The following is a 541775-nucleotide window of genomic DNA, read 5'->3' on the forward strand; positions in this document are numbered from 1 at the left end:
CTGTAACAGGAAAAGGACATCACGTGAGAACTAAGGAAATCTAAACGAGCTACGGACTTCGGTTAACAATAATGTCTCGATATTGGTTCATTAACTACAACAAATATGCCAAAAAGCAAACCGATAATGGATTTATCTTCTGTTTTGTGCATCCTCAACAGACTGCATATTAAGCTATGTTTCCACCGAGCCGAAAACTTTGATGGAACCTGGAACATGTAGCCAAATTTAATATACTTCCTAAACGATGCAATGCTAAAGATTTTGCAAACATTTAGACGAATGGGTTTTTAAAAACTGCAATTAGCTTTTTGGCATTGGAGAGTCTCAGTTTGTGCATACGTTATGAGGAACTGTTCCTTTTCTGTTTTACCTTTTTCTATAGATAATTCTTTTCCTTCTCTGGTGCTCATGGATTTTTTTTTTTTTTAATAGCCAGTGTTCTAAGGCCTTCTTCTAGTTCAGTCTCCTTTTCAAATGATCTCAAAGGTCGATCCTGGCCAGTCCAAGCTAGGACAGAAGCTCTTAAGCACAGAATGAGTCAGGGGCTGGCTTGGACCCTACAATATCCTTTCTTTCTGCCAGGAGATGACCAGAGAATCTCTGCACTCCCACATGCTATACTCAGTTAGAACGAGTTCCTGTGATTCCATTAACACCTTAAAAATTATGTCACCCAGAAAGAAAACAAAGAATCAAAAACCAATGGGGGGCCGGGCGCGGTGGCTCACTCCTGTAATCCCAGCACTCTGGGAGGCCGAGGCAGGAGGATCGCTCGAGGTCAGGAGTTCTAGACCAGCCTGAGCAAGAGCGAGACCCCGTCTCTACTAAAAATAGAATAAATTAATTGGCCAGTTAAAAACGTATAGAAAAAATGAGCCCGGCATGGTGGCGCATGCCTGTAGTCCCAGCTACTCGGGAGGCTGAGGCAGGAGGATCGCTTGAGCCCAGGAGTTGGAGGTTGCTGTGAGCCAGGCTGACGCCACGGCACTCACTCTAGCCTGGGCAACAAAGTGAGACTCTGTCTCAAAAACAAACAAACAAACAAACAAACAAACAAACAAAAAAAAACTAATGGGGGAAATATTGGCTTTTTATACCTGAACCTATTCAGGCAGGGGAGAGGCTGGGTGAGTCTGCTTACATTCTCGGTTCCCTGGGCTCCTCATTTGCAGAGTGGAGCCACCCTGTAAATACGACAGGGGGCATGCGGTGTCTCAACAGTCACGCAATGGCACGGTACTTACGCACTGGCATCTATGAGAAAACGAAATAATTTAAGATGATAAACTTGAGAGCATTTGTGAAATGTCCGTTGTCCCGAAAATAAGAACACAGAGGAAGTTTCCTTGTGAGGTCTCTGATTATTTGGCTGATGGCAACACGGCCCTGCCCCATCAGACAGTGGACTTGCTGGGCTTGACCGCATTCTGCGGGGCTCCTTGCATGGGCTTTGACAGCTTTGCAACATTAAAAAAATGCTCATCTGCATCTTCCTCGAGAATATCTGGAGCGAGGAGAAAGAGTGGTTTTGGAAAGCTGTTCGGTGCACGGAGCACTGAGGCCGAGCGAACGTTCCAGCTTTCCCTTGCTGGCCATCACTCACGCCCGGTGTATTTATTCTTTCCCTCCGACGAGATAGAGGCATTTGGAATGGTTCAGGCTGCGGAGTTAATCATCCAGACACCACGGGGGGTGCTGTGAGCTGTGGGGCCTCCCCAGCTCGTGCGATCTGGAATGAACACACCCGCCAGGCTGAGTGCGGCCAGCTCTGCAGGCCTGTCCCCATGCAGGGGGGGAGGACCCATCCGCCACCTTTCAAATGTCCTACCTCCTTCTTTCCTCCTTTTATCTCCTTGTGTCACTTCCCTCTTGTTCCCAAGTGCCCTGGGACTCAGAGGCTGCCTTGCACCTTGTCATTCTCCAATGGCGATGGGATCTCGTAAGGTCGTTCTCTGTACTCACACCTGCCTCCCTCCTTCCCAACACCTACCCAGGAGCTTGAAAACCCGTTACACCTTACTGACAAAGAAATCTTGCTTCTGGCCGGGCGTGGTGGCTCACGCCTGCAATGCTAGCACTCTGGGAGGCCGAGGCAGGGAGGAGGTCAGGAGTTCTCAAGTCCTCAAGGTCAAGAGTTCGAGACCAGCAAGACCAAGATGCCATCTCTACTATAAATAGAAAGAATTTAATTGGCCAACTAAAAATATATAGGAAAAAAAAAAAAGAAAAAGGCCGGGCGGGGTGGCTCACGCCTGTCATCCTAGCACTCTGGGAGGCCGAGGCGGGTATATTGCTCGAGGTCAGGAGTTCGAGACCAGCCTGAGCAAGAGCGAGACCCTGTCTCTACTATAAATAGAAAGAAATTAATTGGCCAACTAATATATATAGAAAAAATTAGCCAGGCATGGTGGCACATGCCTGTAGTCCCAGCTACTCGGGAGGAGGCTGAGGCAGGAGGATCGCTTGAGCCCAGGAGTTGGAGGTTGCTGTGAGCTAGGCTGAGGCCACGGCACTCACTCTAGCCTGGGCAACAGAGTGAGACTGTGTCTCAAAAAAAAGAAAAAAAAAAAGAAAGAAAGAAAAAAAAATGAGCCGGGCATGGTGGCACGTGCCTGTAGTCCCAGCTACTCTGGAGGAGGCTGAGGCAGGAGGATCGCTTGAGCCTAGGAGTTGGAGGTTGCTGTGAGTGAGGCTGATGCTACGGCACTCACTCTAGCCTGGGCAACAGAGTGAGACTGTGTCTCAAAAAAAAAAAAACAAATCTTCTCATGTCTTCCTTATGGTCCGAGTGAAGCCTCTGATCCCCAAAGGAATGCTTTCTTATCTTATGTAAGTAGATAAACATATATCTTTGCTTTGCTCCATCGTGGCAGTCATTGCAGATTTATTGCATGTTTATTATATTCAGCTAGAAAGTCAAGGCATGAGCAGGCAGGTAAAATATTGTCTAGAACATGGTTTTTCCAGCAGTTCAAAGTCCTGAAAGACGGTCTCGTTGAGGGGAAAATCAAATAAGATGCCGAACTGTCTGAGGTTGACGTGTGAATTAAGAGAAGAGAGAGGTAGAAATCAAGATACGTCTAGGGGAAAAAAAAATGCTTTTGCTTGTCATGCTTAGGAGATACGCAAGTGTAAACCCTTTCTGTTTTATCTTGTGAAGCAGAATTACAGTAATAATAATACTAACGAGTGGGGCCTATGGCTTAGGAAAAAACCTCATTTATCTTGGTGAAGCCATGGGGCAATTATTTCCCGGAAATTGGTATCAACATTTTTGTGAGTTCTCTGCAGACGTAACATATGGTATAGTTGAGGCCAAACTGTTGGGGTGGGGGCTGGGAAAAGGCTGCATTCTCCAGGTAGCTACTTTAGACTTTTGCTTTATTTGATGAACACCAAAGAGTCAACCTGTGCTACCGATAGGTGACGACCAGGAAGACCAAGGTACCTGGAGTGGCAACTGGAAAAAAAAAAAAGGGTTAAGGGAACCATTTCTACTTTTCCTTGCCAAGGGACAATGAGATTGTAAAAAGTCCTTTGAAGTGCTTTAAGATAATCTCAAAAGCCTTTTTTGTTTTTTGTTTTTTTCCTTCTCCTTCTCTGATGTGTCCATGTCTCTGACTGTCTCCATTTCTCCTATTCTGGCCCTGTCGTTTAAGACGTTGCATTTCCGTACTAGAACCATAAATGGCCCTGCCAGCTTTTTGCTGTTAAAAAAAAAAAAAATGGTTCCCTTGTTTTGGTTCGTCTCAGTTAACTTGAAAAGGTCCTCACCTAATCATGTCCTCTTGTCATTGAAAGGCAGAAAAGGAACTAACGCAGCAGAGGGGACTATTTTGAAAATCAATCCCTCATATTGAGAGGAGAGATCCCTCCTCTCGGGGAGGTGCAAGCTCGGTCATTAGGACTGAGACCCCCGTCTTCTCAAGTGCCCTTCCATTTTTCCAGACCGAGAGGAGCTTTCAGGCACCTGCTGGGCGAACGAAAAATAGATGGCTTTCCCCCTTTAATGGGGTTCGGTTTGATTTTCTGTCATTGTGGTCAATGACACAAGACCTGTTCCACCGCCTGAATGCTACGGGGACGTTGTTTTCCCCTCACATCATTTGAGCTGCAATATTTCTACTCACCTGTCAGCTCAGTGTCCTTCCTTTGGGGCTGTTCTCTGATCCTGGCTCTAGCATTCCACCATTTCTCAAGTACGTAACGTGCATGAGACCCAGTGGGTAAATGGTGCTTCTTGTTTCTGAAACTCTTCTAGGTCATCAAGGAAAACTGTGGTTCCGATGTTTTGAAGCAAAAACTGAGTCTGGCCGGGCGTGGTGGCTCACGCCTGTCATCCCAGCTCTCTGGGAGGCCGAGGCGGGAGGATCGCTCGAGGTCAGGAGTTCGAAACCAGCCTGAGCAAGAGTGAGACTCTGTCTCTACTATAAATAAAAATAAATTAGCTGAACAACTAAAAATATACACAGAAGAAAACCAATTAGCCGGGCATGGTGGCACGTGCCTGTAGTCCCAGCTACTTGGGAGGCTGAGGCAGGAGGATTGCTTGAGGTCAGGAGTTCAAAACCAGCCTGAGCAAGAGCGAGACCCCGTCTCTACTATACATAGAAAGAAATTAATTGGCCAACTAGTATATATAGAAAAAAAATGAGCCAGGCATGGTGGCGCATGCCTGTAGTCCCAGCTACTCGGGAGGCTGAGGCAGGAGGATCACTTGCGGTCAGGAGTTCAAAACCAGCCTGAGCAAGAGCGAGACCCCATCTCTACTAAAAATAGAAAGAAATTAATTGGCCAACTTATATATATAGAAAAAAAAATTAGCCGGGCATGGTGGCACATGCCTGTAGTCCCAGCTGCTCGGGAGGCTGAGGCAGGAGGATCGCTTGAGCCCAGGAGTTGGAGGTTGCTGTGAGCTAGGCTGACGCCACGGCACTCACTCTAGCCTGGGCAACAGAGCGAGACTCTGTCTCAAAAAAACAAAAACCTATGAGTCTGTTTATTTTTAATTAACAAATGATAATTGTGTATGTTTATATGTATATTTATTGATTTATGTGTATATATATATTGATATATGTGTATATTTATTGATAATTGTGTATATGGGGTACAAGGTGATGTTTTGGTCTAAGTAGACACCGTAGAAAGATGAAATCAAGCAAAGTTATCACTTTTTTTTTTTCCGGTGAGAATGTTAAAATGTATTCTTTTAGCAATACTGTCTCAACTGTGATCATCACGCAGTGCAATAGAGCTCTAAAAATCATTCCTCCAGTTTAACTGAAACTTTGATCAATATCTCCCCTTTCCCCATCCCTCTTCCTCCCTGCCAGACCCGGGTAATCACCTTTTCACTCTCTGGTTCTGTGAGATCCACTTTTCTAGATTCCACGTGTACGTGAGATCACACGGGATTTGTCTTTCTGTGCCTGGCTTGTTTTTACTTAGCGCAATGTCCTTCAGTTCCATGCACGTTCTCATAAATGACAGGATTCCATCCTTTTTAAAGGCTGTATAGTATTCCTATGCATGTGTGTACCACATTTTCTTTATTCATTTATCCATTAATAGACACTTGAGTTGATTCCATGTATTGGCTATTGTGAATAATGCTGTACTGAACATGGAAGTGCATATATTTATATATATATATTGCTTCAATGTATCAGTCTCAATTCCTTTGGACATGTGCCCAGAAGTGGGGTTGCTGGATCATATGTTTTTTTTGTTTTTGTTTTTTTTGAGCTGTCTCTTCTACTTCATGTTTGATCTCTGGGACAAGAAAAAAACCGTTTTCTCATGAAATTTCCTTCCACTGCAATCTGTGCAGTGCAAGGTCTATGTGTAAAGTAGCCTAAGGGGCCGCCCAAGTCCACACCGAATATTCCAGTTGGTGGTTCATTTCTTCCATCTCAAGATGGAAGCTCCACTTGGCCCGCAGTTTTTAGGCAGCAACCTCTATTCTTAAAACACCTACGAGCGGAGAGCATCAGACTCATTTCTTGGGCCTAGCAAGTCAGATTAAACCAAAAGAGGTACCTCCTGTGCCTTCAGCAACTAAAACCACGCTTATAAATCACAGCCTCTGTACGTCACAGCTTTCTCTAACTGCCATGCATTAGCACTTAAAATATGGGAGGCTTGGAGCCGAGTGCTTTTTACCCACTTTGTTTCCATTGCGCCCTAGGAGGAGGCATGTTTGAAACCCTATTTTGCGGATGAGAAGACTGAGGCTCAGTGAGGTCATGACACTTTTCCTAAAGTCACCAGCAGTGGCAGACCAGATTTCAGACTCAGATTTTCTGACTCCCAAAGCCCTTAATCCATACAACACACCACGCCCCTTCCCTGTCTACCCACCCTGCAGAGACAAAGGAAGCTGGACTGGGAGGAGGAGGGAGTGGGCTGTTTAGATTCTGATGATTTTTTTAGACCCAAGTTCAGTTGTTATAAAGGGGTGAAGGAGCCAAGAAAATAAAGTAACTGCTCCTTTCCAGCAGCTTCTCTCAGAAAGCACGGACACTGCATGCTTCCCTCGAAGGTCACCGAACAAATGTCCAAACATTCTCTGGGAGTATTTGCCTTTCACCCTTAGAAAGAGAGAGGGAGGTTCTCTTTGCTAAGTCAGCCTCTGGTGCTTTCAACGTTTTGGACCAAGCTTGCAATCTCTGTGTCACGACAATGTCAACCGTGTAGGGATATCATTTGTCACCAGTCTCCCCCAGTGTCTCTCTTGTGGGTGCGTTGGTGCAGCCAGGGATATCTGCTCTTTAAATGGTTCTGAGTAACGTTGCCAAGAAGTACACTTACATTATTTAAAGACCTTTTAAGCGAGAGCCCTTCCCCCATCCCCCCCCCCCCCGTCTAGCACACTCTTGGCTGGTAATCCCCATCGAACATTCTGCCGCTATATTTCTTGGAGACATTATTTAAAATCCTTTTAAAGTGCAGTTCTTCCTACTTCCCCGACGATTGACACCTGTGAGGGACTTAATAGTGCCGGGGAGGAGCAGAGGAGGAGAGGACTGCTACTTAAAAGGATTTAAAAGAATGTTGTAGCCATATTTCACAACCATGATGCCTAAAAGCCTAAAAGTAAGGCGGGGGAAAAGAGCTGCTGCTTCCATTTCTGGGCATAAATCGGCATATGTGCCCTTCTGGGTTCCCCCTTCATCTGTCTGGAGAACCATCCAGTCTGTAGTGGCCTCTCGCTCAGAACACAGCGGCCACCTGGACAGACTGGAGGAGATCTCAGAATTTTCTGGAGTTAGAGGTGGAGAGGAATGCCAAGTGTCTACAGAGGCCAGGGAAAGTCGAATGGGGCTGGATTTAAGACAATAAGGCCTTGTGTAGGTTATTACATTTATATATGCACATAAACCCACACCCAGGCATAGAGCACCTCCATAGATAAATATGCACGTATATATTTAAATAGATACACATACACTTGGCTTTCAGATGGCTAAAAAAAAGCAATACATATGTCTGATATTTATCGAGCACTGTGTTCTGTGTACACTTTCTAAGCTTTATGTGCTGAATCTCATTCAATACATCAAAAATAGAAAGTGTATACTTTTGTTACCTCCCTTTACAAGTGAGGAAGCTGAGGCACAGCTAGCGAAGGGGATATTTAGGATTTCCACTCGAGTGTCTGGGCACTCACCCGGGGAACAAGCTCCTAACCATTACACTTTTGTGAGTGCCCAACCATCCCTTGAAGGGGTTAAAATAATCCCCGTAGGAGTTGGCAAGTGACCTGTGATCCACTTAGTGTTCCTTTCCATTGTGATTTTTTTTCTGTCCTTATCTTCACTACTGAGCTGCATCAGAAGTGTCTCAATACCCTGTTACAAAACATTGATAAGAACTGATTATGGGGCCTGCCGGGGTGGCTCACGCCTGTCATCCCAGCACTCTGGGAGACCGATGTGAGTAGATTGCTTGAGGTCAGGAGTTCGAGACCAGCCTGAGCAAGAGCGAGACCCCATCTCTACTAAAAATAGAAAGAAATTAATTGGCCAACTAAAAATATATAGGAAAAAAACTAGACGGGCATGGTGGTGCATGCCTGTAGTCCCAGCTACTCGGGAGGTTGAGACAGGAGGGTCGCTTGAATCCAGGAGTTTGAGGTTGCTGTGAGTGAGGCTGATGCCATGGCACTGTCTCAGGAAAAAAGAACTGATTATGGCTTATTAGTTCTTTTCCTAACAGAATCGGGGCTTATTTGCCCAGTTGCCCTAAATGCCCTCCAACCTTGCAAAATAAAAGCCCTGGAGAGATTTAGAGTTTGACTGACAGGCATCTAGGAACTGCCCATGACAATTCAGTGACCTTCTTTATCTTGCCTGTGAGAATGCTAAAGCCCCAGAGAGAGCAAGGGACACGCCTGGAGGGACACGTTTGGTGGCAAAAGCAGCGCTGGATTCCAGGTGTGTTACCGGCTGCTTTGGCAAAACTCCCCACCCATCCCTGACGCGTGCCGCGCAAGGCCGCCGTGCCTTCCGCTGGGCGCAGCCATGATGAAACATCCGGGGCTCGGCCACGTGACCGGCTCCAGCCAATGAGCTGCCAGCAGGCGTGCTGGAAAGCGGAAATTGGACAACACTTGCCCCCGGGAGCTTGTTTGCGCTCCTTCCTCTTGCCGTCTCCATGGGGGAGAAAAAAGGGACGAGAGAAACACGATGGAGTCAGACTTCTTTGGGTGAGCTCAAGTTACCAAATCCTTTGCTAACTCGCAGACTTGGGAGAGACAAATAATTGCTGACAAATAATTTTTTTTTTTTTTTGGAGGGGGGTTTATGTAGAAAAGCAATTTATTCCATTTTAAGCGCTTTACACAGTTAGTCGCGGAGAGTAACGGGCCTGCTGGTGCAACAGGTCACCCAAAATGGAGATGGCATCAAACTAGTGGTCAAAGACTAACTCCTAAAAAAAAAAACACAAAAAAACCCCCCAAAAAAAGCCAACTCTTATCAAGGATTAATTTAATTTTAAAAACAAATACAAGTTATGGATTCACTCTTCTCAACTTTGACAGTCTACCTGTGGTAACTGTCAGGTAAAAACATACACCTTTACAGCTTGGTGGTCCCAGGTTTAAAGAAACAAGGCAAAAACCATTTCACAGAAAGGAAAGAAACAATATGGAAACGGCTCAAGAAGTAACACTAATGAGCAAAAAATATATGGGGAAAGAGGAACGTGTGGTTTTTAAGACACTGAATTATGGGTTGGCTCATTATGGAGCAAGAGACAAAATTAGATGTGTGTTGTCGTTGTTGTTTAGGTTCCCAGAACGTTCTCTGAAATAAGCACAGGAACTTAAAATGATGAAGACTCACTTTTTTTTTTTTTTTTCTTTAAAATGTTCTGCACTGACACTAAGCGAAAGCCAAACAAAACAAAACAGTCACTGAGAGACACTGTCTTGTTATTGGGCCTCACCTCTTGAGAGAGATCTTCTCTTGACAACTAATATAAAATTGCCTCTCATCTTCCTAATTACTCTAGAACATTATTCTGTTTGTATATTACAAATTATTTTTTATTTTTTTATTTTTTTTGAGGCAGAGTCTCACTCTGTTGCCCAGGCTAGAGTGAGTGCCATGGCGTCAGCCTCGCTCACAGCAACCTCAGACTCCTGGGCTCAAGTGATCCTCCTGCCTCAGCCTCCCGAGTAGCTGGGACTACAGGCATGCGCCACCATGCCCGGCTGATTTTTTTTATATATATATATTAGTTGGCCAATTAATTTCTTTTTATTTATAGTAGAGATGGGGTCTCGCTCTTGCTCAGGCTGGTTTCAAACTCCTGACCTTGAGCAATCCGCCCGCCTCGGCCTCCCAGAGTGCTAGGATTACAGGCATGAGCCCACTCGCCCGGCCTATCTTTTTTTTTTTTTTTTTTTTAACCTGCGGTTTATTTTCTTTACTAAAATCAAAGTTGCATAAAAACTAACCTTACTTGTCTTGCTCAGCTCTGTATTCCTGGCCTATTACGGTACCTGGTACAAGAGTTGGCCCTCACTAAAGGTTTTTGAAGAAGAAAAATGATAAAGTATTTGCAATTTGTCTGCTAGACACTTTGGGATCTCAAGTTCTTGCAAGGGCTGCTAAATGGGTAATTGATCTAAGGAATTAGGGATCACTTCAGAAAGGAGGTGACATGGAGCAATAGTATTTCATCAAGTGGAGGTGTGTGGGATGCAATGGAATTCCAGGACAAATAAAGACATGGGAGTATGAAAATTGTTAGTATAACTGCCGATCCAGCCTGGTTAGAGCTTAGTCTTTCATATTCATAGTGAGAATGGGAGAAGATGAGCCCAGAATTCCTTTGTTTCCTGATTTCAAATGGGAAAAAGTGTCTTGATGCCATCCTAAAGATTTCATACTCTTTGAGATCATAGGTTTTTAAGCAGCGGTGCATTTTGAGAAGGGGATTCTGCTGGGAACGTGCAAGGCGGAGGTGATGTAAGAGAAAATTGGAGGCAAGAGATCCCTTAGAAGCCCGAAGCTGATAGTCTGGGAGAGAAATGATGGCTAGGGTAACTAGCCCGGTGACAGGAGGAGGGAAAGAAGGGAGGGATGACTGTTAGAGAGGTGTAAGGGACAGGACCGGTGAGTTTCATTGACCAATTTAGCAATAGATAAGGAAAAGAATGAAAGGAAAACTCAAGTTCTCTAGCTTATGTGAAGGATGGAATATGAGACCAAATTGGAGAGAACCGGAAGAGAAGTGAGGTTACAAGAAGATAACGGGCCCTGGATATGTTGGATTTAAACTGTTGGGGGCTTCACTTCAAAAATTCATTACAGTTAAGGCTTATGTCTGGGACAATCCCTCCAAATATGCAATAAGCACGAGCCTTTGAAATGCTCATTTGTTGCCTTTATTTATTTTTTTTTAAATACCCTTCTATACCTGTGCACTACCCACAAATGGACACCACGGTCAGTTAAAGTAACCATCTCTCCCTCCCCCAGCCCCCACTGCTTACCTTGTAGGCAGATCTGGCCAGTGACAGGATTCAAAATATTTTGTATTTAAGTTTTTGACAGTGGAGGGAGATAAAAAAGAATGAATCTCCTTTCTGGTTATTTTACCACTCAGCGTTCCCAAGCCGAATCATTTATATAGTCTTGAAAAATGAACTGATGGGTGATGAACCCAAGATGCGAAGATAAACTCGAGTCTGCAACGCTGAGGGACCCTCTGGGAAGAGACGGAAGGGTGTTGATGTTTGCAGAAAGGAGACAGGTTGAGTAGTGGGCTGTAAGGGACGTGTCGCCTGTGCTAGACAGTTCACAACCACGGTCAGGGCTACCTAGTTGGCATGTGTGGCCGGGCCCAACTTTCTTGAAACCTTCAGACATAACTCACACACACACACACACACACACACAAATGTGTATATATATAAAATTCAAGCTGTATGCAGTTCTAAAGATTTATTTATTATTTATTTATTTTTTGAGACACAGTCTCGCTCTGTTGCCTGGGCTAGAGTGAGTGCCGTGGCGTCAGCCTCGCTCACAGCAACCTCCAACTCCTGGGCTCAAGCGATCCTCCTGCCTCAGCCTCCCGAGTAGCTGGGACTACAGGCATGTGCCACCATGCCTGGCTAATTTTTTCCATACATTTTTAGTTGGCCAATGAATTTGTTTCTATTTTTAGCATAGAGACGGGGTCTCGCTCTTGCTCAGGCTGGTTTCGAATGCCGGACCTCAAGCGATCCGCCCGCCTCGGCCTCCCAGAGTGCTAGGATGACAGGCATGAGCCACCGCACCCGGCCAAAAGATTTATTATTATTTTTTTAAACTCCACAAACCTGCAATTCCCCTTGACAATCCACACAGCCATGTTATAACCTGGTGGTGACATCAACGATGTTCACTGTTGAATCTAACCTCGTTTTCTAGTCTCTGGCCCCCTCCCAGTCTAAGTTATATGTTCCCATGAGGCCTGTGAATGTTTCTATCTTGATTAGGCTAATCCTCTGTCTCTCCCTCACTAAGCTAAAAGCATCTTGGGGGCAAGGACGATGCCTTAGGTAGTAGGTCCTGACACTTAGTAGGTGTTTGAAACTTAGTAGGTCCTCAGTTAACGCCTGCGTAGTAGGTCCTGACACTTAGTAGGTGTTTGAAACTTAGTAGGTCCTCAGTTAACGCCTGCAGGGATTAAGGCTTGAATGCATGTTAGCCTCTGTGGATGGCTCTTGTGGCTGGTTTGTATGTGCAAAGGCTGTCATTAGATAATTTCTCAGCCCTGGCCTCTCCTGCATATTAGAATGCCACTCAGTTTAGTGGAGTGTTAAGGTGTGCTTCTGCACACAGTGCAGAATGGAGACGGGCTGGTGAGAGGAAAGTTTTGGTACTAACAAATTTATTGAGAAAGAGACCGTATTAACGAAAAATGCCATCTGTTGTCTTCAGCGCAACAAAATTCTAAAGTCACATCAGCACAAAAAAATCGAGAGGTACGTGTAACGTCTCCGCTCTGTGCTGACAGTGCCTCACTGGGGGCCTGCTGTCTGTGCAAAGGTGACATTCCCACAGGGCAAACCCAAGGGGAGCAAGAGGGGCAAAAGTTTCTTCTGGCTAATGACAGCCAAAAGAATAAGCTAATCTTTATTTCCTTAGACCTGTGTTCATCCTCCTCTTACAGCATAAGTTCTCTGCACGACATATATTTATAGTGAATCACATTCTATGTTCCTTGTGACCAGAGCACAGCACGCCACACAAAATATTTTCACAAAACCGTAATTATATGAAAAGGTAAACTCCAGGACAAAAAGAAAAAAAAAAGAAAGAAAAAAACCCGTAATTTTATATATATCTCTTAAGTCTACATCTTCCCAGATGGTTCAGTTTACTGTAACTTCCAAAAAAAAAAAAAAAAAACCGAACTAGTGATTACTACTTATGTGATCTTCAGAAGACAAGACTTTAGTATTGATTGATAACACGAATTCAGAATGTGTGGGTACACATGGTCTTTTTAAATTAAAGATTGGGGTTTGTAATCATTGATGAATCTGTCTACAATAAGTAGTCTCACAGATCAAGATATCACGGGTTCCTTGTAGACATATTTAGAGTTTCGATCGCGAAACATTTTAGCCTCTTTGCGATACGTCCTGCACTATTATAACTAACGATAGCAGCTTTCTACAGTCAGATTAATAAAACCACAACCTCCCGTATATTAGAAATTTCGCTAATAAGGGCCAGTCTTTCCTTCATGTACTTTGATTTTTAACATATCCCAGGGTCAGAAATGGAAATCTTTCAGAGTGTAAGGCTTACTACCCAGCCAGAGACAGAATCACACCTCACCCTATATATTGCCTCATTGCACCTTATACCCGAGGATCCCAAAGGGCATCAGAAATGCTTATTTTTACAGAACAGGTGCAGAAATTTGACTCAACACAGGAAAGTGCCCACAGGCCATCCTAAAGCCCGTGAAGTTTTAAACGAGAATTATTTTCATGGGCGCTCTCTCTTGTGATCATCAACACTCCAGTAAGTTCTCCACACGCAACCTGACACCAACGGTGCCACAGCTGAGAACAAAACGCACCGACCGTTTTCCTTCCGTGATAACCACGGTAGCCGGAGCGAACCCAAGTGGTGGCAACTCAAGATGGGTCCTTTTGCCTCTGCCCAGTGATCCAGCCTCACTCCCCCCGGGGAGCAGGGAGGAGGCGGGGTTGGCCGCAACGTGCTTAGCGAGAGTCACTGCGAAAGTGCACAGAGGGGAACGATTCAAGGTGACAGTGGAGTCGCCTCCTGCGTTCTGTAAGCTGCTTGGCTCACCCCGGAGTCTGCGGCGTCCGTTGGCAGGGCTCCCTGGCATGGGGCTTCGGTGGGGAGAGGAGCCTTAAACTTCTTTTCAGACGGGAAGGCCCGGACCGCTGCGTGATGGATTCTCCGCTAATGTCATTAGCTGCACATGCTGCTAATTGTAGTGGCTGCTAATCCATCTGGGCAGCCAAAATGATATTAGCTTTCAATAGGATTTACACACATCCAGGCCCGCGTAAGTGGGAACTGTTGAACACGCAGCTCGCCGGAGGCTAAGTAATATTTAATAGCATTAACAATGCATTTCCCTATTTGCTTCCGAATCTCTTTATGGGCTCATCAATTTGCCATCACCTTGGTGTGGCACGGCCCGCCTTAGCGCTCGTCCTAATGGCCTCTGGAGGGGGGCCTGGCAGCAGACACGGGACAGCAGAGATGCCAGCTGCACACGGCGGTGTTAGCAGCACCATTTGTGTTTCAAGGCCCATTCTCTCTCTCTCTCATGTGCGTGCATGTGCATGCATACACACACAGGCGCACACATGTGTACATATGTCCACACACATACATGTACATGCACACATGCGCACACCGCACACACATGCACACATATGCACACACACATACGTACACACATGCACACATGTGTATACACACACATGTGCACACATGCGCGCACACACAAACACACTTCTTGGAGTAGACGTGGTGCCTCGTCTTTGCAGGTCAGGCTTTGAGAAACTGGAAATCAACTTATTTGGACTAAAGTGTCTGTGGAAGACGAGTATGAACTAAAAGGCTGTTCAGCTCGCTCCACACCACGTGCGGAATCCAGCTCTTGCAGAGTTTCAGCGTAAGCAGAGTCAGACTCTCGGCGGGCGTATTCAGCAGGGATGTGCCTGTACGGGGCTGTGCAAGAGCAGGCTAGAACTCAGCCTCCGTGAGTGTGGTTTCTCCGGCTGTCCTGTTCTCGGCTATGCCCTTAAGCATCTAGCACAGCGACCGACTCAGGTGCCCGTCTCTTCCAGAAGACGCCCTTCGACACTCACCCGGGAGTGCTTCGCCAGCTACCTGGGCACCCCGTAGCCCGGTTAAGTTGACACATAAAATCAACTGTCACAGCGGCGCTCTATCTAAATCGTCTACCACTACTTGGTGGTCTCTTTGCCGTGTCTGGCTGACAGGCAGCAACTTTGTATTTCTTCTTTGGTCCCTACAGCCCAGGGACGACTTGAGTCTACTTTATGTAAAACTGGTCTTGTGAGACAGGCAGGCCAATTCGCTTTAAGAGTTAGCTGTTTTACTCATATTAGGAGTAATGATACCTAAAGGTCATTTCTAAGTTTTATTTTGAAGTAAGTTATTGTTTTGGAATTCTCATAGAATAAGGAATAAAGGTAGTTAGCTATAGCTCTTATTTCCGTAGATGTTGCGTATTTTGCTTCGAAACTCCTGAAAACATTCCGCACTCTTGGGCTAGGTGTATCTCCGGGCTACTGCTGGGATTTACTAGATCGAAGTGAATAAAGACAGTTAGCTTTTTATAACTCACTTCTCCCTCTTTAAAAACTCTTTAGTGTTGTTGTAGTAAGTTTGGTAATAATTTTGATGGCTTGCAAAACCCTGAAGTCTCATCTTAGTAGGACAAAACATCCCGTGCAATGACATACGTAGCACGTCCCCACGATCTACCTAGTCTGCATCCATCATTCAGTTAAACAAAGAAAATACAGAAATGTTACTGACGTCTGTTAATTAAAATTTTAAAAATTAAACTATCATTTCTGTTGCGTTTTATTAGCTCCAGAGAGAGCTCCACACAGAGGTGCTTAGCCAGTAAGAGACGAGAACAGATGAATGGCTTTCTTCACGCGTCTTGTTGGGCCGAATCAGCCATGCCCTGGGGTCACGTTGAGTTTGCCATTTTTGTGCAAAAATCACTTAATAAATTGATTGGCACCTTATCTCCGTGTCGATGTCACTCCACTTCTAGAGATGTCCAAACTGTTTAAATATCAAGCACAAACCACGGAGGACAACTCGGTGAGAAAGAGCCTGTGCTAGCCGGAGATCAAAGGAGGGCAGATGACTGCTGTGTATATTTGACGTTGCCAGACAAGAAGAATAGCGATTCAGTCGGTGCGCACGGTCAGAGGTTCTTGGCCGGCCCCCGGCGGCCCGGAGAATGCAGCTGCAGAATAATCCAGAACAAGTATCTACAGAAAAGCAGGATGACATTTTCTGAGGAAAACAGGATTTTTAGCATTAGGAGGGTGCCTCTTAGAATGTGACTTTGTGTAAACTACATTTTAGAAAATTGATGAACCTAATTCTGTGCACGTTAAAGGAAGAAAGAATCCTTCGACGTGAACAAATGTTAAAAAGTATTTAAAGGATCACATTAACAACGTGACACTCTGAGCTGGCTTAGGCAGGAATTTTAAGGGGGCCTATCAATAAGTCGTCCGTTGATCTCGTGGCCAAATTTTATTAATAATTTAGGAATACTTTATTAACTTGGGTTCAGGGTCTGAGTTCTCTACCACGGTCAGTTAATGAATGTATAATGTATCTGGTTATAAAATGCACTGTAAATGTTAGGTAAAATGTTAACAAGAGGCAATGTGAGAAGCAGTATTTTCCTGTAGCTTCATGTGGGTTATTCTCCTGAAAGATTTGATCGTAAACCGTGGTTGTGCAGAGAAAATTTCAGGGTATAAATTCTAGTCAGGCTGAAAAGCAGGATTTGATGATAACTTTAAGTAGTTTACCAGTTTGGTATATATTTGGTTTTGGTCTGACACTCTTCTTGATAAGGTTGTACGATAATTTGGTGCCATCTCACTTTTTTTCTTGAATGCAGTCACTTTAAAAACACAAAGCACCTACTGTGAGAAGCCTAGCTCCGAAAGCAGAGATTGAGTGGGCAGCTTCAGACCATTCTTGTCTACAGAGGATGCTTGGGGCTGGGGTTGGGAAAATTGCAAGTCGTCCTCTTAAAAGCAAAGTATGAACAGCTGTTCCCAAAGTTATTCTGTGTTTGGTTTGAACTTCTAGGTCCATAGATGCCTAGGACTTGTTTGCAAAGTGGTAAGTAAATTTTGTGTTTCAAATACGAGCAAAGCATCCAAGGAAAAAGGGTCTTAAAAGCTATTACTAGGGTGACCTTTTGAGTGTATAAAATCTCCAGCGACAGACTCCGCACGCCTGTAGATGATCCTGTATACCATCTAACCTTTAATATTCTTAAACGATGTTGGTATTCTTCACCAAGTGGTAGGACCATAAGGGAAAGGAGTCTGTCCTATCTACTCCAGCATCTAATGCAGTATCCAGCAGGTAGTAGGTGTTCAAAAATGTGTTAAATATTCATCATATGAGTAATTATAATTTAACATGGCTTTAGGGTCTGAGCTCATTTCTTTCTCTCCCTTCAAACCTGTACTTCTGCCCTTATCTTAGCAGACGGTAATGCTGAACACACAATTGCTGAGCCCTACACCTGGGCACTGCGCACGAGCCTTCTCTCTCCCTCGCGCCTCTTCTTCAACACGTCCTATTGCTGCTGTCTCATTTCTGTCCTCCACGTCAGCACTGCTCTCGTGCATAAGGCTGTTGTGCCATTGGGCTTGGACGTCTGCCATGGTCCTCCCTACCAGTTTCTCTGCTTCTGCTGGATCACCACTGTTTCTTAGAGCTGAATAGTGCTCCATGGTGTGCATAGACCACGTTTTATTAATCCACTCGTGCATGGATGGGCACCTGGGTTGTTTCCACAGCTTTGCGATTGTGTGTGCTGCTATACACATTTGATGCACTTGTCTTTTTAAACCTGAGAGATTTAAACTTTATTTTTTTGTTATTTTTATTTTTTTTATTTCGGCATATTATGGGGGTACAGATTTTAAGGTTTCAATAAATGCCCTTTCCCCCCCCTCCCCTACCAAGAGATTTAAATTTTTTAAATCTGTCCCACAGTGGCCAGGATGATCTGAAAGCACAAATGGATCACGATATTCTGCTGCTTAAATTCTGTAAGAGCTTCCCACAGACTTCAAAGAAAATCCACTTCCTTCCCAGGGTGGACAAGATCCATCTGATCTGGTCCCTGCCTGCCTCTGCGAAGTTGTTCCACCCTTCTGTTCATTCACTCGTTAGAACCCGGCTGTGTTTGTCTGTCTGCCTTCGGTTCCTAGAAAATGCCACCCTTTCCCCCACTGCTCGGCTAATGTTCCTGCAGTTTCTTCTGCCTGGAATCTTTTCCTCCCCATCTTTGCATGGCTGGCTTCCTGACACCCTTCCAGCCTTGTTTATCCTCTGAGAAACTTTCCTTTGCTTCACTCACTTTGCATGTTTTCATAGTTCCATCACTATTTGCAAAATGTTATGATTTTCTCATTATGTGTCTTCCCTAGTACTTTGGAACATGTCTACTGGGTTTACTAGGGCGCCCAGTACAATGCCAGACATATATTACGTGCTCAGTGAATATTTTAAGAAATTATTTATCAGCTGGCCGTGGTAGCTCACGCCTGTAATCGTAGCACTCTGGGAGGCCGAGGCAGGCACATCGCTCAAGGTCAAGAGTTCAAAACCAGCCTGAGCACAAGCGAGACCCCGTCTCTACTATAAATAGAAAGAAACTAATTGGCCAACTAAAAATATATATAGAAAAGATTAGCCGGGCATGGTGGCGCATGCCTGTAGTCCCAGCTACTCGGGAGGCTGAGGCAGGAGGATCGCTTGAGGCCAGGAGTTGGAGGTTGCTGTGAGCAAGGCTGATGCCACGGCACTCACTCTAGCCCAGGTGACAGAGTGAGACTCTGTCTCAAAAAAAAAAAAAAAAAAAGAAATTATTTATCGAGTGATGGAACGTCTAACTAAGTATGTTATACCTGTGTCTAGTGTAACATAGGGCAGATAATTGCAAGTGATTTATTTGGGCCTAATCACAACCCTTTCTCTCTTAATCCACTTACTTAGCACCAAATATATGAAAGCTATTCTCTGGGCTGTTGTGAATTCAAAGAGAGAGACCTGGCTCTTGCCCTTGTGTATTCATACCCTGGGAAAAAACATTACCATGGAGCCCAGTAACTATAATTCAAGAGATGGCTGATAAGAGAGGTGTTCTTGGAGGTTTTTCTTTTTTTCCCCCTATATGTACTATTTATACTTAATCTATTTTTAAAAGAATTTGCATTGGACTGTGAGTGGGAGTTTCAAAAGAAATATTACTCAGGGGAGGCTTCATGGAAAACCCAGTGTTTGAGTTAGACTTTGGTAACTCTAGAATTTGGAGGCGTGGGCACAGGGGGAATGTGCGGTCCCTATAAAAGGGACTGAAAAGCAGGAAAGTGTGCAGAGTATATGGGGAGCAGGTAGATGGGGCAAAGCCTTCCCGAAGGGCAGCAGAGAGAATACGCTGGAAGGTGCAGGTATTTTGCACTGCAGATTTTGCAGTGCTTGTAACCGGATGGAGAGTTTGTATACGGTTTGAGAAAGCAAAGGGAAACTCCTGAAGGTTTTGGAGGTGGGTAGTGATTTAATTAGCACACTGCTAAGAATGGCCAATCTGGAATCTTTATGTAGGCCAGATCGGAGCAGGGGAGAGACAGAAGTAGGCACACTAGGTTGGAGAAACTTCTAGTTCTAAGAAAGAGAAAAAAGAATAAGATCTATGTGCTCATAGTTGGCACGAAGAGGAAGGGTGGATTTGGGAAGAGATGTCCACCTGTTTTGAAGGCTCGACAGGAGCAAGGTGTAGGCTGGGGGGGCAAAAAGATAGTTGTGGGACCCATGAAAACAGAATGGGGAGAGTAAGAGCAAAAATTTGTTTTCCTACAACAACTGGGGGAGGAAAGTTGGGGAGCGTTCAGTCTCAGTGTGAGATAGGAAATTACACTTGGGAAAAGGTTTATGATGATGAAGTTTTTTAAACTTTATGTCCTGTTTTCTACATTGGACTTAAAAAAAAAAGAGAGAGAGAGAAAGAGAGTAGTTCCTTCAAAGGCTGTTGTGAGAAGCAGTGAGGGAGGTCGCTAATGATTTCCATGCAAATCTGAGTGGGGGACAGGGAGCGACCTTTGCCATAGAGCCAGACAACTTAGCTTGCAGCCCTGACTTTGTGCTCACCAGCCACGTGGCTCCCCACGAAATAGGAACGATTCCGTGACTTTTGAGACCTCAAGGACTAGCAGGGCAATTCGGTGAGACCATGTCCCTTAATGTGCCCTGTAAACCCTCCTGGCGGGCAGGATTGGCAAGGAAAGTCTGGGTGTATATCTCTGGTGGGGACTGGGGCATTGAATACTGGCTACATTGGGTATTATTAAATTGCTTTCAGTGAATAATTCCCACTTTTATAGTACCATAGTGTTATTGCCCCCAATGCACATTGTCATTTAAAACGGGGGTTTTTTTTTTGTGTGTGTGTGTGTGTCTGTGTGTTCGTTCGTTTCATTAGCCAGGCAATCTGAGCTTTCTCTTTAAAAATTCGTAGTTTTATAAAAGTCAAACAAAGCAAGCAACGGCTGGGATTTTCAGGGTGGGAAAGGCAGCTCTCTGCGCTGCTGGGCCGAGCTTTCCCACACTGCCCCCCCGTGTCGGCCGCGGGAAGTGCAGGTGAGTTCGCACCTGGTTAAAGCGCTTCGGGCCCTGGAGACGGTTTGGGATGCTGACAGGGGTGACACAGTGACACTCACAGCAGAGCCCCGGCCAGGCTCCTCTGTGAGCCCCAGAGTTGCCCGTAGAAGAAAATGAAATTCTGCAGGCAAAGCCTCCCTGGAGCTGGAGAAGAACTTGGGGATTATTATTGTTGTTGTTGTTATTATTTTTTTAAAAAAACCAAACACTGAGAGGATAGCCTATTTTTCTAAGCCTCCACGACAGTCGCACAAGAAATCTGATTTCTTTGGAAGTGCAAACATGCTCAAAGGCGGGGTGTGAAGCATTGCTAAAACCCTTCCCTCTGTGTTGCATCTACCGGGGGCCTCAAACTTTTTAAACAGGGGCCAGTTCACTGCCCCTCGGACCGCTGGAGGGTCGGACTGTGTAGTTCAACCCTTGCACTCGCTTGCTTTTTGTCTCGATTCCTTCATGCTACTCGGGGTTTAATTTTTTAAATACCCCGGATTTTACAAAGCGCAGCAGTAGAATAAAAAACTGGAATTTCTTTTCATACAAACTTATTTATTTGGATTTATATATTTTTTATATTTCAGATTATTGATACATATATACATATATGATACATATATGATATATATTTGGATATATATTTTTTAATATTTCAGATTATTGATATATATGATACATATATGATATATATATTTGGACTTATATATATTTTTATATTTCAGATTATTGATACATATATACATATATGATATATATTTGGATTTATATATTTTTATATTTCAGATTATTGATACATATATAATACATATGTGATATATATATTTGGATTTATATATATTTTCATATTTCAGATTATTGATACATATATACATATATGATACATATATTTGGAGTTATATTTTTTTTAATATTTCAGGCTATTGATACATATATATGATACATATATGATATATATATTTGGATTTATATATATTTTTATATTTCAGATTATTGATACATATATACATATATGATACATATATATTTGGATTTATATATTTTTTAATATTTCAGATTATTGATACATATATATGATACATATGTGATATATTTGGATTTATATATTTATATTTCAGATTATTGATACATATATATGATACACATATGATATATATATTTGGATTTATGTATATTTTGAGATTTCAGATTATTGATACAAAGAGTCATTTTAATCTCCATCACTGATGCTAACCGTGTCGAGTCACACTCGACATCCGATTGCAAAGGGTTAAAAAATGACTATGAACAAATTCCTATGCACACTGCACGTATCTTATTTTGAAGTTTATAAAAACGGGCAAAAACAGCCGCACGTGGCCCAGGGGCCGCGGTTTGAGGACGCCTGATCTAAGCGAATAGATGGCAGACGCCTGAACGTAAATAAGCACCGCGTCTGTTTCCGGATAAATGGCTTTCGTCTGGGGTTCCAGCGGGGGTGATGAGGACGGTGTTACGACATTTAATGAGGTGCAAAGGAAAAATGGCTTTCACAAGTTCACATGGCTGTCGTTACATTCTCGTCTGTGTTCCTTTTCCACAAAACCCCACCCTTGCACACCTGCCTCTGAGGCCCTCCGAGATCCCGCCAGTCGACGGCAAGCAATGCACTAATAACGACCCGCATTTGCTGCGGGTATATGTGACTGCACGTGCATTCTATGTACCGAGAAAAGCTGCAAACAAGGGGGAGGAACAAGCAAGCTGCGTGTGCACTGTCCTCACTGGCGTGGGGTAGCTGCTTGCGTCCACACTGAGTCTTTGGAACGAACTAAACATCAGACAGGTGCACGCACGCATGGACACTTGCACAGATTTCTAGAGCCATCCTCTTTCTTCCTCTGATTCTTACCGCACGTGGGTTTCATGTCTTGATCATCTTTTCTAAATCAGTAATCATCCTGTTGATTTCTTGTTCCTTTTTAAGCCATTGCCTCTTGTGGCGACGTTAGCAAAACACACGTTCCCGATTGAGTTTTGCTGGTCAGTATTAATGCGACATTAATAATTGTGCCCTTCCCTGGCTCCTTACGCTTGCTCCAGTATTTACCCATCGGCCCGGGCTGATGCAGCAGGAAGGATGAGCCTTTGGCACCCAGCAGAGCTGGGTGGGGAGACTGGCCTCCATGGGTGGAGTTCATGGAGAAATAAATTTAAGTCTTACCCTTGTTAACCAGAATGACAGAAGCAATGTCCCTTCACTTGTGGCTCTTGCCCGGCACTGTAGTGGTGTCTGGCTGTCACCCTAGCCAGACTGATTCTCCTGCTTTTCAGGAGACCATGAGAAATGGAATCGCCCGTTAGATTTCTCCAGCCTCTACCCAAATTATCATTTCATTCTTTTTAAAGGAAAGGTCCCTCTTTGGTCAGAGGGCTTTTCTACAAACTTAGGAGGTTGGCAAGGCTCTTATTTTCCCCCTTTGGGATTCCTGAATGTACAGTTTTCTACATAAAGAGTTTATTTATTTATTTATTTATTTATTTCTCCTGTATTTATTTTCTGGTAAGTTAAACAAGTCAACTTTCTTGGCTTTCATCAAAAAATTTCAGCTGGCCTTTTGAAGCACTTCCCAGAGACTGTGTTAGGAGCCAGAGTGCCTTCTAGTGTGTTCTTCCCTTTACAGGAGAAAGTTGAAATGAAAACAACATGCGCTGGACTCAGAGAGGGTTTTTTTTGAAACACGGAGAAATGCCAGAAAGCAGGCACTTGAGGGTTCCTTTCACCCAATCTCAGAGGAAGAGACACATTAGAAAAATTAAAATACCTTTTTCACTTCCAACAGTAGCCTCGTCTTCTGAACCAAAATCACGAAAATTTTCTAGAGACACAGCTTAGTTTTAGAGACAAGGAGAGCTGCGGTTGACTAATATTTGCCTCCTAAGGGGAGGATATTTGTATATTTAGACATCTGTGCTTCCTGCCACAAAACAGCTGAACACTTTTTATTCCCCTGATTGCTCCGTGTTTTGAAGATTTGTTTTTTTTAGTTTTTTTTTTTTTTTTTTTATCACTGGTAGCTCCTGCCTTTAGCAGTGGGTCTGCAGGGGCATCTCTCTGCTGAGACTTCAAAGTGTTTCCCCACGAACAGAACATTCTAGAAGATGTCTCTATTCAGGGCTGATTGTCGTTAACCCTGCATTCATTACCCCGTCCTGGCTAGAGCTCTTGCCTCTTTTTGTTTCTGTCAGCATCTCAGAGAGGAGAGACCCAGGGGCAGTATAGATACCACTTTATTTAAAATTGGGTATATAAGGGAAGGGAGCTTCAGGCTGGGGATACTGAGTCATAGGAGCAGAGGAAATGGTGAGGAAGTTTTATTCACAGAACTGGTACAGGGAAGAGAGAAAAAAATCAGATGGAAAGCAAGAGGGTGAGTCCGGGCGCGGTGGCTCACTCCTGTCATCCCAGCACTCTGGGAGGCCGAGTCGGGAGGATCGCTCAAAGGTCAGGAGTTCGAGACCAGCCTGAGCAAGAGGGAGACCCCTGTCTCTACTAAAAATAGAAATTAATTGGCCAACTAAAGATATATATAGAAAAAACTAGCCGGGCGTGGTGGCGCATGCCTGTAGTCCCAGCTACTTGGGAGGCTGAGGCAGGAGGATTGCTTGAGGCCAGGAGTTTGAGGTTGCTGTGAGCGAGGCTGACGCCATGGCACTCACTCTGTCTCAAAAAAAAAAAAAAAAAAAAAAAAAGAGGGTGAAAAGCTAAGTGAAAGAGCTCCTGGGCCCACAAAACCCACGCCTGGAGACTGGGAACCCACAGATAGCCGAGAAGAAGGGGTGCACATAGCTGGGCTCCCAGCGCTGACCAGATGGTGCCTTCCCTCCAGGTAGCGTGTGAGCCCCTCTGCTCAGCGCTCCTGAGTTTCCTGATAGTTCCGCCTCCATAAAGGATAGCCACGCCGTAGAATAATAACCTTCTGATTTTACAATCAGAAGAGAGGTTAATAATGGACGATTATTGATAATGGTTATTAATGAACGATTAATAATCAATTCAACCATCGTTTTTAGATTCTTTGTATTCTTGCCTTTAAAAAAAAGTCCATAAAATGCACAATCCTCCAAAGCTGGCAAGGGGCAGAGCCAGGTCTGTTGAGTCTCGAGCCCCAGGGCGATGCAGCTGTGAGGGCCAAATGAATGGATGGGACTCCCGGAAGGGAGGTGGGGGGGCACGGGCAAGTAACGCACGGCTGAGCAAAGGAGTTCATGGAGTGACCCACGTTCCTTGACTAAAGTCCAGACCATATGGTCATAATAATCCAGAATCATAAATATAAACTAAAAAAAAAACAAAAACAAAAAACTGTCCTGAGAATCTTCCTCAATGTTCCTTACTTTTTGGTAGCAGCCTTATTTGGGACATTGGGCAGGATCTTTTACATTTTCCTAAGGAAAAAAAAAACCCTTCTCTTCTCCCCAAGAAACATCCTTAGCCTCATTGATTGATGGATTGATTGGTCTCTGTATTTATTCAGTCATTCATTACGTATTTATGGAGTTCTCTGCTTTGGTCAAGTCCCTGAATTGTGGAAATCCTTTCTTGAAAAAGTGGCAGTTTCCCAAAGAGCTAAAATCTGGTTCCTGACTCCCAGTTACAAAGTTAGCGTACCTGCATACATTCTTTATTCTAAATAGCCCAGCCCACGAAACTATTTTAATTATTTTTTTAAAAGGGAGGGCATTCGTTAGGGGTCTCTTGGCCCCACCCCCTTCCAGAATTTCTTAGTGGAGATTCCTGTTTACAGATAATCTGACATTTCTTGAACTTACCTGCTGTGAGCTAGGTAACATGTAAAGGATGTTATTATCTTATTTATTTACTCTCATCATCCTCCAATATGCTCTGACCCATTTCACAGATGAGCAAATGGAGGCCGAAAGGTTTGAATGACTTTCTCGGGGGCCACTGATTTTAAATGGCAGAGTCAGAATTCAGGTCTGGTCATCTCTACTTCCTCTCTGTCCTGAGCTCGGGCATTGGGGTGGACTGGCTGGTATTCTGTTGGCGCCATGAGTTGGGTGGGGATTATTTCTTCTCTCACATAATGGGCTGGGAATATTTGGGGGGATTCAGGTGAAAATAACTTGCCTAAAGTTAAATCGTTTCTCCACATCGGAATCATTTATTTGTTCAACATTAAACGCCTGGATTACGCCAGTCTACACTTTGCGCTAATAATCCGAGCACGAATAAGAAATTTCTCTTTTCCCTAAGAGGCTCATAATCTACTGGGGGTGGCAGTGACAATGGCTACGTATACAAGTGAACGCAACACGGTGTTCTGTGACTCTACGGTCAATCAATATGCATGGGACAATGAGTGGACAAGGGAGGGACAGGTCATTTCTGCTCGGGAGTGAGGGCGGGGGCCAGGGTGGCTTGCACAGAAGTGCATGAAGATGAGATGCTGTATCTGAAAATGGCCTGGCCCATATGTGGCCGTACACATTTGTCATTTCTGTTGCGATAACCAGAAAGGAGTGAGATGGATATATCACGTGTATTTGATGCCGTTGCTTAATTTTCAGAAGTTCTGCTCCGTGACAATTTTTTTTTCCTTGGTCTATACTTGTCTTTACTGGGAGCCATGGGAATGTGATCTAGGTCTTTCATCAGCCACGTGAGGGACAGGGACAGGAGGGAGCAGGCAGCACCAGCCTTTCTAGGGGGACTCACTCAGTCAGGAAGCTCCTTTCCTCCTCTCTTTCCTTCACTCATCAGCAACCTTCTCCACTTCTACCACATCCTCGTCTTCAACGGCATCCACACGAGACTCTTGGGAGGAGAAAACAACAGGGTTCCAAAGCCGAGAGAAAGAACCAGCACAGTAGGACCGCTCTAGTGCTCAGCTTCACGTACCGTGTCTCCCCGAAAATAAGGCAGGGTCTTATATTTATTATTTCCCCAAGAAGACACCCAAGGGCTTATTTTCAGGGGATGCGTTATTTTTTTTTTAAAAAAATACGGGACAGCCATCTGCACTGATTCAAATACAGTGAAGTCGTCGTCTTCTGGAACATCATCCTCACTCTCCAGACCCCGAATCCCATCCTGAATGTCTTGCGACTCTGTTTCCTCTAGAGCCACCGGCCCTGATCTCTCCTGTCGAGCACTAGAGCTCTCACGGGCGGATGAGAAGGGCTGCTCGTGTTCTTTCCCGCTCCGAGACGACACGCATGGGTTGTGCAGATGCCCTGAGCAGCCACGCCTGCCACTGGGGCTGATTTTCATAGCCACGCCCATCCCCAGGGCTGATTTTCATAGCCACGCCCATCCCCAGGGCTGATTTTCATAGCCACGCCCATCCCCAGGGCTGATTTTCGGGGTAGGGCTTCTATTGAGCACATGCTTAGAAATCCTGCTGGGACTTCTTTTATGGGAAGGTCTTATTTTCCGGGAAACACAGTATGTGCGTGTGTGAAACACAGTACGTGCACGTGTGTTAATGCTCCTCGAAGCCAAACGGGCCTGGAGAACTCGGGGAAGCCCCAGCAGTCGCCAGCTGACACCTGGAGGGAACCGAAGCCATATATATATCCACCTCTGAAAGAGACGGGGAAAGGAGAGCAGCGGGGGCTGGCTGCATTGGGTGGTTTTGGTTTTGGTTGTCTCTTCCCTTCAAAAAGTGCGTGTCACAGACATCGCCTCATCAATCATTCCTGGAACACAGTGACACAGGCGTGCTGGTGGCCTGTTCCTGTGTTTTTACGTACATTCCTACACGCACACGCTCTCTCCTCTCTTTTTCCATTTCTCTCTCTTTACACAGTCCTGTCAGCTTTCCCCGGGAGACTTTCTGTCCTCCAGCAGCGACTTAATGCCACAGAATCCTAAAAGTCAAAGAGGTGTCATCCTCAGGCCTTGGGGTCAACTGAGGATGCAGCTCCAGGCTGAGAGCGCTCTGGGAAATGCAGGCCTCAGCTGTTGTCCCTGTCGATGTTGAAGCAGTTTGTCGTGAAAGATCTTCTTTAAGGAACTAAAGGTGGGAGCGACAAGCCTACTATTTAAGGACAAATGAACCTAGTCTAATGGGTGGATGGTAGATGATGACCACATATATGCATGTACATACGTGCTTTTATTATCTTTCTTTATTAGTATGTGCAAAGTTAATACAATAATCCCACTTGGTGTTAGTCCAGAAGGTGGATGACCATCCATGCCTGCACCTTCTCTCCTCATTAAAAATACTACCTTTCTGGCTCACGCCTGCAATCCTAGCACTCTGGGAGGCTGAGGCGGGAGGATCGCTCAAGGTCAGGAGTTTGAAACCAGCCTGAGCAAGAGCGAGACCCTGTCTCTATTCAAAATAGAAATAAATTCATTGGCCAACTAAAAATGCATAGAACAAAATGAGCCAGGCATGGTGGAGCATGCCTGTAGTCCCAGCTACTCGGGAGGCTGAGGCAGGAGAGTCGCTTGAGCCCAGGAGTTGGAGGCTGCTGTGAGCGAGGCTGATGCCACGCACTCCCTCTAGCCTGGGCAACACAGTGAGACTCTGTCTCCAAAAAAAAAGAAAGAAAAAAATACTACCTTGCAGCATGTAGCATCTCTGCGTCCTTATGAGAGAGGATTTTTACCCAGATTAGATATGATAACATTTCTTGGTCCAGTTTTCTACAACCAAGGGATTGGCTGATGGAGAAGAAACATAGACATCAATGGGTGTAGCACCACCCATTGTGGATGAAGGCAGCTCCCAATGAATGGCAGTTCTTTGAGACACAACCAAAGGCCATCTGCTACAGGTACATATTAATAGAGTCCTGACATTGCTTCAAATAACCTTAATATCTCTGGTGCTTCATTAACATTTTCTATGCCTTATTTCCTCAAGTTTAAAGCAAAAATTTGAAAATAGATAGTGTTTAAAGCTCATTTTCAGCTGTAAATAGCCATAAACACGTCTTATGATTTTTTTTAATTATAGATACTCTTTTTCTGTTATAACTGTGACTTTTGGTTAAACATGTCAAACTGAACCTAAGAGTTTATCTCAAGCAACCTCCTAAACTGTTAGTAAAAAGGTAGCAAAGAACAAGAAAATGTATATGTTCACAAGCATTCAAAAGCAACAGGGTAGGAAGAAAAGTAAGTGAGAGATGGTAACAAAACTCTCGAAGCTGGGAAGCTGATAGGTAAAGGGTAACTGACTTGAGAGAGCAGAGGACAAAATCTTAGCCCAAAGAGGCCAACAAGGAGAGGTAGCCAGTTTATCCACAGAAGTTTCAGGAATTAGACACTCCTCTGAAGAAGAGGGTGCATAAAGAAACTGAAAACACAAGTGTTGGTTGAACTCTTTTCTTCTGCAATCAGATGTAACTCACTATCCTAGCATAATTTGTGAAATAATCCAACCGTTCTTACCTGGGTTCACAATGCCATTATCGTCATGTACTGAAGTCTTCCATATGCAAGCATAATTTCTGTTTTATCATTATGGATGGGAGTTTTAAAAATTCAAGGTATTCTCTAATTGATTACGAGTACTAAATAGGAAAGCTACTGATATATGTATATTTATCTTGTAATAGACCATCTTGCTGAAATTATTATTTTCAGTAATACTGGCATCGATTTAGCCAGATCTATGATTACAGAACTTCCAAATGACCACGAATGCATCTTTTCCTTTCGATATTCATGTCTTTGATTCCGTTTCCACGTCTTGGTGAAAACTTTCAGAACAATGTTGAATAATGATGATAGCGGACATTGTAATTCTTTAATGTAATGGGACTGTCTCTGAAGCAGTAATGGGAACTTAAATGCCATCAAACACTTGGCAGGAAGCAAAAAAGTGACACAGGCCAAGTTAGGAAAACAACAATCCAAGTGGCATGAAGCACAGTCTGTGTGTGGCAGGAACAGCATCAGAAGGGTGTCAGTCACTGGCAATGGAGAGCTCAGAGAGCCTGTCTGCAGGGAGAAACCTCTGCTTAGTTACAGCTAGCTGTCATGTAGGCCTAATCTGGCAGAAAAACCAAAAAACCTGGAAGTTTATATACAATATTACGATTTTTAAATGCTGGCAACTACAGCAAATTAAAGCAACAAAAAAACGAGCCAGCCAAAATAAACCTAGCTTGTGACCCTTTCATCTGGGCTACAGTTACACTAATTAGTAACAATATTAGCTGCTGCATCCAGGGAGATTTATTTTTCATGGGGAGGAAGTATATTTTAATCTTTACTAAGAAATCATATCAGGGATGGATGCTTTCCTGATTTCCAGGAGTGAATGCTCTGTGAGTATTGAGATGATGTACACACTACCTCATATTCCCAGAAAATCAAGCTTTTATTGAAAGTTTAGAATTTATTATTTCTAAACTTAATTATTAGCAGAGTGTTATCTACCTATTATTTTCTCAATATTATTTTTTCATTAATATTGTTAGTCTGCCAGTGTTGTCGTAACAAAAATAGCACAGATTATGTGGCTCAAACGACAGGAATTTGTTTGCTCTCACAGTTCTAGAGGCTGGCAGGTTGAGATGAAGGTGTTGGCAGGTCTGGTTTCTCCTGAGGCCTCTCTCCTTGGCTTATATACGTCCATCCTCTTGCTGTGGCCTCACATGGCCTTTTCCCTGTGCACGGGCATCCCGAATGTTCCTTTCCCTTCTAAGGACATCCATGCTGCTGTCGTACAGCCCCACTACTTGACCTCAATTAACCTTAATTACCTCTTTAAAGACCTCATATCCAAATGACACTCACATTGAAAATTAGGGCTTCAACGTATGAATTTTGGGAGGACACAATTTAGTCTATAACAAATATGTTGGTTATCTTTTCACCCCCTCTTCTGCAGAAGAGCTTCTAGAGCTTTCTTCTTTTTTTTATATTTTCCAAAGAATGAGCTTCTGGTCCCAGAGAGTCCCAAGCATCATTTCATCGGTTGTATATTCCCACATGGACCCTTACTTCCTTCCTCCTTGGTGGCGTTGGTGACTAAGACCAAGAGCAGGCGGATAAGACTATATCTACCTAAGCCTGAGAGGAACATGTGTAGGCGTCCGGGCATGGCACTCCTTTGAGAGAGGTGGCTCTGCAGAGTGAGTTAGTCCTTCCCACAAACGGTTAAGAGTACAGACTCTGGGGCCAGGCTGCCTGAGTTCAACTCCATACACCCCACTTTACTAGCTGGGTGATATTTTTTTTGTCTTTTTTTTTATTTTGGCATATTATGGGGGTACAGATTTTAAGGTTTCAATAAATGCCCTTTCCCCCCTTTCCCCACAAGTCTGAGTTTCCAGCATGACCATCCCCCAGATGGTGCACATCTCACTCATTATGTATATATATATATACACCTGCCCCCCCCCACCTGCCCAATACCCTATTACTGTAGTTCCTATGTGTCCACTTAGGTGCTGCTCAGTTAATACCAGTTTGCTGGTGAGTATATGTGGTGCTTGTTTTTCCATTCTTGGGAAACTTCACTTAATAGTATGGGTTCCAGCTCTAACCAGGAAAATATAAGATGTGCTATATCACCGTTGTTTCTAAGAGCTGAATAGTACTCCATGCTGTACAGAGACTACATTTTATTAATCCATTCTTGGATTGATGGGCTGTTTCCACAGCCTTGCAATTATGAATTATGCTGCTATAAACATTCGAGTGGAGGTGTCCTTTTTGTAGAGTGTCACTGGATCTTTTGCGGTAGATGCCCAGTCGTGGGATTGCTGGATCAGAAATGGTAGATCCACTTGTATGGCTTTAAGATGTCTCCATATTGCTTTCCACAGAGGTTGAACTAGATTAGCTGGGTGATTTTAAACGAACTGCTTAGCCTCTCTGTGCCTCAGTTTTCTCACCTGCAAAATGGAGCTAGTCATATTCCCTACCGCACAGAGCTGCTAAGAGGATGAGATGGGTTGATGTTTGTAGAGTGCTTAGAAGATTGCCTGGCATATTATGGTTGCTTATGAAAGTGTTTGTAAATAATACATCATTGCAGGCTGTGCAGAAATCGTAGCAGTGGACAAGGGCACACTCCAGTGTCAGGGACCTGTTGTCAAGAGTGTCACCACACAGCAGTGTCCCTGATACTGAGCCCTGATGGTATTCTCCCCGAGTAACGTGCAGATAGGTCTGGCCCTTTGAACCAAAAGAACCTCTTTCATTCGTAGATAACTTTGGTAGTGAGGACAGACCTTCTAGTTTAGCTCTGTAGTCCTAAGCCATATCTAATTTGTACTCCAACCTGGTCTGTTAGTTAAATACACCGATTCTTTACCTGCTGTATTTGCAGAAAATGTTCTTCCTTTGCCCTGCAAGTTGTTTGCCTTTCGTTCGTGATTTTGACACATTTAAATGCATTTTTAATATTTATGTAGTTAAATCCTTTGCAGTTTTCTTTTGCGACTTCTTTGATTGCTTTTGGGCTTTGCAAGGCCTAACTATTTTAGATTAAAATTTTAAGATTTATTTGCTGGGCAAGACATTGTGACACAGGCCACAACACTGGTAAAAAGACAAATACAGTAGCGGCGGAATCCAAATATCAGCTGGAAATCTCATTTGTCTAAAGTAGGTAATTGAGTGAATTCTTGATTTGCCTTGCTAACAATTTTCTCTCTCAGAAAGCAAAGTTTATCTCTCAGAAAGTAAAGGGAAGCGATGAGGGAAACTCCTATTCTTAACTTAATCATCTCTAGAAAAGAGTTGCTTTAGTGAACTGTAAATGATGAGGATTTGGGGGGAAAGAGACCATAATGTCTTAGAACCTATGACAGGGCAGAGAAAGCTTGATGCAGCAGTTGCATGTGATAGTTGAGAGGTGGCACACATATGGTACACAAACTCTCTATTCCTACTCTTAGAACAGGCGTCCTCAAACTACCGCTGCAGGCCACATGCAGCCCACCGAGGACATTTATCCGGCCCGCCGGGTGTTTTTGCCGCCGCTGCCTGTCCTGCTTAGCAGCCGACTCGTCCCGGGCCCACAGTGCGCACTCCCCAACGGTCTGAGGGCAGTGAGCTGGCCCCCTGTTTCAAAAGTTTGAGGACCCCTGTTAGACCAATGGCTGGCATTAATAATTGATCAAAAAGCTTTTTCTTTTTTTCTGTTGAGCCTGGAAGTAGCTTTGAGTCCTTTTCAACCTGGTTCTTCAGAGAATCCCTAGACTACAGATTAAGTTGACAGAGTGAGAGAATGCTTATTTTCCATACCTTTTCTATATTACAAGGGGGTGGATTTTCAAAGGCTCAAAAATATGTATAGGTTAGGAGCCTATAATTATTGTGACAGCATTTATACAACATATGTGACAATTTATTCTTATACTCTATAGCACTTGTCTCATCTAATTATAATGGATTCTTTTTTTAAAAATTTTTTTTGAGACACAGTCTCACTTTGTTGCCCAGGCTAGAGTGAGTCCCATGGCGTCAGCCTCGCTCACAGCAACCTCCAACTCCTGGACTCAAGCGATCCTCCTGCCTCAGCCTCCTCCCGAGTAGTTGGGACTATAAGCATGTGCCACCATGCCCGGCTAATTTTTTGTATATATATATTTTTTAGTTGGTCTATTAATTTTTTTCTATTTTTTTTTTTTTTTTTAGTAGAGATGGGGTCTTGCTCTTGCTCAGGCTGGTTTCGAACTCCTGACCCCGAGCAATCTGCCCCCCTTGGCCTCCCAGAGTGCTAGGATTACAGGCGTGAGCCACCACACCTGGCCATATAATGGATTCTTTATACAATCAGTCTCTCTGAGAGGATGAGGGTAGAAACTATGCCTCATTCCTCTTCAAATCTGTGATGTCCTGCATGGGCTCTGGTGGTCTATCAGACTCATTCCAAAATTCCGAATTAAAGTGCCATTAATAAATATGAAAACATTCTATGCATTTGCTTAGAAGTGTATATATTTGAAAACTATTTTTTTTAGTACACCTTGTCTCATTGGGTTACACTATCTACTAACTTTGTGAAGAAGGAAAAGCTCCATTCAAATATGGAAATGACTTATCTTTGAAGGTCACTTGTTCAGTTTAAGATGAGAGTAGGGCATGCTCTTTTGGTAGCTACAACTGAGGTTTTCTTCCCCAGAAAACATATCAGCTAAATATTGAGAAAGAGCTCATCATATGAATGGTGAAAATTGGTTTTTGTAACTACATCAAGCTTCCTGGCCTCATTTTCTCTGATGTGGGGCGACTTGGTAAAATCTTTTTTTTTTTTTTTTTTTTTTTTTTTACTCAGATACATACTCTCAGAGACTTGGTAAAATCTTGAACGCAGTGTTTGCAAAGATATTCGCGATGCCCACTAACTTGGAAAAATATTCTTGATTTACTGATTTACTGGTATACATAAGGATTAAAAAAGAAAAGGGAGCAGCCACAAGCCAGGCCTAAGTGAGCAAACTGCCGCGAGCATTGTGCTCAGCCCCGCGGCAGATCCGGGCTCCCGCTGCACAGCAAGTGCAGGCGATTCATTTCTGGTGACAATGTCAAGACGGAAGGGCTGACACGAAAGCAGTGGAGAGTGATGTGGCGCCACTTGACCTTTCTCGCAGGGGAAATGTGAATATCAGAGAAAGTCATTTAAACAGAAGCAAAAATGGGGGGGGAGGGTGCCTCTAACTTTGTGAAAATCCCCCATGCCCCAGTCCTCCCCCTACACCGGGAATCTCTCTGAGTCACCGCGCCACAGGGAGACACTCTTTGCACTGGCATCGGAACGCAAAACAAAGACAAAAGACAAACAGAGAAGGCTGAAGGGGACCGAAGCCTCGACTCTGTAGAATGACAAGTCAGGGATCCCACCGGACGTTACTGCATTAGGTTGCAGGTGCAATTTCAGGCGGGCCAGTTTAGTGTGTGTGTGTGTGTGTGTGTGTGTGTGTGTGTGTGTGTGTGTGTGTGTGTGTGTGTGTGTGTGTTTTCATTACGGATAGCACATGGGAGAAGGGGACTCTAACCAGATTAACAGTTAAAAAAAATCAACTCCTGAGGTCCAGGTGTGAGCATGTGCGGTTCTGAGCTGCAAATAGGAAAGGGAAGGAAAAAGGGAAGGAGAAAGGAAAGGAAGAAGGAAAGGGAAGGAAAAAGGAAAGGAAAGGAAGAAGGAAAGGGAAGGAAAAAGGAAAGGAAACAGGAAAGGAAAAAGGAAAGGGAAGGAAAAAGGAAAGGGAAGGAAAAAGGAAAGGAAACAGGAAAGGAAACAGGAAAGGAAAGGAAAAAGGAAAGGAAACAGGAAAGGAAAGGAAAAAGGAGAGGAAAGGAAACAGGAAAGGAAACAGGAAAGGAAAGGAAAAAGGAAAGGAAAGGAAACAGGAAAAAGGAAAAGGAAAGGAGAAAGGAGGCCACGTGGGTGCTAGGACGCAGGCAGCTCTGGGGCGTGTGGACCGTAGGGACCCATCTAGAGGTGGGGGAGAGGGAGAAGTAGCAGGGCTCCTCCCCCCCGCCGCACGGTTTGGTTTCCCCCACTGACGGCCGTCTCACTGACAGACAAATCACTCTGCAGCAAGACTTGGGCTTTCAAAATGAAATGAGGAAAACATTCCATTTTTCCCCCCTAAGTTGATAGCTATTCCCTGCATCCCTCCATCATTAAGACTGTATAACTGAAAGAGCGAGCAAGACTTGGGAGTGCCCACTTCCTGTTCCAAGTATACCCCTGGGAACCTCCGTGAGTGATCCTTGCGGGGCCTCAGCGTTCACAGCTGTAAAACGAGATCGGACTGGACAATCTCTAAGGCCCTTTGTCATTTCTGAGTCTCTCTGTCGTCTGCCCTAAAGGCTGCAGTTGTGTCCTTATGAGAAAAAGAACGCTGGGAATGTGGCATTTCTAGGAAGGTGCTGCCCCCTCCAGTGCACGGTTTCCCTTGACCTTTATCATTTCATCGGCGTCTGCCTTTCTCAGAAGGCCCTTTAGGTTTAGAGACTCCCACAAATTGCAGTTTGTGGGGAAGCCGGGGAGACGGAAAGATCAGGAGAATAATTCGATGCTGTCGCAGGCAGCTGAGCAGGCCAGAAAAACAGAAAATGAAACTAAGTCAACAAGCAGAATGATGGATGCCACACGAGCTAGGGGGTGTTTTAGAAGGGGCAGAAAGTGCCACTGTGCCAAACCACATGTGCACTGAGACCAGGGAGGGGGGGACGTCAGCACACGCCCCGAATATGGATGCGATTCAGCTCATTCCTCTCTAACCCTCTGGCAAAATTCTCATTTGTCAAACTGAGCCGAGATTAAAGCAACAACAAGGTGACTAATGAGAGAAGGAAAAATAATCCTTGTCCTGACGGTTTAACTTGGAATTATGGTAAGTCGCAGAAAATACCTTTGAGTGTTTTCATGTGTGCCAACCTCGGGGCAGGCGGATAGATTTTTCTTTTTTAATTTCAGAATTGTAGAGGGGGGGGGTGTAACATACATTTGGTTGCATAATTTGCTTGTGTACGATTCGAGTCGAAGTCATAAGTGTGCCCTTCACCCAGTTAGTGTGAATTGTACCCGTTAAGTGTGAACTCACCCATCCTCTCCCCCCCCCACCTACTTGATTTCTCTCGAGTTTACTTCCATATGTACATGCAAGTGTTGATCGATTCGTTCTAATTTAGTACTGAGTACATGCGGTGTTTGTTTGTTCCATTCTTTCGATACTTCGCTAAGAAGAATGGCCTCCCAGGTTCCACCCAGGTTGTTATAAAAGATACTAGATCACCATCTTTTTTTATGGCTGAGTAGTGCTCCATGGTGTACATAGACCACATTTTATTAACCCACTCACATACTGATGGACACCTGGGTTGATTCCACATCTTTGCGATTGTGGATTGTGCTGCTATAAACATTTGAGGCCAAGTGTCTTTTCTTTATAAAATCTCTTTTTCTCCTTTGGGTAAATACCTAGCAGTGGGATTGCTGGATCAAATGGTAGTTCTACTTTTAGTTCTTTGAGGTAGGCAGACAGATTTTTTTTTTTTACTTCAGGAAGGTTCTCTTCTGTTTAGTTTCTGTCCATCTTTCTTTTAGAATCTTCAGTGTCTGAACTTCCCTTCATGTTAGAAACAAATCACTTTTCCTCAATTAGGACTCGAGTTCAAAACAGAGGGAATTCCTGGAGATGATGACATATTGACTTAAACTCATACTAAAGTGTGAGTGAATGATGGAAGATTTTGCCAAAGAGGAGGTGCAGCTCAGAGCTAGAAAGCACTGCTGTATCTCCAAAATCAAGAAGATTCCTACACACAGAGGAAGTAGACAATTACAGAAGACAGACTGGAGGTTTTAAGTAACCAACTCGCCTACTTTGTACTTTGCAAATGCCAACTTATTGGATCCTCAAATTAGTAATAGTTGTTCTCAGCCGACCTCAGAAATCATTTTTGTGTTGTTGATTTCCGTTAGTGAATAAGGAATTCTAGATAGTTTCCCGTTTCTTGAATCCTTCTGCACAAGGCATTAGTCCTATTGCCTCTCTTTTGATAGAAATAGAATCAATGAAATGACTGCTGGAATAAAACAAGGAAAAGGAAACCGAGGTGCCACCTCCAAATTAGTCAACCATGTTGTCTTCTCAACCTCCTGTTTTTTTTCTGGGCCTGCTGGGTGAAGCCTCTCTAGGAACAAATGCCCCCGTGTGAGGAGTGCCCAAGAGCCAAGATTATTGCAAAATGAACCCACAAATGTACTAATCCCGAGAGGAATAATTATGTGCCTTTTGCTGAGTATCAGAAACAACTTAATCACTGGACTTCAAGATCTGCTTTGAAAGCAGCCAGTCAAGTCCTCTGCACACCACACACTGGTCTTTATTGTTTATTGCTAATTGAAAATCCATAAATGCGAACTAAGCACCTTTTTCAGTAAAAGGGAGGAAAAAATGAGTTCAGCTAGCGTGGTTTGAAAAGCAGCCCAGACGCCCGCTGTCTAATGACGTCTTAATGTAAAATTATCAATAGAGGAGGCGAAAAGAACATATCTGTGTCACGAGTTTAAAGAGATGTTGACTCAAGAGTCCAGAGCTTCAATGAATAGGGTCTTCGTTTGTGAACTTTAGCAGACCTTCCTGGTATTTTTAGCTACTTTCAAACGGCCGTGAGAATTAGCTCAGCCTGTGAAAGAAATTAGGTCGAAGTTTTAAGGAAAACAGGATCAGGGGGAAATTGTTTACATGGAAAGCATGGGCAATGGCACGAGTCCTGCCCTGTCTTCGGCTGCCAGTGGCCGTGGAGACGCGGAGGAGGAGAACAGAGAAAACCGGTTAACAGGACACAGTAATGTCGCCTTAGCCCAACTGCAAAACCTCCAACTGCAGAATGCAGTTTTATGGCTTCGCCAGGAGACCGGGCTTGGAATTACCCACTTCTGTTTCCAAAGGTTCACTAAAACTTTTATCATGAAATAATTCTAGATTTACAGAAGAGTTGCAAAAAAAAAAAAAAACATGCTACAGAGCGTCCCTATAGACCCTGCATTCAGCTATTCTAATGTTAACATTTTACATAGGCATGGCGCATGATCAAAACTGAGAAAGTATAACATTGGTATAATACAATTAATTAAACAACAGACTGTATTTGGATTTCCCCACTGTTTCCCCTGCTGTCCTATTTCTTTTCTTTTCTTTTTAAATTCAGGATATTATGGGGGTACAAACATTTTGGTCACATGAAATGCATGTGCCTTGCTCAAGCCAGGGCTACAAGCATGCCCTTCCCCCATACAGTTACCTACCCCACCTGCTCTACCCCCCCATCCTCCACCTGCCCGGCACCCAGTGAGTACTGCTACCTTGTGAGCACTTTAGTGTTGATCAAAAAGTACCAGTTCGATGTTGAGTAATGTGGTACATGTTTTTCCATCCTTGTAATACCTCACTTCCAAGGATGGGCTCAATCTCTATCCAGGATAATAGAAGAGGTATAGATCACCATTTTTTTTTTGTAGTTGAGTAGTATTCCATGGTATACATATACCACATTTTATTAATCCACTCATGGATTCATGGGCATTTGGGTTGTTTCCACAGCTTTGCAATTGTGAGTTGTGCTGCTGTGAACATTCTAGTGCAGGTGTCTTTTTCATAGAATGTCTTTGTTTCCTTTGGGTAGATGCCCAGTAGTGGGATTGCTGGATCAAATGGTATTTCTATTTTTACGTCTTTGAGGTATCTCCAAATTACTTTCCACAGAGGTTGTTACTAATTTGCAGTCCCACCAGCAGTGTAAGAGTGTTCCAATCTCTCCACATCCATGCCAGCATTTGTTGTTTTAGAATTTTATGGTAGAGGCCATTCTCACTGGAGTTAGGTGCTATCTCATTGTAGCTTTGATTTGCGTTTCTCTAATGATTAGTGATGTTGAGCACTTTTTTATATGTTTGCTGGCCATTATTCTGTCTTCTTTTGAAAAGTTTCTGCTCATGTCCTTTGCCCATTTATTAATGGGGTAGTTTGATTTTTTCTTGTTAATTTTCTTAAGTTCTATATAGATTCTTCTTATCAGCTCTTTATCAGATGTGTAGAAAGCAAATATTTTCTCCCATTCTGTAGGTTGTCTATTAGCTCTAAGGACAGTTTCCTTGGCTGTGCAAAAGCTTTTTAATTTGATCAGGTTTCATTTGTTTATTTTTGTTGCTACTGTGATTACTTTGGGGGTCTTCTTCATAAATTCTTTACCTAGGCCAATGTATAAAAGAGTCTTCTCCACATTATCTTCCAGAATTCTTAAGGTTTCATGCCTTAGGTTTGAGTCTGTTATCCAACATGAGTTGATTTTTGTGAGAGGTGGGGATCCACTTTCCATCTTCTGCATGTGGATATCCAGTTTTCCCAGCACCATTTATCGAATAGAGATTATTTTCCCCAGTGTATACTTGTGTTTGCTTTGTCAAAGATTAGATGATAATATGAGGATAGTTTTATATCTGGGATCGCCATCCTATTCCAAGGGTCTCTGTTCTTGTGCCAGTACCATGTTGTTTTGGTTACTATAGCCTTATAGTAAAGATTGAGGTCTGGCAGACTGATTCCTCCCAATTTTTTCTTTTTGCTTAAGATTGCTTTGGCTATACAAGGTCTTCTCTGGTTCAAGACTAAGCACAGAGTTATTTTTTTCTAAATCTGTAAAGAATGATGTTGGAATTTTGATAGGAATTGCCTTAATTCTGTAGATCACTTTAGGTAGAATGGACATTTTAACAATGTTGATTCTACCAATCCATGAGTATGGTAGGGATTTCTGTTTGTGCACATTGTCTACTTTCTTTTCTCAGGTGACTGACACCAAAAAACAGATCAAAGAAGCACACAGAACAAGAAGCAAGATAAATACCTAAGGCCAAACACACCAACACATACCATATTCAAATGATAGACATGTAAAAATATTTTTTAATTGTAAGAAAACAAAAATACAAACTAATATTCCTCATAAACACAGATGCAGAAGTCCTCCATGAAATACTAGAAATTGAATAAAAGGATATATAAAATGAATAATACCTCATAACCAATCAGGGTTCATCCCAGGAATGCAAGTCTGGTTCAATATTCAAAAGTCAACCAATACAATCTGACTTATTAATAGACTAAATAAGAAAACCCACATGATAATAACAATAGATGTAGAAAAAGCATTTGACAAAATTCAAAAAATTCATTCTCAATTTTAAAAAAATTCTCAGTAAGGTGGGAATAGAAGGAAAATTTCTTAACCTAATAAAAACATTTACAAAAAAACCCTACAGCTAACATCATACTCCATGGTGAGAGACTGAAAGCTTTACCCATAAGTTGAGAACAAGCAAGGATGTAATCTCTCACTACTCATATTAAACATTGTGCTGGAAGCTTCTACCTAGTAAAATGACACCAAAAAAAAAAAAATGCACATGGATTGAAAAGGAAGACATGAAACTGTAACTATTTACAGAAAACATGATTGTCTACATAGAAAATATGAAAGAATCTACAAAAATGCTTCTAGAAATAATAAGTTTAGTAAGAACATATGTTGCAAGTCAATACGCAAAAGTCAATTGTATTTCTATATACTAGCAATGATAAACTGAAATTAGAAAATTAAAAAGCGATATTATTTAAAAGAGGACTTAGGTATAAATTAGTACTTAGGTTTAAAGTACCTGGGCATAAATTAAAGAACTTAGGCATAGGTACCGCTACTGCCTTTATGAACTGGCCGTGTCTACCTACCTGCTTTGCAGAACTAATGTTTTTAGGGTATCAGCTGAGTTCACAGTGAGAACAGTAATGTTCAATTTTTAAATGTAGGTACAAAGTAAACACTGGAGAGATCAAGCAGGGTGGAAGTAGTAAAGAACTAAGGCCGTCGAGGATTTATGCAGAGAATGTTCTTATTTATGGGCCATCAAATATGAAAGTGTGAATACGAGCAGGGCCTGTAGGGTTAAAGGTTAGAGGTGTTAGTGCCTAGGACTGTTTGAATTGGGGTACTAGAGGAAGTGAACCGAAAATAAAGGAAGTAGTTGCCAGATATTAGAAAGACTGAAATTGAGGTTACAGAGGCAATTATTGGTAATGGCAAGGTTAAAATCACGGGAGGAGTTGAAATCAGGAAGTTGAGAAGTCCGGGTATTGAAAAGATTTCTGGCCAGGCGCGGTGGCTCACGCCTGCAATCCTAGCATTCTGGGAGGCCGAGGCGGGCAGATTGCTCGAGGTCAGGAGTTCGAAACCAGCCTGAGTGAGACCCTGACTCTACTAAAAACAGAAAGAAATTAATTGACCAACTAAAAATATGGATACAAAAAATTAGCCGGGCATGGTGGCGCGTGCCTGCAGTCCCAGCTACTCGGGAGGAGGCTGAGGCAGGAGGATCGCTTGAGCCCAGGAGATTGAGGCTGCTGTGAGCGAGGCTGACGCCACGGCACTCACTCTAGCCCGGGCAACAGAGTGAGACTCTGTCATAAATAAATGAATGAATGAATGAATGAATGAATGAATGAATGAATGAATGAATGAATGGATGGATGGAAATTGCCAAAGATTATGATGTCAGTTGTGTTGGAGAGAGAGGAGTTGCTAAAACCCGAGGGAGTGAGGTCTGTGGATGATTGCATCAGAGAAGCATAGAGTGCAGTATGATCTGAAGTAGGATCCTCAGAAGAGCTGTGGACTCTCAAAGAGGGAGAAGAAACAATGTTCTGTAAACAGCCACGGGCATAAGGTGTGTGGGAGAGAAAACAGCCACTGCTTAAGATAAGGAGGCTTATTTTGAAAGGGAGCTCAGAGGAAGAAAGCAAAAAAAGTGAAAAGAACATTAGGAAGAGATTGAGGATGTAAGAAATATTTCTGATGACTACAAAGGGTTTGGGGATTTGAGGAGTGTAGAATTGGGGCCAGATTAGGGGATATAGTAAAAGCCACGTGGTGTGAGAATCCAGGTGATGAGTGATAACGGGAAAATTCTGGATTTCTTGCACTCGTCAATTTTGTTCTGAGATTTTCTTAGGAAGCATAGGGTCATGTTCAGGTCTTAGCAGGACGTAAAAGAACCTGTGCGGGTCTCTGTATCAGTCACTCTGATGGTTGTGTCCAGACTGGTACAGGTGGGGTCCTGTGACCCAGGCATTGCACCATGTCATCGAAGGAAAAAATGAAACTCAAAGACGACTTAACAAACAATACAGTGTGGCAGGGCCTGGCCTGAAGCCCAGATTTGTCTAATATCAAAGTCTGTGTTCTGGAAAATCTGCCAGCTACTTTCGCTTAACTATAGGGCTTCACTGTCCCTTTGGGCTCACCTCTTTATCGTTTTTTTTGAGTGATTAGTCCTTTATTAGTCTATCAACAGAGTGACATTTCTGGGAGGATGTTCATACAAATGACACATGACAACTGCAAATTTATATTTACTGTTCTCATTGAGTATCATCACCAACTAATGACATTACGATTCCACGTAATCCCCCAGGCTTTTATGTTATTAAAATCTACTAAAATGTTTTACCTGATTAAGCAATCAGTAGACCAACCACAATCATAATGCACTTTTAATTTCTTATTCAGATTGGAGAGAAGAAGGCATGTATGCCTTTAGTTAACTTACAAGAAGATTGGGAGGTAAATAGTAGAATATAGTATTTGTGGTATTTGGAATTCTTGAATCGTGGAATATAAATCCCATGAGGGCAGAGGTTTTGTTTTTGTTTGTTTTTCCTTCTGTTATCAAAGTGCCTACTGAGCACAGTGAATGGATTAGAATTTAGGTTTTCCCATTTTATTGCTGTTACCAAAAAAAAAAAAAAAATGGTGATGAACATTCCTGTTGATATCTTCTTGATTATAAGGATTTCCATAAAATGAAAAATCACAAGTAGCAATACTGGGACTTCAGACACAGTACATTTTATACTTTTTAGATGCTACAGAATTATCTATTCTTAACAATGATGTAAGACACTTCTCATTTGTCCTCATCTTCAACAGATTTATAAAATTTGCCCATCTGATAGGTATGAAACATACCTATGAGATTGTTTTAATTTGCATTTGAATTTGTATTTATTAACAACAGGTTATTAAGGCTAAAGATCTTTTTCTATGCTTGCAGTTTAGGCTGTTTAAGTTTTCTCTTCCATGGCCTGTTCATATTGTTGCCAACTTTTCTATTTATTGAATTTCTCTCTTTCCCTTTCTGTCTCTCTTTCTTTTTTCTTTTCATTTATTTTAGTTTTGCCTTTATGGTATCCATATAGGTGTGTGTGTATATTATATATATTATTCAACTCCCTGGTCTGTTACATGCATTGTGAATATCATCTTAAAACTTAACAGTGCTAAAGAGACCTGATGTTTTGAATATTAATGTGCTCACATTTATCAATCCTCTAAGGCTTATACCTTTTTATCTATTGGTTAAGAATTTTTTTTTCTAGTAGGTCATAGAAGATACTGTCACTTTATGTTCTAAAGCTTTATTTTTTAAGCACATTGAAATTATTTTCTATATAAATAACATAATGAAAGAGGTATAATTTTATTTTTTTCCATAGGGATGACCAATTTTCTCATTTTGGCTTATTGAATCTATTCTCCAGTCGTAATCCCAACTTTATCATATACACCAAAATCTCATATATTTATGAGACTTCTTATAGCTGCTGTATTCGGTTTCATTAGTCTACTTTTCTATCCTTACGCCTTGTCACACTGTCTCAATTATTTGCTATTAATTATAATCAGATTTTAGATATTTAGTATGATGATCCTCCTTCTTTACCCTTTGTCTATTTTTTTCATTTCTTGGCCATTTATTCTTCTATTCAAATTTTAATATCAACTTGTCAAATTCTTTTAAAAATATTCTGATAGTATTTGAAAATGCAACGGATTTATACCTTTATTTTGAAATAAATGGCCTGTTTATGATATTGACGCTTTCATTCCAAGAATATGATATATCTTCTCATTACGTAGGCTATCTTTTATCTTCTTTTAATAATTCATATTTTTATTCATGAAGTTTTCATATATGCTTTTATTTTTCTTGCTTTATTGCATTGGCTAGGATACTTAATAAAACGTTAAACAGAAATAAAGATAATGAACATACTTCCCTTTACTTTGATTTTGAAGGGCATACTCCCTATATTTCACTACTGAAAGGTATTTGGGCTATAAGCTTTTGTTAGATATCTTTCATCAATTTTAGCAAGTTTCTTTCAATTTCTTGTGGCCATAATTTTTCCTGTACTTATTGAGAAAAATTCACCATTAGTGAATTAATGTGTGAATGTATGAAGTACTTCATAAATTTCTTAATGTCAAATCATTCTTTCAGTCTCAGGATGAGTGTTCTTTGGTTGTAATTAATAAAAAAAATACATTACTGAAATAGTTAACTAATATTTTATTTATAATTTTTGCTTCCATAATTGAGAATAGCTTACAAATTTTCTTCTTTTTGCTCTCCTAATTCCATTTATTTATGAACTATATAATAGCATTTCTAAAATAAGTTGGAGAGCTTTTTTCTCCTTTTTCTAGCCCACAAAACAATTTACATAAATAGAAGTTTATTTTTTTTTCCTATCTGGTCTTAATGTTTTTCAGTTTCTCTTCTTTTTGGACTTATTTTTATTTATTTTTCTCTAAACTCACTTTGCTTCCATAATCTAGAATTCATGTCTTCCTTCAATTATTGAACATTCTTGGCCATTATCTCTCTTTGTGGAAAAACACAGAAGGAGCCAAATTATGACCACAGAACAGAGCATCTTTCCATTTAGCCTTCAGCATCATGATTCATTAACATTTAACAGCATCTAGGCCGTAACAGTTTGAAGACAAGAGAAAACAGGCAATTCAAAGTTCAGCCACTGAGATGAGTCACCACTACGATTTGCAATTCCATGCTGTATCAAACCAAGGCACTCTTAAAGACTAGATAACAAACACACAGCATCCGGCATTTCAGTTGAAGGGTAAGGAAGGAACAAGGTTAGAGGGCATATGTTACGTTCATTGATGGATTCATTCATTTATTTATCAAATGTTGATTAGATATTTTCTGAGTGCTTAGGCAATGATTTTCGACTTTTGAGAATCAGACATTAATACTTACGTCTCATTTCTCACTAGGAGCCTGAATCAACTTGCCCAGTAATTACCATTAACAAAAGAAAAAGCTACAATTTTTGTTGTTGTTGTTGAATGATTCTTGGACTTTTATTAAGGTACTATTAGAAAATCTCTTTGGGTACATTTGTGCATCATACATGTATCTCCATACACTGGGGCCTGTTGTGTCAGGAGACTAGCTTTAAGTGACCTGACTTATTCAAGATAGGCTGTTTTATTTATAAAGTGGAGCTCTATGTGGGGTAGTGAAAATACCATCTTTGGAAGAATGCCTCTTCACACCTTCCCCAGGGTCGGTCTCTTTAATGAGGGGCTCATTGACCTTGTAGAGTTCCTCCAGGGAGCAATCTTGAAAACTTCCCAGCTAAGGGAAAATCTGAAATTTTAGACGTTATCACTAATGCATGTGGAAACTAATGGGAGTTTCATTGTTTTAATTCTGTGTCCAGGGAATAAGCTGGATGGTCATAAAGAGAAAGTAGGATTGGATCTGAATTTAAAAAGTTGTGTGTTATTTTGTCGAGTAATGCAAAAATCTCAACTTGGAACATGTTTGTGGGATGAAAGGGGGAGTGTGGGAGAAAGAACTTCTGAAAGCAAATATTCATTAGTCCTGAGCACTCTTTCTGTTTTTCTAATCTAATGAAAACACATGGTAAAAGACTCCGCCTTGGGAGAAAATCAGTATGAATGCAAATCTCAATTCAAGCAGAGAAAAGTCGGTGCATCAGGATTTTGTTTTGAAATCTTTATTGCTAAAAGTTAAACCTGTCATCACTTTCTTTGATTCACTGCTCCCCACTCTGCAAAAAAAAAAAAGCCAGACTCATGCCCCCACTTCTCCAAGATTCTTTGATGACTAAGTAGATGATCATACCTCTCAGCTGAGGATTATGGGCTATCATTTGTATATCTCCACCAGACAAAAAGAAGTTTGGTGAAACTTTATTTTTTTCTTGGATTTTAATTATAAAAGGCACTAGCGTTATTCCTTTCCCATATATTTTATCACAATATTTAAAATCATTTGGATCAAGTAACATATACACTTGCCCAGGGATTCGGATTTTCCTTTAGTGGCAGTTAATCTTCTAAGACATTCTCCAATGAGCAAAGCTTGCAGGTATTGGCGACTTTGTATATAGTTCCATCCCACACAGAAACGCCTGGGCAGGCAGGTGGCTCACAGATACTTGTTTCTGGAAAGCCCAGAATTACCGTGTAAGGAGTCTAGCTACCTTGCTGGAGAAGTCATGTGAAAAGGAGAGAACCTGCAACAACATGGCATGAGGGCGGGAAGGACATCTCGGCTGCCCCGGTTGAACCTAGACAGAGGCCACTCTAGCCTTAGTCACTGTGTATCTGCAGTCTGTCACAATCTAGCCGAGTGACCCTGAGTAAGACCAGAAGAACAGCCGCACTGAGTCCAGTTAACCCTTAAATCATGAAAGATGATATAATCGTTGCTATTTCAAGCTATTAAGTTTTGGAGCGATTTTTTTGTGCAGTGATAGGAAAACCGGAAATGGCCCCCCGGAAATGGGCCCTGTTTCTCCTACTTCTCTTCTTCTTTCCCATTTCTACTGAAAAATCACTTATGCAATGAAGTTTGGGGGCAGGAATGAGGATGAATGGCATATAGACAGAAAAGTCATTCTAGAAAAATGAAAAATTTTTAACTATCATACTGAAACGCATTTTACATTAAAGAGCCAACATTATAATTCTACTTCCAACTTCATATTTCTATGAACATGTACATCTGTATCTATAACCTTATATCTCAAGCTGAGGAACGTAATCAGAGAAAATGAATACGTGGCCTTAGAGATAAAGTAGTAAGCAACTGGAATTGCTTCTCGCTCTTTGTCCTCAGATCCTAAATTTTATCATTCTTTCCATTCTTTCTTCATCAATTGCTGAAGAAGAAATGGCACGGGACCTAATGAAACTTGAGTTTAACCCTGGAGCCTTAGAACAGCATTTCTGCTAACCCTAGCTGATGTAATAAATCCAAGGATTTAACTAACTCTGATCATCTTTAGGTTGCTGCCAAATGCTATTGGACATTAATAATTGTTTGCTATAAATTACTAATTATAGGAACAAATAAATCCCATTCTTTTTTTTGAGATAGAGTCTTGCTTTGTTGCCCAGGCTAGAGTGAGTGCCGTGGGGTCAGCCTTGCTCACACCAACCTCAGACTCCTGGGCTCAAGCGATCCTCCTGCCTCAGCCTCCCAAGTAGCTGGGACTACAGGCATGTGCCACCATGCCCGGCTAACTTTTTGTATATATTTTTAGTTGGCCAATTAATTTATTTCCATTTATAGTAGAGACGGAGTCTTGCTCTTGCTGGTTTCGAACTGCTGACCTTGAGTGATCCGCCCGCCTTGGCCTCCCAGAGTGCTAGGATTACAGGCATGAGCCACGGCGCCCGGCCCCCATTCTTGACTTATCTTTTTTTAGTATTCTTTTCTTCTTTTGAAAATCTTCTGCTTACATGATGAAGTAGAAATTTAGAGGAGTCCTGTGTTCTGGTTCAGTAGCTATGTGATCTTGGCCAAGATACTTAAATCTTCAGACCCCAATATTCTCAGCTTCAAGACAGAGGGATTTTGTTGGTTTATTTCCAATGTTTCTTCTATACCTGAAATTCCATGTTAATGATTCCTGGGCATTCATCTTACAAATGTGCCCATATATACACCATACAAATACCCACACCCACACAGAGCTATTAAAAAAGAAAAGGCCTATTAATCCTATATGACTAAACACATAATTCTGATTATTGGATATTTACTGATTAGGGAGTCATCTCACAGTGACTGTGAAAAAGTTTGATATGCTTAATAATAGAGTCACAGGAGGCTGCCCAAGTTAACATCTTAATAGTAAAACCACAAGGCATTTTAAGCTACTCTATGCTATAGGCAGGTTAGCATGCTATATTGTGTAATGTAACTTAATACAGTCATATCTTTGTTAAAAAGCAAACTTGGATTATGAATATTTTGATTTTTAAATTTATCCTATGATACCCCATCCAAGAAGATAAAGTACATGAGCCACGATGTTCCTTTCTCGTTCTCTTCCTCCTCTTTCCACCCCCTTCCCCCTCTCTCCCTAGAAGAAAAAAATCTGCAGCATCCTCCTGTGTTCTTGTGTGTTGTGGTCCCCCTGACCGCCTCTTCTTACCTCTTTAGAATTATGAATTTTCAATGCAAAAAAAATTTAATTCATTCAGCCTCCTTTTGTGAAAAGTGTAAGTATAATGTGATTTATACTTTAATCAGCGCCAGATTAAAATCCTTGTTATGAATATGATATGTCATAAGGGACACAATCACATTGCAAAGCAGGACACGTTTCAAATAAGAACAAAATGCAAAGAAAAAGCCCTGGGGAAGGATAATAAGGGATTTTTACTTTCTGCAGTCCATCTCCATAAAGATTGAATTTTGAACATTAATTTCTTTTTGTTAGAAGGATATAGGTGTAGGAGTTCAGAGTTTCTGAGTCACTGAAATGTGTGGGGTATGGTGCTACAGAGGGGATATTCTTGTTGGAGAGGCTAGAAGTCTATAATAGTTCCACTCAAGTCGTTGGACAACTTGCTGAGCTGTATGTATATCAACAGGAAAAGATTCCGTGAATTCTAGCAGAGAGTGGATGCTATAAGAAAGAGAGCCAAAAAGAGATTCTGGAGGGTGTGCAGAGCTGGAAATTGTTGAGTTCCAGCCCAGGCTGAGGAAAAAGACCTTGGTGAACACCTCAAACATTTAGTTGACACCCCAGAAAAGCCACAACTTAAATAAAGATTATAGACTAAAATAATGAACATATTTTAGGACTAAGACTTAAAACGAAATAGAGCCCAACCTAATGAATCGTAAAACCAAGCCTCATATGAACAACAGAATTCACTAGCAATTTAACTGCCTGATAGAACAAATCTCAATATCCTTTCAACAAATCCAGCCTCCCTCAACATAGCATCCTCAAAATCCTATATTCAATGCAAACTTACAAACTTGTGAAGAAGCAGGAAAATGTGAGCTATAAACAAGAGAAGAACCAGTTAACATAAATAGGCCATAAGATGATCCAAATGCTGGAATTAGCAGGCGAGGACAGTAAAAGAATTACTCTAAATAAGTGCAAGGAGTTTTAAAAAAGATAAATATAATGAATTAAGAGATAGGAAATCTCAGCAGAGAAACTATAAAAAATTGAAATATAACAGCTAAAAAGTACAATTCTGAATTGAAAAGTTTACTGGGTAAGCTTAACAATAGATTGGGCATAGCAAAGGAAAGACTCTGGGAAATTGAAAATGAATCAAAAGAAATTATCTAAAAAAAAAAAAAAGATTTACAAAATAGTGAAAAAATGAACAGAGCTCTAGGAACCTGTGATGATATATGTGTACTTGGAGTCCCTGAAGAAGAGGAGAGAGAATATGGAACAGAAAAAAGTATTTGAAGAAATTATTGCCATAAATTTCTCAAATTTAGTGATGAAATGTTAATCTTCAGACACAAAAAGCTCAGTGACCTAAAAATAGGATAAATACAAAGATAATAAAACTGCTAAAAACAAAAGGTCAAGTGAAAATCTTAAAAGCAGCCATGGGTGAGGAGAACCCTTACATTATATATAGGGGAATAATGATAATAATGATGGTCAAGTTATCATCCAAAAAATGGCAACCATAAGACAGAGAAATGGCATCTTTAAAATGTTGACAGAATTTTATATCCAGTCAATCCAGAATTTCATATTCAGTAAAATATACCTTCAAATCTGAGAGTGAAATAAAAGACAATTACAAATGTTAGAGAACTATAATGATTACATTTACAAGAACATCAAAAGATATCAAATATCTAGGAATAAATTTAATGCAACATTTCTACATAAAAATTTACTAATTGCTCTAGTAGAAAACACTACAGAAGCAATTAAAGAAATCTACATGTATGAAAAGTACATAATATTCATGAATCAAAATATTCAATATACGGCCGGGCGCAGTGGCTCATGCCTGTAATCCTAGCACTCTGGGAGGTTGAGGCAGGAGGATCGCTCAAGGTCAGGAATTCGAAACCAGCCTGAGCAAGAGCGAGACCCTATCTCTATTAAAAATAGAAAGAAATTAATTGGCCAACTAATATATATAGAAAAAATTAGCCAGGCATGGTGGCGCATGCCTGTAGTCCCAGCTACTCGGGAGGCTGAGGCAGGAGGATTGCTTGAGCCCAGGAGTTGGAGGTTGCTGTGAGCGAGGCTGACGCCAAGGCACTCACTCTAGCCTGGGCAACAAAGCGAGACTCTGTCTAAAAAAAAAAAAATTCAATATAGCACACAGTTGGCCTAAACTAATCTACAGATACAATTTAATCTCAATTGAAATTTCAGAAAATGTATGTGGGGGAGGTGAATTGATAAGATTATTTATGGAAATGCAAAGGATCTTCAAAAACCAAAACAATATTTGAGGAAAAATCCACTTTGGAGGACTTACATTATGAGTTACCAGTAATTATTTTTAAAGCTACAGTAATTGAGACAGTATAGTATTGATACAAAGATAGATAAATACACCAATGAAACAGATACATAGATTACAGAAATAGACCTTAACAATTATGGAAACTTGATATGTTCAAGTCTACCACATGGTAGTGGGTGACATTTTTTTTTTTCCATTTTTCTTTTTTATTTCAGCATATTATGGGGGTACAAATGTTTAGGTTACATATATTGCCTTTGTCCCACCCGAGTTGAGCTTCTAGCGTGTCCATCCCCCAGACGGTGTGCACCGCACCCATTAGGTGTGAATATACCCACCCCTTCTCCCCTCTCCCATCTGCCTGACACTCGATGTATGCTTAATAATTTATTTTTATTTTATTTTTATTTTTTTGCTTAATAATTTAGAGAGGACACAATGATTTCTGAGATATTGTTATAGTCCTGTCCTGATGCTGGTCACACAAGGCTGTTCCCTTTGTAAATAATTCCCAAAGCTGTACACTTAGGATTTATGGAATTTTCTGCATTATGTTTTACTTCAATAAAAGCGTTAAAGTAATGGATGGGGAAGAGAGAGAGAGAGAGAAAGGAATAAAAGCACAGAGAAAGGGGAAAAAGAGAAATAGGAAGGAAGGATGAAGAGGAAAGAAGGAAAGAGAGAAGGCAGACAAGTGGACAAGCAATTTCATAGCTTATCATAGCTTTGGGGCAGGGTGAATTATTTATCTTTCAAAATATCAGAGAATTTGGGATTCTTGACTCCCACAAAGATATAGCCCTTGCTTAGAATACATAACGGTGGAACTCATGGGTGATCTAAATTATACCCTTACTTCTAACGAGCGTCAGCGTCGGCATCTCATTATGAGAAAAGAAGAAAACCTGATTCAATTAATGACAGAAAAGAAACAGAGGTTGTCTGGTCAAGTGTCAAGACCGTAATTCTGCGGAGTAAACTGTATATGCACTGAACGACCCACACGAGGCATGTTCAGTATGGGGACTCGTGTTCACTCAATGCCTTTTTCTCCAAAACATCTGACTTCATGAAAGTTTTTAGAATGGCTTCATTGCATCAAAAATGTGCAGTCAATCTCCATCATAAACAGATGTGACGGGGTGGGGGTGGGGGAGGGCAAAGGACAGAGGGCTGTGAGCTTTAGCTGCAAAAGACCAGCCCCTTCAGCAATAAAGACACACGAGCGTCAGCCGTCCTCGGTCACGGTGAGTACAGAAAGCCACAGCCAGCAGCACCCTGATGATGAGGGACTCACACTGTTCTCCAAATATATATTGCCCTCCCTGCCTTTTGAGCAAAGCCTTTGATGTTGATCTGCAGATGGACAGCCTGGACTTTTCCTTTTGCTTGTGCAAACAAAGCAAGGCAATTTGGGTTTTCTCGGCAAATACTGTCAGATGTTTTACATTCAGCCAAAAAAAAAAAAATAAGTAAAAATTTTGTCCTTGCTCAAAACTCTGCTACTGCTCATAAATTAAAACACACACAAGTGTATACGCACACAAGGTTATTGTGAGTGAAAAAGAAAAAAAAAACAAAATCTACTGAGCCTGTATCTGGTACAAAACAATTCTTTAAAAACCAAACCTCATGAAAAAGAATGTTCTCCTGAATTTGTCCCCATCGTGTATAAAAAAATCCTGGGCTCATCATCTACATTCTGAACGCTGGCCCAATTTAAAAGGAGACAAAATCTTGTCTATCACTTAAAAACAAACTTCTTCCTAAAATGTTTTTATCTGTAATTATACAATTATTATCAACGTTCAAATAAACCCCACCTCAAATTCAAAATCGTTCTAACTCTGGTGAGAATAGAAAGTCTGCACCTCTTAGCTTGGAATTTAAATATAATTCAAATCTCACTGGGGTCCCTTTGTACCTTAAGATCTTGATAAAATTGGCTCATAACCTGTTCCACATCTCTTAGAAAGTTTACCGCCCTCTTCACAGTCAGGGAATTAAGGAAGAAGAGAGGGAAACAGAAAGAGGCTTCTGTTCTCATTGTCCCTTCTGGCTTTGAGATTCTGCTTCCACTGAATTAGTTTATGAATTTTCCTGCCATTCCACAGGTGGATTCTCTGTTCCACAAGCATCACCTCAAACTCGGAACACAATACTTTTGTGTGACTTCATAAACGAGCTCTCTTTTCTCTACAGACAGGTGAATAGATAGAAATAGATTACCAACACAAATAAAATAATAGACATCTTGTCACTAAGATACCTTTCGGCTGCCCCACCTCAAGGCAGCTTCCTCTTCGTTCTCTCACCTCTTCTCTTCTTCCCGTATTCTGTCTCCTAATTGCCCAGGGAATTCTGCATTCTTATCACTCTGTTGCGAAGGCAGTCTCAGCTATTTCCAGATCTTCCATCACCATTTCATATCAAACACGCACCCAGGGGCTCGGCTAAATAGCAGCTTTCTCTACTCCCTTAGAAGCACAAAGCTCTGGCAGTCACTTTGGATTTTCTCTAAGCAGAACCCTGTCTAGAAAGGCAAGCCCGCATTTCAGTAGTAGTTGTTTCCCCCGTACTGTGTACGATTCTCTGCAGTCTGGCTTCTTTGCGCCTAACATGCCCATCTGAAAATTCTAGCACTTGCATGAATAATTTGAGCCACAAAATCAAGGGCTTGCTGATTTCTTCCTGCTTGCCTGGAGAGCTTGCTCATCTCTCCCAGAAGGTCACTTTCCCAAGGAGAGGCTCACTAATATCAAAGCCCAGACCCTCCTTTGCCAAAAGGATACAAAGGCAGAAGCTACGAGATAGGAGGAGGAGAACGAAAGGTGAGCACGTTGCCATACTCTCAAAGGCGGCTGGCCTCCACGTCCCTTTATCCTCATTTTTAACATCTGCCTAGAAAGAGCTGCAAGCAATAATGATGCTAGTATTAGAAGGTTATGTCAAATATTCTACATTTCTTTCCAGTTTTCTACTTTTGAAGTTTATCAATATTTCTCCTTGGCTATAACGAATTACAGAAAATAGTGTTCAAAAAAAAATTGCATCTATAAATCCAGTATATCTGTGGAGGTAGCATCATGATTTAAGCAGGTTTCACTGAAAAGTAATCCCCAGAGGAGTCACATCATGTTGAATTTCCATGGAACACTGGAATTATGATTTCATTTCTATTTATCCACATGTACGTAATTTTTCAAGAATGTGGAGTGTGTGGGTTACCACGGGCACATATACCCTATACTAACACGTCACACCGTATCAATTCTGAAATTTCTAAAAGGGGAAAAAGTCTATGCCGGACAAGTGGATTTATTTCATATAACTACTGGTGTTGCTTCCCCAGGAAAGAGCAGAAGATTAATTTTTGGGAGGTATACAAAACAAAAAGAGAAAAGCAGTTAAAAAAAGATACATTCAAAGTCATATATTTTGTAGTCCACTGCTGTGTTTCACTGCCAGAATAATTCCTGTTTCCTCTTGGAGCTCACCTTGGACTGTTAACTCTGGACACAAACTCATGCGTGTATTCTAAAAACCTATTATTACGAAACATATGAACATTCTCCGTGAGTGTTCACACTGCATCATGGAAAATATTTTCCGTTTTTATTGAGCCTTTCACATTTTTTGCTTTCTCGCTAGCCTTTGTGGCAGAAGGTTGTGCAAACAGTAAGTTCCGTGTCATTGATCACTCCGCTGGCGTGCTCCTGAGCGGATTGACAAAATGGCACGTGGAGTGGAAAATCCCCCATTTGGATTATATTATCCTGCCAGGGAACGGTAAGATTTCGGAATGGTGTTTTGAATCAATAGGGAGGCTCTTAAGGAAAACCTAAAATGCATGCACATTACTAATCATACTTCTCAGTTTTCTAAAAATGTGACAATGGATGACTTTATCACCTCCCCTACTGCTAAAATAAATTTGGAAGTTGCTCTCTGGGCTATTCACAACAACCATGGTCACTCATAAGGAAGATGACAAAGAGCGAATGAATAAAAACAAAGTTTCCCCAATGTGGAAAGATACAGACCAGGATCGGGCGGGGAATAATATTTGTTTTATTTCCAGTCGTTTGGAATGATCTAACGTTTCTAACTTCTGGCTCCACCACTCGGGAGATCATCCAGAACTCTCTGAAATGAAACCCACCGTCACACTTTCCACTGTGCCAGAGTCTCCACATAAGCACTTTGTTTTGCATTTAAATATATATTGCTTTTAAATTTTAAATGGTGATATGAGTGAGAACACTTGGCAGCGAAGAAATTAGATTGGGAAGTCAAGTGAGAAAACAAGAGCAGGCAAATATATTAAAATAGGGCTTTTCATTTGTTCTGTCTCAAATACCCATCTGGAATCCAGAATGAGTCTGCAGATGCCTGATAGCCAGTTTGACGATTTCTTGAATGTTAACATCTTTCAAGATGGTGAGCGAGCGATGCTTTCAAAACACGCTGTTTGGGAACAAAGAGAAAACAAATACGGATTCGCCTAAAGAAAAACTAAAAACTGAAAATCTCTTTATTCTAGATCATATATATCCTGGGATTACACCTAGAGAAGGAAACACAAAGAAAACTCATGTTACTAGTTCTCTATCATGCCAACTTCTTCCCCATAAGATTAAGATGGAGAACCTACCATCTCTATCTAAAAAAGCAAAAGATCAATCCGTCTTGTTATCATAGAAATATGTATAAAAGGTAAAAAATTATATGCATGCAGATCTATTACATGCAAAGCTAAGAGCTACACTAGATAATGTAGCTGTTTTGTACAGAGAAGTACGAAATGCTGTGTATTCTTTTAGTTTACATATCTGTGTGTGTGTGTGTGCATTGTCTTCGCAAAATGATATTCAGACTAAAACAGATCAAAAGAAAGTAAGCGAAGTAATAAACAGACTTAAGAATGTAACAGATGGGGAAAATGTGAGGGAAGTGAGCATACTTTGCCAAAGAAATGATACTGAGCAGGTCAGGAAATGAAAACATTACCTAAATTCTCATACACACTGAGCAAAAACACAGGTCAAACCAGGCCTTCAAAGACTCATAGCTCCCGAGGAAGTCAAATGTCTGCAGCAAGCGTCGTGGGCACACGTTTGAAGACACAACTCAATCTTCAACGGCTAATAGGTGAGGGAGAAGTATTTGTTTTGGAAGAAACGGCCAAACGAGTGAGGTTAAGAGGAGGAAAACTCACTTTTGAAGTCAAAGGGAACCTTTCTCACCCTGAGGAAAAACAGACTCTGAAGCAGCTTGTCTGATGAGGTAATCACAGTAAACAGTAGGCGTGCTTCATGTGACATTAATTAGGTCGCTAGAAATTCTTGTGCTGATGTAGGCAGCAGCTCAGCGCAGACAACCCGAGATCCTTTCTCATCAAACCACCTCCAGTGTGACCTTATTAATCAGTATTATTAACATATTTACAACAATCTTGAGACTACTCTCATTCTCTGGAGACACTTTTTGTTTTTCCTACTTAGGATGTATTTACATAATCATGGACTAAAATAATCGTGGAGATAAAATGTATTTTTTTGTTGTTGTTGAATGGATCTCGGGACGTTCATGGAGGAACTGGTCCCTTCAACACAAGAATTCAACCCAAACGCAAGAACGTCCTTAGCCTTGAAGAGAAGACTTCCCCTTCTGAAAACAGAAGCAGACTGAAGGTCTGTCTGTGTTATTTTATTGGCCCCAGAGCCTGGGGAGGGGCAAGAATTCCAGATGAACCTAAGCAATAAAAGCTGGTTTCCATTTAGGTCCCCAAAAAAGTAGTCAACAACCATCGTCAATTTACATTTCCTGTAGTTTATGAGATGAGAAAATTCCCTGAAGATCTTAGCAGATCTTCTGGCTAAAGATCCCAAGAAGGTTTGCCCTTCTGATCAGAGGAGAAAGATATTGTTGAATTCATTGACGTTTTCATTTTATGCATGCGATATCCTCTCCAAATAGCTATGATAGGATCTATCGCTTTTACGATGGGTAATGGTAGGTAGGCAGTGTAATTTTTTTTCCTAATGCAAGGGAATGTGAAAAATAACTATGCCAAGAATGAGTTATTTGAATTTAACACACAAGCTGCAGCTGGTCACTAAAACCCATTTGTGACTTGTCAAAGAAACGTGCAGAATCACACAATCATTTTCCCGGATTGTAGCTGCCTATTCGTGTGTGCAGAAATTGAACATTTCTGATTGGATTTATGAAAGAGAAAGCCTTCTCTTTTTTAGCACTCAAAATACCAAAATAACAAATTTGAAAACCATAACACTTACATTTATGCATCACTTCTCCTTCAAGTTTCAAGCTGCCGGGATAGCAATGTGAAGCAAATTTAACAGATGAGGAAATTGGGATTGTAAGCAAATTTCCCCAAGATGGTTTAGTCTGCCTGATACAGTCCCGGGAAAATTAAGACTCAAGTGCCCTTGTTTTTCCTGAAACACACTGTTTACGGACTTAGGGTGTTCCAAGACCCATACACTACTCACCCACTGGCCAGAGATCCACTGACCCAGTCTGGACCTATGGTCTTTCGTTTCAGCTGTGACCACCTTGCCAGTCTCCTAGCCTAAATGGGGTCCCTTAAGTACTTCCCTCCCCTGCTACACTTACTTTCACTGTTTTATCCTGGGGCAGCTCGAACTCATTATGTCATATCTATTGGCTTCACTAGGAATTGCGTCATCTGACATTGGCTGCTACTCGGCAATATTTTCCTTATCTTCACGAGGGTTAGACCCAGGTCATTCTGATTGAGTGCCGGGGTGACAACAAGTCTTAAGCAATTCCCTTTGATCGCCATTCCACACCTTTCTACTCTTCTTACATGTCCAGTCCAATTTAATGCTTCTGACCATACCCAGTACCATACTCTACCTATGGTAGAAACTCAAGAGCTTCCTACATAGGTAAATGGAACACTAGATTGACAAATTAATAATACCATAGGGCTGGGTGCGGTGGCTCACGTCTGTAATCCTAGCACCGTGGGAGGATCGCTCAAGCTCAGGAGTTCAAAGCCAGCCTGAGCAAGAGTGAAACCCCATCTCTACTAAAAATAGAGAGAAATTCATTGGCCAACTAAAAATATATAGAAAAAAAAATTAGCCGGGCATGGTGGCACATGCCTGTCGTCCCAGCTACTCAAGAGGCTGAGGCAGGAGGATCGCTTGAGCCCAGGAGTTGGAGGTTGCTATGAGCGAGGCTGACACCACGGTACTCTAGCCCGGGCAACAGAATGACACTCTGTCTCAAAAAAACAAACAAAAAAAAATTCATAGAACTTCATTAAATTTTACCAGTAAACACATTTATGCTTAGATACTGATTACTTTTACATAAATTAGCAACTTACTGGTCTGTTTTGTGTCTTGACATGCTGACCCAAATGCTATTTTTTAATATTTGAATTCACTGGCAACATTTATTTGAACATTGAGAGATTTCACACAAAAATTTGCATTTTCTGCTTTTCTTGTGGAAAAAAAGCATGAAGACTTGGCAATGCTGAGTTCACATCCCAGCATGACAGCCTTTAGCTAACGCAGGCTGGGTTGCCCATTTCCATGGTGAATGCCCTTTTCCAGTTTAATCATAGTCCTGTTTTTTTCCTCCTGCCTCTTCAATACCAAGGCCGAGTGCCACCTGCCGTTTGTCATCAAGCCCGTGATTCTGTTTTTCCTTTAACTAGTGACTTCATTTTTTAATTACCTGCATGGTTCACAGTAGAATTTGATTTTAATCTGATTTATAAAATGAAATGCACACAGAAGACTCACCTTCTACTCTCACCTTGATCCTAACTAGCTTTGTAATCTTAGCCAAGTCATTTGATTTTTCTTGGACAATCTGTTCATCTTTCAAAGGAGGACGCTAGACTTTATCAGTAGCTCCCAAACATTAGTCACAATCCCTTTGCAGTCACAGAACTAACAACAGGGATCTAGGGACTATTGGGATCATCCTCAAAACCTAATGGGAATTTTATATTCCCCAAATGGCTGTTGATAGCAACTCAGAATAATATCAATTGATTATTATCAGGCATGGCTATCATTAACAAAAATGGGAACAGAATAAATTGGTTTTTAACCAAATGCAGTTTTCTGGGTTATTTTTCAAAAACTGGATCCCATAGAAGCCTTTGACAGGGCAATGTTGAAGACTGCCTTCAGCATTCATTCTTAGAGGAATGCATTCTGGGTAAGCACTGGTTTTTTTCCCTTTTCAGTCTTTTGCCTATATGGGGCAAACTGAAATACTATTTATTGTTTCTCCTTCCTCAATGTAAGCTTTCCTAACCTTTTTTGCTCTTATTTTTTTTTTCTTCTAACAGTTGTTTCATAAACAATTAGCATGTTCTCATGTGCATAGCACGGAGGATCAAATGGGATAATTTAGCTGAAGGCCCTCGAACATTACAAAGCGTGATAAATGCAAGGTACAATCATTACTGCTATGGGCAAGCATCTCAACAGGGAGAGAGGTGGTAGGCATGGAAACTCTTTTAACTCTTGAATTGTCATCTAGTTCTTATTCCATTACAGCTTTGATATTCCAAAGAAAAACCCTTAGAAGTGTCTGCAAGAATCTTCTGGGCAGGAGCTTCCAGTGTCCAAGAGGAAATCTAGCAGACTTAGTTAAAAGTCCACCCCCATCTGGAAGGTGGGGCACGGAAGGGTTGGCTTTTAGTGTGATGGAGTAGCTCCAAACTGAAGTCACACTGCGGTCAACACACATGCTTGGAAAATAGGGCAGGGGGAAGGTCCAACGCCCCCTCCTAATCCCCTTTCCCATTCTCCTCCTGCATCGGGTCTGGGATGGGGAGATGTCTGGGAAAGGGATGCCATTGTTCATGGCAAGGACCGATGGGATTTTGTGTCCCAGAGAGCAGCATCTGCCTGTCTTTCCATTCCCTGCATCGCGCCTTGAGACTACACAACCCTCTAATACTGCTCCTTCCTGACACCAGCTGGTTTTCGTGCCAGAGAGTCCAAGCTGGACTTGCTTCAGATTGATGTCATCGACTAATTAAGGGAACATTCCCTGCATCTGAACCCTGAGGCAACGGCAGCCCCGACACTTGCTAGACCTTTCAACGGTAGCCAAGTGAAAACTGAAGAAAGCACTTGGGGGGGGACTTGCTGGGGAAGGGGGTGAGGCAGACTTTCCAAGAGGCAGCTCAGGGAGCCTATCAAATGCAAAAAAAAAAACACAAAAAAACAAAAACAAAAGAAAACAACATTATTTTACTGATGTCACCATTGGCAACACCAAAGAAAGAAATACGTCTCTGGCTCATTAGTCAACCTCGTTTCTGACACAGAACAAATCTTCCTATGGATTGTTAAGCAGCTGGCTGATTTTTTTTTTTTTTTTATGGAAGCTGAAATGGGATATGAAGTAAGTAAAATTAAAGACTTTCAAGCCAGTCCGCAGGCTCCCGTGGAGAAAAAAGCCCAAAGCAAACTTCATGTGAGTTGTGACTACAGCGTCTCTCTTCATGCAGAGCATTCTGGAAGACAGAAATGTCTTCGGAGAGTCTCATGAAATCAGTTCCTAAGCAGATTTTTTTTTTCATCCGCTATGTTGGAAATACGAATCCCTCAGATCTGGAAATACTGGCTGTGCTACTATTTAGGTATGTGGTGGGTTCTTTCGTTTGTTTGCTTGCTTGCTTTTGAGCCACTTAGTCTTGCTTTTCCATTTGTAACAGAGAAGTCTATCTGGGCTATGTTCTATTCTGTCCATCAGGTTTTATCTTGTTTCTCACTAGAAGCAGTCATCCGGTGTGCTGTGTTGAGACGGATTCTGAAACTGCAAGCAAGACTGCGTGAATGGTTGTAGCGATCGATTAGCAATGTCTGTCATGGGTGAAGCACGGGGTGAAGGAAATAATGGCAGGTATGTTCCATCTTTTGAATACATGACCTAAAACTTTTTTTGAATTCTAAGATTTTGGCACTTTTTAAAAATTTTAGAATATTGCAAGGGTATCAATGTTTTGGTTACATGAATCGCTTTTGTACAGTATTAGTCAAAGTTATGTGTGTCCATCACCCAGAATAGTGTGTATTGTACCGGGTAGGTGTGAATTTACCCATCCCCTGCTCGCCCCCCACCTGTTTGATTTCCATTGAATTACACTACCATATGTGCACATAAGTGTTGATTTATAAGTTTCAATTTTGTAGTGGGTACATGTGGTTTTGGTTCCATTTTTGTGATAGTTCACTTAAAAAGATGGTCTCCAGTTCTATCCGGGTTGTTACAAAATGTTCAACATTTTTTATGGCTGAGTAATACTCCACAGTATATATATATATATATATACACCACATTTTATTGATCCACTCAACTACAGTTGGGCACTTGGGTTGTTTCCACATGTTTGAGATTGTGAATTGTATTGCTAAAAACATTCAAGTGCAAGTGTTTTTTTTAATAGAATGTCTTTTTTCCGTTGGGTAAATACCCAGTAGTGGGATTCCTGGATCACATGTTAGGTCTACTTTTCGTTCTTTGAGGTATCTCCACACTGCTTTCCACGGAGGTTGTACTAGTTTGCAGTCCCACCAGCAGCGTATGAACATTTCTATCTCTCTACATCTGTGCCAACATTTGTTGCTTTCGGACTTTTGGATAAAAGCCATTCTCACCAGAGTTAAGAGATACCTCATTGTGGTTTTAATTTGCAGTTTCCTTATGATTACAGATGTTGAGCATTTTTAAACATGCTTATTGGTCATTTGTCTGTCTTCTTTTGAGAATCTTCTGTTCATGTCATTTGCCCACTTTTCAATGAGATTGATTTTTTTCTTGTTGATTTGCTTGAGTTCTTTGTAGATTCTTGTTACTAGTTCTTTATTGGATATATAACTTGCAAACATTTTTCTCCCATTCTGTATGTTGTCTATTTACTCTGTTAATTCTTTCCTGTGCAGAAGCCTTTTAATTTAATCAAGTTCTGTTTATTTACTTTTGTTGTTGCTGCGATTGCCATTGGGGTCTTCATTCTTTTTGCTTGAGGTTGCTTTGGCTATTTGGAGATATTTTTTTCTACAGAGAGTTCCCTTCAAACCTTGTGTCATGAGTTCCACCTGCTTGGTTCCCTTCTTGGGCCGACCCTCCCAGCCTTTCCCTTTCCGAGCTCAGTGTAAGTCAGTCGACAGCATTTGCTGCACACCTTCCGTGTGTCAAGCTCGGAGAATTCAGAGAAAAAGCCAATCTGTACGCACATTTCTGGAACATGATCTAAAATTCAGTTCCCTTTGATATTCAAGATCTTTCAAGAGATCCTTGTTCTTTCCTCAGGGAGACTCAATTCACTTTTTCATACTCTGTTTCTCAATTTGGTGTGCATAAATGTCGGTTCAGACTTCCTATATTCTGCCCATTCTGTGTGGGTTAGAACTACGCAATCCCATTCAAACAATATACCTTTTCATGTCAAATCATTATCAGAAATTATTGTCAAGGTCTCGGGATGAAATTGAACTTGATTTTTTATCTTTGCCAGCATGACTCTAAGGACATCTAAAAGCAGCATAAATCTAGAACTCTAACTTAAGGGTTTTCATTTGAAGAAAAAAAATGTAAGAGAAAATTAAGTGTAGTAAGCAACTGAATCAAGTAGGATAATTTTTTTTTTTTTGTCTACTTGAGAGACTTCAAGGCCAGAGATAATGCAATATATCCTCAGGATAGCCACAGTTGAGTTATTTTGGCAGGTTAAAAAAAAAAATCAAAGGAAGGACATTTTAGATGGCACTAACAATACGAGCAATAGCTTTACTGCCGTACAGAGGACTTGGGGGGGGGGGAGAAAAGTTTGACAGGAAAGGAAATTAGGATCCTGAAGCTAGAGGAACTTTTGTGTCTGCTATGGAGTCTGACAGATCATGGGAAACCCTTGAAGTGTTTTATTTATTATTCAACACAAGAAAGAAGTAAGCAGAGCTATGGCGGTACAGTCATGTTGAGTTAGAAACAGCGAGGTGAGGCGGCCAGGTCTGAAGGCTTGGTGGGGTGGCTGCCTGTGGCATTCAGGCTCTGGGAGTGGAGTGAAAGAAGGTTCAAGAAGTACTCAGCAATCCTACTGATTCCTTACACGGACAGGAGGCCTTGGACATGCAAGAGAAAAGCATTACCGGGGATGGAATCTGCAACTCATTTCGCTCCAAGGCCCAGTTCTATGTCCTCCCGTGAACAATAATGAAGAAAGGCGAACAGGAACTGAACGTAGACAAGTGCATACGGGCATGGAAAGGAGAATGGCGGGAAGGGTCCTGGTTCCTAAAACATCATGTAAGCAATATGTAGATACCTTAAAGTGATACAAGTGGATCTAACATTTGACCCAGCAATCCCACTACTGGACATCTATCCAAAAGAACAAAGGACACTCTCCAATAAAGACACCTGCACTCGAGTGTTTATAGCAGCACGATTCACAATCGCAAAGCTGTGGAAACAACCCAAGTGCCCATCCATACACGAGTGGATTAATAAAACGTGGTCTGTGTACACCACGGAGCACTACTCAGCTCTAAGAAACAGCGGGATCCAGCACCTCTTGTGTGTTCCTGGCTGGAGCTGGAGCCCATCCTACTAAGCGAAGCGTCCCAAGAATGGAAACACAAGCACCACGTGCGCTCACCAGCAAACTGGTGTTGACGGATCAGCACCTAAGTGGACACACAGGAGTGACACCTATCAGGTGCCGGGCAGGTGGGAGGGGACGGGTGTATACAAACACAATGAGTGAGATGTGCAACATTTAGGGGATGGTCACGCTTGGAGCTCTGACTTGAGGGGGGAGAGGGGGCAAGGGCATTATATGTAACCTTAACATTTGTACCCCCATCATGTGCTGAAATTTAAAAAAAACCATCATGCACACAATGAAGGTATACAGCAGAGAGGGAAGGGGACAGAGAGAGGTGCCGTGCCACTCCATGCGGTTCTCTGTAAGACACAGCGCAGTGGGAGGTAATGTCACTGTCACTCCCGCTGCCATTCAATCTTCCTCTAGTCAAAGTTAGTAATCATTTGCCTGCCCGACATCCCAAGTTTCAATGAAACTGAAGCGTGCATTACCTTTCTGAGGTTGAACAGAGGCTGACAGTCCGTGTCAAGATTGGATCCAACGTGCAGAGCCATGCTGATGAGAAACACAAAGGCCAGATGGCTTCTTCTGCCCGGTGTCACTGCCCAGCTCCTACGGCCCCTGTGATCCCTACCGTGTTGCCGCTGGATCTGAGTGGGGGAGTGGATGGTGGGCTTAACTTTTCTCGACTGTACCCCGAGCACCAGGTCTGTTAGAAACGATTTGCTTTCAATTCACTAGAATGTAAACTCCGTAAGAGAAGATAATCGGCCGCTGTGATCACTGCCATGTCACTGGTACACGTGGTAGGTACCAGTATGCGTTTGACAGATGATTGATTTAGTGAATAAAATTAGCCTTTATATATAATTTATATTTAATATGTTAACTGTATATCATATAGATACATATTACACATATAATATTACACACACGCACACAGATACACACACACACACACACCATGGTAGTTAACTGTACCCAGAACCTAGCTCAAAAAAGAAATTTAAACCACATACTGAAAACAGTTAACTAATTATGTGAAAATAAGAATTCAATTTTGCACACGTAGATGTACGACCTTCTAGAAAAAACAGCAAGCTGAGATATCTTTTACTGTGAGTGTTAGTTTTAGAACTTGGAGGTGGTTAGGTTTTCATTGGTAAACCTCGTTTTTCCTGACTGGTACAAAACAGTTTTCATTATAAAATCTTGGTGGGAAAGACTGAACCAAGAGCAAATTGGGGAGGGCTGGGGCAGGAAGCAGTGAGCCTGCCCCCTCACCCTGCTGCGTTCTCTTCCTGGGCAAGACCACTTCCATTTAGCAAACGGCCTGAACCAGAAAACCAAGCGCCCCACAAGCTCACTCTTGCTCCCTGGGGCCCGCGTGCAGACTGCCGCCAAGGCTTGGCGGTGGCGTAGTGGTTTCTAAGTTGTGGCCAGGGGCGTGAGGCAGCCCTGCTATGGTTCTAGGTAAGACTGCAAGGTTTTCTTTGATATAAAAAAAAGAGAGAGAGAGTTCCGCTGTGTTAGCAATCTTTTGAAAACTTAAAGCACTCATCTTTTATATCCATTGCTGCTTCTCCATACCTACCTCCTCTGCTCTAGGTCAGGATTTCTTATGTGCAGCTGGGATTATGACAAAAGTCCTCTTGCTGTTGCCCCTGCCTGCCCGTGGTCTTCCTCCTTCCTGTTCCTGCTCCATTTGTTTACCAGAAAGCCATTCCTTTTCTTCTTTCCTCCAATTTCTTCATCACTGGCTCCCTTTTGAAGCTGCAGACAACATTAAGTACCTTTGCATAGTAGGTAAAACCATCACGGTCTCTTTCTCGTCTACCGTTTGGCTTTTCCCACCAACCACTTTCCCCCATCACTTCTCCCACCGTGTCAGTTGAGCATCTCTTCTCTGAAATGCTTTGGACCAGAAATGTGTCCGATTTCAGGTTTGTTTTTTTTATTTTGAAATATTCGCATATATATTACGAGATATTTTGGGGATGGGACCGAAGTCTAAATTTAAAATTCATTTATGTTTTCTTTTTTTGAGACAGAGTCTCGCTTTGTTGCCCAGGCTCAAGCGAGTGCCGTGGCGTCAGCCTCGCTTACAGTAACCTCAGACTCCTGGGCTCAAGCAATCCTCCTTCCTCAGCCTCCTCCCGAGCAGCTGGGACTACAGGCATGTGCCACCATGTCCGGCTAATTTTTTTTCTATATATATTAGTTGGCCAATTAATTTCTTTCTGTTTATAGTAGAGATGGGGGTCTCGCTCTTGCTCAGGCTGGTCTTGAACTCCTGACCTTAAGCGATCCTCCTGCCTGGGCCTCCTAGAGTGCTAGGATTACAGGCATGAGCCACCTCGCCCAGCCTCATTTATGTTTTATATATACGTTATACACATAGGCTGAAGGTAATTTTATACACTATTTGTAATGATTTTGTGCATGAAACAAAAGTTTTGCCTGTGTTTTGACTGTGGCCCAGCACATGAGGGTCAGGTGTAGAATTTTCCACTTGTAGTGGCATTGTGAGCACCCAAAAAGTTTCGGATTTTGAAGCATTTCAGATTTTGGGTTCTCGGATTAGGGAAGCTCAGCATACAATATGTTATTCTGCAGTGAGACCGAACTCCTGTCTCTGTGCCTTTGCACATGCTGATCCCTCTACCTGGAAGGCCTTTCTTTTCTGTGTCCCCTCGTCCTTCTTTAAAATCCAAAGGAAGCACCATCATCCATAAGCAGCCTTTTGTACCAGCTTGGGATAGCTGAGAGACAACTACATTCTTGGCATAACATGGCATTAAATATTTTTGGTGTTGGCTGTTGAGTTCCAGGCTTTGGCATATGATCCAAGCCCATGAAGTCAGGGCAAATCTAAAGTCTTCCTTACCCAACTGGTACCCAGGGGAACACGAAGCTGGAGCAACTGCAGCTATTTTGTCTTCAGATGGGGCTGAAGATGAAGTCAATATAATACAGAGAGTAGAGCAAGAGAGAAAGCTAGTTCTGAGACCGCTGTTTGAAATCTGATTTAGATCTACCTAAAGGCTCATCTCTCTCTAAACTTTCCATAACATAAGCCAATAGATTTCCTTTCTTAAAAGCTTATTTAAACCAGGTTGAGTTGAGATTTCTGAGACTTGTGTCACTTGTGACATTAAGAGTCCTGTCTGGTACTTGTGCTACGCACAGCCAGTTTTCTGTGGTCAGGGATTCGAGCCTGGCTTAGACCTAGAAAAACAAAACACACTTTACAGAGATCTCTCCTAATAAACTGCTCCTTACATAAGGGAGGCATCCTGTTTACCTCTAGTTTTTCTGTTAAATGTCTCTCCCTTTTGATCACTTAAATTCAACTTTTCTTCTCTCTTCTAAGGAGTAATTTAATAGTTTCACATCATTTTCTTTACTAAAGCATCATCCAGTTAGTTACTGTGTCCATTCATTTATCAAGCCATACCTCGATTTGGTGTAACTAATAATACCTTCTCACTGAAAGAGTTCCTCTTTGCAATTTAAAACCCAAGGAGTAAGTCCCTCATCTAGCTGCCTGAGATTCTCTGTCCTTTATAATTGTGCGACAGAGTCCAGTCAGCAGAAGCGCTAATTGGTCCTTAATGATTCTTTCGTCACACCATGTTGGAGCTAGACTTATTTTAAAACAGATTAGCTCCTTGCTTCTCTTCTGTTCTCTTTAGGAAATAACCGACCAAACCACGTGTGGCACTTTTGTGCCCGCTCTAATTTCAACTTCATTGTAATGCTATCAGGCAAAAGCAAGTATATTTCTAAATAAATGTCATTTGCCATAAGAAGGTGTTCTACCTAGATAGTTCACTTACCCTTCAGCAGCAAAAAAAATGTTAAGATTTCAATAGTCCTTATAAAGAAAAAACAAAGAGTACAAGTAGAAAAAATAAATAAATACTTTGTTGCTTTGTTTCTTCTAAGAATTTTCTAGTAATTTCTTTAGCAACAATAAAAATGGTAATGGCAAGTATATTTAAGGTCTTAGTTTTTCCCTCTCTTCCTCTATGAAAAAAATAATAAAAGTAGTAAAATTACTGCTTTCTCCCCAAGGAGGAGATGTTTGGCTACATTTAGATACGCAAATATTTCAGAATGTCTTTAAAGTATAAAATAAACAAAACAATTTTCTGTCTCAGGAAAGGTTATTCGATACGGTTCTGTTTCTCCTCTTTGCATATCCTCTTTAATGAAGTAATACTATCTGTTCATTTCCTGTCAGGGGACTTTTTGCAGAGATAGATATATTCCAAGCATGTTTATTTACCAGCTACCATTACTTTCCTCAATTCCCAACAGGATTTTTTTTTCTCCCCAAAGATTAGAACGAAGAGAGAAATTGTTAAAAATCCAACTGTATCTCTTACAATCCTCAGTGAATTACTTGCTTATGTGCTTCCTTTGGCTAACTCTTCATTTTCATCAATTGATTGCTTTTTTTTTTTTAATTTTGTCTTCTCTTTTTAGATATCAGTAAAACAATTTCCATTTTCCTATCACCTCTTCCAGAAATACGACAACATTTTACTCCCAAAGTCCACAGGAAACAAAAATTATAAAAAAAACCCTCTTCTCTTTGTACGGAGGGTGGTTTTTGTATGTTACCCCTGTCTGCCATGAATCCTTTGCCTTTTTTCTTTTTTTTTTTCCTCCTTCCTCTTTCCTACTTTCTCTGTTCTAGTTTCCACACAATCCCAGAAAGCCTTTTTGTTCTGTCTCAGGTCAACAAGAAGCCAAATTAAAAACTAACAACTTTTTGAATTTCAACAGCCAGACAAAGTGACTGTAGACTAAGAAAGGGGGGAAAAAAAAAAAAAGAAGAGAGGGGGAAAAGACCCTAAGGAAAGAAAAGCCCAGCTGAGGGATTTGGAGGGAGGCTGGCTCTTTTGATGTGGGAGGTCCAGGAGCAACCTGCTGGGATGCTCTGGGGACATCTCATTAACCGTGTCATCAAAGCCCCCTCAGGTCCAGCGAATCATAACATTATCTCTGACATTACCACACATATACAAGGTTCCCCGAGGCAGTCTATAAACATGCCTGTACTAACCAATTCATCGTGGCCTGACACCCCAGCGAGGGCTGGGCTCCCTTTAGTGAGCTCCGTGAATTGCCCCAGTCATTCATCAAAGTTTCTGGGAGTGCATTTCACACCGCATTAAATTTAATTAAAGCAACATTGACTGCATTGTAATCCTCGGGAGGCTCTTTGTCCAGGGGATCTGGAACACTCTCGGCTTAAAATATCTATTGTTTTGTTGGGGTTTTTTTTCCTTGGTGCTTGGGTTGTGTGGGGTTTGAACTTTTTTTTTTCTTTTTTTTTTTTTAAAAGGTTGGATATCCGGATCAAATGGAAGTGGTGGTGACTTTTCCCTTTCATGATTCTTTTCTTTTCTTTTCTTGTTGCTGCTGCTTTTCCTGCTGCTGTTTCCTCTTTTTTAACCAAAAAAAAATTTTTTTTTTTAAATTTACGAAATCAGAAGATCTATATGTTTGTTATGGAAGTAGTTTCAAGAAAGTGGGTGACCGTAAGTTTTAAGTAGTTTGGGGAGCCTAACAATGCTGTCTATACACCTATCGAGAAAATAGGGCGTGTGCAAGCCGGCAAAGACCCGATTCAGCCCAGAGGTGCACGCACATCTGTAACAGGCGAAGAGCAGACCACGGGCTTGGGAGGCTCGGCACAAGCATTGCAGTTCAGGCTGAGATTGTCACAAAGGCATTATCTTTAAATCCGGATGTTTCGTGGTTAGTGGTTGTGCACGATTCTCCTAGTCACTTGGTGTCCTAGAGATGTTTTTAAATTAATGCCCTCGATCGGTTGTGCAGAGGGGAAAAAAATAAATGTCTTTTGTCTTCATCAGCAAAGAAAACTCGATGGCAGAGAGAAGAGAGCAAACCCAAGAAGTCAATGAGCTGTTCTAATATCCTTTAGTGCTTGCATCGGGGCTGAGTTATTTATGGGGTATGAACCAATGTGGGTGCAGTGAGAGGGGTGAGATAGGCAGGAAAGGAGAGAGAAGGAAAATGAAGAGTAAAATGAAACTTACGGGGAATTTCAAAATATGCTTTTACCTGGTGTCATTTTTAGCTACTTTTTGAAAAAAATCTATGCATACTAAGCCTAATTCTCACCCTACTGCTACTTTCAAAAAAAGTGTGCAGAATCATCCAATAATTAAGGCCAAATGATATGATCTAAGTACAGAAAATTTGAGGCAGTATACTCTGGTTGAATCAAACCCAGGTTGGTCTAACCGGAGAGTTATTATTTTCCTTTCAGGAACTATTCGCACTATTTTTGTTTGTTTATTGTCATCTTTGTATGATTGTGTTGGATGACTTGATTTCTCCATCAAACTTTCATGTGTTCAATTCTATGAATTCAGTAAAAATGAACACTAGGGAGCTTTACTATGGAAATCTATATACATCAAATATATTTTGCCATAAAATGGTAAGTTATTTAAATTTTCTTTCTCAATCTCTTGGTCTGCAAAGTGGGAATAATAAGATCTATCTTAGTGAGCTTCTAAGGATATTGTAAAGATCATACAAAAATAGGTATATAATGTCTATGAAAGTTCTTTGGATAGAATCAATGTGCTTTATAATTTTTAAGTGGTTTTTAAAATGAAATATCAACTCTAAAAAATGTGACAAAAATTGTGATTTCTTTTTCCCCCTGATGAATGATTTGAAACTCAAATCCTCACACACAATCTTTTGAATGTATCGGCTAGTGAACAAGGAATAGGGGGCAAAAGAGGAGGATGAGAAATTAGATAGAAGGCATTTGGGCCAAACAAAGAAAAGCATAGATTTAGTGCCATGCAATCGCGTGGTAGAAGAGAGCAAGAGATCAGACATGAAAACACGGTTTAACACGCTTGGCTACCATGCACACATCAGAGGGAAAGGACTCTAGGAGGAAATCTGGTTTGGGGTTAAAGAACAACTTAGAGATTCCATGTTACCTCACTGGAGATGCATCTAATTGTTAACGGAAGAAAGAGATCCCAGCATTGCGGTACAGGGCACAGATTTGGGGTCCGACAGGCCTGAACCCAAACCCCAGCTCCGCATCTAGCTGGCAGCTGAGCCTGCCCAAGCTGCTTAAGTGCTGAGCCTCGGTTTCCTTCCCAAGCTAAGGGGATAACCATATGCTCTCAGGGCGCTTGCCCATGTGTTCTAAGGATTGTAGAAATTAACTTGTGCAAAGCCTTTAGGAAAAAATATTGGCATGTTGAAACACTTTAATTCTAAAGGGAAAACTTCACAGTAGAAGGTATATGGACTGTATGCTAGAATCTGATTAGTTTCCGGAAGATTAACAATAGGCCAATCTAAGAGCCAGCGTCTCACTCTGTCGCCAGGCTAGAGTGCCGTGGTATCATCCTAGCTCACAACAGCCTCAAACTCCTGGGCTCAAGCGATCCTCCTGCCTCTGCTTCCTAAGTAGTTGGTGCTACAGGCACGTGCCACAACGCCTAGCTAATTTTTCTGTCTCGCTCAGCCAGCTTCAAGCGACCCTCCCGCCTGGGCCTCCCAGAGTGCTAGGATGGCAGGCGTGAGCCACAGGGGCTGGCCTCAAAGTCTCTCATTTGAAAAACAAAACCAAACCTCTCCACTCAACTTCCGCCTGCTGCTACACTTTCTTCTCCTGCAGCTTGAGGTCTCAAGAGAGTCAGTGGTAGGTGGCGTTTGCATTTCCTGGCCCACCCTTTCTATTTCCCTCCAGTAACTCCGCTGTAGTCACGAGTGACCTTCATGTCACTAAATCCAGTGGCTACTTCAAGATTCAGCTATCAGTAGCACGTGACACCACTGACCAGTCATTCCTTTTCACGACACCTTCTTCCACCGGTGTCCTCATTTTACACACTCTCCTGGTTTCCTTCCTCCCTTTTTGGACACTCCTCCTTCTCCTGCCCTGGCTTGATTTTCTTTACCCAGAGTTTGATTGCTGGAGCCCCCCCAGATCTGTGCTGGGCCTCATTCTGGTCCCTGGCTCCAAGTATCAACCATGTGCTGATGACTGTCAACTTTATAATTCTACCTGTGTCACTTAGCAGTGATTTTATTTCTGATTAATAGAAAAACAAAGTAGCTGAAAGTAATATAATTTTTGTGTGTTTTTTTTTTTTTTTTTTGGTAAAGTTGGAAAGTAGCTTTGGCTGGCATGTTTTGGCTGTGCGAAGGCATCGGGGCTGAAGTGCCTGCGATTCTCTTGCCTCTTCTCTGCTGGAAGCTTCTGCAAGCTCCAGCTACCATGCCATCTTCAGAGAGCGAGATAAAGGCAGAGGTGAGACGGAACATGCACCCAGAGAAAAAGCTTTCCTGACAACGCCTCAGCAAATGCAAGCTAGTGTCAACTGGCCAGAGATCCGTCTCCCAGCCATCTCTATGTGGAAACAGGGCGAGGAAGCTGAAGATGTTGCTGATGCAGCCCCTGTTAAGTAGAGGCTAGCAGAAGCTAAAGTAGCCGAGAGCAGGTGCCGGGTAGCCCGTTCACAGTCCTCGCCCCCAAGTGCCTCTCCGCATCTCCACGTGGGGGTCCCCAGGCAGCTCAGAATCGACTCAACCAAAACCTTCACTCACGGTGTTTTCCCTCACTCTGACCCCCTGCCAGGGCTGTTGCCCCTGCCAGCTCCCTCTGTGTCACCCAACACGTGATCGAACACGCAGGCACCCGCCACGCTGCTGAGTCCTAATGGATTCCGACTCCCAAATATTTCTCAAGTCCCTTTTTTTTTCACCCCTGTTTCAGCCACTACCACTCTAGTCTAAACTAAGATCATCTCTTTCCTGGACAGCATCTTCTCTTGCCCTCCTCCATCCAATCCTCAATCCTGAAAGTGATGTTTCCAGAAACAGTTTAGCTCATGACGCTCCTCTCGCCATGACTTTCGGTGATTCAGAGTAAGTGACTCTGTGGAAGATCACAAAGGCTCTGATCTGGGTGCTGTCCGCCTCTCTGGCCTCCCCTCTCACCTGCTCCCTGAGCCCCTACCCCTGCCCTCCCTGGCCTTCCCTGAGTGCACCTTGCTTCTTCCTATCTTGGGGATTTTATCCTTCCTGAATTTTTCCAAGGCCGGAAACAATCTCTTCTTTCGAGAAATTGACTCCTACTTCTCTTCCACACCTCAGCTCAAATGTCACTTCCTTAGAGAAGATATTCCTGATCCCTAAGCCAGACTGCATTCTCCCGGTATTTGGAATTATATATTTATTTGCAATCTACTTGATTAACACCATGCTCCGCCACTAGAACATAAGCCCCTTGAGAGGAGATATCCCATTATTTACCTTTTTTTTTTTCTTTACTGTGTTCTAGTGCCCGGCCCGGTACATTGCTAGTCACATGGTGGGAATTGACATATATTTGTTGGATATAGTAAATACTGGCACAGAATTGTATTTACACATTAGTGAATTGTAATCAAAACAACAGTGAGTAAGAACTTATGAACTCATGTCCTACTCTGTATCTAGGACTTGGTAAGTACAAATAAAAATAGTCCTGGTAAATTTGCAAAGATAGGATTTGCTAACCCTTTGTAAGGGAGAATCCCAAAAGAAATGCTTTTTGAAAATCTGAGATGCTTGTCCAGTGTCACCGTCTAATTCTGCTGGCCATGCCATCTGAAACAGTAGGGATATTTCAGTCAAGACCAGGACAGCCAGAGTGACTGCTTCTGTCAAAGCCAGAGAGAGAGAGAGACAGGGAGATTATGCAACTACTCTAAATCTCTTGCAGCCCTGGCATTTGGGCAATTTCTTCAAAACCCCTTTATGTCCAATTCTCGGATCTTACGAATTCTCACTCTTCCCATATATATCAATACTTCTCTCCTTTCCAGAGCTAGAACTGAGCCCCTAGCTCTCACCAAACCAATTCCATCTCACCGTGACAGGTGTAGACATGGCTTTCAGGAAACACCAGCAAATAAAACTGAAATAAACACTTTCTTTTCCTTTCGGGTTAGAGATTGATGCATGTGCGTCAAAAGAAAGGTTGAGGTTCAGATTAATAAATGGGCCTAATCTAGGCTTCCCCGCCCTTGGGCCACTCCAACCACCAGTTATTCCTTGAGATAAAGTTTCGCCTGACCTTTCCCAGGGTGTAGCAAGCGGGATCTGCTAGCCAAGATATCGCCACCTGGCTAGAGAGAACACTGGGGGGAGAGTGGGCGAGGGCTGCCTCTTAGGTGCCTGTTTTCTGCCTCAGCCTAGCTTTCCTTTTGAGCCTCATTCTTCTTTTCTTCACCCAGATCGTCTTCAACTTTATAAATGGCAATGAGGCTTTGGTAAGAAGTATTTTAGGGGGTGGGAGAGAGATTTGACTGTGCTATAGAGAATGGCCACACGGAAGGGGCGAGGAGGGGACAGGTGTATGCAAACACAACGAGTGAGGTGTGCACCGTCTGGGGGATGGGCACGCTTGAAGCTCAGACTCGGGGGGACAAGGGCAATATACGTGACCTTGACATTTGTACCCCCATCATATGCTGAAATAAAAAAAATAATAATGATAAAAGAATGGCCACACGCACTTGTCGTGTGGGGGCTGGGCTGACTAGCTCTTCTTCCTTCAGAGTCCCTGAAATGTCGGGGCCACCCTGTCCCTACCCTGTCCCCACCCTCTCCCAAGGCGGAGCGGGGCCAGCACGGGGTCCTGAGCCTTTGGATCCGGTCCGTGATGGCCTGGACGGGAGACCAGAAGGGGACAGGAAAGTCCAGGTACGTGTTTCCCTCACTTCGCCCTGCGCGTTCTGGGAGGTGACACGGCATCAGGGACGTCCGGCGTGTGTGAGGTGCCCGGCGCCATCAGAAAGCAGCGTGCAGCCAACTGGGGTGGGTGGGCTAGGCGCTGCTGGCCCTTGTCTCTCTGCCAGTTTTCGTGATCTGCATTAGGAAGGTGGCGTTCTTCCCGCCACCCTCACTGTCTGCAGCAGCGGTTCCCAAATGCCACCTCCATGGCGGATGAGAGTGGCTTGTCACGTGATAGATACCCACATGCGAGTCCTGGGTACCAGGCTGTGGTCTGGCAGGTCTCGTTTGAGGCCCTGAAATGAGTACTTTTATGAGTTCCCCTAAGTCTGGAAGCCACTGGTCTGTGTGTATGTCCCATGTCTTCAACCTCTCTTTTGTTTCTCTGTATTATATATGCTCTTAATGAGATTTTTAGGAAACTTCCACAATTTTCGTCACATCCTTATTGCCATATAGTTAGTCTCCTGTCACTTCTTTCAGACCAGCTTCTTTTGAAGAAAGTCCATCTTTCCAATAACATGATATGTCATTACTTCAAAACCTGGAGGCCAGGCGCGGTGGCTCACGCCTGTCATCCTAGCACTCTGGGAGGCCGAGGCAGGAGGATCGCTTGAGCTCAGGAGTTCGAGACCAGCCTGAGCAAGAGCGAGACCCCATCTCTACTAAAAATAGAAAGAAATTAGCCAAATAACTAAATATAGAAAAAAATGAGCCGGGCATGGTGGCGCATGCCTGTAGTCCCAGCTACTTGGGAGGCTGAGGCAAGAGGATCGCTTGAGCCCAGGAGTTGGAAGTTGCTGTGAGCGAGGCTGATGCCACGGCACTCACTCTAGCCTGGGTGACAGAGTGGGACTCTTGTCTCAAAAAAAAAAAAAAACTTGGAGAGACATGAAACTCAGGCCAGAGCTAGCTCATCTGCACATGGAAGAAGGAAAGAACATTCTTGGCTTGTGACCTGCACGTGACTGAGGACCCAGTAATCTGGGGCCTGAGGGGGATGAAAACCCTAATTCCATGTGTGTCCTAAACGGACTGGTGAGCCCTGGGTGTCTAACTGCCGATGGGACACACCCTAACCCAGTTTTCAAGTGTCTCCCAGTACTTGTTCTCTGCAAGACAAAGGGAACCAGCTCGGAGGCAAGTGTCAGTTCAAAGAGGTTGTCTGCACCTGGCCACAAGGGAGACCAGATATTTGGGTCGGGGGGAGCCGCACGGGGATCAGACTGGGGACAAGCAGACCAGAAGCCTGCTGGGTTCCAGAGGGGATAATACGGCCAAAGAAACCACAAACTCGGTCCGCAAAAGCCCGGCCGGCCCCTAAAAGCAACCCCTGGGCTCCGAAACCCGGGCCAGCAGGAAACAGGACACAAAAACTGTGACACCCCGAAAAACGACGCCGCTGCAGTGCCCACCTCGGGTGTGGTCACGGAGGAAATGGAGGGAGACCCAGATCGCGGAACCGGGGACAGCAGGGGACAAAAGTCCGAGGTGACCTTTCTCCAGCCCGGAGCGAGGGCAGCCGGGGCTTACAGTTCTGGCCCAGAGGGACTTCACTGCTGCTGTGTTCCAGTCTCTTTTTTTTTCCTAAGTGGACTTTTTTTTTTTTTTTTTTACTGTAGTGATTCTATTTCTACTTCATAATTACATATTGGGTATGAGGGCGGGGAGAGAAGAGAGAGAGAGAGAGAAAAAAAAAAACAACTAGCAGAGGTATGAATATGTTGAATTCTTGTTTTAAATGTTTGATTATCTTTTCAAGACATTGACATGGTCAGACACACCTGTCGTTCTGTCCTAGAATAGCAGCAGGGACAACCTTTGGATTTTCTCCTCCTCCTAGACGTGGTCAAGTTAACTATGTAGGCTAGGGTAACCTGACTACTGTAAATGCAAAACAAAAAGAGCAAAAGAAAGCAAAAAAGGTGCATGAAGTCAAAAGTCGTGCATTATACTTTAAATCACGTCCCGCTGCTGTTGAAGGAAAACATCTCACTTTTTATTCTAGTCTCCCTGGGTATCAGCTTCCAGTTTCTTTTCAAGTTTCCCAAACACACAATAAGCTTTTGATGATCAAGATTTCAAGTGCTCTACTAGACAGCCACAGTGTGTATTTATGAATGGAATTACTAAAAAAGCAACTTGACTCTATCTGGGGAATGGTTTTGGGGAACCCTGAGTGATTCTCTGTGACTGCACAGGGAACGGAAAAGAACTCTTTGGCCTTATTTTCACAATTGTTTTCGTACCTCCGGGGAAATGCCCAGAAGTGTTGCTGAGAAGCATATATTATACACGTCTTGTTTGTTTACTTATACCCCACCTTATTCCAGAAAGGATTTCAGATGGCTTAGGGAGAGGTATATGGTAACACAAATAAATTCCCAAGAGGTGAGAAAATGGAGGCAAAATAAAAAGAAAGTAACATCTTATGGATAAATTTAGTATATAAAAAGTACGCCATGAAATCCTATACATTTGCCAAAAGTTGGCCACCAATTAGATGCCTTAAAGAAGATAACACTATTAATTATGCTTTTTATAGTGTTTATAAGATAAAAAAAAAAACAATCATGCTTCTTTGGAGAAGATTGATTACTTTGGAGAAACTTATTTCTACTGGGTCCTTACAGAATGGATAATATGCTTTATAGGAAATACTTTTTTTATAAGGTTATCTCTTGTAACATCCTCCTTTATATGATGATGAAATGATTCAAAGGTACATTTAGGTTGACGTAATAATTACAAGGTGGGTGGGAATGGTGAGAGACAACGATTAGGGCCGAGGAACACATATCTCTTGCTAGTTGACTTTATGCACAATAAACAAACAAGACATGTATAAATATATGCTTCTCGGCAATAGATTCTGAAATACCTGGAAGAATGGAAGAACAAGGCAATTATTTTCTCCTTCCCCATTTACTGAGTATCTATTATGTGCAGAGCACAATGCTGAGCTCAGGAAATAGCTTTTAAGGTACAGTCTTAGTATCTGTCTTTATGGGGGGGAAGGGGAATGACAGAGGTTTATCTGATAATCTCAAAACAATCAAAATATAATTATCAACTATGATAGGCAGGTTAATGGAAATATCTAGGAAGTCGGTGACAACAGAGTGAGGCGAGAAAGGGAGTAGGATTTAGGCAGCCACGGATGGAGACTGTGGTGTCAAGGAGGAAAGAGGAAGATGATGGGAGTGAAGGGGGGGATGGGAGAGGAAGCATCAGTCATGCAAAGAGCACACGTGAGGCCCGAGGCAGAGCCCTTGGTCCAGGGGGAGAGACAAAGAGAGACCAGCGTGGCTGGACATCAAGGAGATGTTGAGAGACAAGTTGGGAGAGATAAGCAGAGGCTGACCCTTGCTGGACCTTGTAGGACAGGATGAGGATTTTAGACTTGAACCTAATAATAGTCAGAAGTCGCTGAAGGCTTTTAAACAGTGAGCACGGCCCAGATAGATTTATATTTTTCAACACTGCTCAGGGTGAGGTGTGCAGACGGGAAAGGTGAGGATGGAAGTAAACGTGGGGAGAAGAGTTCCAAGGCTCTCGTGATGCAAAAGATTCCGGCGGCTCAGATGAGAGTGCTGTGGGGAAGGAAGAGACGAGAGAGGCATCCTGGAGTTCCAAGCAACGGGACCAATCCTTTTTGCCTTCCGGAGAAATTAAGTAGCTGCTGATCAGCAGTGACGCGGAGGATATATTTCCTAACGAGTGCTTGGAGTGCAGTCATTTTACGTGGCGAGTTAAGTGCAGAGCTGTGTGTTTTAAAAGCAGCTGAGCTGCAGATGGAATGAATAAAAGTTAAGCAGCCTTGGAGAGAGGCCATTTCATTTCCCCTTGAAGACGAGCAGACAGGACCCCAAGGCAGGGCCAAGAGTCCCTTCAGGAAGTCATTCTTTAAATCTACCTGGACACACACAACCAGTAACAGAGACGCCAAAGCCCTCTGCCATGGAGTGTGTGGGTGGTAGGAATTTTAATTGGGCAATCTACAAAACAGATTCTTCCACCTTGACCGTTAAACGTCTCGGCAAAGCACTTATGCCACCTCCAATTTCCGCTGCACTCTGCGGAACTTCCTGTGCCCTTCAACAAAACGAACAGCACCACCGTGCCTCGATTTCCGAAATGAAGTGAGTTGCTACAGAGGACTGCCAGGCCGAAGCAGAGGTGAGTCTGCCAGCGATCACGGCTTTGGTTTTGGAGGAGCTCATCTACAGACCTTCTTTCTAGCAAAGCTAGACACCAAGGCCAGTTGTCTACGAGGACCACACATCACTGGGGGCCCTAAAATTGTGTCATCTGTGAGGGAACATTCCTCGTGCAGACCTGCCAGTCGAGGGGCAGGAGGTGGACAGCGGGGCCCAGCCCCAAGTTAGTCCACGGAGAAGGTTCCCATCCTCAGCGAACCACGGAGGGTGGGGATCGTGGGAACCAAGTGTCCGGAGCCTTTACAGAGTCCATAGAGCTTAGGACACAGCTGGGTCCTGTTGCTAGAATCAAAGGCTGTACTGAGTTTCCCTGAAAATAAGACAGGGTCTTCTATTTATTTTTCCTCCAGAAGACACCCTAGGGCTGATTTTCAGGGGATGTGTTATTTTTTTTTTAAGTGCGGTACAACAATCTACATTGATTCCAATAGAGTGAAGTCGTCTTCTTCTGGAACATCATCCTCACTCTCCAGACCCCGAATCCCATCCTGCATGTCTTGCGACTCTGTTTCCTTTAGAGCCACCGGCCCCATCTCTCCTGTGGAGCACTAGAGCTCTCACGGGGCGGATGAGAAGGGCTGCTCGTGTTCTTTCCCGCTCCGCGAGGACACGCATGGGTTGTGCAGATGCGCTGCGCAGCCACGCCCGTCACTAGGGCTGATTTTCATAGCCACGCCCGTCACTAGGGCTGATTTTCATAGCCACGCCCATCACTAGGGCTGATTTTCATAGCCACGCCCGTCACTAGGGCTGATTTTCATAGCCACGCCCGTCACCGGGGCTGATTTTCGGGGTAGGGCTTCTATTGCACAAATGCTTGGACATCCTGCTAGGGCTTATTTTGGGGGAAACATGGTAGCACAGACAAAACTTCTAGCTCCAGCTGGGCCACGCATAGAACAATAGCTAACACCCATGCAGCAGGGATATTTGAAGACACTGTTCTAAGAGCTTGATGAAGCTTCAAAACCAACTTACTTTTACAAATGAGAAAAACTGAGGCCCGGGGAAGCTGTGAGGTCACTGAGTGAGGATTGAACCAGGCACTCTTCCCTGGTATCTGTGCTCTTGGACACTCTCCTGTGTAGCCTGGGCTTACGTGGTCAAGAAACGGTCACTCAGTTTACATGGACGTGTGAAGTAGCATCTCTTACCTGTTGTTTTTTTTTCCCCCTTGGGAAATCAATGTTCCCATCTTTTCAGCAGAAGGAAATTCAGTGACACTCTGTGGCTTTGTAGCAATGAGCACACACAGAGCTTTCCTACTACAACTCACTCAGACTCAAGCCAAAAAGCCAAGGAAGGTAGGTAGAGCCTGGGACATGACATGTTCTTTGTTCTGACGACTCTTCTGCCATTAAATTTGCAGAAATCTAACACGGAAGCGCGTTGGCGGGGAGCTTTAATGATGTTTCTCATCTATTTCAAAATTTACTTCGTTTAAATACCAAAAGCAAACCACTCAGACACTATCCTGGGGAACTAAGCCTTCTCACTTGCTTTTGTAATTCAAGCAACTACATACAGACCTTCCACCAGACTGTAGAGAAAGTACAACCTCTGTGTGCTCGATGGATTTGTTGTCAAAGACAGGAATGATGGGCATACTCGGGGTGGCTCCTTGAGGTGCCCCTAGAAAGGTCAGCTCGTGCTAGAGGTCAGTAGAGGGTAGTAGCCTGGGCTTGGCACGCTATTTCTCAGGGGAAAGGGAGACCAGCAGGCAGGAACCGTCTCAACTTCCTTTCTCCAATGCATGGGTCCACCTGCACTTCCTGTCCCTCCAGTCTCAGGGCTGGCTCTGCAGGTGGCGGCCTCCAGAACATAGGTGAGGAAGGAGGACCTGCTCGTGTAGGAATAAGCAGCCAAAGAGGGCAAGAAAAATAACCACAAGCGCACCTTCAAGGATAAAAGAAAACAGTTTGCTACAAAGGTGGGGTTTCAAAAGAGTAGGACAAATATATATATATTAAAATAAATGTCATGAAGTCTACTGGTTAACAATCTGTAATACTGGATGAAATAAATAAAATATGCAAATATATATATGGCTTTGCAGCTAAATCAACTATATACCAATCTAGGCTCTTGGATGCTAGTACTGAAAACTGACTCTGGATAATTTAAGCCAGGGGTCCTCAAACTTTTTAAACGGGGGGCCAGGTCACTGTCCCTCAGACCGTTGGAGAGTGCGCACTGTGGGCCCGGTACGAGTTGGCTGCTAAGCAGGACAGGCAGCGGCGGCAAAAACACCCGGCAGGGCCGGATAAATGTGCTAGGTGGCCCACATGTGGCCCACGGGCCGTAGTTTGAGGACGCCTGATTTAAGCTGAAAAGAAATGTACTGGGAGGATTTTAGGCAGATCACATATTTGATGAGAAACCCATAGAACTGTCTTGGGAAATAGAGCCACCTATTATGGTTAAGAAGTTTGTTCAAGGCCGGGCGCGGTGGCTCACGCCTGCAATCCTAGCACTCTGGGAGGCCGAGGCAGGCGGATTGCTTGAGGTCAGAAGTTTGAAACCAGCCTGAGCAAGAGCGAGACCCCGTCTCTACTATAAATAGAAAGAAATTAATTGGCCAACTGATATATATAGAAAAAAATTAGCCGGGCGTGGTGGCGCGTGCCTATAGCCCCAGCTACTCGGGAGGCTGAGGCAGGAGGATCGCTTGAGCCCAGGAGTCTGAGGTTGCTGTGAGTGAGGCTGATGCCACGGCACTCACTCTAGCCTGGGCAACAAAGCAAGAGTCTGTCTCAAAAAAAAAAAAAAAAAAAAAAAAAAAAAGAAGTTTGTTCACTACCCAAAGGTATTTGGTTAAGAGAGTAGCTAGGAGTCAAAATGAAGGGCCAGCCCAGCTTCTGTTCTGCTCACCAAGCCATGTGTCCTGGTGTGGGTCACCGCAGCTCAGAGAAAAAGGTGCCTGGTGTCGGCACGGACAAGCTCTGTCTGCCAAGCTGTGCGTCCAGGGGCCTGTTGGCTTCTCTCATTTGCAAAAGGGTGCTCTCGTGGCTAGTCGTGGCCTTGTCACAGAGCCAACCTGGCTGGCCTGTGGCCCCTGACTGTAAATGCCAAATGCCACCCAAGAGAGATCCACAACCGCTGATGTGAATTTGAAACTGTACCTGTCCCCCCCCCCCCACTAACTTCATTGGATGAGGGGAGTTGGTTGGCCAAGCTGGATTTAGAAGAACCTCATTGTCTAGGATAAGGGAAAGCAAAGGTCTGGCTTTTTGATTTCTCCAAACACACAGGATATTCCACATAGATCAAAAATAACTCAGACACTACAAAGCAAAAATGTAACAGCAGCGGGTTAAATATCCTTTTTTTTTTTTTTTTTTTTTACAAAAGGAAAGCTGTTAGCTATTTTTAGATCTTAGGGTGATGAAGAACATTAGAACATGAACAGAAGAAGAAACTACAACAGACAGAGATCGATACGTGCAGCACAGAATTAAACGTTTTGCATCATCATCAAAAAAAACCTAAGTTTTGCATTGAAGAACTCAACCGTAAGGTAAATGAGAAAACAGGGGAGGACTACACCTAGGACGAATAAAGCTCCAAAAAGCTTACTGTATAAAATTTTTTCAAAAATCAATATGAAAAAGACCCCATTAAAGAGATGGGTGAAGGATGCCGGTGGGCAATTTGCAAGAGAAGTGAAGAGGCAATGTGAGCAACGCCTGGCCTTTCTGGTTTTCTCTAACTGTCTAAGCCCAACCTGCCCTGCATGATGAGGTCGAACTGAAAAAAAAGCAAAAAAAAAAAAAAAAAAAAAAGGGGGGGAGGAGAATTTGGAAAAGTCAAATCCAAGAGGTATGACACCGAGTTAGCATGAGATACAGAGTGAAAAGTTGGCAGAGGAGCGCAGCCAAGACCGAGCCAAAGGCTCAGAAGGCCCCTTCTTTTTCGTTGCCTCATTTAATGCTCAAACAACTCCCAGGGAGAGATTTCTAGAATCCCTGTTTTGCGGTGAAGACAATCAAAGCTTAGGAAGCCGAGGGCGCTTGCTCGCAAAGACACATCCAGCATCGCGGTGGGAAGAGCCAGAATTCGAACCTGCTGACGCTGGAGGTTTGTCGCCGTCTCAGTTTTTCAATCTGCCCAAAACGCTCATGCTGCTCACACTGCGGTGAGGACAGACCAGATCGGCGACGTGTGACTCACAGTCGTCACACAGCAGATTTCACGCACCGTCCCGTCTCAAGACAATCGCACTTAACTTCCCCCCATCCCTGGAACTTGCGAGAAGGACGTCGTCACGTGGGCCCTCGGGACCTCTGGGTGTCCGGGTGTCAGGACTCCCCACGCCTTGTCGCGGCCCCAGCTTCTGCCGTGCCAAACCCCACACTTGGCTCAACCCTTCTTTTTTTCCCCCAAGGAACAACGGTGCAGACAAAAAAAAAAAAACTCCTCCCTGGGCAGAAGCGCTCCCATAGAGACGCTCAGCTCATTCTTCCAGCCCTCCCCTTCGAGGCCCCCGCCCCTCTGCCTTGCTGCTGCTCCTGGCAGCTGCAGAGTGACCACGACATCCCGCTCATTGTCAAGGAGCAGACTAGGCAAACAGGAAGACGGATGGGTCGCCGGGCCAATTTGGGCCACCGTGATGGGAAAGGTGCAGAGGGAAAACATTATGGCCCGAGCCCCTTTTGAAACGCGCTGACAGTTGACAGATGAGCGTCCATAAAATGACAAAGGCCTCCCTGTGTAAAAGCCCTTTGCCACCAGCGCCTCTCCCTGGGAAACTAACTGCCCTCCACTGTCAGTGGAAATATTATTACTTTTTTTTTTTTTAAACTGGTGATTATTCTCGGCCCCGTTCCTCTTAGCCACAGAAGAATAGCCGCCTGCGTTTTGCATATGGGGGTGTCCTCCGTCCTGGCGACGGCCGTATCCCCAAATCCCCCCGCCCGTCCCCTCCACCTGTCCTTCAGAAGTGAGTAGTTACCCTGGCGACTCAGTAACTGTAATCGTAACAGTCAACCGGAGCACGCAGCTCTATGGAACCTATTTATAGTTACCAGGAAGACATACTTGGGGGGAATCCTAAGTTGTTGTTTTTTTTTTTTTTTTAAGTGACGTCAGTGATCCCAGTGGGGCCATGGAGCAGATCTTCACACGCTCACAAGCCCCAAGTCTGCAGCAAACGACGGGCACGAGAAACGACGGGCACGAGAAACGACGAGTATGTGTTCTCAAAGCCGCCCTGCCGATGTGACAATGCAGTTTCCTATTCTGTGAGCTCTGTCTGTGTCGTCCCTTTCTGTAATAAAGACTGTTTCCATTTGAATTTACGCAGGCACACATGACCTGCAGGGATGGACAGTCGTGGCCACCTCGGGGCAGTATGTGGCGTCTTCAGCTGCTCTGGTTGTGAGAATCGGGGGGGAGACTAAAGATCAGGCACGCGTCTCAAACGCAGACCCTTCTGAAACTCAGGCCACATCGCGTAGGGTTAAGCAGAAATAGAGCCCTTCTGGGAGTTGGCTAAAGCTCCTCTTCTTCCTGTCTTTCCTAAGTGCCTAACCTTGGTATTTTCTGCTTTGCCGCATGCAGATTCTAGGATAGATTCCACGCCATGCCTGTGCAGTGAGAGATCCTTTGTCTCTGGGACTGCAAGCCCATTTCCACTGGTAGCAGATGAGAAGTGCCTCCCTCTTGGCTTCTTGGTCCACCGTCCCGGACAGTGTCTCTGGGCTCTGAGCCCAGAAAGGCCAGCCTTTCCCCAGCCTCCCGCCTCGGCTTCTATCTTCGCCGTGACACCTGCTGGCTCCGGCCCCCTCCTCTCTCTGAGCTTTGGGTGACCCGTACGCCACTCTGCTTCATTCGCAGTGACCGGATCAGAGGTGGGGACCTGACCCATGCTGGACAAATGGCACTCTCCCTCCTACGAATGTGGTTTGGGACTGAAAGCCAGGTGGTCGGTTTGAGCTCGTTACATTGGGGGAAACGTAGTAATAAAGGTAGGAGCTTTATAGGGAAAATCTTCTACCTTCCAAGTAGACTAAAGATGTAAAAAAAAAAAAGTAACCAAAGAGCTCAAACTAAAACAAGCACAGTGCTGAGAAACTGAACATGCTTGGCAACAATCGAGTTGACTCCATGCTGTTCTCGGTCTGCTGGGCCATTGTTGGAAGCCATGCCTGTCACCACAAGGTAAAAGGTGTTGGAGGATCAATCCGAATGTATCATCATAACCTGGAAACACATCACCCCGTGTGTCAGTTGATGGTTCAAGGCTTGTTTGTAACCAGCAAAGAGCACACAAGCTGTGCGTGGCCATGGTCTTGTGAGGCACGTGGGCAGTTTGCTTGTTTTGCAATGTCAGGGCCTAGGGAACCCTGAGGGGCACCCCCCCGTGGAACCCACTGACGGGTCTCCTTTTGTTAGTCACTGTTGCTCTCACACGTGACTTGAAAAGAACTCCAATCAAGTCACGGTCAGCAAATGCTTGTTTGGGACGTGACTTCATAGCCCCTACACCGTCTGCCTCCATTTTTTCATCAAGCCAGTAGGCAGCCCCTCAGCCGACAGACACAGCGTGCCTGGGACGAGTGTGTGTTGGCGGCGTGCGCAGAGAGAGGGAGGGAGGAGCGAATCCCACAGGCTTAGAAGGCAGAGTGCTGGTGATCACAACAGCCAGAAGGACCATGGATTTGATGTTTCTGGCTTGAAGTGACATCTCACAATGTTCTCAATAATAATAATAATAATGATCTCCCTGACTACTCTTGTCATAGTTAAGCCCAGAAAACATCGTGTTCTCTAATATATATTTTCACGTGGTCTTCTGAGACCAAGGTTTCTGCTTCTTTGTCTAATCCAGGCTCTGCAAATGCACATACCAAGGTGGTTTTTCCAATGTCGCTATTCATGAAAAAGACTTATGTCCTCCGCTAGGGCCTACTGAGGAGAAAGGAAAGGACAGGAATAGACGTTTGTCCTTTTCGAATGCAAATCATGCCGCGAAGCCCAGTTCATCTCATGTGAGGGACATCCGCTGGCACTTGAGAGCGAGGGGCCGAGAGAGGGCTGCCCGTCTTTGAAAGGACAACTGTCACTCAGACACACTGGATGCGATGGGTAGAGCTGCAGAGAGGAATCATAACCTGGGTCTAGTCCTGATTCAACTACCCACCAGTCCTTCTAATCTCCATTTTTATAAAAAAAAAAAAAAAAAAAGGAGACGATAATACCTATCTTACATTTCTTACAGGGTTGGTATGAAGAGCAAATAAGATAAGGTATGAAAGTCCTCAGAAATAATAAAGCATGGCAACAATATAAGACAAGCATGCGGTGACCAGCATGGTTTTGTACCATGGTAAATCAGACCCAATTTATTTATGTGCGTGTGAGTTTTCTTTGAGTCCATTCGATGGGTTTTTTTGACCTCACATTTAAATAAATGTTGCCCCCACGTCTCCTTTTACAAAATCCATTTTCAGTCATTTTATCTTTACTAAAAGAGAATATTTCATCGCACATTGGAGATAAAAAAAGAAATTTGCAGCTAAAGGTCCACAGGGGAAAAAAATATAAATGAGTCCATTAACGATAACTAAAAAGTCAGTCCATCACAAATGAAAAAGGCAAGTAAACAGTCACATTTAATGAAATCTAGTTAACGAAATAAATTACTCTCTATTTCTCTTTTCCCCAGTGCCAATGTTTCATGACTAGCTTTCGGAAACCCAGTGTTTGGAGATAAAGTTAATTCTAAATGTAGTTTCTCAACTATTTAAATAGCAAGTCTTTCTCCCATGTTTACTTAAATGCACACACAGAGCTGCACGAAGTCCAAACACTGAACACTTTATATACTGAGACTATGTAGTTATCAGCGCAAACGAGAAGTCTACGTGATAAGAAACATCATGCTCACGTCCCAGCCTTTCTGTTCCAAGTGGAATTTCTAGAGATAGAACCCTAGATGTGAATCATTCTCACAAAGTTAATTTTTTATCAACGTAATGAAAAGCGCAGTTGCCAAGTACCCTCACCCACAACATTGCATGGTAGGTATTTCTAAAAAGTTTCACAAATATTCCATAAACATTTATAGAAGGCTTATTATATACCACCAGTTGATATTCTAGGCACCTAGACTATGTCCATAAACAAAAGAAAATATATTAAAAATTAGAAGGTAACCTTAGAAGGTAGTAAGTTTTTAAATGAAATACATATTAAATATGGTTTTGGGATTATCTATGAATAAGTCGTTCAAATAGATAATAATTTCTCTGCTCCTTAATCCATAAAAATAGTAGTTAACATTCACAAACCAGCAGTTACCATTCATAAACCATGTCCTCTTCCAACATATCAACAGGAAGAACCTTTCTAAATTCCTTTGACCTTGCAAAGCACACGCAGTGGTAATGCTACACTAACAAAGGAGTTTCCATTCAATTGTATCTACTCCTTTCATTCTTCCTTGCACATTGTAAGGTGTAGTGTTAGTAGCTGGAGGTGAAAAATTAATATGCGTAATTTCATCTTTGTACTGCATTTTGTTTTTTCTTCCGGAAAAATTGAGGGTGCAAATCCAATTGGAGACCACGGTAGTCCATGGCACAAATTAACATTCCTGTGAGCATTTCTCCGTGTTTTTGGCTGCAAAGGTGTAGAACAGAAAGAGCACAGGATTAGGAGATGGAGTCATGGATTCTACCTCTTGCCTTGGTGTAAATTTATATGAAACATACATTATCTGAGTATATTAACTTTTTAAAGGCTCTAATGGAAGATAAAGCCACATTCTGAGCTATTGGAGTTTTAGGCTTTCACATATAAATTTTGGTCTATAGCACACAGTTGTCCAATTTTTGGCAAAAGCACTGTGCCTCACACATATATAAAGTTATTTCAGTGAGCTTTTTTAGCCTCGGAGAGAGTTTTATAATTTTGTTCCCAGAAATCTCTTTCACAGAGGAATAATTGTTGGGTGTTCACTGATTTGTGGTTAGACATGATCTTATTAAAATAAGACATATCTCAAGGAGTGTAAATTTCTCCAAATTTCTTACAAATCCCATTCAGAACATTATGGTAAAGATGCAATGGTATCCAAAATGTTACAAACCATTGGTTACTATAGGAATATAAGAATATACACTCACGTACAGCTAGATTGTTTGGAAAGTTTTTGAGACCTAGCCATATAATAAGATTTTATATGAAGTGAACAGAGGTATCTCTACTAGATCCAATTTCATTTCTTCAAAAATAGAAACAAAGTAAGAGTATTTAATACCAATAAATGACAGAGTAAAACTCTCAAAGATAAGATAAAGGTTACATGGGTTTTGCAACCAAGGATGACAGGTAGAATAATGTCACATGTGTGGGCTGGAAGGAAATTAAACATTATTTAGTCATTCATTTTGTACACAGGGAAATTAATTCCTGAAAAGGCAAACTGTCTCCTTCGTGTGACATAATAGAAATAGAATCCCAAACTACCCACTCCTCCCTATTCAGTGCTCTCGTTTCCATTCTATTACTAACCTGGGAAAGGTGTATGAAATTTGAAGTGAAGGTCTTGGCCTGCCTGAGGCCTTCCTAACCTTGGTGAAAGGAAATCTACAAGGTATTGCAAGGAATAAGTTCCACCGACAAAATCTAGATAGGAAACAAGGAAGCCTAACGGGAAAAAATCAAATCCAGATTCGAAGGACACAGGGAAGCCACTTCCTATCTGTGTGATCTTAGGCAAGACACTCCACTTCATTAAACCTAATTGTGTCATCTGCACACTGGGAAGAACAATAATTCTTGCCCTGTAAGCTTCACTGGGCTACTGATGAACAACAAAGATAAAGAACTTGCAAACTCTTGGTAAATATTAAAGCAGTATTCAAACACGACGTGATCATCGTCGTTACACGCCAGGAATGAGCGTGCCAATGAGATCCCTTTTTAGGCAGAGAGTTCATTTGGAAATGCAATCTGGGCTAGATAGACTAAGAATGAAAATGTCAGTTTTATTTACTTTCCTTTAAAAAAAAAAATAGCGCCAGCTGCATAAACCCCCTCAGAGTTCAAGTTTAAAGAACACCAGCTCCATTTTAATTACAGCATATAAATGGTGGCCTATAATGACAGCTTCGGCTAAGAGGAGGTGATATTAAAACCGGTGCTTTCCTGGCACCATTCCAGTGGAACTAGCCGGTTTAATAAAGGACAGGCACGGAGGTTTAGGATTGAGGACCCTTCTTCAAAGAGAACTCCCTACTGGCAAGTCTCTGAAAATCCAATTAGTGACAACCGTCGGTAATTAGTTATAGAAGATCACATCTATATAAAGCCTGAATGCTCCTGTTCCCACCAGTCTCTGCATGCCACATAAGCTCATATGTACTTTCTCCTGGAGCCTCTACTCCCCCAATCCCCAGAAAGTTATCTCCATTCAAAATAGCCCCTTGCTATGTCTACATTTCCCAGAAGGCTGTGCTCTTCCCTTGCTCCCTTCCACACCATCCATGGCTGCTCGCTGTTGGTGGGTACCATGAGTGCACCACTGTCCTGGTGCACTGGCCTCAGTTGGGGATAGTCATCGACATCCATGGCATAATCTTCTGCCTGGTCCTTGGCCTACCCCCATACGGAGGACCCAACTCGCTTCCGGAGCTGAGCACGCTCCAAGCTTCCTCCAGCCTCAAAGTCTACTACCCCCTTCAAAGTCCCCATCCTCTCAACCCCAGAGAGAGGAAGAAGGCCTTCCCACAGTCCTTCCCACAACAAGCTCAAGCCACTTTGTATGCCTTTACCCGGGGCTAGCCCATTCCCGGTATTTTAACTGACAATTTTCAAATACATTCCTTTTAGAGAAAAATCTCTACTCACAAGCTGGGGTCTGGACTTAGAGCCACATAATTAAACTAGAAGGATGTTTCCAAAGCCCAGCTTGTTGGGTCTTAAAAATCTGACATTGGCAATGTGCAAAGTCTAGTGCAGTTTGCATTGTTTTTTGGCTCAGCTTCTTTTTTGCATTGTTTCTTCTATCTATGAAGTAAAGAACTCAGACCTGTACAATTCCCTTGCTGGTTTGGTCTTTGCTTCCAGGCTTTGTAAAGAAATAAACAAATAAGAAAACACCTCAAAGAGGGAATTGATTGACTCTTGCAACTCAGAAATCCTGGATGGAGCTTGGTTAGGATGCCACACACTCACGCATCGCCATGTCCTATTCGCTCTTCCTCTATCTCTGGGCCATGCTGCTCTCTTTAGAAAGCATTCATCCAAGTAGTGGGTAGAAGGTTGGACGTTTAATGGCTGCAGACAACTCTAGGCCAGTTGTCATCTCACCCTAGTTTAGCAACCCAACGGGGGAGAGCAGAAAGAACTCTGATCCGCCATGGGTCACTCACCCATCCCTGGCCAATGGTCACAGTGCAGGGGATAGAGGCAGCTCCCCTAGAACCAGATGGAGTGACAGAGGCCAAAGGTGCTATTCCAAGAAGAAGAAGGTAGGCATAGCGGCAAATGGAAACAAAAGAGTAGGGCTAAGTACAAATTTAGGGACATGAAAGCAAATTTTCTACTTCTGCAAAAGTGGTTTACTAAACCCTCCAATTTGCATTACTAAACAGAAGTCTTAATATCTTAGTCTGATGAACTGCATTTACGTAACTTCACTGAATTAAAGACCATCTTGGTAGGTATTTGCCTCCTACTTTAAGAAGTTCTGAAGGCCCCACTGGAGTGTTGCCTCTTAAACAAAGAAAGGATCTTCTCCGAGTTAAATGCTAGTCTCCTTATAAGACAGAAATTGCTTTCAACTCTCTAAATTGGAGGTGTTCTGGGTTTGCAATTATCAGACCTTCTGGAAACCCTGTTACATACATGGTGTTATTTAGTCATTAAAGCGTGGATTTTAAACTGAGACAGATCTGAATCCCCTCTCTAACACCTTCTACATGCATGACTTTGAGCAAATTCTCACCCTCTCAGTTTCCTTGTCAATAAACACAGATAATAATTCCTCTCCAATAGATTATCAGATTAAATTAGATAATGCTTTCGAGATGATGTTCCTAGGTTCACCATGGCATAAGTGCTCTCTATATGGTGGCTATTTATAATGGTAATAGCATAGAAGTTTTAGAATCAAGTCATTCAACTTTTGCTTTCATTCAAACTGATTCTATAGAACTTATCAGGAAGTGAAAACGCCAAGTAAATGGTCACCTGGATCATCTATACTAATCATTCAACTGGCTTAAAAAAAAAAAAAAAAGAAAACTGATAGTGACATCAGTTTTTAGACACATCCCATCATTTATGAAGATGGGGTGTGCACAATGGGATTTTGGAATACATAAATAAGGAGCCACGGAAGAAAAGAGAGTGCAAAGGCTGAGAAGGAAGGCGTAGATTCAGGGACTGGAAGGTATCTCTGGTGGAGTGCTAACTCTAAAGGCAGGGTATTCTCACACTAACCCCTCATTTACAAACTCAGACTAAAGACCTCACAGTATGTGGGAATATCAGTTCCACCGTCTAGAAGAAGATTTGGAGCTCAGATAACATTCATTATGCAATTGACCCTAAACATATGCGGGGATCTGGGTCAAACCCAGGAAAAGCAGAAACCTACTGCAGGAAGACTCGGCTGAGATGGATCCTTCCTAACGAAAACAAAGCCACTGACAATGTAAGACTTTTTAGGAACTTTGACATCCCTGAAAAGGAACAATTTAAATTGAGCATAGTAAGAAATGGCTCCCTGGGTCCCAGTCCTAGAAAACTTTTAGGTTTCAAATAATTACAGTCTGGAGAATTAAGAGTTTAGTGCATTAGGGACATTGAGATGATATATTAAAATCCAAGAGTTGGAAGAAAGTGTGAAGAAACTTCAGTAATAAAATCACTGAGGTCCAGTAGATTCTTTCCATGAAAGAGTAACGTTCCATACTGAGATGTGAGCAGGGTGGTTAAGAGAAGGGCCACATAGGGAGAGGAGGGCATTAATTAGAGAGAGAGAGGAGAGAAAGAGGAAGAAGGGAAAGAGCAGATGAGAACTGAGAACATTCTACCTTAGAAAGGAGAAAGAAGAGAGAGGTTGCAGCTAACCCACTAACCCACTAGCAAATTGAAATATCTTTTAGTATTTCAGAGGAAAGACTAAAGTATTTTTTTTTATTTTTTTTTGTATAAAACATTATGAGGGTTGCCAGATATAATGCAGTATGTCTGGTTAAATTGGAATTTCAGATAAACAGCAAAAAAGTTTTTTAATTAATTCAATTTTATTAAATATTAAATTATAATTTTATGTATTTATAGGGTAACAAAGTAATATTATGCTGTATATACACAAAGTGGATTGATTGAAGCAAGCTAATTAATATATCCATCACCTCAAATACTTATCATTTATTCCTCCCAACTGAAACATTGCGCACTTTGATCAACAAAACCCGGTCTCTGGTAACCACTATTCTGCTCTCTGCTTCTATGTGTTCAATATTCTTTGCATTCACATACAAGAGAATATATGGTATTAACAACTTTTTGGTGTAGTAGTCCCAAACACTGCATGGGACATGCTTATACTAAAAAATTATTCATTGTTGATGTGAAATTCAAATTTTACTGAACAATTTGCATTTTTATTTGTTAAGCCTGGCAATTCTATATATTCCAAAATCATCAGTGTATGAAAAGATGATCAATGATTATTGTAGCCAGAAAAATGCAGGAAAGAAAGCAGCAGAGAGGTTTGTTTTGACAATTAAAGAACCAAAAAACCCTTTTCATTTGTGTGGGTTTTGTGATATTTATATTATTGAAATAGCATTTGTCAGTTTTGTTTTATAATAAACACTCACATTTATACTTACAAATTTTTCTTTAAGGAGGCTGATAAAATGGGGTCTCTCCCTGCTCTTCCCTCTGCCTACAAAAGATACAAAAATGTACCAGGACTCCCAGGAATAGAATAGGAAGGACAGCCAAAAAGCAGTAACGAGCTAACGCTGGTCAAATACATTAAGGGGAGTAAGAAGGTGTTTTACAACTGTACCAGGGAAAAGAAATATTTGAGCATATGTAGAGCCATTAACAAATAAGGGAAGGAGTGAAATTAATAATGACTCTAAAACAGCTGAGATAATGAACTCCTTTTTCAACTCTGTCTTTGGCAAGATAAATAAGGAAATGGAATTTGCAGAATTAGGAAGTAATGAAGACCTTGTGAAAATAGCTATTAATATATGCTCGGTGAAACATGCTTAGAAAATCTGAATAAATCAGGGTGACTGGGAAAATATGCTCCTGGGGTCCAGAGGTGAGCACATAATGAAGTTACTAAGCTATAGACCATTGTTTTCAAGAATTGTAAGAGATAAAAGAGGAAACTGAGAACAAATAGAGGGAAATGGGAGAAAGTAAGTATAAATGGATTCAAGAAAAGAATGTGAAAAGCATTCCTTTTAGCAATTATAATAGACATTTGAATTATTTAGTGACTCAAAAGAACAGAATACTTCTTAAGGAAATCCTATAAAAATATTTATTAAATGTCACAAGATTTCAAGATTGGACAAGATCCAATTATTTGTGTGTACAATAAGGAGGCTGTCAGATAAAGGGCATATAATAATAAAATAGGCACGCATAATATTCTAAATCATGAACATTTTTACTCTGAATTATTTTTAATTGTCTAGATAAGGAGCATAGTTATTTAATTAAAATGCACTGAAGTCATACATAAGAATACTAAATTGCAATGCCGAACAAAAAATAATGTAGCACTGTAGAAGCCAATTGGGTAGGAGCTATTGTAATTGCTAGACACTGTCTTAACCTTTCTTACAGAGATTCTCAAAAGGAGGATAAAAATGATCTAAAATTGATCACTGCCTCTTTACTAGCAAGACAGTTAAACATAGACCTCGTGAAAGCGAGGGGTCATGGAACTGGAACGTACCTCATGTAAGACAGACACAATAATTATTCATAAGGCTACTAATAAAATTTCCAAAATGACAAACCAATGAAGGCCTGCGATCGCCCAGTTCATTCATTTTATAGAAGGGAAAGTTGAGGCCCAGAGAGACAAAACAACTTGCCTGAGGTAGTGAGAGGCAAAGTCAGGATTGGAAACTAGATCCCTTCGATTTTGTTTTTAATGATCATTTCCTTTATATTTCGTCATAATCTTCATGAGGACAGAAACTGAGTTTGCTTTAAACCACTGTTCCCCCGGTGCCAGGCATATACATACTTAATATGTGCTAAGGATTTAATGAAGCATGTGCATGACACCACCACTATTCATCTCTGCTCTCCCTTAGTAAGTCTCTCTCCGTCTCCTTCTTTGGTTCTTAATGTCCAATAAGCAAGGGGTCTTGGCAAAGCTGAGCTGGCACAAGCAAAGGGCCACTTAATTCAATCTTGAAAATGATGTTAAGACCATTAAATGCAACAACGGCATTAAACCGCAGACAAAGACATTAGATTTAGTGCAAAATTTTTGCACTTAAAACATTTGTGGTTCATTTTTGTGATAGTTCTTTCAGGAATGTGTGGGTTTATATGTATCCAGAGGGAAGTGGTCTTCAGAAAATCGAGATTTCTTGACTTCTTGAGTAATACCCCAAAAGTACAAGCAACCAAAGCGAAACTGGACAAATGGGATCACACCAAGCTAAATAACTACAGCACAGCTAAGGAGGCAACCAACAAAGGGAAGAGACAATTCTCCCTAGAGAATGGGAGAAGATATTTGCAAATTACCCATCTGACAAGAGTATCTAGAATGTATAAGGAGATCCAACATTTTGATAGGAAAAAAATCAAATAATCTAATTTAAAAATGAACAAAAGATCTGAATAGACATTTCTCAAAAAAAAAAAAAGACATGCAAATGGCCAAAGGCATATGAAAAATTGCTTAACAACATTAGTCATCAGAGAAATGCAAATCAAAACTACAATGAGATATCTCATCCCAGTTAAAATGGCTTTTATCAAAATGATAGGCAAGAATGAATGCTAGTGAGGATGGGGAGAAAGGGAATCCTCATACACTGTTGGAGTGTAAATTAGTGCAACCACTATAAAGAACAGTAAGACTGCTCCTTGAAAAGCTAAAAGTAGAGCTACCATATGACCCAGCAACTGCACTGCTAGGTATATATCAAAAGAAAGGGGGCCGGGTGCAGTGGCTCATGCCTGTAGTCCTAGCACTCTGGGAGGCCGAGGCGGGAGGATCACTCAAGGCCAGGAGTTCGAAACTAGCCTGGCCTGCAAGAGCGAGACCCCCATCTCTACTAAAAATAGAAAGAAATTAGCAGGACAACTAAAAATATAGAGAAAAAATGAGCCGGGGATGGTGGCGCATGCCTGTAGTCCCAGCTACCCGGGAAGCTGAGGCAGGAAGATCGCTTGAGCCCAGGAGTTGGAGGTTGCTGTGAGCGAGGCTGACGCCACAGCACTCTAGCCTGGGCAACAGAGTGAGATTCTGTCTCAAAAAAAAAAAAAAAAAAAGAAAGGGGGATTCAATATATCAAAAAGATATCCACAGTCCCATGTTTATTGCAGCACTATTCACAATACCCAAGATTTGGAATCAACCTAAGTGTCCATTCACAGATGAATGGACAAAGAAATCGTGGTACATATATACAACAGAATATTATGTGGCCATGAAAGAATGAAACCCTGCCATTTGCGACAACAACATGTACAGAACTGGAGAATATTATGTTAAGTGACATAAGCCAAGCACAGAAAGACAAATCTCGCATGTTCTCACTCATATGTGGGAGCTAAATATTAAAACAAATTGGTCTCATTGAGACCAAGAGTGGAATGATGGTTACAAGAGGCTGAGAAGGGTCGCAGGGAGCAGGGGACTAAAGTAGGGATATCTAATGGGTACAAAAATATAGTTAGATAGTTAGATAGAATGAACAACATTTGATAGCACAACAAAGCGACTATAATCAACAATACATTAGGGTATACTGTAAAAGAGCTAAAAGGGTGGAACTAAAATGTTCCTAACACCAAGAAATGATCAATGCCTGAGGTGATGGATACCTCAGTTACCCTGATTTGATTAATATTGTATATGTGTATCAACACATCACATGTATCCTATAAATATACACAACTATTGTGTGCCCATAATAATTAAAAAGTTAAACATTAAAACAATAATGAAGGGGTTAATCTTGAGCACCTTGATGTGATGTATGGAGACCCTAATTATGCCAGCCTGGAAAAGATTTCTCTTCACCGTGAATAAGAAATCACTTGTCTCTGGGAAGGACTACACATAAAAGAATGACAGCGGAAGAAATGGGAATGACTCACGACTGCACCCCCAGGCTGGCATGAAGGCTCAAAGATGATCTTAAATCCAGAATGGCTAAGCAGGAAGCACAATTCTAGAAGCAGGAGAGACCCAAAACTACACTTGTCTAGTGCAGTTCTAATTGCTACCAGTTCTGAGAGGCCAGCTCATCTTGGTCAAGTATGTTTGGAAGGGAGTCCTTTGTGAAGGCCTATTGTGACTTTTTTTTAACATCAAGATTCTACGCTTCTAGACTGTAGATAGACACAAAGTCTTCTTCCTCCTCCTGTCATTTGGAGGCATGGAAACAGCAAAATTCATGTTTCAATACTCATAACTAACTCAGATATGTTTCTTGACTTATTTTTCCCCAAAATTATTATGGCACGTGTGTTCCTCTTGAATATGCAATCTTTTCACTCTTGGAAAACCAGAACACCAAGTCGCTTTGCATTAATTCTCAATATTGTATTAAGAAAGAGTCTTGCTTGCTGACTTAGACACTAATTACAGAAAAACGCAGATACTGGGTTCCTGGAGACCCAAAGAGATCAAAGCCGGGTTCAGACGTGTTTCCGAAAAAGCAGATGCATAAATTTCATTTTGTCAGGGAGGAAATTCAGCCTTCTTTTCGCTCACAGTTTTTAGCTCAAATTTAAGGTTCATCTTCCTTCGATAGGACTGTCTCAATACATCCCTTTTTGACAATAACTCAAGCAGGCAAAAAGGTTTCATTACTCACTAAAACAGGCAAAACTGAGTAATTGTTTTGGCTGTGACTTTTTAAGGAAACACAGTTTAGAAAAATCACCCCAAGCAATGTCAGTCTGAAGGTTCAGCATTTATTAAGCTCCAACTGACTACATGCGAGTGTTACGCTGAGCAAAGTGACTGCAGAGATATATGGTGCATGCTTTTTAGGGAAAATTTAAGACTTATGATGAGGAGAAGGCAGAGGCACATTCGCAAGTGCCACAAGCCAAATTAACTAAATTCAATGTAAGTCAATAAGTACAGATCATGAGAATGTCTATAAAAAAATCCTAGGCCATATCTAAAGGTGTGAAAACATTCACAGGGCCATGAAGGGTCCTGTTTTGCTCTGGTGAAGTAATCACATTTGTGTTAGTGAGCTGGGCTCTGATTTCCCATTTTAAGGGGACTGCAGACAAACTGGAGAAGCTTGAAATGAAAGTGCAAGGACAACAGGGAAACCAACAGATCGTGCCCTGAAATGCAGCTCCAGGAACTGAGGACCCTCAGCCCCGGGGGAAAGGGGCATGAAGTGGGACAAGACAGCTGTCTCCCAGGAAACTGAAGGACTGTCACGTGCAGAGGGAGTGTGAAACGTGTGATCCAGGCGTCCTCAAACTACGGCTCATGGGCCACAGGCGGGCTGCTTAGCACATGTATCCGGCCCACCGGGTGTTTTTGCCCCCGCCGCTGCCTGTCCCGCTTAGCAGCCGACTCGTCCCGGGCCCGCAGTGTGCACTCTCTCCAGCGGTCTGAGGGACAGTGGACTGGCCCCCTGTTTTAAAAAGTTTGAGGACCCCTGGCGAACTGGTTGCTTGCAGAATGGTTAAAGGAAACGCTGCACGATCGCTCGTGCATGCTGTTGAAGAGGCTGGGTTCGTGCAACAACGAGGCTTGGGCCGGATGGCTCTTTTGAGGTCTCCGAGACTCTGAGTGTTGTACTAGAGGGCTAAGAACACGCAGTGGCAGCGTGGGGACAGGACGGATGGATACTGACCGGGACAGGCTGCGAGGCTGTGGTGCAGCGACAAAGAGAAAGCTCATTGCAAGTGGAAGAAATGGCACTTCCCACGACTGGAAACACACGTTATCCTTGAGAAATGGCGAGACGGGTCGTAGGAAGCGTGTGAGCTCTGGAGTTAGATCAGCCTGCGTGCAGGGCGTGGGTAACTGTCTTTCCGTAACTGCATCTTCACCCATGATTGCGGCTAAGAGATTCTACTCTCCCTCGTTCCAGATCCTTCTCCCAGCTCCAAACCAGTTCAACAAAGCACTTAAGCACGATGCTTGGCGAACCCCACGTGCGCGCACACACACACACAGAGATCTAGTCAGAATTTTCCAAAAACATCTGTTCTATACATAGTGCTTCTGTTTAACTTTATGAGGTCAATATGCAGGTACGTCTGTTTTCAGCTCATGTGAAGCTCATGAAAGCTCGTGTTAAGTAAATCCTACCGATCAGCGTAACATCTGCACACCTACAGAGAGGTATGTGCAATGGTTCAAAACCAAACAGTAAGAGAGGAGCTATTGGACAGACTGTGTTTACTCCAGGGTTTGTGTTTACTGTTTCCTGTACGTGATCTCGTTGTAATTCATACGATGGTCCAAGAAAGTATCACACATGTTAAAGTGGGAAGACAATAGGGGAAACTGAGACCCAAAAAGAAGTTGGAGGCCGGGTGAGGTGGCTCACACCAGTATACCTAGCACTCTGGGAGGCCGAGGCGGGAGGATCGCTCAAGGTCAGGAGTTCAAGACCAGCCTGCACAGGAAGATTGAAAACTTTAACCGCAGAACTCTGCCAACTTTCCCTGGAATTTAGGAAGGCGCTTTCCATGAAATTCCCACAGTTTTCCACGCTTTGTTCTTTTCAGCCATTATCACGATAGCCTAAGTAAGGGAACATGACAACCACAAGTCCCCCACACACAAAAGAGAAACACAAAGGCAGACCAAGTTTGACGACAGTCTAATTAGGTTCACCGCCTGGCAACCCTTACACAGAGCCCGTGCGGGCCAGAGCTTGTTTTCCTGCCAGTGGTGGCAGAGTCGGTCCCCGGGCCGTGCGGAATATTTCGGGCAGACAGACAGACAGACAGACAGACATGTGATTCTAACCTCTGCATGCCAGGCTGACTTTCTCCGCAGTGCACAGGCTGGCTCTGGACAGAACAGCCTTTGACCGTCTCGGCCGGGGGGGCTCTATTAGGAGTGCCCACTGAAGACTGCACGCACACGCTGTCATCCGTGCCCACCCACCGTCTCCCCAAGACGAGACGGTGGCACAGGGCCTCCTCTGACTCCCGGGGGTGGGGGGTGGCGCCTACAAAGGTTTCTTTCTTTTTAAAGCCCGGCTCCCTTCGTAATAATGCCCTGCCAGGGGGCCAGTCGCCATCTCTTCGTTGTCAAAGGGGCTCCACGCCAAGATCAAAGCAGCCGAGAAGATAGAAGGAAAATATTAGGATAACAAAAAAGAAAAAAAAAAGAAGAAGAAGAGAAAAGAAAAGAAGGAACAAACGAGGCGACAGTAGTCGAGCGGGATGGGGTTCTAGCCGACTCGTGGGCATCCACTGCTACTGGTTTATGTCTCTTAGACAACGTCACAGCCCAGCACTGCGTATGCCTAAGACCCATGGGCGGTGTGGCCTTTCTGGGCGTGCTATGCCACTTGTCCCCAAAGACAGGCCAGCGAGCTTTCCAGGGGGCTGTCTCCGGGCTCTGGGTACACATTTCCCGCTGGGCTCTGTTTGGCCACCGTGTGGCTTCACAGCTGTGCTGATGGCTCGGTGGGGGGTGCCACGCCTGTTCTCCAAAGGAATTCAACAAATTAACTAGGAACAAAGTCGCCTGGACGGGACACAGGCCCACACACGCTGGGCCATGCCAAGGAGACTCTGGTCCGCTTGCTGTTTTCGCAGATATGAAGAGCAAAATTCCCGGGACCCACCAAATGGATGGAAGTGCAGGAACGTTTAGAAAAGGAGCCAGGAGACGGAGGTGAGGGGGAAAGGACAGCCCTGCAGGCCACCGTGAAAACCCCTGGATGTACCCAGGTTAACAGGTCACAAAAGTAGTTTAAGGGTGACAGGAAGGAAAGCTCGTGTTAAGTAAATCCTACCGATCAGCGTAACATCTGTATACCTACAAAGGTGTGTGCAATGATTCAAAACCAAACGGTAACAGAGGAGCTATTGGACAGACTGCGTTTCCTCCAGGGTTTGTGTTTACTGTTTTCTGTACGTGATCTCGTTGTAATTCATACGATGGTCCAATAACATATCACACATGTTAAGGTGGGAAGATAGTGGGGGAAACTGAGACTCAAAAAGAAGTAGGAGGCCGGGCCGCAGTGGCTCACACCAGTAATCCTAGCACTCTGGGAGGCCGAGGCGGGAGGATCACTTGAGGTCAGGAGTTCAAGACCGGCCTGAGTAAGAACGAGACCCCCGTCTCTACAAAAAAAAAAAAAAAATAGAAATTAGCTGGACAACTAAAAATATATAGAAAAAATGAGCCGGGCGTGGTGGCGCATGCCTGTAGTCCCAGCTACTCGGGAGGCTGAGGCAGGAGGATCGCTTGAGCCCAAGAGTTTGAGGTTGCTGTGAGCTAGGCTGATGCCACGGCACTCACTCTAGCCCGGGTGACAGAGTGAGACTCTGTCTCCAAAAAAAAAGAAAAAAAAAAGTTGAAGAAGTTAAATAGGTGTAAAAGATCACATATTGTATGATTCCATTTATATGAAATATCTAGAACAGGTAAATCCACACAAACGGAGAGCAGGTTCATGGTTTGCAGGGGCTGGGGGGGAAGGGAAGTGGGGAGTGACTGTTTAATGGGTACAGGTTTCCTTTTGGGATGATGAAAATGTTTTGGAACCAGATTAAGATAGCGGTTGCACAACACTGCGAATGTACTAAATGTCACCGAACTGCACACATTAAAATGGTTATTACTTTTATGTCACATGAACTTTATCCCAATTTTTTTTAAAAAAGAATTTAAATACATTTGTCTAAAAGTCTCCAGCTACTGAGGGGTAGAGGCTACACCGGGACCCAGGTTTGCCTAAATCAGGCCCAGAACAAAAGATGAATAATCTGCAAACGCATTAGTGGTTCCCATACAGAATTAGCTGTGTTTCCAAACATACTCGGTCCTCTTTTTGACTCTGGCCCTTGGTACTGTCACTGCTTCCATGTGCTTTCGTCCCAGGTCACTAGCCCCAGACTTTTCCCTGATGAACTTCCTGCCCTGCAAGATTTCTGCCCCATTGCCATGACCATGCCAGCCATTTGCATATGTTAGCGTAGATGCCGAATTTTGGCCCTGATTTATTTGTGAGGCAAAAGGAGGTTTATCATGACGCTTAAATACAGCCATAGTCCTGACAAGGCGTTTTTATCAAAGAAAGGCAAAGCTGAATGTCCCGATTAGTTAAAATCAAGAAGCAAGTCGTGCAAAAATGTTGTTCATCATAAATATCTCTGGGTGGTGGGTGATCATTTTTGTGTGCCTTTTTTGGGGAGTTATCTTTGTTTTCTAGGTTTTCTATGCCAGATGTAAATAAGCATTCGATTCAGAAAATACACCAGATATATTCTCCAGCAAACTGGTATTAACTGAGTAGCACCTAAGTGGTCACATAGGTACTACAGTAATAGGGTATTGGGGAGGGGGGAGGGGGGCGGGTATATACATACATAATGAGTGAGATGTGCACCATCTGGGGGATGGTCATGATGGAGACTCAGACTTTTGGGGGGAGGGGGGGAAATGGGCATTTCTTGAAACCTTAAAATCTGTACCCCCATAATATGCCGAAATAAAAAAAAAGAAAAAAAAAAGAAAATAAATTCGTAAAACTTCCTATCAACTTTAATAAATGTATAGTATATAGAAATATCTTTAATTTTATCATTAACTTTCATCCTTATTGTCCTTTGAGCGTTATCCTCAAACACCATCACTGAAAACAGAAAAGAAAAAAAAAAGATTTCTCTTTATTGTATTTCTCTTTAAGTTAATTTTTAGAACTTTAACAACATGACTGCCTTTATTCACCTTCAGGGTAAAAATATTTATTAATCTTGAATCCATGCAAAATTCTTAGTTTTAGCTGCATGATGGGTTTGAAATCCAACCAGCACTTATAAATTGTTTGTGTGGGTTAAACATATCCCAAAATCTCAGCAATCCACAAAGGAGGAGGAATTCTCAATGCAAACCCTCCCAAGCGGGGAATTGGGTATGTGTCTCCTTTTCTGAGGAGTCACCGATGTGTGTTCACTTATCCAAGTAAGACAGAGCCAGTGGCCGCCATTGTTTCCGCCATATTGCTGCTGGGGAAACCAAGGTCAGAGGCTTGAATGATGTACTGAAGGCTTGATGGCTGATAGTTCCCATGTCTAGCAGCATTCCATCCTTCAGAAGTGCTGGTTTCCCAATCACAAATTTACAACATAGCCAACGTGGGGAAGGGGTGTTTATTTTCTAGAAGAACTGAAGCATCTTCCACACACTAATATATGAGAACCCTAGACCCCTGCAACTGTTAATGATCTGCCACTTTCTGGTCATCATATTAAGGTGGGAACGGTCAACTTCACTGATACTATGGTACACTCATCTCCTGGGGACCAGGGCTGGTTTTCCATGTAGCAACGATGGCAGAGTATAGATAAACTGGCTAATCATAGATGTCATTGGACTGTTCATGGAAAAGCCACACTCAATACTCTGCATACATTCCTGGATTCGGCACAGATAAAATTTTGATTTATGACATTAAACTCTTAAATGAAAAAGCAGTATGTTTTTGTTTGACTTAATTTGAAGCATACTGAAATTGTACTCTATTTCTATGGGGAGTGGGTATCAAGAATGTTCAGGGGACTCGGCCTATTTTTTAAGCTGTCTTTAGAAATGATTAATATTTAAGAGGAATCAATAAAAATTGAATTTGAAAAAAAATCAATATTTAAGCAAAAGCATTACAAATCACATGACTAACATTGACACCCTTCATATATTAAAAAGGTTTGTTTTTCTGTGGCATGTGGTCAAAGCTAGAGCTGTATGAAGCAAGATTTTAAAGTGGTGATGTATTAGCATGAGCCACAGGGATAAATCATTCGGAAAATCAACCTCAGTCTTTTAAGAGAAAGAAAAACATTGAAATAAATGCCAGCAAATATTAAATCTCACTGTCAAATATATATTAATGTAAGTACATATGGATTTGTGTGTGTGTGTATATTTATCTATTTCTAGCCATCTTTCTTTCACCCTTTCTTGCTCACAGAGTAGAGCTATGTCCCAAAAGCAGACATGGTTATTTAAAAGGGTAAATATAGTTGTATTTCATTTTGGTTGTGATAGATGAAAAGAAAGACAGTATTACTAAATTCAGAAATCATGCTATGCTCACGACCCCAAAGGATTCTCCAAACAAATATATGCTCTTTATAATTTTATTGTCAATTCACTTACAGGGTTTTCTATCTTGGTGGTTTAGACCACATCATGCATGCATGTCACAGCCTCGTGTGGTCCCTTCAAGCATGAGTGTCCCCCACACTGGGCCCCTCTCTGGTTCTCTCCCACCTGGCTTTTCAAAAGCAGCCTGGTCCACTCCAAGGAGGGGTGCTACCTGAGAAATGTCTTACTGTCCTAGCTACATGTGACCCAAGAAAAACAATGGAAAAGAACATTTGCACAAGTCTTCTTCTATTTATAATTCTTCTGCTAGACCTCCCATGTAAAGATCGCTTCTGTCTTGTCACCCAGATACCTTTTCACTCTCACGTCATTCCACAGTTCTCCACATTCACTCTGTTTTCACCACGCTGGCCTTGACAGACCGAGTCTCAGCAGCTTTCTTAAGGGTTGATCCATCTGCCTCCTCTGTGACACGTGGTTCTAGCCTGAGGTCTGCCAAGAGCACTCAAAACTCAGATTCCTGAAGCATGAGTAATACAGGCCTTACGTGGGTATTTCTCCTAATTAAATGCTATCTCTATTAACAAATGGGCTAGGTCTTGACCAAGAACAGTGCTGAAATACACACACAATTTAAAGAAAATACAAAGATGCTTCTAACATGATAGAGATTTTACCATTATTAAATAGTTATACAGAAAGAATAAAAAGGGATTGGAGCAAATTACAATATTATGAATAGAAATTTATATTCACTCTAATGATGCTTTACAAAAAAAATTATAAATTGTATAAAATTCCTTTAAGGTGCTTTCTAGAAGGGGGAGATTATATTTGCATACTTTTTTTTATTTTGAAGCTAGTTAACTTCCTGCCAAATTTTACACACAGTTGAGTCAATCCAATTTCCCCTTGGGCCATTCAAGTGGCTCATTCAAATGGACTAGTTTTCTAAGAATTTATAGAACTTGCATAATGTATAATGTAACAAAAACACCCACCTAGCTAGCAAAACCAAATGAATCAAATCTAATGATCTTTTGGATAGCCGACGTTATTTTCAACTCAATCTCATATCCATAATTAAATAAAATGCATTTCTATTGTGTGTTGCTGTTCCAGCCACTATGTTATTACCACGTTAGTTTACCCATTAATGCATTAATTAATTCCTGCACCCATTAAACATACATTTACTCAGGATCCATTATATGCCTTGTTAAGAAGATACACATTTAAACAGGTAACTAAAGCAAATGATGAGTAACATACGGAGAAGATCTTAGGATATTTTGAGAGTAGAGGGGAAAGATGTTTAATTCACCTTAGCAGGAGAGAGGTCAGGAAGCCATTAAAAGGGAAGACATTTGATGTCAAAAGTTGACTACGAAAAGGGTCAGAGGCAACACTAGCAGGTGCATAGACGTGACACTCAGCATGTTGTGTGTGCTAGAGCAATTTTTTTGTTATCAGATCACCAGTTTCTAAGACCAGGTAGTGCAAGAGTGAGGCTAGAATGACAAGCCAGGTCCTGAGCACCAAAGACTTCTTTGCCATTCCAGTGGACTTGGATTCTACCCTACAGATGATGCAAAGTCATTGAAAGGGCTTTAATTAAGGGAGCTTCATGGTCAGATTTAAACTATGGATTATTCCCTATAGTGCCTGGGTAGAGGAATGGGATTTGAGGCAGACAAAACTAGAGCAGGAAAGTGATTCCAAAATTGTCATAGTGACCCAGTTAGAGATATAAGAGGAGTCAGAAACTGGACAGGGGAGATAGGGTTGAAGAGTTGGGGTGGATTCAACAAATATTTAAGCCATAAAATTTACAAATGGTAGTGAGTATTGAAAAATGGGTATTGGAACTGGGTAGAGTCAAGAACAATAAGTTTATAACATGGGTCACTGTTTATGTCACTCAAATAGGAAAACAGAGAATCCACAATAGCTGTCTTAGTCCATGAAGGCTGCTTATATTATAACATAACACCATGGATTGGGTGGCTTAAACAACAAACATTTATTTCTGACAGTTCTGGAGGTTGGTTGGGTTCTTGGTAAGCATGGTTGGGTTCTTGCTGAAGGCCCTCTTCCTTTCTGGATTACAGATAGCTATTTTCTCATTGTATCTTCGTGTGTGTGTGTGTGTGTGTGTGTGTGTGTGTGAGAGAGAGAGAGAGAGAGAGAGAGAGAGAGAGAGAGAGAGAGAGAGAGAGAGAGAGAGAGAGAGAAAAGCAAGCTCTCTCCCATCTCTTCTTCATCCCATTCATAAGGGCTCTACTCTCAGGAACTAACTAGGTACCACAGGCCCCACCTCCAAACTCCATCACCTTGGAGATTAGGCTTCAACATGCAAATTTTGGGGGGACACAAACATTCAGTCCATTAGCAATGAGAGACAGGTTTAGGGAGACTATGTTCTTTTTAATCATTAACCATGTTTGAATTTTGAACATTATCAATTTGAGTTACATAAAGAGTATCTGTCCACCAGAAAGCAGCTGACTATAGGGACTTGAAGCAGCAGAGAGTCTAGAGATAAAATTGTAGAAAAGATCAATTTTTTAATTAAAATTTTACATGAATTTGTTAAGCATTTACTTATAAAGTCTTATAAGAATTGATTATCTAAAGAATTTATCAGATAGTGAGTAGGAGTAGCTATTCTTATATCAGATAAATTAATAATAGTAAAAAAAAGACAAAGATGGTCATTACATAATGAAGGGGTCACTTCTACAGGTAGATGTGACAATCCTAAATACATATGTACCTAACACCAGAGCTCCCAGATTCATAAAACAATTCCTACTGAATACGCATTCTTCTCATCAGCACATGGGAATGTTTCCAAAACTGATCATATCTTAGGCCACAAAAGAAGTCTCAGTAAATTCAAAAAGTCAAAATCATCCAATGCACCTTCTCAAAGCAGAGTGGAATAAAACTAGAAATGAATTCCAAGAAAAATACTCAAATCTTCACAAAGGCATGGATATTAACCAATCTGCTGCTGAAGTATCCTTGGGTCTATGACAAAATTAAAATGGAAATCAAGAGATTCCTCAAATTGAACGACAAAAAAGACACAAGCTTTCAAAATCTACAGGGTTTAGCAAAAAGTAGTCCTAAGGGGAAAGCTCATAGCCTTAAAAGTCTACATCAAAAAGACAGAGATCACAAATTAACAACCTAATGTCACACCTCAAGGAACTAGGAAGAGAAGAGCAAACCAAACCCACACCCAGTAGAAGAAAAGAAATAACAAAGCTCAGAAGCTCAGAGCAGAACTAACTGAAATGGAAACAAACAAACAAAATACAAAGGATCAATGAAACAAAAAGTTGGTTCTTTGAAAAGATCAACAAAATCGATACACCACTGGCCAGATTAACCTGAAATAGAAGAGATAGAACTCAAATAACCTCAATCAGAAATGGAAAAGGAGACATTACAACGATGCCATAGAAATACAAAACAGGCCGGGCGCGGTGGCTCTCGCCTGTAATCCTAGCACTCTGGGAGGCCAAGGTGGGCGGATCGCTCAAGGTCAGGAGTTCAAAACCAGCCTGAGCAAGAGCAAGACCCCATCTCTACTAAAAACAGAAAGAAATTAATTGGACAACTAAAAACATATAGAAAAAATGAACTGGGCATGGTGGTGCATGCCTGTAGTCCCAGCTACTCGGGAGACTGAGGCAGTAGGATTGTCTGAGCCCAGGAGATTGAGGTTGCTGTGAGCGAGGCTGACACCACGGCACTCACTCTAGCCTGGGCAACAAAGTGAGACTCTGTCTCAAAAAAGAAAACAAACAAACAAACAAACAAAAAAACAAATACAAAACATCATTCGTGAATACTACCAAAACCTCTATGCACACAAACTAGAAAACATGCAGGAAATGGATAAATCCTTGGAAACAGACAACCTCCCAAGCCTAAATCAGGAAGAAATAGAAAACCCGAACAGATCAATAGTGAGCAGCAAGATTGAAGCAGTAATAAAAAAATCTACCGACATATGTTGAAAAGGATTCTGTAAAAAAAAAAAAAAAAAAAAAAATCTACCGACAAAGAAAACCTCCAGACCAGGTGGATTCAGGGCTGAATTCTACCAGACCTACAAAGAAGAACTAGTACCCGTCCTACAGAAATTATTTCATAACAGAGTCAATTCCCACTCTGATATCCATCACGGTGGATTAGCTTTGCCTATTCCTGAATTCCATATAAGTGGAATCATACAGTATGTACTCTTATGTGGCCCAGCTTTTGTCATTCAACATATGTCTGTGGGATTCATCCGTGTCGTGTGTATTAATAGTTTGTTCTTTTTATTGCGGAATCCACTGCATGAATGTATCGCAGTTTGCTTATTCAACGGATTAATGTACATTTAAGTTGTTTCCAGTACTTTACTATTATGGCTAAGGCCGCTATAAACACTATGCAAGTATAAACGGACATAAAATGTTTGTTTTCAATGGTAAATATTTAGGATAGATTTGCTGGATTATAAGGTGAGTATACGTTTAACTTTATAAGAAACTGTCACACGTTTTCCAAAGTGTTCGTACTGTCTTTCGCTCTTACCAGCAATGTATGAGAAGTTCCCTCTTGTGTTTTTTTTTTCTTCAATTGCTTTTAAGATTTTCTCTTTATTTTTGGTTTTTAATAATTTGATTATTATTATATCTCTTAATATGGTTTTCTTGACAATTATCCTGTATAAGTTTTGTTGAGTTTATTTGGATTTATTTACTTTCATCATATTTGGAAAATTTCCAGCCATTCTTTCTTCCAGTAATGTTTTTTCCTATTTTTCTCTTTCTTTTCTGGGACTCACAGCTCATAACACCATGGAAAAAGAGTTAACCTACTGTTGGCAGTGCATGGAACTATATTCCTTATTCCCAAACTTCTCAGGTCTCCTGATCTAGAAAGCACATGCGGACTAAAAAAATAAGTAAATAAATTCGGTCTTTCCATTACATAGCATGCCATGTTGTTTTTCTTAAATTAAAAATAAGTAAATTTTAAGATATCCGCTAGCAACAAATGGTATATAATACAGATACGATCAAGTGCTGGTCAAGTGTCAATTTGTCTCCCACTTACAGATTGGGTCCAACCTCCAGAAGGTGACTTATGAGTGACTTTGGGCCAGCCAGGAGTGACATAGCCTGTACCGGGTCCATTGTTCGGTGGAGCCAATGGTATTACTCTGTCACTGAAATGCGGGTGTCAATAGCATTGTATTGGAGTTGATGCTGTTATGCTGACGTTGGCACCCTTCTGTTGGCATCGAGCCTGTTGGCCTGGCTCCCTTATGGACTGTCCTTACTGCATCGAAAGGATTTATTCAATGCATGTTTCACTGTCACTTCTCTGCAGGACTTGCATTGCAACATCTGACAATATGTTATAAACAGTGGCAGCCAAAGACCCAGATAGGGAAATAAACTTTCAATAGGCATGTGGGGAGGAAAATATATTTATTGCAAAGCAGTGATTGAATAAAAAATTGTGGGAAGGAATAGGGTCAAAGAAAATTTTCTGCTCCTTCGATGAGCCCAGAGTCTTTCCTGAAGTAGAAAGATCTCAGAAGCCCTAAGGAAAAAACAGTGTACAAAGAATATGATTCCTAAGCAGCTTACGAGAGTGATGATTCAAAGGTTATATTGAACAAAATGTGTGCAAGTGATATGAAAGACAGACTACATGATCCACGGAAAATGGGGAACAATAGTCCCAGTTCTTAAGTGATCACCCCAACAGGCTAACAGATCCCAATGATACTTCCATTAGACACATAAGTCCTCATTACTTTGTCATGACCTTACATGACAGGATGCTAACAGCCTGGTGAGACTGGATTTAAGTTAATTTTAGACGTAAAATGCCACGATTGGATCCACTTCCATATAGGGAACCTCCTGGCCTCCAGCTCCTCAATCTTTACCCCATGTCACGTCATGCCCTTAGCTTTCGGCACTGAGGACAGTCCCCTGCACTGCTTATGCTACAAGCTTTGCTACAAGCTTTGCTCCCGGTATTTCACAGGCAAGAATACCAAAGTAGTCAACTACTTTGTCCAGAGAGCTCTGGTTTAATTTAAAGAACACAGAAGTATAACAAAACGGGAAGGATTTAGGAATAAATCTAATGAAATAGGTAAAGGATCTACCTATGAAAAACTACAAACATGAAAGTATGTTCAAGATGGTTATTCATTAGGGAAATTCAAATTAAAAAACCACAACTAGTAGATACTAGGACACAGCTTCTAAGAATGGCCAGCATCAAACAGATGGACTATTAAACGTTAGCACATGGAGCGACTAGAATGTTCGTCCATGGCTGACAGGAATGGAAAACTGCCCCACCACTTTGGAAAACAATCAGGCAGGTTCTCAAAAAGTCGTCGTACCTTTGCCACACGACCCAGCAACTCTACTCTTTGGTGTTCACCCAAGGGAAATGAAAACATGCGTCTTAGCAATGATTTTTACACAAATGCCTATGGGAGCCATATTCAAAATAGTCCCAAACTGGAAACCGACCAAATATACGTGAACAGGTGAATATGTATAAGCAAATTATTATATACCCATAAAATGAATACTACCCGGTAATTATGAGGAATGGATTGCTAATGCAAACATCTCAAAATCATTATGACGAACAAGAAGGAAAAGAAAAGCAGACACTAGTGTGCATAATGTATTGATAATACATCATGTATGCATAATGTTCCATTTTTGTGAGACTGTAGAAAATATAAATTTAATCTGCAGTGACAAGCAGAAGACCAGTGGGTGCCTGGGGCTGGGTTTTCCAGTTAGGGGCTGCATGGACGAGGTTCAAGAACGATCGAAATATTCTGTATCAAGACTGTGGTAGTCGGCCGGGCGTGGTGGCTCACGCCTGTCATCCTAGCACTCTGGGAGGCCGAGGTGGGCGGATTGCTCGAGGTCAGGAGTTCGAAACCAGCCTGAGCAAGAGCGAGACCCCGTCTCTACTATAAAATTAGAAAGAAATTAATTGGCCAACTAATATATATATATAGAAAAAATGAGCCAGGCATGGTAGTGCATGCCTGTAGTCCCAGCTACTCGGGAGGCTGAGGCAGGAGGATCGCTTGAGCCCAGGAGTCTGAGGTTGCTGTGAGCGAGGCTGACGCCACGGCACTCACTCTAGGCTGGGCCACAAAGCAAGACTCTGTCTCAAGAAAAAAAAAGACAAAAAAAGACTGTGGTAGTGGCTACGTAGAATGGTCATTTGTCAAAACGCATCAAATGTGAATTCACAACGGCTGCATTTTATTGTATATAGACTGTATCTTTTATAACTTTATAGCTTTAAATTTTATTTTTTTTAAACCCCAGGAAAGTCCTTTCTGTGTGTTTCTTTTGCACTTAAAAGAAAAAAGAAAAACATCAGGAAAGATTGAAGGTTGAACCAAAACTTCCCACTCAACTTGCCTTTGCCACTAAGCAGGACATTTTTTTTTTTTTTTTTTAAGAATCAGAGAAACTATTTTTAAATGGTTATGTTTGTCCCGTCTGGGCTCGCAGGAAAAATGAGCGATTAGAGTGAGAAACTTCGTAAATGTAACCCAGGCCCAGGAAAGAAGCAAATCATTCGTATGACAAGGCCAAAGCTTTTCTTTTGGAATGAGTAACAATTGTAAACTTCAGTATTCTTGAGACCAAGCGGTCTTGAGAAGAAGATCCATTTTTTTTTTTTTTTTTTTTTGTGGCAGGAGAAATCTATTTGCTCTTAGACTATTAAGCATCAGAACGAGGGGAAGTCATTGCTGATGGCGAATTGGAACTGGATTTGAAGTACCCGGTTTCTCCTCTGTGTTCTCTAGTTCCAAGGAACCAGGGCTCCTTCCTTTTCCCTCCAGAACCCACTGGAAGGCGGGCGGCTGACCACCCTTTGCTACCAAATGCAACCGGCGGGTGCAAAGGGAGGTGACTGGGGTTGAGTCTTAATTTTATTTTAGAATGATTCAGATTTAGAACTTTATTTCAGAATGATTCAGAAATGACCGTGTGTCAACATGTCATTGTGGCCAAGCCCAGCCAGGAGGAGCCTTGATCAGAGGGAGGGCGGTTTAACATTTCATACCGAACAAGGTGTGGCTCCAGGAGGAGGGAGAATTGGGGCCAGTAATGAAATAATGTACGGAAATCAGCCCTCGTCGATGAAATTATCTGTGTCTCTCCCCCATGCGCCAGATCTGCTCGGTTTCATCTCAAGACCGACAAACTGTCGTTTCCAGGCATGGCCTTGAGCTCAAAGAACAGTTCGTTTCTAGCACTAAGCTGTTAAGTGCCACAGGGGAAGAAATAGACTGATTGATACTGGTATCCTTAGCACGCAGCACGGGGCCTGGAACAGAGTAAGCACCCAATGGACAACTGTTGAATGAACATTTAATTATAAAAAATGGGATCCTTTGTCTATATAGACAACTGGACTAGAGCTAGCTTCATAGCTTTTTCCTCTCTGTGTCCAGCCAGCCCCATCTGGAAGTAGAACTCTAACCTAGGTGTTGCTCAGTAAGCAATGGCATCCCATTCATAATTTATGCAACTAGATCGAGGCCCTTCTTTTGCTGGAATACCATACGCACATGCACCTTGTTTCTACTCATCGTGTGTTTATCCGAGGGGACTGAGAATTCAATGTATCAGAAGACCCACTCTTTTTTGGTTCACGCTTCGGCGTTACAAGATTGGGGGGAAGACACGAGAAGGCTTAAAACACAGTCGTGACATGACAGAGGAAGAAAGGGAACAAAAGAACGTGCAGGGGATGATTAAGTGCTTCTGAATTTACACAGTGAAATATGGACAGTTTAAATGTCTTTGCTGTTTGCTTCTTTTCAAATGGCGAGCGATTTCAAACACCCCATGCTGCTGTAAGATTAATTGAGTTCTGCATGCTTTTGGCTTGCTTTGTGGGCACCAAGGAGAAAGGATTGCCACAAGAACCTCTATTTGGCAGAGCAAAGAGAGTATCTCATCAATGTATGATTAATAGCCATTGGTGGAGTGATTAATTAGTCATTTTGACAATAAACCGAACCAGCGCGCATGTCTTTGCTGGACTTCAAGTTTCTCATGCACGAGAAAATGAGAGAAAGTCTTGCTTCTTCCCTGCGACAAGACTATGGAAACATCCAAAGGCCTTTTGCATATTCTGCTCCTGTCTGATTTCATCTGGTTTGCCTTTAAGAACAACGGCCCTGAAATGGAAGCTCTCGGGCATGATTGATGACTTCTCTTTCTATCTGCAAGTTGGAAATTCAGAAAAGGATTTTTTTTTTCCGCCCCCGTAGGTCTTACTGCTTATTGGTAGGAGAGTTATTTCCACTTTGCCGCAGAATTGATTTGCAACATTGGTGTGTGAGTTTGTGTATTTTTCTCACTGGCCCGTCACAAGGCATAAGTCAGCAAGTTTTCTGCAGTATGATGGATTATGTAGCCCAGAGCTCCTAGTAACGTTTCCGTTAAAAAGATGAGCATGTTGTCATTAACTTTTTAGAGTTGGAATCATCCAAATCCTGTACCTTGACATTTCACAAACTGTATTATTTAGTAGAACTGATTTGCCCCACACATCCACTATTACCCATAAGACCTCGGGAAGGTTCCTGCATCCCTGATTACTCATTCTATAAAACAGAGACATTTGGAAAGCACTAAAGAATCAAGGGCAATAATCCTAAGCTTACATTCTGCTTCTTTCCAAATAAAACCATTTATTTAATTCAAAGAAAGAAAAGAACACACACAGAGAGAGAGAAAGAATACTTGCTTTTATATTAACTGATACAAAGCACCACTCATAGTAGGACATACCAGAGCATCTTAAGAAGTTAATTAATCAAAATGAAAATAGGATGGGAAAAATCCAATGCAAAACTCCTGATTTCTAGTTTGTGGTTAAAACTACTCATGCATAGTAATATAGAAACCCTCATCTTCCCCTTCCCTTTTCCTTTCCTTTCTTTTCTCTCTCTATAATTTGGTGTAAGGTGAGTATGTGTGGAGGGGTATAATAACTAAAGGCTGTTTTGAACAAGTTAGAGTAAAACTAAATAAATAGAAACAGTCTAATAATATGAATATATAAACAAAATGTAATGTGTTTGGAAGAGGCATCATAATGGTTAAAAAATACACAACCGGCTTTGGAATAGACAAAGCTGGGTTTGAATCTTGGCTCCACCAGTTGCTCACTGCACTGTATGAACATGTAACAATCTCATTAAGCCTCAGTTTTATCTGTAAAATAGGCACACTAGTAACCAACTCACAGGCTCCTGTGCATATTATAAGATTAAGATCAAATGTCTATAAAATGTATAAACAGTGCGTGACATAACTAAGTCTCCCTAAATACATGTTAGATACTGAACTACTTATGTGTTATGTGCATGTAACACAGGTGTGTGTGTGCAACGCTTTTAGTGCCATTTTTTGCAGCATGTGGAGATGCAACACGCCTATACAGAACAGCTTCTTGTACAGCCATGTTGATGCTTACAGTTAAATGCAAGAGTCCAGAGGCCCAGAGCGTATAGAGGAACTCTTCTAAATGAGATCTACATCTCTGAACAACCAAGCCCTACACTGACGAAAGAGGAAGAAAATGTCTATTATTCATAACATCCTGTTACAGAGACCTAACTTGAGTTAGGAACTTTCTAGAATATAGAGTGGGAAACATACCTTTCAGCAATTGCCAGGTCATACGAGTTTGTTTCTTTTTTTTTTCCCATGTTAACAGTTAACACACACACAAGCACACTTTGTATCATCAATTGTCCTCAAGAGACATGGCTACAAGACCATTTTCCAAAACTATGTCTCGGGAGGGGAAGCGAGAGAGGATTTGGGAGTGGAGAGTTTGAAGAATATAGCAAAACACCTTTCTCATCACTTTAAGACATACTTTCTTTTCACATTTAACACCCCCAAAATCAGAGATGTCTTGTAATCAACGGTGTGTCTTAGCTTAACTGGTGGCACTTTTTATTTCTTAATGTAACAAAAATAATATTAGTGTGGCTTATAACTCATGAAGTTTTAAGTTTGATGAAATATATTAAGTAGCACAGGTGAGTCCAGAGCAGACATTGCCAAGCAGGTGGCCTCTGTGGGGACCATCTCAGGGGACCATTCCCACCACGGGACAGGGAAGCCCGTGTCTGGCCACTGCAAACCATCTGCCATTGTTTTTTAGTCAGTATCTAAAGGTAAAAGAACTGTCATGGATTTCAGTGGTAGTGTATGCACCAACGGTTTCATTGGGAAGAGTGTTTGAACCACATTTTTGAAGATACATCAATCTCCAAGGAATATGTGTTATTAGCCATCTAATAATAGCCCCATCTTCTAAGATCAGCACAGTAAACTTAATTGGAATTAATAGACTGCATCAATGTAACTTGACAACTCCCATTACCAAATTCACCATAAAACTAAATTATATATCTCCAAGAGAACTCAATCAATATCATAATCCAAGACTGAAGTTATGTAACTTCAATCCAGCAATAAATATCTTTTGCTTTTCCCTTCACTCTAAGTGTTTGAGTTCAAGTGAAACACTGCAAGTTAAGTAACTAATTCACAATCTTCAATTATATTCTTAAGATTTCTTAAGCCTTTAAATTCAGACCTCCTGGGATATTTTTCAAACTTAAGAAAATTTTAACTAAATTCTTACCTGTTTTTCAACTAATGCAAATGACATAATGATAGGATCACATGGATTATAAATGGATAAGAAAATTAGCTTTATCTTTGGCACAAATGGTTTTTCCTTTAATATAAGAAAACATTTTGTAGTAGTAAAGATTTTAAGATAATAAAACAAGTCACTTAAGGAGATATTGAATTATCCTTCCTTTTAAAAAGAATTTGCCTTTTATATGTTACTTAGCATTTGTCTACCTATAGACAGGGAGAAAAAATGGGTTCTAAATCTCTAGCTAAGGCATTACTGTGCTTTAATCCAATGATAGACATTTATTTATTAACATCTCTGATAACTAGGACTTTCACAAAGAACAGAACTTATCCTTCCTGAATCAGGTAACTTAAATCAAAATTGGAAAACCAAATGTATTCCAAATTAGTAATATATTATATTCCTCCTTAAACACATTCAGAGTGGTAATACATTCACTAGCATACTAGTAACCTGGTACACTAGTAATGTATATTGCATAATACACTAAATAGGAAGAAAATGGGGCCCTTCTGTTAAGTTATAAGCAATGATAAAGCAAAATGAGCCAATTTTAGCCACGTACTGAAAAGACTTTCCTTAGTAATAATGAAAGGATAAGGACGAACAAAATGAAATTACACTCGATTAACAGCAAGATTTTGCAACTGTCTGGAACCCCAAGACCAAATTTACAAAAATGGGAACTTCAGGCCAATTTATAATTTTGGTTAAATATCTATAATAGACTTGGGTTTGGCAATTATTCTACGGATGACAACTAAAGTATTCACTTCGAAGCTTCTGTGTTAAAAAAAAAAAAAAAAAAATCACTGGAGTGATGTTTCCATAATGTGCTATGCTATTTCTCTTCAGCGGGTTATACTTCCAGGGCATGTGTGTATACACATTTGAGTGTTTTAGCTACATTAACCACGTGGACATAATAAAACTTTATCTATCACTCCGGACTCATTGGACTTCCCACCCAATCACCGAAAGTCAGTGACAATTGGTGGAACCTAGTTCAATCATGACTTGTTGGTGTCTGATCTATGTTAGTAGTCTTCCCCAGGCTCAACTGCAGCACGCATTAGCTAGTTTTATTCAACCTGTGTTAGATTTACGTCCCTCTTGGAAATTATAATGAAAACTAAGGATGCTTTCCTTTCAAAAAATGTTCACAAGCTCACATGGACTGAATACCCACCAAATCTCATTTGCCTATGGCATCTGAGGTCACAGAACGGGCAGGTGGGACGAGAGTGATGGGACTTGTGGCAGGTGGACGGCGTGTGTTCATCTGACTGTTGCCATGTAAGAATACGAGCCCTCTTTAGTTCTTGTGCTCTAAGAGAAACTAGACATTAAGATCTTTATGTGAAATCCCCAGAGTTTTGAATATTGATAACTAATTTTTTTAAGACACAGAATAAGACCGACATACTTAGGAGCTCAGTGTAGCTGATGAGCCTTCTATTGTAGGTAACCCCTGCCCGGCGACCCTAGCTGAGGACCCCTCATCAAAGCTATAGAATTGCTGCAATCGTCCCTAGAAGAGCCACCCCCCAGTGCCTTGCGGAGAGGGAGAAATTGACAGCAATGGATTTTAATTCAGTAACTCAATGGAGACATTTAAGAATGCCGCTCACCAGGGAATGAATTCTCGCATCATCTCAAATACACGATCCAGTATTTCCGACATGGTCTATTCTCATGGGCTACCCCATGCTATCTTAAATATCTTCCAAGTTCCCAGGGTCCGCATGCAATGCACATTTATTTAGGGCCCACGATCTCCAAGCATTGTCCTGGGCATTGGAGATACAGCGAGACAATAACCACACTTCCTCCCTTGAAGGCAACCGCTGTCTACTAGGGTTAGCAACGTATAAAGAATTTACTGTATGGCTTAAGTGGCAATGAAATAGATTATATGTCAAGGTACAATAGGAACAGGCAAGAAGCGAGGGCAGGTCTACCTGGAGATTTATGAGAGATTTCACAGAAACGCAAACCCTTGGGAAGAAGTCAGCAGACAGGCATGGGGAGGAAGGACATTTGGACAGAGGAAGGAAAATGTGCAATGGCAAAGAAGAGGGAAACTGCAGACCAAAAGAGTGCTTTGGAAAGCAGCAAGGAGCTTTTTGCAGCTAGAATGAAGATGCAGGATTGGAGCTAAGGAGATGGGTGGGAGGCTTCAGTATTCTGCACGCCATGCTAAGGAAGTGAGTTCTTGTTCAAGATGGATATCAGTAGGATGATGAAATGACGACTTAAAGATACTCAAACAGTACTCTCTGTTGCCGGCAGGTAGACACGCTGAGTCTCATCGCAGGATCGCACCTTTATTTACCTGGAAATGTGCACCAGCAGCCTGACTCCACACACCATGAGGTTTGATTTCTTTAAGCCTGCTTTCTAGCTGGTGGAACCAAAAAAAAAGCAGTGACCTGCATTCTCAGATTTAATGGAACTAAGAGAGGAAAAAGAAAGAATAGTAAGCCGGGTGCGGTGGCTCACGCCTGTAATCCCAGCACTCTGGAAGGCCGGGGCGGGAGGATTGCTCAAGGTCAGGAGTTCGAAACCAGCCTGAGCAAGAGTGAGACCCCCGTCTCTACTATAAATAGAAAGACATTAATTGGCCAACTAATATCTACAGAAAAAATGAGCCGGGCGTGGTGGCGCATGCCTGTAGTCCCAGCTACTCGGGAGGAGGCTGAGGCAGGAGGATCGCTTGAGCCCAGGAGTTTGAGGTTGCTGTGAGCGAGGCTGACGCCACGGCACTCACTCTAGCCTGGGCAACAAAGCGAGATTCTGTCTCAAAAAAAAAGAAAGAAAGAAAAGTAAAAACAGGCATATTTGCAGGCTGATCTATTCCAGCGGGGTAGAGCTCATTGACACTGGATCCGTCAGCGAGAGAAGAAAGAAAGAAGTTGACCTTGTCCACCCTGCAAGACATTTGAAGCAAAATTCAAGAGCCGGGGTCTGATAGATAGAGAGACGCAGGCCCCTGAAACCCTTCACTCTGTCTGATTACTTCTGCAGTAACCTGCTGGTTTTATGTAGGAAACTCTCTAGCTGGGAAGGAAGTCCCCTATGTCTGTCAAGTGCCAGCACTCTATAAATGCAATAGCATTATAAAACAACAGACAGATATCTGCACCGATGCATATTAATGGCCTACGAACATTTCGCCGAGGTTCCCGAGGTTCCGGAATCTGTCTGGAGCTTCCCCTCTCTGCCAAGCGCACCGGGGCACCGTATAGGCGGCGCGTGCGCAGTCGCACCTTTAAAACAAATGCAGCCCATTCATCAAACATGACCCTGAGTTGCAGAGGAAAGAAATCCTGAAAATGTGATTTTTATTTTATTGCTTGCCCTTCCCTGCGAGTTTTGGCTCCCTGCCGGCCGCTGATGGAGAGCTATTCCCTGTGACAAGGAGCCTAAAGCTCATTGCAAGGGAACCTACTGTGTCCCTTCAGTTTCTTGGGAAAAAAAAAAAAAAACCAAGTAACACATGTTTTTCCTAGCTGGAAATGTGCTGGTGTTTCTAGCCCTATTTTTTAGCAAATTTTTACTGATACATAATAATTGTACATATTCATGGGGTACATGTGATATTTTAAAACTTAACCTACCATGTTTCCCCGAAAATAAGACAGGCTCTTCTATTTATTTTTCCTCCAGAAGACACCCTAGGGCTGATTTTCAGGGGATGTGTTTTTTTTTTTTAAGTGCGGTACAACCATCTGCATTGATTCAAATAGAGTGAAGTCGTCTTCTTCTGGAACATCATCCTCACTCTCCAGACCCAGAATCCCATGAATGTCTTGCGACTCTGTTTCCTTTAGAGCCACCGGCCCCGATCTCTCCTGTCGAGCACTAGAGCTCTCACGGGGCGGATGAGAAGGGCTGCTCGTGTTCTTTCCCGCTCTGCAACGACACGCATGGGTTGTGCAGATGTGCTGCGCAGCCACGCCCGTCACTAGGGCTGATTTTCATAGCCACGCCCACCACTAGGGCTGATTTTCATAGCCACGCCCATCACTAGGGCTGATTTTCATAGCCACGCCCATCACTAGGGCTGATTTTCATAGCCACGCCCACCACTAGGGCTGATTTTCATAGCCACGCCCATCACCAGGGCTGTTTTCATGGCCACGCCCATCACCAGGGCTGATTTTCATAGCCACACCCACCACTAGGGCTGATTTTCGGGGTAGGGCTTCTATTGCACACGCGCTTAGACATCCTACTGGGGCTTGTTTTATGGGCAGGTCTTATTTTCGGGAAAACACAGTATTTTAGCCTCTTTCTTCTGTGCACCTGAGCTGTCTAGCTGGTAACAGAGCGCAAGTCGTTGCCACAGAGAAGCTGTGTTGCAAGATGAAGGGGAAGAGAGATCACTGGAAGAGTCAAGACCACTCTGTCAATCCCATTCTCATCGGTCTCCCCCACCCCTCCCGCTCCCTGCTGGGTCACGCTTTCCTTGCCAACAGCTTGCATCTTTGCCCTGACTTTTACCCCTATGGAAGAGCCATAGCCATTTGATGACCCCAAAGTTTTCTGACTCTTGCCTGTAAAATTATATCTAGTTGACATCTAGACTGGAGTTGACAACAACCCTTGTGCAATTAGGCAGGAAAACTGGATATAGCCTTGCTAAAAATTTTTTATTTTAAATTTGTATTTTAAGGAAGATTACACGGTTCTAAGAGGAAAAATGCATAATGACATAAACCTAATCTTCCTATAGTTATGTAATTAGATAGAATGAATAATCTTTGATAGCACACAACACAGTAACTATAATCAACAAGAAGTTAGGGCAGAGGTCCTCAAACTTTTTAAACAGCGGGGCCGGTTCACTGTCCCTCACACCGTTGCAGGGCCGGACTATAGTTTAACAAAAACTATGAACAAATTCCTATGCACACTGCACGTATCTTATTTTGAAGTAAAAAAACAAACGGGCAAAAAACACCCACATGTGGCCCTCGGGCCGTAGTTTGAGGACCCCTGAGTTAGGGTATACTTTAAAATAAGTAACAGTGAAATTGGGATGTTCTTAACACAAATAAATGATAAATGCCTGAGGTGATGGAATCCCCAATTACCCTGAGTGGATTAATTCACATTTGATGCCTATATCAAAATATCACATGTACTCTGTAAAGATATACAACTATTATGTACCCGTAATAGCTAAAAACAACATAAAAAATTAATTAATTAATGGAAGTGAAAAAATTAGCTGGTGTAAACGGCTTGTGTAGTGACATAGTTGATTTCTTACGGCCTCAACCCTCCAGGTGCAAGGCTGCTGTAAGCACGGATCAGCTGCTAGCCCAAGGATCACACTTTTAGTAGTATTTGTACAAACAGCGTTAGATTTTTGCTCATCTCTAAAGATTTGAAGGCCTAGCCTCCTCCAGTGAAAACATTAGGGTCTAATATCGTTTTGGAGAGGCTCTTTGACAGTTTTCTCTGTTTATGTTTCTTGAACAGAATTCAGTTTCTTTAGATTTTCTCTTTATTCAGTTTTTATTTTGTTGTCTCCTGCTTTTCTTCTCTCGAGGTATGATTTGCATACAGAACACTGCACAGATCTAGTTTTGAGTAATGGATACATCTATGACCAATAACCCAGTCAAAATACAGGACATTTTTATCACCCCAGAAAGTTTCCTCATGCTCCTTGACAAATCCGAACTCTCCCCTGCCACCACTGATTTTTATCACTATAGATTATTTTTGCATATTCTTTAATTCATATAAATGTAATCATACACTTTTGTTTCTGGCTGCTTTTATTTGACATGCTTTGGAGTCAGTTCTGGTTTTCTATTTTTCTAGAAAATTTGACATGTTGTCGACAGGTGTTGAAATTTACCTCCTAAAGTTGTGCGATGTCATTTCTTAGGAATCTTTTCATTTACAATTTTTTTTCCTGTGTTTATTTCTCCCCATTATTTTTTATATTATTCCTTTCCTCTCTGCCTCCATGGTTTTCTAACTCAGATTTCATTCACAGACCAATAACAGTTTAAAATCTCTAGGAAATCAGCTGTGATCGTGTACTCTTTGAGTCAGACTCCTACACATTTTCCAATTGCCTATAAAATGAATTCTGACGTTCTTACCCTGTCATCCAGATCTCTAAGTTGTATGGCCCAACTTACATTTCCTGCTTTTATCCTCAAGACTCCACCAAGCATTTTACATAGTTTGATTTGCCCTTAGTTGAAAAAAGTGCTGGAACCAATGATGAATTCATTATATAGAATTTGATGAGACATCATCCTTTATCTCTTCCATTGTTCCCCATGTAAGTATTCACATAAATAAATACTCTTGGAGAACTGGCCTGTTTTCTTCAAATGTGCAAAGAGATCTATGTAATTAACCTGGTTTCATTTTCATTTCGGTCACAGAAATTTGAAAGTCAATTTCAAATCTAGTGACTGCATACAATTTTAGAAACTTTCTATCTTCCTTTCTATTCAGTCTTCTATATGTTGACATTTTATTACAATTTGCATATTTTAATCTCCCATGTACCTAGCTGTTTTCCTTTTTTAGAACTGCCTTTAACAATCTGTCTCCACAAATGGTCTATATCTCTTACAGAATGAAGTGATCATGCATAAAAGTAGCAAATTCCCATCTGAATGATCGTACTTTAAACGTTCACATCTCTGTGCCTTTCTTTCTGATTTTTTCTTAGCCTATATTATCCCCACTTCAATACCTCCACCCCGTCACCTAAAATATTTTACTCTCTGTCCTCCAATTACCAACATTATACTCTTCCTTCAATACTCACCTTGAATGTTAACCTTTTCATAAAATTTTTCTCACCCCCACCCCAGGGTGTAAGGCTGGTGGCCAGCCCCCTCCTCTCCCTAGATCAGAAAAGAAAAGGCTCACGAGACCAGACCCGCCAAGGACAAAACTGCCAGGCCCCGCTGAGAGGAACCACACCCAGATGTCCACCCGGATAAGAAAGTTTTGGCTCCTGGATTCTGCAAATGCCGCCAGCCCCTCCTATTTCTCAATGACCACCAAAGGTCACCCTGGCTCTTCCCACCAAAAGTCCCTAGCCTGGCCCAAAGGGTATAAAAGGCCAAACCCCCTTCAATCGGGTGCAACTTCTGGGGCACCCCCCCCTTGGGGCCCCAGAACCTCACCCGAGAGCACTAAATAAAGCCACGTTGTTTGGCTCCACTCTTTCTCTCTCTCTGTCTTTTCTTTTCGCTGCCGCTGAAAAACCTTACACTGGGGTGGGGGGGGCGGGGGGGAATGCAACTTGTGTAAAATTCACCTCCAAGTAACAGAGAAGGTGTTGGAGTTCTCTTACTCTGTGATCCTCCACCTGTCGCACTTTCTCCCAGGCCGTTGTCTGGGAGACAACTGCAGTGGTGCCAGACATCACACCCAACAGTGGTAACTCGCTAAGGAAAAAGGAATCCACTCTCTCTCTTCGGGGGTAAGAAAACCTTTCCTACGAGCCTTTCCTCCCAGTCATTATTTCCTGGTGTTGACTGCATAGCGTTCCTAGACTATGCACAGGAGGGAATATATGAGATTCCCAGGATTGGCTTAGGCCAACCAACTTAAATTCCCTGAAGCTGGGCATGAGATCAGCTTCCTCGGGATCCCGTGCTTGCGTGAAGAGGAGCATATACGAGCTAAAACCAAAGATTTGTTAGGAAGAAAACGAGAGGGGAATATATCTTGGGCAGCTCAAGGATGTATTCTGTAATTGTGATTTCTCCCTCCCAGAGTCTTTATAGCATTTTGGTTGTGCTTTTCATAATACACCTTATGCCAGGCATCCTCAAACTACGGCCCGAGGGCCACATGCGGGCCACATAGCACATGCATCCGGCCCTCCAGGTGTGTTTGCCGCCGCTGCCTGTCCTGCTTAGCAGCCGACTCGTCCCGGGCCCACAGTGCGCACTCTCCAATGGTCTGAGGGACAGTGGACTGGCCCCCCCCCCCCCCCCCGTTTAAAAAGTTTGAGGACCCCTGCCTTATGCTGCCTTGTGTTGTAGTTATCTGTGTGCTTATTTCATTTCTACTTCCTGCCAACAGTAAGTTTTCTGATAACAGACAATCACGGAGGGCACACTCGGCATCTTAGCGGGTGCCTGGCTGCATTAGGCACTCAGTAAGTAAGTTTGACTAAATTCCTTGTCTTTCTCCTGGACATCTTTCACTGGGTGTAAAAGCTGTGCCTCTCTGGACGTGTGTACAGAGCAGATGCGTTTGTGTGCTTTGCATTTGTGTGTGGGTGCCTGCCTCCCTCAATGACCACCCACTGGCCCACACCTTGGGTTCACGGAGTCCTGCACTTTGGTTCCCCGCCCGTGAATGAATCCCTCATTCATGAGTATTCTCTTGCCTGGTTCCCCTTTCGGACCCATTTTTAGAATGGCTGGCAGGGGCTAGGCACAAACTGACACCAAAGGACAAAGCTCTTCTCTGTGCGAAGGTGACCGGCTCACACCTGGACCAAGCTTGTGGCCCAGGCCTCATTAGCACCGCGTTCTAATCCTGCAGAGCACGCCCAGACAGACAAACCGCCGAGGGCAGCAAGAACAGCAGGCGCTCTGTGCCCCACAGGGGCCGGGCCCCGCCAGGAGGGGCCAGGGAACATCTGGTAGGATTCTGCACCATAGGGAGGCTGCCAAATATTCCGTGTTTGAAGAAAGAACTTCCCCCCAGCCCTCACCGGGCCCCAGAGATAGGGCATTTGGAGAAGGATGTCTCTCTCTTTGCTCAAAGCGGCTCTCCCAACCCCAGCACCAACAGTAAAACTTCAAACAATCCCAGTGGCCCTCTGGCTCCCCCAGGGTGAGCACCATCTGAGTATAAAAGCAGACTGTTGTTTCCAGGAGCCAATGAAATATTTTATTTATTTCAATTAGAAATCATCCTAACCGGCTCCTTTGAAAAGGTACACCCTGGAAGACACAGACACGACTTTCTTCTCCATCGTGGAAGAAAAGATACACTGTCGTGTGGAAGAGAAGTGAAACAGATTTTAAAATCCCTAAGAAGTAAAGCTTGACCAAATTTCCTGCAACCGCTCTAGGTAAAAATACCACTGATTCTGCATTGAAGACGTGAAGTATTTTTAAGCGTTAACATCCGACTGGTTGGTAAAGGGACAATCATCATTCTGCATTCCCCTCAAAGTGTTTGGGGACTTGCAAAAAGCAGAAAAATCCTCTAAGATGCCCACCGCAAAGGATCGTTTCTGGGAATGCTAGACTACTAGGGTCAGGATCATAAAACTTGTTTAGGAGTTTGGAGTTCAAATCTTAAAAACTCTCTACAGCACATCTCTGCGAGGTTGAAGATGCCTGTTTTGCTCAATCCAATGACACACCGGAAGCCAAGCGCTGGCGTGGCAGGCTGTTTGAAAGGAGCACTATTAAGTAAAACTAAAGGTGCATCATCATCTCGTTTTCTTACTTTGACTTATTCGTATTGTAGTAATAACCCAGCTTTACTTCTGGACAAATAAGCTTCAGATAAAGAACTCATACAAAAAAAAAAAATAAGGAGGTGATTTGGTGGAAAGGGAGTTGAATCCTTTTAAGTGATTAATATTTACACCCATTTTTAAAAACTTTGTGTTATTTCTGCTAGAAGTGAAACTAGAGAATCTAGGCACCAGTATTATAATGATAGAATGAATGAATGAACAAACGAATACAGTTTAGGCTCTTCCTGGCACTATGACATAGATGAGTTACTTAGCCTCTCTGAGTCTCAGTTTCTTTCTTCATAATTTGAGGAAAGCAATAGTTTATCCTCTGAAATATAATGAGGATGAGGTGTAATAACCTATACCATGCTTAGCACAATGCCAATACATGGTAATAACCCATGAAATGCTAGTCTCTCTGATTATTATACTGGCTGGGCTTCCTCTTTCCATGACAACAGGGGTCTCTGCCAGGAGGGGACAGGATACAGCAACTGTAAACCTACTGAGCACAGAGACATGACTTAAAGACTGAACGATTCTCGGTAAAATGTTATTCTGTACCGAGCAGAAAATACTAACTGGGTCACACGGCACAAGAGAGTGGCTCCAGCCATGAGGAAACCCAGGTGGCCACGGCAGGCAGAAAGCAGCCAGTCGGTTGCCCCTCAATCTTGGTAGCGAAACTTAACTAAAAAAGCTGGGTCTACCAGCTCAGAACTGCCTCTTGATGATGTTCCAGCAAGTGTTACAGCGACTGACCGGGGAGAGAACCGAGCGGCACAGGGAAGGTCAGAGAATCAGCCTTTATCCCGCGGCGGGCTCAGAGGGGCATGCCACCAAATTCTGAGCCCTGCTTCCTTGTTCTCCTCCGGTTTAATACACTTCTTGGGGTTACACACAACCAATCAACTATGAGCATGAGGAGTTATCCAATCAGCGGTGGGATTCAAAAAAGCATCCAATCAGCAACAAGCTTTACATGTCCAATCAGCAACAAGCTTTACATATCCAATGGGCAACACGCTTTACATATCCAATCAGCAACAAGCTTTACATATCCAATCGGCAGTGGGATCCAAAAAGCATCCAATCAACAACAACAAGCTTTACATCCAATACATATTCAATCAGCAGTGGGAACCAAAAAGTATCCAATCAGCAACAAGCTTTACATATCCAATGTGCAACACGCTTTACATATCCAATCAGCAACAAGCTTTACATATCCAATCAGCAGTGGGATCCAAAAAGCATCCAATCAACAACAACAAGCTTTACATCCAATACATATTCAATCAGCAGTGGGAACCAAAAAGTATCCAATCAGCAACAAGCTTTACATATCCAATGTGCAACACGCTTTACATATCCAATCAGCAACAAGCTTTACATATCCAATCGGCAGTGGGATCCAAAAAGTATCCAATCAGCAACAACAAGCTTTACATCCAATACATATCCAATCAGCAGTGGGATCCAAAAAGTACCCAATCAGCAACAAGCTTTATATCCAATACGTATCCAATCAGCAGTGGGATCCAAAAAGTATCCAATCAGCAACAAGCTTTACATCCAATACATATCTAATCAGCAGTGGGATCCAAAAAGTACCCAATCAGCAACAAGCTTTATATCCAATACATATCCAATCAGCAGTGTGATCCAAAAAGAATCCAATCGGCAACAAGCTTTACATCCAATACATATCCAACCAGCAGTGGGATCCAAAGCGCATCCTATCAGCAGTGAGCTCAGCCATGGAGCCCCTGGGGTGCGGGTTTTTTCCCTATCAATGACACAGCGAGTGACGACAGCCATGCTCAGGGTGGGGAGTCTCGAGGCTCAGGCCCCTGCCGCATGCGGTGGAGCTTGGCTCTGGGGAGGATGAGGAAGGCAAGGGCTCAGCTGGCGGGGAAGCCCTATTCCAGGGGACGGGACTGCCCAGCGTTCACGGGATGCTATTTCCACCGTGCCCGTTTGTTGTTGGCGCAGTGACTCCGCAGGGGCCCCAGGCAGGCCCCCAGCGTGTCTAGGCAGAGCCTGTGGTGGCCGGGGGCGCCCTAGGGTCACGGCAGAGCGGGGTGACTGGAGCCCCTCAGCGCTCGCCTTCCTGTTCTTCCCTATCCCGTCCTTTCGTGCTATCAAATGCATCACCTGGCCACCTTTTGTTCCCTAGCCACGTGTCCTGCGTTCCCTCCCTAGCCGCTGGCAAAGTCCTTTCCGGAAGAACGGCCCACACCATGGGCAGCTGCCTGCCATCTTGGCGTGTTCCCCTGAGGGCCGCGCACGCGCGGGGGCACTTCCGGTCCGCCATTTTCCCCCTCACGCACACGCCGTCATAGTGAGTGCGTGCCCCACCTGGCCCTCAGAGACACTATTTATTTCCTGAAAACTTGCAGGGAAAATAAAAAAATTCTCGATACATATGAGTGAAAATGTTGTTAATGCTCGTGTCTCCGCCAATGATACTATCCTTGGTGATAAATGTTCATGTGGACTACGCTGCGTCTGTGCTAGGCAAGGACTGTAGGCGGGGAACTGACTGTGTCACTGTGTGATCTTGGACAAGCTTCCTGTTTTCAGCCGCAATCAACTTCTACTTACTGGTCTATAAGATGAAGTGATGGGCTGAAGGATTTCTCAGACTCCCTCCAGCTTATACCTACCGTGTTTCCCCAAAAATAAGACCTCCCCATACAATAAGCCCCAGCAGGATGTCTGAGCATGTGCGCTACAGAAGCCTTACCTCGAAAATCAGCCCTCATGATGGGCGTGGCTGAGAAAATCAGCCCTGGCGATGGGCGTGGCTATGAAAATCAGCCCTGGTGATGGGCGTGGTTATGGAAATCAGCCCTGGTGATGGGCGTGGCTATGAAAATCAGCCCTAGTGATGGGCGTGGTTATGGAAATCAGCCCTAGTGATGGGCGTGGCTATGAAAATCAGCCCTGGTGGTGGGCGTGGCTATGAAAATCAGCCCTCATGATGGGCGTGGCTGTGAAAATCAGCCCTGGTGATGGGCGTGGCTATGAAAATCAGCCCTAGTGATGGGCGTGGCTATGAAAATCAGCCCTAGTGACGGGCAAGGCTATGGAAATCAGCCCTGGTGGCGGGCGTGGCTATGAAAATCAGCCCTAGTGACAGGCATGGCTGCGCAGAGCATCTGCACAACCCATGCGTGTCGTCGCGGAGCGGGAAAGAACACGAGCAGCCCTTCTCATCCGCCCTGTGAGAGCTCTAGTGCCCGACAGGAGAGATCAGGGCCGGTGGCTCTAAAGGAAACAGAGTCGCAAGACATTCAGGATGGGATTCGGGGTCTGGAGAGTGAGGATGATGTTCCAGAAGAAGACGACTTCACTCTATTTCAATCAATGTAGATGGCTGTACCGTACTGAAAAAAAAAACACACCCCCGAAAATAAGCCCTAGGGTGTCTTCTCAAGGAAAAATAAATATAAGACCCTGTCTTATTTTCGGGAAAACATGGTATTTCTTCACAGGCAAAGAAATGAAACCTAGGAAACAACTCCATATTGAAAATAATGACTACAGCAGGGTGTGTCATTGCATCTTCCTACTTTTGCTCATTTTGTGGACATATGTCTTCTACTTACTTATCTTACGCTGTAAAATGGCAGCTTCAGCTCCCTAGTCTACAGCTGAAGCTACAAGCTTTAAAAAGGTTAAAACTTTTAGCTTCGTTTCTCAAATTGGAGAAAAAATTCATCACTGCTTCCCAACTAAATATGGCCCCTGCTCCACTGGGTATCATCAATTCCTGCTGAGTTCATCTCTGGTGGGGTTTTTGTTGGGTAACAGAGGGAGTGCAAGATTTAGGATTGCCCCGTTCTGTGTAGGGCAATGGAACCATCTAGTACACTATAGCACTCTTGCCATTTATTTTTTATTTTGCAGTGTTACTAATGGATCCTGCTATCCTTGGAGAATCTCCACTGCCATTATTTGAATATAACTTCTCAAGATCTTTGTGTGTGACTGTGTAATGTGTGTATGCTTCAGGCAGCATTCTGCTGCTGTGTACTGCATCTTCTTTGAAAACGGTTAACAAATGATTAAACATTTTAGGAGTATCAGATTTTCCAAAAAAAAAAAAAATAGATTTGTTACAAAATAGTATTTCTTTCTTTCTTTTTTTTTAAGTTATTATTCTTCTATCTCATGAGACAGGAAATATTTTTTGCACCTGGCTGTATCAGTAACTCTTTGATTTGGGCAGCAAAATCCCAACAAAGCAGTACTTACATGCTCTTAAACACAGTTGATAACATTGGAGGTGCTGTCTGATAGTACAATACTTAAAACCGCCACAGCCTGAGCATTCTGAGAAATGGAAACAAGCATTTCCAGGCAACAATATGCCAAGATGGGGATTTATTCTTTTTCAACCAAAAGCCAAAGCATCATTGATAGAACAAACAACAAACCAACAAAGAAAACCCTCTTATTGCTGCAACAGAGATGTTTTATAAAATCGAACCCAACAGATATCTTTTGTAAGTCATGCATTAGATTAGAATTTCAACTCATGAAGGTCTTATAAATGCACAGATTGATATAGTAGCAAATAGAAACCGAAAAGTCTAACACTATGGGAAATGAAGTTGTCTCAGACTATAAAGTTTATTCTGCACAGAGAGACTGAGGATTTTCTGCAATTAGTTTGTGACACATAGATATGAACAAAGGTCTAAGAAAGAAGAAGATACCGACAAGACAAAGAACAGACACAGCCATCCCATAACATTCATTGACACTCTGATGAATAAAGGATTCACAGTTAAAAAATAAGAACCACACCTTAATTCTACTAGTCTGTGTGTAACATGTATGGTAACTGTGTGTGTGTACATAGGTATATATGTATGCTTAAGGTGACCATATAATAGTCCCTGTATACCCCTCAGAGTGTGTGCTTGGTATCTGTTAGCTAACCCTTTTATTTGTCTTTATACAGGTAAAGAACTCCTTTTGGTACCAGGAAAAGAAATGAGCGTGCTACCTGCTATGTGTATCTGTCACTCTGTGTTGGCTTCTCTGTATTTATCTATCGCTCTCCTTCTCTTTCTGTTTTAGGAGGAACTCAAATATTACCCCTGGGCCGGGTGCAGTGGCTCACGCCTGTTATCCTACCAATCTGGGAGGCAGAGGCGGGTGGATTGCTCAAGGTCAGGAGTTCGAGACCAGCCTGAGCAAGAGCGAGATCCCATCTCTACTAAAAATAGAAAGAAATTAATTGGCCAACTAAAAATATATAAGAAAAAATTAGCCGGGCGTGGTGGCACATGCCTGTAGTCCCAGCTACTCAGGAGGCTGAGGCAGGAGGATCGCTTGAGCCCAGGAGTTTGAGGTTGCTGTGAGCGAGGCTGACGCCACTGCACTCTAGCCCGGGCAACAAGAGTTAGACTCTGTCTCCAAAAAAAAAAAACAAATTCCCCCTGGCATTTCCATGCAAACTCATTTGCCACAGCAGCTTTTAAGCTTCCTTGGAGGTAGAATATGCCCCCATGTGAAACTCATATCCAAATCTTTTTGGGTCGTTAACCCTTCTTCAGGCTGTGATGAAATATAAAATTACTTATTAAAAACCAACAAGGAAAAAAAAAGTCCCCGAGAGACAGAAGCAAAAGCCTGGCATCCCTAGATGGCATGCATCTTCACAGCAGCAGCTGCTGCTTCCTTCCTGCGTGGCAGGACAGTAAATCTGGGAGCGTGGCTGTTCACCCACGGCGTGGGTAGGAGGGGGCCAGAAAAGAACAAAATGACATCGGGTGAAAAATGAGTTGCTGATCAGCTAAGGTTACTGTCCAACTCCAAAGGTTATGGCAATATAATCATCCTCTCTCCTGCTCTACAAGGGAAACTCAATATTGCCTTAATTACTGTGCTCTTGTTATGCATTGTATTCCCAATGCAACTTCGCATCCAGCAAATGAATGGGGCAGACAATGCACTTATTATATACGTGAATTTATATGATCTAAGATGGCACATAGACTTTGATTCTATAAAGAGGATGATCCTAGTTGAAAGAAGTTTTTCATCTAAGTCTCCAAATTCCTGGCCCAGGACACAGGGGTAAAACCATTACTCTTACAATCAACTCAACTAATGTTTGGGGACAAAAGATGTGAATTGTAAAAACTATTCCTCCAAAATCTTCAGCCACTGGAATATTGATCCATCAGAAAGAGAGCTGAGTTAATGTTGAGGTGATACTTCATTTAGGAAGGATTCTTCAGAAATTCCCAAACCTTAGCCCCTAGAATCTCCCACTTCTTATATCTTATAAATTTATACCCTTTACCATATGGTCCCAAATGTTGTTTGCTCATTTAGGTTTATAACCGTTGTCAGACTCAAATATTCTGCACTAGTCTGCTTAGGAAGTATGTTGTTTGAGCTGACAAGGATAATTATGTTTCAGTTCATTTCCATTTGGCAATAATGAGAGGAAAGGGAAAAAAAAAAGTAGTAGTCATTCTTTGACCTTGATGAAACCGGAAGGAATCCACTGGGCTCAGTTATAAGACTGATGGATTAGAAAATAAAACTCTTGTGAAGGTTCTCATTTCAAGAAAAATTAGTTCTTTCAGTCTTTCTTTTCTGAAAAATACCATTATCTTATTCACTGATGAACATTTAGATAAACAAAAATCTTCTATGATTCTAGTAAACAGAGATGACCATTATTAATACATTAAGGCATCTATGTATATGTATATAGAGATTCTTCTATCTATAAATGTGTATCTATTAGTTCTTAGTAGCTGGTTAGAGGGTATTAATATATAGCCACTGAGTACATGTAAATCGGTGAGGAAGCAGCACCTCTCTGTCTCTTGCTAATAACACCGTACCTATCAGGCCAGGCCCCAACGTGGATGTGACTTGCCTTCTTCAACACAGCTCTCTCTGCTTCCTGAGTGCCAACTCTGGACCCTCAATGCCTTACTCAGCAAAAGTCATTACTGTAAAAAAGAGTATAAGTAGGCCGGGCACGGTGGCTTACGCCTGTCATCCTAGCACTCTGGGAGGCCGAGGCAGGCGGATAGCTCGAGATCAGGAGTTCGAAACCAGCCTGAGCAAGAGCCAGACCCCTGTCTCTATTATAAATAGAAAGAAATGAATTGGCCAACTAAAAATGAGCCGGGCATAGTGGCGCATGGCTGTAGTCCCAGCTGCTCGGGAGGAGGCTGAGGCAGGAGGATCGCTTGAGCCCAGGAGTTTGAGGTTGCTGTGAGCTAGGCTGATGCCACCGCACTCACTCTAGCCTGGGCAACAAAGCGAGACTCTGTCTCAAAACAAACAAACAAAAATACTGGGCCCAGTGTCAGTGCTGGGGAAGAAAAAAAAAAAAAAGAAAAGAAAAATAATTTGTTAAAAAAATAAATATAAATTATATAAATTTAAATAAATTAAATAAATATTTAATATCTATTATAAATTTATTAATATAAATAAATTAAATATTTAATATTTATTCTTGATTTATATATTATTATAAATTAATAATATAAATTATAATTTATTATAAATATTAAATTAAATTAATATTAATATTAAAAAATAAAAATAATTTTATTTTTTAAAAAGGGTAAAAGTAGAGAACAAATCCAAAACAGAACAAGGCGGTAGCAAGCACGGGCTTAGGGGCTACTCTTCTTCATAGAAAGCCAGCCGCCGTGATGTGAAGCACTCGTGTGACACATCTCCATAAAACTCACTGCAACCTGGCACTGCCGGGCCCTGCTCCTCTCAGTCGTATGTTCGTGCTCCCGCCAGGCAGTGTTCGGCTTCGGGGGAGTAACATCTGCACCTGCAGATGTTTGTGTCGAGTCAGGCCCTTGTCAGCCATTTCGGTCAGGGTGCATGCACACACGTTACACCATAAATCTTCCTATACTACAGCACTTCCTATACTATAGCAAATAAAAAAAAAAAAAAACCAAAAAACAAAAAGCCCACCGAGTTTAGGCAGAGCTATACGAAGCCTAAGAAATGTAACTTGAGATTTAATACACTGTTTTGTAAAGGATGTGCTGTTATTCTTCATCCCTTGATTAATATGAGCTAGTGCTGCTGTGCAGATTTATTGTGCGCCATATGCTCTTTAATTATCGTCGCCTCCCAGAGTCACCGCGCTGCACATCTGCAGCCAGCGTGGGCTGCTGTGTCCCTGTCCCTGCCTCAGTAGAACCTGATCACCATTTTTTCAGCTGGACACCCTGATGAAGAATCAGCCCCGACAATCAGTCTCCCAAGAGTGGTTAAAATAAAATAAAATAAAATAAAATAAAATAAAATAAAATAAAATAAAATAAAATAAAATAAAATGGAAAGGAAACAATGCTTTGGGGAGAGGGTGTGGAGTAGGAGAGACCCACTGTCGGTGATGGGCCTCATCTATTTAGGGTTCATATTAGCCGAAATGCTTTTTAACCGTCGGCTGTTAATGTTTGCCTTCCAAAATCCAGCTGCTGCAAACGGAGTGAAAGAGAAATCTTCCTCTCTTGAAGCTAACGAGAAGGCAGAGGGTGTGCAAACACTAACATTGTTCTCAGATCGAGGCGCGCCGTGCTGATTTAAAATCTTTTGGACTGCACAGTCAAGAGAGGCATAATTCACGGGGACTCGGATTAATTTTGCAAAGATTTACACCACGATTTTAAATGAAGTTCTAGTTAATTAAGCACCCCTCTATATCAAAAAGGAACAGTTCTTATAAACTGTTTTCCCCTTTATTGAAGTTTAACATGCTTAAGGTCACCCATTCCTTTCCTCAGATAGATACAAGAGATGTGTATCAAGACAAATGCTTCGCGAAATCTTGTACGCTTGATTAAAAGATGGCAAGCTTTGGAAGAAGGAAACGATTTATGGCTCAGGAGACAAACACTGGGAAACCTCACAGTTTTTAGTTTGTGTTATGAAGGACTTGAACCAGGTGTTCCCCAAGGGAACTGTCTTCTCTAAGTAAATGACACCAATTCATTCGTACTGAATTCAATTTACGATCATGTGTGTTTTAGCCAGATGACAATCCAAGGAGGTTGATGAATATTGTTTAGTCCCATGCCTGTAGAAACTAAGACCTTAAAAACTGATTAACTCACCAAGTATCTTGGAACCAGGTGGAGAGTACAGTTTCTTACTTTGAGAAAATCCTTATTCATTCCCAAAAAGTTCTTTAAAAAGATTTCAAAAGTAAAGCTTTCAAGTATTTCTTTATGGAACTATATAGAACCTAGAATAGCCAGAAAAATCTAGAAGATCAAGAACAATAAAGCTACAGGATTTGCTACCAGATTTCAAGATTTATTGTTAAGCAAAAGTAGCCAAGACAGCAAAGCTTCAGCTCAAGGAAGGACAAGTAAACCAAAGAGGCATGATTGAGAGATAAGAAACAGATCCACACAGATACAGTCACTTGATGTATAATATAAGTGCCACTGTAATCCAATGGGGACAAGGCAGTTTTTTTAATAAGCGGGGAAAAAAGCTTGACCTCACGCCATGCACAAAAATTGAGATGGATCTGAGATTTAAAGATGAAAGGTATACAGTAAACTTTCTAGAAGAAAACACAGAGATATCTTCAAGACTTTGAGATAGGCAAATATTTCTTACCTGGAAAAAGGAAAGAAATTAACTATAAGAGGAAAGATAAATAAATTGCTTTGCATGATATTTAAAACTTCCACTCTTTGAAAGATGACATTTAAAAAAATGATAAGGCAACCAACAGACAGGGTAAAAAAAAAAAATTGAAATACAAATATCCCACAAATGACTCATATTTAGAATACATAAAAAATAAAAATCGGTAAGAAAAAGACAAACTAGATTTTTTTAATGGGAAAAAGACTTGATCAGACACTTCCCAGAAGTGAATTACATAGCCAGTCAACAGATAAAAATATCAACATGGTTATTAGTAGGCTGAGAAATGCAAAGTAAAACCACAAGCATAAAAGAAACCCAACGCACAAGAATATATATTGTACAATCACACTTGCCTGAAGTTCAAAAACAGGCAAAACTTATATGTGGTGGTACAAGACACAACAATAGGGGTTACCTCTGGGATGGGGGTGGAAATAGGGGCAAGAGTTTGGAAATCTGTGGTTTATTTGTGCACTATGGTAAATTATACCCTCAGAAAATATAATAATACACACACACACACGAACACACACATATATGTAATATACATCACTTCCCAAAAAAAACAAAGATAGTTGTTTGTATGATATATCAAGTGAGTAGGACATTTGCAGAAATGGGAACCCATCTGATTAGTGGGATTAACAATCTATTTGAGGCCGGGCGCGGTGGCTCACGCCTGTTATCCTTAGCACTCTGGGAGGCCGAGGTGGGCAGATTGCTCGAGGTCAGAAGTTCGAAACCAGCCTGAGCAAGAGCAAGTCCCCATCTCTACTATAAATAGAAAGAAATTAATCGGCCAACTAATATATATAGAAAAAATTAGCCGGGCATGGTGGCGCATGCCTGTAGTCCCAGCTACTTGGGAGGCTGAGGCAGGAGGATCGCTTGAGCCCAGGAGATTGAGGTTGCTGTGAGCTAGGCTGACACCACAGCACTCACTCTAGCCTGGGCAACAAAGTAAGACTCTGTCTCAAAAAAAAAAATACCCAAAAAACAACCTATTTGAGACCATTCCATTTTCCTGTGAACTGAGGTGAATATCATGCTAAATTATAAAGGATCTGAGCCTGAAGCTCTCCCTTTCTGCTCCCCAAAACAGAAGTGAAGTTCACCAAAGCCCAGAGAGTAGTGTGCTCCACTGCCCTGAAGCTTTAGAATAAGAAGAAACTGACACTTACAGTTACTATTTAAAAAAAAAAAAATAGTAAGCCATTTAAAAAATTTACACTTTGCTACTTTAATTTTCTCTTCTAAATGGCTTTGGTGCCCACCAAAAGCAGTAAGAAAACAGCCCCCAAGTCCCAGCCTTTCATTTTCTAGATCCTGACGTGCAACGTTTCTGTCCTGTGAGTGACATTCCTCTCTTCTTACAACCCTTCCCCAGTCTTCGTTTGTATCTAGAGTATCAGTTCTGATCCAAAGCACCCTCTCATACTCATGTGTTCTGATCACACACGGTGTGAGTCACGAGAAATGGTATTGTTTATAAAGAAAGAAGTTGCTGTTAAAGAAATTACAATAGATTTAAGGGTGACAATATCCATTTTGTAGTTGGCAGAAAAAATAGCATTTAGGCATTAGACTTTTCCTAGAGCACAAAGCAAGAAAGTTGTAAAGGGCAGGGGCCTGTGTGTGTGTGTGTTTTTTTTTTACCATGAACTGCCTCTCCACGATGGTGACTTGGGCATGTGTCGTGGGAGTGGTGACTCCCCTGTGATACATGCCATACAGAGAATCATCAAGGTGTTAAGTTCTCAAGGCTTTTTCTCAAAGAGTGGGTAAATGCACCTCTGTGTCGGCATGGCCAATCAGCCATTTCTTAACCAGCAAGTGGCGATCACATGTTAAAATACTGGAGTCAAGGCCGGGCGCTGTGGCTCACGCCTGTAATCCTAGCTCTTGGGAGGCCGAGGCGGGCGGATTGCTCAAGGTCAGGAGTTCAAAACCAGCCTGAGCGAGACCCCGTCTCTACTATAAATAGAAAGAAATTAATTGGCCAACTGATATATATATAAAAAAATTAGCCGGGCATGGTGGCGCATGCCTGTAGTCCCAGCTACTCGGGAGGCTGAGGCTGGAGGATCGCTTGAGCCCAGGAGTTTGAGGTTGCTGTGAGCTAGGCTGATGCCACGGCACTCACTCTAGCCTGGACAACAAAGCGAGACTCTGTCTCAAAAAAAAAAAAAAAAAAAAAAAAATACTGGAGTCAAATGGAAGAAAACAGAGAACCTAGAAATAAATCCACACATCGATAGTGAACTTATCTTCGCCAAAGGCTCCGAGAACATACAGTGGAGAAAGGACAGTCTCTTCAATAAATGGCGGTGAGGAAACTAGATATCCATATGCAGAAGAACGAAACTAGACCCTTATTTCTAACCACGTACAAAAATCAAGTCAAAATGGAGTCCAGACTTACATCTAAGACCTGAAACTATGAAAACTACTAAAAGAAAACATTGGGAAAACACTTTAGGACATTGGTCTGGGCAAGAACTTCTTGAGTAACACCCCCAAAGCAGGCTACCAAAGTAAAACTGGACTGGCGGGGCCACATCAAGCTCAAAAGCTTCTGTACAGCAAAGGAAACAATCAGCAGAAAGAAGAGAAAAATCAGAGAAGGGGAGAAAATATTTGTAAACTGCCCATCTGACAAAGGATTAATAACTAGAATATATAAAGAGCTCCAACAACTCAGTAGGAAAAAAAAATCCCATAATCTGATTAAAAAGTGAGCAAAGGATCAAAATAGACATTTCTCAAAAGAAGACATACAAATGGCCAACAGGCATATGAAAAAAATGTCCAACGTCATTAGTCATCAGAGAAATGCAAATCAAAACTATAATGAGATATCATCTCACCCCAGTTAAAATGGCTTCCATCAAAAAGACAGGCAATAACGAATGCCGGTGAGGATGCGGGGAACGGGGAACTCTCATGCACTGTTGATGGGAATGTGATTAGTGCAACCACTATGGAGATTCCTCAAAACACTGAGAATAGAACTACCTTATAACCCAGAAATCCTTAAGCTGGACATATAACCAAAGGAGGGAAAATCAGTACATCAAAAAGATACCTACAGTCCCAAGTTTATTGCAGCAATAGCCAAGATATGGAATCAACCGAAGTGTTTACCAGCAGATGAATGGATAAAGAAATTGTAGTACATATACACAGTGGAATATTATATAGCCACAAAAAAGAGTGAAATTCTGCCATTCACAACAACATGGATGGAACTGGAGAACATTATGCTACTCGAAATAAGCCAAGCACAGAGAGACAATTCTCACATGTTCACACTCATATGTGGGAGTCACATATCACAAACAATTGATCTCACGGACACAGAGGGTAGAATGATGATTACCAGAGGCTCGGAAGGTTAGCGGCTAGGGGTGGGGAGATAAAGTAGAGACGGTTAACGGGTTCAAAAACAGAGTTAGATAGAATGAACAATATTTGATAGCATAACAAAGTGACTATAATCAACAATAAGTTAGGGTATACTTTAAAATAACTAAAAGAGTGGAATCTGAATGTTCCTAACACCAAGAAATGATAAATGCCTGAGGTGATGGATATCTCAATTCCCCTTATTTGATTAATTCACATTATATGCCTGTATCAAAATATCACATGCACCCTATAAAGATATACAATTATTACGTACCCATAATAATTAAAAATTTTTTTAAATACTGTGGTTACACATCTTAGGTAGTATAAATTCTCAGGCATTGGAAATTACTTGATAGGACTTCTGGCTCAGAAAAGTGACACTGAAGATCTCTAGAAGCAAAAATACCTACAAATCTGTGAAAAATAAGAATATTGGCCGGGCGCTGTGGCTCACGCCTGTAATCCTAGCTCTTGGGAGGCCGAGGCGGGCGGATTGCTCGAGGTCAGGAGTTCAAAACCAGCCTGAGCAAGAGCGAGACCCCGTCTCTACTATAAATAGAAAGAAATTAATTGGCCAACTGATATATATATATAAAAAATTAGCCGGGCATGGTGGCTCATGCCTGTAGTCCCAGCTACCCGGGAGGCTGAGGCAGAAGGATCACTTGAGCCCAGGAGTTTGAGGTTGCTGTGAGCTAGGCTGACGCCACGGCACTCACTCTAGCCTGGGCAACAAAAGCGAGACTCTGTCTCAAAAAAAAAAAAAAATAAATAAAATAAAATAAAATAAAATAAAATAAAAAATAAAAAAAAAAAAAAAAAAAAAAAAGAAAAATAAGAATATTAAGTTTCTTTTACAATGTTATACAAGAGGCATGAAATGAACGCAATCACTCTGATACTGCCTATAACATTTCTTGGTGTTTTCTATTCTTAGTGTGTTCTTGTTGGAAGTTAAGCATTCCTTCCTAAGAGACTTATTTTACTTTGTGTCAGTCAACAGGTAGACAATCACAACCAAATGCTGAAATATGACAATTCCTCGACTAAACAAAAATAACACTGTTTCTGAATAGGAACAATTATTTAAAATCAGTAAGAAACACCATTTAATATATGTGTTTACGCAATGTAAGCTAGTTGACTTGGCCAAAGCTACGTGTATTAGAACAAAAGATAACTGCTCAAGTAAAGCAGCCTTTGATCTGTCTGAATTTCACTGATTTCCCTTAGAATCTTTTATTATAATTATTAGATCTAGAACTTCATGAGCCTACTAACTCAGAGAAATATAAACTCACAGAACATAAGACTTGAAATGGACCAAAGAGATCACTCCATCCAATTCCGCCATTTCGCAAATGGAAAAACCTAAGGTCTGAAAAGTGGTACAGTGAAGTGCTCAGAGCTCCCGGTCCAAAATTCTGCTACTATGAATAGAACCTAACTAACCCCAAAACAATCCCTGTTTGACTTTAAACTCCCCTGACTAACCCTCATAAACAGCAATTTTAGGAAATATGCTATGTAAACCTGAATGTTCAATATAAACAACAGAATATCTGTCCTATTTATATTATTTTCTTTTCAAAGCAAGGCCTGAGCTCCTTGAATTGTTTGTAGTATATGGAAACAGCTACTGACAGCTTTGAGGAAACTGGGAAACCAAAAAAGAAATGTCCTCACAATCCTGCCATCTTAGAATGCCTGCCGGGTATGTTCAGGGAGCCAGGCCAACTTGATTCTCAGTTGATAGCAAGGCCTGTATTTGTGTGATTTCTGATGGCTAAAAACCTGGGCTGGGGAACTAAGCCCTGATTACTCCCACTACCTGTGTGTGATCCTGGGCCACTTACATAACTTATCTGTCCCTCAGTTTCCCCATCTGCTTAATGGAGATACCATGTTTCCCTGAAAATAAGACCTACGCATACAATAAGCCCTAGTAGGATTTTTAAGCATGTGCGCAATAGAAGCCCTACCCCAAAAATCAGCCCTAGTGATGGGCATGGCTATGAAAATCAGTCCTGGTGATGGGCGTGGCTATGAAAATCAGTCCTAGTGATGGGCGGGGCTATGAAAATCAGCCCTGGTGATGGGCATGGCTATGAAAATCAGTCCTGGTGATGGGCGTGGCTATGAAAATCAGTCCTGGTGATGGGCGGGGCTATGAAAATCAGCCCTGGTGATGGGCATGGCTATGAAAATCAGTCCTGGTGATGGGCGTGGCTATGAAAATCAGCCCTAGTGATGGGCGTGACTATGAAAATCAGCCCTGGTGATGGGCATGGCTATGAAAATCAGTCCCAGTGATGGGCGTGGCTATGAAAATCAGCCCTAGTGATGGGCGTGATTATGAAAATCAGCCCTAGTGAGGGGCGTGGCTGCGCAGCGCATCTGCACAACCCATGCGTGTGGTCGCGGAGCGGGAAAGAACACGAGCAGCCCTTCTCATCCGCCCCGTGAGAGCTCTAGTGCTCGACAGGAGAGATCGGGGCCGGTGGCTCTAAAGGAAACAGAGTCGTGAGACATTCAGGATGGGATTCGGGGTCTGGAGAGTGAGGATGATGTTCCAGAAGACGACGACTTCACTCTATTTGAATCAATGTAGATGGTTGTACTGTACTTAAAAATCACACACACACATCCCCTGAAAATAAGCCCTAGGGTGTCTTCTTGAAGAAAAATAAATATAAGACCCTGTCTTATTTTCGGGGAAACACGGTAATAGCACTTGCACCATTCGGTTATTGTACAGATGTAAGTACATGTAAACGCATAGGACAGCTCACGGTGGCTACTGTCATTATGTTGATGATCAGATGATGGTAGTGGTGATGAGGATGATGATGATGATGACAGGGATGATGCTTTATTACACATAAAAAGGAAACATCTTTTTACTCATCCTTAAGTCATAAATAAATTAATTTCATTTCAAATTTTATTCAGAATTATTTTTAAAAGTGATCTCATCTTAAATTCCTCTAGGTATGTCATGTCCACTTATAATTTCTGAACTGCTCAGGTACCACGCCTTAGGTGCCTTTGTGTACAAATTATAGCACCCGGCAGCTTGCCTTACACATATCAGCTGCTCAGTAGGCATTTGCTGAATTAATCAATGAAGGTTTAAATAAGCAAAGCTCAGAGGCAAAAGAGATTACGGCCCACCTCTCTCTCCCACCCTACCCTGCACACACGCACGTGCACACACACACACACACACACACACACACACACATCAACCCTGCCCAATTTATTGGAAGGCGCCCAAATCACTGATGAAACATTTGGCTCAAGTCTTCAAAATAGTACACAAATAGATAGATGGCCCTCTTTTTTTTTTTTTTCTTATAGCTTTTAATATCCTGTTCTTTATAAATGACTTTCGGGCTCATTTTATATTATGGTTATCTTCTGAAAATGTATTATAGCCTAATAGCCAGGCTCCTTCCTTCCCTACCTCCAACCCTGGCTTTTTGGTTTGGTGCTGATTTTTTTTTTTACTTTGAGACATTAATTTAAGTATTCTGCTTGTCAGTGGATGAGTGAATGAATTATTCATTTTATTATGAAACATAAATTTTAAAGAACAGCATTATAACTTCTTTTTATATGCCAAAAATAATAGATCATTCCAGCAGCCATTGTGGCACCTTTATCTAACAAGAGGGTGCACTTTTGAAGGCTGTGCCAAGCTAATATGTTTTAGTACAACTACAACTATGAAACAGTAGAAGAATCCAGCTCAATTTGGTATCTAAATGACAAAAATACAAGCTACAGCTAAATTGGGTAATGCTAGAATTCTTTGGTTGTCATTAACATTAACCAGAATAAACGCTCAAGCAAAATCAGCATGTTGAACCCTGCTTTCTATCCATAAACATAACCCGAATTCTCACTTCTCCTATCAAAAATGTTATCCACATGAACTAAGAAACAAGAATGACATAAAATCAGGTTAACCTTAACATTAATTACAATCTATTCCAAAAAAACCCTACTATCATAATCCAAACTTCTGTATAAAATGCATAAAATGCCATCTAAAATTCCTGACTTTTCAGATCACTGTTATATATTAACATTTTAAAGCTGTAGCTGAATAGCCAAGTGTTAAACATATCTTATAGTAATTATGGTTTTTTTTCCTATAGGCTATGGCTTTTTGCTCAACATGATGACAAAAACAAATTTTTAATATGGTATTATAAATTCCAGTCCACATCCTCTTTTTCCCAAACTTATCTCTTTAGTTATAAAAGCAATGAGGCTTAGCTGACCGGCATCCTGTTAGACTTAACAGATAAAACGCATATTACTTTCTGGCCCGTCTTTATTTTAAAATATTAATAAAAAGGAGCGTGAAAGATACTCATTACAGACTAAGAGACAGTCATTACAATGGTGGAGATAGATTTACTCAATGACAGAGGAGTGAATGAACCTAGGCAGTTAAGACTACTCAGGAGCATGAAAAGCCATACTGATTATTTTAATTTCCTAAACTCTTTAGTGTTCTGAAAGGCTCTTTAAAACTTCATATTCTTTCACATTTGTCTGCTGCTATTATCTTGTCCAAGGCTCTCACTCAACCTTCATGCTACCCAGAAAGACTGTTAGCATCAAACCGGCAAGATTTAATCAGAGTTTATTGCTCCAGATAAAAAAACACTGCCACATTTTTTTTATCTTTTTATTAAATTCACAAACTTGGGCATCCACATTAGGGATCAAAAGGTGATTGCCTATTTCCTCTGCTGGAATGTAATGTCATACTTCTCGGAGAATAAAAAGCCCCTTCCTTTTGATTTGGTGAAGAGAAACAAGACTTTCTCATTGGAGTGGGGCCTAGGAACTTTCCTTGAGATTATATTGAGGGGTGATCATCTCTTTAACGACGACGACAACAAAGGCGAATTTGAACCCCTGGCTCTTGCTCATGGATATATCACAAAAGCAAAGTAATCACACTGTTCCTGGAGAGAGCTAGAGTATTTCCAATTCGGAAGTCAAACATTAAGACAACTTTAGAGTGCCCAGATTACGGATACATAAACACATGATGACAAAAATTAGAACGGTCCCTAACAAGGTTTCATGGTAGCCCCATTTCAGATTTCAAAGAAAAGTGTTAGATGTACCTTTTCCAGGAAAAATATTTTTTCCTTTATAATGGCTGTCAACGGTCACTTACGAGAGTAGATAGTCATATGTTGTCATTCAAAAACTCATGAATTCCAAAACTACTAGGTATATCCGTGTATCCATTATTGTTGGGTTTTTGTTTTTTGTTTTTTAAAGAGACAGTCTCGCTGTGTTACACAGGCTGGAGTGCAGTGAATATTCACAAGCACGAGCATAGTGTGCCACAGCCTCAAACTTCTGACCCCAAGAGGTAGCTGGGACTACAGGCGTGTGTCTGGCTTGGGGGTACCCACTGATCGCTCATTAGCACCTGGGTAGGCAGTGATGGAAAGAAAGCTATGAATGCCATTTAAAATCACAAGTATGCAAAAGGTAATTGCTACTTTTCTATATCATCTCTTAATAGCTACTATTTGTTGAACCCATTAGCTGCCAGGCATGTTACATACATTAGCCAGATAGGATGATCGTTATCTTACATATACTGTGCATTTGTATGTGTACATATGGAAAACAAGAACAGAATTTGTCTGAGGCCATTGGTTAGCTTGTGGTAAAGTAGGATTCAAAATTACATTTCTCTAACTCCAAGGACCATGCCATTTTGTTTTGTCATTCACTTCTTGCAAATCAAAATTAGCTCGGCCTAAGATAACCCTGAATAGCCCGCAATGTGTAATTCACTAGTGTCCTGCCTTACTCCCAAAGTTTGGTACAAATTTTTGATTTTTTTCATATAAGCCATTCTATATATAAAGTTTCAAAAAAGTCAACCATTAATACCTAAAGAAAGTATCATATATTTTACGACTGAACCATAGCACATTCCTAATCTGGAAGCAACATATTTAGATAAACTATTTTCACATTGTAAATACAAAAATGTACAAAGAAATATAGTTCATCCATTTTATAATCTGCTGTACATGCATAGTACCATATTGGGCTACCAAAGTAATTATTAGATTGTGCATATTTTTAGAGTTTTAATTATTTTTGTTGTCATTATAATTTCCTCTAGTAAGACATAATTCAACAAACAGGCAAAAACATATATTCATACGACTCATATCTGGTTGACCACAGACCCATTCTCTTGACTTTACAGCCATAAGTGCTTTGGGACAGCTATAACCTCATTTCCTCCAAATAGCATGTATTTCTATCTTATTCAATAGGCCTGAATTTTAAATATTTTTGGTTTATCTCAAGAAGTAAATCTATCCTCCACAAATAAAAGTGTTTCACCATTCAGAATATTCGAGAGAATTTCCTTGGAAAGGAAATCCAAAATTGTATTTGTCAGAATAATAGATCTTTCTCAAGGTGACTACTTCCAAGGAGCCATATATAGGGGTACATAGCACATTTTTTTAAAAAATAATTCATTTTACTTTCTTTGTCGCATCTCATGATACCCTAAAAGGTTTTGGCTAATGAAATGTATGCAGTTCCAATTTGTCTTCCTAAAGAGACAAGACTGAGGGGGAAAAAATCATTCCAAAGTCATTCTCAAATTAGATATGAAGTGAGTTATCATTAATTTCTGGATATTTTGTCATCATACTTATAGCTTCAATAAACAAAAAGCGAACGTGTATGGACCTCACACATTGTGTGTAATTACTTATTTAACATCCTCAAATTCCGTAAGTGCAAATACGAGGTCTGTCTGGCTTTCTATTAATCCTCAGCACTTAGAAAGGTGCCTGGCAAAGAGCAGATTTGGGAGGAATAAAGGGATGAAGGAAAAAATAGGAGTTGGTGATTTCAATTCTATGTCGAATGAACCTTGACAAGTAATGCAAGTGACTGTTAAGCTGACAACAGAGTTTCTTTATCAGTAAGTATATTTACATAAACTATAAGTATTTTTCTGATTTATTAAATATGCATTTCATAACTTTCTTTTCTCTTAATCAGTCCTATCTCACCCCCCTTAAATACTAAAATCGTCTCGATCATATTTTCATTGAAGAGGAACACATACACTTGTATGTGCACACATGTACACTAAACACGTCTTTTTTTTTTTTTTTTTTAACCTGTCAGAAAATCTTAGAAGCTCTGGGAAAAGAATACATTTCAACAAATCTTACCACTTGATGAAGGATGATTCGAAAGGGAGAGTTTGCCTTCGTAAATAGATCTTAACACTAGTGAACCTGCAAGAGGACCTAGGAAGGCATTGTACTTGGAGAAGATCAAGAGGGACACTGTCACATCAGGAAACCATGCTAGGAGCTTGTCAAGTGCCCTGACTTAAAATGCTATAGGAACCCAAACAAAAGTACTTACAGTATACCTTTCTGTTTCCGTACCTGCCTAAATATCAGATAATACCATTAAGCATTCTCCTACAAATCAGATGATATTATGAAGCATTCTCCTACAAAGGAGTAGAGAAATGCCGAATCTCCTTCGTATGAACAGGGCAGCCACTGCTTGGCACCAGATACAGTTGCCAGGAAATTTGGGCCCAGAACTTACCAGAACTTCTCATTTCCCAAGAGAAACCAGAAATAAGATGGCTGTGTAAAGGGACTTCTGCTTCTGATTAGCATATGAGAAACTCACAAGACATCTTACTTGTGTGCACAAGTTCCAAACAAATGTCTACTGACCACAAGAACGTAACTTATTTTTATGAGCATTGTGGAATCAGATAAACAAATGTATTAATAAATAAGCCACTTTTATTAAATTAACTGCTTTTATTAACTAGCTCAGTTGCTTTTGCCTCATTTATGTTTCTATTTTTTTTTTAATGATCTCTATCATACACAGAGGAAAACACATACTAGGACACATTTACATTAGTTTCAATGTCAGTGGGACATGGTTTCATTTCTTATTGATTTAGACATTATCATATACACCGAGGGGAGACATAAACTGCTGCTGTTTTACTGCTTTAGCGAATTCAGGGGAAACTTTCCTACATTTAGTCGTTTATAAGGATGGTGTCTATTTGCAAAATTGGAGCCCGAAAAATTTAAAATATCACCCATTTTTAGCTGAAAAGGATCCACAGTTTACAACAACCATAAAACCAAAGTCCTAAAGACAAGACATTGGAGAGCATCGCTTCACTGAAGGTGTCTTTCAAACAGCTGTCATCTGCCATCCCATAATATATGTCAGACAAGTAGAGGACAGCCCAGGTGCATTGTGGGATAATAAAACTCACCTTGGAGGAGGATTCTGGTTAACTGGCAGCACAAATATGGCTGTAAATGCACAAGTGAGATAAAAATCTCAGTAATTCCCGAATATCAGAGCCCATATACCAGAGTGAGTTTTAATTAATAGAATTTTATAAAGGTTTCTCAGAGACAACTATAAAATACAAATAAATTCTGGTTCGTGAAAAAACTGGCGAAGATGATTTTTTTGCCTATATTTAAAATCTAGCAGGATATTTATCCTGTTGATGGGAATCACATCTGCTCTAGTTTAGCATGAATTATAACAAAAGCTCTAGCAACATGCTATCTCAAAGATATTGTTCTAAGTAAGTCAAGCCTTAAACATTTTCACACTAACTTTCAAAAACCACAGGAATTAAATGAAGCAAAGAAAAATAAACCTACAGTGCCCTTGTTAATTCTCTCTATAAAATGAATCTTCCAAATATACCACGATAAAAATCGATGTCAGGCTGGGCAAGGTGGTTCATGCCTATAATCCTAGCACTCTGGGAGGCCCAGGCGGGAGGATGGCTCTCAAGGTCAGGAGTTCGAAACCAGCCTGAGCAAGAGCGAGACTCCATCTCTACTAAAAATCAATTGGCCAACTAAAAATATATAGAAAAAATTAGCCGGGCATGGTGGCACATGCCTGTGGTCCCAGCTACTCAGGAGGCTAAGGCAGGAGGATTGCTTGAGTCCAGGAGTTTGAGGTTGCTGTGAGCAAGGCTGACACCACGGCACTCTAGCTCAGGCAACAGAGTGAGGCTCTGTCTCAAAAAAAAAAAACAAAACAAATCGATGTCAAAACTTGTCACTATAGAATTTCTACAATTCTAAAAGTCCTTCTGGGATTTAAAAAAGGGGGGGGCATATATGTTTATTACATAGAGTATTTAATAGAAATTATTACATAGAGTATTTAATAGAAAACAGATCAAAATAAATAAAACAACACCGTTGATAGATGATGGAGGGAAAAGACAGAATCTCTGTAAAGCCAAAGTTAGAATTCCAGAACATATCACAGAGTTATGCCTCTTGGAATTACTACAATCTGTGAAATGAGGGCTCTTTTGATTGCCTGAATAAGGCTTCAGAAGGAAAATTACGTATCGCACCAACGGGTGACATTGAAAAGTGACTTCTTAGCATCTTTCTATCTGGAGCCCACCCAACGGACTTCGCTGAGAACATGTACTCTGAGCACACCCGCTCTTGGGGCGTTGCCCAGACCCTATTCTACAGTGGCTGATGGGCTGGGTTTGTGCATGGCCTTGGAGGGTAGCTGCAAGAAGCATTCCATGAGGCTGTCCCCAAGTTCTGCTTCGCCAAAGGGAGGTGTCTGCTTTGCGAACGAACTGAAGATGCCCCATTCAGAGAATCTCACTCAGTGGTTAAGCTAGGACTTTCTCCCGATGTGATCCTAAGGTTATATTAAAAATGCAGCAATCCAGGACTTTTACAAGGATTTTTGTTTTCCATGTACTTTTATCTTTCTTTCTTTCTTTTTAATTGAAACCAGGGACAAATGCCACTTCTGACATTTGCTTGCCCCGACTTTGGGCAAGTATCTTATAATTCCTCTGTGCCTCAGTTTCCTCAACTACAAAATGGTAATGATGGTGTATCTCATAGAGTTGTTTTGAGAATTAACAGCGCCCGGCCATATAATACCCACACAATATAAGCATTTGCTATTTTACTGGAAATTCCCAAAACAGAAAAAAGTAAGTAGCTGCTAGAGATTTTTATCTAATGAGAGGTATCAGAACAATTTTCAGGTAAAGATCTCTATGTAAGGAAATTGTTACGGGGGTAACGATAATTGATAGGCGAATACATTCGACCAAAACCATCTTTGTAAGTTCGCTAGGCATGAGCAAATACCTATTTCATGTGATTTGAAAAGACATCAAATAAATGGTCACCTCGTTCCCACTAGTCCTGGCTCTGTCTTTGTGGTAGAGTCTTGGACTTCACCATAACCCTTCTAACTTCCACAAACCCACATGCTTAGTCCTAGCTAGCCCGTCTCTGGTCTATTTGTTCCAACTCCAGAAAAAAATATTTCCCTGGAAAAACCCTCTCCGGTGCCAATGGGAAGAAACCATTGACCAGCCACAATCTCATTGTTTCTCTGTTGCACGCAATTGCTCTAGTTTAGACAAGAGCATTACTTCTTACTCTTGCTGGTCGCCCCAAAGATTGCTCTGCCCCTAAGTCCTCCAGCCCCACCCTTTTTCTGGAGTACAAAGGTTTTACAGTCTTATTATACTCATTATTGAACAAAACTTAAAACAGGTCTCTGTTACATTATTAAAATGCGTCATAAAAATGAGAGCATAGTAAGCAGAGAATGAATTACCACAGTTAAAGAAAAGTTGATAGAATTCTTAACACCAGATTCTTTGATCTTTTTTTTAAAAAAAAGCTACATATTTTAAACCAAATGGACATTACTTATAATTTGAGGGAAAACTGATTTTTTTAAAGTTATTTAAGTCGCAGAGAGTCTGCATTACTCCAAAGTCAAAATAATAGAGTCTGAAATAAAGAAGTTTCATTGCCTTTTATCACAAGAATAGTCTTGTATTCTTGCCTCCTTCCATAAGGTAAGGCTACAACTGGTCAAATGTAGGAATATTTTTTTATCTGTGCATTACCTATAGTTAACACACAATCAATCAGCTCTCATTAAATGTTTGGGGAAATAATGCCCTAATTCAATTTTAGATTCTAAGATGGTTGATAAAGTTTAAGCAGAGTGGTACGTACTGAGTACTACGGAATGAACACAGAACTGAGGAAACAATGACAAAAGCCCTGGGTGTGTGACTCTGAGCAAGTCATTTATCTTCTTTGGTTCCTCATCTGTGAAACGAGGAGATCAAACTGGACTGTCTTAAAGATTTTTTTTTTTCAATCTGATTCTTCCGCAACACTAACTTCGACTCTGTTTTCAATTATCGTCTTCGTTTTTGTTTGATACACAAAGTGGAGACGTCTTTTTTTTTTCAACATTAGAACTGCATGATGACTTACTTTCCACGCTGGGTTTTATGCTCTGCTGCAGTCTTCGTTTTCTGCCTTCCGAAGCATTTCTCTCGCTGTCTGATGACAGCGTTGACAAGCAACGATGCAGGTAGATGCCCACCTGTCTGCCCTCACCTGTCAGGGCTGCCCACTGCCTCTGCCCTGGACAGGTGACCAGCTCACCTCCTGGGAAAGCCACAGGCTCTCTCGTCCAGGGTCAGGACGGACACAACTCTCTCTCCAAACCCCAAGGCACCCAGGGGGAAGGATGGAAGCTCTTCAGACTGTACACTTTGCTGGTGAAAATCTCCAAGACCTGCTCTAGATCCTGACTTCAGTAAATTTAGTAGAGGCACATGGAGCAAAGGCAGCTGCAGATGGTGCATTCAGAGAAACAGTCTCCCTTAACACAGCGGGATGTACCCTTTTATTTATTTATTTATTTTGGGGTATAGGCAGTTTTCTAGCTTTCTTTTTTTGTTGTTTTTTTCTTTTTTTTGTTTGCACAACTTATCCTTCACCTTAGACTTTTTTTCTTTTTTGTTGTTTTTTTTTTCTTTTTGAGACAGAGTCTCACTTTGTTTCCCAGGCTAGAGTGAGTGCCATGGTGTCAGCCTCCCTCACAGCAACCTCCAACTCCTGGGCCCAAGTGATCCTCCTGCCTCAGCCTCCCGAGTAGCTGGGACTACAGGCATGTGCCACCATGTCTGGCTGATTTTTTTTGGTGTGTGTATATATATATATATATATATACACACACACACACACACACAGGACATATATACATACATATATACATATATACACACACACATTGGACAACTAAATATATATATATATATTAGTTGGCCAATTAATTTCTTTCTGTTTATAGTAGAGACGGGGTCTCGCTCTTGCTCAGGCTGGTTTTGAACTCCTGACCTTGAGCGATCCACCCGCCTTGGCCTCCCAGAGTGCTAAGATTATAGGCGTGAGCCACCGCACCCGGCCCTTTTTTTTGGTTTTTGTTTTTTGTTTTTTTCACTTTTCTAGCTTTCAATAAACACTAGCATGGATTTCTAAAAAGTCTCCAACCGTGGCCCTCTTTTTCAATTGAAAATGTCTAACATTAAAAGTACAATTCTGGCCGGGCGCGGTGGCTCACGCCTGTAATCCTAGCACTCTGGGAGGCCGAGGCCGGTGGATTGCTCAAGGTTGGGAGTTCGAAACCATCCTGAGCGAGACCCTGTCTCTACTAAAAATAGAAAGAAATTAATTGACCAACTAAAAATATATATAGAAAAAATTAGCCGGGCATGGTGGCGCATGCCTGTAGTCCCAGCTACTTGGGAGGCTGAGGCAGGAGGATCGCTTGAGCCCAGGAGTTTGAGGTTGCTGTGAGTGAGGCTGACGCCACGGCACTCACTCTAGCCAGGGCAACAAAAGTGAGACTCTGTCTCAAAAAAAAAAAAAAAGTACAATTCCACTGCCCAACACTTGTTACAGTGGATCTCAGAAAGAACATTAATGGCCGCCTCAGTAGTTGTGCCATATTGCTCATTTATCTATCGATTCTACAAGCACTGTTTTGAATGCCTACCAGTTATAAGGCCCTCGAGACACAGAGGTAAAGACAACCTCAGCCTTTAGAGGTTCACCAGCCAGCGGGAAGCCAAGCAGGTGAAGAGACAGTAGATGAAGGGGAACATACTCAAATAAATCTCGTCTATGAACTTGCATCTTGTCACCAGGTTTATGGGCTAACTAGTAAAAGGCCTCTGAACCGAAATGAACCAAGCAACAGGGAAAGATCATTACTCAATGCACCGCTATGCTATTGATTAGCTCCTATTTGCCACACACATTAATGACGAAAACCAACATGTAAGTGCTAAGTGTGAGTATTTCCACCACCCAGTTAATAACTTAATTGTGACATTTGGGTTATATGTCAAGCTTCCAGCAACATTCCAAAGGATCGCTAAAATGCAACGGCATGGTGTCATCAATACAGCGGTCCAAAGATGATAAAATTTTATGTATGTTTTTATGCGTCGCCTATGTTCAAGTCAGCGAATCTGACGGTAATTTGTAATAGACATAAATTGATATTAATATCACAGCTGCATATTTAAGGTAACTGTCCATTCTGTCTCACAGTCCACAAAAAAATGTGTAATAATCGTAAGAGGCATAGTCTCCCTAAGGGAGCCACGGACTTTGAATCAAGAGAGGCAACTAACCAAAGTGGGGATTCAGCTGGGAAGGTGTTAGGAAAATGAAATCCCTGACTTCATTTGCTTTTTTTTTTTTTTCCTCTTATCTCTAGCCAGCGACCCATTGGCTGAACCCAGCTAGAAGCCAGAGGGGTAGGGAGCCCATTGATGCATGCCATACAGGGCAGCCTTCCCGGGGGACACAAGGTGGAGGAAGGGGGATGGCTGGGGGACAAGTGGAAGATTCCAGCACAGTCATGGCAGCAGAAGCAGTAGCGGTACAGAGAAATGTGGGCTAAATGCCAGCGTGAGTCAGTGTGAGTTTATTCGACCCCATGCTCAAAGCTGTGGACTTCAGATGAAACTGGGATGGGTGTTAGTGACATCGTGTGCGCCATGTTGAATGAGTGACCGCAGGACACTAAATCAGGAAGATAACTGTTTTATGTGTGTGATACAATACATACCCAAAACAACGCTGATACATTGGGATGACAGGTTGAATTAACATTTGTTTTGGGAAAATGTTAACATTTTACATGTTAACCAAGAGGCAGTCACAAAGGAACAACAGAGATAGATATGATAAAAGCTTGAAGGTTTTAATTGACCTAAAATGCGACGGAAGCATGTCTGAACTCAGTCAACAGAAACACAACAGCAAAACAAAAGAAGGGGTTAGATCTTTGGCCAGATCGTACGTCTCTGCATTCGGAAAATGGGGACTGATGACCGTGAAGAGCAGAACCCATGGCGTACCCCAAGACAATCCTGCTGAGCCTACAGCCTTTGAGGCTAGCTCCATGTCCCTGCCCCCACCAGACAGGCTGTGCATTAGCTCTGTGTTAATAACCTACAGAGTGTTCACTCATTCTGCTTCTAGATACACTTTGAATCATCTCTTTATGCAACTTCAATTTTTCCCAGGTGAGAAATTTGAGGTATTTCGGAGGACTGGCAATATCCCAGTAATTTTCCATTTAAATCATATGCATAAAAATATCAGATACAATTCATCTGTCCTGAGACTTATTTTTCATTTCAATTTCAGATTTTTAAGTGGGTCATTTTAAAGTAGAGATTGACATGAAAAATGTTATCACAGATTCTGTGAACATGTGGGGGGGGAGAGGAGAGAGCTAACAAGCTTTGAGCATTTATTATGCACCAATGTTTCACATGTATTACTGTATGTACCTAAAACTATCCTACAATGTTGATGCTACTATTAATATTTCCATTTTATTGATATATTTTTAAAAAGCTTTGGCTTAAAGAGGAAAGTAAGTTAAACTATCTGCAAATAGCTGGGTTCAAACCCAGGATAAACAATCTTTTCATTGTTTTGAATGGGGACATTTCACATCTTACTGCTCTTTGTAAATGCCCAGTATAATTTTGCTCTAATTCAGTTGCATGAACTATAATTGGGAAACAAAACACACAAGATACTCAGAAATTATTTCATTGAGTGATGATCAATAGTAGAGAACAGCAATGAGGTTCCTAAGACTTTAGGCTGACCAAATCTCTTCCCAAGCTATTAACAGTATTTGTCAATGCCAAGCTATTCCACTCCTGTACATTTGTATTTTCAATCTGGTTATTAATACATAGCTAACTAGCAGATCATATTATATCATCTCTAGCCAAATGTCTTCATCCATGCACACAAAATATTCTGAATGGCCAAGTAATTACTAAGAGGAAGACAGAATAATACTTAGTGAAGGCCAGATTAATGAGTTATCATCTGTGATCATATATATATAAGGCCAGCTGAGTATTTTGGGGATCACCAGTGGGAAAAATATTGTGCTACCTTATAATAGCTTAGACATACTTGAAAAATACACTTTTTTTTTTTAAGTATGTGGGCAACATCAAAGCCACTGATAACCCCATTGCAAATCTCGCATCTAAAAGATAATAATAAATCATCCAAGAAACTCTTCCAGGCAACTCTTAGCCAACCAAACTCAAATCTACGAGGAAGTAATAGGACCGTAATTTAAAGAATGTAGTTGCACTGCCCGCGTGATTTCAGAGTCCTGTGTCTTCTGCTAGCTTGAATCTCGAGCCTCGTGCACAGGCTACCGTGCAGCCACAGCCTGAGACTGAGACTGAGGCCTATCCGGGTTCCTCCTCCTGAGGCCCTGGGCCGGGGCAGGGGAACAGTCCTGCTTTGCAGGAGACCCGACTCGCCCCTTGAGGGCACCAAGCGTGTTCCCCACCGGCAGCGGGAGTGGCTACAGGGCTTGTTTGCATCCGTCTAGCATCAGGAACCGCCTTTGGCAGAGGATGGCAGTCTGCCTTCCAACCACCTGACCCCAGAGCTTTAATGGCAGAGCTGCCCTTGTTGATCATAACGACAGATAACTGAACCTCCCTGTTCAAAGCCCTATAGGAAGGAGTCTATTCAGGAGTCAGGGCCAGAAAGGAGAGAGATGAGCAGGGAGAGCTCCCACCCTCCCCCTCCCCTGCCACTCTGCTCTCCCCACACCGGGCATGGAGGAGGCAGCCCTCAGTCACTTAAGGCCACCGTGATGGGCGAGATACTCATGGTGTTTGACTTTATTACGCACGAGCCAAATCAAATGCAGAGGCACTGCTTCCTCGGATGTCTATATTTCACTTAAACTGGGATAAAGCAAAGAAACTGGAATATTGTCTCATCGTGCATTCTAAATCAGCCAGGCTAGAAAATAATGGGGAGTTAATCAGATCACTGGAACTCTAATTCACTTGCTATCGATCGGGCAGATTCCTAATGGGATGGTAGACCAATTTCAAATTACAGTAAGCTGGCTGGACCTGGAATACCAATGACCAGGCTGCAGGGCGGGCCAAGAGGACAGCGAGCCTTGCTCTGCCGACGCAGCTGCCGGCCCGGCCGGCAGGCACGAATGCATAATCCAATGCGGCATTTAGCTAATTAATAGCGGATTGATGAAAGGTCCGCTTTTGCAAGCAGCCATCTCACTTGAATAAACGTGGGACCCGCACTCCGGGGAGGGGAGGGGATGGCTAGGCAGGTCCCCTGGAAGCTAGGCATACAATGAAAGCTAATGGCAAGTAATGCAATTAACTCGGGCTTTTAATTATATTAATCCGTGACTTCATAGGAGCCCACTGCATACAGAATTCGCTCCTTAACCTGCGCCCGCACCGCGTTATGGTCCCGATTCGCATCTGTGACCCACACCTGAACAGCAACTCGGAGAAATAAGGGCAGGTGCATTCGTATTAGTTCATTTTTGTCCCAGGGCTAGGATGATGTTTCTGGTAGGAAAGAATAAAGAGAAGGAGGAAAAGGAGAAGAAGAAAGGGGAGGGGAGAAGGAGACAATGGGCGATAATGAGCATTTTCAGAGACGTGAGCTAAGAACTATTTGTGTTAAGACCGCTTGTTACTTTATACTTTCTTCCACTTTAGATCAGGTGGCCTGGGTGTGTGAACAAATGACCAGTGTATTCACATGGAGCGAGATCAGCCTAAAGACATAACCGATTCATTTTCACATTTTAGAAATAGCCTGTTCTAAATTCCAGGTCTAGTTTTAAAAAAAAGAAATAAAAAGAAAAAATAGAAATAGCCTGTGAACAACATCAGGCGAAATACTCGAATGGATGAATTTGTTCTCGGCAACAACAACTTCTTGGCTTAGGTCCCTTCTTTGAGCATCTTTCTCTCCTATGTGTGTTTGTGTGTATGTCTGTGTGTGTGTGTGTGTGCCTGTGCCGTATGTCTGTGTTCTATGTGTGTCTTTGTATGTGCTCATATGCATGCCATGGGTGTAACGTGTGTTGGGATGTATGTGGACAGGGTGTGGGTATGTGTGCAGTGTGTCTACATGTGTGCTGCTGTTCCTGTGTTGTGTTTACATGTATCTGTGTGTATGCGTCTGTGTGCACAGCATATGTGTGTCATGTGTGTTTACAAGTATGGGGACATTTGGGGACCGTGTGCAGTTGCATGTGTGCTGTTGCTATGTGCTGTGTTTACATGTATCTGTGTATGTCTGTGTGCACAGCATGTGTGTGTGATGCGTGTTTGCAAGTGTGGGGACATTTGGGGACCGTGTGCATGTGTGCTGTTGTTATGTGCTGTGTTTACATGTATCTGTGTGTGTCTGTATGCACAGCATGTGTGTGTGATGCGTGTTTGCAAGTGTGGGGACATTTGGGGACAGTGTGCATGTGTGCATAGTGTGAGTCTGTGTGTGCCTCTGAGGCAGGAGAGTCCCCCAGGGGACAAGGAGACATTGCCAAAGGCTACAGAACGGCCAATATGATTAGAAGCCAATCCTACAAGAGCCTTTTCTACCGGGCAGAGACGTGAATTAGTGGCAGGACACTAGAACGCACATGCGGAAAAGGAGTGAGACTCTCACCAGGTTCTGGGAATGACGCGAGCCGCATCTGTCTAGGGCTGCTTTATGCCACAGTTAGCGTTCTCATTAAGTGCCCTCGGTCCCCTCTCTCCCTCTTCCACCCAAACCCTGATGCCTCCATCCCTCTGCACCTATCCCAGCCCACCTGGGTGATGCTGTAGAACAGCCGTCCTCAAACTACGGCCCACGAGCCACATGCAGGCCACCTAGCACATGTATCCGGCCCGCCCAGTATTTTTGCCGCCGCTGCCTGTCCTGCTCAGCAGCCGACTCGTCCCGGGCCCACAGTGCGCACTCTCCAACGGTCTGAGGGACAGTGGACTGGCCCCCATGTTTAAAAAGTTTGAGGACCCCTGGTGGAGGAGGTTTTTATGTGCTTTCCACAACCAAGCTCCCAATGACTTCATCACTTTTTCTTTGATGCACAAATTGTAGATTCATTAACAAAAATACAAGCTCTAAGGGCACTTTGATTGCCTCGACTTTGAGGAAGAAGCTAGAATGATCAACCTCCATGTTCTCAAAGTCACTGTCATTCCTGAGCTCCTGTACTTAAGATCCATACAGCTTGAGACTAATTTATAGGCTGGGCGAGGTGGCCCCACGCCTGTAATCCTAGCATTCTGGGAGGCCCAGGCGGGAGGATCGCTCGAGGTCAGGAGTTCGAAACCAGCCTGAGCAAGAGTGAGACCCCGTCCCTATTAAAAAAAAAAGAAAAAAAAAAAAGGCAAGAAATTAATTGGCAAACTAAAAATATATATTTATTTTTTTAAAAAGGCTAATTTATAAATATCCACAATTAGCTGAATAGATCACTGGGTAGTATGCGTTATTAGTAACATGATATTTAAGAACCAAGAGAAAGCTTGCAACTCAGTGATTGCTGTAAACATGTTTGAGTGAGACTTCGCATAAATCTGACCAGTTGAGTAGGGACCGCCACCAAAAGAATGAGTTAAAGCAAGAGCAGCAGGGGTCTGGCGGCACTCATGGGTCCCAATGTCTTATTTCAAAATCCTGCATGAGAAGAAGGAATACAAAAATAAATACGCATATACTGGGGTGTCCTGTATCTGTCTAATGGGGAAGGAGTAGAAGGGAAAATTAGTACATCCCTTCCTGCCTTTTAAGTCTTTCAATCTATGGCTTCAACTTTTCCAGGAATATGAAGTCTTGGTTACCATGGACTTTCTTAGTTATTAACTTGTTGACTTCAGCATCTCACCCCAAATAAAAAGAGATTCAGTGGAAAAAAAATACTCTCCCGGCCTTCCACTTTCCTGCTTCTCTTTGTGAGACAAAAACAGAATGATTATAGTCACGCAGTGGTTTTTTATCAACAGCATGAACCTACAAAACTGTCTTCCCACTTATTAAAAAAGTAGTTTTCTCCACTTGACTGCCTTCGGGTTTTATCCTTTCCCTTTCTTCTTTTTCAGAAAAACTCACTACATACTTCTTCATGTCCCCCTAATCAATACATGTTTTCACTGGATTTACTAGGAGCTACTTTTGCTGGTGATTTGCTGAACCAGTTCTTCAGCTACATAAAAAAAAAAAAAAAAAAAAAAAAAGAAAAAGAATACAGCGTCTCTTCCAAAACAAATTATTTGAAAACATTTAAATATTTACTATAGCAATGTGGGTTTTCAACAGCGCTAGAGAGATTTCATCAGCTGGCACTGTTAGAGCTGCTAGACTAAAAGATGAGGCAATGACATGAACATGGCCAAGAGTTCATTGATTTAGTAAGAAACTGAACCCGATATGTTAAAGATATCACTTATTTTTAAGTTAAATGGTAAAAGGTAGCAAAGTAGTGGTAGTGATAAGATTCACAGAATGCACAGACTGCAAGAAAAAGAAAAATGAGTAGGCTTCAACTCAAAACCTAAGTTAGGTTCAATAAATTCTCTGCACTATTTTATAATCCCTGTGCTATTACGGGAACATTATGTTCATAGATTTTAATCTATTGATCAAAGATCTTTGGTATCAGTACAGAATAACCAGACAGTTAAGAACATAACTGGAATGTCCATTCGAGTTATTATGACTTGGTCTCTCTCAAGTACAAATTGCCAAGAAGGTCACCACTCTGATGTCTCTTTTGTCAATAGTGAGTGCCTAAAAGGAGTGTATTTTTCAAAATTCAAATTCCCTCAGGAAGCACACTTTAAATGGAACTTTTTTATTTTTTATTTTTTTTGAGACAGAGTCTCACTCTGTTGCCTAGGCTAGAGTGCCGTGGCATCAGCCTAGCTCACAGCGACCTCCAACTCCTGTGCTCAAGCGATCCTCCTGCCTCAGCCTCCCAAGTAGCTGGGACTACAGGTATGCGCCACCATGCCCAGCTAATTTTTTCTATATATATTAGTTGGCCAATAAATTTCTTTCTATTTATAGTAAAGACGGAGTCTCGTTCTTGCTCAGGCTGGTTTCGAACTCCTCACCTTGAGCAATCCGCCCGCCTCGGCCTCCCAGAGTGCTAGGATCACAGGCGTGAGCCACCACACCCAGCCAATGAAGCACACTTTAAACGGAACCCTAACTGGCATTAAATGCTGCTGAGTGTTTTGAAATCACAGCAGCAAATTTCATTAGTCAGCACAGACCATGTTACGCTGCAGTAACAAATAAGCCTCCAGATCTTGATGGCTTATTAACACAACAGAGGTTTATTTTTCGCTTGTCTACTGCAGTTGTTAAGGAGCCCTGTCTAAAGGAGTCACACAGTACCCCTAGCTCAGAGGGGCTCCACTATCTTGTGACATTGCCATCTCGACACTGCTTGGGCAAAAAAACGAGAGGGCTGGAGGGTCATGCCAGGGCTTGGCCCTGTACACATGTGAACTCAAGAAACACTATAATATTTAATACTATAAGTGATTTGCCGTCACCTTCAGCACCTCTTCTGGGATCACTCATCTTGCTGCAACATTACTCCACCTCCAGAAATTTCCTCCACGCTCACCTTTGCAAAGAACCTCCACCGCAGCTGCTACCCGTGATGGGTTCTAGACCACACTGTGCAAAAGGAACTTTCTGCAACTTTCGGCAATGTTCTATCTCTGCACTGTCCAATAGCGTAGTCACCGGCCGCCTGCGGCTATCAAGCATTTGAAATGTAGCTAGCGAGACTGAGAAACTGAATTTTTAATTTTAATGTATTCAAATGCAAATAGCTACTAAAAGCCACCATTGGACCTCACTGTTCTGGACCTTTTCTATCTCCCCATCCTTGGACCCCGCCCCCAGCCCCTGGTGCTTAACTTGTCTCTTTTCTTCTAAGTAGCGACAAGTCAATGCGTTCACGTGATGCATTAAGGAGTGTTTTGATAAAGGGCTACAGCACCCCTTAGCCGCTCTACTGGGTTACATACTGTCCCCCCCCCAAAAAAAATGCATGCCCATCCCAGAAACTCAGATTGTGAACTTATTTGGAAACAGGGTAATTTAGGATGTAATTAGTTAAGATGAGGTCATACTAGAGTGAGCCCTTAATCTAACTTGTATCTTTGTAAGACGAGAAGACAGACAGAAACACAGACAGACCACCACGTGACCACAGAGGCAGAGACTGGAGCAACGTGTTTACCAGGCCAGGATTGTTGGCAACACCCAAAGCGAAGAGAAAGGCCTGGAACATACCCTCCCCTAGAGCCTACAGAGAGAGAGTGTCTCCCTGCTGCCATCTTGATTTCGGACTTCTCCCCTCCAGAACTATAAGAAAATTAATTTCTGATGTTTTAAGCCACTCAATCGGTGGTAATTTATTTCTCCCCTCCAGAACTATAAGAAAATAAATTTCTGTTGTTTCAAGCCACTCGATTGGTGGTAATTTATTAAGGGAGCCCTAGGAAATGAATACAGGTACTTTAGTTGACTTCACCTATGTCTTTACTGTCATGTTATTTAATAAAGACTGGATTTGTTCCTAACATTATGAATGGTGAAGGGTGCATTCTACCCATTGTAGAGTAACTAGCAATAACGATATTTATGAGTCATAGAGCACGGATGGTGCCTTGATAAAAGTGAGGGCTTCCCATTTAATTTTTCTCCCTAACTAGGCTTGACTTCAGAAGCCTGCTTAACACAGCCTGAAGACCTCTTTCTCAATCAGAGGTGTGTGACTTAAGTCTGAGGAGGAAGCCTGGCTTCCATCTGCACCCCATTGCCGCCTAAGGCTGCCATGAACGACTACATTAAGAAAACAAAGCATCAGTCACCCGGGGAAAAAGCGTGACAAGTAACGTACCACTCCTAAAATCTAACATTCCTGAAACTCATGGAAATGCATGCACACACATGTTATGTTGGGGGCTGATTCTGGTATTATGCATTATACTAATCATTCACTATAGTCTGTCATGTACGTGTGCTGTATGACGCAGCAGTAGTCAGCGTTTTCTTCAGACACAGTTGCTGCCCTGTGACTTCATAAGAGGCCTGAGTTGTCGTACATAAGCAAATGTTCTCAACTCCCACACGGAGGGCCCCCGTGGTGGGAGTCTGGAGGCCATGAGAACAAGAACAAGAAGAACTCTCCCAAGACCTGACTCCCGATGGATGGTGGGTAGTCAATGACGGGTAAGACTCCCCATGCAGGGGGGCGACCTAAGACAGGCACAGCCGTGGGGGCCAGGGAGGAGCCGCCGCCTGGGATTGAGACCAAGAAGCACTTCAAATGGCTGCATTATTTTATGTTGCCTATCTCAGCCTTGGCTTTTAAGCCCTGTCCGGCACCTTAACTTTAGTAACCGTTTTGAGGTCTGAGACCACGGGAAATTGTTCCCTTTTGAAACAACTCCGGAATTGGCTGATATCACTGCTATGTTCAGATGCTCACGTACAAGGAACTGACCTTGGGTCTGGGGGGTATAAAAATAAAGCGACCGGTGCACTGGTCACTCGAGTCATTGTCACATCCATGTGTGCCTGTGTCAGTTATTTTATGTTCTGTGTTCATCCCCCGTCCTGTAATCGGGCCACGACACACACACACACACACACACACACACACACACACACACACACACACGATACTGTGCGTGCACACGAACGAACATGTGTATAAACGTGAACATGCATGAGTGCATACTGCGTGGGTACATCATGGAAGTGAAGTCTGTTTTCCCTGAGTGACTGGGAGTTCTCTCGGAGAATCTGGAATTGCCTGGATGACGCCCCTAGAGTGAGCCCCAGACCCGCCTCTCAAAGACACAGCCAGGAGTAAATTAAATACCATACTGAAGTCAACCCTGAGGACACCACCAAGATGATCACAGTCGACCTGAGAAAGAGTAGAAGGCCCTGTGAAGAGGCCAAAGCTCGGAGCGAAACCATCACCAAACCACCGCGGCCTACTGGCCCCCACTGTGGCACCTCAGATTGTTTCTAGAAACAAGTCTTGCCGCCATAACACCCAGTTGGACACGTCTGTTTTATACTTTTTAAATATGCAAGGCATGTGAAATGTCTCATGGACAAGACTTTTTTTTTACCTCAGGGAGTCCTTGGGAGCTGACGTCTGGCCGTTGAGATCTGCCTGAGCAAATGGCGCCAGCGAGGGAGACCACGGGGCGTTCCTGCACCCCAGAGAGGCCGGAGGACTCCCTGGCGTCCCCTTTCTCAGAGGGCCACACTCGTGACAGACAAACATACGACTGTTTTGACTTCTACGAGATGTCCCGAGAGAGGCGGTGGGGGAACGAAGGCCTGACTGAGAGAGCCGTGTCCGGCGGCAGGGAAGGCCTTGTTAGGCCATAACTGATGGGGTCCCGGGAGAGCTGTGGAGAAAGCCACAGCGCCTCACACGGCTTCGCGGAGTCCCCATAAATTCCTCGATGACATTGGTCCCGGGCCTGGAGCAGGCCTCTGTGGAGGCCCGGTCGTTAGGCTTCAGCGGGTCCCTGCTCCTTTTCCCCGAGAGCCACCCCACCAGCCATAAATCGTCACCGGTGAGCGCTGGAACCCAGTTCTGGTGTTTTCGGAGGGAGTGTCACCTGGGAACACCCCACGCGTGGGACAGACTAAAAACGCGGCTGGACACGCGGCAGGCGTTCCGGCCCCTCAGAAGGAGAGTGGTTGGTCACTCGGCCCGCACACGCGTGTCCCTGTGGGAACTGTCACCATGCCCCGCCAGGGAGCAAGGGCTCGGGGAACAGGCTGCTTTGGGCGAGTTTCGGAAGTCTTCGGGGTTTCAGAGTCCGGTCAGTCACTTTATTCCAGTCAGAGTCCTGCTGCTGAGCCGGTTCTGACCTAAAGGGAGATTTTGGGGAGAACAACTGTGCCACAGACAGAGAGACACCCACAGTGACAGCTGGTTGTGCAGGAGTTCAAGGAAGGAAAATGTGAAGAAAGAGGCTACAAGGTAGACATTTCATCTCCTGGAAAACCCTGATTTCTATTCAGAGGACATTGTTTATTGATTCTGTGTGGTCAGGACAACTTTTCTTTGATTGCGTGTGACTTAAGATATATAAAGCTCTTTTTTTAAAATTTATTTCGGCATATTATGGGGGTACAGATTTTAAGGTTTCAAATAAATGCCCTTTCCCTCCCCATCCCCCCACAAGTCTGAGTCTCCAGCATGACCATCCCCCAGATGGTGCACATCTCACTCATTATGTATGTATATACCCGCTCCCCTGCCCCCTCCCCCCTGCCCAATACCCTATTACTGTAGTACCTATGTGTCCACTTAGGTGCTGTTCACTTAATACCAGTTTGCTGGTGAGTCCATGTGGTGCTTGTTTTTCCATTCTTGGACACTTCACTTAGTAGAATGGGCTCCAGCTCTAACCAGGAAAACACAAGAGGTGCTGTATTACCGTTGTTTCTTATAGCTGAATAGTGCTCCATGGTATACATATACCACATTTTATTAATCCATTCTTGGATTGATGGGCACTTGGGCTGTTTCCACAGCCTTGCAATTATGAATTGTGCTGCTATAAACCTTCGAGTGCAGGTGTCTTTTTTGTAGAGTGTCATTGGATCTTTTTGGGTAGATGCCCAGTAGTGGGATTGCTGGATCAAATGGTAGATCCACTTATATCGTTTTAAGGTATCTCCATATTGCTTTCCACAGAGGTTGCACTAGTTTGCATTCCCATCAGCAGTGTAGGAGTGCTCCCCTCTCTCCGCATCCACGCCAGCATCTATTCTTTGGAGACTTTTTGATAAAGGCCATTTTCACTGGAGTTAAGTGATATCTCATCGTGGTTTTGATTTGCATTTCCCTGATGATTAGAGATGTTGAGCATTTTTTCATATGTTTGTTGGCCATTCTTCTGTCTTCTTTAGAAAATCTTTTTAATGCATGTTTTAAAACTATGTGCCTGTTTCCGAGGAGAACTGATGTTTTCCCAACAGGTGGACCCCAACGCCAGCTAGAAGGTGCTGGAAGGTCTGCATGTGTGATGATTCCAATGAATATTTTTCTTTAATAGCTTTTCTTTACCTACTGAGGCTTCAGCTATGAATTAGTCATTCAGCCTATGAAGTCCCATTTTCCATCAAAGACATCCTTATTTCTCAAATCCACATGAAGGGTGCATTTTCTTTAAGTCAGTAAATTCAGAAATTCCCAATTTCTACTACTTGGATTTGTTCAAGTATCACTCTTTTTCAAAACTTTTTAAATTTTCTCATTGAAAATCTAAATGAGGGCTGGGCACGGTGGCTCATGCCTGTAATCTTAGCACTCTGGGAGGCTGAGGCAGGCGGATCGCTTGAGGTCAGGAGTTCAAGACCAGCCTGAGCAAGAGCGAGACACCGTCTCTACTGAAAAAATAGAAAGAAATTAATTGACCAAGTAAAAAATATATATATATAAAAAATTAGCCGGGCATGGTGGTGCATGCCTATAGTCCCAGCCACTCGGGAGGCTGAGGCAGGAGGATCGCTTGAGCCCAGGAGTTGGAGGTTGCTGTGAGCGAGGCTGATGCCACGGCACTCACTCTAGCCTGGGCAACAAAGTGAGACTCTGTCTCAAAAAAAAAAAAAAAGAAAAAGAAAAAGAAAATCTAAATTGGAGTTTATAAAATGATAGGATTATGTAATATATTCATAGTTGAGCTATTTTGGTACTTAACCCTTTGCACTTGGATGTCAAGTGTGGATAATGTCGAGTGGATAATGAGAAAAAAGCAAGCAAGTGCAAAGGGTTAAAATGGGGTATGGTATATACCCAACATATTTCAATGTGTATTTAAAGTGTATTTTTTTGAAAATAGTGGCTTTAAATTGGATAAAGTCCTATATGTGGTACTATTAATACATAACAACAGAATGAAAGAGTCGATATTTCCTAGTTGCTGGGAACAATACTAGCACATTTTGTTACTTAAAAAATGTTATTGTTTTGAATTTGGAATTTGACTTCCAGAATGTTTTAATATATCCTATAATGTTCTATTACTCTTAGCTTAGCTTGACATTTCAAAAAGGAATAGAGTATCTAAGATCTTCTTCATAAGCACCTCATTTATTAAGATTAATAGGGATGCATGCACAGATTTGCAATTACTTATTGTATCTAAACTTACTGTTGCACCAGATTTGAAGACAAAAGAGCCATCAGTCAAGCACAACTTAAAAGTGTAGGGAATAATACATTTAACAATCGATCATGCAAATAACTAGGTAGCAGTAAAAGTAGTGGTTTAAGATCAAGAATGGCCAGGTGTGGTGCCTCACGCCTGTAATCCTAGCACTCTGGGAGGCCGAGGCGGGAGAATCGCTCGAGGTCAAGACTTCGAAACCAGCCTGAGCAAGAGCGAGATCCTGTGTCTACTATAAATAGAAAGAAATTAATTGGCCAACTAATATATATATAGAAAAAGTTAGCTGGGCATGGTGGTGCATGCCTGTACTCCCAGCTACTCGGGAGGCTGAGGCAGGAGGATCGCTTGAGCCCAGGAGTTGGAGGTTGCTGTGAGCTAGGGTGATGCCATGGCACTCACTCTGGGCAACAAGGCAAAACTCTGTCTCACAAAAATAAAAATGAAAAAAATAAGATCAAGAATTTTGGCAGCAGAGATACCTGGATTCAAGCCCTTGTTCTGCCACCTAGTGGCTGTGTCAATTAGAGTCTCAGTTTTCTAATCCATAAAATGGGGATAATGACACTTCCCACATGTTTTTTGTGAGAATCAAATAAAAGATAATGTGCTTACTGCAGTGTATAGCATATAGTAAATATTTAGTGTTTGGTAGCTATTAATTTTTAATAACATTCATGATTTTAAAAAAAAACATATGTATGAAGATTATCTCTAGGCATACAAATCAAATAAACTTCAGGGACTGTGGGGGCAATAAAACAAGTAAACAGCTTGCCCTGAATTAGTGAAGCCAGAGAAGTGAGGGACAGACAGCTACAGAGGCGCGTGTGCAAACTGGACCAGCCGGAGGGTCATGGCTAACTGACAGTCTGTGGACTACCAAGTTCACGTTCCAAACTTTTGCTCCTCGATTCCCTTTGACTTCAGTGGACAAGCAAATTTTTCAAAATTCACTGCAATTGCCAAAATAAAGAGCATCAGTTGGTGCTTAACCAACTCTTTCCTTAGTCTTAATAGAGGTTGGAACGTGAGTCCGCCGCCCCTTCCCCCAAAATGCATTAACTTTTGAGGACGTTGGAAAAAAGTAAAATTAGATAAGAAATACCTTAGCTAAAAATGTCAGCTGATAAAGAAAGTTGCAGGTGCAAACAGTCGTTATTGTTTAAGCATACCCAAAGCAATCTTGCAGTGATTAGCTCGCCAGGGAAACTGTTCGTAAAAAGGTTAACAATGACCTCCTGAGGTCCGCCCAGTGGACATTTTTAATTCTGATTTTGCATGGCCTCTCTGTGGCATTAACTGCCCACGATGTCTATAACACTATACTACTCGCTCCTACTGTGCTTTCTCAGTCTTCCAGGAATCCCCCTAGCCTAAGTGGGGACATTATTTCTCAAGATTCCGTCCTCTGCCTGCATTTTATAACTAATACTCTTAACCACTCCAATCTGTTGGACTTTTATCTACATGCTGATAAGTTCTAAATATGTCATTACCTCTCCTGAAGTCCAAATACATATGCCAAATTTTTTTTTTTTTAGACCTCCATATCCAGCACTCTGACACTATGTAAAAGAAGTATTGTTATTGTTCATAATACATTTATTGTTTAGGGTATGGTTATGGAATTGTCAGACTCTTTTCCAAGAGAGTCAATAACAATAGGCCCAACAACTAGCCATGAGTGAGCCAAGTCTCTCAGACAAGAAAGCAAAACAAGAAAAAAGAAAAGAAAGAAAAGAAAGAAAAGAAAAGAAAGAAAAGAAAGAAAAGAAAGAAAAGAAAGAAAAGAAAGAAAAGAAAGAAAAGAAAGAAAAGAAAGAAAAGAAAGAAAAGAAAGAAAAGAAAGAAAAGAAAGAAAAGAAAGAAAGAAAGAAAGAAAGAAAGAAAGAAAGAAAGAAAGAAAGAAAGAAAGAAAGAAAGAAAGAAAGAAAGAAAGAAAAAAGAAAAAAGAAAAGGAAAGGGAAAGGGAAAGGGAAAGGGAAAGGGAAAGGGAAAGGAAAGGAAAGGAAAGGAAAAGAAAACACTCCAGAGGAAAAGCCAATCTGACATTTTCTCTGGTCTTTCTATCCGAGAAAAAAAAGACAGTATTACCAAGAGCCAGCTTGAGGGTGGTGGAGATTACCATGGGGCCTACCAGGTAGAGATAAGTTATCAGCTAACAACGGAGATGCTGGGAGAAATCTAAGTGAAGTTCCGCCTGCCCACTACAATGAGAGGTAATAGTCTTAGAAGACAAGGTGTATTTACATATTGAGGCAAACTCCAAGATTTGGGAACAAGTTACCTATGAAGAATCAAACTTTATTCTTTTTAACGTTGACATTTTATATCTTTGTTCTCTTTTTGTCTTTAGTATTTAATAACCCTAATTTTGAAAATCAAAACTATTTCATCTTGGTTAGCAATAACCAAGAAAAAGGGTTTGCTCATATTTTGGGTAGTAGATTAATAAGGGCCTAGAGGTGGCCTAGCGGTTCCAAGTGAAACACCCACATGAGGAGGTCAAGTCAGGCCCAGGAGAAGAAGGTCACCTCCATGAGAAGGTCCAACTCGGGGTCAAGCCAGCTCCATTCGGTAAACAGAGCTCTGAGTATTTATCACACACAGTTTGGGCCTTAATCTATGCTTTTTTTTAACAATGTCACTCCAGTGCTTTCAAAAACAACAATTTGGTTCAAGTACATACGGGGTTTTTCAAAGGTTCCTAACAGTATTCCAGCTCCACCTGTCCATTCTCTTCTGCCTTTATGAAACACTGGACAATATTGTTCTTTTTGCTCTTTTTTCCATGCACTCTTTCCTTCTGGGTTTCTATTCGACTGTCATGAATTCATGTAACATCAAAACGCATCCCTTCCTTTACCATTTTCTGTTCACACGGTCTGGATGAATTAGCATAGACCGACTGTCTACCTGTCTTGTTTTGCAATCCAAATGCTTAATTATAAAGTATTTAAAGGCAAGGGTCCACCTTACCTGCAACACCAGCTACCCTCTTATGCACTCCAACTAAATTTAAAATTTCGCGACATCGCTGTAACTGTGCCTTCCTCTATTACATGGGCCTAAGATACATCCTACTTCTCTAATAAGTTGCTAAGAGAGAATTAGCTAGGGTTAGTGAGAATCTCTCCTTGGGGGCTAGGAGGGGGAAGAGTCAATAAATGCAAACACTACAAAGCATTGTCTTATTGTTGCAATTACGATTAGATGACATGCCTCTGCATCATCTATGCTCATAATGTCATGTAAAACACACAGAAAAAAGAAAGACAGCTCTCTTCCCCGAGTGAATGATATAATTTGATATATTAAAAGAGAATTCAGCGAGCAAAGGAAGTTCCTTTGTGCTTTCCGAATCTTTAAACCTACACACACTGTGCCCAGGGTATTCAAACAAACACACACACACATACATACACACACACACACACACAGAGTATTGATTTCCAGAATTTCTCTATGGGATGCCAAAAATAATAAACAAAAAATAAATCAAAAGCAACAGGCTCCTTCCATTATGTATTAAATATCCTCCCCATAAAGTTAGGACAAATAGAGATGTATATAGAGAGCAATAGAAACATAAATCTAGTGGCGCAGTAATCGATTTCTGCCTTGTTCCTTTATTTCTAGTAAATAATGATCTCCAGATCTTTCATGGTGGCACTGTAGTAAAAGTCAGCTCTAGGAACCCTGGAAGTGTTTTATCTTTGACGGAGCCAACAGCGCTGCATCTTCTCCAAAATCATTGCCCTCATCCATTTCTTGTTGTGGAGTGGAAACAACACTTAGTAGAATCAGAAGACATTTACAAAGCATATTCGCCTCAAGAGCTTTCTGTACAGCTATGTATTCAGTCAATAAAACGTTTTGTATTGCTCTATGTCAAACAAAAAAAAAATAAAAATAAAAAATTTCTGCAGAAAATGTGGTCCCTGCCTATTACTGAGTTACTAAAAATAAAATACTGTTGATGTCGAATAGTAGAAAAACAATAACACATCGTAAATATTCAGTAGACTTGATTAGACGCAAGCCTCAGTCCAAGCTGAAAATGACTAGCTAATGAGATTAAAAAATGAAAAGGGGAAGTGATTTAATTCGCTTAGATATGTGAATTCAGTAAGCAAAGGCCACTACTGCAATTTTACACAGACCTCCATGTTCCCTCCCTTCGCTCATTTCTCAGAAAAAAATTCATAGGATGATGCATGATGGAGGCAGATCATTAGATTTTAGAGCACATAGGAAGATGTCAATATATTTCTATGATAAACAATTGAGGTTGAATTCTGAATCTGGCAGTTAATTATCTATATGCTTTGAAAACAAATTCTGTAACCTTTCTATCTAATGAGGTGGCATGGCGGTGTAGATACGAAAGGCAATAGATAACTGTCACGCATCTATTTAAAGCATGTGGTTTGTGTATCTTAGCTGAAACCAAGATGCCTTCTGGGGGCTGGGGGAAGGGAGGCCAAGAGGGAAGGAGAGAAAGAAACATGGAACAAAGGTTAAGAGGTGATCCACGGTAAAGTTCAAGAGTGCAAGAATGAGTCCTATAACTTGGGCTTTTTTCTCTTCACTGTTACTATCATCATTAGTTCTTGTTGTTCTTGTTCTTGTGGTGGTGACTTCCAAAGGCAGAACTCCAACGAGGGGAGCATGCATGCCTTCGGTGGCCTGGTCACTAAAGCCCACTTACGTCTTAACAAATGCGATTACTTCGGCGACTCGTTCTAAGCAAGACCCTGCTTAGTTGCAAGACCCTACTGCTTTTGTCTCACACAGGGACGCAGGGAGACTGAATTTCTTGCGCCACCCTGTAGGCGGATGTCAAAAATAAAATAAATGCTGAATGGATCTTAGAGAGAGATCAATTGTGTCAGCCACAGATTTTCTGGGTCAGCAGGTTGGGTGTAATAGAAGTAGTGACAGATGCCAAAGGTGACGGCTCTTGTGTAGTCACCGATCAAGCCGGTCCGAAGCACAGTGCTTAAAAGAAACTGATGCCCTGCAACCCAAAGAGGGGAGAAGAAACAACGTGCTTCATGTGACATCAATGAAGAGCTCGCCACCTCCCCCCAACTGTCCTCCTCCCGTAAAATGACACCTGTCAGCTCCAGTGACTGCCGTATGATCTACTAAATAAAGCCCGTGGCCTCAGTGATATATTAATGCCACTTTACAGTTCTTAGGGATGGGGATTTTTTTTTCTTTTAATGAAATCTTGATTATCTGTGCCACACGTCCCCACTTCAGCCCAGGAGGACAGAGGTGCCACGAGTGACGATTCAATTCGCTTTTTCAAGCCTTCCCAAATGCACGCAAGGTCAACCGAGAACGACGGCATCCTTTTAGGCAACTTTTACATTAAGAAAAAGTGAGCTCTATTGGATTAGCATCGTAGAGGCAAGGACAGTAAAAACTAAAAATGACATGTTAGCTAATCATTACTTTGACGATAATTGTCACGAACAGAATTTTTTTTATATATATATATAGATTTTGGATGTAGCCTTTGAAGCAAAAAAAAAAAAAAAAAGACCCAGATGCTGCGTTGGCCTGAGCTAAAAGGATTTCTGAAAATTTAATCTTTAAGAGAAGCTCCCGAGATACAGGCTAAAAGAGTTTATAAAGGTCATAAAAAAATTAACTTATCTTGCTGACTGAAGCATTTTTAATGCACTCTAAGTTACAAAGGAGTCGCATCTGGAGCCTTTAGGCCAATGGTCCACTATATTTTTCTCTCATTAGTAAGGACAGCAAAAATCTGCATTTGGATTTTTACCACTGCAGTCAGCTCTGATTCATTAGTCTCCATGATTGAATATGAGGAGAGCAGGGAGCCAGCGGGGTAGGGATATTTCGTACTTACCTCATTTGCTCACACTGCAATTCAGGAGGAAGCCAGTTTCACCAATGCAACTGGGACCGCCACCATGGGGGCTTACCGTGGTGAAGGAAGAGTCGGACTGACGTCTGTCCAGCCCACCTGGAAGAAAAAAACATATTTAACATCAGGTCTTTAAGGCAAGGACTATTACTCAGGTAAAGCAAAATTTACACGTCTCTTGGTATTTAGCAGCAGAAACCAAATCAAATGTCATCGGGATGGGGTTGGGCTCTCCTAGGAGTGTCAGATCCAGAAGAGGAGTCTCACCTTGCAAAATATTGGCTCCCTCAACCATAAATTGGGCCTGATAAACTGGCCCCACTTATCTCATAGGGAGCCGTAAGGCACATACGAAATAATGTATATGGAAACATTTTAGCGTGACCAAGCTCCATATAAATGTGGGGTAATATCATCATCATAATGCTCCATCCTCCCGAGCTAGAAAATAGGCAATTGGTGCAATATTTCTAAGGGTAAAGATTAACCTAGAAAATAATCCTGTACATTTTTATCAAAGGCCTTGCAAAAGGGAAGCATGGCCTCTGGCTTGGCAATTTTATTACCGAAAATTAATTTCAAAGGAGTAAGAAGAGTGGAGAGAATTATTATGTACAAGTGTGCCACCAAAAAGTTGTTTATAAAAATAAAAAGTCTAGAAATAGTTTAAATGCCCAACAAAATGGAATTGGTAAAATAACGCGTGGCTAAATAAAATACTAGACAGAATTAGGAATGGTTATATAAATTTCATTTTATTGACCAAAAAAAGAGGTGCATTTCACCTCATATTGTTACTAGGTACTGTGAGAAGGTTAAAAAACACTAAAGACAGTCTTATCTCAGTTTCCTTAATAAAGGAAAAAGAAAAATTTTTGAAGGAAATTAGAAATGCACAAAAATGTTAATAGCAGTTGTTGCTCGGTAAGGATTATAGAGAATTTCACTTTTTTCTTTACGTTATTATGTACTGCCTAATTTTTATTTTTATTTTTTTATTTATTTTTTTTTTTTGAGACAGAGTCTCGCTTTGTTGCCCAGGCTAGAGTGAGTGCCGTGGCGTCAGCCTAGCTCACAGCAACCTCAAACTCCTGGGCTCAAGCAATCCTGCTGCCTCAGCCTCCCAAGTAGCTGGGACTACAGGCATTCGCCACCATGCCCGGCTAATTTTTTGTATATATATTAGTTGGCCAATTAATTTCTTTCTATTTATAGTAGAGACGGGGTCTCACTCTTGCTCAGGCTGGTTTCGAACTCCTGACCTCGAGCAATCCGCCCGCCTCAGCCTCCCAGAGAGCTAGGATTACAGGCGTGAGCCACCGCGCCCGGCTCTAATTTTTATTTTTTACAACTAGCCACAAAAATAGAATTTACTTCCACTTTGGAAAAATAATAGCCTGGGCTCAAAAGCTAATGGCATAAAAATTCAAATGTGATATTAATTAGCGTATGAAAAATATGAAGACCACGGTTATAGCCAAAGATACATATATGAGTATAGTTGTAGCTTAGTTCAAATTAACCCAGTCGACATACAGAGGCAGGTTTTTGTAAAGCCAGGGACTGTATCTTTTCCTTCACCTCTACACCATCAATAATGCCAGGCACATAGCAGATTCTTAATAAATATTTTTTAAATGAATAGATGATAATTTTATAAACAGAATAACTTCAGAAATCTTCTAAGTAAGAAAATCTCTGGACACATGAAAATAAATTTTTTTTTTTTTTTTTTTTTGAGACAGAGTCTCACTTTGTTGCCCTGGCTAGAGTGAGTGCCGTGGCGTCAGCCTAGCTCACAGCAACCTCAAACTCCTGGGCTCAAGCAATCCTGCTGCCTCAGCCTCCCAGGTAGCTAGGACTACAGGTATGTGCCACTATGCCCGGCTAATTTTTTGTATATGTATTAGTTGGCCAATTAATTTCTTTCCATTTATAGTAGAGACGGGGTCTTGCTCTAGCTCAGGCTGGTTTCGAACTCCTGACCTCGAGCAATTCGCCCACCTCGGCCTCCCAGAGTGCTAGGATTACAGGCATGAGCCACCTTGCCCAGCCAACATGAAAATAATTTTTAAAAATCTGTCTACATATAGTACATTGAGTATGGGACTGGATGGAATAACAGGAACCAAAGTCAGACTGCCTGAGTTTGAGGCCCAAATACACCACATATTAATATTAGTCAAGGCATTTTTACTTAACCTTTTTCCTCTTTTTTTTTTTAAAAAGAAAAGTAATAATAGTATCGACCTTGACTGTTGACATTAGCAGTCAAAGGAATAATCCGTGCAAAGTGTTTAACACAGTGCCCGGGTCATGGGAGATTCTTAATAAAAGGTGTGATTCATGTTGTTTGTACTGCTGCTGTCCTTGTTGCTGTTTTTGTTGTTCAACGCATCATTGTCAAAAAGTGGGCTTCAGCAGGAGAATTTCTCAGACAATTTGGTGAGTCGGCCAAACTGGATGTCAACATTGTACTCACACACTTTGAGGCCTCTCAAGATGAGAGAGTGGCTTCAATTACTGCCATTGGGCTTGTTCTAAGGATCGACAGGCAAAGAACCAATGAACACTTGTCAGGCCTATTTTAAAAATGCCTATGAGATTTTTTTTTAACCCAGCGGTACTACTGGTTTAGGCTTTTCCCCTCATGCTGAAGTATTCTTTTTGCCGGAATTTTGATTGAACTGCCTCTCTTAACCCCAATTTTTTTTTTTTTTTCCAGATTAAGAAACTTCCAATAAGCCAATCTTTAACAGGGAGGTTACAGACGGTGCTTCTCTGAAGTCAACTGGATTCTTCCCGTTTATATTCATAACAAGACCCCCTAATAATTCAGGATATTATATAGCTGGGCAACAGAAAATAATTGTATTAACAGGAAAATCCAGCATCATTTGCTTAGCAACTTTTTTGGTTAGAGATCTCGCTGGGGTTTTTATTCACTTGGGCCAAACCCTGTGACGTCATTAGAGGTTCACAGCACCCTTATTATTTATCACAACTTGCTTCACACAAAACGGTCACTCTCTTCTACCCTTTTTAATCATGATGATGACAGTTGAGAGTTGATACTGTGCGCTATCATGTACTGTCAAATGCCTAAAAATTACCTTAATCAGACTTAAAAAGCTCAAGAACCCCAACTGTTTACTGCAAGACAGAGGCAAATTTCTGGGGATGACAGCAAGTGGAGAGGTGAAGATAATAATCTCAACGTGCCCTGCCCCAAATGACAGTACCTAATTTAATCAAACGTATGCTTCATTTTGTATGAAACTGTGTCTCTATTATGGCAGCGATAACCTGGATCAAATAATTTAGGCAGAGATCTTAACTAGAATTAAGAACCAGATTATGCTACCTATTTTGTTGGTTTAATAAATTTACAAAGTCAGAAATTTGGTGAATGTCATATAGCTTATTTCCTTAATAGGCTAAGGAATCTTAAGAGAAAGCAACGTCTCTTGTATGTTTGTTTAGTACTAGAGTCTATAAAGGTCCCATCTCCTGGCCTTCTTTCTTTGATTTCTAAGAGCAGGGAAGAGATTTTCAACATGGAGTCTTCATGCCTTCTACAGTCACTATTTCTAGGATTCATATAATTTCTCCCAAACTAGAAGTAACACTCTTTAAAGCTGGTACGTGTCAAATTTTAGAAAACGGGATCTTAATGATCGCTAAGGGGTCACTTCTTGTTTCCCATTAAAATAGATTTATTTCCTATTCAGAGGGCAATGTTAATAGACAGCACACATCACATTGCCCGACAGGTCGGATTAACTACCTCAAGGCTCTATATTTCAAAACTTAGGAGTGGGTTATTGCTCCATAACACTATGAAAGCAGATTTTTTGTTTCTGCTCTAAGCATGCCAAGGTGGAGGGCATTTATTGCCGCAGCAGGAGGCCTGGGGCAACACTCGATAGCTCTGGCTTCACATTTATTATGCTAAATGACCGATGCACAGTTAATCACTTGGCCTGGGAGAGGTTGTTGGGGATACGCACTGGTTTTCTCCATACAGGTATTGATGGAGTGGCTTAGAGATCAGCCTGCCTGCTGTTTCAGTCAATTAGAAAACACCTTATCCATGAAGTGGACTGACTGTACTTTCAAAATAAACTCGGGTCGGACTGGATGCTGTTCTATTCCAATACGAATCTTTAAATCATGATCAGCGAGGTCAATGAACTTACCCATTGCCCTACCTGGGGCCATGCTACACTCTGGCTCTCTGTAATGATTTCTAAAAACATCAGTGCAATCATCAGAATGACACCCGTCAAGAACTTTCATGCTGACTTTATAACTACAACAACCATTTAGAAATATTTTATTTCTCCTTTTTCTCCCAGCTCTGAGTCACTCAACTTCACCCAAACTACCGGGGGTGTGAAATGGAGCACTCGAGACAGGCGGTGTCTTCAAATGGCATTCCGAGCTCAGCAGAAGATACTAAGCAACTGCATTGCATTCTGTTTTAGAAAAGCATCCGTCTTTACAAGGTAATGAAAAAATTAAGTTTTTTTGAGTTTTTACTGTTAACCGTCTGTGACTTTTCTGCTCACCCAATCAAAACCTCTGAATCATCTTTGGTCTTGTAGTCTTGGTCGCAAATCTATTGCTAAGTCTGAGGATTCTACTTGCGTAATGCTCTGTTCCCCAATGTGGGATTAGTCACTTCTCAGTATTCATGGTCTGGGCACCCAAGTCTGTTCCAAGTGCTTGCCCATGCCCTTCCCCAAACTCAGTTTCCCTTTCCTGCCCCCATTTTACATGGTCAGATCCTGCCTACTCAACCTTCCCTAAGTTCTTTTATTTATTTATCCCTCTTCTATATCTATGTATCTTATGACGTTTTCATCTTTTACAAGTTATTTATATCTCATAGATCTTCATTTTTTAAATAAATTCCTTAAAAGCAAAATCTCAATCTGATTTATTTTTACACTCCTCCCCCCCCCATAGTATCTAGCACAATGACTGACACAGTGTAGCCATTTAACCCTTCTCACTCCCTTGCTTTTTCCTCGATTCTTTTATTCTACTCGGGATTTATTTTTTTTTTAATACCCCAGATTTGACAAAGCGCGGCTGTAGGATAAAACACTGGAGTTTCTTTTCATGCAAACGTATTTATTTGGATTTTTTTTATATTTCAGATTATTGATGCATTCAAAGAGTCATTGCACGCGACAGCCGAGTGCAAAAGGTTAATAAATACATATTGATGTATTCCATTCACAAATGAATGAAGGAATCCTAATTTACTGTCCTTAAATCATCGTAAATTTGTTTTCTCAGGCCCCTACTTTCACCTATTCAGATCCTGACGCATTCCAAATTCTAACAGATGTTTGCAGACAGCTGGGAGAAATTACGCCACAGATATCAAATCATCGGCAGAGCTCTCAGGACCGCATCTTCACCTGGTTATGTGCTTCGGACAGCTGTGCCTTCTTGGAAACACACTTGGCTTCAGGAGCAAGCTCTGTTTGTCATACTCTTACCGCGTCCAGAATAAACACGACAGGCCTTGATGTAGAGTAGAATGTGTGCGCGCCCACGATCTATTTATGTTCTCAGGGGATTCGGGGCGGGCTGCTTTTGCATTTGTAAAAATGTTTCTTATATCTGAAGGCCTCAGTCAATTTTCAGATCAGGGTGATTTTACTTTTAGTAAAAAAAAAAAAAAAAAAAACAGTGCAGATCTGCTTGCTTCTTTCTTTTAAAAAAAGAAAGAAAAAAAAATAGTGCAGAGACCCCCATTGATGGGGAAAATATGAGTCAGTATAACTGAGCATATGATGCAGGCCAGAAAGAAAACCGAATGATGCATATTTAGGTGCACTTTTTCCTGAATTGGATGCATGTTCTGCATCCAAATGTGCACCAACTCTGGCTAGCGTGTCGTTGTTTAAACTTGTCTGCTCTGAAACTCCTCTTAGCATTCTCTCGGGACTATGGCCAAAGGTAGGACGTTAGTGAATAGTCGTGCCACCCAATCTCCCGTCGTGTGTTTTATTCCATGCCCTTTGTTTCGTTTCTTTCCACTTGATTACTCCTAGGTAGCCCTTCCCGTGCTCCACGCTGGGTGGGGTTAGACGTGAGGGAAAGAAAATAAATGTGCCCATGGCTGTCACTAGTAGACACCAGTTTATAACAGTACTGGTTCGACTGCGCACTGGTTTTCTGAACACAAGAAGGTCAAAGAAAACGTTTTCTTTTGAAATGAAAAAAGGCGGCTAAAAACAAGAGTTTTAATAACAGGCCTGACACGGAGCAGTGTAATACCGGCATGAATTACACCCGGTACCAGACTTTTATTGGAAGTCCCAGATTGCTTTGTTCCTGTCCCCCGACATAATATTCAGAGTTGGGTTTATATTTGTCCAGGACGGAGCCGCTGGCTCCAGTCCATGCAAATCAAAGGCTTGATTTATGCACCGTTCTGCTGGAGGGTGCAGCGTTAGATTTAATTTTGTGAGGGGAGCCCGAGGCGCTTCCACGCCTGGGCCTGACATTGTGAACCAGGCAGAGAGGTGCCTGGGAATTCATCACCATTTCCAATATGCGAAATGCGGCATTTGAATGAAACATTTGTCTCTTGTCAAAGAGGCGTCATGTCTGTTCTTGGGAAAAATATTTCCGCCCCCGCCCTGCGGGACTGGACACCACACTTTTGGCCTTTGCCGCAGATCCTGACAAAGGTAAGTGACCACAGGCATTTGGGGGACTCGAGGAACACCAGAAAACACGTGTCCGTGAAATTAAAAATTATCAAGTCACCCACACAACTGCCTTTATCGTGAGGGGCTGAATGGTTGCCACAGAGAGTTGGGATAACTGTGCTAATTAGCTGGGTGACAAATTTGTGCTGTGTTTCATCCTTAGGTAGATGCTATTTGTCAATCTCCTGGCTCATTTCTGGTTGGCTGTTTCCCCAAAAATAAGACCTCCCCATCAAATAAGCCCCAGCAGAATATCTAAGCACGTGCACAATAGAAGCCCTACCCCGAAAAATCAGCCCCAGTGATGGGCGTGGCTATGAAAATCAGCCCTAGTGATGGGCATGGCTATGAAAATCAGCCCTGGTGGTGGGCGTGGCTATGAAAATCAGCCCTAGTGATGGGCGTGGCTATGAAAATCAGCCCTAGTGATGGGCATGGCTATGAAAATCAGCCCTGGCGATGGGCGTGGCTATGAAAATCAGCCCTGGTGACGGGCGTGGCTATGAAAATCAGCCCTAGTGATGGGCGTGGCTGCGCAGCGCATCTGCACAACCCATGCCTGTCGTCGAGGAGCGGGAAAGAACACGAGCAGCCCTTCTCATCTGCTCCGTGAGAGCTCTAGTGCCCGACAGGAAAGATCGGGGCCGATGGTTCCAAAGGAAATAGAGTCGCAAGACATTCAGGATAGAATTTGGGGCTTGGAGAGTTACGATGATGTTCCAGAGAAGACGACTTCACTGTATTTGAATCAATGCAGATGGTTGTACCGCACTTAAAAAAAATAACACGTCCCCTGAAAATCAGCTGTAGGGTGTCTTCTTGAGGAAAAATAAGTATAAGACCCTGTCTTATTTTTGGGGATTCACAGTAGGTTGTCCCCAGTGGGGACAACCTCAAGGCCAAATCCTCCAGCTCAGCAGAAATCCTGTCACTGACTTCCCCAGAGACTCGGGGCCACCAGGAATCAACACGTTCCTACTCTTTGTAAGCACTGTTGTTCCGCCATCGCTCACGGAAGAGAGTCTGGCCCTTTAATATGCAGGGAGGGCCTTTAGAAACCTGCCCTTCCTCCCCTTCCACCACCACCCCCGCCCTGCAGCCTCATCTCCTACCCCTACTCCACATACTCTATACCTTCCAAGATGTACCAGGCATCCTGAAACTCTGGCCCGCGGGCCACATGCCGGCCGCCTAGCACATTTATTCGTCCTGCCAGGTGTTTTTGCTGCCGCTGCCTGTCCTGCTTAGCAGCCGACTCGTCCCAGGCCCACAGTGCGCACTCTCCAACGGTCTGAGGGACAGTGGACTGGCTCCCTGTTTAAAAACTTTGAGGACCCCTGATCTAAATCATCAGAAACCTTGATATTCATTTTTTACTATTTTAAATAATATTAAGTCTTTTATGTTCAAAAATGACGAAAGAAAGGCTTTTACTATGTCAGTTGATAAAAGTTATTTTAAAATGACCTGCTCCCATGTCTGAACTATATTAAATACCATGCCTATCAAAACTCCACTGGAATACCTTTATTTACATTCTGTATTGCCTGTTACTAGGACGCTTGGGAGATACACTTTTTATTTTGGACTTCAAGTGGAGATGGGAATACGCCAGCTTCCAATCCTTGTCTCTGCTCCACAAAAACAAGTGGGAAAGAGGGAAAAGCCCTTGTCCTTAGAAATGCCAACCAGCCAGCAATAAAATCGACATTTCAAACTGCGTGGCCACCGGCCCAAAGGGACCAAAGGGTGGAGTGCAAGAAACCAAGTCAAAAGGGAAGGACTTATTGAAATGTTCTAGCCTCAACTACTCATTCAAAACACAATTACCTGTCGATTACATATTGTTCTACCCCTTAGCTTTATTCTCCACCCAGACACCTTCCATTCACACACCACACGTTTGGACCTCATTGAAACTCACTTCCAAAAGTTTTCAGGGTCTCTCGTCGACTGCAAGGAAACCGAAAGGCAGGTCCTAGTTACACAAAGGCCCAGGAAGGAAGGAAAACCAGCTGCACCCATGTCATGAAACTTAAATTGCAGCAGCTTCTCAGAGCAAAATCCCTAGACTAGAAAATCAGAATTCCCGGATCAGCTCTGGCATGGAGGAGGCGAAACACGTCAACTCGGGCAAATCATGTTACTTTCCGAGTCTCAGTGTCCTCATTTTACCCTGGGGAGCATTGCAGACAATATTCCTCTGTACTAAGGGGCAAAGGTAAAGCGATGCAAAGTAGACTTTGGAGGGAGAATGAGCAGGTGCAGGGAAGGAGACCGCCTAAATGGGTACGTGCAGGAAATTAAGGTGAAGTGGTAAATGAAGCTAGACTCTGGAAGTTGTTGAGAGCTAAGCTAAAGAGTGAAGAAAGCAAACAAACAGAATTCCCTTGAACCAAAGCTTCCATCTGTTCACCTTACCGGTTAGCTTCGCTGTTGGCAGAGAGGTGTGGTAGGTTCTCGAACGGAAGAAGCACGAAAGGGTGAAAACGACTGAACCAGTTGCCAGGGTCTAGACTGGCCAGTGGCAAGGGCTGATGGCAGACTGTTAAAGGGGGTCGGCTCCCCTTGGCCTCAAGTCATCTCCTATAATTGCACGTTTCCATAGATTTTTCTAGAGAAGTGTGTGTGTGTGTGTGTGTGTGTGTGTGTCTTAGCGAGACGCAGCAGAGTTCCACGTTGGAAACTGGAAGCTTCCATACTGAAGAATGGAAGGGAGGAGACGGAGACTAGCTCTGTGACCTCTCAGAGGTGCTGGGGACAGGAGAGCAGTGAGCGAGCATCGCCCCAGAGCCCAAGTGGGGGTCACTCCACTAACAACCGTTCCCAGGAGCACAGCAGAAGGCCACTGTGCCTGCAGCCCACCCTACTACAGGCGACAGGGGAGTCTGTCCAAACTTTAAAAACAATAATAAACCCAAATAGCAGTCAGTCTGCTTTTAATCATCACTGGCAATCCTAAACGATGTGAATACTAAATACCCTCCCCAGAAAATTCTTTCTGTTGGTCTCGGTTGAAAACAATGGATGCAGATGGGAATGAACTTGAATAATATGTGGAAGCTTCAAATGATTGCATTTGTTGAGAAGAGGGGGGAAAGAAATATTAATAGCACGCCCTGTGCCCTTTCCTGAATGATTTTCTCCATGGCACGTATAACCTTCTAGTATACTATGTCATTTGCTTATTTATTTTGCTTCTTATTTATTTCAGTCTCTTCCCCCTAAAATGTAAGCTCGGGGAGAGCAGGGACTTTTTCCCCACTGCTATATCCTGAGTACCAAGCATAGAGTAAGTAGGTGCTCAATTAGCTCCAGAAGCCACCCTTGTCACCAATATTCTATTCTACTTCTTGAAACTGTCAGTACCACGCTTCCAGCCAGCCCCGCCAGAGCTAAATGGCTTGAGTCTCTCAGGCATGAGCATGTCTAATATTAAAAAAAAAAAAAAGAAAAAGAGGGAGAAGAAATGCTGTAAGGTGAAGAGTCCTCGTGTGAGTCAGAATGTTGTGTTTCTTCCAAGCTTTTCTCATGCCCTAGGCAAGTCCCCAAATGCCACAGAAGAGGCTGCTGTGGTCTTAAGACCTAACCCATCTACCGGGCACGAGGCCAGGGACACCGGCGTCCAGGGTGACCCTGTAGCCCTGTGTACGTGTGAGCAAGCTGCAAACGCAAACGCAGACGTCAGACTTCACGCGCTATTTCCCTGTTTCTCCTCGTTCTCATTTCACCCACAAACAAACTTGCACGAAATTAGTAACATAGACGCATTAGCGTTAAAGCCACACAGTAAGCTGGGACCCCAGTCTCCTTCCCTTTGGGTATCATCAAAGAGGACTTTCGTGCAGAGATAAAATATTCAGTTCGTTTCAGAAATCCTGATCACTGAGAAAACAAGGCAGTGGGCAAAGCCCACCAGATTTTAAGTCAGAAAATCTAGGGTCTAGTAAGACTTTGGGGACTGCCTCGACTTTAGGTAGATCAGATTGTTTCTGAGGCTCAGGTTTCTGGTCTGTAATACGTGCATGATAACCTCGATCACATAAGACGGTTGCTGGGACGGTAAAATTAAACAATATGTCGTGAAGTCATAGTGACCCATCGAAATGCAAAGTACTATCACGTGCTAACTTTCCTTGAAATTAAATATATATATATATACACACACACACAGATAACTCAGAAGATTACAGGTAGATAGAAAGGGCAGGAAAAAAATGACAGGTGAATATTCAAAAGCATGTTTGTAAGACACCAAAATAATTCTCTACCTTCCTGAGTTTTCCAGATGGGGTCTTTAACAGCACTATTAGGTATACTGCATATTTATTTTCTCCATTTTAGAGAAAATAAAAGTGAGGCAAAGAGAGTATTAACTCATTCGACATACATTTATTCAGTACCTCCAAAGCAAGCACTGAAAGTTAGGCAAATTTCCCAGAGCAATATTACTGTCAGGCAACAAAATCAGGATTCGTACCCGGGTCTGTCTGAATCCAAAGCCCACGTTAACAAAAAGGATAGAACGTCTCCGGAAGCTGGAAAGAACATTACCGCTCATTCATTCCCAAGCTGGAAAGAACATTGCACTTATTCATCTATACCTGTCCTGCAAGCAGGTACATATTCTATGGAAGACTCTTTGCATTAGACTCAGGCATAGACAGGCTGCTGCTAACACTTCCAGATGAAATAGCCAATGTATTGGACGCCAAAGCAGAATCTGCTAATTCAATTTCCCAATCCTTCATGGTCACCCAGGATGAGCCAGGTAATATCGTGTTTCCTCGAAAATAAGACAGGGTCTTCTATTTATTTTTCCTCAAGAAGACACCCTAGGGCTTATTTTCAGAGGATGTGTTATTTTTTTTAAGTACGGTACAACCACCTACATTTATTCAAACATAGTTATCTTCTTCTGGCACATCATCCTCACTCTCCAAACCCTGAATCCCATCCTGAATGTCTTGCGACTCTGTTTCCTTTAGAGCCACCGGCCCCGATGTCTCCTGACGAGCACTAGAGCTCTCACGGGGCGGATGAGAAGGGCTGCTCGTGTTCTTTCCCGCTCCGCGACCACACGCATGGGTTGTGCAGATGCGCTGCGCAGCCACGCCCGGTCACTAGGGCTGATTTTCATAGCCACGCCCACCACTAGGGCTGATTTCATAGCCACGCCCATCACCAGGGCTGATTTTCATAGCCACTCCCATCACTAGGGCTGATTTTCATAGCCACGCCCATCACTAGGGCTCATTTTCATAGCCACGCCCACCGCCAGGGCTGATTTTCATAGCCACTCCCACCACTAGGGCTATTTTTCATAGCCACTCCCATCACTAGGGTTGATTTTCATAGCCACACCCATCACCAGGACTGATTTTTATAGCCACGCCCTTCACCATGGCTGATTTCCATAGCCATGCCCACCACTAGGGCTGATGTTCGGGGTAGGGCTTCTATTGCGCACATGCTTAGAAATCCTGCTAGGGCTTGTTTGATGTGGAGGGCTCATTTTGGGGGAAACACGGCATGGTAGGTGACTGTGGAGGAACAGAGATAAATCAAGTATTTCCCGACCCTAGAGATTTCCCCTCAAAGCCAGTAGGGGAACAGACATGGTAATAAAGCACAAAGGCATCGATGGGCACCTAAGGGTCATCCTTGACCAACTCGTGTCTGAGCACACGAGAGACAGCCTCTGGGTGTGACTCCATATGTTCTGTTGTTGTTTTTCATGTGTGTATGCAAAGTGAGAGAACATTGGCATTTTTAGTGAACTGAAGCAATAAATTCTGCATTGTTACTATAAAGGTCATTCCAGGCCGGGCGCGGTGGCTCACGCCTGTAATCCTGGCACTCTGGGAGGCCGAGGCAGGCGGATTGCTCGAGGTCAGTAGTTCGAAACCAGCCTGAGCAAGAGCAAGACCCTGTCTCTACTATAAATTATAAGAAATTAATTGGCCACCTAAAAATATATAAAAAAATGAGCCGGGCATGGTGGCGCATGCCTGTAGTCCCAGCTACTCGGGAGGAGGCTGAGGCAGGAGGATCGCTTGAGCCCAGGAGTTGGAGGTTGCTGTGAGCTAGGCTGACGCCACGGCACTCATCTAGCCTGGGCAACAAAGCGAGACTCTGTCTCAAAAAAAATAAAAAAATAAAGGTCATCCCATAGGTACTCATGTAAGTCCTGGGAGAAACTCGAGCCGTATTAAAAATAATCAATCTTTGTTTGTGTATACTAACATTTGAGTAGTACTTTATAACTCCCAAAACACTTTCTCAAAGAGATTATCCTTTACAAGTAGAAAACATTAAAACTTACCAGAAAACCTGGATAACTCTCCGTTTAGAAACATGCAAATACAGAAATTCTGTTCATACAAAAATCAACCCTCATTGACCTCATTCCCTTCAAATTTGTCAACATCAGTCATTTCATGTTCAACTGGTTTCCAGGGAAGGCAGGGGGTACAGGAGAAAAAACGTATATCCCCACCCTTTTTGTTAATATCCTGAAATGTGTGTGGTAGGCAGCTGAGAAAAATGAATCACATTTCCATAAGAAGATTCAACATTGTCAGTAAACTTGATGAAAGCTAAATTCTCCTTCCCAAGCATAACTGCTGTACTGGAGGTTTCTCTCCTTCCCCTCCATTCTTTATTATTATGCATGTAGCAGTTAGCATACCGCAGAGGAGGACGGCATCGTTAATCTCTGAAGTTTAAAGTTTGTTAAAATGCACCTAACTGCATGCATTAAAAATCTCAGATTCTTCTCTCTCCCAAATGCATAGGGGAACTAGGCTTGAAATTAATGACAGTAAAGGAAAGTGGAGAAGATTGTTCTGTTTCTCCCACTGTCATATATTCATCAGGACAGAGCCGCACAACAAATTCAATGAAATAAAATTAGATTTTATCACCCAGTGGGAACTCTAGAAGAACACCTGAACACAAAATTCGCCACGGACACTTGGAAAGACTTAGTTTCTCGGCCCAGAGCATCGATGCAGGTTGAATGAATATTAAATGAAGAGGAGCCACACCAAGGGGCAGATGGATCTTTAATTTTTAATCCCCTCCCCCTCTTTTTTCCCAAGATGGGTCTTTCAGTACCCCCCGAACAATTCAAACTAATGTCTCGGGCTTTGTATCCTGTACTTGGAATTATACTTCCTAACCAAATTTCATATAGAAGGTTTAAGAATTGGAGCCTCCTCAGAAGTTATTGATTATTTCTCTGCCTTAGAAGAAGGTGGCCCAACCCAGGCAAACCACAAGTGGCCGCTGAAGATTGCAGCTCAGAGCAAATGTCCGCCACTAATGGGCATCAGGGGTGGAGATGTAAACAGCAGGAGCTTATTCAGGGAGGAGGTCCACAAGGAAGAAAAAGGAATGAGCATTTATGGAGAGTCTGGTGCTCTGTGCTACACTATCTCATTCGATTCTGACAACTGTTTGAGATGAGCCTTATTTATCTTCTCTTCATAAATTAATCAATTCAGTCAACAAATATTTACATTCCATCTGTCACATACATGTACATATACATCTATTACCATGCATTATAGTTTTCTCTCTCATGTGGAGTTCTCTTAGATGATGTAATTTTGAAGGGCTTTAAATCCGCAAAGCATTTATGCCTATGTATTAATAAAAGGCTACTAAATCAGGAGCCAGATACTTCTACTACCCTGATACACAATCAATATCTTTGAAGTTCTTTGTCAACTGTAAAGCAAACATAAGAGTTTGACGTACAGGATGTTGTTATACATTAGAGTATCTCTTCATCTGAAAAATGGGGGTAAGAATATCTGATCTTAGAGTTGCGTTAAAAGTCGTAAGAGGCAACATATATATATATATATATACACACGTTTATGGGCTTAGTAAAAGTTATTTTCCCATCCACTTCCTTTCTCCTCGAGTTACTCAAACTCCATGTACTACTAAATGAAATACAACACAGTATAAGGAGTTTTTATATTGGATTCCCAAGAGGAGAGTGACTAATTTCTCAAGTAATGGAAAGAAGTCATTGTAAGGGGTTTTACCTATGATACGATGCCACGGGCTGACATCCATGAACAGCATTAAAGGGAACCTTTGTTGAATCTAAAAAAACATATTGTATGCATTTACGCCATTTTATAATTTGTAAAAACATACAAAATTATAGGCCAGTTTGATTACAGCAAACTAAGAAAAGTCTTCCCGACATTCTTCTTCTAATATATCTAAAATGTGTAGTTTTGAGAAAAACGTGAGAACAAAAGCAGCCATATTTGCTAAAACACCAAAAGAGTCAATGATGCTATCATTAAGAAATATTTAGTAATAAACCTACACTAAACTTATTAACATACACTATGCTTTTATTCTCATTCTCCGACTCCTTCTCATTTCTGCCAATTGTCTTAAAGATGTTGTTACAGGATTTGAAACGATATATTGTCATGAATCCCCAGCAGACGGTGAAGGAGAAAAGCATTACCAAATTATACTTAGGGTTCTTCCCACTAGTTAAGATGATGCTGGTCCCCCCTCCCTGCCTCCCCGCGTTCCTCTGCCCGTTTGGCTGCCTTCCCAACAGTCTTTAGCAATGGTGAGAGTTCATCAGTATTTTTCTTTTCCTTCTCCTTGGCCAACTCTGCCAAAGAAAATTCCAAAAGAGAAAGCAATCTCAAAATAATTCTCTCATTAGCAATCAACAAACCCACAGGATTCCAGTATCTAAACAACTATTTTCCGATTTCCCCCCCAAGTCCAAAGGCACGCCTGTGGAGTGTTTTAGTCTGCGTTCCCGGAGCCCACAGTGGACATCTTTTCTTCTTGCAATAAATATCCACAGGGGAAACCATCTAAACAATAATTTGGTCATGCAAAAAGTATTTACCCCGATTTCCAAAACCTTTTTATCCTTCAGTTCTAAATGGGAAAGGCCATTATTAAGCACAATGGCCCGTGTTTTGTGATGAGTTCTCCAGGAGAGTTTAGAAAGATAGTTTTGACACAGCAGTGTGACCTTATGTAAATGACTGCTCCTCTCTCTCCTGCTCTTCAACTATAAAGTGAGAGAACTGAGAGACCAGAGGTTCTCAACAGGTGTCAACCCTATTCCACCCCCACTCCTATCTCAGACTGTTGGCAGTGCCTGGAGGATACTGTTGGTCATCACAACTGGGAGGTGCTGCTGACATCTAGTGGGTAGAGGGCAGGGATGCCGCTAAACATCCTACAAAACACAGGACAGCCCCACAACAAAGAATGACCTGGCCCCGAATGCAATAGTGCTAAGTGCCAAGAAACCCTATTAGAGGATCTGTAAATGTGCTTCAACATTGAAATGTTAAGGCCGGGCGCGGTGGCTCACGCCTGTCATCCTAGCTCTCTGGGAGGCCGAGGCGGGAGGATCGCTCGAGGTCAGGAGTTTGAAACCAGCCTGAGCAAGAGCGAGACCCCGTCTCTACTAAAAATAGAAAGAAATTAATTGGTCAACTAATATATATAGGAAAAAAATGAGCCGGGTATGGTGGCGCATGCCTGTAGTCCCAGCTACTCGGGAGGTGAGGCTGAGGCAGGAGGATCGCTTGAGCCCAGGAGTTGGAGGTTGCTGTGAGCGAGGTTGATGCCATGGCACTCACTCTAGCCTGGGCAACAGAGTGAGACTCCCTCTCAACAACAACAATAAAAAAACTGAAATTTTACAAAGTTAATAGGCATATTGTAGGCAAGGCACGGTGGCTCACGCCTGTAATCCTAGCACTCTGGGAGGCTGAGGCGGGAGGATCGCTCGAGGTCAGGAGTTCGAAACCAGCCTGAGCAAGAGCGAGACCCCCGTCTCTACTAAAAATAGAAAAAAATTAATTGGCCAACTAAAAACACATATGGAGAAAATTAGCCGGGCATGGTGGCGCATGCCTGTAGTCCCTGCTACTCGGGAGGCTGAGGCAGGAGGATGGCTTGAGCCCAGGAGTTTGAGGTTGCTGTGAGCGAGGCTGATGCCACAGCACTCTAGCCTGGGCAACAGAGTGAGACTTTGTCTCAAAAAAAAAAAAAATAGGCATATTGTATGAGTTATTCCGTGTATGTGTGTATATATGTATGTGTGTGTGTGTGCATGTATGTATATATACACAGCTTGAATTTGCATCAGAACCAAACGTCTCACTTAAACAAGTTTCAGATTTACCTTAAAGTTCTAAACAATGAGGAGGACATACAAGAACTCAGCAGCTAGCCAATTAAGCAACAAGTACTAAGCATCCACAGTACACATATATGGGCAGGAAAAGATCTTACAACCAATACGGTTTCCAATGAAATTATAAGTCAGCCACTGTGAGCCCCACCCAGAAGAGATGGGCTGGAGAACAGTGCAAAGACTGGTATATAACAACACTTACTTCAAGGCAAATCATGACGATAACCTAGTACTTTGCTCAAACTAAACAAGATGGCTGAGAAGAGCTAGACCTTCTAGCAGAGAAGTTTATAAAGATTTTCAAATAATTTATTCTTCAAAGGAATTGGTCCATAATGGAAGTGGCAGTGACAGTAGCAGCAGAGATTTAGGATATTCCTAACTCTTCCATTAAAACATGCAGAGCAACTAGACAGCCAAATCAAAAACTCACGGGCGACAAGACTAGATGGCAAGGTATCCGGGTGACACAAATCCCAAAATACAAGCAAGTGAGGAAAAAAACACCAGCAGCCACAAGATGTGCATGCTGCCAATATCAATGGCGGAAGAAGCAGAGGAAGACAATAGGCATTTAGGGACTGAGACTAGGAGAACCTTAAAATAGCCGGTAAGTCCTACTGGAAATCATGGCGGGCCAATTTGAGAACAGTGGATGACCCTGGGACAGTTTTGCTGAATACAGTAGCACGTGTGTGCAAAGGACCTAAGGAAAGACCTAGAAAGAGCTAGAACAGTTTTGCTGAATACAGTAGCACGTGTGTGCAAAGGACCGAAGGAAAGACCTAGAAAGAGCTAGAACAGTTTTGCTGAATACAGTAGCACGTGTGTGCAAAGGACCGAAGGAAAGACCTAGAAAGAGCTAGAACAGTTTTGCTGAATACAGTAGCACGTGTGTGCAAAGGACCGAAGGAAAGACCTAGAAAGAGCTAGAACAGTTTTGCTGAATACAGTAGCACGTGTGTGCAAAGGACCGAAGGAAAGACCTAGAAAGAGCTAGAACAGTCCAGCCACTGTGCACACCTGAAACTGACCGGCCAGGCATCACTCCCAGGACAGGTCTCATGCGGAGGAGGAACTGTTGAAAGTGGAATCAAAATTAAGTAGCATAGGGACAAAAAAAGACCAAGAAAGGAAATGGTCCAGATAAAAGTGGATCTGGGGGGAAAAAAATGCCAAGAAATCTCAGAAATCAATGGGACATGCTTCTTAACACTACAGAAAGATAAGCAAACCAAACGAACAGAAAAGGTGACGTTCTGGAAAGCTGCAAAGCTTCCTAAACTAAGCTTCCTTCTAATATTTCCAAAAAACTTAATTGACATAAAAATGAGTAACGTGAAAGTTTTATGGTCTGTATCTTAGTTACTGTAAAAGAAAAGATAATAGGAAGTAGAGTAACATTTCTATAGTCCAGGGCTGTCCAACAGAACTTTTTCCAATGATGGAAATGTTCTTTATCTGTGTCATCCAACGTAATAGCTCCGGACACATGTGGCTATTAACCAGTGAGCCTGAGAAACCAAATTTTAACTTTATTAAATTTTAATTAATTTAAATTTAACTAGCCATGTGAGGCTAATGGACACCATATTGGACAGCACAGCTATAAACAATAAAATCATGCCAAAAGGATTTACTCAAAAAGAGATCAAAGCTGTAACAACACAGTATTTCAAAATGAGCTAAAGTCATTAATAAGGTCATACAATATGAAAGTAATGTAAATCAAAATTAGAATTGACTGAGATAACACTCCACAAATAATTAGAAATTAAGAAAAAATTATTTTGGAAGACTTACTTCAAAGAAAACAAGAATCAATAATAATACTTTAATGGAAAAAGAAGATGAAAAAGGATTAAAACTTAAACACTGAACACAAATGAAGAAATAGATGAAAATGATTTGGGAAAAAGGAGAAACATCAGAGTGACTAAGAAGACCCAACATACAGATAATGGGAATACCTGAAGAAGAAAACCAATGTTTATAAACACTAAAACAAATTCTAAAGAATGTAATTCAAGAATAAGTTCCTCAAATAAAAAAAATATTTGAAACCACATATTGAAAATGTACAACATATGCCTGAAAATATAAACCCAGAATAATCAAAACCAAGAAATAAGTATTCTAGTTTAAAAACCCCTTGAACTTAAAGAAAAGAAAAAAATTCTTTTGAAATCTACAATTTAAAAAGCACATGATTTATAGAATAGATTGGATTATTCATCTGTCATCAAGACTTTTGTATTTTGTAGATTTTTCAACAACATTTTATGTTAAAAGAAAACTAAGTAACTGATTTAAAATACTCAAGAAAAAAAATATGAGCCAAAGATTTTATATTTCGAAAACCTGACATTCAAATATACAAGAGGCAGACAACAAGCAAATTCAGTCACTATTGTCCTCATGAGTATCTCATAAAGAATCCACTAGAAAACAAGCTTCAAACAGCCAAGATGATTAGAGACTGGTGAAAAGCTGTAAATATATAGCTACTTAGAGAATTAAGATTGAGGAGTAAAAGGGAGAGGTTATAGTATATAATGGCTACGTGATCTGATAATATATTCAGTACAACCATTAAAAACTGGGGGGGAGTACAAAGCTAGCATATGTTAAACAAATAATAAACCATTTTCAGTTTTTTCATAATTGGCAGTTGTAGTATTAGTGGTGTTATTCTCACACTATTGTATGTGGAAAGAGGGAAAACTAATATTTATGGTGTTTTCTAATTTGTTACTCCCTGTGTCCTTGGGAACTATAGGAAAAGTATAGGAAAAGAGGAAACGTATAATATAGATCCAGTTAAATAAAACTACTCTAAACCTAAATAAAAATTGGAAATATTGGTATGAATTTATAAGTATTTTGTTTATATACTAAAAATATTTATTTCAGTAATATTTTATACTTTCATAGTTATATAATACAACATATAATGCATTTTTATATAATTTATATTATAAAGTATTTACATAATACAATATGATATATACATATGTATGTACACATATTAACATATTATGTGTGTGTGTTTGCATGTGTGTGTGTGTGTGTGTGTTTTCTAGCTCTGTCCAATGACAAGGGCAAGAAACAATGATCACCCAAATGGAAATAGGGATCTCTAGTAACCAGGCTGTGGTTTTAAAAAAAATCTCCATTTAAAAAAAAAAAAAAACAGGTCTTCTTGAAGATACAGCTGCTCCCAGGTCAGCATCAGGAAAAGTACAAGACGACCCTAAGCATCTTAACATATCAAACGAACAGCAAAGAATCTATCTAAGATGACTAGGGTCATGTCAAGAGGACTCAGAAATTAATTTCTGAGGCCCCCACTGGCCAAAGATGAAACAATTTAATCTCCAATAAAGATAAGCATTCCAACAGATTGAGAACCATCAAACATAGTTAAATTACATTTGAAACCCATGAGTTCATAAGAACCAACTTATCTTGAATTCAGTAAAAAGGCAGTCCTTTATCGCTAGATAAATGAAAGAAAAATGATGGGAATCAGCTATCTTAAAAAACTTTTCCAGCTAATACATTTTCAAAAAAAGATAGAATTAGATCGACACCATTCCATAACCCCCACTGGGTAAGCAGGTTCCAGTACTGTTCCTTAAATAGCTGCTGACATCGCAAAGAAACAAAAACCAGATTTGGCAGGTCTCTCAGCAAAATAACAACCAAGGTGATCGGAGTTGTTGAGCCTGATCAAACCCCTTGATCTACTGGACAATTTTTAGGAAACAGTGAGGATATAATAAATTGTTAAAATTCCCCATTGCGTTTGCCATCTGTAAAATCCAAACTGTAGGTAAATGCTGGTCAAATGACCCAAATCCTTCAACGAGCAAATTATAAGAAAACGAAAAGGGATGAAGGGGGACTGATGGGATAAAAGGGACTTAAGAAACATCAAGTTAAAAAGGGATGGGCAGGACGAAACCATAATATGTAGGGATACACACTTGAATATGAACCATAAAGAAACTTGAGGGAGTGATTACTATAAAAGGATAAATATAAACTAATTAGGATCAGGCACCTAAAGGAACTTCCGGAGTAACTGAAAAAAATTTTTATTTCTTGACCTGAGTCGTGGTTACGAGGATAATTGGCTCAAAATAATTCATTAAGTCTTACATTTGTTTTAAATGTTTTTTTTTTTTTTACATCAGTGTGTATGTGTGAGGGGGTAAAATTAAAAAAATAAATAAAGGGTCACTGCTATTGATGGTCTCAATGGAATTTTAGGTGTATATTTGCTAGAAGAATAAAAGACACTTGAGTTTGACTAGTGTAGCCCTTCCTGCTACAGTGAAGTAACAAGATTTGATGCCTTCGTAAAAAGAACTTCATGGAAGATAAAAGACCCTGAGTCTTATCATGGTTTCATGGTTATATTCTGGAAGACACTGTGGATATTCGTCACTCTAGGCTTCAGGTTCCCTGCCCTATATTCAGACACACAAGGCCCATGCTACATGGCTCAAGAAAACACTTTCACCCTCCAACTTCCATTCTGGTACAAGGCAGGCTCTTCTATTCATCATTCCCCAGACATGTTTCCAGAACTTTCCCGCTGTGACCTCTTTAACATATTCTCATAATGCCTTTAACTCTTTACCCTTCATAATCTACCTCAAATGTCACTTTCTGGAACCTTCAGTTCAAGTTCATCTTTCCCTTATGCTCCTGGACTACTTTGTATGTAAGGCTATTCACATGGGATGTATCTTGTTCCTAATGTTTTTAACATCCCTACTCCCATGAGACAATGAGGTTCTCAAGGGCCGCATCTTCACGTGTGTAATTTTGGCACAGAGGTTCTGTAACACTGAGTCAATGGATGGATTAATGGATACGTAAAATAACAAGACAATGTAACAGAAATTCTAAAGTTACACTGAACTCTAAAATTATGAGATTCTCTTTTAACATTTGGTGATAGGCGGGGCCTTTGATAAAGTGAAAATCTCCTAGGACTTATTAGTATGGAGAACAGATCTCACTGTGCATCTGCCTCCCCTGAGGAACTGGGATGTTGTCTCCTTGGAGACTGGGAAACTGATCATACTCCCATCTGGGCATTACCATCACCATCACCAATGAGAAGTTTCTTCTTTTCCTGTGTGTGTCTAACTTGTGCCATTGTGGCTTCCTTCTCAGCTTCATGGGCATCAACGTCCACTGAGGACAAAGATTGAAGGATTGGAAAAGAGACGAAGGGTAAAACCCAAGCCTGGACTCAATGCACAGATACAGTGTGGATGGTCACACTGGGAAGGAACGAAGTTTAAGAGGAAAATGTTGAGAAGGAGAGATAGGTGTGCTTTATGTTTACGTGCATTCCCTGTACCAGTCCTTCAGTCTTAGTTTCTTCCTCCCCACCCATCCACATGCAATGATACACAGAGATTCCCCCATGAAAAGCGTTACTGGCTTTATGTTATGCACCTAACTGCATTCAAAGGGCCTGCAATTAGTGTCTGTAGAAGCTCACTGTATATTGCGAAGGAATCATACTATTTAGACCCCCAAAAAATATATAACATTTAGATTTGGATAAAGACCAGATTTTCTTCAGTAAGAAAGAATATTATTCCCTCTGCTCCAAAGAAACCACATTTTAAAATTCTCCTTCTGTGAAGCTATAGTGTATCACACGAATCTTGCAATCTATATGGCATTTCAATCGTTTCCTTATTTTTCTGGCCTCTTCTTGATACTTGTTTAAAAATCTCCTTGCATTGGCCTCCTGAGCCTGTTGGAGCGATACTACGAAGCAAATGACCAGACATAATGACTTTCCAAGGTCCTTGTGCTTCCTGATTAGCATTCAGTTAGCATAAGTCCTGACTTTATTATTGACTACATTGAATACACAAGACACTGACCTCTGCTACCGGCAACTAAATCTCTTCCTGCAGATCTATCAGAATGGTTTCATATACAGAGGAAGCAAGAGAAAACAAAGCAGCAGCCACTTATCTTTTCTGTCCCTAGAAACTTTAACAGGCTCACATCTGCAATCCAAAATAGGAAAGACAACCCCCTTTGCATTAATTACTGTAAAATCTAAAGTGAGGGTTGGAGCATAACCAAGAGGAAAAATTCAAAAGGGCAAAATCCCAGATGCATCTTCCTAAATTAAGGTGAGACCCTTAATGAAATAAACAGAATCACATCTATCTGGTCACCTCAAAGCAAAATGACCAGCATATATAATTGATGACGGAGTCTTAAAATCAACCGGTGGACCCAAAGAATGCTTTCGTTGGGTAATGACGACTTTAAACCTGTGTGAATACAGGAAAATCTAGCAATTTAAGACTGTTTTACATTCCCACTTATTCCGACATAAAATCATACACATAAGAAGGATTGATGACATTTTGTAAATAAAGTAGAAGATAGCAAATTGTGTACCCTGTTCTGGAAGCTTCTGGTAAACTCTAGAAGTGGATGCCAGGAGGCAAGGATAGGATGCCCTGAGCTTTGTTCCGAAGACCTGGGCTTAAGTCTTGATTCTGCCACAAACCGTGTAGTGGGAAATAACTCCAACTCTCAGAATCTTGATTTTTTTTTTTTTTGGACAAATAAGAGGAATGTAGATGATCTTATGCCGACATGAGCCATGTAGGTAGAAATTTATCACCATTCCTTTCTTTCCTTGCCTCTACTAAATGGGATTATGCCTTTCTGGCATTGAAGGATGTTAGTCCCATATATCTTTGCTGCCAAAGGTGAGATGATTTGGTCACTTGTCAATTTTCAGAGATGGTAAAAAGTAAAACCATGCCAATACAGACGGCTTACAAAGTGAGTTTTCTGTCAGCATACTTAATTGCATATCTTAGGGAAGCAGATGGAAGGAAGGGTAAAAACAGAAGTGAACGGGAAACGATGACAGCACCCGACTGTGGCGTACACTGACATCATTCATTCACAGTTCTGGGTCTCCCGAGAGACTTGAGGCTTCTCTGCTTCTCTGGAGCTCCTCCTCCTCCTCGTGTATCTGTATCCCTTTGTCAATCTGCTCAGCAAGAGAACAAAGACAACTAGACCTGTAGAGTATGTTGCACTAAAGTCACTCTGTGAAAAAGACACCTGCACTCGAATGTTTATAGCAGCACAATTCACAACTGCAAAGCTGTGGAAACAACCCAAGTGCCCATCAACACATGAGTGGATTAATAAAATGTGGTCTATGTACACCATGGAGCACTATTCAGCTTTAAGAAACAATGGTGATCTAGCACCTCTTGTATTTTCCTGGCTAGAGCTGGAACCCATCCTACTAAGTGAAGTATCTCAAGAATGGAAAAACAAGCACCACGTGCACTCACCAGCAAATTGGTATTAATGGATCAACTCCTAAGTGGACACACAGGAATAACATCTATCGGGTGTCGGGCAGGTGGGAGGGGAGGAGGGGATGGGTGTATACAGACACAATGAGTGAGATGTGCACCGTCTGGGGGATGGTCATGCTTGAAGCTCTGACTCAAGGGCGGAGAGGGGCATGGGCAATATATGTAACCTTAACATTTGTATCCCTATAACATACTGAAATTTAAAAAAAGCCTATAGGACTTATAAGACATGATCAGGTGAACCAATATATGCATTTCTACAATTTCAGAAGAAGAAGACATAGAGAAAAGGGAAGAAATCTTAATTCAACAAATAGCTGAAAACTTCCCAAACCTGGGGAAAAAAATGGATATCTATATTCATAAAACCCAAAAGTCCCAAAATAGGTTGAACCTAAGGAGGTATCTACATTGAACAGATTATAATTAAATCATCAAAAATCAGAAGCAAAGAAAGAATTTTGAAAGCAGCAAGAGAAATTGACTCACCACATACAAGGAAACCACATAAAACTATCAGCAAATTTCTCAGCAAAATCCTTACTGGCCAGGGCTATGGGATTATATATTCAATGTATTAAGAAAAATTAAAAAAAGAACTCCTAACCACAAAACCTATACCTGGCAAAATTGTCCTTGAAAAATGAGAGACACCATGTTTCCCCAAAAATAAGACGGGGTCTTATATTTATTTTTCCTCAAGAAGACACCCTAGGGCTTATTTTCAGGGCATGTGTTATTTTTTTTTAAGTACGGTACAACCATCTACATTTATTTAAATATAGTTAAGTCGTCTTCTTCTGGAACATCATCCTCACTCTCCAAACCCCAAATTCCATCCTGAATTTCTTGCAACCCTATTTCCTTTAGAGCCACCGGCCCCGATCTCTCTTGTCGAGCACTAGAGCTCTCACGGGGCGGATGAGAAGGGCTGCTCGTGTTCTTTCCTGCTCCGCGACGACACACATGGGTTGTGCAGATGCGCTGCGCAGCCACGCCCGTCACTAGGGCTGATTTTCATAGCCACGCCCACCACTAGGGCTGATTTTCATAGCCACGCCCACCACAGGGCTGATGATCATAGCCATGCCCACCACAGGGCTGATCATAGCCACGCCCACCACCAGGGCTGATTTTCATAGCCACGCCCATCACCAGGGCTAATTTTCATAGCCACGCCCACCACCAGGGCTGATTTTCATAGCCACGCCCATCACCAGGGCTAATTTTCATAGCCACGCCCCTCACCAGGGCTGATTTTCATAGCCATGCCCCTCACTAGGGCTGATTTTCATAGCCACGCCCCTCACTAGGGCTGATTTTCATAGCCACGCCCATCACTAGGGCTGATTTTCGGGGTAGGGCTTCTATTGCACAAATGCTTAGACATCCTGCTAGGGCTTATTTTATGGGTAGAGCTTATTTTTGGGAAAACACAGTAAAAACTTTCCCAGACAAACAAAACCTGAAGGAGTTTTTCACCACTAAACTTACTTTACAAGAATTATAAAGGGAATTCTTCAAGTTGAAACAAAAAGACACTAAACAGCAACATGAAACCATACTGCATAAGGTAAATATATACACATAAAAAAGCTGTTAGAATAAACAAATTTTTAAAAGTTGCAGACACAAAATCAACATACAAAAATCAGCTGTGTTTCTACACATTGAGAACAAACTATCTGTAAAAGAAATTAAGAATTTCATTTACAATAGTACCAAAAAAATAAAATACCTAGGATAAATTTAACCAAGAAGATAAAATATCTACACACAGAAAACCATAAAAGTCTAATTAAAGGAATTGAAGAGGACACAAATAAACAGAACAATATTTCATGTTCATGAATTAGAAAAATCAGTATCATCAAAATGTTCACGCTACCCAAAGCAATCTACAGATTCAAGGAAACCCCTATTGAAATTTTAATGGCATTTATTCACAGAAATAAAGTTTTATAGAATGACAAAAGACAAACATCTAAAAGAGTCATGAGCAAAAAGAACAAAGTTAGAGGCATTATACTTTTTGATTTCAAATTATATTACAAACCTATAATAATCAAAAACAATATGGTACTAGCATAAAAACAGACACATAGACCAATTAAACAGAAGAGGAGACCCCAAAATAAAGCCATGCACATATGGTCAACTAATCTTTGACAATGTTGGCAAGAATACACAATGGGGAAAGGATAGTTTCTTCAATAGGTGATGTTTGGAAGACTGTATATTAAAATGCAAGAAAATGAAATTGGATCCCTACTTACACCATACACACACACACCAAAAAAAAAAAAAAAACCTCAAAATGGATTAAAGACTTAAATGTAAAATCTGAAATTATAAACCTCCTAGAAGAAAACATAGGATGAAAGCCCCATGACATTTGTCTTAGCAATCATTTTTTGGACACCAAAAATCACAGGCAACAGAAGCAAAAATAAGCAAGTGAGACTACATCTAACTAAACATTTCTGCACAGACAAGTAAACAAGCAACAAAATGAAAAGGCAACCTATGGAATAGGAGAAAATATTTGCAAATCATATATCCAATAAAGGGTTAATACCCAAAATATATAAAGAACTCAAACAGCTTCATAACAAAAAAATCAGGCCAGGTGCAGTGGCTCACGCCTGCAACCCTAGCACTCTGGGAGGCTGAGGCAGGAGAGGATTGCTTGAGGTCAGGAGCTCGAGACCAGCCTGAGCAAGAGTGAGACCCTCATCTCTACTAAAAACAGAAAAATCAGCCGGGCGTGGTGGTGGTGTGCACTTATAATCCCAGTTACTTGGGAGGCTGAGGCAGGAGGATCGCTTGAGGCCAAGAGTCTGAGGTTGCCATGAGATACGCTGAACCCACGGCACTCTAGCCAAGGTGACAGAGCAACACTCCATCTCATAAATAAATAAATAAATAAATAAATAAATAAATAAATAAATAAATAAATAAATAAATAAATAAATAAAATAACAAAATCAAACCACCATATAACCTGATGAAGAAATGGGCAAAAGACCTGAACAGACATTTTCCCAAAGAATACATATAAATGGCCAACAGATATATGAAAAGGCGTTTAATGTCACCAATTACGAAAAAAATGTAAATCAAAACCACAATGAGATATCACCTCACGCCTATTAGAATGGCTATTAGCAAAAAACAAAAGAAAACAAGCATTGGCAAAAATGTGGGGAAAAGGGAACTCCTATTTACTGTCAGTAGTAGTATGAATTGGTACAGACACTACGGAAACAGTATAAGACTTCCTCAAAAAATAACAAACACAACTACCATATGATCCAGCAATCCCATTTCTGAGTATATATCCGAAGGATTTGTAATCAGCATCTCAAAGAGACATCTGCGCTTCAATGCTCATGGCAACATTATTCACAATAGCCAAGACGTGGAAGCAACCTAAATGCTCATCAGCAGATAAATGGATAAAGAAAATATGCTAGGTGCTACGATGAAATGCTGTTCAGTCTGTAAGAAAGAATACAATCCTGCTATTTGTGCCATCCACGATGTGGATGAACCCTAAGGATTTTACACTAAATTAAATAAGCCAGGGACGGGTGCGGTGGCTCACGCCTATCATCCTAGCACTGTGGGAGGCCGAGGCGGGAGGATTGCTCGAGGTCAGGAGTTCAAGACCAGCCTGAGCAAGAGCGAGACCCCGTCTCTACTAAAAATAGAAAGAAATGAATTGGCCAACTAAACATATATAGAAAAAATGAGCAGGGCATGGTGGTGCATGCCTGTAGTCCCAGCTACTCGGGAGACTGAGGCAGGAGGATCGCTTGAGTCCAAGAGTTTGAGGTTGCTGTGAGCTAGGCTGACGCCACAGTACTCTAGCCCTGGTGACAGAGTGAGACTCTGTCTCAAAAGAAATAAAATAAAAATAAATAAATAAAATAAATGAAATAAGCCAGACACAGAAGGACAAACTCTACCTGATACCACGTAGGGGAGGAAGCTAAAACAGCCCAACTCATAGAGGCAGAGAGTAGAATGGCAGCTGCCAGGGGCTAAGGGGAGGGGTAAACCGGGAGATATTAGTCAAAAGGTATAGAGTTTCAGCTATGCAAGGCAAGTTCTGCAGACATACAAACATCATTTACCATACCTCATAGGCTCGTGTTCAGCATCATGCTGAAACAAAGAAGACCAGCCTTTGTTCTCATGTGGTTTATAATCTGACTAATGAATGTAAATATGTAGAATAAATGAACTAAGTTACTGATCAAAATGCTCCCCGTATTCACATATTAGAAGGTATCTTTAGAAACATGAGATGCTGGTAATGGCTCGATCATTAACTGGCATCATAAGCCTGGACCATAATCCTCTCCTGCAAATAGTACGGATGTCTTTTTTTTTTTTTTTTTTTTTTTTGCGACAGAGTCTCACTCTGTTGTCCAGGCTAGAGTGAGTGCCGTGGCGTCAGCCTCGCTCACAGCAACCTCCAACTCCTGGGCTCAAGTGATCCTCGCGCCTCAGCCTCCCATAGTGCTACAATTATAGGCGTGAGCTACCGTACCGTGCCCAGCTCTCCATTTATTTTAAATACAAAGAACCTAGTACTTTGCAAATTAGTATGATGAATTTTCCAGACCATATTTAGCTCATCATTTTCCCTAGTACATACAATTTGGATAAATATTTTTACTCGTCACCACCTATGATAAGTAGGCAAGAGTGTTTTATTAAGACGTCTGTACCACTCTGGGAGGCCGAGGCGGGCGGATTGCTCAAGGTCAGGAGTTCGAAACCAGCCTGAGCAAGAGCGAGACCCCGTCTCTACTAAAAATACAAAGAAATTATTTGGCCAACTAAAAATATATAGAAAAAAATTAACCGGGCATGGTGGCACATGCCTGTAGTCCCAGCTACTCGGGAGTTTGAGTTTGAGGTTGCAGTGAGCTATGATGTTGCCACTACACTCTACCCAGGCGAAAGAGTGAGATCTTGTCTCAAAAATAAAATTAAATTAAAATTAAATAAAACAAGAGAAAAAGAAGAACTTAGGTAGGAAGGGTGGTTTGGATAACTTTTTAAATCTTGCAACCTAAAAAATAAACACATGGACTGATCACCAGGCTGATGGGTGGGGAAATGAAATGTTGAGCCACGCTGCAAAAGAAAAGCAGTGACGGGAGAGGTATTTGCAGTGTGAAATTTATAGCTGCCAAAAGTGCAAATAATTAGATACTGAAAGCAAGTAAATCCCTGCAAGCTTGAAGAAAGACAGAGAGAGAGAGAGAGAGAGAGAGAGAGAGAGAGAGAGAGAGAGAGAGAGAGAGATATGACTTCATTGGGTAAATCAGATATGTATTTCATCCCAGAAAAAGAAATTCTAATTTCTTAATCTTAATTTTAAATTGTAATATATATGTACCTTGAACTTGGAAGTCAAAAGAAGTGGCGATTCTAAAATAAGCACTGCTATCACATGTCAGTGGTCTCAGGGAGATATTATGGGTTAGCAGGAGAGATGGGAAACCCAGATTTTATGTCCTTCGGGAAAACTAATGAACTGGTGATTTACTTCCCATGAAACTAGAGAAACTGAAAACTCGACTCAAAATGTAGCAAGAATTCATCAATGCTTTGTTCCCCAGTTTCTTTAGAAATTAATTATTCCTCTTGAAAGCAGTAAATGCAAACTGCACAAAATTCTTAAGAAACAACTAAATTGTACCTATGGATTTTATATTCCTTTGTATTTTAGCTTTTGTGATATTTTACGTCCTCTTCCCAATCTGTAATCTTGCTCAACTTGAGAAAGCTTTCTCTTTCTCAACTCAAGAATTTATGCTGGAAAAGACCAAAAAAAAAAAAAAAGTAAATTAAAAATCCTTTACAAATCTCCATTAACTATCTAAGAGGGGGAGCTTGTATTTCATTGACTGTAGTTTATGCAAATAGGATCAGAGGAATTAACATATTGGAAGGAGCTGACATTTGTCCTGATATATTGAATCGTTAGCATGACAGAATCACTTAAGCTGGATTCACTAACATCAGGTTTCCTCTCATTATTGACCCCTGCAGAGTAGGCTCTGACAAGTGGAACTGCTGCAAAGTTCATTAATAATGTGGAATAAATCAATTGTTCAGGAAATACTGAAAACAGATGACACTGAACTCGTAGGTTTTGCAAGTTCAGCACAAACCCATCCCTACCAAGGACACGGAATCTCTCTCTGTGTCCTCTACTGACCTCCCTGTGGAGCCTGGTCTTAAGATGCCTCTTTTCCTCAAGCATCCTGCAGGTCTACGGCTTTGCAAGCTCCTAGGAACACGGCAGGCCGATGCCCATTCAAAAAGAAATAGCTTCAGGCCCCAAAAAAAGAAAGAACATGGAGGCTCATTAAAGATTTACAAGCATGAAGAAAGTGGTGGCCAGGATTAGGGGGTATGCTCAAATTTTCCTGATCTTTATGGTTTTTCTTTTTTCTTTTTTTTTTTTTTTGGAAACAGAGTCTCACTTTGTTGCCCAGGCTAGAGTGAGTGCTGTAGCGTCAGCCTCGCTCACAGCAACCTCCGACTCCTGGGCTCAAGCGATCCTCCTGCCTCAGCCTCCTCCCAAGTAGCTGGGACTACAGGCATGCACCACCACGCCTGGCTAATTTTTTTTATATATTTTAGTTGGCCAATTCATTTCTTTCTATTTATAGTAGAGACGGGGTCTCGCTCTTGCTCAGACTGGTCTTGAACTCCTGACCTCTAGCAATCCTCCTGCCTCGGCCTCCCAGAGTGCTAGGATGACAGGCATCAGCCACCCCGCCCGGCCTCACCTTTATGGTTAATATTTCAAACATACCATTTCTGCAGCCCTAGACCCTAAACTAATGACAACTCAGCTTGTGTGGGGTAGAGGGAATTATCAGAATAGCAAATGGCCAAGAACATAACCTAGAATATCTTTTAAGATGCACGGTTAGCTACTCCTGGCAGGTGAAGAATCCCTTATTGCAAAATGTCAGACCCTGTGGCTACAAACAACAATATGTATTTAAACAGAATCTCTGTTTTTATTGCTAGCATCACCTCAACGCTCTTCAAATTGTAATCACTTAAATAACTTTGTCATCTAGAGGTTTCAGTTTAAACATGTTCCATGCTCCAAAAACCTTTAGCGCTGTGTGTATGTGTCCATGTTATACGATATAATCAGCTCATGCTGGCCCGTGCTATTGGGAACAGAAATAACATGGATAAAGGAAATCCACAGAGAATACAAAAATAAGCTGATTTTAGCCAATAGATTCAACTTCTCACCCACCAAGCCTTAAATTGAAGCTCCTTGCCTTGATTGATTTTTTTTTCCCCCCTCTTCAGGACTGCTTAATAGAAATGCTAATGAACAGTGTAATAACCAAAAGCAGGATGGAAAGAGAAAAAGTGACAGCATCAACAGGACAGACTCACCCACGATCTAGGGAACTTCCCCTAAGCCAATGAATCGTCCTGATGCTTAAAATGGACTGGTCATAATTTGTTACTTTATAATCCGTTCCTTTTTCCCCCCCCTTTTACCAGACAACATAATTTTTTAAAAGGGGGAAGGGAGCATGTCCAACATTATAGACAAGATTCTCGGAGGGAAAAATGATCACGGAAGCATTTTCATTAAACCGTTTTGCACAGCGGTGCAGACAATAGTAGCATCAATCCTAAATTGCCTTGGTATTTGGGGGTATATTTCCATTGGTATCATTCCTTTTTATTTAAAAAAAAAAAAATTTTAGGTTACCTGTAAATATTTCATACGCCTCAGAACTTCCCTGAAGTGATTAGCGGAAATCTCAGAGCACCTAAAAGTGAAGTTTTGTCCTTTGCATGTGGCCTTCCCTGGTTCCTAGAAGGCTGGTTTCTCTTTATCCTTCAGGTCTCAGCATAAATGTCCCTCTTCAGAGGGACCGCCCCGAACCATCCAGCCTACAGTTCCCAGTTTTGCATTATCTGCACCCTTTTCATTTTTTTTCTAACTCTTATCAGAGCTGTTATATTTATATATTATATGTTATATTATGTTATATTATATCAGAGCTGTTATATTTTCTAATTTATCCACTCCTTTTTAACCCTTTGCACTCGGATGTCGAGTGTGACTCGACACGGTTTTAGCAAAAATTACAGAGATTAAAATGACTCTTTGAATGTATCGATAATCTGAAATATAAAAAAATCCAAATAAATAAGTTTGTATGAAAAGAAACCCCAGTTTTTTTTTTATTCTACTGCCGCGCTTTGTAAAATCTGGGGTATTTAAAAAATTAAATCTCGAGTAGAATAAAGGAATCGAGAAAAAAGCGAGGGCAAAGGGTTAATTATTTTAGTTCCCACCTGATTAGAATATAGGCTCCATGAGGGCAGCAACTTTATCAATGTTTTCGTCATTGTGACTGGTACACAGTAGAATAATAATAAATATTTGTTGAATGAGTAAATAAATAAGAATGTGGATACATATATCCAGCTACCCATCTATTATTATTTTCTTTGTTTCTTGAGATTTGAAATTAAAACTCATTCCAATTTCATTTTTCCTGTGCCTTATCCAAAACCAAGGCAGTCCAATCAACAATAAAATTCCATACAAAAGAAATCTGTACCAAAAAAAAATATTTTAGCACCTCCTGACTGAAGTGTGAAAATCATCAATACAGAGATGATTCCTTTTATTATGAAAGCAAAGAAAAATATTCCTTGAGTTTCTACTTAAAAATGTAGCAGCCTGAAGGTATCTTCTATATATGGTATGCAATACCAAAACGTTTAAGATAACGTAGGATGATATCCGAAATCACACTTAGACTGTCTCCAGGTTTTAATGCATTCATTTGTTGAACAAATATTAATTTGGGACTCCAGATATAAGCCAAGGACTGAAGTTACAGTGGATACCATATAGACGCGAACTTAAAACTATCTTATATATACATACACCATGCTTTGCAATGTAGGGTATGCTTTCTACACCTACTGTTTCTTTAATCTTCCAAATGTGGTTTTATGGTTATTGAAAATGTAAAAGTATGGAGTCTAGGCTTCAATCTCCCACATGACTAAAGAAAAGAATGCCTGAGGTCCAGAAACTAGGATGAATAACTAGAGCCTCTCCAAATTAAAACAAAAGAAAATTAGGTTTTCAGTGTTGCATTTGTCTTATTCTGTGTAGCTATAGGCTACATATTTAAACTAAGAAAATTTGAAGGTGAAAAGAAAGACAGCAATCATTATTTTGAAAACTAACTTGAATGGTTTGGCAATATCTGATAAAGTCAAGTAGTTTGGGTGGAACAGCTGTAAGAGAGAGAGAAAATTTTAGAAATCTGAAAGAATTCTGCACATGATTTCTTTGCCAATATATTTAAGCTCTTATTTCACCTTAAGCGAAATAGGGAAACACATAAGACACTCAGAGTGTTGCTTATATGAGAAACATGAAAATGAATTCCAAAAGCAGGCCCTTACTAAAACAAAACCAAAAGAAAACACATACAGAAACAGAACAAAAGAAAAGCCCTTGATCCTACTTTTTTTTTTAAGTGGCTAATAAACATTTGAAGTTAAACCAAATCTTTATTTATTTATTTTATTTTTTTTGAGACAGAGTCTCGCTTTGTCGCCCAGTCTAGACTGAGTGTCGTGGCGTCAGCCTCGCTCACAGCAACCTCAAACTCCTGGGCTCAAACGATCCTCCTGCCTCAGCCTCCACAGTAGCTGGGACTACAGGCATGCGCCACCATGCCCGGCTCATTTTTTCTATATATATTAGTTGGCCAATTAATTTCTTTCTATTTATAGTAGAGACGGGGTCTCGCTCTTGCTCAGGCTGGTCTCGAACTCCTGACCTCGAGCGATCCTCCCGCCTCGGCCTCCCAGAGAGCTAGGATTACAGGTGTGAGCCACCACGCCCGGCCTAAACCAAATCTTTAAATTACATATGATGCTTACAAAGCCCCAGTGTAAATAATTTTCCAATTAACCAAGTTACCATCCCTGAATAACTTAGAAAAGAGGAATTTTCCTATCTATAAGGAAATGATAATCAAAGGATCAAAATTCTCATTAACTCCACTGGATACTAAAAGGCAATAGAATAATAACTTCGAAGTTCTAGAGGAAATTCTCAGGTAGGCAGATCTACTGGGGGCCATGAAAGAAGATGTTCATTTGTGGTAGCAGGAGGTTGAAACCAATCATGGTGTCCATCACTCATCAGAGAAAAAGGTTAAGATGGGACAGGTGTCCCTCGGGGAGTACCTGCAGCCATCCAAAGCAAGGTGTACATAAAGCACAGCATAGATCCCTCTTAAAAGCAATCAACAAGTGACAGAAAATTAAGGAACAAAAATGAAATAATGGATTGCACAATAAGCTTGATGTGAATTATAAATATACACAGAACAACGATACACGCTCAAACAAAAATATACACAATGAATACATTATAATGGCTGCCAGATGGACAAACGGGGACAGGGAAAATATTATTGGAAATGAAAGATAATAAATGCAAACTTACATAGATTCATACATATAACACATCCACATATGTAAACGTGCATTCACACATACACGCACACATTCAAGAAGGTCCTTGCAAAGACCAATGAAGATAATAAGGTATATGTCAATCTTCTACACCTCAGTTCAAAAGGAAAACTGTTAATGTCCTTGGTAATTTATTTTTACTTTTGCTTCATGTTCACAGAAATCAGATTTCTGCTTCCCACTTTCATTAACGCTTGAACTTCGATAGCATGAGAATGTCCAACAAAAAACTGGCAAAAGAATATAAACTCCTTGTCCTTTTGATGATGGATCAAGATGCCATGCAATGCTATTATAATAATGTAAACAGTTTGTGTGGTTAGGAAAAAGAAGTCCCCACCAGGTCCACACGGTAAGCCACCAGTCTCTTCAAGTTACTGCAGTAGTTACAGCCCTCTGAGTTCCCATCAGATTTTATTTTAGCAGTTATCTGTGTGATGGTAAATATATATCAGGAATTGTTCTGAGTACTTTACAAATGTCAGTTCATTTAATCCTCCCAACACCCCAATGAGGTGGGTACCACCCCTACCACCCACGTTTTATAGAAGAGAAAGCTAAAGAAGAGGCTATTTCACTCCCTTGAGCTCACACAACTGATTAAGTGGCAGAGCCAGAAATATGAACCCAGGTGGCCCTGAGTCCAGCCGATGTACTTACCTGTTACACTCTGCAAAACTTCCTCTTAGATGAGGCAAAACATACAGGTGTGAAAACAGCTATACCAACACAGATCCGGAATCAATGCCTTCCCATAATTAATTAAGAAGTAGCAATTTGGGGAAAAAAAAAACAACAACCACCAAATCTGGACAAGACACTATCCTAGATACTGTATATATTCCTGTGTTTTTCAATTTGGTGCTGATGCTAGTAGCAGAAGAAACTGAACTCACAAAGGTTAGTTAATAGTTAACTTGCTTTACGTTACATGGCTAGAAGGCAGCAAACACAGGATTTGAATCCTGGCCATGACTCTAGGTCTATTTTAAAATCCAGTACGATTTCCACTGCACAGCCTTAAAATGAGCTGAGTTCTCAGAGCACGATGAAACACAGTGACCAATGACTCTGCAGGACATTGCCATAGACTGGCATTTTGATTCTATTAGATCTTCACTACTTAATACTCAGATTGCCCTCTTAATTCAGGAATACGATTTCGGCCTGCTCCCCCTTGCTCCGATACCCGTGGTCTTCAAATTATAAATCCCACCAGATCACCACTACGTTATGAAATTCATTCAGTATTTAGGGCAAACAACTCTGACAGATATTTCAAAGTGCTGAAAAATCTCTTCGCTCTTCACAGAATAATCAAAGCGTAGCTTTTAAAGGTTTTCTCCAGTAGCATGTAATCGATGTTAGTAAGCATTTTTATAACCTAATTTAAGAGCTGTTCCGTTTTCCCTGCGTGCCAGGTTTTTCTATGGATATATCTATGATCTAACTAAATTTAAATTTAGCCAGGAAAAAAAAAATCTTATAATTATGCAACCACAGTGTATCTGAGGTGACTTCCACCATCTAATTATATTCTTTTCAGGGGTTCATCTTTCTTTGCTCTATTGATTACTTTTGTTAGCATCTTTCCAACAGATTGCTAATACCTGTTGGAGACAGTAAACACTACGACCTGGGGGATCGGCCACCTCTCTGCATAATCAAAAGGCAAGTGGTAGAAGAAGGTGCAATGAGGTCTAAGTCACGTGGTGGGTCCATCCCCAAGGTGGCGGACGTGTGGCATGGGTCTTGGAGACAGGTGGCCGCCTTGAGGAGCCATTTTCCTTGCACATCTCCACGGTCAAGGTAACAAAAAGCCCCCCCTGGCCACTCAAACACTGCCCTGGAGTATTTTTCAGGAGACAGTGACCCTCCCTCCATCCCAAACAGGCTCCCATAGGGAGATAAGCAAATAAATTATACCCCTCTGCCTGGTGGAAGATAAGACTATAAAATAAAAGGTAAAATCTTGTTGAAGTCTCAGAAACTAGGAACAGAAGCTCCAATCCTTGGATTAGTTAAAACTGATTATTAACTCGATAAAAACAGTGTACACTTACAGCGTGCTTACAATGCCCCATATATTCAGTTTCATTACATCTTCCCAACAACCCTAGTAAGGGGGTTAATTTTATCTCCACTTTATAAGGACGAGGACACACACACACACACACACACAACACCCTGTCCATTCCCAGCCATTGTGAACCTCATTTCTGGGACATCTCTCCAAGGACTTTTGGCCCACAAAAAATTTCCCCTTCATATCATATTAGAATATTAGCTCTGGCCAGACCTCTGAGTTCCTCCTCTCTGGCTCCTTCAACTTACAGATGGGAAACTGAGAAATACTCAGAGAGATAAATGTGTCTGTTCATCTCAGCCACTGAGTGGCACACCCAGGAGTAAAGCCCGAAAAGTGTCTTGATTCCCAATTAAATTCTCTCTCCTTTTAATCCCAGATGACTTCTAAAATTCCCTTGCCTCTACAACTTCTCTCTTCTTCCACTGGAACTTTAGGATGAAGCATTCGGTCCTCCGGTTTGTCTCCTCTACCTCTACTTTGCGATCAGGTCGAAGACTGTGTCATCGTCTGGCATTACACACAGTGCTGACCGTATTACCCAGGGCTGCTCAATACACTTAGGGACGGCTGATTGATTGTGCTGTTGCTCCACATTTGCATACCTAGCCTCTCATATTTTTTTTAAGTCTACACAATCTGAATCCACCCAGCGGCCGGGTACATCCAGTTCTGGTCTGCTCTCGAGAAAAAGTGAAAGCTTGCTCATTTGATCTTTATTGTCATCAGGGCTGTCAGTGGACCTGTTCAGCCTATCATAAAGAAAATCACAGTCTCTGTACTCTTTCATGTCTATTAGCATCTCGGCAAAAAAACTGGGCTAGCCTAGGGCCCCGGGATTCCGTCTACTTGTTACTAAATCCTGAGCATCTCATTAGTGATCGATGACCTAATCCTTTTAATAAGCCTTCCAAGAAGGCTTCCTTATTACCCGCTCTCCCTTAGGAAGGGGGTGGGCATGTCGGTGGGGAGAAAAGGGGAGGGGAGAAGTCTACTAAATTCACTGGAAATAAATGTGGGGCTTAGAAACAAGTGGAGTCTTGGCTATGCAGAAAACTGGTCACCAGAATTGTAGGAACCCAGCCAGGATCTGTCTTCCGCTCACTCTCACTGGTGGAAAAAACTCGTGCTTTTTATCTGTTCCCATCTGACACCGTAGTGCCTTTTGCCTTGTTCCTGGGCACACCTGAACAGCTCCAAGAATGCTGCCCTCGGGCCTCCAAGTAGGACCAGAGAGAAGAAACGCTGCTCACTAAACTTGTCTCAGTTCAACGCTGATTGCTAGTCTCATTCTAGATTATTTAATACCTACAACTCCCTTTGCAATCCAAACTATAGGTCTACCTCTAATTTGTTTTTCTGGTGCTGTTTCATATTTCCTGAATATTCCTGGACTCTAAATGTCCTGTAACAAATGACTATTCATGGCCAGGCCCAGTGGCTCACACCTGTAATTCTAGCACTCTGGGAGGCCGAGGCGGGAGGATCACTCAAGGTCAGGAGTTCAAGACCAGCCTGAGCAAGAGCGAGACCCCGTCTCTACTAAAAATAGAAAGAAATTAATTGGCCAACTAATATATAGAGAAAAAACTAGCCGGGCATGGTGGCACATGTCTGTAGTCCCAGCTACTCGGGAGGCTGAGGCAGGAGGATCGCTTGAGCCCAGGAGTTGGAGGTTGCTGTGAGCGAGGCTGACGCCATGGCACTCACTCTAGCCTGGGCAACAAAGCAAGACTCTGTCTCAGAAAAAAAAAAAAAAAAAAATGACTATTCACACACAGACTTCACCCCATGGATACTTTCATCATTAGTATTTTAACTAGCTAGTTATGGTAACTAGATTCATAAGCCTGTACAGCTTAGAGGTTAGGAGATCTGACTTAGGAGTCAGGCAGGCCTGAGCAAAGCTTTGATCTCCTATTAATATTTATCTGTATGACATTCGGCAAAAAGTTTAACCTCTCCAAGCCTCAGTTTCCTCATCCACTATTTCAGGATGAAAACTATCTCCACAGAGGTTATTGTGAGGATTTCACACTCAGGAACTTTTTTAGCATGGTGCCCAACATATAGTGATCCTTCTATAATTACTAGCTACTCTTCGTAGTGCCAGTTTTATCATTATAAGGTGATAAAATGTTAGAAGTTACAACAGTGATGGGCAGAATCAGAAGCGGAGTGTTTTCAGTGACTTTCTGATTTAGGGGAGGAAACAAAAGAAACTCTGGGAAAAGTTGGACCCTGTGGGTGGCATGGCCAATTGAAAAGGACAATTGGCCAATTGAAAAGGACAACCCCGGATAACTCCGGGAGACGATAAGTTTCACCGAGCATTATCTGGAAACTTTATCTTGCCAACAAAAATAAGCAGGGCTTCCAACAAAGAGGGCCCGAAACCCGGTCACTGAGGAGTGTTGTGAACAGCAAATACAGATGGGCAGTAATATTTACGGTCAATTTACCAGAATCAGGTATCAGATGACCTCTGACACCAGCCATCGCTTACTAAAGAGCTAATTAGCTGTAAAACTGAGGTGACAAGTCAATTGTACCAGCACAAAGGAGGAATTTGTCATGTGGGATTTCGCTGATAGTAAGGCCTGGCACTACAGCTTCTGGGTGGCTTCTCTGCCCACCAAAGGGGCCAGCTTTCCCTTAGGGGAAGAAAGAGGGGGAAGCCGAGAGGGAAGGGGACCCAGGAGCTGGGATGGGACATAAACGGTAACTTCGTGGGCCCAGAGACACAGGGTTTCATGGGCCGGTAGATGGGTGAATGCCTACCCCATCAGGAGTGTTATTTAATAACACCAAACACATTTAGTTTTCTTTGAGTATCAATCAAAATGCCATGACTTACTGGATTCCCCTTCTGCTTTGGCCAACAGAACCAAATGTCTTTTTTTTTTTTTTTTTACAATGTGTAGTGGTTTTTTTTTCTAATTCTTAAATTTATGCGGGTTCATCGAGATTGTCAGAAACCATACAAAATTAAAAAGAAGGGAGGAAGAAAAAAAACTGTGTAACTCTTCCATTCCTAAATAATCAGTGTTAACATCTTGACATTTGGTATAGCTCTTTCTTACGATACCTTAACAAAATTGGAATGAGATTGCATACAGAGTTTATGGTCTTTCTTAACTTCACATTATATCAAAAAAGCCTATCTTTATGTTATTCACTGTTTTTAGTAAAATGATCTAAACAATTGTATGATATTCCTCCATTACGGACATACTGTAATTCAAGTAATTCCAAGTTCTTTCAAGTAATTCAAGTAATTTCAAGTAAATTCAAGTAATTCAAGTAATTTCAAGTAATGTTTCCAAGTTCTCCAGCTCTCAGAGGAGAAAGGTCCTGCTTTAATGCCGAAATACCAATTTTCTAATTCTCCAACATGCCGTATAAGATATTCACATTTCCTTACCCCGTAACTAGCTGGGAATTCCCAGGAACACCTGCCTGTTCTTTAAAAATGTCCTGTGGGGGGCAGGAGGGCATGGACAGTATATGTAGCCTTAACACCTGTACTCCCATAATATGCTAAAATAAAAAAAATAAAAAAGGCTACAGGACAAACTAATTGGTTAGGTAATGAATGAATGTTTCTCCTCCCCCTACATTCTTTTGTAAAAGGACTGAGGATAGTTGAGCATGAAAACAAATCAGATGAGCTATCCAAAAAAATAAATAAATAAAAATTTTTAAAAATTTAATAAAAAAATAAAAATAAAATAATAAAAAATAAAAAAATTTTAATAAATAAAAATTAAAAAAAAAAAACAGGCCGGGCACGGGGGCTCACAGCCTGTCATCCTAGACACTCTGGGAGGCCGAGGCGGGAGGATCGCTCGAGGTCAGGAGTTCGAAACCAGCCTCAGCAAGAGCGAGACCCTGCCTCTACTATAAATAGGAAGAAAATTAATTGGCCAACTAATACATATAGAAAAAAAATCAGGCATGATTTAATACATATAGAAAAAATCGGGCATGGTGGCACATGCCTGTAGTCCCGGCTACTCAGGAGGAGGCTGAGGCAGGAGGATCGCTTGAGCCCAAGAGTTGGAGGTTGCTGTGAGCGAGGCTGACACCACGGCACTCACTCTAGCCTGGGCAACAAAGTGAGACTCTGTCTCAAAAAAAATAAAAAATAAAAACGTCCTGCATCATGGTTACTTGTCACCACAGCCTACGCGCACATTGTCACTGGCCCCTAGCAAGTCCTGTATGCTCTGACACAGATCGTCACCCACAGACAGCTGGGCCCCATGTCCCCCTTGAAGTGACACAGGCGTCACCACCCAGGCTGAGAGGAGAGGAACCGAGACTCGGTGTCCTCATGTGCACACGGGCCCCTCCTCTGTGTCCCTGAAGTCCAGCTAACCTTAGGCTGTGACATCACACAGAGTTTTAATGAGAGCCTCATGGGCAACGTGGGTACAATACAGAATGACTGGCCACCAGATGGGTCTCTCTAGGACTCACCACATGGAAGGGGCCACCAACAGAAACTTCCAGGCATGCCCGTCCCCAAAGTCCTGGCCCCAGCTCCTCGTTGGGCTTCAGAGGAAGAGCAATGTTCTCACTCCATCATTTCAAGACACTCTAATCTCTTCCTTAGAAGGATTCAGGGTGCGTTTTTTTTGTTTGTTTGTTTGTTTGTTTGTTTTGAGACAGAGTCTCACTCTGTTGCCCGGGCTAGAGTGCTGTGGCGTCAGCCTCGCTCACAGCAACCTCCAACTCCTGGGCTCAAGCGATCCTCCTGCCTCAGCCTCCCGAGTAGCTGGGACTACAGGCATGCGCCACCATGCCCGGCTCATTTTTTCCATATATATTTTCAGTTGGCCAATTAATTTCTTTCTATTTATAGGAGAGAAGGGGTCTCGCTCTTGCTCAGGCCGGTTTCAAACTACTGACCTTGAGCGATCCGCCCACCTTGGCTTCCCAGAGTGCTAGGATTACAGGCTTGGGCCACTGCGCTGGGCCTATTTTAACACTTTTTTGAAATAGGTAAGGCACAAACAATAAGTACATGAAGGAATGAAAAGTCACAAACATTTCAAAGGTAGTGGGAAAACCTCAGTGCCTTTGATCTGTTCAAAAGAAATTGATCTAGACATTGAGCAGACTTTTCTTCTAGAAGATATTTAGCATTGTTCATTTTAGAAATGCACAAAGTTTTCTTCTAGAAATTACTTAGTACTGTTCTTTTTTTTTTTTTTTTTTTTTTTGAGACAGAGTCTCACTTTGTTGCCCAGGCTAGAGTGAGTGCCATGGCGTCAGCCTGGCTCACAGCAACCTCAATCTCCAGGGCTCAGCGATCCTCCTGCCTCAGCCTCCCGAGTAGCTGGGACTACAGGCATGCGCCACCATGCCCGGCTAATTTTTGTATATATATTTTTAGTTGGTCAATTAATTTATTTCTATTTTTGGTAGAGACGGGGTCTCGCTCAGGCTGGTTTCGAACTCCTGACCTTGAGCAATCCTCCCGCCTCGGCCTCCCAAGTGCTAGGATTACAGGCGTGAGCCACCACGCCCGGCTACTGTTCATTTTTGAAATGCACAAAGTTTTCTTCTAGAAGATACTTAGCATTGTTCATGTTAGAAATGCACAAAGAGGTGTTTAAATTGATGTCCGAGCCTCAGTGCCCGTGACCTTACCTGGTCTTTTTCTATTAGCCTCTTTGCACAGGCAAACCCTGCTGCTCAGGAGTGATCACAGTCTTCTGCAAGGTACTGGGCAACCAAACATTATATCTCTGTATCAATGTCTATGTGGCCCTTTCCTCCTCCCTATCCCTGTCTTCCAGCTGGGACCTGGAAGACACGAGGTCCTAGGAGGCCTCTCTGAGGTTCTCTTCCATGCCTCAGTGGAAATGCCAGAACGCATTCATGACTTATTTGCCAGACAATGTAACCTCGGGCCTTGAACCAGAAAAATGAACAGTCCAGGGGCATAAAAGATGGAAACTAAAATGGCTAACTGAAATTTAATAAAAATTGTATGTACATCTCTAACGTCTAACAGAATACAAAATAACGCAGACAGCATAGGAGAAAAAAAATGGAAGAAAAAAAAAACACCCTATATCTAAAAACAATTCTTTTTTATCCTAATTTTCTCTTAATACTATTTAAAACAATTTCTTTATTGGTTCCAAATTGGGACAAGAATGCAGATTTTACTTATTTCATTACCCATCAGAATAACAGTCATCACCGAAATAAGATAAAACAGTGGCTCAAGAGGCATAGGCAATTTAGAAAAGAAAATGACAATCAACGCCAACTTCAGGGGGGAAAAAAAATACTAGTACAGTAATCCTCCCTTATCTGTGGCTTCACTGTGTGTGGTTTCAGTTACCCGTGGTCAACCATTGTCTGAAAATATTAGATGGAAAATTCTAGTTGAGAGAGAGAGAGAGACTACATTCAATATACTTTTACTGAAGTATATTGTTATAATTATTCTATCTTATTATTAGTTACTGTGGTTCATCTCTTACTGTGCCTCATTTATAAATGAAACTTCATAGTATGTATGTATATATAAGAAAAAACCCAGAGCATACAGGGTTTGGTACGAGCCATGGTTTCAGGCATCCACTGGGGGTCTTGGAACAAATCCCCCGTGGGTAAGGGGTAGGGGGCACCACAGTAATCAAGTCCTCAAAGCTACCCACGACAGGCAAAAACAGAGCTACGTGATGGCACCAGGCTTTCTGTGACACAGCACAACTGTTGGTTCAACCACACACGCCAGGTGCCATTTTGCTGTCGTCACTGGATTGCCCCAAGAAGTCACTATGGCTGTGGCCAAGAGCCACTCAAAGGACTCCAGAATGCTAGTGGACCCCACCCGAAGCAACCTCTGTACAAGCAAAGCAACTAACATAATGACATTCATGACATTTATGGCTATTACTTCTAGCACCAGAGGATAATTTACTTCCAATAAGTATTTCCACAGATTTGCCTTAAATGGCAGGTGCCCAGTGTGCCTCAGTGTTTGTTTGCTATCCTTGAAGTCCTCAAGTTCACAGGCAGAGAATATAAGGAGCTGACTGAAGATTAGTTGAAACTCAAGTTGAAGCACTTCTGAAATAATAATTATGAAAAAGTAATTACATTAAATTGACTCAGTGTTTTGGAAAAATTCCAAATGCTTAAAAATTAGTAATGCCTTTTCCCTTTTCCCTCAATACCTGTTAGCCAAAATGACAGAGACTTTGACTGACGATGTTACTACTGCAAAAAAAAAAAAAAAAAAAAAAAAAATCCTGATATCACAGACACAGTGCTCAACTGAAGTCCATTCAATTGGCTCATTTTATAATCTTGGTTCCAGAAAGTTTAAATGATTTGCCACCAGGTAACCTGATTTCCAGACCATTTTTCATACTGTTTCTTTATTTTTATTCAAATTACATAGTAAATAACACTCTTCTTGCAGAAAATTCAGAAATGCATGAAAGCACAAATAAAGCAAGAATTACCCATAATCTGTGTCTCCCAAATATAATCACTATTAACATTTCAATAATTTTTCTATGCATTTTTTACAAAATTAGAATCATATTAAAGACACTGTAACCTACTTTTGTTTTCATATAATAATGTACTCAGAACTTTTCCATGACATGGAATATTATTTTACAATATCGTTCCTAAAAACTACATAGTATTTCTGCATATGAATATACAATTAGTCATTTAAGATGTCCCCTATGAAAGGATATCTAGGTTATTTTCAATATATATATTTTTTTTTTCTGAGACAGAGTCTCACTCTGTTGCCCGGGCTAGAGTGCCGTGGCGTCAGCCTCGCTCACAGCAACCTCAAACTCCTGAGCTCAAGCGATCCTCCTGCCTCAGCCTCCCAAGTAGCTGGGACTACAGGCATGTGCCACCATGCCTGGCTCATTTTTTTCCTATATATTTTTAGTTGGCCGATTAATTTGTTTCTATTTCTAGTAGAGACGAGGTCTCGCTCTTGCTCAGGCTGGTTTCAAACTCCTGACCTTGAGCGATCCTCCCACCTCGGCCTCCCAGAGTGCTAGGAATACAGCCATGAGCCACCTTGCCCGGCCTGTTTTCAACAGTTTATTATTAGAAATACTGTGTTCAAGAGAAATAAATCTTCACATACATTTCTTTTTTTCAGAATATATTATTAAAATTGAAATTACTGGTTTGAATGGAAAAAACTCTTTAAACTGCCAAGTCAAGCCCCCTGCAAAATTGTACCAATACTAACTTCTGCCACTCTCATCAATAGTCATTATATTTTTGAAACTCTTTTCCTAATTGGTAAGCAAAGAAAATGGTAGGTTGCCGATTTGCATGTATTTAATTGCTAGAACTTGATCTTATTTTCTTTAAGTTTATTTGCCATTTGAATTTTGTATTTTCAAAATTGTACGAGGCCAGTTTATCTACTTTCCAATTTGTTGTGCACACAAGGAATTAGGATTGCGTTTTAGGATATGTTTTTGTTTATTTTTGTTTTGTCTTTAGTACTACATTCTATGAATTTTCTAATAAATAAAGCATGAGGAGTTGCTTCACAATTAAATAGCTGAGCAATTGGACAAACTTATTACCGGCAAAGCAAGGCCCGGGGAATCAGAACTTGTCACTCCAATAAGGGTGTCCTAAAATCCTTCACTTTGGACCCCAAAAGCTTCAACGTCAACAAGTCTCAACAAGACAATTAGTTGTCTTTATTTGTTGGAGAAACTGCAGTAATACATAATTCATCACTGCCTAGATTCTCCCTGCCCCCCCCAAAAAATATATCAAAATCAATATGCTAATGATCTATATATGCCATGGCAAGTGGAAGTTTCAGCAGTTAGTTTGCAAAATTATCTTATTGTTATCTTACGGAAAACATTGGCAATTCCCATGGGTTTTCCCTCCTATAAACACAAGTTCAGCAAAAAGTGCCTGGGCACCACTTGGGCTCACACAGTCTTGCTCTGACCAGTCCAGCCCATTCCTGGCAGGGTTTACTGAAACCAGAATCGTGCTCAGGAAAGGCAGGGGTGCTGGGCAGTAAGCCAACCTCAAAAGAAATCTTCGTCCCATTAAACAACACAAGGTGTATTTCATTCTCCTTTTCCCCTTAGTTCTTCCAGAAGGTTTCATGGTATTTTATGATGTGACTCTTCCCCACCATTCTGCATTTTTCTCAACAGTCAACAGGAAAGACAGCAAGTCATACGCTAAATAAATACGGCCAGTTCTTAGATAGAAAAAATAAAAGGCAAAAAAAAAGAAAGAAGCCATCGCCATTCAAAAACACAAACAAACTTCAACCGAAGGACATTTAACTAGCAGCTTGTGTTCAAGTGGAATTCTCTTTATCTCAATACAGGGAAAGGATGCCATGCAGACGGTGGGTAAATTTGTAATAATGGCTCATTTGGACATACTAGAAGCCCAAGATAAAAAAAATAATAATAATAAAGTAAGGATAAGATCTCCCTATTTGGAGTAGTCTACTGGAATGTTACAAAACTTGGATAGAATTGCCCCAGAGCTCAAACATGATTCTACTCTTAGTGTCTCAGAAAGTCAAATTAAGGGGTGTGGAGGAAGAGAGGGTGGAGTCACTAATTTCATTTCCTTTTCACAGGTCTTTATCCAAAATCTTCCTTTTCCCCCTGGGCCACAAATAATATTGACTATGTATGGCAGGAAAGGCAGGAATTAAGTTAGCATCTTGCAAAGCACTTTACAATATATGAGCAGTAAGACTGTGAAATGACAAATGAAAATTTTCCCTAGTAATCATTTTATACGCACATCTTATGATTTCATGATATTTGTACGATTCACAGATTCTCTTAAAATTGTTTATAGGATTCTTGGAATGATCTTTTTTATTCACTGTAATCCTGTACCTACACGCCATCTAAAATTCCTTCATCTCGTGTCAAGCCTTCTTTATGCAGAAAAGGGAAGTAAAGAATCGAGGTGATCATTGGAGGTGAAATTACTAGTTTTAGTTGGGAGCGGTCATTTATATACGAAAAGTAAAATGGAAAATTAATTAATTAATTAATTAATAATTACCCAGGGCATCCAAAGAAGGGAAAAGTCACTTCCAACTGAGCTGTTTTCTCAGGTTTTCATTGCACTTTCATGAGCAGCTATGCCCTGAACTGCTTCTCCAGCGTGACTTCTAATACAGGGAAGATGGAATAGGTTGAAGGTATTTTAATCCTCTCTCAACAGCGTCTTCAATGAGGGGGAAAGGAAAAGGCAGTTTTTCCAAATGCTAGGTGCATTTGTGTAAGCAAGGGCAGATGGAAACAGGGCCCACGTGCTGTCTAAGCCTTCTTCCCCTAAACCTGTCTTTAAGGTTTATATGGCAAGAAAACTTGTGCTTTTCTCCTGCTATTGGGCTTTCAGATGATTTTTCTACCCAGGGGGGAAAAAAAGCCTCCGGCATTTTTTACGTTGCAACCAGCAGTTGCTTGGCTGCGCTATCCAGGCCGGCCCAGCAGATAGAGCTTCTCGAATGGAGACTTCAGGACCCACCAAGATTCTGGCTGCGCCAATGAACCAAGAGCAAGATTGCGCTGGGCCCCCAGGAAGGTGGCAGGGGGATTATAAAACCCTGAGGAGATGGGACCACGCTGCAGCCATAAAGCATCAACCTGTCTTAGCAAGTGCCACCAGTCCCAACATCTGCAGGCCACATAAAACAAAAGTGGCTGATGGACGGGATAAAAATGCAAATACACCATGAAGTGTTATTTTGCTGCTCTCCTTAGCACTGGTCATCGCCAAGGTTTGCTGCCTTTTTCTGTTGTTTTTATATTAAGCAACCTTAGATGCCAATTTCTTTTTAGCCAATAGCAGAGTCAGATGAATTGCTTTCCTGCATTTATTTCAGTAGCATGAGACCCAGGAGGGAGAGAGTGGAATGTTTTAAACAGGAGCATGATCTTAAAACAGCACCATCCTGAAGAAACTGATGGAAGGTTGAGCAAAACGAGCAAACTGTGTCCACCCACCCAGGCGGCACTTGAAGGAAAACACAGTGACAATGGGCCGAGGTTGTTTGTTCACAGAGAAGTCAGTGCAGTGGTTAAGGACCCAGGCTTCAGAGGCAGGAGGAGCCGGGTTCGAATCCCCAATCAGTCGTTTACCGGGCACGTAACTTCTCTGAGATTCAATTTCCCCCTACGCAAAATGGAAAGTAAAATCCCTTCCTCCCAGTCGGCCAATCAAAGTAAAATAACACCTAAGCCTGCAGAACAGAACGGACAACACACTGAGCATTCAACAAATGGTGGCTTATTATGGTGATTTTATATCACTGCTGTTGATTATTTGTATCCTAGTTTGCCCCAAAATAGATTTAAGGTAGCCTATAAAAAAAAAAAAATACAGTAATAGGGTATTGGGCAGGGGGGAGGGGGCACGGGGGGTGTACACATACATAATGAGTGAGATGTGCACCATCTGGGGGATGGTCATGCTGGAAACTCAGACTTGTGGGGGGAGGGGGGAAAGGGCATTTATTGAAACCTTAAAATCTGTACCCCCATAATATGCCGAAATAAAAAAAAAAGAAAAAGAAAAAATAATAAAAAAAATTTTTAAAAGAAAGAAAAAAATAAATCAATAAATAAAGGGAAAAAAATAAAACATGGCAAAATAACACAAGGCAGAAGCAGATGGAAAAAGAAAAGCGATCAAAATAAAAGAGATTTTTTTGGTGTAGCAAAGAATTCCTTCGTACTCTGTAGTTCTATCAGATTAAAATCTGTATTTCTTCTTCATGAAACACTCATCGAAGACAAAGAAACCAAAACCAAGGCACAACTCAGGAACACTAAAAAGGGCTCCTGGGAGGACTAAAAACTTCATTTTTATTTCACTTCAGGTCACAAACTCTTGCCCTGGCTCCCATGAAAATACCGGTTAGCAGAAAACAGGCTACCATAAATTTTAGTGGCTGGGTCACGAGTTCCAAGACCCAGAGTAACATGGCCTCGGGTGATTTTGCTCTAAAGGAGTCACACAAACGTCCCTTCCACTTCCCATTGCAGTCTTTCCCTTTTGCCCCATCCCTTCCCTGGTCTCCACGTTTAGCAGAGTGTATTAACACCAGCCTGCCATTTAGTGAGACCTCAAAAAAAAAAAAAAAAATCTGCTCCCGAAATAAATTGTATCATTTCTAAGATACATGCCACATCTCTTTCGGAGCAAGTTCTCCAGGGGCACGAAGCATCTTGGCATGCAGACTGACACAAGCCTACTTTTGAATATTAATTATGTATCGCACTACCTCCTCACATAATTATTTTTACTATAAAATTTGGAGTCATTACCCAGCAAGCTGTAGGATTAGCATTTTAAAGACTTACTGGAGATGGGAGTTGGACCCAATAAACATAAACACTCTTGGCTTCCCGTGGAGAGATCCTTTCATTTCTGATGCCCAGAGTCTATGTTTACTAGGACAGACTGAGAATTGGGAGGAATGCACCGCAGAGATGGGAAGGAAAAGTGGATCCCCGAAGACTGCCAAGTTCAGCTGAACGACTGTGGTTTTCTGGGACCCTCTGTTGATTGAGAAACACCCAGGGCCAGTGTGTAAGCCCAATGGGAAAGAATGCTGCAACCAAATAACGACATCTGTCGTGGGCAGAAGGAGAAAGAAGTGGAACGTGATTGGCAGATATTTGCCCTGCCTGCTATCCTCGCTGGACCTACCAAACACATACTACCAATTTAATACGGTAGAGAGAAATTTAAACGCTAAGCCAAGCGGTTTCTCCAAACCTGTAGACCCCCTGACACTCTTTCGAGCTGTCATGCCCAGTAAAAAAAAAAAAAAACAGCACAGGTGAGGCCTGAACTGGGGTTCAGCCGAAAGAGTCTGTTAAAATCACTACTGAGCGGAGGAAGTCATCCTAGGAAAGTACCAGAAGGTGGATGGGGAAGGCAGGTTAAAAGAGGAGAAGGGGTTCTTATGAGATCTCTCAAATTGGCTTTCTTTTATAGACCAAGAAGAGTGCAGCATACATCTTTGGCAACGGAAGCAAAAGAGACAGATAACTGATTTCAGCCTGGTCGTGTAGAACTGGACCCTAAGGAAAGTGATTCCCCGTAAGCAAATCTGTCACTACGGCTCACGCCAGTCTGGGCTGGCCTCACCATGTCTCCGTCTCCTCTTCCCCCTCCCCCTGGCCAGCATCCTTAGGGTAACTATGGCAACCGGTTCCTAGCCTGGGTTCAGCCTGGCAGCTGTTCCTAACAATGCTAAGGGCCACAGGGAGTTGGGGGCAAAGTCCTGGTCCTCTTCTCCTGCAGTTCGGACTGTGTGTGTCCCAGCTCGCGGGGACATTGCCCTCTGCTGTCACTGGGTGGGAGACAAGGGGGTGCCAAGGCTCAAGATCAAAATGAAAGGTTTTCATTTCAAAATGAGTATCGTGGCCAGGCGCGGTGGCTCACGCCTGTCATCGTAACAGCACTCTGGGAGGCCAAGGCGGGAGGATCATTCAAGGTCAGGAGTATGAGACCAGCCTGAGCAAGAGCGAGACGCCATCTCTACTAAAAATAGAAGGAAATTAATTGGCCAACTAAAAATATATAGAGAAAAAATTAGCCGGGCGTGGTGGTGCATGCCTGTAGTCCCAGCTACTCGGGAGGCTGAGGCAGGAGGATCGCCTGAGCCCAGGAGTTTGAGGTTGCTGTGAGCGAGGCTGACGCCACGGCACTCACTCTAGCCTGGGCAACGGAGCGAGACTCTGTCTCAAAACAAAAAAGAGTATTCCAGGTACAACCAGAAGGCCTAGAGGTGAGATTCCGGTCCAGACGCCGCAAATCAAAATGCCTAGGAAGCCAGACAAATGGTGCACGTGAGAGAGAGCAGGAATCGGAAACAGGGTGTCCCTTCTCTAATGGGTGCCACCACTCAACCGCAGCCAGCAGGAAGCCAGGAGAGGGAGGGGGGTGAGGAAATCAGGGCACAGTGGCAGGCGAGTCCCGGTCTAGGATGCCACTCTCCCATCCTGCCTTTGAAGGGGCCCCTCCTTTTCCTAAAGGGGAGTGGGGTGGGGACAGCCAGAGCTGTGTTCAAGGCATTGGAAAGACACCTTGGTGTCACTGTGACCACGACCCTCGGCCAGGCACAGACCAACAGCAGCATCACGTGATCTAGAGCCTCCCTCTGCTAGGCGTACGTCTCATCTTCTTTTAAGTACAATGAAAAAGAGCAGGACAGTCGCAGGTGGCAATTTCTAGAGCTGTAAGTCTCTGGTACATTCTGAGTTAAACTGCTTGTCCTTCTAGAGCTACCTCAACGTAACCACGTAGCGGGATGACGAGAGGGCTCGGGGTTCAGCTGTTTTGTTTTGTCTTGTTTGCCCGACTGCGGTCAGATGCATACGGACTCGTATTGGAGACACGGGGGGAAAAGACTGGAACTTTCTTTCCCACCCCCCATTTTTATCACAGGGCAGGACAGAGGAGGAGAAAGACAACGGGGTAGAGGTTTAGGGGGCAGGAGAGAATATTTCACAAGCGCTTGAAGTTAGCATGATGTGTGTGGCCTTTTGCAAACAAGTAATTTAGGCGACACAGCTTGAGTTACCCTTTCTCTAGAGTTCAGGAGGGGTTAACACGAAGGGCTTGGGGAGCAGACTGGCAGACTGTGGAGGCGCCCAGCACCGCGTTTAAGATTCCAGTCTGGGAGCCTTGAGGGGCTTCTGCAAAAATGTGTGACAGCCCGGAGAGACGCCAGGACATCTGTGAGGACTTGGGGTGCCCTTGAAGAAAATGCTCTACTTGTCCTATCTCGAAACACATCTCGTGGTGTTATTCTATTCCATTCTGGGCCTGAGAAGGAGTCTGGCTGCTAATTCACAGCTCCAGCCCTTTGAAGTGCCATTGATATTCCAAACTTGGGGAGCCCCCCGCCTCATGATGGAATCTTCCACCCGCCCGGGCCACACTACAAATAAACCTGCCTGCAGAGGACCTGCTAGCAGGCCCTGTGCACCAAGCCAGCCGGCCTCTGAGAAAGGAGCTGCAGCCCGCAGGGTTTTGCAAAGGAAAATAAAATCCTCAGCATGGCGCCTCCACCAAGAAAAACAGTGAGATATTTAAACCTGCCCGTTTTCTTTTTAAAGACTTGGGTGTTCTTCAGAAAGGGAATTTCCCTCCCGCCTCGGAAAGGGTCCAGAGTGTTACTGGTGCTATTTACAGAGCTTTGAAGTGCGCCTCCAAAGTCTGAGTTCAGCTCCGAGGAATGCGGGGGTCAGACCGTTTTCCCTTTCTGATCAAGGCAGGCTGCGAATTTAATACCGAGATTTATTCGGAGCGGGGGAACACGCCGAGGCTCTCCCCACCCTTGGTGCACGAGGGTAGGTGGCTGGAACCGTGTCACACTCCAAAGAGTTTATGTGGTTTGGCCAACAGCGGTGACACACCTAATGAGCCTCTGGTCCGCCCACCCCTAGCAGACTGGGCACCTGTAAAAGGCCACTTTGCTTCTAAGAATAGGAATCGACTTCATTTATTTAAACAGTGTTGCAGTCATCATTCTCTAGAAGGAAAATAATTCAAGGTGTACCCCTACAGCATGTGTATATTTTATGAAAACTGCAGGTTAAACAGCACAACTGGGGGCTTCTGGCTTTTGCTGGTCACCCTCCAGGTGACCTCCCCTTTTGAAAAGTGGCCTCTGCGAGCTTTATTATCTTAGCGAGAACCCCCATTTCTGCGGCTGCTTTCTTTATGGAGCTTGAAGCGCTTTGTTGACCTTGGAATGCCCTTCCCGCTTAGGAGGATGCTCTCCCAGGCCGGCCGACAGAGCTGGCGAGACGTTTACAAGGCCGGGGACCAACAGGCCGGGCTGCAGGCAGTTCAGAGCCGAATGTGTGGCCAGAGCTGTTCTCTCAGCTCGAACGGTGCGGGAATGTTTTATTCACAATTTCTCCCTAAGAATGTGGCTGCAAGAAAATCTGGGGGGACCCGGCAGCGTGCTATACTCTTAAAGGGGTCCAATGCTCTGAGTCAAGTCTGTGCTCTCCCACTTCCTGGCTGGTAAGCCTTAAGCATACAGCTTAAATGCCTGTGGCCTCCTCTTGCCTGCCTGTAAAATGGGACTAACCATAGCTACCTCGGTTGTGCAACAGACGTGGGTTTGCACAGCTGTCTCTTCCTGTGAGTCTGCACACGGCTGACTTAGCATTTCTGGCTGAATAAATACTGAATGACCTGGCATGCTATGTTCATAGCTTTATTCAGGTTACTTTATTTCATTCTTACTGTAACCGCCCGGGCCTGACGCAACCATTAGCAGACACAGAAAGACGCTACTTAGAACAGTTAAGTAACTTGCCCGAGTTCGTGAACTAGCTGGAATTGGGGTTCAAGGCAAAGTGCTCTGCCTCTCAAGCTTATGCTCTTGGCCCGGATCGCATCTTACTCCTGGCCGTCTTAGATCCGACCACATAGAGCAGGTATATATAAATGATTGTGAGGTAATACACCAAGAAGACTTGGCAAATGTATCTTCTGGAGCTTTTATGTTTTCTCTGGCCATTTTCAATGCACCTGGTCCACCTTGGGAAGCTTCTACTGGAGCACATAAAATGTCTACAGGGCTCTTACGGTGAAACGCCTTGAGCTACCATTCCCTGGCTAGATGCCTCTTGCCCTTCACTCCCATCTTGCCTGGGATGTTGACTGCTCCTCATCTGCTGTTACTTCTACCTACCTGATACCTGGCTTTGAACTTGCTCTTTCTACAGGAGGTCAGACGGGCCAGTGGTCTGGAATACCTGTGCCTACAGAAACACGAAAGAACTTTTGGAAGGATGTATGCGGTCAGGGGAAGATTTTAAGTGAATCAATTTCCAGACCCCCAACTTTTATGTATACTCATTCCTAAAACTAATTTTGCCTAAGAGAAAGCTAATTGAAAAGGAACAAGCTCTTGGCCGGGGACGGTGGCTCGTGCTTGTCATCCTAGCACTCTGGGAGGCCAAGGCGGGAGGATCGCTCGAGGTCAGGAGTTCGAAACCAGCCCAAGCAAGAGCGAGACCCTGTCTCTACTATAAATAGAAAGAAATTAATTGGCCAACTAATATATAGAGAGAGAAAAATTAGCCGGGCGTGGTGGCGCATGCCTGTAGTCCCAGCTGCTGGAGAGGCTGAGACAGGACTAGATTGCTGGAACCCAAGAGTTTGAGGTTGCTGTGAGCGAGGCTGACGCCACGGCACTCGCTCTAGCCTGGGCAACAAAGCGAGACTCTGTCTCAAAAAAATAAAAATAATAAAAAAATAAAAATAAAAAAAATTAGCCGGGTATGGTGGCCCATGCCTGTAGTCCCAGCTACTGGGGAGGCTGAGGCAGGAGGATTGCTTGAGCCCAGGAGTTGGAGGTTGCTGTGGGCTAGGCTGACGCCATGGCACTCACTCTAGCCTGGGCAACAAAGCGAGGCTCTGTCTCAAAAAAAAAAAAAAGGAGCAAGCTCTTATTTCTCACTTACTCTTTCGTTTCTCCCCTCTTACAAAAAAAAAAAAAAGTATGTCTTTCTCTCCTTTCCAATCTTTCCAAAGGAGCATGGCCCAAGGACATGAAGACCTCAAGAATGCCAAACAAAAAGACAGTTGGCAACTATCTGTGTCTGTCACTCATTTCCAATACTTTCCTTTTAGACACACTGAGGGAGAACTTAATTGAACTGTCAGCTAATGGATCATTAAAAGTAAATTTCACTTATTAGATTGGATGTATATCAGAATTTAGGACAACTGAGAAATGTTGCCATAACAAAACTTTTTCCCTTCCCATCTTCTTATTTTTGGAACAAATCTTCATTTATAAAAATAAAAACTAGGAATAGAAATAACATTGACCCCCGTTTCATTCTAGCTATACTAAGACATTCACAATACAACTGAAATTTAGTTGATCTAAAAAAAAAAAAAAATATATATATATATATATATAGCCCCAGCCATCTTATAAGAGATGCATTTTCAATAAAAGTTTCTGTTTTAAAATTATTTCTCAAAATCTATATTTATGTTATTTTGGCTAATCATATACTATTAATAGTCATAAAAATAATTCAGTCGGTAAGATTCTAACCTTTAAAGCTTGATGGCTAGAGGAAAAATATTTAATTTAAAATGTCAATGTGTATACACATTTGGAAGCAGAGAATTATGATATGGTAGTACATAACACCTTCAACCATAAAATGTATTACATAAAAATAAAATTCCCTGGGGAAGATGGAATGGAAAATGACTTCAAAAGAAAAATAAATGAATGATGCAAACGTTCAGCCTACTAAAGAAGAGTTTGTTTGCATATTTTTAAATAGGTGATGGTTGATACCCAATCAGTATTTAGATTCCATTGAATGCATTCTGAAGGGTGATGTAACAATTTTATTTAAAAGTTCAACATTTATAGTATTTTGTTTAAAAGAGCAACATTTACTATATGATGGAGATCCATCCTTTCAACTAGTCTATGTAGCCTTAAAATATATAAGGACATACTAAGGTTTTCAAACTTCTCTTTAAAGGTACATGTGAATAAATTTTGGAAACTTCTTTATATAGAAAACAGAGAAAGAAGCAACACTCATATCCCTTGTCTGGCAAGCATACAGTAGGTGCCCAATAAAGGTACGTTACATGGATGAGTGCTGAAGCCCTTTGTGCACTAAATGCCACTCTACAAATGTCAGAGTTTGTGGTGCAGCCTTGTCAGCCTCCATGCCTGCATGGACCATCACAAGAAATTTCACAGCTTTGGTTCAACATAAAATACTAGCAAAGGTCCAAGCCCTGTGCACGGTGTTCATTATTTTCACAATATCCTAACATGCTTTCAAAAATCACCTGATTCTGACTTCAAGGCGTGTTGTTAGCAGATAAACTCAATATTAAAATATTTCCCCCAACAAAGCACTCTCACACTGTTAGGAGCTAGTGGAAGTACATATCCCTTTGGAGTGGAATCTGGAAACAGCTACCAAAATTAGACTACATTTGCCCCTTTAATCTGGCAATGCTACATCTGAGACTTTTCCTATAGACGCACTTGGACCCATACAAAGTAACCTATTTTACGAAGTACCGTGTTTCCCCGAAAATAAGACCTACCCATAAAATAAGCCTTAGCAGGATGTCTAAGCATGTGCGCAATAGAAGCCCTACCCCGAAAATCAGCCCTAGTGATGGGCGTGGCTATGAAAATCAGCCCTAGTGATGGGCATGGCTATAAAAATCAGCCCTGGTGGTGGGCGTGGCTATGAAAATCAGCCCTGGTGATGGGCGTGGCTATGAAAATCAGCTCTGGTGATGGGCGTGGCTATGAAAATCAGCCCTGGTGAGGGGCGTGGCTATGAAAATCAGCCCTGGTGAGGGGCGTGGCTATGAAAATCAGTCCTAGTGAGGGGCGTGGCTATGAAAATCAGTCCTAGTGAGGGGCGTGGCTATGAAAATCAGCCCTGGTGAGGGGCGTGGCTATGAAAATCAGCCCTAGTGAGGGGCGTGGCTGCGCAGCGCATCTGCACAACCCATGCGTGTCGTCGCGGAGCGGGAAAGAACACGAGCAGCCCTTCTCATCTGCCCCGTGAGAGCTCTAGTGCTCGACAGGAGAGATCAGGGCCGGTGGCTCTAAAGGAATCAGAGCCGCAAAACATTCAGAATGGGATTCAGGGTTTGGAGAGTTATGATGATGTTCCAGAAGATGACTTAACTATATTTGAATCAATGTAGATGCTTGTACTTTAAAAAGGTAACACATCCCCTGAAAATAAGCCCAAGGGTGTCTTCTTGAGGAAAAAAAATATAAGACCCTGTCTTATTTTCAGGAAAACATGGTATTGGAAAAAGATTGGAAACTACCCAGGCAGGATTGGTTAAATAAATTATGGCTCATCTATACCATGGAATACTATATAGCTGTAAAAAAAAAAGTTTTATGTCTATAAACCAGTAGGCACATATTTCTAAATCTATTGTTAAATGGGAAACAAAATTGAGGCACTCAACAATTTTATGGTATGCAAACCGCCGTGCAAGAAAGGCAAGAGAATAAGAATATACATACTTGTATCTGCTTGGATTGGCATAAGCAAACACTAAAGAAATCAAAATACAAGATCAAGAGGAAAAGGGTAGACAGGAATAAAATGGAATTAAGATTCTGGGCATATACCTTTTGTATTATTTTTTGGTTTTGAACCAAGTTTTACAGCTGATTCGAAAAACAAAAGTATCCAGAAATAATGTTTTCACCAATGACAGTCCAGTACGGAGCCGGATACACTTTTTAATTATTTAGCCTTATCTAAGAATATCTTCTGGGCCAGGCGCGGTGGCTCACGCCTGTAATCCCAGCACTCTGGGAGGGCAAGGTTGGCAGATGGCTCAGGGTCAGGAGTTCTAAACCAGCCTGAGCAAGAGCGAGACTCTGTCTCTACTAAAAATAGAAAAAAATTAATTGGCCAAAAATACATATGTAGAAAAAAAATGAGCCGGGCATGGTGGCACATGCCTGTAGTCCCAGGTACTCGGGAGGCTGAGGCAGGAGGATCGCTTGAGCCCAGGAGTTGGAGGTTACAGTGAGCTAGGCTGATGCCACGGCACTCTAGCCCAGGCAACAGAGTGAGACTCTGCCTCATTCATTCATTCATTCATAAATAAATAAACAAATAAGAATAGCTTATGAATCAAGACTCAAACTTGAAGTCCCTGGACATGTTTTCTCCGTGTGATGGCAGATGCATATTTTATTGATTTTGCTACAGGAACAGTAATTGCTAAATTGGAACTCCATGAAATGTGTGCACACGCCCCGCAGCAGCTTAATTTATTTAATGGTTTCAAACAATTTACAAAAAGTGACTTTGGTTTTTTTTTTGTTTTCTTTCGTTTTGGCTGGCTCCCTTTCCTTTTCATTTCGGCAGTCAATGGAGTCTGGTACGTTCCCTTGAGCAGACTCGAATGCACTGCAGAGCTATTTTAATGGCACATGTAGTGTCCATTTGTAATGGTGTTTTTTTGTCATTAAAATGTACGGCGGGGGAGGGATGTGACAGCGGCACTGATCACAGTCACGTGGAAAGTGGACTGAAGAGAAGGAGGTCCAGCTCTCTCACACCCTACTCCAGTATTTCACCAGCGTGCTGGCCTCCACGAGACTCTAATCCCCTGATCCTTCCCTTCTCTGCTAGCCCGTCACCTCCCACTGGCTTTGCTCCCTTCCCTACCAAGTGGGACCCCAAGTGGCACCATTTCAACCTCTTTCTTGTCATCACCTTCCATGTCCTCAGCCCTTTGCCCTCTGCCACCCCTACCCTCACCCCCTGCCCCCCACCAGCCTCCAGCTCCAGACTCCTCGAGCAATCCATCTTCCCCCGTGACACTGAGCCGGCCACGCGCAGCTGGAGAGAGACACACGCAACCCTACAGATGGGTGTCACCGCAGACTTAGGGTTTCTGTCTTCCCAGCTGGGTCCTCCACGCCATTGCTCAGCCTGTCCTGAGTCCGCTCCTGCTCACAGTCCTCCTCTCAAGGGCTGTCTGGAACCCGTCCCCCCTTCACTCAAGCACATGACCTGGCCACCTTCCGAGAGAAACACGTGCGTGGTCCTCCTGCCCAGCCAGACCCGAGGTGGCGATGGGCTCCTGGGCCAGGTAGACCACATGGCTACAGAGGGACGCAGGGCGGGAGGCAAAACCTTCCCCAGGGAACAATGATCATGACTAATACATGCAAGAAAAGTACCGATGGCAGCACAGACGTTGACAGTCCCAATAAAATCTAAATCTAAAACCTGGGAGTTAACCCCAGATGCCAGATAAAGGACCTTTAAAAAAAGCCAAGGGATAAAATCAGAACGAGAGGGAGCAGGGAAGCCTGAACACCAGGGACAGGGAAAGGTAACAGAGGAGGGGTGGGACTGACAGTGAGGGGTGGCTGGGAGAAAGTTCTCTCTCTCAACCCCACACTCATGGTCTTTAAGAATTCAGGGAGTCCAGGAACTTGGACGGTGAAACAACTGTGTTTCAATTTTCCCTCGTTGTTAGCTGAATTTGGGCATTTCCTTCATTAGAAGTATAGACAACATTCTGTCGGCGACACTCCAGTTTAACCGAGTCCGAAGACAGACTTCACTTCCACTCGAAAACCTTGCCTGGCCCTCCCAGACTGGGACTGCTTGTCCCCTGGATGCCGTCACTTTTTATACATAAACATATTACAACACTGAGCACATCGTATTGGGAATAGATCTGTGTCTCCCCCACTAGTCTGTGAGCTTCTGGAACAAAGACCTTTTCTTTCCCATCATTAAATACACACAACTAGCTCAGCAGGGTAGCTCGCTCCTGTAATCCCAGCGACTTGGGAGGCCAAGGCAGGAGGATCACTTGAGGCCAGGAGCTGGGGGCTGCAGTGAGCTAAGACTGCGCCACTGCACTCCAGCCTGGGTGACAGAGTGAAACCCCATCCCCCAAAAGAAAAAAAAAAAAACAGAACTAGCACATTGCCTATACATGATAGGTACTCAGTCAAAATTAAATAAAGGGAGGGATGGATGGATGGGTGGGTGGATGGATGGGTGGGTGGGTGGATGGATGGGTGGGTGGGTGGATGGATGGGTGGGTGGGTGGGTGGGTGGATGGATGGATGGATGGGTGGATGGATGGATGGATGGATGGATGGATGGATGGATGGATGGATGGATGGATGGATGTTGCCTAATAATTGATGATGATGATGAAGCTAAGCACAGATATGGGAGCTTTTATACTGACAGATCTCAAAGTGGGGCTACCCTTAGTTCCAGTGAGTGAAGAAAATTCAAACCTGTTCAATTGACAAGTATTTTTTGAATGTCTGCTATAATAATCTATTATTGTGGTGCAGAAGGTAGAAATCAGGGAATACAAGGGCAGCTCAGAGAAGATTCATGGCAATACCAGGTATAAAACCAGAATGTGGGCCGGGCGAGATGGCGCACGCCTGTAATTCTAGCACTCTGGGAGGCCGAGGTGGACAGATTGCTCAAGGTCAGGAGTTCAAAACCAGCCTGAGCGAGACCCCATCTCTACTAAAAATAGAAAGAAATCAACTGACCAACTAAAAATATACATACAAAATATTAGCTGGGCGTGGTGTCGCATGCCTGTCGTCCCAGCTACTCGGGAGGCTGAGGCAGGAGGATCGCTTGAGCCCAGGAGTTGGAGGTTGCTGTGAGCGAGGCTGACGCCACGGCACTCACTCTACCCTAGGCAACAAAGTGAGATTCTGTCTCTAAAAAAATTAACTAACTAACTAACTAACTAACTAACTAAATAACTAAATAAATAAATAAATAAATAAATAAAAACCAGAATGTGAATGAGCTGAAGTGATCAATAAGTGAGTAAAAACCTGCCCTAAGTCATCATCAGGGTTTTTTCTAGCATATCCAGTACTTTCAGCAATCTATTTACCTGGTTTGGACTATACAACAAAAGTCAAAGGAAGCTAACCATGCTGTGAGGATCTTAATGTTTATTACATCCCTTCTATGTAGCATTACAATTCTATTCACATATAATATTTCTCACAGAGAATGTCATTTCTAGAATTTTTGAGCTAAAATGAAACTTTAAATGATTAATCCAAGCTTGTTCAAATTGCAAAATAATGAAATCAAGTCCAAAGACTTATATGATCTGCCCAATGCCCTGTGAGGTTATCAGGAATTGTGCAGAAAGGTAAAAAAGTTAAAAGATTGTCAGATAGGATTTAAAGAAAATATAGCCATATGCTATTTAACAGAGATACACGCCCAAACCTAAGGACACAGATAACATAGTCAAGAGCAAACTTTTAGAAAAAGATATACTAAGCAAATACTAACCAAAGAAAATATTATCTTCCTATATTTCAAAAGTTATAAGTCAGTAACCAAAAGATAACCAGAAAAACCTGATATGTTTGGAAGTTCCAAAAAGCCCAATCTTTTGACCAAAATAGCTTTTGGTCAAAAAAAAAAAAAATCTAATAAAAATTAGAAAATATGTACAACTGTACAATAGAAATATTCTATATTAAAATTTTGCCAATGCAGAAATTAGAGAGTAATGTAAAGGCTTAAGAACATATACATACTAGAAAAAAATGTAAAAATTAATTGTCTAAACAGGCATGAAACTTAAGAATTTACAAAAAGAATAGAATAAACCAAAGGCAAGTATAAGTAAAAGAAATTAATAAAAGAAAATTAATTTGTAATAGAAATTAATAAAAGCAAACATACAAATATAAAAATAATTTAAGCAACAAGTACTGCTCAAGGTATCACAGAAACAGCAATGATAAAAAAAAATAAGCTAAAATTCTACCCTCATATAGTTTATATTTCGGTGGTAAGCGAATAATTTTAGACATGCAAGAAAGTTGTAAAGACAGATTTCCCCCATATATCCAATTTCCCCGATTGTTAACATTTTATATTATCGTGGTACATTTTTCAAAACTAAGGAAGTGACACTGGTATATAGGTGCTCCTCTAATTACAGTGGGGTTACATCCCAACAAACCCACTGTAAATTGAAAACGTTGTAAGTTAAAATGCATGCACCCAAGCCACCAAACATCATAGCTCAGCCCAGCCTACCACTTAATCTAGTCAGAACACTCACACTAGCCTACAGCTGGGCACAATCATCCGGAAACACAGCACACTATAGAGCACCAGGTGTTTACCCTCGTGATCCCACGGCTGACCGAGAGCCTGCTGCCACTGCTCAGCATGGCAAGAGGGTCGACTGCATATTGCTAACCCAGGAAGGGATCAAAATTCTAAGTATGGTGTCTCCTAAATGCATGTTGCTTTCACACCATCATAAAGTCAAAAAGTTGTCAAACCGTCTTAAGTCAGAGACCATCAGTGTTACTATAACAAACCCCAGATTTTATTTGGATTTTACCTAATTTACTCATTTATGTACTCTTTGTGTTGATTCATCTTCATAGATTCCAGCTCTTTTATAATATAAAATGTCCCTCTGTTTTCTTAAATATATTAGTAATAGTTTGTCTAATAACTTCAATGCATCATCTATGGGTCTACTTTTATTATTTATTTTGTCTCTTAATTTTCATTTATTTGATCTTGTTTCTTGATATTCCTGGTGATGTGTGATGACATGCTCAACATTGTGTTTGAAGATTTTTCAGGTTCCAGATGATATCTATCCCCAGAAAGGATTTAATTTCTTCTGACATGCAAAGTAAAGTCAGATGACCTTGTTCCAGTCAATCCCAGGTTTCTGTGATCATGAGAGTTGATCTATTTCTGGTTTTCCCTTACTCCCAAGAGGTAGCTTTTACTCTTAATACGTAGCTTTTGAGGGAGCTCAAATGAAAGCCTGGGATATTCATCCATGCATGTCCTAAACTTCAACATTTATCTCCCTAGCACAACATTGCCAAAAAGCAATCACATTTATAGAATTTTACCTATCTGTCCCAATCTCTATTTGTAGCACATTTTCCTAAGATATTCATCTGTATTTATTTAGATACAGGATCTCACTCTATTGCCCTCATTGGAGTGCAGTGGTGTCATCATAGCTCACAGCAACCTCAAATTCCTGGGCTCAAGCGATCCTCCTGCCTCAACCTCCTGAGTAGCTGGGACTATAGGCACCCACCACTATGCCAGGTCAATTTTTAAAATTTTTTTGTAGAGATGGGGTCTCACTCTTGTTCAGGCTGGTCTTGAACTCCTGATCTCAAGCAATCGTCCCACCTCAGCCTTCCAGAATGCTAGGTTTACAGGTGTTAGCCATCATGCCCAGCCAAGTATTGTTTTATGTAATCATCACAACAAAACCATGGGGCAGGTATGTGAGTCTTGCTCTAGAGATATTTTGTTGTTAACCACTGTATTTACAATATCTAAAATGGTGCCTCAAACACAGTACAGTAGACATACAATTAATATCTGTTGAGTTAAGAAATTGCCAGGGTGTTACCAAATGTGGAAAAACATCTCAGGCTCTCAAAGATTCTACTGGCTCAACTCTATCAGAAGTGGTCCTGAGTGACATCACAGATCAACACCATTAGTAAATGTGGACCTTCACGTGTTCCTTGAAAAGTTCAGGAAGAGACAGTTAGTGTGAACCTGAGGGTGTGGTGTGGTCCATGAGCCAAGAAATAATCTCTTTTAATGAGGACAAAAATTCCCAACTGAAGTTGGATGGGCAGAGGTCGTGTATTCGACAAATATTTATTCAGCATCTGCCCTACTGATGACATAAGAGGACGAGCTCCCAGACTAACAGGAAGAGACAGAGGAAAACTAATAAAAGCATATAGGTTAACTGATGGAAAAATGCAGAATATCATGAGGGCACAAAGGAGAAAGGGAGGGTAGAGTTGGACTGGACTGCTAGCCTGAGTTCAAATCTGGGTTCTACCAGTTCCTGGCTACCTGTTTTTAGATAAGTTATATTACTTTCCTAAGTATTAATTTTTAAATGCTTAAATGTGACAATAGTTCATTGTGTTATCTTGAATATTAACACAACTCTGCTTGACTTTTTCTTATATCCCTTGGTATTAGTTAACTTGTCCTAACAAGCAATATGTGTATGGTTGTGAATAGAAATATATGCGTTAAAAACAAAATGAGAAAACACCCTGGCAGTTACAAAGGTAATCCACCGTCCTGATCACACAGAATCTATTAATACTACAAGTGTCATCATTGTGTAGGTGCTGTAACACCAATGAATTTTATGTCTTATTCAAATGAAGTCCTTTCATTGACAACTGACCAAATTAGACTCTAATGAATATTTTTAAGGCACTATTTTCTCTCTCTCCCTTCCTCCCACCCTCAGAATGTGACCTTAAGTTGGAAATAGTCTTTGCACATGTAATTACAGTGTTTCCTGGAAAATAAGACCTACCTATAAAATCAGCCCTAGCAGGATGTCTGAGCATGTGCGCAATAGAAGCCCTACCACGAAAATCAGCCCTAGTGATGGGCATGGTTATGAAAATCAGCCCTGGTGATGGGTGTGGCTATGAAAATCAGCCCTGGTGATGGGCGTGGCTATGAAAATCAGTCCTGGTGGTGGGCGTGCTATGAAAATCAGCCCCGGTGATGGGCGTGGCTATGAAAATCAGCCCTCGTGATGGGCGTGGCTATGAAAATCAGCCCTAGTGATGGGCGTGGCTATGAAAATCAGCCCTAGTGACGGGCGTGGCTGTGCAGCGCATCTGCACAACCCATGCGTGTCGTCGCGGAGCAGGAAAGAAAGAACACGAGCAGCCCTTCTCATCCGCCCCGTGAGAGCTCTAGTGCTCGACAGGAGAGATCAGGGCCGGTGGCTCTAAAGGAAACAGAGTCACAAGACATTCAGGATGGGATTCAGGGTCTGGAGAATGATGATGATGTTCCAGAAGAAGACGACCTTCACTATTTGAATCAATGTGATTGTTGTACCGTACTTTAAAAAAATAACACATCCCCTGAAAATAAGCCCTAGGGTGTCTTCCTGAGGAAAAATAAATATAAGACCCTGTCTTATTTTCGGGGAAACATGGTAGTTAAGGTAAAATGATGTCATTCAGGAGGAGGGTGGGGCTCTAATCCAATACAATTGGTGTCCCCATAAAAAGAGAGACACAGACAGACACAAAGACACAGAAGGAATGTCATGCAAAGATAAAGGCAGAGAGACTGGAGTGAGATGTCTACAGGTCAAGGAATGACAAGGATTGCCAGCAACACCAGAGATAAAAGGAAGGTGTGGTGGTCGGTCTGTCTGTAGTTTAGGACTATTAAAAAAAGACGACGACGAAGAAAGGCAGGCATGGGACAGATTCTCCCCTGGAGACTTCAGAGAGTATGGCCCTGCCAACAACTTAATTTCAGACTTTCGGCCTCCAGAATTGTGAAAGAATAAATTTCTGTTGCTTTAAGCCACTTCGTTGACGACGGTGTGTTACGGCAGCCTTAGACAACGAATACAATACCCAGTGGCACTAAATAATGTCTAACTCACAGGGTCACTGAGGAGAGTAAGTGATATGAAATACACAAAGAGTTTGGCAGTGCTGGCATATAGCAAATAGTCAAGAAATGGTGATTATCATTGTAAGTATTTTAAATAAAATTTTTTTTACTGTAAAATAATAATAGGAATTAGTATAACTCTCCCAGAAAGAAATAGTATGTTCCCCTCTCCCAATGTTTTAATTTAAAAAGGTGGAACACTTGGCATCTCCCCACTCGGGGCCCTCCTCCGGGAGTGGCAGCTAGACAGCACGCCGAGGACACACAAGTTCTTGCCTGGCCATCAACAGCCAGCCTTTGGGGAACTCTGGTTGACACCACTTACATCTCTTTGTCTGGACGCAGAAGGACCTAGTCGATAGACGTCCCTCATCCCCCCCACACACACACCCCAAAAAAAAAGAACCATCCATCTTTTCCTAGGTGACTGTCACATTGAACATTTCCAAGCAGCTTTTTCAACCTTGGAGGTTTGGGCAACCTGCCAGTAATGAAGATGTATTAATGCTTAATGCAGCTTAATGTAATAGGTGTCATGTTCATAATTTACAGAAGCTCTTTCTAAAGCATTAAATTCATTTATACTCCTTAAAAGCTACTCAATCGTGAGGGCTAAGTTAGTTTGGTGGGATTTCGTTTTTAAGGATCAAATGATATATAAATTGTTAACATATCCAAACTCATCCATTAGTGCATGTGAAAGCAATAAATGTGCCAAAGTAGCAATAACATGATCGAGGAAAGTCACCGTGGTCATTAGGGCTGAAAGGGTTTCATTTATGGCCCTGGGAAAGACGGAGAAGGCCGTAAAACAGACCCAGGTGGTCCGGCTGACCACAAGCCCTGCCTTAAACGACGCTAAGATAAAAATAAAGCAAAATGTACATTTTAGGTGTTGGAGAGCGACAACGGGTTTTGCCCTCTGTTTTGTCGCCAGTTGTCCCTCCTGCTTCCGTCCACCATGTTGAGGAGAGAAAACGGGATGGATTGATGAGGCCTTCACACCCCACTGTCTGCTCGTGGAAATATTGATTGGCCTCTTGGTAAATAACTCTAAGCAAAACAGGGGGGCACGAGTAATGAGAGCAAGGGCCTGTTGGACAGAGCGGGAAGGTCAGTAATTGATGGAATTATAAATCCCAGCGTGGCATTTCCAAGCTAGCCCAGGATCAACACAGGGACGAGGAGAAGCCATAGCGTTGTGTGTCAGATTAAGGTGATCACCATCTATTTGGGTCTGCTGACGGCCGCCACGACTCATGTCACCGTGAGTCAAGGTCCGCAGCCCTCCAAAATAAATATCGCAAAGTGCCAAGAAGCGCTGCAAAAAAGGAAGGTAGGAAACCAGATTTTTTTTTTTTTTTTGAGACAGAGTCTCACTTTGTTGCCTAGGCTAGAGTGAGTGCCGTGGCGTCAGCCTCGCTCACAGCAACCTCAACCTCCAGGGCTCAAGTGATCCTCCTGCCTCAGCCTCCCCAGTAGCTGGGACTACAGGTGTGTGCCACCACGCCTGGCTCATTTTTTCTATATATATTAGTTGGCCAATTAATTTCTTTCTATTTATAGTAGAGACGGGGTCTCGCTCTTGCTCAGGCTGGTCTCGAACTCCTGACCTTGAGCGATCCGCCCGCCTAGGCCTCCCAGAGTGCTAGGATTATAGGCGTGAGCCACCGCGCCGGGCCGGAAACCAGATTTTTTAAATTTTTCAAGTAAAGTGAAGCACTAAGTTAGTGCTTCTCAGTCTTTGGTATGATTAGAATCAACTGGGAGCTTTTCTAAACCGGCCAAGTCTGGGCACGGCCGTCTACGGTTAAATCTCTGGGGTGGGGCGTGGCCGTCAGCATTTGTGAAGTGCACAGGGAACCCTCGTGTGTAACCAGGATGAAGAACCATTAATTTAACTAATATTTAGGCGCAGCTACAGAAGCTCTAAGTAAAGACGGTACAACGCATTACTCATGGCTTCTTATTTAGAGCTCTCCAAGGAGCACTGTGTAACGAGTCTTCAGTGCCCGCTTAGGTAGTGCCCTCGAGTGTGTGACAACCTGTTCAGGTCTCCCAGTCCACTGGAGGCCACTGACAGAGAAGGTGACCCTCCACCTCCACCTTCTGCAGTGGCTGGAAGCCGAAAGGTTCGAGCGGAGTTCGTTCATTCTCCAAGTAAATCTCCGCTGCTGATTTGGGGGACCTGGCCCTCCCTGAGGCCACACACAGAGCACCCCAGGTCCTGCTATGGCCCTGGCCCTCACTCACCTGGGCAAATGATCGCCAGAGATTCCACCGAGGGAGAATCCCGCTGGAGACGCTGCTATTTTCCTATCCCGTTTGGGCCATGAAAACTCGGATCAGATCTTCGCAGCAGGTGAGCTGAAACGCGCGGTCTTTTCTGAGCAGGGTCTGAGTGTGGGCGGGGCGAGGGGAAAATAGGAGCGCTGCCTAAAATCCCGAGGCACGCTAGGGGATCAGGGAGCCAGTGTGTCTAACAGCCTCTAATTAAGTCATGTCATGTAGCCGGATTCGACTTGGAGAAAGAAATGCCTACAGTAATTGCATTCAGTTCATCTTGCAGCATGCTCCCCGTCATAACTGCTAATTCAATTGTACGCTCGTTCTGCCAGCTCACTGCCATTAAGCACACATTTAATTACCTCAATAAAGGATTAATATGCAGCGCACAAAAGGAGGGACAGAGCACCGTGCCAAAGCACACAGCTGCCCCAGCGTTTAGCCCAGAGATAAAACAAGAATATCACTGGGCGGCATAATCCTGCTCCAAATACATCATTATTAGATGAACATTCCAGACTTTTATTTTCGGGCTTGTTGTGCACCATTCCACATGCATATATTTCTGCAGCACCAGAAAGAGCTGTCACGGGCGCCGGACAGCTTCCCATTGTTGTCGCAATCAGGCGCCCCCCCCACACCACACACCCCCACGCCCCTGCCCTCCTCCCTGCTTGTAAGGTTGCGCTTATCTGGTCTCCAGGCTAAGGCTTACAGTCCCTACATCACAACAACCAGAGATAAGGGCCCCAGCTTGACATTGTTCCCGCTCTGGGGGCTGCAAACAAGTGACAAACCTGGCATGTATAAAAAGAGAGAGAGAGAGAGAGGGAGGACAACAAAGCCAGAGCCCCCTCCTCCTCCCGGCCTCCTCCTCTCCCCCCAACTCCACCCCAAAGGACAGCCCATCAATTCTCCAGGATGTACACAATCATTATTGTAGGGGAAACAAAGGCCAGTGTCAATTGTGCGGTGTTACAAAACAGTCCCTCAAATTAAAACCATGTACCTAACTGCATCTGATGGCAGAAGCTATTTAGCAGTGATATTTTACGGAAAGGCAATGAAAAGCAATAACTGCTTTATTTAATGTATCTGTTCAATCCAGCTGCCCTGGATAGGCCTTAATAGAAGCTGTCGATCAATGTCAGGCCCTTAGAAATAACTGCAGCAGACTGCAATAAACACGAAGGGAAGATAACTAGAACTACTGATCAGCCTCTTGTTACCTTTCCTGCGCCCAGAGATTTGTCATTTGTTTACACGGCTCATAATAGCTGGCTCGATGATTATCGTCTTGCCAGCCCGGCACTGTGGTGGGCGCAGCGAGGGTGGGGTGGGGTGGGGGGAGCAGCAGAGGCAGCCTTGGAAGGGGAGGGAACAGGAAGAAATATGAGATGCAAGATCAAAACGTAAGGGATGAAGGAGGGAAAGTTTGTTCAGGACATGTGAGGTTCAATCTCGTAAAGTGTGCTTCCTGGCACCCTTGTTACAGTGCTGACATCACTCCTACTTTAGCCTCTACCTCCTCTTGACAGGCCTTCCCTGGAGATTAATGAGATAAGCCATGAATGTTTACTTCCTGTGCCTTCTCCAGAAATTCCTAGCGCTATCGAGAAGACACTAAGAAGGCTTCTAACCAAGACAGCCCTGAGCCAAACCATGACTTCATTGGCCCTCTCTGAACGTTGGTGTTTCCCCATGCTCCAATCTCAGCCCTCTAAAATTCAACCTTACTCTCACCGCACAAGCTCATCCAGACCTAGTCCTCACCATCTACAACAGGGGCTGGCAATCTGCGACCCACGGATCAATCTAGCCAGCAGCCCATCTTTATAAATAAAGTTTTATTGGAACACAGCCACACTCATTCATTTAGGTTTTGTCTGTGGCTGTTCTGGTGCCAAGATGGCAGAGTCACGTAATTGGGACAAAGACTGTGTTGCCCCCAAAGCCTACAGCAGGGGTCCTCAAACTTTTTAAATAGAGGGCCAGGTCACTGTCCCTCAGACCCTTGGAGAGAGCGGCCACACATTCCACACATGCGCACTGTGGGCTGCCAGTCGGCTGCTAAGCAGGACAGGCAGCAGTGGCAAAAACACCAGGCGGGCCAGATAAATGTCCTCGGTGGGCCGCATGTGGCCCCCAGGCCCCAGTTTGAGGACGTCTGGCCTACAGTATCTCCTCTCTGGCCCCTTACAATTTTGCCAACCCTTGATCTATGTATTAATGAGTCATTTCAAAATATATATTTCCAGCCCAGATCTCTCTGCTCATCTCTAGACCTGTGTTTCCATCTGCCCTTGTCCCCCCAGCTTCTGGATGCTTCCATCTGGCTGCCTGCATGCAGCTTATGTGTAACATGTCCAAAATCTAATTCTTTTTGCCGTTTCTCCTGTTTTGTATCTCAAGTAATGGCTTCGCCATGTTTTAATGGCCCAGATGAAAGAGCTGAGTCACCTTTAGCACAAACCTCACTTGCTGCTTTTTCTCCCCATTCCCTATCCCGACCGCCTTCCTGCCCCCGCTCTGCCCCTGTCAGGAAACGTGCCTCAAGGGCAGCCTGTCCTGCCTGTCGAGAGATTCTGCCCCTGACCCCCTTCCTGGATTTTCACAACTTCCTAACCAGATTCCTGCTGCTAGCCTTTCTTGCTACCATGCCCCCCTGCCAGAACTACCTTTCGAAAGCCCAGATGTAATTAAAATAATAGTGACAATTATTTATTTAGCATTGAGTACCTTCTAGGCACTGTTCCAAGTACTTTCCATGTATTTATTCACTTAATACTCACTAAACCCTGTGAGGCAAAGTAGGTCCTATGATCATTCCCTTGGGGAAACTGAGGCTTAGAATGGTTTCATGACTCGCCGAGGCCGGACATTTTGCAAATGACTGCACTAAGATTTGAACCCAAGGCTTGTCAGTCTCTGAAGCCCAAGATTTTCTCAATGATTATGTGCTTTTCTCATATTTCAGAAATCTTTAATAGTTCCCTACTCCTTACTGAATAAAAATGAATGTTAATTCGTACGGCAGTCAAAGACGTTTTTCCTCATGTTCTCCCATTACACACTATCCCAAGCCACTCCTGGTACGTGCTGGCCCATGAACACACGGCATGATCATGCTGTCACTAAGCCACTTCCCCTGTGAATGTCCCCCGATCCCCACACCCACTCCAACCTTCCTAGCAGAATTAATTGTCCCTTCCCTGGTGCTCTTATAATACTCTGGCCATACTACAGGATAACACTTATCCAGCTGTGCTATATTGATTTATTTTTATTTTATTTATTTATTTTTTTAAACAGAGTCTCACTCTGTCGCCCGGGCTAGAGTGAGTGCCGTGGCGTCAGCCTCGCTCACAGCAACCTCCAACTCCTGGGCTCAAGCGATCCTCCTGCCTCAGCCTCCTGAGTAGCTGGGACTACAGGCATGCGCCACCATGCCCGGCTAATTTTTTCTATATATATTTTTAATTGGCCAATTAATTTCTATTTCTTAGTAGAGACGGGGTCTCGCTCTTGCTCAGGCTGGTTTCGAACTCCTGACCTTGAGCAATCCATCGGTCTCGGCCTCCCAGAGTGCTAGGATGATAGGCGTGAGCCACCTCGCCCGGCCAAGCTGTGCTATATTTCAATGTGTGTATCTCTGCCTCCTCAGGTTCTAGGATCTTTAAAAGATAATTCTCTATACATATTTTTATTTCTAATGCCTAGAACTTAGTAAGTAATGAATAGATGTTAGTTGAAAGTTTCTTCCCGGCTCACAGCATTCCACTCCATTTCTTTGTTTTTATGGTTCCAGAGTGAGCTTTCAGAAACACAGATTGGATCATGTGATTCCCATTTGGAAGGACTCACAGCCTCCCCTACGTGTACAGGATTTTAAGGTTCAAACTCCTTTGCACTGGGTATGAGGCTTACTACACAGGCCCACGCCTTAACCTCCTTTTCCACCTCTCTTTTCCAAACTCCACATGCAGACTAAGCATCAGCCATACTGAACCACAGTGCCTTTGCACATGCTTCCCTGTCTTCCTGGAACGTCTCTCTCTCCCCCCAAGGTCCTCTTTGCTAACCTCTGTTCATTCTTCAAGACCCAGGTCACGTGCCAGCTACTCAAATAAACCTTCCCCGCCAGAGGAAAGTTGATCTCCCTTATTTTGGTCCCCCATATAATAATGACAGTCAAAACTTACATTTGCTACGTAGCCAACTGTGCTGTGTGCCTTAGACAGATTGTTTAATCTCCATCAAAAGAGGTAAGTACTCCTATACCCATTTTTCTGGCTGTCTTATATACCCATGTCTTCTGAAGAAAGGCTCGCCCTACCTTCTGTGCCCAAAGACCTGGAATTTATTTTATCCCAGTTGTAGAGAAGACTCGATTATCTCACTCTGATTGACTGACTCTCTGAATTCCTCCTCTGGGAAACCACGAGTGGAAACAGTACAGGGAGGCACAGAGCTGCGTGGCAGTCACTCCGAGCACCAGAACCGCACAAGAGCAGACAGGTGATCGTCCCTCGTATTGGTCCTTCTGTGGGAAACAGAGCAGCAGACTTTTAAAGAAATCTCTCTGCAAATGGAGGTTGAAACGGCAGGGTGCTCTGGTTATCTGGAAGCTTCACTTGTACTTTGGTCTTGGCTTGGAACAACAGCGTTTTGCAGATTCTCTTACCAGTAGTAGTTAGTCAATGATTAGGAAGGTAATGGGGTTCTCTGATGTGGTGGACTGAAGTGCCCAAGAAGATGTCACTCTCATATTTAATCTGAGCCCCAAGCACCATCTTGGGCCAAAGAAAGGCAAAGTCAGACACAAAGGAAGAGAAAAAGAGGCTATACGAGGTATAAAAAATCTTCCATTTGTAAACTTAGCAGAACAAATTGAATTTTGAGAAAATGTTTCCATAACGAAGGCCTCTGACGTAACACACAAGAAAATCTTGTTGATTTGTCATTTAGCAATTCAAGGTAAATTATTGTGATTTGTCTTATTTTGAAGGAATCGGCAGCTCATTTCATCGGCAAATGTATTATCTTTTGGATATGAGAAGGATATGAAGACACTATTAACAGCACTGTGAAAGTTTTGTGATAAAAAAAAAATTATAGGCCAGGCGCGGTGGCTCACGCCTGTCATCCCAGCACTCTGGGAGGCCAAGGCGTGCAGATTGCTCGAGGTCAGGAGTTCGAAACCAGCCTGAGCAAGAGCGACACCCCGTCTCTACTATAAATAGAAAGAAATTAATTGGCCAACTAATATATATATAGAAAAAAATGAGCCGGGCGTGGTGGTGCATGCCTGTAGTCCCAGCCACTCGGGAGGCTGAGGCAGGAGGATCGCTTGAGCCCAGGAGACTGAGGTTGCTGTGAGCGAGGCTGACGCCAAGGCACTCACTCTAGCCTGGGCAACAAAGCGAGACTCTGTCTAGGGCCATAAAGAAATCCAGGTGAGTCTAACAGGACCGGTACTCAAATATTTTTTTTTAAACTCACCTGCCTCAAATTCATCTTTCATTTTTGGTTGGTTCCCATGGGGATCTACAATGTAACTTAGAGAATGTCTGCTTATGTTCTTTTAGTTTCAAGAGAACCTGCTATTTAAAAAAAAAAAAAAAAAAGTTCTGTTATGAACTGCATCCCCCTGAAATCCATACATTGAAACTCTAACCCCTGGGGATGGTATTTTCTCTCTTTCTCTTTCTTTCTTTCTCTCTCTCTCTCTCCCTTTCTTTTGCTCTCTCTCTCTTTCTTTCTCTCTCTTTCTCTCTCTTTCTCCCTTTCTCTTTCTCTCTCTTTCTCCCTTTCTCTCTCTTTCTCTCTCTTTCTCCCTTTCTCTTTCTCTCTCTTTCGCTCTCTTTTTCTGTCTCTCTCTCTTTCTTTTGCTCTCTCTTTCTCTTTCTCTTTCTCTCTCTTTCGTTCTCTCTCTGTGTCTCTCTTTTTCTCTCTTTCTCTCTCTCTTTTTCTCTCTCTTTCTCTCTCTCTTTTTCTCTCTCCCTCTCTCTCTCTCTCTTCTCAGCCGAGTGAGGATAGGGTGAGGTGGTGGCCGTCTGCAAGCCATGAAGAGAGCCCCCACCAGACACCGGATCTGCCAGCTCCCTCCCTAATCTCGCACTTCTCAGCCTGCAGAACAGTGAGCAATAAACGTCTGCTGTTTAAGCCACCTAATCCATGTTATTCTGTTATAAGCAGCCCGAACTAAGACAACTTCCAATCAATTTTTCCCAAAAAATTATTCATTTTTATTTTTTATTTTTTTGGAAATTACTCTTTTGGCCAGGTGAGAGAACACCATTATGTGCCAACGTCATTTTAGGTCTAACCCTAAACCAACTCGGATTTGCCTTCCCCGACCTCCTTTTTGGTTTGCCCCGTAGGCTGTCTCTGAAATTTCGAACGCTGCTTGTAAATTTAAGAGCACAGCACGGTCATTCCTCCATGGCTCGGCAACTCTGCACCTGCGGCAATCCCCGGATGTCCCGGCCTGCTGCAATGACTCTGTGACAGTTCTGATTGATAAGATACAAGCTTAAGTCTGTTACGTAGGTTTCTAAGAGAGCTTTGGTATCTCCTGATTTAAAAAAAAAAGAAAAGATGAGGAGACAAATTAGGTTTATATAGCCCTTGGCTTCTTTCCTCCTCCTCAACTCTCTGACTGGAATGGCAACATTTAGCCTGGAGACACAGCAGCCATCTTGTAACTATGAGGCAACAAGCAAGAGGATAAAAGCATACATACAAGGGATGGAAGAGCAAAATATGGAAAAATCTTGCTACTGGATGGTATCACTGAAGCATCTTACCAGCCCCGAGCAACCTACCCATGAACTTATTGCATAAAATGAGCCAGCCCATGTCTTTAAGCCACTGTTGGCTTTTCTGTTGCTATCAGCCAACCGCATATATGGTAACAGTAGCCTGTTGAAAATAAAAATGTGATAGGGGAAGGCACAGAGAATAAAGTCATGATTTTTTAGAAATACGAGCAAAGCAAAACAAACTAGGAGGGCCAAGCAAAGTTTTCAAGACACAAAAATCCTGCGATACCTAGTAGAACATGGCAGACGCCTAGCAGTAGATAGAAATGTTCACCTTTCCGGCTAATGCCAGTGTGGATGAGTCCTGAAAGGGAAGGACTGAAGGGTCCCTGAGACAAGTGACTCAGAGCACTGAACCTCTGCTCCATCACCTTGAAATGGAACATTTACATTAACAGTACCTTTTAAGTTTGCACCTAAGAGGTGTAGGTCACAGGAGAGTGAGGAGGTGGAGGCTTGAAGGTAGAGGAGTTAAGGCTTCTAAGACCTGATTCTATTTGTTTCCAATGTCCTGCCTGGAGGGAGAAAGGAGAAAGGAAAGGGAGAAAGGAGGGAGGGAGGGAGGGAGGGATGGGAGGGAAGAAGGGAAGGAAGGAAGAAAAGAAGGAGAGGGAGGGAGGGAAGGGAGGGAGGGAGGGAGGGAAGGGAGGGAGGGAAGGAAGGAAGGAAGGAAGGAAGAAAGGGAGGAGGAGGGAGGGAGAGAGAGAGAGAAAGAAAGAGAGAGAGAGGGAGGGGGGACAGAGAGAAAGAGAGAGAGAGAGAAAGAGAGAGAGAAAGAGGGAAGGAAGGAAGGAAGGAAGGAAGGAAGGAAGGAAGGGAGGGAGGGAGGGAGGGAGGGAGGGAGGGAGGGAGGGAGGGAGGGAGGGAGGGAAGAAAAGAGAGAAAGAGAGAGAGAAGAGAGGAATGCAGGGTGCTAATTGTTTGCTATCCATTTGAAGTTCATCTATTCAGAGAACATATTCCTTAAGGTGAAAGACTGAATCTTTTAATCAACTCCAGCGCCGGCACACAGTGGGGCATTCAATAAATGCTCATTGAATAAATGAATAAATGCCATTTCTATTTAATTCACCTGTTGCAATTTTTCAGGCTTAAATTCTCTCATAAAATGATTCATATAGTAAAAACAAAAAATTAATTCCTGATTTTTTTTCCTTCTCTCTATTCCTTGACCTTTCCTCATAAAAACACTATTTATCTCTTAACCATAGCTCCAGTCTCATCCCCATCCTGAGGGTCTATGAAGAATCTACTGCTGTGAATGGAATAAATGAAGAGGGCAAGAGTTCTGTGTCCCTACATTCATCTCCCAGGAGCCTTTGCTACATTTCTGCAGCTTCTCCCGCCTTCTGGGTGCAAATGGAACAAAAATCTTAACACTGTGTTTCATGAGAAAATAATCAATTTCTGCCTACACCACACGCCCAGGACCAAAAACATCTGTGGGTGTCAGCTCCCAACATTTTTACCCAGAACTGCATAAATATCAGTGATAGTACCAGAAAGATTATTTTGGATTCCATGTGCTTTTGACTTGCCACGGGGAGATGTGGAGCAATAGATAATCCAGAATTCTCTGTCGCCCAGAAAACTGAAATAAACAGATTTCTGTTTATGGAGTGAGGAAATCTCCACGTGACAGTCATCAAGCAAGCAGGGCTGAGATAGGGCACCTCGAGCTGAACCGTCCCTGATGTGTTTTTTTTTTTCACGTGGACACGGCGCTGGGTGGTGACAGCAATGCCACGCTGGGAACCTGAACACCTTTTACGCAGCATGGTGACAGAGAGGTTGTCTTAAACCTTGAGAATGATGATGACTTAAGTCGCTATAGTACCTTTTTTTTTTTTTATTTCGGCATATTATGGGGGTACAGATTTTAAGGTTTCAATAAATGCCCATTTCCCCCCCTCCCCCCACAAGTCTGAGTCTCCAGCATGACCATCCCCCAGATGGTGCACATCTCACTCCTTATGTATGTATATACCTGCCCCCCTCCCCCTTGCCCAATACCCTATTACTGTAGTACCTATGTGTCCACTTAGGTGCTGCTCAGTTAATACCAATTTGCTGGTGAGTATATGTGGTGCTTGTTTTTCCATTCTTGGGATACTTCACTTAATAGTATGGGTTCCAGCTCTAACCAGGAAAATATAAGATGTGCTATGTCACCGTTGTTTCTTAGAGCTGAATAGTACTCCATGGTGTACATAGACCACATTTTATTAATCCATTCTTGGATTGATGGGCACTTGGGCTGTTTCCACAGCCTTGCAATTGTGAATTGTGCTGCTATAAACATTCGAGTGCAGGTGTCCTTTTTTGTAGAGTGTCACTGGATGTTATAGTACCTTTTGAGTCGAAAGATAGCCAAGCGATTTCCCCTACCCACCGGGTTGAACGCAGGAAGACGAAGGGTTCGGGGAGGCAGGGTGAACGGGCCACCATGCATGAACTGAAAAAGCAGGGAGCTCCCACGTGCGGTCACACATACTGGGCGCGAGGGAAGCAGACCTCCAGGACAAATCCGGCCCAAACTGGCACCATTTAAACCCCCTGCGTGCACACCACTCAGAGCTTAATCCACCTTCACCCCCAGCATGGAGCCTCGTTCCGCACCCTTCTCTCAGCCCCAAACTCCAGGGCCCGCAGCTTTGCTGGGAGAGCAGCAGGAAGGAGCTGATGGCCGCGTCAAGTAGCAGGGCCATTAGTGACAAGGCCAAGGCGGGCAACGTCCCCCCCACGCCCTGCCATCCCCACTGCGCCGCCACCCCAATGGCTCTCAGTTTCATAGGAATAAAACAAAGGAAGGAGGAAAGGACCAATTTAGCACAGCAGCAAATAGGTTTTCTCTAGGCATTCAGCCATTTGGTCAGCAGCAAACAGCTGTCTCCATCGAAGTCGAGCAGTTCATCACCCACAGAGCCCCAAGAAGAAAAAAGGCAGTTTCATGGGGGGCAGGCTGAGGTGCAAAGCTGGCTAAAGAGGGAAGCAACGGCAGCTCACTTTAAGAATAAACCACCTTGGAATCCAAGCCCTTGGGATGCTGGCAGATACAGAGGAGGTCAAGGACTGGCCCAGCGCAAAGGGAGTTCTGCTTCTTTTCTGCACACAGATGTCAGATGTCACTAAAGGGGATTCACACAGTATGGACAAGTTCCCTGAATTTGGGCTAACGGTCAGCACCTAACTTTACAGAGGTTGTGCAAACCACAGCCTGTACAGCCAGCCTACCACCTAGGGCCAGAGTTTCAGCCCTGCCCCCGGGTACCTACATAACCCCCTGCAAGTTTCCGATAGCCTCTGTGCTTCTATTTCCTCATCTGTAAAATACCAATAGTGTTGCTGTGAATTTAAATGATTTAAAAAAAAAAACTTAGAAACATAACTGATATATAGTAAGTACTCAGCAATGTTACTTATTATTTGGACAGTCAAAAGTCAATTTTTGGCCGGGCGCGGTGGCTCACGCCTGTAATCCTAGCACTCTGGGAAGCCAAGGCGGGAGGACTGCTCGAGGTCAGGAGTTCGAAACCAGCCTGAGCAAGAGTGAGACTCCGTCTCTACTATAAATAGAAAGATATTAACTGGCCAACTAAAAATATATAGAGAACAAATGAGCCGGGCACAGTGGCGCATGCCTGTAGTCCCAGCTACTCGGGAGGCTGAGGCAGGAAGATGGCTTGAGCCCAGGAGTTGGAGGTTGCTGTGAGCAAGGCTGATGCCATGGCACTTACTCTAGCCTGGGCAACAAAGTGAGACTCTGTCTCAAAAAAAAAAAAAAAGTCAATTTTTGAGAACAGAATGTTGGAGATTCAGCATGAGACCAGGTGGTGCAACAGAACTAAACATTGGTTATTTACATATAAGAAAAGTTTACAACAAGGTTTGTTTGTTTTTACTTTTAGATCCAAATTTCTTACCTAGCTCATTTAGATCTCTGAAGAAATCAATCATAAAAAGTTATTAAAATATTTTATACATGCATTGTTAAAAGTGAATACAATGTCTTTTTATTATATGCCAGAAAAACCAATATTCATCAGTGAAGTCACCAATTTCAATTTTTGTCACTATTCAGGATATTAATTCTTTAAAAATAAGTGATAAAATGGCTTTAGTTTTATTGTCAATAGTGAATTTGCTCTGATAATTTTTTAAATTACCTACCTGTATTTTAACATTTGCATAGAAAGTTTTATGATATTCAGTACATGGAAGAAATCAAACACATAGTTGTCAATGGAATAAATTACTTTATGCTACCTGGATTTGGTCTTTGGTAATTTATCTTTTCTTTTTTTGGAGACAGAGTCTTGCTTTGTTGCCCAGGCTAGAGTGAGTGCCATGGCGTCAGCCTCGCTCACAGCAACCTCCAACTCCCGGGCTCAAGCAATCCTCCTGCCTCAGCCTCCCAAGTACCTGAGACTACAGGCATGTGCCACCATGCCCGGCTAATTTTTTCTATATATATTAGTTGGCCAATTAATTTCTTTCTATTTATAGTAGAGACAGGGTCTCGCTCAGGCTGGTTTCGAACTCCTGACCTCAAGCAATCCACCCGCCTCGGCCTCCCAGAGTGCTAGGATTACAGGCGTGAGCCACCACGCCCGGCCTGGGCTTTGGTAATTTAAATTCAAGTTTAAAAATTAACATTAAATAGAGTACACCCATATTCTTAGATGATCAGTTTAATTATTCTGTGTCTAAGTGTTCTGGTTAAGCTAAGCAAAGATCAATATGCTAGAAAATTATAGGAGAAATAAAAGAATAAGGACCTCCCATAATTTGATTATTAAAATTAAAAAATTGATTTTTTTACATAAACTCGAGATGAACAATATCCTGTTCTTTTCCTCCTCTTAGAATCGGTGAAGAAATAAATATGTACCAGATGCCCCCTGTGGCCAAGGTTCTTTCTGTAACTGGAACTGTGGAATCTCTAGAGGTTTATCAGTTACTGTCCCAAAATGGATCCTCCCCTACTGAATGGTAGGGGAAATGGGATGTAGTCCTTTAATAACTGTGATTAGTGTACCCTTTATTGAGTGAGTCTCCTGTTTAAATATCCTACCACTGTAATATCATCTATATATTTTACCTACATAACCCACAGGCTGCAGGACCACCACGATACAAAGCCAGCCCCCACAGACCCAGGCTCCAGACCTACCTCACACCCAGGGCAGCACCCATGGCCCCAGCATGAGGCAAGGCCTCTGGGAACCCAGGCTCCCTGCCCACACCAGTGGCAAGCAAGCCCTCGCAGCACCAGGTATTAAACTAGCACCTGCAGACCCCAAGCTGCAGGCCAGCTTTCACAGACCCCAAGCTCCAGCCCTACACAAACACCAGGTCAGTCCCCACAGCCCCAGGTTCAAGGCCAGACACAGACCTAGGCTACAGCAGACACGGGGTCCAGGCTGACCCCAGTAGACCCCAGCAGCATTGGACCAGATCCTGTGGACTCAGGTTTTTAGCCCACCCCCATGGACCTAGACTCTAGGCCAGCCCCCTCATACCCAAGCCCCAGACCTGCCGGTGTCAACTCAGGCTCCAAGCTGCCTCAGCACCAAGTGCACCCCTGAGGACCCGTGCTCCAGGCCTGAACGTGCAGACCTGGCATCAGACCCACACCTATGAATTCAGGTTCCAGGTCTGCCCCCACGGACTCAGATACCAGACCAGACCACCCGAGTACTCCAGCAGGAACCCCACGCACAGCCCCCACCAGACTAAAGAAGGGCTTTCTCTGCTGAGGCCAGTCTGCAAAGAATGGAAGAGGTTTCTATGTCTTCAAATGTGCAAGGACCAATGCAAGGCCACACGGATCACAAATAATCATGGAAACATGACACTAGCAAAGGAGGAAAAATAGCACCAGTAACTGACCCTAAAAAAATGGAGACCTACAAACTACCTGAAAAGGATTCGAAACAATCATTTTAAAGCCCAGGGAGCAGCAAGAAAGTACAGACAGAAAACTAAATAAAATCAGGAAAATAATATATGAACAAAATGAGAACCTCAACAAAGAGATGGAAATATTTTTTTAAAAAAACCAAACAGAAATTCTGGAGCTGACTGAACTGAAATGACTGAGCTGAAAAATTTCACAGAGAACTTCAATAGCAGATTGACTTGATCAAGCAAGAGAAACAATCAATAAACTCAAAGACAAGTCATTATAAATTATCCACTCCCAGGAACAGAAAGAAAAAAGATTGCAGAAGAGTGATGAAAGCCTACAGGACTTGTAGAGAGAACCAATTTTTGTGTTGTGGGAGTCCCAGATAAAGCAAAGAACAACAAAGGGGAGGAGAAAGCTTACTTACAGAAATAATGACAGAAAAATTCCCAAATCTATGGTAAGATATGGACATCCAGACCTATCTTCTGAGACAAACTGTAATCCAATTCTCTTAAGTCGAAGACAAAGAGAATTTTGAAAGCAGCCAAAGTGGCTTGTCACATACAAGAGAACCTCTATGAGACTACTAGAAGATTTCTCAACAGAAATATTGCAGGTCAGGAGAGAATGGGGTGTAATATTCAAAGTGCTGAAAGAAAAAAAAAATTGGCATCCAAGAATACTGTACCCAGTAAATCTGTCCTTCAAAAATGATGGAAGATAAAGAGTTTCCCAGACAAATAAAAGCTGTAACAATGCATCAACACTAGACTTGTCTTACAAGAAATACTGATAGGAGTTCTTTAAGTAGAAATGAAAAAAACACTAACAACATAAAAGCATATGAAAGTGTAAAAACTCACTATAAAAATAAGAATATAGTTAAGTTCAGAATACTCTGATATTGTAATGGTGATACATAAATTACTGTTAACTCTAGAATAAAAGTTAAAAGAAAAAGTATTAAAAATAAGTAATAGCCACAATAATTTGTTAATGAATACAAAATAGCTAAAAGATGTAAATTGTGACATCAAATACACAAAAATGTGGGAGGAGGAGAAGCTAAAGTGTAGAGTTTGTGTATAGTCAAAGTTAAATTGTTACCAGCTTAAAATAGACTGTTATAACTATATTATACTTCATGGAAGCCTCATGACAACCACAAAGAAAAGAACGGTAGTAGATAACACAAAAGATAAAGAGACCATTACAATATAAAAAGTATTTAGAGAGAGCACACTAAGTATTTTAAATCAATATTCTTTCTGGCTAAACTTGTAATAGAAATAGAAATCAATTGAGCAAAAACTATTTGCTAGTTTTGAGATAAGTAAATATGTAAGACAGAGAGAACTGATTCAACCAAGAGGAGGCTTGAATATTCAACAAATATGGAAGGTTAAAGGCTATAAGTAAAAAAAATATGGAAAAGTAAATTTGGCATGCTTGATCTTTGCAATGGAAGTAAATAAACATCAGGAGGGATCACTGGAGCAGTCATTGGTCTTTCAACACAAATTCACAATAAATTTGCCCAATTCTTTTAGGAAAAAATAAGGCAATATGCAGAGTGCAGTCTTCTTATTGCAAAGAATCTGGGATTGAGTTTTTTATCCAAGTTCAATGTCACATTTCCCTTAGCTACTGGATTATACAATAAAAAATGGCACCAAAAGAAACCATTTAATAATAGTCCATTTTGTGCCACTTGTTATAGAAACCAAGAGGTTATTTGTATGATAGACATAGAGATGTGCTATCCAGATACCCCTTTCAAGGAAGAACTTGCTGCCTCCTGGCTCAGTTCCTCCCTGGAGCTTTCAAGCCTCTTTGCAGGGAGTCACACCCTTCCTAGGGCAACCTGACTGGGCAAGGTGAGAGTACAAAGGCCCACGTATGCCAGCTCATTGCAGGACACTCAGGTGGGATGCTTGAACCAGAGCTCCTCACCGACTTGGCCAAGGCATATTTGGGCTAGCACTGCATTTTCCTTCCTCTCTTTTCCTTTTACCCTAATAAGTATCTTATACCCCAAGCTCCTTCTCAGCATCTGTTTTAGAGAACCCAATCTGTATCACTTATTAGATCTAGAAGAATCTCACATGTTTAGTCAGATGTTGCACTCCACTATAACAGTTCGTGATACCTCAAAACAACATCGACACAGTCTGACATGATGGAAAGAGTGCTAACTTTGCAATCTACACATTCCTGGTCTCAAAGCCTACCTCTGACCTCTAATTAGCAATCCGAACTTGGACAAAGTACATAATCCCTCTAAACCCTGACTTCCTTATCTGCGAAATGAGCATAATAATATTTACTGCGAATAATGGTTGTGAAGGATTCATTTTAAATATTGTTTGTAAAATGCTTAGCATGGCATCTGGCTCATAGCAGAGGGGTAATAATTGTCAGCCCCATTCCCTTCCAACACTAGAAAAAAAAATAAAAGAAGAAAAGACAACTGAATAATTTACAAACATAAATCTACTTCTGAAAAAGAAAACCTGGGAAGGTTTGGAGATTTTGATAAAAGCTGGGTTTCTTTGTTGGTATGTTCATGTGATGGTGGCAATATAATGAAAAAAGGTTCTTGGATGCTAAGTTTATAAACCTAGTTAATAAAATAACCAGAGGCAGCAGAAAAATAATGGAGTAGGAGGCAGAGGAGGTGGGAGGAAGATCTGAAGTAAGTCCTGAAGCAGCTGTGTCGAGAATCTTGGCCTCTCTCTTACACGTATACTGGATCAACCCACTCCCCTTCATATTTGAATCTTACGATAAGGAATCTCTAGAGTACTGCTAGTCTACAGTGGGCTATGCCCATAACTGAGTAGTAAGCACAGCTGCAGAAAAAGATTATGGTAGGTTATTAAGAGGAAGCAAATTCAAGGAGGGGAACTTGGTAACTCTGGGAAAGTATAATAAAAACAAAATTGGTTATGAAATTCAGCATCGAGTTTTCCTACATCCAAAAGCACTTGAAAATGTCTTCTCTGTAGCTCTCTGTGTACACGACATGAGTGCACATAAGCTTTGCCAACTGGATGAAAGCTATCGGGCAGAGTCACTAGCTTTCAAAGGGTGAGGCGTGCTGCAACTTGGAAAGCAGAGTTTCTGCTGTGTCTTCAAGGCACCGTGGAAGCTGTTCATGGCACAGGGAACGGCCGTAGGTGCATTGCAGTTTTTATCCCTGGTGCAAAATGTTATTTCAGCCCCCACGGCCCCTGAGGAACGAAGCTAATGTCAAAGATTTAAAGCCTTCTCACATTAGTGATGTCAGCACAAAATGGCCATCCTCTCTGAATAATTTATCTTCCTGCTGCATAATTTTCTTATCCTTTTTTTTTTTTTTCTACATTTTGGCTTTTTGCTATAGATGAAGAGGTAAATGGCTGTTAGTCCCCAACAAAACCTGTGGAGCACCCTTCCCATCAATCAATTAAAAAACACTTACCTTACATTCAACGTGATTTATTTCTTGTTAATACAATTGTCTCACTATATCCTTCTATTATTATACCCTTAATTCCATTAGCCATTCACTTAATGCTTGCTTTACAGCTGACCCCCAAAGAGCTTGGAAGAGAGAGGGAAGTCCGCCTAATAGTGGCATTGCCAATAAAACTCTGGAAGCTCTTCTCCGAAAGCCTTGTAGGTCACGGAAAAGATAGGTCACCCAATGTATCCTGTCTGGGAAGCGTACAGCAATCTCTCATTTATTTGTTCGGATGAATATGGCTTGATGGCTTAAAAATCCTTAAGAGCTCTTATCTTAAAAGTCAACACCATAGGTTCACCAAGGGGAATCCTACACATTGCAAGGGGGATGGATGAGACTTCTCCCAAGTTTTCCTTAAATACATTTTTAAAAAGGAAACAAAGAGAAAACCATTTGTATTATTGGAAGATGAATGGCTCGCTTGTTTTGGGGTGGAGCAAAAGGTTAACCTCTGAAACAGTTAAGTGACACAAAGAAATTGTAGTATTATTTCTCAAAGTGGTGGAGATACATGTTCTCTAGCAAATTCCTCCATTTGGGTTGAAGTATAAAAGCTATAAAAAGAAACCCTTATACTGTACTTTTAAAATTATACATTGCGCAGCTGGTATGATTTTTCTGCGAGAGCATAGGCTTTCTTTATTAAATCTAATTATATGAATGTCTTCGTACGATATGCAAGCACATATATTTTTATGTCAATGCATATTGGATTAGGGCATATGTAGCAGACTACATATGCCTTGATTAATTGCCGTTTCTCTCTGCTTTTTGGCTAATAGAAACTCAATTTTATTCAGGTGTCCACCCTGCGAAGATGGGAATTCCATCCACAGCCTAAGGGAAAATCTGACCAGTAAAATAAGTTCTCGAAATTTGGTAGCCCTTGTTGGTCATCAATGTTGGGGCAGGCTTCCGGGGTAAGTTTCTTCATTTCTAAAAATAATTATGAAGCATGGACATGTTCATGTTGGCCTATGATGCCTAGGGGTTTTGACCATGGTCTTGTGACCTTGGGAAGAGATCGCTAAGGGCAAAGCCAACATCCTAGGGATGACAGGACAGAAAGACAGAGGGCATCTCTTTCTCTGATAACACAATTTATCCCTGGAATTAATCAAACTGGCGTGATCCTCCTTCAATACTTTGTCACCCATCTCTCTCTGGCACGTTGAAACAGCATTCAGCGGAATCATTGTGTATTTTGAGGTTGAATTTCCAAGTTTAAGTTCTGTATTTCTTACTAGCAGTGCTACCCTTGGTAATTTACATGAAGATTCTGAGCCTCAGCTTATTCATCTGTAAAAAATATATACATAACATTAGCTTTTCTCACAGAAAAGTTCTGAGGATGAAATAACATTCGTGAAAAGCATTTTGTATATTTCTGTAGGTGTCTCTTCCTACAAGGACACTAACCCCGTTGTGAGGGCCCCATCCTCGTGACCTTGCCCAAACCTACCTACCTCCCCAAGGCCCCATCTCCAAATACTACCGCATCAGGGGTAAGGGATTCGGGATACAAAGTTCAGGGACTGGGGGAACACAAGCAGTGTTTATTGAATTCCTGTTTCCATCCTCCTAATATATTTTTTATCACTCGTATATGCTCAAAAAAATTTTAGTGAAAAATCCAATTTACACAGCTAATTTATATATTCAACACCTGATTTTTCTACTGGCAAATATTGTCCAAAAAATAATTTTAGTTGTTTTTGTATGTACCGCCTGGCTTAGGCAATATGTATATATGTATGTATGTATAAAAGTACAATAAAATATTATCACCCATAATCATACCCATAATCTTCCCTTCACTTCTAAATTCTGAGTAACCCTTTTAAAAACTTTGGCATCAGATCTTATGAAACTTTCCTATACAGACATAGCTAGACACACACACTAGACTTAGGGAGATAGAGACATATATTATATATGCATATTTTTACAATAGAGGATTATGTTGTACGTATTAGTTTGCAACTTGCTCTTTTCCTTTAACAATAATAGTGAATCTCACTCATTGTAAAGACACATAGATCCTTCCCATTTTTTAAAAACTCTTTTTTCATTTACTATATCATAGACACCTCTCCATGTCAATATCAACGGATTTACCTTATCCTTTTAACAGGTACATTTCATTTCACTGTGTGAGTTTACCATAATTATGTATTAATGGACATTTTGGTTATTTAAATTTTTTCAATTGAAAGTAATACTGTAATAAATCCACCTACACAAACGTCTTTGCACACTTCTATTATGTCCTTAGGAACTGCTAGGTCAAGCACATAATACATTTTTTAATATCAGGTTTTGACCATAATTTTTAGCATCAGTCTCCTATGACAGGAACGAAATACTGACCTGGAGCATGTGGTCAGCCATCATCTCTTCTCTAAAAAGAAACAAATAAATCCCTTCTTGCTTTGCACACTGACCTGCATTTTCCTGGGAGGGAACAAGAAAATGCTTCCTTCCTTTGCCCTATTTTCCATTAAGACTTAAAGCTTGGACCAAGGCGGCAACAGCTTTTTCTTTGGGAAGACACAGACCGCACGATAAAGCAAACCAATGCGTGCATGCAAGAGCGGCAAGGAGAATGGTAGCCTGGGTTGAGAAAGAATGGCTATTGATGAGCTGCAGGGAGAACAGCGGTTTGGTCTGACTGCTCACCTTGCTGTGTAGACAGCCAAGTTGCGAGGTTAAATTGCAGTTGGTAAATACACAATTATTCAGCTTGTGTCTCGGTAATAAACGTGTCTCTGGGCAGTGAACCTGCCAGTCCTCAGAGTACCACTTTGCTGATTAAGGAGATAAAAAGAGAATATCGTGGACAGGGTCATTTCGAGAGTAATGAATCCTTCTTCTGTCGCTGTACTTTGCCGACAGGGAGAAGAACTTTCACGGGGACAAGGCACCCTAGAACGTGCAGGTGGCAGCACGGCGCAGGGCAAATCAGAGATGACGATTTCTAGGCCCTGAAAAACCAGCAGGACCTGTGATGGCTGAGAAATGACAATACTGGTGAATTAAGTACATCTCAGGGAGAAGCCTTATTAAATTAGCCTAATACCTTATTGCATGATCAATAACAATGTACTTATTTTGTACTATGGCCTTGAGTGACTTTTCATTAGGAATTTAAATGACCTTAGAAAGCTACTGAGTTATCAATTTAGAATCCTTTCAGGAGATATTAGCCCTGGCCTCAGAGCAAAAGATGAGTGAAAATGCAGCTCATTATTTAAGTCGGAAAGAGAATGTCAAAAAACATTTCACCCTGGCATGGAGGGAGGTAGTTCAAGGTAGGTGTCCAACCAGATGAGACCGCTTTGTGTTTTAGACTCCCAGGCACAGAAAGAAATAGATCAACAAAGTGTTTGTAGTCCCAACTGATATTAACCCACAGGACTATTGAGATACAGAAGGCTGTGAGACTGGAAATGACAGAGCCATTGCATCTAAATAAATGCACGAGTGCATTGCAGGATTCTGTCTGTGTTCGCCCACACTCCCTCAGACTCCGTTACCATCTCCATGCTCACAGATTCTAGGTGGATTTCCTCCGCAAACAGCCAGCACCTGCTGCCCTCAAACCACCAGAGGAAACATTTCGGGCAACCCCACGTGCACATAATGACAGAACCCCGGAACCAAGGACTGACGTGTAGACCAGGGTTTCCGGACCTCAGCACTGTTGACATTTTGGGCCAGATAACCATTTACTGGGGCCAGAGGGGGGAGCTGTCCAGTGCATGGCGGGATCTGCAGGATGTTTAGCCGCATCCTTCACCTCTCCCCACTGGGAATACCGCACTTCCTCCAACGTTTCTTTTAGAGCCACCGGCCCCGATCTCTCCTGTCGAGCACTAGAGCTCTCACGGGGCGGATGAGAAGGGCTGCTCATGTTCTTTCCCGCTCCCAGACGACACGCATGGGTTGTGCAGATGCGCTGCACAGCCACGCCCATCACTAGGGCTGATTTTCATAGCCACGCCCATCACTAGGGCTGATTTTCATGGCCACGCCCATCACCAGGGCTGATTTTCATAGCCACGCCCATCACTAGGGCTGATTTTTCATAGCCACGCCCATCACTGGGGCTGGTTTTCACAACCACGCCCATCACTAGGACTGATTTTCATAGCCACGCCCATCACTAGGGCTGATTTTCATAGCCACGCCCATCACTAGGGCTGATTTTCATAGCCACGCCCATCACTAGGGCTGATTTTCATAGCCACGCCCATCACTAGGGCTGATTTTCATAGCCACGCCCATCACTAGGGCTGATTTTTCATAGCCACGCCCATCACTAGGGCTGATTTTCATAGCCACGCCCATCACTAGGGTTGATTTTCAGGGTAGGGCTTCTATTGTTCACGTGCTTAGACATCCTGCTGGGGCTTATTTTATGGGGAGGTCTTATTTTCGGGGAAACATGGTAGATCTCCCTGGGAACACTTCACAGTCAACACACAAATCCTCATCTCAGGATCTGCTTCTGAGGACGCCCACCTGAGCCACACTCTGTAACAACCGAGATGCTAACTAGAGGGTCACAGAGTCAGATGACACTATCTTAAATACCTCTGCTTAAATACCCTGATACTGTCCTTCACCTTCTACCTTGGTTTGAAGTAAAGGGGAAACGTGTCACTTCCTAATTGCTTTACTTACAAAAGAAAGAAAAGGGAAGGACTCAAGACGGGAGGCTCCGGGCGGGCGTGGCTAGTGGCCAGGAGGCATTGGGAAGTCGCGGGCCATGGTGGCAACCCAGGAGAGGAGTCCAGAGGACAGAGAAGAGGAAGAAGAAGAGGAGCAACTGGCTCTGGTGGAATTGTCAGGAATTACTGACTCAAGACTTTCTCTCAAAATGCGAAAATAAATGCAAGGTGTTGGGAATTGACACTGAGAGGCCCATTCTGCAAGTGGACAGCTATGTCTTTCCTAGGGGTTTATGAAGATACTCTTGGTACTTGTGTTAATATTTGAAGAACATGTTGAACATGTGGATGCAGAAGGCAATAATAAAACAGTACTAAGATATAAATGCCATACAATGAAGCAGCTCAGCATGACAAGAACTCTTCTGACAGAAAAGGAAGGAAGGAGAAGAAAACACAGGTGGGGTGGAATGGCTGCCAATCAAGGATAATGACTTCTCCTATAGACCCAACATGATTTGTAGCTTTCTGCATGGAAACCAAGATGGAGAAGTGGTAACTCCAGCCCCAGATAAACCTTTGCAGTTGGAAGAGCAAGGCATCCACATGAAAGACAGTTCAAACCTGAGCTACAAACAGGAGAAGCCACTGCACTTGGAACGTAGAGGATTCTGGCCCTCTTATTGAAATCCCTTCTGAGACAGGTGGTTCTGTTCTTATGGAAACTCAAGATGCTGCCTTAGAAATCACTCCTAGATGAAATGTTTCTCATGATAACTAGTCATGAACTTTATCGAGTTTTTATATAAAATAATTGGCTGTGTAGCTTTCACTTCAAAAAATAAAAATTAAAAAAAAGGGAAGAAATATTGTTAGTTTCTGGGAATTGACCTCCTAATTCATTCATTCTCTCTCTCTCAAAATCTCATCTAGAAGCATGTTCTCCTTCCCGAGTGAGCACTCTTTTGTTTTCATCACTTCATCCCTTTAGAACAGCAAGGTGAGTCTTCTCCGGCCTCTGTGGTCTCCCACCTACCATCCAGAACTTTCTTTTCCCCTTCACCCCAGCTTCCTTGGAGTGCTGGGGGCACACTCACGTTCTTGCCTCTTATCCCACCTACTTTTGCTCGTAGAGCCTTCTCTAATATTCGCTAACTGTGCATGATGCTTTAAAACCTCCACTTATTATTTTTCATCTACTTTTCCCAACTGGGCTTCAGTAAGGCTAAGAGGAAGAAAACCGAGAAAGCCTGAGGAAGTTTGGATAAGCCCAAGCAGTCTGAGACACCAAATTTGTTCACATATATTTTAGGAGGAGGCGGAGAATCAGAAGCTAAACCAGTGCTGTTGTCAATTTGTGACTGTCCTTAAGGAGGACACGGCAGGGTGAGCCCATCTTTGCTCTTTCTGCAGCTTTTCTCTAAATCCCTGTTTACTACTCAAGACCTCAGAATGGTATCTTGAACACCACTCATCTCGTGCCTTTTATTTCACAAGTGGCCTTGAGACACATCTCAAAATGAAGATAAAAATAAAAATGATCCCTTTCTGATGACCCTGCTAAGCCAAACGAATAAAATCAATAAAAAGGCAATTAATTTGGATTCATTTGGACTGAAGCATCAAGAGACAAAATTAAGGAAGCGTATTCGCCAGGGTATGTGATGTAGCCTTTGGCCAGAAATCTTGCTTCCGAAAGCATCCAGCTCAGATACAGCGGCAGTAATAAACTCCCAGTGTCTAACGCAACCATAAATCCTTGTACCAACCAAGATTTCCATGGTCTCTTCTTTTCAACCCACTCATAAAGCATTCTAGACACTAATTTAGAATATTAATTAAACCTCAGAAAATTGCACTGAGACTCAGCAGATACTGTTCCATAACCTGTATAACTATTTTTTTTTCAAACTGGACTATCCACTTCAAAGAAATTCCTCTTAAGGTGACCTCTTTAAAAGAAAATGTAATAAAACACCCTCTTCCCAAAATAGTGATGCTTTGAGAGGAGCTAACTTAGATTAGAACAACCATCACAACTACATACGACCAAAAATAAATGAGAATTTTTAAAGTATTGTTTTGAAGGTAGATAAAATAATGAACATTGATTTTTAAAGGTAAATGTATATTATACTGTAAAACTACCATGTTTCCCCCAAAAATAAGACAGGGTCTTATATTTATTTTTACTCAAGAAGACACCCTAGGGCTTATTTTAAGGAGATGTGTTCTTTTTTTTAAGTACGGTACAACCATCTACAATGATTCAAATAGAGTGAAGTCGTCTTCTTCTGGAACATCATCCTCACTCTCCAGACCCCGAATCCCATCCTGAATGTCTTGCGACTCTGTTTCCTTTAGAGCCACCGGCCCCGATCTCTCCTGTCGAGCACTAGAGCTCTCATGGGGCTGCTCGTGTTCTTTCCCGCTCCGCAACAACATGCATGGTCGACATGCATGGGTCGTGCAGATGCACTGCACAGCCATGCCCATCACTAGGGCTGATTTTCATAGCCACGCCCATCACTGGGGCTGATTTTCATAGCCAGGCCATCACTGGGGCTGATTTTCATAGACACGCCCATCACTGGGGCTGATTTTCATAGACACGCCCATCACTGGGGCAGATTTTCATAGACACGCCCATCACTGGGGCAGATTTTCATAGACACGCCCATCACTAGGGCTGATTTTCATAGACACGCCCATCACTGGGGCAGATTTTCATAGCCACGCCCATCACTGGGGCTGATTTTCATAGACACGCCCATCACTGGGGCAGATTTTCATAGCCACGCCCATCACTGGGGCTGATTTTCATAGCCACACCCATCACTGGGGCTGATTTTCGGGGTAGGGCTTCTATTGCGCACGTGCTTAGAAATCCCACTAGGGCTTATTTTATGGGTAGGTCTTATTTTCGGGGAAACACGGTACCAAAGGCGTATTAAAAGGACTACAACACTGCTATGTACTTTAGTGGAAGCACCAACCAGCAGGTAGAAGCTGACTTCAAAGGGGGTAAGAAGAGAGAGTTAAAGGAGCAGGTAGACGTAGCATCAAGTGGAGAGGGACCTGAAGGAAAGACGTAGGGCCAAAAAGAAAAAGAAATTAAGAAGGGAGAGAGCAATACAGGCATGGAGATGCCGTACTAGAGGTCCAGGTGGGAGGAGTACAGCCCACTAGAATATCGTAAGTCAAAAAAAAAAAAAAGAATATCGTAAGTCAGAGGAAACGAGCAAGGAAAGAACGTAACCCCTCCACTTCCCCAGAGAAAGCAGAAGCCATGTCAAAGGTATGACGGAGAAACTAAATCAGAAAGGTGAGCACGGAGATAAACAAAGGGGATTGAGGGGCAGCCCTTGGAAGCATAACTGAGCTTTTGAGGCGTCCAGAGAACCTTATAGAATTTGCTCTCTTGGTTACCAAAGGAAATAGATTTCTCCAAGCTTATCAAACCCAGTGATCACGGAGATAGACACGGTACCCCCAAAAGAAACCTGAGGCTGAGGGAGATCCTGCGATATAGCTGTTGTTACGGACAGAAGGCCTGTGTCCCCCAAAATTCATATGTTGAAACCCCTGGCCTCTAATAAGATGATGTTAGCAGGTGGGGCCTTTGGGAGGTAACTGGGGTTAAGTGACATCGTCAGGGAAGAGCCCTTGCGAATGAGAGTGGTGTCCCTTCCAGAGGCCTGGGAGAGCTTGCCACCTCTCCCCACCTCAAGAGAGCACAGTGAAAACACCGCTGTCTATGAACCAGGAAGCAGGACCTCACCAGACACCAAATCTGCCAGCGCCTTGCTCTTGGACTTCCCAGCCCCCAGAACGATGAGACAATGAATTTCTGTTGTTCAAGCCATTCGTTCTATGGTATTCTGTTACAGCAGCCTGAGCTGACTCAAACAATCATTATTAGAAACATAACCTGCATTGTACTCCTGGGCCAAAACTCCAATGGGGTTTTGGGGTGTGACACACACCACAATGATATACCCAGCAAGAATCCACTCTGACACACGGACACTGAACAGACATCGTTCCTTCAGTCAACACGCATTTACCGTGTGCTGTTCTCTGGGGGAGCGGGGGCCACAGAGACGGGTGGGACGGGGACCCAGTCCTGGGAACCTTGAGCATATAATTCCTGACATTGTGGATGTCAGTGGGAGTTCCTGGAAGAGCAGCTTGTTTCACCATGAAGGGCCTAAATGACAGAGGTTACTTTGCACTTATCACCAGAACTTAGAATGGAGAGGGCTTAAGATACACCTCAAAAATGCTTAGGTCCTCAGATTTGCAGTCACCAAAATGGAGCATAAATTCGTATTTTATGAACGACAACTCTCAAGATTTTAGATCTGTACGTAAGTAACAATGTTAACTACGTACAAATTGTACTGTGCATTTTTATTCCACGCTGTATCTGAATTCCGTTTACTTCTGAGAGGTGGGATCGAGCCACCACTCCGTTATGAAAGGTAAACTAACTACCCCACGCATGAGTTCGTGAATAAGCCAGAAGGAAAAGTCACGTAAACCAAACAAAAAAATTTCAGAAACCCGTGGTGAGCAGATTTCACTGCGCAAGGTATGCAACAGTTCTGGATCTGAATTATCCTGCGAGGGAAAAAAAAAAATTAACAGCCTTAGCCCCTTATGCGTCATTATCCTTTTTTTTTACAGTGTTGTTATCTGCCCCAAAGAGCCTGAAAAACCATCCTGCGGAGCCCCGTGTTTATTCTACTCCATTCACTTCCCTATCACCTGCCTTCAGTTTACAAATAGCGACATTACCTTCTCAAAGTCTATGCACTGCCAGCTCCAGCTGGGAACTGAGAAATAGATAAATAAATATAAAAGATACAATATACTTCCTGCCTCTCATATCATCTGCAGCCAGAGAGAACTGAGAACATCCGTTCGCATTTCTGCTGAGGATGCTTAAAGGCAGCTTTTGCTGCCACAGAGTTCCTGGCTCCAGCCTGCTGACGCGTCCGAAGCCGTATTTTATCAGCAGGATCGAGATGCGGGGAGAGGTGCCATGTCTCCTATTTCCACTCACTCAATACGTAGTCACTGAGCACGGTGCTGAGCACCGCCCTGGGTGCGCTGGGATACGAAGATGAATGAATGACACACAAGCCCTAATATTCCCGAGGACGAGGAGGAGGAAAAGGCAAGGAGCCAGACTGGGAATGACAGGGACAGGAAAGTGTCTACTGCCATAGGAACACGAGAGAAAGACATCCTCTTTGGTAGCAGGGTGGTCTTCCCATAGGAAATGAAGTCTAAGTCGACATTTAAAGGACGAGAAAGAATCATTTAGGCACCTTGTAAAATTACCCTGTTTCCCCGAAAATAAGACAGGGTCTTATATTTATTTTTCCTCAAGAAGACACCCTAGGGCGCATTTTCAGGGGACGTGTTATTTTTTTCTTTTAAGTGCGGTACAACCATCTGCATTGATTCAAATAGAGTGAAGGCGTCTTCTTCTGGAACATCATCCTCACTCTCCAGACCCCAAATCCCATCCTGAATGTCTTGCGACTCTGTTTCCTTTAGAGCCACCAGCCCCGATCAATCCTGTTGAGCACTAGAGCTCTCACGGGGCGGATGAGAAGGGCTGCTCGTGTTCTTTCCCGCTCTGAGACCACACGCATGGGTTGTGCAGATGCGCTGCGCAGCCACACCCGTCACTAGGGCTGATTTTCATAGCCACGCCCATCAGTAGGGCAGATTTTCATAGCCATGCCCATCACTAGGGCTTATTTTCATAGCCACGCCCATCACTAGGGCTGATTTTCATAGCCACGCCCATCACTAGGGCTGATTTTCATAGCCACGCCCATCGCTAGGGCTGATTTTCATAGCCACGCCCGTCACTAGGGCTGATTTTCATAACCACGCCCATCACTAGGGCTGATTTTCATAGCCACGCCCATCACTAGGGCTGATTTTCATAGCCACACCCATCACTAGGGCTGATTTTCGGGGTAGGGCTTCTATTGCGCACATGCTTAGACCCACATCCTGCTGGGGTTTATTGTATGGGTAGGTCTTACTTTCGGGGAAACATGGTATGTGACAAGAATATAAGGAGAGACTAGGAAATGAGTAGAGCATACAGTAAGCAGAGGGTACAACTCAGGAGTTCTGATAAAATGCAGAGCCTTGAAAATGGCGGATTGGTGGTGGCCTCCAGGCTCCTTGCTCCCAGAGGAGGAGGTGAAGAACGAGGACTGCTACCCACGAGTGGAGCACTCCCCACCCCCAGAGCAGTGTTGTTCATCTGCAGAGAAACAGCGTTGGACATGCAGCACAGGAAAAATAAAAGGTGAAAGGGAGGTAAGTTTGCAAAGACTAGAGAAGGTGAGAAACACAACAGGGGAAAGATTGGAGGGCCATCCCAGGGCTCTGACTCACAGGACACCCGGCTCCCCTCCCCCAGACCCGCACACCCACTCAGACAGGGACGCGCCTGAAGTCGGTGCAGAGTGGTGGCACAGGACGACAGACTCTGCAGAGAGGAGACAACAGCAGGGAACACTCTGAACTCTCCAGTGCTCTGTGCTGGGACTCGGTGCTCTGGCGGGGGAGGGACTGGTCTGAGTGGCTCCTTCCCACAACCACAATGGCACAAGGGACTGTGGAGACAGGCACCTCACCTCTGGTGGGCACTGGGACCAGAGCACACTGGTGAACACCGGAAAGGGGGTTCTGGCCCTGGGAACCGCTGGTGATCCAGTCAGCTCAGGGCGGGACAGAACGATGAGGGCCCTCTGCCAGGCAGACCCGAGTCTGCAGGGCTGCGAGGCAGAGGTGACAGCTGGTGGCCTGTTGATTCGGCCCGCCAGACCCGCTTCCGCCAGCTCCTGAGTGGTTGCCCCCAACACTAGCTCTCCAGGGGTGGGTGCCCTCTATCTTTGGGGTCTCCAGTCCAGAGATGCAGTCTGGGGCAACATCCCTGCCCCAGCCCAGAGACTTTTGTGCTGGGCACGGTGGATTCTGCCGTTGGAGATGGGGAGAAGCGAGAAAAGCCACTCTCTCTGTGCGGCTGGCCTGAATCTGCAGGACTTTGGTGCTGAAAAATAGTCGTCAGCCTTTTGATTCTGCCCGCTGGACAAGCTCAGGTCATCCAATCAGACCGTAACTCCAGAGCTTGCTCCCCGGATTCGAGCAGCAGACAGCATTGCAGTTTGTGGACAGGGAAGGAAAAACCTGGCCAGAGATCCCAGCAATTGTACCAATTGACTCCTCCCATCAGGAGCAGCCCTCCAAGTGTGGTGAAAGAGCCCTGGATAACATATTAGTGGCTCCCCCTAGTGGCAGGTCAAGCAACCATGGAAGTACACACCCAAGCTTGCGTACACCAGCTGTGATCTATCTTGCCCCTAACACCAACTTAGAGGAATGGGGTCCAAGCAACCCTTGGGAGTGGCAAGGCCCCTCCCAAAGATTGGGGCATTCATATACACCACCTGGGGGGCCAGAGCCTACCCCAGAGACATCAGATTACCTTGATAACTGGCTCCTCCACACAAAATACAATCAATGACAGAGAGTGTAACCCCATAGCTTAACATAGTACCTTCTGTCTCAAGCTATGAGAGGGCAGTGGACTCATACCCACAAGTGAAATCAACCAGCTTGAAGCTTAAGCTGAGGGACCAAACTCACTAGTCTCCATTGGCAAGAAGTGAAGACAACAGGTCAGAAATAACCCAACTTGCTACAATGTCCCTAAGGCAATACAGAACCAGCATGCCTTTCCCGGTACTGTCATGGAATGACCCTTGGGGACTTCGACATAGGGCCATAAGCCAGTCCTAGCACCCCCAGTTCACAACCAAGAAGCCTGATGAGAAAGAATCAGTGAAAGAACACAGGAAACATGAAAGATCAGAGAGAACAGTCACCACCAAAAGAAATCATTAGATCCTCAACAACGGATATCAACTTAAAAGAAATGATTAAAATGACACAGGAAAAATTCTGAATATGGATTGTAAGAAAACTCAATGGAATTGAAAGAAAATAGAAACCCAACACAACGAAGCTACAAGAACAATACAAGAAATGAATGAAAAATTCTCTCTAAAATATTGAAATACTATGCAAAAACCAAAGAGAAATCTTAGAAATGAAGGAGGCATTCAATGAACTTCAAAACACAGCTGAAAGCCTCAAGAACAAAACGGATCATGCAGAGGAAAGAATCTCAGAGCTTGAAAATAATGCCTATGTGTTAAACAAATTGGATGAAGAAAAAGAACACAGAAGCAAGAGACAAGATAAAACATACAAGAAATATGTAAAGAAGCCAAATATAAGAATCACTGGCATCCCAGAGAGAAAAGAAAATACACAAGGGCTGGAAAACTTATTTCATGGAATACTGGAGGAAAATATGCCTGGCATGGCCAAAAATCTAGCTATCTAGATACAAGAAGCACACAGAACTCTTGGGAGACTCAATGTGAAAAAGCAATCACCACATCAGGCTGACTAAAGTAAACATGAAAGAAGCAATCCTTCGAGCAGTGAGGCAAAAACAGCAGATTACCTACAAGGGAAAACCTATCAGACTAACTGCAGACTTCTGAAACTTTACAAGCCAGAAGGGACTGAATGCCTATCCTTAAATCTTCTAAAACTGAATAATGGCCAACCTAGAATTCTCTACCTGGCAAAATTAAGCTTCACTTATGAAGGAGAAATAAAGACCTTTCCAGACAAGCCCTACAGGAAGTACTCAGACCTGTATTACACACTGAACAGCGCATTAGACACTCTCCAAAGTAAAATCACTCAAGAATTAACATCTAGATCCTGGACTCTACAACTGCTCAAGCAGTAAAACAAAACAATAGGAATTCACCCAACAATATGAATGGAAATCTACCTCAAATATCAATCCTCTTAATAAATGCAAATGGCTTAAATTGTCCTCTGAAGAGACATGGACTGGTAGAGTGGATAAAAATCCACAAGCCTAGTATCTGATGTCTATAGGAAACGCATCTAACCCACTAAGATGCTTTCAGCTCAAGGGATGGAAAACAATCATCCAGGAAAATGGAAGTCAAAAGAAAGCAGGGGTAGCTATAGTTATTTCAGATAACATAAGCTTTAAAATAGCAAAAGAAAGAAAGGACAAAGATGGCCACTATATAATGGTGAAAGAGAAGATCCAATGAGAAGAATTAACAATTCTTAATATTTATGCACCCAACGCACGAGCACCCAGTTACATAAAGCAAACCATGTCCCATCTAAATAGTATGATAAACAATAACACCATAGTAGCCAAGGATTTCAACACCTCACTAAATGAACTGGACAGATCTTCCAAACAGAAAATAAGCAAAGAAATAATGGACTTGAACAGAGCTCTAGAACAAAAGGGTTTGACAGAACTCTTCAGAACATTCCACCCAAATAAAGCCGAATATACATTCTTCTCATAGCTCACGGGAAAACTCTTACACAGTCTTACTTTGTCACCCTGGGTACAGCATCATGGTGTCAGCTCAGGGCAACCTCATAATCCTGGACTCAAGCAATCCTCCTGCCTCAGCCTCCCAAGTAGCTGGGACTACATGCCATAACATCTGGCTAATTTTTGTATTTTTTTTTTTTTTTTAGTAGAGATGGGGTCTCACTCTTGCTCAAGCTGGTCTCGAACTCCTGAGCTCTAGTAATCCTCCCGCCTGGGCCTCCCAGAGTGCTAAGATTACAGGCGTGAGCCACCACGCCCGGCCAAGAACTCAGAAGTTTTTGTAATACATGTTAACAACTTCTGACTATCACTGAAGGCAATGGGGGGAATATGTTTGATAGATTTAAAAAAAGCATATGCACTGCTTTCCTGTGGTTGCCAATAACACTGATTTTAAAGCAACTTATTTTTTTGTAAGCTGTACGTTGGTCCTGTGTCTATCTGTGACACATTCTCTCTTTTTCTAGCTTTTCTTTCTCCTGTTCTTCCTGTAGAGGACATGAAGCATGATGCCACACGATGAGCAAGCAAGGAGTTCTTAAGAAATGATTTCTGATAGTGTTAATTAGGAATATAAAATATTTTCATGATACCAATATAAAATTTCATTTCAAAAATCATTACATCTGTGTACATATATAAAATAAGGGAAGGATGGCCACGTGGCAGTATTTGAGAAGAGTAAATAATAATTCAAGAAAACCCAACCCCAGAATGTACTGAGGTTTGCAAAGTATGCAATAGAAAACAAAGAGGCTGTTTTAACTTTGGAAGGCAAACCTATGATTCTTGGGATAAATTTAATAACACTGACAGATGACAGAGAGAAAGCAGAGCTACTCAATTTTTATTTTGCTTTTATCTCCTATGTCAAAAAGAAGAATTGATTGGAAAAGGTAGAGCAAATATTGGGACGAGAGAATTGAAAGCCAAGACAAATGGGGAGAACAACAGAGCGCCTTGTTCTAATGTGTCCAAGTCTCTGCCAGCCATCGTCAGAGGTCCCCAAGGAACTGAAGTGCCATATCTCAACTTCCGACAAGGAAAAAGTAGCAGATGCCCCCGGCCAGACCCCAGGAGTCAGCAACTCCGCTTGTGCACCTCTGGCCCCACTCACCCCTGTGGAATCATAAACTCCAGGCTGAATTGCAGGCGTCTAGATTTCTTAAAAATCCTTACAAGTAATTCTGATGCAAAGTCAGAGCGGAAACTCTGCCATAAATCTATGAGCTTGATGTCAACTCCAGCCAAACTTTATAGCGCACTATTCTGGTTGTTTGAGACATCAGTTTGTGAGCACATAAAGAGGGGACAGATGATTGTCGAACATCAACGTGAGATTATGAATAGCAAACCATCCCAGACAAATTCCATTTTCATTTCAATTGGGAAAAGTTTGTATATTAGTACCTTCCAAAATCTGTTCCAAAGGACACTTGTTCTACCTGATACAAATTATAAGAAGAAACGAGGATACATGTTAAATAAGTTTGGGAGGTTTTGAGTTTAACAAAATTAAACTACTTTATTTGTTAGCTTTTGGAAGTCTTTAATAAGAGAACGTGTGTTGGATCTCTCAGGAGAATATAATATGGAGTCTTTCTCAAAACACTTCTGATCCTTTACCCCTTCCTTTTTTTGCCTCTATCTTGGAACCAGTGTCTCTTAGAACATCTACTACAAAAAGATTATTTTGTCTAAACCAATGTATTTGACAAAGCATTTCCTGAAATCTTTGCAAGAAACATAGAGGAATATTGGCTATTAATTGTACACATATTTTATATCTGATAGAATGATAGTACTTTACAAGAATTGATTAGTTGACTATAATCAACTAGAAAAACTCTGCTATTCATTTATTTATCCACTATTATTAGATATTTGATATTTACCAGGCACTGTGCTAGGAGTCAGAAATGCAATTGTTAGCAAAATAGACATTAGTCTTGATGCTATCATGTTTACTATTTTTATCAATAATTCACATGGGGTTGTAGATATTATGCATATCAAGTTTTCAAAGGCTCAGAGTTGGAAGATACAGAGAATATGCAGGATGTTGAATGACAGAGTTAAGATTCAAAATCCCTTCTGGACCATATTCCAAGAGTTTGTACAAAAACAAAAAAAGATTCAAAATCCCTACATCTGAATAGAATATGAGCGGAATACAACTAGACAAAAATCCAATAGTGAAAAACTATTATACAAATCTCAGCACAAGAGAAAAAGAGCCAGAAGTTTTATTGACTATAAGCACAATATGAGTTCACAAAAAAATGTTAAGCATTAGGGTACATTAAGAAAAATAATGTGTCCATAAAAGGAAGTTTATAGTTCTACTGATTATTTACTGCCCAATCCAGACCAGGAGTAATGTGTTTAACTTAAAAGTAGACATCATTAAGCCCAGAATTTAGCTAGAAGCAAGCAATGGCAGTGATTGGAATCTCAAAAGCTGTAAGCACAAAAAATGATTTGCAAAAATAATGAATGTTACACTTTAGGAAAAAAAACAGAGTGGGTGTTGGGAGTTTATGATAGCTATGTTTAGTAAATAAAGGAAGGAATTGATCCATTTGCCATTGGACATTTCTAATAGCAATGAGTTAATAAAAAGTCTTCGGGCTCAACACAGAAAGAAGTTTGTAACAATTAGCCTGTTCCAAAACTTTAATGCATCTCCTCTTCACTAAAAGTATTTTAGCAGAGGCTGAATTTCAACTTTTCAAGAATGTTACATAATATTGGACTACAGTTTCTGCTTTCTCATCTACAGTAGGAAGAATCTGAACTAGAAAATAATTTCCCAAGATTTCCCCCAGTAATATAATTTTGGTCCTATTGATGTGAGTGAAGGATTTCTTTATCTGTGATCTGAACACTATACTTTCCTACTTCATTCATTCATTCATTCATTCACAAACCTTACTTAAACGCTCGATATGCACCAGGTGCCATGATAAGCACTGGGTATCATAAAAGAATAAGACATGGCTCTTGTTATATGTTATAATATAATATTAAAAGAGCAGTGAGAGCTCAAAAGAAGGAGGGGTTTTCAATCAATCATTTTGTTGAAGACTTGATTAATGTAAAAAGGTTAGAAAAGCTTTTTAGGCCGGGCGCAGTGGCTCATGCCTGTCATCCTAGCAACTCTGGAAGGCTGAGGCAGGAGGACTGCTCGAGGTCAGGAGTTCGAAACCAGCCTGAGCAAGAGCGAGACCCCGTCTCTACTATAAATAGAAAGAAATTAAATGGCCAACTAAAAAAAAAATATATATATATATGTGTGTGTGTGTGTGTGTATATATATATATATATAAAATATAAAATATATATATATAAAATAAATAAAATTAGCCAGGCGTGGTGGCGCATGCCTGTAGTCCCAGCTACTCGGGAGGAGGCTGAGGCAGGAGGATCGCTTGAGCCCAGGAGTTGGAGGTTGCTGTGAGCGAGGCTGACGCCACGGCACTCACTGCAGCCTGGGAAACAAAGCGAGACTCTGTCTCAAAAAAAAAAAAAAAAGTGGGAAAAAAAAAGAAAGGCTTTTAGGAGAAGGCATTTGCACCAGACTTTGAATTAATCAATACATGTTACATGCTTTTTAAAACTTGATATAAACCTTTTTTTTTTTTTTTACCACCAGTTAAGACTCAATCCTCCATGAGCCTTGACACTTAAATTTCTACTATTTTTTCCTCTCTCTGGTATCTTTCATCTCTCTCTCTCTCCCTAAACTGCTTTCCATGTTTATCTGTTTGCCTTTGACAAACCTATTAGATTCGCTTTTTCCCCCTCTCCTTTCCTATCACTAGCTTCACGAGATCTAAAACAACTCTAGAGGTTTCAGCAGAGAAGTTAGGGTAATAGACTTTGAGGTCAAGCAGAGGTGAATTCAAATCCTTCCTCCATCTATTTACTTGCTGTGTGACTTTGGACATGTTAAACTCTTTAGGTTTCCCACCTGTAAAATGGGCACCATAATTAGCCCTTAGAAGCTATTTCTGTAAAAAGCTTACCATACGCTCTGGAGGGCCGACGTGGGCGGATCGCTCAAGGTCAGGAATTCAAAAGCAGCCTGAGCAAGAGCAAGACCCTGTCTCTAGTAAAAATAGAAATTATCTGGACAACTAAAAATATATATACAGAAAAAATTAGCCAGGCATGGTGGCGCATGCCTGTAGTCCCAGCTGCTCGGGAGGAGGCTGAGGCAGGAGGATCGCTTGAGCCCAGGAGTTGGAGGTTGCTGTGAGCTAGGCTGACGCCACGGCACTCTAGCCCAGGCAACAGAGTGAGACTCTGTCTCAAAAAAAAAAAAAAAAGCTTACCATAATGCCTGGCACATAATAAGTACTCAGTGAATGTCATGCATACCTCCTCTGGCATGCACGCCTGGGTTCTTGGGGCTTTGCTGGTTTCTCCATGCCCCGGATGTTGCTCCATTCCCCAGCTCCTAACCCAAGCCACTCCCATCCCATGTCCCATCATAAATGACCATCACAAATATCATGATATACTCCTCCTCCTCCTGTTCTCCCACTCCCTTATCAAGTCATTTAGGACGAAACTCTCTTCTCTATCAGATCAAATAAATTCCCCTTCTTGGGTTTCACATTTGATCATGACCTGGTCACTCTTTACTTCCCACCTTCCCCCTCAACACCCATCTCCCAAGCCAGCTCTTCGCTGTCCCTTCCCTGCACAACACTCATTCCAAATCCCATAATTTTGCTCAAATTCCCCTTACCTGGAAGTTGGGTCCTCCTCCCTCCCACCCCAATTCTCCCTCACGAGATTCTCGCCACGTTTTTAAAGCCTGGTTTAAATACCATCTCCCCCTCTCGACTCTCATGGCATTAAACTCAGTAATACATAGTTCACTAGTTAAATCGCACTTGATAGTTTCCTATACATTAGTTTTATCTCCCCTGAGTTATAAACTCCTGGAGAACAAGAATATTTTCTGTATCCCCAGAAAAGTCCTATGCCCATAGCATGCATAAATAAATACTTCTTGGCTGATCCGTTTGCATGCTGAGAACAAGGAAATGAAAACAATTCCCATCCAATCCAATGCTTGACTGAAGAGTAGACTAACGGAGCAATTGTCCAGGATAACATTCTACGATGGGCATCCAAAGATCAGTGGAATATCAGGGACATTTGTGGAGATGTGACCAAAAGGAAATAATGAATTTATCAGAACTCTTCTAAGGACGGGTATTTTACATGACTGGAAGGAACGCTTATTTAACCCTCCAAAACGCATCTTCGTTCCCAAGACAGGAGAGAGGCCACATACACTTCCTTCCCAGGCCACCAAGTCCAGGGAAAAGCCAGGCTACCCCGGCTGAAGAAGCCAGGGCAGTCCCCTCTGCCTTCCCACACGTGCTCAGGGCTCGGGTTCTGCTCTCCAGAAATGTTGATGAATTATTTTCCATGATGTGAAGTCACCTCTTGCCTCTCCTTGAATCTATCCCCCTGTGCAACTCACACAACGTGCCTGTCCCTACAATTCACCGAAAAGGGGTTCTCAACGTGTTTTTTAGAGAGAAACTATTGTAGAGAGAGCAGAAGAGCTGTTGGCGAAGAATCCGGGTTGACGACATGGACTCAACTCTTGTTTACTTGCTGTGCCCTTGGACATTCTTTGTTTTCTCATCTGCCAAATGGGGAGTGTGTGAGCCCCAGAATGTTTGTGAAAGTCATTTGTGAACCCTAAGGCAACACACACGCATTGATCTGTTTATGGGCAAAAATCAATGCGAATGAACACTCTCTGTAAAAAATCCTCATTGGAGTGACTGCTTTTGCTCTGAGTTATCATGGGATAATTTCTCCCCAACAAAGTATATTTTATGTGATAATCACATTAGGTTGTTACAACCACTGTCTATTTTCAACTGTAAAACCTCTAAGAAATGATGACGGTATATTGACCAGTAGATAACACTTCTTCATTATCAGCAACATCAGAGAGTATATCTTTCACACATTTTTGCTTTATTCAACAATTTTTTGGTATGGGTGACCTTATTCTTTTAACATTAGGCAGAATTAATTAAAGACACCATTATTGAATGCTGCAACACGTTTTGCCTAAAAAAAAAAAAAATAATAATGTTATCACCCACCAGTTCATTTTTCATGAATACAATTATCCCTTTTCTTTTTTGCAGTTGTCACTGTTCCATATTCTTTCTTTATGAGCCACTATTTTTTAAATATAAATTTTAACCTACTGTGTAAATGTGAACAGCTATTGAGCTTGCAGTCCAGAAAGGACCATTCACATCTTCCAGCCAAATTGCAAGTGTCGTGACTGGAAAAGCTATTACTTTTGACCTCACCGTAGTGAAAAGGCACGCTCCTCCAAGAAAGATTCTCCTCTTTGCACATGTCTGCTTCCTAGGTAAGCCAGGGTCTCGGGGCTGGCTCGAATTGTGCAGCAACAAACAATTTCAGTTGTATGTTCCTGAGAACGGTCTGTCGACACGCGCTTTTTGGGGGCCTCTCTGCCTCCCTTCTAGAGGTTTTTCAGCAGAGAAGTTAAGGCGATGGACTTTGAGGTCAAGGAGACGTGAATTCAAATCCTGTTTCCACTTATTTACTTGCTGTTCGACTTTGACTACGTTAATTAAACTCCCTAGGTCTCGGTTTTACCACCTGTAAAATGGGCATCACAATTAGCACATAGAAACTATTTCCATGAAAAGCTTACCGTGACACCTGGCACATTGCAAGTACTCAATCGATGTCATGTGTGTTTAGCTTTTCATATGTACCTTCCCTGACTTGTAGTTTTCTTTCTATAAATGGCACGTTTCCATAAAGCTCTATATGGACTCTGTGAAGCCGGTGACAAGCGTTCCTTTGGGCACTCATGTCCACGTTTGGGCAACTCTGTGAAAATCCAGCATTGGTCCGTAGTCATCTGGGGCAGAGCTCATGGCATTTGGGAGGTTTAAAAAAGGACAATACATGGCCAGGCGCGGTGGCTCACGCCTGTCATCCTAGCACTCTGGGAGGCCGAGGCGGGAGGATCATTTGAGCTCCGGAGTTAGAGACCAGCCTGAGCAAGAGCAAGACCTCCGTCTCCACTTAAAAAAAAAAAAAAAAATAGAAAGAAATTAGCTGGACAACTAAAAATATACAGAAAAAATGAGCCGGGCGTGGTGGCGCACACCTGTAGTCCCAGCTACTCGGGAGGCTGAGGCAGGAGGATCGCTCGAGGTCAGGAGTTCGAAACCAGCCTGAGCAAGAGCAAGACCCCGTCTCTACTAGAAATAGAAATAAATTAATTGGCCAACTAATATATATATAAAAAATTAGCTGGGCGTGGTGGCGCATGTAGTCCCAGCTACTTCGGGAGGCTGAGGCAGGAGGATCGCTTAAGCCCAGGAATTTGAGGTTGCTGTGAGCGAGGCTGACGCCACGGCACTCACTCTAGCCTGGGCAACAAAGCGAGACTCTGCCTCAAAAAAAAAAAAATGAGTTTTAACATAAAACCCATTCAGAATGTCTGAAGAGCTTGTAAGTAACCCAACAGTTTTACTCAGCATGGTTTGGGAAAAATTCCTTTGGCAATCACTATTTTCTGACTTCTGGCTCTTTTAAAATTCCATTAGATCTTTCTGGCTCTTTTAAAATTCCAAGATCTTTCCCAAACAACTCCAGTATACCTTTCCAATTGTGTCTCTCCATGTCTCTGTCGAAGCTCAGCTGCCCAAACAGAGGGCAAGGTCCTGCCTTCCCTCCGTCCACGCCTCAGAAACCAGCCCAATTCCCACTAACTCCAACAGGTCCTCCCTCACCACCCCAGCCCACAGGACTCTCCAGCTCAGCTACATTCCGACAGTGTTCATGGTCAGCCACAATCATGGGACACATAATTCTATGTGCCTGTCACTGGGCTACACAAATATTAGACAGACAAGAAACTCTGGGAGGGAGGGAGGGAATCTTCTCTGTCGACTGTTGAGAAGACGACAGGTAAAGGATGACATCACAGCAAATGTGTAGACACTAGGTGTGTTTTAGCATAAGAATAACTGGGACTGGGCCAGGCGTGGTGGCTCATGCCTGTCATCCTAGTACTCTAGGAGGCCAAGGCAGGTGGATTGCTCCAGATCAGGAGTTCAAAACCAGCCTGAGCGAGACTCTGTCTCTACTAAAAATAAAAAGAAATTAATTGACCAACTAAACATATATATACAAAAAAATTAGCCGGGCGTGGTGGCACATGCCTGTAGTCCCAGCTACTTGGGAGGCTGAGGCAGGAGGATCACTTGAGCCCAGGAGTTGGAGGTTGCTGTGAGCAAGGCTGACGCCATGGCACTCTGGCCTGGGCAACACAGTGAGACTCTGTCTCAAAAAAAAAAAAAAGTCACTGATCTATTAAAATAGAATGCTTGTTTCATAATAATCTATGATTTGCTTCACTCCACAAAAAGGATACTTAAATATTTATTGAAAACACTATCTTACAGGTTTTGTGTGATCATTTTACATTTACTATAAACGTAGATTTTTTTTTTTTTTTTTGAAACACAACTTGAAAAAATGTAGATGTGAAGCTTTTTAGCTGTCACATAGTGTTTTGTGTGTTGACCTAAATTCTGGGCCCGGGACGGGAAGGCTACTCCCTTTGGAAATGCCTTCTGTGTGCTTTTCATATAAAATCACAAATAAATTGGCAGAGCAATTCTATGAGACAGGAACTCACAGGCCCATTGCACAGATGTAATTTGAGGCTTAAAGACATCTAGTCACTTGCCCTGGGTCATATGAAGCATGGAGTCTTTAACAGTAAAGTCAGCATTCAAAATCGCGGGAACCCTGGAAGTCCTGCGTTCGAATCAACTGAGACTTTGTTAAAATGCAGATTACTGAGCCCCACCCTGGACTCACAGAAGAACCTCTGGGGACTAAGCCTAGGAGTGTGTGTTTCTTACACGCACTCCCAGCCCTCTGGAGACACGTCAATGTCTGATAACCCCTAATTTAACTGGTGATGAGTTATAAGGCGTGGCCACGTTTGGAGGACGGTGGAAGTGGATATAATTATCGCTGGACTTGAGGAAGTCAGGGAATTTTGAGGCAAGATGTTTAGGCACCTGCAGCCCCGAGGCTGAGCAGTGAAATGTTCTCAGTTGTTTGAGTTTTGTAATTAGAATGTCATATACAACGAACCAACTCTAAGTTTCCAATAGAATGTTGCTGTTTTCTCACCTGTAAAATAAAAGAACTAGCTTAAATAACTTCTGGGTTTTTTTTCTACACATTCCTTGACTTCATGGTTCCTAGTTTCTTATCCTGATTTCCAACCCTTCCTTACTTTGCTAAATATCCAGGAGAAGAGAGAGAGAAGGACTACGCATTGATGATAGTTTCCTGTATTATTCAACCTATTCAACAGCCTCCAATAAATGGCTCCCTGGGAACAGAACGACCTCTCTTGCCTCCTTCAGTATTTACCAAATAGAGAAGAAAAGTAAAATGAGGGAAAAAAGATTAAAGAGGAAAAAAAAATGCCTAGCAAACAGAGATTTTTACCATCTGCTATATTTCATTTTGGTGCATTTATATTTCTGCTGCTGAGCTCAGAAGTCTTTAGGGAATGTGTATATTTTGGACAAATTTTATAATAAAGACTGTAAATAAATCCTAAATGCTGCTAGACCTGGAAGTAGATCATTAAACTTTTATAGAATCGACATAAGCTTGGGATCTGACAAATCTCATTTTAAATGCTGAATATAGCAGCTTCCCAGCAAGGCACAAAGCTGATAGTATGCATTTAATCTCTATTAAGGCCTTACAAACAATACATTTTTAAATCATATTTAAATTCATTGTCACTTTTTTTTTTTTGGCAAACAATTTATTACCAGAATCTGTTGTACAGGATTTCAAATTTTGACATAATGCATAAACACAAAGAAAACACAAATAACTAAGAGGATTCTCTGAATACAGCCAATGCAATAACTAAACTGAATTCCCCGGAGACACCTAGTGTTTTATCCGTGCAAACACCAGCAATCTAACTCCATGGCCGGACAGACACCTGCCACACACCCCTTCCCTCTCTCCCTTGGGCAAGGAATGTTCATTCTCTTCCTAAGAGATCATCTCTTCCAAATAAGCGTGCTATTCTTTCTTTGTGCCCTGCCCTCAGTGACATCTCATCCCGTGAAAAATGACTTACAGGTTTTTCATCTTTTGAAACCATTATCACTGACCAGCAGCCCCTGTAGAGAGAAGATGGATTGGATTACGAATCCCAACGCTGCTAACAAAACCTTCTACCAAGGAAGCCCAGCTCACACGCCTGTTCCTCTGTCCCCCGCCACCAACTCTAAGTCCCCCTGGCTGGTAAGACAAAAGCTATGGGACTTGGGTGCCATCATCAACTCTGTGTGCAAGACCAAGCCACACTCCCAGGTTCTGTCCCAACCTTACTCTACTTGGGAACTTCGTAGAGACGGTGGCTGCTGCTCCACCCAGGCCCCTTCTCTTTACTCTGGGGCTGCATCTACCGAAAACAGGCGTCTGTTGGGTTGATTTGGGTGGTCCTGCCCAGGAGCACGAAGGTCTGGAGCCAGAAGGGAAGCCGTTAAAGCAACCGAGGCATGTTTACTAAAGCCATTTGAAGTTGATAGCCTGCACGGCCTGGCTTTTTTCTCTATCTTCGTAAACCGCAGTAAATTGATGGAATGACCCGGACTTGATCTTCAGGGCAATATGTCTGATGGCACCGCTGGATTGATAAATTGATTCAAAACTATTACCATGGTGAAAAAGCAATAAGGTCATAAAAATTGCATCAGCTGGCTAAGTAAATCCTGGCATTTCATGACAAGTAATGCAAGAGAATCGCAAGAGGATCTGGGCATGAGGCTGAATGAGTGAGGGAGAAATGACTTTGAAGAGCTCATCATCTCCGATCTATTCTTCCTGCCAGCGATTCATGCCTTCGCATAGTGCCACTTCATTATGGGGAAATAACTGTACACTTCTAGCATATTCCTGGCCTCCCGGGCGGCCCCTGGAGGACCCTTAGCTGGTTAATACCTCATCACGGGCTTCATTGAACACTTTAATCTGCACTTGTGTGATCAATAGAATCCTGGTGTAAATTAAAAGGACAATTTCATGTAATCAAGCCTGTTAATGCTCATTTTGAAAACCATTATTTGTGGAAGGCATTTAGAAGAAAATTACAAAGTGACAGGCTGATGCACTCTGAGATGATTTGAAGGCAGGCCTTTTTGTGCCACTGTATACCTGCCTGGGGAGCAGGACGGGAGCATCACGGGAGGGGGGCAGGGAGGGGAACCGGAGCCAGGGAAGGAGGGAGAGAAGCAGCCCAGCAGGGGTATGTGTGCGCCCTGCCTGCTTGCTTGCCTTCATGCAGGGAAGAAGAAAATGAAATTTTCCAGTGTTCTATTTCTGCGGCAAATTCAATTACTGCGGGGACTTGTTCAAAGCGGTGTAACTTCCAAGAGGCAGAAATTGAAAACCTGGCAGCTAATGAAACGGCAAATGACTGGGAAGTTCAGACAGGGGCCGTCAGTCAGATCCAACACCTGGAGAAAAACAGCAGCCACCTCCAGTGCTTTCCTGAAGCCACTCTCTCAGGTGTCTCCTCTTTAGGGGAGAGGAGACCTCCTTCCCCCAACCTTTTCCTCAAGCTGGAATAACATGCTACCAGTCACGAGCTTCCAGAGGCCTCTCTAGCGGCAGCACACAGCGATGGCCCATGAAGCAGGAAATGCAAGCTAAAACCAACACGGCTTCTTTTCCCATTCTGGGTGCATGTTGCATGGGACCATGTAATATTCACTTAGACAATGTGCCTCGAACAGATTTTTTTAAAGTCTTTGGGGCCTGGCACGGCGGCCCACGCCTATAATCCTAGCACTCTGGGAGGCCGAGGCAAGGCGGGTTGCTCCAGGTCAGGAGTTCGAAACCAGCCTGAGCAAGAGTGAGACCCCCATCTCTACTATAAATAGAAAGAAATTAATTGGCTAACTAATATATATAGAAAAAATTAGCCGGCCATGGTGGCGCATGCCTGTAGTCCAAGCTACTCAGGAGGCTGAGGCAGGAGGATCGCTTGAGCCCAGGAGACTGAGGTTGCTGTGAGCGAGGCTGATGCCATGGCACTCACTCTAGCCTGGGCAACGAAGCAACAGTCTGTCTCAAAAAAAAAAAAAAAAATCCCTCTTTGGGAGCTAAGATATATATGCATTCACAAGCATAGACTATGGCAGTATATGGGTTGTGGAAGAACTTAGGATGCTGAAATTGAGCCTCCATTCCTGGATGTTCTGTCCAATTGGTCTCAAGGTTTATTACATTTTTAAAAACCTCTCCAGGCTGGGTGTGGTGGCTCACACCTGTCATCCTAGCACTCTGGGAGGCCGAGGCGGGAGGATCGCTCAAGGTCAGGAGTTCGAAACCAGCCTGAGCAAGAGCTAGACCCCCGTCTCTACTAAAAATAGAAAGGAAATTAATTGGCCAACTAATATATATAGAAAAAATTAGCCGGGCATGGTGGCACATGGCTGTAGTCCCAGCTACTCAGGAGGCTGAGGCAGGAGGATCGCTTGAGCCCAGGAGTTTGAGGTTGCTGTGAGCGAGGCTGACACCACGGCATTCACTCTAGCCTGGGCAACAGGGTGAGACACTGTCTCAAAAAAAAAAAAAAAAAAAATACCCTCTTTGGGAGCTAAGATACATATGCATTCACAAGCATAGAATATGGCAGTATATCGGTTGGAAAGACTTAGGATGCTAAAATTGAGCCTCCATTCCTGGATGTTCTGTCCAGTTGGTCTCAAGGCTGATTTTTAAAAAACCTCTCCAGGCTGGGCGTGGTAGCTCACGCCTATAATCCTAAGCACTCTGGGAGGCCAAGGCAGGAGGATCACTCCAGGTCAGGAGTTCAAAACCAGCCTGAGCAAGAGTGAGACCCCATCTCTACTAAAAATAGAAAGGAAATTAATTGGCCAACTAATATATATAGAAAAAATTAGCCGGGCATGGTGGCGCATGGCTGTAGTCCCAGCTACTGGGGAGGAGGCTGAGGCAGGAGGATCGCTTGAGCCCGGGAGATTGAGGTTGCTGTGAGCGAGGCTGACGCCACGGCACTCACTCTAGCCCGGGCAACAGGGTGAGACTCTGTCTCTAAAAAAATAAAAAATAAATAAACAAATAAATAAAAATAAAAGCCTCTCCAGGTGATGCTAATGCTCGAGTCCTTCATGAGGAGTACTGAAACGTCTTGTGGGTATGAATACACTCGGTTTTGCCATGGGTCCCAGTGACAAATGGGTCCCACCGCACGCTCAGTGGTTTCTTAACATTACTGAACCAGGTCTACCAGGGCTGTCACCCACACAGCACTCTGTCCCAGCCATCCCAGCGACGTGACATTCTGAGATCCAAGAGAACAACGGCTTGCAGGCATGACGAACCGAAATCTAATTGAAAGCACTTCCCCAGAGCTGGCCGCTGCCGGGGCCTCACTCGTCCAGGCTCAAGAGTATGGAAATTCGACGTTCTGTTGTAGTCTTTCCTCCATGCTCATCAAAACACTCCAGAAAGGAAAATCATTTCCATTTGTCATACGACGAGCATCGCCCGTCAACTCGTATTAAGCTGATATTGGTTTATTCAAAACAAGATGCACTTCAGACGGCCATTCTCTGGGCCACTGAGCTTCCTACCGCTCTTCATTAAAATTGTCAGATAATCTGAGGTTGGTTTATTCAAAATCTGCTTGCTTTTATTGGATTTTAACAATGCACGCAAGTCAAATAAGCATTCTGATGTATTTAGCCATAAATAAATGTTTTTCCTTCTCTCTCTTAAAATGACTAAATGCCATCGCCCCCCCTTCTTGTTCTGACATATTGAGTTTGACTTGCATCCTTCTGATTCTAGAAAGAATCCTCCCCCAACTCCATCCTTACCCAGCACCTTTAAATAATGCTTAATTTGATCTCTTAGACTTGGGTCACGTTTAACATTTTCTTACAAGAGCTAACCACATGCGTGTGAATTTGGTTACTCCAAGACTTATATTCAACCATTATTTGGGGACTTAACATTACTTTTAAAAGTATCCAGTATTTTTAATGGCTTCTAAAAACGTGCATCACTGAATGAGAGATTGTTTTTCCTTTGGACTGTTTAGAAGTTAGATTCTGAAACTCTGATTTTATAAAAATTTTCCATAGGACTTCAATATTCAGGGGAAAAGTATCTTCAAATGCCTTGCTCATCCTAGAAACATCAAGAGACTATTCATCATAGCAGAGCTACTGGGTCTATTCCTATTCTGTACTCCTTTTAGGTTTAATAACTCAAGGAGACTGATGACGTAACCAAACAGAAAATGCATATTTATGTTTTGAGGTGTACCTCGCTTTCAAACTATCAAAATCTGCAAAAGTTTTCAAACTAGATAACAGAAAAGAAAGCTAAATCCATCAATGATATGGCAACTTACGACATAAATCTCTTTTAAAGTGCTCTTTTTTTCTTTGTTTGTTTGAGGTTTTAAATGTTTGGAGTTCAGGGGAAAAGAAAGTTTGATTTTTTTAGAAAACGTGTAGTCGTAAATAAAATTTTTTTAAAAACTGGAGGAGCTAATTAAGGGGCTTTTATTTATTTATTTCAAGGAGCTCACACGACACCCTGTGCTCACCTAGCCCTAAACTCATCCTCCTCACTCCGATCCTGGTTTATTCGCCTTTTCAGATATCATAAACACTGACAAGCATGCACTAGCTCTAATTTACAGCCCACAGAGCCCAGCCCAGTGCCTGACACAAACAAGGGGCCCAACAAATTCTTGGTGAATGAATGAAGTCTTCCAGAAGTCAGGAGACGCACACAGGCCCAAGGTCTTTACTTCCTTGGAGCTCTAGGAGGGAACATTAAAGATGTAATGACAGAAGACATTACTCCACTGAGATGCTCATATTCAATTTAAGCTTGATTAATTTAATAATTTATATATGGGCCGGGCGCGGTGGCTCACGCCTGTGATCTTAGCACTCTGGGAGGCCGAGGCGGGCGGATTGCTCAAGGTCAGGAGTTCGAAACCAGCCTGAGCAAGAACGAGACCCCATCTCTACTAAAAAAATAGAAACAAATTAATTGGCCAACTAAGATATATATATAGAAAAAATTAGCCAGGCATGGTGGCACATGCCTGTAGTCCCAGCTACTCGGGAGGAGGCTGACGCAGGAGGATCGCTTGAGCCCAGGAGTCTGAGGTTGCTGTGAGCGAGGCTGACGCCACAGCACTCACTCTAGCCTGGGCAACAAAGCGATACACTGTCTCAAATAAAAATAATAATTTATATATGCACACATATATTTCTTGTACATGAGAAGTAAAATAAAAAAGGCCATTATGCAATCAAAGCATCTATTTTTAATTTTTAAAACATTTATGAGAAATTGGAACATGCGCTAATAAACGTTTGCTCAGTTTTCACGCTGGAAAGCCTCAAAATGTAACCTCTCCTGTCAAGTACAAAGTCTCAACTTTCTTGGTAATAGTTGCCGAAATTACTCAGGAGGAAATAATACCTTTCAGAGAACAGAAGTTCTCTAGAAGTGCAAACCCCAAACCAAAGCGTGATTCAAGCCATAGTTCTTTCCTCCCTCTACTTGTAAGAATCTTACTTAGGCACCAAGTGCTCCAGTATGGAAGAAAATCAAGATCCCATTTGGGTTTTGAAAATGTTTCTCTACAATGAGATTAAAATACTATTCCCCATGTATCATCATATCTTAATTCCAGAAGAGTTATGCCATATATTCGTGCTCACTCAGGAAACTCATCAACATACATAGTTTAACTACTTTGTCAGCATAAAACTTAATCTTTGAAAAAGGCTTTAGGAAATGATTTTTTTAAGTGCAAAACGAGGTTCATGGAGGAGAGAGAGATAGGATTATAGAGCAAGAGCAAGATATAGGTTTACAGACTAAGAGCAAGATACGTTCACCACAGAATGACAAACGGACCGCTTTTCATAACAAAAAGGCCAGGAAATGATTATTTTTTTTTAAATCTTAAAATAAAAAAGTAATACACTACAGATCACGTCCAACTTATAAGCAAATTTTTTCCAAAGATACATTTTTATGTCAATAGTTTGATTTGTCTGAAGACTTATCTTTTGCTGTTAAAAAAAAATAAAAATAAATAAATAAAAAATAGTTTGAAAATGCAGGCTACATGTACCATAAGACATAGGAGTTCGGCTGAACTTACTAGTTACTCTTATGCCTAAAATACTATAGAAATTCCCCCACCATATAAATCAATGTTGCTATTAGAATATGTGTCCAGAACTTTATGACAGTCTTGGCTGATTGACTCAGTGGTTACAAGCCCCTTTCTCTGTCTTCCTTCCAGCTAGTGGCTACCATGCAGCACGTTCCAGCCAATCACAAGCAAGCACAAGCTCTGAACGTTCAGAGAACTCTTCTTCCTCATAACAGAGAGAGGGAAACAAAGGGATACCTTCCTCCCCGCCGCTTCTCCCTTCTTGTTTTGGATTCAGACATGATGACTGGAGCTATGGCAACCTCTTTGAAACCAGGAGACAGTAAGCACAAAGCCAAAAATACCCACCAAAAAAGGCAGAGCAGAAGGATGGAAAGAGCTGAGCTCCACGATAACAGTGGATAGCAGCCAAACCAACAACTCCAGCAACCAGTCTTCTTTTTAAGTGTGTTAATAAATGAGTATGTTGCAATCATAAGTGTTAGTCAGTATTGCTGCTACATGCAGCCCAAAGCATTCCTAAGTTGTCAAGACAAATGCCAACATGGAATTCTAGAAACACATGGTTCCTGCTATAGTTGAATTGCTCTTTTCCTCTGTCTGCCGGGCAGTGGAGGTCAAGACTCCTATTTTCAGAGCCTCTCTTCCCTCTACAGCTTCAAATTACTAGTGGTGTCCATGTCAGCACAGTGGAGCGACACAGGGAAAGGCAGGGCCAAAAGGAGGAGATTTTTACACAGGTCCCTGAAGAACTGGAGTGAAAATTTGAAGGACTGAAGATTTCTGCCAGTATCAAATGGCTGGGGTCCCAGCAGCACACCAGGGACTCAAACAATACCCGGGGAAGTTTTAACACTGCTTCGTTTGTTCTCCTCTCACTTTGCAAGAAGTGATCTTCTCAATCCTCTACCCTAATTGTGTTTTTCACTTTTTCGTAATCTACTCCAAAACTGAATCCAGTCTGGTTTGGTTTTTTGTTATTGTTTCGTTTTGGTTTTTCTTCTCCTTGCCTCCTTATTCTAAAGAGAGTATTCAACTCTTGTGAAGTTTACTAAGAAATACCGTGTTTCCCCGAAAATAAGACAGGGTCTTATATTTATTTTCCCTCAAGAAGACACCCTAGGGCACATTTTCAGGGGATGTGTTATTGTTTTTAAGTGCGGTGCAACCATCTACACTGATTCAAATAGAGTGAGGTCGTCTTCTTCTGGAACATCATCCTCACTCTCCAGACCCCAAATCCCATCCTGAATGTCTTGCGACTCTGTTTCCTTTAGAGCCACCGGCCCCAATCTCTCCTGTCGAGCACTAGAGCTCTCACGGGGCGGATGAGAAGGGCTGCTCCTGTTCTTTCCCGCTCCTCGACAACACGCATGGGTTGTGCAGATGCGCTGCGCAGCCACGCCCCTCACTAGGGCTGATTTTCATAGCCACGCCTACCACTAGGGTTGATTTTCATAGCCATGTCCATCACCAGGGCTGATTTTCATAGCCACACCCATCACTAGGGCTGATTTTCATAGCCACGCCCATCACCAGGGTTGATTTTCACAGCCATGCCCACCACTAGGGCTGATTTTCATAGCCACGCCCACCACTAGGGCTGATTTTCATAGCCACGCCCATCACTACGGCTGATTTTCATAGCCACACCCATCACCAGGGCTGGTATTCACAGCCACGCCCACCACTAGGGCTGATTTTCATAGCCACGCCTACCACCAGGGCTGATTTTCATAGCCACACCCATCACTAGGGCTGATTTTCATAGCCACACCCATCACTAGGGCTGATTTTCATAGCCACGCCCATCACTAGGGCTGATTTTGATAACCACGCCCAACACCAGGGCTGATTTTCATAGCCATGCCCATTACTTAGGCTGATTTTTGGGGTAGGGCTTCTATTATGCACATGCTTAGAAATCCTGCTAAGGGTTATTTTATGGGCAGGTCTTACTTTCGGGGAAACACGGTATATACTGCTGATACTGCAAGGAAGCAGATGGGGGAAAATGTTCTTCTCCATTTAACGTAAAATAATACCACCTTTCTGGAAAGCAATTGGGCAATAGAGACCAAATTCCTTAAAAACATAAATACTGTACTGTTAGAAATCTATCAAGGATGTCACTCAATGCTGTGCACTCTCATAAAATGTTCAATAAGCTTTGTAAAAAATTTTAGTGATGCAAAATGTTCAATAACATAAATATAAAATGTCCTTTTCGTCAATTGTTATATTTAAAAAATTGGAAACACACTAAATTCCAGTGATATGTGTACAATAGTAATCATGTTCAGAGATGCACGGAATGTTCACTCTCTTATTATGGAAGGTCAGCTCCAAGGTGGTCCCCAAAGATCCAGTCCCCTGGTATTCACATGCTCAGGCTATTGCCTTCCTTGGAGTGCGGGCTGGATTTCGTGAGCAGAATGGGACAGAGGGGATGATGTGGACATCCCTTCCCAAGGCGAGGTTACAAAAACACCTTGGATACTTCCCTGGCAGGGGAGATACCATGATCAGAAAAAGACTCTGGGCCAGGTGCGGTGGCTCACACCTGTCATCCTAGCACTCTGGGAGGCCCAGGCGGGAGGATTGCTCGAGGCCAGGAGTTCAAAACCAGCCTGAGCAAGAGCAAGACCCCGTCTCTACTATAAATAGAAAGGAAATTAATTGGCCAACTAATATATATAGAAAAAATTAGCCGGGCATGGTGGCGCATGCCTGTAGTCCCAGCTACTCGGGAGGCTGAGGCAGGAGGATTGCTTGAGCCCAGGAGTTGGAGGTTGCTGTGAGCGAGGCTGACACCACGGCACTCACTCTAGCCTAGGCAACAAAGTGAGACTCTGTCTCAAAAAAAAAAAAAAAAGACTGTGGCTCCTGTCTCCAGTTCTCTTTCTTACTCTCTCATTGGTCCATTTACTGGCTGTCATGCTGTGAGCTGCCCTATGGAGAGGCTCAAATGGCAAGGACGTGATTTCCCTAGCCAATAACTGGTGAGGCCCTGAGGCCTGCCGACAGCCTCCTTTAGTGGGCTTGAACGTGAATCTTCCCAGCAGGGGTCCTCAAACTTTTTCAACAGGGGGCCAGGTCACTGTCCCTCAGACCGTTGGAGGGACAGACTATATTTAAAAAAAAAAAAAACTATGAACAAATTCCTATGCACACTGCACGTATCTTATTTTGAAGTAAAAAAACAAAGGGGCAGAAACACCCGCACGTGGCCCGCGGGCCCCAGTTGGAGGACGCCTGTGACCTCAAGTATTAATAGATCCTTGATGTGACTGCAGCCCCCGGGCACAGCTCAAGACTCCAGGGCTGAGACCCTGAGCCAGGGGCACCCATCTTAGCTGCACGCAGACCCCTGACCCACAGACACTGTGAGATAGTAAATGATTGTCCTTTGAGTCAATACGTTTTATAGTGATTAGTTACACAGCAATAGGTAACAAATACACTGGTCATTGATAAAAATTAAGGGAACGTAAATGTCCAGCAGTGAAAAAATACTTAAATTAGCATGCATCGACTCAATGAATATTAGGCAGCAATCAAAAATCATGAAGGAAAATTTTCAACAACAAATGATAATCACACAGACGAGGAAAAAGTAGGAGAGCTTGATGTTATCTTAATTAAAGCTAAATAAATACCAGGAAATGCTTTTTTCTTTCCTTTTTTTATGATTTTGAAGTCTTCCAAAACTAGATATATTATTTTTATAATAAAAGAAAGCTCCTTCCTTCATTCTTTTTTTTTTTTTTTTGAGACAGAGTCTCGCTCTATTGCCGAGGCTAGAGTGAGTGCCGTGGCGTCAGCCTCGCTCACAGCAACCTCAAACTCCTGGGCTCAAGCATGCGCCACCATACCCGTCTAATTTTTTCTATATATATATATTAGTTGGCCAATTAATTTCTTTCTATGTATAGTAGAGACGGGGTCTCACTCTTGCTCAGGCTGGTTTCGAACTCCTGACCTCAAGTGATCCTCCCGCCTCGGCCTCCCAGAGTGCTAGGATTACAGGCGTGAGCCACCGCGCCCGGCCTTTTTTTTTTGTTTTTTACTTATACTCTTCATTTAAAAAGATGACGATCTTTATAGAGAGAAACGGTGAGTTTCTCTAAGCATCAGAAAAAAATAGGAGCTGGGACTGACACTGCAGATGAGAAAGACGACAGCCTTTTTTTGAGACAGAGTCTCACTCTGTCACCAGGGCTAGAGTGCCGTGGCATCAGCCTCGCTCACAGCAACCTCCAACTCCTGGGCTCAAGCAATCCTCCTGCCTCAGCCTCCCGAGTAGCTGGGACTACAGGCATGCGCCACCACGCTCGGCTAATTTTTTTCTATATACTTTTAGTTAGCCAATTAATTTCTTTCTATTTTTAGTGGAGACGGGGTGTCGCTCTTGCTCAGGCTGGTTTCGAACTCCTAACCTTGAGCGATCCTCCTGCCTCGGCCTCCCAGAGTGCTGGGATGACAGGCGTGAGCCACCGCGCCAGTCAGAAGACAGCCCTCTGGGGAGATGGGGTGGAGCTGTGGCTGAGGACAGTGCCACCGGGTCTGCCTCTCAGCCTGTGGGCACCACTGCTGAGGAAGGCAATGGCAGAACAAGAGAAGAGAAGACAGCTAACCTAATCTACTCTCTTCCTCCTCCTCTGCTTCTTAATCTCACCACTCCCAGACCAGACGCCCACCCAACATTAGAACTGAATCATGGGAAGACAGAGAACAAGTGTCTAGATGTAAAGAAGGATCAGATGTACCCAATTATCAGACGAAACAGGGAGAGAGGAAGGGCGAGGGATGTCAAACTGCTCCCCAAGTTGAGTCCAGTGTGCAGCCAAGCTTGGCAGGCACCATCTTGACCGCCCCCCTCACCTGTCCTCACCTGGCCAGAATGAAAATGCAGAGGCAAGTACGCAGGTCATACTTTGGGGTAATCCGCTCCTGTACACTGCCAATACCACAGGGAAACAGATGGCGGAAAAAAAAAAAAAAATGCTTCCCGTTGAGTGTAAAATGGAACGACCTTTCTGGAAAGCAATTAGGCCGTATGGACAAAAAAAAAAAAAAATCATTACAAATATTAATAGCATGCTGTTATTAATGGACATCTAGCTGGATTTTGGTCTGACCCGTGCCCTCACCTCCGTGAACTAACCCGAGGGGGATGGCATAGGCTTCTAAATGTTAAAGATCCCCAGCTTCACTCCAAACGGAATGCCACCTGACGCCATTTATTTTTAGCACTGTGCTTTTCTTCCCTCTCATTCAAAATCCTGACGGGTATTGAGAGAGTTAGACACTTTTTTCTTGCTCCTTTCGTTATTTCCCTTTGGCTCCTCTCGCCGTGTCCCCTTGCTAGTGTTTTAACCTTGACTGCTGAGGGGCTGCCTGGAGTGACACCCAGTGGCCATAATGAGAGGTGACGGCCACTCTCACTTCCCAAGGGCAGCTAACTCAAGGAGCCCTTCCCACGAATGCCTCCCGCAACCCTCTCTCCCAGAACCTTTTTCACATTCCCTGTAAACCATGCTTTCATTCTCCAAGGTTACCCTTTTTTCTTTTTTTTTTACCATCTAATCCATTTTTTTTTCTATTTAAGGATGTTTATTAATTAGCTATTGGTTAGTCGTCTACCCTATAGAAGCTTCTAGAGAAAACCTGCCATTAGCAAATGGTCGAGATTTTTCTTTAAACAAAGTAACAGGGTGGGGGGCGTCTTCGACGTGAAACGGAAGTCCCAAATGCCCTCTAGACTGTCCTGTTCTCAACTCCAACTGGTGGTCGCAAGAATCGAGCGCCTTTATTTATGAACTTTATGTATAGACAACAGCATAACTACAACCAAGGTGGGACAAAGTGGTAGTGTCACTCACCGCCAACAGCTGACGCTGACAGTTCTCAATACTTGGGGCTTCTGAACATCCTTCGGGAACCTAACCTGTTAAGAAACAAGAGCAATTAGCAGGACTCTAGAGAAAGAGACAAAGCAAATTGTAGCCAAAAAAAAAAAAAAAAAACAAGCAGTCACAGTTTAAATCTCAAGGTTCCCCCGTAATATTTTTACAAAGTTCTTTCACCATTCTCTCATTTTCAAACGTCTTTCTGGGGACCTTCACCAGGCTTCCTCTTTAGGTATTAAATCCACATTCAGTCCCCCAAATACTAGGTCTTCACAGTGCCTCAGCGCACCCTGTTGTTTCTGGCCAGTGAGAAAAGTAAGTAATGCCAAACTGACCCAAACAGGTTAAATGGTGGTCAGAGATGAGGCGGCGGAACGGTCATATTAATAAATGGGAAACTCCGTGATCCTCAGCCCTTGAAGTAGGGCAGCTTGCTGCAACGCAAAGGTATTTAAAAAACACAAGTGATATTATTCAAAACCCCTGTATTGAGAATATTTCGAAATGGAGTTGCAAGATCAAGTCTTGCCAGATCTCTCGCTTGCATAATTTAGCCGTTTTGGCAACGCCACACGTTTGGATCAAGGCTTAATGTTGTCCTTTCTGGTTAAAGTTCCTAACATGAATGGAGCGGAGCCCTGCTGAGCACTGTCAGTCAAGACATCAGCTTTATTCCCAGAACACAGCTTTCGGTAACATTAAACACCCACCAGAGACGGAGCACTCCTGAAAGCTCAAAGGGTGAGCTCCCCAAACACTGGGATCACAGTTGGATTGCAATCCCCACCCACCACTGACTGGGCAGCTGACCTTGAGCTGGGTATTTAATCTTCTCAAGCCTCAATGCACATTCCATAAAGTGTGGACCAAATTAGTTCCATAAAGTGTGGACCATATTAGTTCTGCCTCATCCTATCAGGTTGCTGGGAAGATCAAGTCAGGTAATGTAGGTAAAATGCCTAGTAACACACTTCCCATGTAGTGGCTACTCACTAATGTTGGCCACTGTTTTTTTTTGTTTTTCTTTGAGACAGGGTCTCACTTTGTTGCCCAGGCTACAATGAGTGCTGTAGCATCAGCCTCGCTCACAGCAGCCTCCAACTCCTGGGCTCAAGCGATCCTCCTGCCTCAGCCTCCCAAGTAGCTGGGACTCCAGGCATGCGCCACCACGCCTGGCTCATTTTTTTCTATATACATTAGATGGCCAATTAATTTCTTTCTATTTATAGTAGAGACGGGGTTTCGCTCTTGCTCAGGCTGGTCTCGAACTCCTGACTTCGAGCGATCCACCCACCTCAGTCTCCCAGAGTGCTAGGATTACAGGCGTGAGCCATCACGCCCAGCCTGGCCACTGTTTTTTTTTTAAAAGAAAATCTATCAATGATAGCCAACATGCACAAAAAAAAATAATATAAAATAAAATAAAAAAGAAAATCTAGCCTGGGCATGGTGGCTCATGCCTATAATCCCAGCACTCTGGGAGGCTGAGGAGGGAGGATCAGTTGAGCCCAGAAGTTCAAGGCTGTATTGAGCAGCTATGATCATGCCACTGCACTCTACTACCCTGGGCAACAGAGCAAGCCCTTGTCTCAAAACAAACAAACAACAACAACAAAAAAAAAAACGAGCTACTTAAATCTTTAAAGAAATGGATTTACAAACGTCAACATTTTCCATTTAGGAATGAAAATTTTTTCTAGATCTGAGGAAACTCCCTCTGATTTTGTAGCAGAATGACAGAGAGAAAAACAAATGCACATGATCACCAAACAAAACAAATGATTTTCTCTCCAACTTTAGGGAAGAAAGAGCTACAGCCGGAAATGTAGCAGCTTTGACCCCCTCCTGAAAACGCGTTCTAGGGACAAGCTGTAAGGAGAAGCGTGTGCAGGCAGAGAATGTCCTACTCATCAATGTCTGTAGCAAGGTCTCTTATCAATGAGAACCGAAAGTCACAAGATTCCATTAGCCCAGAGCTATCAAGGTATTGATGAGGCTGTGGGAAGAGTTGTCTTTTATTGTAAGCTGCCCAGACAACGCTCTCCGCATTGGGAAAGGGGCCTGCAGTGTTCTCTGCATGCTTAAGTATTCGTTAGAAAAACAAGGGGTGGGGGCCAAGGGTACCATTAAACCAATTTTATCTTAGCCAAGGACTGCCATCGCACATGTCTGAGGATCAATAAGGCTCACAAGACACATAGGTGGTTGATAGAGAGTAAGTTATCTTTAGTAAATTAAGGTAAGAGGCGATGTGATTGGGGGTTGGGGGGAGGCATACTCTCTTTTGAAGGATTGAGCTAGAAACTTCACCACATAATTCAACACATCTTAAAAAAAAGAAAAACAGTGTTTCCTGCAACCGAATCTAAAACAGGTTCCATTCCCCAGGGTTTCATTTGTTGTGTAGCTGGGCTAAATAGATGGCGGCTGCCACCTCTAAGTCTAATTCTAAAGACATTTTTTAAGATACGAACCATCTCCCAATAAATACTTATAAGCTGCAAATCGCTGTTTTCGAAGGCCAACATTTCAGCTATAGCTGTGGCATCATTTTCCAAAGTATGTACTGAAGGCACTTCATTTTACTATACATCTGATCTAAAGTAGTTAGGAAACTCATATACATTAATATACAATACTGCATAGTAATATTTAATGTAGTATATGGTTATAAGACACAATTATATAATATATAATTATGTTGTATTACATGTAATTTTAAATATAAATTAAAATTATATTTAATTTAAAGGGTCTGATGTGAATCTTTTGCAAAGTAAAAAAAAAAATGTTTTGGTAATTCAATCATCCCTTCAATTATCTTGTCTCATGTATTTGCATTTGTGTTTTCTTAAAGAAGGATGCTTTTATTTTAATAGATACAAATGCACACGCCCACATACAGAAACACAGAGTAATCACATTACTTATGTTTTCCTCAAGGCCGAGATGGGAGGATCGCTCAAGGTCAAGAGTTCGAAACCAGCCTGAGCAAGAGCAAGACCCCGTCTCTACTATAAATAGAAAGAAATTAATTGGCCAACTAATATATATAGAAGAAATTAGCCAGGCATGGTGGCGCATGCCTGTAATCCCAGCTACTCGGGAGGCTGAGGCAGGAGGATCGCTTGAGCCCAGGAGTTGTAGGTTGCTGTGAGCGAGGCTGACGCCACGACACTCACTCTAGCCTGGGCAGCAGAGTGAGACTCTGCCTCAAAAAAACAAAAAACAATCATGGGAATCTAAGGCAAAAACCTTTCTTCCCTGCTGACTCATACTCTAGATTTGCAAAGGGGATTTTATATACAAATATATATGTGTCTATAAACACTCACAACCTTTGCCACCACCATCTCTGGGAAGAATTGGGAGAGTGTCTTTTCCTAACCAAGGAGGACCTGAGGATGCAAGTCCAGGTACCCCATGGCACCCCTCCCTCCCAGATTAACCCTGGACCTGTCCTTTGGCATTCCACTAAACATGAGCTACCCAGCCTTCCTGGGGATTCCACGTAGCCAACTCACGTGCGTCCATTCTGGTGCTTTTCTTGTTTACACACGAGCAGGAAAGCAGAGAAGCAAGTCAGATGTGATGGTCTTGGGGGTGCCAAGTATTCTGTGACATTCACCACATTCAAAGAGCCAGAGATACCTAGCACTTGGGAGGCCGAGGCGGGCGGATTGCTCGAGGTCAGGAGTTCGAAACCAGCCTGAGCAAGAGCAAGACCCCGTCTCTACTATAAATAGAAAGAAATTAATTGGCCAACTAAAAATATATATATAGAAAAAATGAGCCAGGCGTGGTGGCGCATGCCTGTAGTCCCAGCTACTTGGGAGGAGGCTGAGGCAGGAGGATCGCTTGAGCCCAGGAGTTGGAGGTTGCTGTGAGCGAGGCTGACACCACGGCACTCACTCTAGCCTGGGCAACAAAGCAAGACTCTGTCTCAAAAAAAAAAAAAAAAAAAGAGCTAGAGCTAATGACAACTCCTAAAACATCTGCTGTGGGTACTATTACTGACACAGAATTAGGGCAATAGAGTCATCCTCAGGAGTTGTTCCCAAGAAATGGGTAAAAGAAGAGCTGGGAATTTGTGAGATGAAGAGAAAGGGAAGAATTCCAACAGAACTCTGCTTGAACCTCTGTGATGGCAGCTTGGCACACCAGTCTGGATTAAGAATTGATTTATATGGATATTTTATCCTTAGTACTGAACAGGAAGCACCTTGAGGACAAGGGAACATGTTTTACTTGCCTTTGAACCTTCACGGTGCCCACCCCCATGTGGACTCCAACCCACATGAGCGCGATACAACGGTTTGTTCAAATGTCCCCTCTTGGGAGAGGCCTTTCCAAGTCACACCCCAAACGAAAACTGCCCAGCTCCAAGTGAGAAGGGACGTGGTCATTTTCGCTGCCTCGTGCTCTAGGTAAACAGAGTCAACAGTCAGTGTTTGTGCTGAATGAACAAATGAACTACCTTGCAAAATGATTCTAAAATAAAATGCGAAAAGAGAGCAAGAGGGCTGCCGGGGGAGAGAGCGGACAAACCAGGCCCAGAAATTTCCACGAGAGGCTGTGAGTGTCACACCCTGGATGAAGTCCCTAATATTCCGGTGGAGATGACTTTGACTGCTTTGATTTAGAGGTATGTGGCTGGGGTCTGAGCCCTCTTTGTCACTGATGTACTTGACTGGCAGGCATGCGTCTGTCTCCCTGTCACAATGTCTCGAGAGTCTAAGTAATGACCGGCGCCACTTGAGTGGAAAACTCTGCACGCTGTCAATACGACGGGTGTCAGAAGCACATTGTTGCTCATCCTAATCAGAGTAATTGTACACGGGGATGGCGCAGGGAAGAAAAGGAAATGAACGCCTGTCTGTGGGCAACAATGCAACTTCATTTAACCTTAACAGGCCAGGCGGCCGATAGCATTTCTCCCCGGCACGCGCTGAGATTCCTGGTGTCAAAACAGCTTCTCATTTGCAATGTATGACAATTTCCTCACATCTAGAAAGACACTGCCACAAGTCAATAGACTATAAATTGCACTTGGAAATAGGATCATCTTAACTAAAGCCTGCCTGCTTTCCCCAGGGGGGCCACTGGCTGCTCCCCCTTCCTTTTAATAATTTGTATGTTTAGGTGTTCGGTCAATTTACTCGACACTTGTAATGTCTTATAGCCAAGACCATCAATCAGATTCGGTGTGTGACAAAAATATCCTGCTACAATATTACAGGTTATTAAAGGGATGATGGGAATAGGCTGCATGCATTTACTGGGGCCCTTTTTTCTCATTTCAGAAAAGCTGTCATGGAACCAAACTGGTGATTCATCTTGCCTCTGCCAACAACAGGTGGCTGCTAAAAAGTGGGCTTTGATGAGCTACTTTCACGCGTCTCTTTTATCTCTCCGGGCACCTCCAACCAAATTTCTTTCTCCCCTACTCTTTCTTGTTGCCCTGAAAATAGCATCATTTGTCGAAGAGAGATCTATATGGAAATCTAGCATGTATCATTTTTTTTTGCAGGGTGCTTGGGAGACAGATGATACTCTGTGGATTTACTTTACGCAGGTTTCTATTATTCTCCTGCCATGGAAGCCATGCTGCCACTCAGACATTTAAGGAAACCCCTATCTCAGGCCCAAAGTTTGGACCACACGCAAAAATTATTCATAAGTGAAAACCTACATTTTTAATCCATCTCTCTTTCCAGTTCAAAGTAGCTGTTTGCTGTTCTTTTAGACAACCGAGCAAATTTAAAATAATAATGTGGGTTGACAGCATTTTATTTTTCTGAGCTTTGGGGCAAAAGAACAATGATGACAAAGATGTTACCAAAAAAAATGTGGTGCTATTACATCAATACATCAGTAATTATTAATACTTCAATAATTCCTTATTTCCCAGTTTATTTACTAGTCTTCAACAAGAAGCATTTAGGCTACTATTTTTTTTTTTTTTTTGGTCCTGAGACAGAGTCTCACTCTGTTGCCCAGGCTAGAGTGAGTGCCGTGGCATCAGCCTCGCTCACAGCAACCTCCAACTCCTGGGCTCAAGCGATCCTCCTGCCTCAGCCTCCCGAGTAGCTGGGACTACAGGCATGCGCCACCATCCCCGGCTCACTTTTTCTATATATATTTTTACTTGCCCAATTAATTTCTTTCTATTTTTAGTAGAGACAGGGTCTCGCTCTTGCTCAGGCTGGTCTCAAACTCCTGACCTTGAGCAATCCTCCCGCCTCGGCCTCCCAGAGTGCTAGGATTACAGGTGTGAGCCACTTCGCCCAGCCCAAGGCTTCTAAATAAAAGGTTTGATTTCCTCTCTTGCTATGTCTACCTCAAAACGTTCAACTTCTAGTAAGGCTCTGCACAAATTTATAACACACTCTGAAGGAGGGAGTTAAAGATTCCTTTTACTGTTGTACAAACGCTCAAAATGGCATCTTTGGACAAAGCCATGGAGTATAGCTCCAAGGAGGACCCAGGCTGCTAATACCCGAGGCTAGATGTGAAACGTGGCGTTACTGACAGACAGATGGCTTGGAAAGATTGATCTTGAAATATACAGTATGGGGCTTTGAAGGCATCTAAACATCACAAGATGAATTTACAGGTGTGCGTGCATCCGCTGCCACTGTGTGTTAGAAACTAATTCCAGGAATACATAGAAGTATGAATCCTAACCAGGTAAATGTGTTAATCTTTTTTTTAACATAAAAAATGTATGTCAGTAGAAATCACAGAGGAGTATGATTACCTACCAGCTATTGCTTCTCTGATGCTTTTCACAACAAAAGGATTACGTAGCTCAGTTTCCCTAAAAGCAACAGCCCCGAGTGTACCCGAGGAAATCTCCAACACTCTCTCCCGAGGCTCAGGGTTACGGAGGCTCGCATCTCAGGAGGACTTCGAGCTAAGATGAGCAAAAACGTAGCAAGGCCCGCTGCCTCTCCCCCTCCCTTCCTAAATGTCTTATTGTCATTGTTATGAATGTCCAGACGCCAAATGAAATCAAGATATCAATACAGAGGTGACCTCACTCATTTTTAACTAATGACAAAACAAATCATATTCATGTTCTTGAGCTGTAATTACTTTAGTGACCCACTTCAATTTACTTAATTTTGCAGATTCGAAGTGACGCACCTAACGCAATGTTTGAGCAAGACATGAGAAGGGGCTTAAGCAGGAAAGGCAGGGTAGCTTAAGGCTTTTGTCCGAAATCCTAATCATCATCCAAAGACTCAGATTCTCTGGGCATGCTCATTCCATGACCTTCACAGAGCAGGCCTTCCCTTTTCCCTTGGCAGATTCGTTTAACAAGATGAACACATGAAGTCCTATTTTCCATGCACCAACTGCTACACAAACCCCTTTGTGGTTTTCTTTCTTTTTGGTGAATTCTGTTAGCGCTAATGTCTTCCGATTGGGTACAAATCTTACTGAAAGGGTCATGAGGTAAGGTGGCTTTCTACTGACTGCATTTGTTCTTTAAAAGAAAATTAACACATGTACTTAAGTAGTATTCACATTATGTATATTCCAGAAATTAATGTTAACACACAGTGACAGCATGCACGAGCACACATACACACACACATACACCAGCATGTACATGTGTGTACACACACATTAAAAACTATTAAAAAAAAAAAAACTCAAAGAGGCCAGGCGCAGTGGCTCACACCTGTAATCCTAGCACTCTGGGAGACCGAAGTGGGAAGACTGATCAAGGTCAGGAGTTCGAGACCAGCCTGAGCAAGAGCGAGAGACCCCATTCCCTACCATAAATTTAAAAAGAAATTAATTGGCCAACTAATATATATAGAAAAAATTAGCCGGGCATGATGGCACATGCCTGTAGTCCCAGCTACTTGGGAGGCTGAGGCAGGAGGATCTCTTGAGCCCAAGAGTTGGAGGTTGCTGTGAGCGAGGCTGACGCCATGGCACTCTAGCCTGGGCAACAGAGTGAGAATCTGTTTTAAAAAAAAAAAAACCTCAAAGATATCTCTTATTAACTATTAAAGAATGTCAAATAATTTTGTTCTAGAAAAAAACCAATTTCCACAACATGCCATTTTTTCACAATCTCAAATATGTCAAACACAGCAAAGCACCATTCTTTTCTTGCTTCTCTTGATTTGTTGCATTTGAATTTTAAACACCCTAATTTAGTTTCCTAATTAGTTCCCTGATTACTGACAATTTGTTGTTGACATTAATAAGAACCAACACCTTTTACCTAAGAGCTAAGCAGGATAATCTTGAGAGGATAAAACAAAAATAGCACTTCTACTTCTGGTCCTTGGCTCGAGGGGATGGGCCCCCAGCGGGTGGCAGGAGGAGCCCACCACTCCGCTCTGGTCCGCCGTGGGCAGTCAAGCACAGGTGCTCTGCGGAACTGAAGGGGGGAGCAGTCCGAGCCACTGCTCCTTCTCACCGTGGCTTCCATGGGTGGAAATGGCTCATCTGAGCCTGTGCAACATACACATGAAGTGAGAGCTTGGAATCTGAATAGCTTTTTTATTTTTCTGGGGGGGGGACAGAGTCTCGCTTTGTTGCCCAGGCTAGAGTGAGTGCTGTGGCGTCAGCCTCGCTCACAGCAACCTCAGACTCCTAGGCTCAAGCGATCCTCCTGCCTCAGCCTCCTCCCCAGTAGCTGGGACTACAGGCATGCGCCACCATGCCTGGCTAATTTTTTCTATATATATTAGTTGGCCAATTAATTTCTTTCTACTTATAGTAGAGACGGGGTCTCGCTCTTGCTCAGGCTGGTCTCGAACTCCTGAGCTCGAGTGATCCTCCCGCCTCGGCCTCCCAGAGTGCTAGGATTACAGGCATGAGCCACCGAGCCCAGCCCCACCTCCCATTTTGATAATTTTCTGGAAGGACTTACAGAATTCACTGGAAGCTCTGATGCTAACAGTGATGTTTTATTACAGGGAAGGATTCCAGTTAAAATCGGTCAAGAGAAGAGACACAACTACAGCCCAGGCCAAAAAATAAACAAGTAAATTGAATTAAAACTAATAACTAAAAATATAAAAAAAGAGAGAGAGAGAGAGAGAAGAGACACATTGGACAGAGTCTGAGAGAGTTCCAAATTCAAAGTTTTCATTATCCTGTGGATGTGCTGCCCTCTCAGGACTGATGCCTGACAATACTCACAGAATTCAGCCAATCGGAGACGTTCGCCTGGGCTTTGATGTTCAAGGTTTTTATTGGGGCTTCATTACGTAGGCGTGACTGATTTGTTCACTGTCCACATGGTTAGACTCAGCCTCCAGGTCAACTGACACAAGTAACCAAAGCCCCGACCCCAAGTCACGGGGTTGGTCTTTCTGCAGTGGCCAGCCCCTGCCCTAAGGCTATCGGGTATGGCCAGCCCTCCCCCTAAGATTCAATGGGGCAAGCCTTAAACAAAGAGACTCAATGAGGTCTAACATTGATTCTCTCCCAGAAGCCACCAGTAAATTCTAGACATCACTTTGGCTAAGGCAACAGGCCAGATAGAATCACCTCTCATTAAAGGCAAAGGATCGTCCTGTAAACCCCAGCCTCAGGTCAGTGCTGCAGGGCTGGGCTGGTGCTGGCCAGGCCAGGTGCTGCTCCAGTGGGGACAGACAGGGACTCCTCTCCCTGCAGCCTCTTGCACGAGGGCTGACGAGCATTTCTCTTGTGCTCTTAAGCTGGGGTTCCTGTCTCTCCCAATCTACGATGTGATTAAATTGAATTGCTTTCTAAATTTGTTATGTAATTTGTATGTAATGCCCTTACTATAGGGTTTGAATACAATTGCAGTAGGATACACTAATTGATTTGTTTAATTTTATTTTCCATCCTTTGAATTGAAGCCTTGGGGACTCAATATGTAAAGTAATATGCAAATTGGGACTTTGATGCAAGAAGACTTGGCAGTTTTTTTAAACAAGACTCAAGCATTACTTGGATTCATTTAAGAGAGTAAATTCAAACAAAGCAACCTCTACTTGTCCTTCTGTGTGATTAAATTTTGGTATACACAAACACGTATATACAAAATGCATTCAAAATCACTGAATATTAATTGATGATATAGGTTGAAGAACATTGTATTTTCTCCATGATTTTTCTATCCCTAGCCCTAATATAAAATAGAATAAGGTATTATAGGTTTGCATAACTTTATACAGAATGAATGAAACAGAGAATAGTTGCAAAAAGGATAAATCCATCCATCAACAACTAGTGAGCACCCACTTTGAACTAATAACAACTAATATTTATTACATACTTAGTATGGAACAGGCACTATGCTCAGAATTTTACCTAGGCTATCTTCCCTGTAGGAATTCAGTTAGGGACTTTCAAAGATGCAAAGATGATAAAATGCACCCCCTATATTCAAGGAGTTTAAAATTTGCCAGATGTTGGTATTATTAATAAGAGATGGTTCTAGGAGTTGAGAAAAGAGACATCCAAAGAAATTTCATTTTCTATTTTCCTTATTCCCAAACTCTATTACTGTGGACACGAGCATGACTCAGATACTAAGAGACAGAAAGCTTTAATATGCAGCTAAGTTGATTTTAAAATAACTCTGTTCTTGGCCCTCCACTTCCTTCTTCCAAATAAATGCCATGTCTCTGGGTTCAGAGGAGATCACAGATTTCAAGCCGCGAATGTAATCTCTCAAGGGGTTGTCACTGTTTCTAAAGTGTGGCCCACACAAAAACAGCACTCGCAATTTCATCACTCACTGCAGTTAATATATTTCAGTATGATCAAACCATAGTTTACAGGAAATTGCTAAACTATTGATGTCACGGATGAGGAAATCGGTACATGAGATGGCCAAGTCCTGCAAATCTGAGAAAATGAGAGGCTGGGGAACAGAGCTTGTTTGGCTGCTGAGATGGCATTAACAGTGTGAGTGCCGTGGTTGAGATTTCGGTCTGGAGACAGTGTGGAAAGGCAGACCGACAGCCTCCACGCTCAAGGACAGGCTTCCTTGAGTCTAGATGCCACTGGCAGAATGAGGTCTCTGCTCTCCTGGAGACATGTGAACTCTCATGGGCCAAGAGCAGTTTTAGAATTTGGGGAGTTTTTTTTATTATTATTATTTCAGAATATCATGGGGGGTATAGGCTGGGCACAGTGGCTCACGCCTGTCATCCTAGCACTCTGGGAGGCCGAGGTGGGAGGATTCCTCGAGGTCAGGAGTTCGAAACCAGCCTGAGCAGGAGCGAGACCCCGTCTCTACTAAAAATAGAAAGAAATTAATTGACCAACTAAAAATATATAGAGAAAAAATTAGCTGGGCATGGTGGTGCATGCCTGTAGACCCAGCTACTCGGGAGGCTGAGGCAGGAGGATCGCTTGAGCCCAGGAGTCTGAGGTTGCTGTGAGCGAGGCTGACGCCACGGCACTCACTCTAGCCTGGGCAAGACAGTGAGACTCTGTCTCAAAAAAAAAACAGCGAGTTAGGGAATAGAAGTTTGGGAAGCTGCAGTTAGAGGCTCGCAGTGCAGGATCTCTGAAACTCAATAAGGGTTTAGATAAACTTTAACTTGTTGCATTTACAGACACAAAATTTAATCCAACTGTCCTTTTAAATTAGTGAGCTTTACCTGTCTCATGGCTAAAATTTTTAAATAAAAGCTATAAAGTCTTTATTTGTATCTGTATGTATTTTTTTTTTATTTACTTATTTATTTTTGAGACAGAGTCTCCCTCTGTTGCCCAGGCTACAGTAAGTGCCATGGCATCAGCCTAGCTCACAGCAACCTCAATCTCCTGGGCTCAAGAGATCCTCCTGCCTCAGCCTCCCAAGTAGCTGGGACTACAGGCATGCGCCACCATGCCCAGCTAATTTTTTGTATATATATTTTTTTAGTTGGTCAATTAATTTCTTTCTATTTTTAGTATAGACGGGGTCTCGCTCACGCTGGTTTCGAACTCCTGACCTCGAGCAATCCACCCGCCTCGGCTTCCCAGAGTGCTGGGATTACAGGCGTAAGCCACTGCGCCTGGCCTGTATATATTTTTAAATGTATACATGCCTGTGTTTGCATACTGTCTACAATGGTACCAAATTGAATTACAAATAAATGAGTGACCATAAATTAAGTAAATAAGCCCCAAAGCTTTTCAAGTTCATTTTTTTTTTTTTTTTTTTTTTTTTTGAGACAGAGTCTCACTTTTGTTGCCCAGGCTAGAGTGAGTGCCGTGGCGTCAGCCTAGCTCACAGCAACCTCAAACTCCTGGGCTCAAGCGATCCTCCTGCCTCAGCCTCCCAAGTAGCTGGGACTACAGGCATGTGCCACCATGCCCGGCTAATTTTTTGTATATATATTTTTTAGTTGGTCAATTAATTTCTTTCTATTTTTAGTAGAGACGGGGTCTCGCTCAGGATGGTTTCGAACTCCCAACCTCGAGCAATCCGCCCGCCTCGGCCTCCCAGAGTGCTAGGATTACAGGCGTGAGCCACCGCGCCCGGCCTCAAGTTCATTTTTTAGAGTTTTAAAGGTAAAGGCATCTATATCAATCAGCTTGGACTACTGTAACAAAATATCACAGACTGCTTGGCCTAAACAACAGAAATGTATTTCTTATAGTTCCAGAGGCTGGGAAGTCCAAGATCAAGGGCCAGAGGGCTTGGTTTCTGGTGCGGGCTCTCCCCCTAGCTTGCAGACAGCTGCCTTCTCGCTGTCTCCTTCACATATATCCTCCCCACCCCACTTCCTCTACTTAGAAGGCCACCAATCCTATCAGATTACAACCTCATACTTCCGACCTCATCTACCCCTAATTACTTCCTGAAAGCCCTATATCCAAATATAGTCACACTGGTGGTTAGGCCTTCAACATGTGAATTTGGAGGGATGGGAACACAATTCAGTCCATAGCAATGTCCAAAGATCAGGAAGTCTAAACTCTTTATCTTTCAGATGCAGAAACTAAAGCCATTCTTTGTATGTCCTCTTTCTAGCGAGAATCGAGAGCTAAAAACAACACAGCAGGTACCACATGCTCCATGTTCTAAAATGAGGGGCTAAACTATGTAAGTTGGTTGTGTTAAAAGACTAGAAAGTATTCAAACATAGTGTGACCCCTCTACCAAGCTACTTGAGAGAAGACAAAGAATTCACATAGGTGCTAAGGATGTTGGAGAGACAAGATTTCAATGTAGATGTTGGGAAGAGAAGATATTAGGAAGAAAATATTGACCCTTGCCGGGCACGGTGGCTCACGCCTGTAATCCTAGCACTCTGGGAGGCCAAGGCAGGTGGATTGATTGAGGTCAGGAGTTCGAAACCAGCCTGAGCAAAAGCTAGACCCCATCTCTACTATAAATAGAAAGAAATTAATTGGCCAACTAATATATAAAGAGAAAATTAGCCAGGCATGGTGGCGCATGCCTGTAGTCCCAGCTACTCGGGAGGCTGAGGCAGGAGGATCGCTTGAGCCCAGGAGTCTGAGGTTGCTGTGAGTGAGGCTGACGCTACGGCACTCACTCTAGCCTGGGTAACAAAGCGAGACTTTGTGTCAAAAAAAAAAAAGAAAAAGAAAATATTGACCCTAAGCTGTATCATGCCTTTTCTCTCCCTCATGGAGAATAATAGGACACTTTCTCCCCAGTGAGATGTAACAAAAACTTGGCGAGTGGCCCCAGAAATTTGGTGGACACAGAAACTGATGCCTGACTCTCAAGAGGGCAAGTCCAAAGTTGAAAAACGACAGCTAGATTAGATTGCAACAAAGAGTAAAAAGGAAGGATCCTACAGTGAGCTAGCTGAACTTTCCACCAAAGAGGACCACCCCACAGTTTGATGTGACCTCGACAGAGAGTTCCTAGCACTCTGAGAGGCCGAGGCCGGCAAGATCGCTTGAGGTCAGGAGTTCAAAACCAGCCTGAGCAGGAGCGAGACCCCGTCTCTACTAAAAATAGAAAGAAATTAATTGACCAACTAAAAATATATAGAGAAAAAATTAGCCAGGCATGGTGGCGCATGCCTGTAGTCCCAGCTACTTGGGAGGCTGAGGCAGGAGGATCGCTTAAGCCCAGGAGGCTGAAGTTGCTGTGAGCGAGGCTGACGCCACAGCACTCACTCTAGCCTGGGCAAGAAAATGAGACTCTGTCTCAAAAAAAAAAAAAAAAACAGCGAGTTAGGCCAACAGAAGTTTGGGAAGCTGCAGTTAGAGGCCCACAGTGCAGGATCTCTGACGAACTCACCAACGGGTCCCATGAGGACAAGTGCCAGCAACTGTGCACCTGCTACATAAAGAGCTACCTGGTGCAAGATTCTAGAGCACCACCCATAGGTGCTCTTTGCCCCTGGCCCCTTACTCCCCACACCTTCCCCCTCCTGAGACTGACCCACCAGGGAACCAGCAACCAGCAGATTGAGGGAGGAGTAAATTGCAGAAAGTGCAGCGAGCACTGTTTTGACTTATCGTAAGGTGGCGTTTAGCTAGCTGTAGCTGAGCACAGAGGCACGAGTGAACCAGGCCAAGATCAGCTTCAAATGCTAAATCTCATGGCTAACTACCATGCTCACCCAAGAAGTGCTTGCAAATATTAAATATCACTCAAAGTTGTTTGGCTATGTGATACCAAGGACCCTGAATGAATAGTAAACCTCTGAGTTGTTAACTGCATTTTAAATGCAGGATGCAAATACAGAGGTTCCTGATATCTTGTTGACAAAACACCCAGGGATAGAGAAGAGGTTGGTCAACTAGCTATCAGAGGGACCTCGTTTCTAGGCCCAGCTCCACCACTAACTTTTTCTACAGCCTGGATGAAGTCTCTCTGGGACTTGCTTTTCCCACAATTAAGAATAAGGTGTTAAAGTCAATGAGCTCTAAGGTTCTATGATTTTTTTTTTTAACTGTCTTCCAAATCTTTCAGCATCACACTGGCAAAGGCACTTATGTAAAATCTTAAAATATCTCAGGCCTAGAAACAACACCTCAATTTAACAGTTAAAGGATCGGGGAGCAAAAGGAGGTCAGAGAATTTTCCCATGCCACACAGTGACTGAGTAGCAGTGCCAGAACAAGAAGCCGGCTCTCTGGAATCCAAGGGCAAGAGTATTTCAAAACACCATGCTGCCTTTCTAGACAGGGTGACGTGGTGTCTTTCTCAAAGACTCTCACAGTTGTTGGTAAACAACGTCCACAGCTACTTCTAAGGCCATCTCCATTACTGCGATAGATTGCAAAACTGTCACAAATTCATCCTTTCCCTGTATCCAGGCCAACTCTGTTACGTAACTGTGGGTGTCTCCCTCTGGACTCTGGGCTCAGCCAGGGGACTTGCCCTGGCCAAGGGGACATCAGAAAACACCCCGCCCACCAGCCACCAGCCAGCCAACCTCAGAAACAAAACAGCACAGCTGACAGCAGCCGACTACAGATGCATGAGCAAGCCCAGCTGGGGTCAGCAGAAGAACATCCAGTCAGAGCCCTGCCCAAATTGCTGAACAACAGAATCCTGACTTAAATAAATGATTTCCATCATAAGCTATTAATTTTTAGATTTATTTGTAACACTGGGGGGAAAAAAGTGATCTAACTCCCCAAGCAAACTGAGATTTCTGCATGAAGCTGAGAGCCACAACTAACCAGTGCGATGAAGAAGATACGATTATTTTAAAGTTCCACAGAGCCTAGCAGTCAACAGCAACATGCTCTGGGGCCAGGTGATCAGTTTTCCAACCTAGGCAGGTCCTTGAGATTCTGTAATAATATTTCTCTAAAAATCTGCAGGGCCAGGCTGCACAAAAGCACTTGGTTGCATCTTCATTCACATGCACTAATTCACATCTTAAAATGCCAGTAACTGCAGGCTTTACTGTAAATACTCCTACTAGATTCATATTTCAAGAGTGAACTTGAATTCTACCAAGTCATCAATGAGATATTGTGAGAACAAAAACAAATGAAGTAGGCCGGGCGCTGTGGCTCACGCCTGTAATCCTAGCTCTTGGGAGGCCGAGGCGGGCGGATTGCTCAAGGTCAGGAGTTCAAAACCAGCCTGAGCAAGAGCGAGACCCCGTCTCTACTATAAATAGAAAGAAATTAATTGGCCAACTGATATATATACAAAAAAAAATTAGCCGGGCATGGTGGCGCATGCCTGTAGTCCCAGCTACCCGGGAGGCTGAGGCAGAAGGATCACTCGAGCCCAGGAGTTTGAGGTTGCTGTGAGCTAGGCTGACGCCACGGCACTCACTCTAGCCTGGGCAACAAAGCGAGACTCTGTCTCAAAAAAAAAAAAAAAAAAAAAAAAAACAAATGAAGTATACAGGCTAATTCTTCTGAAAAGCTAGGTTCGTAATTGAGTATTTGAGTAGAAAACGCGCTTGTAAATTTATCTATGCTGGTTTGACTGAGCCACTAAGAAATTACCTCTGATATATAGGTCTGTGGGAATTATTTTGTGTGTTCAATTGAAAATATCTAAAAAGGAATAAAAATTTCAAAAGCAGATTAACCTAGCTAATTTATGATCTCCCAATTTAGCAAAAATGCTAAAGCAAAAGCAATTCTATGAAATACAGTAACATGTTTATGCTGTTTTTTGATCCTGTAGATCTTTTTTTTTTCAATTGAACTTTGAACAGGCTCTGACATCTCTGCCTGTGAAGAGATGGACTAAGAAACAAGCAGAATATTAAACATCCGTTTATATGTTTCCCCGGGGAGTCTTCCGCTAATATTATACATTGCAACAACATTGCTTGAATGGTTTATTAATGGCAGCAAAACAGAGTGAATGCTACATATAATGATAATAACAATAAAGGTTATTTATACTCTGCCTAACTGCCAGATAGCTTTAGAGGCCTTACGAAGATAAACTTAAACCACTAGCAATACAAAATAAAAATAGAACAAACTGTCTTTAGATATGAGAAAGAATCAGAATAATGTGTACCAGTTCCAAGAAAACTGAACGTTGGACAGTTGTTCAGTGGATCTGAATTTATAAACATCTACATCCTCTTTTTGTTTCAGGGTTTAAAATGCACTCAGGAGGAGATCAAGCCATCATTTCAGGTGAAAAGGAAATTGTGACTTTTAGTGTACCCAACCCATGACCCAGTGCATCTTGGCATTCCCAGTTCTCCATAAAGAACTTCCTTCTGAACGTTAGTTCCTAAAAACAGTTAGAATGGGGAAAAAAGGAAAAGAAAAAAAGGAGAAACACAGAGATAGTGGAATAATAATGATTGCCCATTTTCTCATTTGTAAACTTTATCCTGGAGGTTACAGACACTCTATGATGACTTCTTGGCCTACCACCCACCCCAGAAGTCAAATATAAATCAGTAAAGCATCCATCTGGTCAAATCTCTTGTAGTAAAAATACATATTCACACAGAGTCTATATGGAAACACAAACGACAATGTATATCCAGCGAAACGTAAACCTCCAGGTTGGGATACACCTTTCCATTTCTGGACACTGCCAGAGCCCACGCCTATCCGAGAACACTTTACATCCCTAATTTAAATCCTCTCTATACTCAGATACATTTTATTTTGGGGTCAGTTTTTACAAATGACTCAGAAATTTTATGATTTACATTCTCTCTGCTATCTGCTAAGGAAGGCAGATTCTAGCGCCTGGGGTATCTTTTGTCTGCTGAATGGAGGGATGGGTGAAGGAATGCAGGTTCGGAGCAGCTGAGGCAGAGCTAACGTGTTCTGGGTAAGACAAGACCCAAGTGTTGGGAACCAGAACTGGGAGACGTAGAGACTGGGGGAAAGTGAAGGGATCAGAGGGAGGCCATCAGGAGAGGAGCGGGCTGAGACTAGGAAAGAGAAGATGAAGGAGGCTTTCGCAGTGCAAAGCTGCTGTCATGGAATGTGTTTTCTCCCCATCTCTTCCCCCTCTATAACAGCAAGAAAAACGACATTGCTCACCGAAGCCCGATGGAGTCCATTTTCACCTTGAGGGTGCAAAGAAATACCACATCTTACTCAGAAGGTAGTGGGCGTGGATGTGGGCGATGTGAAAACAAAGACAAAAGTGAAGGCAGACATCACTGGGGTTATAGATGACTCAAAAATAAATCATCCGGCCAGGTGCGGTGGCTCACGCCTGTCATCCTAGTACTCTGGGAGGCCGAGGCGGGAGGATCGCTAGAGGTCAGGAGTTCGAAACCAGCCTGAGTGAGACCCCGTCTCTACTAAAAATAGAAAGAAATTAATTGACCAACTAAAAATATATATAGAAAAAATTAGCCAGGCATGGTGGCGCATGCCTGTAGTCCCAGCTACTCGGGAGGAGGCTGAGGCAGGAGGATCGCTTGAGCCCAGGAGTTGGAGGTTGCTGTGAGTGAGGCTGACGCCACGGCACTCACTCTAGCCTGGGCAACAAAGTGAGATTCTGTCTGAAAAAAAAAAAAAATCATCCACTTACTTATTTATTTTTAAAAATTATCATGTATCTAAAGCCTCCCAGGCAATTCACACACAGGTTGTATTAGGAATCTTGTGGTTGCAAGTGACAGGGACTAATGACTCAGAAGAAAACAAGACCGTCCCTTTCACAGTGTCTATACATCAAATCTCAAGAAAGTCTCTAACTGGCCATAGTCACACATCTCTGAACCAACTGCAGTGTCCAAGAACATGGAATGCTCTAATTCAACACAGAATCGCCCCTAGAAATTAAAGAAAATTAATAAAATGAAAAAGCAATGATTTATTTTGTTTTATAAATCATTTATTTGTTTGCATCCCTGACTATATTATAAACATCTTAAGGACAGAAATTAAATGCTCTTAAGCTCTGAACCCCTCACCACCCGGCATGACACACAAACTATAAGGGGCACTGAATAAATGTTGGACAAATGAATTAATGAATTTTCCTCTTTCTCCAGAGCTACTAGCTCAACAACCCCTTCCCCAGCCTATGCCTTCTTCCATGTCCCCGAGCATAAAAGATTAACCTATTAGCAGTCAACCTGGTCATTGGTAACATCTTCTTGGCAGACTGAGCCGTGCTACAGGATTGCTTGGTTCTCCGGCTTGCAGATGGTCTACACCATGGGCCTTTCTCAGCCTCCATAACGGAGTGAGCCAGTTTCCATAAGAAATCCCTCAGAACCAAGGAAGTGGAGGATGTAATTCTCAGTCTGAGACCGAAGGCCCAAAGCCCACAGGTCCACTGGTGAGAGTCCCAGAGCCCGAAAGCCAGAGAAGCTGGAGTTCTGTTGCCCAAGGGCAAGATGAGGAGCACATCCTGGCTCCAGAAGAGAGTTAAGAATTCGCCTTTTCTCCACCCTTTTGCCCCACCCAGGCCCCCAGCTAATTGGGTGGCGCCTACCCACACTGAAAGCAGATCTTCCCCACCCATCCACTGAGTCTCACAGTTTTCTCCAGAAACCTCCTCACAAAACACACCTGGGACAGCCCAGTTATTCAAATCAAATGCCAAACGACTTAAGTTTCCCTTTCGACAGAAGAGAGACAGTCTCAGTACCTACTGACGCACTGAGAATAATCAATGCAATGACTGAGAATAAATAATGCTTTACCAGCTATCTGGGTATGCCTTCATTCAGTCAAGTTGACACTCGAAAACAACTACCCCAAGTCCAGCCCTTGTCAACCTGGCACCCATACACATGTCTCTAAACCAGGCGTCCTCAAACTACGGCCTGCGGGCCACATGCAGGTGTTTATGCCTGTTTGTTTTTTTTTTTACTTCAAAATAAGATATGTGCAGTGTGCATAGGAATTTGTTCATAGTTGTTTTTAAACTATAGTCTGGCCCTCTAACGGTCTGAGGGACAGCGAACTGGGCCCCTGTTTAAGAAGTTTGAGGACCCCTGCTCTAAACCATACTTACTCTGCAAATAAAGGCAATAAACAAGGTCATACTTCCACCTACCGTGATAATAACTATCCTACATGCAACCCAAAACACCCTAATCCTCTCCCCAGAAGAGGAGAAAAAGTCCTTGGGTGTTTACTCATCTCCTGATATCCCATAACTTAAATACTATGATGTAAAGTTAACTATAGGCCGGGCGCGGTGGCTCACGCCTCTCATCCTAGCACTCCGGGAGGCTGAGGTGGGAGGATCACTCAAGGTCAGGAGTTCGAGACCAGCCTGAGCAAGAGTGAGACCTCATCTCTACTATAAAAATAGAAAGAAATTAATTGGCCAACTAAAAATATATAGAAAAAATGAGCCGGGCGTGGTGGTGCATGCCTGTAGTCCCAGCTACCTGGGAGGAGGCTGAGGCAGGAGGATCGCTTGAGCCCAGGAGTCTGAGGTTGCTGTGAGCGAGGCTGACGCCATGGCTCTCTAGCCTGGGCAAAAGAGTGAAACTCTGTCTCAAAAAATAAAAATAAAGTTAACCATAAAGTTGATACACTTTACATTATATGAGAGAGGAGTAAGGGAGGAAAGGAAACAAAGATATTAATATATGTATAGATACACACAAACCGTATTCTTAACAAAACAGGGAGGAAATGCAGCAATTACAGCCTTTCTGCCTGTTAATGACACGGCTGTAGCTCAGTTATTTATAACCATCTTCTTCTGCCACCCACTTTGGATTCCCTCAGCCCTCGGCAAGCCCCTCGGCTGGTTGTTTTTAAACCAGGTGGAGTGACCCAAACCTTCATTCCTGAAGGTTCTGAGCCATTACTAGTCCTCCCTGGATTGGGTTGTTGTAATTTCCCACCGACCTTAGTCACATAGCGTAGGTTCCTTACAGACTCTCTAAGACAAGGGTCCTCAAACTTGTTAAACAGGGGGCCAGCTCACTGTCCCTCAGACCGTTGGAGAGTGCGCACTGTGGGCCCGGGACGAGTCGGCTGCTAAGCAGGACAGGCAGCGGCGGCAAAAACACCCGGAGGGCCGGAAAAATGTCCTCAGCGGGCCGCAGTTTGAGGACGCCTGCTCTAAGGGATCTCCTATATTTCAGACATGCTCTTCCTCGCCCCCATCGTGGAGTACTGGTCCACGTCGGTCACCCCAGCCCACACCGTTACTCCCCTCTCAGTCTGCTGACCCAGAGACGCAGGGAGCCCAAAGGGGTCTTAACTTCCAGCTCAATGGAATCACTGTCGTGTCTCCTGGTGGAAGCCATTTCTCCCTCCGGAACTAAGACTTCCAAGCCAGCAGAGCATAAAGTCACAAGAACAGGAAGCAAAAATTTTGCCAGTGGGTCACTAAGGGGAACAGTGAGTGGTGCCACTCCCACTTCCCCTCGGTCCCTGGACCTGGCTATGGGAGAGACAGCGCCATCCTTTAATTAAGTCCCATATATCTATTTTTGCTACTGCTCTATTTGCCTTTGGGGCCTCAGTCATAAATTCTTTGGCTAGGCCTATGTCTACAAGAGTTTTTCCTGTGTTTTCTTCTAGGATTTTGATGATTTCATGCCTTACATTTAAGTTTTTACTCCATCTTGAATTTTTATATATGACGAGAGACAGGGGTCCTGTTTCACTCTTCTGCATGTGGCTGTCCCATTTTCCCAGCACCATTTATTAAATAGGGGCATCCTTTCCTCAGTGTACGTATTGTCTGCTTTGTTGAAAATCAGCTGGTTGTAGCTATATGGTTTTATTTCTGAGTTCTCTACTTTGTTCCATTGGCCTATATCTTTACTTTTATATCAGTACCATGCTGTTTTCACTACTATAGCCTTGTATTAATAGTATAATTTGAAGTAAGGTAACATGATGCCTCCAAATTTATTCTTTTTGCTTGAGGTTGTTTTGGCTATTCTTGTTTGTTTGTTTCGTTTTTCATTCCAAATGAAGCTTAGGATTAGTTTTGCTAGATCTATGAAATAAGACTTTGGTACTTTGATGGGAATTGCATTGAATCTGTAAATCACTTTGGGCAGAATAGACTTTTTGACAACGTTGATTCTACCATGAGCATGGGATGTTTTTCCATTTGTTTGTGTCATCTATGATTTCTTTGATCAGTGTTCTGAAGTTCTCCCTTGGAGAGGTCTTTCAACTCCTTGGTTAAGTATATTCCTATTTTATTTTCTTTGTAGCTGTTTTAAAATGGTATTGCATCTTTGATTTAACTCCCAGCTTGACTATTATTAATATATAAAAATGCTACTACTTTGCGCACATTGATTTTGTAACCTGAGACTTTGCTGAATTTATTTATCAATTCTAGGAGTCTTTTGGTAGGGTCTTTAGATACAAGATCATATCGTCCACTCTGGGAGGCCTAGGCAGGCAGATAGCTCAAGGTCAGGAGTTTGAAACCAGCCTGAGCAAGAACGAGACCCCATCTCTACTAAAACTAGAAAGAAATTAATTGGTCAACTAAAAATATATAGAAAAAATTAGCCGGGCATGGTGGCACATGCCTGTAGTCCCAGCTACTCGGGAGGCTGGGACAAAAGGATGACTTGAGCCCAGGAGTTTGAGGTTGCTGTGAGCTAGGCTGACACGATGGCACTCTAGCCTGGGCAACAGAGTGAGACTCTAAAAGAAAAAAGAAAAAAAAAGAATGCACACACAAACACACACACACAACACACTTCCAAATTGAAAAATTTTAGTATTTAAAAGAAAAAAGAAATGAAGGGAAAGGAGGAAGAGAGGGAGGGAGGAAGGGAGGGAGGGAGGAAGGGAGGGAGGGAGGGAGGAAGAGAAGGAGAGAGGGAGGAAGAGAGGGAGGGAGGGAGGAAGAGAGAGAGGGAGGGAGGGAGGGAGGGAGGGAGGAAGAGAGAGGGAGGAAGAGAGAGAGGGAGGGAGAGAGGGAGGGAGGGAGGAAGAGAGGGAGGAAGAGAGGGAGGGAGGGAGGGAGGAAGAGAGGGAGAGAGGGAGGGAGGAAGAGAGGGAGAGAGGGAGGAAGAGAGGGAGAGAGGGAGGGAGAGAGGAAGAGAGGGAGGGAGGAAGAAGGAAGGGAGGGCGGGCAGGCAAGACAAGAAGTCCACATGGGCCTGGTTTGCAGGGCAGAGTGGGGCGAGGCCATGAATGTCCACGCAGGGTCAAGCCTGGGCTGGCTTTGCCAAGACTCCCCACGCCCCTGTCGCCACACTCCCCCGACACCTGAACAGTAAGTACCGCTCTCTCTAGCCTGCGGCTGAAGGGAAACAGAAGGAAAAAGGTGGCCAAGCGTGTGGCTGGGAGTATATGCAAACTAAATCAAATGTATTGTTCAAAATTTACAGCGGGTCATCTCTTCTTTTTTCCTTATTTCTTTTCAATATCGAATGAAGGGCTGACCAGCAAGGTCAAACTCCCCTTATTAATGAGGCATTGCTGGGGCTCTGTCTCATTAGGGCACTCAGAACTGTGCATTTACTGCAATTTGCAGCACTTAATAGAGAAAGGTCAGAGCGGGTCACGTTCAATTTCCACTTGGCAGAGGGAGGAAAAATGGAAGCAATTCATTTGCACAAATTTGAATAATTCTTCTCAGTCTCCTTTTCTTTATCTACGTGTGGATAATTCCTGCATCTTCCCTCACTCACAATCATTTCAGATCTGCCAACTGCCGGATTTCTATGAGGGCTGTAATGGAGCTGACAGATTCTATGAATCCAGGTGTCAAAATAAAGCCCCTGGCTCCTTCCCCCGCCCCCCTTCTCACAACAGGGAATAGGAGCTGCCTCTAGTGAGCTCTTAAACTTATCATAAATGTATCAAGATTGCTGTGGGCCATGAAACAGCTGTAGACAATTAATCTTTCCACAATTCTTCGGCATAAGAATTGCTTTCCCCGCAAAGTAACATCTGCCGAGCCGGGGTGATTATTCACGGCCGATGGGCGCCACCGTAGTTTTATGCATGCAGCCTTCAGTGGCAATGAAGCAAAATTTATAGTTTTCCCTGGTTCAGTAAAAATAACATTTCAGCTGCATTAAAACATCATCCATCAGCATTGTCCCAGGGCCCAGGGCCCCATCTCATCCAAAGAAATTAAAAAGTATTCCTTTTAATGCTAACTTCTGAGGCTTGCAATGACAATGACTGCCTTTTTGCTGGGGCTGGGGGGACATCGCGGGGAGGAAGGTGGAAGGAAGAGGTTGTGCAGCAGCGAAGCTGAGTGTCAGACGTGCTACCAGGCGGTAATGATATCCCACAATTACTGGACTGCTGGCTCTTATTTATTCATGACCCCGGAACGCTTAATCAAAAATCCTTGAATCAAACTGAACAACTAAAGAAGAAAAGGTATTTCACACAAGCCATGTAATTCCTCGGCTTCAAAGGAGAGGTTTTAAATGGATAGCAAGGCAATCGCTGCCTCTTCCGATGCAGTGGGCATTTTGCATTTTGTTTCTTCAAAACCGTTGTTTAAACATTTGCTGATGGAGTTAAGATTTACTGGGGGGAGAGGGGAGGGGGCATGTGCATTTGGTTTTGAAACTCCATCAGCATGAAGTCAAGCTCAAGGTTTGCTCTCAAAAGGGAAAGAAGGTCCTGGTTCTTTGGAGCTCTACTTGTAGAAAAATGGCCAGCTTTAGAACTGGGCGTGTAGGTATTCAAATGTAATAAAATGGAGGAAGAGAATGAGGGGAGTCCTGGTCCCCTGGAATGTACAGGCCTTCAGACACGGAGCAAGTCTCCAAACACACCGCTTTGCAAACAGTAATAAAATATAAAGAACATGTTATATCCACACTCACATCTGCTTCATTCCAGTGAGCCACCTTTACGATACTTAATATTTTAAAATTTTCAAATAGTGAGTTCTTTGAGTCAACATTGAGTTGAGTGCTGTGTTCCAAGTCCTGTGCTGAATGCTAGGAAAACACAGACATGGGAAAGAGAGGTTCCTGGCCAGGCGCGGTGGCTCACGCCTGTCATCCTAGCACTCTGGGAGGCCGAGGCGGGAGGATCGCTCAAGGTCAGGAGTTCGAAACCAGCCTGAGCAAGAGCGAGACCCCGTCTCTACTAAAAATAGAAAGAAATTAATTGGCCAACTAAATATATATATAAAAAATTAGCCAGGCACATGCCTGTAGTCCCAGCTACTCGAGAGGTTGAGGCAGGAGGATCACTTGAGCCGAGAAGTTTGAGGTTGCTGTGAGCGAGGCTGACACCATGGTACTTCTAGCCTGGGCAACAGAGCAAGACTCTGTCTCAAAAAAAAAAAAAAAAAAAAAAGGAAAAGAAAAAGAAAAAGAAAAGAGAGGCTCCTGCCTGTGGGAAGCTCACAGTCCGGAGGGAAAGTATATAAACGAATAATTCAAATACAGGTGTTAAGTGGCTCAATAAAAGCATATAGGCCAGATGCAGTGGCTCACACCTGTAATCCTAGCACTCTGGGAGGCTGAGGCGGGCAGATCGCTCAAGGTCAGGAGTTCGAAACCAGCCTGAGCAAGAGCGAGACCCCGTCTCTACTATAAATAGAAAGAAATTAATTGGCCAACTAATATATAGAGAGAAAAAAATTAGCCGGCCGTGGTGGCGCATGCCTGTAGTCCCAGCTGCTGGAGAGGCTGAGACAGGACTGGATTGCTGGAGCCCAAGAGTTGGAGGTTGCTGTGAGCGAGGCTGACGCCACAGCACTCACTCTAGCCTGGGCAACAAAGCGAGACTCTGTCTCAAAAAAATAAAAATAATAGGCCGGGCGCTGTGGCTCACGCCTGTAATCCTAGCTCTTGGGAGGCCGAGGCGGGCGGATTGCTCAAGGTCAGGAGTTCAAAACCAGCCTGAGCAAGAGCGAGACCCCGTCTCTACTATAAACAGAAAGAAATTAATTGGCCAACTGATATATATATATAAAAAAAAAAATTAGCCGGGCATGGTGGCACATGCCTGTAGTCCCAGCTACTCGGGAGGCTGAGGCAGAAGGATCGCTTGAGCCCAGGAGTTTGAGGTTGCTGTGAGCGAGGCTGACGCCACGGCACTGACTCTAGCCTGGACAACAAAAGTGAGACTGTGTCTCAAAAAAAAAAAAAAAAAAAAAAAACTCTTTAAAAAAAAAAAATAAATAAAAATAATAAAAAAATAAAAATAAAAAAAATAAAAGCATATACGAAGTGCTCTGGTTGTATAGAAAACACAATCGCTTAGCTGGGGAGAATGGAAGCAAGATGCTAATTCAACACACTTCAGAAAATTAGAGGGTATTTGCACACCCACTATGTGAGGCATTAGTAAATATCATCTGTCAATTGTGTCGTCATATCTAAAAACACTACAACTCAAGGTCATAAACAAATTGGCTTAGAAAGTCATCGAAAAAAAGCTGAGAAGCACTGAACTGGGAGGCGGGATTCTGGCTCCAGTACTCGCTACGGCACTGATGTTTTTTGTGGTCCTGCCTCCGACCGAGGGTTTGTAAGGTGCGGTGCTTTACAGAGGATCTCTCGGAATTGATGTTTGTCCTTGGCATGTTTTCATGCGAAAGTGAAAGCTAATCATTTTTTGCTCATTGGAGATGCTCCTAATTTCACAGTCAATGAAACACGGATTTCTCTGCGAGCCAAAAGTTAAATCTCACAAAGGTCAAAGGGAAAGTTCAAGTTGCTGTGTCAGTGAGTCTCAAACCACAGGATGAGGCGTGCTGACCTGTCACAGCAGAACGACCTCAACCTGGGAGCGACTGCCTGCCCCCGGCAGGACTGTGCGGGCAGGCGCAGATCCGAGGGACATGTTCATACCGCACAGCAGGGTTCTCCAGTATCTGGAAGTCCATCTTTTGTCTTTTGTTTCCTAATTTAAAAAATACTAATATTTTTGCAAATTGTTTAGAGACTATGAGCCCTTCAGTGGAAGACTTTTAAATCCCTTCCATAAACTTATGCTTAGTCAAGTTTAAGGTTTAGAGAGAAAGTTGTTTGATATAATATTTCAAGTTTTATATATAAATTGATATATTATATAAAATTGTTTATACACACACACATTAATAGTGAGACAGAAACAGTAATTTAAAAAAATCTCTTGGCCGGGCACGGTGGCTCACGCCTGTAACCCTAGCACTCTGGGAGGCCAAGGCGGGAGGATCGTTTGAGCTCAGGAGTTGGAGACCAGCCTGAGCAAGAGCAAGACCCTGTTTCTACTAAAAATAGAAATAAATTAATTGGCCAACTAAAAACATATATAAATTAGGCATGGTGACACATGCCTGTAGTCCCAGCTACTTGGGAGGCTGAGGCAGGAGTATCGCTTGAGCCCAGGAGTTGGAGGTTCCTGAGAGCTAGGCAGACACCACAGCACTCTAGCCCGGGCAACAAGAGTGAGACTCTGTCTCCAAAAAAAAAAATCTCTCAACAACAACAAAAAAGCCCAGGACATAGGGATTCACAGTCAAATTCTACCAGATCCACAAAGAAGAACTAGCACCTATCCTATTGAAACTTCCATAAAAATAAGAAAGAGAGAATCCTTCCTAACCCATTCTACAAAGCCAGTGTCACTTTTATACCCAAATAAGGACACAACAACAACAAAAAAAACTACAGACCAATATCCATCATGAATATAGATGCAAATATCCTCAACAAAATGCTAGCAAAAGGAATCCAACAGCACATCAAAAAGATAACTCACCATAATCAAGTGCATTTCATGCCAGGGATGCAAGGATGATTAAACATATGAAAATCAATAAATGTGATGCATATTAAAGCAATTTAATGGTATTAAATTTAAATGATATTAAATTTAATTTTAATAACAAAATTAAAAATAAAAACCGGCCGGGCGCGGTGGCTCATGCCTGTAACCCTAGCACTCTGGGAGGCCGAGGTGGGCGGATTGCTCGAGGTCAGGAGTTCGAAACCAGCCTGAGCAAGAGCGACACCCCGTCTCTACTATAAATAGAAAGAAATTAATTGGCCAACTAATATATGTAGAAAAAATTAGCCGGGCATGGTGGCGCATGCCTGTAGTCCCAGCTACTCGGGAGGCTGAGGTAGGAGGATAGCTTGAGCCCAGGAGTTTGAAGTTGCTGTGAGCTAGGCTGACACCACGGCACTCACTCTAGCCTGGGCAACAAAGCGAGACTCTGTCTCAAAAATAAATAAATAAAAAAAAACCATATGACTGTCTTAATAGATACAGAAAAATCATTCAATAAAATCCATCACCCTTTTATCATAGAAACCCTCAACAAATCAGGAATAGAAGAAACATAGCTCAAAATAATAAAAGCCATATATGACAAACCCACAGCCAACATCACACTGAATGGGGAAAAGTTGAAAGCGTTTCTCCCAAGAACTAGAATAAGACGAGGATGCCTACTGTTACCACTTCTATACAACATAGTACTGGAAGTCCTAACCAGAACAATCAGGCAAGAGAAAGAAATAGAGGGCATCCAAATCAGAAAAGAGGAGGTCAAACTACCTGTTTGCTGATTATATGATCTTATATCTAGAAAACCCTAAAGACTCCTCCAAAAGACCCCTAGAATTGATAAATTCAGTACAGTCTCAGATTACAAAATTAATGTACACAAATCAGTAGCATTTCCATACATAATAGCAGTCATGCTGAAAGTCAAATCAAGAACTCAATATCATTTACAATAGCTGCAAAGAAAATAAAATACCTAGGAATATACTTAAAATCAAGAAAGTGGGCCGGGTGCGGTGGCTCGCACCTGTAATCCTAGCATTCTGGGAGGCCGATTAAACAGCCAAGATTGGTCAATACAAACAGGCCAACCTCGGGCCGGGCGCGGTGGCTCGCACCTGTAATCCTAGCACTCTGGGAGGCTGATTGAACAGCCAAGATTGGGCAACAGAAACAGGCCAACCCTCTTGCAAGACAAACCACTCGACCACATGTCACACAAACGCTGCTGCTCCAACTATAGAAGCTGGACTTGGAAACTCTCTGTCATCTACCGTATTCACCAGACCTTGCACCAACTACCACTTCTTTCTTCCAGGCTTTGGACCACTTCTTGCAAGGAAAAATATTCAATTCTCACCAAGCTGCAGAAAACGTCTTTTGTGATTTCATCGCCACTTGCTCACCAGGCTTCTTTGCTGCTGCATAAACAAGCCCCCATTAAGATGGCAAGGCTGTGTTGGTGGTTTAGGCTCATACTTTGATTAATTGTACTGCTTCTTGTTTGAGATATGATAAACCACACTTTTGATTTGATTCGAAATCGGGCATTCCATATTTAATGACCTAATATATATGAGTGCTAAATTAGATACCAAAATGGAATGAGGTACACAACTGCTTAATGTATTACAAAATAATAAAACCTTTGGGGTAAACTTTTTTTACCAGATGGAAATTATGTGCATGACTACCAGACAAAATTCTTATTCTACCAGCTAAGAATCATTTGCATCTCTATCCGTTTTCTACAAGTTAAACTCTACCCTTCTAGAGTTATAAAAATATTCTAACCAAGAGTAAATAGTAAGTCAAACAAAGATACCTAGTCTGAGAGAATTAGATAATTCTGTTAGATGTTGTGACATTGAAGAACATATAGTCATCTTTTTACCTATCTCCACATTTTGAAATTTTTTCTTAACATCTAAATATCAGGAATAATAAAGTCTACCTATCAGTTTGTTATGAGGCTTAAATGAGAAAAATGTACATGGAAGTCCCTTGCTCTGAAAAGCTACACCCAAATATAAAATGTTATTATTACCAGTGGCCTTCTAATCGAATCAGTCTCTGCTGAACACTTTTACCTACTCCCTGCCTTTCTTTCCCCTCAATTTCCCCAAACTCACCCATTATCCACAAGCCAGCATTACCTTACTCTTCTTCCTCAACACTCCTTCTATCTTGTAACCACAAAGCCTTGTCTACATTAGATATCCTAAATGTCTCCCATCTGTTCGGTTTTCTCCTGCTTAGCTTTCCAGCCTCCATTTCAATGCTACGTCTACAGAATCTTTCTAATCTGTAGGAGGAAGATGCCCACCCCTCTACCTATTTGATCCTGTGACACCCTGTACTTTCTCAGTCCTAGCGCACTGCACTACCTAATAAGATATTTTAATGTCTATATCTCTCTTTTTTTTTTTTTGAGACAGAGTCTCGCTTTGTTGTCCAGGCTAGAGTGAGTATTGTGGCATCAGCCTCGCTCACAGCAACCTCCAACTCCTGGGCTCAAGCGATCCTCCTGCCTCAGCCTCTCGAGTAGCTGGGACTACAGGCATGTGCCACCATGCCCGGCTAATTTTTTCTATATATATTAGTTAGCCAATTAATTTCTTTCTATTTTTAGTAGAGACAGGGTCTCGCTCTTGCTCAGGCTGGTTTCAAACTCCTGACCTCGAGCGATCCACCCGCTTCGGCCTCCCAGAGTGCTAAGATGACAGGCATGAGCCACCGAGCCTGGCCTATATCCCTTATTTTTTTTTTTTCTTTTTTTTTTTTTTTTTTTTTACAGAACATACTTCTGCAGAACATATCCCTTATTTTTTGAAAGGATATTTCCCTTATCATCTTGTTCAGCATTTACATCTCAGAGCTAGCATTCTGCAGAAGCTCAGTAAACATTTCATTAAATGTGTAAATGGAAAGAAAATACACCACTCACCAGAATAAGGTGTGCACATATATTTTAAAAATAAAAATGCTATTATAAAAGGAAAGGGAAATCATCATAGTTCAGAAAAGGAGAGAGGGAAGGAGGGAAACTTGAAAGTGGCGAGGGACTTAGAAATCACGTTCACTCCCCGACTCATGTGACACATGAGGAATCCAGAGTTAAAGCAATCTGCCCAAAACCACACAAGTCGGTGACAAAGCTTGGACCCCAACCTTGGTCCCGTGACTCCCTGCTAGGATATCAACACAGGATGAGCGTCTGCCAGGGAGGAGGTGGCACAGACTGAATGTTTCCCTGACTGTTAGCAAGGGTGCCACCCTGAGTCGTTTAATCTCCCTTCGAGTTTCCAGGTAATACGTAAGAACGAGGGGACGATACTCTGATTCATTTCCCCTGGGCCCATGCCCGTTCACCTTACGTCTGAGTGACAGCGTGTCCCCGTGGGCCTGTGCCGTCACTCTCCTAGGGGTCCTTGAATATTCTCAACAAGTCTTGTGGGAAACGCAGGGTCAGGGGTTGCTTTCCCACAGGCAACTGCGGAGTGGCTAGTTTCCTTCTCTCCTCCCCCGCACACCCATTTCAAACTCATCCATCAGGTCTCGGGAAAGTACAATACATAAAATAACAAGAATAAAAGCCTTTATATTAAATTCCTTGCGGGTGAACTTTGCAGATAAAGCAGGACAATCTGATCTTAGCAAGTTAAATGGCTTGCAAATTACAATGTGCTGCACCCTTCAGATGTATCCTTATGTAAAATAAATCACCTAGCATTATCATAACAGTATTTGGGAAATCTGCAAGTGCCGGGGAGTGAGAGAGGTTTGCTTCGGGGGGAAAAATCTGCATATATATTTACATCTGTATGAATTTGTACCAGAGGTCTACAGCCATCTGGGAAGAGGCACCTAATTTTTCATTTACCTAAACCATAGTAACTCGATAGAAATACTGGGACGGGAAAAGGACACTAGAATGTAAAGGGAAACAAGGAAAGAATAAAGGATGTCGCCATTAGTCCCTGAGTATATAGAACCAGTGACAAAAACAGTAAGCAGAGGGCTTGTCACTGCTAGGTCTATGCCACTTGCTTCTGCAAATCACAGTAAGTTTCATACAAAAAGATCACAGGACCAGGTAAGGCTATAAGCTACTCTGGTTGATAGTGACCTATTGATTACAGACTTTATATATTATATAACATATAGATTTGCACACATTATATGATTCCATGTATGTAAATATGTATGTGCATTTGTGTACATACATAAATATATATAAAGGTTGTACTTGCTAAACAAAAAAACATTATCACTTTGCTGTTAGTAGGCTATCTACATTCGTGTTATGCCTTGATACTACCATATTTTTTCCCATCACTAGTACATATTTGAAAACTTGCCAGATTAGAACTTAAACTCGTGTTTAAGAGATGGACACAAAATAAATTATACAATGATTGAATCCACAACTTAAATTAGCATAAGGGCATTTGTATGTGTGTGTGCATACCCCCCCACACACACACACACACAAACACACACACACCTCATTTCACTTACCTGTTATTCACCTGAGTTAGCTGATCTTCTCTCAAATAAATGGAGACAGCACTTAACAAAAAAAATTATCTGTTCAATAACAATCTCACTGCTCCATCTAGGTCTAGGTCCGTCATACTCCCAAACACACTCACAAAAATAGTAATATTAAGGGAAGTTTTTTTGTTTTTTTTTTTTTCAGAATATCACAGGGGTACAAATGCTTTGGTTACATATATTGCCTTGGTACCACCTGAGTCAGCGCTACCAGCATGCCCATCCCCAGACACTGCACTCCTCATCCGTTAGGTGTGAATTTACCCATCCCCTCCTTCCCCTCCCACCTGCCCGACGCCCTGTGAATGTTACTCCCATGTGCGCAGGTTAGCGTTGATCAGTTAGTACCAATGTAATGGTGAGTGCATGTGGTGCTTGTTTTTCCATTCTTCAGACACTTGGCCCCAAGAGTGGACTCCAGCTCCATCCAAGATAGTACAAGGGGTATGAGTTCATCATTTGTTATGGCCGAGTCATACTCCATGGTGTACATATACTGCATTTTATTAATCCACTCATGCATTGATTGGGTTGTTTCCACATCTCTGCAGTTGTGGACTGTGCTGCTATAAACATTCAGGTGCAGATGTCTTTTTTTATAGAATATCTTTTCTTCCGTTGGGGAGATGCCCAGTAGTGGGACTGCTAGATCAAATGGCAGTTCTACTTTTAGTACTTTGAGGTATCACCATACTGCTTTCCACAGAGGTTGTACTAATTTGCAGTCCCACCAGTAGTGTAGGAGTGTTCCTCTCTCTCCGTATCCACGCCAACATATATTGTTTTGAGACTTTTTTTTTGAGACAGAATCTCGCTTTGTCACCCAGGCTAGAGTGAGTGCCATGGTGTCAGCCTAGCTCACAGCACCCTCAATCTCCTGGGCTCAAGTGATCCTCCTGCCTCAGCCTCCCAAGTAGCTGGGCCTATAGGCATGCGCCACCATGCCCGGCTAATTTTTTCTATATATTTTAGTTGGCCAATTAATTTCTTTCTATTTTTTAGTAGAGATGGGGTCTCGCTCTTGCTCAGGCTGGTTTTGAACTCCTGACCTTGAGCAATCCACCCGCCTTGGCCTCCCAGAGTGCTAGGATGACAGGTGTGAGCCACCACGCCCAGCCTGTTTTGAGACTTTTTGATAAAGGCCATTCTCATTGGAGTCAAGTGATATCTTATTGTGGTTTTGATTTGCATTTCCTTGATGATTAGAGATGTTGAGCAATTTTTCATGTTTCTTAGTCTGTCTTCTTCCAAAAAGTTTCTGTTCATGTCCTTTGCCCACTTTTTAATTTTCTTGGTCAATTTCCTTAGTTCCATATATAGATAAAGGAGATTTTTTAATTGAAAATATTTGAGGGGTTTTTTTGTTATATTAAGGTAATAACAAGATATATGTCATTTAGTGAATGTTTCCTTCTATACTGGGAACTGTGCTTTAAACAAACAACAACAAGAAAAGATAGGCCCATCACAACTCAGGCATAAGCTTTGCTAAAGAAAAGTTAGTGATATCATCTTTATTTATAAAGACAATGTGTATATTATAGACTTTAAAATTGCAATGATCACACATGGAAAATTCCCATGGAATAAGACAGAAGCTGATAAGACAGAAGCTGGCTTATTTTATTTATGCATGTAACTGAAATGTGGAGCACATTATAATTTGCAAATCTTTTAATACACCAAGTTCAGATTACTCTACTCTTACTGCAAAGTTTAATCATGTAGTATATATTTTTAAAAATTATTCACCAGTCTTTTTATGCCACATTCTCTCTTAAAGTCTAGTGGGAAAAGTGAAGTCCTTTTTAAAAATAGGAGCTAAAAACTTAAGTCGAGGTGGCAATATTCTTTTCAGACAAAGCATAATTCAAAATTAACAACATTCATATCATAAAACAAAGAATTATTTCATAGGAATAAAAGAATATATAATAAAGATATAATGGTAAATCTTTATGTGACAAATACCTTTTTAAATCAAACAAAAACTTTTTGTTAATAGAATCCTAAAACCCAATTAAATGTATGTGTATATATATATATATATACCCATATTATCTGCATGTATGAGTAAGAACTCAACATAGCACTAGTATTTTTGACAGATCAAGTTGAAAAAAATAAGGATACAGAGTTTTTAGTAATCTAACAAAATTAATATAATAGATACACACACAGAACTTTGTAATTTACAAAAAAAAAATTTCTTTTTTTCTTTTTGAGACAGACTCTCACTCTGTTGTCCTGGCTAGAGTGCCGTGGCATCAGCCTAACTCACAGCAACCGACTTCTGGGCTCAAGCAATCCTCCTGCCTCAGCCTCCCGAGTAGCTGGGACTACAGGCATGCGCCACCATGCCCGGCTAATTTTTTTTCTATATATTTTTAGTTGGTCAATTAATTTCTTTCTATTTTTAGTAGAGACGAGGTCTCGTTCTTGCTCAGGCTGGTTTCAAATTCCTGACCTTGAGCGATCCTCCCACCTCAGCCTCCCAGAGTGCTAGGATTACAGGCGTGAGTCACCGCGCCCGACCTAAAAAACATTTATTTATAAGCTCCTGTGGAATATTTTCCAAGATCATAAATTACAAAAAAAAAAAAAATCTTTTAAGTAAAATGTTTAGAGTTCATTCTTTGACTATCATATAATAAAAACGTAGATCAATGATAAGTTTTTAAATGTAAAATTGGAAAATTTTCAATATTTTTCCAAATGATTAAGTCAAAGAAGATATCAATAACATAACTGCAGGCACTTCACAAAGAATCACAGTGAGAACATGCGGCAAACACACTTTCGGGGAACCTCCAGTGAGCCGTGCTTTGTGTGAGCCCCTCCCCTGAGTGCAGGTAGAACCTATATCTGCTTCTAGCCAAAAGAATATGGCAAAAGGGACAGGATGTCATTCCCGTGATTATGTCGTGTTACATAGAAACAGTGAAAGGATGTCGCAAATGTAATTAAGGTCCCTAATCAGCTGACTTTGAGTTAATTACAAGTAGGACTATTCTGGGAGGGCCTAATCTCATCAGATGATCCATTTAAAAGCAGCAAAAGGCCGGGCGCAGTGGCTCACGCTTGTAATCCTAGCACTCTGGGAGGCCGAGGTGGGCGGATTGCTCAAGGTCAGGAGTTCAAAACCAGCCTGAGCGAGACCCGTCTCTACTATAAAAATAGAAAGAAATTAATTGGCCAACTAATATATATAGATATAAAAAATTAGCCGGGCATGGTGGCTCTTGCCTGTAGTCCCAGCAACTCGGGAGGCTGAGGCAGGAGGATTGCTTAAGCCCAGGAGTTTGAGGTTGCTGTGAGCTAGGCTGATGCCACGGCACTCACTCTAGCCTAGGCAACAAAGCGAGACTCTGTCTCAAAAATAAATAAATAAATAAAAGCAGCAAAGACTTAATGTCAACAGTGAAAGGCATTACCTACTGGCCACAGGGCTAATAAGTAATCTTTTACTTTAAACTGTAAATACTTTGAAAGTGGCCTTTTTAAACATTTTTAGTGCAGGTAACGTATCGGTCAAGGTTTGATCAAGGGAGCAGAACTGGCATTAGTGATATGGAGTAAGAGATTCACTGTGAGGGTTGTGTATTACAGAAATGTGGGAGGTGAAGAAGTAAAGTTCCAGAAGAAGATGGTTAGAGGGCCGTAGAAAAGTCACTCACCAGGGACCACAGCGGGAAACGTGAAGAGGCTTTTGGAAAGCTGTAGGCCCTATAGCTGGTGGGGAGCCTGAAGCTGCTATAGGTCAAGATGGGCAATCAAGAAGAAAAACTGGTCACAAACCGGGAGAAAGCAAGGACAAACTGGAACATGTCCCTGACTGTCACAGCATCTAATCCCAAAAACAAAGGCGACTTGCAGAAGAAGCTGGTGCCCCCCACCTTGGAGTTGCACACGTCTAAGAGATACCAGAATAATCCTGAGGTCTGCTTGAATTTTCATCTAGGGGCAGGGGAAGATGTATTGGTTGCATATATTTGCAGGATTGCATATATTGCAGGATTCACAGAAATGTTTTTTTTTTTTTTCCCTTTCCACGATACATTTCTGGTCATTATGAACCATATCAATGAGCCAACATTGACAAAATGGTAAGATCACTCTCCATAGTGGTGCAGATAAAGGCAATGATTTGGATTTCCGACTCCCAAATCAGATGGAAAAAAAATTGTTTGTGATCCATGATTCCACCACATTTTAGCCCCAAATCTGTCTCTCTAATAAAAAGATTAGCTGTGTATCACCTCCCAACCTTGAAAGTCCACCAAGAGAAAATGTCCTTCATTTTTCAGCAGCAAAAGGGAAGAAACTAAGTAGTCAGGTTTGGAGCAATGGAGAAGCCAATTTAAATCTTTATCTTCACACCCCTGTAATTAAAAAGTCCACTTGCTCTTATATACGGTTATTTACTGTAACTTAACTTCATTAGTGCAAAAGATATATTATTTCATTTTACATGCTGAGGTCGTTTAAATATAGAAGACTCAGAACGAAATGACAGCTTCTTTTTCCAAGCGCATTAAACCCTTCTCTCTGTTTGATTTTTTTTTTTTTTTTTTTTTTCAAAATTGTGAGACACAAATTATCCAGAGCGTAGCACTCTGAGTCTCTTTTCTGGCCCATAAAGTCAACAGTTATGGTGCTAAAGTTTAATCAATCCCATAAAATGTGACTCAGAAAGTGACCTGGTGTTAGGCCTGGAGTGCATCTCCTACATTAAAAAGTACTTTCGATGCAGCCAGAACGGTGCTATTGAAAGAGAGAACTAATAGATACCCGGATGTGGAGGGGGAGAGAGGGGGCAGGTGGGAGGGAGAAAAGTCAAATGGGAGAGAAGGCCACAAAAATCCCATTTTCAAGCATTTCCCCAAGGAGATGTGCTCGCATAGATGAATGCACAGGTTGAATAATAAAGGTCTTTTATGTTATTTCGAGCAGAAGGCTCCAAGAATTTCACCGTGGAACAGACACAGTGTTCCCTTCTGGCACAAACTCTTGAGATTTCAATACCTAAAGCAGGAGAGCTCGCCTGATCAGGGTCACTAACACAACCAACTATCGTGGAAATTTCAGCACTGCTCACGCCAATTATTATTATTTTTTTTAAATAAAGCTTTCAACAGTCATTACACAGGAATATAACCTCATTACTTGTGAAATTAACACACAAGCACATACACACGTGTGTGCATAATATGCTTGTTCATTTGAATAAATGTGCATGCATAAGAACTTGAGATCTGTTACATTTTGAAAATGCAAAGTATAAAAAAGCAAAATCAATTCAAATGCTAGAGTTTTGGAGTAGGAATACCCACAGTAAAATATGGAACTAGCCCCATTTCCCGTATCTCCAATTTTGCCTCCAAGAGGTAACCCCTGTAAACAACTAGATGTTTGTCCTTCCAGACATTTTTCTCTATGCTTTTACAAATATATGCAAGCAGTACATCTTCCTCTGTCCCTAGATGAAAATTCAAGCAGACCCCAGAATTATTCTAGTATCTCTTAGGTGACAGTCAATCCTGTGGTAACTCTGAGTCCCTAGCAAAGGCTCAAATCTGTATTTAGACCAGGCCCTGTGGCTCATGCCTATAATCCTAGCACTTTGGGAGGCTCAGGCAGGAGAATGGCTGAGCCCAGGAGTTGGAGGTTGCAGGGAGCTAGGAAGACACCACTATACTCTAGCCTGAGTGACAGAGTAAGACTCTGTCTCAAAAAAAAAAAAAAAAAAAACACCGAACAAAAAACCCTAGCACAGAAATGCAATTTCGTCCTTGACTGAAGGAGAAAGCTTGAGAAGACGTTGAAGAGTGAATAATGTTCCATGTTATGTAATGTCCATGTCCCTGTGCCACCTACAATGTCCTCTCTCGACAACTGGTCCCGCAGTGCCACTGCGTAAGTATGAGACACTGCAAAACCACCGCTAACCCCTCTAGCATGAGTTTGAGAGGATTCATAGACTCTGGACAGGGCAAGACTCTGTCTCAAAGAAAAAAAACTCTGTATTTAATATGCCTAAGCAAGATAATAATCCAACTTATTCTCCATGTCAAGTTCAAGTTTCTCTCCTATGGCCATGTGGATGCAGCTCAGACCTGCGTTACATATTGGGGAAAGAGATTGATTTCTTCTCTTTTTCACAACCTGGCATCTCCACTTATCCTTTCTACTCATTCTGTACTGCCTGCTCCCTCGAGTGTTACTTGTGTTCAGCAAAAGGGAAAAAGATGCTTCTTCATTATTTATTCTCATAAGCTGCCTTCGGGTGTCTGGGTCTTCAGAAATCTAAAGCCGGTTCTCTTTGGGACTCACGCTTCCTCAGGTTCCCCCCTTCCTTCTATATTGTAGTTCTCTCCACCCGGAGTTTTGTTTTTTTTTTTTGTTTTTTTTTTTTTTTTGAGACAGAGTTTCGCTTAGTTGCCCAGGCTAGAGTGCCGTGGCGTCAGCCTCGCTCACAGCAACCTCAGACTCCTGGGCTCAAGCGATCCTCCTACCTCAGCCTCCCGAGTAGCTGGGACTATAAGCATGCGCCACCATGCCCGGCTAGTTTTTTCCATATATTTTTAGTTGGCCAATTAATTTCTTTCTATTTTTAGTAGAGATGGGCTCTCGCTCTTGCTCAGGCTGGTCTTGAACTCCTGACCTTGAGTGATCCTCCTGCCTCGGCCTCCCAGAGAGCTAGGATTACAGGCAGGCGTGAGCCACCGCGCCCAGCCCCGGAGTTTTCTTGATGTTGGTAAATTCATCTCTCCTCCTGCCGGTCGGTGACTTCCTTCTCAGCCCTAGGAATCTAGCTGCACCTGTAGCTTCTCTCTGCTGTGATCTGATTATTCCTCCATGCTCTTGGGCAGGTCTAAGCAAAATCTCAATCTCTGTCTCTCTCTCTTTCCCCTACTGTGTCTGTCCTTCTCTCTCTCTCCTCCCTCTGTCTGTCTCTCTCCGTCTCTCTCCTCTCTCTCTTCTCTCTCTCTCTCTCTCTCTCTCTCTCACGCATGGCCCACATTCAGTTCATGGGAAACACACACAGATTTTCTACCCAACTCCAGCACTGAGGGCAGCCAAAGCCTTTCCTTTGGCTCTGCCGATAGCCATTTCCTGCCCTCTCCACTTCTCAGGTGTCAGTCAGACACCAGTCCACCTGTCCCTCAACTGCAGGACACACACGTCATGCTTTCCAAGCGGCTCCACTGAAACCCCTCTCACTAGGCTCCAGGTGGGCGGGGGTCCCCTACAACCCTTCCTTCCTATGCAACAGTTCTCCCCAAATATCCTCTTCACACATCCACCTCCAATCTCCATTCTCCCAAATGTTTCATACTCTCAAGGTATGAGGAAATTCAAGAATCATCCAGCTGATTTCCATCCCATTTTCATAAGTCCTACAGCATGACCTATCTCACAAGTTTCTTTAATATCTGATATGTATCGACCTAGAGTCTTGGCTGAAACACTTATTTTAACATCATCTTATACATATACATGGACGTGTATGTGCATATATGAGTGTGTGTATATATCATACATATAGATAAGATTATGTGTTAAATTTATACCCCAATTTTGTACAATGTTTAGGAATTGAGCCTTCTGGTTAATCTGAAAATTCTTTTCGTTCTGAACACCATGGTTAAAATATAAGATGTTATAATTACTTGAATTATTTTGTTCAAATAAGATAATGACTTATATATATGCATTGGATCATCTGTTTCTTTTTAGGTTCAGGGTAAATTGGGAAAATCTACTTACTTCAGAGCAGAAATTAACCAGGTTCAAGTTAAGATGGGTGTTGCTCTACTGTGTGCTTCTCCTTTTCAAAATTCTTCCTCACTCCCTCTTGTTCTGAAGATGTCAAATTCTTCTTTGTTATGAAAAGGCAGCAACAAACTACAGATTAGGAACAGATCCACTCTGAAGAATGCCTGTCCCCAACCTATGAGTTTCCTGAAACACTAATGCAAGAAAACAAAAATCTTTTCCCAACTCTTAAGAAACTTTACCTGTTGTTTGATTTTCACCATGAAAAATACTTACAGTTCTTTCTTAAAAAAAATAAATAATTAAATTCCAAGTTTTTCACCTTCCTGCAATGTGCTCATTCGCTGTTCTTAATGCAAAGGACTAGCAACTTCCCTCCTATAACCCCAGGAACAGAAGGGATAGTAAGTAGCCTACATAATATTCTGCTCGAGAATGTTTTAAGGCATCCTAAAGGAAACATTCTCCAGCAGAGTCTGTTTTGTTATGTGTTCAATAACCATATGTTCATTTCTATGTGGATAATGCCCAGCATAACAGATACCTGCAATGATTCGAGGAGAAGGCAATTATTGACTCAAGGGGGTTTTACTGATTAGATGCTGAATGGCTCAAACATGACCAGAACTCCAATTGGGCATTATGAAAAGTTTGCTTTGATTCTTGGGTATTTGTTCTTTTGCTCATAACAGGCTTCTGAAAAACACATACCACCGCCCATGGAATGGAGAAAGAGGGATGGAAGAAGGAGGGAGGGAGGGAGGGAAAATGGGCAGATGACAAGAGGCCATGTGCTCTCCAGTAACTCCCCATCTTGTCACATCTCCTCGAATATTTAGCAAATGTTGATAAAACATTAGATTTCTGTTGAGTGACACTTCAAGTCAAGGCGATGGGAGGACCACTGAAAGCCGGCGAACTTTGTTTAGGATGTGAAAGTATTATTTTCAAAAAGTTTTTTTAAATTCTAACAAAATGCATAGTAATGACTTATTCAACTTACTAACCAGCAGGATGGAAAGAAAGCTGGTTCCAAGAGCATTGGAGGAATTGTGTTATCTACAGGCATGTGAAAAGAGAATGTCAGAATAAGATTGTTAGGTTAGATACAAATCTAGTTAATATCGTACAGGGTAATAGAGCATAATCTTAGGATACAAATCATTTGCACTTTTACCAAAAAAAAAAAAAAAAAAGTAGACACTAACATAAATTTCACAGTCTGGGCTTTTAATCACAGCACACAGTAAGTCAAAAAAGATACACTCCCTTTTGGGGTGTTGACAGTACTACAGCCTGCACACTAACCACCTGATTTGTAAATAAAATTTTACTGGAACGCAGTCATGCCCATTTGTTTAAATATTTCCTATGGCTGCAGCGGAGTGGAGTTACTGTGACACAGATTGTATGGCCTGTAAGTCTAAAGTATTTACTGTCTGAACCCTTTCAGGAAAAGTTTGCCACCCCCTGCCCTAGATAATTAAATAAATCACCGAGGCGGCCTGTAAACGATACTACAGTAGGACACTGAAAGGACATGCCACCCACTCTTTGCCTTGTTTCCAAATTTTTGAACAGTTTTTCTTTAAAAGGTTAGTAGGAATGGAGCAAAACTTTTTGATGCAAGACCCAAACCACAAGAGTATAAACCCTACAAATTAGCAAAAATCAGGAAAAGAGCTCTGAACTTTCACAAACACTGGAATTGACTGGGGCCACAGTCCAGTTATATTTGCAAGGAGCAAACTCACGACAGACGGCATCTAGGCTGTAAGTAACTATCTAGCAGAGTCAGCTAGCTTCTGTCGAATGGTCTATACTTTCTCCTCCTTACAAAGCACAGTGATAACTGTTCATAGTATTCATAATAATCCTGGGCTAAAACACAATCCTGCAGTCCAGCAGCGTTTTGTGAAAAATAATCTAATCTTATTCAGCGTACTTTCCATGATAAGGATTATCCTTTTGGTCTCCATCTTATAGTAAAGATGCTCTGTAATGTCATGAGGCGGTGGTTTTCAAATCGCACACTCTGTAAGGGAAGGTAGAAGTGGGCTGAGGGAGTCAATAGCAGCCCCTTTTACCAATTAAAGACTAGCACTCTGGGAGGACAAGGCGGGAGGATAGCTCAAGGTCAGGAGTTCGAAACCAGCCTGAGCAAGAGTAAAACCCCGTCTCTACTAAAAATAGAAAGGAAATTAATTGGCCAACTAATATATATAGAGAAAAAATTAGCTGGGCATGGTGGCGCATGCCTGTAGTCCCAGCTACTTGGGAGGCTGAGGCAGGAGGATCGCTTGAGCCCAGCAGTCTGAGGTTGCTGTGAGCGAGGCTGATGCCACGGCACTCACTCTAGCCTGGGCAACAAAGCAAGACTCTGTCTCAAAAAATAAAAATAAAAAAGGACAGTAAAAAAAAAAGTGAACAGTAAAAAATTCAAGCCAACTAGAAAACGGTTAGAGACAGGAAGATACATTTCATTGAAGAGGATATGCAGATGGCAAATAAACACACGAAAAGATGTTAAAAATCATTAGCAATCAGGAAAATGCAAATTAAAGCCACAATAAGATATCACTACATATTTATCAGAATGACTAAAATTAAAAATAGTGACAACAACAAATGCTGGCAAGGTTGCGGAGAAACTTGATCACTCACGCATTAATGGAGGGAATATAAAATGGTACAGCCACCCTGGAGGATCATTTGGCAGTTAGTTAAAAAAAAAAAAAAAAACAAAAACAACTAAGCATGCAATTACCATATACAACCCAGCAATTGCAGTCTTGGGCATTTATCCCAGAGAAAACAGAACGTACATACACACAAAATCCTGTACACGAATGTCATGGAAGCTTTAGTCATAATAGCCAAGAACTAGAAACCACCCATATGTCCTATAACAGGTGAATGGTTAGACAAACCGAGGTACTGTCCATATATACCATGGAATATAGTACGCAGCAATAAAAGGGAACAGACTGTTGATATAGGCGACAATCTGGATGAATCTTCAGGGGAAAAAAAGCCAGTCTCAAATGTGACATACCGTATGATTTCACTCTCATAAAATCTGTAAAGAAAAAAAAATCCTAGCAAAGAAAATCAGCTGTGAAAATTGGTCCGATGTCTGTTTCCAAAGGTTTTGGACAGGGCACCAGACTGCCGGACGTTTATTGAATCTAAATCTCTTGATCTTCGGATGCCTGCCGTGACTGACTTTTATAAAAGGATGGTTGCCACCTGGAATGGATGCTTCCTTTTTGAGAAAAAAAAAAAAAATTAGCAGTATCTTTGTCTCCCACCTGATGTCACCTGATCAAGGTAATCACCGTTTTATTTCCCCAGTCAAAGCAATCAGGTGAGCATCGCAAATATAATTCCTGGGGGGAAAGGAGGTAGAATAGGAGTAGCACAGGGTGAAACATTTGAGCATTAGAGGAGAACTCTGCATCTCTTCTTCTTTCCTTAATCCATGTATTAATTCATTCACAAATCTTTTAAAAGTTCCTCTGTATGTCAGGCTCTCTGCTGGGTGCTGGGAATGCAACAAAGAGCAAGTGATGAGGCGAGAGCCCCGTGCTCATGGAGCTCACGGTGGGGAGGGCAGGCGACAGGACAGTCACGCTGCCGTGTGGCACCCTCCCTAGGGAGGACATCCGAGATGAAGGACAAACACAGAGGGGCACCTTGCAGGGTGTTCACTGCAAGGAGAGTGTTTTGTAATTAGAGAGGCCGCCACTTTTTAGAAATAAGAACATGCTGAAACACTGATAGGAAGAACCCGGTGGAGAGAGACAAATTAAAAACTCAGAAGAGAAAGGGGGAAGCCAGGCGCAGGGGCTCACGCCTGTAATCCTAGCACTCTGGGAGGCCGAGGCGGGAGGATCGCTCGAGGTCAGGAGTTCGAGACCAGCCTGAGCAAGAGCGAGACCCCGTCTCTACTAAAATGAAAAAGAAATTAATTGGCCAACTAAAAATATATAGAAAAAATTAGCCGGGCATGGTGGCGCATGCCTGTAGGCCCAGCTACTCGGGAGGCTGAGGCAGGAGGATCACCTGAGCCCAGGAATTTGAGGTTGCTGTGAGCAAGGCTGACGCCACAGAACTCTAGCTCGGGCAACAGAGTGAGATTCTGTCTCAAAAAAAAAATATTTTGCTCTGGCCCATCCCATACGCTTCCATTTCCCTGCTATGTCAGCCACCCGGCTTTGGCCATCCTCCAAGCACTTCCGGATAATACCCCCATCTTCTTTTTCCTCTCCTGTTCTTCATATCTGTTATGGACTGAATGTTCATGTCCCCCCAAAATTTGTATGTTGAAATCCTAACTTCCAAGTTGAAGGTATTAGGAGGTGGGGCCTCTGGGAGGTCACCAGGTCACGAGGGTGGAGCCCCGTGAATGGGATTAGTGCCCTATTATATATAGTAAGACCTCGCTCAGTGCTCTGCCACGCCAGGATGAGGCAAGACCTTGGCTGTCTGCAACCCAGGGAGAGCGCCTTCCCCAGACGCTGGATCTGCTGGCACCTTGACCTTGGACCGCTCACAGCCTCCAGGACTAGAGGAATAAACGTCTGTCTAAGCCACTCAGTCTACGGTATTGTGTTACAGCACCATGAATTAAGATGACGCCCACATCAAAGGTCCCCCTCTTTCTGTGTATGACATCCAGCCCCAAGCACCAAGCAAAAGCAGGATGATCCAAACTCTTTCACATGCACTGTTACCTTGTTTGGGGGGCGGTTTTGCGTGGTGGCTGTGTGTACGACTGTAGAGCTAGACAGGCCTGGGTGCAAGTCCTTGCCCTACACTTGCTAGCTTTGTGACCATGGACAAGTGGCTCCATTTCCTCGCTGGGTATCTATCTCATACAGGTGTTAAGAGAATCAAGTGAGGTAATATGTGTAAATACTTAGAAGAGCACCTGGCACACGAGAAGCACTCAATAAATCGTAACGAGTGTTACTTCTGATTCTTACTGCATACCTGCGACACAGATGAGATTTGACATCACCGTTTTCTATGGCAGTCATGTGACTTGCCCAACGTCACAAAGGAGACCTTGTATTGTATTGTTTCTATCCAAACCCTGTGTTGATATCCCTTTAATCCTCCTGTAGCATTTTAAAACAATAACATCATAGGCCAATCCCTTGGAGAAAATAAACAATAAATTAATTAATCAAAATAATAACAATGATAGTAATAATAATAATAGCTGACACTATGCTATTTGACAAAATTGAGGCACAGAGAGGTAAGTGATTTGGCCAAAGTCACCCAGCTAACAAGTGGCATAGTCAAAAGCCAAACCTAGTTAATCTGGGACCAGAGTCTAGCCTCTTAACTACCACTCTGTGAAAGGGATGTTATCTCATCCATTCATTCTATACACAAATCTTAGACCTTAGCTCAGTGTGGATGGATTCTAAGGCACATAAAGGACAGCAATAAGAGAGCACGCTGGAAAGATGGGCAGAAATGACACTGTAGTGGACCTTATATGCTAAACCTAGAAGTCTGGATTTTATCCTAGGGGTGGGAGAGAGGAGAAACAGATTTTAAAGCCTATTTCACCTCCCACCAAGTCTAAAAGTGCCGTGACTTGACCATCTTTAGGACAACAACCCTGAAAGATGACAGACTGGGATAGAGACATACTGTTTTCAGGAAATACAATTAACAAACGGTTATAAGAAAAACATTTCCAAATCATTAGAATAAACCAAGAAAAGCTTTTAAAATATGGTTTCTTAAGCCCCACCCAGGACCGTATGAGTCAAAATCAACAAGGGCAGACTTGAGGAATCTGTGCACGTGTTTGTGTGTATGTAAGTGGTATGCTTGGAGTGTGTATGTACGTGTATATGTACATGTGTATGTGTGTACTGTGTATGTATAAGCACGTGGGTGTGGTGTGTGTGGAGTATGTGTTTATATGTGTGGAGTGTATGCATATAGTGTGTGTGGTATGTGTGTGGTGTGTGTGATGTGTATGTGTGGAGTGTGTGCATGTGTGGAGTGTGCACGTGGTGTGTGTTTATATGAAATGTGTATGTGTGTGCATGTGATGTGTGTCTGTATGGTGTGTGATACATGTGTGCGTGTGTTGGGGGGTGTGTATATGGGGAGTACGTGGGGGGGTCTGTGTGATGTGTGTGTGAATCATGTATGTGGGGGAGGTGGGGGAAGGTGTGACTCTCCAGCTGACTCTGAAGATGAGCCTGGTTTGGGATCCACTGATCTAAAAACTCCCAATGGGTGTCAGAACAAGATGGTAGCAGGGGGCTAGAGAGGCTAGAGCAGACACAAGTCCCTACTAGACCCATCAGGACTTGGCGGGGAGTGTAGGAGATGCAGTATCCTCTTGCGTGAGTCCCAAGAGATACAGCGGAGTTGCCTTTTGGGACCCAAAGCAGGACAAGAGGGGCTAGACCATCAACATGCCCACCCCTAAACTCACAGGGCGCACGCTGAGCTCCAGTGGCATACACCGAAGACTGACATTCACATATTAGAAAAGATGTGACTCTCCCCTGGCTGACACTACTTCACCCACCCTTCTGTCCTTTCTCCCTCTTCCCCACGGCAATTCCAAACCAACGTCCTTAATAAAGCCCAAATCTTGTCCCTGAAGTATCACCACGACCATTAAACCTTTTTTTCTCTCACACCTGTCGATTAAAAAATTCAGGTTAGAATGAAGGTATTGTGCCCGGTCAATTAGCTACTTACTATCCCCTTGACCTGTTTTTCCTACTGCGGCGTCATTTGGTTATTCCAAGCGGACAAGTCTATTTTCCTCCTTGGCAAGCAACAAGGAAGGTGGGCTGGGAGTGGTATTGAGAGAGAAGTGAGTGCGCTGCAGTGCACGCTTGAAAGCCCTTCAGCGATGAAAGGACGGAACTCGGCCCAGGAAAGTCACAGTGTCAAGCTTAAATGCCTTCCCTGCCCGTGTGCTTCGGGGGGAAGAAACACATAGCCTGGAAAGCTGGCCAGCAATTATATTACCGACTGAGAATTTTATGAGGCAGTATCAGAGGGGAAGCGCAATGAGTGTCAAAATACAGACTGCACAAGAAGAAGAAAAAAAAAAAGATGGGATCATAGAAACAGGGACAAATAAAGTTGGCAGTGAAGAGGGCATTGGTTGAATTGCTTAACCCTGCCTTTCTGCTGCAGCTGTAACTGGAGCAAAATAGCTCCCCCGCTCCTCAAAGCACCTGGAGCTCAGCAGGAGGAGGAGGAGGATTCTAGAGGCAGCGTCAGGCAGGAGGGAGAGGCGATCACCAAGGGAAAAGTCAGGACTAGTCAGTAACGGGTGACAGCCAGCGCATCACCCCTCAAATGATGTATTTCAGCCTTCTGCCAAGTCCGAAATGGCAGGTGGCAAAGCTCTGACCCCAAAAGAAAACAATCTGCACTGTGTGGGCCGGAGGGAGAATTCACGGGCTGATGGTTACTTTCTCTCCATGCTTTGTGGGCAGCAGTCGAGGTCCCTGGGAACAGGCCCCTGGGACAGGGAGGTTCCTGTGCAGCGGGCAGCCACAGCCCCGCTGAGCCTTAGGGGCCTAGAGGCTGCGAATTCTAATTCTGGCTCTGCTGCTAATTTCCTGTGGGACCAAAAGGACACAATTCATATCTCAGAGCTTCAATTTCCTTCTTGGGAGAGGCGGGCCTTAATCGTATCAATAAATGATTAGGAAGCACAGAATTCATTCACTCCCCCAGACCAGGCTATCATAGGGGTTTATTCTCCAAAACAGTAAATTAAAATGGTTTTTTTGTGTTTTTGGTTTTTTTTTTTTTTTTGAGTCAGAGTCTCACTCTGTTGCCCAGACTAGAGTGAGTGCCATGGCATCAGCCTAGCTCACAGCAACCTCCAACTCCTGGGCTCAAGCGATCCTTCTGCCTCAGCCTCCCGAGGAGCTGGGACTACAGGCACACACCACCATGTCCGGCTCATTTTTTCTATATATTTTTAGTTGGGCAATTAATTTGTTTCTATTTTTAGTAGAGATGGGGCCTCACTCTTGCTCAGGCTGGTTTCGAACTCCTGACCTCGAGCAATCCACCCTACTCTGCCTCCCAGAGTGCTAGGATTGCAAGTGTGAGCCACCGCACCCCGCCTAAAATGTTTCTAAATACAATTAAACTATAAAAACTAAAATATTAACATAATGGTAGATATACATTTTTCTTAAGTCTACCCTTAAAAGAGTGGCATTTTTTTTGTCCAAAATAATAACCAACCAGCCTGAGCAAGATCGAGACCCTGTCTCTACTAAAAATAGAAAGAAATTAGCCAAACAACTAAAAATAAAAAAAATTAGCCTTGCGCAGTGGCACATGCCTGTAGTCCCAGCTACCCAGGAGGCTGAGGCAGGAGGATCGCTTGAGCCCAGGAGTTGGAGGTTGCTGTGAGCGAGGCTGACGCCACGGCACTCACTCTAGCCCGGGCGACAGAGTGAGACTCTGTCAAAAAAAAAAAGAGAAAATAATCATCAAGCGTCGAGTGAGACGAACTGTCAAGGCTTTTTGAAAAAACATCAAGCACCTGTTCAAATGCAAGGCTTCATCATTAGTAGCAACAAGTCTTAAGAAATATTTAATGTGTTAAATTCTGAAGGCGCATGCTATTTCTGTGTTCCAACTATGACTTCGGTTTATTTCGTATTTATTTATCAAGTGCCTTTCTTGGCATTAACCAGGCACTAAGAATGCAAAAGCAAACTATAGCCAGACACAAAATGACAGACAGTGTGTGATTCCACTTACAAGAGGTATCTAGAATAGGCAAATTCCTAGAGAGAATGCAGAATAGAGGCTACCAGGGGCTGAGGGGAGAGGGGATGGGAAGCTATTGCTTAATAGTTACACAGTTTCTGTTTCAGGTGATGAGAAATTTTGGAAATAGATAGTGGTGATGGTTATGTAAACTAAAATAAAATTTTAAGGCTCAGCCCCCCCGCCCAGGTGACTAAATGGACCCTCTCGTGGCCAAAGGAATATCCTAAAACAAAACTGCCTGCCAGGAGGAAGGAGGTCACACAAGCCTGCCTCATCATGCGCCCCTCCCTTCTTGGGGACATCCTTTGTAACCCATTAACAGGCCTTAGGGGAAGACAAACCTGCAAGTCCTCAATTTACACAACAAATCTAAGTCTGGTAGCTTATCTCTGACAACAGCTCTTCATGTTAAAATGTTCCAAGCCTTTAGACAAAGCTTCATGTCTTTAACCAATTACAAGCCAAAGAATCTTAAACCCACCTGTAACCTGTAAGCCCTGCCCCCTGCTTGAGATGGCCCACCTTTTCCGGCCAAACCAATGTATTCCTCCCACATATAGATTGATGACTTTACCTGTAGCCCCTGTCTCCCTGAAATGTATAAAACCAAACTGTAACCCAGCCACAGCGAGTCCACTTGCCCAAGGCCTCTTGGCAGTGGCTCCGGGTCATGGTCCTCCAATTTGGCTCAGAATAAATCTCTTTAAAATTATTTTACAGGCCAGGCGTGGTGGCTCACGCCTGTCATCCTAGCACTCTGGGAGGCCAAGGTGGGCGGACGGCTCGAGGTCAGGAGTTCGAAACCAGCCTGAGCAAGAGTGAGACCCCCGTCTCTACTATAAATAGAAATAAATTAACTGGCCAACTAATATATATGGAAAAAAAAAAAATGAGCCGGGCATGGTGGTGCATGCCCGTAGTCCCAGCTACTGGGGAGGCTGAGGCAGGAGGATTGCTTGAGCCCAGCAATTTGAGGTTGCCGTGAGCGAGGCTGATGCCACAGCACTCACTCTAGCCTGGGCAACAAAGCGAGACTCCGTCTCAAAAAAATAAAAAATTATTCTACAGAGTTTGGCTTTTTTCTGTTGATAGTTATGATACCGAAAACTCAGCTCTTGTCCACGAGGCCGAATCAGAAGGGCAAGGACAAATGTTTCAGGGATGAGGAAAGAGATTTTACTTGGCCAGCAGAAGAGGAAACACGGTAGACATTCTCATCTCAAAACCCAAATGTCCTGCCCACACGCAGAAATACAGGGCTTTTAAAGAATGGGTCGTCAGTTGCAGGCAATTCCAGTGATTAACTATTGCAATCATCCCATCTCGGCCAAAGACAAAGCCTGTGAACTCTGACAGCTGCCCACCAGGGGGGCTGGTGCCACCAGGGATAAGGACAAAAGGCCTTCTCCCATCTCCTTGCTACCTCTGTCTTGAGGCAGACATGCACATTAAAAAGAGTTGGGGAAGTTTTAAAGAGACAGGTTGCCACTTCTGTTGTTTGTTTGTTTTTAGGCCATTTCATTACATATTCCCACTCTCGGTATTTCCCTTCCGTGTGCATGGAAGAAGGGGTGACTATTCTGTTACAGTCACACAACACTGTTAAGGTATTTAAAGCCACTAAATTGTACACTTAAAAATGGTTAAAATGGCCGGGCGCGGTGGCTCACGCCTGTAATCCTAGCTCTCTGGGAGGCCGAGGCGGGTGGATTGCTCGAGGTTGGGAGTTCGAAACCAGCCTGAGCAAGAGCAAGACCCCGTCTCTACTATAAATAGAAAGAAACTAATTGGCCAACTAATATATATATAAAAAATTAGCCGGGCATGGTGGCTCATGCCTGTAGTCCCAGCTACTTGGGAGGCTGAGACAGAAGGATCGCTTGAGCCCAGGAGTTTGAGGTTGGGCTGACGCCATGGCACTCACTCTAGCCTGGGCAACAAAGCAAGACTCTGTCTCAAAAAAAAAAAAAAAAATGGTTAAAATGGCAAACTTGATGTTATTTATATTTTACCACGATAAAAATAAAAAAATAAGTTGAAACAAAACAACAACAACAAAAAAAGTGAATTGAACACGTTCTTTCTTCCTCCTGCCGAAGACAGGACCCTACTTTCTCCTAAGGAAACTGCAAATAGGGATGCTGTTCCTTTCTGCTCCCCAGGAAGTTTCCTCAAGATTCTTTATCATCTTGCATCCTGACACTAAGAACCTACTCGATTCAGGGTTATTGCCACAATATTGAGTATTATCAAACTTTCATTATCTTGGATGTTCGCTGCAACTCTCTTCCCACAGCTGAGTAAATATTCTTCCAACAGGAAGCCTGGCAGATGAATTGTCTTGGCTCCGAAATGTATTTTCACGTCAGAACTCAGACAAGTGTGACAATTTCTTCCTCTAAGCTCCTCTTTTGAATAGTTTAGCATGGCTTAAAGCTTTTCCACCTCCTTCTCTCACCTTCAGGATATTATTTTCCAAACACAATTTGCCGTTAACAGAGAGAGGGAGCGAAGTCTTGGCCTGGGAAAGGGAAATCTAACTTGAAGAATCAAGCAGCATACTCCAGATAGCTGGATTCTGATTGCTACTTTCATCAGAAAATCAAAGCCTACCCTTCCAATTCCTCTCCATGTAAAAACGAGAGTAACACCCCCTTAAAAAACTCACTGTGATTTAACAAATCAACTCCTAAGAGAATACATTATAAAAAAGACTTAAACAGAACAAAATTATGTTGGAATTAAAACACTTCGGTTGGGATCCAAGACTAACCCAATTTACACTATATTCTACTCAAAGTTATTAGTACTATAGTCAAGTTGTTGAATTTAGGGTTCATTTGGCATATCACTGGCCGTGTGTTTATTGTGCTAATTTAAGAACACAATTTAGACTTACGAATATATGCCAGTCTTGTAACTCCCCTTAAATTGCGTCTTTATTTGCTCACCAAGTTCACTAATTTGCCATTCTTTAAATTCATACCTCATCCTAACCTAGGTTTTTCAACCTCATCTCTAGTGACATTTTGAACTGGATGATTCAGACAACTCTTGGTTGGGAGAGCCTGGCATGTGTACTGTAGGATGTTTAGAAACATCCCTGGTCTCTACCCACTAGATGCTAGGAGCACCCCTCCCCAAAAGATGTGACAATCAAAAATCTCTCCAGACATTGCCAAATATCTCTATAGGGGCAAAATTGCTCCTCACCACCCTCCCACCCACCCAGCTGAGAACCACCACCCTAGACCTTGTTTCTAGCCACATACCGTGTTTCCCCAAAAATAAGCCCTACTCATAAAATAAGCCCCAGCAGGATTTCTAAGCATGTGTGAAATATAAGCCCTACCGCCCGAAAATCAGCCCTAGTGGTGGGCGTGGCTATGAAAATCAGCCCTAGTGGTGGGCGTGGCTATGAAAATCAGCCCTAGTGAGGGGCGTGGCTATGAAAATCAGCCCTGGTGAAGGGCGTGGCTGCGCAGCGCAACTGCGCAACCCATGCGTGTTGTCTCGGAGCGGGAAAGAACACGAGCAGCCCTTCTCATCCGCCCGGTGACAGCTCTAGTGCTCGACAGGAGAGATCGGGCCGGTGGCTCTAAAGGAAACAAGTCACAAGACATTCAGGATGGGATTTGGGGTCTGGAGAGTGAGGATGATGTTCCAGAAGAAGACGACTTCACTGTATTTGAATCAATGAAGATAGTTGTGCTGTACTTAAAAAAAAATAACACATCCCCTGAAAATAAACCCTAAGGTGTCTTCTTGAAGAAAAATAAATATAAGACCCTGTCTTATTTTCGGGGAAATACCGTGACTCTGAATAGCTACTTCTGTTAACACTGTCATTTATTCCCTTCATAACTCCTGAATGACCAGTTTATCTCCCCTTCTGTCTTTTAGAATGCCTCCTTTACTCTGAGGAATAGGATAATTCTTGCTCTGGAAGATACTCAGTCCCTTGAAAGCTTTATTGCTACTGAAAATATCAAACTAGAAATGCTTAAATAGATTTTGAGGTACGGCTTGTACATGCAATTTAGATAAAATCAAAACTGACTGGAAACCTTCACCACAACTCAAAATGAATCTTACCAAAATTATTTTCGAAAACTCAGAAACAGAAAAAAAAAAGTTGTGTTATGTTTTCAGAAACCATCATTCACTTCACATTGTCTTCATTCAAATTCAGTGAGAACTAAAGAGCAGAGAAAGACTGTCTGTGTGTCAGGTCCTATATCATAACTCCCTTGAGCTTTTCTAGCAAAAAAAGAGATTCTTTTCATAAACCATTCCCGACCCTGTGTGGCAAATATGTCTAATTTGGGTCTGCCTGGAAACATTTTCCACATGCTTTCTCCCCGACCCCCAACATCAGCTTTATAAATCTCAAATGGTCCTTGGGAGACGACAATGTGCTTTAAAATATAGGAAAACTTGAGATTTCAGGAAACTGAGGTAAACTGTTTGATGTTTACCCCTCACTTTCAAATTTCCAGACTCTCTAATGAGCCTTTTAGGGTGTTTCTTCCAATTGACTGCCAAGGTAAACATGGCTACCTTTGAGAGAGGGAAAGAAGGGAAAGAAATTTCTACAGTTCAGGGTGCTCCCCACCTCCATCCCCTGGCTGGGCCTGTAAATGGAGAAAAGCATACATTTTGGGGACAGTAAGATAAGTCTTCTACTTTTAAATACCATAAGCATGACCTGAGGAAGTACGATTTTTATTATGTATTAACAATTCCATAAACTCTCTCAATTCCGTTAGGAATATCCGCTGTGTTTTCCAAGGTGAGAGGTAGGCAGATAGAAGTCCAGGTACTAAAATTTCAGTTCTTCAGTCTCAACTACCTACCACAAGACATGAAAGGACAGGAGCTCAAACTGTGTGCTTACGCCCAGATATGTATTGTTAAATGTGACATGCTCAATTTATCATCAGTTATGAAGTGAAAACGGATGAATACACATTCAATTTAGTTCAGCTGCTTTCTTCGTTTATCACACTCTTTCATCATCCATCATCTTCCCCCGCCCTTTTGATTTGAACAAATAACACACTTTCATAAGTTTAATCTAATTAATCATAATTGTAAGGTAATGTTCCCTTAATGAACCATCCATCTGATTTTATAAAGTTTGTTGCAATTTTAATAAAATCTGCTCCAGATAGAATCTACAAATGTTCTCTCTGAAGCCCAACCACCTAATCATTCCTCTTCCTAATGCATGTTTCTCAACTCAGGGTGGCTGTGTGCATGCACACACGTGCAAAAAGCACGCTCTTCTTTCTAGGCTTGATGAAGACGTAGCCATACTGACAGTCACTGGAGCATGCAGGTCTTCTATAGAACAACTGTCTCAGTAAATTGCAAAGTGCTCATCCTTTTATGAGGTAAGATGGGAAGTTTAGAAAATTCATTGAAGAATGGAGGGGGAAAAAAGTAATGAGGGAATGAAGAGGGTTCCTCTTTCATTATTATGACAGGATGAAGTCAGACCTGGCGACTACAAAGATCAGGACAGAAATACAAAGAAGAATCTGTCATTCATGGGTGGTAATAATTAAAGCTACAAATCCCCAAATCCTCTCTTTCTTTTTTTTTTTTAATACAATAAAATTTTATTTTTGTTGGAGTCATATATTACTTTAGAGGTAATTTTCACTCCAAAAATATTTAAGTACAAAACCAAAACACTGGTTTTTATTCTTTTTTTTTTTTTTTTTTTTTTTTTTTTTATAGAGACGGGGTCTCGCTCTTGCTCAGGCTGGTTTTGAACTCCTGACCTTGAGCAATCCGCCCGCCTCGGCCTCCCAAGAGCTAGGATTACAGGCGTGAGCCACAGCGCCCGGCCAAAACACTGGTTTTTAAAGGTGGTTTATAGCAGAGCAAGTTATACAAATTAATATCTTTTAAAAGTATATAATTTCTCCTTTTAAAGTGAGCTCTCTCATGCAAGCTGTTGAAGTTACAGCAGCAGGGCAATCTCTGCTTTGTTTTGGGGTTGGTCCAAAGCCAGGTAGAGCTCCAATGCATGAAAAGCTTTAAAATTCTACCTTAAGGAGAGTCCATGTCAATACCAATTTCCAAGTACTTTTAAGAAAACTTAAATTTTCATATAAATACTGGAAACCTTAAAATTAGCCATTTCAAACAACACTAATTTCAGATGATCCCTTTATTTAGAATCCCTGTATCTCTGTTTTGATCAAGTCACATAGCCTAAATCAGCTTATTAAAAAAAAATTCTACCTAAAATATAGTTGTATTTTTTAAACAACAAATAAATATTGGCAGCTTGGAGAGACCTGGGGCACCCAACGTTATCTACCAACTGGCATTATCATTTTTCTACAAACGCTGCTGCTGCCATTGGGAGTCCTTATGCTTCCTCTTGCTGAAGCCGTCAGTTCTTCAATCTCGGCATTTATGTATTACCCATTCCATTGCTTCTCGGCCTTTATGAGCATTTGAAGATACGGTACTTGCCATCAGTCCTTCAAGGTAACTGCTAAGGCTGACTCCTTTCACAGTGATTATGGCTTCTTGAGTCAAGATAGTTTTCTCTGGGTCCTGGGGATGTGGTTTGTACGTAAGTCTCTCATCTACTGAAACCATATTTGTAAATGAAATAATTAGCAGATTTAAGTGCCATTGTTTTCTCTACAGGATCAACTACAGAATGCTCTTGCACATGTGTTTTGGTTCTTGCTGCACCGATAAGAGACTTCACAATGGAAGGCAGTCCCCACTCTGCGCTCGGAAGTCTACGGCTGTGCAACTTTCCGGAGGGATCTATATGTCTGTCCAACACATCAACTCCCACCACACTCGGGTTCATAGGGTTTGGGTGTTTCTGCATTGCAGCTGTGGTGACAGTTTCCCATGGGTGGTCAAAGACGTGCTCCGAAGTCCACATCTTCATGGTTCCCCGGGCGGCGCTAAGGGACAATGAGGCAAAGAGGCTACACTTGCCCCCGCCCCACGGCCGGCCGCCCTCTCTTTCTAATAAAACTCAAAAAAGAAGTAGTTCATGGGAGAGATGCAAGGCTGAAAAGCATCACAATCACGTGTCGTTCCCCACAGCGGAAAAGAAAGAATAAGACGAACCTGCAAGAGCTTTGCTTTAGGGAACAGAGAACTCAGAGAACAACTTAAAGCCAGAAGCAGCATTTTTAAAGCCATTTCATTAACACACTGACTGCCACATTAAGAAAAAAAAAAAGATTTTTTCCCCCCGGGGCCGTGATATGTTATTAAAACAAAATTATCCTTTCTAAGTTTTTTTTTTAATTTCCTGTGCGTGAGTTACAATGCATCGCAATCCATGTTTTCAGAATCGTCAGTATTAACTGCAACAACAAGAACACCCACCACAAGCAAGATTTTCACCAACCCCACTGCAGGGTCGGCTTCCCTGCGGCCCCGGGCTCAAAACGAGCGTGAGTTAAATGCAACTCACACGGCAGGCAGTCGGGGCGTTAAAAGTCCCTCGCTTTGGGCAACCAGGAGAGGGAAGCTCCGAGAGGCTCAGGGGGCCTTGCCCAGGGTCACGGGTGAGAGAGCACACGAGGCCACCGGCGTCCCAGCTCCGTCCCCACACGGCCTCACCGTCCCTTCCGCCTCACGGGACACCCACCAGCCCGTTCCCTCTTGGATACCAGTCATTTTCCATTTTGTATTGGAAAAAAACAAACAAAAAATTAGCACGTTTTGGGAAGAAAAGCAGAATCTCTTTAGCGCCTGGACCACCGTCACGGCAACATAAAGGAGCGATCTCGAGCACTTTTTAAGCGTCACACTGACAGGACCAGAGGCGGCACATACCTTTCCATGGCGTCTCTCGTCGGCCTCCCGCGCAAGATGGCGCCGGGCTTCCCCGCGTGGCGTCACTTCCGGCCGCGCGCCCGCGACTTCCGGCCCGTGCGCCCGCGACTTCCGCCCCCCGTGGGAACGCTCTCCCTGACTGAGCGGCTGTTTCCCCGCCATTTATCTAAGGGTCACCGGGGTCAGTGATTCTTAGCCCCGGAGTTTTCTTTTTCCTTTTTTTTTTCTTTTTTTTTTTTTGAGTCAGAGTCTCACTCTGTCCCCCCGGGGTGGCCTCAGCCTCGCTCACTCACAGCAACCTCCAACTCTTGGGCTCAATCGATCCTCCTGCCTCAGCCTCCCGAGTAGCTGGGACTGCAGGCATGCGCCACCATGCCCGGCTCATTTTTTCTATATATATTTTTTTAGTTGGCCAATTAATTTCTTTCTATTTATAGTAGAGACCGGGTCTCGCTCTTGCTCGGGCTGGTCTCGAACTCCTGACCTTGAGCAGGCCTCCAGCCTCGGCCTCCCAGAGTGCTAGGGTTGCAGGTGTGAGCCTCCTTGCCCGGCCTCCGGATTTTTCTTAAATGCCCTTTCTCCACGTGTTGGGGAGTGGATGGCTACACTGAAGAATCCGTTTACCTAAAATGTTAAGAATAGGGGCTTTTACTCGTCGTCCTCTAGCTCTGTGGTCTCAGGGCCGACACCACACGCTAGTCCTGACGCCCACCTTGGCCAAATGCTTCTCCCGGCTAACACTGACTCCAGATTTCACTCGTGATCCACTTTGGAGAGGACCTCATTAGAGGCCAAGGTGTAGGAAAGGGTCACACACTCACAAATGGAAACACATGGACCAGGTTAATTCCTTGGGGCTGTTTTGTTGTTTTTCTTTTTGGTTTGGGTTTGTTTGTTTTTGAGGCAGAGTCTCACTCTGTAGCCCAGGCTAGAGTGAGTGCCGTGGCGTCAGCCTCGCTCACAGCAACCTCACACTCTTGGGCTGAAGCCATCCTCCTGCCTCAGTTTCCCAGGTAGCTGGGACTACAGGCATGCGCCACCACACCCAGGTCATTTTTTCTATATATATTTTTTTAGTTGGCCAATTCATTTCTTTCTATTTTTTTTTTAGTAGAGACGGGGTCTCGCTCTTGCTCAGGCTGGTCTCGAACTCCTGACCTCGAGCGATCCTCCCGCCTCGGCCTCCCAGAGTGCTGGGATGACAGGCGTGAGCCACCTCGCCCAGCCAATTCCTTGTTAAATTTTTTTTTTTTTAAATGCTGATACACGAGACCCCATCTCTACTATAAATAGAAATTAACTGGCCAACTAAAAATATATAGAAAAAATGAGCCAGGCATGGTGGCGCATGCCTGTAGTCCCAGCTACTCGGGAGGAGGCTGAGGCAGGAGGATCGCTTGAGCCCAGGAGTTGGAGGTTGCTGTGAGCGAGGCTGACACTACGGCACTCTAGCCCGGGCGACAGAGCGAGACTCTGTCTCAAAAAAAAAAAAAAAATGCTGATACAAGTCCTCTCCTACACAGCTATAGCTTAGCCATAGCCATTAAAAGCTTTAAATTGTTGCAAGTCCTTTCATAGAAAAATTACAATTCCAGTCATTTGTTCTAAGTAAATAATACATCACCATTCGAAGATTGGGAACATCATTAAAATATTCTTGGCTACCTAAAATGATATTGTAGAATACTATTAAAAGATCTAAGGAAATATCCACCATGTATTAGGTTAAACGGGAAGGTTAGAAAACAGTATTGTAGTATTATCTCTCTTTTTTTTTAAATTTTACGAATATATTGCTTTTAGATGGGATAAATATGTCCCAACTGTCTTCATGTGTAAGAATTATGAAAATTGTAGTTCATTAACTGTAAGTGATAATTATCTGTTTAATATCTCTCTTCTGTGAAAACAGAACTTGGCCTATCTTATTTACTGTTATATTTCCGATGTTTTGCATGTACCTAGAGAGTAGTAATGACTCAATAGATCTCTTTTGAGAAGATGATTTAATGAAAGTGGTTTTTATTTCCTGTGTGCTTGTATATATTTTCTCAACTTTCTACAACAAATATGTGTTCCTTTGCAATGAGAAAAGACACGATAAGTATATTTTTATTGATGTTCTTGTTCCCACTGCCTGTTGTTATTTCATTCAAAAGTCTTTTTTTTTTCCATTCGAAAGTCTTAACTTTGAAAGGCTTTTCCTAAGAAATAGTCACAACTCATGTTCTAAGAAAACGAGTGAAAAATTCCATTCGCCTGGGAAGTCAGCAGAAAGCAGATAAGAAACTCATGTATTCCAAATCACATGTCAACACTGCTGAGCGTGCTTTAAGGTGTCTTTCTTTCAATCAATAGTTAATTGAACAACTACTATGTACCGAGCATCCTAAAGTTCCTTGGGATGGTGGAAGGAGATGAAAACAGGTGAGAAGACAGTGAAAAAGAACCTCTCTGCCTCCAGGGAAACTGGAAATTTGATTGGAAAACAGAGCCCACGAGCACGTAATTCCATATAAAATGGAATGCAATGCAATACAGCAGAACTGTAGGTTAAATGCTATAAAAGCAGAGAGAGGAGAGATTCGGTGCAGCTGGGGCGGGAGGGAGGTCAGAGAAGGCTTCAAAGAGCGGTTGACGCCTCCAAAAGATCCATAGCTGAATTTTGATGGATGGAGAGGAGGAAGGTCTTTTCCACATTTAACCTTGAATTAGAATAAAACTAATTCCCAATAGCCTGGCATTTAATCACTGCAGAATCAAAAGGCCAAGCAGACTCACTAAACATTCAGGGACAGAGATTTTTCCCTAACCCGGAGGGCAGGCGGCAGCAACAGCAAATTACAAACTTTGCCCCGGAGTCTGATGCTTGGCCAGGCCTCACCTGTCCGGCCTGCATAGGAGGGGAGACGGGCTCCGGGCATTCAATTTATTTTTCTCCAAAGCATTCATCACCACCTGACTACCATCTCTCTTTCTCTTTTTTTTTTCTTTTCTTTTTTTTTTTTTTGAAACAGTCTCACTCTGTCGCCCGGGCTAGAGTGCCGTGACATCAGCCTCGCTCACAGCAACCTCCAACTCCTGGGCTCAAGCGATCCTCCTGCCTCAGCCTCCCCTGGGTAGCTGGGGCTACAGGCATGCGCCACCACGCCCGGCTCATTTTTTTCTATATATTTTTAGTTGTCTGATTAACTTCTTTCTATTTTTTTAGTAGAGATGGGGGGGGGGGGTCTCGCTCTTGCTCAGGCTGGTCTCGAACTCCTGAGTTCAAACGATCCTCCCTCCTCGGCCTCCCAGAGTGCTAAGATGACAGGTGTGAGCCACCACGCCCGGCCCTGACTAGCATATGTGCTTATTTGTTTATTGTCTATCTCTCCCTACTGGAATGAAAGCTCCAAAAAGGCAGGGATTTTTGTCTACTGTGTTTGCCACTGTATCCCAACGCCTAGAACAGTGCCTGGGTCTGGTGGGGCATGCATTAAATATTTGTTAAACCAGTATCTCGTGGTATGGCATGGCACACACAAGACAGTACATTCTGGAGAAGTACCACCATCACCATGCCTGCCACCCCCAGCTGAAGGGCCAACTAAGACCCTAAATCCAAGAGGCATGGACCCCTATGGGCCTATAAATTTGGACTGGCAGATTCAGGACACTTCATAGGATAAAACTTTCAGAGGCTCCCACGTTTATTACCCAGAAAGATCTTAGAGGGCCTGGTTCAAATCCCTCCAAACACCCATCAAATTAATGTCATTTTCTCATTTATCCTTCCATGCATTCATTTAACCAATATTTGCTGATTCTTGTCCTATTTCAATTATCACCGTAGGCCGGGCGCGGTGGCTCACGCCTGCAATCCTAGCACTCTGGGAGGCCGAGGCGGGAGGATTGCTCGAGGTCAGGAGTTCGAGACCAGCCTGAGCAAGAGCGAGACCCCGTCTCTACTAAAAATAGAAAGAAATTAATTGGCCACCTAAAAATATATATAGAGGCCGGGCGCTGTGGCTCACGCCTGTAATCCTAGCTCTTGGGAGGCCGAGGCGGGCGGATTGCTCAAGGTCAGGAGTTCAAAACCAGCCTGAGCAAGAGCGAGACCCCGTCTCTACTATAAATAGAAAGAAATTAATTGGCCAACTGATATATATATAAAAAATTAGCTGGGCATGGTGGCGCATGCCTGTAGTCCCAGCTACTCGGGAGGCTGAGGCAGAAGGATCACTCGAGCCCAGGAGTTTGTGGTTGCTGTGAGCTAGGCTGATGCCACGGCACTCACTCTAGTCTGGGCAACAAAGCGAGACTCTGTCTCAAAAAAAAAAAAATATATATATATATATATAGAAAAAATGAGCCGGGCATGGTGGCACATGTCTGTAGTCCCAGCTACCCGGGAGGCTGAGGCAGAAGGATCACTCGAGCCCAGGAGTTGGAGGTTGCTGTGAGCAAGGCTGACGCCACGGCACTCACTCTAGCCTGGGCAACAGAGTGAGACTTTGTCTCAAAAAAAAATTTAAAAAAAATAGAAAGATCTGAATCATCATAAGCTCAAAATTCCAAATGACTGCTACTATACAGGCTGGCCTATGGAACACCCCTACTTTCCTAAGTATTCCAAGCTTCAGGGTAATCAGACCAGGCTGAAATTCCCTTGTCCATTTCTCTATTGTTGGGGCCAATCTGAACCAACTCCCCGATCTGAGAAGTGGAAGACAAAGGTGGAAGTTATCACTCACCCAAACAACTAACTCATGGAGAACTTAGAAAATATTGGAAGATGGGTAGATGGATTCAAGGACACAAGGATGGGACAACAGGTTGGATGAATGCATGGAGAGGAAGACAAATAGATGGGCAGTAATGAGAGGAGGAAGAAGAACAAAAACATATATAATGCATGTCTCTTGTTCCCTACACATGCAGAGATTGGTCATCTCCAATCTACACAAAGATTTCTTTCAAATATAATAATAATATTATACTAAGTATTATGTGTGGTATCTATTTGTCTGGCTAAAGTACCTATTTTAAAACACCCCTGAGTCCGGGCGCGGTGGCTCACACCTGTAATCCTAGCACTCTGGGAGGCCAAGGCGGGAGGATTGCTTGAGATCAGGAGTTCAAATCCAGCCTGAGCGAGACCCCCTGTCTACTAAAAATAGAAAGAAATTAATTGACCAACTGAAAATATTATAGAGAAATATATAGAGAGAAAAATTATATTATAAAAATATATTATATTTTATATATAATTATATAAAAATATTATATAGAAAAATATATAGAGAAAAATTATATAGAGTAGTCCCAGCTACTGGGGAGGCTGAGGCAGGAGGCTCGCTTGAGCCCAGGAGGTTGAGGCTGCTGTGAGCTAGGCTGACGCCACGGCACTCACTCTAGCCTGGGCAACAAAGTGAGACTCGGTCTCAAAAATTTAAAAAAAAAAATGAAGCACCCCTGGCTTGGCAAGGTCCAATTCTACTGAGCACCCTCTTCTGCTAAGAAACAGGCTGAACCCTGGTGATTACTAAATAAGAACATAATTAATTATTTCTTCAACTGAATAGTCCTGGATTCTACCACAAATCAATCCATTCTCCTAGCCTAAGAAGCTCTGACTCTATTTTAGCTCAATGAAAACAAAATCAATGGAGGCCAATTATAGCCCATCGTGTTAGACTATGCAAATGGCTCCCCATACAAATGCACAGCAATTGCCTGCAGAGCAGCAGAGACTGGGACAGCCCAGTGCAGGTTGCTGCTGACCCCCAGCTGCTCAGGCCTTGCCTAGGAGGCCAAAGCCAGCCTTCCTTCCTTCATCCCTTAAAAAAAAAAAAATGACTTTGGAGGCTTCATGGCAGAAGGCGTATCCCGTTGGGTGGTCAAGGTGCTGGGGCGAGTCTAAGCGCAGATGTCTGATACTCAGGATCATTGGTCTATGCTGCAGGCGTCCTCAAACTACCGCCCACGAGCCACATGTGGGTGTTTTTGCCCATTTGTTTTTTTACTTCAAAATAAGATATTTTGAAGTAATATGCACACTCCTATGCAGTGTGCATAGGAATGTGTTCATAGTTTTTTTTTTAAACTATAGTCTAGCCCTCCAACGATCTGAGGGACAGTGAACTGGCCCCCCCTCGTTTAAAAAGTTTGAGGAGGGCCGGGCGCAGTGGCTCACGCCTGTCATCCTAGCACTCTGGGAGGCCGAGGAGGGCAGATCGCTCGAGGTCAGGAGTTCGAGACCAGCCTGAGCAAGAGGAAGATCCAGTCTCTACTAAAAATAGAAAGAAATTAATTGGCCACCTAAAAATATATATACAAAAAATTAGCCGGGCGTGGTGGCGCATGCCTGTAGTCCCAGCTACTCGGGAGGCTGAGGCAGGAGGATCGCTTGAGCCCAGGAGTTGGAGGTTGCTGTGAGCGAGGCTGACCCCATGGCACTCACTCTAGCCTGGGCAACAAAGCGAGACTCTGTCTCAAAAAAAAATAAAGAAATAAAAATAAAATAAATAAATAAGTGTGAGGACCCCTGTATTCTAGTGTAACAGTGATCTGCATCTGAAAGCTGGTTTCCTTACAGCCCATAAGCCCGCACCACACACAGCCCGATATGGGATACTTAAACATTTCTCGGCAAGGATAACAGATGCATCACAAAGGCCCGGGCAAGCCCCAGGGACAGACATAAGATTGGAATGCAAGGAACATGCAGGGGATGCAAAATAAAGCTCCCTTGTCCACCAGGATTTCCTGACACCCACAACCTGGCCACAAGGCTGAAATTCCTTCCACTCTACCTCTCATGGGTGTTAAGGTACCGTGTTTCCCCGAAAATAAGACAGGGTCTTCTATTTATTTTTCCTCAAGAAGACACCCTAGGGCTTATTTTCAGGGGATGTGTTATTTTGTTTTTTTAAGTACAGCACAACCATCTGCATTGATTCAAATAGAGTGAAGTCGTCTTCTTCTGGAACATCGTCCTCACTCTCCAGACCCCGAATCCCATCCTGAATGTTCTGCGACTCTGTTTCCTTTAGAGCCACCGGCCCCGATCTCTCCTGTCGAGCACTAGAGCTCTCACGGGTCGGATGAGAAGGGCTGCTCGTGTTCTTTCCCGCTCCGAGACGACACGCATGGGTTGTGCAGATGCGCTGCGCAGCCACGCCCGTCACCAGTTCTTATTTTCATAGCCATGCCCATCACCAGGGCTGATTTTCATAGCCACGCCCATCACCAAGGCTGATTTTCATAGCCACGCCCATCACCAGGGCTGATTTTCATGGCCACGCCTGTGTCACCAGGGCTGATTTTCATAGCCACGCCCACCACCAGGGCTGATTTTCATAGCCACGCCCATCACTAGGGCTGATTTTCATAGCCACGCCCATCACTGGGGCTGATTTTCGGGGTAAGGCTTCTATTGCACACATGATTAGACATCCTGCTGGGACTTATTGTATGGGTAGGTCTTATTTCCGGGGAAACACGGTATTGCATCTCTAGAGAACCCCTATTAAAATGCAAAGACATCAATATGGAAAGAGGAGTAGGTCACAAAGCTATTATTTCTCAAACTTCAGGTATTTGCATACCACGTCCCCCATTTCTTTTGTATCAGAGTAATGTAAAGTTTTTCGGTGGCAAAAGAAATCGACAGAGAGAGAGAAAGAGTGGGGCCAAACAACATGGCTTCATTATGCGCTCCTGGATGAGGTTCTTGGGTCCCAAGAAGGGTGGGGCAGCGAGAAGTCCCATCCGTTTGGAGGGGTTGGGAGCCTTTATACTGTTTGGGGCAGGCTGGGGACTTTGGCGGGAGGGTGACCTTTGGTGGTCACTGAGAAATAGGAGGGACTGGCAGCATTTGGGGAATCTAGGAACCAAAACTTTCTTATCGGGGTGGACATCTGGGTGTGGTTTGTCCTTGGTGGGTCTGGTCACATGAGCCTTTTCTTTTTGATCTAGGGAGGGGAGGGGGCCCGCCACCAGCCTTACAAGTACAACCTGTAGTATTTATTTATCATATTTCATTGACTCTAAAATCCTCTGATGTTGACTTTTCTCGCTTTAACCACAACTGTCAGCTGAAGGTTGTATACCACCCTAAGCACAAGGCACGACCTAGTCCAGGACACTATAAGAGGACATCAGTTGTGTGTTGTATCATAATTCCAGAGAGCTTAAAATACTGGGGGGAAATGTGAATCTTTAGAATCTGTGAAAAGGAGTAACATTTTTCCTCTTTAAATCGATTTTTTTTGTGTGTGCGCGATAAATTTCTTTTTAAAAGACAACATTTTGGCTAGGCACGGTGGCTCACGCCTGTCATCTTAGCACTCTGGGAGGCCGAGGCAGGAGGATCGCTTAAGATCAGGAGTTCAAAACCGACCTGAGCGAGACCCCACCTCTACTAAAAAAAATAGAAAGAAATGAAGTGGCCAACTAAAAATATATAGAAAAAGTTAGCCGGACGTGGTGGCGCATGCCTGTAGTCCCAGCTACTCGGGAGGCTGAGGCAGGAGGATCGCTTGAGCCCAGGAGATTGAGGTTGCTGTGAGCGAGGCTGATGCCACGGCATTCACTCTAGCCCAGGCAACAAAGTGAGACTGTGTCTCAAAGAAAAGAAAGAAAGAAAAGAAAGAAAGGAAAAAAGAAAGGAAAAAGGAAAGGAAATAGGAAAGGAAAGGAAAGGAAAGGAAAGGAAAGGAAAGGAAAGGAAAGGAAAGGAAAGGGAAAAGAAAACACAAGACAAGACACAAAGCCTTGGTGTTCTGAGTCAAGCGTAACCTGGAAGTCAGTATTTTTAGCCAAGGTGATGTGAAAATAGAGCATTCATCTTTTTATCTCTGCCATGGAACTTCCTCCCTTACTTTCCCGCCCCAGTCATCACGGTGTGGCTCTTTCCTTGAACCTACTCATCTCTTTCAGTGGACGGCGACCCAAATCACCAAAATCGGTAATGGCATTCTCAAGGATGGGCGATCAATGCCAGGTGTCAGAGAACGCATGCTTGCCCTTTTCATGTCTTTGCTTGTGTTAACACAACTCTCAGTCATGTTTCCTTTTTTTAAAAAAAATAAAGCATCACAAACTGCTGACTCATGTTCAATTTATATGGTCCACGAGACTCCAGCCAATTCTTATGAGTAGCCTTGAATGCAAAATCATCATCAGCCCCCGGGGCGTTTAGATACCAAGCTCACTGATTTAAATTATCTCCCTGTGAGTCTTTTTTTTACTTCCCCATTCACTTGATCATGAAGAAAGGTTTTTTTTAAAAAAAGACCTGTCATGCTCTATGGTCTTTTGATGACATCAGTAAGTCTCTTTGTTTCCTATCTAATTAAAGGACAATACTCTACTCCAGTCTTCTCTTGCTCCTAGAGCAAAAAAAAAAAAAAAAGAATGTTCTATTTCGCCTTTGCAAGTTGCATCTCATTTTCTGCTTTAGTAATTCTGACCTTACTCCTATGAACCTTTCTACAGGTATTTGTCTTTGAAGCCTCAGCTTCTTCTAGAATTTTTTGCTATTTCAGAAGCTTATGTAGTTCTTTGAGAAAGCAATTGGATTTTTTTTTTTTTTCCTATCTCTCCAATTCCCCTACACATATACGTGAACCTGCTCTTCACTTTTGTCTTTGACAAAGTTCTGGTGATGCACTTTTAAGAAATCTAATCTGATGTGTGAGTGATTAGCTGGAAATGACATGAAAGGAAGAAGCCCAGGTGAGCAGGAATTTTCATTACGTATGACCAAGATGTAAACTATGGACTCTGGGTGACAACGATGTGACATTGTAGGTCCATTCACCATGACTGAATGTCTCACTTTGTTGGGAGATATTCAAGCCAGGGGAAGCTATGCCTTTGTGGCCACACAAAGTGTCTGGGAAATCTCTGTACCTTCCTCTCAATTTTGCTGTGAAAACATTTGCTTCTAACAGTTGGGCTAATTGAAAAGAAAGAAAACAAAAGAAAAAATTTTTTTTTGCTGTGAACCTAAAACTGCTCAAAAAAAAAATAGTCAATTAGCCAGGCAAGGTGGCTCTCGCCTGTCATCCCAGCACTCTGGGAGGCCGAGGCGGGAGGATCGCTCAAGGTCAGGAGTTCGAAAGCAGCCTGAGCAAGAGCGAGACCCCGTCTCTACTAAAAATAGAAAGAAATTAATTGGCCAACTAATATATATAGAGAAAAAATGAGCCGGGCACGGTGGCGCATGCCTGTAGTCCCAGCTACTCGGGAGGAGGCTGAGGCAGGAGGATTGCTTGAGCCCAGGAGTTGGAGGTTGCTGTGAGCGAGGCTGACGCCACAGCACTCTAGGCCAGGCGACAGAGTGAGACTCTATGTCAAAAAAAGAAACAATGGTCAACAGGTATTTGCTGCACGTTCACTATGTCTATGGTACTAAAGAGACAGCATGGATGGTGGTGGGTAGGTGGGTGGGAGGAGGGGGTAGATGAGAGATTTGGTTTCTGACCTCACAAGAGATTATAGGCCATTGTATTAGTCAATTAGCCTTCCAACATGATTGCTCTCTGGTGCTCTTGTTAAAAAGACAGTTAATTATGCAAGCATAATTAACTATAAATAATTAATTATGCAAGTATAATTAATATGCAAGATGTAGAAGGACTTAAAAAAAGAAGAAAAAAATTATGCAAGCATTCAGCAGACCAAAGAGTCTAAACAGCAACACTTGGGCCACCATTTGACCATGGCCATGAGAGAAGTGATGGTTTTCCAAGTGTATTACAAAATAAACAGCTCCATTAAATTTGTCAGTATTAAATATGCTTGTCTGTGCATGAGAGTTTGAGTTATTTATTTCTTAATGAGGTTTTAATGGGTATGAGTTTTGTAAATAGTTTTAAAGGATGGGGACTTCATTTTCTGATGATATTTCACCATTTGAGTTCAATTGCCTTTTCTCGGTCGGGCGCTGTGGCTCACACGCCTGTCATCCCAGCACTCTGGGAGGCCGAGGCGGGAAGATCGCTCGAGGTCAGGAGCTCGAAACCAGCCTGACCAAGAGCCAGACCCCGTCTCTACTATAAATAGAAATTAATTAGCCAACTAATATATATAGAAAAAATCAGCCGGGCATGGTGGCGCATGCCTGTAGTCCCAGCTACTCGGGAGGCTGAGGCAGGAGGATCACTTGAGCCCAGGAGTTGGAGGTTGCTGTGAGCGAGGCTGACGCCACGGCACTCACTCTAGCCCAGGCAACAGAGTGAGACTCTGTCTAAAATAAATAAATAAATAAAAAGCTCCATTAAATTCATCATTATTGAATATGTTTGTGCATGAGAGTTTGAGTTATTTATTTCTTTTTTTTTTTTGAGACAGAGTCTCACTTTGGCGGATGAGAAGGGCTGCTCTTGTTCTTTCCCGCTCCGCGACCACACGCATGGGTTGTGCAGATGCGCTGCCCAGCCACGCCCCTCACTAGGGCTGATTTTCATAGCCACGCCCACCACCAGGGCTGATTTTCATAGCCACGCCCCTCACTAGGGCTGATTTTCATAGCCACGCCCACCACTAGGGCTGATTTTCATAGCCACGCCCATCACTAGGCCTGATTTTCGGGGTAGGGCTTCTATTGCGCACGTGCTTAGACATCCTGCTGGGGCTTATTTTATCCTTAGGGCTTATTTTCGGGGAAATACGGTACATGCACCTGACCGCTAGCCACAACTCTACCCAAGAGTTCACTGTCAAAAGCAGGTCGACTTTGCTTTTTTCCACCTGCCAGAGAGAGCCTTCCCTGAGTCCCATCTAAACAAGACGTTAAGGAATTTTTTTTATTTCATACTACTTTAATGACTCCTTTAAAAGAACATAAAATTCCTTTTATGTCTCCTCGTCCTGTCTCCTCCTCCTCCATCCTCAGTCCGTTTCCATTTCCTGGGTCATGGGAAAGCTCCCTGGAGCCCATCTGTTAATGCAAGGGTAATAAAAACAAGACGTGCTTTGGAAATACCGCAAGCGGACTGGGTGGGGCAGGATGAAAGCCAGAAATTCCATTTTTACATCAGCACAAATTATTTTGATAAAAAAATAACTTTGCCTCTGAAAGACATCAAAATCTTGCATTCCATACTTCCGTCTAAGAGAGAACATTCGAGATAACGGAGTCAGGCCTTCCAAAGTTGACAGTGAAAATGAGGTGTTCGGTTTTTGCAAATTTTTTTTTTTTTTTTTTTTTTTTGAGACAGAGTCTCGCTTTGTTGCCCAGGCTAGAGTGAGTGCCGTGGCGTCAGCCTCGCTCACAGCAACCTCCAACTCCTGGGCTCGAGCGATCCTCCTGCCTCAGGCTCCCGAGTAGCTAGGACTACAGGCATGCGCCACCATGCCCGGCTCATTTTTTCTCTATATATTTTTAATTGGCCAATTAATGTCTTTCTATTTATAGTAGAGACGGGGTCTCGCTCAGGCTGGTTTTGAACTCCTGACCTTGAGCAATCCGCCCGCCTCGGCCTCCCAAGAGCTAGGATTACAGGCATGAGCCACCGCGCCGGGCCTAATTTCCTTCTACTTTTAGTAGAGATGGGGTCTCACTCTTGCTCAGGCTGGTCTTGAACTCCTGACCTTGAGCGATCCTCCCTCCTCGGCCTCCCAGAGTGCCAGCACGACAGGCGTGAGCCATTGCACCTGGCTGATTTTCTTTTTAAAAACTTCATAATTGCCTAGCGATTATCAAAAGACACAAGGGAGGGTCAGATCATGGCAGGAAGAAACCAGCCCCTACATGGGGGTGTTGTCCCTTACAGCACAACGTGATGGTGACTAAACTGCACCTGTTTGATTTTAGCAGCAAACCGTTGCACATGTTTTATAAAAAAAAAAAAAAAAATCAATTTTTCTTAACAGCCAAAGGGTTAAAGAGAGGTTGCAGACACAATTGGACAGCCTAAAAGCCAGATATTATTTTTGAGAGACTCTAATAGCCTGGTGATCAGTTCAAGAAAATCACAGTGATTCAAGATGATGTCTTACATGGACTGCCTTCTCTGTAAAATGAATTTACCTTTTCATTATTATTTACTGACTGAGCCGGTATTTCGTTTGTATGGATTTTTATCCAGCAACTGGGGGGCGGACAAAAAAAAAAAAACAATAACCCAGAAAATCTAATAAAAAAAAAAAAATGAAGCTGCTGTATAATATTTGGAGTCTGTATCCAGACTTTGGAGATCATATTTCTGTCTTTTTTTATGATGTTCGTTTTAGAAAACAAAAAAAAAAATGTATACATGCGGAGATGTGCATTTGATGTATTCCAACCGATGGCAAATTTGACCTGACAGGTGCGGAGACTTGCTTATCGGGAATGACAGCGACAAAATAGTGGCAAAAAAATAAAATCGCGACCTCCCAAGCAGGCAGATGTCATTGGTTTGTCGTTTGAGCTAATAGCGTGGACTGTCGCCTGCCGGGTACGAGCGTTTCCACAGCTGCCAACTCAGGACGGGTGGGAGGAATACAATACAGTGACGTTGGGCACGTGGCGTCATTCCCCACGGACAAAGTTGGACTTCTAGAATGCGCATTCATCAGCAAGTCCCCTCCTCTCAAAAGGAGGCTTTTTATTATTATTATTTATTAATTTATTATTTATTAATAATAATAATATTATTATTATTATTAATTTATTTTTGGAGACAGAGTCTCACTCTGTTGCCCAGGCTAGAGTGAGTGTCGTGGCGTCAGCCTCGCGCACAGCAGCCTCCAACTCCTGGGCTCAAGCGATCCTCCTGCCTCAGCCTCCCGAGTACCTGGGACTACAGGCATGCGCCACCACGCCCGGCTCATTTTTTTTCCCTATATATTTTTAGTTGTCCAGATCATTTGTTTCTATCTTTAGTAGAGACATAGTCTTGTTCTTGCTCAGGCTGCTCTCGAACTCCTGACCTCGAGCGATCCTCCCACCTCGGCCTCCCAGAGCGCTAGGATGACAGGCGTGAGCCGCCGCGCCCGGCCAAAAGGAGGCTTTGCTAAACCTCCAAGCTTCCCATTTCTCATCGTCTGCTGTTCACTCCTGAGGGGTAGAGAGCTTCATAATTAAGCATCGTGTTTATGATATCAATGCATTGTGTTATTATCCAGGTCAGAATTCACTAAAAAGCCTTTAAAAATTAAAAGATCTTGTGGGCCGGGCGAGGTGGCTCACGCCTGTCATCCTAGCACTCTGGGAGGCTGAGGCGGGAGGATCACTCGAGGTCAGGAGTTCAAAACCAGCCTGAGCAAGAGTGAGACCCCATCTCTACTCTAAATAGAAAGAAATTAATTGGCCAACTAATATATATATAGAATAAATTAGCCGGGCATGGTGGCGCATGCCTGTAGTCCCAGCTACTCCGGAGGCTGAGGCAGGAGGATCGCTTGAGCCCAGGAGTCTGAGGTTGCTGTGAGCGAGGCTGACGCCACGGCACTCACTCTAGCCTGGGCAGCAGAGTGAGACTTTGTCTCACAAAAAAAAAAAAAGATATTGTGAAATAATTTCCCAACCTATGCACCACAGGTCATAGCATCACAGTAAAAGGGTTTGCAACTCTCTTTTGGATTATCCCAATTAATAGAGACTAACAACATAGCTACAAGAACATAAGGGTTCTTGAACTTTTTAATGCAAAACCAGAGGTCTCAGACTAAAAACGGGGACAAACAAGCATCCTAAATTTTCATGTGAACTGAAAATCAAAATGCAAGCTAGGGCCGGGCGCGGTGGCTCACGCCTGTCATCCCAGCACTCTGGGAGGCCGAGGCGGGAGGATCGCTCGAGGTCAGGAGTTCAAAACCAGCCTGAGCAAGAGCGAGACCCCGTCTCTACTATAAATAGAAAGAAATTAATTGGCCAACTGATATATATATATAAAAAATTAGCCGGGCATGGTGGCGCATGCCTGTAGTCCCAGCTACTCGGGAGGCTGAGGCAGGAGGATCGCTCGAGCCCAGGAGTTGGAGGTTGCTGTGAGCGAGGCTGACGCCACGGCACTCACTCTAGCCTGGGCAACAGAGTGAGACTCTGTCTCAAAAAAAAAAAATGCAAGCTAAAAGCAACACTGAAACGTGCAATAGTTCTGGACAATACTAGTTTCTGAAACAACACAGCACCTGTTCACTTTAGTTTAAAGAGAAGTTTCATTCTAAGAGGGGTAAGGTGATATCTCATTGTGGTTTTAATTTGTTATTTCCTTCTTTTTTATTTTTTTATTTTTTCTTTTATATTTTTTGGAGACAGAGTCTCACTTTATTGCCCAGGATAGAGTGAGTGCCGTGGCGTCAGCCTCGCTCACAGCAACCTCTGACTCCTGGGCTCAAGCGATCCTCCTGCCTCAGCCTCCTCCTGAGTAGCTGGGACTACAGGCATGCGCCACCATGGCCGGCTCATTTTTCTTTTCCTATATATTTTTAGTTGGTCAGTTAATTTCTTTCTACTTTTAGTGGAGACGGGGACTCGCTCTTGCTCAGGCTGGTTTCAAACTCCTGACCTTGAGCGATCCTCCCGCCTCGGCCTCCCAGAGTGCTAGGATTACAGGCGTGAGCCACCGCGCCCGGCCTGTTATTTCCTTAATGATTAGTGACGTAGAGCATTTTTTCATATGCTTATTGGCCATTAGTCTATCTTCTTCTGAAAAGCTTCTGCTCATGTCTTTTGCCCACTTTTTGATGGGGTTGTTTGATTTTTTTCTTGCTGATTTGCTTGAGTATTTTTTTAAAATAGATTCTAGTTATTACCCCTTAATCGGATATACAGCTTGCAAAATTTTTTTTCCCTTTTTGTGGGTTGTCTATTTGCTCTGTGGATTATTTCTTTGGCTGTGCAGAAGCTTCTTAATTTAGGCATGGGTGTCTACCCAAAAGAAAACAAGTCATTTCATCAAAAAGACACCTGCACTCGAATGTTTATGGCAGCACAATTCACAATTGCAAAGACGTGCAATCAACCCAAGTGCCCATCAATCTGTGAATAGATTTAACAAAAATGCAGTGGACCGTGGAGTACTACTCAGCCATGAAGAAGGATGACATAATGCCTTTTGCAACTATATGGATGGAATTGAAGACCCTTGTCCTAAGTGAGGTATCTAAAGAATGGAAAAACAAGCACCCCATGTACTCACTATTAAATTGGAACTAACCAATGGGCACACATGTGCAAAGAAGTAAAACTCAATGGAAATCAACCATTGGGGGAGGGAGGGGGAGGGGAGGGGTAAAAAACTACCACATGGGTACCATAAACACTATATGGGTGATGGGCACACTTATAACCATGACTCAAGCATTACAAAAGAGATCCCTGTAACCAAAAACATCTGTACCCCCCGTAATATTTTGAAATTAAAAAATAAAACAAAAGATACGTTTCAGAAATTCAAGACTAAAAATCTATTTGAAGCAACAGCTCTGTGGCTCATCTTGATGAATGGAAAATAACATTATGATTGTTCGTATGAAATAATGTTAGAGAGGAAAAATGGAATACAAACTGGTATTGCTAAGACAAAGCCATTAATTATAACTCTGCAGAACGCTTATACGTACATTAGCAAAGACAGAAGATTATTTTGAATGATAAAACAATGGCTTAATATTAATTTTTTTTTAGTAAATGTGTTTACACCTGGAAGGATATTAGAATGGGAGAGAGAGATACACGGAAAAATTTCAATATGACTTTAAGTGGAACTTGTTTTAAACCATCGCTCAAGGTCAGGAGTTCGAAACCAGCCTGAGCAAGAGCGAGACCCCGTCTCTACTAAAAATATAAAAAAAAAGAAAAAAGAAAGAAAGAAAAGAAACCTCTGACATCTACAGGGCCAATGTCCATAATTCCGTGGTCATTTCCTTTTTTTTTTGAAACAGAGTCTCGCTTTGTTGCCCAGGCTAGAGTGAGTGCCGTGGCATCAGCCTAGCTCACAGCAACCTCAGACTCCTGGGCTCAAGCGATCCTCCTGCCTCAGCCTCCCGAGTAGCTGGGACTACAGGCATTCGCCACCACGCCCGGCTAATTTTTTCTATATATATTTTTTAGTTGGCCAATTCATTTCTTTCTATTTTTAGCAGAGACGGGGTCTCGCTCTTGCTCAGGCTGGCCTCCAACTCCTGACCTCGAGAGCGATCCTCCCGCCTCGGCCTCCCAGAGTGCTGGGATGCCAGGCGTGGGCCACCGCACCTGGTCAACCAATTCCTTCTCTAAGTCTGTGAGCTCCATCTGAGTTACATTTCCCAGACCAGAGCGAGCTGTTAGAGAACCAAACACGCAGCCCCACTGCAAATGCAAAAAAAAAAAAAAAACAAAAACCCCCACACGCCTGGCAGGTGGTGCCGTGCAGCAGCTGGATTAGCTCGGGCCATGCAGAGAGGCCCTGTGTCGCATGCTCACGCCGATCTCTAGAGCAACCCTATCTCTCTGGCTTGCACACATGTCTGATCCCTGGGGACTTGTCCTGCTGCACGAATCTCCCACATTTGTCACCTAAATCAGCGCTCCGCATGCGCGATGCAGCGCTTAGCAACATTACACGAATTTATTAAATTCTCTGGAGGACCTTGGGCCCATAAAGCAGTGAATTGATCACAGAGAACCGGGGCCGGAACATTCTCAGAAGCAGCAGAAGCACTCGTGCCCCCGTATTGGGCGCTGTTCCTCCTGTCGCTGCAGCCAACAGGCCGGGTCACACGGCGATCGGGGACGAGGCTGTGCCATGCCCCAAGGTCATGCGTTGTTGGCTCGGTGGCTTTTAGGGTGCCAGCCTCGGGGTGCACCACTTGTAAGAGCACAAGGGGGGCCGGGCGAGGTGGCTCACGCCTGTCATCCTAGCACTCGGGGAGGCCGAGGCGGGAGGATCGCTCGAGGTCAGGAGTTCGAGGCCAGCCTGAGCAAGAGCGAGACCCCTGTCTCTACTAAAAATAGAAAGAAATTAATTGGCCAACTAAAAGAAAATATATAGAAAAAATGAGCCAGGTATGACAGGCATGGTGGTGCATGCCTGTAGTCCCAGCTACTCGGGAGGAGGCTGAGGCAGGAGGATCGCTTGAGCCCAGGAGTTCGAGGCCAGCCTGAGCAAGAGCGAGACCCCTGTCTCTACTAAAAATAGAAAGAAATTAATTGGCCAACTAAAAAACTATATATGAAAAATGAGCCGGGCATGGTGGCGCATGCCTGTAGTCCCAGCTACTTGGGAGGAGGCCGAGGCAGGAGGATCGCTTGAGGCCAGGAGTTGGAGGTTGCTGTGAGCGAGGCTGACCCCACGGCCCGGGCGACAGAGTGAGACTCTGTCTCAAAAAAAAAAAAAAAAAAAAAAAAAAAACAAGAAGAAGGCTAACCCAGAGGAGAGGGCTGTGTCTTGCTAATTTGTGGATCCGGGCTTGGCGGACTGCCTGGGCCGCAGCAGCCCCCTGCGAGTGTTTATTAGACTCAACTGAAATATTAAGACGGCTCAGCCGTTTGTCAAGTTATAAATACCGGGCTATTGAGAATCACTTTGCGAGCTGTTTTTAAATACAGGAGTTTTGCAGGCGTAATTGTATTTCATCTGTGGCCACGCACAAAGCTGAACCCAGGCCCTTCCCAGTTCATTTTAAAGCTATTTATTCAAGCAACTCTTGACTCTGCAGCAAAAATCTCTCCACTGTCCATTCTATCCAAGTTTGTTTTTTTTTTTTTCCCAGCCTATGCACCCATCCAGAAAAGTCTTTCCAAACTGCAATTATCCAGGCCACACCGGGGAATAAAATCAACTCGGAATTAGCCGCTGATTGTGTGTATTTCTTTTTCCCCCGTGATATCTGGTTGCAGGTGTAGGAATCGCAAGGAGCATCCCTCCCTGGGACTTTCTGCTTCTGGAGGGAATTGGCTGATTCTGGTGTTTTTCTCCCTCATTGCTTGTCGGATGCTAAAAACCCCACCCACCCTTCGGGAGCTCAGCTAATAACGAATGCATTTTGAGAATAATGCTGTGATCTCTTATTTTAGAGAGTCCGAACCCAAAAAGCCTTTAATGCTACGTGAAACGGCGCCACCTACTGGCAGTATTGTCACATGACACCGCCTTGTCCCCAGCCCCGAAATCCATCCTTGCTGAACTCACTTCGGCCCGGAACCTGGACAGGCGACTCCACCTTCAGATCCCATTAGACATCCTGGAGATGCCATGAGTCTCCTGCTCTATTCTGCCTTCATGGAAGCTACGCCTTGCTCATGATTTTTTTTTTTTGGAGACAGAGCCTCAACTCTGTCGCCCGGGCTAGAGTGAGTGCTGTGACATCAGCCTCGCTCACAGCAACCTCCAACTCCTGGGCTCAAGCGATCCTCCTGCCTCAGCCTCCTCCCGAGTAGCTGGGACTACAGGCATGCGCCACCACGCCCGGCTAGTTTTTTCTATATATATTAGTTGGCCAATTAATTTCTATTTATAGTAGAGACAGGGTCTCGCTCTTGCTCAGGCTAGTCTCGAACTCCTGACCTCAAGCGATCCTCCTGCCTCAGCCTCCTCCCGAGTAGCTGGGACACAGGCATGCGCCACCACGCCCGGCTAATTTTTTCTATATATTCTGTTAGTTGTCTGGCTTCTTTCTTTCTTTCTTTCTTTTTTCAGAAGGAGTCTCACTGTGTCACTTGGGCTAGAGTGAGTGCCGTGGTGTCAGCCTCGCTCACAGCAACCTCAGACTCCGGGGCTCAAGCGATCCTCCTGCCTCGGCCTCCTCCCGAGTAGCTGGGACTACAGGCATGCGCCACCACGCCCGGCTCATTTTTTCTATACATATTTAGTTGGCCAATTAATTTCTTTCTATTTATAGTAGAGACGGGGGTCTCGCTCTTGCTCAGGCTGGTCTCGAACTCCTGACCTCGAGCAATCCGCCCGCTTCGGATTATAGGTGTGAGCCACCGCGCCCGGCCAGTGTGATCATTTATTTATTCCTGATCAGAACATTCATTCAACAAGTATTTACTGATCGACTACACTTGGGGACACACAGTAATCACCATAGACCCTGTCCCTGCCCACACACAGCTCATAGGCCAGGAGAAAGAATAAGCCCGCACAACGCCATAAGTTTAATGACAGAGGAGATGGGGCTGTAGAACCCACACAGTCAGGAGGGATTCAAGGATAGCCTTGTAGGCCGGGCGCGGTGGCTCACGCCTGTAATCCCAGCACTCTGGGAGGCCGAGGCGGGAGGATCGCTTGAGGTCAGGAGTTCGAGACCAGCCTGAGCAAGAACAAGACTACATCTCTACTAAAGATAGAAACAAATTATCTGGACAACTAAAAATATATAGAGAAAATTAGCCGGGCGTGGCGGCGCATGCCTGTAGTCCCAGCTACTCGGGAGGAGGCTGAGGCAGGAGGATCGCTTGAGCCCAGGAGTTGCAGGTTGCTGTGAGCGAGGCTGATGCCACGGCACTCTAGCCCCAGCGACAGAGTGAGACTCTGTCTCAAAAATAAATAAATAAAAAAAATTGACTCTATTCCTAGCACCTAATGACACCTGAGAAGTATTAGCGGCTCGAATAAACGTTTATTCAAAATAATGAATTAGGCCAGGCGCAGTGGCTCACGCCTGTAATCCTAGCACTCTGGGAGGCCGAGGCAGGAGGATCGCTCAAGGTCAGGAGTTCAAGACCAGCCTGAACAAGAGCGAGACCCCGTGTCTAGTATAAATAGAAAGGAATTAATTGGCCAACTAATATATATAGAAAAAATTAGCCGGGCATGGTGGCGCATGCCTGTAGTCCCAGCTACTCGGGAGGAGGCTGAGGCAGGAGGATCGCTTGAGCCCAGGAGTTTGAGGTTGCTGTGAGCGAGGCTGACGCCATGGCACTCACTCTAGCCTGGGCAACACAGTGAGACTCTGTCTCAAAAAAAAAAAAAAAAAAAGATTCTCGGACTAGAGCAGACACTATACCTGAACCTAAAAGGAAAACCCATCATCCAGAAACCCTTCCAATCACCTGCCTGACACAAAAGCTTGGCATAGAGACCCAATCAGGCCAGACTCTTTCCTTGAGAGTTTTCTGTGTGTAGCTGAGTCGTCATACGGAAAATTATTAGAAATCTGGGCTCCCGGCAACAGTCTTCCTTACAGCAAGAGGGAATAAAAGGAAACAGAAATGAGAAACAGAGGCGCGGGGCAGGGCCTGGCGACACCGAGTTTTGGATCTAGCCTTGGTTCCTGCAGCAACCCCCTCAGTTCTGGCTGAAGCTGGTTTAAAATAGGTTTCCAGAAAGAAAATAAATAAATGAATAAATAAATAAATAAATAAAATAGGTTTCAGTCACCAAAGCTGAAAGAGATTTGATCAACATACCAGGTCTTTGCCATAGTAGGATAACGTGACCTCCCTTTAGGACTTTGGTTCTATGGGAAGACAACTTCAAGTCCCAACCACCCAAAAGTGCTAATAAACTTTTTATTTTTTAATTTTTTAAAAATTTTTTAAATATTTAAAAATATATATTTTATCTACTTTTTAATTTTTTTTCTTCTTTTTTTATTTTTATTTTTTTGGACCCATCTATGATTGTAAACTAATAAATATTTTGTTTGTTTGTTTTGAGACACAGCCTCACTCTGTTGCCCGGGTCAGAGTGCCGTGGCGTAAACCTAGCTCACAGCAACCTCCAACTCCTGGGCTCAAGCGATCCTCCTACCTCAGCCTCCCGAGTAGCTGAGACTACAGGCATGAGCCACCACACCTAGCTAATTTTTTCTATATATATATATATATAGTTGGCCAATTAATTTCTTTAATTGGGGGATCTCGCTCTTGCTCGCTTTGAACTCCTAACCTTGAGCGATCCTTTTTCTTTCTATTTTAGTAGAGACGGGGTCTTGCTCTTGCTCAGGCTGGTCTCGAACTCCTGACCTCAAGCGATCCTCCCGCCTCGGCCTCCCAGAGAGCTAGGATTACAGGCGTGAGCCACCGCGCCCGGCCCAGAACATTGGTCGTATGGGAAGACAATTTCAAGTCCCAACAACCCAAAAGCACTCATAACGTTTTATTTTTTTAATTTTCTTAAATATTTAAAAAATATATTTCATCTACTTTTTATTTCTTCTTTATTTTTTATTTTATTTTTTTCTTTTATTTATTTTATTTTTTATTTCTTCTTTATTTTTATTTTATTTTTTATCTATTTTATTTTACATCTATGATTGTAAACTAATACATTTTGGGGTTTTTTTTTTTACTTTTTTCTTCTATTTTTTTCTTATCTCTTTCTTTTAATAAGAAATTGTTACTTAAACTAATAACCTTTTTTTTTTTTGGTAGTCACACAAGATCCTCATGTCTAAAAATAAACCTTTTTGAGAATGCAAATCTGTCTGGCAAGTCGGAGGTGAGTTGGAGTCGCTGCATTCATGCCGCTGACCACGAGGTGGCGCCAAAAGCCTTCTGTCACAGTCATCCCGGCCACCTGCTCCAGGTGACTGCAAAACACGCTGCCAGGTGCGCTCACCTGGATTCTACTAGTGGAATGGCTGCACAATCTTTCCCTCCCGTCCGAGTCCACGTGCAGCCCGGTCGTTGCCACGCGCCTTGCAGAGCCTCTTGCATGTCAGTGCATCCACTGATCACCAAAAGTTTTGGACAAAACGAAAAGGAGACGGTGGTCATTTCTTTCCGAATAACTCAACACCAGCCACCTGCAGCAGGCTCGGGAAACTCAGTCCTGTCCAAATGCCCTGCGACACCTGAGACCACCGAGCCCCTATGACGCGCCCATCAAATCGATCTGATGAGCTCCTGTCTTCACGTGCAAATGCAACGTTATGTTGTGTTTTTTTTTCTGAGTTGTTTTCCCCCGCTGACAATTCAAGATCACAAGTTCACACATCTCTGTCCCTCGAGCACGTTCAGCGTCCACAAACTGGCCGGAGGAGGCTCCTCCAGGCCTGTCGCCAGTTTCCTGTCACAGCCTACTGCGCCTCCCACTCTGTTGTCAGCTGTTCAGCCTGGCTGCAACTTGTCTTTGCCTAGAAGGTGGTTTTTCCTCACAAATGAGCATGTGTGCTAAAGTCAGGCCCTCTATCGCCTCGTTCGTCATGTCTTTATGGAGAGAATATGCTGTTTTTAATTGCTATTTTCCTCCAGAAAGTTCTCCCTTTCTCCCTTTCCAATACTCTCTCTGTCTCTCTCTAATATGCTATTTTTAATTGCTATTTTCCTCTAGAAAGTTCTCCTTTCTTCCCTCCCAATACTCACTCTGTCTCTCTCTAATATGCTATTTTTAATTGCTATTTTCCTCTAGAAAGTTCTCCCTTTCTTCCCTCCCAATACTCACTCTGTCTCTCTCTAATATACTATTTGTAATTGCTATTTTCCTCTAGAAAGTTCTCCCTTTCTTCCCTCCCAATACTCTCTGTCTCTCTCTAATATACTATTTTTAATTGCTATTTTCCTCTAGAAAGTTCTCCCTTTCTTCCCTCCCAATACTCACTCTGTCTCTCTCTAATATGCTATTGTTAATTGCTATTTCCTCTAGAAAGTTCTCCCTTTCTCCCCTCCCAATTCTCTCTCTCTCCTCTCTCCTCCCTTCCCCCTCCTCTCTCCTCTCTCAAAACCGTCTTTTCCTGCTTATAACAGTGTGGAAAGAACCTTCAGCCTAGAAATCCGGTCTCTGTTTCCATCTGTAACAGCCTAGCTCACGTGGATTAATTAAGAAAATCCATCTGAAAGATCTTTCTCTTTTTTTTTTTTTTATTGTGGTAAAATATCCATACTATTGGCCGGGCGCGGTGGCTCACGCCTGTAATCCTAGCTCTCTGGGAGGCCGAGGCGGGTGGATTGCTCAAGGTCAGGAGTTCAAAACTAGCCTGAGCAAGAGCGAGACCCCGTCTCTACTATAAATAGAAAGAAATTAATTGGCCAACTAAAAATATATATAGAAAAAATTAGCCGGGCATGGTGGCACATGCCTGTAGTCCTAGCTACTCGGGAGGCTGAGGCAGGAGGATTGCTTGAGCCCAGGAGTTTGAGGTTGCTGTGAGCTAGGCTGACGCCACAGCACTCACTCTAGCCTGGGCAACAAAGTGAGACTCTGTCTCAAAAAAAAAAAAAAGAAAAAAAGAAAAAAAAAATATCCATACTATTAAATTTAGCATTTTAACCATTTCTGCAAGTAAATGAAATTTTTGTCCCAGTTTTTAATTGCTTTAAAAGACAAGGGTATACATATCTATATACACGTATACAATTATATCTCAGACATCCATAATTACAAAAAGCTAACACAGCTTCAATTTGACATGCTGAAGATGTGAGACTAATTTCATACCTGTGCTAAGGAAAAAGAGAAGATAAAAAAAATATATGGGACTATTAACATTATTACCTTTTTTAAGTGGACAGTGCAGGGGCAGTAAGTAGATTCTTGTTGTTGTAAAACCATCACCACCAGCCATCTCCAGAAAGTTTTTTTTTTAATCTTCCTGAAATGAAACTCTGTACCTATTAGACACCCAGAACACAGATCTTAAAAACTCTCTGTAAGAGGGACTTACAGACTGAAAACAGTTCAACATTAACGTTAACTTCTCCCAGGTGCTGGGGCCTGCCCCCTAGTCTCCTTGCTCGTGCGGAATCTCTGTGGGGGTCCCATGAGTAACACCCCTCACCTTTGCCCGGCTTCTGAACCAGGAGAGAAATAAGATAAATGACACGCAGAGGACCAACTCTATTCGCAAAGTCTAGCGTGGAGGATGCAGCCCATCGTTAGAATCTGACGGGCCTCCTAAGATTTCCCATATAGATCCCAGAACCCGTCCTCAGAGGGGACCTTGGTGTGGGACCAGACTCACTCACTGAGGTCAGGGAAGGCAAAAGGGCACACCAACCTGGCTCAGGCCTGGTGGTGCCTTAGGGTGCAAATCCCTGGCCCCCAGTTACCATGTTTCCTCCCAAATAAGACCCACCCATAAAACAAGCCCCAGCAGGATGTCTAAGCATGTGCACAATAGAAGGCCTACCTCCAAAATCAGCCCTAGTGGTGGGCGTGGCTATGAAAATCAGCCCTAGTGATGGGCATGGCTATGCAAATCAGTCCTGGTGATAGGCGTGGCTATGAAAATCAGCCCTAGTCGTGGGTGTGACTGTGAAAATCAGCCCTAGTGATGGGCGTGGCTATGCAAATCAGCCCTAGTGATGGGCGTGGGTATGAAAATCAGCCCTAGTGATGGGCGTGGCTATGAAATCAGCCCTAGTGATGGGCGTGCCTAAGAACATCAGCCATAGTGGTGGGCGTGGCTATGAAAATCAGCCCTAGTGGTGGGCGTGGCTATGAAAATCAGCCCTAGTGGTGGGCGTGGCTATGAAAATCAGCCCTAGTGGTGGGCGTGGCTATGAAAATCAGCCATAGTGGTAGGCGTGGCTATGAAAATCAGCCCTAGTGGTGGGCGTGGCTATGAAAATCAGCCCTAGTGACGGGCGTGGCTGCGCAGCATCTGCACAACCCATGCGTGTCGTCGCGGAGCGGGAAAGAGCACGAGCAGCCCTTCTCATCCGCCCCGTGAGAGCTCTAGTGCTCGACAGGAGAGATCGGGGCCGGTGGCTCTAAAGGAAACAGAGTCGCAAGACATTCAGGATGGGATTCGGGGTCTGGAGAGTGAGGATGATGTTCCAGAAGGAGACGACTTCACTCTATTGGAATCAATGCAGATGGTTGTACTGCACTTAAAAAAAAATTAACACATCCCCTGAAGATAAGCCCTAGGGTGTCTTCTTGAGGAAAAATAAATAGAAGACCCTGTCTTATTTTCAGGGAAACAGGGTACTGTTCTCTGTTGCTGCCAGCTGCAGTGATAGCTCTGGCAGATTAGAAATAAGGATTGAGGCCGGGCGCGGTGGCTCACACCTGTCATCCTAGCACTTTGGGAGGCCAAGGCGGGAAGATCACTCAAGGTCAGGAGTTCAAAACCAGCCTGAGCAAAGCAAGATCCTGTCTCTACTAAAAATAGAAAGGAATTAATTGGCCAACTCAAAATATTATAGAAAATATTAGCTGGGCATGGTGGCACATGCCTGTAGTCCCAGCTACTTGGGAGGAGGCTGAGGCAGGAGGATCGCTTGAGCCCAGGAGTTTGAGGTTGCTGTGAGCGAGGGTGACGCCACGGCACCCTAACCCGGGCAACAGAGTGAGACTCTGTCTCAAAAACAAAAAAAAAACAAACCATGAGCTCTAGTAGCTCACAGGGCTATTGTGAATTTTATAGACTTGAAAAAATCATAGACTTCCTTGATATAAGATCAAGGATTATTTTTAATACCCATCTGAACTCACATTCCATCTTTCCCCATTAAGATTTTCGTAAATCACTGTGCATATAATAATTATAACTCATTTTTTTTTTTTTTGAGACAGAGTCTCACTCTGTTGCCCAGGCTAGAGTGAATGCCGTGGCGTCAGCCTCGCTCACAGCAACCTCCAACTCCTGGGCTCAAGGGATCCTCCTGCCTCAGCCTCCCAAGTAGCTGGGACTACAGGCATGCACCACCATGCCCGGCTAATTTTTTCTATATATATTTTTAGTTTCCAGTTAATTTCTATTTATAGTAGAGACGGGGTCTCGCTCTTGCTCAGGCTGGTCTAGAACCCCTGACCTCAAGTGATCTGACCACCTCAGCCTCCCAGAGTGCTAGGATGACAGACGTGAGCCACCGTGCCTGGACTAAATCACTATTTTTAATGTATAATTTTTATAAATAAAAATAATGAATACAGGAGGCTGAGGCAGAAGGATCGCTTGAGGCCAGGAGTTGGAGGTTGCTGTGAGCGAGGCTGACGCCACGGCACTCACTCTAGCCTGGGCAACAAAGTGAGACTCTGTCTCAAAAAAAAAAAAAAAAAAAAGAATAAATGATAAATAAATCACTATGATCAATTCATGAAAATGTAAGAAAATAAGGCACCATTGTGGCCCCTGGCAGGAAGGAAGTGAAGGGAAACTGAGGAACCACAGGTCAGTACAAGAGCACTGGTACTGCTCTGAGTCCTGAGTTGATCAGTGGCTCCATGGTGTTCGATTTATTAATAGGCTTCTGATCTTATACATGCGTTATAGGATTCTTATATATATATATATATACATATATATACACACACACACAAATATATATATATATATATATTTTTTTTCTTTTTGAGACAGAGTCTGATTCTGTTGCCCGAGGTAGAGTGCCGTGGCGTCAGCCTCGCTCACAGCAACCTCAAACTCCTGGGCTCAAGCGATCCTCCTGCCTCAGCCTCCTCCCGAGTAGCAGGGACTACAGGCACTCACCACCATGCCCGGCCAATTTTTTCTATGTATTTTTAGTTGGCCTATTAAGTTCTTTCTATTTTTAGTAGAGACAGGGTCTCGCTCTTCCTCAGGCTGGTCTCGAACTCCTGACCTCGAAGGATCCTCCTGCCTCGGCCTCCCAGAGTGCTGGGATGACAGGCGTGAGCCAGCGTGCGTGGCCAGGATTCTTTTTCATATATTAAATATTGCATAATAAATGTTTAAATTTTTAATAAAAGCAGGCCTTATTGGGGGAAGAAAGCTGCAAAGCAAGAGGTTAGAAATATGCAGACTCTCTTCCCAGGAAGCTTTGTGATTGAGATTCTACTGAGGGAACCTAAAAACACTGATTTTGGCCGGGCGCGGTGGCTCACACCTGTAATCCTAGCACTCTGGGAGGCTGAGGCGGGAGGATCACTCACGGTCAGGAGTTCGAGACCAGCCTGAGCAAGAGTGAGATCTCATCTCTACTATAAATAGAAAGAAATTAATTGGCCAACTAATATATATAGAAAACGTTAGCCGGGCATGGTGGCGCATGCCTGTAGTCCCAGCTACTCGGGAGGAGGCTGAGGCAGGAGGATCGCTTGAGCCCAGGAGTCGGAGGTTGCTGTGAGCGAGGCTAACACCACGGCACTCTAGCTCGGGCAACAGAATGAGACTCTGTCTCAAAAAAAAAAAAGAAAAAAAAAGAAATTTTTATGGGTGAGGGAGTGGAATAGAAGCAACATATCCAACGTATTCATTTCTTTAAACTGCGATCCCACCAAATGTCAGCCTTAGAACAGAGTTCAGTGCCCACTTGCCATGGAAAAAATCTATGTCCCCTTTTGCATACATAGCAGGAGAGAGAACTGCCATCCAGTCCTGAGAAACAACGCGTTTGTCGTGACTGCAAATGTAGCCGGCAGAACAACCGGGCTGCACGCGGCCCAGGTGGGGAGGGCAGATGCTCCGCAGAAGCACGTGGAAGTTTCGCCCACAACACACGCAGCCGAACGACCCGCCCCGAGCATCGCGAAAAGGAGAAGATTCCACTGCACACAAGGAAGGCATTTCAATGATCACCTTGACATAGGTACACATCAATCTTACCATTTAACTAAAACATATGTAAGGTGCAGCTAGGTTTCTTTTCCACGTGCTGACAGCCGAACACGCAGCCTCTGCAGCAAGAGGCATTTTGGTTCAACTCCGCAGGGACAGGCTGGAAATCGCCACGTTCATCTGCACACAATTAAAGAAATAGGCCCTCCTGCAGTCCCCTCCCCCACCCCCGCCTTTGCACGCCCCTGATCTCTCGCATGATGGAAGGTGTCATGGAAGAGTATTGGGCAGGAGATTAAGAGTTCTAGTCCTCTGCAGTCGGATGTCTATAGCGGCACGATTCGCAATCGCAAAGCTGTGCAAACAACCCAGGTGCCCGTCCATGCACGAGTGGATTAATAAAACGTGGTCTGTGCACACCACGGAGCACTACTCAGCTCTGAGAAACACGGTGACCCAGCACCTCTTGTGTGTTCCTGGCTGGAGCTGGAGCCCATCCTACTAAGGGAAGCGTCCCGAGAATGGAAACACAAGCACCACGTGCGCTCACCAGCAAACTGGTGTTGGCGGATCAGCACCTAAGTGGACACACAGGAGTGACATCTGTCGGGCGTCGGGCAGGTGGGAGGGGAGGAGGGGACGGGTGTAGACAGACACGACGAGTGAGACGTGCACTGTCTGGGGGATGGGCACGCTTGAGGCTCAGACTCGAGGGAGGAGGGGAGCAAGGGCAATATATGTAACCTTAACATTTGTACCCCCATAAGATGCTGGTAAAAATAAAGAAAAACGGCCGGGCGCGGTAGCTCACGCCTGTAATCCTAGCTCTCTGGGAGGCCGAGGCGGGCGGATTGCTCGAGGTCAGGAGTTCGAAACCAGCCTGAGCAAGAGCGAGACCCCGTCTCTACTATAAATAGAAAGAAATTAATTGGCCAACTAATATATATAGAAAAAATTAGCCGGGCATGGTGGCGCATGCCTGTAGTCCCAGCTACTTGGGAGGCTGAGGCAGAAGGATTGCTTGAGCCAGGAGTCTGAGGTTGCTGTGAACTAGGCTGACGCCATGGCACTCACTCTAGCCTAGGCAACAAAGTGAGACTCTGTCTCAAAAAAAAAATAAAAAATAAAAAATAAAGAAAAAAAAGTAAAATAATAATAATAATAAGAGTTCTAGTTTGGACGTGGTGGCTCACGCCTGTAATCCTAACACTCTGGGAGGCCGAGGAGGGAGGATCGCTCAAGCTCAGGAGTTCAAAGCCAGCCTGAGCAAGAGCGAGACCCTGTCTCTACTATAAATAGAAAGAGATTAATTGGCCAACTAAAAATATATATTTTAAAAAATGAGCCGGGCATGGAGGCGCATGCCTGTAGTCCCAGCTACTCAGGAGGCTGAGGCAGGAGGATCGCTTGAGCCCAGGAGTTGGAGGTTGCTGTGAGCGAGGCTGACGCCACGGCACTCTGGACTGGGAAACACAGTGAGACTGTGTCTCCAAAAAGAAAAGAAAAGGAAAATGTCTTATGACTCTCTATCCCATGACCTTAACCATTATTGGAAAAATAAAAAATGAAATATAGCCTCAATCCTCTAGGAACAAGAGTTAAAAAAAAAAAAAAGCAAGCACACAGTTTTTGCTACGATCCATTTTTTTTTTTTTTTTGAGACAGAGTCTCGCTTTGTTGCCCAGGCTAGAGTGAGTGAGTGCCGTGGCGTCAGCCTCGATCACAGCAACCTCCAACTCCTGGGCTCAAGCGATCCTCCTGCCTCAGCCTCCCGAGTAGCTGGGACTACAGGCATGCGCCACCATGCCCGGCTCATTTTTTCTATATATATATTAGTTGGCCAATTAATTTCTTTCTATTTATAGTAGAGATGGGGTCTTGCTCTTGTTCAGGCTGGTTTTGAACTCCTGACCTCGAGCAATCTGCCCACCTTGGCCTCCCAGAGTGCTGGGATTACTGGCGTGAGCCACCGCACCCGGCCATGATCCTTATTAGGGCCCCTAACTTAGAGTCTCAATCGCAGATCCCCGCCCTGCCCGTCACAACCTCCTCTGTCCTCCCGGAAAGGAATTTAGGTCCGAATCAAAGAGTGAGGGCAGCTTCGGGCCAGAGGCAGCCTGCGTGACCACACTGTAGCATCTGTAATCACAAGAAACCAACAACCCTCGTCCTGTGTGTTCAGACATCGACAGAGTGCCCGAATGACAACACACGTGTTGAGATCACGCAAGTCACCAAGACGGAGGTGACATGTCTTGGAAAGTCTGTTGACTACAGGGAAACCTGCCCTGGGACCGTTCTTTGCACCCAGCTGCCCACCTCGACTATTCACCTTGTGCCCTGAGGGTATGTATAGCTTCACACCCGGCTGCTCATCCAATCCCAGCATGTGGCCTGATATTATTAGTATTTTTTTTTTTTTTGAGACAGAGTCTCACTCTGTCGCCTGGGCTAAAGTGCCGTGGCGTCAGCCTCGCTCACAGCAACCTCCAACTCCTGGGCTCAAGCGATCCTCCTGCCTCAGTCTCCCGAGTAGCTGGGACTACAGGCATGCGCCACCACGCCCGGCTAATTTTTTCTATATATATATTAGTTGGTCAATTAATTTCTTTCTATTTTTAGTAGAGACAGGGTCTCGCTCTTGCTCAGGCTGGCCTCGAACTCCGGAGCTCAAGTGATCCTCCTGCCTCGGCCTCCCAGTGTGCTAAAATTACAGGCACGAGCCACCATGCCCGGCCATTGCATGTTATTTGAAAAACCTTTAGCATTCCTAGATCCTGCTGTCTGTAAATATAACCAGACATATTTGAAATAAAAATAAGGCAGCCTCAAGGCTGTATTATTAAAGCCATACAAGGGTTAGATGAAAGGTCGTACTTACCTGATGAGATTTTCCACCAAATCCGCCTACCCTTGATATCTCATTACGTTAACACAAGACTCAAGAGCACTAAATTCTGGACACGCTATCTCTAAAGGGGGCTTGCAATAATATTAGGGAAGGTAACCATAAAAGGAATTGTAAAGAGCATAAGCCAAATCTGAGCTTTCCAAAAAGATGGTTTTAGTAACACGGCAATTCCTTAAGCAAGTGGAAAACCAGCCGTGTACATCAGACTTGCAGAAGTTCCGACTGAGATGCCATTAGATTATCTAGTGAGCATGTGATGCCATCATTGTTTTCGCAGAAATCTTGGAAAGATGCATTTTATCAGCGTGCAAACAAAACAGTTACCAGCTGACCTACCTATCAACTTTTCCGAGAACTGGGCTCCTAAAATGGACTTAGTGATCCAAGCCATAATGAATATCAAAAAAAAAAAAAAAAAAAAAGAAAAGAAAAAGAAGAAGAAGAAGAAAAAGAAAAGAAAAATGAACTCCTTATTTTAAGGGGGAAAAAAAAAAAACAGGACAGTCACTTCCACATACATTTTGGATTTGCTGATTTTCTGTCGGGATCGGCCCTAATGGAGACTTAAAGCAAAAAAGGGAAAGAGTTGTGGGTGAGAACAAAAAGGTAGATGCCCACGAGGGTAACCAGTTTGCAAATTTCCCCTTGGAACCAAATCCACCTCGATAAATAACAAGAGTATATAGTGATCGCGCTATGCCAGGCCTACCTACACAGTTAACGAGATACAATTGTCTGAATTCCTCTGCAAAACAAATAAAGTTTGTGACTTTGCTCAAGGCAGAATCCACGGGGCTGGAGTCCAAATAACTAGGCTTTAGAAAAAAAAAAAAAAAAGACAGAAAGAAATAAAAAGGGCAGTGGTTCACATTCTTGTTTTCCAGTTGTTCCAGTCCAATAAAATCTAACTATGCCATTGAAATGAGACACAAAAACAATCCTTGTTTATAATAAGAAAGAATTTAACTTACTCAAAACCAGAGGAGGGGGCAAGGGAGGGGAAAATAAGGCCACGTGCACATTTAGAAATATAGAATTTATTTATCTTCATGGTGAGACAGCTGGACACTCTGTACATGGTCAGGGAAGAGACATAAAGCACTCTCTGGGGTCTACACCAGGCGTCGTATTGCTACCGAGCGTTGCTTGTGCTGTGTGAGTCGGGGAGCACTTATCTCCCCCTTTTAAAAAAGGTAAGGCTCAGTTTCCAAAAGGTAGTTCCATATACCAGTTATTTGCTGCTTAGAAGACCGGGAAAGGTCGAGAATAAACCACAAAGGGGCGGAGGCTGACGGATGACTCCATACAACTTTTCACTCGTTCATACCGAAGATATTCCATGTGATTTCTTTCTTTTTCTTTCTTTTTTTTTTTTTAAGGCTCTTTCTATTTGAAAATGTGCTTAGTTACAAAAACAAACAAGTCGGCAGATGGGAGGGGAAGTAGGTATAGATCTTCAGCATACGGACAAGGACAACTAACTAGGCTCTTCACCACTGGTTGCTGGTTTTTTGTATTTTTTTTTTGAGACAGAGTCTCACTCTGTGGCCCAGTCTAGAGTGCCGTGGCGTCAGCCTCACTCACAGCAACCTCCAACTCCTGGGCTCAAGCTATCCTCCTGCCTCAGCCTCCTCCCGAGTAGCTGGGACTACAGGCATGCGCCACCACGCCCGGCTCATTTTTTTTTTCTATATATTTTTAGTTGTCCAAGTGATTTCTTTCTATTTTTAGCAGAGACAGGGTTCTCGCTCTTGCTCAGGCTGGTTTCGAACTCCTGATCTTGAGCGATCTTCCTGTCTCGGCCTCCCAGAGTGCTGGGATGACAGGCGTGAGCCACTCCACCTGGCCCAGTTGCTGGTTAAAAACATGCTTGCATGTTACCTGCATGTAAATGCACACACATGCATGAACTTCGGCTCACTCTTCTTTGGTGAAGCTTACCAGAAAGCATTTGTCTTTCAATGCAGTAGTAAAGAATAACGAAGACTTTCCGATCAAGTAGCCACAAGACTGTCCTTTCTCCTGAAGGCGATCCTCCACTTTTCTCTCCAACCTTGGTGGCAGAACATGACCACAGCGCTCACTCGCGCTGATGTGGCATCCCACCCTTGCACGGATGGAAGGACGCGGGGAAGCTAAGTAGGGAAAGAAGAGTTTGGGGTAATTTTTTTTTTCTCTTTTTTTTGAAAATTACCACATTGACAAGTTCCAAACATATACGTTAGAAGCATTTTTTTTTTTTCCTGTGCAAACATTTCATTCCATCAACACCAACAGGATCATTTCACAAGAGGCGGTTCCCTGTTTTTAACTGAGGAAACCACCTTGCAGGTCATTCGCGGGGCTGACATTAACCACAACAAACAACGACAACCACAAAACGACAAAGCGCACCTGGCGGCTCTGCCTCTGGCATTAAAGAGGTAGAGACCATCATTCTGTAGAAAAGATTAACGGTAAAAACAAAACAATAAAATAAAACAATCTCCCCCCCCCAAAAAAAAATAAAATAAAAAATAAAAACCATTCCATTCCCAAGGGCTAGCTCCGGAAAGCCAAGTTCAACTGCAGGGGGGCGTCAGTCCGACTTAAAAGAGTTGAGGGCCCCGTTGCCCGCGATCATCTTGCTGTAATTCTTCTGCTGCTCCTCCTTGAAGGTGTCCTTCACCTTGGCTCTCTTCAGCCCTCCGTCCCTGGGAAGAGAAGGACAGCGGGTGTGTGACATCCTCCCCGGCAACGACCCCGAGGGGCCACCGGCCGCCCAGCGGGTCAGCAATGGGACCGGGGATCGCTGGATGTGGGGGCTGGAAGGCCCCGATTTCAGTCTCTTAGCAAACAGATGTTGCTTAGAGGAAAGAACCATCTCTCTGATGTTTGGTTAAAATAAAAAATAAATAGCCGCCACTACTCTGTTTCTTTTTATTTATTTATTTATTTATTTTGAGACAGAGGCTCGCTCTGTTGCCCAGGCTAGAGTGAGTGCCGTGGAGTCAGCCTCGCTCACAGCAACCTCCAACTCCTGGGCTCAAGCGATCCTCCTGCCTCAGCCTCCTCCCGAGTAGCTGGGACTACAGGCATGCGCCACCATGCCCGGCTATTATTTTCTATATATATATACTAGTTGGCCAATTAATTTCTTTCTATTTATAGTAGAGACGGGGTCTCGATCTTGCTCAGGCTGTTCTCGAACTCCTGACCTCGACCAATCTGTCCGCCTCGGCCTCCCAGAGTGCTAGGGTTACAGGCATGAGCCACCACACCTGGCCACTCCATTTCTTTCTAGAAGGTAGGGCTACTGTATTAAATACTTGGATTGAAACAAGGATTATTAAAACTAGAATTATTTCCCTATATTTTGCCCCATGGAAAACAAAATACTGGTTTTTCATCTACCTATATCTTACTACAAAAAACCATATGGAAAATTTTATGGTGGCTCATGCCTGTAATCCTAATACCCTGGGAGGCCGAGGCAGGAGGATCGCTCAAGGTCAGGAGTTCGAAACCAGCCTGAGCAAGAGCGAGACCCCGTCTCTACTATAAATAGAAAGAAATTAATTGGCCAACTAAAAATATATAGAAAAAATTATCCGGGCATGGTGGCGCATGCCTGTAGTCCCAGCTACTTGGGAGGCTGAGGCAGGAGGATCGCTTGAGCCCAGGAGTTGGAGGTTGCTGTGAGCCAGGCTGACGCCACAGCACTCTAGCTGGGGCAACAAGAGTGAGACTCTGGCTGCAAAAATGAATAAATAAAATAAAATAAAATAACAAAAGCCCCCTACTGAGTTTCTTTTTAGAAGGTAGGGCTGCTGCATTAAATACTTGGATTGAAACAAGGATTATTGACACTGGCATTATTTCCCTTAGGAAAGGGATTATTTATTCCCTATTATTTCCCTATGTTTTTCCCCAGGGAAAACAAAATACTGGTTTTTCATCTACCTCCTGGAAAACCATACGGAAAATTTCAAATATATACACAAGAAATGGTGTGAGTAAATGGGTGGGTACATTTCTTAATCATCAACAGGTTAAGCTTTATTCAAATCTAACCCTATGTTTCACAAGTTACATTTTCATTCTAAGCATTATACTTCCAGTATTTATAATCTGCCATGTTAGAAAACAGAGTCAGAATCAAGCAAACAACAAAATCATAAATTGCATTCGCCCAGGAGTCGAATGCCTGGGTAGGCAGCATTCCTTCGCCCGGAGCCCATAAATCTTTGCACTCTCTCCAGGGTGGGGGAAAGGCAGACCCGCCCGGGTACCCGGGTGGCTCTGCGACCTGTCCCGCTTTGGCCCCGCACAGAGAAACAACCAATGGGGAGAGCTGGGAGGAGACAGGGCCACGGAGACAGGGCCACGGAGACAGGCCATTAGATTAGTCCTAATCTAATGTTTTAGATTTTAACTCCTGGGAGAGGGAGGACGGAGAAATTGCTTACTTTCTACTGTGCCTGTTTAACTTTAACCCAGTTGACCATGAATGTTTACCAAGTCCTTTCCAGGATGATGGATGACCGTAGGTTAGCCAGTGAACTCAAGGCCAGAACTTGACCTCCATACACACACCTGCCTCCCGAAAACACTGCGACGGTCTGTCTGGCTTCTAGAGTCCGATCTAAGACACACACACACAGCCCACTAGCAAGGCCTCAACTTAAAAATAAGACTGTGAGGCCGGGCGCGGTGGCTCACGCCTGTCATCCTAGCACTCTGGGAGGCCGAGACTGGAGGATCGCTCGAGGTCAGGAGTTCGAAACCAGCCTGAGCAAGAGTGAGACCCCATCTCTACTAAAAAAGTGGAAAGAAATTAATTGGCCAACTAAAAATATATAGAACAAATGAGCCGGGCATGGTGGCGCATGTCTGTAGTCCCAGCTACTCGGGAGGCTGAGGCAGGAGGATCGCTTGAGCCCGGGAATTTGAGGTTGCTGTGAGCGAGGCTGACGCCACGGCACTCTAGCCCGAGCAACAGAGTGAGACCCTGTCTCTAAATAAATAAATAAATAAGACTGTGATGCCCACATTACCCAGGGGCTCAGTTGTTGGAAGTTTTCATGAAATGAGATAATACATTGTCATTAGGTCCCAATTAGAACTGTCCACATAAGCCTCTTTTAACCAAATGAGCTGCCTCTGACTCTTCCCAACTTTTACCCGAGCGGTGAGAACTGAGAGAGGCAGGAGAGAGGGAGGAGAGAGGCCTTTCTCCCTTCCTGAGGTCCAGGCCAAAAACAGGCAAAAATGTGCCGTAAGCAACGTTTGTTTTGAGCAACCTGCCATTATTTTTGTACAATTCTCCTTCCCAGCCACCCAGTAAACTGCGTGCTGCTCTGAGCACCCCGACTGTGACTTGCCACTTCTAGAGACTTCAAGTTCTCCCCATTTCCCCTTTCCCATGGCAGCAGATCTTAGTTCTTAAGAAAAGCCACAAAGGCCAGGCACACTGGCTCACGCCTGCAATCCTAGCACTCTGGGAGGCTGAGGCAGGAGGATCGCTCAAGCTCAGGAGTTCAAAGCCAGCCTGAGCAAGAGCGAGACCCCGTCTCTACTATAAATAGAAAGAAATTAATTGGCCAACTAATATATATATAGAAAAAATTAGCCAGGCATCGTGGTACATGCCTATAGTCCCGGCTACGTGGGAGACTGAGGCAGGAGGATCGATCAAGGTCAGGGGTTCGAAACCAAGAAAAGCAGCAGCCCTATAGAGGAGCCAGTTCGTTGGTCCCTGGTGGTCTGGTGGTTAGGATTAGAAGAGCCAGTTTAACATCATAGAATTAAATTTTCACTTACTCTAGGAAAAAAAGCAATCTAGACCCGTTGATTCATACCCAACAGGTAGATGACAAATATACCTGGAAATGCAATGAGGCTATTTTCTTTTTTAAAAAGAGGCTGGGTAATTAAAAAGAATCTCCTATTGTAAAATTGCACATGGCCTGGTAAAATAAAAACTGAAAAATTCTGAGGATCATTTTTGACAAGTCTGGCTAAGCCAGTCTAATGGCGAGTCTGTCCTTGGCTGATCCCTGGGTTGTTTTTGTCCCTCAAGGCTTTCTTCCTTGTCTCTGTGTCTGAGGCCACGGACAGTTCCAAAGCTCCAGGCTTTTCATGATGGCTTCGGGGGAGGAGCAGAAGGAACGGGTGGCAGGTGAGAGGAAGGAGGAGAAAAGAGTTTTTTTTAAAAAAAGAAAGAGTTTTAAATAAAACAAAAAGGAAGCCAGTTGCACACATGAACATGGATTACTGGCACATTTGTGGACTAAGGGAGACCTGGAATTTTATGACACCATCGTATCTGTCATTTAGCTTAACACATTCCAATTTAGATAGCATAAAACAAATATTAGGCTTATTATACCTTACGGCTAGTCAAGTGCCCTAAATTGAGAGCTCATACTACAGGGGTAGTCAGCTGGCATTTAATCAGAAGGCCGCCTTCGAGAAAAGCCCATACATAGCTTTGGCTCTCTTTATCTTTACCGCCTATGCATGTCCCAAGTTTTGTTAATTAGTATATAAATTTTAGAAATAGGTTTTCCCAGACCGGCCGAAGTGGCTCACGCCTGTCATCCTAGCACTCTGGGAGGCCGAGGCGGGCCCATTGCTTGAGGTCAGGGGTTCGAGACCAGCCTGAGCAAGAGCGAGACCCCGTCTCTACTATAAATAGAAAGAAATTAATTGGCCAACTAATATATATAGAAAAAATTAGCTGGGCGTGGTGGCGCATGCCTGCAGTCCCAGCTACTCGGGAGGCTGAGGCAGGAGGATTGCTTGAGCCCTGGAGTTGGAGGTTGCTGTGAGCTAGGCTGACACCATGGCCCTCTAGCCCGGGCAACAAAGTGAGACTCTGTCTCAAAAAAAAAAAAAAAGAAAAGAAAAAGGAAACTGTGACTCGAAGCAAAACGATATGATGGATAACAACACCAATTTTTTTCTCTTCAATGTCGTAACCAAACAACATTGAACAAAGTAATATTACTCCAGGACTTTCTGTAAGTCGTTTTGCTTAAGGTCATTTCCAAGAACCTATCAAGGGAGGACGCTGAGAGCTTACTGGGTAAGAATGCAGCCAGGCATTCTACTAGGGCAGGCACCCCAAACGGCCCTGGGTCCTTCTGCTGGCTCAGAGGGTTCTTGGTTGCTTGGCGGACAGCCTGACTCAGTTGACCAAATCCTGCTCCTAGAACATTCCTACAATTGCCTCAAAGGAACTTTTCATGTAAAATGTTTTTGTTTTTTTAATTAGATAGAGTCTCACTCTGTTGCCCGGGCTAGAGTGCCATGGCGTCAGCCTCGCTCACAGCAACCTCCAACTCCTGGGCTCAAGCGATCCTCCTGCCTCAGCCTCCCGAGTAGCTGGGACTACAGGCATGCGCCACCATGCCCAGCTCATTTTTTCTATATATTTTTAGTTGGCCAATTAATTTTTTTCTATTTTTAGTAGAGACAGGGGTCTCGCTCTTGCTCAGGCTGGTCTCAAACTCCTGACCTTGAGCGATCCACCGGCCTCGGCCTCCCAGAGTGCTGGGATGACAGGCGTGAGCCACCTCGCCCGGCCCAAGCTTTCCTGAAGATAGTTATAGCTCCGGTTAAGTATGAATGAGCCTATAAAGTAGTTCCTTGCGTCCCACTGCCCACCCCCTCCCAGATCCATTCTCCCTTTCTTCTTCAGTAACAGAAGCTAAATTGTAGGTATGCACATGGCCACCCAGAACAAAGACTACATCTCCCAGCGTCCTTTGCACCTAGATGTTACCACCTGACTTGGGCGCTAGCCAATGGACACACTGTGAGTGGCACTTCCACCTTCCTCCCAACTCAAGCTCTTAAAGAGATAGGTGCGTACTCCTTTTTTTTTTTTTTTTTTTTTTAATTCCTTCCTGCTAGCCATTTGCTGTACTCGCTGGGGAGAGCTGGAGCAGCCATCCTGGACCGACTCCAGAAGCACAACTTGAGGATAGTGGAGCAATACAGAATGAGCTGCTTGTTATACCAGCCTTGACTGCCCAAGATTAAGCGAGGGAGATTAACATCCATCCTGCTTATTAAGCCATTGTTATTATGTATAAACCACCATCACTTTCAGCTAAACCTACAGATAACTACGACAATAAATGGCATTGTTTTATTTTTTTTATTTGTATTTTTAATTTTTTTTTATTTCAGCATATTATGGGGGTATAAATTTTTTTTTTTTTTTTTTTTTTTTTTGAGACAGAGTCTCACTTTGTTGTCCAGGCTAGAGTGAGTGCAGTGGCGTCAGCCTAGCTCACAGCAACCTCAGACTACTGGGCTGGAGTGATCCTTCTGCCTCAGCCTCCCGAGTAGCTGGGACTACAGGCATGTGCCACTATGCCCGGCTAATTTTTTTTTATATATATATCAGTTGGCCAATTAATTTCTTTCTGTTTATAGTAGAGACGGGGTCTCGCTCTTGCTCAGGCTGGTTTTGAACTCCTGACCTTGAGCAATCCGCCCGCCTCGGCCTCCCAAGAGCTAGGATTACAGGCCTGAGCCACAGCGCCCGGCCGGGGGTATAAATTTTAAGGTTTCAAATAATGCCCTTGTTATTATGTATAAACCACTCTCACTTTCAGCTAAACCTACAGATAACTAGAATTATAAACGGCATTGTTTTTTTTTTTATTCTTTTTTACTTTTTTATTTCAGCATATTATGGGGGTGCAAATTTTAAGGTTTCAAATAATGCCCTTGCCCCTCTCTCCTCCCACAAGTCTAAGCTTATAAATGGTATTGTTAACAGTGATTTTTTTTCTCTAATTAAAAAAAAAAAACAGTGATAGTATTTCTGAAAAACTTCTTACCAGGGAAGTTCAGTCAATCCTCCTTGTCTAGCAATGGCAGACTTAACCCTATTAGCAAACTGGACGGCATCTTCTTCTTCCTGGTTTAAAAAAATAAAAAATACATGTACATCCTGAGTATAGCATTTTTTAATACCTTAAAACGTCTTATAATCATTTACATTTGTTTTAAATTGTTTTAAAAGTATTTCAGCTCAAATACTCTGTACTCCTAGTCAATCAAATCAAATCTCACTTGTTCTAATAAGAAATGCACTGCTGTATTTAACTATATTAATTTTTTTATTTCCTTTTTATTTTATTTTGTATATATTTTTGTTTGTCTCATATGCTACGGCAGAATGTATTTAATTTTTTATCACAAGCACGTATTTATTACACTCTTTATTCGTCTTATCCAAGAAACAACATTATATCATATCTACGGGTTCAATAAACCAACAGAGATTGTAAAACTCTTAGGGAAAACAGTCTCTGGATGGAAAATGGCCTGACTGGAAGAGAGCTAATCAGAGTATTAAAAACTGACTCATTGGGCTGAGAAAGCAAACAGGCACGATGACGGAGAAGGGAGACACCCAGGGTTTCAGGCAAAGGTTTCGTTGCCTCTGCTTGATTAGATAAAGTGCCCAGACCGCCCGGCTGCTATCTAAGGCGCACCTCTCTGGTCATGGGGGGCATGTACCACACGTCGCACACGATGGCCCAGCTGGTCATCATTCGGAGCAGGTAGCTCACCATGTTGTATTTGCTGCTGTTCCAAAAGGCGTCTCCAAACTGGGGGTTATACTGGGAACAAAGAACACAACACACATCCTACCGTGTTTCCCCGAAAACAAGACGGGGTCTTGTATTTATTCTTTCTCAAGAAGACACCCTAGGGCCTATTTTCGGGGAGACACGGTAGTTTAGAGCTAAGCGGTGGCTTCTCATCCGTGTCAATGTTTTTAGGGCGGCAGGCCAAGTATCTTTATCAGACTCTAAGAAAAAGAGAAGCCGTTTTGCTTAATAGCATGGATGCAAAAAAACGCAAACGACACCAGCTAACTCCGACTGCTTTCCTATCTAGAGGCCCAGAGCATGGCAGCAAGAGTGATTTCCGCGACTGTTAAATATCCGTCCCCACACTTCGCTGGGAGGTCCGTGAACACAGTACCCATCTTGCTTAGTCACTGCGTCCTCAGTACTTAGCACGACACCTGCACACAGCCGCCCCCGCCCGCAGCTGTCTACAGACCAGCAGAGAGAGAGGACGAGAGCTCACATGGGGCAAAATGCAGACAAATGGTGAATCTGAGCATAAAGAGTATACAAAGGGCTCCTCATTCTTGCAAATTTTAAGTTGGAACTCATATTGAAAGAGAAGTTACCCGTCCAATGCCTTTTTTGGTTTTGTTTTCTTTTGTTGGCATCTGTTTTACCTTAATTGCAACCGGGTGTATGGTTCCTCCGATTTCAAAGCTCCCCTTTTTAAACATCATGACGGACGTGTTGTTGATACAGGTCCCTGCGGGCAGGTGGGGGTGGGGCAGTGGATATTTTTTTAAAAGCAATCGTTTTCTTAAAATAAATTTTAAAAGTAATTATTTTGATATAAAATGATACAGAATATCAAAGTTACAGACATTACAATACCATTTCACACATCAAATCCCTGCTTACGTAGTAATCTAACAGTTCTAAACAAGCTTAACAACAAAGTTTTCCTTTTCATCAAACACTCTGTGAGTACAAGTGACAATTTCAATACATTTAAAATAGGATCCTGGCCAGATACCGAGGCTCACGCCTGTAATCCTAGCACTCTGGGAGGCCGAGGTGGGAGGATCGCTCGAGGTCAGGAGTGCAAGACCAGCCTGAGCAAGAGCGAGACCGCATCTCTACTAAAAAAAAAAAAATAAATAAGAAAAAAATTAGCTGGACAACTAAAAATATATAGAAAAAATGAGCCGGGCATGGTGGCGCATGCCTTTAGTCCTGGCTACTTGGGAGGCTGAGGCAGGAGGATCGCTTGAGCCCAGGAGTTGGAGGTTGCTGTGAGCGAGGCTGACGACATGGCACTCTAGCCCGGGCAACAGAGTGAGACTGTGTCTCAAAATAAAATAAAATAAAATAAAATAAATAAATAAATCAGGATCCTTAAAAAGTCATGGACAATCATGTCCCTGAGTTCATGACCCAGAAATGACTTTTGAAGTCAGTAAGGTAGCATGACTTCCATCAAATCGCAAAAGAAAGCAGGGAATTAATAGCTCAGAGAAGGCCGTCCCATTTCTGGAGGACAGCAGAGATTTGGACTGAAAATGCCAATTCTAGAACAATTTTATTCATCATACGCTTCTGGTGGTTTGCTGTTACCAACCACAGCTTGGTAGCGGTGCCCGGCCTTACCTTCGGGAAAGATTAATATGGGCAATTTCTTCTTATCCGCGATATGTTCTTTTAGTCTGCGAAGAAAAATAAAGGATCAAAATTCTACCTTTAAAAAGAGGTAGGTGGGAGTCCTTTTCAATATTCTTTGTGTTTTCCTAGCACAAATATAATTTTAAAGCAATAAGGAGAAAATTATAAATAAGATATAAATAGAGGAAACAAACTCAAGTTGTTCCCTTTCTAAAAAAGTATGAGGAGATCTGCACAGTTTCAATCTCTAATTTCAAAGTGAGTGGCTGCTGCCTGCTCTTAAGAAAAGACTACTAGGCCGGGCGCGGTGGCTCACGCCTGTCATCCTAGCACTCTGGGAGGCCAAGGTGGGAGGATCGCTCAAGGTCCAGAGTTCGAGACCAGCCTGAGCAAAATCGAGACCCCGTGTCTACTAAAAATAGAAAGAAATTAATTGGACAACTAAAAGTATATGTAAAAAAAATTAGCCGGGCATGGTGGCGCATGCCTGCAGTCCCAGCTACTCGGGAGGCTGAGGCAGGAGGATTGCTTGAGCCCAGGAGTTGGAGGTTGCTGTGAGCGAGGCTGACTCCATGGCACTCACTCTAGCCTGGGCAACAGAGTGAGACTCTGTGTCTCAAAAATAAATAAATAAATAAATAAATAAATAAGACCTCGGGCAAAAAAGCTGGGCTCGATTTTCCAGCAATTTTCCTGGTAGCTCAGCTCAGCCTCCAAGCCTGGAGGCTCCTTCTTTCACCGCTCTTTCCCTAGCTGGATCCAACTGATGATGGTCATCCAACAACACAGCACCAACCATCTGTTTGTTTAGCAAACGGTTATCAACGATTTAACCTCCAAGGGGATAATCTTTAACCTTGAAATGTCAGAGACTGCACCATACCTAAGGCACAGCAATATACCTTGTTTCCCAGAAAATAAGCCCTCCCCATACAATAAGTCCCAGCAGGATGTCTGAGCATGTGCCCAACAGAAGCCCTACCCCATTCTAGAGCTACTAAAAATTATAACAAAAAAAAAAGTAGAAAAAAAAAAAAAAGAAGCCCTACCCTGAAAATCAGCCCTAGTGATGGGCGTGGCTACGAAAATCACCCCTGGTGGTGGGCATGGCTATGAAAATCAGTCCTAGTGATAGGTGTGGCTATGAAAATCAGCCCTAGTAATGGGCGTGGCTATGAAAATCAAATCAGTCCTGGTGATGGGCGTGGCTATGAAAATCAGTCCTGGTGGTGGGCGTGGCTATGAAAATCAGTCCTAGTAGTAGGCGTGGCTATGGAAATCAGCCCTAGTGACGGGCGTGGCTGCGCAGCGCATCTGCACAACCCATGCGTGTGGTCCCGGAGTGGGAAAGAACACGAGCAGCCCTTCTCATCCGCCCCGTGAGAGCTCTAGTGCTCGACAGGAGAGATCGGGGCCAACAGCTCTAAAGGAAATAGAGTCACAAGACATTCAGGATGGGATTTGGGGTTTGGAGAGTGAGGATGACTTCACTGTGTTTGAATCAATGTAGGTTGTTGTACCGTACTTAAAAAAAAAAAACCACATCCCCAGAAAATAAGCCCTAGAGTGTCTTCTTGAGGAAAAATAAATATAAGATCCTGTCTTATTTTGGGGGAAACATGGTAGACATACATGCCTTTTAATCCCATCACAAATTCCTCTATCACTACAGAATTAAAATTTTTTAAAATCCAGCTGAGGCCGGGCGCGGTGGCTCACACCTGTCATCGTAGCACTCTGGGGAGGCCGAGGCAGGAGGATCGCTCAAGGTCAGGAGTTTGAGATAATCCCTGAGCAAGAGCGAGACCCTGCCTCTACTAAAAATAGAAAGAAATGAGCTGGGCATGGTGGCGCATGCCTGTAGTCCCAGCTCCTTGGGAGGCTGAGGCAGGAGGATGGCTTGAGCCCAGGAGTTTGAAGGTTGCGGCGAAGCTATGATGACACCACTGCACTCCGGCCTGTCTCCAACAAAAAGATTTACCAGCTTTTGTGCTACCCCAGTGAACACTGAGTAACCTCACTGCTTACCTCTTAGTAACCAGGTGTCGATCCTTCATTTCTGAGCGTTCGAACCAGACATGTGGACAAGCCTTGACCATAGCTCTCTGAATAATTCCCATCAACCCACCGTGAACCTGGCCAACCTAGAAGTACCATGACAGAAAGAGAAAAATATAAAGGCACAGTTATCCAAAGACAGATTTTTTTTTTTTTAAGTACCAATAGATTTCTATTCCCCACTCAGAAATCAGATTTGGCCTTCTTTGTTCTTAGCCTGCTCAAAGGACTCGAATGGCCAAATGTAAACAAAAGGTACTCTTTAGCCGCACCTTTCAATTTCAAGTTGCATTGCTGCATTAGCTAGCCTCTACCTTTAATAAGTAGGGGTCCTTCACCTTAGTCAAGATTAGAGAAATACAAATTATAACTACACTTTTTTTTTTTTTGATACAGAGTCTCACTCTGTTGCCCGGGCTCCAGTGCCATGGCATCAGCCTCGCTCATAACAACCTCAAATTGCTGGGCTCAAGCGATCCTCCTGCCTCAGCCTCCCAAGCAGCTGGGACTATAGACATGTGCCAACATGCCCGGCTAATTTTTTCTGTATATTTTTAGTTGGCCAACTAATTTCTTTCTATTTTTAGTAGAGACCAGGTCTCACTCTTGCTCAGGCTGGTCTTGAACTCCTGACCTTGAGCAATCCTCCCACCTCTCGCCTCAGCCTTCCAGGCGTGAGTACAGCTACACTTTAATGCCTTTTCAAACCCATCCCATTGGCAAAGGTGGCTAAAGCTTCCTTAGGTTCAGAAAGAACTCTATTACTTAGAGAGGTTTCATAACGTGTTAAAATAAAGTTGTCCAGGAGTTATGCATCTGAATCTGTATTTTTAGATAGATGAAACACATGGCAATAAGTGGAAATTTTTACAGAGGGCTTCAATAACCCCTCAAGGACCGTACAACCCACAAATAGTCAAACACCTGCCCATGGGCCAGCTGTCCCCACCCCCCTCCTCGAAGCAGGGACTCCCCTCAAACGCCTTCCCAGAAAAACACACCAGAGCACACCGTGACTATCAATCCCTGGAGCGGGTAAGGGAGATAAAAGCCACCTGCTGTCCCTGAATCCCAACCCGCCACCACGGGACTATGAGAAGAACATTCCCCTGGGACCCTTGGCCAGTCATTCTGCTCCACACACTAACTCGGAGTATATTTAATCATCCTGCATCTTCTGTCATTTTGCAGAATTTACCTGACATACATAAAGGTGAGGTAGGAAATGTTGACAAATTTGTAAGGGCAACAGAAAACAAATATTTGCCTCTCTTGCTAGAGCCTCATTAAAGAGCTAGATTTTTTTTTTTTTTTAATTGCACATAATTGCCTGAAGGAACAGAGGACTAATTGGCTGGCGAGGGGATTTGTACAACTCCCAGGAGTAAGAATGTAACGTTGCAAAACATTATTAAACACTGCCAGGGATTTTACAAGAAGAATGGAATGAATCGACTTCACAAAGTCCTGTCAACCTCAAGTACGTCCTCATTTCAGCAAGTTAATTTTTTACTACTTTAAATATAATGGCGATTTTCTTTCCTTTCCTTGCACTATGTATTTCTCATGTAAATATATTACATAACTTATATGGCTACAACATATAATATATGCAATAAAAATATATATATTTACATGGCTTTCGTATAACCCAGTCAAATTTCTAATGTAACATCAGCTTTCCAATTTGTGCCAAAATAAATTAAAAGTTTGAGCAATGCATAAAACATGCAGCCACCTGCGGTATCAGCGAGCTGCTCTTACCATTGCGTAGCATCCGTCTGTTGTCAAGATTAACACGTCTATTGGGGAGGTGTGGTTGGCGACACAAATGCCTCCCTTCTGGGGTCTGTACTGCCTGCAATCAACGACAAACAACGGCAAACGCTAGACCTTGAAAAGTAGCCACTATTTTGCAGAACAGCATAAAGAGACTCATCTTGTTTTTTTAAGCATATTTTTAAAAATACAGTTCGGTGGTACGTGGGCCCATCTTTAAAAGGTTATCTCTAGGCCGGGCGCGGTGGCTCACGCCTGCGATCCCAGCACTCTGGGAGGCTGAGGCGGGAGGATCGCTCGAGGTCGGGAGATCGAGACCAGCCTGAGCAAGAGCGAGACACTCTGCCGCTTATTCTGTACCTGATCCCAAACCACCAACCCCAGAGCTCCGCTCCGTCCCCTGTACCATGAGAGAGCAGTGTCTGTCACTCAGGGATGACCTCTCAGAAGCACAGGGTAGATAGATGCTCAATTATTAAGCACCACTGCATGCTTCCGGTGACATTCCTTCAGCAAACAGAGCTCTTTTGATTCAGTGATTTCTTTGGTGCATTTTAAGACATGCCGAGCAGTAGGACGAACCCTGGGAAACACTCGGAGTCCACCTGCTTCCTCCCACTCGCTCCCCACGACACTCTCCCATCCCCACCGGGTGTCCCTAGGGACAGGCGGGCAGGGGGCGGCGGACGCTCACTTGTTATGGTAACGGATGGTCCCAGACAGGGCTCGCACGCAGATCCGGCAGCAGGTCAGGTGGACCAGCTCGCTCAGCCTGGTTTTGAGGCTGGAGGAAAAAGAAAGCACGTTACCGTGCGGTTCCGAGCAGTCCTAAGAGACAGCGCGACACGAGCGTCACTGTCGTCTTTCACACCTGATGCTACTCTGCTCTGTTGAGAAGGCGCAGTTCAACTCTTACAGCCTCATCGGTGCCTTTTGCTATTAGGTGGCAAAAGGGTACCAAGAGCGTTGGACATCAACTCCAGTGGAAAGTAGCTCCCGCGCCCACTAGACTACTAAGAGAAATTCCTGACACTTGAAGCTTCTCTGGTCTTGGGGTTACGAGCCTGCCAATATGTATCTAAGACTCTTTCTTCGAGGCCGGGCGCGGTGGCTCACGCCTGTGATCCTAGCACTCTGGGAGGCCGAGGCGGGAGGATCGCTCGAGGTCAGGAGTTAGAGACCAGCCTGAGCAAGAGCGAGACCCTGTCTCTATTAAAAAATAGAAAGAAATTAGCTGGACAACTGAAAATATATAGAAAAAATTAGCCGGGCGTGGTGGCACATGCCTGTAGTCCCAGCTACTCGGGAGGAGGCTGAGGCAGGAGGATTGCTTGAGCCCAGGAGTTGGAGGTTGCTGTGAGCGAGGCTGACACCACAGCACTCACTCTAGCCTGGGCAACAGGGTGAGACTCTGTCTCAAAAAAAAAAATACAAAAGTGTACCAAGAGTATTGGACATAACTCTAATGCAGAGTAGCTCCTGCCCTTCTAGACTACTAAGATAAATTCCTTTAACTGAAGCCTCTTTGGTCTTGGTCTTACGAGCCTGCCAATATCTAAGCCTCTCTCTTTGCTTTGAGTTTCTCAATTCATTTCCTGTCTTTTCATTTCTCCTTTGAAAAAACAACTTCTTTCAATTTATATGGAAGTTAAGATGGAAAATCAAATGGAGACGATGAAGACAAAGTGAGCAGAATTCTAATAAGAGACCATAAGTGTAATGCAATACGTAAGAACCAAACAAATGTTCTCTCTGTGGACACAGCTAAGAAAAAGGACAATCCTACTTATGGCTGGACGGAAGAAAACATCTCACCTGCTGTCTGGCAGCTGCCCGACCAGCGTGGTTCCTATAACCAGCAAACTGATCCCAATGAAAGCCAAAGTAACCCTGAAAAAAAAAAAAAAAGAAAGAATAAGTTGTAGAGTATCCGCATTCTGGAATATGATGCAGTCATCAAAAGAATTGGGTAAATCTATAGATTCTGACATGAGAGAATGTTCCCAATACATTTTGAGAGACAAAAGGCAAAGTAAGTTTCAGAATAATATACTGAGTGGGATACCAGCATTTTCAGAATAAGGACAAGCACGAATGTGTAGCGAGTCTATACATGCACAGAGAAGACCTGGAAATTTGCTTACAAAAGTTGTGTGAAATTCAAGCTGCATAATCATCAAAGGGTCAAGAGGGCTAGTGAAAGAAATATGTTTAAAAGCTCTTTCATAAGAAGAACATTAAAAAAAATATATCACTGCAAATAAAAATGTAAAACTAATAACAACAACAAAAATACATCACCGGGCAGGAATCCTTCTGTGCAAATCTAACTGTTGTCCTTTTGCATGGTTGAAAATAACTCAGAGGCGAACCAACAGGGTGACTGACAGTAACACTAACCTTCAACTAGACATTTTCTCATTTCTGAAGAGTGCTTTTCATAGGAATGTATTTTCTCTTCAAAAGGAAAATACTAATTTTTTTTTTAGAAATATAAATAGAACTGCTCGAAAAGAAAAGGCTAAGGTTTAAAATTCGTCAAGATAAATGGGATTTAGTTAAAAGTGAGGGGGAAAAAATCAATAGTTTAATTACATTTTACTAATAAGATTCTTGAAAGCGTCCTACTTTCTCAAATGGAGAAAGCAGAAATTTCAGATTGTCTGGCCGTCGTCTCGGATGGCACCAGATCGGTGGCTTCTAGCTGTCTGCGGGGCCTCACCCCATGTTGGTGGGTGCGTGGAGGGGGGGTGTTTATTCCGCAGCCGGACTGAAGGGACCCCCCACTGCAGATGGGAGGGACCCCTGGGTTTGGGAAGCCACAGCGGCTGCCTGAGGTCAACAGTCAGGATAGCGACCGTCCCCAGGGTCGGGCTGGTTTGCTCCTGACAAGTTTCACTCTTTCCCTCCTAACCAGACAGCTGGAACACAGACGAGATTATCTTACCCAACCTGGGGTTTTACATGGGAGGATGATTTAAAAAAAAAAACAAAACCCAGCTAACACTATGTACCAGGCAATATTCTAGGTAATCATCCCCAAAACTCTATGAAGCAATAATATTTTCATCATCCCTGTTCTACAGATGAAGGAATTGAGGCACAGAAAGGTTAAATAACTAAACCAAGGTTCCCCAGCCAATAAGCAGCGCAGCCGGGATTTGAAACCAGGAAGTCTGGCTCCAGAATCCACGCTCCTGAGCAGTATGTTATTCTTTTTTCTCAATAGATGATGATGATGATGGTTTAACAAAGCAGTTGAGTATTGTTTTTTTGGTTTTTTTTTTTGGGGGGGGGCTCAAGTTTGAGTATCGTTTAATATAAAAAATAGCTTAAGGCAGCAGTCCCAACCTAGTTGGAGCAACACCCCATCAACAACACATCTGAGGGGCCGGGCGCGGTGGCTCACGCCTGCAATCCTAGCACTTTGGGAGGCCGAGGTGGGAGGATCGCTCAAGGTCAGGAGTTCAAGACCAGCCTGAGCAAGAGCGAGACCCTGTCTCTACTATAAATAGAAAGAAATTAATTGGTTAACTAATATATATAGAAAAAATGAGCCAGGCGTGATGGCGCATGCCTATAGTCCCAGCTACTCAGGAGGCTGAGGCAGGAGGATCGCTTGAGCCCAGGAGATGGAGGTTGCTGTGAGCGAGGCTGATGCCACGGCACTCTAGCCTGGGCGACAAATTGAGACTCTGTCTCAGAAAAAAAAAATAAATAAACAACACATCTGAGAATGTACCCCCATATGTTAGAGTGATGTATGTACACTGATGGCTGATATCGTGCACACTGAAAAAAACTGTAAGCATGAAGAACGTAAAAAAGATTTTTAAAAATTTATAAATATTTTTATTTTCGAAAATATACTATTTTACAATTATGTACATTCAGCTGGGCACAGTGGCACACACCTGCAGCCGCAGCTACCTGGGAGGCTGGGGCAGGAGGATCATTGAACCCCAGGAGTTCAAGTCCAGCCTGGGCAACATAGTGAGACCCCATCACAAAAAAATAAATAAATAAAATAATAAATATAAGTGTTTCAAAATATTCTGGCCTCACTCAAAATATAATTAATAATGCATTAATATAGCAATAACTATAATTTATTAATTTTATAATTTAATCATATACTAATTATATTATAATTTAGATGAGATATATTAATAGATGTTAATAAGTACAATTAATGTTATCAATTATATTTTGAGTGAGAACAGAGCATTTTGAATATGCTCCCCTATAAATACCTTGTTTAGCTGTTAAATCTTACAAAAGTCTTGGTTTAACATCTTTTGACATAGTAATTTGAATGTCACAGTGTCTAGACTCTGTCCACGTTGGTCACTGATGTAATAACTAAATCATTTCTTAATCTCATGCATAAATTATGCAAAAATTGTTAAAGAATGTTTTGCCACCTTGCCCCAATGAGAATCATTTATCCCTAAACATCAAATCGGAAAGGGTTGCGTTTTAACGTGTTTAACGATTGGGTTCAAAACTATTGAAACTTTTTATTTGCTAGCGTAACAGGCCAGAAAGTTCTGTTCCATCCTCTTAGCATGTATTAAAGGAGGCTTAACTTTTCCACTTCCTTTTTGTTCTTAGATGCTGACATTACCGCACCTGATCTCAGCCAAAAGGTTGAGAAGCAGTGGATGCTTACATTATTCTTGGATCTTTTATACCACGTGTCTTTTTTGTGAGCGTTAGTTTAGTTAAAATTAGGCAACAGAATCACACCACCATTTCCTGGGCGCCCACAGCATGGCGAAAGCTAACGCACAGCGAATGAGAGCATCTAAAGTCCTCTGTGTTGTAGAATTCCTCACTCTTCCCCTAGTTAACCTTGGATGTGGTGTCTGACCCCATGGACCAGGTGACGGTGCAAGAACTCAACCACGTATCAAACTTTACTAAAGCTTCATTTCTTTTCAAAAATAAAAACAGAATACGTGGATGCCCTAATGGTGAATATTATAGAAGCTTTTAATAAATATTTAACCAAAGCTCTAATATTTCCTTCCTCCTCACCAGTGGATACTCTTGTGGGTTTCCAGAGTGCACGAACCCCACTCTGGGAGCACTGGACAAGGTCCAGGCAAAAGTGCATGTGATTAGCACTCTGGGAGGCCGAGGCGGGAGGATCGCTCGAGGTCAGGAGTTCGAAACCAGCCTGAGCAAGAGCGAGACCTCCGTCTCTACTATAAATAGAAAGAAATTAATTGGCCAACTAAAAATATATAGAAAAAATTAGCCGGGCGTGGTGGTGCATGCCTGTAGTCCCAGCTACTCTGGAGGCTGAGGCAGGAGGATCGCTTGAGCCCAGGAGCGTGAGGTTGCTGTGAGCGAGGCTGACGCCATGGCACTCACTCTTTTTTTTTTTCTTTTTTTCTTTTTAAACATCTTCCAAAAAAGTCTATATGGCACTCACTCTTGCCTGGGCAACAAAGCGAGAGACTCTGGCTCAAAAAAAAAAAAAAAAAAAAGTGCATGTGGAACCTTGAATTTCGTTTTCTTATCACAACGGAAATGACTCCCAAAAGACATGCCATACCCTGTCTGGACTGGCGACACGAGCCAAAGAAGACAGAAAGAACTTGGAAATCCGCATTCGCCCGGACTTGAGCAATGCCTTGCCTTGCGATAAAATCTGCACGAGGCAAGTAGAGGCCACTCCGGGCATGGTGGAGAGGTTCCAACTCCTGTGTGTCAACTGTCGCTGGCTGGGGACAGCTGCCTGGAAAGCTCTGTTGGCAGAACACCAAGGCCGTGCCCAGGGAAACGAAGCGCGGCGACTCACGATGCCGGCGGGGCTGGCACACAGGCGGGCCACCGGCACCGCCGCCTGAGCGGACCTCGGCCAGCGCCGCCCCGCAGCCCAGTGCCTTCTGCTCGCGTCCCACCAGCCTGGCCTTCAGCCTGCCCCCGTCTCGGGCAGAACCCAAGCTCAGAGGCAGAAGGGCACCCCCCCAGTGAGAAACTTTGAGTAGGAGGACTCAGTGATCGCCATGGAACTAGAAGGAACCAACTCACACTTCCGAACGGCTCTCTCCACGTGGTGACCACCCGCAGGAATGTTCTCTCTCCTGCGCAGCTGTCAACTGTCACAGACCAGCAAAGGGGGCCTGGGCTCCGCTCAGCTGCTCTAGTGTGGCTGACACTACGAACGGCTGACTGGTAACCATCTCTCCTCCTCTTTTTGCTAACTTCCCTTGTCTATCCGACATCAAATGATCAATGACTGTAACAGCAAAGTGGATCCAATTCCAAGGCGTATTTAATGTACTGGATTCTGAATGCACATCTTCATTTGGGGGAAAAAATGTAAAAGGAGAAGAGAGACTTACTACATCGCTGCAGAAGTCTCGTTTGAGGCTGTTTCTTAAGTGGGAAGGGGTAGAATTAGCACCACAGCACCCTGACGTGGCCCTCGAGTACATGGTTCGAAAAGAGAGCAAGGCCAGGTGCGGTGGCTCACACCTGTCATCCCAGCACTCTGGGAGGCTGAGGCAGGGTGGATCGCTCAAGGTCAGGAGTTCGAAACCAGCCTGAGCAAGAGTGAGACCCCGTCTCTACTATAAGTAGAAAGAAATTAATTGGCCAACTAAAAATATATAGAAAAAATTAGCTGGGGGCTGGGCACGGTGGCTCAGGCCTGTAATCCTAGCACTCTGGGAGGCCAAGGTAGGAGGATTGCTCGAGGTCAGGAGTTCAAAACCAGCCTGGGCAAGACCCTGTCTCTACTAAAAATAGAAAGAAATTAATTGGCCAACTAAAAATATATATACAAAAAATGAGCCGGGCATGGTGGCTCATGCCTGTAGTCCCTCCCAGCTACTTGGGAGGCTGAGGCAGGAGGATCGCTTGAGCCCAGGAGATTGAGGTTGCTGTGAGCAAGGCTGACGCCACAGCACTCACTCTACCCTGGGCAACAAAGTGACACTCTGTCTCAAAAAAATAATAAGAAAAAGAAAGCTGAGGCCGGGCACGGTGGCTCACGCCTGTCATCCTAGCACTCTGGGAGGCCGAGGCGGGAGGATCGCTCAAGGTCAAGAGTTCAAAACCAGCCTGAGCGAGAGTGAGACCCCGTCTCTACTAAAAAATAGAAAGGAATTAGCCAGTCAACTAAAAATGAAACAAAAAGTTAGCCGGGCGTGGTGGCGCATGCCTGTAGTCCCAGCTCCTCAGGAGGAGGCTGAGGCAGGAGGATCGCTTGAGCCCGGGAGTTGGAGGTTGCTGTGAGCGAGGCTGACGCCACGGCACTCTACTCAGGGCAACAGAGCGAGACTCTGTCATTCATTCATTCATTCATTCATTCACAAATAAATAAATAAACAGAAGCAAGCTGAGCGATGACACGAGTGCCGGGGGTGGGGGCGACTCACCTCAGGGGCAGGAGGACGCAATAGCGCACTATGACGCCCAGCACCCACACCAGGGTGAGCCTTGGGCTGACGTAGTGGAAATTTATGTTGGTCCTGGTGAGGAGATTCCATGACACCAGCTCCTCTGAGGAGAACCTCTGGGTCACTTCGTCTTCCACGATGGCTTCCAGTCCCTTCTTGGAGAAATAAAACACGTCAGACAGCTCAAAGTCCCTTCCTGGCAGGCCAGAGAGCCCCTGCTCCATGGGTGACTCATCTCTTTGGATGATACCTTGAAAGAAAGCAGCAGGACATGAGAAAATGCCGTAGGACCCAACAACTGACCAAAGGAGCAACTTTGTGTAGAAAACAAGAAACCAGTTAACAAGTTTTAATGGGTGACATGAAAGCAGATTTCAGGTAAGAGACAAGCAATGAGGCCGGGCGCGGTGGCTCACGCCCGTCATCCTAGCACTCTGGGAGGCCGAGGTGGGAGGATCGCTCGAGGTCAGGAGTTCGAAACCAGCCTGAGCAAGAGCAAGACCCTGTATCTACTAAAAATACAAAGAAATTAATTGGCCAACTAAAATATATATATATATATATAAATTAGCCAGGCATGGTGGCGCATGCCTGTAGTCCCAGCTACTCGGGAGGCTGAGGCAGGAGGATTGCTTGAGCCCAGGAGTGTGAGGTTACTGTGACGAGGCTGATGCCACGGCACTCACTCTAGTCCAGGCGAGAGAGTGAGACTCTGTCTCAGAAAAAAAAAAATGAGAGAGACAGAGACAAGCAATCTCAGTGAGAAGAGAGAGGAACCCAATGATTTCAATTAATTAATGAGGAATTTGGGTCCTCTAAAACCATTTTGCTTGGATTCCCTCCCTACGAGCCATGAGCAAGAAAACTCACAGAAACTAACTGTTCCCAAGTATAGGTCTAGACTGTGTAAAAATAAAGACTTCTGTCCTCCCCTGATAAAAATCATAAAGTCAAAAACTAAGTAGGCCGGGCGTGGTGGCTCACGCCTCTCATCCTAACACCCTGGGAGGCTGATGCCAGAGGATTACTTGAGGTCAGGAGTTGGAAACCAGCCTGAGCAAGAGTGAGACCCCGTCTCTAGTAAAAATACAAAGAAATTAGCCAGACAACTAAAAATATATAGGAAAAATTAGCCTGGCATTGTGGTGCATGCCTGTAGTCCCAGCTACTCAGGAGGCTGAAGTTGAAGAATCGCTTTAGCCCAGGGGTTCAAGGCTGCCATGAGGCATGATCTCGCCATCATACTCCAACATGAACCACACCTTGTCTCCAAATAAATAAACACACAGGCTAATGTTTTATGGTTTTACGTTTGGGATTTTTTTTGGGGGGGGCGGTGTTTGTTTTTGCCCCACACTCAAAGCGAATACCTAAACACCTTAACCCTTTGCACTCAGATGTCGAGACTCGACACGCTTAGCAAAAATTATAGAGATTAAAATTACTCTTTGAAAAAAAAATAAAAAAAATAAAAATAAAAAATAAAATTACTCTTTGAATGTATCAATAATTTGAAATATTAAAAAATCCAAATAAATAAGTTGGTATGAAAAGAAACTCCAGCTTTTTATTCTACTGTCGCGCTTTGTAAAATCTGGGATATTTAAAAAATTAAATCCCGAGTAGAATAAAGGAATCGAGAAAAAAGCAAGCGAGTGCAAAGGGTTAAGAATTAGAGCAGCAAAGTAAGTTCTTGAACGATCATTAGGTTATCTTTTTCAGAAGTCAAGTCTAAGTGGTTTAGCCTTTCTTCACCATCTCCACAAAAGGTTTAATTAGTGTCAGAGGATGAACCAAGAGAATGTCCCCACTGATTCTCTCTTGCTCTGTACGCACCATAATGCCACTCAAAGCGGCTTACTCAATACCCAAGCACTGGCCACTATTTAGCAGTGCAAGCGTTTCATTATTTAGCAATACAGGGATTTTCTTTTTTTTAAATCTAGAGCAGGAGGGAAGAATAAGTTATTCAGTAAATCTCTAAATGAAATACACTGGGGAGAGCAGACAGCACTTCTAAAAATAAACCTTCACAAGGGCCAGAGGCAAGAGTGCAAGCTCAAGTTGCCCCATATCATTTAACAGAGACTTCGAGAAAAGAGATCTGCAAAGAGGAGCCAAGCTCTCAGCCCCTACACACTTGATGTGTCATATACTCTCTGCCCCTTTATCTAGTTTATTCTGAATAACTCCCATAAAATATAACTCAACTTCATATTTCTCTTAAGCATCTTTCAAAAGTACGTGGATAACTGCTGTGCATTTAGTTGACAAAAGATTAATTTCCAGAATATATTTAGGCACATACACACACACACAAAAAAAAAAAAATGAATAGGAAAGTGACAAAGAACACTGTTTGAAAAAAAAAAGGCTAAGAATATGCAATTCATAAAGAGTAGCCTTAATGACTAAACATCTGGAAAGATGCTCGGAATCACTATAATCAGATAAATGCAAACTAACACCACAATGAGAAACTACAATGAGATACATAAGACTGATAAAAATTTGAAATCTGATAATATCAAGTATTGGTGGAGCAATGGGAATGTGATTAGCACAACCACACTGGAAAACAATTGGGCACAATCTAGTGAATTCAGAGACATCAGAGCCCATGATGCAGGAAATCCACTCCCAGGTGTAACTCAGGAAGATCTGGCTTTTATTATCCATTCCTTCTTTTTTTTTTTTTTTTGAGACAGACTCTCACTCTGTCACCAGGGCTAGAGTGCAGGGGCATCATCACAGCTCACAGCAACCTCCAACTCCTGGGCTCAAGCGATCCTCCTGCCTCAGCCTCCCGAGTGGCTGGGACCACAGGCATGCGCCACCATGCCCGGCTAATTGTTTCTGTATATTTTTAGTTGGCCAATTAATTTCTATTTTTTTAGTAGAGACGGCTCTTGCTCAGGGTGGTTTCAAACTCCTGACCTTGAGTGATCCTCCTACCTCAGTCTCCCAGAGTGCTAGAATGACAGGCATGAGCCACCGCGCCCGGCCTAAGATCTGGTTTTTAATAATTGCAGAAATACAGAAAAGTTGCAACAATAGGTCGCTTCACCCAGATTTGCCAATTGCCAACATTCTGCCGCATCTGCTTTACTGTTCTATCTTTATGTGAATAAAAGGATATTTTTTTCTGAACCACTTGGAAGGCATTTGTAGACATGGTCCCCTTTAACCCCAAATATTTCATCAGCATATGTTTCCTCAGGACAGAGAGATTTGCTTATTTAATCACAGTGCAATTCTCAAAATCAGGGAGGTTGACATTAATGGTCTAATCTACAGACCTTATTCAAATGTTGACAATTGTCAAAATTTAAGAAACCCAGTTATTTTTAATAAATTAATCATGGGCCTGTAATCCTAGCACTCTGGGAGGATGAGGCAGGAGGATCGCTCAAGGTCAGGAGTTCAAAACCAACCTGAGCAAGAGCGAGACCCCCGTCTCTACTAAAAATAGAAAGATATGAACAAATTTCTATGAAAAGGAAAAATTAAAAAATTTAAAAAAAGAAATTAATTGGCCAACTAAAAATACATAGAAAAAATTAGCCGGGCATGGTGGCGCGTGCCTGTAGTCCCAGCTACTCAGAAGGCTGAGGCAGGAGGATCACTTGAGCCCAGGAGGTGGGGAGGTTGCTTGTGAGTGAGGCTGACGCCACGGCACTCACTCTAGCCTAGGCGACAGAGTGAGACTCTGTCTCAAAAAAAAAAATAAGTAATTATAAAAAAATAATAAATTAATTAATCATGATCCTTCAAAGCAACCCACAATTCTTAAATTTGTGAGACCCTGAATCTAGGAACATTTTTTTCTTTTATTTCAGAAGTCGGTTTTGCAAAGTCAATCTCTAAACATTTAGAACTTTGTCCATCCAGCAAACAGCACTCTGGCCAAACTGACACTGTGCATGTTTGGAAGAAAATCAAAATGAGAGCTCTCTTTATCTAATGTAAGAGATTAATTGCACAAGCTGCCCTGTAGCCCCGTGCCTTCGAGAAGTCCCTCAGACATAAATAATGCCAGATATGAAAGGCCTGTGGAAATGGAGACAGAAGTTAAAAACCATCTCAGACATAATTAACTCTGAATGAGCTGAGAGAACTCTTGGAATTAACTGCCCATTTATAAATCACACTAGTTTTTTCTGCCCTCTGCTCATATGGCAAGCTTCCTAAGCCAGCAATGAAGAAAATCAGGCTCACACCTGTCATCCCAGCACTCTGGGAGGCCGAGGCAGGAGGATCCCTCGAGGTCAGGAGTTCGAAACCAGCCTGAGCAAGAGCGAGACCCCGTCTCTACTAAAAATAGAAAGAAATTAGCCAGACAACTGAAAATATATATAACAAAAAATGAGCCGGGCATGGTGGCGCATGCCTGTAGTCCCAGCTACTCGGGAGGCTGAGGCAGGAGGATCGCTTGAGCCCAGGAGTTGGAGGTTGCTGTGAGCGAGGCTGACGCCACGGTACTCACTCTAGCCTGGGCAGCAGAGTGAGACTGACCCCCCCCCCAAAAAAAAGAAAAGAAAATCAGGCTCTATTACAGCTCAAAATAGAATACAGTACATGTAGATGAGACGCATATGAGTAAGTTCACTTTGGAAAAATGCATGTGGTCGTACATTTATAAATGTACACTCTTGTCTATGAAGGTTATACTTCTATTTTCCTACCCGATTATTAAAAAATTGGGTGTGAGGCCGGGCGCTGTGGCTCACGCCTGTAATCCTAGCTCTTGGGAGGCCGAGGCGGGCGGATTGCTCAAGGTCAGGAGTTCAAAACCAGCCTGAGCAAGAGCGAGACCCCGTCTCTACTATAAATAGAAAGAAATCAATTGGCCAACTGATATATATATATAAAAAATTAGCCGGGCATGGTGGCGCATGCCTGTAGTCCCAGCTACTCGGGAGGCTGAGGCAGAAGGATCACTCGAGCCCAGGAGTTTGAGGTTGCTGTGAGCTAGGCTGATGCCACGGCACTCACTCTAGCCTGGACAACAAAGTGAGACTCTGTCTCAAAAAAAAAAAAAAAAAAAAATTGGGTGTGGAATCTTTAAAATATATATATAGATAGATAGATAGATAGATAGATAGATAGATAGATAGATAGATAGATAGATAGATATAGATGCCAGGGCCAAATCCAGATCTACTAAACTAAAATGTCAACTATATTTAAAAAAATATGTATGAACGGGCAAAAAAAAAAAAATGAAAATACATGAAAATATTAGGTATTTTCTGGGTAACAGTATTTCATATGGCTGATTTTTCATTTTATTATGCACACTTCTGCAATGTCTAATTTTTTCTAAAGTAGATGCATTCTTTCATATTGAGAAAAAAAGATACTTAAGATGCTATTTTGACAACCATAATGAGATACTGCTACCCACCCACAAGAAGGGCCTGAATTTAAAAGGCTAAAAATAGGCAAGTGCTGGGAGGCCTGGGAGCAACTGGAACTTTCGTACAGCTGAGAGGGTGTAAACATCTGAAATGCCACCCAGCGCTTTCTATTAATAATAAAGTTAAACGCACACTGGCGTCGTACCCTATGGCCAGCTATTCCTAAGACTGTGCTACACTGTTTATAGCACCTTTATTCCTAAGAGCTAAAAACTGGAAATAACCCAAATGCGAATCAACAAAATAATGGATAAGCAAATTATTGATTTGTATAAAGAAATACTCCACGGTAATTACTAATATAAAAAAAATCCACTGATTCACGCGACGGCATGCAGAAACTTCAAAAATATTATACTACGTGGGGGGAAAAAAACCAGACACAGAGTATACATACTGGATGAGCACATTTACGTAAATTTCAAAAGTAGGAAAAAACGAACTGATGATGACACAAACCAGAAGAGAGGTTACCACAGGGACCAAGAGGTAAGTGACATCTATTAGGCAGGGTCTTGAAAGAGCTTTGAAACCGTGGATATGTTCTTCAGTTTGATCTGGCTGATAATGACATGGGTCTATGAAGATGTAAAAATTCATCTAGCTGAACACTTTTTTTGTTTTTTTTTTTTTAATACAGGCATGTGCTACAATGCCTGGCTAAGTTTTTTCTTTCTATAGATTTTTAGTTGTCTGGCTAATTTCTTTCTATTTTTAGTAGAGACGGGGGTCTTGCTCTTGCTCAGGCTGGTCTTGAACTCGTGACCTTGAGTGATCCTCTTGCCTTGGCCTCCCAGAGTGCTAGGATGACAGGTGTGAGCCACCGTGCCCCACAAACTGAACACTTAATATTGTGCATTTTAATGGATATAAATACCTTGATTTTTTTCAAAACCAGAAAAAAAATGTTACTTTTAAGAGTCTCCCAAATTTCTAGCTGCCACCTCAATGAGAGGTGCTAGCCAGCCATACCCATCCTTCCCCTGAGTATTTTGAAATCTTCCTTCCCATACTAGAAAGCAACTGACACCTGCTGAGTATTTCCTGACGCCAGGCTGTAGGTGCAGTAAGCCTTTGACACGTGTCCTTACCAAGTCCTCATAACCCTACGAGGCATCATGTTTGATCCCCATGTGCTTCCTGAGGAAACCAAGGGCCAGAGGGGTTGAGTGACATGCCCAGGGCCACAGACACTAAGGGACAGAGCCGGGCTTTGAAACCAAGCCTGCGACCCCAAAATCAAACGCTTCCTCCTCTCAAAGCCTCCAGTTCCACGTCGCGCTGTTCAACATTTGCCCTTTTATTTTCTGAGACAAGAGTCTCCCTCTGTTGCCCAGGCTAGAGTGAGTGCCATGGTGTCAGCCTCGCTCACAGCAACCTCCAACTCCTGGGCTCAAGCGATCCTCCTGCCTCAGCCTCCCGAGTAGCTGGGACTACAGGCATGCGCCACCACGCCCGGCTCATTTTTTCTCTATATATATATTTAGTTGGGCAATTAATTTCGTTCTATTTTTAGTAGAGACGGTGTTTCGCTATTGCCCAGGCTGGTTTCGAACTCCTGACCTTGAGCGATCCTCCTGCCTCGGCGTCCCGGAGTGCTGGGATGACAGGCGTGAGCCACCGCGCCTGGCCATCCTTGATTTGTTTTTGTCACGTCTATTCTCAAACCTTCTATCTCTTTTGCACCTTCATTAACCTGGACTGTCACTAGGCAAGCTTTATAGAAAACAGCCTCTGTCTTTTTCAGGCCGAAGAGCCAAGCAACCCTGCTGTATCCTCAGCCATGCCTCAAGGTTTGGGTTCAAGGTCGTTGCGCCCATAAGGTTAAGCTCTCTTTCAGGGTCGTGCATAGCCCCGTCCAAGGCCCTGCACCTAAATTTTGTGGTCAGCTTGCATTCCTCATTAGAGAAGGTCTCTAGGCCGGGCGCGATGGCTCACGCCTGTACTCCTAGCACTCTGGGAGGCCGAGGCGGGAGGATCGCTCGAGGTCAGGAGTTCGACACCAGCCTGAGCAAGAGCGAGACCCCGTCTCTACTAAAAATAGAAAGAAATTAATTAGCCAACAAAAACGATATATAGAAAAAATGAGCCGGGCATGGTGGCGCATGCCTGTAGTCCCAGCTACTCGGGAGGCTGAGGCAGGAGGAGCAGGAGGATTGCTTGAGGCCAGGAGTTGGAGGTTGCTGTGAGCGAGGCTGACGCCACGGCACTCACTCTAGCCTGGGCAACAGAGTGAGACTCTGTCTCAAACAAAATAAATAAATAAAAGAAGGTCTCAAAATTGTATAAACTTCAAACCCCCCACAAAACCTGTATTTGCCCCTACCTCTGCCTCACATTATCATTCTATTGATACAAACAACACATTTACTTTAAATCATACCTTACAAATTAAGATGATTTAGAGAAATATTTAAGATGAGAGAACCACTCTATTTCCTGTATTACAACATTGGGACATCACACATACACATTGACATCTTTCTGCTTAATTTCACTTATCATTAATATTTTAGCTAGCTGGTAGTCACATCAGCAATGCATTAGCAATAGGGTTTGCTGCTTGTTAGTTTTGCTGTTGTTTTAAGGTTGCAAGTTTCCCAATTCTTGGAAGTGGGAGAATTGGAGAGGAAGACAAATGGAAAACGTGAATACGAATGCAAAACGGAAAAACTCATTACAGAAGAGCTTCACAAGTTAATCTATTACAGGCTTGGTTTAAAAAAAAAAAAAAGTTTTACGCATTTCCCTGTAGCAGCAATACTGCTTTAGAAATACTAGATTATGATATACTGTATATAATATTGGTCCATAAAAAAAAAAGAGGGGAAAAATCAGTACAACTATCATGACCTTTCATATGCATGAAATGTGCTCAAAATAAATGTATCTCTCCCTTGGTTTTCCTAAACGCTATTCATTCATGATGACTCAATCATGATTGCCTATTTTTAAAAAAAGCATTACGGTTGTGAAACGCTTCATACTCCCCCTAGTAATGTTGCTGGCTTGGCATATTTCAGAGTTACAATCAACTTTTTTATTTTTACTTTTTTGTGCAAAAATGGGTAAAATTTACTTTAAACACTTGTGCACCCCCACTACTTAATCTAATTAAGGAAAATAAAATTGGAGCAGGGAAGAAAGTCCACATAGAATACAAAATAAGAATTTACGCGGAAGAAAAAACATAAACAGAAAATTATAAAAATCACAAGAAAACTCTGCACAAAGTCTCATGCAAATAAGGTCAACAAAAATCGCAGCAAATAGGTAACTTTGAACTAAAAAAAAAAAAAAAAAAAAACTTTACTGACCCCAAGAGATAAATACTCTAAAGAGAATCCTTTATAAAGATGAAATAATGTTGTGGGGAGCAAAAAAACTTACCAACCAACTCCCCAACCAACCAACACCAGATCCAGACTTTTTTTTTTTTTTTTTACAGGAAATTCTACCAAATGTTCTCTAAGAGAGCAATCTTCTTTGTCATAATTCATGTTACAGATACATTTACTGTAGCACATTATTTTTTGGTTTTTTATTTTTTGAGACAGAGGCTCACTCTGTTGCCCGGGCTAGAGTACCGTGGCGTCAGCCTCGCTCACAGCAACCTCTAACTCCTGGGTTCAAGCGATCCTCCTGCCTCAGCCTCCTCCCGAGTAGCTGGGACTACAGGCATGCGCCACCATGCCCGGCTCATTTTTTCTATATATCTTTTTTGGTTGGCCAATTAATTTCTTTCTATTTTTAGTAGAGACGGGGTCTTGCTCTTGCTCGGGCTGGTCTCAAACTCCTGACCTTGAGCGATCCTCCCGCCTCGACCTCCCAGAGTGCTAGGATGACAGGTGTGAGCCACTGCACCTGGCCTCATTCCAAATCTTGTCCCCAAATACTTAATCTCTGAGTTAGCTTTAGAAGTCCCTGTAAACCCCCACCTCATATATGTAGACACTCAGAGCAAAGCACAGTTTGCAGATAAGGCGATTGATGTTTTTATTTCTGAATAAAAAGGGATGATAGAGAACATCGATTATTCTTGGAAGAAAAATATAGCACAGAAGAGCATCCGTGGACAGAAGAATGAAAAGAGAGAGAGAGAAAATACAAGGGCTTTCCAGAGAGTATCCAGCCATGTAATAGGAAAACTGCCTATTAACAATGGCTGGTCAGCCTCGGTGGCTCACGCCTGTCATCCCAGCACTCTGGGAGGCCGAGGCGGGAGGATCGCTCGAGGTCAGGAGTTCGAGACCAGCCTGAGCAAGAGTGAGACCCCATCTCTACTAAAAATAGAAAGAAATTAATTGGCCAACTAAAAATATATAGAAAAAATGAGCCGGGCATGGTGGCGCATGCCTGTAGTCCCAGCTACTCAGGAGGAGGCTGAGGCAGGAGGATCGCTTGAGCCCAGGAGTCTGAGGTTGCTGTGAGTGAGGCTGACGCCACGGCACTCACTCTAGCCCGGGCGACAAAGAGAGACTCTGTCTCAAAAAAAAAAAACAATGGCTGGATACTTTCTGGACAGCCCTCGTACATAGTTAACAACTCTCTCTTTCTCCCCCACTCCCTTTAGATTCCATTCCCTGTGCTCTTCTTCTCTTTCCTGGTTGATGATCCTTGTCCTGGTCACCCAACCCTTCCTGCTCCTTTTCTAAGACTTTTCCTCCGCCCTTTGTAAATAAGCGTCTTTCACCCTGTGTTGACTTCATTAAATCTACCATTGCAACTTTCCCCCTCTGCAGCAAGTCTCCAACATGCACCTGCAGTCCTCGCTGCTTCTTCCCCACGGTGCACGTTCACACGCCGCTGCTGGCCAACTCCACCTCCCCACCAACCCCGCCACGCTGGCTCAGGCCCCAGTGGCCTTCCAGGGTGACATCCTGTCTCCCGGCCCTCCTCTCTCCACCTCCTCCACCCTCTCCCACCAGACTGCCACATTCGCCTTCTCAAAACTTTGAGCTCTCCTCGGCTAAGGAACGAATGTGTCAGGGTGGCATCCACTTTTGGAATCTGAGATAAACCTGCATGTCCAATTTCAAGTCCTCTTCCACTCCCAGCTCATCTCTCCAGCTCCAGCCAAACTAAATCTGTTATTTGGAGCCTAATAAATAGCTCCTAGGCTCTCGCCTTTGCTTACAGTTTCTGCCACCCAGTGCCCTTTTCCCGAAATCATTCTAAGTCTTCCATAACTCCATCTCTCTCTTTCTTACTTTCTTTGAGCTCATGAACCATCAACTGCACGCATTATGCGACGCAGGGGTTGCTTCAGCCGATTATAAGCAAAGGCCAAAAAGAAGACCAAGCTAAAAAAAAAAATTAAAAAAAAGACCAAGTTACATCAAACTTCTGAAAGATCATTTCTCAAGTTCCAAAATTAAGCCAGGCTGTGTGGTTTTTCCTATGGCAGTGAGGGTGGAATGGCAAAGCAATGCTCCTTTTTTTTTTTTTTTGTATGTTTTTTACCCAAAAAAGGAAAAAAGAAAAAACAAAAAGACGTGAGTTCTTTAGTCTTCTGCAATTACGCAGAGCCTGTTTTTCTCTCCTGCACAAGAACCGTGCCACGCACGCGTCTCTGTCGACTGGCGCTGTCTCAGGCTCGTACTTATAAAATGCCAGCTTGACATCAGAGGATGGACGTTGTCACCCGCTGGCATTTCGAAATCCCTGCCCGCACCAGACGGGGCGTCTGTCTGTGGGAAGGTCAGGTGGCCCGGCCCACACACGGGCAAGGGAAGTGAGTGGCGCACGAGTGAGTGAAAATGAGGATGTTATTTTATCTGAGCAACGTGTGCCCACGTCATTATGGCAGGGGCGGGAAGAGGAAGCGGTCGGAATGATGCACGGACAGACGCCCACTTGATAAACACAGAGCTCAGCAAGCGTGGAAAAAGGGAACATGCACGCACACCTTGCAAAGGCCGTAAGCACTCTGCACGTTCTACCAAGCAGGTGCGGGTTAGGAATTCCACGTAGCCGAAGCCTGTACCCTCTGCCTGGTCTTCATCTCCTTTTGTTTTTTCGTTTTGTTCCTTTTTTTTTTTTTTGAGACAGAGTCTCACTCTGTCGCCCAGGCTATAGTGCCGTGGTGGTGTCAGCCTAGCTCACAGCAACCTCAATCTCCTGGGCTCAAGCGATCCTCCTGCCTCAGCCTCCCGAGTAGCTGGGACTCCAGGCATGCGCCACCATGCCCAGCTCATTTTTCCTATATATATTTTTAGTTGGCCAATTAATTTCTTTCTATTTATAGTAGAGACGGGGTCTCACTCTTGCTCAGGCTGGTCTCCAACTCCTGATCTTGAGCGATCCTCCCGCCTCGGCCTCCCAGAGTGCTAGGATTACAGGCCTGAGCCTCCGCGCCCGGCCTCCACTGAAGTTTAATGCTCAGCTTAACACAGCTCCTTGAAGGGGCAGAAAAGATTTATCTTCATCTTTGTGTTAACAATGAGGAAAAGTCCTTAAGCCTAAAAGAAGAAGGTGCAACAATAGAGCTTCTTAAAGAGATCTCACTCATAATCATAGCTGAAGCTCAGTAAATTAAACAGCTTTTAGATGAAAGCACACAGTAGAATAGTGGAATCTGGCTAAAGACAGAAGGGATTATTATTGAACCACAAAGATAATATTCCCCTAGGCTTAGCTTTCGGTTGGCTTATTCCATAAAAGCACAGAAGAAATATAATGCAAGAGGGATTTAGCTGTGCAGGGAGTCTTGAAATGCATTTCAAAAAACGTGTTCTCCTAAGGAACAGAGGGGCAGAAGGAAGCTTTTTGGTGCACAAAACAAAGGTAACTATTGCCTCTGTTCAGCTCATCTCTCCCTCTCGGCTCCCCCACGTCTATTATCAGAACTGTATCGTTGCCCAGGCGCGGTGGCTCACGCCTGCAATCCCAGCACTCTGGGAGGCCGAGATGGGAGCATAGCTTGAGGTCAGGAGTTTGAGACCAGCTAGAGCAAGAGCAAGACCCTATATTTATTTAAAAAAATAGAAACAAATTAATTGGCCAACTAAAACCATACATAGGAAAAAAAATGAGCCGGGCATGGTGGCGCATGCCTGAAGTCCCAGCTACTCGGGAGGAGGCTGAGGCAGGAGGATCGCTTGAGCCCAGGAGTTGGAGGTTGCTGTGAGCGAGGCTGAAGCCACGGCACTCGTTCTAGCCTGGGCAACAAAGCGAGACTCTGTCTCAAAAAAAAAAAAAAAAAGAACTGTATCATTCGGAACATCTCAAAATTGCAGCCACGCTCCCAGGGCCGCGGCCTGCCTGTGACCCTTGCCCACACTTTGACTGGCTCCACTCTCACTTGTGTTGTCACTGGCAGCGACACAGAGACACGATGCTCTGAAGGCTGACGACTGCACCAGCCAAGCGCACGGGCGCTGGTGTTTCGCCACCCTGTCCATCAGTCTGTCCGGCATTGTGACACTGCTTCTCCGATGACTCCAGACACCACTATGGACCAACAGGGCACACCCCCCCACCCCCAAGTCCCGGCTACCCCACGCACCGGGCAGAGATGGCGGGAGAGGTGCGCACGGTGCCCAGCTGTGGGATTAGCACAGCGCAGGAGCGTCACACAGCGGAGCCCAAATTAGACCTCACACACCGTCCTTCGCGTATGCACCTGCTCCAGCATTTGTCATCCCAGTGGACTGCCAGGTGCCCGTCTCCCCACAAGGACCATGTCCTTCTTTTTTTTTTTTTTTTTTTTTGAGACAGAGTCTCACTCTGTTGTCCAGGCTAGAGTGAGTGCCGTGGCATCAGCCTCGCTCACAGCAACCTCCAACTCCTGGGCTCAAGCGATCCTCCTGCCTCAGCCTCCCGAGTAGCTGGGACTACAGGCATGCACCACCATGCCTGGTTAATTTTTTCTATGTATTTTTAGTTGGCCAATTAATTTCTTTTATATTTTTTTTTAATAAACACAGGGTCTCACTCTTGCTCAGGCTGGTTTCAAACTCCTGACCTTGAGTGATCCTCATGCCTCAGCCTCCCAGAGTGCTAGGATTACAGGCACGAGCCACTTCACCCGGCCTGACTACATGTTTAAAACCATGGGGCAGACATCTTCAAATACATGGCCTTACAAAGGAAAACAATTCCTTGTAAGAGCACATAGACGAACACATCTTACCAGCTTTACAATAAAAAGTCAATCAAAGCTCAGGGCAGCTGCTATTTTTGCATGAATTATGAAAGATCCAAGGCCTATAGAACACACTGCTCTCTGCATAGTTCAAGTTCAAATTGCGTAGGCCCGATTTGAATATCCCAACAATCATAATGAAATGGAAGACTTACCGACAGAAGCTGAGTTTTTAAGAACCGACTCCTTCGGGGCTCCTTTTTCAATTCGTATTGTGGCCCACTGTTCAAAAAACAAGAAATGTTCATTGAAACGATCCCACAGATACAATGTAGAATACTTAAACTATGATTACATGGAAATGAATTTAAACATTAAGCCCTGGAAGTATCTGAATTGAAGAGATACCCCAGTGAATCTCTGATGTAGCAGAATTCTAAGTCGCAGGTATGCTTTTATACTAGTTACTGATAATCCACTAATGAAATCAGGAAAGAACAGTATATACCCTTTCTAAACCACCTTGTATGCTTGTGTCTTAGTAAATTACTCCTTGAAAAGACTGTGAAGCACCGTGGGCAGGAGTACAAGCTCCAGCATCAAGAATGTTACCCAAAGCCGGGCGCGGTGGCTCACACCTGTAATCCTAGCACTCTGGGTGGCCGAGGCAGGAGGACCGCTCAAGGTCAGGAGTTCGAAACCAGCCTGAGCAAGAGCGAGACCTCCATCTCTATTAAAAATACAAAGAAATTAATAGGCCAACTAAAAATATAGAGAAAAAATTAGCCGGGCATGGTGGCGCATGCCTGTAGTCCCAGCTACTCAGAAGGCTGAGGCGGGAGGATCGCTTAAGGTCAGGAGTTCGAAACCAGCCTGAACAAGAGTGAGATCCCATCTCTACTAAAAATAGAAAGAAATTAATTGGCTAACTAAAAATATAGAGAAAAAATTAGCCGGGCATGGTGGAGCATGCCTGTAGTCCCAGCTACTCGGGAGGCTGAGGCAGGAGGATCGCTTGAGCCCAGGAGTTGGAGGTTGCTGTGAGCAAGGCTGACGCCACGGCACTCTATCCTGGGCAACAGAGTGAGACTGTGTCTCACACACACAAAAAAAGAAAGAAATTAAAAAAAAATGCTATCTAGAGGATTACAATTTCAGAAGCTAACAATGCCCATAAATTGATTAATTTAGGATAAGGGGGGAAATAGGAAAACAAGAGGGAGAAAACATTATAATAATGATAACTGGACATAATTACCCTTAAAGGAGCAAAAAGACAGATTTATTAGTGTGTCAAGGCAAAAACCTCAGTTCTTGCCAGGCTCAGAACGGTTTGCTAACCAGAGAGGTTAAAGGATTCAAATAAAGAAGAAAATAACGGGCAGACAATAAATAAGGTAAAACGGAAACGTGAAGGTTGAGGAGTGAGGCCTGATTTGGCAACATGAGGACGCTGCTCAGCCACTCAAAGGGCCAAAGAGGAACATGCCATCTGCACTGAGAAAACCGCCTATGAACAGAGGCCTGGTCGTCTGGGTTTCTAGTGACCGGTCACTAATGACAACAGGACTGTCCTGTTATCTCCTTGCTGACTGGGTGCACACGTTCTCGGACTCTGGACTTGCAACACCCATCTTTTCTCATTTGGGGTAAAGGTTTAATGTCCATAGTTTTTCACTTTAAAACTTTGGCACTTATGATCATTTATAAGCAAACCAACAGAATGATTAAAATAAAGTTTTGTAAACAATCAATCAATGTTCATCTGAGAGCTCACCTTTTTTTTTTCTTTAGTTTTTTAAAATTAATTTATTTTTTTTTTCCATTTTTAGTTGGCCAATTAATTTCTTTCTATTTTTAGTAGGGACGGGGGTCTCGCTCTTGCTCATGCTTGTCTCGAACTCCTGAGCTCAAACGATCCACCCGTCTCGGCCTCCCAGAGTGCTAGGATTACAGGTTGAGCCACTGCGCCCGGCCTCACCTTATTATGGGCATGCATGTTATTTTACATTGCATACAAGTAGTAGTTACCTTAGACTAGAATAATTACTGTATTTTTTTTTTTTTTTTTTTGAGACAGAGTCTCACTTTCTTGCCCAGGCTAGAGTGAGTGCCGTGGCGTCAGCCTGGCTCACAGCAACCTCAATCTCCTGGGCTCAGCGATCCTCCTGCCTCAGCCTCCCTAGTAGCTGGGACTACAGGCATGCGCCACCATGCCCGGCTCATTTTTTTTGTATATATATTTTTAGTTAGTCAATTAATTTCTTTCTATATTTTGGTAGAGACGGGGTCTTGCTCAGGCTGGTTTTGAACTCCTGACCTCGAGCAATCCGCCCGCCTCGGCCTCCCAGAGTGCTAGGATTACAGGCGTGAGCCACCGCGCCCGGCTCAATTACTGTATGTTTATACAATGAAAAGCACTGGTATTTTGTGGCTGTCATAGGTGGAATTATGTCCCTCCAAAATTCATATACTGAAGCCCTAACTCCTGACACCTCAGAATGAGACTGTATTTGCAGACAGGGTCTTTATTTAAAGAGGTGATTGAGTTACAAAGAAGCCATTTGATGGAGCCTTGATCCAATGTGACTGGTGTCCTTATAAGAAGAGGACATTTGCCGGGCGTGGTGGCTCACGCCTGTAATCCTAGCACTTTGGGAGGCCGAGGCGGGCGGATTGCTCAAGGTCAGGAGTTCGAAACCAGCCTGAGCGAGACCCCGTCTCTACCAAATATAGAAATAAATTAATTGGCCAACTAAAAATATATATACAAAAAATTAGCCGGGCATGGTGGCACATGCCTGTAGTCCCAGCTACTCGGGAGGCTGAGGCAGGAGGATCGCTAAGCCCTGGAGATTGAGGTTGCTGTGAGCGAGGCTGACGCCACGGCACTCACTCTAGCCTGGGCAACAGAGTGAGACTCTGTCTCAAAAAAAAAGAGGACATTTGATCTTTGCTTTAAAATACTATTCATTTACCTGTAATCCTAGCACTCTGGGAGGCTGAGGGGGGTGGATTGCTCGAGGTCAGGAGTTCGAAACCAGCCTGAGCAAGAGCAAGACCCCGTCTCTACTATAAATAGAAAGAAATTAATTGGCCAACTAATATATATAGAAAATTAGCCGGGCATGGTGGCGCATGCCTGTAGTCCCAGCTACTCGGGAGGCTGAGGCAGGAGGATCGCTTGAGCCCAGGAGTTTGAGGTTGCTGTGAGCAAGGCTGACGCCACGGCACTCACTCTAGCCTGGTCAACAAGCGAGACTCTGTCTCAAAAAAAAAAAAAAATTGTATACATTATTTAAAAAGGCAAAAAAAAAAAAAGAAGAGGAGGAAATCTGGATGCCAGAGAGATACAGGGACGTGAACGCACAGAGCAAAAGGCCAGGTGAGGACACAGTGAGAAGGAGGCCACCTGCAAGCCTCGGAGAGAGGCCTCAGAAGAGATCAACCTTGCCCGCGCCTTGACCTTGACCTTGAACTTGCAGCCTCCAGAGCGGCGAGAAGAGAAACCTGCGTTGTTTAGCTGCCAGCTCCGTGGCGCTCTGTGGCGGCAGCCCTGGCACTGAGACTAACACAGCGACATTCCTCAGATAGCATGACGTCCTACAGAGATCTGCGTGTCCTGCCACCAGGCGGGACGTCCAGAGGACAAGCTCCTCCCTGAAACAGCAGCTCCCCGAGCTCCACCCTGCAGGACACGGTCAGGCAGAGTCCCGAGGCTGCAGAGGCAGCCCAGGGCACGCCGGAGGGAGAAAGCACTGGAAAAACCATCTTCTCCTGCACGTTTCTACTCCAGGGAAAGGGAAAAGAAGCCTGCGTTTTGCAGCTGGTTGTGAATTCCAGTCCTGCCACGTCCTGGCTGTGATCATCTTAGACAAGGGGCTGTAACATTTTGGGTCATTCATTTTATCATCTTTATTTATTTTGTTTATTTCTTTTGAGACAGAGTCTCACTCTGCCATCCTGGCTAGAGTGCCGTGGTGGTGTCAGCCTCGCTCACAGCAACCTCAAACTCCTGGGCTCAAGCGATCCTCCTGCCTCAGCCTCCTCCCGAGTAGCTGGGACTACAGGCATGCACCACCACGCCCGGCTCATTTTTTCTATATATTTTTAGATGTCTGGCTAACTTGTTTCTATTTTTAGTAGAGACAGGGTCTCGCTCTTGCTCAGGTTGGTCTCGAACTCCTGACCTCGGTCGATCCTCCCGCCTGGGCCTCCCAGAGTGCTAGGATGACAGGCGTGAGCCACCTCGCCTGGCCCAAGTCTGATATTTAAAGCTTGGGCCATAAGCTTGCAAAATTGTGACGCTGTCACCTAGACAATTAAAATTTCCAAATTTTCACACTAGAAAGACATTTAAAGATTGACTAAAGAGAAGGAAGAGAGAGAAGGGAAAAAAAAATCCATAAAATCATGTAAGAATTCTAATTTATTAGGGTTACTCAAATAACCACCAGCCACCGTCTACAGCAAAATAAAACCGTTTCTTGGCAGAGGTGGGCTTCTTGGGAAGCTGAGAAGTCAGGCTCCAGATCTTAAAAATTGCAATCCTGATTGTAGCATTGACAGGTGTTGAGTCACCGCCCGGACACAGTTCCTCTCTGAACCTCTGTCCCCTGTCTATCAGTGGGAGGAGCAATGACAGGCCCTACTGAAGGTCAACGACAAGCTCGTGGCTTTGGTAGTTTTTCTTTGGTAGCTACTTTCCCTGGCAGACAGCCAGGACATTCTACCACGTGCTTTGCATTTCCAGCATCTGAGATAAGATCTCTCGAACTGTTCGTTCAAATCTGAGAATTACTGACAAGCCTTTTTAAAAAGACGGAAAACGAACTGGTGGATGAATAAGAGGGTCAAGAGAAGGAAAGGAATAAAGAAACACAGGGCGAGAAGGGCCTTCCCTGAGTATGTGTGTTGACTCATCGAAGATCCAAAGGGTAGGTTAAATCTTAGTCTCATACGAGAAAAAAAAAATATCAGAAACAACAGCAGCAAAGAGTGTTCCAATTCATACTCTACTAAGATTTGTGGACCTACTATGTACCAAGCGTTCAGCCCCATGCAGAATATTCCTTTATACACCTGCAGAAACTAAGGTTGAGATGTTAAGTGACCCGCCCTGGGTGACAGGGCCATGAATTGGGAGGAAGCTGTTCATGTTCCCATCTTTTTCCTCCAAAGTGGAGGGAAAATTAGTACATTCACAGTATTGTCTGTCCATTGCCCGTATTTATTAGCGGTTGGATCAGATCATTTGCATTTTACCGAACGTTCCTTTCTCTCCATCGGTTCTATATTCTTTTCCCATTCTTTATTCCCTTTCTAATCATGAACCTTCAGGCAACAAATGGCAATCCTTTCCCACGCGCACGCCCACCGTCGTTAACCTGACGATTAACTTCCAAGGTTGAGAGACGCATCTTTCAACATTTAATGCTTGCTCCTGTTTGATAAACATAAAAAAAAACAACTCCATACACATCTCCTCCCTGAGATTCTGACCCTATTCCCCACCATCCAGACGGGATAGCCCACCCTCCACACGTCACTTGCACCAAACGTTTTATTCTTCATGGTTTGCACTCCTAAAACAAATTTCTCCATTATAAATTTATAATACGGGCAAACGTACACCTAACAAGTCATCACTTACCCCTGGAAAATCACTGGTTTAGAGAATCACTAGACTTAGTCTAAGCTAAGCATTCAAGCCTTATCCCCAAGCAAGTTGCCATGTCAGAGACTTATAAATACAACTACAGATAATGCGGCGAAGCCGAGCAAGGCATGCAGTAGGTGCTCAATAAATGATCACTGCCTGAACTGGGAAGCTAAGAAGGGGGTCAGAGAAGAATGAGCATGTAGCTGAGTGAGTTCCTTGACAAGCAACAGTTACCAAAGTCAGCTAGTCAGACGGTACCCTACCCACATTTTCCACTTCTAGAATTTGAGTTTATGGCCATGAAAATGCCCTCTGTTGACAATAAAACTTGTCAAAGTAAACACAGAATGGACAAAACGAAATGACCTTTTAAAACGGTATGCACATTATAACCAAAGGAACTTGAGAAACACCCAATTCCGATCAGAGCCCGAAGAATATTTTTTGGGAATGAAATGCAAAGAAAGAAAAGAACGCAAACAGCTAAGAACTTACTGCAGAGTAATGCATGAGAGAAGGGCTGGGCCTTGAATGGCATCCACAGAAAGGCAGGGTATCTCTGTTCAGCACTGAAGATGTTCTAAAACTAAACATCGGCCTGATTTTTAAAGGGAATTACTCCTATAGTTGGGAAAAGCAATCTACTGTTTTAACCCCAGCCTAATAGAAATGTCTTGGAAACATCAAACGCTGCTCTCGTTGAAGGACAGAAACTCCCGGGTTGCTATTTCCCTCTCCTGTCCCTAAACCCGAAAAATCTGTGAGGTTACAGCTCTCTTTCCTGCTGAGCCTAGTCGCTCCCAAACATAGGCACTCCAGGCGGCCGCCACGAATAAATCAGAGGTGGCTCATGAAATGACTTCCTATTTGAAATCCACGCATGCCGAACATCTCTCTGACCTAATAACTTAGTCTTAGCAAAGAGGGTGGCTCCTTATGCTGCCACCTACCTGGTTTGCAAGCTTAGTGGCATGCGTATCTGCCACTACATGTGCTTAGATTGGGGACCCAAGTCCTAGCTGCGCTTCTTCATATGTGGCCTTAGGGAGGTCACCTACCCACTGTGCCTCACTGGCATTCTTTTTTTTTGAGACTCTGTTGCCCAGGCTAAAGTGCCATGGCGTCAGCCTCGCTCACAGCAACCTCCAACTCCTGGGCTCAAGCAATCCTCCTGCCTCAGCCTCCTCCCAAGTAGCTGGGACTACAGGCATGCACCACCATGCCCGGCTCATTTTTCTGTATATATTTAGTTGTCCAGCTAATTTCTTTGTATTTTTTTAGTAGAGACGGGGTCTCGTTCTTGCTCAGGCTGGTCTTGATCTCTTGACCTTGAGTGATCCACCCCCCTCGGCCTCCCGGAGTGCTGGGATTACAGGCCTGAGCCACCACGCCAGCCCCACTGGCATTCTTGAGAGTTTAATTAACAGGGAGTTCATCTCTGAAAGTCTCTTCAACACTACATAGACAAAAATTAAAACTTAGGTCTCTGGCCAGGCAGCTCACACCTGTAATCCTAGCACTCTGGGAGGCCGAGGCAGGTGGATTGCTCAAGGTCAAGAGTTCGAGACCAGCCTGAGCAAGAGTGAGACCCCCGTCTCTACTCAAAAATAGAAAGAAATTAATTGGCTAACTAAAAACACATATAGAAAAAATTAACTGGCCATGGTGGCGCATGCCTGTAGTCCCAGCCACTCAGGAGGCTGAGGCAGGAGGATCGCTTGAGCCCAGGAGTTGGAGGTTGCTGTGAGCGAGGCTGACGTCACGGCACTCACTCTAGCCTGGGCAACAAAGTGAGACTCTGTCTCAAAAAAAAAAAAAAACAAAAAAAAAAAAAACGTGGGGCCTTGTCAAGCTGAAAGTCAGATCCTAGACTGGAGATAATCCCATCGAGGTTAGACATTAGCTGGGCTGAGAGCAGCTAGCTGGCCCCCCTCCTTGGCATCTCTTTGGCTGTACTTTGAAGTAGTGAAGCAAGACAGACACGAGTGAGCACCTGGATGCCAATGCGTGCGATGTACCTTACCCCATCGTCACGTGGGGTGTAAATTCCAAAAGACACTGTGCTGTCTGGGAGAACAGTTCGATCATTTCAGAGACCTGAGAAAGAGGCAACACCCTCTGAAGACGATCATCTGCTCTAGGGAGAGTCTTCCAAGAAGGTCCGACAGTAGGAGGCAGCTAAGAAATCCACGGCGTGACCCAGCTCAGAATGTAGAGTCAGCAAGAAAAGTTCCAGACCGGGCGTGGTGGCTCACGCCTGTAATCCTAGCACTCTGGGAGGCCGAGGCGGGAGGATCGCTCAAGGTCAGGAGTTCAAGACCAGCCTGAGCAAGAGTGAGACCCCGTCTCTACTATAAATAGAAAGAAATTAGCCAAACAACCAAAAAAAAAAAAAAAATAGAAAAAATTAGCCGGGCATGGTGGCGCATGCCTATAGTCCCAGCTACTCGGGAGGCTGAGGCAGGAGGATCGCTTGAGCCCAGGAGTTGGAGGTTGCTGTGAGCGAGGCTGACGCCACGGCACTCTAGCCTGGGCAACAGAGTGAGACTCTGTCTCAAAAAAGAAAAGAAAATATGTACCTTTCAATATTCTTTGAGTCATAAAAATAAATAAATAAAAATTAAAAAAGAAAAAAAAGAAAAGGAAAGTTCCAGACTGAGAAACAGCTCCTAAGTAAAAATGACAGAACTTTAGATACAGGAGGTGAGAGTCAAATGTAAGTTTGAAGACTAGGCAGAGAAACAGCCATAAAGAGAAAGTTCAGCGAGCATGCAGGGGAAAACAGGAGGGTTAGTAGGTAGCAGCCACGTATACCTAGGAGCCATCCCATTAGGTCAAGAAGAAAAACAGAGAAAGCCATGTCCCCAGGGCACATAGAAAACAAGGACAGAAAATAGGAGCCCACTTTAAAAGCCACTGTGGAATGCTGGCATCTAAGTAATCATATTGTATTGTTCTTTTAATAGCAGCAAACCGTTTTATAGCACCTAATGCACAGATACTCTTCTAAGGTGCTTGATGTACGTTAACTCATTCAAACAAAGCTATGGGAATAGATGTTATCTATCCCATTTTATAGATAACGAAAATGAGGCACAAAAAGTAGGTGACCTCCCCTAAGGTCACATCTAGAGAAACAGCGCTGGGGTTTTGGTACCAAATCTAAGCAACCCTGTTTCCAGCATTTGGACCCCCAGCCACTTAAGGCAGCTCGGTGGCGTCTTCTCAGTGAAGACCAATGTTTCCAACACTTAATCCAAATAAACCACTGAGCTTCCCTTGAGTCTCAGTTTCCCTATCTGTAAAAGAGGGATGGCACTTGCCCTCCCTGCCTTAAGAGGCCTTCTGACACCTCACAAAACCGTGCGTAAGGACCAGCTGCAGGTGGCCCCTACCAGGCCCGCTTTTATCTCACACCTGGCTTTGCAGAATTTGGAAACAGGAGTGGCAGGGAGATGTGAGGTCAAAGAACACATGGCTTTTCAACGGCATTTCCAGTGCCGTCGCTTAGATAAAATTTCCATGACTCCACTAAAATGAAATCAGATTTCTTTCTGCCACCCAGCGATTGGTCTCTTATCTTGGGCATAAAGCAGACTACGGATGCCTTAGTACGACCTGGTGCTGCAAAAACTAAGGAGAAGAGAAGTGACAGCAAAATGCATAATAAACACATCCACTGGTAGAAACGGGGTCGCATGGTTATTCTAATCAATAAAATAATAAGGATGACAGATCTTGGGCAGGAGGAGTGGTTTTGCTTTTAAGCAGAAGAACAAGAGGGGGTGGCCCAGGGGTCTCAGGCCGGATCACTCCAGCTCCGCAGAAGGGGAAACTGAGGCACTGTCTTCGTGCAACCTCGGACCAGAACCAGAAACACACACACACACCTGCCCCCAGACCTCTGACCTTGACCCCCGGACCCTCTGCGCCCACCGCCCCTGGGGTGTCCCTAAGCCCCCCCAGGAAGTGCGCGCCCCCAGACACACTCACCTCCAGAGTCTTCACCAGGACCCTCATGTACGCCTCCGAGATGCCCAGCGACACGCCGAGCGCCGACGGCAGCAGGATGAGGCCGAGCACCAGCGTCAGCCAGGTGGAGAGGACCTTCCCGGCCAGCTCCGCGCCCTCCATGGCTCGGACAGGCCCGCGGGGTCCCTGTCCCCGGGCAGGTGGGGCCCGCGCAGTCGCTGTCGCCACCCGCGCGCACCTCTGCGGCGGGGTGGGGGGTGGGGTGGGAGAGGAAGGGAAAAAAAAACTTTCAAAACTACGACAATGTCCTTCCTTGCTTCCCGGAGGACTCCCGGGGACCTGGGCTGGGCTGGCGGGGACAAGCCGGGCTGGTGGGGCGGAGGGTGCCTGCTGCGCCCCGGGCGGTGGCGGTTGCGACAACAAGCGGCGGCGGTGACTCACCGAGGCCCTCCCGGAGCAGGATCCCGCCGCAGCCCCGCACTCGGCCCTTTTGAGAGCGCAGCCTCGCCCCGCCTCCCCGCCACCACCCCACGGGGACTCCAGTCCCGCCTCCCCGCCACCCCACCCCACGGGGACTCCAGTCCCGCCTCCCCACCCCACCCCACGGGGACTCCAGTCCCCGCCTCCCCGCCACCCCACCCCACGGGGACTCCAGTCCCCGCCTCCCCACCCCACCCCACGGGGACTCCAGTCCCCGCCTCCCCACCCCACCCCACGGGGACTCCAGTCCCGCCTCCCCGCCACCCCACCCCACGGGGACTCCAGTCCCCGCCTCCCCACCACCCCACCCCACGGGGACTCCAGTCCCGCCTCCCCGCCACCCCACCCCACGGGGACTCCAGTCCCGCCTCCCCGCCACCCCACCCCACGGGGACTCCAGTCCCCGCCTCCCCACCCCACCCCACGGGGACTCCAGTCCCGCCTCCCCGCCACCCCACCCCACGGGGACTCCAGTCCCCGCCTCCCCACCCCACCCCACGGGGACTCCAGTCCCGCCTCCCCGCCACCGCACCCCACGGGGACTCCAGTCCCGCCTCCCCACCCCACCCCACGGGGACTCCAGTCCCGCCTCCCCGCCACCCCACCCCACGGGGACTCCAGTCCCCGCCTCCCCGCCACCCCACCCCACGGGGACTCCAGTCCCCGCCTCCCCGCCACCCCACCCCACGGGGACTCCAGTCCCCGCCTCCCCACCCCACCCCACGGGGACTCCAGTCCCGCCTCCCCGCCACCCCACCCCACGGGGACTCCAGTCCCCGCCTCCCCGCCACCCCACCCCACGGGGACTCCAGTCCCCGCCTCCCCACCCCACCCCACGGGGACTCCAGTCCCGCCTCCCCGCCACCCCACCCCACGGGGACTCCAGTCCCCGCCTCCCCGCCACCCCACCCCACGGGGACTCCAGTCCCCGCCTCCCCGCCACCCCACCCCACGGGGACTCCAGTCCCCGCCTCCCCCGCCACCACCCCACCCCACGGGGACTCCAGTCCCCGCCTCCCCGCCACCCCACCCCACGGGGACTCCAGTCCCCGCCTCCCCGCCACCCCACCCAACCCCACGGGGACTCCAGTCCCGCCTCCCTGCCACCCCACCCAACCCCACGGGGACTCCAGTCCCGCCTCCCTGCCACCCCACCCAACCCCACGGGGACTCCAGTCCCGCCTCCCCGCCACCCCACCCCACTGGGACTCCAGTCCCGCCTCCCCGCCACCCCACCCCACGGGGACTCCAGTCCCCGCCTCCCCGCCACCCCACCCCACGGGGACTCCAGTCCCGCCTCCCCGCCACCCCACTCAACCCCACGGGGACTCCAGTCCCGCCTCCCTGCCACCCCACCCAACCCCACGGGGACTCCAGTCCCGCCTCCCTGCCACCCCACCCAACCCCACGGGGACTCCAGTCCCGCCTCCCTGCCACCCCACCCAACCCCACGGGGACTCCAGTCCCGCCTCCCCGCCACCCCACCCCACGGGGACTCCAGTCCCCGCCTCCCCGCCACCACCCCACGGGGACTCCAGTCCCCGCCTCCCCCGCCACCCCACCCCACGGGGACTCCAGTCCCGCCTCCCCGCCACCCCACCCCACGGGGACTCCAGTCCCGCCTCCCCGCCACCCCACCCAACCCCACGGGGACTCCAGTCCCGCCTCCCCGCCACCCCACCCAACCCCACGGGGACTCCAGTCCCCACCTCTCTCAGGAAGGGCTAGCAAAGGACAGGACCATGCACTGCGCACCCCGGGAGCAGCCGTCTACACCGCCTTCTCCCCCGCTGTAAGCTGCTGCGGGGCTCAGCTTACCCTGCTTATCGGGGGTTGTCGCCAGAGCCACTGTCAGCTGTCACCTCCCTGGCACAGAAAGAAACCCTTGGGCTGAGTGTCTTGTCGCTCCCATCCCGGGGGTAGATTCCAACCGGGGCTTCCCCTGCCGCTCATCCAGCACCCTCAGCGCAGGGGGTGTCCCCGGGTCGCCAGGCCCAGCCCTCTTGCACACCGGGTGCTCACTTGCTCCCTGCACCCGGCCAGCCCTTATCAGAGCATGTCCTGTGCCAGTACCTAACCCCACTGCATCTCCTGCCTCCTAGAGACCCCAGCTGGTTTTAAGAATCAGCAGGAGAAGGGACACTGAGCACTCTAGTAGATAAGAAAATTCCAGATTTTTTTTTTTTTTTTTTTTGAATCTGCGTCTTGCTATGTTGCCCAGGCTGGTCTCGAACTCCTGGACTCAAGCGATCCTCCCTCCTCAGCCTCCTGAGTAGCTAGCATTACAGGCACCTGCCACTGCCACCTCGTCTGGCTGAAAAATGGTGTTTTTTCCGTTTGGGTTCCATGGAGAAGGAAGGGCCACGCAGGAATGTGACCAGACAAAAGGCTATAAGTGACCTAATGGTAACCGAGCACCCAGCAAGGCCTTTCTGCTGGGATTCTTCCTGGTCTCCGTGCAGCACTCCTTCCTCCAGGGCATGGGCCAGGCCCCCTCTGGAATGAGGGCCCTGGAGGAAGAAGAGAGAGAGGGAGAGAGGGAGAGCTTTCTAGGTTTTATGGCTTGCTTTGGGGACAGGGGTTGTAGTTTCTATGACCCACTTAGGGGAGACAGGTTTAGTCTTCTGGTTTCTATGAATTGCTTCAGGATGAGAAGGTCAGAGAGACTTTGCTTCTGGGACCTTCCAAGCTCTTTTAGCTCACAGGACTCAGCATGCCAAAACGTTGGCTATTCTTTGGGGTATCATGTTCTGAGTCCCAGCAACTCAAGCCCCTGAAGAAGTTTTTCTTTTTCCTTTTTTTCTTTTTTTTTTTCTTTTTTTTTTCTTTTTTTTTTTTGAGGCAGAGTCTCGCTCTGTTGCCCAGGCTAGAGTGAGTGCCGTGGCGTCAGCCTCGCTCACAGCAACCTCCAACTCCTGGGCTCAAGCGATCCTCCTGCCTCAGCCTCCCGAGTAGCTGGGACTACAGGCATGCGCCACCATGCCCGGCTCATTTTTTCTATATATTTTTAGTTGGCCAATTAATTTCTTTCTATTTTTTTTTTAGTAGAGACGGGTCTTGCTCTTGCTCAGGCTGGTCTCGAACTCCTGATTTCGAGCTATCCTCCCACCTCAGCCTCCTAAGTAGCCAGGACTACAGGCATGTGCCACCATGCCCGGCTAATTTTTTCTATATATTTTAGTTAGCCAATTAATTTTAATGTGGGCTCCCATTTTCTGACCTTGTTTTCTATGTGCCCTGGGGACATAGCTTTCTCTGCTTTTCTTCTTGAGCTAATGGGATGGCTCCCAGGTATACGTGGGACTGGCTGCTACCTAACTAAACCTCCAGTTTTCCCCACATTCTTGCTGAACTTTCTCTTTATGGCTATTTCTCTGCCTAGTCTTTGAATTTACATTTGATTCTCACCTCATGTGTCTAAAGTTCTGTTGTTTCTACTTGGGAGATGTTTCTCAGTCTGGAACTTTTCTTTTTTCTTTTTTTCTTTTTTTTTTTTTTTTTTTTTGAGACAGAGTCTCACTTTGTTGCCCAGGCTAGAGTGAGTGCCCTGGCGTCAGCCTCGCTCACAGCAACCTCAGACTCCTGGGCTCAAGCGATCCTCCTGCCTCAGCCTCCCGAGTAGCTGGTAGCTGGGACTACAGGCATGCGCCACTGTGGCTCGTTTTTTCTATATATATATTCGTTGGCCAATTACTTTCTTTCTATTTTGAGTAGAGACGGGGTCTCGCTCTTACTCAGGCTGGTCTCAAACTCCTGACCTTGAGCAATCCACGTGCCTCGGCCTCCCAGAGTGCTATAGGATGACAGGCGTGAGCCACTGCGCAGGGCCTCCTTCCTTTTTTAAAGAAAGATTAGAGAAGGAGTTTGATGGCCAAGTACCTTGTGTCACCAGGACAATACTGGGACCAAAAACCTACTATAAACTTTGACACCTTTGGGAAGAAAAAAGAGATGTTGACAAAGGAGAGAAAAACTGAAGCATAATAAACATGTTGGTAAAAGTTTCCATTAAGGAACTTCTTCCTCTGGAAGTTTGAGTTGCACTATTTCCAGTAATATCCATCCTTACGTAACCTACCAATCTACCCAAAATATTTCACCAATTTTGGAAGAATCACTACATTAGTACATTAGCCACTGAAACCTTTGACAGGTTTTTTAATTGACTTAGTATTAGAATTTTCTGGATGATAGCAACATTTTGCGTAGATGCTGATACGATATCTGGCTTTCTAACCTCAGCTGCGTGGGTAAGACCCTTCCTTACCTCTGTAGGCCAAGTACAGTAATCACATCTATACACACACACACGCATATACATACTGTCTCACGGGCCGGGCTCACGCCTGTAATCCCAGCACTCTGGGAGGCTGAGGCAGGAGGATTGCTCAAGGTCAGGAGTTCAAAACCAGCCTGAGCAAGAGCGAGACCCCGTCTCTACTAAAATTAGAAACTAATTGGCCAACTAAAAATATATAGAAAAAATTAGCCAGGCATGGTGGCGCATGCCTGTAGTCCCAGCTGCTCAGGAGGCTGAGGCAGGAGGATTGCTTGAGCCCAGGAGTTTGAGGTTGCTGTGAGCGAGGCAGATACCACGGCATTCACTCTAGCCCAGGCAGGATTTATAAATCTCACACTAAGGCCGGGCTTGGTGGCTCACGCCTGTCATCCTAGCACTCTGGGAGGCCAAGGCAGGCGGATTGCTCAAGGTCAGGAGTTCGAACCCAGCCTAAGCAAGAGCGAGACCCGTCTCTACTATAAATAGAAAGAAATTAATTGGCCAACTAATATATATAGAAAAAATTAGCCGGGCATGGTGGTGCATGCCTGTAGTCCCAGCTACTCGGGAGGCTGAGGCAGGAGGATCGCTTGAGCCCAGGAGTCTGAGGTTGCTGTGAGCTAGGCTGACGCCACAGCACTCACTCTAGCCTGGGCAACAAAGCGAGACTCTGTCTCAATAAATAAATAAATAAATAAATCTCACACTAAGATACTTTCATGATTGGAAAAGTTGTCATAGAGATTGATATTTCTGTCTTCTCTCTTTAAAGTATTAACAGTACAGGTTAAATTTTAAAAAATGTTTTAATAAAAATGTTTAAAAGACCAAATACAACTCTGAATTAAATATTTGGACAGGTGGTGATAACTGGAAATTTGTATCCTAAATGTTATTTGGAAGCATACCCTCCCTTTTCTAAAACAGAATAAAAATAAGTGGATTGGTAGTTAAAGAGAACAGTCAAATTTATCCTAGAATGAGGCTTGAACTCTTTTGTTCTGCCAAGTTCGTAAGTTAAAAACCTGTTCAAATCATAAGAGTTGGCTGGGCATGGTAGCTGTAATCCCAGCACTTTGGGAAGCCACAGAAGAAAGATTGCTTGAGGCCAGGAGTTCGAGACCAGCCTAGCCAACATAAGTGAAACCTCTACAAAAAATAAGAAAAATTAGCCAGGTATGGTGGCCCGCACCTGTAGTCCTAGCTACTTGGGAGGCTGAGGCAGGAGGATCACATTCTAGCCTGGGTGACAGAGCAAGATCCTGTCTCAAAAAAAAATGACAGTTATCTTTAATTAATGGATTGATGTCACCATCCTGTAATATATTGTGCCAAAGTTCATTTGTGCACTTTAAGCAGGCAGCAACCAGCTGACAGCAACAATTAAAAAGAAAACAACTTGCTGACTAATTAGTAGCTTAAATGTACTCTGGCCTCTGTTAAAAAATAAAATCTCTCCAACTACCATGATTACTGTTATAACGCATTCCTGTTATTTGTAATGCTTCAACCATTACTCTTTATTTTTCCCTTCCTGATAGCTTTTCCCCGAAATCTTGATGGAAAAACACTCTCCTCATCGAACCAGAGTTTAGCTGGGCAAAGCTCGAAACAGGTAGTAGCGCTGAGAACCCTAATTCCCCAATACAATTCCTATGCTTCGCTGATTTCTACTATTCTTGTAGTGTTATTTTTACAAAAATGTTTTTGGTTTAAAAAAAAGATAAAAACAATAAATAAAAACAAGAACAAAAAAATAAAAAGAAATAAAAAAATGTTTTTGTTTTGACTTACATTTTAATCTATCAGACAGAATTGTTTTCACTAGAAGACTAACATTTTGGGCAGGACTTCAACAACATAAATGCAAAAAAAAAAAAAAAACCCAAACAAACAAAAAACTGATCACCAGTCCTTGGCCCCGAGTAAACAATCCTTTGAAAATAATCATCTCCCCAGTGGTTCTCGAAATGGAGTGGCTGAAATCCATGATGCATGGGAGACAAACACATACTCTCAAAGGTCTGTATGCCCCTTGTGAGAAATTTTTGTTTTGGTTTTCATTAAGAGGGGTGACCTGTAGGTTAGAGTTGTGTATTGTCATTTGTGCTTACAATTTGGCTGACAGTAGTGGTCTCCCACTCTTTAAATCCAGTATTTTTTTTTTTGAGACAGAGTCTCACTTTTTTTTTTGAGACAGAGTCTCACTTTTTTTTTTTTGAGACAGAGTCTCACTTTTTTTTTTGAGACAGAGTCTCACTTTTTTTTTTGAGACAGAGTCTCACTTTTTTTTTTTGAGACAGAGTCTCACTTTTTTTTATGAGACGGAGTCTCACTTTTTTTTTTTTTTTGAGACAGAGTCTCAAGCAATCCTCCCCCTCAGCCCCTCAAATTGCTATGATTACAGGTGTGAGCCACCGTGCCCCTCAATGTGCCCTTCTTGATTGCCTCAAAATATTCCCACTGCAGCTCACACCCTCTCTCGGTGGCCACGGGCCGGTGTTAGACAAGTCGGAGGTTTTGAATTGTATTCTATAAAAGCCACTGAAGGGTTTTGAACCTATCAACCTTAAGAGTGGACTCCCAGGCCGGGCGCTGTGGCTCACGCCTGTAATCCTAGCTCTTGGGAGGCCGAGGCGGGCGGATTGCTCAAGGTCAGGAGTTCAAAACCAGCCTGAGCAAGAGCGAGACCCCGTCTCTACTATAAACAGAAAGAAATTAATTGGCCAACTGATATATATATATAAAATTAGCCGGGCATGGTGGCGCATGCCTGTAGTCCCAGCTACCCGGGAGGCTGAGGCAGAAGGATCACTGGAGCCCAGGAGTTTGAGGTTGCTGTGAGCTAGGCTGACGCCACGGCACTCACTCTAGCCTGGACAACAAAGCGAGACTCTGTCTCAAAAAAAAAAAAAAAAAAAGAGTGGACTCCCAACAGCCATGTTTGTTTCACCTGACCGCACCTCCCTGGCCAAACCCAAAGAGACTGATCAGATTCTCCCTCCCAGCAAGTAAGGATCTGTAAATTATTTGTAACTAACTGGAGGCCCATTGCAGTCAGCCTGACTCACTCTCCTACTTAAGCGCAGAAAGGCTAGAACAGTGAACAGGTTTGGCTGGGCTGCAGGATCACTCTCCTGTCAGTTCCACTCACTGCCTGCAGAGGGCGAAACCAGGTAAGCCAGGGCTTGGGGGCAGGAGAGTCAGGCCAGACACGGCCTTTGACACCCAACAACCCATTTGGCCGGGTGCAGTGCCTCAGGCCTGTAATCCTAGCACTCTGGGAGGCTGAGTGGGGAGGATCGCTGGAGGTCAGGAGTTTGAAACCGGCCAGAGCAAGAATGAGATTCCCCGTCTCTACTATAAATAGAAAGAAATGAATTGGCCAACTAAAACCATATATAGAAAAAAATCAGCCAGGTATGGTGGCGCATGCCTTGTAGTGCTAGTTACTCGGGAGGCTGAGGCAGGAGGATCGCTTGAGCCCAGGAGTTGGAGGTTGCTGTGAGTGAGGCTGATGCCACGGCACTCTAACCCAGGCAATATAGTGAGACTGTCTCAAAAAAGAAAACAACAATCCATTTGCCAATCAGATGAATGAGGGATAAGCAGGCAAGGAGTGGAAAGAGGGAGAAATCCTTTTGGTTCTTTGCTGAGTGGGCAAACCCATTGGGGAGACTCTTTTTCCTGTGAGCTGCTGAGACAGAAACCTACTGGGAGGCCTCAAAGAGGGTGGGCCCATTTTCTCCTGGTCCTGAAATCTGATCAAACTGAAACCAAAAATAGAAAGAGGGCTGGGCTCGGTGGCTCCCACCTGTCATCCTAGAAATCTGGGAGGCCAAGACGGAAAGATCGCTTGAGCTCAGGAGTTCAAGACCAGCCTGAGCAAGAGTGAGACCCCGGCCCGGGCGCGGTGGCTCACGCCTGTAATCCTAGCTCTCTGGGAGGCCGAGGCAGGAGGATTGCTCAAGGTCAGGAGTTTGAAACCAGCCTGAGCAAGAGCGAGACCTCGTCTCTACTATAAATAGAAAGAAATTAATTGGCCAACTAATATATATAGAAAAAATTAGCCGGGCATGGTGGTGCATGCCTGTAGTCCCAGCTACTCGGGAGGCTGAGGCAGGAGGATCGCTTGAGCCCAGGAGTTTGAGGTTGCTGTGAGCCAGGCTGACGCCACGGCACTCACTCTAGCCTGGGCAACAAGTGAGACTCTGTCTCAAAAAAAAAAAAAAAAAAGAGTGAGACCCCGTCTCTACTATAAATAGAAAGAAATTAGCCAAACAACTAAAAAAAAAAAAATAGAAAAAATTAGCCGGGCATGGTGGCGCATGCCTGTAGTCCCAGCTACTGGGGAGGAGGCTGAGGCAGGAGGATCGCTTGAGCCCACGAGTTGGAGGTTGCTGTGAGCGAAGCTGACACCACTGCATTCTAGCCTGGGAAATAGTGAGACCCTGTCTCAAGAACAAACAAACAAACAAAACAGAAAGAAAAAAAGAGCAAGTGCACAATTAGCATATTGTTAGGGTCTCTAAGCACAGGGAGAAGTTCAGCCAGCTGACAATAAACCGTACCTTTCACCTATCAAATTCTAAAGCCAAACCCCAGACCAGCTCCTTACCTGGAGACAGGAGGGGGCCCAAGCTGAGCCTGCTGTCCACCGTCGTGCAGTTGGGTGGCTTGCCTCTTCCTGATGAGAAGCCAGCAGAATTCCCCTACAGGGGTTCCATGGGGTTCCAATAAACCTCAGACCTCAACCAAAACGTTGGAGAGACGGAGGATCCCTGGAGAGAGGGAGCCTGGACGCCAGCAAGTTGCCCAGCAGGTGCCCAAAGCGCCAGTTGGAAACCTGTCACCACAGGTTAAACAAAGCCAAAGTCTTCTCGGAGGTCCCCTCTTGTTTGGTCGCCGGTTGTCAACCCAGATAAATGACTGAGGCAAACATCTCAATCCATGCAGGTTCACCGAGCCAGGCCTCTGAGGATGCAGCCTGGGGAAAAAGAAAGAAAAAAAAAACAAAAAAAAAAAAAAACAGTTGGGAGTCACATGACCTGAGTCTTGCAGGTGGTTCTAGGTCAATTTCCAGACTCTATGGCACCTGTGCCGGTGGGCTAGAGAGTCCTCTGCATGCTTTTTGCAGCTGGCGGGCCGAGTTCTGATTGGCCGATTGGTAGGCTAGTCCCTCCCCCCCACCCAGGTATGGAGAGTTAAGGTGTGGCAGGGCCAAGTTGGGGCAACAGCACCCACTTTCCTCCCTCTCTCTACCTAGCAGGACCCCTCCCACTTGCAAAGGAACCCTTTACAAGCCACTTATGTATATAGCTCTCAGGGGTCATCCGAAGAGTCATTGGTTACCCCTCAAAAATTACCTGCATCCCTCCATCTTCCTCTCCCTCCACCCCCACCCCCCAAAAATCTGTGAGTGAGGCCAAGAGCTCAGTCCATGGAGGTTGATGAAGCCAAGATTTTGGGGGTGCACCCTGGAAAAGCACAGACCACAGACGCCCCTGTGGCCTGTGCTCCCCGAAAAGAGGCATTTGGGGGGTGCTCAGTTTTGAAGAGGAAAAAAGAGAGGAAAAAGAGAGGAAAAGGGCGGGCAGCGAGGCAAGTGCTCACACTCTACCCCTTACACCAAGTGATGAGTACACCTATCATTAAACTGCCAGAATGCTAAAAACCTACTGGGTTGTTCACATTATTACACTATTACAATACGAAAATGCATTGTTAGCATTAGACCGAGTCCTTAATGTTCTTTCTTAATATATATTTTATCTTTTTTTTTTTACTTTCCCCCCAAAATATGACTTCATTAAAGTCTTTAATGTCCTAACAACAAACAAAAACTCTGAAAAGAAACGCAGCATACACACACACACACGCAGACATGCCTGGAGAGTTCTAGAAGAGACAGCCCCCCAGGTGGCTATCAGTACTCTCGGAGTTTCTACGGGTGAAAGGCACTAAAATGCAGTTTTTGGAAAAACCAAAGCACGCGGCCTCTCCACGGCGGTGTGACAGCGTTGCTAAGCAGCAGCTCCTCTATCCCGGTAACCATGGTTTGCCTAGAAACCACCAGGCCGACCACAGTGCTCATTCTGCACAGATGCCACGGGGCGCTCGGCAGCAGCCGGCCACCGAAACGCGGGCAGTGGCCCGCCCCAGCTCCGCCCGCTCGGAGGAGCGGCCTTCACGGAGACGCCGCCTGAGGAGGCGAGGGCGCGACTCCGGGCGCGCCGCTCAGGAAGCGCGCGCGCCACCGGCCGCTCGCCCACAGACGCTCCGCCTAGGCCCGTCCCGCCCAACCGCTCCGCAGGGCGCGCCGCGCGCGTGCGCCGCCGAGGCCCCGCCCCCTCTCTCTCGGCCCCGCCCCCATGCGGAGCGCGCCTCTCGCCCGAGGCACCAGCGCAAAGTCCCGCCCCCTGCCTCGACCACGCCCCCATGCGGAGCGCCCCGCCCCCTCTCTCGGTCCTGCCCCTATGCGGAGCGCGCGGCTCCCGTGCACCAGCGCAAAGTCCCGCCCCCTGTCTCGGCCCCGCCCCTATGCGGAGCGCGCTTCGTACGTGCACCAGCGGAAGCCCCGCCCTCCAGTCTCGGCCCCGCCCCTATGCGGAGCGCGCCGCGCCTGTGCACCGCCGCAAGCCCCGCCCCCGTCTGGGCCCCGCCCCTATGCGGGGCGCGCCGCGCCCGTGCACCGCCGCAAGCCCCGCCCCCCGTCTCGGCCCCGCCTCGCCGCCGCGCTACGTCAGGCTCCGGGCCCGACGCGCCCCGCCCTCGTCATCTCGCGCGCCCTGCGACGGCGGCGGCGGCGGCGGCGGCATGGAGGGCGAGAGCACGTCGGCGGTGCTGTCGGGCTTTGTGCTCGGCGCGCTCGCCTTCCAGCACCTCAACACGGACTCGGACACGGTGAGCCGAGGGGCGGGCGGGGGCCCGGCGTCGCCGCCGCCGAAGAGCCCCGCGCGCGGCCTGCTCCCCGCCGCGGCGGCCCGGGTCGGCGCCCGCCGGCCCTGCCGTCGCGGCTCTGCCGGGTCCCCGCCTCGGCGGTCCTGGGGGCGCCGCTGAGCCTCCTCCTCTTTTTACCCTCAGTCTGCTTCCTTCGCCGCCGTCCCGCGCGCCCGCGGTCTCTCTCTCTGCCCCACGGGCCATTTTCCCTGGGTTTTCAAGCTTGGGCGCGAAGGGACGGAAAGTTCCCGAAGTTCTGCCGCTGCGGGGCGGCCGGTTAGCCTTCCGTTCCCCCCGACACCCGGCAGTTGTGTGCGGAGACAGCTGTGCACTTTCCCGGGCGGGGAGAGCATGCCTGTTGTGCGTGCCTGTTGAAACGGTGGGATGGTGAGGAAGTAAAAATAGATGTTGCACCCAGCGGCTGTTTTTTTGGATTAAAAAAAAAACAAAAACAATTTTGGTATTTCGGGCATCTGACTTTTGTGTGCATTGCCATCGGATTTGTTAAAATCGTGAGGTCTCAGCTAGTTCCTTTTCTGATACTTTATAAACGTTAAATCTACCCTCGAATGTTAGATATTTAAATGTTTACTTTATATTTTTGTCTAGGTCCAGAACCTCTGGGTGAAGCTAAGAAGAAGTTTTTTTTAATGACAGTGCCTATTCTCTAAAACTTTCATGAAGCTAAAAAAAAACACTAAAACTTTGACCTCGGGAAGTAGTGCCCCGTAGTAAGTGCTTAGTAACTTTCTGGAAGAAATTATAAGCATCTAAAACACATCTACTTTGCTAATGCACTTTGGAGAATACCATCCTGAACAGTGCCTAGTAATTTGTGCTCAATTTCGTGCTCTTCATTTCAAAATGTAAAGTCTCTCTTACTCAAAATTGCTTTTTTAGCACAAGCCTAATAGGGTTGGAATTAGTATATTTTATGTATGCAATTTCAGATAACCTTAAAAATTAACACCTAGCAAAGAGCAGATATATGACAATTTAAGATGTATGTGGCTGTGGAAATTGTTTTCGAATGTCTTCAGTGAAAATATAAACAGAAGGGATCCTTAAATCCTCTGTAGCCTAAAGGATTATCCCTTGTAAAGTAGGTTAGTGTTAGAGACTGTTTCTCAGATCTTTTTCTTGAAGTCTTTAAAGGGTGGTTTTCTGGATAGTTGGTGATTTTTCTGGATAGTTGCACTTGCATTGTCCCTGCTTCCTTTCCCTGGGTTTTTCCTTGGGGTATAAAAATCATGAACACTAGAATGTACAGTTCTGGATTTTTCCCCCCTTGATTTCCGGTCAAGACTCCCATTGTGGAAACTTTTCCTTTTATGCTCTTTCTCCTTTAGTTAAATGAAAAGAAACAAGCATCATCAACTAATTATAAAAAATACCAAATCCTTGCCAAACTAATATCTGCCAAAAAAAAAAAAAATACCAAATCTTAATTGTCAAGCACACTAGGTCTTTAAATGTGCCTAGAGAAAAATAATTGAATTCTCCAAAATTCAAAGAAATCACTGGAGTGGCAAAATGCCTGTAGTTTTAAAAGAAACTGACTCACAGCATCCCTTCTAGAAAGCAAACTCTGAAATTGAATTCCAAATCTTTCATATTTGGCACAATTTTTAATCAAAAAACACTGATCATTGTGTCATTTCAAGGCTTCGAAGCCTTCACTAACTCCCAGCTGCACGAGGGGTTAAATACAGACTCCTTGGCTAATCATTTGGGATGCTCCCTTATTGGCTCCATCTTATTTATCTTTGATTTCCTTAGAAATAGCCTACTCCCAGGGTGCTGCGCCTACACAAACATTGCCTAGCCTTTCCGGACCTTCAGGTATTTCAGGCCATGTTAATCTCTTTCCCCTTCCGGAAAATCACAGTGGTATTTACAGTCCATTCTCATTTTTATCTAACTTCACATTTCCCAAGTAAACTGGAAGCACCTCCAGGGTTTTTTTTTGAGTGCCCCTCCCCTGCCCCCAACAAATAGCACACACTTGTATACATTGTTAAAAGACTCAGAAAATATTGCTTAGTAAAGTGGTCTGAACAGTAATTCTATCAATGTATTCTATATACTGCCTCTTATTTTTTACCCTCATAGGAAGGTTTTCTTCTTGGGGAAGTGAAAGGTGAAGCCAAGAATAACATTACAGATTCCCAAATGGATAATGTTAAAGTTATTTATACAGTTGGTGAGTCACTGATTTCTGTGTGTCCTATGTTTGATAGTTTATGCTGAAAGAGATCGGCATAAATTACTGGTTTTAAATTGTTAAGCTAATTTTAAAAGCAGAATTTAAAATAATATATTACACTCATTTCTCAGTTAAAAATTATGGCCATGGACAGGTCTAAAATAAGAAGCAGATGAGATTACTGCAGGGAACCTGGGACGGAACAAACATCTGCTGTTCAGGTGGCAGGAAGATGCCCAGCAAGAGGAAAACAGAGGACAATGATAAAATGTTAAATGCTGCAGAAAAGATGGGAAATGAGAACTGACAGAACTCAGTGATGAGATGATTAGGTTGCTGCAAATCTTCAGTAATTTCTGGAGTGTAATGAGGAAAAGATCAAACCGCAACAAGTTTGAGGAGGAGGTGCCAAAACATTTACAGCTGGTAGCAGGAGTTCTTTGAGGGGCAGGGAGGTTGGGCTGAAGGAGAGCAGGTTTAAAATGTATAGGGAGTTTTCTGTTTAGAAATTATATATTAGTTTTTTCTAAGCTTTTTTTTAACAAAATTGGTGTACTTTATTAAAAGTTTGGCATCATGACATATGTCATAACCATTTTTCCATATTAAACGATCCTCTGCAATATCATTTTTCATAATTGTGTTGTATTTCACTTTATGGCCTTACTCTGACTTAAGCAGCGCTTTAAATAAATTATAACCGGCTGTTTCCAGTTTTCATTATCATAAATTATACTACACTGAACATCCTTGTACATCGATATTTATTTGGCTTTACTATAATAGATCCCTAGATATAGCATTATGTCACCACCTATGAACTTTTTTTTATTATTTTTTCTTTTTAAAAAAAAATTATTTTCTTTTTTTTGTTTATTTGGAAAAATGTGAACAATTTTAAGGTTTCTGATAGGCATTAGCAAATTACTTTCCAGAAAGATTGTATCAGTTTATACTCATACTGTATGTTATCTTTGTTTGCCACTTTAAAAGGTTAAAAATAGAAGTACACATAGAAGATAAAAAATTTAAATTTTCATTAGTCTTCTCAGTGGCAAACATTGTTTCGTGGTTTTTTTACTCATTTACAATATTCATAAAACAAATATAAATACAGTTTTTTATTTAAACAAATGAGATCACTATACATGCATAATTATTTCCCAAGATATCATTAGTGCATGATAGTATCAGTGTGTGTAGTTGGTCATTCTCTCAAATGGCTACATGTGTCCCATGGTGTGGATGTACCAGAATTTAACCAGCTAAGAGTGACTTTCAATTTGTTAACACAAACAGTATTAAAATGAACATTTTATGTGGTGCTGTACATCTTTGTGCTTTTGTCTGAAAGTCAAATCCTAGAGATAGACTAGCTGCCTTTTGGAAAAGTTATGCGATTTTAGATTCCTTTACAGCAGGCGTCCTCAAACCACAGCCCGCCCGCAGGCCACATGCGGCTGCCTAGACATTTATCCTGCCCTCTGGTGTTTTTGCCACCCCTACCTGTCCTGCTTAGCAGCCGACTTGTCCCAAGCCTACAGTGCGCACTCTCCAACAGTCTGAGGAATGGTGAACTGGCCCCTGTTTAAAAAGTTTGAGGACCCCTGCTTTACAGTATATAAAAGTGCCTGGATCCCCATACTCTTAGCAGTACTATCTATTATCAAATTTTTTAATTTTTGCCAATTTGATAAGTAAAAAATATAGCATTCTAATTTCCATTTCTTAAGAAACAGGTTAAAGGCCGGGCGCGGTGGCTCACGCCTGTAATCCTAGCACTCTGGGAGGCCCAGGCGGGCGGATTACTCGAGGTCAGGAGTTCGAAACCAGCCTGAGTAAGAGCGAGACCCTGTATCTACTATAAATAGAAATTAATTGGCCAACTAATAAATATAGAAAAAATTAGCCGGGCATGGTGGTGCATGCCTGTAGTCCCAGCTACTCGAGAGGCTGAAGCAGGAGGATCACTTTAGCCCAGAAGTTTGAGGTTGCTGTGAGCGAGGCTGACGCCACGGCACTCACTCTGTCCTGGACAACAAAGCGAGACTCTGTCTCAAAAAAAAAAAAAAAACAAGTATTTTTTTTTCATCTTGGCTCTTTTCTTTGAAAAGGATAGACCTGTTCTATTCTTTGATAGAATTTCTATTATACTGTTTTCTTTTATTGAATTGTAATAACATAAGGAAATTGATCTTTTGTCATGTATTTTTTATTTTGACATTAAGCAGGGATATGTAATACAAGGTTAGGCAATTTTATCTTTGTGCAAACATCATAGTATAATTACAAAAATCTAATGGCACCCACTGCACAACTAGGGTGTATGGTAGCCTACTACTCCTGGGCTACAAACCTGTACAGCATGTTACTATAGTGAATACTGTAGGTACTTGTAACACAATGGTATTTGTGTATGTAGATATATCTAAACATAGAAAAGGTACAGTAAAAATAACAGTAAAAAAGACAAAAAATGGTACATTTTGGCAGCTCCGTTATAATCTTGTGGGACTACTGTCTGATACATGGTCTATCATTGGCCAAAACATTGTTATGAGGCACACGATTGTACCGGAACAACAAAAATTAATCCCTTTAACAGCCATTTCTATGCCTTGAGTAAATTTAGAGCATAACCTTTTTAGAACGCAAAGAAAATACAGCAACTTTGAATTTATCTTATTGTTGCAGTTATTAGACCATTGTTTAGAGAGAATGTAGCATTCTGGTTCCAAGTAAGGCTCTGTGTTTGAATTGTGGCCCTACCATTGCATTGGCATGGACAAGCCACTTGATCCTTCTTTGCCTGTTGTATCATCTTTGAAAGGGGAAGAATGATAGCATCTGTGTTATAGGTTTGTTATGAGGATTAAATGAGATGATCAATGGTAAAGTAATTGCTGGAATGAGGTAAATGCATAATATATGTTATTCAAATGATTAATATAACTAAAAATCCTTTTTTTCTAGACATTCAGAAATATATTCCATGCTATCGGCTTTTTAGGTAAGTAAGTAGTTATAAAAGCAAATAAATGATCCATTGTGAAAATTACTCTCTGCAAGTGAAATAATGTTTAAAGCTAACAAAGTATCTTAGTTACTGGTTATATATGGTGGTATTAATGCTAATTAAAATGGAAAGAGCTTTTTTTTTTAAATACCTGAAAAGTCACTTGTGCATTGCCAGCCCTAATAGTTCTTTCTCTGTGTGACTTATGTTAGCTGGTCTTCACTGCCTCTCCCAGGTACCAGATAACTTTGAGGATTGCTTTATCTTTTCACACCCGTCACCTCATTGTAATATATGATAAACTCAGCCTCCCAAACTCAGCACTTTGGGAGGCTGGGGTAGGAGGATCACCTGTATTACTTCCTAATACATGTATTTAACGGATAGTTTATTACTTTGCTTTAGGTTAAAAAAATGTGATGTCCAAACTTATCTCCTATCCTTTTTCTTTCGTTGGTTATGGACCTCATGTTTCCACAACTTTAAGCCTATTAGTTTGAGAACTTTCTCCACTGTTTATTTTAGGACTTCATATGACAGGCAAGTAAGTATATGGATTTTGGCTGGCTAGTTTGCGTTCAAAGTAATTAAAAATGCTAATAAAATTATTCATATTTTTAGCTTAATTGAAATGTCTTTATTTTGGCTTTTACAGCTTTTATAATTCTTCAGGTGAACTAAATGAGGAAGCACTAAAGAAAATATTTTCAAGTGTCAAAAAGGTATTCTCTGATTTACCTTTTCATTTTTGGTATTGAATATGCATTATTTTCGTTTCCTAGAAACATGTAGTACTTTGACAGAACTTTCAAGCAGTGTTTGTCTTCATGCTATCCTATAAAGCAGGTAGAAAAGCCTTTTTCTTCCCAGAAATTCAAAGGGGTTGCTCTGAAAACACAGCTAGTATTTAAAAGCATTGATCTTGGCCGGGCGTGGTGGCTCACGCCTGTAATCCTAGCACTCTGGGAGGCAGGTGAGAGGATCACTCTAGGTCTGGAGTTTGAAACCAGCCTGAGCAAGAGCGAGACTCTGTCTCTACTAAAAATAGAAAGAAATTAACTGGTCAACTAAAAACATATAGAAAAAATTAGCCGAGCACGGTGGCCCATGCCTGTAGTCCCAGCTACTTGGGAGGCTGAGGCAGGAGGATCACTTGAGCCCAGGAGTTTGAGGTTGATGTGAGCGAGGCTGACGCCAGGGAACTCTAGCCGGGGCAACAAAGTGAGACTCTGTCTCATAAATAAATAAATAAAAGCATTAATCTTGTTATCCTTCCCTTTACTGTATCGATCTCTTTCTTTCTCTGCTGGTTTTTTTTTTTTTTTTTTTTGAGACAGAGTCTGGCTTTGTTGCCCAGGCTAGAGTGAGTGCCGTGGCGTCAGCCTAGCTCACAGCAACCTCCAACTCCTGGGCTCAAGCGATCCTCCTGCCTCAGCCTTCCGAGTAGCTGGGACTACAGGCATGCGCCACCATGCCTGGCTCATTTTTTGTATATATTTTTAGTTGGCCAATCAATTTCTTTCCATTTATAGTGGAGACGGGGTCTTGCTCTTGCTCAGGCTGGTTTTGAACTCCTCACCTTGAGCAATCCGCCTGCCTCGGTCTCCCAGAGTGCTAGGATGACAGGCGTGAGCCACCACGACCAGCCTCTGCTGTATTAACACCACACCACCCCTTCCCAGTAGCATTTATTCTAGGACCTAATCCCCTGCTGTTAATTTAGGCAGCTGCAGTTACTGGTGCTATTTTCATGCTGCAGGGATGCTTTCCTATATAGCACTTAATTGGAACGCTCCACAGCATACCTGGTGTTTAGCTAAAAGCTGCTGAATGATCAAAATGGATTTTTCCCCCAAACAAAATTTTTTTGAGGCACCACTTTTTTCTTCTTAAAAAACTTTTTTTTTTAATCTCCGATTTGAAAATAAAAGATTAGGTAAAAGAAGTTTCTTTCAAAAAACATTCTCAGTTGAAAATGCTTAGATTTTTTTCCCCAGTTGTATTTGTGTATTTAAAAATGTTTTATTTGTGCCAGTCGTGGTGGCTCACGCCTGTAATCCTAGCACTCTGGGAGGCCGAGACGGGAGGATCACTGAAGGCCAAGAGTTTGAAACTAGCCTGAGCAAGGGCAAGACCCCGTCTATACAAAAAAATAGAAAAATTAGCGAGGCATGGTGGCATGTGCCCAAAGGCCCAATTACTCAGGACACTGAGGCAGGAGGATCGCTTGAGCCCAAGAGTTTGAGGTTGCTGTGAGCTATGATCACGCCACTGCACTCTAGCCTGGGGTACAGAGCAAGACCCTGTCTCAAAAAAAAAAAAAAGTTTCATTTTTAAAAAGAATAGAAGTAATTTTAATTTCCTCAATTTGTATAAATATAAAATGTAGTTGCTGAACCTCACAGATCTTTAAGCAAAGTGGTTTTTTTTCTCCATTACAGTTACTGAATTTTCAGTAAATGAGAATTATTTTTCTGTATTAAAAGGTTTAGTGATACAACACATTTGTTTAGCATGTTACAGTTTATAGAAACCTTTTACATGATCTTTTTCAATCTTGAAACCAACTTTGTAGGGTAGACAGTATCATTCCCATTTAAATTTTAGGTTAAAAGGTTCAGCTTAACTTATTTAACAAACCAAGTATCCATACAGGAACTTGTTTTTAGGGAGTGATTGCCTAGTAAGTGAATCAGTATGGTTGATTTTTTTTTTTTTTATTTAAATTGTGACTGTAGATTAAGACTGCAAGATATATGTGTCATACCAGGATATTAAAAAAAAAAAAAAAAAAGACTGCAAGATAGCAAATGCCATAAGAGAAACGAAAGGAAGTCAAAAATTTTTTTCTCCTTTTAATCGATATTGATCAAAATTGTAGCCTTTTAAATGAATGGAAAGCAATTTAACTGTAAGTCAGTTTGCATACTTTAGAAAAGTAAAGTGTATTCTTTGTTTATATCTGTCCAAATCTTTCTAAATATTAAGAAAGCCATTCTTAAGGCTGTAAGTTTTATAAGAATTATAAATAGACATATAATTATAATAATAGACATATAATTGTAACCATTAAGATACATATCTTATTTCTTTCTGTATTTCAGACTGTGGTAGGTTGGTACAAATTCCGTCGTCATTCAGATCAGATCATGACATTTAGAGAGAGGCTGCTTCACAAAAACTTACAGAACCATTTTTCATGTCAAGAACTTGTTTTTCTGCTGTTAACACCAAGTATAATAACAGAAAGCTGCTCTACTCATCGGCTGGAACATGCCTTATATAAACCTCAGAAAGGGTAAATGTTGGCCAGTCACTGGCTATCCTAAAATAATAGAAAAATATACCTAGTATTTAGTACTTTTTGTAGATTACCAAGTGTTTTCATATATTGTTGCATTAGATTGTCACAGTAACCCTCTGAAGTAGATCTTACCACCTGTTAATTTTAAGTGGCAAAATAAAGTCAGACAAGGAAATTAGAAACCCAGTATGGAATGATGACTTGTGCTCTAACATTGAAGACTTTGCTATTATTTACTATTTAATTTAATATTTAATAATTTACTATCTAGAAAATATTTTAGATATTGATTAAGGATATAATTTAGAACTTAAGCCTAGGTATTTGCACAGCTTTTCTATAACCTCTGCAAAGAAGCAAGGCAGTTCTTGATGGTCCATTCAAATGAGTTAACAGAGACTCCCCATAGGTTGTATAAAAACTACATTTTTTATATAAGAATTAAGAGTACCAGCTGAGATTAAGTTTATCATTCACGAAAGGTAGGATAAATCTCAACATTGAGATCTCAGTATCTTTACATGTACTAATCAGTTAAGTTAAAGTAGCCATTAAAATATTTTTTCATGCAATTATACCATACACATTTTAACAACTTTTAAAATCCAGTTGCCTCAAGTCGGTAAATTCTATCTCAGGTAAGTAGTAAGGAATGGGGTATCTTTTGTAAAATCTTATAGGGGAAAAATAGTCTATTCTGGTAAGTGGATGCTAACCTTTCTCTTTATTCTAAATTTATATTTTAAGGTTTTCTTTTGTCAGACTTTTTCATAGGGTACCATTGGTGGTTGCCAATCTGGGCATGTCCGAACAACTGGGTTATAAAACTGCGTCAGGTTCCTGTACGTCCGCTGGTTTTAACCGCGCAGTAGAAGCACACAGGTGAGATTCTCCAACTGCTTTCCCTCTAAATGTATTCCTATTCATTTTTTGAAATTAATTTTATTATGCGAACAACAGAATAAAAATGAAAGGAAAACTAATGTATACCTTACTCAAGTAAACTAGACTGTTTTGACCTTCTCCATACTTCCTGTTAGCACTTTTCTACTTGAAAGATACAAAAGAGGTAGTAGGGGAAGTTACTGCATATCCAGCAAATTTTAGCGTATTTATTCTAAGTTACAGAAAGTAGCTAGCCTCAAAATTATAATTTTCTAAGGCAATGGTTCTGATTAAGGGCATGGAATTCAATTGGATATTAAAGGGAACAACATCAGGCTTTAGCCAAGACTTACTCATACTATAGGCTGCTTAGATATAACTTTTTTGTAGCCATTAAGTAAGGGAATAATGTCACAAACAGTGATATTGGTATGGTCAGATACCTACTAGAGTATAAACTTTACCAGGATAAGGGACTGGGTTTTATTTATTTTTGTGTTCCCACAGTGCTTAACAATGTAAGAACGTAATACCATATTTCATTGATTCTGAAACACACATTTTTCACATTTATCTCTGAAACTGGGCTATTTTACAAATTATGCCTTCTTAATACTGGTTTTTTCTTTCATAGATCATAAAATAATGATGCCTTTTCCAATTAATGGTAACTTAAATCTTAAATTCATTAAAATATTGATTCTTGTTGCCATTGCCAAAAAAAGATCCCCTCTCTCTTTCAGTTTTTATCTATTTTTAATTAACCTTTTTTTTTTTGAGACCTCGCAATAGAACTTATAAAGCTAAAAAGTTTGCTATTGTGAAGATAGATGAAGTAGGTTGGTTTTGCTGTATACAGGACGGTTGACAAAATTATGGTCCCTACAGAGCCAGTAAAAAGAATTATCCATTGCTCTTTGACAACAAATAAGTTTTTCACTTTATCATTAAAATGGGTTCTGTATCTTTGCCTGAGGAAATGGTAATATTTTTCAGCTCTGAATTTTTTGAAGAAGATGGATCTTTAAAGGAGGTACATAAGATAAAGGAAATGTATGCTTCATTACAAGAGGAATTGAAGGTAAAGTTAACATACCTAACACTTAAAAACTACTTTTAGAGTTCCTCTCAAATTGAGTCACTGAAATTTCTTAGGGATAACCTGACATTTTGATTAGATTTATAGTCATGAAATGTGTCATTAGGCAAGTTAGTGCAAACATCATACAGTGTGCTTATACAACCTGCATGGGGGTGTGTGTGGGCGGGGTGAGGGTGTATGTATTATTTATATATATATTATTTTTGTTATTGATGTTTGTTTTTTTAAGACAGGGTCTCACTGTGACGCCCTGGGCAGAGTGCAGTGGTGTCATAGCTCACTGCAACCTAAACTCCTGGGCTCAACTGCTCTTTCTGCCACAGCCTCCCAAGGAACTGGGACTACAGGCACACACTACCATGCCTGGCTAGTTTTTTTCTGTTTTTGGTAGAGATGGGGTTTCACTGTTTCTCAGGCTGGTCCCAAACTCCTGACCTCAAGTGATCCATCCGCCAAGGCCTCCCAGAGTGCTAGGATTACAGGCGTGGGCCACTGACCTTGGCCTGTGTCATAATTTTTTGTTTAAGAGATAAGTTTTGCTACACACTGGCCTCAAACTCTTGGGCTCAAGCAATCTTCCTGCCTCAGCTTCTCAACTAGCTAGAACTATAGGCATACTCTACTGCTCTGATTTTTTTTTTTTAATTTATCATTTAAACATTTTTTTATTGCTACGTATTTGGTTATTTTTAATGGCAGTATATTTCACAAAGCAGTACATTAGAACTCTTATGTTAAAAGTGCCAATTGGGCTAAAGTGGGGAACATAAAGGAACTTTAGGTAGAACGCAGCTGAACTTCAGGAAGGAATTGAACCAGAAGCTGGAACATCACCAGAACTTTCTCTTCCTCCGTGTCTGCACATTACTTTCCTTCTTATTTGTAGACTTTGCTGTTTCCTCATCCACTGGCAGCCCAGAGAAGGGGCTGATTACTCAAGAGATTAGGATTTGCCAGTTGGCTGTGTAATATCTCCAGATTCCCAGGACAGAATCTGCTGTTCCACTTGCGTCAGCTAGGGTAAAAATGGCTACAGGAGTTACTGGCACACTCTCATGTCAGGGCAAAAGGTTTATGAAAAGCAGGCTGGGCAGACATCCTAAAAAAGGATCCACTAAAACCAGCTGTAACAACTATTACCCTGTAATTGGAAATTAGTTATGGTGATTTGATATTGTACTAACCCTTTGCACTCGCTTGCTTTTTTCTCGATTCCTTTATTCTACTCGGGATTTAATGCTAAACCGTGTCGAGTCACACTCGACATCCAAGTGCAAAAGGCTAAGGAATGTCATCTTGTAAATTTTTTTATTTAGTTAAGACACAGTCCCAAAGTGGAATTATTAGATCGAAGGTTATTGGTATTCGTACTTTTGAAATTGATGATACACGGGGCTGCGCTGCTTCTCAGAAGTAGTTTTTCTCACAGGAATTAAAATCTTCATTAGTTTCCTTTCATTACAGCAAAATACCATCACTTTGTTTTCCTTTATTGTCAGTGGCTTAATGTTAAATCTATGCAGTAACTGCATCTTTCAGTATGTTTCACAGTGAGTTAAATTTCAGTTTATTTCTGTGTATTTTCAACAAAATAACTGATGTAATAAAACTGTGTGAGAAGCTAATGTATCTGAAAAGCATTTATATCAAAGGCAAATAGTACTTGATAGTATATGACACCAAGGATTTTATATTATTTAATTGTGAGTCTAAACTCTGTTAGTACAGAACTTGAAATTTTGTCTGTGCCCTTAAATTATTTTGCAGAGTACATGCGAAAAAGTAGAACACAGTGAGGAAGCAGTAGAAAAACTACTAAAGGATATAAGCCGATTAAAACGAGAAATTAAAATAAGGAAACAAGCACAGACTCAAGCGGAACGTAAGTAAAAAGCTAACACGTCATTACATTACATGCCTTAAAAATGCTCACTAATTTGAGTTATGGATATCCACCTTGGGATTAAAACTAGTTGTTTTAATACTCTTAAATCCCACCAAACAAAAACATGGTACTATAGTAGCTATACTGTACTGCTGATATTAAAGAATACAACTTTAATTTTCTCTTAGAATACTGTGGCATATAAATTAGAATTTGGAGTTATGCATGTCATTATTTTTACCAGGTAATTTGATATAATTGTTAGAATCTTTTTGACTTAATTTTACCAACAAATACCTGATTATGAAAAGCTTTGTAAAACAAATACTACATGTTGAAAGAAGTGTTGTTTTATTTTGTTTAGGAAAGAAGAATGTCCCAAAAGAACCTCAGGAGAACACTTTTCTTTGTCAGGCTTTGCGGACGTTTTTTCCGGATTGTGAATTTCTTCGTTCATGTGTTATGTCTTTGAAAAACAGGTGTATTTCTAAGAGTAGCTGTGACAGCGGCCACCGTCTTGATGTGGTAGACAACCTGACCTTAATGGTAGAATACACTGACATTCCTGAAGCTAGTCCAGCTAGTGCACCACAAACGGTTAAGCGTAAATCTTTAGAAAAGACAGGTGACGGATGGCAATTCAAGAAATCACGGCTGTCAGAGACACAAAACAAACCGTCTAAAACAGATACTGATAGTAGTAACCAAGAAAAAACATCCACGATAAGCAGCCCAGAAACAGATGAAGATATTGAGAAAATGAAGGGTTCCGGTGAATATTCACAATCTCCTACATTTTGATCCTTTTAACCCAAAAGGAGGTTTTTTTATTTGTTTGAAGGATAAAGTCAAACGTTTCTATCAATTTTGCTATGTTCAGCTATTGCAGTAATAAATATATTCAGATATATTCATTTGTTTTTACTGTATTCAGCTATTCTAATACATAGATAAGGTAATTTGTTTTTACTATGTCCACCTGTTTGCAGTAATACATAGATAAGTTCTAGTGTACTTATAAAGTACTTTTAAAATAGCAGATGCTTTTATTTCTATTTTTTTTGAGACAGAGTCTTGCTCAGTTGCCCAGGCTAGAGTGCCGTGGCATCAGCCTCGCTCACAGCAACCTCAAACTCCGGGGCTCAAGCAATCCTCCTGCCTCAGCATCCCCAGTAGCTGGGACTACAGGCATGTGTCGCCACAGATGTTTTTATTTTAAAAATCAAAATGGTTTACTTTTTACTAAATTGTTGAGGGAAAGGCTTAAATAGATATATTCTTTTAAACTTACACAGCATTCTTTAGAATTGGAAGAGAGAGACTAACTTATTTTTCCAATGTAGAAAGAAATCTATAAAGTTGATATGAAAATTTATTTTTATCTAAATCATTAAAATTCCCATTCCTTAAGTGATGATAAAAAGTACCTTATGGCTAGGACTGTCAGATAAAATTTGGGACATACTTACATTAAAAATTATTTGTCTTTAGTTTAAATTTAACTGGGTGTCCTGTATTTTTATTTGCCAAATCTGGCAACCCTGATTATGACACACCATAATACAGCCCACACGGTTATCTTTCCATTAGTCGACAGTCCTTTACATGAAACTGAGTAAATCTAAAATTTTCAGTACAGCACAAACCTATTAACCCAGTACATTTGGGGATCAATTTTTTTGGTCAAGTAACTGAAAAGGCCATATAAAGTAGGACTCAGAAGTGCTACATACATCTGTACATACATAGGAATGTCTGTCACAAAGCCTTCACTTTAACATAAAGAGGAACTGTACATCCATCTGCCAAACATTCAGCGCAGGGCCAGGAACTTTTCTGAGTCTTAAGTCCAGTGATTGAAGTTCCTATGTAAATCACTCTCACTACTCAACCTCTACAATTCCCAGTTTTTTAGTTTCTTTAAAGTGAAGAATTCGTAGAAATATGCAAAGCAACAAAGAAAGTACAAAATGCAACTAGGTTTTCCATTTTGCAGCACCCTCCCACTCCTGTTCAGTTGTCCTAGCCTCACCTAACTTGACAACTTTTTTTTTTTTTTGAGACATGGTCTCACTCTGTTGCTCAGGCTAGAGTGAGTGCCATGGCGTCAGCCTCGCTCACAGCAACCTCCAACTCCTGGGCTCAAGCGATCCTCCTGCCTCAGCCTCCCGAGTAGCTGGGACTACAGGCACGCGCCACCATGCCCGGCTAATTTTTTATATATATATTAGTTGGCCAATTAATTTCTATTTATAGTAGAGACGGGGTCTCGCTCTTGCTCAGGCTGGTTTCAAACTCCTGACCTTGAGTAAATCCGCCCACCTCGGCTTCCCAGAGTGCTAGGATTACAGGCGTGAGCCACCGCGTCCGGCCAACAACTTGTTTTAAAAGCTAGTTCTCACTCTGTTGCCCGGGCTAGAGTGCTGTGGCATCAGCCTCACTCACAGCAACCTCAAACTCCTGGGCTTAAGCGATCCTCCTGCCTCAGCCTCCCGAGTAGCCGGGACTACAGGCATGCGCCACCATGCCTGGCTGATTTTTTTCTATATATTTTTAGTTGGCCAATTAATTTCTTTCTATTTTTAGTAGAGATGGGGTCTCACTCTTGCTCAGGCTGGTCTCTAACTCCTGACCTTGAGTAATCCACCTGCCTGGACCTCCCAGAGTGCTAGGATTACAGGCATGAGCCATCGCACCCGGCCAACAATAACTTATTTGCTCATATTTAATCAGTACAGTAACACATATGCCACAGGTCTGGGAACAAAACTCTTAGGGTATTCAACAGGAGAGTCACAGCCGTTTGACTTTTAGGGAGGACATAAAGCCCCAGTTTAATCCAGTGGGTTAAGTGGGAGTTGCCTAAGAGACCTTTTACTAGTATGTGCAGATGTGTTTGTCTTTTTCACACACTTTTCCATTTAGTGTACACATCACGTGAAGCCTTCACCATGTTTTACTCACTGGATGAAATGCTCAATGCATACTTTGACCTTTGATCTTCCGTGTCTTCCTAGAGAAATGACTTGATATAGAAAATCTTATCTAGGTGACAACGCTTCTGTGTGTTTCCATGCACTAATTACGATAGTGTGTTTATGAAGCAACATAATACCAGGGATTTGGGCAAATCCTAAGTTTGTACTGCTGGGGTTATGTTTGACTGGTTACATAAGTAACTGTCGTACCGTACATGGCAGGAGGAGGACAACCAGGGTTGTCCGTCTCAACTCCTACTGCTCGTATCACTAGAGTGAGAGAAAACGACTGATGACAGATTACGTATAAATTATCCCTTTATGGGAAGGTCAATACTGGTTTGAGGATGGACTCACCTAGGAATAAATATGTTGTCCTCCTGTAGCAGGACTACTATCCGTCCCAGTGTCACATCTCTGCCAAGGGAAGACCACTCTCTTGACCAGACACACTTGTGTTTGCTAGTTAGAAACTCACTCTGAGCAGTTCCGACTCCACAGCCAATCACGTGAGATGTGAACTTTATGCAAGCATTCTACTCCCACGCGTCCATTTCCCTAAAATCCCATCTGTAAGACAGTCTGGGCCTAAAGTAGATTCCAATCCAAGCTATCCCTCACTCATTTACTATGCCAGCATCAGTGTGTACATTACTATAGGAGTGTGTACATTACATTTCAGGGCCACATACAAGTGGCAGTCACACAGGACCACTTTTATTCAAAGTATCTAAAATGCAGTGCATATCAATGTTTTGAATATGTGATTTGTTCAATAGTCATTCACTGTCTATGGAAGAGAAGTTTCACTCCTGAAACACTTTTCTAACCAATGGTTTGAGAGTCAATATTGGCATCATGCAACCACTTACTGTAAAATAAGTTTATTGGCGGTCACGTCATGTAATTTATTCCCGATATCTGATGTTGCACACTTTAGGGTCTTTGAGATACGCAGGATCCTTGTATGTAACTGGCATAAACCCTGTAAAGAGATAAATTAAAAGTTTTCACGAAAGATAATGAGCAAAATTTTGACTCAGCTCAATTCAGTTGTTAGGTGCTCTTACCCAGTATTTGAGCTCTCTTAATTGCTTTTGTGATTTCTCTCTGTTTCGTCCCACAAAGACCTATAAAATAAAGATGTTTCCTCAAAAAAAAAAAAATACCAATACTCAAAATTTATAACCATTTTACAAGTCAAGGGTTGGTAACATTTTTTTTGTCAAGGGCCAGAAATACATTTGTGGGCTTTGTGGGCCATAAGAGTGTCCGTCACAACTATTCAACTCTGCCGTAACTCAAAGGCAACCATATGGCGCTATGTAAAGAAAACTAAAAAAAAACACGTGGCAGGTCAAATTGGGCCTAATGGGCCACAGTGTGCAGACACCAAGTCTTTAAGTATCTGTCTAGGAATGATTACAGTATATTCTGAAACAAGAACACAATTTTTTTAAGCTGAAGTTTTCTGTATGTTGTCAGAATCTAGTTAACTTCAAGCATAAGAAGACATGCAAACTTATAATCCTTTTAGCCTAAAAAGAGGCTTTCTCCAAGTACTTAAATCCAGTCCCTGCAGTATCTGGTCTAATAATGATTTATGGCACGATTTGACAATTTGCCAGTTTTCTTAAATAACAGAAGTAGATTGACACAATTCTTAACCACATTTAAATTGTTGCAATAAAAAACAAAATACCTGTTATGTGCCTTCCATAAATGCATCCAGTAAATGGAGAAATAAACTGGGACAGAAGCTGTTTGGGGGTTTTATTGGAAGGAAAAGAAATTAATATATTTGTTATTCACTGCAAATGTGTAAATGTAAAAAAAAAAAAAACCTTACCACTTTTATATAAAAATCTAAATTCCACATGAATTTTATAAGACAAAAAATTTTTAACTATTTAGCTTATCCTATTAAGTCATCTTTTAAAATAATGTTAATATCATCTATATAGCGTGTCAAAGTCTGTACACAGTTAACAGAGTAATCAGCATACTCTTTATTTATTTATTTATTTATTTATTTATTTATTTATTTATTTATTTATTTATTTATTTATTTATTTATTTATTTATTTTGAGGCAGAGTCTCACTCTGTTGCCCGGGCTAGAGTGCCATGGCGTCAGCCTAGCTCATAGCAACCTCCAACTCCTGGGCTCAGGCAATCCTCCTGCCTCAGCCTCCCGAGTAGCTGGGATTACAGGCATGCGCCACCATGCCCGGCTGATATTTTCCTCCCGCCTCGGCCTCCCAGAGAGCTAGGATTACAGGCGTGAGCCACCACACCTGGTCAGCATATTCTTTCAATATTAAATCTGTATCCTTGATTTCCACAGACGTCTTTCTAAAATACTGTTGCTTAAAACACGGTAGTACTAAAACATTCCATCTATCGCGACAGGCTACCACATAATTACGAAGGTAATTATCAGACTACACTGAGATCTTCAAGAGGTACAAGTACATCCGGCCATTTACTGTAATTTATGCTTTACTAATTTAAATACATCTTTAGAACTTTCTAGGCATTAGGCACTGTTGTAGGCACTTTTATGTTTATAAATCTTGCTATTATATAATTTGTAAAACTAATAAAAATAACTAATAAAACTAATTTCTTAGTTTTTCCCCCTCAAAGGCAGTGATCACTTTAGACTTGCCTGTATATGTAACTCCAGCACCATCCACTCCCCCAAATTTACAACTTCTAATTGTGCTGAGAGCTAGATAAGAGATAAATAATATGTGGAGCAGTGACATGGGTGGTGAGGTACAGAGAAAAAACTGCACAGGACCTTTTCCCAAAGTACTCACCCTCACCAATCAAAAACCACCACAATGACTTGCTGTGAAAACGTGGGTCAGAGAAAAAACACTCAATGGAAATAATAGTAAATGAGGCATTTATTTGAGTGAAGCATAGATATAACCTTATCCATAGGATTATAACCAGATTGGAAACTAGGAAGTGTTAAAACAGTTGCATCTACAAAAGCCTGCTATAAAACTGACGTCATTCTTTTAAGCAGGACTAAACAAGAGCAAAATCCTAAAATCACAAATAGTGAAGTAAATCCAGATCTCACCTGTACATTCTTATAATCTACACGTTTTCCACACAAGAGACATTTCTTAGGAGGCTCCTTATAAGGATTTTCCATTGGAACAGGCTAAGATAAAGGAAGAAAAGTGTGATGTGTTAATTTTGAATTTAAGAAAATTAAATCTCCTAGAACAGCCACCACTAGGGAAAAAAAATAAATAAATAAAAATAAAAAAATAAAAAAAAAATAAAAAGAAAATTAAATCTTAAGGTTACTATACTCCATTTAAACACATCCAAAGGAATAGTTATACCTTTCTTACTGTACGTATTTTGTACAAGCCCTTTACTTTGTTTCAGTTTGGCTAATGGAGAACTAATTCCTGGAGGATTCTGGAATAAGGTTACATATTTGTAGAATAAAAGGGTTTGTGGAAGAAAAAAATTCAAGTCTAATAAGAAAGTGATTGCTCCAATGCAAGTAACTAAAAAATATTAAGATTTAAATTAAGAAAAGCTTACAATACAATAGGTAACATGCTATTCCTAAATTAGTATAATCCCTAAGTACAGGTTATCTATCCCCATTTGTCTCTATCAGATGTTTTGTTTTTGTTTTTTTTTGAGACAGCCTCTCGCTGTTGCCTGGGCTAGAGTGTGGTGGTGTTATTACAGCTCGTGGCAACCTCAAACTCCTGGGCTCAAACGCCCCTCCTACCTCAGCGTCCCAAAGTGTTAGGATTACAGGCTTCGGCCACCTTGCCCAGTCTTTATCCGGTGTTTCATCATTATTTTTATTTTAGAAATAGAGAACACCCCAAGGCTTACTGTAATAAAAGTTTCTTTGACTTCCATTTTGTGGCCCCCCCAGACTGCTATGTAAGTTTGTGTCAGCCTTTTGGCTTTTCTCTCTTCACTACTGCCTCTAATGCTTCTGTTACAGTTTCTCTCTTCCACAGCCGGTAGGGTTGTCTCCGGTATAGAGGTTCTTAATCTAGAAACAGCTTTGAAGTCCATGACCCCTGTAATTGTATGCAAAATTTCAAATGAATGGAACTTCCTGGCTTTTCCATGGAGAGGATCTATAGCTTTCATTAGTGTTGGGGGAATTTATGACCTAAAAAAGGACTGTTACAATCTGACCAGGATGGATGCTCAGAGGAATTAGACAAGTTCTTTTGTTTGTTCCAATTCTTCAAACTTTCTTAATCTAGTTTTCATTCAGGTCACATGCTATGACTGCATTCCTTCTCAACACTGTGCTAAGTGATTTGTATGTTCTGATTAGTGGCAAACAAATGATCTTGGAATGTAATAAGAATACTTATGCTGCCCAAGTCCACGTTAGTACTTTAAACTCATAACAATACATGTGTAGGTTAGAGGAAACAGTATTTAATGTCCTGATATAAAACTTTAATTTTTATATCTCATTTACTAAGGCACCCCCCACCAAAGTGGCAAATGAGACAAAGGTAGGAAAAATGTGAATTCAAAATGGGCAATAGTGCCAACCTATAGCTAAGCTTTGTACAATCCCTTTGTCCAATTATTTACAATTCTATCCACTAAAACTACTTTTCTAACACATTAGCTGCCATGTGAGTTGTATTTAACTCATGCTAGTTACGAGCCCTGGGGCCTGGTGAAGCATATATAACTCACGTCTCTACCTTGGGAGCTGCATGAACTATTCTTCAAGTTGCATATAATTCACACGCAGAAAACAATAAAAAATAACAAATTTTTTATTAAATTAGGATTGTTTTGTTTTCGAAGTTTTAATCTATTTTTGTAATAAAATACCATGGCCCCAAGGAAAAAAAATTGTTTTTCTAGTGTGGCAATGTGTTAAATTCCCAAATCACATATTCTCTAAATTTAAGATCTTGGAAGAAAAGATGGTATTACAGAAGCCACGCTTCTTGTTAGGAATCTAGGAATTCTCTTATTTCGAAATTCACTTAGGTGACTATAAACAATGGGTTATAATTTCCAAACTCAGAGTAATAATTATCTTAATTGTCATTTTTAAATTTGGTCATATCTGGGAATGCCTTACTAATAGGAAAAAAAAATTCTTACCATGTCCTCATTGCTGGTCACCTGTTTATACTGTGAACAACCTCTGCTCCACAGTGCTACAATTAAACCAAGAGAGCAATAAATCATTTCTTTTTGTTAGTTGAGTAGCTAAAGAAAGGATTTTGTTTTTATGGAGTCAAGATGAATCAAGGGACACAACATAAAAAAGAGGTTTTATATTTGCTCCCAATGATTGGTTAAAAACCTTTAATTCAGATTTGGTACAGAGTAAGACTTAAAATGAGTGTGCTTTACAGGGCTTTGGGTAAAAAGCACCCCATGTTTCCCACCTGTACAACGTCTCACCTGCTCTCTTCCTGAAATTTATTTTCCCTTCACTTTATAGTTACGAGACAGACTGCGATGCAAATACTTACAGGAGAAGCAATAGAATTGGAACTGTCATACCAAAAAGAAAATGACTACCAGACCCTCTCCAGAGAGTAGTTATTAAAAGAGATGCACAGAGAAGATAAAATTGCAGAAATTAGGGATGTGAGGACCTGTGTCACAATGTCGCCCCGATTGGGTACTTTGACATCTGGAATTTGCCGCTGGGCGACTCTGAAATGTCCCTCCCTCACCAAGTTTAGCCAGAGTTCTTAGGCAGGTGTCTGTCTCTTTTTAAGAATCACTCCATCATTTGCCTCGTTACGTTTAAAACTTAAAAAGGAGTGGACTGGACATCTCACGTCCCGTTCAGTTCTAAAGCACTAGTCATGGGCCATTACACATGCCCACCCATCTTGGAGAATGTGCATGTTTTGCTAAATAGGGACTCGACCGGCCATTAGGAACAAGGCCGTGGCTGCAATGCTACGAGGGGAATCGTAGGATATGGAGGCTTTACCTGCGTGAGGGCCAGGATGTGTGAAACAGACAGCAGCCGTCACCAAGCGTGCCAACTTTGTCCTCCCTAGACCACTGCAAACAGCGACCACGGCCGCCATGATTTCCCCGTCCCTCCTCTTCCTGTCGTTCACACTTCTTCCGGCAGGTCCCTTCCTGCGCTCTTCCACCCGCGCGCGCGCGCGCGAGAACCGCTTTCAAAGGTTCCGCCAGCGAACGCTGGCGTCCAATTAAACCGAAGCGCGTAGGCGGGGTTTCCAACGCGCAGTCGCATTTCTTTCGCGCGCTCGCCGCAGCGCACGTCACGTGACCGGATGTTTGGCCTGCGGGAAGGCGGCGCACACCTGCGCATGCGTGCCTTCCGGCCCGAGCGCTGTGGGGATTGATGTCTGGGTCTCTTCCCCAAGGCTGACGGGGACGCGAGCGCCGTTTTTCTCTCGTCGCCGCCTCCGCCCTGGCTCCCACTCTCTTCCCCGCTTGAGTGCGGCGGCCGGGCCATGGAAGAAGGTGGTTCCCGCATCCGCCGGCGGGTGTGTGTCCGCAAAAGGGACCGTCCGGGCCTCGGGTGCGTTCCTGTCACCGCCGCCGAGGCCGAGAAAGACGACGAGGAGAAAGACGAGGAGGAAATGGTCGCTGCGAGCCGGCGGCGGAGAACCGCGGGCGTGCAAGAGGCAGAGGTACGACCCCGACGCGCCCCCGGCCTTTTAGCCACCGTCGCGGCGGGGACGCGAACCCCGGCCACCTCCTGCTCCCCACGCCCGCCCACCTGGGACACCAGGCACGGAGGACTTGGGACGTGAAACTGCGAGCTTCCCCTCAGTTCCCTCCCCGGGTGCAAGCACATAGCCGGTTACTGCGTAGCTTTCATTTGTTGCCAGTGTCTGTCGGGCACTTAGGAAGTACGGCCTTGAGAATCCCCTTTTCTGTACCGTGTTTCCCCGAAAATAAGACCTATCCCGGAAAATAAGCCACAGCAGGATGCCTAAGCATTGGGGCAATAGACGCCCTACCCCGAAATTCAGCCCTAGTGAGGGGCGTGGCTGTGAAAAATCAGCCCTAGTGAGGGGCGTGGCTATGAAAATAAGTTCCAGCGGTGGGCGTGGCTATGAAAATCAGTCCTGGTGAGGGGCGTGGCTATGAAAATCAGTACCAGTGGGGGGCGTGGCTATGAAATTCATCCTTGGTGAGGGGCGTGGCTATGAAAATCAGCGCTGGTGATGGGCATGGCTATGAAAATCAGCCCTGGTGATGGGCGTGGCTATGAAAATCAGCCTTGGTGAGGGGCGTGGCTATGAAAATCAGCGCTGGTGATGGGCGTGGCTATGAAAATCAGCCCTGGTGATGGGCGTGGCTATGAAAATCAGCGCTGGTGGTGGGCGTGGCTATGAAAATCAGCCCTAGTGACGGGCGTGGCTGCGCAGCGCATCTGCACAACCCATGCGTGTCGTTGCGGAGTGGGAAAGAACACGAGCAGCCCTTCTCATCCGCCCTGTGAGAGCTCTAGCGCTCGACAGGAGAGATGGGGGCCGGTGGCTCTAAAGGAAACAGAGTCGCAAGACATTCAGGATGGGATTCGGGGTCTGGAGAGTGAGGATGATGTTCCAGAAGAAGACGACTTCACTCTATTTGAATCAATGCAGATGGTTGTACCGTGCTTGAAAAAGAATAACACATCCCCAGAAAGTAAGCCCTAGGGTGTCTTCTGGAGGAAAAATAAATATAAGACCCTGTCTTGTTTTCAGGGAAACACGGTATATAAGAAACTGGAGACCCTAGACGTAAAAGTAATTAATACACGCAGCAAATAAGTGGCATGACCGAGCTGCATTTAATATAAACTTCGAAATGACTGCTGCTCCTGCTGTACTAAATAAAATCTATTATTTATGGAAGGCCCATTAGGTGCTGGGGACTTGATTAAACGAGTTACATTATTTAGATTTTAGTGCAGTAATCAGGCCCTGAGAAGCTGAGATACTGCAGTTCTGACTCTAAATCCTGTGTTCTTAATCGCTTCAGTGTATTGCTACCTCCAAGTTACCAGTCTCTTCCACGTGGTAGACCACCCTAAGTCAGTGTACAGATTCTCAGTCTCAAGATTCCTAGGACTTCCTTGGAGATTCCTTCCAGAATCTTCCAGGACTTCCTAGGAGTGTGGTACTACCGTGATTTTGTGACAGGCCAGTCTCTAGGGTGGAGTTTGGGTGGGGCGCACTGCGGTTAACAGAATCTTCTAGTGAGCTGACATCTCCGTAAATGTCTACGAGTCTTACTGCCATGTAAGCATTTAGCACACGGTTAAGAATTAGAATTCCAGGGGCCGGGCGAGGTGGCCCTCGCCTGTAATCCTAGCATTCTGGGAGGCCGAGGCGGGAGGATCACTCAAGGTCAGGAGTTCAAAACCAGCCTGAGCAAGAGCAAGACCCCATCTCTACTAAAAATAGAAAGAAATTAATTGACCAACTAAAAATATATAGAAAAAAATGAGCCGGGCATAGTGGCGCATACCTGTAGTCGCAGCTACTCAGGAGGCTGAGGCAGGAGGATCGCTTGAGCCCAGGAGTTTGAGGTTGCTGTGAGCTAGGCTGATGCCAAGGCACTCTAGCCAGGGCAACAGAGTGAGACTCTGTCTCACAAAAAAAAAAAAAGAATTAGTATTTCAGTATTATAACACTCCAGGAGTGCTGTTTAGGTAAGTCACTTAAACTTGCTGGGCCTCCATTTCTTCATCTGTAAATTGGTAATGATAATATCTGTTTGATAAGGTGATTTACATAGAGGTCTGTGAACCACATGTGACCATATCATTGTATGCTTCTAGGCTGGAGATTTTATTCTTAAGTTAGAATTTCCATACGTATTTTTCTTTTCTTTGCAGCCTAATGACAGCGAAGAAGACATGTTTGGTGACTACGATAGCTTCACTGAAAACTCCTTTTTAGCTCAAGTTGATGATCTGGACCAAAAACGTATGCAACTTCCTGAACATAAGAAACATGCTACAAACTTTGCCAGTACAGATCTTGGTTCAGAGAGCGTCAAAAACAAACCCAGCATTGCTCCTGTAGGCACCTTTGCTGACTTAAAAACTGATAAGCACACAGAGAACCAGAGTGGGCGTGAAGATGTCACTGTTGAAGCTGGAGCTGGTCTTTTGTATGATGTACCTTCTTCACAGGTTCTATACTTTGAAAATTTACAGAACTCTTCAGATGATTTGGGCGATCAGTCTACTAAAGAGAGAGATCGGAACTCACCCTATCACAAGACGTTGAATGAGGAATCCCCCCATAATCTCATAGAGCAACCCCGGCAAAATGATGAGTCGTCATCTAAAGTCGGAACTAGTTCAGATGTGAATAGGAGAAAAAGTGTTAAGGATCATCTAAAAAGTGCCATGACCGGAAATGCCAAGGCCCAAACACCAGTATTTTCTAGGAGCAAACATCTGAAAGAGACTCTCCTATCCGAAGAAATGAGTGTTGCTAAGAAAACAATCGAGTCGTCATCACATGACCTGGGTCCTTTTTATTCTTTACCCAGCAAAGTGAGAGACCTTTATTTTCAATTCAAGGGAATTGAAAAATTATATGGTAATGCTTTTTTGCTGGAATGGAAAAAAAAAATTTTCCCATCGTTATAATATTAGTGCAAATCAACAGAAGCAAATGCTTTCATGGTCATATTTCTCATCTTGAAAATAAATCCGAGTACCAGGTATCTCTCATGCTTCCATTCCTATGCTGCGGCAGCTGAACTTCTTCCCTTTGCAGTCACCCTTATCAAACCAGTTATCCTTCTCTTCCTCACCTCAGATAATTCCTCTGTCCTTTCTACTACTTCTGTGTTCCATGCTTTTGCTTAGGATGTGATGCGTAGGGTGTCTAAATCCAGTGGTACTTTTTTTTTAAATGCTTACCTTACCTGATTTCTCAGTAACTTACCTGAGGCCATTGACCACACCCTTCTTAAAACTCCTATTTCTTGACCTCTTGACACACCACCCTGGTTTTTTCTCTGATTGTCTACCTGTTCCTCAGTTTTCTTAGCTAATGTTTCGTTGGCTGGTTCTCCTCTGCCAAAACTTAGTGAAATTCCTTTGAACGTTCAGATGTCTCTAGTGAAAGAAGTCAGTATTAGTAAAACCACCGATGAAGATTAAATATCTTTAAAGACAGCTGCAGTTAATATTTACATGCAAAGAAATAATAATAATAATGTACTTTATAATGTGTTTTTTTTTAAATCCTGGATCATTGTATGTATTTCATATATGTGTCATTTTAGACAAGGGACACTTGACTGGAAGGGCCACGCTGGAAGATCAGCCCGTCAAGCTATCATTTCATAAGTATTTCTGGAACTCCTGTTAGAATCTTACGAACAGTATGAAAACATGAGTTCTGAGGAAGAAGACAATCAGGTTGGACAAGTAGAATTACAGGGAACAATCAAAGTCTAACGTAAGACTCTACAAGAGTTCAATTCTAAATAGTCTAGTTCATGGTGTAAGAGCTTATGGTGTGCATTGCCTTTGAAGCAGATGTTAACTTTCTTCCCTCTGCTTTTCTTCTAACACCTTGTTCTTTGTTTAATCTTTGCCTCTTGCCAGAATGAGTACCCCGAAAACAGGGCTCTGACTAACTCAGCTTTCCTTACGTAACTAGCACTGTGCCTGGTACGCTCTTGGTAGGTTCTCAGCTGCTGGGGGTTATGAGCCTCCTTATGAATTCTGGCCTTGTCACTTAAAGACAGGTTTAGCACTCTGAGCCTTAGTTCTTCATCTGTTAAGAAAAATTTTTAAAAAGATGATTGTTTTGCAAGTTAGATTCTGTGTCAAGGACATGCCAAATTAGATGTTGGTAATGACTGTCAATTATAGCGGTAGCTTCTAAGTAAGAACTTCAGTAAATAATCTCTTTTTACTTGCAAAACTGGCTTAATAACATGACCAGTTTAAAGAACAAATATGTGCTATTTTTTATTAAGCTAAAGCAGTGGTTCTCAAGATGTGGACTGCAGCATCCATATCAGTTGGAAATTTGAAGAAATACACATTATCAAGACTAGCCATAGACTTGCTGCATCAGAACCCTCTTGGAGTGAGACCTGGCAGTCTGTTTTAACAAGCCTGCAGGGGATTCCTATGTGCCCAAAAGTTTATGAACCACAAGCTAGAGAACCTCAAGCTTATACTGTTATCTTTGCCTTTTTATCATAGAATTACATGTTTAATGTATTTTATATGCTTAAAGTGTTCAGAACTAAGTTAATATTTATTTTTTTAATGTAGGAAGATAGGTGATATTCCTAAATATTATCTCTTTTTTTTTTTTTTTTTTTTTTTTTTTTGAGACAGAGTCTCACTTTGTTGCCCGGGCTAGAGTGAGTGCCGTGGCGTCAGCCTAGCTCACAGCAACCTCAAACTCCTGGGCTCGAGTGATCCTTCTGCCTCAGCCTCCCGGGTAGCTGGGACTACAGGCATGCGCCACCATGCCCGGCTAATTTTTTATATATATATCAGTTGGCCAATTAATTTCTTTCTATTTATAGTAGAGACGGGGTCTCGCTCAGGCTGGTTTTGAACTCCTGACCTTGAGCAATCCGCCCGCCTCGGCCTCCCAAGAGCTAAGATAAATATTATCTCTTGATCATTTTATATATTTTTTGTTTTTCTTTTTTTGAGACAGTCTCATTCTGTTGCCCTGGGTAGAGTGTAATAGCATCATCATAGTTCACTGCAACCTCAGACTCCTGAACTCAAGCAGTTCTTCTGCCTCAGCTTCCTGAGTAGCTGGGACTCTAGGTGCATGCCACCATGCCTGTTTAATTTTTTCTTTTTTTCCTTTTTCTTTTTGGTAGAGATGGGGTCTCCCTCTTGCACAGGCTGGTCTTGAACTCCTGACCTCGAGCAATCCTCCTGCCTTGGCGTCCCAAAGTGCCAAGATTACAGGGGCAAGCCACCGTGCCTGACTAGCTCTTATTTCTATAGATGTAGAGTCCTATAAGTAGTAATGCTAGCTCAAAGGCAATGTGCGGTTTTTACTGCTAGATTACTTTCCAAAAGGATAGTAGCAATTTATGTTCTTACAAACCATCCATGAGAATGGCTGTGTCTCCTCATTCTCACCAAATCTGGATTGTGTGTGTGTGTGTGGGGGGGGGAGGCTTTCTATTTTTTGGGAGTTATTTGGTTTTTATTTTATTTATTTTGCCATCCCAGTAGAAAACAGTTGAGGGTCTTTTCATGTATTTATTGGCCATTTGCATTTCTTCCTGTTGTGAAATGTATTATATTTTGCCCATTTTCTACTGATGCACATTTTGAGAACTTGATCTACATCATGAAAGTATCCTACAGAGTAGTCAGTACTGGTTTTTATGCCATGTCTTGGATCTGGTGTGTTTCATGAATCCCACTTTGCTAAGTTGTGGGAATCCTAGATGTACCAGTTAATCCTAGCTGATTTAAACAGTCTTATCAGTTTAAAATAGTTTTTAGGCCATTCAAAGTTCAGGTCTCTATAAGGCTGGTGGAAGTTTTTTTTTTGTTTTTGTTCTTTTTTGAGACAGAGTCTCACTCTGTTTCCCGGACTAGAGTGCCGTGGCATCAGCCTAGTTTACAGCAACCTCCAACTCCCAGGCTCAAGGGATCCTCCTGCCTCAGCCTCCCTAGTAGCTGGGACTACAGGCAAGGGTCGCCATGCCCGGCTAATTATTTCTATATATTTTAGTTGGCCAAATAATTTATATTTTTAGTAGAGACGGGGTCTCTCGCTCTTGCTCAGGCTGGTTTCGAACTCCTGAGCTCAAATGATCTGCCCCGCCTCGGCCTCTCAGCGTGCTAGGATTACAGGCGTGAGCCACCTCGCCCCACCCTGGTTGAAATTTTTATTGGTTTGTATAAAACCTCATAGATTATTTTCTCTCCTCCCCTTCATTCTCTCTAGGTTGGCTTTTGGGTGAATAAGGAAAGGAAATTTACATAATCTCTTTGCAAAACATAAGAGGATAACTGTAGAATTCACACAAGTCCTTGCACTGTCTTTTTCCTCCTCTGATGTCCCAGATGATGCTCCTTGTTGACCAGGCTGCTGTCTGCCCTGCTGGGAACTTAGACCCAAGTCTGCAGCTGATGAATAGACAGACAGGTTGCCCACCTTGCTAACCAGGCCTGAATGAGACTCTTTCTGGCTGTGTTCACTGCACGTTTGGGATTTTTGACTTTTTTTTCTTTGAGTCACAGTCTCACTCTGTTGCCCAGGCTAGAGTGCCATGGTGTCAGCCTCGCTCACAGCAGCCTCCAACTCCTGGGCTCAAGCGATCCTCCTGCCTCAGCCTCCTAAGTAGCTGGGACTACAGGCATGCGCCACCACGCCCGGTTAATTTTTTATGTATTATCTTTAGTTGGCGAATTAATTTTTTTTCTATTTTTAGTAGGGACGGGGTCTTGCTCTTACTCAGGCTGGTCTCAAACTCCTGAGCTCAAACGATCCTCCCGCCTCTGCCTCCCAGAGTGCTAGGATTACAGGCGTGAGCCTCTGCGCCCAGCCAATTTTTGACATTTAACACTGATTATAACTATATCCTATGAGAAGACTGCCATTAAGGAAAGAATTTGATTTTTTTCTTAGAAAAAAATTTTTTTTGAGATTTAAAGTATAGATGGTAAAAATAGTGCCTTTTGTTTTAATTCCACAGAATGGCAGCATACTTGTTTAACATTGAATTCTGTGCAAGAAAGAAAAAATTTAATATATTCCTTGCCAACAAGTGGTGGAAAAACCCTTGTGGCTGAGATCATAATGCTACAAGAACTTCTTTGCCAGCAGAAAGATGTTTTAATGATCCTTCCATACGTGGCAATTGTCCAAGAAAAGGTATGAGTTTATTTAAAACAAATGTTATTTGCTAACATTATTTTGACATTAAGATATAAAAATTAGCATAAATGTAACAACATTTTATTGGCTGAGAAGAAGTGCTTCTTAATGATGAAGATTTAATATTTTAGGCTGTGTAAAAGCAGTATTGGGTACTTACTTAAAATCTCTTGAAATGCTAATTACCTGTTGCAGAAAGTTTTATTTTTTTTCTAAACTGGTGAATTAAACTCCATTTTACTCTATGTTCTATTAATATTTAGCCTGTTTCTTCAAGCAGAAGCTAACCAATTATTTTTTTTAAATAAGTGAGTTATTCTGATACTTTCTGGCATCAAAGGAGACAATTGAAATTTACTTTCCTATTCTATATTTAAACAGTTGCATTTAGTTTGCAAAGATCAACACATTATGGCATTTCTTAGACATGTGTGTCTTATCTGTTACCTTGTCCCCATTGATTGGTATGAAACACCACTTTAGCTGTCTTATGAATCCCAGTGAGCACTTAATAATTAGAGTTATTACTTACGTGTGTTTTTTTTTGTTTACTTTAACTCCTATTCTAGATTTCAGGTTTGTCAAGTTTTGGTATAGAACTCGGTTTCTTTGTTGAAGAATACGCTGGGAGCAAAGGAAGATTTCCTCCAACTAAAAGAAGGGGGAAGAAATCACTGTATATTGCCACTATCGAAAAAGGACATAGCTTGGTGAACTCCTTGATTGAAACTGGGAGGGTCAGCAGTCTGGGCCTGGTTGTTGTAGATGAGGTTAGTTACTACTTCTGTCGTTTATTAACATTTTTCTTATACTAAGATTTATTATTCTGATTATTATGTGGGTCTGCTTAGTATACCTCTATAAGAGTAAGTAATTGAATTTAAAGTCAAGACAGGTGAAGACATTCCATAGTTGATAAGCTTAAATTTGCTTTTGTGTCAAGTGTGTCCTGAAGTATGAATATGTGTGTGTGCGGTATACTATTTTATAATAGGACTTGTGAATCCTAGATTTATCAGGATATTGCCCCCAAACTCATTAACAAAATATAAGAGAAATAATGTATTAATATATGTGCTAAAGTTGTTATCTCTAGAATAGTTAAAAGTTATAAAGTAAAGATTATATGTTCATTGTATACAAATATATGCATGTTTTATATAGGCATTAGGTGAAGATTGACTTCTCTACTTGTTTTTTAATCTCAAAGTTGCATATGATTGGTGAAGGAAGCCGTGGAGCGATACTGGAAATGACTCTAGCAAAAATCCTTTACACTAGCAGTAAGTATTTTTATTTTTTTGAAAGAGATCACTAATTGATTTATAATCAAGAGCCTTATAAAAGACTTAATTCTATCACTTGCTACCTGGTGTAACATAAAGCAAAATAGTTAAGCTTTTTGCTTTAGTTTTAAAATTCCTAATGAGTAGGATTATGAACTTCTCTGTTTCTTCATCTGTGAAACAAGGATGCTAATGGTACTAACCTGATGGGAATTGTTGTAAGGATCACGTGAGTTAACACAGGTAAAGCAGGCTGGGCACGGTGGCTCACACCTGTAATCCTAGTACTCTGGGATGCTGAGGCAGGTGGATTGCTTGAGGTCAGAAGTTCAAAACCAGCCTGAGCAAGAGCAAGACCCCATCTCTACTATAAATAGAAAGAAATTAATTGGCCAACTAATATATATAGAAAAAACTAGCCGGGCATGGTGGCTCATGCCTGTAATCCCAGCTACTTGGGAGGCTGAGGCAGGAGGATCGCTTGAGCCCAGGAGTTTGAGGTTGCTGTGAGCTAGGCTGACGTCACAGCACTCACCCTAGCCTGGGCAACAAAGCGAGACTCTGTCCCAAAAAAAAAAAAAAAAGAAATTACTTATGATATACTAAATAACACATTTTCCTTAATACTTTGGGGTTCTTTTTTTTTTTTTTCCTTAGAAACAACTCAGATTATTGGTATGAGTGCAACATTAAACAATGTTGAAGACCTACAAGAGTTCCTTCAAGCAGAATATTACACCAATCAATTCAGACCAGTATGTACCTAAGGTTTGCGCTGTATTGATTTGTTTTATATTCATCTTACTTAGAAACATCAGTAGTAAGCATATAAAAAATGGAATAGTGAAGGGGCGTAATTTTACTCACCATGGCTGTATGCAAAGAGTTTGCATACAGGTCAGGGATCTGGGCTTGGGTCACTAAGGTATAGTATGGGTAGCACCAGGAACACTGCCTGCCTCCGGGCCCTCAGTGAACATTTATTAACTGAATTTTTCCAGACCCATCCTGTTTTTTTCACTTCTGATTCTCTAAATTTTTTCATTTGGCCAAAACTGAGCAAGACATGGTTTGAGTTATTGGCACATTAAAAATTTTATTTTAAAAGTTAAAAAATTTTCAAATACTTATGCTTTTGGAAGTTATAATGCCTTTTTAGTAAGTTAAGACTTCACATGGATTTAAACTCCTCTATAACAGCATTCTCAGAATGCTTAAGGAACGTAAACAAGTGTGACTTGTAGTTACTTGGAAGTAGCCTATAATATATAGTCTGTCTGCAGCACTAGTGCACGTGTTCTGTGTCTGAATAGGTTTTCTGGAAATGATTTTTGAAAATCACCAAATTTTAATTTGAAATATGATATTTTTACATTTGCACTTAAAATGAAAATTTTCAAGAGATATGTTATGACCTTAATTGTTACATTACGTACTGTTCTTTTAAAAGCTCTGTAAGCTGTGTTTACAAACTATTTTTGTCTACAAGTATTGAAATTAAAAATAATATGGCGATGTTAGAATTAAAACAGATGACTAGTAAGACAAAGTTTTAGATCTTGAGAAGCAAGACAACACTAATGAAAGATAAAAAGTGTGACCAGTTTGACTCACTCACACTTTTTGTGACAAGGAAGTATCTGATTTCCTTTCAGGTATGTGGCTACTCATTTTAAAAGTATTTCTTCTAAGGATATTAATCCCTATTGTATTGCTTTAAAACACTACATTAAAAAAATATATATATAAAATCCCTATTCTGATTTAAAGAGAAAAAGAGACCAAGAAAGAGAAATGGTAAAGCAAGAACTTTTAAGTTGAAGTTCATGAAGCATGCTTTACGTATCTTAGAAAAACTAAAATCTTTGTATAGCTATCCTTTTTTTTTTTTTTTTACAACTTATTTTACAAAATTAAAAAGTCTGGAAAGAGGAAGTCATATGTGGTATTAATTGCAAATGTCTATTTATTTCAAGGTTGAATTAAAAGAATATCTGAAAATAAATGATACAATATATGAGGTTGACAGCAAAGCTGAGAATGGCATGACTTTTTCGCGCCTCCTTAATTATAAGGTAAGGTTGATATCCAGTAAGTCACTGTTTCCCAGACTTTGTGCCCAGGTGTCCTGGGGCACCACAGAAGTTTCTAGAGGGTGCCATGGGATAGTTTAAATTTTTGAGAGAAACAGCTGATGCTTGACAAGTCTCTTGGACACCATACAAACTATTGGTTCAAAATAGCTAGTTTCCAATTTCAACGTTAGATCACACGGTGTTCCTTTCTAAGATAATCGTATCTTTGTGAAACTGGGGTTTTTGTAGTTGCTGTAAGCAGACAACATGTGAAGTCAGTCTGGAACAGAGGAGGTCCAATCTTAAGTTGTTTGGACCTAACTAATTAATTAACAAAACTGTTAGGTATTTCTTTGGGCATTGGGGCTCTGTAAACCAAGAAAATTTGGAAATTTCTCCTGTAAATGTTTGTTCACTCCACAACAACAACAAAAGAATAATTTATGGACCAAGTAGTTCAGATATTGGTATATAATAATATTAATGTATACTATATTAATATTTTATGATTATATGAAGGATATTTAAAAAGGGAGAAAGGAGATTTTTCCAGCAGTTCTATGAAGGTATGTTACTCTAAATCTATATTTTAATTAGTTTTCAGTAAAGGCAAAGGAACTGAGATTAACTTTAGATCTTTTCTTCATGTTCTTTGAGTTCCTTAAGTGTACTTATTAGCATTGCAAAAATTGTCATAATTCAGTAACAGGTATGTCTTATTTATGCAGTCCTTCAACAGACATTAGGATCAATCTGTATGTCTTTCTGTGGAGTTTTTTGTTTTGCTTTGGTGAGATGGGTGTATAGTGGGGTTATTAATAATAATAACTATTTTCACTTCTTTAATTTTGTTTAGTTAATTCTGGTTTTTAATAAAAACTAAATATACCTAATAAAACCCTAATAACCTAAGAAAAATTAAGATTTAACATTTTGATATTTAATATAGATTTCATCTTTTATTAATTGAGCAATTCACAGTTATGGATGGCTACCTTTTAAGTCACACCGGTAGACTACTGGCAGGGTTTCGTGATTACTAACTACTTCGTTCCTACATCTTGCTGTTCGCAGTATTCCGACACCCTAAAAAAGATGGATCCTGATCACTTGGTAGCATTGGTGACCGAAGTTATTCCCAAGTATTCCTGCTTAGTCTTTTGTCCCACTAAGAAGAACTGTGAAAATGTAGCAGACATGATATGCAAATTTTTAAGCAAGTAGGTTAATTTTTGTAAAACATTCTGTTTTGTTTTTATTATGAATTATAGATTGTGTATTATATTTACTGAAGAAACACTACTTCCTACAGAACATTATATTAGGTTCTATAGGACCTTGAAGAAAGAAAATTTAACTGTGAAATTTACATGAGGAAGTAGCCAGAGAAAAATTGTGAGGTTACATTTAAGAGAATGCTGACCATCGCCTAAGCCCAGGAGTTGGAGGTTGCTGTGAGTGAGGCTGTCGCCACGGCACTGTAGCCCGGGGACAGAGTGAGACTCTGTCTCAAAAAAAAAAAGAGAGAGAGAGAGAGAATGCTGACCAATGTAATGGCTTAGAAGTGATTGAAAACCTTGACTGCCCAGTGAATCTTCTCGGAGGCTTTTAAAAATCCCAGTGCTCAGGCTGCATCTTAGATAATTGGGAATCTGTGGGAGTGGCCCCCACTCATCGTTTCGCAAAGCTCCCCGGGCCAGCCTGACACATAGCCAAGGTCAAGAACCACCGGCTTACCTGGTCTAGAGCCTGAGACTGATCGCTGTGGGGGTGAAGTGTGTCTTCAACTTCCCCCTCTCTTAAATGACTACCGTGGCTTCTGTTTGCTTAGTAAACTTCACACTTAAGTCGTGTGGACATTTGAATTTGATTTCCTAAGTAATTAAGACGTATATTGGTTTGCAGTTTTATGGTATTTTAATATCAGCTTTGTCATTCCCATAGACGGAAGTGCAATGTGACTTTAAATACTATAGTTCAGTTTTGTTTTTTTGTTTGTTTTTTTTTTTTGAGACAGAGTCTCGCTTTGTTGCCCAGGCTAGAGTGAGTGCCGTGGCGTCAGCCTCGCTCACAGCAACCTCAGACTCCTGGGCTCAAGCAATCCTCCTGCCTCAGCCTCCCGAGTAGCTGGGACTACAGGCATGCGCCACCATGCCCGGCTAATTTTTTCTATATATATTAGTTGGCCAATTAATTTATTTCTATTTATAGTAGAGACTGGATCTCGCTCTTGTTCAGGCTAGTTTCAAACTCCTGACCTTGAGCAATCCGCCCGCCTCTGCCTCCCAGAGAGCTAGGATTACAGGCGTGAGCCACCGCGACCAACCTGTAGTTCAGTTTTTTTCTGCCCGTATTGTCCCATGTGTAGTTTTATCACTTTTTTGTAATTCTTTGTGGCTCTTTAGCTAGTGCTAAATCACTATTCATAGACTATTAATCTGGATTATAATCTAGTCATCGCCTAATCCTACCGTCATGGATTGGGCTAAGATAGAATTAAATGTATTGAATGGCTCAAAGATACAAATGTTTGGAATAAGATCAAGGAGTTGCTTATTTTGGGAACTGATAGTTGGCCTTCTTCACAATGATGATTTTTATTATAAAAACCTAAGGAAGGCCGGGCGCGGTGGCTCAAGCCTGTAATCCTAGCACTCTGGGAGGCCGAGGCGGGCGGATTGCTCGAGGTCAGGAGTTCGAAACCAGCCTGAGCAAGAGCAAGACCCCGTCTCTACTATAAATAGAAAGGAATTAATTGGCCAACTAATATATATATAGAAAATTAGCCGGGCGTGGTGGCGCATGCCTGTAGTCCCAGCTACTCGGGAGGCTGAGGCAGAAGGATTGCTTGAGCCCAGGAGTTTGAGGTTGCTGTGAGCTAGGCTGACGCCACGGCACTCACTCTAGCCTGTGCAACAAAGCGAGACTCTGTCTCAAAAAAAAAAAAAAAAAAAAAAAACCTAAGGAAATTAAATTATATTTGAAAAAAGTATTCTCAGTAAATCACTCATTTTCTTAGGATAATTTAAGGTAATTAGACACTTACCCAGCATCTTCATCACCGAGTAAGTGATGGAAACATTGTAGGATATTATTGAGGTTTCTGAAGTGCTGGAGTATAGATAGTGTTTACCATACAGTGAGTATGATTTAATGATATGTATTTTTCCACCTTCAGAGAAGAAAATGTGTGCCTTAAAATTAAACAAACGGTCTTCAATAAAAATATGTGTTGTAGAGAAAAAAACCCATCATAACATCTAGAGCAAGGGTCTAAACCTGGTATCCACGGATTTGTAGAAGTACAGGAATGAACTTCAGGCAATCCGTGAACCCTCTGAAATTATATGTCAAGCGTTTTGTTTCTGTGAATAGTTGCATTTTTCCTTAGCTTTAATCAGATTTTCACAAGGTTCTATGATCTACAAAAAGATTGAGAGAGATTACCTAATAGTTAATGAAGTCAGGATCAAAATTCTAAGAAACATTTTATGTACTTATATCAATAAAAGTAGTACATTTTTTTAAAAAAAATGTTTACGCGATATCTACTAAAATGAAAATGATAGGCATTTTGTCACTATGAGATCGAGAGTCCATATTTCTAACAGATCTTTCTCCTAGGGAATATCTGAAACACAAGGAGAAAGAAAAATACGAGGTGCTTAAGGACTTGAGGAATATGAGCAGTGGCAATTTGTGTCCTGTTTTAAAACGCACTATCCCGTTTGGAGTTGCTTATCACCACGGTGGTTTAACAAGTGATGAAAGGAAGCTCTTGGAGGAGGCCTACTCCGCAGGAGTTCTCTGTCTTTTCACCTGCACATCCACCCTAGCAGCAGGGGTCAACCTGCCAGCTCGCAGGTAAGAGAGAAGTAACTGCCAGCCAGGCTGGAACTGGGTTCCATTCCTAGCTTGCAGGAATGTTTTGCTGTTTACCTCCTCCTCAGTAGTGGCTGAGAATTTATCAAATTTTTTTTCAGCAAAAATTTAGTTTATTATCTCTCAAGATGCAGTATAATCAGTAAAATTATGCACCTGAACTGTCGACACAGTTTTGCCATCTGAACAGTAGCTTGCTTATGCCAGCCGCAAAGAAGCCTGGAGAGCAAATGGCGATGAAATTGCAAAAGGCGTTTTCCACAGCTTGGTGAGAATTGAATATTTTTCCTTGCAAGAAGTGGTCCAAAGCCTGGAAGAAGTGGTCATCAGTTGGTGCAAGTTCTGGTGAATACTGTGGATGACAGAGAGTTTCCAAGTCCAGCCTCTGTGGTTTGAGCAGCATTATTTTTTGTTACATGAAAGAAGACTACTTAGTCGCAAGCATTCTCATCATTTCGTCCTTCTGGTTGCAATAGACATCCGCTATAATCGATTGACCAGGTTTCTTAAAACTATAGTGGATAATACCAGCACTGGACTATCAAACAGATACCATTTGCCTTTTTTGGTGACTATTCAGTTTTGGACTGTGTTTCGCCACTTCACCTTTATCCAGCTATTGTGCCAAACACTTGCGATTGTGAAAAATAATCTGTTTTTCATGACATGTGACAATACAGTGTAGAAGTGGTTCACCTTTATGTCACGACAGCAAAGAAAGGCAAGCTTCAAGGCGATTTCTCTGCTGGCACTTGTTGAATTTATGCAGCGCCCATCCACCCAGCTTCTTTATCTTGCCCATTTGTTTGAAATGATCCGATATTGTTGGAATAGTAACGTCAAACCTTGCTGCTAATACATACATAGGCTGAGATGGATTCTCTTCCACTACAGCTTTCAGCTCATCATGGTCCATCTTGGTCTCAGATCGCCCACATGGCTCATTTTCAAGATTAAAATCACCAGAACGGAACTTCTCAAGCTATCAATGTACTGTGCGTTCATTAGCCACATCCTTCCCAAACACTTCTCTGATATTTTCAGATGTCTGTGCTGCATGGGTTCCACGACAGAACTCATATTTGAAAATAACATGAATTTTTGGTTTTCACAAAAATTGCTCCAAAAAAAAAAAAAATTAAAAGATAATCACAAGCCAAAACGTGTGTTTGAAAGAATGAGGATGTACCTTCACAATAAAAAAAAAACAAAACAAGAAGTGTTAAAGTGAAATGTCAGAGCTATCAACTGTCAAACTTAGTACTTAAGGAAATCAGCCATTCCATACGTAATAACCTAACATACTCTCCTACTCTGTTGCATGAATGTTTCAATTACCCAGAATTTACCCAGCTGACAACAGACAACAATATACATGAACATGATTGAAAGGTCAAAAACAGTTGAAATCGGCGATTTCATATAGTTCAAAATAATAAAATACATAAATATGTGTATGTTGGTTGCACATAGTCAAATTTTTTATTTACGGAATATAAAATCAAAAAACTTTGGAGAATACTGCCATAGATTGATCATAGGCCTTGTAACTAGCCAGACTTGAGTTCATATGATTGTTCCTATAATTACTGATTTTGTAGTTTAGAGTAAGCCACTTAACTGAGTTTTATTTAGTTCCTTTGTAAAAAAAAATATTAAATAAAATGAAATAAAGTAAAAAAAATTACTAAAAGTTTTGTAAGAATGACAGATAATATACGTAAGAAACCTAAGAGATCATATATTCTTGGTAAATAATAGTTACCTCTTATTTTGAGTTACTATGTCATTCAATTTAATATCACATAGAAATTAAGAGTTTTAAAAATAGGTGCTATTTGCTGTAGAGTGTCACTTTTAATTAATTTTATCAATTCCTCAGAGTTATTTTAAGAGCTCCCTATGTTGCTAAGGAATTTTTAAAGAGGAATCAATATAAACAGATGATTGGCAGAGCTGGCCGAGCTGGAATAGATACTGTTGGGGAAAGCATCCTTATATTGCAAGAGAAAGACAAGCAACAGGTAATACGCAGTCTAGCTGGCTGGCTGTTTTTGTCTTCCTTTTCTTGGTCTTTAGCCTTTTTATGAGATCATCTTTTCAAAGTTAATTATTAATTTCCCGTTGTAATGCTTCCTCTCCTATATGATGAAGAACTAGAAAGAGTAGTTTGAAAATTTTTATATTTCAGACAATGAAAAAGTATTTTCCTTATTTATTTTTCTTTCTTTCTTTTTTTTTTTTTTTTTTTTTGAGACAGGATCTCACTCTGTTGCCCGGGCTAGAGTTCCATAGCGTCAGTCTAGTGTGTGTGTGGATATATGTATTTTTTTAGTTGACCAGCTAATTTCTTTCTATTTTTTTTTTTAGTAGAGACAGGGTCTTGCTCTTGCTCAGGCTGGTCTCGAACTCCTGAGCTCAAATGATCTGCCCACCTTGGCCTCTCAGAGTGCTGGGATTATAGGCATGAGCCACCGGGCCTGGTCCCATTTTTCTTCCATTTTTATGAGGACAAATATTAAATTCTCATTTTTTTCTTTATGTTTTTTATCTCCTCCTAGCTCTATAAGATTTGTGTAAGGTGTAAAATATGTATATGGAACACTGTTTATTTTTAATAATAGCACAAATCATAATGTTGCTTTAACTTTTATAGGTATTGGAGTTAATAACTGGACCAATGGAAAACTGTTATAGCCATCTTGTTCAGGAATTCACCAAGGGAATCCACACTTTGTTTCTCTCTTTGATTGGCTTAAAGGTATTTCTTAAGATATTTCAATCTTATTACTGTTACCTGAGATAATAAATGTTAAAAAGTTATACAAACTTATAAAATGTTAAAAAAAAATGTTAACTTCTAATCTGATGTGGAAAAGAACAGTCTATGACATGACAAATCTTGAGTCTAGATTTATATGTATGCTTTTAATCCTTTGAGTTACAAGACATGTGAAAAGTCAAATGATAACCAGCATCTGTCACAAGTACAAGTACTGAATGTCTAGCGACTCTGTTTCCTTTAGAGCAACCGGCCCGATCTCTCCTGTCGAGCACTAGAGCTCTCACGGGGCGGATGAGAAACGCTCATCAAGGACACCAGGGGTTGTGCAGATGCGCTGCGCAGCCACGCCAATCACTAGGGCTGATTTTCATAGCCACGCCCATCACTAGGGCTGATTTTCATAGCTACGCCCATCACTAGGGCTGATTTTCATAGCTACGCCCATCACCAGGGCTGATTTTCATAGCCACACCCGTCACTAGGGCTGATTTTCATAGCCACACCCATCACTAGGGCTGATTTTCATAGCCATGCCCACCACTAGGGCTGATTTTCGTGGCCATGCCCACCACCAGGGCTGATTTTCATAGCTACACCCACCACCAGGGCTGATTTTCATAGCTACGCCCATCACCAGGGCTGATTTTCATAGTCACGCCCATCACTGGGGCTGATTTTTCATAGCCACACCCATCACTAGGGCTGATTTTCATAGCCATGTCCACCACTAGGGCTGATTTTCATGGCCACGCCCATCACTAGGGCTGATTTTCATAGCCATGTCCACCACCAGGGCTGATTTTCATAGCTACGCCCATCACCAGGGCTGATTTTCATAGCTACGCCCATCACCAGGGCTGATTTTCATAGTTACGCCCATCACCAGGGCTGATTTTCATAGCCACGCCCATCACTAGGGCTGATTTTCGGGGTAGGGCTTCTATTGTGCACGTGCTTAGACATCCTGCTAGGGCTTATTTTATGGGTAGGTCTTATTTTCGGGGAAACAGCATTGCTTTAGCAGGTAGGGGAGCACAGTAGGAAAATGTTCTCTTCCCTGGAGACCAGAGCAGTCAGAGCAACAGGGAGATGAGGGAATGAGGTGGCCGCAGGGTGTGGCCCAGCCACGTGGAGCAGTTGACTCCACTGCACCACTGCTTCATTCGAATCCCGTTTTACCAAATGGAGGGGAGCAGCGAGACATGCAGGTAACAGCTGGCTCAGGAGCTGAGCGGGTGGGCAGCTGGCATCCAAGCCTGCCCATAGAGGGCAGGACTCAGGCCGCCAGGTCCAGTCCCGAGGGGGCCAGGCCAGGGCTCCTCCTCCGCCTGGGGGCGGCGGCCACAGCAAGGCTGCAGTGGAGGAAGGGGGCTGGAATTCTAGACAAGGTCAGTAGCCAGGGAAATCTTTAGGGTTGGAACTGAAGCAAGAGTCAAGTCCTCTGGACAGGAACTACCCGGTGGGATAGAGTTGAGAGGGAAGAAGGCAAGATCTGTGGCCTGGTCGCGCAAGGTCTGGAGTTCGAGACCAGCCTGAGCAAGAGCGAGACCCCGTCTCTACTAAAAACAGAAAGAAATTAATTGGCCAACTAATATATATAGAAAAAATCAGGCCGGGCGCAGTGGCGCATGCCTGTAGTCCTAGCATTCTGGGAGGCCGAGGCAGGAGGATCACTTGGTCAGTTCGAGACCAGCCTGAGCAAGAGCGAGGCCCCATCTCCACTTAAAAATAGAAATTAGCTGGATGACTAAAAATATATAGAAAAAAACAACAACAGAGCACAGTCTTGGAGATATTATGAGAAATTATTCAAAGACCTATTCAAAAGAGAATATTCAAAGGAGAAATGAAAAATATGTACGTGTTTTCATAAAAAGCATGAATATAGTAACTAACTTCTCCCTTAAACGTTCTGTTGTTCATTTTAAATTGCTGTTATAAAATGTATGCAACTGTGTAGGTTTTGTGCTAATTCTTTATTGAAATAGCTTTGAGGTGTGGAAAGGAGCCCTCATCTTGGTTACTGTGCATTCAGAGTGATGCCTTGAATTAAGAGCATGCTCCAATGGTGTCCTGAATTGTTTCAGATTGCAACAAGCCTCGGTGACATCTATCAATTTATGAATGGTACGTTGTTTGGTGTTCAGCAAAAGGTTTTATTGAAAGAAAAAAGTCTGTGGGAAGTCACTGTTGAATCACTTAGATACCTGACAGAGAAAGGACTCCTGCAAAAAGACTCTATTCATAAGTCTGAAGAAGAGGCCCAGTGTAGTTTTCATATTACAAAGTTGGGACGAGCTTCTTTTAAGGGTAAGAGTTTGCCTACACCTCATTATTAATCTGGGAAAATACATTGGGGGGAAAAAATAGAAACGAAATTATTCTTTCTTTAAATCGGATTTGTAATTTTATATTAATAACATTAATCTTATTTTATGAGCTGATAAACTATTTCAACTTTGAAAGTTGAAAATGCTTTGAATTTTATGCAGTTAAAATACTGCAGAAGCACGTAGAGAAAAAGATGGGCATCAGTCCTTCATAGTCTTTGACTGCAGCAGCCATACAAATTTTAATATCCTACCAAGGATAAATAACACTTTGGTATACATCTTTCCAGACCTTTTTTGTATATTTTGTGTATATGCATAAAGCATGCATATATACAGTTTGAAGTTTTTTTTTTTTTTTTTTTTTTTTTTTTTTTTTGAGACAGAGTCTCGCTTTGTTGCCCAGGCTAGAGTGAGTGCCGTGGCGTCCTAGCTCACAGCAACCTCAAACTCCTGGGCTCGAGTGATCCTTCTGCCTCAGCCTCCCGGGTAGCTGGGACTACAGGCATGCGCCACCATGCCCGGCTAATTTTTTATATATATATCAGTTGGCCAATTAATTTCTTTCTATTTATAGTAGAGACGGGGTCTCGCTCTTGCTCAGGCTGGTTTTGAACTCCTGACCTTGAGCAATCCGCCCGCCTCGGCCTCCCAAGAGCTAGGATTACAGGCGTGAGCCACAGCGCCCGGCCTTGAAGTTTTTGTTTTTAAACAAATAATCATTTATATTGTTCTTGAAATTGCTTTTTTCCCCTTAATATTATATCTGAGAGATTGTTCCATGATAGTGAATAAAGAGTTTTCATTCTTAATGGCTGTGTCATAACTTACTTAGTGAAAATTAATACGTATCTATTATTTAACATACCTAAGAACTCAAAATGATGTTAAGGAAATTCCATTCCTCTGCGTTATTAGATAGATGAAAAATAAAAAAGGAAAGAAAAAATATAAAATAAATATAAATAAAAAAGGAAATTCCTATATTTCTGTCCCATTTCTACTCTCTCAGGGGCTACCACTGTGAACAGTTCGATGTATGTTCATCCAAATATTTATGTGCATATGTGTGAGTATATATATATATATGCATATGCACATAGTTGTTTTTTTTAATGAAATCATGGTGTAAATTTTGTTTTGCAGCTTGCCTTTCTCATTTATAAAATATCATGGACATCTTAACAAATCAGTCCCTTTAAATGTATCTCATTTTTCTTTTAATACTATAGTCATCCTTAGTGTGGTTGTACCCTTATTTATTTAACCATTCCCCTATTGATAGACATTTACATTGTTTCTGATTTTTCTCAATTACAAACAAGACTGCATGGACATCTGTATTTATGTATTTTGGGATACATATGGAAATGTTTCTCTGAGTTAGATTCCCAAAAACAGAATAGTTGGGACTGAAAGTATGTACTTACTAAACATTGATGGATACTATCAAAATGGCATTCAGAATAGTTACATAGTAAGAGATTGTGAGGACTTTTTGCTATATTTAGAGGTAATTTCTAAACAAAACTACTTAAAATGACCTCTTTCCCCCTCTGGTAATTTTGAAAGTTGAAATATTTCTATCTTTCTTTTAGGAACTATAGATTTAGCTTATTGTAACGTTCTCTACAAAGACTTAGAGAAAGGTCTGGAAGGACTTGTGCTTGAGAGCCTTTTTCACCTAATCTACCTGACAACCCCCTATGATCTGGTTTCTCAGTGTGAACCTAATTGGATGATATACTTCTGGCAGGTGAGAAGATTTTTCAACTTAGGATACTTAATTTACTAATGATGGTTTGATCTTTGTCAAGTGATTATTCATTTTTTTGTCCTCCATTAAAATATATTTTTAATTGGGTCTTCTTGACCAGCCTTAAAAAATAATAATAATAATTGAGTCTTGTCTCTTTGAGTTTTTAACAATAGTAATATAGCAACAGCATTTTGGTTTGCTTAATGTAAGCACTTTCTGTTAAATATAAACATTTTCATTATCGAAAAAATAAAGGTACAAAACAGAAAAAAGGATTACCCCTGGCCCCGTTCCCCCAAAGATAGCTACTGTTATGATTTGGTGATCACTGCGTTTTGTCATGCCTAAAATGTAAAGAAAATGGTAAAAGCCATCTCTGATGATCGAGAATTTAATTATATGAAAGCTCTATTAGAGTCAAGCATGATAATACACCAAAACTCGTAATGTTAATGCTTGAAAAGGAATAGTTATTTTATAACCATTAGCAAGGTGAAAATTGCCCTACTTACTACAAACCCAATAGACTGTAGCATACAGTCTATTACATTACTACAAACAAGCTAGCTATATGAACACGTATTAGGCAGAAATAGTATATAGCTTTTGATCACAAGAAATTAACTTTCTTTTTAATGTCATATTTTTAAATCACCACTGTAAGTTGTTTTCAGTGGTACCATATCATATAATTAACTTTCAAATCATTTCCCTCTTCTCCCTCCCCTCAGCAATCTCTAGTATTAAACATAATCACATAGCCCATGGAGACCAGTACTTGTGGCCATGCCTCGAAGTAATTCTACTAAAGTATATTATATTCTAACAATGTGTTTTTAAAACTTGCAATATTTGTGAATAAATATTGCAAATAAATAAATGTATGTTGTTTTTTCATATCTTTTAAAATCATGAAAATGCAATATCAAAAGAAATACTAGATTTGGTTCAAATGACAGATTTTTAAAAGTTTGATATTTCCATGTATTTACTCTTTTTCTGTGTAGTTTAGCCAACTCAGTCCAGCAGAACAAAATGTAGCTGCTCTCCTGGGAGTCTCTGAAAGCTTTATCGGGAAGAAAGCCTCAGGTCAAGCCATCAAGAAGGTACCATATCTTTTTTCTTCCTAAATAATGAACTAAGTTCACTCAAGAAAATTAATACGGCCGGGCGCCATGGCTCACGCCTGTAATCCTAGCACTCTGGGAGGCCGAGGTGGGCGGATCGCTCGAGGTCAGGAGTTCAAAACCAGCCTGAGCAAGAGCGAGACCACATCTCTACTATAAATAGAAATTAATTGGCCAACTGATATATATAGAAAAAATTAGCCGGGCGTGGTGGCGCATGCCTGCAGTCCCAGCTACTCGGAAGGCTGAGGCAGGAGGATCGCTTGAGCCCAGGAGTTGGAGGTTGCTGTAAGCAAGGCTGACACCACGGCACTCAATCTAGCCTGGGCAACAAAGCGAGACTCTGTCTCAAAAAAGAAAATTAATACCAATATAGCAGGTATACCTAGTATACCTGGCTGTCCTGTAACACAACTTCATTCAGTGTACCTCTTGTCCAAACTTAATATAACATACATTTTTAGCGTGTCCATTACATTAATTTATTTGGTTGTGTCTTTCTAGAAGGTGGACAAAGACATAGTCAACAGACTCTACCTGTCTTTTGTTCTTTATACGTTGCTCAAAGAGACCAACATTTGGAGTGTGTCTGAAAAATTTAACCTGCCTCGAGGATATGTGCAGAATCTTCTCACCGGAGCTGCCTCATTCTCGTCTTGTGTGTTACATTTCTGCGAGGTGATTCCATTAAATATATGATACGTACTTTGCGCATCGTCTCATTTTAACTGTTACTAAACTTATAAACCAGTTAGTGTATCGTTGTGTTCTTGTTATTGATTTACTCTATTATAAACCACTCAAAATTTACTTAAAATATTTCTAGGCCAGGCGTGGCTCACGCCTGTAATCCTAACACTCTGGGAGGTCGAGGCGGGAGGATCACTCAAGGTCAGGAGTTCGAAACCAGCCTGAGCAAGAGCAAGACCCCATCTCTACTAAAAATAGCAAGAAATTAATTGACCGGCTAATATATATATATATATATATATATATATATATATATATATATATATATACACAAAAAGTTAGCCAGGTGTGGTGGCGCATGCCTATAGTCCCAGCTACTCGGGAGGCTGAGGGAGGAGGATCGCTTGAGCCCAGGAGTTGGAGGTTGCTGTGAGCGAGGCTGACACCACGGCACTCTAGTCTGGGCAATAGAGTGAGACTCTGATTAAAAAGAAAAAAAAAAATATATATATATATATATATACACATACATATATATATGTATATGTGTATATAGTTTGTTTTTATCTGCTTACAAAAGTGCTATATATGTACTCATGGTAAAGATGCAAAAATTACTAAATCAACTAAAACACATAAAGAATAAGTAAAAAGTATCTAGTTAACCCAACTCTTAGAGCCACCATTAATAGTTCTAGGTATTTGGAATTAATTCTTTAAAACAACCTTTCTTGGCCGGGCACAGTGGCTCACGCCTGTCATCCTAGCACTCTGGAAGGCCAAGGCAGGAGGATCACTCGAGGTCAGGAGTTCGAAACCAGCCTGAGCAAGAGCGAGACCCTGTCTCTACTAAAAATAGAAAGAAATTAATTGGCCAACTAAAATATATAGAAAAGATTAGCCGGGCATGGTGGCGCATGCCTGCAGTCCCAGCTGCTCAGGAGGCTGAGGCAGGAGGATAGCTTGAGCCCAGGAGTTGGAGGTTGCTGTGAGCGAGGCAGACGCCACAGCACTCTGGCCCAGGCAACAGAGTGAGACTGTGTCTCAAAAAAAAAACATGAATAGAACTCATCTTACTGACTTATTTTTCAATTTCAATTTTTTTCCTCATCCTAAGACCAGTTGATCAGATTCCTCAGGGTCTCCACCATGTTCCCTCATAATAATCTTGCCTGGAGCCATCTTTCTTCTTGGGCTTAAGTTACAGAATTTACAGAAACAAACATCCTCTCCTGAGTCCCCTACCGCATGAACTAAACTTTGAACTAACTTAAAAAACTTAAATTTTATGTATTTCCTTGTGTCCTGCAGGAACTGGAGGAGTTTTGGGTTTATAGAGCCCTGTTGGTGGAACTGACCAAGAAACTGACGTACTGCGTGAAGGCAGAGCTCGTCCCTCTCATGGAAGTGGCCGGAGTTTTAGAGGTCAGTAGCTTCCCAGTTCCCAGCTGAGGTTATTTCAATGAACACAAAAATCAGGTTTCTACTATTTCGTGAAGTCTTACTGCAGGGCAAGTAATAGGAGAGCCTCATTGCTCACTTGTTGTGGCAGTCTTTTATTTAAAATAAAGTGGCTCAAGCATATTTTCGCTTGCTCATATGTATACTTTTTTTTTGTTTACTTGTGAAAATTGCCAACTTTAAACATATTTCTTTTTCTGCCACTTCTGTTTATTTAAAGGTAAGCAATATTTTCTTGATCACAAATATTTTGTAATGAAACACTCTTTCCTAGGGCTTTGTACGCGCTTGTATAATTATACTGATGGCAATGTAGAGTTTGAATTTCAGTCTGTAAATACTTTTTTGTAAAATAGAAATTTTTATTGCTTAAGAATAAATAAATAAAATAAAATAAGTTGGCTGGGCACAGTGGCTCAAGCCTATAATCCTAGCACTCCAGGAGGCCAACGCGGGCGGATCACTCAAGGTCAGGAGTTCAAGACCAGCCTGAGCAAGAGCGAGACCCCGTCTCTACTAAAAATAGAAATTAATTGGCCAACTAATATATATAGAAAAAATTAGCCGGGCATGGTGGCACATGCCTGTAGTCCCAGCTACCTGGGAGGCTAAGGCAGGAGGATCGCTTGAGCCCAGGAGTTGGAGGTTGCTGTGAGCTAGGCTGATGGCCACGGCACTCTAGCCCTGGCGACAGAGTGAGACTCTATCTCCGAAAACAAAAAAGCCTAAATGCCTTAATGGGTTTCTCATTCCTGACTGCAGCCCATGTAAGTTGACCTAAGTTGCATAGAAAGCTATCTTGCTGTTGGTTTGGAACCACCCAAGTGCATCTTTCGAAATTCATCAGGATTCTAATGTGTTATCTCTTCATATTTATTATCTTAGTTTATTCCTATCCCTTATACGTGAAATATTTTCCTAACCCTTCTGTAACATGCTTAATTTTTTTTTTCTAAGCCCAAATTCTGATCCTGCTGGCTTTTGTAACACTTTCCAGGGTCGAGCAAGACAGCTGTACAACGCAGGTTACAGAAGCTTAACGCACTTAGCCAATGCCAATCCGGAAGTGCTGATAGGGACGATTGACCACTTGTCACGACGCCAGGCCAAGCAAATTGTGTCGTCGGCAAAGGTGAGCAAACAGTTTTTTAACCTTTATAATATTTTGTAGTGTTAGCTCCTTGTACTTTAGACATCAGAACAAAAACGTACACCATTGCATAATAGTTTATTTCCGTAGACAACAAAGCACAGGTGCACAATCTGTGAGCAAAATAGTGCATCAGTTACGACACAGATCTTGTTAAAAAGAGAAAAAGGGCCGGGCGCGGTGGCTCACGCCTGTAATCCTAGCACTCTGGGAGGCCGAGGCGGGCGGATTGCTCGAGGTCAGGAGTTTAAAACCAGCCTGAGCAAGACCCCGTCTCTACCAAAATATAGAAAGAAATTAATTGACCAACTAAAAATATATATACAAAAAAAATTAGCCGGGCATGGTGGCGCATGCCTGTAGTCCCAGCTACTAGGGAGGCTGAGGCAGGAGGATCGCTGCGCCCAGGAGATTGAGGTTGCTGTGAGCCAGGCTGACGCCACGGCACTCACTCTAGCCTGGGCAAGAAAGTGAGACTCTGTCTCAAAAAAAAAAAAAAAAAGAGAAAAAGGACCTCCTAAAAAATAAAGACAATTTTGAAGGTTCTTTGAAATACAGGGAACCCTGGAAGTCATCGAGCTCTGCTTCCTAACACCTTGTTCGCAGAAATCCTTTCCTCGGCATCCCGGACATCTGGTTTTCTCACCTTTGAGCACCTTCCTTGGCGAGGAGCTTACAACATCAGAAATTAAGTTCTGTTTTTGTATGCTGTTAGTGTTACAAAAACCATCCCAATATGCGGAAGTTAAATCTTGCCGCCTTAAAATTTCTACCATTGGCCGGGCGCTGTGGCTCACGCCTGTAATCCTAGCTCTTGGGAGGCCGAGGCGGGCGGATTGCTCAAGGTCAGGAGTTCAAAACCAGCCTGAGCAAGAGCGAGACCCCGTCTCTACTATAAATAGAAAGAAATTAATTGGCCAACTGATATATATATAAAAAAAAAAAATTAGCCGGGCATGGTGGCACATGCCTGTAGTCCCAGCTACCCGGGAGGCTGAGGCAGAAGGATCACTCGAGCCCAGGAGTTTGAGGTTGCTGTGAGCTAGGCTGACGCCACGGCACTCACTCTAGCCTGGGCAACAAAAGCGAGACTCTGTCTCAAAAAAAAAAAAAAAAAATTTCTACCATTGCGTTCCAATACCACCCCTGGAACTAGTGTATTTTTTAATTCATATGGCAGTTTTTTTTTCATATATTTAAAAACAGCCCTCACTGCCCCCAAGGGTTTCTGTTTTCCGCTTTCTTCATCTGCGTTAAATTAATACCTAGTTTTAGGCCATTCGTTGTCCTAGTTACCCTTTGCTGGTCGGAACCCGGTTTGTCATTGCCCTTCTGCTTCCTGTGGGTAAAGCCATCACACAGCAATCAGGATAATTTACTTCTTGATCTCAACTATAGTTGTAAGTCTGAAATAGCTTGGCTCCTCTTAAACTTCGTTGTTACACCCACTATTGCTCATGGAGCACAGAATCAGCTAAAAAGAAAGTTTCCATCCTTCTTTTTTGAATGGCGCTCACATTGCTTATGTTAATTGCTCTTTATGACAGTCCTATGAGATAGGCAATGTCAGTGTCATCCTCAATTTGTATGTGACATCACAAAGACTGACCCGGTCCCATTAGATTAGGAGGTCTTAGCGTGGGGAGGGGCGCAGTTATAGACGTTTCCATTGCCATACACCTAGCACGGGACTCAGCCTATGGTATGTGTTCAATACATATTTGAATAAATAAATAAATGAAACTTAAATAAAGTGATTTACCCAGTGAAATAGTAAGGGGTAGAGCCAAGACTGTGGAGTCACACTGAATATTGTTAAGGATACAAATGGGACTGCAGTTACCATGGCCACAATAAGTGACTTTAAATGAGACCAGTGTGAGCGTAAGCTCACAAAGAGGATTTGTCTTAATTTTCTTTAACCCTACAGGATTCTAATTTGGGGGGGGGGGTTTGGAGGGACAGAGTCTCGCTCTGCTGCCCGGGCTAGAGTGCCAAGGCGTCAACCTAGCTCACAGCAACCTCCAACTCCTGGGCTCAAGCGATCCTCCTGCCTCAGCCTCCCGAGTAGCTGGGACTACAGGCATGCGCCACCACGCCCAGCTAATGTTTTTCTATTTTTAATTGTTTGGCTAATTTCTTTCTATTTATAGTAGAGACGGAGTCTCGCTCTTGCTCAGGCTGGTCTCAAACTCCTGACCTCAAGCGATCCTCCCGCCTCGGCCTCCCAGAGTGCTGGGATGACAGACGTGAACCACCGCGCCCGGCCCAGGATTCCAGATTTTGTCCCTGTTGCCTTTTCCCCTCCCTGCTCAGCTTCCACAGGGCACCGCCCTTTTCACCCGTTCTCTCCCCAAAAGCATCGCCTTTCTAACGTCTTCCTCCTGGAGTGCCACACGCACTGTAGATGCCTCCCTGTAAACAGTGCTTCAATCCTCCGAGATCCCTTTGTCAGTGTTTTTATATGTAGGTAGGCTTTCTGTCTCTGGAGGTGATTTTATTTCATCTTAGACTCTCTGTTTCCCTCTTGTCCGTGTAGTTTTTTTTTTTTTTTTCTCAACCCCACCTTGATCTCTGCAAACACTTGGAATAGGAACTCAAGAAATTGGTTCTGCCTGCCTGAAGTTATGGATTTTTTTAAACAAGTAATTTGAGATTGACGGTGTTCTCTGTATTCTACGAATAATAATGCGGGCACACAGGAGTTCTGTGGTTTACTTACTAGTCTTGCTTTTAGAGGCCGTGTTAGGAGATTTGTTTTACATGATTATCATTACCTCAGCTCCTGGAAAGCTTACCTAACTACATTTTAGTCTCTTTTTTTATAGTTAGTGCTGTGCTTTATCAAATTGGTAGAGTGTGATTTTTCACTTTTATTCTGTTTCAAGATTGTTTCCCCTCTGTGAATTTGCTAAACGTATTATTATAAAAATTTTACGACAGAAGCAGTGCAAATACTTCACCCTTACACATGCAATACGTAGATGCAACAAATGCCAATATTTTATTTATTTTTAGAACAAAGAGGAAAAGTCGTTATTCAGGAAATACTCACTGACATCTTCTATATGCCAGGTTTAGAAATCCTTTTTTTACTCAGTGTTGCTTTTGAAATTAACCATTTCAACTTTAGAAGTTCGGATAAAACTTTTCTTTGAAATACTGGTAGGTTTTTTTAAAGCATACTAAATTTTGAAGAATAATAAAATGCATACATATAAAGGAGACCATTTTCAGGAGCTAATTAAATTTTTTGCAAAATTATAGATTAGAAGTGAATTTTTAAGTGGCTGAGTCTTCAATAAAAAAAAAATCTTTGAGAGTATTAAAGATTTTATTTTTGCTATACTAAATGCAGTGATCAGCTAAAATGGTTTTAACTAAATGCTTTCGCTTCATTTGCTATAATTGCTTGTTCTTAAGTGGCCATTTTTCAATCTCGTTATGAGTTTTAATGTCTAGATTACTGATGTGTAAGGATTCAGGTGTCCAAGAGGTAGTGGTAAAAATGCTGGTGATTCTCTGGCAATGCATATTTTGTCCTTACGTCTTGATTTTTTTTTTTATCGCAGATGCTATTGCATGAAAAAGCAGAGGCTTTGCAGGAAGAAGTGGAAGAATTATTGAGGGTGCCTTCGGACTTCCCGGGTGCTGTGGCCCCTTCCATAGAAAAGGCATGAATTTATCTGTTGAGCATTTCCAAATATGAATTATTTATTGTCCATACATTTTGTTAAAGATTCCTTATACTTTATAAATGAAACAAATATATTTTAAGTATACACTGAGAACTGTGGATAATGTTTGAATATACCTCTCACCCATAATTGCAATAATCTTTCCACTAGTAATCCATCTTTTTCAATGCTTAACACATTATTTCTCTTCTCAAAACTCTATAATGTCCATCACAAAAATGAAATCCACCTGCTTCAGCATATCCCAGCCTACCTTTGTAGCCAGATCTTTTGTTACTCTCTTATCCATCTCTTTCATCAAATTTGATTATTTGAAATCCCCAGAATTTTCCCTGTGATTTTCAAATTCTATATTTCCTAATTGCTTTATGTCATTCCCAGTGCATGAAAATTATCTTTAAAATCTGTCATATACTTCAAAGGTCAAGGAAAAATGCTCAAATGGCCATGCGTGGTGGCTCACGCCTGTAATCCTAGCACTCTGGGAGGCCGAGGTGGGAGTATTGCTCGAGGTCAGGAGTTTGAAACCAGCCTGAGTAAGAGCAAGACCTAGTCTCTACTATAAATAGAAATAAATTAATTGGCCAACTAATATGTATAGAAAAAATTAGCCAGGCATGGTGGCGCATGCCTGTAGTCCAGGTTTTCTGATTCAGGGTCCCGTCTCCTAGCGCCCTGGCTGGGAGCAGGTACCTACGAGAGTTTCGCTGAGTTTTCATGGAAACCTTTAGGGAAAGGTAATTTGGGGGAAGGAGTTTGGAATTTATGACCAGCAACATGTCTTTACATGCCGTAATTATGTTGAAGAGGAGGAGGGTGAGGACGGTCAGGGGTGCAGTCAGAGAGAGTGAGGACGAGAACAGGCCACTGGACGTGGGTACAGAGAAGCCACCACTCTTTAAAGACACCATTATGCTACCCAATCTTACCTGCCCAGACTTTACCAACATCACCCAACGGAAATATTGTACAGCGTTTGTTCCATTTTCAAAAGCAGACATAAATAAATAGAATCGCATTAACGCTATCTTTCGTTAAATACACTATTACACTGTGCCTTGCACTAATTACCATTAATCCTCTAAATGGTAATATTCCCAGAAATGGAAGGACATAATAATAATTTCTAGAATCACCCCATAAAGATGAAGGCAAATGCTGATTTTCAGGACGTGCCTATTGATCCCTGGAAAAAAAACGAATAGCTTTTCTGATACAAGTAAGTGCACAATTAAAACACTAAAAAAATAAAATAAAAAATCCAGTGAGGCCGGGCGCAGTGGCTCACGCCTGAAATCTTAGCACTCTAAGAGGCTGAGGCGGGCGGATTGCTCAAGGTCAGGAGTTTGAAACCAGCCTGAGTAAGAGCAAGACCTAGTCTCTACTATAAATAGAAAGAAATTAATTGGCCAACTAATATATAGAGAAAAAAATCAGCCGGGCATGGTGTCGCATGCCTGTAGTCCTCGCTACTGGGGAGGCTGAGGCAGGAGGATCGCTTGAGCCCAGGAGTCTGAGGTTGCTGTGAGTGAGGCTGACGCCACGACACTCACTCTAGCCTGGGCAACAGAGTGAGACTCTGTCTCAAAAAAATAAAAAATAAATGTGAGCGTGGTAAGTGTGCCAAAAATCTCTCTACTCTCTGCTCAGGTACGATGGGCTGGACCCTGAAGTGTTTCTCCTTTGCAGCGAGTTCTTCATTAGGTCTTGCCGATAGAAGGGGCTAGAAGGTACACTTCTCCCGCTCTAGTCCTTCCACCCACCTGCCCACAGATGCAGGAAGGACGACTGGAATCATCACCTGTAGTTGAACAGTAATTGCCTGAAACTCGGGAGCCAGCCTTCAAAAGCTCCTTACTGGCCGAGCGCGGTGGCTCACGCCTGTCATCCTAGCACTCTGGGAGGCCGAGGCAGGAGGACTGCCCAAGGTCAGGAGTTCGAAACCAGCCTCAGCAAGAGTGAGACCCCCGTCTCTACTAAAAAAAAAATAGAAAGAAATTAATTGGCCAACTAAAAATATATAAAGAAAAAACAAGCCAGGCGTGGTGGCGCATGCCTGTAGTCCCAGCTACTCAGGAGGCTGAGGCAGGAGAATCGCTTGAGCCCAGGAGTTGGAGGTTGCTGTGAGCTAGACTGACACCATGGCACTCACTCTAGCCTGGGCAACAGAGTGAGACTCTGTCTCAAAAAAAGAAAAAAAAAAATTAGTTCATTCAAATAAAACACAACAATTCCTGGTACATAGGAAGTACGAGGTAAATGACTACTATATTATAATGGTTTAAAATGTCAGGAGTTGGAAACCAGCCTGAGCAAGAGCAAGACCCATCATAAATAGAAAGAAATTAATTGGCCAACTAATATATAGAGAAAAAATTAGCCGGGCGTGGTGGCGCATGCCTGTAGTCCCAGCTACTCGGGAGGCTGAGGCAGAAGGATTGCTTGAGCCCAGGAGTCTGAGGTTGCTGTGAGCGAGGCTGACGCCACGGCACTCACTCTAGCCTGGGCAACAAAGCGAGACTCTGTCTCAAAAAAAAAAAAAAAAAACCCAGAAAAATGAGCCGGGCATGGTGGCACATGCCTGTAGACCTCGAGCAATCTGCCCGCCTCAGCCTCCCAGAGAGCTAGGATTACAGGCGTGAGCCACCGCGCCCGGCCATTTTTCTGGTTTTTGTAGAGACAGGGTCTTGCTATGTTACTCAGGCTGGTCTTAAACTCCCGGGCCAGTCCACACTCTTTAGACGTCAGGCCTGGAGTGAAAACCTCCGGGAGAGCTTTCCTCACAACCCCGACCTAAATTGAGGTCCCTTTTGTAATCACTGTAGTTTTTTATGCCATAACTTAAAGAGAGCGTGGTCACTTACAGGACTGCCTTACCCACTAAGCAGAGTGGGTCAGTGCCTACAGCCCATAATACTTTGAGGTGCCCACAGTATGCATTAATTTTAATTTCTTTTAAAATCAGAAGAAAATATCTAAGGGAATAATAATGAATGTGTAATACTGAATCCAGCCTGGATCATAGTCGTCTGTATACCAATGCAGTGGTAAAATACAATTTCTTTTTTTTTTTTTTCAAGATAGAGTCTCACTCTGTCACCCTGGCTGGAGTGCCGGCATCAGCCTCGCTCACAGCAACCTCCAACTCCTGGGCTCAAGCGATCCTCCTGCCTCAGCCTCCTGAGTAGCTGGGACCACAGGCATGCACCACCAAGCCTGGCTAATTTTTTCTATATAGTTTTTTTAGTTGGCCAATTAGTTTCTTACTATTTTTTAGTAGAGATGGGGTCTCACTCTTGCTCAGGCTGGTTTTGAACTCCTGACCTTGAGCAATCCTCCCGCCTCGGCCTCCCAGAGTGCTGGGATGACAGGCATGAACCACCTCGCCCTGCCGGAAAATGCAATTTCTAATACTTTTTCCCACAAAGACAAAAGGACCCAACAGTCATGAAAGTCATTATGTTTGCACCCTGTCACTTAGCCCACATCCCTGGGTGTGAGTCTCTTACGGAACTCCACCTAGATTGATTCATCAAGTCAGTGCATTTTGCATTTCTTTGGCTCTTCAGATATTTACAGAATTCCAATATTTACAGTATCTGAATTCACAGAATTAATTCTGCATTAAAAAAAAAGTTTCACTATGTTGAAGGGCATGCAAGCCTTATCATGTTAAAATGCTATTCAGTTTGCAAAAATTTGAACAGTCATTTCATAAAGGAACCCAATCCAATGGCAAATAAGCACATACAAAAACATCATTAGTCATAAGAGAAATGAAAATGAAAACCACAATGAGATATGATTATACACTCACTGGAATGGCTAAAACTTTAAATAAGTTTTGGCAATTTCATATCAGCCCTATGACCCAGCAGTTCTACTCTTTGCTTACTTACCCTCGAGAAATGAAAATGTAGTTCTACAAATAGACTGAGATAAGAATATTCTCAGCAGCTTTATTCATAGTAGCCAAAAAATGACAACAGCCTCAAAACCAATAGGAAAATGGATAAAAACAAATGATGTTATATTCGTACAATGAAAACCACTTAGAAAAAAAAAATGAACTCAGATACACACAACAGCTTAATTATTAATTTCAAAAACTTTACACAAAAGAGTATGTTGTGTGTGATTTTTTTTTTTTTGAACATTCTGGACCAAGCTACCCTAATTTATGACAAATGAAGTCAGACAGTGGTTCGCCTCTGGAAATGGGGTCCGGCATTCACTGGGAAGGGCTTGAAGGAACCTTCTGGAGTGATAGAGGTTTGGGTTTATGCATCTGTCAAAACTCATCCAATGTTGCACTTGAGATTTGTGCATTTCACTGTATGCAATTTTTTTTTTTTTCTTTGAGACAGAGTCTCACTGTGTTGCCCGGGCTAGAGTGAGTGCCGTGGTGTCAGCCTCGCTCACAGCAACCTCCAACGCCTGGGCTCAAGCCATCCTCCTGCCTCAGCCTCCCGAGTAGCTGGGACTACAGGCACGCGCCACCACGCCCAGCTAATTTTTTCTATATATATTTTTAGTTGGCCAATTAATTTCTTTCTATTTATAGTAGAGACGGGGTCTCGCCCTTGCTCAGGCTGGTCTCGAACTCCTGACCTTGAGCGATCCTCCCGCCTCGGCCTCCCAGAGTGCTAGGATTACTGATGTGAGCCACTGCGCCCGGCCTCAAATGACATTTTCTATTAACCCATTCCCATATATTCCCCTTGCCTATGTTCCCGTGTGCTTTTCTTATCCAACATATTGGATCAAACAGACTTAGAGCCAGAAACCCAGCTGACCTTAGCCAACAGCTAGTCATGTGTGCAAGTGGCTTCTCTTTTCTTCCTCATTTGCAATTTTCCCAGTTTCCGTATGAGTAACTACCGTGTAAACTGCACTCGCCCCTATTTCTGCATGTCATGAGGGTTCACAGCTTAGAACACTCGCAAGGATCCACTTTTGAAATCACCCTAATATTTCAAAGAAATCGATGTGACCGTTGCCCCATGACCCCAGGAGGGAGAGGCATATGGGGTCAAAGTCACCACAAGGGTAGCAAAAGAGCCTCATTCTTCCACTTTTCCACCTCCTTGTCTGCCCATATGATTATACTCTCTTGGTAGCATGGTGTGTTTATATATGAACTTTTGTTTTATGTATGCAGTAATTGTAGGATAAGAACCTGATTCAGGTTGCAAAATTATACACTCAAATTTTAAGTTGCTTAAAAATCTGGGAGGCCGAGGCGGGCAGATCGCTCAAGGTCAGGAGTTCCAGACCAGCCTGAGCAAGGATGAGACCCATCTCTACTAAAAGTAGAAAGAAATTAGCTGGACAGCTTAAAATATATAGAAAAAATTAGCCGGGCGTGGTGGCACATGCATGTAGTCCCAGCTACTCGGGAGGCTGAGGCAGGAGGATTGCTTGAGCCCAGGAGTTGGAGGTTGCTGTGAGTGAGGCTGATGCCACTGCATTCTAGCATGGGTGACAGAGTGAGACTCTGTCTCAGAAAAAAAAAAGGCAGATGTAGACAAATGAGATATACATTTCAAAACAATCTATTTTTTATTTTTTGAGACAGAGTCTCACTCTGTTGCCTGGGCTAGAGTGAGTGCCGTGGCATCAGCCTCGCTCACAGCAACCTCCAACTCCTGGGCTCAAGCAATCCTCCTGCCTCAGCCTCCCGAATAGCTGGGACTACAGGCACGCACCACCACACCCGGCTAATTTTTTCTGTATATTTTTAGTTGTCCAGCTAATTTCTGTCTATTTTTCCAGTTGAGATGGAGGTCTCACTCTTGCTCAGGCTGGTCTGGAACTCCTGAGCTCAAACAATCCTCACTCCTTGGCCTCCCCACAGTGCTAGGATTTCAGGCGTGAGCCACCACGCCCGGCAAAACAATCTATTTTTATTGATTAAGTTACTGGTGGTGCAATCTAAGTGGAAAAATCTAAGAGCCTTCAAGGCTCCGCTGCTCTGTCCTGTCTTCAGGAGAAATGGACAAGGAAGTTTTGGCGGCTGACCTCTCCCCAGCTGCAGGTGAGCTGATGCGTGGGCTAGATTTTTCCAGGGCAAACTTTAGCGACCTGAGCCACAGCTGCCTGGCCCAGAGCACAGGGGCTAGGCAGAGTCTGGCCTCTGCGGGGACAGCCAGGGGCTTTGGAGCCACAGGGAGGGCAGGATGGATGCCTGCGGGTTGCAGGAGGTGGCGCAGGATCACAGGAGGGAGACCGGGCCCTACCTGCATGGGCGGGCACGTAGTGCAACCGCGGGCAAGTTGCACGCAAGTGACCGGGCTGGATGCCCGGGTGGCACTTGGACCGCAACCAGGTCCGCACCCTTCCTTTCTGAGGCGTGGGTGGTTTTCGTGACTGCCACGTGGGGGGGAGCCACCGAGGAAGTGGGAGTGCTGGGGGGGGACTTGGAGAGGGGGGGCGGGCGGGATGCAAAGGACGCTGAGCTTGGGGACCCTGGGGGGGGGCGAGGGAGATGCAAAGGTTGGGGGGGGGCTGGCGCTGGATGTAAACGGCACAGAGGGGGGGACCTGGAGAGGGAGGATGGAGAGAGGAGGGAGGGGGAGCAGGAGGGGAGAGGGTGGAGTGCAGGTGGAGGAGGAGGGAGGGGAGGGGTAGAGTGCAGGGGGAGGAGGGGGAGCAGGAGGGGAGGGGTGGAGTGCAGGTGGAGGAGGGGGGAGGAGGGAGGGGAGGGGTAGAGTGCAGGTGGGGGAGGGAGGAGGGAGGGGAGGGGTAGAGTGCAGGTGGGGGAGGAGGGAGGGGAGGGGTAGAGTGCAGGTGGAGGAGGGGGAGCAGGAGGGGAGGGTGGAGTGCAGGTGGAGGAGGGAGGGGAGGGGTAGAGTGCAGGGGGAGGAGGAGGGAGGGGAAGGGTGGAGTGCAGGTGGAGGAGGAGGGAGGGGAGGAGGGAGGGGGAGGCAAAGGGGGAAGAAGGGGAAGAGGGAGGAAGGAAGGGAGGATGGGGGAGGAGGTGGAGGAGGGACGGAGGAGGGAGGGGATGAGGAAGGGTAGGAGGGAGGGGAGGAGGTTGGGGAGGAGGGAGGAATGACGGAGGAGGGAGGAGATGAGAAGGGAGGGGAGGGGGAGGAGGGGGAAAAGAAGGGAGGGGAGGAGGGAGGAGGGAGGGGAGGGGAGGGGGAGGAGAAAAGGGTGCAGTGGCCGGGCGAGAGGGCGGCAGAGAGTCCAGCAGGTGCGCTCACTCTGGCAGGGCGGCCAGGTGACCCGCGATGCCTCAGCTGCCCCTGCAGCTGCTGCTGCTCCTGGCGCCGCTGGGTCCCCTGTCCCCGCGCGCCCTGCCCCGCGCCTCGCGCGCCCTGGACGGGGCCGGGGACGTCGCGGAGCTGCGCTTCCTCACCACGCAGCCGCTGCACCTGCTCAGCCCCGCCTTCCTGTCCTTCACCATCGACGCCAACCTGGCCACCGACCCGCGCTTCCTCACCTTCCTGGGGTAAGTGCCGGGGCCCTCCCCGTCGTCCTGTCCCCTCCGCGGTCCGCCTGTCACCCGTGCCACCTGCCCCGCCACCGCCGGCCGCTCTCCTCTCCCGGGCACCGGGGCTGAGAGCCGCTGCCAGGGCCAGGGGCGGGAGGACACTTGGAGACGACACTGCCCACCTGCTGCTGCACCTGGCTAAGGGGAGGGGCCCCGCAAGCCTCGCTGGGGCCCGGGCTCCCTCTTTCAACCTCTTAGGGAGATTTTGTTTGTTTGTTTGAGACACAGTCTCACTCTGTTGCCTGGGCTACAGTGCCATGGCATCAGCCTCGCTCACAGCAACCTCCAACTCCTGGGCTCAAGCCATCCTCCTGCCTCAGCCTCCCAGGTAGCTGGGACTACAGGCATGCGCCACCACACCTGGCTAATTTTTCTATATATATTTTTAGTTGGCCAATTCATTTCTTTCTATTTTTTTAGTAGAGACAGGGTCTCGCTCTTGCCCAGGCTGGTCTCGAACCCCTGACCTCAAGCGACCCTCCCACCTCCACCTCCCAGAGTGCTAGAATTATAGGTGCAAGCCACTGAGCCCAGCCAGTTAGGAAGATTTTTTTTTTTAAGTCAGATGAAAAGGCTTCAAAGGAGAAGACTAAAAATCTACATATGAAATAAATGAGACTTAAAAGATGACTGCCACTTATAGTCCTAATGGAAAGATCTCCTCTTTAATCCCAGCACTCTGGGAGGTTGAGGCAGGAGGATCACTGGAGGTCAGGAGTTTGAGACCAGCCTGAGCAAGAGCGAGACCCCGTCTCTACTATAAATGGAAAGAAATTAATCGGCCAACTAAAAAAAATATATAGAAAAAATGAGCCGGGCATGGTGGCACATGCCTGTAGTCCCAGCTACTCGGGAGGAGGCTGAGGCAGGAGAATCGCTTGAGCCCAGGAGTTGGAGGTTGCTGTGAGCGAGGCTGATGCCAGGGCACTCTAGCCTGAGCAACAGAGTGAGACTCTGTCTCAAAAAAAAATACTTAACCTCTATCTTTTCCCCTGCCCTAGAGAGAGAATTTCCTGATGGGGAGTCGTCCTTCATTTTTGTCCTTCCCTTCGGGGCAGGAAGCTGATAGCAGGCTGCCACTGGGGGACAGGAATGCTAACCAGGAGAAGTGCTGAGCCACAGGGCTTCAGATCCCAGGACCCCAGCATTAGCTTGGGGACAGCGAGGTTGGGGGAAGTGCCTTCCTGCAAACAGGAATGAGGCGGATGTCCATTTGCTGAAATGGGAGGTCTCAAGTCCTCTCCCGCTGCAGCCAGCATGTCCCTGCCCCGCCCCGTCCCCAAGCACAAGGACGGGTGGGGATGCCTCCCTGGGGCAGCAGAACCCTGCAGTGTGACTCTCAGGGTCCTGCCTGGTCACCCTGCGGTCAAGCTCACCCCAACTGACTGGCACCCTTCCCCAAGGCACACAACTTCCAGTCTGCAATTTAGTGAGCATGCTACCTTCCTTCCTCTTTATTCATTCATTCATTTATTTATTTTTGAGGCAGAGTCTCGCTCTGTCACCGGGGCTACAGTGCTGTGGCGTCAGCCTCGCTCACAGCAACCTCCAACTCCTGGGCTCAAGCGATCCTCCTGCCTCAGCCTCCCGAGTAGCTGGGACTACAGGCATGCGCCACCACGCCCGGCTAAGATTTTCTATATATATTTTTTTAGTTGGCCAATTAGTTTCTTTCTATTTTTTAATAGAGACGGGGGCTCCCTCTTGCTCAGGCTGGTCTCAAACTCCTGAATTTGAGCGATCCTCCTGCCTCGGCCTCCCAGAGTGCTAGGATTACAGGCATGCTCCACCATGCCTGGCTAATTTTTTCTATATAGTTTTTTTAGTTGGCCAATTAGTTTCTTTCTATTTTTTAGTAGAGACGGGGTCTCACTCTTGCTCAGGCTGGTCTCAAACTCCTGACCTTGAGCCATCCTCCCGCCTCAGCCTCCCAGAGTGCTAGGATGGCAGGCGTGAGCATCTGGCCTAATACCTAGCTTCTATGCAAGGTCTCAGGGTCCATCACCCCAGGATTGGTGGCCTCGTGCCCTGGTGGCCCGGCCGTCTCAGAAGACGACACGAGCTTAGCGTGTGTGACCACAGGGCAGGAGGAGAGAGGAGTGTGGCTTTGCTATAGCTCCTCCCAAGTGTCGCTGCTTCGGGCAAGGATGGCCAGGGCTGAGCAGAGGACAGCTGAAGGAATAAGGACGGGAGAGTGGCACAAGCAGCTGCCACCAAGCCCTTGTCCTTTGCTGGCCCTGCTCTAAGCACCTGCCAGGCATTAATTCAGGCGGCCTCAAACTACGGCCCGCGGGCCACATGCCACCCGCCTGGCACATGTATCAGCCTGCCAGGTGTATTTGCCGCCGCTGCCTGTCCTGCTTAGCAGCCAACTCATCCCGGGGCCACAGTGCGGACTCTCCAACGGTCTCAGGGACAGTGACCTGGCCCCTCCTGTTTAAAAAGTTTGAGGGCCCCTGCCATTCATTTAGTCCTACCCCCAACACTATGAGGGGACCACTGTTAGCATTCCCATAGGGTAAATTGAGAAACTGAGGCTTGGGGAGATAAAGTAACTCAGAGAGCAAATGCAGGATCAGAGTTGGAAACCAGACTAGAATCGCAGAGGCAATAGGACGCACAAAAAGGGTAAAGCAAGGCCGGGCGAGCTGGCTCATACCTGTCATCCTAGCACTCAGGGAGGCCGAGGAGGGAGGATCGCTCAAATTCAGGAGTTCGAGACCAGCCTGAGCAGGAGCCAGACCCCGTCTCTACTAAAAATAGAAAGACATTAATTGGCCAACTAAAAATATATAGAAAAAAAATTAGCCGGGTGTGGTGGCGCATGCCTGTAGTCCCAGCTACTCGGGAGGCTGAGGCAGGAGGATCTCTGGAGCCCAGGAGTTGGAGGTTGCTGTGAGCTGTGATGAGGCCACTGTACTCTAGCTGGGTGACAGAGCGAGACCCTGTCTCAAAAATAATAATACTAATAATAAAAATAATAAATACTGAGCACTATCCTACTTTTCTAGTTAAAATATAAGCTCTTTACCAGGCGCGGTGGCTCACGCCTGTCATCCTAGCACTCCGGGAGGCCGAGGTGGGAGGATCGCTCGAGTGCAGGAGTTGGAGGTCGCAGTGAGCTATATGATGACACCATTTCTGTCTCCAAGAAAAACAAAAAATACAACTTCTCCCTCCGAGGCCTGCACAGCTGGTTGCTAGGAAATAGGTCCCACCAAGAGAAGGAAGTAAAAATATTTGACTGTTGTGTCTTGGAAAAATGATATTTTCATTTTTCAAGCAAATATTTTCTTGCTTGTCTTCTTAACAGTTCTCCAAAGCTTCGTACCTTGGCCAGAGGTTTGTCTCCTGCGTACCTGAGGTTTGGTGGCACCAAGACAGACTTTCTCATTTTCGATCCCAAGAAGGAACCAACTTTCGAAGAGAGAAGTTACTGGCAATCTCGAGTCAACCAGGGTGAAGCTTTTATTTTTTTATTCTATTTTATTTTTTTTATTTCTTTCATTTTTATTTATTTATTTTTGAGACAGAGTCTCACTCTGTTGCCCAGGCTAGAGTGAGTGCCGTGGCGTCAGCCTCGCTCACAGCAACCTCCAACTCCTGGGCTCAGTTGATCCTCGTTGCTCAGCCTCCCAAGTAGCTGGGACTACAGGCATGCGCCACCATGCCCGGCTCATTTATTTTTCTATATATATATATATTAGTTGGCCAATTAATTTCTTTCTGTTTTTACTAGAGACGGGGGTCTCGCTCTTGCTCAGGCTGGTTTTCGAACTCCTGACCTCGAGCGATCCTCCCGTCTGGGCCTCCCGGAGTGCTGGGATTGCAGGCGTGAGCCACCGCGCCCGGCCCCTGAGGTCTTGTCATCCAGGATAGTGGTGGCTTTTTCCAAGGGTGCAGGTGGTGGTCCCAGTAGCTCTGATGGCACCAAATTTAAAGGGGAAAAAGTCACTAACACCGGTCCTACCTCCCATTATGGCAACAGGCAATCACCGCAATGCAGATATACTCCGTGTAAAACAAATTTCTTTGTGTGTTCAAAGTGAAGCTCAGGAGAACTGAGCTCTGTTTTTTTCAGTAGGGCTGGAAGCTCCTGAGGAGTCTTCTAGAATTATGTCCAGGGTATGTATGTTCAGTGTTTCTAAAGAAACCTGCCCTTTGCTTGTTTTTATTTTTTTTTATTTTTGCTTTTTGTGTGTGTGGGGATGCTGAGCCTATAAAGTTGACAGGTGTGTAACAGAATCTATCTTTCTGTGATCTCATACCTCGTCACCCAGAGTTTAATTACCCTGTGTATAAGTCATCTACATAGCTGACTAAATATGTTGTAAGTAGGATTTCAGTCTTCTCTCTGTGCAAACAGGTTTTCTAACTGGTCTCTTCCACTTGCAGATATTTGCAAATCCGGATCCATCCCTCCCCATGTGCATAAGAAGTTAGAGCTGGAATGGCTCTTCCAGGAGCAGTGGCTACTGCGAGAACAGTATCAGAAAAACTTCAAGAACACCACCTACTCACGTAAGAAATGAAAGGCACCCTACAGGTGTTCTTGCCCCAGAATATCTGGACAGGTTGGACTTGGACTAGAATCTAGTGAGTGCGCCAGCAGGTGTACAAAGCTGTACGATACCCAAATATACTAGCAAGAGTCCTTGGGAAATCCTCAGTCTAAAGCTTTTGTTTCTGGTTTTTTTTTTTTTTCTTTTTTGAGACAGAGTCTCACTCTGTTGCCCACGCTAAAGTAAGTGCAGTGGCGTCAGCCTCGCTCACAGCAACCTCAAACTCCTGGGCTCAAGCGATCCTCCTGCCTCAGCCTCCCGAGTAGCTGGGACTACAGGCATGCGCCACCATGCCCTGCTACTTTTTTTCTATATATTTTTAGTTGGCCAGCTAATTTCTTTTCTATTTTTAGTATAGACTGGTTCTCACTCTTGCTCAGGCTGGTCTCAAACTCCTGGCCTCAAACAATCCTCCCACCTCGGCCTTCCAGAGTGCTGGGATTACAGGAGTGAGCCACCACGCCCAGCCTATTTTTTGCATTTTTAAGAGAGAGGGAAGCTACTTGATCGTATAATAAGCATGATTTATGGTTGAGCGGAATTTGACGTAAGGCAGGGCCATTTCAGATCCCATTAAAGGAGTGACAAAAACTACCAGAGAATCACAGTACACATGTGTAATCGATCATTCTGATACCGGCCTAGTAGGAAAAGCCGCCATGGTGTTAGGTAATTAAGGGATTCTCGATTTTTTTGGTCATATTGAACATACCAGTTAGCTTCGATTTCTAAAAAAACCTTTGCAACCTCACACGAACTTTCTGTTACCGTAATGGTAGACTTCTAACATCTTTCCCTGCCTCTTGGGCCTTCATACTTCCTGTCGCAGGCAGAATGCCTTCTTTGCTAACCGTGCAGCTGGGTTTGTATAACTCCAGCCAGGCCGGCGCGGTGGCTCACGCCTGTCATCCCAGCACTCTGAGAGGCCGAGGCGGGAGGATCACTCAAGGTAAGGAGTTCCAGACCAGCCTGAGCAAGAGCGAGACCCCGTCTCTACTAAAAATAGAAAGAAAATTAATTGGCCAACTAAAAATATATAGAAAAAATTAGCTGGGCGTGGTGGCACACGTCTGTAGTCCCAGCTACTCGGGAGGCTGAGGTAGGAGGATCGCTTGAGCCCAGGAGTTGGAGGTTGCTGTGAGCGAGGCTGATGCCACGGCACTCTAGCCCAGGGCGACAGAGTGAGACTCTGTCTCAAAGAAAAAAAGAAGAAAAAAAAACAGGTTCCCTGGAAGATATACGCAAGTTTTCTAGTACATGTCACCTTGGAAGATGACATTTGTCATGGGAATTTGTCATGGGAATGCAGACTCACAGCGCAAACTGGTTTGGCCAGGAACAGGAAGTGATGTGACAGGTGTCATTCTGGGAGTGACAGCAGAAAGGAGGACTCCCTTATTAAAATAATCATCCTTAATGAGCAGATTCTTTTCTATCCTCCTTTTTTTATTTATTTATTTTTTTTTGGAGAGACAGAGTCTCACTCTGTTGCCCGGGCTGGAGTGAGTGCCATGGCGTCAGCCTCGCTCACAGCAACCTCAATCTCCTGGGCTCAAGCCATCCTCCTGCCTCAGCCTCCCGAGTAGCTGGGACTACAGGCATGCGCCACCATGCCCGGCTAATTTTTTCTATATATTTTTAGTTGGCCAATTAATTTCTTTCTATTTTTTTAGTAGAGACAGGGTCTCGCTCTTGCTCAGGCTGGTTTCCAACTCCTGACCTTGAGCGATCCTCCCTCCTCGGCCTCCCAGAGTGCTAGGATGACAGGTGTGAGCCACTGCGCCCGGCCTTTTCTTTCCTCCTTCTCCACCTCTCTTTCTCACCACCCACTCTTCCACCCCCAGCACCCCAGTCCCACGCTGGGTGCTGGACACCCTTCTGCAAACTTACAGGGCATAACGCAAGGGAAGGAACACTGGACCAGACCTTCTGGTTTCTTCTCCTTGACTCCATTCAAATGAAATCAGAGTTCTTTTTTTCTTAATGTCCCTGTATAATTTTGTTGTTTCTTAGACATAATTATAGTCACTTTTCAAGAATAGAATTCCTTGAATTTAACAACAGAGGCCGGGCGCGGTGGCTCACGCCTGTCATCCTAGCACTCTGGGAGGCCGAGGCAGGCATATTGCTCAAGGTCAGGAGTTCGAAACCAGCCTCAGAAAGAGAGAGACCCCGTCTCTACTATAAACAGAAAGAAATTAATTGGCCAATTAATATATATAGAAAAAAATTAGCCGGGCATGGTGGCGCATGCCTGTAGTCCCAGCTACTCGGGAGGCTGAGGCAGGAGGATCGCTTGAGCCCAGGAGTTTGAGCTAGGCTTGCTGTGAGCTAGGCTGATGCCATGCATGGCACTCTACCCGGGCAACAGAATGAGACTCTGACCCCCCACCCCCCAAAAAAAGAAATTCACCATGAAGACCAAGTCTGGAAGACTTGGTCATTGCGGCTGTTGACCTAACCATTGAATGACATGTGAGTGTTTTCTTGCAGGAAGCTCCGTGGACATGCTGTACACTTTTGCAAATTGCTCGGGGCTGGACTTGATCTTTGGTCTGAACGCATTGCTAAGAACGGCAGATTTGCAGTGGAACAGTTCCAATGCTCAGTTGCTCCTGGACTACTGCTCTTCCAAGAATTACAACATTTCCTGGGAACTAGGCAATGGTAAGCACGCAGGGACCTCTCATTCATAAGGAGATTTCCTCACTGGCATTATTTTTCCTATGTCTGACATCCTTTTTAGTATTAACAAATGTACTTTTGCCTGGGCACATTCTTTTTTCTTGAGACACAGTCTCGCCCTGTTGCCTGGGCTAGAGTGCCGTGACATCAGCCTCGCTCACAGCAACCTCAAACTCCTGGGCTCAAGCGATCCTCCTGCCTCAGCCTCCTCCCGAGTAGCTGGGACTACAGGCATGCGCCACCACACCCGGCTCATTTTTTTTCTATATATTTTTAGTTGGCCAATTAAATTCTTTCTACTTTTAGTAGAGACAGGGTCTCGCTCTTGCTCAGGCTGGTCTGGAACTCCTGACCTCGAGCGATCCTCCCGCCTCGGCCTCCCAGAGTGCTGGGATTACAGGCGTGAGCCACCGCGCCCGGCCTGGACACATTCTTGTAATGGCTCAACAATGCAACATTTGGAACTGCATATGGCAGACAACTCCTTTGTAATATAATCCCAGAACCTTTTGGGAATCCCAGTTTATGTTACTCTTGAAGTGAGAACAAGTAGTTGTAGCCAGCAACCTTCCTGGCCCCTGGGTTCCCTTGAGATTTTCAATGTCACTTAACCTTGTTAGGCTTGTCAGGCTGGACTTAACCAAACTGTGGAGCAGGCAGCTGGGTTTACTCTTCCCTTCCTTTCTCTGTTTCTCAGTTAATCTCAGCAACTCTTTCCAACCTTTATTACATGCTCAGGCTGTCTAGAACATTCCGCTGTAGAACTCTACCTGGGCCAACCTCCTGATTGTCTCCTTCTTCCCTTTTTTTTTTGCAACTTTTTGTAACTTGTAAATTCTAACTAAAGTATTAATGATTAGCCACATTTATTCCAAACATATTTATAGTGCTTTTTTCCACACATTAGCCAATGGAACTGAAGATAAAGTGGGGAATGAGGTGTAGTCATATGATGAGCACGTCTTCCTCTTGCCCAAACTCTTATTAAAGTAAATTAAGTTATGAAATAATTAATATTATTATATTTTCCAAATATCCATTGGTTTAATAGTCCCATTATACACTTTATTTATTTATTTACTTATCTTTGAGGCAGAGTCTCCCTCTGTTGCCCAGACTAGAGTGCTGTAGCGTCAGCCTCTCTTACAGCAACCTCCAACTCCTGGGCTCAAGCGATCCTCCTGCCTCAGCCTCCTCCCGAGTAGCTGGAACTACAGGCATGCGCCACCATGCCCGGCTAATTTTTTGTTTTTATTTTTAGTTGCTCAGCTAATTTTTTCTATTTTTTAGTATAGATAGGGTCTTGCTCTTGCTCAGGCTGGTTTCGAACTCCTGACCTTGAGCGATCCTCCTGCCCCGGCCTCCCAGAGTGCTAGGAAGACAGGCGTGAGCCACTCACTGTGCCTGGCCACATTATTAACTTTAAATTGTTTTACCTTCTCACACATCACTTATATAATTTAGTTTAAATCTTTGTGTTTCTGGAATACTTTCTTTATAATTAAGGGTTTTAATTTTCTTGACATTGAATTCTAAGTTTTTTTTCCTTTATTTTTGTTGTTAAAAAAAAAGCTCAGATTTTACTCTCTACGGTAATTTTCAGTAAAGAAATTCATACACCCTGTATTCTAAGTTTTTGTAATTTCGAAAATGTTCTGTTGTTTTTAGATGCTGCTGTGTGTTTGCTTTTAAGTAAAACATTTCTAGGTGGATAGTATTTTGAGAATTGCTGTCTTTCAGAACCTAACAGTTTCCAGAAGAAGGCTGGTATTTTCATCGATGGATTACAGTTGGGAGAAGATTTTATCGAATTGCATAAACTTCTGAGAAAGTCCACTTACAAACATGCAAAACTCTACGGTCCAGACGTCGGGCAGCCTCGAGGGAAGACTGTCAAGATGCTGAAGAGGTAGGAGCTAGAAGATACTCGAACCACTTCTTTTTTTCTTTTTCTATTTTTTTTTTTTTTTTTTTTTTGAGACAGAGTCTCACTCTGTTGCCCAGGCTAGAGTGAGTGCCGTGTTGTCAGCCTCGCTCACAGCAACCTCCAACTCCTGGGCTCAAGCGATCCTCCTGCCTCAGCCTCCCGAGTAGCTGGGACTAAAGGTATGCACCACCATGCCCAGCTAATTTTTTGTATATGTATTTTTAGTTGGTCAATTAATTTATTTCTATTTTTGGTAGAGACGGGGTCTTGCTCTTGCTCAGGCTGGTTTCGAACTCCTAACCTTGAGCAATCCGCCCGCCTAGGCCTCCCAAAGTGCTAGGATTACAGGCGTGAGCCACCACGCCCGGCCTTTTTTTTTTTTTTTTTTGAGGCAGAGTCTCACTCTGTCCCCAGGCTAGAGTGCCGTGGTGTTAGCCTAACTCACAGCAAACTCAGACTCCTGGGCTCAAGCGATCCTCCTGCCTCAGCCTCTGAGTAGCTGGGACTACAGGCATGCGCCACCATGCCCGGCTAATTTTTTATATATATATATCAGTTGGCCAATTAATTTATTTCTATTTTTATAGTAGAGACGGGGTCTTGCTCTTGCTCAGGCTGGTTTTGAACTCCTGACCTTGAGCAATCCGCCCGCCTCGGCCTCCCAAGAGCTAGGATGACAGGCGTGAGCCACCGCGCCCGGCCTCTTTTAATTTTTAAAAGTATTAGTTCTGTTTTTCTTTTCTTTTTGGTAATTCCTTTTATCAACATCAAAGGGTTTGATGAACCACTTCTTAAAAGTTAACATGCCCCTCTGGTAAAGAATCCTCAATACACTGGCCAGGCGCAGTGGCTCACACCTGTCATCCTAGCACTCTGGGAGGCCGAGGTGGGAGGATCGCTCAAGGTCAGGAGTTCGAAACCAGCCTGAGCAGGAGCCAGACCCCGTCTCTACTAAAAATAGAAAGAAATTAATTGGCCAACTAAAAATATATAGAAAAAATGAGCCGGGCGTGGTGGCGCATGCCTGTAGTCCCAGCTACTTGGGAGGCTGAGGCAGGAGGATGGCTTGAGCCCAGGAGTTGGAGGTTGCTGTGAGCGAGGCTAACGCCACAGCACTGTAGCCCAGGTGATAGAGTGAGACTCTGTCTCAAAAAAAAAAAAAGAATCCTCAATAGTCCAAGTTATTAAACAATTTGTTGCCTGACTGCAAAGTTTACCAAAAGAAGAAATATTGATTAGTTCATCATATCAAGGATTCTGAGTCTTAGGGTATCTGTGATAAAATTTCCCATCAGAATGAGGAAGTTAGTGTTTGCCTGATCCTAAAACATTAACCAGACTATTTCTGGGGAATAAAATTCTCACGCATATATGGTTTATGTGTGTGTATGTGAATATCGCATATAATGATTACATGATAACATAATAGAATTTTTTTTTCTAGTTTCCTGGAGGCTGGGGGAGATGTCATTGATTCAGTGACATGGCATCAGTAAGTATATCTCCCATTCTTAATACTAGCAAAGTAATGCTAGCTTTATTTATTCCCTAGTTTTCAAAAAGTTATTTCCATTTAACGGTAATTGGTTCTATAGTACAAATAAGAAACAAATGGTGCCTCAAGAAACACTGTCGAATTTTAATATTAATAAAACAAAAATTTTACCTGTTTTTAAAATACTATGGTGGTTTCTGTCAATATAAAGATCAAGGCATCCTACCAAGGAACCCGTGGAAATTACAAGTAGCTAAAACAAATTGCTTGCCAAAGAACGGGTAACCAGTGGATACCTACTGTCTTTTTTTTTTTTTTTCTTTTGAGACAGAGTCTCACTCTGTTGCCCAGGTTAGAGTGAGTGCTGTGGTGTCAGCCTCGCTCACAGCAACCTCAGACTCCTGGGCTCCAGCGATCCTCCTGCCTCAGCCTCTCGAGTAGCCGGGACTACAGGCATGCACCACCATGTCCGGCCAATTTTTTTCTCTGTATATTTTTAGTTGGCCAATTAATTTCTTTCTATTTATAGTAGAGACGGGGTCTCGCTCTTGCTCAGGCTGCTCTCGAACTCCTGACCTCGAGCGATCCTCCCGCCTCGGCCTCCCAGAGTGGATACCTACTGTCTTAACTGTGTCTTCTCCAGACAGAGAATGGACTCAAGATGGAATGGACTCTTCTTCATATCACCCTTCTGTATTGGTCTTTCCTCGATAGAATTTCTGCCTTTTTTTTTTTAATAATATGTAGGTGAGGCCAGGTGTGGTGGTTCACGCCTGTTCATCCCAGCACTCTGGGAGGCTGAGGCAGGAGGATCACTCGAGGTCAAGAGTTCAAAACCAGCTCTGAGCAAGACCCTGTCTCCACTAAAAATAGAAAGAAATTATTGGCCAACTAAGAAAAATATATAGAAAAAATGAGCCGGGCAGGGTGGCGCATGCCTGTAGTCCCAGCTACCTGGAGGCTGAGGCAGGAGGATCGCTTGAGCCCAGGAGTTGGGGGTTGCTGTGAGTGAGGCTGACGCCACGGCATTCTAGCCCTGGCGACAGAGTGAGACTCTGTCTCAATAAAAAATACAAAATATGTGGTGAGAGAGGTAGGAGAACAAGGTCAGAACGTAAAGTTTGTCCTGTTTTTTAACTGAATATTTTCTGAATAATTTAGCTACTATTTGAATGGACGAATTGCTACCAAAGAAGATTTTCTAAACCCTGACGTGTTGGACACTTTTATTTCATCTGTGCAAAAAATTTTTCAGGTAATAGTCTTTTTAAAAGTTTTAACATAAAACTAGAATCTTTAGTTTATAGTCTAGTTCTAAATTCTATGGATGTACATATATATTTACATATTTTTCTAATTTTGGAGAACAAGCACTATGACCTATTCGCCATTGGTTTTCCCCTTAACTTTAGGTCTTACCCATGTATGTTGATTAGAAATTAAAAATACTGGCCAGGTGTGGTGGCTCATGCCTGTCATCCTAGCACTCTGGGAGGCTGAGGTGGGAGGATCGCTCCAGGTCAGGACTTCGAAACCAGCCTGAGCAAGAGCGAGACCCCCATCTCTACTAAAAAATAGAAAGAAATTAATTGGGCAACGAAAAATACATAGAAAAAAATTAGCTGGGCATGGTGGCACATGCCTGTAGTCCCAGCTACTGGGGAGGCTGAGGCAGGAGGATCGCTTGAGGCCAGGAGTTGAAGGTTGCTGTGAGCTAGGCTGACACCATGGCACTCTAGCCTGGGCAACAGAGTGAGACTCTGTCTCAAAAAACAAAAAAGGGAAATTAAAAATACTTAGTGGCTACAGGTGAGTTCTCTCTAGAAAATAAAATTTTCCAGGAAATTTCCAGAAATTTTCCAGGAAAATAAAATTTTAATTCTAAAAAAAATTAAAATTATACATTTTTAAATTAAATAAATTAAAAAAAAACCCTTAGTGTCATTAACTACCATAGACCACAAGAATGGGTTTGTTTACAGTCCTTCCATGCTGTAGTATTTATTCCAGTAAAAAAAAAAAAAAACTGCCTGAGACCTGAACCCCTGTGGACATATTTGGTAACTATGTAGGGTGGATGGATGGGTCTAGGATACAGGTTTGGATGCTGTGAATGTTCAACGCTGTGATTGGTCAGCGTGTTCGCGGTTGTCATGGAGACGTTCCTGTTGCCAGGTGGTCCAGGAGACCAGGCCCAGCAAGAAGGTGTGGTTGGGAGAGACCAGCTCTGCGTATGGGGGCGGGGCGCCCCTGCTCTCCAACACCTTTGCGGCTGGCTTTATGTGAGTAGAGGCCCCCACGGGCCCTGAGACCCTCCCTTCTATTCCGCTGAGACCTCCAATGCCACAAAGCAGACCAAAAACGGTGCCAGTGGCTCAGCCTCAAAGTTTGTCCCCGATTTTGCATGAAAATGATTTGCTAAAGGTCGTGGGGCATCTTTGACAGGTGTCTCAAGTGAATCCTGGTATCACTTAATGGTCTTACAATAGGCCGGGTGCGGAGGCTCACGCCTGTCATCCCAGCTACTCGGGAGGCCGAGGCAGGAGGATCGCTCGAGGTCAGGAGTTCGAGACCAGCCTGAGCAAGAGTGAGACACAAATCTCTACTAAAAATAGAAAGAAATTAATTGGCCAACTAAAAATATATAGAAAAAAAATTAGCCGGGCATGGTGGCGCATGTTTGTGGTCCCAGCTACTCGAGAGGCTGAGGCAGGAGGATCACTTGAGCCCCGGAGTTTGAGGCTGCTGTGAGCGAGGCTGACACCACAGCACTCAAGACCTGGCAACAGGCCGGGCGCTGTGGCTCACGCCTGTAATCCTAGCTCTTGGGAGGCCGAGGCGGGCGGATTGCTCAAGGTCAGGAGTTCAAAACCAGCCTGAACGAGACCCCGTCTCTACTATAAATAGAAAGAAATTAATTGGCCAACTGATATATATATAAAAAAATTAGCCGGGCATGGTGGCGCATGCCTGTAGTCCCAGCTACTCGGGAGGCTGAGGCTGGAGGATCGCTTGAGCCCAGGAGTTTGAGGTTGCTGTGAGCTAGGCTGACGCCACGGCACTCACTCTAGCCTGGACAACAAAGCGAGACTCTGTCTCAAAAAAAAAAAAAAAAAAAAAAAAAAAAAAAAAAGACCTGGCAACAGAGTGAGACTCTGTCTCAAAAATAAATAGATAGATAGATAGATAGATAGATAGATACATACATACATACATACATACATACATACATACATACATACATAGAAAGAAAGAAAAAATTAGCCGGGCATGGTGGCACATGCCTGTAGTTCCAGTTACTTGGGAGGCTGAGGCAGGAGGATCGCTTGAGCCCAGGAGTCTGAGGTTGCTATCAGCCAAGCTGAAGCCATAGCACTCTATTCTAGGCAAAGAGTGAGACTCTATCTAAAAAAAAAATATATATATATATATATATATGTATATAAAATGAGCCGGCCGTGGTGGCGCATGCCTGTAGTCCCAGCTACTCGGGAGGCTGAGGCAGGAGGATCGCTTAAGCTGAGGAGTTGGAGGTTGCTGTCAGCCAGGCTGAAGCCACAGCACTCTAGCCTGGACCACAGAACAAGACTCTGTCTCAAAAAAAAAAAAAAAATTCTTATAATAGAGATATTGTTCTTTGACTATGGCCCGTAAATATGCCCAAGGCCCCTTCTTCTAAGGAAGCACGTTGCAAAAGAATGCCCGTCCAGAGCTTTGGCTCTGAGAAGGATGCTTAGCACATGTAGCTATATTGAGAGATTCCCGAAAAGTTTAGAGCCTAAGGGGTGAGGTCACACCGGAGCGGCTATCAGTGAATTTGAAGATTTACTGAAAACCCTCAGTCTCCAGCACTACAAACTTGATTGCTTTTAGATCCAGGTTTACTTCCATTCAGTCACTCTGTTAATCTATAATTCCTTATCCTCACATGGAGGTGTTTTTTTCTCTTTCCTCTTCCATCCTCATTCTTTATAAACCCAAAATAAAGCACAAATCCTTTTTCTTTTTTTTTTTTTCTGAGACAGAGTCTCACTCTGTCGCCCGGGCTAGAGTGAGTGCCGTGGCGTCAGCCTCGCTCACAGCAACCTCAATCTCCTGGCCTCAAGCCATCCTCCTGCCTCAGCCTCCTCCCGAGTAGCTGGGACCACAGGCATGCGCCACCATGCCCGGCTCATTTTTTTGTATATATTTTTAGTTGTCCAATTAATTTCTTTCTATTTATAGTAGAGACAGGGTCTCGCTCTTGCTCGGGCTGGTCTCGAACTCCTGACGTTGAGCGGATCCTCCCGCCTCAGCCTCCCAGAGTGCTAGGATGACAGGTGTGAGCCACTTTGCCTGGCCCCAACTATCTATTTCTAAACTATGCCGCTTTGCTGGTTTACTGTTAATTTTTCCCAGGGAGAGGGCTAAGGCAGGACAGCGTGTAAATTAGAATGGAGCAGTTTTGCTTGCAAACCTGAAGAAAGCTTGGTCCCACTCTCTCCCAGGTGGCTGGACAAACTGGGCCTGTCAGCCAGGATGGGCATCGAAGTGGTCATGAGGCAGGTGTTCTTCGGAGCTGGAAACTACCATCTGGTGGATGAAAACTTCGAACCTCTGCCCGTGAGTGGCCGTTGTTTTCCTGTTTCTATGAGTAGCTCAGGGCCCCTGACCTGAACCTCCCCGGAATGGTCAGTCCTCTCAGTAAATAGCCAAATGCAGGGATGACAAGTGGGAAGGAACCTTCCAGATCACCCATTCTAATATTTGTCTCCAGAGAAGAAATCAAGAGCCTGGAATAACTTTTTGCAATGTGGGCCATTTGGGGTGTGAGGTGGATTTTTTTTTTTAAAAAGGGGATAATTTGAAATTGTATGGCTCCATTTTTATGAGAAAGCAAACTTGGATCGAAAATGTTTTGCCAAGTAAATCCAAACACTCATCTTTGTTTATCTGTAGAGGTATGTCTAAATATTTGGCCTTGAGCTTTGCTTTGAGTTTTTGGATAAGAAGAAAACCAAGAACATTTAAACTGTCTTATCAAGGGACTGCATTCTTGAAATGTGTCTCCTAGCAGCTATGACCCTCTGAATTGTGGAAATAGAATCCTACAGTGAGAAAAAGCATCAAACAAAATAATTGCCCTCAGATTCATGGTGCTCACATGCACCAAAAAAAGAGACCGGGCACGGTTGCTCATGCCTGTAATCCTAGCTCTCTGGGAGGCCGAGGCGGGAGGATTGCTCAAGGTCAGGAGTTCAAACCAGCCTGAGCAAGAGCGAGACCCCGTCTCTACTAAAAATAGAAAGAAATTAATTGGCCAACTAATATATATATTAAAAAAAATTACCTGGGCATGGTGGCGCTTGCCTGTAGTCCCAGCTACTCGGGAGGAGGCTGAGGCAGGAGGATCACTTGAGCCCAGGAGTTGCTGTGAGCGAGGCTGATGCCACGGCACTCTAGCCCGGGCAACAGAGTGAGACTCTGTCTCACAAAAAAAAAAAAAAAAAAAAAGATGAATCCTATTTAAATACCCCAAGGATAACAGTCACACTCTTTGCACGTTAAGTATTTGCTCACCACTGGTTTTGTTAAATAGAGAAATAAGTTAACGATCTATTTCTGTCTCTCTTCTCCCCAAACACCACGACTAGGATTATTGGCTCTCTCTTCTGTTCAAGAAATTGGTGGGCACCAGTGTGCTCATGGCGAGTGTGAAAGGTGGGGCCGGAAGGAAACTTCGAGTCTACCTTCATTGCACAAACATCAACCAAAGGCAAGTACTAGACATGGCCTTGACCAGTTGGCAGGTTTTCCCTGGCTGAGCACATAGCTTCCGACTCACACACCCTCTTGCCACGTCTGTATACAGTGGGTCTAAGATGTGTCTCAGTGTTCTTTTTTGTTCTGTTCTGTTTTTCTTTTGTATTCACAGAGATAGGATGCTAGACTCTAAATTTTAAAAAATGTTGCTTAAACATAGGCATTTGCAAGTCCAGCAAAGATTTATGCAACGATTCTAATTGCCAGAATCTATAATGGAAATACACCCTGCATTTTAATAAATAATATGAATGCAAGAAAAAAATATTACTATTTATGTATGAACAGTTAATTCATTGAAGGACTATGAGTGAATATAAATATGAATATGAATTAATATGCATCAAACCTGATATATTTAATAAGGAAAAAGAATTGAAAGAAGAAGAAGAACAATAACACCAATAGCAATATTATTATTATTATTTTTATTGTTTTTTGAGACAGAGTCTCACTCTGTTGCCCAGGCTAGAGTGAATACCGTGGCGTCAGCCTCGCTCACAGCAACCTCCAACTCCTGGGCTCAAGCGATCCTCCTGCCTCAGCCTCCTCCCAAGTAGCTGGGACTACAGGCACACACCACCATGTCCAGCTAATTTTTTTCTATATATATTTTTTTAGTTGGCCAATTAATTTCTTTCTATTTTTGGTAAAGACGGGGTCTCGCTCTTGCTCAAGCTGGTCTCAAACTCCTGACCTTGAGCGATCCTCCCGCCTCGGCCTCCCAGAGTGCTAGGATCACAGGCATGAGCCACCGCGCCCGGCCTCAGCAATATTATTTTCAAAAGTTGTAACCATGATTTCTGGAGCTGGGAGGCCGTAGAGATCTTTGTAGCCTTGTACTCTTTTTTTAGGTTGCAAAGAATGTTGCTAAATTTCAGGGTTTTTGTCTTCTTATTAGTTTCGATCTATCACTGCTGATAGGATGATACTAAATGCTAACTCTAGCCACAAATCCCACCTACCATTTCCCATTTCTGGTGACTGAACTTCATAGAGAGTGAAGATTCCTCTAGGCAGTAGTGGAGAAATGGTTTGAATGGATAAATTCTGAAAAGTGTCAATAGATTTAATTTTCTTATTTGTTTTGGTCTTTTTCTTTCTTTTTTTATTTTTTATTTCTATACCCATAATATGAGAATTTCTTTCTTTTTTTTTTTTTTGAAACAGAGCCTCGCTTTGTTGCCCAGGCTAGAGTGAGTGCTGTGGCGTCAGCCTCGCTCACAGCAACCTCCAACTCCTGGGCTCAAGCAATCCTCCTGCCTCAGCCTCCCCAGTAGCTGGGACTACAGGCATGTGCCACCACGCCCGGCTAATTTTTTCTATATATATTAGTTGGCCAATTAATTTCTTTCTATTTATAGTAGAGACGAGCTCTTGCTCAGGCTGGTTTCGAACTCTTGACCTCGAGCAATCCGCCCACCTCGGCCTCCCAGAGTGCTAGGATTACAGGCGTGAGCCACCATGCCCGGCCCTTTTATTATTATTATTATTTTTTTTTTTTTTACTTTTTTTGGTCTTTTTCTAAGGCTGAGAAAAGCCCCTTATTTATATAGCTTGTAATTTGAATTCACACGAGCCTACAAAATTTGGGTTTTGCCGTTCAACTTTCTAGCGACTCAGCCAGCCGAACTGCAAAGATCTAAGAGTGCTTTAGCCCAGAACGTGGGAGTGGGAAGAACATATTTTTTTATCATGTTTTCAAAATAGGACCACACGAGTGGTGTGATATTATCGTAAAAGGAGAGACTCTAAGAGATCTCATTGTCATTATGTGTGCGAATACTTAGTATCCATGATCCCATTTGTAATTTAGTTTTTAATTGCTTAACTGAGATAAGTATTTTTTATTGAGTTAACCTATTTGTTTTTAGCCCAAAGTATAAAGAAGGAGATTTAACTCTGTATGCCATCAACCTCCATAATGTCACCAAGCACTTGCAGTTACCTTATTATTTATTTAACAAACAAGTGGATAAATACGTTGTAAAACCTTCGGGCCCTGATGGATTGCTTTCCAAGTAAGTAATTTTTCTTGTTCCTTTCAAACTTTCAATAAATTGTTGGCATTTATCAGAATAGAGAGTTTTGTTTTGTTTTGTTTTGTTTTTGCGACAGAGTCTCACTCTTTTGCTCGGGCTAGAGTGCTGTGGCATCAGCCTTGCTCACAGCAGCCTCCAACTCCTGGGCTCAAGCGATCCTCCTGCCTCAGCCTCCCGAGTAGCTGGGACTACAGGCATGTGCCACCATGCCCGGCTAATTTTTTCTATGTATATATTTTATTTATTTATTTATTTATTTTGAGACAGAGTCTCACTTTGTTGCTCAGGCTAGAGTGAGTGCCGTGGTGTCAGCCTAACTCACAGCAACCTCCAACTCCTGGGCTCAAGCGATCCTCCTGCCTCAGCCTCCCGAGTAGCTGGGACTACAGGCATGCGCCACCACGCCCGGCTAATTTCTTCTATATATTTTTAGTTGGCCTATTAATTTCTTTCTATTTTTAGTAGAGACGGGGTCTCGCTCTTGCTCAGGCTGGTTTCGAACTCCTGACCTCGAGCGATCCTCCTGCCTCAGCCTCCCAGAGTGCTAGGATGACAGGCATGAGCCACCACACCCAGGCTACAAATTATTTCTTACACAAACAACTTGTATATGGCCTAGAAGGCTTCTGCATAGTGAGTATTTAAGAAATGTTTGGGTGATCATATTTTTCACATAAAAGCAGTATTTATCTCAGATAAATTTTGCCTAGTGTCTCCCATTCTCCCAAATCCATTGCTTGCTAATTCCTTCCAGCTTTATTTCAACTGAAACTTGACAAACAGGTCTTCAGTTTCTTTGACTTTGTGTTATTGACTTCAAAATATAAAACACGATGCTACCCTCAAATAAAACCCCATCCTCACTGCCCGGCCTGGTGCGACAACAATCAGCATACTTGAAGCTTACACTCGGTATATGTACAGCATCTTTTATTTATTCATTTTTCTATCTCTTTTTAGTTGGTCAATTAATTTCTTTCGATTTTCAGTAGAGACGGGGGTCTCACTCTCGCTCAGGCTGGTTTCGAACTCCTGACCTCGAGCGATCCTCCAGCCTCGGCCTCCCAGAGTGCCGGGATGACAGGCGTGAGCCACCGCGCCCGGCCTACAGCATCTTTTAGGTATATGTAGGGCTGATGAAACAGCACAGCCTGTGGGGTATAGTGCCTTGCCCATGCTCTTCATTTTACCCACAGCATTGTCAATTCACAGTGATCAGATCGACCTTGGAACTCTGCAGAAAATAACCTCCCCAAAAACACAGCTGACACTTTTGTGCAGACTTCTGCAACCTTCTTAATTTCATGCAAAACAGACTCTTAAACGCCTGTCATTTGGAGATATTTTCAAGACCTATTTTAGGTCTTGTGGTTTCCTGACCATGGTCATGGCATTTCCTCCCTCGCCCCTCTAAAAATGGATGTGATATAGGTGCTAAAACAAAACCCAAAGCTTGAAGGCTTGAGTAGGCCGCAGCCCGGGCCTGGTAGCCTGTAGCCTCTGGCACTGTCCTGGGTTTGTTATCGATACGTCTTCAGTTACAGAACCCAAAGCTGAGCATCTGCCCAAGGTGGAGTGGAAACCAGTTGGATTACACCCTGATACTTAATGAGGACAGAGTATAAGAGATCTTGAAAAATGAAAAATATACAGGCGGTGGCTCACGCCTGTAATCCTAGCACTCTGGGAGGCCGAGGTGGGAAGATCGCTTGAGAACAAGAGTTTGAGACCCTATCTCTACTAAAAATAAAAAAAATAAAAAAATAAAAAAAATTAGCTGGGCGTGATGGCATGTACCTGCAGTCCCAGCTACTTGGGAGGCTGAGGCAGGAGGATTGCTTGAGCCCAGGAGTTGGAGGTTGCTGTGAGTGAGGCTGACGCCACGGCACTCACTCTAGCCTGGCAACCAGAGTGAGACGCTATCTCCAAAAAAAAATTTTTTAATGAAAAATATATAGGAATGTTACGTAGAAACAACAAAGCATCCAACATTGGAGGGTTAAGTAAATAAACTAATGTAGTCTCAGTGTTGAATTCTGGGCAGCTATTAAAATGATGTAGTGCTTGCTGGAATTTCATAGTCATTAAAAAAAATAAAATAAAATAAAATAAAATAAAATAAAATAAAATGATGTAGTGGGCCTGGCATGGGGCTCATGCCTGTAATCCTAGCACTCTGGGAGGCCAAGGCGGGAGGATTGCTCAAGGTCAGGAGTTCGAGACCAGCCTGAGCAAGAGCTAGACCCCATCTCTACTAAACATAGAAAGAAATTAATTGGCCAACTAAAAATATAGAGAAAAAATTAGCTGGGCATGGTGGCGCATGCCTGTGGTCCCAGCTACTCAGGAGGAGGCTGAGGCAGGAGGATCGCTTGAGCCCAGAAGTTGGAAGTTGCTGTGAGCGAGGCTGACGCCACGGCACTCACTCTAGCCCGAGCAACAGAGTGAGACTCTGTCTCAAAAAAAAAAAAAAAAAAAAAAAAAGCAAAAAACAAACCTAACTGATACAATGTTAAAACACAAGTTATAGTAATATAGGCTACCACCAAAAAAAAATTGTTTTTTTGGTCTCAAAAAAGATTTCAGGAATGTTGCAGGAGGCGTGGAGTGTGCACGAGTTGGCTAACGCAGCCTGTCTTTGCGCTTTGCAGATCTGTGCAGCTCAACGGTCAGACTCTGAGGATGGTGGATGATCAAACGCTGCCCACTCTGACCGAAAAATCTCTCCGCCCAGGAAGCTCCCTGGGCTTGCCAGCTTTCTCCTATGGATTTTTCGTGATAAGAAATGCCAAAGTTGCCGCTTGCACCTGAAAATGGGAGGCCTCCCCTAGCTCTGAGATTGAATTTCCCAAATGTGTTGATAAGAGGAAAGCAACTCAAACTATAGGGAGCACATACATTATCATTCAACCAGTGGGAGTTTCCAGACTCTGGGACAATTTCAGTGCTAGATTTAGCACAGGATGGCGGTCTCTTTAAGTAAGAGTACTGCTAATGATAATAGCTAATAATACCTCGTGCCAAACACTATTCTGAGCACTTTGCATGTACTATTTTTATCTGAGGTTATTAGAAATGTATATCAATGCTCCCTATATAGCCAAGAGGCAAGAAAGTGAAGGATATAGTATTAGTTTTAAGAAAGTGCTTAGTTGTTTTTATTCTTAAAAACAGGCATTAGAAAATTGTTGGATTCTTTGTTTTTGTGTGTGTGTGTGTGTTTTTTTTTTTTTTTTGAGACAGAGTCTCACTCTGTTGCCCAGGCTAGAGTGGCATGCCATCAGCCTAGCTCACTGCAACCTCCAACTCCTGGGCTCAAGCGATCCTCCTGCCTCAGCCTCCCGACTAGCTGGGACTACAGGCATGCGCCACCACGCCCGGCTCATTTTTTCTATATATATTTTTTTGGTTGGTCAATTAATTTCTTCCTGTTTTTAGTAGAGACAGGGTCTTGCTGTTGCTCAGGCTGGTTTTGAACTCCTGACCTTGAGCAATCCACCTGCCTCAGCCTCCCAGAGTGCTAGGATTACAGGCATGAGCCACCGCGCCCGGCCATAGTATTAGTTTTAAGACAGTGCTTAGTTGTTTTCATTCTTAAAAACAGATATTAGAAGGTTGTTGGATTCTAATCCTATGCTAAATCTACCACTAAATCTTTCCTTCATAGGCCAGCTCTATGGGCTCCCATCGGGAAAAGTTTAGTGCTACAATCTTTTTTTTTTTGTGACAGAGTCTTACTCTGTCACCCAGGCTAGAGTGAGTGCCGTGGCGTCAGCCTCGCTCACAGCAACCTCAGACTCCTGGGCTCAAGCGATCCTCCTGCCTCAGCCTCCTCCCGAGTAGCTGGGACTACAGGCATGTGCCACCATGCCCCGCTAATTTTTTCTATATATTTTTTTTTAGTTGGCCAATTAATTTCTTTCTATTTATAGTAGAGACGGGGTCTTGCTCTTGCTCAGGCTGGTCTCGAACTCCTGACCTTGAGCGATCCTCCCGCCTCGGCCTCCCAGAGTGCTAGGATGACAGGCGTGAGCCACCGCGCCCGGCCTGCCCTTTGGTTCTTGTTTCAGTTGGGAAGCTTTTGGCTGCGAGTAACAGAGAACCCTGATTGAAATAGCTTACACAATAAGGAAATCTATAATTGCACATGACAAGAAGTTCAGGCAGGGCAGGCTGCAGCAGTGCCATCTGTCACCAAGGATCCCGGTTCTTCCCATTTCTGCTCGGTGATCTTTAGTGCTGGCTTTGTCACGGACGCTGGTCGCCTCATGGCTATAGCTGTTCCGTGGACCCATCCAGACCTGGTCGCAACGAGAGGAAGAGAAAGAGCAATTGTTTTTGTGTCTCCTACATAGACTTGAACTCTTTCTCAGAGATCCGCTCAGCAAACCTCTCCTGATGTCCCCCCAAGCCTTACTGGTCAGCCCTGTGCCTTGTGGCCATTTCCCCCATCTCTGCCAACAACAGTGAAGTTCCTGTCATTGTCCCTGAACGGTCCTCCTTAGGAGTGGACAGGGTGTTGGCAAATCTACAACACTGCACATCACGGTTCTGTGCTTTTCCTGCGGGACACAACATGTCATTGTCCCCTGCCTTTGGTTCCTCTTAAGGATTAATGTTCTTAGTATTTAGGCCTGCTATGAATATTGTCTCAGTTAGATGGAAGCACATTTAGAAGCAGCCAAAGCTGGGACTTAAATCGAAGCTGGATGCTTCAATGACCCTTAAATTTTATATGCAAGTCGTTTTTATTTTTTCACATTTGAAATAAAGTAATTTTTATAACCTTAAAATTGCACGATTATTCTTATTTATTTATTTATTTATTTATTTATTTATTTATTTTTTTGAGAGACAGAGTCTCACTCTGTAGCCTGGGCTAGAGTGAGTGCCGTGGTGTCAGCCTCGCTCACAGCAACCTCCAACTCCTGGGCTCAAGTGATCCTCCTGCCTCAGTCTCCCGAGTAGCTGGGACTACAGGCATGCGCCACCATGCCCGGCTAATTTTATATATATATCAGTTGGCCAATTAATTTCTTTCTATTTATAGTAGAGACGGGGTCTCGCTCTTGCTCAGGCTGGTTTTGAACTCCTGACCTTGAGCAATCCGCCCGCCTCGGCCTCCCAAGAGCTAGGATTACAGGCGTGAGCCACAGCGCCCGGCCCTGTTTTCTTTTTTTAATAGGAAAACTTCAAGCTGAAGTTAATGATTTTGAATATACAGAAAAAGGTAATGATGTTTCAAACCTGAAAAGGTATTGTCTGCTACCTTCTAACAATCTTTTAAAAATTAGCTGGCCATGGTAGCATGTGTTTTGGGAGGCCGAGGCAGGAGGATCGCTGAAACCCATGCATTTGAGGTTGGGGTGAACTGTGATGATGCTACTGTGCCCTACCTTGGGCAATAGAGTGAGACCCTGTCTCAAAAAAAAAGAAAAGAAAAGAGGGCGGGGTGCAGTGGCTCACGCCTGTCACCATAGCACTCTGAGAGGCTGAGGCAGGAGGATCGCTCCAGGTCAGGAGTTCGAGACCAGCCTGAGCAAGAGTGAGACCCCCGCCTCTACTAAAAATAGAAAGAAATTAATTGGCCAACTGAAAAATATACAGAAAAAATTAGCTGAGCATGGTGGCGCATGCCTGTAGTCCCAGCTACTCGGGAGGCTGAGGCCGGAGGATCCCTTGAGCCCAGGAGTTGGAGGTTGCTGTGAGCGAGGCTGACGCCATGGCACTCTATCCCGGGCCACAGAGTGAGAGTCTGTCTCAAAATAATAATAATAATAATAATAATAATAGGCCGGGCGCGGTGGCTCACTCCTATAATCCTAGCACTCTGGGAGGCCGAGGCGGGTGGATTGCTCGAGGTCAGGAGTTCGAAACCAGCCTGAGCAAGAGCGAGACCCCGTCTCTACTATAAATAGAAAGAAATTAATTGACCAACTAATACATATAGAAAAAATTAGCCGGGCGTGGTGGCGCATGCCTGTAGTCCCAGCTACTCGGGAGGCTGAGGCAGGAGGATCGCTTGAGCCCAGGAGTTTGAGGTTGCTGTGAGCTAGGCAGACGCCACGGCACTCACTCTAGCCTGGGTGACAAAGCAAGACTCTGTCTCAAAAAAAGAAAAATAATAATAATAATAATAATTTGTATCTAATCAGTCGTGATAAAAAAAAGAAAGAAAAAAATATAAAGGAAAAACATTTTAAAAAATAATAAAAATATTTCCTTGACTGACTTCAAGTAAAAAAAAAAGAAAAAAATAATAATAAAAATAAATATTCCCTTACAGGGTGAGTCACTAGGACAAGCCCTGGTTCACAAGCACAGGCGTGGGAAGATCCAGGCACGCATGGACAGGCGTCCTGCCGACGCCACTGCGCATGCCCGCCGCCGGCCGGACGCCGGAGAGTGACGTCAGCCCGCGCGCGACGCCGCCCTCCCTCCCTGCGCGGCGCCATGCTGGGCTCGCGGGGCGCCTGGTGTGCGGGGCGCCTGCGGGCCGTGGCGCGGGCGTGGCTGCGGGGCGCGCCGGGAGGCCGGTCCCCCGCCCTGGCGCCCCGCCGAGGGGCCTGGCCGGAGCCGCGCGGGCGCCCGCTCGGCCTGTCGGCGGCGGCGGTGGTGGACTCGGCGCCGCGGCCTCTGCAGCCCTACCTGCGCCTCATGCGGCTGGACAAGCCCATCGGTGAGTGCGGGCGGGGCCGCGGGTCACCTGCCCGGCTGTCCCCGCGGGATTCGGGTCACCTGCCCGGCTGTCCCCGCCGGCCTCCTGCGGTCACCTGCCCGGCTGTCCCCGCGGGATTCGGGTCACCTGCCCGGCTGTCCCCCGCCGGCCTCCTCGGGTCACCCGCCCGGCTGTCCCCCGCCGGCCTCCTCGGGTCACCCGCCCGGCTGTCCCCCGCCGGCCTCGGGTCTCCTGCCCGGCTGTCCCCGCCGGCCTCCTCGGGTCACCTGCCCGGCTGTCCCCCGCCGGCCTCGGGTCACCTGCCCGGCTGTCCCCGCCGGCCTCGGGTCACCTGCCCGGCTGTCCCCCGCCGGCCTCCTCAGATCACCTGCCCGGCTGTCCCCCGCCGGCCTCGGGTCACCTGCCCGGCTGTCCCCGCCGGCCTCGGGTCACCTGCCCGGCTGTCCCCCGCCGGCCTCGGGTCACCTGCCCGGCTGTCCCCGCCGGCCTCGGGTCACCTGCCCGGCTGTCCCCCGCCGGCCTCGGGTCACCTGCCCGGCTGTCCCCGCGGGATTCGGGTCACCTGCCCGGCTGTCCCCGCGGGTCACCTGCCCGGCTGTCCTCCGCCGGCCTCGGGTCTCCTGCCCGGCTGTCCCCGCTGGCCTCCTCGGGTCTCCTGCCCGGATGTCCCCGCGGGCCTCGGGTCACCTGCCCGGCTGTCCACCGGGCAACTGGAACGAGAGCCTGGGAGCCGGGGCTTGGCTGCCGGGAGCCCCGGGTCACCTCGGGACTCCGGGTTGGGACAACCTCTGAGGGGACCCGCCGGTTTCCACTTAATCACTCCATAAATAATAATAATAATTATTATTATTTTTTGAGACAGAGTCTCACTCTGTTGCCCAGGCTAGCGTGAGTGCCGTGGTGGCAGCCTCGCTCACAGCAACCTCAAACTCCTGGGCTCAAGCAATCCTCCTGCCTCAGCCTCCTCCCGAGTAGCTGGGACTACAGGCATGCACCACCATGCCCGGCTAATTTTTTCTATATATTTTCAGTTGGCCAATTAATTTCTTTCTATTTATGGTAGAGACAGGGTCTCGCTCTTGCTCAGGCTGGTCTCGAACTCCTGACCTCGAGCAATCCTCCCGCCTGGGCCTCCCAGAGTGCTAGGATGACAGGCGTGAGCCACCACCGTGCCCGACCCATAAATAAGTATTTAAATGGTGACTCCAGTGCAACAGCCCGTTCCTGTGGGCCTGTGTTTTCGCAGGTTGACAGTTATCGAAGGACTCCAACATTCATGGTGGTGTTTGATTTTCCTTGCAGTCCTGCAAGGCAGATAAAATTAAGAGCGTTAGGACGCTGGGGAAACTGAGGCCCCTCGTCTGAGAGCCAGACCAGGAGAGCCCAGTGTTTGGAGGCTGAGTCCAAGCTCTTTCCTGCATCACCTGTAAAGCAAAGAAGCAAATTCACTTGAACCTAGCAGGTGCAGTGCCTAGGGGCAGCCTGTCAGCTCACAGTCGCCCGCTAAAGGGAGGGTTTTCCCCTGCCCTTCCTGTTTTAATTAATAGCTACCAACCTCACTCTCTACCCCTTTATCCTGTTTTTTTCTTCCTAAGACTCACCACTAACTAATCTTAGGCACTTACTGGTTGTCTGGCTTCTCCAGTAGTAGTGAATGAATTCATAAATTCCTACCACATTGCCTGGCCTTAGAGATAGAGCTGTAGAAACTCCCTGCTTTTAAGGAACTCAATGTAGGTAAAAAAAAAAAAAAGACTATTTGGTGAGCTGGAAAAGCATGGGATCAGATATGAGCGGTACAGATGGTAAGTGCTACAGGAAAAAGAAACTACTGCGAGTAGTTTCGCAGAAGAGAAAGTTTCGAAAAGAAATTATACTGCAAAGGGCAGGGTGATTCCACAGAGGGAGGGAAGAGATTTTTTTTTTTTTTTTTTTTTTTTTTTGAGACAGAGTCTCACTCTGTTGCCCAGGCTAGAATGAGTGTCTTGGCATCAGCCTCGCTCACAGCAAGTTTGAACTCCTGGGCTCAAGTGATCCTCCTGCCTCAGCCTCCCGAGTAGCTGGGACTACAGGCATGCGCCACCACGCCTGGCTCATTTTTTCTATATATTTTTAGTTGGCCAATTAATTTCTTTTCTATTTTTAGTAGAGACGGGGTCTCGCTCTTGCTCTGGTTGGTCTCGAACTCCTAATCTCAAGTGATCCCCCTGCCTCGGCCTCCCAGGGAGCTAGGATTACAGCTATGAGCCACCGCACCTGGCTTTCAACAAACATTTTTGAGCCCCTACCATATGCCAGGAATAATAATTAACAGAGTAGAATTCCAGGTTTGATATTTCTTTATTTAAGCTCTTTGCTTTTTGGTAGGGTAGTTGTATGTTCATTGTTCTGCGCTGCTGAAGTCATATCTTGTTTCTTTCCTAAATCGGTAACAGGTTTCACATTGTTTTTTGAGAGGGCAGTGCCACTTTCAAATGGGTCAGCCTACATTATTTCAGAAGGTTCCAGTAGGTGGCACTCTTTCCACTCAATTGGCAGTGTGTTTTTTTGTTTTATTGCATTTATGGGAGAGATTCTGTTGTCTTAAAGATAATCTGTAATTAGTGAATGACTCTTAGACTCAACCTACACAGGCTCTTTGATTTGCCCATCACGCCTCTGAACTTGGTCATTTGATTTCATTTCCCAGAGAGTTCTTTCTTTTTCTACAATAAACACTTCTTTCTTTAACCTACTTTTCTCCTCGCCACCTCTGCATCTTTTCTTCACAACAGAGAGTGAAGACAGAAGTGAAATGTCATAGGGAAGACAGAAAAAAAAACATTGTGGGAACCAACAGGGGCAAAAGTATACATCTAAAGCATTTAGAATTCTGCCTGACATTTCAGCTCTCAGTAAATGTTAGCTATTGTTGTTAGTTTAGGGCCACTAAATAAAATGTGTCCAGGACAAGCTGATTCAGGTCTGGAATGGCCATTTCTTAAGGGTTTAGCTTGAGGCCTCTTCCCTTTTTTTTTTTTTTTTTTTTTCCTGCTTATTTGTTTTTTTCTCTCCCTGCTTTTTCTGTTGTGTAAATGTAAGCCCCCAATTTTCAAATTCTTTTGGCTGTCCTCCATAACAGTAGGACCATTTTGCAACCTCATCAGAAATACACGAGAATACTCAACTCCCTAGGTAGGACGTGTTGTCAGACTTTGGGTTTGGTCAGTCTGAAAGGTGACAAGATGTGACCTCAAGGTGGTTTTAATGTGTGTTTCTCAAAGTTGAGTAACTCTTCATATGTGTAAGAGCCATTGTATTTCTTTTCCTGTTAACTCTTATTATGTGTTTGGTCTCTTTTTTGGTTGGACTGTTGATCTCTTCTCCATTTTTTTTTTCTTCTCCATTTTTAGGGGATGATTTTTATATATTAGGGAGAATAGTCTTTTGTCATATGAGTTGTAAGTTTATTTTCCCAGTTTTCTTAACGTGTTTTTTGACTTTGCTTATACTGTTCTTTGAGAAACGGTGTTTAATGTTGTTTTTTCTCTTTTTGAGACTGAGTTTGTTGCCCAGGCTAGAGTGAGTGCCGTGGCATCTGCCTCGCTCACAGCAACCTCCAACTCCTGGGCTCAAGCGATCCTCCTGCCTCAGCCTCCCGAGTAGCTGGGACTACAGGCATGTGCCACCATGCCTGGCTAATTTTTTCTATATATATTAGTTGGCCAATTAATTTCTTTCTATTTGTAGTAGAGACGGGGTCTCGCTCCTGCTCAGGCTGGTTTCGAACTCCTGACCTCGAGCAATCTGCCTGCCTCAGCCTCCCAGAGTGCTAGGATTACAGGCGTGAGCCACCGTGCCTGGCCAAGACAAGGTGTTTAAACGAACGAAGACAGTTAACTGATTTGAATTTGTGCCTTTTTGTCTTTTGTCTTTCTTCCCTTAGGGACCTGGCTGCTGTATCTGCCGTGCACCTGGAGCATCGGTCTGGCCGCTGACCCGGGCTGTTTTCCAGACTGGTACATGCTGTCCCTCTTTGGCACCGGGGCTGTCCTGATGCGGGGCGCAGGCTGCACTATCAACGACATGTGGGACCGGGAATACGATAAAAAGGTAGTTCTGTCCTGGAAAGGAAGAGAGGAGCTCCTCTCGGTTTTGCAGAATGACACGGTGGCGTCACTTTCAAATGCCACCTAAAGCAATAAGATCATTTAGTGCCCAGCACGAGAGGTCCTGGTATTAGTAGGGTATCAGGTGTTGCAAAGTGCATGGTGCAGTATTTCCTGTCTCAGCACAAGAGTGGCCACAGGGGCAAGGTGTGTCTTCCATTTCTACAAACTGAATTGAGAATTTGGAAAACAGGGTAAAAGAGTTGAAGGTTAGGAGGCCGGGCGCGGTGGCTCACGCCTATCATCCTAGCACTCTGGGAGGCCGAGGCAGGAGGATTGCTCGTGGTCAGGAGTCTGAAACCAGCCTGAGCAAGACCCTATCTCTACTAAAAGTAGAAAGGAATTAATTGGCCAACTAAAAATATATAGAAAAAACAAGCCAGGCATGGTGGCGCATGCCTGTAGTCCCAGCTACTTGGGAGGAGGCTGAGGCAGGAGGATCGCCTGAGCCCAGGAGTTGGAGGTTGCTGTGAGCGAGGCTGACGCCACGGCACTCACTCTAGCCTGGGCAACAGAGTGAGACTCTGTCTCAAAAAAAAAAGAGTTGAAGGTTAGGAGTGAAAGTGAAAAATCCATCTTGAACCTTTGAGTGTCCAAGAAGATCTGTCACCCCTTTCTTTAAGATGTATTTAAGAGCCCTGACTCCTCTTATGCAAATCACATCTTAATTTAAATGAACCAAGGCAGCCTTATGAGCGTTTTCTATAATTATTATTATTTTTTTGAGACAGAGTGATACTCTGTCGCCCGGGCTAGCGTGCAATGGCATCATCATAGCTCACAGCAACCTCAAACTCCTCATCTTCAGTGATCCTCCTGCCTCAGCCTCCCGAGTAGCTGGGACTATAGCCTGGTCCCACATCGTCCAGCTAATCTTCTTATTTGTTTTTTGTAGAGATGGGGTCTTGCTCTTGCTCAGGCTGGCCTCCTGGCCTCAAGCGATCCTCCCAGCACAGCCTACCAAAGTGCTAGAATTCTAGCCGTGAGCCACCATGCCCGGCCGGCTATAATTGTTTCTTTAAAAAATGTAACTTTATTCTTTCTTTTCCTTAAAAAATAATACATGTTTATTCTGAAAAATTCAGATAGTATAGAAATGCAAAGGAAAATAAGTTCGAATTGTCCTTACCTCCTTCCCCAAGATCCCAGAGAAAACTTCAGTTAATAGTTTGATTCATTATATCTCTCTGCATATTCTTTTTTTTTTATATATATAAAACTGAACTGTAAATCTCTGCATATTCTAATGCATGTATATAATTATTTCTTTGTTCCTCAACAGACCATTATTTTCTCAAGGGAAGGGCCATTTTATTTGCCTTTTATCCTAGCAGCTATACCATAATTAGTACAAGATCATTAAATGCTTGAGTAAGTAATCAAGGGAACTTTTAATTTAAAAGAAACCCATACTGAATTATATAAAGTGAATAGTCTTATATAGACTTACATAAAGTGAATAATCAGCCCAGTTTGCCTTTCATATGGTCTGAATTTTCCTTAAGGAAGGCACACCTACACTCATTTTTTAGAACCAGTATTCATGTCTACTAATTTAAAAAAATTTTTTTTCTTTTTCTCTTTTTTTTTTTTTTGAGACACAGTCTCACTATGTTGCCCAGGCTAGAGTGAATGCCATTGTGTCAGCCTAGCTCACAGCAACCTCCAACTCCTGGGCTCAAGCGATCCTCCTGCCTCAGCCTCCCAAGTAGCTGAGACTACAAGGCATGTGCCTCCATGCTCGGCTAATTTTTTTTCTATGTATTTTTAGTTGGCCAATTAATTTCTTTCTATTTTTAGTAGCGACCGGGTCTCACTCTTGCTCAGGCTGGTCTTGAACTCCTGAGCTCAAACGATCCTCCTGCCTCGGCCTCCCAGAGTGCTAGGATGACAGGTGTGGGCCATCGCGCCCGGCCTGATCTCACTCTTTATTTGCCTTTGTGCCTTAGTGTCTACCATGGGCCAGTCTCTTGATTAAATGTTTAAATAAATGAGCAATTACATGAGGCTAAGGGATCTATTTTGACGTGTTCAGGTAACAAGAACAGCCAATCGTCCCATAGCTGCTGGAAACATTTCAACATTTCAATCCTTCGTTTTTCTTGGGGGGCAGCTGACCTTGGCCCTGGGTGTTCTTCTGTGTCTCAATTACTACAGGTATGTTAAACGTGTTTTCCATCATCACGTGTAAAATCTCTCTTTACAGATTCTCTAGAAAAGATAGGAATAAAATAAAATTGGAATATCTTTACCGCAAAGTTTATTGGCTGCCAAATCAAGCACCTTGTACGTTTGCAAGTGTAAGTAACGTACCACATATTGTAAAGTCTGCCTCAAAAATGCTTTCAGCCAAAGGCGTTGAGAGATCAGCATTTAATTATTCCGAGCCACCGTCAGTATTTGGACTCCATGTTCCCTAAGGGACACTTTCATAGGTTTTCTAACGTAGAATAGTGCCTCATAATACGTTAAAGAACTGTATGTGTTACCTGCTTTTTGTTTTGTAACATTTAAAATACTCTAATCACCCTTTATAATAGGGAAAGTCAAAAGTGTAGGAAGAGAATTTACATAACAAAGTATATGGGTAAAGATAAACAATATTTTCCAATTAGTGTCACTACTGTTGTCTTAACGTGTTTAGTGATTTCTAAGAGATAGTGACCCGAATCTTTGTAATGGTTTCTCCTGTTTTCAGTATAGCTCTGGGAGCAGCGTCCTTGCTTCTCGTCGTCACCTACCCGCTAATGAAAAGAATCACGTACTGGCCTCAGTTAGCCCTGGGTGAGCTTGAAACGACCATGAGTATTTCCTGTGGTCCTCTCAGACCGTGCTTGTATAGGTAGGTAGGCAGGCAGAGATGAAATGTCAAATCAGTCATGAAATTTCCCAAAGCAAGAACAGATTTTCATATTTTAAAGGACAGTCAGCCACTTTGATTACCTAAGAAATCTTGCATATTTATTAAGATTATTGTTATGGGCCGGGCGCGGTGGCTCACGCCTGTAATCCTAGCACTCTGGGAGGGTGAGGCCAGAGGATTGCTCGAGGTCAGGAGTTCGAAACCAGGCTGAGTGAGACCCCATCTGTACTAAAAATAGAAAGAAATTAATGGACCAACTAAAAATATATACAAAAAAAAAAAAAAAATGAGCCGGCCATGGTGGCGCATGCCTGTAGTCCCAGCTACTTGGGAGGAGGCTGAGGCAGGAGGATTGCTTGAGCCCAGGAGTCTGAGGTTGCCGTGAGCGAGGCTGACGCCACGGCACTCACTCTAGCCTGGGCAACAGAGTGAGACTCTATCTCAAAAAAAAAATAAATTATCGTTATGATCATTATTATTTTCCGAAAGACTTTTTTATTCTTTTTTTTTTTCTTTTCTTTAGAAACAATTAGAGGAGGTTTCTTCATATGAAAGACTTTTTAAAAAAATCTAGGTATGTCATGAAAAAGTGTCTGATCTAGGTGCCCTGAAGAATCCAGGGACTGGGGCGGGAAGCGCGGTATGGTCCGAGAGCAAAGGTTAAAGTAAAAGCACATGTGACAGCTTAGTGACGGTTCTGTGAAGCCCCCCAGGCGGAAGTTGGGCAGGTCTCTTCTGGTCTCCCAGAGCACACTAAGCTGGCACCTATTCATTCCAGCTGCATTAATTCGAAAAGAGTATTCCAGCTGCATTAATTTGAAAAGACACTCCTGTGTCTCCCCACGAGTAGACTGTAAATGACTAAAAGATGAGGTCTTCTTCATTCATAGCCCCGCAGGTGTTCAGGACATATTTCTTGGTGAAAAGAGAGGTCGGTAGGAACGTCACAATCTTTTGCAAAAATATCTACTCCCATACTTTTGTATTCCTAGAACATTCTAGAATATTCTTCGAACAATTCCAGTTTTTTGAACCCTTTTTCCAGCAATTTTAAAGAACCAAAAGATACTTAAAGCAATAGATGTGAGCCTGATTTCTGGTAAAGTTGTGATGGAATATTTTTTTTTTCCTAAGATCCTCACAATGAATGTCCTATTTATTGTTTTCAAAAAAAAGTAGAAAAGTATTAATATATTCTCAGTGCACCTGGGAATCTTGGTAAAAGGAGCCTGAGCACTTCCTATATACAAGATAATGTTAAGAAACTAGTATGCTTGCCGGGCGCGGTGGCTCACGCCTGTCATCCAAGCACTCTGGGAGGCTGAGGCGGGAAGATCACTCGAGGTCAGGAGTTCAAATCCAGCCTGAGCAAGAGAGAGACCCCGTCTCTACTAAAAATAGACAGACATTAATTGGCCAACTGAAAAATATATAGAAAAATAATTAGCCGGGCGTGGTGGTGCATGCATGTAGTCCCAGCTACGCGGGAGGAGGCTGAGGCAGGAGGATCGCTTGAGCCCAGGAGATTGAGGTTGCTGTGAGCGAGGCTGACGCCACGGCACTCTAGCCCTGGTGACAGAGTGAGACTCTGTCTCGGAAAAAAAAAAGAAAAGAAAAGAAACTAGTATGTTTACTGCAAACATTTATGGACCCCTGGCTTTGTGCCAGGAATTGCACCAGGTCCTAGGAAAGTAGGCAGCTAAACCACCCTGGCCGTCTTTAAGGAGCCGGAAAGGGAGATGTCAGATGACCAGGCCATCGCAGGACACCGGGCCGCACGGGCATTGTGGGACCACAGCGACAGGCGCTTGGTCAGTCGAGGAGGGGACATTCCGCGTGGAAGATGCCATGTAGGAGGGGAAAGGGTTTCTGAGAAAAGACATCTGGGGCACACTGAGTTTGAGGTGCCCGGGGACCTGCAGGCGGAGGTGGCCGCAGACGGGAGTCTGAAGCTTAGGGGTGTGACCAGGCCGCAGCGGGGATTCGGGAGTTGTCCTGGTGCAGGTGTTTGTTCTCAGTCCTCAGAGAGGATGGGCTTGCAGAATAAATCAGCGTCCCTGGGACAGTCCTGTCTCTGTGGCTCACACGCAGGTAGATGGAGATGGAAGAACACAGGCTTGTTTGTTTTTGTTTTGTTTTAATTTTTTTTTTGAGACAGAGTCTCACTGTGTTGCCCAGGCTAGAGTGCCGTGGCGTCAGCCTCGCTCACAGCAACCTCAGACTCCTGGGCTCAAGCGATCCTCCTGCCTCAACCTCCCGAGTAGCTGGGACTACAGGCATGCGCCACCATGCCCGGCTAATTTTTTTCTATATATTTTTAGTTGGCCAATTAACTTCTTTCTATTTTTTTTAGTAGAGACGAGGTCTCGCTCTTGCTCAGGCTGGTCTTGAACTCCTGACCTTGAGCGATCCTCCCGCCTCAGCCTCCCAGAGTGCTGGGATGAACAGGCGTGAGCCACCGCGCCCGGCCTCCACACAGGTTTTTGAGTGAGACAGGTGCAAGTTGAGACTCCAGCATCTGCTATTTATTGGCTGTGCAAGGCCCGTTCTAGGTAGCGTGAATGCTCTCGTGAGACCTCCTGCTCACCTCACTGGGGGATATCGTTCTCTCTGTCAGCTGGGCCATTTTAATTGCTAATTCTCCTCTCTGAGCACGTTTCCCTCTTCTGTAAGTAGAGCCAGTAACCGCGCAGAGGGTGGGGCGATGTAAGGAAGGCAGGCGCGGAGAGCAGCCCCGTGCGTAGGGAGCACCTGCCCCGCGCGTAGGGAGCACCTGCCCCGCGCGTAGGGAGCACCTGCCCCGCGCGTAGGGAGCACCTGCCCCGCGCGTAGGGAGCACCTGCCCCGCGCGTAGGGAGCACCTGCCCCGCGCGTAGGGAGCACCTGCCCCGCGCGTAGGGAGCACCTGCCCCGTGCGTAGGGAGCACCTGCCCCGCGCGCCCTGTCCTTGGGGCTCTGAGGCACACTGAGCCCCCCTTGTGTGTGGCGCTGCCCGCAGGGCTGACGTTTAACTGGGGCGCCTTGCTCGGCTGGTCTGCCGTGCGGGGCTCCTGCGACCCAGCCGTCTGCCTGCCGCTGTACTTTTCCGGGGTGATGTGGACGCTGATCTACGACACCATCTACGCCCACCAGGTAAGGGCGCGCCGGCCTCGGCCTCGGTTTCCCTGTTCTGTTCTGTTTCGAGACAGGGTCTCATGGCATGTGGGTGAAATCCCCAGACAGCGGGCAGTTGTCATGTCTTTCCCTCCAGGACAAAAGAGACGACGCGCTCATCGGCCTGAAGTCCACGGCGCTGCTGTTCCGCGGCCACACCAAGCGCTGGCTGGGCGGCTTCAGCGCCGCCATGCTGGGGGCCCTGGGCCTGGTCGGGGCCAGCAGCGGCCAGACCGCGCCCTACTACGCCGCGCTGCTCGCCGTGGGAGCGCATCTGGCCCGCCAGGTTCGGCCGCTGTCGCCTTGTCCCTCCTGTGGCCTTGGCCTGAGTCACAGTTTTGTTTTGTTTTGTTTGTTTGTTTTGAAGCAGAGTCTCACTCTGTTGCCCAGGCTAGAGTGAGTGCCGTGGCGTCAGCCTCGCTCACAGCAACCTCCAACTCCTGGGCTCAGGCGATCCTCCTGCCTCAGCCTCCCGAGTAGCTGGGACCACAGGCATGCGCCACCATGCCCGGCTAATTTTTTTCTATATATATTTTTAGTTGCCCAATGAATGTCTTTCTATTTATAGTAGAGACGGGGTCTCGCTCTTGCTCAGGCTGGTCTCGAACTCCTGACCTTGAGCGATCCTCCCGCCTCAGCCTCCCAGAGTGCTGGGATGACAGGCGTGAGCCACCGCGCCCGGCCGAATCTACATTATTGATTTGTAAAGAGAATCAGCTAAATCTACTTTTAATTAAATCAGGTGCTAGTAAGTGAGCTGTATTTCTGTGTCCATGTTACTGTTATTTTTATTAGACAGAATCAAAAAGATGTTAGGGAACCTGTATTTAGATGATCTGTCTTATAGATATTATTGCAAATTACTTATCAGAGTAGGCAAGACTTGTGTAACACAGTATGAAGGAAATTAAAATCTGATGTCTAGGGCCTGGACCAGTGGCCCATACCTGTAATCTTAGCGCTGTGGGAGGCCGAGGTGGGAGGATCGCTGGAGCCCAGGAGTCTAAGACCAGCCTGGGCAACATAGTGAGACCCCATCTCTACAAAAAAATGAAAAGATTAGCCGGGCATGGTGGCGCATGCCTGTAGTCCCAGCTACTCGGGAGGCTGAGGCAGGAGGATCGCTTGAGCCCAGGAGTCTGAGGTTGCTGTGAGCGAGGCTGACGCCACGGCACTCACTCTAGCCCGGGCAACAGAGTGAGACTCTGTCTCAAAAAATATATATATTAATTAAAAAAATTCTATAACAATGCTGTTTTCTCTCTGTGTTGACGTGTGTGTGCGTGTTTGTGCGTGCGCGCACCCCGAGTGCAGGCTGGGTCCTGACGCCGAGTCGTGTTCCCCACAGGTCTACACTCTCGACATCCACAGGCCTGAGGATTGTTGGGATAAATTTACCTCCAACCGAACAATAGGACTCATACTCTTTTTAGGGATTGTGCTCGGGAATTTGTGGAAAGAAAAGAAGACGGACCACACAAAGAAAAACACAGAGAGCAGCATAGAAAACCAGTGAACGGAGTTTATCTGGGAATTCCTACAACAGATTTTTACGAAGAAGAACCCAAAGAAGAAGATTTAGAGCATTCTTGCCTGGATTTTAATCCAGCTATTCGCTAGCTGAATTCTTCCCGTCACAGAAACCAGGGACTCTTCAGGATTTGAGATGGCCTTGAATGTTTGTTTTTTGTTTTGTTTTGTTTTGTTTTTTGAGAGTTGCCCGGGCTACATTGCCGTGGCATCAGCCTCGCTCACAGCAACCTCAGTCTCCTGGGCTCCAGCGATCCTCCTGCCTCAGCCTCCCGAGTAGCTGGGACTACAGGCACGCACCACCATGCCCGGCTAATTTTTTCTATATATATTTTTTTAGTTGGTCAATTAATTTCAAACAGGGTGTCGCTCTTGCTCAGGCTGGTCTCGAACTCCTGGCCTTGAGTGATCCTCCCACCTTGGCCTCCCAGAGTGCTAGGGTGACAGGCATGAGCCACCGCGCCCGGCCGACCTTGAATGTTCCACCGGACACATTCTTCAGTCCGTGATAACTCCCGTCTGAAGTTACAGGAATCGTGTAAGTTTGGCACTTTAGGAAAAACCTGATGTGGATCTATCTCATCTAAATGAATGTCTCTCTAGGAAAATGGACTCTTTTTTTTTTTTTTTTTTTTAGAGAAAAATAAAAGCTGCTATGGGAAGTGGGCTTCTTGTTCTTTATTGTAATCTGTACTCACTGCCAAACACGGTATTTCAGGAAACTTCTGTTTATGTTTTAGGCAAAATAAAAATTTGTACCTCTGGTGTTACCAACCCTAACATTTGTTTGGGCCGTCTGGTCTCTGTGTGCAGCCTTAGTGACCAGAACAGGCAAGCTGGTGGGGTCACCAGAGATCATCTTAGTTTCTGTTTGTTTTTATCTTATCGAATTATAATTTATAGGGTAGTGACATACTGCCTAAATGCTTACTGTTTCTTCCCTTGCCCCCTTCAGAATGCTATCAACACAGCAGCCACAGTGATCCTCTTGAACTTAGGTAAGGCCTGGAACCTTCCAGGGGTCACTCCAGGTCACTCAGCACGAGCTAAAAGGCCACCACCTATTGCACCTTCCGTGATCTGCCCTCATCTCTTTCTTTGTTTTTTTCTTTTTTGTTTTTTTTTTTTTGAGACAGAATCTAACTCTGTCACCCTGGCTAGAGTCCCATGGCGTCAGCCTTGCTCACAGCAACCTCCAATTCCTGGGCTCAAGCAATCCTCCTGCCTCAGCCTCCCGAGTAGCTGGGACTACAGGCATGCGCCACCGTGCCCGGCTTTTTCTGTATATCTTTAGTTGTCCAATTAATTTCTTTCTATTTTTAGTAGACACGGGGTCTCGCTCTTGCTCAGGCAGGTCTGGAACTCCTGACCTTGATCGATCCTCCCGCCTCGGCCTCCCAGAGTGCTAGGATGACAGGCGTGAGCCACCGCGCCCGGCCTAAAGAGCAAATCTTAACCAACAACAAAAATCCTGCAGCCGTTTGTGGACAGATTATATAAAGTTAATTCATAGGTTCTCTTGCTCTCAAAAAGCTGCTTAAACGTAATTGAATTAGTTTAGTTCTTTTACATTTCACCTTCCTTTTCCCAGTACAGAGGCTTAAAAAAAGAAATAGTATAAATGGATAAGGGTCAGATAGGAAAAAGTAAAGAAAAAAGAGAAGAAAGTAGGCGAGCCTCTAAAATCAGGGACTTGAAACAATTCCGGGCTGGGAAGAAGGGCGGGGGGGGGGGGGGGGGGGTCACCCGTCTGGTGCCGGGTGGTCTGCCCAGGGCAGCTGGGAGAGGCCTTGGCAGGCGCTTGCAAAAGCTGATATGACAGCCTCGCCTCGGGTCATTGCTTCCATGGAGCGGCCCCGCCCTGAGTCTTCTCATTCAGAGCCTCTGTGCATGTGTAAATAGACACCGTGCGAGAAAGAAAGAACGTTCTAAAGTCTGCAGGATTGTTTGGCATAAGTTTATGATGGGGAGGGTGAATTATCTGGAAAGTTCTGCCTCTCCTTCTTCCTGGATTTCATTGCTAAACTGCTTAACGACCCCACCCTGCTTTCTCCCCTGACTCAAAGTTCAGCCTCCACCCTCTGGGCTAGTCTCCTTGCCACCCACAAGTGTCACTCATCCGCCCCTCTCTGCTGTCACAGCCGTCCTGGCAGCTGGGAGATTGTCATCTTGCAGTCCAGGATTATGATTCGTTTTCCCGATTTTCCTTGCTGTGTATCCTCACCAACTAGAATGTGAACTCCATGAGGGCCCGTATGTGTTCTGTTTCGATCATCAATCCTTTATTTCCAGTGCCTGGAATAATGCCTAGCACATAGTAGGTGCTCAATAAATTTTTCTTGCTCGAATCATGTATATGAAGTATGCATGTACATGAAGTATGCATGTACATGAAGTATACATGTATAGGGAGTATGCATGTATATGAAGTATGCATGTATGGGAAGTATGCATGTACAGGAAGTATGCATGTACATGAAGTATGCGTGTACATGAAGTATACATGTATAGGGAGTATGCATGTATATGAAGTATGCATGTATATGAAGTATGCATGTATAGGAAGTATGCATGTAAAGGAGTATGCATGTACGGGGAGTATGCATGTACGGGGAGCATGCATGTACGGGGAGTATGCATGTACAGGAAGCATGCATGTGTAGGAAGTGTACACAGAGCGTGCTCATTATTGTCATCGCTTGTGGGTGTTTCTCAGCATTCTTTTTCCTCTCCAAACTTTCTCTTTCCAGAAACCATCGATGAGGAACTATTCCCGTAATAGGAAGCCGATTTGCTTTTTTAAGGTTCAATTTTAGCAAAAAAAAAAAAAAAATTTCACATTCAGTTTCTAAGCCTGAGTTTCTTAAATGGTTTCAATTTAGTAGGGGTTGGGGGGTACAGACAATGAAAGACTTGTTGAAATAATGGATGCCTTTTAAGAGGGATATTCTGCCCATTAATAAAGTATAAATTCAGTGGAAAGAAATGGAAAGTAATGCATGCAAATGTTAACTAGATTTCTGTTTGTTTACTTGGTTTAAAACTCTTGAATAATGTCTTCTTTTAAAAAGTAAAGTTAGCAATTTTTTTTTTCTTAGGCAGTATCGGGCATAATAACAAAACTAAGTAACCATGACTTTTACTTCCTTTACACTCACCCAATGGCTATACCAATGCAGGGCCTGTCGAAATGCCTCGGAAACCCAAATTGCTTTCAGTTTGCATTATTTCCTTGAAGACAAAGACAACTTTAACACTTTAGAATACAGAGTTTTTGTCTCTGATCAGTATTTTAATGCTGAAAATACCCACTCTGAATATTGTAAGCAAATCCACTTGAAAACATGTAACAAATACAAAAAAAAGTTTTTTAGCACAAATTGACTCCTAATTGAAAACTGTCAAGATCACAGGATACATGGAAGAATGCAAGAAAAATGTACATAGCTTTAGAATTTTTCCTCATGCATGCAATTCATGGTTCTGATTTTCTTCATTTTGCTTTTAGCTGTTTTTTTCTCTTTGTTTTGAGACAGAGTCTCGCTCTTGCTGCTCTCTCAGCAACCTCCAACTCCTGGGCTCAAGCGATCCTCCTGCCTCAGCCTCCTCCCGAGTAGCTGGGACTACAGGCATGCGCCACCACGCCCGGCTCATTTTTTCTATATAAGTTGGCCCATTAATTTCTTTCTATTTTTACTAGAGACGGGATCTCGCTCTTGCTCAGGCTGCTTTCGAACTCCTGACCTTTGAGCGATCCTCCCGCCTCGGCCTCCCAGAGTGCTAGGATGACAGGCGTGAGCCTCCACGCCCGGCCTGTTCTTGATTTCAGTACTTTTACATACTCGTACGCATTTGCCCAAACTCACAGAACTGCACACCCACACGGAAGGCGAATTCCACTGTGTGTTAATTATACCCTAATTTTTAAAAAGCAAATGGAAGTCATTTGCACCAAGTTAGAGTGAGAATGATCCAAATGCAATCGTATCGTTGCCAGGCTCATTAACTCAGGGGCTGAAAGCCCATTGCTGTGGAAACCGTCTGCCTGTGGGCTCATGTTCCAGAAGAACCTCCTCTTTCCCAACACGCCATTCATTTCCTCAGAATGTGTCAAGTCCTTCTTAGGTGCCACGCGCTGTTGCAATGGGCCTTGCGCGCCTTGGGGCGAGGGCGTTTTTCGGCTCTGGCAGCAGGGGGCGCCAGAGAGGCGCCGCGGAGCGAAGGGCCTTGTCCCGGGTCAGGTGTGTTCTGCTCGCTCCCTACCTGTGGCTGTCCCCGGCCCCCGGTGGGGACATCCAGGGATGCTGCCTCCCAGGACCTCAGGATGTGACAAGGTAGTTAAGGGTGAATGAGGTCGTCACTGTGGGCTCCTAATCCGAAATGACGGGTGTCCTTATAAGAAGAGGAGACTAGGACACAGGGTCACACGGGGACGACCAGGTGACAACATGGGGAGGACCAGGCAGGTGAGGGCACAGGGAGAAGGCGGCCATTTGCAAGCCAAGGAGGGAGACCTCAGAAGAAACCAACCCTGCCAGCGCCTTGATCCCGGACGGTAGCCTCCACACGGTGAGGACCTCAATGTACGTTGTTGGACAGGCGCGGTGGCTCACGGCTGTCATACTAGAATCTGTCTCAAAAAAAAAAAGACAGAGCCTTGCTCTGTCACCCCAGGTAGAGTGTCATGGTGTCATCGTAGCTCACAGCAACCCCAAACTCCTGGGATCCAGCGATCCTCCTCCCTCAGCCTCCCGAGCAGCTGGGACTACAGGCATGCGCCACCTTGCCCGGCTAATTTTGTCTATTTTTGGTAGAGATAGAGTCTTCCTCAGGCTGGTCTCGAACTCCTGACCTCAAGCGATCCTCCCACCTCGGCCTCTCAGAGTGCTGGGATGACAGGCGTGAGCCTCCGCGCCCGGCCTGTATACATGTTTTTAGTTGGTCAATTAATTTATTTCTATTTTTAGTAGACAGGGGGTCTCGCTCTTGCTCAGTGCTGGTCTCGAACTCCTGACCTCGAGCGATCCTCCCGCCTCGGCCTCTCAGAGTGCTAGGATGACAGGCGTGAGCCACCGCACCCGGCCTGTATACATGTTTTTAGTTGGTCAATTAATTTCTTTCTATTTTTAGTAGAGACGGGGTCTCGCTCTTGCTCAGTGCTGGTCTCGAACTCCTGACCTCGAGCGATCCTCCCGCCTCGGCCTCCCAGAGTGCTGGCATGACAGGCGTGAGCCACCACTCCGGGCCATTTCAGAATATTTAAACACCAGCAAATATCCACAGCTCATAAGGGGAATAGATAGTACGTACATAAATTTAATGTGTCAGAGATGAGGAACGCTCTTTTAGACTTTCTCTGAACATCTGCCCACTGAGCAGTTTTTTCCCTTAAAAAAATTATTTCGGTTCTCTCTTTTTCTTTTCTTTTCTTTTTTTTTTTTTTTTTGCGCCTTTATTTCTTCCTGGTGGAGGGCTGACCGCTAGTTAAATGTCTCAAAGGCAGATCACAGATAAAAAGAAGGAGAATTTCATTCTAGAATCATCCACTTAGTCATGGAGAGTTTCAAAGCAATCCCAGCTGCCATCCGACCACGTCCCCAAGGAAGGGGCAGAGCGTGCAATGTGTCAAGAGTGACAACTCAAGTGGAAGAGTATTTGCTAGTGGTTTCCTTCTTAAAATAAATCGGAGAACATTCTAAGCTCACAACCGACAAGTCTGTCGGGAAAACTGGTCACAGGCAACACCCATGGACTGCTGCTGCGTTCCAGGCAGTAGTCTCAGCGTATTTTTCAGGTGAAGAAACTGAGAGAGTCTTTGATTTTATTAATAACTGTATTGCCAGCCGGCGCAGTGGCTCCCGCCTGTCATCCTAGCACTCTGGGAGGCCGAGGCGGGAGGATCGCTCGAGGTCAGGAGTTTGAGACCAGCCTGAGCAAGAGCGAGACCCCCATCTCGACTATAAATAGAAAGAAATTAATTGGCCAACTAATATATATATATATATATATATAGAAAAAATCAGCCGGGCATGGTGGCGCATGCCTGTAGTCCCAGCTACTCGGGAGGCTGAGGCAGGAGGATCGGTTGAGGCCAGGAGTTGGAGGTTGCTGTGAGCGAGGCTGACGCCACGACACTCACTCTAAGCCTGGGCAACAGAGTGAGACTCTGTCTCAAAATAATAAAAAAATAAAAATAACTGTATTGCCATGTCACAGGCAATCAGATGCAAACGCACTGATAAAGACTCAGCAGTTGAGGACTGTATTTTGAGCCACGGCCAAGGCAAAAAAAAAAAGAATGACTTTCACATGTGATAAAGACAAACAAACAGGAAGTGGATGTCCCCAGACAGCGTGGTCTGACAGCAGTCCCTGACACTGGAAAGAGGATCCAGGCCACAGAGGTTAATTTCACTGTCAGTTCCTTAAAAAAGAAGAAGTAGAAATTGACATCAGGACCCGTAGAATTGTGTGAGGTTCAGAGTGGGTTCAGCCATTCTTGTTCTGTCTTATTCATAAAATCCTGAATGAGAGACACCCTCTGGGGATATTTGCATGTCAATAGCCGCACAGACTGGACCCTACCCGATGATACCGTGTTTCCCCAAAAATAAGACACGGTCTTCTATTGAATTTTCCTCAAGAAGACACCCTAGGGCTGATTTTCAGGGGATGTGTTATGGTTTTTTTTAAGCACGTTACAACCATCTGCATTGATTCAAACAGAGTGAAGTTGTCTTCTTCTGGAACATCATCCTCACTCTCCAGACCCTGAATCCCATCCTGAATGTCTTGTGACTCTGTTTCCTTTAGAGCCACCGGCCCCATCTCTCCTGTCGAGCACTAGAGCTCTCACGGGGCGGATGAGAAGGGCTGCTCGTGTTCTTTCCCGCTCCGCGACCACACGCATGGGTTGTGCAGATGCGCTGCGCAGCCACGCCCGTCACTAGGGCTGATTTTCATAGCCACGCCCTTCACTAGGGCTGATTTTTCATAGCCACGCCCACCACCAGGGCTTATTTTCATAGCCACGCCCATCTCAGGACTGCTTTCCATAGCCACGCCCACCAGGACTGCTTTTCATTGCCACGCCCACCTCCAGGACTAATTTTCATAGCCACGCCCATCACCAGGGCTGATTTCCATAGCCACGCCCATCACCAGGGCTGATTTTTCATAGCCACGCCCATCACCAGGGCTGATTTTCGGGGTAGGGCTTCTATTGCCCATGTGCTCAGACATCCTGCTGGGGCTTGTTTTATGGGGAGGGCTTACTTTCAGGGAAACACGGTAATCACGTCTATTGCGGTGCCTGGTCCTCTGTGTTTCCATGTGAGTGTGTGTGTGAATGTTTCCAATACACATCAAGGCCACGGACAATGGGACACGTGTGTATTTGTTCGTTTTAATCTAGAGATAGCACCTGCACTCCCCTAATCAGGAATACACCCTCCGCAGTGTACCTGAAATGCTTTCTCAGGTCTCCAGCTTCCAGAGGATCTACTACAAATGGGTCAGTTATTGCTACAGGTTTTTTCATATGCTGATTGTTTCTTTTCTTTAAAAAAATTTTTTTTCCCCCAGTGGAGACGGGGTCTCTCTCTTGCTCAGGCTGGTCTCGAACTCCTGACCTCGAGCGATCCTCCCGCCTGGGCCTCCCAGAGTGCTGGGATTACATTCGTGACCCACTTTGCCCTGCCTAAAATTTTTTAATGTGTTTTTTATTCTATAGACATTTCTCCTTATGAATAAGTTTATCTATTTAAATGCCTCCCCTCCTTTCCTTCCTTCCCAACTTCATCCTCGGTTGCAAGATTTAGAATTTCATTTTCAAGCACTTCTCCCAAACACATGTCACCTTCCCTTTGGGAGTGTCTGTTTAGGAAATCCTACCATTTATGACTCTCTTTTTTTGACACAGAATGTCACTTTGTTGCCCGGGCTAGAGTGAGTGTCGAGGCGTCAGCCTCGCTCACAGCAACCTCCAACTCCTGGCCTCAAGCGATCCTCCTGCCTCAGCCTCCTCCCGAGTAGCTGGGACTACAGGCATGCGCCACCGTGCCCGGCTCATTTTTTCTATATATATTTTTAGTTGGCCAATTAATTTCTTTCTATTTATAGTAGAGACAGGGGGTCTCGCTCTTGCTCAGTCTGGTCTCAAACTCCTGACCTTGAGCAATCCTCCCGCCTTGGCCTCCATTTATGACATATTTTTACTCCCGTCTTCCCAAAGTCTAGGATGCGTGTCTGATCATGCCCAGCTCTCCCTGCCTGGCATGAACTCTAGCATAACCTGATCACTTTTCCCCGTGGGTTTCTGTCACTTCCACTTCTCGGACGGGCTGGTTCCTTTTTGTGGCCAGCATTTGGTACACACTTCCTCTACTTTCTGAGAAAACTCTCATTTAATTTAAAAAAAAAAGTTGCTGGTGCCATGAAGCATGGTATTTTTATTTATTTTGATTTTTTTGAGACAGAGTCTCACTCTGTTGCCCGGGCTAGAGTGAGTGCCCTGGCGTCAGCCTCGCTCACAGCAACCTCAGACTCCTGGGCTCAAGCGATCCTCCTGCCTCAGCCTCCTCCCGAGTAGCTGGGACTACAGGCAGGCACCACCATGCCTAATGGCTAATTTTTCTAATATATATATTTTTAGTTGGCCAATTAATTTCTTTCCATTTATAGTAGAGACAGGGTCTCGCTCTTGCCTAGGCTGGTTACAATCTCCTGACCTCGAGCGATCCTTCTGCCTCGGCCTCCCAGAGTGCTAAGAATACAAGCGTGAGCCACCTTGCCTGGCCTTCAAGCCTTTTTTTTTTTTTTTCTTTTTTTTTTTTCAAATTTATTTTGTTTTATTTAATTTAAATTAAAACTCTTTACTTTTTTTTTTTTTTTTTACTCTTGTCTTAGCTTCTAGATGCTTGTACGTCAAGCCCTTTTATAATCAGCATTAATGGACCCAGAAAGCCAGAGCCCTCAGGGTTTAATCACCCCTGAAAGGTCTCACCTCTTAACACTTGCATTGGGGATTAGGGTTCCAATACATGTTTTGGGGAGGACGCATTCAATCCATAGCAAAAAGCAAAGAAAATATTTTATTGGGCGCAGTTACATAGTTGCCTGATTTGGTCTATCCTGCCAGGTATAGAACTTTAAGTTTGTCTGTGGCTTCTGATCGGTTGGGCTTAAGTTTCTTTTTCTTTTTAAGTTTCTTTTTCTTGATCAAGGCTGGTCAAGAGAGGCAGTGGGAGAAGGGAAAGAACAAAGGAGTCTGCAGCCGGTTGTGATCCATCCGTTGTGAGCCCCACTGCACTGGGACCAGCCAAAGTTTCATTTTACTTTGAAATAGGCATTTACAAGAAATAGCCCAAGTTCAGTTTCACTTATGTTTGCAAATCAGGCAAGGTCAAGGTTGCGCCCCCCACCCTTCCGGGCTGGTCTCTGTTTGCATTTACTTTAACACCAGTAATAAAGCAGGGACGTCCACAAATTATATTTGGTGAGATAATTAAATATTTCCCCACATCATAGAGTCTCTCAATGTAGGAAAAGTCAGAGCTTTTGTGTGGCCACCTTATATTTATTTGATAATTTGTCATTAGTTTGTTTTTTTTTTTTTGAGACAGAGTGTCACTCTGTCGCCCAGGCCAGAGTGAGTGCCATGGCATCAGCCTCGCTCACAGCAACCTCCAACTCCTGGCCTCAAGCGATCCTCCTGCCTCAGCCTCCTCCCGAGTAGCTGGGACTACAGGCATGCGCCACCATGCCCCGGCTAATTTTTTCTATATATTTTCAGCTGGTCAATTAATTTCTTTCTATTTTTATTTTATTTTTTTATTTTTTTTTTTGAGACAGAGTCTCACCCTGTCTGGAATCCTCCCCTTGCCTGCAAGAACTCACCTTAACCCTGGCATGACTCCTTTCCTGAGTGCCCTAGAAGTATTAGAAAAACCACACATTTGGGAAAATATCTGCATTTCTCTCCATCGTAATCCTTTGCTGGAAATAGACTTGTAGTCTCACTTTTTGCATTGCTGTGGTCAGTTATTTCTAGCAGTGACACCTGACCTCACAGTCACTTCCCTGCAGCCTTAGTTCCCACCCAGGGACAAGTGAGTTGAGCAGTGGCTGGAAGTTCAGCTCCATTACAGGGTTCCCAACTGGGTCCAGGAAGTTGGATGGGGAAAAAAAATATATCTTTATCACCCCTAACCTTAAAATCAAATGTGGCATTTCATTTGATTGTGAATGGAGGCAGGAAACCCCAGTAGTTTTAACAGAACCTGCAATTTTTCACTGGAAGTCACAAGTATTTTCATATCCTACTAATGTTGTTATGAATATCTTGAAATTTTCAATATTTGATATGAATATTCATATTCAATATGAATATTCACATTCAATACGAATATTCATGTTCAACATGAATATTCACATTCAATATGAATATTCATATTCAATATGAATATCTTCAAATTTTACTCATTACTACTTCAAAATGACTGGGGTTTTTAGACCCTGTATACATAGGCTATCCAGAGTCTTTTTTTTCTTTTTGAGACAGAGTCTCGCTTTGTTGTCCGGGCTAGAGTGAGTGCCGTGGCGTCAGCCTCGCTCACAGCAGCCTCCAACTTCTGGGCTCAAGAGATCCTCCTGCCTCAGCCTCCCAAGTAGCTGAGACTACAGGCATGCGCCACAGTGCCCAGCTCATTTTCTCTATTTTTAGTTGTCTGGCTAATTTTTTTTTCTATTTTTGGTAGAGACGGGGTCTTGCTCTTGCTCAGGCTGGTCTCCAACTCCTGACCTCAAGCGGTCCTCCCACCTCGGCCTCCCAGAATGTTAAGGTTACAGGCGTGAGTCAATGCACCCAGGCGGCAGTAGCAGTATTAAGAGATGAACCGATAGCTCAAAGCAGGGAGCAGGCAGGGGAAAACATGGGCAAGAGGCTTTTGTGGGCCAGGCGCGGTGGCTCAGGCCTGTCATCCTAGCAATCTGGGAGGCCGAGGCGGGAGGATCGCTCAAGGTCAGGAGTTCAAAACCGACCTGAGCAAGAGTAAGACCCTGTCTCTACTATAAATAGAAAGAAAGTGAGATCCCATCTCTACTACAAAAATAGAAAGATTTTTCGACACTGTCAACAAAAAAAGAAAAAATAATAAAATTTAAAATTATAAAAAAAAATAGAAAGAAATTAGCCGGACAACTAAAAAAATATAAATAA

The 541775-nt window shown here is 43.3% G+C and overlaps 7 protein-coding genes, 2 long non-coding RNA genes and 1 pseudogene across 20 annotated transcripts; 5 read left to right on the forward strand and 5 right to left on the reverse strand.

Annotated features, from left to right (window-relative positions):
- Window positions 1-169229: 169229 nt before the first annotated feature.
- Window positions 169230-346164, reverse strand: LOC105874795 (uncharacterized). 3 transcript variants are annotated; one of them, XR_012915733.1, is made up of 3 exons: window positions 346112-346164; window positions 289583-289647; window positions 169230-169666 (listed from the first exon to the last, which is right to left on the reverse strand). It is a non-coding gene; the product is annotated as an uncharacterized LOC105874795 (long non-coding RNA). The 3 variants fall into 3 exon arrangements; XR_012915734.1 differs by lacking the exon at window positions 346112-346164 and adding an exon at window positions 329474-329583; XR_012915735.1 differs by lacking the exon at window positions 169230-169666 and adding an exon at window positions 276344-277632.
- Window positions 257964-258625, forward strand: LOC105874803 (general transcription factor 3C polypeptide 6 pseudogene; annotated as a pseudogene).
- On the reverse strand, window positions 273364-274452 carry LOC142865536 (uncharacterized). The gene is made up of 2 exons (XR_012915741.1): window positions 273730-274452; window positions 273364-273478 (listed from the first exon to the last, which is right to left on the reverse strand). It is a non-coding gene; the product is annotated as an uncharacterized LOC142865536 (long non-coding RNA).
- Window positions 344699-345391, reverse strand: LOC105874793 (PRELI domain containing protein 3B-like). Its single transcript, XM_075998703.1, has 2 exons — window positions 345010-345391; window positions 344699-344918 (listed from the first exon to the last, which is right to left on the reverse strand). Exons 1-2 carry the CDS (start codon window positions 345207-345209, stop codon window positions 344699-344701), a joined length of 420 nt encoding a protein of 139 aa, XP_075854818.1. The 5' UTR covers window positions 345210-345391.
- Window positions 346165-378375: 32211 nt separating the features above from the next.
- On the reverse strand, window positions 378376-432729 carry GPAT3 (glycerol-3-phosphate acyltransferase 3). 2 transcript variants are annotated; one of them, XM_075998706.1, is made up of 13 exons: window positions 432364-432729; window positions 423008-423226; window positions 413568-413634; window positions 399826-400096; window positions 394247-394321; window positions 393126-393215; window positions 392417-392510; window positions 390623-390738; window positions 388583-388638; window positions 387613-387698; window positions 386852-386980; window positions 386192-386271; window positions 378376-380047 (listed from the first exon to the last, which is right to left on the reverse strand). In XM_075998706.1, exons 2-13 carry the CDS (start codon window positions 423146-423148, stop codon window positions 379933-379935), a joined length of 1320 nt encoding a protein of 439 aa, XP_075854821.1. In that variant the 5' UTR covers window positions 423149-423226; window positions 432364-432729; the 3' UTR covers window positions 378376-379932. The 2 variants fall into 2 exon arrangements, with proteins under 2 accessions (XP_075854821.1, XP_075854820.1); XM_075998705.1 differs by lacking the exon at window positions 432364-432729 and adding an exon at window positions 423428-423500.
- A 1760-nt stretch (window positions 432730-434489) lies between these two features.
- ABRAXAS1 (abraxas 1, BRCA1 A complex subunit) lies at window positions 434490-447992 on the forward strand. 3 transcript variants are annotated; one of them, XM_075998672.1, is made up of 9 exons: window positions 434490-434648; window positions 436797-436887; window positions 439864-439900; window positions 440562-440628; window positions 443011-443204; window positions 443958-444092; window positions 445092-445176; window positions 446965-447079; window positions 447447-447992. In XM_075998672.1, exons 1-9 carry the CDS (start codon window positions 434562-434564, stop codon window positions 447881-447883), a joined length of 1248 nt encoding a protein of 415 aa, XP_075854787.1. In that variant the 5' UTR covers window positions 434490-434561; the 3' UTR covers window positions 447884-447992. The 3 variants fall into 3 exon arrangements, with proteins under 3 accessions (XP_075854787.1, XP_075854788.1, XP_012622196.2); XM_075998673.1 differs by having other exon boundaries at window positions 443973-444092; XM_012766742.3 differs by having other exon boundaries at window positions 434506-435415.
- A 2936-nt stretch (window positions 447993-450928) lies between these two features.
- MRPS18C (mitochondrial ribosomal protein S18C) lies at window positions 450929-456207 on the reverse strand. Of its 2 annotated transcripts, XM_012766743.3 has the most exons (6): window positions 456049-456205; window positions 455199-455254; window positions 453157-453240; window positions 451763-451820; window positions 451131-451190; window positions 450929-451045 (listed from the first exon to the last, which is right to left on the reverse strand). In XM_012766743.3, exons 1-6 carry the CDS (start codon window positions 456146-456148, stop codon window positions 450969-450971), a joined length of 435 nt encoding a protein of 144 aa, XP_012622197.1. In that variant the 5' UTR covers window positions 456149-456205; the 3' UTR covers window positions 450929-450968. The 2 variants fall into 2 exon arrangements, with proteins under 2 accessions (XP_012622197.1, XP_075854789.1); XM_075998674.1 differs by lacking the exon at window positions 453157-453240 and having other exon boundaries at window positions 450933-451045; window positions 456049-456207.
- Window positions 456208-456385: 178 nt separating this feature from the next.
- HELQ (helicase, POLQ like) lies at window positions 456386-486266 on the forward strand. 5 transcript variants are annotated; one of them, XM_075998669.1, is made up of 18 exons: window positions 456386-456724; window positions 458926-459640; window positions 463749-463927; window positions 464500-464700; window positions 465141-465213; window positions 465874-465971; window positions 467193-467291; window positions 468366-468511; window positions 470916-471155; window positions 473056-473197; window positions 473830-473934; window positions 476046-476268; window positions 477887-478044; window positions 479055-479153; window positions 479679-479852; window positions 481176-481289; window positions 482323-482457; window positions 486048-486266. In XM_075998669.1, exons 1-18 carry the CDS (start codon window positions 456545-456547, stop codon window positions 486153-486155), a joined length of 3189 nt encoding a protein of 1062 aa, XP_075854784.1. In that variant the 5' UTR covers window positions 456386-456544; the 3' UTR covers window positions 486156-486266. The 5 variants fall into 5 exon arrangements, 3 of the variants coding, with proteins under 3 accessions (XP_075854784.1, XP_075854786.1, XP_075854785.1); XM_075998670.1 differs by lacking the exons at window positions 456386-456724; window positions 458926-459640 and adding exons at window positions 459690-459764; window positions 460335-460510; XM_075998671.1 differs by lacking the exon at window positions 456386-456724 and having other exon boundaries at window positions 465874-465984.
- Window positions 486267-493362: 7096 nt separating this feature from the next.
- On the forward strand, window positions 493363-516977 carry HPSE (heparanase). Its single transcript, XM_075998602.1, has 12 exons — window positions 493363-493629; window positions 496985-497130; window positions 498067-498192; window positions 500727-500900; window positions 502659-502827; window positions 504290-504337; window positions 505502-505595; window positions 506516-506622; window positions 508828-508942; window positions 509974-510095; window positions 512017-512163; window positions 514836-516977. The coding sequence occupies exons 1-12, from the start codon at window positions 493409-493411 to the stop codon at window positions 514993-514995; spliced, it is 1629 nt and encodes a 542-aa protein (XP_075854717.1). The 5' UTR covers window positions 493363-493408; the 3' UTR covers window positions 514996-516977.
- A 1611-nt stretch (window positions 516978-518588) lies between these two features.
- Window positions 518589-531337, forward strand: COQ2 (coenzyme Q2, polyprenyltransferase). 2 transcript variants are annotated; one of them, XM_075998775.1, is made up of 7 exons: window positions 518589-518863; window positions 522789-522955; window positions 525047-525168; window positions 525710-525795; window positions 528873-529006; window positions 529125-529313; window positions 530376-531337. In XM_075998775.1, exons 1-7 carry the CDS (start codon window positions 518638-518640, stop codon window positions 530541-530543), a joined length of 1092 nt encoding a protein of 363 aa, XP_075854890.1. In that variant the 5' UTR covers window positions 518589-518637; the 3' UTR covers window positions 530544-531337. The 2 variants fall into 2 exon arrangements, with proteins under 2 accessions (XP_075854890.1, XP_075854889.1); XM_075998774.1 differs by lacking the exon at window positions 529125-529313 and having other exon boundaries at window positions 518604-518863.
- The last annotated feature ends 10438 nt before the right edge of the window (window positions 531338-541775 follow it).

This window comes from Microcebus murinus, chromosome 29 (assembly GCF_040939455.1).
Source record: "Microcebus murinus isolate Inina chromosome 29, M.murinus_Inina_mat1.0, whole genome shotgun sequence".
Classification (NCBI taxonomy): domain Eukaryota; kingdom Metazoa; phylum Chordata; class Mammalia; order Primates; family Cheirogaleidae; genus Microcebus; species Microcebus murinus.

Bases quoted from the DNA above. Each gene is read 5' to 3' on its own strand.
- GPAT3 (XM_075998706.1), bottom strand. From the start codon at position 423,148: ATGGAGGGCGCGGAGCTGGCCGGGAAGGTCCTCTCCACCTGGCTGACG. The intron at 413,635-423,007 runs GTGAGTGTGTCT...TTTTTTGAACAG, and splicing joins TCCTGGTGAAGACTCTGGAG to TGGGCCACAATACGAATTGA. The intron at 387,699-388,582 runs GTAAGGCCGGGC...ACCTGCCCGCAG, and splicing joins CATATTAATCTTTCCCGAAG to GGACCTGTATCAACAACACG.
- LOC105874793 (XM_075998703.1), bottom strand. From the start codon at position 345,209: ATGAAGATGTGGACTTCGGAGCACGTCTTTGACCACCCATGGGAAACT. The intron at 344,919-345,009 runs TCTTATCGGTGC...AAATCTGCTAAT, and splicing joins CTGCCTTCCATTGTGAAGTC to TATTTCATTTACAAATATGG.
- ABRAXAS1 (XM_075998672.1), top strand. From the start codon at position 434,562: ATGGAGGGCGAGAGCACGTCGGCGGTGCTGTCGGGCTTTGTGCTCGGC. The intron at 434,649-436,796 runs GTGAGCCGAGGG...TTACCCTCATAG, and splicing joins TCAACACGGACTCGGACACG to GAAGGTTTTCTTCTTGGGGA. The intron at 439,901-440,561 runs GTAAGTAAGTAG...TGGCTTTTACAG, and splicing joins CCATGCTATCGGCTTTTTAG to CTTTTATAATTCTTCAGGTG.
- MRPS18C (XM_012766743.3), bottom strand. From the start codon at position 456,148: ATGGCGGCCGTGGTCGCTGTTTGCAGTGGTCTAGGGAGGACAAAGTTG. The intron at 455,255-456,048 runs GTAAAGCCTCCA...GTTTAATTGTAG, and splicing joins ACATCCTGGCCCTCACGCAG to CACTGTGGAGCAGAGGTTGT. The intron at 451,821-453,156 runs GTGAGATCTGGA...ACCCCCAAACAG, and splicing joins TAGATTATAAGAATGTACAG to CTTCTGTCCCAGTTTATTTC.
- HELQ (XM_075998669.1), top strand. From the start codon at position 456,545: ATGGAAGAAGGTGGTTCCCGCATCCGCCGGCGGGTGTGTGTCCGCAAA. The intron at 456,725-458,925 runs GTACGACCCCGA...TTTTCTTTGCAG, and splicing joins CGGGCGTGCAAGAGGCAGAG to CCTAATGACAGCGAAGAAGA. The intron at 463,928-464,499 runs GTATGAGTTTAT...CTCCTATTCTAG, and splicing joins TGGCAATTGTCCAAGAAAAG to ATTTCAGGTTTGTCAAGTTT.
- HPSE (XM_075998602.1), top strand. From the start codon at position 493,409: ATGCCTCAGCTGCCCCTGCAGCTGCTGCTGCTCCTGGCGCCGCTGGGT. The intron at 504,338-505,501 runs GTAAGTATATCT...TGAATAATTTAG, and splicing joins GATTCAGTGACATGGCATCA to CTACTATTTGAATGGACGAA. The intron at 510,096-512,016 runs GCAAGTACTAGA...ATTTGTTTTTAG, and splicing joins TGCACAAACATCAACCAAAG to CCCAAAGTATAAAGAAGGAG.
- COQ2 (XM_075998775.1), top strand. From the start codon at position 518,638: ATGCTGGGCTCGCGGGGCGCCTGGTGTGCGGGGCGCCTGCGGGCCGTG. The intron at 522,956-525,046 runs GTAGTTCTGTCC...TGACGTGTTCAG, and splicing joins ACCGGGAATACGATAAAAAG to GTAACAAGAACAGCCAATCG. The intron at 525,169-525,709 runs GTATGTTAAACG...TCCTGTTTTCAG, and splicing joins CTGTGTCTCAATTACTACAG to TATAGCTCTGGGAGCAGCGT.